Below are 576,716 nucleotides of genomic sequence, written 5' to 3'. Positions count from 1 at the left end.
GGAGGTGTAGAATAAATGTTCTTTTTCATTGCTTATCCAGTTTTCAAGATAATATGTCGATCCATCATACTCAGAAGAGGACTAACTAATTTAATTTGTCTTCTTAACATCATTATGACTTCATGAATTTAAAAATATTCAGTGGTTGCTATAAGTTTCAATCAACCTTGCTGAAGCTTAAACTTTGTCATCTTATTCAAGGGGACCCTCTGAATTATAGCTCTGTCTTCCGTGGCTTATATCAATTATCTCATGTTACACATAAACAGTTTCAGCTAACGATGCTACAACCACTAATTATGATTATTAAAAACACTTAAGTTTTTATTGTTTCATTACACTGTCTTTACTTTCTCCTTTTATACACCCCCATACAAATATTATATATGTACTATTTTCTTTTTAACCCATGTTTAGTATGACATTCTACATGTAACTATATTACCAGTGGTCATGTTGCAGTCTTGCTAGTTATTTTGTTGTCTGCAGCTCATTTTTTATTAGACTTCTAAAGAAGAATTAATGGGAAAAAATTCTCTGAGATGTTGCATGCTTGTGCCCTTTATACTTAATGTTGTCAGTTTTCCTGCACATAAAATCATCTCAAATTTTTTGTTTTAATTTTTTTGTTGTTTAATTACAGTTGTTCCCACTTTCCTCCCATTGTTCTCCCCTGCCCCACCCACTGCCCCTTTAAATATTTCAGTCTATACTTTTTTCCTGGCATAAACTATTTTTTTTAGAAAATGTGATGAGACTCTATTGTCCCGCTGCATACCTTTTAAATCATGTGTTGTTCAGCGAAGTGACTAAAGGATTTTTTTTCTCCTTCATTGAACTCCAATAATTTTACCAGAATATGTCTTGGTCTTGTTCATTTGGGAATGATATTCTTAGATATGTGTAGTATTCTTTAACACGTAGCTTAAATATTAGTCACTATTACTATTATTTAAAGAAAGTTTTCTTAACACAGTAGAATTTTATTATTTGTTCTAATCCCTGGTTTTGTTTTTTCAAATTTTTAAATTTTTTAATTTAATTATTGTTTAAGTACAGTTTTCTGTCCCCCACTCCCATCCCAGCCCACCCCCCACCCGTGCTCCCCACCTCCCTCCCATTTCTAACCCCCTTAGTTGTTCTCCATTTGTCCTTTATACTAGTTTCTGTGAATCCTTCCCCCTTTCCCCTGAAATTCTCTCCCCTCTCCCCTCTGGTCCCCGTCAACTTATTCTGTATTTCAGTGTCTTTGGTCACATTTTGCTTGTTTGTTTGCTTTGTTGGTTAAGTTCCTGTTAAAGGTGAGATCATATGGTAGGGATTTCTGTTATCCATGTGTTGCATGTTGATTGTTATCTTCATTATTTGTGATTGACTCTTAAATCTCTTTCTTAAATTTCTTCCTATATTTTACTTTTATTTAAAAAAATTTACTTTGTTTCACCTCTTAAGTCATTTAGAAAATCTCTTCTTATTTGTTTTATTTTAATAAATTTTACTCATCTCACCATATTTACCTTTCTCACAGAACTTATCTTAGACATTCATTTTTCCTTTATTAATGTATTTTCCTTTTAATTTATCATCTTCCATATCTCCAATGACTAGAACACTAAACAAGTATTTATTGAGGGAATGAACAAATAAAAGTTTGAATTGATGACCTTTTCATTAATACATGTAAATATCATCATATCATTTGGATAAGTTCCTGATTACAATTGTAAATATCCTAAAGTTAATCCTTAATTTATAATGATAAACCAACATTACCTTAGAATGGGAATGCTTTGTTTTTATTTTTAATTTTATTATAAACATATACGTGTACTTGCCTGTACATAAGAATGCTTTCAAAATGTAGTAAGAGGAGAATCTGAAAAGGTTTTGATCTGAAAAAGACTCTTTCCTTTCACTGTGTTTCCTACTCTGATTTTTCTTTTCTGGGTCCCTCATCTCAGTCACCGAGGCCTGTAGGAACGTCTATGGGCGGTTAAGGGGAGTGTGGCTAATGCCCTGGTGTCAGTTTGAATCTCAGCTGAAGGCTTTACTGCAGGTTGCTTTCCTTGTGGGATTCCTGGGAGAGACTTCTAAGGCTTCTGGTGGTGCATAAAGGGACGAGGCACACACATGCATGCCTATGTGTGCATCATTTAATGTAAGAATATTATAATTATAATATGCCTGTGCAAATAGGATTCTGGCAAAATAATGTTTAATGTTCAGAACATTTGGTAAAGCCAGATGCCAGCTCTGATAACCCACTCTACCGATTTCTGTGAACATGACGTTAAATGAGCTACATATCAATTTACATCTCCATTTCTGTATTTATTTTGTAATACTATTGTAACAAATTACCACAAATTCAGTGCCCTAAAACAGCACGGATTTTCTTTTATAATTCTGAGGCCAGAAGTCCTGCCATCAGGGTGTCAGCAGAGCTGCATTCCTTCTCTGTTCATCTGCCGTTTCCAACTCTCCCTTCTGGAGGGAACCTGCATGCCTGGTTTTCTCTGTTTCCACTGCAGACTGTGCAGCGGTTTCCACTGTCTCTCTGACGTCTTCCATCCTCAGATCTGCTTCTCTGACTCTGACTCTCCTGCTTCCCTCCTTAAGGATTCCTGTGATTGCCTACGCCTGGCTCACCTTGACGATCCAAAGTAATTTCCCTGTATCAAGATCCCTAATATCTACAAAGTCCCATTTGCATTTAGGTAACATAGAGGGGTGGGCAAAAGTACTATATGTAAAACACTTAGAATCTGACTCATAATAATGCGTTAATGTAGTAATTTGTGACCTGTTGGGGTCTGTGGGTGTTGTGTATGAGTGTAACACATTACACATAGGATTGAGGAATGTGTGTAGATGTCGGTGTGAACTTGTTTGTCTAGAAGTGTGTCTGTGTTTATTTATGTGTCTGATGAAGTTGAATCTCTGTGCATGGATGTGTCCATCTGAAGCTGTGGGTAATTGTCAGGTGGGATTCTATGTAGGCGGGCTGATCGGCCCCCGCTTCTGCTTTTGTGTGCAGCAACCAGGAAATAAGGAGTCTTCGTTATGTGCCTCAGCAGGTGACAGGCAGCCTGTAGCTTCTGTACCATCTCACACCAAGAGTAACCACTTCATTTTCCATCCTTGCTAAGAACCAGGCTATTTCAGCAACCCATCCTGACTCACCAAGAGCAGAGACTCATTAAATAGTATTCTCTAGTAAAGAGAAGCATTTCTGAATACTGAAAGAAAAAACTTGTATAATCATTCATTTTCAGAAATGAGTTGTTTATTAATCTAAGAAGTATTTACTGTTTTTCTGTTTGTCATTTCTAAAATAATTTTATGTTTTTAGTAAGAACAATTTAATAGTTTCCTCTCAAAATTCTTTTAGAAAGGCAATTCATTTAGAATATTCTGGTCAATAATGTAAGAAAGTGTTTTGACTGTTGTATACAAACTAGTTACTTAAAAAATAAGCCTTTAACAAGTGCAGTACTGAGGTTAGATTTTATTTCCATTTTTTCTGCCCTTCTGAGTCTCAGACAAGGTTTGCTGTGAGGATAAAAATAGAAAGATCGATGGGAACATCCTCTGTGTAAGACAAGGATAGGAGCTTCCTTCCTTCCTTGTTCTCATGTTCTCTGGGAATTGTGTTGTAATGTACTTGGCATAACAGTAAAAAAGCTAAGTGAATAAAAAATCAATGCTTATGTTATAGATACTTTAAAATTGCATGTTGAAAATTTCCTCAAATTGTTCTGGAATCCAGTATTTTTGCCTGCTGACTGCTTTGTCATGACAGCTGCAATCACATTGTCACATGACCATGTGATCCCATGATCACTCATACCACAACTACTCAGTGAGAGTAGACTTCCCTGACTCAAAATCCGGGGTGTGATGGTTCTATAGCTGAATGGCCAACTCAAGAAGAAAAGCAGTTGTTATCATGATGGAATGGTCTCAGGTCTCTCTGCATATTGAGGGTAGCAGAATTGCCCTTAGGCTCTGCAGTCAGACTTAATGTTCTATTATTTTTCCTTAAGTTGTTATGGCTAATTGCATTGAACTTCTAAAAATATCACCAGTGTGCCAAAAAGAAAAAGGAATGGTCAGTCTCGCTCACAGTGAGGAAGAATACCAATTTTAGAGGTCAACACAGTGTCTCCAGAGAGGGAAATAAAAAGTTAGATATTTGTAGGACTTTGGGGTCTGGGTCATTAATGAATATATTATTCTCAAATCATTTAGTTGTCAGAATTACAAACACCTAATCTTGGTGGTTTAAACATACAGGTATGGTATAATTTAATTGGTAAATACTTATATTTTTCATATATTTGTCAATGGGACATTTTAATTCTAATTTTTAAATTTAATTTTTCATCAAAAGTGCTTGTTTAATTAAATTTTTACAATTATTATCATAAAAATATATATACCAATTCTTAATATTAAATTTATAAAAGTGTGTTTGTGTCTAGATGCCTCTGAAATGTGATTAAAACTAAGAATTCTCTTCCTAGAAAAATGCATATACATGCAAAATATTACAAAAATAATTTCAAGAGGGTCAAGGTATTTCTGAAATTCATTCATGAACATTTTTGTAATGATTTTATTTAAGGCAAAAACACTAGAGAAAGATTCATTAAAAAATTGAGATTAAGGGAGTATGTCAACTCCATTATCACATATTTTTTCAAAAGCTCCCAATAGTAAGAAATTTACCAAGCAGAAAACCATAATAATTAGAGGGAGACAAAATTACTATTTTTTCAGACATTGTGATTATGCACTCAATCCCAAGAGAATCTTGAATTCTGAAAAAGATTAATATTAATAAATTCATTTAAGCATCTAGATACAAATAATATATGCAAAAATTAATAGCTTTCTCATATCCCAGTAATAACTAGGTCAAATATATAATAGCAAAGAAATAGTATTCCATTCAAAATATTAATGAAAAATGTGAATGCCCAGGAATGTATAATAAGAAATATGCAAGAATTATATAAAGAAAGCTACAAGCTAAAAAGTTGACTGAGAGATGGAAAAGGAGATTTTAATAAATGTAATGGAATGGTATACTCTTGTAAAATAAAACAAAATAGTACAAAGATAACAATTCTTCAAAATTGAATCAAAGCTTAATAAAATTTGAACTAAAATTTTGATGACTTCTTGTTGTAACTCAAAGACATATTTCTTAAATTAATATAAAATTAAAATAAGCTGAAAAAGCTATGAGCTAATTAGAAACATTATGTTAAAGATTGCAGATATCCTGTCTAACCTAATACCATATTTTGTACAGCTATAACAATTGAAACAGAATGAACAAAGTGGGTACTGGCAAAAGAACACAGAGAGATCAACGGAATTGAATACATCGCCCTGAAATAAAACTTACTACAACATGATCAATTATGTTCTTTGAGATTATAAGGAAAGTCTTTTATTATTCTTTAAAAGGGGGTTGATTTGGAGAAAAGATTTAAATATAAGTGATTTTGGAAAAGTCTGGGTAAACATAATTTAAATAATACATGTTAATACATATAGAACTATAGACTTATGTGATATAAATTTCTAAAAAGGAATACAGTTAGCAATTTTTAGCAAATGGAGATATTACTTGTAAGGAATCTTCCAAGATGTCCATTTAAACATTTAAAATAATGAATTTCTGTACAACCATGCAAACCACGAAAAGTGGAAGGGTAAAGTTAGAATAAATATAAAAACAACAGAAAGTTAGTGTCCATAACAAAAAATCTAACTTTAATCATAAGAAGAAATGCATTATTATGTACTTTAATCAAAACAATAATCCCAAATTCATAAATTTTTAAAATTTAAGTTAATCACCTTTTAAGCTTAATTTAAAATACCTAGTGAATAAAACAAAACAAAATAAAAATTTACCTAGAGAGGTAGAACTTTTTAATAGGAAGAGAGTTGGTGGTCAAATAGTATCAAATGCTAACCCAAAATTGGTATTGGATATCCGAGGAAGTTTTGAAATTTTAACATTGTTGGTGTCCTTTAAGAAAACAATGCCAGTTTAAATGTTAGAAAGAATGATAGTTGGTAAATCTTTTGCTCTTGGGACGTTTGGGGGACAAGATAGCAAGTTAGCATGTAATGCTGGCTTTTTTTGCCTAGAATTTTGAAAGAAGTAGTAAGATTCCAAAGACAATTGATCCTAAAGGCATGTTCACTAACAGACATTATGGGTGTCACTTGGGGAGACAACAGCAACTGTGGGAAATGGTACCCTAAAACTAGAAGTGGCTGAGGAAAACTACTTGTTCAGTCTTTGTTTTTTGACATAGCCCTGTGTATGATTAAACTGTTTAAGGCTGTGTCGACTCCAACAAATGTGAAATTTCTGTGTAAGAATGTCTTAGACAAAGTTTAAAGATAAGTGTTAGACTGGGTAACTATATATTTTTAAATGTCTCAAGCTAATGAGGCATTAATATGCATATTGCACATGCTACTTCTTTGTTTTTTCTTAATTAATCATTCTCCATTATTATTCTATTACATTGTACTAATTTTCCCCCTTTGCCCTCTGCTCTCCTCTGTCCCCCGACCCCCCACAGTTCTGACACCATTGTCCATTGGTCATTAATACGCATTCTTTGTTTAGTTCTTCCCTTCTATTTTATTTATTTATCTTTAGAGGGGAAGGAAAAGGAGAGAGGAAGAGAAACATCAATGTATGGTTGCTTCTTATGCATCCCCTGCTGGGGACTGGCCCCTCATGGGAAGCGGCCTGCAACCCAGGCATGTGCCCTGAACTGGGAATTGAACTATGATCCTCTGGTTTGCAGGCCTGTGCTCAATCCACTGAGCTACACCAGCCAGGGCTAGGCCTTCCCCTTCTTTCCACCATTATCACCTTCTTCCCTCCCTTCTGCTCACTTTCAGTCTGCTCCATGTGTCCATGCCTGTGGTTCTATTTTGTTCGTTAGGTTATTTCGTTCATTAGATTCCTCTTATAAGTGAGATCATCTGCTACTTGTCTTTCACTGATTGACTTATTTCCTTTAGCACAATATTCTAAATAACAGGGGAGAGTATAACATCCAATATAAAAATAGGCAAAGAAAATGAAAAAGTAATTCATAAAAAAATACTTCTGAAAGACTGATACACATATAAGTGCTCCATCTCACTGGTAACCAGAAAAAAAAAAAGTAAATTCAGACAAGAAAATGCCATTTATCACTGTTGTCATTGGTAACCTAGATATTAGTATACGTGGCAACTGTATGAGAAACAAGAACCCTCAAGCAGTGCTAGAATATGTGCAGATGTAGCCATTACAAGAAAAGAAATGAAAGGAAGGGAGGAAGGAAACCATGATATAGAGTTGCTCTAACTGTAATCATTCTTGCTCTTGCTATTATTATAATTTCAGTCAATATTGGTTGTAGAGGGGGATAACATTTTGAATTTTTCTTTAAGTTTCTACATTTATCCAGGACTTTTTTGTTGTCAACACAATTACCTTTGTTATCAACATTAATGTCATCATTATCATCACCATCATCATCATTTCTACATATTGACTTAAAGTAAAGCACAATTCCCATGCAGATATCATATTTTCATTAAAACTTCTTATACAATTTTATTTGATATTTAGAGGTAGCTTCTATAACAAATAAGTTCAGGATTTTTATTTTTCTTTTTATAATAGCATCCATTTTATATGTAATATGCCGAGTTTATTTCAACATGGCCTATATTTGTCTAATGGAGTTTAGTTTTCTTACACTGGTAATTTTACAGTGATAACCTAGTAGGGAACAAAGACCTACAAACAGACAGTTTGCTTCATTCAGTATTTATATCTCAGTTTTGTTTAGGTTAAACATGAAGATGTTTAGGGAAAGTTGGTGAATTGTCATCATGACCATATTGATATGACAAAGGCTGAGTAGAAATGCATTGATATATTTAGGATACTTAAGTTTGATCTCAGGCACTGAAGAAATGCCATGTTTTTTCAAATGAGTGAATAAACAAGTGGATCTCAAAGTAAGTGACTAGAAGATTATTTTGCGGCACCAATGTTTGACAAACAATTGTTTGTTTTGGTAGCTCACTCTAGAGAACTGAAAATATTCTGGTTACCACAAAGTTTATATAGTGATTTCAGTGAATTGAACATATAGCCCTGGAAAATTTCTAATTTACATTAATTATCAATTTCTTTAATGTTATGGTTTATAATCTTGCTGTTGATTAGTAAAAACCTAAGCTTATCCTTGATTCTTGTAAACTTGTTCTCAATTTAACTAAACAAAGAACTAAAGTAGCAATTCAGAAATGTAATTGCTCTTATGCTAAAAGAACATCTTTTAGAACTGATATAGGCCAGGCCATTTCCATGTTGTGACAATATAGAACTATCCTCTCTAATCACGACATATTCAGGTGGCACTCGAGCCTCCTATATCAGGAGTAAATGGCTTATGGATTAAAGGCTGTGTTTATGGTTTTATGTCATGAACAAATCTACCTTCAAAGTTTATAGATGTAAAATCCCCTGGGGTTTATGCATTTAAAATATTAAAAATATATGTATTAAATGAATGAATGGATTTACATTTTTTACCTAGTCATATGGCTTCCTGTCTCAATGTTCTTGGGTATGTGTATCTGTGTGTAAATACTCTCACACTAAAATTATTTCTATTACAATCTTCACTGGATAAATGACAGAATTTGGGCTCAAAGAGTTTAAGAACTTTGTCTAATGTATTAGAGAAAACAAAATCAGTCTTAAATCACAGTCCTCTTAATTTCTAATTCACTGAGTTCTCTCTATTTTTGGACTCCATCATTGTACCTGTAAATTAAGGGGTACATTGACTTTAACATAGGTAATGATTAAGCTCAAAAAGTAATTTTTTCTTGAGTACCACTTGGTGCCAACGAATGTGGTCAGCATTGGTAGGACAATGAGTGAGGCATTACCTCTTTTCTAACAACTATACTTTTCCCCTGCAAAACAGAAGCATATCACAGTGTGATACAATAATAATATTATTATTAACCGTAAGGATAAAAATAAAGAGAATCATAACTAACATTTTTCAGTGCTTTGTGATAGTAATTCCTACATACTTTGCTTGTAAACTAGATAAACTAAATGACTCAGTATATCCTCACAATATCTTATTAAACAGGTATTCACTCTCATTTTCTTCTGTTTGTGTATAAGAAACTGTCTCTGTGTGGTTAAAAAATATTGCCTAAGTAAATGGCAAAGGGATTATTCAGGTGAACACTATTTTTCCTGGACCTTCCCTTGAAACTACTGTATTATACTCCATATCAATTAAAATACTTAGTTTTATAAAATTTACATTGAGGAGCATTTAACAATTAAGGAGAAATGACCTCAGGGATACTTCATAGAAAAAAACAAAGGTAAAATGGTCTTTAAAGCATGTGTTTAATAGGTATATTCAAGGCAGATGAGAGTACTCTACTTGTACAGAAACCACACAGTGAAGAAAAGCATCAACCTGTGAAAATACATGGCCTCCTGGTGTTTAAGTTCCATGACAAGAAAGGCTATGTCTGGTTCATGCGTTAATAGATCTCCCATGCCTAGAATGGGTTCTGGGTTATTGGTAAAAGGCAGTAGGCTCAATAAACACATGCCACCAAATTTTATATTTTGAGCCAAAACCAAAATTTTTCATATGGCACTTTAAAGTTTGCACTGCAAGGATAATCTGCTAAATGATTTGAATATTATATTCTGTCTTAATTGAGTACAATTTGAAAAGAATATTTTTTCTCAAAGCTTTCTCTTCCTACCCATATATAGCAAAATAAATTTAATGAAAATACCAACCATATACAAACTCTTTACCATCTAAAATTCTCACTATACTATGCAGTTTTGCAGGTTCTTCAGAGTGAATGTTCTTATATAATTATTGAAATTTTTGAGGTTCTATCTTACATACTCTCCCTACTTTTTATTTTAGTTTTTATTGTTGTTCAAGTACAGTTGTCTCCATTTTTCCTGTTATGAGTCTCCTCCATCCCACCTACTCCCACCTTCCATCCTCAGTCCTACCCCTCGTTGGCTTTGTCCATGGGTCCTTTATACATGTTCCTTAATGACCCTTGACCTTCTTTGCCCTGTTATCCCCCTCCCCCCTCCCTCTGGTTATTGTCAGTTTGTTCTTTATTTCAATGTTTCTGGTTAGATTTTGCTTGTTTGTTTTGTTGATTAGGTTCCACTTATAGGTGAGATCATATGGTATTTGTCTTTCACTGCCTGGATTATTTCACTTAGCATATTGCTTTCCAGATCCATTCATGCTGTCACAAAGGGTAGGAGCTCCTTCCATCTTTCTGCTGTGTAGTATTCCATTGTGTAAATGTACCATAGTTTTTTGATCCATGCATTAACTGATGGGCACCTAGGTTGCTTCCAGCACTTAGCTGTTGTAAATTGTGCTGCAATGAACATTTGGGGTGCATAGGTTCTTTTGCATTGGTGTTTTAGGATTCTTAGGGTATAATCCCAGCAGTGGAATTTCTGTGTCAAAGGCAGTTCCATTTTGAGTTTTCTGAGGAAATTCCATACTGTTTTTCACAGTGGCTGCACCAGTCGCATTCCCACCAACAGTGTATTAGGGTTCCCTCTTCTCTACAACCTCACCAGCACTTTTTGTTTGTTGATTTGCTTATGGTGGCCATTCAATGTGAAGTGGTATCTCATTGTAGTTTTAATTTTCATCTGTCTGATGGCTAGTGATGCTGAGCATCCCTTCATATGTCTCTGGGCCCTCTGTATGTCCTCCTTGGAGAAGTGTCTGTTCAAGTCCTTTGCCCATTTTTTTCAAGTGTTCAAGTTTTTTAGACATAATTGGTCTATATTATTGTGTTTTCATTATTCAAAGTCAAGTCTTTTCCTATCAATAATGATATTTTCCCTACTCTACCCCATTCCCTTCTTTGGTCATCATACATTTGTCTTTGCCTATGAAGTTTTTTCTGTCCATTGTTTTCATTTTTTTATGGTTGTTCAAGTATAGTTGTCTCCACTTTCCTCCCACAACTCTCTCCAACCCCAGTCATCCCCACTTCCCACTTCTGATCTCACCCCCCCTCCTTGGTTTTGTCCATGTGTCCTTTATAGATGTTCCTGAAAACCCTTCCCTTTTTTCCTCCCATTCTCTTCTCCTACCTCCCCTCTGATTACTGACAGTTTGTTTTTAATTTCAATGATCTTTGCCCATTTTAAATTGGGTTGTTTGTCTTCCTGGAGTGGAGTCATGTGAGTTCTTCATATACTTCAGAGATAGAACCCTTGTCCAAGGTATCATTGGCAAATATATTTTCCCATATCATTGATTCCCTTTTCATTTTGCTGATATTTTCTTTAGCCGTGCAGAAGCTTTTTATTTTGATGTAATCACATTTGTTTATTTCTTCCTTTATGTCCTTTTTTCTAGGGGTCCCTTGCAATAGATGAAAATACTGCCGCATGGAATATCTGAAAAGTCCTGCCTATGTTCTCCTCTAGGACTTTTATGGTGTTGCAACTTATATTTAAGTCCTTTATCCACCTTGAGTTTATTTTAGTGTATAGTGTAAGTTGTTGGTTGAGACAAGAAAAACAAAGTGCCTAGGAATAAATCTCACCAGGGAGATAAAAGACCTATACTCAGAAAACTACTCAACACTGAAGAAAGAAATTATAGAAGACACAAATAATGGGAGCATATACTGTATTCATGGATTGGAAGAATTAGCATCATCAAAATTTTTATATTACCCAAAGCAAATTTTATAGATTCAACACATTCCCTATTAAAACACCAATGGCATATTTAACAGATATAGAGAAAACATTTCAAAAATTTATATGGAACAATAAATAACCCTGCATAGCCACAGCAATTTTGAGAAAGAAGAACAAAGTAGGAGGGATCACAGTACCTGATAACAAATTATATAACAAGGCCACTGTATCAAAACAGTCTAGTACTGGCACAAAAACAGACACATAGATCAATAGAACAGAATAGAGAGCCCAGAAATAAATCCATGGTCTCTATGGCCAATTAACATTTGACAAAGTAGGCAGGAGCATAAGATGGAGTAAAAATATCCTCTTCAACATATCCCCCCTATTTTTTAATATGTGAGAAAAAAACTTATTTGGAAAGCTAATGAAGTTATGGAAGTCATATCTCAAACAAAGACAAATCTGAAATATAAGCAATCTGGGTTATCAAACATTTTGTAACATTAAGGAAAGTTAATAAATTCTTGATAAGAACATAGCTGGGTATAGCAACTGAAATATCCTCAATATAGAAATGGGTCCTAGATAAATGACACAAAATGATAATCAATTTTGAGTGATATACCTATGGTAATTTAAAAATACATTTTTATTAAACTATAATCACTGCTTAAAAAAAATCATTGTCAGGACAATACAGCCAAGGTAATTGAGCAGGAAACTGGTTATCAAGAATTGGCCAGGTCAAATTTGCTAGTGCTGTAATATCACAGGGAAAATGTTTCTATTGGAAAATCAACATTAACAATTGGCTTTAATACATGTAATTTCCAATAAAGAGGTATTAATTTCTTAGAGTTCTGAATTTTTGTAGCATTGAGAATACGTAACATGTTAGTGACTTTTGGGAGGTCCATTTTCAAACTCTCCTTGCCACAGAGTTGTTGCATAAGGAAGCTGCCATTTTATTATTCTCTCAGAAGGACTTTCAGCTTTAGAAAAATTGTTCTTTAAAATATGCTCAGCTGCTGATTTCTGTAGAAAAATGCTAATGCTTCAATGGTTTCATAATGATTCATGAAAATAAACCTAGGAATAGACGAAACATAAGATAATTTTTATATTCAAAGTTATTAGTAGCTGTATAGGGAATTCCGAAAAGCCCATTAAAAGATTATTCTAACAAGGCAAATTAATGGTCTCTTCAAGTTTAGAAAATAAATTTGATTAGTTACACAAAAAACTCATTACCAAAAAATATTTTTCATATCTGAATAATCAATAATAGGCTGTGTACAACTAATTTAAATCCTTTTTTCATGTGACATATTTGACCTGCCTTTGTTATAAAATAAATGCAACTGCTAAATATGTTTATATAATAACCAATTATTGTTTGATGGTCCATCAACCTGATCTATGAATTTGTTGTAAGGAACACAGCAAAAACTACTAAACTCATGGTATGCCATGAGGTAGCCAATACTCTTCTGGGGAAAATATTTTGAAATAATTTTTTCTATTTTTATTATATTTTTTCCATTACCATTTAGTTCCCTTATGCCCCCTCCCCCAGCAATCACTACACTGTTGGTCATGTCCATGAGTCCTTTTTCCTTTTTGCTCAATCCCTCCACCTCTTAATCTCCCCTGCCAGTAGCTGTCATCTGTTCTCTATCTATGGGTCTGTCTCTGTTTTGCTTGTTCAGTTTGTTCATTAGATTCCACATATGAGTGAAATCATATGGTATTTGTCTTTCTCTGACTGGCTTATTTCACTTAGAATAATGTTCTCCAAGTTCATTCATATAGTTGCAAAAGGTAAAATTTTTTATGTTTTACAGCTAAGTAGAATTGGATTATGTAAATGTCCCATAATTGTTTTATCTAATCATCTATTGACGGACATTTGAACTGCTTTCATATCTTGGAGATTATAAATAATGCTGCAATGAATATAGGGGTGCTTATGTTCTTTTGAATTATTGTTTTGGGTTCCTTTGGATTTACTCCCAGAAGTGGAGTTGCTGGGTCAAAAAAAAGATCCATTTTTAACCAGAGACATTGAAATTCAAATTAATTTTTGAGATATTTCCATACTGCTTTCCACAGTGGCTACACCAGTTCCCATTCTCACCAACAGTGCAAAAGGGAGTTGCACTACATCCTTGCACTTGTTGTTTGTTAATTTATTGATGATAGCCATTTTGACATGTGTGAGATAACATTTCATTGTGTTTTTTATTTGCATTTCTCTGATGATTAGTGACTTTGAGCATCTTTTCATATGTCTATTGGCTATCTGTATGTAGTATTTGGAGAAGTGCCTATTAATGTATCTTTGTCTATTTTTTAATTGGGTTGTTTGTTTTTATGGTGTTGAGTCTTGTAAGTACTTTATAAATTTTGGAATTTAACCCCTTATCAGATGTACCAGTGAATGTGTTCTTCCAGTTCTATGGGTTGTCTATATATTTATTTTGTTGATGATTTCCTTTGCTGTGTGAAAACTTTTAATTTTATTTTATTATTTTTATTTTTTAAAATTTTTTAAAAATATGTTTTTATTTATCTTTAGAGGGGAAGGGAAGGAGAGAGGAAGAGAAACATCAATGTATGGTTGCTTCTCATGCATCCCCTGCTGGGAACTGGCCCCTGCTGGGAACTGGCCCCTGCTGGGAACTGGCCTGCAACCCAGGCATGTGCCCTGACTGGGAATCAAACCACGGTTGTCTGGTTCGCAGGCCCGCACTCAATCCACTGAGCTACACCAGCCAGGGCTGTGGAAAAACTTTTTGGTTTGATGAAATCCCATTTGTTTATTTTTTTCTCTTGTTTCCATTACCTGAGGAACTATATTCAATAAAAAAATTGAATATAACAAGCAATGTCTGAGATGTTGATGCATAAGTTTTCTTCTAAGATTTTTATGGTTTGGGGGCTAATATTTAGGTCTTTGATCCATTTTGAATTTATTCTTGTGTGTGCTCTAAGAAGGTGGTCTAGTTTCATTTTTCTGCCCATATCCGTCAAATTTTCCCAACACCATTTATTGAATAAACTATTTTTAGACCATTGTATATGCTTTTTTCCTCTATTGAATATTAATTGACTATAAAAGTGTGCATTTATTTCTGGGCTCTCAGTTCTGTTCCATTGATCTATATGTCTGTTTCTATGCTAGTATCATACTCTTTGACTACTATGGCCATGAAGTATACTTTGATATTAGGAAGAGTGATTACTCCAACTTTGTTATTCTTTCTTGGGGTCATCGTTGCTATGGGGGGCCTATTTTGGTTCCATATACATTTTTGAAATATTTGTTCTAGTTCTGTGAAATATGTCATTGGAAACTTGATAGCAATTGTGTTGAATCTACATATTGCTTTGGGTAGAATGGACATTTTAATGATGTTATTTCTTCTCATCCATGACCATCATATATGCTTTCACCTATTTGCATCTTTTCAATTTATTTTTTCAGTGTCTTATAATTTTCTGAGTGTAGGTTTTTACATCCTTGGTTACATTTATTCTTAAGTATTTTATTCTTTTTTAGAAATTGTGAATGGGATTGTTTTCTTAATTTCCCTTTCTGTTAATTCATTATTAGCATATAAAAATGCAACCGATTTCTAAATATTAATTTTGTATCCTGCTACTTTGATAAATTTGTTTATCAGTTCTAGTAGGTTTTTTTTGGTGGGATCATCAGTGTTTCTATGTACAGTATCAGGTCACCTGCAAATACAGACAGTTTTACTTCTTCCTTTCCAATTTGGATGCTTTTTATTTCTTCATCTTGTCTGATTGCTGTGGCTAGGACTTCTAGTACTATGTGGAATAAGAGAGGTGAAAGTAGACATCCCTGTCTTGTTCCTGATCTTAAGGGGAATGCTTGTAGTTTTTGCCCATTGAGTATGATGTTGGCAGTGTTTTTGTCATATAAATCTTTTATTATGTTTAGGTATGTTCCCTCTATTTGCTCTTAGCTGAAAGTTTTTTTTTTAAGTATTTTATTTGTTTATTTAGAGAGAGGGGAAGGAAGAAAGAAAGGAAGGGAGAGAAACATCAATGTGTGGTTGCTCCTCACATGGCCTGCAGTGGGGACCTGGCCTGTAACCCAGGCATGTGCCCTGACTGGGAATCGAATGGTGACCCTTTGCTTCACAGCCCAAGCTCAATCCACTGAGCTACATCAGCCAGGTCCTTAGCTGAAAGTTTTTATCATAAATAATTCTAGTTTTTATCAAAAGCCTTTTTCTGCATCTATTGATATAATTATGTGGTTTTTATCCTTCATTTTATTTATGTGGTAAATCTCACATATTGATTTGTGAATGTTGTATCATTCTTGTGCTCCCAGAATAAATCCCAATTGATCATTGTGTATGACCTTTTTGATGCATTGCTGTATTTGGCTTGCTAATATTTTGTTGAGGATTTTAGCATCTATGTTCATCAGTGATATTGCCCTATAATTTTCTTTCTTTGTAGTGTCTTTATCTGGTTTTGGAATTAGGATAGTTTGGGCCTCATAAAATGAATTCGGGAGCATTTCTTCCAAGTATTTTGAAAAGGAGAGGTATTAATTCTTCAAAGAATATTTGGTAAAATTCACCCATGAAGCCGTCATGTCCATGTTTTGTTTGTTGGTAGTTTTTTGATTACTGCTTCACTTTCACTAGGTGTAATCTGTTCAGATTTTCTGATTCTCCCGATTTATTTCTAGAAGATTGTGTATTTCTAGGAGTTTATCCATTTTGTCCAGTTTGTCCAGTTTGATGGCATATAATTCTTCGTAATATCTTCTTTCAATCCTCTGTATTTCTTTGGTGTCTATTATTATTTCTCCTCTTTCCTTTCTGATTTTATATATTTGTGTCCTTTCTCTCTTTTTCTTGATGAGCCTAGTTAAAGGTTTGTCAATCTTGTTGATCTTTTCAAAGAGCTAGGTCTGGATTTCATTTTTTTGTATTGTTTTTTTAAACTCTATTTCCTTTATTTCTGTTCTGATCTTAATTATTATTTTCTTTCTACTCACTTTGGGCTTTGTTTGTTGTTCCTTTTCAAGTTTCTTTATATGTGAAGTTAGATTTTTTTAACCTTTTTTTTTTTTTAAGATAGGCCTGTAATGCTATGAATTTCCCTCTTAGGGAAATTGCTTTCCCAGTGTCCCACAGATTTTGGACTGTGTATTAATTTTCATTTCTTTCAAGGTATCTTTTTATTTCTCCCTTGATTTCATTGTTGACCTTCAATTGTTTGATGGCATGTTATTTAGCTTCCATGTCTTTGCATGTTTTTCAGTGTTCTTCCTGTGATTGAATTCTAGTTTCATAGCATTGTGGTCAGAGAAAATGGTTGATAGGATTTTAGTCTTGTGAAATTTATTGAGTCTTCTTTTGTTTCTGAGCATGTGGTCTATTCTAGAAAATGTTCCATGTGCACTTGAAAAGTGTGTATATTCTGCTGCTTTGATATGAAATACTTTGAATGTATCAATTAAATCCATTTGATTTAGTGTGTCATTTAAGGTTGCTCCCTCCTTGTTGATTTTCTGTCTGTTAGTTCTATCCATTGAAGTCAGTGGGGTGTTAAAATCCCCAACAATGGTTGTATTTCTGTTGATCTCTCCTTTTATGTCCATCAAAATTTGCTTTACATATTTATGTGCATGTATGTTGGGTGTGTACATGTTTACTAGTGTTATATCCTCTTGTTTGATTATTCCCTTTAACATTATGTAGTGTCCTTCTTTATCTGTTACTATAGCCTTGGTTTTAAAGTCTATTTTGCTGGATATAAGTACTGCTACCCCAGCATTTTCTTTTCCATTTGCATGAAATATCTTGTTCCAACCCTTTGCTTTTAATCTGTGTGTATCTTTTGATCTGAGTTGAGTTTCTTTGAGACATGATATTTATGAGTCTTATTTTCTTATCCATTCAGCTATCCTATGTCTTTTGGTTGAGCATTTAAGCCATTTACATTTAGGGTGATTATTGATGGATATGTATTTAGTGTCATTTTATTGTTAGACTGTTATCCTCTGTTTTTTTTTTTAATCCTTTCTCTTTTTCTGCTTCTTTTAAAGCAAGCTCTTTTACATTTGTTGCTATACTATTTTGGTGTTAACAAATTGCTTTAGCTTTTTCTTGTCTGGGAAGCTCCTTATTTTTTCTCCAATCTCATATGATAGCTTTGCTGGGTAATGTAACCTTGGTTGTAGGTCTTTCCTTTTCATCATTTTGAATGTTTCATGTCACTCCGTTCTGGCCTGAACTGTTTCTGATGAGTAATCAGATGACAGTCTATTTGGTACTTCCTTGTAGGTAACTACCTGCTTTTCTCTTCTGGCTTTTAGGATTCTCTGCTTGTCTTTAAGCCTTGTTATTTAATCATGATGTGTCTCATTGTAGGCCTCTTTGGGTCCAGCTTGTTTGGGACTCCATGAGCTTCCTTGACTTGTGTGACCCTTTTCTGTACCAGATTAGGGAAGTTTTCATGCATTATTTCTTCAAATTGGCTCTCAATCATTTGCTTAACCTCTTCTCCTTCTGGTATATATATATTCCGCCTCCCATGAGGCAGAATGTGTTATGCTTCATATTGTCCATGATGTTTTTTTAAGCTCTCCTCATTTTTTAAAATTCTTTTTCATTTTTGTTGCTCTGCTTGATTTTTTTCTCTTATCTTCCCAAACACTGATTTGATCCTCTGCTTCATCTAACCTACTATTTATTGCCTTTAGTCTATTATTCATTTCAGGTATTACACTCTTTATTTCTGAGTTTTTTAAATGGGTTCTAGGTCTTTTTCATGTAGTTGAGTATCCTTATAGTCATTACTCTAAACTCTCTATGTGATAAATTGCTTGCCTCCATTTCATCTAATTCTTCTGGAAAATTCTCTTTTTCTTTCATTTGTGATCTGTTTCTTTGTCTTCCCATTTTGGCTGTTTGTTTGTATTTTCCACCTTAAAACAAGCTAGTCAGCTGCTAACAACTGATCAGGTGTTAATCTAATCAATCTGTAATTAGCAGCAAGGCTTAAGCTTCACAGGGTGGGGTGGAGTAATTCTTATAGCTGTGGCTGTTGATTTCCCTCAGGNCTTTATATGTGAAGTTAGATTTTTTAACTTTTTTTTTTTAAATATAGGCCTGTAATGCTATGAATTTCCCTCTTAGGATTGCTTTCCCAGTGTCCCACAGATTTTGGACTGTGTATTAATTTTCATTTCTTTCAAGGCATCTTTTTACTTCTCCCTTGATCTCATTGTTGACCTTCATTTGTTTGATGGCATGTTATTTAGCTTCCATGTCTTTGCATGTTTTTCAGTGTTCTTCCTGTGATTAAATTCTAGTTTCATAGCATTGTGGTCAGAGAAAATGGTTGATAGGATTTTAGTCTTGTGAAATTTATTGAGTCTTCTTTTGTTTCTGAGCATGTGGTCTATCCTAGAAAATGTTCCATGTGCACTTGAAAAGTGTGTATATTCTGCTGCTTTGGGATGAAATACTTTGAATATATCAATTAAGTCCATTTGATTTAGTGTGTCATTTAAGGTTGCTCCCTCCTTGTTGATTTTCTGTCTGTTAGTTCTATCCATTGAAGTCAGTGGAGTGTTAAAATCCCCAACAATGGTTGTATTTCTGTTGATCTCTCCTTTTATGTCCATCAAAATTTGCTTTACATATTTACGTGCACCTATGTTGGGTGTGTACATGTTTACTAGTGTTATATCCTCTTGTTTGATTATTCCCTTTATTATGTAGTGTCCTTCTTTATCTGTTACTATAGCCTTGGTTTTAAAGTCTATTTTGCTGGATATAAGCACCGCTACCCCAGCATTTTCTTTTCTATTTGCATGAAATATATTGTTCCAACCCTTTGCTTTTAATCTGTATGTATCTTTTGATCTGAGATGAGTTTCTTTGAGACATGATATTTATGAGTCTTATTTTCTTATCCATTCAGCTATCCTGTGTCTTTTGATTGAGCATTTAAGCCATTTACATTTAGGGTGATTATTGATGGATATGTATTTAGTGTCATTTTATTGTTAGACTATTATCCTCTGTTTTTTTTTTTTAATCCTTTCTCTTTTTCTGCTTCTTTTTAAAGCAAGCTCTTTTACATTTGTTGCTATTTTGGTGTTAACAAATTGCTTTAGCTTTTTCTTGTCTGGGAAGCTCCTTATTTTTTTCTTCAATCTCATATGATAGCTTTGCTGGGTAATGTAACCTTGGTTGTAGGTCTTTCCTTTTCATCATTTTGAATGTTTCATGTCACTCCCTTCTGGCCTGAACTGTTTCTGATGAGTAATCAGATGACAGTCTATTTGGTACTTCCTTGTAGGTAACTACCTGCTTTTCTCTTCTGGCTTTTAGGATTCTCTGCTTGTCTTTAAGCCTTGTTATTTAATCATGATGTGTCTCATTGTAGGCCTCTTTGGGTCCAGCTTGTTTGGGACTCCATGAGCTTCCTGGACTTGTGTGACCCTTTTCTGTACCAGATTAGGGAAGTTTTCATGCATTATTTCTTCAAATTGGCTCTCAATCATTTGCTTAACCTCTTCTCCTTCTGGTATATATATATTCCGCCTCCCATGAGGCAGAATGTGTTATGCTTCATATTGTCCATGATGTTTTTTTAAGCTCTCCTCATTTTTTAAAATTCTTTTTCATTTTTGTTGCTCTGCTTGATTTTTTTCTCTTATCTTCCCAAACACTGATTTGATCCTCTGCTTCATCTAACCTACTATTTATTGCCTTTAGTCTATTATTCATTTCAGGTATTGCACTCTTTATTTCTGAGTTTTTTAAATGGGTTCTAGGTCTTTTTCATGTAGTTGAGTATCCTTATAGTCATTACTCTAAACTCTCTATGTGATAAATTGCTTGCCTCCATTTCATCTAATTCTTCTGGAAAATTCTCTTTTTCTTTCATTTGTGATCTGTTTCTTTGTCTTCCCATTTTGGCTGTTTGTTTGTATTTTCCACCTTAAAACAAGCTAGTCAGCTGCTAACAACTGATCAGGTGTTAATCTAATCAATCTGTAATTAGCAGCAAGGCTTAAGCTTCACAGGGTGGGGTGGAGTAATTCTTATAGCTGTGGCTGTTGATTTCCCTCAGGTTGATGCCATTCAAAGAGGAGTGCTCTGCCTGAGAGATGGCTCCTGCATGTGGGAAATGACTTAGCACAAGGATCCTGGTAGCTGTTTTCAGTTCTCCCCTCAGAGCCACCAACCCCAGTCTCTCTTCAAGTATCTCTAGTCCACTCTGTCCTCCCTTTGCCAGCATCCAGGGTAAGTGACTGCAAACAAAATTTTGTGCTTTGGCCCTTTGATAGGCCCTCTGCATCTCCAGCCATCTTTTCCTGGCAGCCAGAGACCTTGCTGCTCCTCATAGCTGGATGTTATCTGGGTTTCTTTCCTGCTCTGGTGCTATGTAGGCTGGGAGCCCAGATTGGGATTTAGGCCACACATTTCTTAGGGGGAAACCCCTGGATGCTGAAATATCACTTCAGCTGCCTCCAGTGGGAGACCAGCCAGCCCTCTCACATCTCCTCTGTACCCCCTACCAGTCATGCTGTGGTGAAGTGGTTTCTTGTGTCTGTTCCTGGTCATGGGGCTTCTCTCCCAGCTCATGTTCAATTGGTTATTAAAGATGATTTCTCTAAAATTTAGTTGCAATTCTAGATTGATCCTGAGCGGAGGTTAGTATAGCTTTCAGTTATTCCTCTGCCATCTTGTCAGTAACTCAAAATAGTTTTTTAACTAGGTATGTTTCATTATCTTGCATAATAATATACAGATTAAATACAACATTTCAGAAGTGCTGTTTTTCCCCTAATAGAACCTTTACTCATCTTTTTCTATTTAAAAGTAATCCATATTAATTTCAAAAAATCACTTTAAAATGTATTTAATGTGAAGAATTTATAGGGGACATATGTATTTAAGAAGATCAATTTTCTTTTTTTATTAGAAAATTGTATATATTGCTATAAATGTTGATTATTTATAGTAAGAATATAAAAGACAACTTTAAAATTTTCTATTTAATCATGGCTAGAAGGTGGACATTTTTTCTCCCTTCTGAATCCCCATTTTCATTCAGTGAAAACTATAAAAGAAGTAACCCCATCAAGCCAAATAGAAAGCATACGATGTGATCAGAGCTTGAGATGAGAACTCAATAAATTTCTGGAAAACAGAGTGTAAACTAAAGTGGATGAAATGAATAAAGTAAGCTGCTATCCAGGATACACACAGCTTATGCAAAAAATGGTTAGGTCAGAAGAAGTCTATAAAAGGAGGACTGGTTCTGTATTTAACTATGAAACAACTAGGCAATTCACTCATCCTACATACATTCCTTAATATGAAAGCATAGCAAGCATTGTTTTAGTCCTTAGTCAAAAACTATAGGAATTTTCCCTAAAGAAATTTAGTACACTGTTGGGTCCTAGTGTCTGAGTTAACACCTCTATCTGAATTACACGCTCTTTCCTCGGTTGTTACCTACACAGTAATGTAGTAGGAATCACATCAACTGGGCCCTTTATTCTTGCTATGAATACTCAGTTGAAACCAGCAGCATAAGAGAAATAATTTTAAACTAAAAAACCAGTTAATTTCATAATGAGAGGAGAAAAATAATTTGAGATAATACACAGTATCCATAAAAACACATACAATTTAAAAGAAAAAGGAATTAGATGGCTTCTTTTTGAAGTTACTTTTTCAGAGCAAAGGGGAAAAATATAAAAGAAACAGCCCATAGACACAGGCAACAGTGTGGTCATGGCCAGTGGGAAGGGGGGTGGGGCAGCAAAGCGGGGGAAGTGGGGACATTTGTAATAGTGTCAACAATAAAAATAAAGTAAAAAAAAAAGAAAAAGAAAATTACTTGGGATTCTGGAAAAAGTGAAACAGCAGTTGGTGAAATATAATCTTAGGGTGACAGCTGTGCTGCTGCAGGCCCCTAATGAGAAGAGGTCTCAGCAGAGCAGGAGTTTGAGAGGCTAGGAACAAGGGCCTGGGAAATGGACTGGAGACATAGATGAAATTCGGGTTAAGGTCGCTATAGTGTGGATGTGGAAAATTTTTATATTCTTTTGTAAATAGATAAGAATGGCTATTAAAAGTACAAGAAACAAAATACATTTATATGAACATTATTATCTACATAAAAACATTCAATATGATTTGAATTTAAATGAATGATAGAAAGTAAGGCAAAAAATACTTTGTTTAGATATCAGAAACATTTTCTTAAACGGCAAAAACACTGTGATGATAGATTTAAAGAGCAAGAAAGTAATTCTAATGTACCAGTTAGCTTTGCTGTTAAAAATTAACACAATAATTGATATATAGGTTAATAAAGTATATACTTATAACAAAATTACATGATATATCTTATATATATTATATTCTAATAATATTGTATTTATATAATATTTAATAACATATCACGACATGATTTATATAATATATTACACATGTATATAATATTTTTTAGAATTTGGAGATGAACTATAGAGAAAGCCAGAAGACAGGCAACAGATATAGTGAGGATAAATGTAGGAGGAGTTTGTAGGAAAAGGTGTTTGCTCTATGATTTCATCTTAAATAGAGAAACATTTACAAAAAATGTCTATAATAGGTGGTGTAAGGAAGAGATGTTTAAGCACATTATTATATACCCATGATATTTAAGAGAAGCATACAAATAAATAATGCATTGCACAATCAACCACCATTAGTGCACACTAATATTTCATTGTCTGTATGTACACAGTTTACTTAACCATTCACCTACTGAAGTACATACTGGTTACTTCTAAATTTTTGGCAAATATAAAAAGAAAGCAGCTATAATCATCTATGTGCAGGTTTCTGTGTAGACATTAGTTTTCAGCTCTTGGGAAAATAATAAAGAGTGCAATTACTGAATTGTATGCTAAGCCTATGTTTAGTTCTATAAGAAATTGCCAAACCCTCTTCCAAAGTGACTGTAACATGTTATATACCAATCAGCAATGAATGGGTGTTCCTGTTGCTCTACATTCTTGCCAGCATTTGGTGGTGTCTGTATTTTGGATTTTAACTATTTCAATGATACAGTAGTGATATTTTATTGTTGTTTTAATTAGCATTTCCCTGATGCCATATGAACTTGAGCATCTTTTTGATAGTTATTTGAGATCTGTATATATTTTTGGTGAGGTATCTTCAGATCTTTTGCCCATTTGAACAGGTGGTTTAAAGAGTTCTTTGTGTATTTTAGATAAGAGTCCTTTGTCAGATATATATTTTATAAATATTGTCTCTTGGTCTGTGGCTTGTTTTTTCTTTCTATTGATTGTCTTGGTTGTGTCTTTAGTGTTGTATTTAAAAAGTCACAGCCAAACCCAAGGTTGTATAGATTTTCTTTTATGTTATCTTCTAAGAGTTTTAAAATTTTACATTTATACTTAGTCTATAATCTATCTGGGGTTCATTTTTGTGAGGGACGTAATGACTATGTCCACATTCTCTTCTTGTGTGTAAATGACCAGATACTCCATCACTATTTTATGAAAAGATGATTTTTGTCCCATTGTATTTCCTTTGCTCATTTGTAAAAGGGAAGGAATCTATAACTGTGTTGGTCAGTTGAATGACATTTTAAAATCTGGTATAACGCCCTAGCTGGTGTAGGTCAGTGGATTGAGCACGAGCCTATGAGCCACACAATCGTGGTTCGATTCCCAGTCAGGGCACATGCCTGGGTTGCAGGCCAGTTCCCAGCAGGGGACTCATGAGAGGCAGCCATACATTGATATTTCTCTCCTTTCCTTCCCTTCCTCTCAAAAGATAAATAAATAAAATGTTTTTAAAAAATCTGGTATAACATGTATAATGATAATTTTTACTATATCCTTTGGATATATTTCTAACTTAATATCTGAGAAAGACTTAAAAAGAAAGAGAAACAGAAAAAATAAATAAAAGTTTTTAAAAATTTAAGTCTAATTTATTCTTACCCATAAAAATTGCTCACATATTAAATTATTGACCAAAATGTACAAAATACACATCATTTTCTGTTATAAGGAATTATTCCTTGGAGTAAATGCTGGTTAGAATTATGGTTTCAGGATTATTTTAATGAATAAATTACTAATGTAAATGTATACATAAAGTCCCTTTTTACTTCTGATACTTCTAGTTGACGCTAATATAAAACAGTAATTTCCTTATCATAAATATCAAATTCCTTTAACTGTCTTGGAGTTAAGGAGATGTAAAAGGAGATTTAACTAACACACAGTTTTGTAAGTAAACTTTTCCAGTTACTTTGCTTTGTTTTTCTTCCCTTGAATTTAACTAGTATAATCTGTCATGGAGTCCAGCATACCTTGCATTATGTCCTACACGTGATAAAGGAAATCAGTATGTAAGAACTTCATTATGAATGAGATTGTTGGGTGATTCTATATCATGAGGGTTCAGTAAGTATTCTATATATATTGGAGATTCAGAAAGTATAATATTACAGAAGCACAGTTTATATGCATGACCTAGGTTTATATGCATAATATGCATCCTAGAACTCAAGTGAGAAAAATGGTAATGAATTATGTCAAATATATATCTATTTTTTTAAAAAAATGAATCAAAGGGGATGCCAAAAATCTAAGTGGAACAGCACTTCTATCCCCCAGTGAGATCTGTTATATTTGATTGAATGATAATTTATTTTTTAAAGAAAATTTATTTGATTTTAGAGAGGGAATGAGAAAGAAAGACATCGATTTGATTCTTGTATGTGCAATGACTAGGGATCAAACCCACAACCTTGGCACAGGAAAACAATGCTCCAACTAATTGAGTTACCCAGTGAGATACCCAGCCAGGGCCAATTGCATGATGATTTTATTCTCTCTACTTAAATAGCACTATTTAGTTGTTATTTGTGCTTTTCATGCCCTTTATTTTATTAATATTTCATTTGTCCAATAAGACGTTTTATAAACAATAGATGATTTCCTTTTTCCCGTTTGTACTGAAGTTGTATAACAAACAGTTCCCGAAGGAGTGCTTCAAGTATTACTTACAAATCTGATTGTGCTATGATAAAAATTAGATTCGAATGAGTGATTTGTCTTTCTCACATTTGACAAAGTCACCACAGTTGCTTTTTCTATATTATGTGAAATTACCTTCTCAAAGAGCTTATGTCATCTGCATACCCGTAGTGCTCAACACAGTGTCTGCCTTGAACTTAGAGCAAGAAGGGATCCAAGTGAGCATGCAAGAGATGTCTTGGTGGCCAACCTCACCTCTTCCCACAACTTCACAATAACTTGAAGTAGCTCTAGAAACTATAACAGAACATGAAATATGAGAGACATCAGATAATATATACAAAATAAGAAATATATCATAGTGTTCTATTTTTGATGTGTAACAATTTCAGTTCTATTAAATAGAAAATAAAAGTGATAAATTATGAGAGTCAATGGAAACATATATCACTTTTTATTAGATTATTTAATACCCTGACATATCTTCCAAAACCTTCATCCCATCTCATTGGTGATAGCAAGCATTTCCCCAGGCATCCCCAAGAGGGGAAAATAAAATATTTGCCCAATCTGAAACACAGATTCTCTGGCAATGGGAGAAAATTTATAAGATGGCAGAAGCTTCAAAAAAGCATTGATTATTAACTATCTCATTAGTATTAATAAGTACACTATGGGTATTTGAGAAAGCATGATTTACCCAGCAATTTACTAACCTGTGCTTCTCTGTTCTCCATGTTCTTCTGATGGCTAGGTGTGCATGGCATCAGTTTTCTTGTACTGTCTGTTAAATCTCAGGCTCACTTCACCATATGTAAAGTAGATCTATTATTCATTTAATAAGTAGAGGTCAAACACCTATTTATATCAGGCATGGTGCTACAATAGTGAATCTGTCATGACAGACCACATGAGATAGAACTAGTCATGTTTTAGATATCTTCTGTAATTCAATAAGATCAAAGCACTGCATATGATATTATGGGACATTTTCCTTGTTTAGAACATTTAGAATAGTTTGACTATGGCCTGTTTTTCTACTAATATTCTACAATGAAAAAAAAACCCCACCAAATTGAGAAGAGTGATACTTTGTATATGGTGATAAGGCAATATTTATATGTCTAAAATCCCTGTCAGGATTACAAATACTATTGAGAAAGTTAAATTTCTTAGTATGTTATTAAGGAGAATTTCAGATATTTATGTGTAATAAATAAACTCTACAATGAGTATTATTTTTATGAATTTTTTAAAATTTATATCTAGCATTAAAAAAGGAATAAACATATTTTACCTAAAGTGTTCTTCATTGTGTGTGTATGTTTGTGTATATGTGGAGAGAGGGAGAGATAAAGGAGTGGATGTTTAGAAACTTAAATTTTATTATCATATATTTCCTTCATGGTTATTTATTTGATGAGGGTTTTAACATTATTGTTATTATACTAAAATCTTTGAAAATTGCAGCACATAAACAATATATAAAAAGTTTAACAATTACTGTCTGTTTTCAAATATATGTTCCTCAGCAATGAAAATTTTCACACATTTATTACAACCTCAGGATGATTTCACAGTGTAGACTTTGAAACAATTAGGCAAGTTTTATACCAGCATTTTGTAATAGAATTTAGCATTAACCATTACATGTCCACAAAGTTAAATGGATTATTTATGTAAAAAGCTAGGAAATCATCTGTCTCCAAAAAAATTCATTCCATTTTGCATATTTCTTCACTAGCTGAGAGTTGGAAATGTGACTATTAAGGTTGTTTTGACACCTAAGATGCTCTGATGGTGTGTCTCCTCCCCACTTACACAAACATCTCATTTAGTTTAGGTGTAGGTTTGTGAAGTAAAGGCGACCTTTTAGATTTGTGCTGTGAACTTCCAACAAGAGGAATTATTCTTTATATTAAGTGACAACGTGTACCATGTTTATAGTTGATAATAGTTCAGGTACATTTTGCTGCTCATCTTAAGATTTATTTGGCAAACTTTCTAAGGATTTCTAGGGCTCCATTCAAGTATGATCATCTTTCTGCAGCCTTTCCTGCCACCCTCCCATTTTTAACCAAGTAATCAGCTTTTTGGGGTGGGGGTTTGTATTCTCACTGCATCTTTAACAAATCTCTTTTCTTGTGATAAACATAAGCTACCCAGGGATAATATCTTACTCACCTTTCTGTCTCTAATGTTTAGCATAAAATCTGGTACCTACTATGTGCACATAGATTCTTTTAAAAATGAATAATATGTAAATAACTAATTCACAAGTTGCTCCTATAAATTTGCTTTTTTAATGAATTCTTTAAATCTGTAAATTAAAATTAGAAAATGTGTTTCTCTTTTTTCTAAGAATTACTCTCCATCATAAAATAGCTTGATGAAATATTGATTGCATACTCTGTGATTTATATTAAATATCAACAAGGAAAGGTTGCCTGTTACTAACCTTTTTAATTATTTTATTCTGTTGTTAAATATTAGTCAGCTTTAAAAACTGCTATCTAATAATGTAAACAAAATCTCCTTCAAATTTAAAATAACTAAAGAAAGAAATCAAAGAAGACACAAATAAATGGAAACATATACCATGCTCATGGATTGGAAGAATTAACATCATCAAAATGTCCATACTACCCAAAGCAATTTACAGATTCAATGCAATACCTATTAAAGTACCAATGGCATATTTCACAGACATAGAACAAACACTTCAAAAATTCATATGGAACCATAAAAGACCCCGAATAACAGCTGCAATTTTGAGATAGAAGAACAAAGTAGGAGGGATCACAATACCTGTTATCAAACTGTATTACAAGGCCACTGTTATCAAAACAGCCTGGTACTGGCATAAAAACAGGCACATAGACCAATGGAATAGAACAGAGAGCACAGAAATAAACCCAACTTTCTACAGCCAATTAATATTTGACAAAGGGGGCAGTAACATAAAATGGAGTAAAGATAGCCTTTTCAACAAATGGTGTTTGGAGAACTGGACAGCCACATGCAAAAAAATGAAACTCAAGCACCAACTTACATCATATATCAAAATAAATTCAAGGTGGATAAAAGACTTAAATATAAGCTGTAAAACCATTAAAGCCCTAGAGGAGAACATTGGCAGGAAAATCTCAGATATTCCACGCAGCAAGATTTTTACTGATATGTCCCCTAGAGCAAGGGACATAAAGGAAAGAATAAATAAATGGGATCTCATCAAAATTAAAAGCTTCTGCATGGCTAAGGAAAACAGTATCAAGATTAAAAGAGAAGCAACTGTTTGGGAAAACATATTTGCCAATGATACCTCAGACAAAGGCTTAATCTCCAAAATATACAAAGAACTCACTCGACTCCACTCAAAGAAAACAAGAAACCCAATTAAAAAATGGGCAAAGGACTTGAACAGACACTTCGCCAAGGAGGACATATAGAGGATCCAGAGACACATGAAAAGATGCTCGATATCACTAGCTATCAGAGAGATGCAAATTAAAACCACAATGAGATACCACTTTACACCAGTCAGAATGGCTATCATAAACAAAGAAACAAACAACAAGTGCTGGAGAGGTTGTGGGGAAAAGGGGACCCTACTTCACTGTTGGTGGGATTGCAGACTGGTACAACCACTATGGAAAACAGTATGGAACTTTCTAAGAAAACTAAAAATGGACGTGCCTTTTGACCCAGCAATTCCACTATTAGGAGTATACCCTAAGAACCCTGAAACACCAATCCAAAAGAACCTATGCACTCCGATGTTCATAGCAGCACAATTTACAATAGCCAAGAGTTGGAAGCAACCTAGATGCCCATCAGTAAATGACTGGATCAAAAAGCTCTGGTACATTTACACAATGGAATTCTATGCTGCAGAAAGGAAGAAGGAACTCCTACCCTTTGCAACATCATGGATGGAACTGGAAAACATATGCTGAGTGAAATAAGCCAGGCGGTGAAAGACAAATACCATATGATCTCACCTTTAACAGGAATCTAAACAACAAAACAAACAAGCAAGCAAAATATGACCAATGACACTCAAGTACGGAAAAGACCGACAGGGTCCAGAGTGGAGAGGGGAGAGGGAAGAGAATCATAGGGGAAAAAGGGAAGGACTCACATGAACAAGTATAAAGGACACATGGACAATAACTAAGGTGGGGGGCGGAAATGGGAGGGAGGTGGGGAGCACCGGGCAGGGCTGGGAATATAAGACAGAAAACTGTACTTGAACAAGAATTAAATTTAAAAAAATAAATAAATGAAATATTTTGAAAAAATGAAAATAAAAAATTCCTCTGAATAAGAGGTCTGATCTTAAAGTAATAAAATAAAATAAAATAAATAAAATAACTGAGTAGAAGATGAGCAAATTACATCACAGAATGGGAGTTAAATGACAATATTGCCAGGGCTATGGGCTTCGTATGTGTTTCCAGTTACTATTACACTTACTCCATTTCTTCCCCACTTGGTAGTTCACTTCTGAAAGACTGGATATGAAGCTTACTTAAGCCTGCTGCTCTTCTATGAGCAGAATTATTTCATAAATAACACGCAAGGTATTCTTTAAAATCCAATGTAAGATGTTTTGATGCCCACTATCAATATAATGTGCCATATAAATAATTTAGTATGTTACATGTTTTTGTGGTTATTTTATATATCATGTATTTGTGTATTTTAAAATGGTCATTTTTTTGCTAAATATGGAAACTCTCTATTAGATCTGATTATATTCTATCATAATTAATCCAATCTTACTATTTCCCTATTGAAACCTTCTAGTTCCTTGCAGTTTTTAGTATGTAAAACATCAATCCAGCCCTTTAATTTCCCAGGTGGCTCCTACTCCTCCCTCAATCCTAGATCCATCGTTCACTTCCTTTGTGCTCCTGACAGCAAGACTCATGTCACATTGCTGCCTTTTGTGTGTATAACAGCAAGTCCCACTTGCTTTTTATATCCTCTAAAAGATCTGGAGAGACGTTCTTACAGGAAAACAGTTCAGCCAGCATGCTGACCTGGTGAGGAGAAAGCACAGAACGTCTGTTGCGAGACTGAGATGCCTGTGTTGCATTTTTTATGACTGTGTCCCCAGCATAAAGAATCTTTTTTGTGAATGGCAAGAATGCCCTAGGTTTAAGTTGCAATCACCTCATATGGAGAAAATGTTATGTAGTGAGTAAATGTTTAAATATGTGTGTTATGTATTGTATGAGTAAATGTTTAAATATGTATATTATGTATTGTATGAGTAAATATTTAAATATATGCATGTAGTTTTTAAGAGTTTTTTTTAAATTTGGTATGTAGCATATTTTAAATGATCATGAGAAAAATTTCATCTTGCTGTAATAATTTTCAACTTGGTAAATCCAGTGTAAAGAAAAAAAATCTTATAATGAGAAAAACAATTACAAATAAACAAACTAGATTTTACAATAATTCACTGTGGGACTTCAGGACATTAATGTGAGTTTGCATTTTCAAAAGCCTGCATGTAATTGGACCATTATTCATCAAATAAAAATCAGTGATTGCAAGAGAATTATCACAAATGATCTGATTAAATTAACAACACTTTCATAAGGTGATTCTAATTTATCATTGAAAGTATATTAACATATTAAAGACATATTTTGTGCTTTTTAAAAATATTCATGATATTGTCTAATGATATGTTTTGGTTACCAGTATATCTGATCATCAAACTATACTTGTTAAATGAAGAACATTTTGTGGTATTAAAATAGAGCAATATAAAAATAATATGTTGAAATCATCATGTCTATCAGGGGTTACCTAAATACAATAAATGATAAAAAACTTTCTCAAGTGACTTCCATATTTTGCTTGAAACCTGATCTAAAAAGATTATTCAAAAACAGCAAATGTCTCCACTAACTCTCAACTTATTATTTCTCGGGAAAATCTTGTTTGTTTTAAATCTTGTAAATAAAAGAGCCTGAAATTGTCCTATGCAATGCCTATGAGATGTCAACACAGAAAGCCTTGTGAATCCTCAACACTTGGAATGTCAAAAAGCTATGTGATTCTACCTTCCCCCTCAAACAACTTTTCTTCGTGTCTTTAAGCCTTTCAGAGTAACTTCAACTTTCTAGTCATTGTCCTTCCATTTGATAAGCAGAACATAAAAATAGATGGCATAAAAGTTTGTGCCTAATTCAGAAAATCTGTCAGGACTGAAAAAACAGGAAGTCACAGCAGGTCAGTAAGTTATATAAGTGTAAACTGGAGCAAAAGAGAGTAAATCATTTGAATTTCAATTACTTCTCTATCTTTTAGGCATGTTTTTAGCGAGTAAAATGCAGGGTCTATAAATATATATTTTTTTTTCTATGTATTAAAATAAAAATTCCTTTAAGTTTTTACATTTCAGCCCTTCAGTTTGAGAATCCTTTAGTAAGAAATTGTGTGTATAATAACAGTGAGGTATTTAATATGAGTACTTTAGTTTGTTAGAGTTTAGTGGAATAAAAAATAAGTGAAAAATACTGGTTATAAAAAGTTGTTTAAAAAATTATCTGGTTTCAGCTTTAAGGTGTAAAATAGCAGCAAAAGAGAGGCTTCTGAAGTCTTTCTGCTTGAAATTTATAAGATATTCTGAGAAAAATAATATCAGCTTTATAGGTGTATTTGTCTTCTGATAACAAAAGTAGTGGATACTTATAATGAAAATATAAAAATAGTACCTAAAGAACTTTTAATATTTCCACAATTCATTTATCTCTGTTCATTAACACTTTGATATATGAAGTCTGTCCAGAAGGTATCCAGCCATATACTATGAGTAAAAAAGACATTTATTGAAAAAAATATAAGAAACATTGTACATAGGACAATGACACCCCAGTCCACTTCAAAGTAGGTATGTTGGGACCTCACACAGTTGTCCCAATTACCATCAGCTACTCCATCATATTTTCCTGAATCTCATTGGCAGTCTGAAATCTCTTCTCTTTCAAAGGTGATTTTAGTTTTGAGAAAAGCCAGAAGTCTGGGGTCCCAAAGCTAGGCTATAGCAGGACTGAGTCACCTGGCTGATTTGATGTTTTGCCAAAAAAACTCTGCATGAGTTGTGATGCAAGAGCTTGTGTGTTGTTAGGATACAGCTACCAATTACCAGTGGACCACAGCCGCAATCTTATGAATCATCTGAATAATTTCTGTGGAAATGTTCAAGCTTAACACAACATTTGATGCAGATTTGTTGCTCTACTTGCTCAGTCATTTTGAATGTGACAACCGCAAAGTACACAAGCTCATTCAGCAGCACCTACCACCCTCACTGACTAGTACAGTGAAGTCATCATTGTTCACACACAGACGTTCCACTCCACTCTCCTTGGCTGCCAGGTTATGTTGATTATATAAGCAACATTAACAATATTGACAATAGCTGGACATTTTTTTGTTATATTAACAAAAGCTGGAATTTTTCTGAACAGACCTTGTCTATGTGTGTGTGTGTGTGTGTATTCTCCTTGGTAAAAATATATATATTTTCCTTTGTACCATTGTTGTCATACACTTTATTGCTACAGAGGTTATAAACTCCATACTATTTTGTTAATATTTTAAATTTTTATTTTTAACAAAATTGCCCCCATACGCCCCACTTTGCCTGCCCCTTAATGCCCAACCCCCTTCCCTCTGGCCATCAGCACACCGTTGTCCACGTCTATGACTTATGTATCTACTATGTTCTTTGACTAATTCCTTCACCTTCTTTCATCTAGTCCCCTCTGCTCCTCTCTCTTCTGATAGCTGTCAGTCTGTTCCATGTATCCATGCCTCTATGCCTGTTTCTATTTTGTTCATCAATAAATTTTGTTCATTAGATTGTGCATATGATTGGGATCATATGGTATTTTTTTTCTGCCTGGCTTATTTCACTTAGCATGATAATCTCCAGGTCCATCCATGCTGTTGCCAAAAGGAAGACTTTTATCTTTTTTACAGCTGTGTGTATTCCATTACATAAAGATACCACAGCTTTTTTACCTGCTTATCTACCAATGGGCACTTGGGCTGTTTTCAGATCTTGGCTATTGTAAATAGGGGCATATGATTTTTTTTTCAAATTGATGTTTTGGGAGTCTTAGGATATATTTCCAGATGTGAGATTGTTGGATCAAAAGGCAGTTCCAGTTTTCATTTTTTTTTAGAAAAATCCATGTTTTCCACAGTGGCTGCAACAGTTTACATTCCCACCAGCAGTGCACTAAGGCTCCCTTTTCTCCATAACCTCACCAGCACTTGTTTATTGATTTATTGATGGTAGCCATTCTGGCTGGTGTGAGGTGATATCTCACTTTGTTTTTTATTTGCATATTTCCGATTAGTGAAGTTGAGCATTTGTAAGAGATACCATGATCACTCACATATGTTTTTAAAAATATTTTATGTGTTATTGTATTGCTTTGGATAATCAGGGTTTCCTTTTTTATTTCTTCTCTTACTGTAAGTTTTCAAGTTGTATTATCTTTTGTTCTCTTTTAAAGATATATATATATATATATATATATATATACACATATATATAACATATATTAAATGCACAGATTATAATCCATGTCAAACTATAAAGAAAAAATAAAACAAGCTTTTATATGCCTAAATTTCAGTTTAAGAAACAGTATTTTGCTGTGAGACATTCCAGATTAAGCTGTACCATAGGCATTTTAGAATGTGGATATAGAGCAACAGAATTTATGTACACTAACAGCCCTATGACAGCCTTATAAAAGCTATCAAATAAAATATCATAAACAAATATTACATTACTGAGGAATACAAAAAGTATGAAGAGGAGCATCAATTGATTACTCTAAAAACTATCTAAAATTTATTTTGAAACTTATTATATCATATTCATAATGACTTGTCCCTAAATAATTTATATTTTAATATTGTATCTGTTCCCTCAGTGACTGCCATTTAAAATATGACATTTCCCTTAGCCCTGGCTGGTGTAGCCCTCAGTGGATTGAGTGCAGGCCTGCGAACCAGATGATCGTGGTTCGATTCCCAGTCAGGGCTCATGACTGGATTACAGGCCAGTTCCCAGCAGGGGACGCATGAGAGGCAACTGTACATTGATATTTCTCTCCCTCTCTCCTTCCCTTCCTTCTAAAGATAAATAAATAAAATCTTTTAAAAAATAAAAAATAAAATAAAATATGATGTTTTCCTAAAATGCTTTCATTTTTCAGGGATAAATTTAAATTCCTTGGTATGTCTTTTTATTAGTGTATAATAGCACACTTCAAAAAATACATTGAAAAATATCTGACATGTCATGTTACAGCAATTTTTTATCTTTTTAAGATTTTGTATCGTGATTCCTGCAGCTTTAGAATTCTATATGCAGTTTAGTATCATTTTGCCAAATCACCTCTTGATTGCTTTTAATTCAAAAATTATTTGTGTAAGAACTTTGTAATAATATTCTCCTGATCTTTGACCCAATATCTATTAATAAGACTATATTTAATTTCTAACTCCCCAGTGTATATTGTTTATAAATTTGCAATTAATTTGAGATATTTCGCATCCTGCTGGTTGAAGAATGTGTCCTGCATATTAATATGTTCAAATTCCTGAATCTCTCATCACCAATCTTTTACTATGTAGCATTCATTTCACTTTCTAAATAGCTTTCAAACATCCATCTGCTTTTCCTTAGGTTCACCACCACTACTCAAGTCTTATTAGTTTTTACAATTTTTACTGAAATAGCCTCCTAACTCGTCCCTTTTGATCCTCATTCAGTCTCTTCCCTTTCTTTTTTCTCACCCCAACTGAAGTGACTTAAAAGATCTTTTAAATGTTTAACCTATTCCGATCTTTGTTAACATGGGCTTCTTCAGCAAAGCCCTTTCTGGTATTCATGGGTTGTTTAAATTTACTTGTTTCATTCTTTTATAAAACAATACAATTATCCTAATAGCACTTCCCTTAGTTGTAATAATATATATATATTTTTTATTATCACATATTTCTTTCAACAAGACTATAAACCCCGTTTGCAGAAGTCGTATCTTTTATTTTTGGCCAAGCACATTATTCTTTTAATTAATTGCTGTACATGTAATTGCTTAAAATATTTGATCAATGAATTAATACAACATCCCCTTTGGAACTAATTTCATTTTCACTATGGCCTAGTGGTTGGGTTTCAAATTGTGACCTAGAAGCACAATACTTCTACAGAAATGCCTGCCTTAGACATTATCATGGTAAACTCAGGCACAAATATGCTAACTAGTATTCCTCAGATTTTTCATATAAAATGATCTTGAGAGGGACTTCCACCAAGATGGAGGCATAGGTGGAAACACTGTGCCTTCTCCCACAACCAAGTTTGAATACAACAAAGGTTTGGAGAAACAACGACACAGCCAAAGGACAGAAAATTGAATTATACAGAAGTCCGACTACATCTAACCGTTCAACGGGGACAGTAAGAGGGGTGGAGCCAGCAGCGAGCAGGGTCGGGCAGGACAGGGCCCCTGACCCAGGCGCGCAGGCAGACGGGAACCAGTTGGGGTGCAGGGCAGACCGCGGGCGCACATTCGCGCACAGTGAGACAGACCACGCAGGCCCCAGGGGGCGAGGGCTGAGGGCGGTGGCACACTCGCGTGCAGTGGGACTAAACGCGTGGGCCTGGTGACGGCAGCAACTGCGGCACCGTTGAGGGCCGTGGTGGCAGGCTGCGGACAGGACGCCATAGTCCCTCTTTGACCCTGCCCCCACATACAACATCACAACCCGGTGACTTAGTTGCCCTGTTCTAGTGAACACTTTAAGGCTCTGATCCTGCTATGGAACAGGTACGAACAACCCCAAAGATGGCGCAAGAAGAACTCAAAGTCCCAGAGCCAATAACTCTAAGTGACCGAGAAATTGCCAGCCTCTCAGAAGCACAATTCAAGACACTATTTATCAGGATGCTAACAGAACTGGTAGATTATAGTCACAAATTAGAGGAACAAAGTCACAAATTAGAGGAACATATGAAGGCTAAACTAATTGAAATGAAGGGAGATGCACAGGAAACCAATAGTGATGGAAAGGAAACTGGGACTCAAATCAATGGAATGGACCAGAAGGAAGAACAAAACATCCCACCAGAAAGGAATGAAGAAATGAGAATTCAAAAAAATGAGGAGAGGCTTAGGAACCTCCAGGACATCTTTAAACGTTCCAACATCCGGATTATAGGGGTACCAGAAGGGGGAAAGAAACAGCCACGAGTGGAAAACTTATTTGAACAAATAATAAAGGAGAACTTCCCCAGTCTGGCAAAGGAAATAGACTTCCAGGAAATCCAGGAAGCTCAGAGAGTCCCAAAGAAGTTGGACCCAAGAAGGAACACACCAAGGCACATCATAATTACATTAGCCAAGACTAAAATGAAGGAGAGAATCCTAGAAGCAGCAAGGGATAAGGGGACAGTCACCTACAAAGGAGTACCCATCAGACTGTCAGCGGATTTCTCAAAAGAGACCTTACAGGCAAGAAGGGGCTGGAAAGAAGTATTCCAAGTCATGAAATCCAAAGACCTACAGCCAAGATTGCTTTATCCAGCAAAACTTTCATTTAGAATGGAAGGACAGATAAAGTGCTTCTCAGATAAGATCAAGTTCAAGGAGTTCATCAGCACCAAGCCCTTATTATATGAAATGCTAAAGGGACTTATATAAGAAAAAGAAGATGAAAAATATTAACAGTGAAAGGACAGCAAACACACAGTTATTAACAACCACACCTAAAACAAAAGCAAACCAAGAGGACAGCTAGATCAGGAGTGGAACCATAGAAATGAAGAACACATGGAGGGTTAGAAACAGGGGGGTGGGAGGGGGAGAAGGGGGGAGAAGGCACAGAAAATAGCATAGATGGTAGGTAGAAAATAGGGGGAGGGCGAGAATAGTGGGGGGAATATAGAATCCAAAGAACTTGAGACACGTGGTTATAAACTAAGGGGGGGAGAATGGTGGGGGAGGGAGGGTGCGGGTGGAGGGGATTGAAGGGGGGGAATAGAACAACTGTAATGGTATAATCAATAAAATATATTTTAAAAAAATGATCTTGAAAAAATTATTTTAGTACTAAAATTACATATTTTAAATTCTTGGGGAACAGTCATTTTAAAATGTGTGTTCAATCATTAATAAAAAAGGACATAATACGAATAGTACTAATTGATAAGAACCAAAGGGAAATGTGTACTTTTTTGTTATTTTTAAAAAGATTTTGTGTTTTGTCTTTTGTCTCAAAAAATGCACTTTAAATACCTGTTATATGGCTGAGAGAGGAGAATGCAATCAGTGATTTAGGTATATTTGGTGTGTGCACAGTGTTGGTTATAATTACACCCCATGAAGATAATAGTAAGAAACGGTGTTCTATGGAGTTTGTTGGAGGCTTTAGTATTGTTTGATGCTCTACCCGCTTCTTGAAGCGACGCTTTTCCATGGTAAGCAAGCATCATAGCATTTGTAGTAAAAATGCCCCTCTGTGGCATCCACTGACAGATCCTCAAGAGAATCTTTTGTTTCTTTTATTTTTGTCATCTTTTATATCCATTCTGAATAAAAAAGGTTTACCTATGTATAATGGCCGCCGATATACAGTGAAAGTTCAATATGTTATCTACCTACTCCCCTTTATTTTCACTCTTTTCCTCAGTAACTGTGGGTGGAAAACCCATTCAAAAATGAATTTGAAGCACCGTGTCTCATCCATTAGATTATTTGAAAATATCTTGAATCTTGAATAAAGCAACACACTTGAACATTTATACTTTGGAGCCAAAGATGTTTTCACTGAATTCTCATTCGTTTTTAACTTTTTCAGTATATTGATATACTTTAGCTACCTCTTGAAAATTCCATCATCAATAATGGTGATGTTTATAAAAAGTGTTTACACATAAAATCGGTGATTGTTTACATGCCTTGACTTCTTTGAATAATTGAATGGTAATAATTGTTTATTAATTTTGTAATTCATGTAATTTTTGGTAATTAATTCAGTCAGTTTACTACCAAATATAATTCATTGAAGTTTTTTTCCCTTGGTAGGACTTAGAAATGATAATCAGTCACAGAGAGTGATTTACTTTATTAGTTTGCGAACATTTATACAGTAGATCTTATAGAGAAGATTTATCAATGTTATTCATTCCTAGGGAGTGGATTTTAAACTCATCAAGTGCTTATATTGGCAAAATATCCTCAAAAGCCACTTGTCCCTTAAAATATAGACAGATAATCGTGTGCATGAGTAGGGACAATAATCCAAAAGAAGTATGCCATTCAAATGTGAAAGAACACATATTCAAAGAAAAGAGAAAATATCTTTTTGGAAATAGAGACTTGATTCTTAAAATTCAAAGACATATCTCAGGAAAAAAATGTAAGAGCTAGATTTATACTAGTGATAAAAAATCACCCCCAATCTTTAATACTGTAATCTAACAAAGGTTTGCTGGTAATTTATGCTACATATTCTTTTCTTTGTGTTGAAATATATAAGATTCATACCATTGCTGGGCCAAATGAGCAAACAAGCAATTTCACGTGATTCAAACTATAGGATGACAGTGGCCACTGATTCAAAATCCAATAGCTTCAATTACAGTATGGCAGCCACTTGTTGACATGGTACTAAGGAATATGCATGAAAATCCACTCTTTTGGCCTAAAAGTTTTATTTGTCACACCATTGCCTAGACCGATTCATATCTATTCCTTTTTGGCAAATGAGCTGGGAAATACAGTCATCTGTGTTCCCAAATGATAAGGAGAACCATATATTGGCAAATATTAGTAATGTCAAGACTGAGGCAATCAAGTATAATACAGAAGAAAAATTTAAATAGTCCTCATAATTTACAGCAACACAAGCCAGAAGACAGTTGAATAGTAACAGATAGTTCTAGAAGAAGTAAAATAAAATCTAATACTTTCTACACAGGTGACTTGACTTGTGATTATAGAGGCAGTGTGTTCGAACCAACTGTAACTTAGGGGATATAGAACATCAATAGGATATTCATAAAAAACAATGCAAAAACAGGCCAACAAAACCTACCAACATAATAAAAATAAGTAAACAATTTAGAAAGAGGTATATCATGATTTAGAAGATAAATCTATTCACATATAAGCAAAGTTTAAACATCTGTAATCAGTTTATATATTAAAGGGAACGCCATCTTTTTAAAAATTAATCTTGTAAAAGTAATAATCAGAATGAGTTATTAATAGGAAGAAGATTAATTAGAAATAAAGTTAAATATAGTGATCACATCATATTTTATCTTAAAATCGGTGGATATTGCTTGATGGAATTATTGAGGTTTTTTAAAAAGTAACTAAAACCTTTACAGTTTTTAAACCATAGAGGATTTTGAAAGTAGTATCTCCTCTGACAAAGAATTATAGCTTATTTTAGCAACTTTTTAAATTTCAATTGACTTACATTTCAGTTAGATTAAGTTAAAATCAATGTATTTTATTTTAAAGATAACTTACACAACAGTTTCTGATTTAAACAACCCATCGTTAAATTCATACATTAAACAAATATTTATTATATACCCACTTAGTGACACTTTGTTGTTGCAGATAAAACTGCAAGTGAAAAAAAACCACATTCTCTGCCTTTTTACAGTCTGTGTTCTATTGGAAGTACAATCTATAAAATTACCCAAGTAATTTTATAGATTTTATCAAATTTATCAAATTTATATGATATAAATTTCAGTAAATGTCAGTGTCATGAAGAGAAATAAAGTGGGAGAAGGAATAGGATGTACAGCTGCCTGCTTTAGGACAGTCAGGTAATTCTTCCCTGTAGTTATATTTTAGCAAAGATCTAACAAAGATATAAAAGTCATACATTAAATAAACCTCAAGGATGTATAAAAGAGCACATGTCAAGCCCCTGAGGAGAAATAACCTAAGGTTATTCTAGCAATAGCAAGAAATTCAGCATGACTAGACCTGAGTGTATCAGAGAACTATTTGAAGATGCTCTTAGAAAGACAATGCTAAGGAGTTGCATTTTGTTGTAGATGTGGCAGGAGGTTGTTCTAGGGTTTTGAGTGAGGAGACAAGAGGGTCTGACTTTTGTGTTTAATGGGTAATTCTCACCACAGTGGGGAAATATGGAAGAGAGAAGGAGATGAAGCTGGGAGGCCAGAGGCCTATTGAAATGGTCCAGGAGAAGCGTCACTGGGAACTTGAAATTCCTGGTAGCAAAAGTGGTCAAAATAAGAAAAATATTATTTATTTTATGAAAATGTACAGGCAGCTGTACATTTGGGGGTCCATAGAAAATAAATGCCGTTTAAAGTAACAGAACTGATAAAATCTTTATTTGGGGAAAGGTGCAGGGGAACTCTTCATTCCATCCATCCATCCACCCCTCTATCTATTCATCTATCCATCATGTATCTGTTTATCTACTTACTTGTCTGTTATACACACACATATACATCTGGAAAAATATTCTACCATTGATTAGATTTTGAATAGCTTTTTCTCGGCATACCATTTTTGCCTTACTTAATGAAAAAGATGTGTGTCACTTTTACAAAGCAGTGACCTCCGTTATTGAAGAAAAGAGAGTGAAAAAAAGGGACACATAATGATTGTTAAAAGCTGATGAATTAGTGTGTCCTGGAAAATGAAGTAATTTCATCTAAACACTTTTAGTGACAAAAATGAAGGCTTGGTACTCACTAAAGGAGAATGCCAAGTGCCAACATATGTCACTACCCAGACATCTGTGCTTACTGTTTGCCATTCAGCATCTATAGAAAGAACAGGAAAAATAGGTAATAGCAACAACTAACATGTGATAGGAATTAGAGGAATAAATTATCACAGTTTGAGGAATATAATTTTATTTATAATAAATTTTAATCATACAGGAGTAATGCCAGGAAATAGATTAAGAACTTTTTCAAAAATTGTGGATAAAACTTTTGTTTCTAAAATAACATGTTGCTAATTAAAACCCCAAGTACACTATGCTGCATATTTAGAGGGGAAATGTGAACATGCAACTTTGTCAGATTTTGACAGATTTAGGTTGTGAAATTTGGAATTTCATGATTACATGAAATGAATTCACAACAGCGTGAGTTAATTAGACCAGGGTGTTAGTTGCAGCTCTTTAAACACCTAAACTAGGGAATAGATCAAATGGCATATTTAAAATATGTGTAACACCACCAGCTTGAAATGTGTCACAGGGGGTCTATAAAATGTTAAAATTAAAAAATGTACACGATAACATTTTGAAAAGAATATAGTAGTCTTACAGCAGTGACAGTTGTGTAAATAAAGTTCTATTTCCTCTCCTGTTTTCATTAATTAAAAAATAAAAGCCCTGTATAACTTTCACCCTCGACTATTATCTTTATCCCATTCTCTCTGTCTAAGTACTTCCTTTGTCATCAAACCAAGTTACTCTAAATATCATAATTTAAAAGATAGGTTTTTAGGTTTCAAGTTTTATTTCATTCTCTTTTTCTTACTCTCTTATCACTATTTCATGTAAAGCCATTAGTGAAGCTGCGACTAATTAGTTGTCATTGTAAAGAATTCAGGGCTCCATATGAAATATATTAGCTATTTAAACTCAAGGGGGTGTCTAAGATAGTTAAATATTCCAGTTAAGTGTCCTAGATAAAGTTGCTACAGTGGAATACTACAGAAGTAACATTTCATTGTGAGGGAGAAAATATCATTTAATTAGAAGAGCTAAATTAACCAAAGTGTGCCAACAGAGAAAGAAACTAATTTCTCCAACTGGGATAAAAATCACTGTTATGCAAGCATATTTTTAGTTTCATTTATTTGGTATAGATTCCAGGCCATTCTGACATAAATCATGATGTCTCCCAGAGGAGAATACACTCTCGGCCTCACAGAAAGTTGAATGAGCTGTAATGTACTCAGCATTTAACTACACAGAGGTTTAATAAGAATGATGATTTTTTAAATTTACACTGTAACTTTCCCTTAATGTGATAACACAAGTTCAAATCTATTTTTATTTTTGAATCTTTGCAAAATATTATTAGATACTTGGAAAAAGATTGTCATCTCTCTTAAAAATAGTAACAGCTAATACCCTTGAGAGCAGTATGCAAGACACTATACTGGGTACTTTCAATATATTACTTATTTAATTCTCAAAATCGTCCTACAAGAAAATAACTATTGTTTTACTATTTAAAAATATAGTTACAGAGACATAAATATAAATGGCAGATCAGGTAACAAAGACTCATGACCATGGAAATGCACTTAATCATTAGGTGAGGCTGCCTTGTAAGTGGGAACACTGAAGCCCAAGAGCTGCGGGTAGAACCCATACTTCTAGTTACTAGTCAAACAAAATTTTACCCCTGCTTCAAAACCATATTTTTCTCATTTTTATGTAATGGATTCTTCAGCAATTACATAGCTTTCTACCATGTGTCCTTTCATTTCAGAGGGTACATGATACATTTGTTCAGGCATAAAGACCACATGGCCGATTGCTGCATGCTAGCATAAACTACTTACCATCCTCAGTCACAACTAGAGGCAGAGTCCATTTTATTGCACTTACTTTACTGCACTTTTCTACATAGTTTTTTACAAATGGAAGGTTTGTAGCAACCTGCATTGGGCAAGCCTGTTTTCCAGTAAAGCTTGCTCACTTTGTGTTTCCGTGTCACATTTTAAGAATTCTGACAATATTTCAAGATTTTAAGTTATTATTATAGAGTCAAACCTCAGTTCTTGAACATCTCCCATCTCGAACAATTCCATTCCATTCCAGTTGTTCATAGCTGTTAAATAAACCTTTGGTTCTTGTCCTGATAATGCTTTCATGCTGATACCTGTATGGTTGGTCATACATACATCTCTCAGGTGATAAACAAAGAAGATTTGATTTTAGAACCAATTGCTTCTTGAACAGCCTTCTGGAATGAATTAAGTTTGAGAACCCAGGTCCCACTGAATTAGTTATAAGGATCTGTTATCAATGGTCTTTGATGTTACTATCATAATTGTTTGGTGTACCATGAACCATACTCATAGAGGATGGCAAACGAGATATTTTGTGTGTCTTCTGACTGCTCTGCTTAGTGACTCTTCCCTTCTCTCCCTCTCCTCTGGCCTCCTTGTTCCCTGACAAACAATAGTGTTGAAATTAGGCCTAATAACAACCCTACAGTTGCTTCAAAGTATTCAAGTGCATCTCACTATAAATCAATAGCTAGAAACGATTAAGTTTAGTGAGGAAGTTATGTTGAAAGGCAAGGTAGGCTGAAAGCTAGGCCTCTTACACCAAATAGTTCGCCATGTTCTGAATGCCATGGAAAAGTTCTTGAAGAAAAGTTAAAATGCTACTTCAGTGAACCCATGAATGATAACAAAGTGAAACGCCATCGATGCTGATGTGGAGAAAGTTTTAGTGCTCTGGATAGAAGATCAAACCAGTTAGAATGTTCCCTTACGCCAAAGCCTAATTCAGAGCAAGGCCCTAAATCTCTTTAATTCTATGATAGCTGAGAGAGTGAGGCAGGTTCAGACGCAAAGTTTGAAGCTAGCAGAGGTTGGTTCATGAAGTTAAAAAAAAAAAGCCATCTCTGTAACATAAAAGTGTAAGGTGAAGCACCAAGTGCTGATGTAGATGCTGTAGCAAATTATCCAGAAGATCTAATTAAGATTTTAATGAAGACAGATTCACCAAATAACAGCCTTTACAAAACAGCCTTGTATTGGAAGCAGATACCATCTAGGATTTTCATAGCTAGAGAGAAAAAGTCAATTCCTGGCTTCAAAGCCCCAAAGGACAGGCTAACTCTCTTGTATGAGGCTAGTGTAACTGGTGACTTTAAGTTGAAGCCAAAGCTCGTATACCATTCTGAAAATCCTAGTGCCTCTCAAAATTATGCTAAATGATCTGCCCGTGCTCTATAAATTGAACAAATCCTTAAGAATAATATATATTTTATGACATCGTTTACTGAAGTTTTAAGCCCATAGTTAAGATACATTGCTCAGACAATAGATTCCTTTCAAAATATTATTACTCATTGGCAATACTGCTGGTCACATGAGCTCTGATGGAAAGGTACAATACAATTAATGTTGTTTTCATGCCTGTTAACATCCATTCTTCAGCCCATGGTTCAAGGAATAATATTGACTTTAGAGTCTTACTATTTAAGAAATACACTTTGTAAGGCTATAGCTGCCATAGATTATGATTCCTCTGATGGATCTGGGAGAAGTAAATTGAAAATTTTCTGGAAAGAATTAGCCATTTTAAATGCCTTTAAGAACATTCGATTCATGGGGAGGGGTCAAAATATCAACAACATGAGGAGTCTGGAAGAAGTTGATTCCAACCCTCATAGATGGCTTTGAGGGTTTTCAAGCCTTCAGTGGAGGAGGTATCTGAAGAGATGGTAGACATAGCCAGAGAACTAGAATTTGAAGTGGAACTGGAAGATGTGACTGAATTGCTATAATCTCATTATAAAAATTTGGTGGATAAGAAGTTGCTTCTTCTGAATGAGCAAAGAGAGTGTTTTTTAAATTTAATTTTATTTTGTTCAAATACAGCTTTCTGTCTTTTACTCCCATTAAGATGGAATCTACTCCTGCTGAACATGCTGTGAAGATTGTCGAAATGACAACAAAGGATTTAAAATATTGCTTAAACTTAGTTGCCAAAGAAGTGGCAGGGTTTGAGAAGATTGACTCCAACTTTGATAGAAGGTCTACTGTGGCTGAAATGCTATCAAATGAGAAACCAAAAATTCATGACATTTTCTTAATTGAGATATTTGCTTTATTGTGATAGTCTGGAACTGAACCCACAATATCTTTGATGTATGCCTGCAACACCTAAATAGTTATCAAACACTACTGAGTATTTCTTAACACCTAATAACCTCTAAGAAGTTACTTAGTGTATTTACCCACACACTTTTTTACTTGTTCATATCAAACAACAACAACAAAAATATTAGCCATTCTGCAAATTTGAGACCCAAACCTTTTTTGTCCATGCAAAGAATATTTGGCCCTGAAATAGGTGTAAACACAATTGTTGATGTAATACCAGTAAAAGAAAGGAACATGAACAGCAGATGCGTCTTACCTGAACTATGGCCATAGCATTAATATAAAAATATTAAATTGTGAGGATTATATGCTCATTGCCTCACCGTCCTTCCTATCTGAAAAGATCTAATTGTTAGAGTGTTTTGAATTTAAAATTTACGATTTTCTTATACATCAAATAAGCTAAGATTCTACTGTCCTATTCTAATAAAGCTATGAGATTCAAGTATAATTTTTAATTTGTACTCAATTTTCTTATAGCATGCACCGAGTCCTTCTGAGTTGGTTATGCAAAAAGGAGACTTTAATTATTTGTAAAGTTATAAAGGTAAACATCTGCCTATTCTTTGAAATAGATAATGCATCCAGAATTAAGAAGCATGGCAAGGTATTTAATTGCATACAATTTAGATGTGTTGTGTCATTGACTGGCCTGAGGTATATGTTTATGATATCAGTGAGGAATTAGTTGTTACAGAAGAGAGAAATTTGCATCTGAAAACATGATATAGTATAGTAAAAAGAGGTGAGGATGAGTGAGAGAATTCTTTATATTTCTCTTATGTTCTTTGACAAGTTTTAATTTCTCTCTTATCTGTAAATCTGGAATAATATTTATTGTGATAATTGAGACAAGGCTGATAAACACTTATTTTACAATCTAGCATAGAAATTACTTAAAATGTAATTGCCTTTAATAGTATAGTTTCCAAATGTCAAATGTCCAAATGAACTTACACAGATATTATATAACTAAGTAAACCATAACATAAATTTTATATAGATTATTATAACTAGAAATCAGAATATAGTGAGTGCTTACCCACTTTAAGTTTACCAGAGAAATTATAAGATTTTTGTAATGTTGTTAACATATAAAATAATAAATACTATACTGACCATAGTTGAATAACATAATCAACATCTCAAATGTTGAACAAATCTTAGTAGTTTTCCATGTTTCTTTAATTACATTTTCGGAAGTGGAAAATGGGATTCCTAGTGTACCTTTTCTTCAGTCCCACACCAAGAAGGCCTTCATGTTTCCATAACATTTAGACAGGCTTTTTCCTGACTCTAGGCCCTAACTTGCCTTTCTAAAAAAACATTTACTTTGGAAAACTAGTAACTGTATTTTCCCCTGCTTTTTTGAAATATTTGTATATTTAAAAGTCACAAGCAAGTTTTAAAAACTGAGAATGTCTTTCTCAAAAACCTGGAAACCATCCCTTTGAAATGTATCAACAAGGACCCAAAGAGTTAGCACCCCTATTTTCTAGTGGAGGAGTAGATACTGACGTTGATAGCTCCCTTGCTCGAACTTGGAAAACTACCTCCTATTACGATGATAAAGCCAATTAGAAAATCCAGATGGCTTAACATTCTACAGTACTTTCCCACTAGCTCACTGCATCTCTTTAAAAACCTGACCACTGCTTCAGTCGAATTAAGTTCAGACTTAGTTCTGGTCTTTCTCCCCTGTTACAATAGTGTGAAATTTTTCTTGCTGGTTTAACATTGTCTGTGCTATTTTTGCTTTGATATGCATTATTTTCCATCCCCAATTCCATTGAGAAAATCAGACAGTATTTGCAAAAAATCCAAAACTAAAAAAAAACAAAACAAAAAACTAAACAAAGACAAAAGTACACTGAATAAATTGATAGTTTTCTCAAAGACACAAGTATAATACTCTTTCTTTTAAAGGAGGGTTGCAATTTTTCAGGTATTATTTCTAACATATTTCTCACAGTGTAAGATTTTTTCAATATATACTCATAATTTCATCTTTGCCTAGTGTGGGGGTAACTTTGCCCACAAAGTTCCCCTGTCTGCCATGGATGAAAGTGAAACTACCAAGACAAAATCTGCTTGGGGAGAAGAGGTGGTCAGTCTCTCAGAGGAAAAAGACCAAGAGCTCCTTCCTCAATGGCTTTAACTGGGTTGTAATACACAGGAATACAGGTAAAGTTGATCAATCAATGTTAGGCGTCAAGGATCAAACAGTAGATAACATTTCAAAGAAATCTGAGGGCTTAGTCTGAGTCAGTGTCTGTCAGGTAAGGGGGCTGCAAAACTTTGGGAGACATACTCATTTCCTGCTCAGACCTTTATCATATGATGAACGCACTCTTAGCAAAGCGGGCTTCACAGAACTTTTAGGAATTCTTTCTTATGCTCGATCACCCTGGATCCTGCTCTAGCTGGCAAGGGGCTGCACCGCCTTCCCCATCATAGGTTTTAGGCTTAAGTGGATTACAGCCAGGAAGCACTTCTCCCAGATGGAAATATGGACTTGGGCTATGTCAGAATAGCTGGGGGGAAGGCGAGGGTCCACCACTCCCTGTTTGTTGCAGCCCCCTGAATCCTTCCTTGAGGGCCTCCTAAGTGATTGTATCTGGCTTAGGTTGCCCCCTCCTCTGAGGGTTGCTACCATCCCTGACTAACCGGCCAAGTGTTGGGGGCAAGGGATGAAGCAGAAGCAGTGTTGCTGCCAGAGACAAGCTTTGTCTTCTTAGTGGCCTGCAGCCCGGAGGTCGCTCACTCAGCCTTAGTCATGGGCGGCAGTTATATCTCCTGAAACCAGGCCGAGCAGTTCCCAACAGCCTAGTATATAGTACAACTAAGTACACATTTAAAACTTTGGCATATATATGTTATAATCTCCATGCTTTCTTTCTCTGTTGTTGTCAGTTTTAAGGTGAAACAAGGAAGGACATAAAACTTCCATATAACAGGCCTTGAGATTTAAGTTTGAAAATATTGGATGTAAACAAAAATAGATCATGTTTTGACAAGTTCCGTTGAAACAAACTTACCACCTACGGTGTCTTCCCCTATAATTAAGCTTTTAAAAAAAGACTACACGCTAATGCCAGATCATCCATTTATTCAGCATCGTTAAATGACTCACTAGGACTCCTTCATTTACAATGAAAAGAGCTGAGAAAGCTAATTACCAAACTAAGCTAGACACAGCAGGAACCACTAATCATTAGTCACACCTTTACCACACCTGGTACAGGAAACACATTTAGAAAAGACAACTCTTGCTTCCTATTATTATTTAACATGAAGTTATGTGAGATTCTTGACACAAACTGTTGGTGAACAAATGTCCTCTCTAATTAAAGACAAGCTAATTTCAATAGCATTTTTATGGAGAGGAAATAAAGAAGCTAAAAAGAGGTGATAAGTGAAAGTGTTCATGAATTAAACAGGAAAAGTCAGTGCTTCTCTCAGTCTCTATCTGGACTATCTTTTGCATAAGTGAAATAATATTAGTATGAATAATTTTTAATGAATAAAAATTGCTTATTTTCTCTGTCATTGTGGCATAACAACTACATTTACATTCATTATTGGACATTTACCAATACCACTATTTTTTAATCCTGCAAAGTGCTTTCAGGATTAATTCTAAAATAAAATACAATTGATTTTCTTTATAATTTAACTGTAAAAATTTTTAACTGTAAAGCCTAAATTTTAAATAATATAAAAATAACAGAAAAGAAAGAAAAGCTCACCAGTTTTACAAATAGACACAGATCTTTATCAGGCAGCTAAATAAGACATAGGACCAAGCAAACAAAAATATCTCTTAACACTGTTTTCTTTTTTACACAGTCTATATCTCTTTATGTTGGCTACAAAGCCCTTGTAGAATACATGATCAAATTCTGACTGCATATACTGTCTATAATATCACTGCTAATATCATTTTATTAGTTCTATGAAAGAGAGCAGCCAAAAGAGTTTGGCAAACATATTCTTTCTGAACCAGTATTGACTGTAATGACAATCTTTGTTTTAGTAAGTGCTCACGTTTCACTAATTTAAAGGTTCAGTTTAGAATAATGTCTATGCAATGCAGAAACATATTTAATGGTGCTCTTAACTCTGAAAATCAATGATTAGAGTCTTAAGAGATCTACTCATAATATAATGTACTACAAAATTCCCTTACTTGTGCATTATTTAGAAGCAGGACTATTCTGAGTCGTCCACAAATTACTCCTGTTCTCCAGAATGTACTTTGATCTTCCAACATTGGCATGTGCGAAGTGTGAGTCCAGCCTCTGGACATGAGCATTAGTAGTGGAAGGGCAGAGGTGGGCACACAAACCAAGCTGTGATGATCAGATAGATGTCCATTCTCTCCCAAGAATACAAAATATGGGCTGAAAGACAACCAATGAGTTTATATGTGGATGACTGAAATTTAAGTACACAATCTCTGGCCCAGTGGACTGTCCAATTTCTATGACTTAGTTTGGAAATAGATAAAGCTTCTCTTCAAAGAGAAGAAAAGGTGATGTAGATGTGCTAGGTAGCAGCTAGGAATGAGGGGCCAGAGAGGAAATAAAGGCAGGACCCTCACCATTACAATCTAACAAAGATCTTAATGCAGGAGGCTAGAAACAAAGGGAGACATGTCCCACCTGTTGACCCAGCAGTCCGGAGGCTGGTCCGATGAGATTGCAGCACATTCTGAACAATGCAAGCAAAACTGTGATAGTACAGAGGAGGGGAGAGTCCTTGAAATTGGGCTTCTGAAACACTGTTACTGATTGCCAAGTGTCCTGAACAATCCAAAGCCTAGAAGGCAGGAGGAGAGTTCTTGAAATTCTATGTACCATTTCTACAAAGAACCCCCACAATTACCTGTGTTTGGGTAGCCACATCCCTCTGGGGGAAGCTGGCACGACCTTTACCCACCAATCAATCTGTAACTCTCCCACCCCCATCACACCAACTATATAAATCCTCAGAACAAAGGATCTGATGTCTCTTGCCACCCTTGCTTTTGTCACCCACACTCTTGCCTTTCACCCCTACTTTGCTAGGTCCGTTCTCTTTAATGAGAACTTGGCACTAATAAACTTTGCACACTGGTAAGGCTTGCTGATCTGTAATTGTTTACTGCGCTGTTAAGAACTGAGTTTCTCCTGTAAGAGACATACAGAGGAAAGCTAAAGCAAGACGGGTGCTGCAGGTTAGGTGCCCATCTCCAATTGCTGATGTTTACTTGCAGTCATATTTAATAGATGCCACTCCCGTAGCTTGTAAGTGAAATTTTCGATTTTGTCCTGACAGTAGCTCAAGTGGTTTCTCTGTATGAGATGACCACAAAACTGTGCAGAGTCCTGGTTAATATGTCTGTTGCCCAAATTTCTTAACCAGGGCAATATTAAATTATTAAAATAATTTAAACAAATATTATTACGAATGATTACTTTTAATCATTGTTGTAAAAAGTATTATTTTAAATAAGCCAACATAAGTTTGGTTGGCCTTCACTTCAATTTCCAACTATGTAAATATATTTCAAAGGTTACTGAGCACTTTGCTTTCAGTAGAGAGTGGTCTCCACTGAAAGAAGAGAAGTGTATTCACAAGCAAATGGCTAGAAATAGCTTATCTGGGATCACTGTCCATACCAGCCATTAGTTGTACCAGTCAGTTGTGCCATTGTCCTTTTTGGAAACTAGAAAGCAGGAAGCGGCTCATTACTACACAGCAGTATCAATGGGAAATGTAAAAATTATGTTGTTTATATGAAATATGGGATGAGCAGTTTCAACTGCTATTTTATTTATCTGGATATTGGGTAATTATTGTTATTATTTTTGTGATAAAATATTTTTGCCTGCAATGATCTGAAAAAATAAAACTTCACAGTTAATGAAAAACTAAGTGCTGAATTTCTCTCTTCTAATACCTAAATTTTTCATTTAGATCAAGGGACTGTTGTTTCAAATTAATTTTACACATTTTGAATTTCAAATTTGCTTATGCACTTATAAAAATGTAAAGCAATAGTTATTAAAGTTTTGTACTATTGGCAAAGTTTTGCAGATATTTAAACAAAAGTATCAGTATTGTATTAGTCTGTGCTCTCCAAAAAACAGAACCAATAGGAGATGCATACACAGATTTTTCTATCAGGGACTGATTAGGGAGGATGAGAAGTCCAAGATATCTGTGATCAGCAAGCCAGAGTGCCAGGAGATTCTACTGTATAAGTTCCTGTTGGAGTCTGAGTCTGAAGGCAGGAGGAGCCCAAGGTTCCAGCCTGAAGAATTCTTTCTTACTCATACATTTATTCCACTTAAGGACTTTAAAGGATTAGATGAAGCCACGCAAACTGGGTAGGGCAATGTGCTTTGGCAGATTATTTCCTGATTGTTAGATTATACTAAACCTTAATTTTCTTCTTTATAAATTGACATGTGCTTTAAGACATAACTAGAAAATTTTATATTTTTATCACTGAAAAAATAATTTGTGCCCTGGCTAGTGTAGCTCAGTGGATTGAGCACGGGCTTGAGAACCATATGATTGTGGTTCGATTTCCAGTCAGGGCACATGCCTGGGTTGCAGGCCGGTTCCCAGTGGAGGACACATGAGAGGCAACCACACATTGATATTTCTCTCCTTCCCTTCCCCTCTGTCTGAAAATAAATAAAATATTTAAAAAATAATTTGGCATAAAGTAGAATTATTTATGAATAGAATTTAAACTCATGAAGTATTACTTTTATTTCACATTCTTGATAGTTTGAACTTTGCTTAGTTTTTGATTTTGGTTGGGATAATGCAAGGATACAATGTTAAATAAATTTCATAGTATTATATTTGCTAGCCTGATTTGATTATATAAAATGTTCAGAAAACTGAACAAGATGATGAATTCTGATATAATATCTCACCAAAAATTCATCTAACATGTTTTACTAAAAAAATACCTCAACATTGATCAGTTTAACTGATGACAGTGGATCTGATAACCACAGTATCTACTAGGAGGGTAATGGGCTGGTGACCTATACAACATGGATACACTGGACAAAGGGAAGATTCGTGTCCCAGTTCAGTGCAGAACAGTGTGAGGCCTTATCATACTGCCCAAAATGGTGGGCAATTTAAAACTTAACAGTTTTTTATTTCTGGAGTTTTCATTGAATATTTTTGGGCTGCTATTGACTGATGGTAAATGAAACCAAGGAAAGCAAAGCAATGGATAAGGAAAACCCACTGTATTCTATTTTTCATGCAGCCTAGTACCAATGTAATGTGATAGCATGCTTACCAAGGAGCAGACATTTAGGGAGGGGCCATTTGAAACATGTTATAAATGATGAGATATCCTTAAAGTTATAAAATTATTGAAAATAATTGTTTATGCTGGCCATTAGAGAAATAGACTTCCAAAATATATTTGAGCAATCATAATGTCAGTGTTTTTGAAAATAGAGGCTTCTACACATGCCTAACCCAGGGTCCTTTCAATATTCAATAAGAGTTTGATTCTGGTGCTTTTTTATTGCTTCCAAAACTGAAAAATGTACTAATATGGTGTGTGATAAGGTAGTTCATACAGAGTTTCTCCAGCCCTGAAATTGTAACAAAAAATACTTTTTCAAATATTGCAAAAGTCTGTGTAGTATTATTCAAAAATGTTGAGTCTATTATCACATAGTCTTCTGCTAAACTGCATTAGATATGGACACAGGTTGTAGATTTTTTTGTTTATATATAAGAATAAAACTGAAAATACAACATTTATATTCAAATCAAGATTGATCATTGGTACCATGGAAATTAGCTTACCCTCTGGTGGAGAAGACAAAATTAAAACACTCAAAATTGTGTATAAAATACTCAACATATCATTAATTACTTAACAGCTTTTTATAAACTGTATATGCCATAGGGGTTGACAAAGAAGGTAGGGTATCAATGAGCTATCTTTCCCCAGTGTGAATATAAAGATAGAACTAGGGGAGAAGTGAAAAATAGGGAGTAACTATATTTGCCTGAGGCGGCTAGAAAACAATTATGGATGAACTTGAAATTTATTTAAATTGACATAACATAAATAGGGAACAAATATATTTAAACGGTTATAATGTAAATAGGGAGCAATTGTTGTGGCTGACCAAAACAGTAAGACAATAAAATTACTATAATTTGCAGCAAGATGAAGCATTTTTTAAACATTTACATTTAGATCAAATATTTAAGTAATTAACAACAGCTTACTGTGGGACAATTCCGGAAACTGTGTTGGAATAAAGAAGCTGATTAAGAGGCTTTCATTTTTCTGTGCATGCATTTGTTTTTAATTTAATATGAGTGAATGACTGCTGTGCTACCAGTGTTGGAAGCAGCAATAAAGAAGACACATAGCCTCTGTTGCCAGAGAATTTAAGTAGAGTGAGAAATGCAGAAAAGAAAAAGATTTGCAATTCTGTAAATGGGGTGCTATATCAGATCTACCCACAGGTTGTCACTGAAGAATAGAAGTAGGATATAACTTAGACTAGAGAGTGAGAGATCACAGGGAAAATATTGAAGGCTGAAATATATATAGATTGAGTCCTAATGGGTAAATAGAAATTAACCCAGTAGAATGGTGTGTGTGTGTGTGTGTGTGTGTGTGAGGGGAGAGGGCAGATCGATTCTATAATGTTACCTTAAAACCACACAAAATTATCTTATAGTTTTGAAGGTCAGAAATACAATAAAGGTTTCATCAGGTTAAATCAAAGAATCTTCAAGGCTGTATTCTTTTCTTAGTGCTCTGGTGAAGAATGAATTTCCTTTTCATCTGAGTTATTAGCATAAATCAGTCCTTTGCAGATAAAGGACCTAAAGCCCATTTTCTTGCTATCTGTCAGGGAGAGCTGGTCTCAGCTTTTAGAAGCTGGCATATTGCTTGTTTTATGGCCTTCTACTTTATCTTCAAAGCTAGATTAGTTTCTTATTGATGCTGTAATACATGATCATAAACTTGGTGGCTTAAAACAATACCAATTTATTCTCCACAGTCAAAAGTTTGGGTAGGGTTACATTTCTTTCAAAGACTTAAGGGAGAACCCTTGCCATTGTGAGCTTCTAAAGGCTGCTGGTATTACTTCCAGCTCCTTCTTCTGTCTTCAAAGTAGGTCATTTCAAAGTCTCATCCACTTGTCACATATGTGCCACTCTGATCATTTTGCCTCCATCTCATAAGACTTTGGGTTCACCTGAATAACCCAGGAGAATATCCCCATCTCTAAATCTTTTGTAACATTTGAGTAACATGTTTGCAATTTCCAAAGATCAGAAAGTAGTCAAATTTGGGGTGGGGGCATTGCTTAGCTTATTACCTCCGGCGGTGATGGATCAAGTGTTTCTTACATGGCAATTTCCTCCTCTACTCTTATTTTAAAGATTTGTATTAGTTTGGGCTCACCTAGAAATGGAAAATAATCTCCCTACCTTCAAGTGTTTACCCTTAACTATGATGAGGTGAAGGGCAGGCTACTCCAAAATATGCCACTTTGATGAATTAATTATTTTGAATTAAAGTTACTTGACAAATAGCCAGTGCAAGTAGGGCATTCTTACCCTCTTTTCTGTTCTCCTGAAAGCAGGAAGTAAATGTCCCATGTGAAAGTTTTCCTCCCTATACCAGGAAGTAAAGAGACATCTTTGCCCTGGCTGGTGAGGCTCAGTGGATTGACTGCTGTCCTGTGGACCAACTGGTTGATGGTTTGATTCCCAGCCAGGGCACATTCCTGGATTGAGGGCCAGGTCTCCAGCTGGGGGTGTGCAAGAGGCAACTGATTGATGTATCTCTCAGGCATCCATATTTCTCTCCTGCTACTCCCTCTCTAAAAATAAATAAATAAAGTATCTTTTTCAAAGAAGAGACATCCTCATCTCCAGACCTAGGGAATTCAGAGCCCAGAAGACTATGTAAACAAACTCAGCTTTGTCCCTTCACTAATCAGTACTCAACCTAACTTCCTTTGTCTTGTCAGTTATTCACAAATTTATTGTTTCTTTGTATAAAGGATATAAAAGCTTTCTGTTTTGGTCATTTCTTTGAGTCTCCTATCTCTAAAAACTCCCGTAAGTACACAGTTAAAATTTGTTTTTCTTTTATTAACTTATATTACATTATTTTAATTCTTAGACCACCTACAAGAACCTAGAAAGTTAGAGGAAATGTTTTTTGCCCCCCAACAACTTCATTCATGTCGCATTTGGCATTTTAGGAATTAAAACATAAATAAGTTTGGTACATATTATCCTGCCTACCACAGATAGGTATTAGGTTTTACATAGGGAAAAAAAGCATAGTGAATGGAAAAAAAAAAAAAGGCATATACTACAAAAATGTACAAGTAGTCCTAGAATTTTGAAATATATAGTACGAGGCAAAGAGAATAGGTAAGAAATCATACAAAGAGTTTGTAATGCTAAAGAATTTGCTTTTTTATTTTCTTTAGGAAAAGGAAGGCACTGAGCTATGCAATAAGAGGAATAACTCTGTTAAATCAATAATTCTAAATAGATTATTTTGGCAGCACAATTGCAGGACACAATTATAGTACAGGCACCAGATATAAAGTCCATTAAGGCAAGAATTTTTGTCTATTTTTTTAATCTGCTATATCCCAGCATCTAGACTAATGACAAGCATGTAGTTGATGGCACAAGTATTTGCTGAATGAAAGTGTGAGTGGCTGAATGAGTAACTCGCCAGTGAGACACTAACTTGTTGACATAGGGATATAGACGTAAAATGGTGAGTGTTACAACTGAATCATGGAAGTGAAGAAGTTACAAAAAGATTAAGGAATGGAATTTACCAGTCTGAGGTATTAGTTTTAGATGGGGAATAAGAAAGAAAAATGATTTTAGATGGTTACTTATATTCTTGTTTAGAAGCATTATGATACATTCACAGAGATGACAATTATGGAGGAAAAGCAAGTTTTAAGGAAATAGAACTGTGGTTTGGACATGAGTGTATCCAAGAGAAGGGTTATCAGCCAAATAAATATCAAGGTGCAGAGGTTAGAAGAGAGACACTGCTGACGCAAAAAAAAGTTTACTGGCTTTTCTTGGAAAAAGTAAGTCTGTACAAAAGATAGTCTCACTCAGACAGTAGCAATTTTCAAACATATGATCTTGTGAGATGTACTTAACGTGTTGTGTTTAGTGGCTTGTTAATGTGAATTTTTCCTAATACTTACAAAATTAGAAAAAAAACAACTGAAGTACTAGATAGTATAACAAGCATAAGATATAAGTGCAAAGAATTTATCAGCTCCAAAGTTTCTTTTTAGGGACACAGATTTATGAAGTATGTAATGTTAACTGTTTCTAGAAAGAATAAAACAAAAAATGGAGAGTATTTTATGGAAGATAAATATACCCTATAATCCTATTTGATTTTGAAAGAATGTTTCTTTCACTTAGCACTAGTAACTAAAGAGTTATCTATTATCAATTGGATTTTGAGCTAAAAGGATAGTGTGTGTTTTAAAAAAGATTTATTGCCTTCTTAAAATCAGAGTTCAAGATGAAAAAGGAAGAATTTCTTATAAACATGAATGATAATAAGACAAAATTTCTTATAGCCAACATCTCTATGTCAATACAATCTATTCTGCATCGTAAGTGCACAAAAACCTCTAGTATCTATATTGAACTAATAATACTGAGGGTATTTGGTTTTTTCAGTTGTTTAGTTTCAGGTACTTACATTTTATTTACTTATTTTTAGTTTAACAACTTCTTATAAAAATTTAGAATATAAACAAATATAAAATAAATTAATCTCAATTTAATTTTATACATCTCCAACAAACATCAATATTTGTTCCTCTTGTTACATCTGCCACACTTTTTTCTGATGAAGCTTTAAAATGCACTGTGATGTTTGTTTCTTTTATAAATACTTTATTATGAATCTATAATAAATCAAGACTTTTAAAACCATCTTCATAATACAAAACAAATAAACAATAACCTCTTAATATTTTCTAATAGTCTGTGTTCAGTTGTTCCCGGTTATCACAAAAGTTTACTTTTATTCTTGATTTGTGAAAATCACTATCCAGTTTACTGATGTGATTGATTTTTTTAACAATCTCTTTTCAAACTGAGTTTCCCTTTTTAGGCTGATTTTGGGTTCGCAGAAAAATAGAGAGGTGAAGATAAAGATCCCCCAAATCCCCCCTTCCCCCTCAAGTGTATAACGTGTCCTTTGTCAACATCACTAGTCAGAGTGAAGCATTGGACACAATTGATGAGCCTCCATTTACATATCATAGTCACCCAAAGTCCACAGAGTATATTTCAATTCAGTCTTCGTGGTGTACATTCTATGAGTTTGGGTGAATGTATAATGACATGTACCCATAATACAGTCATACTTTCATACTCATTGGCTTCAGAACTCATCAAACCCTGTATTCCTTGCATGTTTAAGAGAAAAAAATGTTTCAGGACTTGGCATTTGCTCCGGATTTGTCATGCTTGCTGAAACTTGTACGAGTTAGATGCTGCCCTGCAAAAGAAAATGCTTCATTATTCAGTGCTTGTTGATTTTGGCACTTTGTCATGAGTTCCAGAATGAATTAACCATGAGTACTGAGGTACCACTGTAATAATTTTATATATATTATATAAATATATATACACATAATATATATATTATATATTATAACATGATATATAACATGATATATGATGTTTTCATCTGAGAACATGCTTATTAATTTTAGAAGAAGAAACATTGATGTGAAAGAGAAACGACAATTGGTTGGCCCAACCTGGAATCAAATCTACAACCTAGGTATTTTTCCTGACCAGGGATGCAAACCCGCAACCTTCTGGTGCATGGTACCATGCTCCAACCAACTGAGTCACCTTGCCAAGGTTACATGTAGTATTTTCACTGACCTGAAAGTCTTCTGCACTTTGCCTGTTCAGGTCATGCCACACCTCTTTCCCCAGACCATGGCACTCACAGATCTTTTCACTGTGTTCATAGTTTTGGCTTTTCTAGAGTGTCATATACTTTGAATTATAGTATGTAGCCTTCTCAGATTCATGTCTCTCACTTAGTATTATAATATAAGATTTCTTTATATCTTTTCATGGCTTGATATCTTATTTCTTTTTAATTCTGAAAAACATTCTCTTGTCCTGCTGTACCACCGTTTGGGTTAATCTACAGATCACATTGAGAAGAAACGACATCTTTACAGTACTGAGTCTTCTTATCCCTGAACATAGAATATTTCTTCATTTATCTTGATCTTTGATTTTGTTCAAAATAATTCTGAATTTTTCTTACATAAATCTGTAACATGTTCATTAGATTTATACCTAAATTTAATTTTAGGGGTGATAATGTAAATGGCATTGTGTTTTTAATTTAAACTCTATTTGTTCATTGATAGCATAGAGGAAAATGATTAACTTCTGTATAATAACCTTGAATGTTACAATCTTGCTATAATTGATTATTAGTTCCAGCAATTTTTTGATTTTTAGTATACCACAGTTTTCCTAATCCAGACATATGTTCTGTATTCTCCATCTAACTGATCATGGTTTGCAGATTTTTAACACGTTGGTTAACATGTTATATCCCATATAGTTTCATCAGCTGGTATTTAGATCTAGAGGAATTATTAAATTAGTATTTTTTCCTTCATTGCTTTCTATCTCTTTCCCCTTTCCAACCCTCCTTCCCATCTCCATTTCTTCTACCTTTTTTCCTTCCTTTCTGGTAAATACACTATACAGGTGATTGTGAGCACTCATTTTCACACCCCATTTGAGGCACATAAACTCTGACTATTCTAATTTAATTTGTGATGATTGATTGAAGTGTTATCACTTCAATAACACTTCAGTGGATGATGAAGTGATCCATTCATCATCAAGTCTTCAGTAAATACTTACCTATTGGTTTTAGCAACCCTTAATGGATTGCAATTTGTTTGCTTTTCTTTTTTATTTAAAATTTTTGTTGTTGGCCCTGGCTGGTGTAGCTGAGTGAGCGCGGGCCTGTGAACCAAAGAATCGTGGTTCAATTCCCAGTCAGGGCACATATCTGGGTTGCGGGCTGGTTCCCAACAGGGGACACACGAGAGGTAACCATACATTGATATTTCTCTCCCTCTCTCCTTCCCTTCACCTCTAAAGATAAATAAATAAAATCTTTAAAAAAATTTTTTTGTTGTTGTTCAATTACAGTTGCCCTCACTTTCCCCTCATTATTCTCACCTGCCCTACCCACTCCCCACCCCCCACATTCAATCCTCTCCTAACCATTGTCTTTGTTCTCCGGTCCTTCATACATATTACTTGATTGACCCTCCTCCTTCTTTTCCCTGTGACCCTCCTCAGCCCTCCCTTCTGGTCACTGTCCATTTGTTCTTATTTTCATGTTTCTGGTTCTATTTTGCTGGCCACTTTGTTTTGTTGGTTGGGTTCCACTTATAGGTGAGATCATGTGGTATTTGTCTTTCACCACCTGGCCTATTTCACTCAGCATAATGCTCTCCAGTTTCATCCATGCTATCATGAAGGGTAGAAGTTACTTGCCTTTCTAATTCTGACATGACTTTTATACTTATATTTTTATTTACATGTATATTCTTCTAGAATAAAACAAATAACTTTCCCTTATAAACTACTTGGTTTCTTTAAAATACTGTACTTGAACAACAGTAAAAAAAGTTAAAAAAATAAAAATAAGGTCCATACGTGACAAAAATATAAATGCTCTATTATTTTACTTTACTTTTATATATTAAGAATACTGTGTTGGTAGTCAAATTAATTCTAACATTCACTAATGAATTTTTTAAATATATTTTATTGAACCATTACTATAAATTCACAATTTTTAAATCAATTAACATGCTATATCTACCATAGTCATTATCATTTAAAAAGCTTTAATGAGTTATAATTATGTTACAAAAAACAGATCACACTTAATGTGTGCAATATGATGAGTCTGGACATATTTAATATGCAAATACCCATGATACTATCACCACAGTAAAGTATGGACATATTCAAAACCTCCCAGAGTATTTTTATTTTGTTTTTTTTGTTGTTGTTGTAGCTGTGTTTATGGTAGGATGACAACCTGAGATTTACCCTCTTAACACATTCTGAAGTGCAGAATACCTTATTGACAACATTTCAGTTGCAGCAGATGAATAAGTTCTAGACATCATTAATGCTTTTGAGACTCAAACCGTCTGATTTTTCTTCCCATTGGGAGCCTTTTCAGATAGCTTCCATGTTCCTGAAGACACGGCATCATTAGTGCTTCTGCTTTTAAGCCAGACAAAATGTCCCTGCCTCACATTGTACATGTTTTGCTCAAAACAAAACAAAGCACAATAAAAAAAATCCGCTCATTCTCCAAATTATTATTTAGTCAGAATTATTATTTCGGAACTACAATTAGATACTAGAATTGCTCACTGCTGCTAGGCTATTATTGATGTTTTTTCTCTTTGTTGAGATAGGAACTATGCATTTCTAGGAAAAAAAGTCATATGCTCATGCTGTATTTTCAGTTCACTGTTTAAAATTATAAATTTTAAATATTATTTTAGTGCAATGTTTATATCCCTTTACATTATGCCAAAATCTGCATGTATACACAAAAATATATGATAGATATATAGATATTGCATAGCAATATTTCTGACAACACAATATATAAAACAATATAGTTTAGCCCTGGCTGGTGTAGCTCAGTGGATTGAGCTCGGGCCTGCGAACCACACGATCGCGGTTTGATTCCCAGTCAGGGCACATGCCTGGGTTGCAGGTCAGTTCCCGGTTCCCGGCAGGGGACGAATGAGAGGCAACCATGCATTGATAATTCTCTCCTTCTCTCCTTCCCTTCCCCTCTAAAGATAAATAAATGAAATCTTTAAAAAAATAAAATAAAATACTATAGTTTAAAATTTTATTATTATTGTCATTATTTGAAAAATATGTGTATATATATTTACCACTATGTATATTTCAGTTATATAAAATGCCATTTCAGTTATTTTATAGTTTTTGTATTACTTTACCGCTAACTTGAGATAAAATTTAACTTAAATATTTTTTTTAAATTGTACTGATGCCTTTTTTTAAATGTTAAAGTTGGACTTTAACTATGTAAAAATATATATGGTTGCAAAGTGTAATAATACATTATATGTAATCTACTCTAGCCTTTATCTCTATTCCATAGACCTCATTCTCTCCCTTTGACAAAGATGGCCATTAATATTTAATTTTTATTTTTTTTAAATATAATAAGGGAGAGAATCATAGGGGAAAAGGGGATGGACTCACATGAACAAGTATAAAGGACACATGAACAATAACTAAGGTGGGGGGCTGGAATGGGAGGGAGGTGGGGAGCAATAGGGGGGCCAGGGCTGGGAATATAAGACAGAAAACTGTACTTAAACAAGAATTAAATAAAAATAAAAATAAAAATAAAAATAAAAAAATATATAAAATTATATGTACATATATATGCCATTCACTTTCCTATACATTTTCTACTGTCAAAATGACATACCATATTTTTTGGATTATAAGACACACGTTTCCCCCCCAAATTTGGGAGGAATAATGGTTATTAATGCTGCTGTTGAGTTCTGTTTACATTTACATTAGTGAAATATTATATTATTCATGTTATTAAATATTTTACCACGTTTTTGTTTCAATTTTTTTCTTATTTTCATCCTCTAAAACCTAGGTGTGTCTCATGGTCTGAAAAATACAATAATTAATAAAATTCAGTGATGAGCTTGATATCCTTTATTCAAGAGAAAACAAGCCATGGACTTGGGGAGTGCAGGGCCTCACAAGCAGTGGAGCATGCTTCCCTAGAAATTTTCAGCCATGGCAAGTTTCATAGAACATTAGAAGAGGCAACCTGGAAACAGGTCATGATTAGTTAGGAGGTCAGGAATTTTCTTATAAGGCTAAGAGTTTCTATGTTTAGGGTAAAGTAAGCTAGCTAAAGCTGAGTTGGAGAATTATGATCAGTTTACGCTAGCATCCCTTGACAGGTATTTTCTGTATCTGTGGACTGACTTAGGTTTAGATTTATGACGGGGCAAAACCATTGGTGTAGTCTTTATTTTGTGGGTCCTGATATACGAATTAACTTTCTCATTATGAAGGAGAGCAGAATTTACCACCTCAAAATGTATCACTTTGATATGAGTATTATTTTGAGTTGAAGCCAAACAAAACCCAGTAAATTTTGGAAAAGCTCTTTTTCCTCTCAACTGCCTAAGTTTTCATTGGAACTGTGCTATTACCAAATATACCTTTTTACCTAAGGAACTTATCTATATTAGGACAACCTTGGGTTTCCAAACATTTACTGTCTTGTGAATGGCCTTACTCCCCTTTTTTATCCCCTAGCTCCTTATCTTTTTCCTTAACTTGGGATATTAGATAAACCTTAGTAAACTGGTTCTTTTTTGGGTCTCATATTTTTATGAGTTTCTATATGTACAAAGTTAAATTTGTTTTTCTCCTGTTAATCTACATTATGCCAATTTGATTGTTAAACTTGCTAAAATAACCTATAAGGGTAGAAGGAAAAATTTTCTGCCCCTTCAACCAAAAATACTGTATTTTCTCTCCTGCCATTGTTTTCTTACATATATATTATATACACATAATATATTTTATATATATAAAGAATAATATATAGAGATGATTTTTTGAAAAAATGTTTTATTGTTCAATTACCATTATCCCCATTTCCTCCCCATTACTCTCCCCTTCCCTGCCCCCCTCCCACATTCAATCCTCCTCCTCCCATTGTCTTTGTCCATACACATTCCTTGACTTGATCCTTCGCCTTCTTTCCCCATTATTCACCTCTCCCCTCTTCTCTGGTCACTGTCAATTTGTTCTTTATTTCCATGTCTCTGGTTCTATTTTGCTGGCCTGTTTGTTTTGTTGATTAGGTTCCACTTAAAGGTGAGATCATATGGGATTTGTCTTTCACTGCCTGGATTATTTCACTTAGCATAATGCTCTCCAGTTCCATCCATGCTCTCTTGAAAGGTAGGAGTTCCTTCTTTCTTTCTGCTGCCTAGTATTCTACTGTGTAAATGTAACACAGTTTTTTTATCCACTCATTTACTGATGGGCACTTAGGCTATTTCCAGACCTTGGCAATTGTAAATAACACTGCTATGAACAATGGGGTGCATGGGTTCTTTTGAACTGGTGTTTCAGGATTCTCGTGGTATGATCCCAGCAGTGGAGTCACTGGGTAAAAGTCAGTTGCATTTTTTTTCCTTTTTGAGGAAATTCTATATTGTTTTCCACACTGGCTGCACTAGTCTTCATTCCCACTAACAGTGTACTTTTTCCCCACAACTTCACCAGCAGTTGTTTGTTGACTTGGTTATAATTGCCATTCTGACCTATGTGAAGTGGTATCTCATTGTGGTTTTAATTTGCATCTCTCTGATGGCTAGTGCTGTTGACCATTCTTTCATGTGTCTCTTGGCCCTCTGTGTGTCCTCCTTGGGGACGTATCTCTTCAAGTCCTTTGCCCCTTTTTAATTGGATTATTTGTCTTCCTGGAGTGGAGTCATGTGAGTTCTTTATATATTTTGCAAATTAAACCTTTGTCTGAGGTATCATTGACAAATATGCTTTTTCCATACAGTTGGTTCCCTTCTCATTTTGCTGATGTTTTCTTTAGCCATACAGAAGATTTTGATTTGATGCAGTCCCATTTGTTCATTCTTTTCTTTGTATTCCTCGCTTTAAGGGACATATCAGTGAAACTATTGCTGCATGGGATATCTGAGATTTTCCTGTCTATGTTTTCCTCTAGGACTTTGATGGTATCATGACTTATATTTAAGTCTATTATCCATCTTGAGTTTATTTTTGAGTATGGCCTGTGGTCTAGTTTCATTTTTTTTTTTTTTTTGCATGTAGCTGTCCAGCTCTCCCAACACCATTTGTTGAAGAGGCTATTTTTACTCCATTTTATGTTCCCACTCCTTTGTTGAATAAGATGATGTTTTTTTATAGCTGCAAAATACCTCGTTATATAGATGCACCATAGTTTTTCAACTGATGCTTTATTAAAAGACATTTGAGTTGCATTCTGCCTTTACCTCTTATTAATATGCTCCAATGAATTACTTTGTGCCAAATTCATTTTGTGTTTTCGCCAATCTATCTTTGGGATAGATACTAGTTTGTTATTGACAAGGTGACAATTCTGAGATGCCCTGAGTTAAATTACAGCAGGCCAGAGGGTGGAAGGAAGAGTCAAAAAGGTATTAACCAGCTTACAACTACAGTGCAAAACCAGCAAAAGACTACTCATACTCCTTAGCATATGTTGGAATTGTTAAATTACCTTTCACAGGAATATGTTATGGAACCACTTCCATGCCAGGGGCTGGCCTGGTCCAGGCATGGGAATTTTGTGAATCAGATGACCTCCAGGTCCTTGACTCACCCTGGAAAGATTTTATAGACAAACTGGAGTGAGAATAAAGCAAGTTTTATTCCTCGAGAGAAAGGGAAAGAGTCCAGGGTAGGAATGTCACTGTGAAAGAAGTGAAAAGTAAGCATCAAAGAGAACGTGGGCCAACTGGAGAGTGAGTTGAGTACATGGCCAACTAGCTCCTGGGACTTTATATGTTTCCAAGGGTGGGGCATTGTCTCCAAGCCTTGCAGTTCCAAATTATGAGTTGGCCTTCTGGTTGGAAGAGGGCTTTGTTGTTGTGACTTCCATGACCACCTCAGGGATTTCCTGCCATTAACTGTTTCCCTTTTATAATGCCCAGAGGTGGGGCCTCTGGTGAGCAGGTGTGGATTTGGACTCTTACTTCCTTACTGCAGTGTTGAGATCTTTCCTTAGCTTCTTTCTATCTTGCCTCGGTTATTTCCAAAATTATCTAAGAAGAGAGAATAGCCAGGTGCTACTGAACTCCAGGAGCCTCTCTCATTTACACATGAGCTTTAGGGAGTCTGCTGTGGACTCTGCTGCAGTCTCTATCCCAGCTTCTCCCATACCATTTGTCTATAGCTAATATAAATTCTTTCAGACAGCTTACATCTTTTCCCCCAGCACCATAGTTGATGTTGCAGACTGCTTTGCCTGGTTCTAGGAATTGTAACTCTTTATCCCTTTGTGGCTAAGGGTGAGCGACTACCTTTGGAATGTGAGCTGTAGGAGACAAAGCTTGTCTCTGGTAGCAAAGGCTGCCTCAGTCTCCTCTCCCTGCCTGCAAAGCTTGGTCAGAAGTGAATGATGGGTAAGACCCCTCCCGGTGGGCGGGCAACCTAAGCTAGACTCAATCACTTGGGAGGCCATCATGGAAGGATCGGCGGGGTCTGCAACAAAGAGCAATGGACTCTTGCCCCCCGGCTTTGACATAACCCAAGTCCCCATGTTCTCTGGGAGAAGCCCTTCCTGGCTCTAATCCCCTTAAGCCTGAATGCCTGCTGGGGAGGGGTGCAGCTCCTTGCCTTGATAGAGCTGATCCCAGGGGAAAAAATCTGACATCACAAAGAATTTCTGAAAAACCTGTGAAATCTACTCTGCTAAGAGTGCTTTCATTCATATGTTAAGGGTTTGAGCAGGAAACCCTAAAGCTGACAGACTTTAGGGTCTTTAGGGTTCCTGACAGACTCTGACTCATACTAAGCCCCCAGGTTTCTTTGAAATGTTATCTACTATTTGGTCCTTGCCTCCCTATATTCCTGTGTATTACAACCCAATAAAAGGCCCTGGAGGAGGGAGCTCAACCTCTTTTTCCCCTGAGAAACTGGCCACTGCTCAAGGCCTTTTCCCTTTGGGAAAATGGCCACTTCTCCTCCCCAAGCAGATCACATCATGTCTCTGTCATGATTACTCTCATCCATGGCAGCTGAGAGAACTTGCGAGGAAAGTCACCCCCACAAGTTGACATGTAGAAAGATGTGCAAAACTCTGGGATGATGAGCAGTCTTTCCCACTAGCTAACCACGTTTCTGGTGGTTTAGACTCCATGCTCCAAGACCAGACTTTTTTTTTTTTTTGCTAGTACTGCCATAAAAAGTCCTTTCTTTTAAAAAGACTTTCAACCCCAATAAATTCAATAAAAATGTGTTTTAAAGTATAATAAAAAACTTTCAGCTGTGGAACTTAAAATTTGTTGTTTAATATTACCTATCTTTTCATTTGGCTTATTTTTTTGTCATGTGAAAGGTTTGGGGTATTTTTTTAATGTGGTAAAATTTTAAATTTTTTTCCCTGAATTAAAGTCATAGTAAATAAATTCTTCCTCATGTGGACAAAAAATGCCCACATGTTAAACCTGACCAGTTTAGGGGAAGCCTAAAGTAACCACATAGGGTGGACTGAAATTAAAACTTTCTAACTAAAAGCTAATCATGGTGGGCAGTCATATGCTAGACTAGAATCTTCCTGACAAGTCAATCTTTACCTCAATTGAGCTAGTCTATTGTATTTTTGCAACTATGATAACACACCTTTTGAATATCAAATTTCCTTTTTTCAGACACTTCAAAGCACAAGCACCTACCAGAGTGGAGATTATGAATCCCCTCATTCTTACTGTTATTATATTAATTGTTAACTGTCAACTACCCTGTACCCACCTGTATAAAAGAAGAATGTATCTATTGTTTTACTTTTTATCCACTCCCAGAGGTTTCTCTGCTTTGCTTTCTCCTGCCTCCCTAATCTATCATCACTGGATTTCATGTAACCCCCCTTTCACGTCCTCTTTTGATTGTAATGTGTAAAATACAGTGCAAAACTGCCAGTTTCAGGAGCATTTTCTCAGTTCCTTGAGGTTTTGCTTTCTGGCGATTTATCAGTGTGGCTCAAATAAACACAAAAAAATTCTTACGGGTTTGGATATTTCTCTTGTTGACACTGACTATGAAGAAACTATCCAGATTTTATTTCAGTACTTACAGTTTTTCTATTTAGATTTTTAAATTTACTTAGAATGTATAGTTTTACAGTGTAAAAACATTCACTTTTTACAATTTTCCAATTAACTATCCAGTTGTTTCTACATCACTTATTATAACTCCTTTTTCCTGCATTTATCTCAGATGCCACCTGGGGCTATCTAAACAATGGTGTGTGTGCTGTGTTGCTGTGAAGGAGGTAGGCAGCTTAGGTAGATAATTTGCTTTGGCTTATCCCCCACCACTACAAACTGAGGAACATGATGACGCTGGCTGGTAGAGAGAGAGATTGCTGCCTTTCTGCTCTTGCCTTATTGGACTTGTTGGGACCGTGGCTTTCTGTGATGCTCCTCTCTCTGCCAGAGGAGGTCAGGTGATGAAACACAGAAGGGCAAGAAAATTAATGGAAAACTGCACAGGATGAGCAAGTTATTGTCTTTCTTCTCTCCCAGATGGACTGTTCCCAAATGCAGTATTTCATTTGGTTTCTCTAAATAAATGCCATGAGTCGGAGGCAATTTCGGCAAGGAATATCCTCAAATAGGTTCTGACTCACTTTTCTTTTTCTTTTATTTATTTCCTTTAGGTGTAAATTATCTAAAATTTTCTTATCTATCAGCTGTTGCTTCAGGTTTTATTTACTTGGAAACCTGGGCTGAAAATTGTCTGTCTACTCTTATAGCAATCAGAAGTTCATTTATAAAAGCTCTGTATTATTAATTAATAATGAGCAACATAGCCTAATGTTCCCCTCAGTTTGACTAAAGTTTAGACAGGCTTTTTCCTGACTGTAGGTTTCTGATCTCCTTTATCTTATGTTACAGTAGGTAGGTAGGTAGTTGTTAAGAAAGAAGGGAATAAATTTAAATAAATTTAAATTTTAATAAATTTAAACATTAAGCCTGATTGACTAGAGAGGGGCAGTTTCACAGATCCCTCAGAGGACAGCCACATCTATCACCAGAGGGACCCTTGTCTTCAAGCAGTCAAGAAGAACCTGCCTTCCAGTTTCGCCAGGGCAACCTGCTGCTCATGCCTGTTAGCTGAGAGTTGGGGCAAGGGAGAGGGGAATAAAACAATAGGGGAAATTCAGGCACATGCACCGCAGAAGCCAGATGACTAACCAGAGCTTTGAGGCATGCAAAGTAGGAGCTAAAATGGTGACAATAAAGGGAAGGAGTCTAGCCTTGGAAAACACCGGTAAAAAGACTACATAGAATAAGGGCATACAATTCCAGAAGATCCAGGTAAGGGGTTGGATAGGGGCAGGACCCAGTGCAAGCCTCAAAGAATTAGGAAGAAGTTTGGTTAGTTTGAAAGAAAGCTTAACTCTTCCTAAGTCCAAGGGGATAGAATTAAACCCTAACAAAGGCCCAAGGTTTAGCTTGTTTGTTCGTGGGCCTGGTAGCAGCTCAGGCTGAATTGTGGCACTGTTTGGACCAGAGAGCAGCTGGGAGCAGAAACTATGCTGGAGTCCAGGGTGATGGTGTTACAGTTTTGGACACTGACTCTCCTGGAAGTTCAGGACCCACTTGTGCTCACCAGGCCCAGGACTTCTGCAGTGAGATGGAGCTGAGCCATATGGTTGTGGATGAGAAATTAGGCACTTGGGAGCTGCCCTTTTGCTCTTGATTGTTCACATTCTCCCATGCAAGTCCCCAGAATGCTTTTCTTACAACTTCATGGAAAAATTCTATTTTTATTGGTAATATTTAGGGCCTTTACTTTAGAAAATTTGTAATTTTAAATTCTGTGCCTGCCCCTTTGAGTTATAAATTTTTCATAAAGCTTCTTGCCAGGTTTACAACTGAGGAATGTCTTTCTCAATGACCCAGGAACAATCCTTTTGAAATGTAGTCATCAAGAAAGATGGAGTCCCTCTCTTCCAGTTTCAGCTGGAGAATAGAACCTTACCCCAAGCTGCAAGAGTACTTTTTTTCTCATGAAGATACAAGAAAGTTTAATTTTCTCTGGGAAAGTCAGTTAGCAAACATGGATGGCCATGATTCTCCTATCCTAACTCTTAGAAACTCCTCAGCCCCTTGTTTCAATGGACTTTAGTTGACTGGGCTTTGGCCTCTTTCCTCTATTGTGATATCCTTGAATAAATCCTTCTTTGCCCACTTAATGGTGCCCCATGTAATTTTTCCTTTGACAATATCCAAGAGGGACAAAACCTTCAATATAGCTTAAGGTGTCTTAGGTGTTTTGTGTATATATTTTTGAATACTGTTATAATTAGCTTATCTCATTCTAGAAAAAGTGTTCTGTTAAGACCACTGTAAAGTTGTAAGTCAATTTAGGGAGATTTGTTGATTATATTCAGTCTTTCCAAAAACATTGTCCTTTCAGACATTTTTTGTTAATTTTTTTGCATAACATTTTTGTGTGAGTGATATATTTATAAATGAAGATGTGAATTTTGTTATGCTACTTTATTATGTTGCAGTTTTACCAAAGTAGTAGTTTTTCAATGATTATTTTAGCTTTTAGAAATATAACAATGTTTTTAATCTTATTTTGCATGCATGTATATATTTATTCTTTTTGAAGTAAAAACTGCTTTTGATTTGTCTGTCCCACTGAAATTTGTTCATATGAACCAGAGGGTAAAAATATATATGATTTTGCTAAGGGACAAAATTAACCTCAAACAATTGAAAGGAGGCCAAAATTTCACCAAAAAATATCTTAGATAAAGTATTAGTGTTTTAACCAATGTGATACTGCATAGTCAATAAAGCAATATTTTACTATCAATAAATTGTTGCAATGTGCATCTCAATCTATTTGATTTAAAATCCCATTTTGCTTCTACCACAGTAAATTATATTGCTTTCATAGATGTCTGACTTAGATACAAGAAGGTATATATTATGAATGACTCTGGCATTTTGGCCACAGGAAGTTTTTTTTTAGTAATTAATTTATTTATGTTTAGAGCAAGGGGAAGGGAGGGAGACAGAGAGGGAGAGAAACATCAGTGTGTGGTTTCATCTCACATGGTCCTCACTGGGGAACTGGCCTGCAAACTGGGCACATGCCCTGACTGGGAATCAAACCGGTGACCCTTTGATTCACAACCTGTGCTCAATCCACTGAGCTATACAGTGGATTGTGGCCCAGCCAGGGCCACAAGAAGTTTTTTAATTCAAAGGACACCAGAATCTGGAAAATCCAAATTTCAGGCATATTGTCTAGCAAGCAGCTGTGACTAAAATGGACAGAGAAGAGGTACATTTCACCTCATATGTACATAGGCCTCCACTTTTTAGTCTAATTGTAATAATAAGGTTTAGAAATCATTAATCTGTGTAATGTAATAATGATCCATAGACTTCTGAGTCCTCCTAAGATGTGTCTCTGTGTTAAGGGAATTAGTTCTAGCTACAGGATATTGATACCCTGCCGGTTCGTGACAAACTTTTACCTCTACCTTAAAGAATTTAAATTAGGGGCCTTACTCATTGTAAGAATTATAACCATGGATAACTTTTTATGACTATCTCTGAGGCAGGCACCTTCTAATTATTGCTCATCTGCTTTTCTTATCATCCTGCAATGGCCTCGCTCCCCTCTGCAGATCCAAAGTGCCTTATCTCGTCTTGAGCTTGGAATGTCACGTGCACTTCATTTTCTCTTTCTGTCCTCAAACCCTCTCATGTGTGTGGGATATATCTGACTCCCTTGTGTATATAGCGTTCCCATACATATATATGTAGTTAAATTTAGTTGTTTTCTCTTGTTAATCTGTCTCATGTACATTTAGTTACTAGGCCAGCATTAAAACCTCAAATGATAAAAAGATTTTCTTCCTCTGTAGTAGCTTAAACAACACATATTTATTTCTAACAGTCCTGGAGGCTGAATGTCCAAGACAGGTTGCCAGCATAGTTCAGTTTTTGTTGAGTACCTATTTTTTGATTTATGGAGGGCTGATGTCTTGATGTTTCCTTACATGGCAGAAAGAGAGCTAGCTAGCTCTGTGGCCCCTTCTTGTAAGGGCACTGACCCTACTCATGAGAACTCCACTCTCATGACCTAATTACCTCCCAGAGGCCCATCTCCAAATACTGTAACATTAGGAGTAGGCTTTCAACATATAAATTGGGTGGAGGGGGACACAGATATTTAGTCCATTTCAATACTTGAATAGTTCAGTAATAAGTCTAACTGTAGCCACAGCTTAATTCAGCATCTTAAAAAGGTCACTAAGGCTTATTCCATTTTCTATTATTTCATCTCTATCTCTTGTGTTCACTTCCTATGAGTCAGCTTCAGTCTTGAGGAAGCAAGATGTCTACGGCAAACCTTGACTTAATTCAACTTCAGTTGGGCATATCTCTGACTCTGTTCTAGCATTCAAAGGAAATGTCCCATGGGTTCTCAATGTTTCTGCTGAAGCCATTTGTCCATCCCAGAATGATTCACTATAATCAGTGCAACACGATAATCTAATTGACTTTGCTGTAAAAGACAAACTCAATCAGCTAAAGCTCAAGGTTTACCAAAATGAAGCACAGGTGCTGATAGTGGGTGTGGAGGTTTGCATCTATACTTTCAGTTAGAGTCATTAGAAGAGAATGAGTCGGTTTTAAAGAGAGAACAGAAACTATCTGTAATGGCTGTTTTGGTTCTCTAATTCTCAAAACTTTCTCACAGTGATAGACATTTCTTCAGTCACAGTAATTACACAATATACTCAAGTGCTGATAGACTAACTTACCTACCCAAATGCCTTTGTGGCCAGTGGCATTGTCTGGCAAAATGCTTTAGTACAAGCACCTTTAATGGACATATAGTTATCTACTATAACTAGATTATCTGCATGATGAATTAAATTCTTCACACTTGTCTTATGTCCCAAGACCAATCATGCCACAAGGCCTACTGTTACTAGCATGCTAATATAATGTTACCCAATTTGAATATGTGGGACAACTTCCAATTGTTTGCAGGGGAATCAAAGATGATTAATTCAGTCCCTGCTCAGAGAAACTGAAAGGAGTTGGGGAGAATTGCCTTTATCCTTTGCAGATGACAGTTAAAGAGAGAAATGTATTTGAAAAATTGGGGGTCAAACGCAGATGATTATATACCATATTAGAAAGTCAAGAGGATGAAATATATTATAGTGTTAGTGAGGTGTATGGTGCTTGAAAGAAAAATTAAATTATGCCCTGCTATAGTAGATAATTTTCTCAGAAACATGAGGATTTATGGTGGGTATCTGCAGTGGGAAAAAAGTCTCAAGAACCATAGAAAATCTAAAAGACATGTTCTAATACAAACTCTTCAGGGACGCATGGTGTGATAGCAACATTGTCAAAATAATAATTAATATAATCATGTATTGAAATTAAAAATATATTGTAAGTCAACTATGACAGTAACTTGGCAAAATAGCATGGGAGACATAACTAAAGCAGTTGAAACTGGCTATACTAATAACTTTTCCTGGAGTGAATTTCAACTCAGCTTCACATTGGCAAATTTTTCTTTTCTTTTATAAAGTTTTTCAAAAGGTTTGAGTTTGACATAGTCCTTCCTTCCCTCCTCCCTTCCTTCCAAACATTTTGAGTCCTGGAGCTTTTTGGTGAGGGATAGGGAAGAGCAGGGGAGTTTGGCTGTAATCCTCACTATCATAATTAAAATAATGGCTAATAGATACTGATTTACATACTGGAGGCCAGATTGTTCCAAGTACTTCTTATACTTTATCTCATTAAGTTTCAGAACACCTCTAAAATTTAGGCTGTTGCCTTTTCCATAGTTTAGATGAATAAACCTAGAACCAAGTTAATATATTAGTCTGATTCTAGGTAACAGCCAATATTCAGAAACATTCACTTTGGTTTTTCCATTTGTATATAAAACTAGTGGGATGTAAGTGAAAACTATATATAAATATAAATATCAATGTGTATATATAAAACTAATGTATAAAACTACATATATAAAACTATATGTGTGTGTATGTGTATGACTGCTTTATTGTAGTACTTTCTGTGGTAGGATTCAAACCAGATGTATTGAAAGATTGGTGTAATAACCAAGGTCTTACACATCATCATTCTTATTTGAAAACTGTCTTTGAAACTGCAACTCTGTGGCAAAATTCACCTTAGCAACCTTCGGTTTTCATTGTGCCAAAGTAATTAAGTGCATTAACTTAATCCATTGTCTATATAATTTAGGATAAATTAGGATATCTATTGAGCTGGGGATGGCTGGGGTCAGGGGAGTTGGGGGGAACGGTGACAACAGTATCCGAACAAGAATAAAAAAGAGAGAGAGGAAAAGAAGGTAATGTCCCCTTCTCCAGCTCCCACCACCAGGGCCAAGTTTTACTTTGTGAGGCATTCGTTCTCAAAGTTGACAACTGAACTATCATGTTTATAACATTGATTTTATTTTAGTTTGAAAAAATTCTGTCACGTTTTATTATTCATTAATTATTCATTATTGATACCTGTAACTATATCCTGAAGTAATTGTGAAATATAATCCCCATTTTTTTATTTTTTAAAGGAAACAAATCTCTAATCACTGGAAAAAGAAAAAAATATGCAAAGAGACTCACATATTAACTACAGTTGCTTTAATAGAGCTTCTTTGAGACATGAAATTCATATTATGTGCCATTTTTATTACTTTTGAAATACAGGTATTATATATTGATTTAAATTCTGATTAGGCTTCTTTATAATATATAAACATTTGCTCACTAGCTGCCAAATTTAATTCATGCCTACCTGGCATTCAAATTGAAAAGTAAAGTGACAGAGATGAATAGAAATTAGTAGTTTAAAACTAGTGTTTCATGCTAACTTTGAATGAGTCATTACATGTTGTTTCCGCAATCACAAAAATGAGAATGTTGAGTTCCATGAATTTGCAGTGAAAATGACTACTATGTAACCATCAGTGAACTATTTTCTTAGAGTTAATGCCTGTTCCTCTTTCAATTGACTTCAAACTAGGTTTTCTGAAAGATTTGAATGGTAAACAAGGTGGTTAACATTTCCTAAAATCTCTATGAGCTTTTATATATTCCAGCTTCAAAATCTAACATGGTTATTTTCAACATGGTTTATGATATTTATTTAGTATCTCACAACATGCATGATATTTATGACACTAAGTCCCTGCTTCTCACATATATATTTTGCTTTAGGCTCTCTAGAACTTCTGCTAATCATACCTGAAAAGTCTTTTGGGGGAATTGTGATAATTGATCTTTACTTTCAAAACTGTGCTCGCAGAATCTTACATTGATTATAGTATGGAAAAGAAAGAATTAAATATGTTTAAGCAAACAATTTCTACACAATAATATCTAAAAGATGAAGTAAGAGAGTAAGCACTAAAATTAAAGTTACCCCCATTGTTTTAGTCAATTCAGTGAGCTTCTTATAGAATATGACACATGCTACTTTCTTCATTAACTCTCTGTGTGGAGTATCTGAAAAGCAAGCAAGGAAATAAAATAATTATTTGAGCAAAATAAAGATCAATGAGTGCTAGTGGTTCTTCTATATATTCAATCAATAAACAATTGCTGAGCATTTATTTATTATCAAACATTATTCTAGAAATTTAGGTCAACCTGTAAATTAAGAGAAAATTACCAGCCCTCAGGAAGTTTACTTTTTAATTTAACAACAACAAAATTAAATATAGTTTATTTGATATTATCTTATAAAATCTATTTTAAAAATAATGCTTTCCCTGGCTGGTGTAGTTCAGTGAATTGAGTGTGGACCTGCGAACCAGAGGATTGTGGTTCGATTCCCAGTCAGGGCATATGCCTGAGTTGCAGGCCAGTTCCCAGGAGGGGACTCACAAGAGGCAACCATACATTGATATTTCTCTCCCTCTCTCTCTCCTTCCCTTTCCTCTAAGATAAATAAATAAAATCTTTAAAAAAGAATGCTTTAATTAAGAATTATTAGGATGTATCATATATGCATATTTGCCTCAAATAGGTTTATTCTTACATTTTGTAATATTGACAGTTTTATTCAGGTAGGTACTTCAGAGAAACAGTAGTTAAATCAGCTGTAAGAAGTAATTATTTTATCTGTAACTATTTCATTGTGTTCCAATTATAAAATAGTTTAAATTTTTATATCATATAATATTACAGATTATTTTACCTCCAGAATATCTTTTACTTGGTCAATAATTTTTTCACTTATTGAATAATGAAGTTTATTAGATAAAAACACATCTTATGTCATTACATATTAATATATTAGCAGAGAAAATAGCATTTACACAAATACTTGTTCTGCCAAGCAAAGTTGAAGAGATATACCAGAAGAGACACTTCCACAAGCTAAATTTTTATGGTAATTCAAACAGCAGAAAAGGTTCTTCAGGCTAGAATATTTGACGATGCTTTAAAAAAATGAGTAGAATTTAGATGTGGGGGAAGAACAGAGGCATAGATTGACTGAAGAAATGCAGGTATTTGAAGATTAAGAACATTCAGAGTCCAGTTTGAGTGGGGCCTTTGATGGGTGAGGGCAGTAAAATATAATAGTGAAGCTATTAGATCAGGAGGCCGAGAGCCAGATCATTCTGTGCTAAGGATCTCAGGGTACATTTGAAAGCCAATGTAAAAGCATAGGTAGACACATGCAGTTGGTCTGCACTTCATACATTATAGGGAAGAATAGTAGGTTTATTTTCTAGGATGGATTTATAGTTTTTACATCTTACAAGTTTACAATCCAAACTGGCTAAGGAGTAACTAAGTCCCCTATGTGGTCACAGATGACTGTGGTATAATTGTAAGAGTTGCAAGGCAATGAGAAGGTCTGTCTTACATTTATTTATTTTTAATGCCAGTATCCCTGAGAGTTTTCCCTTAAAAAATAAAAATGAAAAGAGGAAAAAAAAAAAGAGAAGAACCCTGACCTTAGGAAAAAACTGCATATGATATTCTCCTTCTTCAATTATTACCGAGAGGTATGTTTTTTTTAATTTAATTCTTGTTCAAGTACAGTTTTCTGTCTTATATTCCCAGCTCTACCCCCTCCAGTGCTCCCCACCTCCCTCCCATCTCCGCCCCCCACCTTAGTTATTGTCCATGTGTCCTTTATACTTGTTCATGTGAGTCCTTCCCCTTTTCCCCTGTGATTCTCTCCCCTCTCCCCCTGGTTCCTGTCAGCCTGTTCCATATTTCAGTGTCTTTGGTCATATTTTGCTTGCTTGTTTGTTTTGTTGTTTAGATTTCTGTTAAAGGTGAGATCATATGGTATTTGTCTTTCACTGCCTGGCTTATTTCACTCAGCATAATGCTCTCCAGTTCCATCCATGATGTTGCAACAGATAGGAGCTACTTCTTCCTTTCTGCAGCATAGAATTCCATTGTGTAAATGTACCATAGCTTTTTGATCCAGTCATTTACCGATGGGCATCTAGGTTGCTTCCAACTCTTGGCTATTGTAAATTGTGCTGCTATGAACATCGGGGTGCATAGGTTCTTTTGGATTGATGCTTCAGGGTTCTTAGGATATATTCCTAATAGTGGAATTGCTGGGTCAAAAGGCACGTTCATTTTTAGTTTTCTTAGAAAGTTTCATACTGTTTTCCATAGTGGTTGTACCAGTCTGCAATCCCACCAACAGTGAACTAGGGTCTCCTTTTCCCCACAACCTCTCCAGCACTTGTTGTTTGTTTCTTTGTTTATGATAGCCATTCTGACTGATGTAAAGTGGTATCTCATTGTGGTTTTAATTTGCATCTCTCTGATAGCTAGTGATATTGAGCATCCTTTCATGTGTCTCTGGATCCTCTGTATGTCCTCCTTGGCGAAGTGTCTGTTCAAGTCCTTTACCCATTTTTAATTGGGTTGCTCATCTTCTTTGAGTGGAGTCGAGTGAGTTCTTTGTATATTTTGGAGATTAAACCTTTGTCTGAGGTATCATTGGCAAATATGTTTTCCCAAGCTGTTGCTTCTCTTTTAATCTTGATACTGTTTTCCTTAGTCATGCAGAAGCTTTTAATTTTGATGAGATCCCATTTGTTTAATCTTTCCTTTATGTCCCTTGCTCTGGGGGACGTATCAGTAAAAATCTTGCTTCGTGAAATATCTGAAATTTTCCTGCCAATGCTCTCCTCTAGGGCTTTAATGGTTTTACGGCTTATATTTAAGTCTTTTGTCCACCTTGAATTTCACCCAGAGCTATGTTAAAGTCCCAGTGCCCCAGTTTCTTTAGCTATAAAAGAAGTAGTGAAAAGTCTCTGCTGAGGTAGGTCAGGGGTCTGAAGTCTAGGTAAGAAATCATTAAAAATGCACTCATGAAACAGAGAAACCAAATCATCATCTGATTGTCACAAATTAATCTTTTTTTCACCCAAGGATATTTGTATTGATTTTAAAGAGAGAGGAAGGGCAAAAGAATGAAACATCAATGTGAGGAAGAACATCGATATGCTCCTATACACCCCCCCTCAGCCAGGGGTTGGACCCAGAACCTAGATATGTGCCCTGACTGGGGCCTGTAACTTTCTGATGTACAGGAGGAACCTCCAACCAACTGAACCACCCACCCAGGGCTTAAGCAAGTAACCTTAACTCATTCTAATACACAAATTAATAAAAGACTCATATAAGAATATGAATAAAGTAATTACTTATGCAAACCACATAAAATGATACATGTGTTTAAACATGAGATTTATATTTTTGTTTGCTTTTTCCTTTGTGCTGTATTTATATTCAGGTCATTCTCCACTTTATTTACAGAGTTAAGTATTGAACACTAGTAAATCTACAGTTACTTGTACTCCCAACTCATGAAATCTTTAGTGACTACTACTACCTATTTTTTAAATCTTCTTGTAATATTTCCTAAGCCTCTTGTAAGAAAAGGACCAGGCTCATCTTTTATTGTGTATTTTGATGCGACACACTAACTCTGCAGAAATGAAGTAGCAGTTACTCCCTCTAAAACTCTCTTAGTCTCTCCTTTAGTTCACACACACACACACAGTGACATCCTGTTTTCTGTGTTTGTTTTGTTTTCCTTACCTATTGGTCTCAAGTCTTTTCTAGATTCTTAGCCTGTGTAAAGCCACCATTAAATGTGTGGAATTGAATGACATCTGGGACTCAGAATAAAACAGTCATACAAATCAGTTCATCACATTTACGATGCTGTAAGGTAGTACTTGAATGATCACTCTGATACAGGCCTTATATTTACAATCAAGTAAGGCCAGAGCAGTCAATTCCTGCATCCCTGTTAGAAATTAACCACAGAAAATGTTGGAGTAGGGGCATGAGGGCCTGTGGGGCTCTTTGACAAAGCACTTAACTCAGTTTTTCATTTCTATTGGAGACAAGCAGATAGAATTGAAGGAATGACTATAGATTAAAAAATGAAGGCATTTTCTGATATTTGACTTTAATGTTTGCTTCTTACTATTATAATGTCTTTTTTTTTTTACTTTTACACAACACTTCTAGGAACTGGCTTTAATAATTAGTAATTTTTCTAAAGAGAAGAGGACCAAACCACAGCCAAAATTTCACAGCCCTGACAAATATTCTACTTCTGAAATTTTATTATGAGCTTTAATTTCACACATCCCCTACAGACACTGGAATGCAAGATTTTCATGCAAAATTCTGTTCATATTGCCCATGGAGTTAATAACTTTCGGCTGCAAACACCTTGAGGAGTCTGGAAACCTGCCAGAGAGGAGTACAAACATCACCTCCTGCGGCTTCCTTGAAATCGCTACAAAGGTCACTTGACTGGAGTGGGTCTTCACCTGATCAGTCATCAGCTCAGCCCTTCATCCTGTTAATATTAATGTGATCTCTGGAGATGTTACACTAATGAATACAACATAAATACTGAATGAGATACAGAATATTGATTAAAAGGTTTCTTGCAAAAAAGGAATTATAATTCTACACAGGGTTTAGTTTGAAACGCTAAATCTGAACAAAGAGAAAAGGAGACAGGATTATTAAAGGCATCATCATTACATGCTTTGATTTTCACAGGGTATTGATTGTCGTGTAATTTGAGGGGCCCTGTAGAATAGGTGGGACTTTTCAAAAAGTACATAACGAAAGGCTTTCTTTCTTCTGTGAATAAGTGAATGAATAATATAATTGTTATTTAAAGACTATGTCAAAAACAGATTTATTATAATCATAAATGAAGGCTGAATACTAAAAGATGCAATTGGAATATTAGCAGTCCCACAGCAGGTAAAAGATATTCGGGTGCATGCTCATGTTATTTACTTTATACTTTCTGCCTAAAGAAAAATCAGAAAGGGCTCCTCCTCTCTTAGTTAGGATGGCAGTGAGAAAAGAGGCACCAAGGGGAAGCTACACTGTAGACTCAGACAGACAACACCACCACTAGCTCTTATAGCTTTTTATGCTTATATCTCAGATATGGCTCCCTGTCCCGCTTTTTTACTGTACTTCTATCCATTTAGACATAAAAAATGCAAAAAAGAAAAAATCTCATAATTCCACATCCAAAACACAACCATTATTAACCTATTGGTATGTTATTATTAAGAGTATTTTAGAGACATATGTGTTTAATGTTAATGGTAAATATATATAAATATGTAATTTTAAATAATCCAAAATTCAATATACTTACCCTTAATATTTTGTAAATATCATTATTAATACCTAAAAATAGTCCAGTAAATTTGGTATAAACCTATTCAGTAATTATATATTTAACTGCTTTTAGTTCTCAGGATATTAATAGAGAACACTAGAGGCAAAAACACCTTTATTAAAAACACGGTGTGAGCATTTTGGGGAGAAACTGTGTTTACTAACATACCAATTTGAAATTTCTGATTTTTAAAAGTATGTGGCACCATTTGATAAGCTAAAGAATATCTGTTACAAATAAATCGAAAAGTTTCAAATATTATATATCAAATCATGGAAAAGGGTACTGTGGCCAATATTTTAAATCATAAAAATTCTGGTCTTTCCTGATATCTAATCATTTAGACTTTTAATTTTTGGATGAAATAACCATGCAATTTATACTCATGTGAAATAAGCTATTTTCAAAAAATTAGATTTCCTTAGAATACCTAGATCATAGGCTTATTAGATTAGGAAATATAAAAATATTTAAGACTTTTGAGTTCTATTACCAAAGTGTTTTCTATAATGGTTGTGTCAATTGTATTGTATCAATAATTCTCAAGTATTTGTTTCACTATAGTTTTGCTAGTATTAACATTTTAAAATAATCATTGTCAAGTAAATTATATTTTATTTAATTATTAATTATAACTTTTCCATGTTTATAGAATTTTGAATATCTTGATTTGTGGATTTTCTGTGGATCTCTCTGGTAAGTGAAAAAGTGATATTTACCATAGAGTAGAATTATTTAACTTCAAAGCAAATAAAAATTGGCGCCCTGGCTGGTGTACTTCAGTGGATTGAGCACGGGCCTGCGAACCAGAGGATCGCGGTTCGATTCCCAGTCAGGGCATATGCCTGGGTTGCAGGCCGGTTCCTTGCAGGCTAACTACCAGCAGGGAACGCACAAAAGGCAACCATACATTGATGTTTCTCTCCCTCTCTCCTTCCCCTCTAAAGATAAATAAATAAATAAATAAATAAAAATTGGCACCAGTAAGTAAACTAAAGGCTATTTGTTACAAATAAAATAAAAAGTCTCAAATATATTTGAAGAATGGGAAAGGGTGAGGTGAACTGTAATTTAATTCATAAAATTTTTGCAGTATTTGACAATTTGATCATTTAATTTAGCAAAATTGTAAATCCACGATCAAGTCAGACATCCAGAAACCACTGAGTTATTTTTTCCTCCTTCAAGAAGCTCAAAATAGGTTCTATGGAAAAACACAGACACAGACAAATTACTCCATGCTGCTATTAGTTCACAGCAAAAATAATAGCAGATATAGGGGGTGTATATAATTTTGAAGTGGAAATTGTCGCTATAAAGAAATATAGAAAATAATTTTAAATGACCCTTTTAGATGAACTATTGTAAGAAAATCACCATAATCACTATTTATTATACAAATCCATTGCAATTTTTAATTAATTAAAATGTATTAAGTATATATTTCTCACCTCTTAGGGCTTTAGAAAAAATTGGAGAAAAATGAGATTTCCTTACACCAATATCTTGAGAAAATAAGCTACCTCAGAACAAATGGTGAATAAATCTTATAAGTAATAAACTGACTACTTAAATAAGCAAATGAATCTACAGAAGAATTCTAACAAAAATTCTATGAAATATATTTAATAATATATGTTAAATAAAATTTTCCTTGTGGCTTTTGTATATTTAAAGACTCATGGAGAAGATACACATTGTGACATGGAGTCTGTCAATTTAAAAAGAATTGCAAAAATTCTGCTGAGATTGTGCCAAAATTACACAAAGAAGTCTATAAATTGCTCAAGGAAGCACTTTATTCGTATCGCTGTTATGGTGCCCAGGGTTCTATATTATAATAACCTGTCAATGTGTCAGTCTCTTTGACTATACTGTGAACTCTTGAGGGCAGGATCTAAGTCTTAACCTTATGCCCCTGTACTTACCTAGTGATAGGCAGGCACTCAAGCAGATCTGTGGATGGCAGGCAGGTAGACAGCAAAGATTAACTGTAGAGCATGAGTAGAGTAGATTCGATGTATGCAAAAATGCAGTTCTCTTACATTTTCTGCTATAATGTATTCACTTTTGCAAGCCCCTACTTGGCTTTAGTGCTTCATCATCTCTATTGCTCTTCCGTGGTTTCATAATATCAATAGCAGCAACATTTTTTCCTTAGCACACATCCCACCTAGGGTTAGCTGGATTATTTACTGCTGGGCCTTTCTGCATGCCTTACCTTCCAACTTCAATGGCTAAAATTCCCTAAGCCATTTACCCATATGTTTGATCACACCATTTCTCTTAAGTCTTCAACAGCTTCCCATTCAGAGTAAGAGCCAGAAACCTACTATGTCCTGCACTAATCTTTTATATTCTCTTTCCCTATCTTTTTTCTCACCTGCCTCTTCTGTCACTACCCATCTTACTTTGCTGTAGGTCTGTTTCCTCATTATTCACAGAATTTGATCCAACATCAGGACAATCACTCTTGCTCTTCTTTCCAGAAATCCTCTTCCCCAGATAACAATATGGCTCTTTGCTCCCTTGTAGTTAGGGCTCTGCTCAAAAATAAGCTAATTAAGGGTCACCTGATTACAAGGCAGCAAACCACTGTCTGACTAGCTCACTAGATCCACTACACCCTGCTTTATTTTTCTTTACAGTCCTTAGTATTTCTCATCTTCTTACTCTGTTTTTTCTTTTTGTTTATTGTTGGTCCCTCCTCTGGAATATAAACTTAATAAAAGCAAGGATTTTATTTTGTTACCTGTTGTGTCAGCACCATCTAAAATAGTACTTATGATACAGTAGGCAGAAAAAAGTTGAATGAATAAGTGAGAGGTTTATCTCCTATATTGAGAATCTTTCATGAATTTCAATATAGCTTTGCTTGTATGCCTTCTCTTACCCTAGTACACATGTTTTTCTAAAAATACTCTTTCTCACTCAAGCTTCTATAATAAAAATACCACAAACTGGGTGGCATAATTAACAAATATTTATGTCTTATGGTCTGGAGTCTCAGAAGTCCAAGATCAAGGTGCCAGCAGATTCAATGTTTGGTGTGGACCTACTTCATGGCTCATAGGCAGCCATCTTCTCACATGTGTCCTCACAGGACAGAGGACAAGAGAGCTCTCTGGTGTCTCTCTCAGAAGGACACTAATTTCATTCATGAGGGCTCAGGATCCAATCACATTCCAAAGGTTCCACCTCCAAATATCATCACGTTAGTGGCTAGGATTTCAACCTTAAATTGAAAGTGGAGGAACTCCTACCCTTTGCAAAAGCATGGATGGAACTGGAAAGCATTATGCTGAGTGAAATAAGCCAGGCAGTGAAAGACAAATACCATATGATCTCACCTTTAACAGGAACCTAAACAACAAAACAAACAAGCAAGAAAAATATAACCAAAGACACTGAAATAGAGAACAGGCTGACAGTGACCAGAGGGGAGGGAATTTCAGGGGAAAAGGGGAGGGGTTTACAGGAACTAATATAAAGCGTGCATGGACAAAAACTAAGGGGGGTAGAAATAGGAAGGAGGTGAGAAGCAATGGAGGGGGTGGGCTAGGATGGAAGTAAAGGACAGAAAACTGTAGTTGAACAACAATTAAATAAATAAATTTAAAAAAGAAAGTGGAGTGCACTAACTTAAATTTTAATTAAATTAAATTAAGTTGGAGTGCATTAACCTTCAGTCTATAACATATATACTACCATTTCAACAGTGGAAAACTCATTTCTACTTCATCAACATTGACATGGATCAGGAAGATGTATCACCTGTGAAAAAAACACCATCAACAGCTTCACAACTATCACGGCCAGTAATAGCTAACACTTGCATGATGTCATATGGGCATTATTCTAACTGGTCTAACGGGTCTACACATATTAGTTCATTTTTTAATCATAAAACTTTATTAATTAAGTACTCTTATTAACTCTAAGTTACAGATGAAGAAACAGATACATAATATAGGGTGCATTTTTTATGGTCACAAAATAGTAAAGTGGTGGAGAAGGGTTTTGCACTCAGGAGTGCAGGGTCTGTGCCTCTTGCATCCTGTTACACTGCCTCAGAGCCCAGTTCTTAAAATTCAGTCCATTGAGATTCTATGATCTTTGTTCTCAGCAATGAGATGAGTTCTTCAGTAGGAAAGCATACACTGGCAGCTGAGGGGGAAATGATAGGAACTCTAGCCGGTAGCAAGAAAACATAGTTTATTGGTCTTATGTAATGGAAGGAGGCATGAGTCAAAAGTTGTTACACGAATCATCTTTAATTGAAGTCAAGGCCTCTGATTGAACATTGGTCTTATTTGGACTTTAGGTATACCAAACCAAATTTAGGTTCACAACAAAATTGAGTGGAAGGTACAAAGATTTCTCACTTGCCTCTTATCTCCATTTGAATCAATTTTGAAATTTTCTAAAATTAAAATTGTTTTCATCTCATTTTATTTGGAACTCATGAAAATTTGAGTTATCCCTACCTAAACCAATTAAAAATAAACAAATTAGTGTTTTTGGTCACTTCAAGAATACAGCAATGAATTATTATTATATATGTATTTTTTCAGATTAAATGTGAACTGGAATTTAAGATATTCTCATTTAGTATTTGGATAAGTAAAAAGTGTCAAATGTTCTTTTATCTAATATGTAGAAATGATCAGAAGGTAAGTAACCTATAACAGGCTTTTTCTATTAATAGAGGAAAAAATTGGCTTGGTACATCATCAGTTACAGAGATGTGTCTGTCAAAACAATAGCACCTGTAGCATTCCCTGTGGTGATATGCCCCAAATAACAACTATGGCTTCACAGTTTTGGGAACTATACATCGTCTTCACAGTGTTCCCTTAATACTGTAGCCAGGGCCTACCAATGTCACAAGTACATAACAAAATAAAACAGTTTTTTTTAGTTCAAGAAATGTTAGGTTTTTTTTTTTATCTTTCAAAATAAAATAGCACAGCCAATGAAAGATGACTTTATACTACATATTATTTATGAAAAATGTATAATAGAATATAAAAATTATACACAAGCTATACACAAATTCATAATAGTCTTCAAAAGAAAATGATTCAAGAAAATGTGAAAGTAAAGAGGAATTTATGTTATCCTATAATATATGACTTTCTAAATAAAATACATATTTAAAACATATTAGACAAAACCTAAATATTTATTTATTAATACACAACATATATAGTTACCACATTTCCTTTGCATTGCTCTTTATTTTCTTATACAAGTTTTAAAAAGTACTTGCAAAAAATAAGAGTATCACATACTCAATTGAAAAAGGCAAATTGAAACCACAATGAGATACCCCATCATACTCACGTCATCACAATGGCTGTTACCAAAAAACCATGTGTTGGTGAAGATGTGGAGGAAAGTGAACCTCTGTGTACTGTTAGTGGGACTGCAAATTGGTGCAAACATTGTGGAAAAAAGAATGAAGATCTTAAAAAAACTAAAATTACATCTACCATACAACCCTAGGTATTTATCAAAGAAAACAAAAACACTAATTCAAAAAGATATATGCACCCTTATGTTTATTGCAACATTTTTTTGAATATCCAAGATATGGAAGGAGTTTAGGTGTTCACTGCTAGGTATATATATATATATATATATATATATATATATATATATATATAATTTATATATATATATATACCTAGGTATATATATACACCTAGGTATATATATATACCTAGCAGTGAATATATATATTCTATATCTATGGAATATTACACAGCAATAAAAAGAAGAATGTCTTGTCATTTACCACACATGGATGGCTTGTGAAGGTATTATGATAGGTGAAGTATGTCAGACAGGCAAAAACAAATGCAGCATAGTTTTACTTATGTGGAATCTAATAAAATGAACAGACAAAACAAAACAAAACAACTTGTAAAAAGAGTGACCAAAGAAATAGTTGCCACAGGGGAGAGGGACAGGGGTGGGTGAAAAAAATAAAGGGGAGTGCATTCAATAATATCATAATATGGTGACAAATAGTAACTAGACTTATTTTAGATTAATTGTGATGATCATTTCCTAAGGTATATGTATGTTGAATCACTATATTGTACACTTGAAACTAATACAATATTGTATGCCACCTATACATAAGTGAAAAAAAGAAAAATAAAGAAAAGGGCAAATACTTACAAAAAAAGAAAGAGGAAAAATTTACCAAATATTTTATTTTTAATGTTAAGTAATTAATATTTTATGTAGTCATTTGTGTAAATAGACAAATAAGTCAGCTATACAGATGGATAAATTATACTTGGTTTAATTGTACCAACAGAGATCAGCTGATACATAGATTTATAAAATTTGGTCATATTTAATATGGAATTTTAAAATTGTTTTTAATTCATCAAAGTTTTTAATTTCTTAAATAAGAGAAATATAAAAGAAAACTGAATTTAAGATGTGTGTTTCTAGCAGCACAATTTACAATGGCCAAGAGCTGGAAGCAATCTAGGTGCCCATCAGTAAACGAATGGGTCAAAAAACTATGGCACATTTACACAATAGAATTCTATGCAGTAGAAAGAAAGAAGGAGCTCCTACACTTTGTGACAGTATTAGATGGAACTGGAAAGCATTATGTTAAGCAAAATAATTCAGGCAGTGAAAGACAAATACCACATGATCTCACCTTTAACAGGAACCTAAACAACAAAACAATCAAACAAGCAAAATGTAACCGAAGACACTGAAATAGAGAACAGGCCGATAGTGACCAGAGGGGAGAGGGGAGGGAATTTCAGAGGAAAAAGGGAAGGGTTTACAGGAGTAAGTATAAAAGACACATGAACAAAAACTGGGGGGGAGGAGGGAGTGGAAATGGGAGGGAGTCAAGGAGGGCTGGGTGGGTGGGCTGGGATGGGAGTAAAACACAGAAAACTACTTGAATAACAATTAAAAATTTAAAAAAGATGTGTGTTTCTTTACAACAGTGACATTAGTTTCTATAATACTCTTAAATTTCATAAAGAGAACAATAAAATATATTAATAAGGGCACCATTATGCTTAATGATTCAATTCTAGGCAGTATCAAATGTAATAAAACATGAAAAAAAGGAACACTCATGGTCTTTTGCATTCATCCTTTGATCTTCTGGTTATTAAATGTAAAATTTTGGCACCATATACGTCTTTCCTCAGATATTTTTAGCCATTACAATGCACCAATGTCCATAAGCATTATGTAATATTGTGAAAATTTTCAGATCATCCTGATTTATCTCCTCTATTAGAATTTTTCTTGCATTTTTATTATTTTTGAAGAAAAAAAACCTCTTTCCATAGTCATTATATTCAACAAATTAAATAAGGTATGCCTTAATGTTGCTTTGAAAAAATCTGTATTTCTTGAAATATATTTCTGTTTGGATTTCAGATAAAGCCCTTCCTTTATTTAGTGAAAATGATGCTGATGATTTTACTGATATTCTTTCTAATCAAAATGTTGTATTCTCTACATAAGAGATACCAATTTTGTTTATGTTATTATGCATGGTATGAATTTCTCATAGTTGACTCTTGACCAACACTGGTTTTTCACAAGAATTTTTTTCAGTAAAGACTTGTGGGTCCTTGGTATCTGCCAATTTTCTATCTGCAGGTTTTGATCACAGATTCAACCAACCTGGGATTTAAAATGAATTTTCACCTTCCTAACTGCAGTTTTTCAACTTCAGATTCCCAACCACAGATAGAAAATACTATTTTTATCAGAGGTTTGTTGAATCTGCAGATCTGAAGGGCCCACTGCAGAGTAAAAATCTTTAGGCAGATTTTGGGCTGAGTGAGATGGCAGAGGTCAGTGCCCCTAAGCTCAGCGTTGTTCGAGGGTCAACAGTAGTTGAAATAATCGACAAATGGGCAAATCCTATTTGTTACATCACAAATGTCTTGATATAACAGGGTATCCCTCAAATCCAACCCAGGAAAATAAAAACAAATGACTTCTGGTCATCCTTGAAAACTGAAACTGAGGGAAGGGCATTGGCCAGGTCAGTATCTCCCCAGCAAGTTCCAGGAGTATGTTGTTCCAGTGAAGATATGCCTTCGCAGAGATAAGCTGCAGATGAGTGATGACCTGATTAATTTGGGATGGTCCACATCCTTCTAAAGATTCAACTGACTTCTGTGCCTATCCAACTGGTAAGTTAAATAGGGGTGTTTATGTATCATCCACTTGCTATTTTCCCAAATTGATAACTCTTTGCAGTTCCTGGAGGGCAGAGTAGTGCTTCTGCTTTACAAACTTGACAGGGAGGTGAGTTCCAGGGGCTTCGAATTAGCCCTTCTTACCATAATGGTCCTCATGAGTGAAAGAGCCAATGTAATTGCTGAGAGCATCTTTTTCAATTATACTTTGCTGAACTGGGAATATACTCATGGTGGCTTGCAGACCAGCTGGGTCCACTTGGTCTGTAGTTCAAATGAGCTGGATTTGACTATGGTCATCATATGTCTTCTGTTTACTGATGAGCCAAGATAGCATTTGGGTTCCCAGGAATTAGCATAATTTCAAAGCTACTGTGTAGCAATCACTGAAAGTTCTGCACTTTCCCTTTCCTCAGCGCTTATTCTCTGTTTTTTCGTTTTTAAATTTTTATTTTATTTGTATTTTAGTTTTTTTCATTACCATTTAGTCCTCTTATACCCCTTTCTCCTTCACAATCAACACACTGTTGTCCATGCTCATGAGTCCTTTTACCTTTTGCTTGATCCTTCAACACCCTAACCTCACTCTTCTTAGCTATCATCCTTCTCTCCATCTATGAGTCTATCTCTGTTTTGTTGGTTAGTTCAGTTTCTTCATTAGATTCCACATATGAGTGAAATCATATGGCATTTGTCTTTCTCTTACTGGCTTATTTATTTAGCATAATGTTCTCCATGTCCACCCATACCGTAGCAAAGGATAAAATTTTTCTTCTTTTGGTACAGTCAAGTAGTATTTCATTGTGTAGATGTCCCATAGTGTTGTAGACCACTCTGCCTGGTTCTAGGAATTGTATCTCTACCCCTTGTGGCCAAAGGTGACGGACGACCTTTGGAATGTGAGCCGCAGGAGACAAAGCTTATCTCTGGTAGCAAATGCTGCCTCAGTTTTCTCTCCCTGCCCTCAAAGCTTGGTTGGAGGAAGTCAATGATGGGTAAGACCCCTCACAGTGGGGGGCAACCTAAGCCAGACTCAATCACTTGGGAGGCCTTCATGAAAGGACTGGGGGGGGGGGGGCTGCAACAAAGAACAATGGACCCTTGCCCCCTGGCTTTGACATAGCCCAAGTCCCCATGTTCTCTGGGAGAAGCCCTTCCTGGCTCTAATCCCCTTAAGCCTGAATACCTGATGGGGAGAGGTGCAGCTCCTTGCCTTGATAGAGCATGTCCTGGGGTAAAATCTGACATCACAAGACTTCCTGATAAACCTGTGAAATCTGCTCTGCTAAGAGTGCTTTCATTCATATGTTAAGGGTCCGAGCAGGAAACCCTAAAACTCTGTTCCTGATAGACTCTGACTCATACTAAGCCCTCAGGTTTCTTTGAAATGTTATCTACTGTTTAATCCTTGCCACCCTGTATTCCTGTGTATTACAACCCAATAAAAGCCCCTGGAGGAGGGAGCTCAACGCCTTTTCCCCCTGAGAAACTGGCCACTGTTCACAGCCTTTTTCTTCTGGGAAAGTGGCCACTTCTTCTCCCCAAGCAGATCATGTCTCAGTCATGATTACTCTCATCTGTGGTGGCTGGGGGGACTTGTGAGGAAAGTCGCCCCCACACCATAGTTGTTTTATCCATTCATCTACTGAATAAGCACTCTAAGTTCATTGCAGCATTATTTACAATCATCAAGATATAGAAGCAGCCCAAGTGTCCCTCAGTGCTGAGTCATTCTAGAAAATGATTACAGATTGCTTTGGAGACATCTTTGGGGGAAGATTTAGGATGTGTGCTTGTCGAAATAGCAGAATCTTTCCTCATGATGATTCAGCCCCCATCTCCTTCAATCAAGGGGTGCTGGGCATATGAATTAACTTATCATGGCAAATAGGTGAAAGGGTAGGACTATTCAATTGCACACCTCTGGTCAAGGTTTTGGCCTCCAGAGCTAGGATTTGCCTATTATACAGAAGAGACAATACTCTAGTGGGCTGCCCAGGTATTTTCTTCCTACTGATACCGTGCTAATTAGCTAATATCAAAACAATCTTTGCGAATCCATTTGTGTTCTGATTACCATTGTGTCCCTGCTGCTTGTTAACAGTAGGTACGCTCACCTTGTTTTTGACAATAAGTGTTGTACTTGGCTTCCGCTACTCTGTACCCTCATGACATTCATTGCAATCAAGGAGTCCATCTCAATGGCAGTATCCACCAGTCTTACCTCATCAAATGTGGGGAACAACCATTGGTACTGTTAACACTGGTTGAATGGCATTAAAGAATTTACAATATATATTTAAATAGAACACTGTATGTGAAACTGCCCTTCAGTTTTCATGCTGTCACTTACTTTTGGATTCCTAACATGGTTTACATCCCAGGTAACCAAGTTATATCCTACAGCAAGTTTATGAACAACTGTGTCATGGGTAGCGTTTTTCCTGAGCTATCAAGCATTTGGAATTATTTTTGTTGCTTTTATCCATGTCAAAAGAACATAATTTGATCACTCTTAATACATAATACAATTTCTTCAGAATTCTCTACCAATTTAAGATATAGAGGAACAGTGGCGGCATCTGCAACAGTGTAAACAGTAAAAAAAGAAAAAAGGATATAGAGGAACAGTTTGACATTAATTCTTGGTTCTGTATAGTTGATTGCTTTAAGTTTTATGCTCGATTTGTTTTAAAGTAATCAAGTTATATTTTAATGTCACTTTATCATAGTTACTTTTGATACTTTTGTTGCTTTTGTCAGTATTTTCTTATCTGATTTCTTAGACCTTGTTTTTAGGTCAGGTATACTTAGGTTTTCTTAGTCTTTTATTTATTTATTTTTTAAAATAAGGATTCTTTTAATTTTGGTTCTTTATGGGGATGGCTATTTCTCATTAATTGACTCTTCTATATCCACAAGTTTATTGCTTTATATTATGAAACTTTTACACATATTGTAGTATTCCTCTTAATTCTTGAAGAATTTCTCAATTTTATCTTTTCTAATGCTGATTTCTTAAGTTCTGAGTCAGTGCTTCACTATTTCTAAAATGAATTTAATTAGAAAATTGGACATTTACTTTAATATCAAGTTTTTTTGTATTTAGGTCCACTCTCTTTTCATTTATTCTGTGCTTTATTGTCTTTATTTATTTTATTTTATATTTTATTTTACTTTATTGTATTTTATTATTCTATTTTATTTTTGTTGTTGCTGTGTTGTTGACTTCCCATCTACTTTCTGATCATCTGGAGCAAATATCCATATTGAGAACAACAGCAGTGTGGAGAGCAGAGATCTGCAAACTTTTCCTATTAAGAGCCAGACAGCAGATATTTAGACTCTGCACACTACACGGTGTCTGCCAACTACTCAACTCTTGCTGTGCAAAAGCAGCTATAGGCAGTATGGAAACAAATAGACATAGCTGCATTCTAATAAAATTTTATTTACAAATGAAGATAATATTAGGAAACAATTTTCTATAATTCTGATTTCTACATATCTTTTAGAAAAGAACATGGCAAGGATATTTGCCTAACATCTGTGTAAGATACAGAGTCCAAGGATGTCATTAAAGTGGAGTTCTCTCCTCTTGTGGAGGAGATTTGATGCCATACCCAGGTAACAAACAGAGTGAAACTTTTTCTCTTCCTCCTGGAGACACTTAACTACATTCTAGAGTAAAATGATAAAGTTTGCCTCTGAGACAAAGGTTGGGAAGGTTTGCTAGCCGCTTCCTTATAAATTTCAGAGAATCCTAAGCTTAGTGTCCTTTGGCTGTGACGCTAATTTCCCTGTGCAGCGTCCACCCCATGAGCACTGCACCATCCCCCACGGAACTGGGTGGAGGTGGGGTAGGCAGAGAGAACCAATGTAATAAATGTTTTAAATAATAAAATGTTTCAATCAGTCTGGACTTACTAGTACCTTACCAGTTGTATTTATGGATGTTTGACAAGACAACCTCAGGATTTGCTTGGACTTGACTTTACAATTGTGGGTAATACCTGGCTCAGGGACCATGGCTTGCTGCTTTCTGTAGATGATTATGGTTCTTAACAATATGACAAGGGATGTGTACTCACCTGTCTTTAGTTCTAAGTGTCTAATTCTGGAGATGTTTTCCCCAAATGGTAAACAAATGAGAATACTAGGAATAATAGCCTATATGAGAACAGCCATTTTATTTAATACTTGACACTGATTCAGTCGTAATGATTGAGGAGAGAGCAAATCAGCATGTCACTAAGATCTTTATCCTCCAAAAACTCAAACTAACCCTTTTGTATAGTTGACAATGGTGAGAGAATTGGGCAAAGTTCTTAATTGTGCCTTAAGAGTATCTCACAATGGAGAGATGATATTTGCTACTTATTTTAATTGGATTAGATGTTTATGTCATCAAACCAAGAACAGGTAATATGGATGAGTTGAAATCTTTTCTTTTATGCTTATTTGGCTTTGCTTTATTTGTTTCTTTCTTTCTATTTAGCTCTCTACACCTAGAACTCATAGAAATGTCTTTCCATTTGTAGCAATTTTTTTGTAAAGTCTTCTAATGTTCTAATGCTAAGCTTATTTTGATTTTCCTTCATAATTATATTAATGTGGAAATGGTTTCAAACTCATGTCAATAAAACTCAATTAAAATTAAAATTATATCTTGTTATAATGTTTGTGTAAAAGTACATTAAAATTTGAAGTGAATTTTAAATATATACAGAAAATTTGCCCCAGCTGGTGTGGCTCAGTGCATTGAGCACCAGACTGCACAGCAAATGATTGTTGGTTCGATTTCTAGTCGGGGTACATGCCTAGGTTGTGGGCCAGGTCCCCAGTACGGGGCACAGGAGAGGCAGCCACACATTAATGTTTCTCTCCCACTTTCTCCCTCTCTTCCTCTGTCTCTAAAAATAAATAAATAAAATCTTTTAAAAATGTGTACCAAAAAGCCTATTTGGGGACAATTTAAAAACTTGAGTTTAACTCTGCTCCTGGATTGCAAATTGAAGCTAAAATTCTAAATTTCAAATAAAAACTAAAACCAGAATTTAAAATGCATAGAAATTCACTTGAAAGACAATATATAATTAAAACCATTCATGAAATATAATTACTCTTCTAGATATGAAATATCACTTCAGTGGGTTCTTAAGTAGTAACAAAAGGTACCTGAACCTCCAACATGAATTTCCAAACATTTACAGCATGTTCAAAGTTCCTTGCTGGAAAAAGCTAATGAATTTTGATGGATTCAACTAACAGAATAAGAAATGCTAATCATAAAAATTTTTCCCCTTTTTCAGGAGAACTAATACATGACTTAACCAAATCCAATAATGTAGATATAGCCTTCAAAAATGCAATCCATATATCTACAAATATTTTTCCATGGAAAGGAAAGGAACATTACTTCAAAGGTCAGATTCAGTAGTGACATTTGGAAGGCTGCAGTTTCAATGAAGAGTTCATCCGTCATACTTCATGACACCCTCTTCACTTGAATAGAAGTCTAGAAGAGCAATTAGATTACATTTTTCTTTCTTTGTCAGATGGTAAGCCAACTATACACGTTGATATGTTCCAGCCCACACATACATCCAATAAGATGGACTAAAACATGTATACTATGTACTGTGTGTTTGACTATGGTTAATTAGGGTGTATGTTATATGTGCTTGTTTATTCCTATACTCAGGATAAATGCTGGATGTAATTCTTAATACTGCAAATTTCTTGTAAGGCAACATACTTTCTACATACACATCTGGATACGTATGTGTCCACGTACACATATAAAGAGTTCTTTACAATTACATGCATCTGAAGAAACCCAGAAGTTTCTATGTATGTCTAAATATATATGTACACACATACAACTATATGAATTTAAATAAATGCACATGTATGCATACATATATGTGGCATTAAATGGATATATATATATATATATAATTTCAGAGAATTTTTGTGCATTCTATATAATTTACAGTAAATTAATCTGTTCTTAGAAAGTGATTTGGCCAAATCATACCAGTTGCTATTTGGAACAGTTTGAATGTGAAAAAAATTGTTTCCAGTGCATCAAACTTTACAGTTACGTGTTATCTGCATCAGAAATTCCTGATATATTTATTTAAGGAGCCAGGTGGTTCTGGGTTTTTTCGATTATGTTCACATTTTACTCTGAGTGAATACATCCTACTTAGTTTATTCTCTCATAACAACTTTAGGAACATATTCCTGGCCAGGTAAACCTCCAGCAATTTTGCGCTTTCCAATAATCTTTATTCACTGGTATTAGTATCAGAAAGAGGCCTATATCTCCTGAAAAAGTCTAGCTTGTCATTAGTTTGTAAATGAAGTGAGAACACAAATAAGGATTTTTCTGTATATATCAACTGTGGGATACTCAAGAATTTAATTTATAAAACTTACCCAGCAATGTTCAAAAACTTATGAATTCTGCCCTGGCTGGTGTAGCTCAGTGGATTGAACATGGGCCTGTGAACCAAAGGATCACCGTTTGATTCCCAGTCAGGGCACATGCCTGGGTTGCAGGCCAGTTATTGGCAGGGGATGCATGAGAGGCAACCATACATTGATATTTCTCTCCCTCTCTCCTTCCCTTCCCCTCTAAACATAAGTAAATAAAATCTAAACTTTTAAAAAAAACAACTTATGAATTCTGAGTTCTAATGCCACTTTGGTTTTATCTTATTTTTCCTATGTTTATCTTCATTTTGCCACAATTTATTACCTTCTTTTGGAAATCTGGCTTATTCTTACTGGAATGAGATGTGTAGATTAACTACATAACTACATAAGTTACGCATAGAGGAATTATGCATAATTATACATAGAACATAATTTCTTTATGGGACAATTTTGATCAAACTATTAATATTTTTATTTATTTTATGGTGAGTGCTAAAAATTGGTAACTTTTATGTTCATACACTTACTTTTGTAATCTCATTAGTGTTGGCCATTTTCATTCTTTTATTTCTTATTTTAAATGTGATTTATTGGCAAACAGATTATTCTCCAACTTATTTTTATTATAGACTTTGAAATCAATACACAGCTATTATAGCTATCTTTATATTGCTGCCATTACCTAAGTAATAAAAACTTATGCTTTCATTACCATCACTACATGACATCTCATATTCTCATCATGAATAAGGAGTCATTACTCTTCTGAGGCAGCCATATTTTTTATTGAAACCCCTGAAAATGGTTAGCTTGTAGCTCTCTTTTTTCAGAAAAATATTTTTCTCAGCATTCTTTTAAGTAATTTAACAGCTCCAACAAATAGTTAAAAACAAACAAACAAATAAATACTTAACTGTAAATAGCCATAGCAATCTCAAAAAGGAAACTATTGGGATTATACCCTAAGAAGCCTAAAACACCAATTCAAAAGAACCTATGCTCCCCAGTGTTTATAGCAGCACAATTTACAATAGCTAAGTGCTGGAAGCAACCTAGGTGCTCATCAGTAAATGAATGGATCAAAAAAACAGTAGTACATTTATACAGTGGAATTCTATGTAACAGAAAGAAAGAAGGAGCTCCTACCCTTCACAGCAGCATGGATGGAACTGGAGAGCATTATGCTGAATGAAATAAGCCAGGCGATTGAAGAAAAATATCATATGATCTCACCTGTAACAGGAACCTAATCAACAAAACACAAAGCAAGCAACTATAACCAGAGACACTGAAATGAAGAACAAATGGACAGTAACCAGAAGGGAGGAAGGAGAGCAATAACAGGGGAAGGAAGAGGAAGGTTAAGTCAAGGAATATGAATAAAGGACCCATGGACAATGGCAATTGGGGAGTTGAATTAGAATTGAAAGACGGCTGGTTGATAGGACAGAGGAGAGTAATGAAAGGGGTTAGGGATAACTGTAAATGAACAGCAACAACAACATTTTTTTAAACACAAAGAAAATGAGTTTTCTCTATAAATGTATAATCCATGATTAACATGACCAGGAATCCATGTTTCTAGAACAGTCCCAATTTATACCTGTTGTTTAGACATGTTGTTCAGACCTGTTGTTCAGTCTGGTTAGAGCTTTGTCTTGGGTTTATATATTTAATAATAGTTCCATTAAATTAAGCCATGATGAATTTCAATTCCATTTGTGCTTCTAGCTTCTACTATGTTCTTGTTTAATAGCCTTTGAAATGCATGTGTAGTGAATAGATTTCTGATGCTAAATGTAGAGAAATCTGAAAGATATCCAGCAATTACCTGGTGCTTTCAAGAAGCAGCACTAGTATTGTTTCAAGGACAGTAAGAAGAGTTTGCTGGTACAATGAAATGTGCTGGGATTCTGGGACCTCAGTGGCTAGGGACAGCTACCTTTTTCTCTCAAGGGAGATGAATATATGATGCTGCTGCCCCTGACGACTATGCACAGTCTCAAGTAGCCAGTTGGTGTGACATGTTCTGTGACCTGGAGAATGCACTGCCAGGTCCTCTGGGCTGTTAAGTGGTGAGATCAATAGGAAAGTGGGGAAATTAGGTTAGGTTCCATTTAGAGAAATTGGCATGGAAAATAGGTACTGAGCTGTGTGGCGTTGAGCTCCAGAGAGCAGTATTTAAGGGAGATTTTTTTAATATTGTAATGCTTCTTTTCATTTAACAATAAAGCTGTCTGTATCACTGTGTTAAATATTGAAAGTACTTCTTTAATTAAAAATTAGAGACTGAATTGAGTTTCTCAGTTTGGATAAACATATAACTTGAACAAAATGTTTGTTAACATTTATCATCTACCATGGGGACAATATTGATTTCACTAACTCATGAATAGCAAAAGACATAAATCTGCTGAAGAAACCTCTGTATCTATTTCACCGATAAGAGGCTTGTTAAAGAAGCTTGAGACAGAAGACTCCTTTGAACACTTGTAGCTGCAAAAGATAAGTGTATATTTCATTCCAAGAAGCTTGACCCTTTTATACTTTAAAAACTTAAATTATTCTTTCTCGTTTGATTCCAAGATTATTTTTTATACACCCACAAAAGGTGACCTGGTAGCTCTTAAAGTGTTGACCTCATCAAAATATGTGTATCAGTGTCATCGGAATCTTTAAAAATTATTTACTTCTTTTTTATTGTTGTTCAGTTACAGTCATCCCCATTTCCACCCCCCCCCATTGCTCTCCCGTGCCCTACTCACTCCCCACCTTCCACATTCAATCCTCCCTATCTATTGTCTTTGTCTTTGGGTTCTCTATACATGTGCCTTGACCACCCTTCTTAAAAATTAAACTTAAAATATCAAGATACTCTTTCATATAATTTCCTCCATCAAACTTTAAACATGTTACATTATTGCCAATACTGCAGTAAATTCAGATAAAAAGTCTAACATTAAAAATAAAACTATTTGTCTATGTGGTAATAATGCAAATATAAATTTTAATGGAGCATTATGTTGTTTTAAAAACAATGTTCTTAGGAAATTAGCCCTGGCTGGTGTAGCTCAGTGGATTGAGCGCGGGCCTGTGACTCAGATGATCGCGGTTCGATTCTCAGTCAGGGCACATGACTGGGTTGCAGGCCAGCTCCCAGCAGGGGATGCACGAAAGGCAACCATACATTGATGTTTCTCTCTGTCTCTCCTTCCCTTCCCCTCTAAAGATAAATAAATAAAATCTTTTAAAAAAATTGTTGAAGGAATTTTAAAATTTAAAAAAAAACCAAAAAACAATGTTCTTAGGAAATTAAAAAATGTAGCACACAGAAATGTACTTGGATTCAGTTGAAGTTCACATATAATTTAAAGTTGATTATAATCAAGTTACCAAATTTTACTAATCCAAGTAGATATTTAAGTTGTCAAAATGTATACATGTTTTTATAAGCATATAGAGTAACTGATGACAAAATAATCGTGACACAACTGAAGTTGAACAGGAAAAAATGCTTCAGTATGACAGCAAACTTTTTCTTTCACTGCTGCCTATTATTGTTGTATTTCAAAAATATTTGAGCCTTTGAAAAACTCTTGTAAATCAGACTAAATGACTTATAATCCCATTGAACTTTTTTGCAAATGGTTTTGTTAAATTCCTGTTTGCATTTTGTTCTCAATTTTTGGAAATATTTAAATAAATTTTTTCAATGAATGGAGAGCCAAATGCTTTAGCTTTTCAAGCTTTTTACAAATTGCACTTTTAAAAAGTGCTCGCAGCAAAGAAGGTAGTGACATTTATCTCTATAAAAGCAAGAAATGAATGCAATTAGAGAGCAAATGATGCACATGTTATAATTTTAAACTTCTATACTTGCTTTTGGAATATTTCAACCTAAGAAAGAAATTTTAGATGGAGCTCCAGTTTTTAACTATATAAATTTATATTCTGTAGCAGAATGAAAATAAATTTCAAAGGTATACAATTTTCCAGTATCTAAACTCAGTTAAATACTCAAAACTTATAAACATAGAAAACATTTTACAAGTTTTAATTCTTGTATAAATATATAGCAAAGTGCCCTGGCAAGGAAGCTCAGTTGGTTGGAGCACCATACCAATAGGCCCAGGTTGTGGGTTGGTCCCTGGTCAGGGCACACACAAAAATCAACTAATGAATGCATAAATAAGTGGAATAACACATCAATCTCTCTCTCTCTCTTTCTTTCTCTCTCCCCTCCCCCCTACTCTCTCCCTACCACTTCTCTCTGTAAAAATCAATAAAGAAAATTAAACATATACCAAAGTTGGTACTTGGAATTGAGGGGGAAAATGTGCCTACGGAAACATTTCATCTATAACATTAGGTATGTGTAGATTTTAATAACAAGACATAAAATTTAAAATATCATCAATTTAGCAGAACTTGCTCAGAACTTACCAGGTACCTCTGCATTGATTTTTTTTCTCAACAGAAAATATCATGGTTCACAGAGAAAAGTCAATTGAGATTGTCAAAAAGTCAAATTGTAAACAGTTTTAGAATAAAAGTTTGAAGAAGATTACATGCAGTTATATGGAAAGATTAAAACAAATCTATATTGAAAATATATTATTTTTTAAGAGATTTTATTTATTTATCTTTAGAGGGGAAGGGATGGAGAGAGGGAGAGAAATATGAATGTATGGTTGCCTCTTGTGTGTTCCTTGCTGGGAACTGGCCTGCAACCCAGGCATGTGCCCTGACTGGGAATCGAACCCCAATCGTGTGGTTGAAAAATATATTCTTCAAAATAAAATAAAATAAAACCAGTGGCACTGAATTTTAGAGAGATATGGCTAGAAAACAGTATTATATGTGAATATTATTTTTAAATATTTTTTAAAAAATATTTTTTAAATTACAGTTGATGTACAATGTTATATTAGTTTCAGGTATACAAATCAGTGATTAGATATTATATAGCTTAGGAACAAATCTAGTAGCCATCTGACATCATACATAGTTGTTGCAATACTATTAACTATAATCCTTATGCTGTACTTGACATCCCCATGCCTGTTTTGTAGCTACTAACGTGCTTCTTAATCCCTTCACTTTTGTCACCCAGAACCCCAATGCCCCTGCTCTCTGGTAACCATCAGTGTTTTTCTCTGAGTCTATGAGTTTGTTTCTGTTTTGTTTATTCATTTATTTTGTTTTTTAGATTCTTCATGTAAGTGAAAGCATATGGTATTTGTCTTTCTCTTTCTGACGTATTTCACTCAGCACAATCCCCTCTAGGTCCATCTATGTCATTACAAACAACAAGATTTCATACATTTTATGGCCAAACAATATTCCATCTTATATATGTACCACCTCTTTATCTGTTTGTCTATTGGTACACACAGTTTGCTTTCATATCTTGGCTACTGTAAATAATGCTTCACTGAACACATGAACGTATACATACTTTTCTGAATATGTGTTTGAGTTTTTTCAAATGAATACACAGAAGTGGAATTTCAGAATCCTTCTTTGTCTCTTGTTTTAGCCTTAGTTTTAAAGTCTTTTTTTTTTGTCTGGTAGAAGTATAATACTCTAGCTTTTTAAAAACTTTTTCATTTTCATAATTTTTTCACCCCTTTACTTTTAGTCTGTGTGTGTGTCATTTGATTTGAAATGAGTCTTTTGTAGACAACATACATAACGATCTTGTTTTGTTATACATTCAGCCACTATACACAATATCCTTTGATTGGAACATTTAATCCTTTTGCCTTTAAAGTAATTGTTGATAGATTTCTATTTATTTCCAATTTATCATTCTTATTTTTTAATTTTTGTACTTCTTCTTAAAATAAACCCTTTAACATTTCTTGTAATATTGATTTGGTGGTGACGGACACTTTTATCTCTTTTTTATCTGGGAAGCTCTTTATTTGTCCTTCAATTCTAAATGCTTTTCTGGCTAATCTTGGCTGTAGGACCTTTCTATTTATCGCTTACTTCATGCCACCCCTTCTGGCCTGTACAGTTTCTGTCGAGAAATCAGCTAACAGTCTTACAGGGCTCCCTTGTAGGTAACTGTTTTTGTCCTGCTGCTTTTAAGATTCTCTTTTTGTCTTTAACATTTGCGATTTTATTTATTTTTATTTCTAAAATATTTTACTTATTTTTTTATTATTATTTTTATTACTTTATTATTAAAGGAGGGAGAAAGAGGGGGAAAGAAACATGAATGTGAGGTTGCTTCTCATGTGCCCCCCACTGAGGATATGGACCACACACAACCCAGGCATGTGCCCTAACTGAGAATAGAACTGGCAACCCTCTGGTTTGCAGGTCAGCCCTCAATTCACTGAGCCACACCAGCCAGGGCAACATTTGCAGTTTTAATTGTGTCTTGGTGTAAGTCTTTTGTTTGTAAATTTCTGTGCTTCCTGTACTTTTTTTTTTCTTTACCAGGTTAGGAAAGTTTTTAGTCCCTATTTTTTCAAATAGGTTTTTCAATTTCTTGCTTTTCTCTTCTTTTTCCAGCACCCCTCTAATGTGAAAGTCTGTGCACTTGCAGTTGTCCCAGAGGCTCCTTGCCCTATCCTCATTCTGGGGGATTCTTTTTTATTTTTGCTGTTCTATTTGGGTGTTTTTGCTACTTTATTTTTCACATTGTTGATTTGATCCTCTGCTTCCTTTGAGTGTATACTTCATTTCAGTTATTGTATTCTTAATTTCTAATTTTCTCTTTCTATGTTTTGTATCTCCATTTTATGTTTCTTATCTTGTTGTTGAAATTCTCACTGAATTGATATATCCTTCTGCTAAGTTCACTGAGCATTCTTATAACCAGTGTTTTTTTTTAATCCTGTCTCAAGGACATGTTTTTATTGATTTTAGAGAGAGTAGAAGGGAGAGAGTAACAGAGAGAGAAACTGATGTGAAAGAGAAATATATATGCACCCCAACTGGTGATTGAACCCACAACCTAGGTATGTACCTTGATGGGAAATCAGGCTCACAACTTTTTTGGTTTACAGGACAATGCTCCAGCCAATTGAACCACCTGGCAGGGCATAACCAGTGTTTGAACTCTGCAACTGGTAGAGTGTTTGTCTCCATTTTGTTTAGTTCTTTCTCTGTAGTCTTGTCCTGTTCTTTCATTTGGAGACATGTTTCTCTGTCTCTTCATTTTGGCTGCCTCCCTGTGTTTGCATCTATGAATTAAGTAGAGCTGTTCCATCTCCCAGGTTTGGTAGAGTGACATTATGTAGTAGGTGTCCTTTGGGGCCTGGTCATGCAACCTCCTGTCACCCAAGCTGGACACCTCAGGACAGTGTGAGCTGTGTGCACCCTCCTGTGGTTGAGACTTGATTGCTGTTGGCATGTCAGAGGGAGGGATTGACCCACAGGCCAGTCAGCTGTGAAAACTGGCCTTGAATACAATAGAGGAGATGCAGGAGCCCATCCCACAAAGCAGGGCTTGCTTCAGCAGGTCTCTGGTGCCACTGAGTCTACCCCTTGAGTGTGCTTCTTGTAGCTGGTGCTCTGGCATGGTCTGAAGCTTTCCACTGGGTATGCTTGCTCTGAGGCCTCCCAGGAGGTGTAGGTCAAGGTCAACCTCTGTATGTGCCCTGCCCAGGGTTACCTGTCATGAGCTACAAAAGAGATCTACAGATGGCTGCTACTTGTGCTGGGCCAACCTGTGGACGAAGGCTGGCTGCCACTAGTGCCTGGCTTTGGGCTGCTTAACAAGGCATACCGAGCATATCTAGGCCAGATGCTTGTTTGGAGTTTGTGGACCTTTCTCAAAAGTGATTTTGAGAAAGTCCACAGCATGAGTCACAAAAAGGCCATTTGTATGGAAAAGTGACTAGAATCAGCTTGGGTGGGCCAGCGACTTAGATTGGGTAGTCTCTTAAGAAGTTGCAGTGTGGGGGAGAGGGTAAAGGTGTTAGCTAGATTGTGAGGGACTCAGATATGGGATCTGCACATGCCTGCAGGGTGAAGACCCAGTAAAGGGACAATGGTCTCTGCCAGCACTTTTGTCTGGGAGAAAGCTGCCCTTCCAGCCCTTTCTCTGAAACCAGATCATTCCATTCCTTCTTGTATGCCCCTGCTTTCTTTTAAATGTGCCCCTGAACTTGAGCTCAGAGTAAGGAACTTCAATTAAGTCTGTAGGCAGGCCCTATCAGAGACACATGGGATTTTTGTAGCTCTCCATCTCATTCTGCCACAATCCATGGTGGCTTTTACAGTCTGAAGTTAGAGGGACTTGTATTCCCAGCACTGGAACCCTGGGCTGGGGCACTTAGTGTGGGGCTGGGACCTCTGGCTCCTCATTGAGGATCTCCACAGCTGAGATACCCCTCTAGATTTTTAGCAGGCACTCATGAAACCAGCCCATTTCATGTCTCCACCCCTCTTACAAGTCTTCACGTGGCTGGCTTCTATTGTATATCCTTAGTTGTAGTACTGGTGTCCAGCTAGACCTCAGGAGTTTCTCAGTTTTGGTTGCTCTACAGTTTAGTTGTAGTTTTGAAGCAGTCATGGAAGTTTCTGAGAACCGTGTTTACCTACCATGCTATCTTGACCAGAAGCCTTTGAATGATATTTTTAATAGTCAGATATTGAATAGTAAATGCAAAGATTGTGCTCTAAAGTACAAAGATAACAGAATTTTTAAATTAGGTATTTATAGGCCTACCAATAAAATCAAAGAAATTTTTCAGCTAATAAATATTTTAAAGTATATAATTTTAATGATTTTAACACCTTTACTCTAAAAAATGCTCAGTTTAGTTGGTAAATTACATGACTATTCTATTTCTTGCATAGTATATTAAAAATCAACTACACTGATATGCTAACTAAATTCTCTCATGTTACAAATGACAATAAGAACTTATAGCAAAAATGATTATGTAAAAATTTAATATCTCTGAAACTGTTAAAAGAGCCAATACAACACATTTTTCTCCATTCATTAAAGTGTGGTGTTTTTCAATTTTTTTTTAAGATTATACAACCTGGGTCAAAGATAGTTTGTTTTCAATGTAGGTAAATTAAAATTATTCTCATTCCATAGATGGGAGTGTAAAAGAAGAATAATTTATAAAAATTTTTAGTAAAGCCAAGTTGAATATTAAGTCCCCATCTCATCAGGCCAGCAGAAAACTAAACTCAGTCATTATTGAAGTTCCCTCTCTGTTTATATTTGTCAGCACTATCAAAGCATTTTGTTTCACTTATGAAAACATCCTATTGTTCTACCTATTCCATGTGGGTTATTGTTGAAATGATCATGATCCAAATCCATAGGACTTTTTGAAGTTTAAATGGTTCTGTGGTTTTCAAGGTACCCGGGGAATGAGAATACTTTCCCATCTCTTGCCTCTACCTAGATTCTAGAACAGTTTAAAGGAATGCCGTATAGCCCAGATCTTGAACAATCTATGTACCTCAAATATCTCTTGAGACTTGAATTAAATTCTCTTCCTTTCTCTGTTTCTCACTGTATATTTTCAAAAGTTCCCACATTACCCTCCTTCCCTTCTAAATTGCCAAGCATAATTTCTTCATAATGACAGGGAGAGGGGTTGTCTTCAAGTCTCTGGTAGCTTCACAATTTGCTTGGAAAGAGGAGCACATACAGAAATGGGCAAAAGTGGATTAAATCACCAACCATCATTACCTAAAGTAGCAATCATGAGTAAGCATATGAAATAACAACAAGGAGAAAAAGATAAATCATCCAAATAAAAATACAACAAATGCATACATAAATAATAAAATGAGAAGAAACTGTTTCATATACTCACAACTGTAAACATACATTTTTCCTCCCTTCCATGGTCTGGCAACCTTATTAACCCTATTAGCAGGAGTAGAGGAGAAACAATGATGTCAATACACTTTCCTACCACAACTGTGTATGGCTTCCTCTACCATTTCACTCAGGGCTGACACAGTTCTCTTTATCTATTGTTCACTGAGTAAAGTGTATATTTCCTTCTGATTAGGATTATGTAGCAGAATTTAGGTATGAATCAAAGTTTAGAAGGGAAATCAAAGGTACTAAATCACATGTGCTATGTCCAAATTTTCACCTCCTGTATCTATTATCTGTGTGAGCTTTGATAAGACACTTAAATGATTCTTAGGTCTTCATTTGTACAACAGTAATAACAATTCCAGAAATGTTTTTGTTGTGTGTGAAAAACCTCTTGGCATTCAGTATTGTCTGTCTGTTCTACTTTTTCCCTATCTACCTCAAAATTGGGACAATTGGTAATGATGGGTACAGTATAATACATTTGAACAAAATACATTTGTAATTTATTATCATTGTTGCTTTATTATTATTTTGCTACAAATATCTCTGGTGTTAAACTTCTCAGTTGAAAACAATAGCAACAGCCCTGGCTGGTGTGGCTCAGTGGATTGATCACTGGCCTGAGGACCAAAGGGTCGCTGGTTTCATTCCAGGTCGGGGCACATGTCTGTGTTGCAGGCCAGGTCCCCAGTGGCGGGGCATGTGAGAGGCAACCACACATTGATGTGTCTCTCCCTTTCTTTCTCCCTCCCTTCCTCTCTCTAAAAATACATAAATAAAATCTTTAAAACAACAATACCAACAAAATGATGAAATCTGGACCTTGCTTATCACAGAGATAAAACTAAAGTTCTCACTAACCTAATTCCCACGTGTTGCTTAAGCCAAATTTAAAAGATGTGAACCTTATCTTTTAAGTTATAAAAAATGCATTTCAATTTTATAGCAAGTAAGTTTCTTCAAACTTAGTTCAAAATTTCTCTGAAATAAAATGGGAACCTATCTGTACTTTCTTACTCTTCTCCATAAACCATTAGAGCTGTGTTTGGCTATCTTGTTAAATTTATATGTTTCTTACAATTCCCTACACATTTATTTTAAGACTACAAGGTCATGGATACCTATTCACAATGGACTTCCTCAGGTCTATATTTTCAACCTGAGGAAGAGAAGAAAACCTTCCCACTGTTTTTTTAATTGGGCTCTCTCCAGATTTCCCAATAACTCGTATTTCTTTGCATCCTTTTCTACAACGAAAATTAGTCCTGCCTCGTTCCATTTTATTTTTCCCAGGCATGCTCACTCCTCCTACATTTAATAGGCTCATTTAGAGCTCACAGTGCAACTGTGTAGCCATTCTTTCTAAATTGTCGGCACTCATTTAACTCATTGGTGATATTTCAACAACATTATTACCCAGAAAAGCTAAGGTAGTGGGAAAAACAGACTGATGTTGTTTGCGTTGTCACTAGAGAGCAGGGAGAAGAACTGATGGTCGATAGTAACACTCGGTGGGGTAACTGAGCTGAGCTGTTTGTGGTGGATCCTCTGGAATTAATTAGTTTCCTGAGCATAGATCGGTGGTATTTACCCTGGGTCTCAAGTGCTCATGGTGGCATTGCTATCCTGGTATTAAGTCTAGCATTGCTAGTGATTGGACCTCTGATTATAGTCCTCCTTATAAAACACACACAAGCCTGTCACAAAGATTTAATTTGACATAATTTAGAGGGTGGCTTTTGTTTTTATGAAAAATATCTCTGTAGTGTCTGGGATTGCTGGAGACAATCCCACCTAAATTCTGACCTAGCTGGACCCTGGAGGTCTTTTTTTGAAACACAATTTTATTTTATTTTATTTTATTTATTTATTTTTTTAATATTTTATTTATTTATCTTTAGAGGGGAAGGGAAGGAGAGAGGAGGAAACATCAATGTATGGTTGCTTCTCGTGCATCCCCTGCAAGGAACTGGCCCCTGCTGGAAACTGGCCTGCAACCCAGGCATGTGCCCTGACTGGGAATCGAACCGCGGTCGTCTGGTTCTCAGGCCCGTGCTCTATCCACTGAGCTACACCAGCCAGGGCTTGAAACACAATTTTAAAGATAGTTTTCTCACTAGCAAATGAACATTATTAAGGTCCAGTAAGATGCTGCCATATGTTAGTAAAACTTTACTGTTTTGCATCATTTTGCTTTTTAGCTTTTATTCATTCAATCAAAAGGGTGAAATTACCTATATTGCAATAGGTAAATATTTAATGTATTTGTTACTATAGCCATTCTGTATATGCATATGCACACATAAGTATCTATATAGAAATAGGTTATATGGATACTATAGATATTTACATATATCTATATAATATATCATCTATAGTACCTGTGCATATATATGCATCTATATATAAATAGATATAGATCAATATATGTATATATAGATACCCATGCACACATATATAATCTTGATAGCCATATTGATTGTGAAGATATGGAAATACTTTATGTATTTTTGTCAAACTCTTAAATGTTCTGAGTGCCCTCCAGTGTATTCACTGCCCTAAAAACCTTTCAAATTTCTCTTGAGTCCCTGGACCTGAACACATAGGTCTTATATGATGCTGCTCCAAAGATGTCTACTGTTGTTTTAGCTCTTTCTCACCATTGTCCGATGCCTGTGAGTCAACCAAGTTACAATGGCTTATAAACACCTGTTTTTATTTATATTCATGTCAGAGTAGCCACAGACAAAAGCAAAGAAGGTGCCTTCCATGGTGGTGATGGCAGCATCTCAGATAGCAATTATTCACCCACTTTTGCAGGCCCCACAGGGTATGGCTATGTGCCAATAGGTAGCTGTTCTTCACAGTTATCCTCCTATTACCGTTAATGCAAACTGCATCCTAGACAAGACCTGCCTCAGAGCCAGGGAGGCTGGGAATGGAGCCATAGGCGGTAATGACAGACAAATCAAGCGTTGGCGGGCTACAAGGGCTTTTACAAGGAGAGCTTGTAAGCAACAGGAAAGGAATGTGAGTAGCAGACAAAGAACCTGAAATGATGGGAGCTGAGAAACACCCAAGCGTGGATACCTCTTTATATTATGAGTTATATTTTATTACAATTTAATAGGACAGTTTATTAAAACCAACTGAATTCCCATACATATTAGGCACTACAACATAATTATTGAAAATGAAAGGTAATGCATCTACAGTATTCAATCTATGTTGTACAAAATTGTAAACATATATTTAACCATATTAATATCACAATTACCACCATGCTGTTCATTGTACTAATGTCCAAAGATGTTATTTAAAATTTAAGTGGGAAGTATTGTTTCAACCCTGCCGAAGTTGTGGTAAAAAAATTACAGCACAGGTCGCATATATCCAACAGATGCACATTCATTGCTAGTGTGTGCTGAAATGCAAACAAAAGATTTAAAAACACTGCAAATTTGCATTTATTGCATTTTCATAATAAATTACATGATTTTTTACTTATTTTAAATTACAATCTAGAAATTATTAAACAAAACATGTGAAAACATAAAGAATAAACCTTTTTCTTTTCAAATGATGGAAACATGGACGTTGCTAAAAAAATACAACCCAAAAATGTGTTTAACCATCCCTATCCACCCTGTTGGGGAGAGAGTAATTCCCACCTAGCATTATGGTAGTGATTAACCATAGCACACTTGATATTGGACAGATGGAATTGGTAGAAACTTATTAGTAACAAGTACTGATTGTACAACAGATGAGGACACAACAAAACATCCAGGACCAGACAGGGTTATAAACAGGAATGGAGTGAATGACCAGAGCTTTGAGAGGAAAGCTTTATAGTAGCAAGAGGGGAAGATGCTCCCTAGTTCACACACAAGGATATGACTGACTAGTGTGCATTATTCCCCCACTGGTGGGAAACTGGAACTACTACTCAGGAGTAAGTGGGAATTGTGCTATTTTGCTAGGGGGTCTTATTATGAAGGCAGAGTGGAGAACCTATCATAAGGCCATCAAGGTGCTTTGGGTTGCACCAGACGTTGAGAAAGTAGATAATACTAGGACTTAATTCTAGGCTTTATGTTAGAAATATTACAGCTGATTCATGTTTTAGCAGACCAGTGTATTTTTGTGATGTAATATGATTATGTCGAAGATAGATATGTTTAACTTACAAAATCACTGACAATATGTGAGGGCTAGAAGAGTTGAATGCAGCTGCTGTTCTGCTGAAGCTGGTAAAGTGATGTCAGCAAGACCACGGAATGGGAGGTTGCAGCCCTCACTTTCTCACAGAAAGAGTAATTTAACAAATGAAAACGTATTGATGAGAGCTCAGAATCCAAGTGATAGGTTGGAGCACAGTAAAGAGAAAAGATGCATTGGAAAGAGTTAAGAAGAACCATTTTACTTTAACTGCATTACCCCCTCCCAAGCTAGTGCAGCTCCTTGGCCTGTAAGTTCTTCTCCAGCAGAAAAGGACAATGAAGTGACTGTTCAATTTCCTCAGTCTTTTAAGGCACTAATAAGAGGTTTGCTTTTATTATGCCCCTCCCAGAATTCTGGGGAAATTGGCATAGCTAGATTGCTTGGTAATATTAAAAACAAAAAGCAAAAATGGCTGAGGACTTTCAGCAAGCAGCTCAGAGATTTCAACAGTTGGCCCATGGCCCCTGTTAGAGGGTCTTCCAATGGACCTCTAGTTAGCCAGCCCACTCGGAATCCCTGCCTGAGCTTACTGGTGAAGAGCTTTCCTTGATGAAGCCCAACGACAAAGACTGGAAAAGATGGCTGCTTCTTCAAATACATAGACACCAATGCTAGGCTATAAGGATCATGAAGAATTGAGGAAATACAGTGCTACCACAGAAAAAATTTAAGCTGCAGTTATTTATCCTAAAGAAATAGAGGTCTACAATAGTGAATATATGACATCAATCTAAGTATTAAAAAGTCTATCTATCTATCTATCTATCTATCTATGTATCATCTATCCATTATCTATTGGGGTGGACACTGGCCTGCAGTGTCCATGACATTGTGGCTGAGAGGAGACAAACTCACATGGACTACCGAGTCCTGTGGAGGAAAAGGGATGGCCTGGCCACTCTCTCAAGAGGAGAGCATTCTGACCCTTGCCTTGACAGGCTTTTATTGGCTTTCTAATAGCATACATCAAAGAAGGTTTTCATTCACTATACTTAGGTTTGCTTTAAGTAATTACTTTTTACAGATAGTAATAGAAGGGATGTTACTGATTACTTCTTACAGATTAACGAGGGAAAAATGTTGCAAATGCAAGGGAACAATAAGAATAACAGGTCTGGCCAGTCCTTGAGAGAATTAGCACAGACTTCAGGAAGTTACTTTAAAGATTTTTTAAAAATTTATCTTTAGAGGGAAAGGGAAAGGAACAAGGAGAGAAATATCGATGTATGGTTGCCTCTCGTGGGTCCCCTTTTGGGAACTGGCCTACAACCCAGGCATGTACCCTGACTGGGAATCAAACCATGATCCTTTGGTTTGCAGGCCTGCACTCAATCTGCTGAGCTATACCAGCCAGGGCAGGAAGCTACTTTAAAGATTTACAGTAAGCATTTTCTGCCTGAACTCAGGGTGAGGTAATTTTAGCAAGAGCAAGTTACAAAGCAGCCTAGGTATAAAACAGGCCTGATTGCCCATTGGAGAACCTTTCCACAGGCATGGTCCTGCATGCTGACTCGCTCCCTACTGGTTTTCCACATGGATACTGAGCTACATTTCCATGCCTTGCGAAGTGGTTCTCTACAATCTATCATTTATCTTATTCATATATATATATATATATATGTGTGTGTGTGTGTGTGTGTGTGTGTGTATGTATGCATATATATATGTGTGTGTGTATATATAAAATTCATACTTAAAAAGGAAAAAATGTCATTTATGTCAACTGAAGGCCTTTTGTTAAGTGAAATAGGTTGGCACATAAAGACAGATATTGTATAATCTCACTTATATGTATAATCTAAAATAGTTGAACTCATAGAAGCAGAGAAAATGGTAAGGGTGGCAAGAGTAGAAAAAAAGGAGACATGTTGATCAAAGTGCACAAAATTGTAATGATGAGGAATTGATAAGTCTAGGAATGTAACGTATGGCATGACTGCTATAGTTAATAATACTGTATTGAATACTAGGACTATACTAAAGAGTAGACCTCAGGTATTTCATCACAAAAAGAATGAGAACTGTGAAAAAAGAGTTGTTAATTACCTGATTGTAGTAATAATTTTACTATGCACACTTGATCCTTGAACAACATGGGGTTTAAGTGTGCTAATCTGTGCAGTGAAAAATCTGAATGCAATTTTTAACTCCCCCTAGACTTAACCTGCGTCATTTCTTGGTAGTCATGGTGGATTGGTTTCAGGAACTCTGTGGATACCAACATTTATGCATGTAAATGGCATGGAACAGTGAATATAGCTGATATTCTGCATCTATAGATTCCTAGCTGCGAATGTGAAACATCCAGGGATATGGGTATATTAATTGAAAAAAGTCTCCAAAAACTAAAAATGGAGGTGCCTTTTCACCCAGCAATTCCACTGCTGAGATTATACCCTAAGAATCCTGAAACATCAATTCAAAAGAACCTATGCACCCCCATGTTCATAGCAGCACAATTTACAATAGCCAAGAGTTGGAAGCAACCTAGGTGCCCGTCAGTAAATGAATGGATAAAAAAGTTATGGTACATTTACACAATGGAATTCTTTGTAGCAGAAAGAAAGAAGGAGCTCCTACCCTTTGCAACAGCATGGATGGAACTGGAAAAGCGTTATGCTGAGTGATATAAGCCAGGTAGTGAGGAACAAATACCATGTGATTTCACCTTTAAGTGGAACCTAATCAACAAAACAAACAAGCAAGCCAAATATAACCAGAGACATTGAAATAAAGAACAAACTGACAGTAACCAGAAGGGAGGTGGAAGGGGATAATGGGAAGGAAAGGGTGAAAGGTTTACAGACATATAAAAGACATATGGCCAAAACCAAGCGGGGAAGGAATCAGGGCAAGGAGGTGGGGATAGCTCGGGTCAGGGGAGTGGTCAATGACTCCCATTGATGACTGTCAATTTAATGAAGAAGTCTTTTATAAAGTTTAATGTAGTTTCATATATTAAAGCGTGACTCAAACAGGCTAATATTTGGGTATTGATAGCTATGTCTAAAAATATCAACCAAACAATTGCTAAAAATTAACAGTAATTTGCAAAATATAAAATTTATCTTATGGATAACTTATATTATATATCTATCTATCATATGGAATGCTGTATATGTTGAGATTAGAAGGACTTTAAGGCAACAACAAATCTAGAGAGCAGAATCCACAGAGTTGTCCTTATCTGACAACAAATGCAAATTCAGGGGATTCCCCAAACCACCTGCGATTTTGATATTTCACTAAAATGATTCACAAAACTCATTGGAAGTTGTAATAGTCACTGCTAACATTTATTACAGGCAAAAGGACACTGATTCAGGTCAGCCAAAGTAAGAGATTTATAAATTGGAATCTGGCAGTGTTCAAACATGCACCTTCTGCTGTCCTCCCCACCCCCCTGGAGTCAGCACACATTACTGTTCAGGCATTGATTTGTGGCAACACGTGGATTATTGACAACCAGAGGAGCTCAGTCAAGATTCAATGCCCAGAGTTTTTGTTAAGGTTCCATTATTTAGGTGTCATTGTTGGTTATCCTAATGCATGATTGCAGTCTCCAGGTTCATTCATACTTCATGAACCAAAGTCTCCACCCAAAGTAAAATTAAGGGTTTCCAGTATCACCCAAAGGACTCATGTAAACCAAGACATGCCTACCGTACATGATGTTTTAAGGGCCCAGAGTCTAGAAGGTGAATGCAAAGGCTGGAACTCTCAGGATAATGTCAAACTCTTCATTAAACAAATTATACATAATTTTTAATATTTGAATATTACGTCACTAGTATTAATATGTTGAATACCACTTTTATTTATATCCATGTAACTGAAAAGATTATGGCTTTTAATTTCATCTTTTGTGTATTCTCCTAAGTTTCTATCATGTGATATATAATTAAAAGTAAAAAGCATATAAAAATACTACTGTCAGAATATTTCATTTTTCCTACTAAAACAAAATGCATCAGAAATAATCTGAACCCTCTACCTTTTTACAATAATTATTCATTAGTAGATTTATTTTATATGACAGGTATGCTATATATTGACAAAATATAACTATGTTTTATTTAAAAATTATTATTAAGTTGATAGTATTAGAAATTAAATTTCTTTTTATTATAAACTGCTGAGGTTTAATAATAACATTACTCTTTTTATTGGTTCTTTGTTTTGTTTTGTTTTAGCTATTGACTAAAATTGTTTTCAGGGGTAGGAAAGATATCTTCTGTTTATTTTCATGATTCAGAATTCTGGAATGCTATTTTATTAAACTCCTAAATCATAAAGTATCTCCACATTTTATCTGAAGTACTTTTTATTTTTATAAAATGAATCTTCTTAGATTTGCTGATCTTCTTTAAAGTAACACCCCTGACATGACATGAATTTTAGAGGTTGAGTTTGAAATATTTCCCCATAAAATCTTGTTTTCCTCATTTGCAGGTCTGACAAGAAAATATCTGATGGCTTTCTGTGACTCTCGCCATTAATTAAATGGGTTAAGCTTAAAAAATCTACTGCTGGGCACCTGTTCATTTTTTCCCAGGTTAATTTTTTTTTCTAAAATCAGTTCATTTTACCACCAGCTAAAAGATTGTTCCCTATACAAATTATCATAATAAATACAAAAAATTCCCCTCAGATGTAGCTAAGAAAGTGAGATTGTTATACTCTCTTCCATTAAAGTTTCCCAACTTTATTAATATACGAGTGACTTACGCAAGTCAATATAGATTCCTATTTCTTCCGAATCAGAATATTTCTATGACCCCCTGGTGTGGCAAGTCTGGTTTATACTTCTACCACAGAAGCAGCGGCATCTAAGTCTAGGAGCTGGGTTTTTTCCTCATAGTGCTTCATTGGGTAAAAATTATTTGTAGTAACAAAAGTTAGGCAATGACCTAAATTTCCATCAGTAGAGGATTTGTTAAATAAATTATTGTGCAGCTAATAACAATGAAATAATTTATAGCCAACCAACAAATAAGAAGTTACTCTGTGTAAAATATGGAATAAATCTTCAAGATACATTGTTAAGAAAAGCAATGTATAGTGTGTAAAGAATTATTGCTATTACTGAAATGTCCTTGCATAGTTCTTTATGTCCTTGTATTTAAGTGCTATTTTCTTCTAGTTTTTATTAATGAAGCCTTATTAAACAATTGAGATTTGATGGATTCTAATGAAGGCAGGGATGCCATTACTGTCCGTATTAATGTTTTGTACCTGATTTGAACTAAATGGCAATGTACATTTCCTCATTAATGATTTCAATCTAGTAAGAAATGATTGTTCTGAGGTCAGTCAATAAAGTAGTCGCCGATTCATTAAAATGATGCTCGTCCTTAGGACAGATGCGTTTGGTGGAGGCAGAAGAGAAGAGAATGAATGTGAGTGGCCTGCTGCCCAGCAGCGGGGCTCTGTTAAGTTGTTCATGCTTCATAATATTAAAAAAACAAATTTAAAGGTAACTGAGGAAATTTTATTAGATTTATCTTGGGACCCCTGATCAAACTGAAGTTACTCCATACTGAGTTGATGAGCTTTTAAAAAAATGTAATTTATCCACCTTAAGCGGATCATTTTAGTTTAGCTTGCAGATTCAGTTCTTCACCAAGTTGTTAATTTATCCCTCAGCAAAAAATGGCAGTTGACTATTTGATTGAGATTTCGGACGGCCTGCCCCGAAGAAGTCCATTCACCTGGTGCAAAACCCATTTTACCATTGGCTGCATGTTCACTAGAACTTCTGACACGCACAGGTAACCACTAATTGTTTGCTTTTTGACTGGTTCCCTTCAGGCCCTGAGAATACCAGGTCTCCACCTATGAGCCTCCTATGTACCCCTGACAGTTCCACCACTGGCAAAGAATGCATGAAAATGTAAGCATGACTATCTACATTTAAAATGATCTAGAAAACTATATTAGGTCCTTCTGCAAAAGCAGAGGCAGACATCCAAATCATAAAGAATGAAATCAATTATGGAAAAATCAAGTGTGCTTTCTCTGCTGCTGTGCGACATCAACAATTCCAGAGCAGATGGTCCAGCACCTGGCAACCAGCAGAACACCAAGATGCCAGGAAAAGTGTAACCTTTCCAACTTGACTCATTTTAATGACTGTCCAGAGTTCTTTTAAAGAGATATCTCCGAAGTGAGAATAACACCTGCACTACATGACATAAAATAGTTAACTGACTTTAAACTTTTGTAATGAACACTAAATCAAGAAGCATGGGGGAAAGTTCATGATCAGAACAAAATCAAGACTACTTTGCTTTTTACAGCAGCTTATTGAATGATTTTGCTGTTCTAAACTGAATCTGAAAGCTTGGAAATAACTTATCTCTTGATGGGAGGTGGAAGTACTGCTTTCCAACACAGGGGTCGGGGGCGCTGCTCTAATTGTTGCAAATACGTCCTGGAGTTTAAATGTGTGATAAAATCAGTATCCGTCATCCTCAGGCATCCATAGAACAAAGGGACTGGGGTGTGGGTAGGTTCTAACAGCACGTAACCTTAAGTGCATTACGGAGCTAGGAAATGTCAGGTCCTTGGCATTTCTGGCAGTAGATTTACTTAACGCTTATTATTGGTTTAGGCAAAGTTTAAAATAAATCCTTTGTCCTGAGCCCATAATCATTAATGATTAGGGAGGGATTGGTCCCAGTGTGTACTGAGAAGCACATAGCACAACCAACTGGAATTAAACAATTGTCTAGTTGCCAGCAACAAAATGAATGATTTGTCTACAAATGAGTTAGCAGCATTGACTTATTTACCAATCAAAAGCTTGGCATGTTCCCTAAATCACTTTTAAAAACCCTTTTGTGAATATAGATTTTAAAACAAAACTAAAAATATTTGGAAATTATGTTAAAATACCTTAGGATAGATTTCAGTTTCCTATTTTGTACAGCACTGGTGAGAGAGAAAATTGGATGGAAATTTGACTGTATGTATCAAAAGGCTTTAAATTCTGCATCAACTTCAGCAAAAAAATTCTGCTTTGAAAAATAAATACTAAGAACATAAATAGAAAAAGATGCATTAAAGCACACCAATCAGGGTAGTGTTTACAACAGAAAAAATGGGAAATGATACAGATGCGCGCACCAGTGAATTGCTTAAAGAAATTATGTTATCATCCTATATCAATGGTGATACTAATAATCACAATGGCCATTATTGTCCACTGCATGTACCAGCCATGGTTCTAAGCATGTTACGCGAATTAACTCTTTTAATTCTCATAGCTTTACATTAAACCCATCATCTTATCCTCAGAAGTATTCTTCTTTTACAAATGAGAAAACTTGGAGTTGCAGAGGTTAATTAACGTGCCTAATGACATACCAATAACAGGAGGTGACAGTAGGTTGTGAGCCCAGGCTAGTGCTTGAGCCATTCCCCTGTTAGCCCTTAGCCATTGTAATGGTTTTAATGTTAACCATTAAAAATACTGAGGCATCTCTAAATTATTGGCATGAAACAATTGTTGGAAAAATTTTCAGTCTAAAACAAAAGCAGTTTTGAGAATTTTTGTGAGTAGTTTTATATACAGCACAGATCATTATTTTTGATTTCTCTAATTATTATATAAAAGTTTAATTTCAAATAAGCATGCTTGTTCTGAACCCAATAGTGGTTGCTATATGATAACCTATTATCAATAAGTTTATATACCTATACTCCATCTATATACACACATTCATAAGCAAAAGAATGTGACATAATGTCATAGATATTTTGAGTGATGGTTATATGTAGAGTGAAGATTCCATGTTTTTTATATTGATTTGCAGTCTTGTTTTACTAGAAGATAAAACAATGTGCATTGCCCAGCTGAAAATGATCACTTTCCATTTTCCATATTCTCAGTAGCTATTTGGATAATGTACATTCGCCATAGAAACAGGTGCACTGAGATACTGGAAAATTACAGTGCACATTTGAAGTTCACTACTTAGACTCTTTCCAGATGAAACTTATCTTACTTAGTCCCTCACAATCCTGAGAATTTGATGAGCAGAATGTTGATTTATAAGTACACAGTGAATGGATCAATTTGTCAGAGATAGGTTCTATCTAAATAACAGAGCTTACAAGGTCATAGGAAAAAATCAGAAATCTGATTAATTACCCAATTTAACTAAGAAAAAAATTACAGATAAATAGTATGTATGTGTAAATTTATATGTGTATATATATTCATTATTTATATTTATTCATAAACGATACATAAAATCACCTTTCCATATATTTGCCTATCATTTACATATATCTTCTTTTGCTACAAAATGGCTACATGTGACATTAAGTTATAATTAGTTGACTTCTTAGTGAATTTTAGAGTAAAAAGTTCAGTTGTTTGTGTAGCAAGGGGTGCTGGGTTAGACTATGAAGAAATTAGAGTTAGCATGCACTTTTGAACACATGCTTTTCAAAATTTTGCTCTTCCTATAGTGATAAAATATGAGTAAAACAAGCAAGAAAGAAGAAATATTATAACACTCCCTATAGATGTCATGGTAATTTTATAAACTATCTTCAATGATTTTCTCATGAAAAATAAATCAGAGAGAGATCAAGGGCAAAAACAAGGATCACCATGCCCAGAAGTCTGACTGTACTTGCTCTGTCTCTCTTAAGGAAGAGCACAGGAAAGTGGCAGTTACAGAGAATAAATAGCACAGCAAGGGGCTCATTGCTATATTGAGGCTGAATAAAGGAAGCTCAGAAGCATTTGAAACCATTTGCCTGCCCCCCATGATAGCAACCTCTATTGTATTCAAACAATGTCTTCATTTCATGTTCCAAGATTAGAGCATCATGGATCTCATTTCATTAAATCCAGGCCGTGAGCACCTCTGTGGGGCTGTGTCTGTCAGCTGTTGGGTGCTGGCCCACAGTAGAAGTCAATATTAAAGCACCGGTTTCTCACAGACTACTATTCTGTTTTTCTATTGTTACACGGCCAACTGCACCAAAACTTGTTTGCTATAAAACAATAGCTATTTTATTATGCTCATAAATCCTGAGGGTCAGGAATTTGGACACATCCCAGCAGGGATGACTTGTGTCCCCGATTGTATTTTCCAAAAATAACTTGCCTGTATCTCCCATTAGGCACATTCTCCTCTTCCGAAAGTTGGCCTTGCTATGTTCCCATCAACATGTGGCGCTTAATTCTCCTCACATGCATCTGGGCTGGCCTTAGGGACTCAAAGGGCATCCTGTGATGCTGTGTACCTTTTGAAGCTAGATCAATAAAGGCCATATCACTTCTGTCTGGTTTTCACAGCGCATTTGTTGTCTGAACATCGACTCTTGGAAGACTCCCTCTCAGGACGTGTTTGTTATACTGTGAGAGGCCCAAACCATGTGCCGAGGACAAATTTCACATCTCTGTTTGATAGTCACAGTTCAACCCCTACTTTATCTTCTGTCTTAGAGTCTGGTTAAAGACAAATTTAGTTATTGGGGGAAAACTGGGCACTGCACCATTTGTTGTTATGGAGGAGGTTATATAATATAATCCAGACAAGGGGGAAATGCTCACTTTATGAAATGAAGTCAAGATTACTGGTTACTAACTACTTTTTTCAGCAGCAGGGGCAACATTATGTTAGTAGGTGGATTTTTTCACCTAGATCAATAAGGGAGAGGGTAGAAAAGAAAATGAATTCTCAGAAAATGAGGTCTGTTTTTAAGTTGTAGTTACTATAAGATAAACCCAACCATACACCAAAGAGGAGACGAGTGGGGACTGAGGGAGGTAGCCCTTTGCCCACTGTAGTTGGCTTTCCCACTTTCCCTGGTCTTGTCTCTCACTCTTGCGGTGGGCAAAGCTCATCGTCCTGCTTCCGGGAGAGCCAGTTCACTGGTGGAGGCACCAGCCTTCATAGCATCAAAGCTGAAAGTAGATGTAGATCCAAGAGGCTAACACACTTGTAAGAAATTCCAAGGGCCTGAAGGAAACTGATGTGTGATGAAATTTCAACAGGAGGAGTCAGCCGGACCTAGGAAAAGTGGAGGTGGGGGGTGGGGGCAGAAAATGGAACAGAGGGGAGGCCATAATAGAAACGGGGCATGGGAAGTGAGCAGGGACTGAGTTTGGAAAGAAAACAATCTTTCCTAGGAAAGTGGATAATTCAGGGCAAAGGGCCACTTCCTTCAGTCCCCACTAGTCCTCACTTCCAACTTTCTACAGCATCGGGAATATCAATTTCACAAACAAACAATAAGTACAACTGCTCTATATCCTTCAGGTTATTTTTCCTTTTTTAAAATATGTTTTATTGATTATGCCATTATAGTTGTCCTATTCCCCCCCTTCATTTCCCTCCACCCTGCACACCCCGCCCCCACCATCCCCCCCTTTAGTTTATGTCCACATCTCAAGTTTTTTAGATTCTATATTTCTCATACTATTCTTGCCTTCCCCCTATCTATTTTCTACCTACCATCTATGCTACTTATTCTCTGTACCTTCTCCCCCCTTTTCCTCCTCCCACTCCCCTGTTGCTAACCCTCCATGGGATCTCCATTTCTGTGGCTCTGCTCCTGATCTAGCTGTCCTCTTAGTTTGCTTTTGCTTTAGGTGTGGTTGTTTGCTGTGAGTTTGCTGTCATTTTACTGTTTATACTTTTTATCTTTTTCTTAGGTAAGTCCCTTTAACATTTCATATAATAAGGGCTTGGTGATGAGGAACTCCTTGAACTTGACCTTATCTGAGAAGCACTTAACCTTCCCTTCCATTCTAAATGAAAGTTTTGCTGGATAGAGCAATCTTGGATGTAGGTCTTTGGATTTCAGGACTTGGAATACTTCTTTCCAGCCCCTTCTTGCCTGTAAGGTCTCTTTTGAGAAATCAGCTGACAGTCTGATGGGTACTCCTTTGTAGGTGACTGTCCCCTTATCCCTTGCTGCTTCTAGGATTCTCTCCTTCATTTTAGTCTTGGCTAATGTAATTATGATGTGCCTTGGTGTGTTCCTTCTTGGGTCCAACTTCTTTGGGACTCTCTGAGCTTCCTGGATTTCCTGGAAGTCTATTTCCTTTGCCAGACTGGGGAAGTTCTCCTTTATTATTTGTTCAAATAAGTTTTCCACTCGTGGCTGTTTCTTTCCCCCTTCTGGTACCCCTATAATCCGGATGTTGGAACGTTTAAAGATGTCCTGGAGGTTCCTAAGCCTCTCCTCATTTTTTTGAATTCTCATTTCTTCATTCCTTTCTGGTGGGATGTTTTGTTCTTCCTTCTGGTCCATTCCATTGATTTGAGTCCCAGTTTCCTTTCCATCACTATTGGTTTCCTGTGCATCTCCCTTCATTTCAATTAGTTTAGCCTTCATTTGTTCCTCTAATTTGTGACTAAAATCAACCAGTTCTGTGAGCATCCTGATCATCAGTATTTTGAACTGTGCATCTGATAGTTTGGCTATTTCTTGGTCACTTAGAGTTATTAGCTCTGGGGCTTGGAGTTCTTCTTGAGCCATAATGTTTTGGTCTGTTTGCACCTGTTATGTATGAGTGGCAGATCCCTAGGTGTTCACCAGGGCAGGGCAACTCAGTTGCTGGGTTGTGACGCTGTATGTGGGGGCAGGGTCAAAGGGGGGTGACGGTGGTCTCCTCTGCTGCTTCCTGCTGTTGGGGCCTGCACGGTCTGTCTCACTGCTCGTTCCTTCACCTGGTTTATCTGTGCATGAATGTGTGACCGCGGTCGGCCAGCCACCTTGTGCCCTCACTGGGTCTGCCTGTCACAACCCCACACCTGGGATGTGCCAACTGCCACCCATGCACCTGGGTCGGTCTGGCCAAGTTTTCCTGACCAACCCCACTCTGCCAGCTGCTGGCTCAGTCCCTCTTACTGGTCTGGCTAAATGGTTTGTTGTTGTCAGACTTCCATACAGTTCAATTTTCTGTGTTTTGGTTGTGTTTTTGTTACTAAAACTTTGTTGTCTTTAAACTTGGTTGTGCGAGGAGGCACAGTGTTTCCACCTATGCCTCCATCTTGGCTAGAAGTCTCCTTCAGGGTTTTTTTTTTTTCAATAAGAGAAAGCAAACTTCTACAGAAGATAAGGAACAGACTCCTCCCCGACAGACATGGAGACTTCACTAGCATTTCATCACTGACTGGTATAGACTGTCTATCCCCAGATGGCAATCCACCTGTAGCAGCAGCTAGGTGGGTTACAGTTGTGATTGCCCTAGCACCAGCATATGGCTGCAGCCAACTATGTTACCTATGTTAAAAGTTTTCTGTGGCATCTTGACAACACCAAAGGCTAAGAATGTCATTATAGCTTTTTATCACCTTTGCAGGCAAAAAAAGATATAGGCATTGAAAACTGGGTAGAGGTACACTGATAAAATGTTTCTAATTGAACCTTTTTTATATCCTATTACTAATTGAATGATGGGAGCTATTCTGTGTAAGTTGACTCTTCATCTCTGATTTTATCTACATGTTGATTTAATGGGTTGATCTGATATGCATTTTTATGTTCAAATTCCATATTGTTTTTTTCAGAGTGAGGATAGTGATTTCAAATTCACATTTCCAAATCAGCTGTTTGTGTGTGCAGTGAGGAAAAAAAACCATGTGATTGTGTGGCGGTAAGGACATGGAAAGGGGAAACAGATCACGCAGGTAGTGGAGGCAGGTCAGACGATAGACAGGATCGGGTGTTCTATCTAAAACCTCATAGGAAAAAACAAATAGCCAGGCAAGGAGTTGGTTAGAAGCCTGAGAGCAAGACAAAAACTCAAAGACAGAAAGAAATAGTATAAAAATCTAATCGGATATAAAGAGACAAGTGGAACAGATATACTTGTAGCAATTCCAAGGTACCAGGAACAAAACATAATAACATTGCTTATGTGGCCCCTGGAGAACAGACCTGAGTGGGCCTCCGTGGGTACCTGAGGTCACCTGGAATAGCAAGTGAGTGCAGCTGCCAAGTATCAGAAGTAGCCACTTTTCAGTTCTTTCATTGCTATTTCCGTCTACTCTCTAACAAAAACAAAAAAAACCCAAAAAAACAAGGCTCACGATGGGTATTTAAACACAAATTGTGATAAGTAAGACTTGGTCTCTAATGCACACTTAAACCACAAATGAATATAACCAGTAATGTATGTAACTCAGTGAATGGCAAATAGCTTCTGAATCTCAGACCTTGAATTTCTCCAAGGTCTTGGGCAAGTGGGACAGCACTAATTTGCAAGTGCCCTGTAATATATCAAAATATATACCATTATGTTTTAGAAAAAGTATTTGGGTTTTATTCAGTCATAAATAAGTGTATGGGATTTTACTAAGAATTATCAAAAATGTTTTTTATTTACTTTCTATGCTCTGATAATTTCTGAAAGATTATATATCTTACTGCATTTTCATGGTCTGTTTAATAGCATGAATGAGGGAAAGTTGAGCTGAACTTTAAAACTATAAGAAATAGTGATGTCTTTCATGATCCCAGTATCTTCTCTGGCCTAATAAAGCCATTATTAATCATAGTAAACATTATTTTCTGTAGAATATACATATTCATTATTCTTACTATTTTTATAAATAATCCTCATCTTTGCTCTTTCTCATTTTGCACATTCTTTCCTTTTATCTAAATTTTAATTACACTTTGAAATCCAATATTTAATTCTCATGAGTTCTCTGTCTTGAAGTGATTAGTACATTATGTTTTCTTTTTCTTTTTTTTTAAAAGATTTTATTTATTTATTTTTAGAGGGGAAAGGAGGGAGAGAGAGAGAAATATCAGTGTATGGTTGCCTCTGGTGTGTCCCCTGCCGGGAACTGGCCTGCAACCCAGGCATGTGCCCTGGCGGGGAATCGAACCGCGATCGTGTGGTTCACAGGCCCGTGCTCAATCCACTGAGCTACACCAGCCAGGGCTTATGTTTTCTGTAGTGACTGAAAGTGTAAACTCTTCTGTCTGGATTAGACTTTATGTTATATAAATTACCAGCTACAAGGCTTCAGGCAAATGATTGTTTCTGATTCATAATTGCTTAGTCTGTAAAATTAGAATAATAATCACAAAAACTCTCAGGGTTACTTATAAATAAAAAATTAATAATCCATGTAAAACTCTTAGCATAATGCATTGCAAATTTCACTCATTCTTTAAATGCATTTTTGATAATGAATAATTGATTTTTGCAAAAGTGGAAAAGGTTGTGGTAGAAGAGAGATGGATGTACAAAGTTGGGAGTCGTTAAAACTTGGGAGGGAAGAGCAAAATGTTTGGATAAAAAGATAATGGTAACATTAACACAGATAGAAGAGAGTGAAGGGAAATATTTGCATCCTAAATATCTATCCCCTGGGGCAGCATGAAACCCTTTGATAGGTTAATCAAAAATATGACAAGATCAGATTTAATTTGAGATGGCTGCATATTAGCTCTTCACTCTATAGCAAATGACTTAATGTGGAATAATAATATTAGAATCTAAGTAGAAGATGATGAAAAGTATGAGGGGGAACTCCCCCTACAAAACCCGGAATTATCTTTTGTTGGGTAGGTCCCTTATATCACAGGCTTCCTCCACTAAGCGAGTGTTCTAGGAACCCATCTGGGGCAGTGTACCAGTTGCTGTTGTTGTGAGAGGCTGCGTGCAGCTTCAGTGTATAATTTTTTGAAGACTGTTTCAACATGTTTACCCATTTCACAGTGGGCGATCTATAAATGCACCTGTTCACACTGCACTGAGTATTCAGCAGTTTTAACCAAAAATGGCAGGACCCCTGAGCTCCATTTTTATTTTTGTTTCCCTGCATGAAAAACGTTCCTCAAGAGGAAACATTTTGCCCATGTGGAAGAAGTGAAACAGAAATGGCAGAAGCAATAAAAAGCATCAAAATCAAGTTCAAAACTGTTTCGAGTAGTGGAAAAGTCTTGATAGGCGGAGAGTTCTCTGAAATGACTGAAGTTTGAACATTTAAGAATAAATACACAATTTATATAAGTAAATTCCATTTTTGGAGGGTTCCCTCTTGTATAACAAAGCAATGGCAATGGGGATAGGCAAATGAAGAGTTAAGAATAGTAATAGAACTCAAGACTTACAAGATAAGGGTGGTGAGGGAACATGCCCAGTTGAGGATCATTTTGAAGCATCCAGGTTAGGCGACTGGTTAGGTAGGGGTGGCAGCAGAAAGAATGGTGACATGAAATAATAATGATCATTGGAGTCAGAGAAACTACAATTTAGAAAATTATGTTTCCTTGGGCAAGTTTCTTGACATTTCAGAAAGCCCACAGGTGCATTATAGAGTAGGTGGCGGCAATGAGAAAAGCTGGGGGAGAAACAACACACTGCCACAAGTGTGTTATTCGATGAAAACTTTAATTTACCTTTCCATCTGAGAGAAGGAATGCATGGTATCACTTATAAAATTAAGAAGGAGAAGTAACATTTTTGGGGGAAAAATGCCAGCAGTTTGGTTCCAGGTATTTTAAATGTAAATAACACATTTAATTTTAAAATTTAAAATCTATACAGACAGGATGCTTATATTTGAAAATTTATGAAAACACTAAGAAAGGGATTGACTCTGAACTTATATTCTAAACTTATTTGGGACTCATAGAAGCTGGGAGTGGATAGAATCATGTGTTTGCATTCATTCAAAAACAGTTCGAAAAACATTGTAATATCAAGGATCTTAGAACTAAATAATTCAACTAATGTATAAATTACCCAAACAAGACGTTGTGAAATTTATCTTAAAGAGCTTCCAAGTCCCACAGATCTTCCTACAGAAAGAAAGAAGTGGTGGGTAGGCAAACAATTGGAAATGCAGAAAAAGAAGTGGGACTGAGAAGCTCTCAACTAATTATTATCCAGGGAAGATACATTTGGTCCATATATTTGGCTTGTGTCTGGTAGTTGTATCTCTACTGCTCAGGCAAGTGTAGCCAACTATCCTTAGCTGGTGTATTAAACATTAAAGTGAAAAGTAATCCTTTCATTCTGAATGTTGGCTCACTAAGCAGCCTGCCATCTACTTATCTACGCAGTGGTTAGATGACTCGAGCACCCCCCTTGTGAAATTATAATTCTCAGTGTAAATTAACATATTCATTTTCTAGCCTTTGTACTTTTGTCCCTGTGAGAGAAGTTAATGTCTGCCCTTCAGCAAAGATTACTCTCTGGAGTCACAACAAATGAGATTTCTCAGCCTGAAAACTGCATGGCTTGAGGTTGAACTATGGTGAATTCACCTGGGAATTGCTGCCCTGTGGGGTTTTCTTTGGGAGTCAGTCAGTCTTATCTAAGTGTCGCCAGAACTTGATCCATATCATTTCCAATTAATCTCATGTGGGATTCTTATGGTATGTTTAAGATGGTTAAAAGCTCCATGTTAAAATCATATGCATATGACTGTGTAGCTTAGTTAAAACATCTGGTGTTCATACCTTCGTTATATCTATGGTAGCACTGTTTAGTTCATACTGGAAACCATTATTTATTGTTCTTGATATCACAGGAGAATTAACAAATATTTGACAAACCAAGTGTGGACACAAACCAGTTGATCAAATACAACCTTAGTAAAGTTGTGCAGTGTATGAGCAATCATACACGTGAATTCAGAAAGACACACTGTGAAAACATCATCTAGCACTTAAGCATAGAATAATCATGCTGTACTACTAATAGTTTTACCATTGCTTACCCTTTTATATCCTTGGGTAAAGTTTGGAAATTCAACAGAAAAATGGAAGTGTCAAAGCCATTAATAATTTAATGACTACATTTTAAATTCAATATATTCAAAAATAATGTTTCTTCTAAAAAACTGGTTGAGAAGCACTGAAAGATTTAGAGTGAGGAAATCTCCATTTAATCTCCCTGTATAAAGGAGAAGAACTTGAAAATGCTGCTATTTAATAATCATAAGGGAGTAGAAGTGAATAGAGAGTTTTAAGAAGAAGGGTCTGTTCCAAAGAGGCCAAATAAGATAGGAATTTAAATACAATTGCTGGTAGATGTGTATTTATTGCCATTTTGTTATTTATATTTTAATCTTTTTTTCCTTCTTCTTAAAAAAGAACCTTTAGCATTTCATGTAAGGCTGGTTTTGTAGTGATGGACTCTCAGCTTTCTCTTTTCTAGGAAGCTCTTTATATGTCCTTTGATTTTAAATATTTTTATTTATTTTTAGAGAGAGGGGAAGGGAAGGAGAAAGAGTGGAAGAGAAACATCAATGTGTGGTTGCCTCTCATGTGTCCTCTACTGGGAACCTGGACTGCAATCCAGGCATATGCCCTGACTGGGAATCAAACCAGCAACCCTTTGCTTCACAGACCCATGCTCAATCCACTGAGCTACACCAGCCAGGGCTGTCCTTCGATTTTAAACGATACCTTTGACAAATACATATCCATCAACAATTGAATCTAAAAACCAAAATAAATGAAGAAGCAGAACAGAAAAAGACTCATAGATACAGTGAATACATTGACAGTTGCCAGATAAAAGGGGGTTTGGTGGAATGGGTGAGAAAGGTGAAGAGATTAAGAAGTACAAATTGGTTGTCACAGAACAGTCACAGGGCTAAAGGTATAGCATAGGAAACAGACTCAGTAACATTCTAGTAGCTGTGTTTGGGGTCAGATGGGTCTGAGATTTACCAGGATGACCACTTAGTAAGTTATGTAATGTCTAATCACTAGGTGTACACCTGAAACTAATGTAATATTATACCTCAACTATAACTGAAAAAATAATTTTTTAAAAAAGCTGCACATGTGGAAGGTTGCATGTCATTGCTGGTATTAAAAGTGATGATGTTGCTGTAAACATATTTCAGAAATTGGGCATTATTAACAAACATTGAAAGAAAGCATAGTCCTTCCCCTCAAGTATTTCAAGCCACCTAGAAAAATCCTCTTCTCTTTATAATGGTTAATGAAAGCTGGTGGGTGGTTAGCTGTATCTAAGAAAAGATCATCACTTTAGAAGTAGGAGAAACTTGTGCATTTATTTATAGACAGTACAAATAAAATTGGATGAAACAACTTGGAGAAAAATAGTAGAATATATTTGAAAGCCCTTACCTTATGTAGGCAAAAATTGTGTCTACTGATACAGGGTGAGGATTAAAATAAAACATTTGGCCAAGTTTCTTATCTTTTGCTAAGAGTCAATAAGTATGGACTGGCAAAGTTCTCTACTCTCACAGTATATTCAGAGCTAGCAAAATGTTTCAGTGTTCACTAACAAACAATATTTTATTGTATGAATATACTAAAAGCGAGGTGAAGATTGTTATAAAATGTAAGAAAACTATTAGCAGTCTGGAAAGAATGAAAATACTATTTTTAAAACAAAAAAATGGATCTTAAATCAGTGTCTGACTCACAATGACGAGAAATGTTTCCATATAGGAAAGCCCATTTGACGGCACTCATGTCCTAGAACTTAGTAATTATTTTAAGCTCATTACATTTTGTTTCTCTCACCACATCTCCATAATTCTATTATTATTTGATTGCCTGTTTTGAACCTACCTTAATAAGTAGCATCTGATAATAACTCAAGTGGGTTAGAGTTTTTATATCTCTATGTGGTTCTGTATATGTAGATTTTCACAGACATATTCAGCTTTTCTTTATAGTCAACACACAAGTAGTTTGTGTTTATTTTTAGAATGGGATAGCTTACACAGAGAGTGACTATTAAAGACTTGGAGGACACAGTGGCCTACACTGGTGGCTACACATACATTTCATAGTTTTACTTACTCAGTTCTCATGTAGATTTAGGATAAGACCACCAACATCACCTTTAATCAACCAGGAAATATTTAGATGATAATGATTTAGATAGTGTATTAGTCATAGTCTCCAGGAACAGAACCAATGAATTATATAAATATAAAACACATTTTATTACAAGGAATTGGCTCATGGGATTGATTATGAGGGCTGGCAAGTCCCAAGTTTGTAGGCTAAGTTGGCAAGTTGAATACCCAGGAGAGCCAATGGTATAGTTCCATTACAAATGTTGGAGGGTTCAAAACCCAGAAAGAACAAATATTTCCATTCAAGACCTAAGACAGGAATGTATATACACACAGACATGTGTGTGTGTGTCCATGTTCAAGCAGTCAAGCAGGAGGGATTTCACCTTGCTCAAGAGAGGGTCATCCTTTTTGTTGCAGTGGTGCCTTCAACTGATTGGAAGAAGCCCAACGTATTAGAGAGGCCGATCTGCTTGACTCAGTCTACCAATTCTAGTGTGAATCTCAGTTTTGAACGTTCTCACAGTCACACCCAGAAGAACATTTGACCAAATGTCTGGGGACCCAATGACCCAGTCAAGTTGACACATAATAGACTCTTCATTATTTCTGAAGTAGCATTTATCACTTTAGAAATGAATAATACTGTGAATGATTTTTATCTCTAATTGATATCAGATTCACAAATCATGAGCTGCTTCTGACTTCTTTTTAATTTTTTAACTTTTAATGGTTCAAGTACAGTTTTCTGCCTTTAACTCCACCCCAGCCTACCCACCCAGCTGTCCCCTGCTCCCTCCCATTTTTACCCCCCCAGTTTTTGTCCATGTGTCTTTTATACTTGTTCCTGTAAGCCTTTCCCCTTCTGACTTTTGATAATTAAATAATGCCTTGCTTAAAACTCATCATATCATCATAACTTCAAATTATTGTCATGAGAATAAAAGCAGTATTTTTTAAAAAAAATCACCATTACTTGTAAAGTATTTCCATGTAGCAAAACAGATAGATTTGTTTTATATTATTTATTACAGAAGGAAGAATCTACACATAAAACTTATTAGGGAGTTGATTTTAACTCAGTGTAAGGAACTACCATTTAAAAACTAGATGTGAGTAAAAATAACACGCTCTTATCAATAATCGAAGAACCCAGGTCATAGAGCTTAAATGTCCGCTGAGGACCACACACAGTGTCCTTTCCTGTAGTAGATTCCAGGGCCAGGTAGGATGTTGTCTTAGAGCACATCACCTCCTAGTCCTCCAACAACTATAGAAATGAATTTTTGACAAATTTCTAGTATCTAGTTTCAAATTTGGGGAAAAAAGCCCATATCATAGAGAGGAAGATCAAATCAAATTTAAGTAAATTATTGAAGATGACAAGACTGGGATGTGCAATGCAAGTACAACAGCAACAAAGCAATGCCCAGTTCCACGAGTGTCCTCATGGACCATGGTCTCTCCGAAGCATTTTGTGTCCTCGTCCTCAGCTAAGCTTTGCAGCATTTCTTTCAAGTTTGGATTATTAACCACATTTAAAAATGGAAAAATCAAGGCTTACAGAAATTATGTAAATTGTCTAAAGGCACAGATTGATAAAGACAAAACTTAACAGTGATGCAGTATTATATGAATTTAGAGGACACCTTACTCATTCTAGGAGAAAATTACTTTATGATCAGTGAATTTTAGAGTTATAACATCAGGCTTTATTTTGTAAAGATCCTTACAGAATATCCATCAATACCCTTTAAAGTTTCATTAATTTGTCTGAAATTTTTTCAACAATATTGTTTTATATATGTATTTGTACTTCTCTGAGGAGAGATTATATACATTTAGTGGATTTGTCCCAAAGGCCTATGACCTATACAAAATTAAAGACTACTGAATTTTGTTATAGCATGTTCATTTAACAGGAAATAATGAAGATGTAAAGTGGTTAAATGATTTAATAATATTTAAAAACAGAACTGGAGCTAGGAGAAATAGCTGATACTAAGATTAGATTAGGAAAAAATACAAAATGAGCCTGTAGTATTTTGTACTACCATATAGTAAGAAGGAAAAAGTAATTTTTTTTAAAATATATGTCTTGTCAAGGGACATAGGAACCAATATGAAAGAATTTCCAATGGCCCAAAGTAGAACAATCTAGAATAAATAACACAGTGTTAATTTATAGTCCAAAGTATAAAATAAATACTTGTGAGTCCATACTGATATAAATAAATAATTCAATCAATTAATCATGAGGGAGAACAAACAAATCTTCCATAGAAAAGAATTTTAAATAATACTAGAGAAATGTCTTCCTCCTAAGGTAGAATATGATTCATTTCTTATTGAATGTAGGTTAGACTTAATTACTCACTTAGAAAGAACAGCGTATAAAAAGAGAAAACAGCAAATTTAGAATCAAGAAAATTGGCAACACTATCTTAACCAAGTAATCAAGGTTAATATCACAGTATTATATTATCATGACATCATGTATACTATAAAACAGTGTGACGACAAGGGCATATCATTTCTGTGGTAATGTTCCCCCAAGTCTATAACTGAGTATGATAAAACGACATTACACAAAGAAAAATTGAAAAACATTCTACAAAATACCTAGTCAGTACACTTCCAACTTACAAGCTTGTAAAAATAAGAAGTCTGGGAAACTGTAATAGGTCCAAGGAGACTAGGATCTACACGCAATGTGGTATCCTATATCTGACCACGGAAGAGGAAAACACACATTAGTAGAAAAAAGTACAGAAATTTGTATAAAGCCATTTGAAAAATTAACAATAATGTACCACGAAATCTTTTAATTTTGACAATTATGCTGTAATTATGTAAGAGAATCATATGTGAGGATATTGAATGAAGGCTATATGAGAACTCTCTTCACTACCTTTGTCACTTTTCTCTTAATCTGACAATTTTCCAAAGAGAAAACAAGAAATAAATAGGCAGAAGTTGAACCTATATCTATTCTCTTCTACTCCCGTATTCTACGTACCAAACCAAACTAAAAAGAATAATTATATTTAAAGTGCATGCAGATTTTCAGCTTGTCTCTGATTTCATAAAGCAATCTAAGAAGCAGTTTCTTATTGGCAGACATAGTCAGGGGTATAATAAAACATACAACCTAAATCCCTTGACATTTTAAAGGAATATTTAAAGTTTTTCACAAACACTACTGAATAATAATAAAAGAATACCCATAGACAATCTCTTTGATAAATTCTATTTCAGTGCCTCTTTTTTCCCTTTTATATCACAAAGCTTATTTATGTCATGAAAAAATACATCAATTATATTACCTAAATAATAATGCCATGTTAAAAATAAATGAAGTTTAATTCTTAAGAATTTCATTTAGTAGACATTGGAATGGGCATATCCAGAGAGTATGATCTGGTGGAAATTAAAGTCACAAGGAGGATTATTTGGCTTTCTGTTAGAGCCCAAAGACAGTCATGGCTACTCTGATTAAGTGGGCAATAATACATTTTTGAGGCACAGAGACTTGGTAATATGAGATATGGTTCCATTAAACAATGAAAGATAAATAAATTGAACAGTATACATTATAGGGAAACTGCTGAGATAGTATAAAAGAATCCAAAACACGATTAATACTAGGTATTCATTAATTCAAACTCTATGAACATTACTTGACACTATGAAAATTTGCAGTTATCCATCGTATTAGTTTTAGTTATTTACAGCTTTTCAGATAACAGCTGAAACGATTTCAGACACAGCGTTCAAGGGCTTACTCCCTGCAGCAGTAAAGCAGCATTTCTACCCAACATTTTTTATGGAATGAAAGGACAGGGAAAGCCTATTATCTTTATGGGTAAAAGTATTTTTTCTTTGTCCCTGAATTTAGGATAAGCATTAAGAAACTAAGCTATATAACCCTTTAAGGTTTATATATTAGCTTTTGCTATAAGATTTACAGCTGTTCTTTCAATCTGCATTCAGCCAGAGTCTCAGGCCACTTTTCAAATGGAGAAAGAAGTCATTAGATAAAGATATTATCTACATCTGTAATTAGAAATGTACAGACAGTATGCAATTTTTCAAAATAATTAAAGCAGGTATAATAATTGCCTTTGCATATTACTAAAAATAAAAATATTGAATAGTTTTCAGGAAAGAAAAAACATTACTTTTTATATTAGAGCTTTTATATTAGAGCATTTCCAACATGGGTGGATCTAGACTAGAGTGTATTATGCTAAGTGAAATAAGTGGAGCAGAGACTTAACTTTGATTTCCAATATTGGTTTGGAATACTTGACATTTGACGTTTTTATTGTTTTTTTTTCTATTTCATTCTTCCATTCTGTCCCTGCCATTCTATATAACTAGTTCAACCTTACCTTTTCCCTAACATTCTAAACTTTATAATTTGTATTTTACCATAAACATTTATGGCTCTTACTGTTGTTTGTATAGCTGGTTTAGATATCTAACAATTAATGGACATCCTAAATTATGAAAAGTTATCTTTGTGACCTATCTTCAGATCTCTCGGTAAAATAGTACATCAGTGACTTAGGACATATATTTGTTTCCGATTTCTCAGATAAACTTAATTCTCGTGTCTTTAATTATTTAACACATATTGCGAACTACCAAGAATGATCATCTTTAATGACCAAAAAAATTTCTAATGTAATATGGCTATAAGNAAACATTTATGGCTCTTACTGTTGTTTGTATAGCTGGTTTAGATATCTAACAATTAATGGACATCCTAAATTATGAAAAGTTATCTTTGTGACCTATCTTCGGATCTCTAGGTAAAATAGTACATCAGTGACTTAGGACATATATTTGTTTCCGATTTCTCAGATAAACTTAATTCCCGTGTCTTTAATTATTTAACACATATTGCGAACTACCAAGAATGATCATCTTTAATGACCAAAAAAATTTCTAATGTAATATGGCTATAAGTCTAAGAACATTCTGGAAAGTATTAATAGCATTTGAAACAAGCTATTTTCCATTTTTTGCACTCTTGAAATTGCAATTTTTTTACACTTATTTTTTTTAGTATAGTTGGTACTTGATCTTGTATATACGGGTTATATTGGTTTCAGATATACAATATAGTGACTCAACATTTTTGCACCTTACAATGCAATTATTCTACTAATGTCGTAGAAATCATCTGTCATTGTATAAACTTATCACAAATTATTAAGTATATTGCCCTTCCCCTTTTCCCCCATCCCCCTAGCTTCTCCCTTCTGATAACCATCCTTTTGGTCTCTCTTTCTATGAGCCTGTTTGTTTGTTTGTTTTGTTTTGTTTCTAGATTCCACATATGACCTAACTATTGTACTTCTGGGTACTTATCCAGAAGTACAGAAGAGATCACTGTAAAGAAAACAAGAACACTAAATTGAAAAAATATATGAACCTCTATGTTCATTGCAGCATTATTTACAATAGTCAAGACATGGAAGCAATTTAGTTGTCCACCAATAGAGAAATGTATGAAGTAGGGAGAGAGAGAAAGAGAGAGAGAGAATAGAATATTACACAGAAAAAAAAAATGAAATCTTGCCATTTCAATAATGGATGGGTCTAGAGTAGAGTGTATTGTGCTAAGTGAAATAGGTCAAGCAGAGAAAGTCAAATACCCTATGGAATTGCAATTCTGAATCAAAACTTTTTAGAAAAAAGTTATCCATAATATAAATTTTATTTTTTAGTCAACTATTTATGTAGTGCAACTTGTCTACAGTCCATGTTACTATGTATAAAATTATCCATAGTTCAAGTTACTATAATAGCTAACTGAATTAGGGCATGGGAATTAGCTTAATAATCACCAAAGGCAAAGCTTAAAATCTTGGTTTCTACTGTGTCATTTGAGACTATAAATATATATAAAGGACTAACAAGTCAATATTTTATGGGCCTATGTGTTCCATTTCTTGTTTATTTTTAAATAAATATTCAGGATTAAGAATTTTTGTTTTCCCCTTGAGATCTATTAAGTAGTTATTATTTCCAAGTGTTTTAAATGTCAACAATGACTTTAAAGATAATTGATGTTCTCAAGTAGGGTGCCATATAAAACCACTTATATTTGTTCTGTATGTAAAATAGATAAAATATTTCTGTCCATGTTTATTGATGACTTTTTCTGAGTGACTTCTACATGTAAAGCAGCATTTCTGTGCTCCATTTGTAAATATAATGAAGAAAGCACAAATCATATGCTTGCAAACTTCACAATATAATAAAGAGAATTCATGAAATAGGCAAAAATATAAGTACAAGTGGTGCAAACTAAGCAATATATTTTTCAAAATTACATTGAGACTTAAAGAAAGTGGAAATAACATGGTTATGTTGGGAAATAGATTTAGCGAAAATTAAATAATTTAGTATTGGATCTTGTGAGGTGAATATGGGTTTTAGAAATAATGGTTAGAATAAGAACATTTTAGGAAAACAGAAAAACAAGGCTAAAAAATGTGAAAGCAGCATTTAAATTGTGTCAGATGGGGAATTTAAGATAGGTAGGCCAGTTAAGAAGTTATTATAGTCATATCTGTTGGAAATAATCAAGTCTTGAAAAACATAAATGAAAATAGAAATGAGTAGGAAAATACATATATTACAAAAAGAAAATATTTCTAACTTCAAGGGAAAATATAGGAGAAAAATACATTTTGTTCAAATTTTGTTGGCAGAATAGAACTGCAAATCACATTATTTACAATATATACTATGACTTCTGAATTCATAAACTTAATCTAGACATTATTCTTGGTCTTGGAAATGATTAGCCATGTTTAACTGAATATTTCACAGAGACTTCAAAGTAAATATGATCAAGCATAACTCTATTACCCTCTTTCTCTACTCTATCCTATTTCTCTGTTTACAGTTTTTTGTTTTTTTCTGGGGGTAGGGGATGGCTAAAAGCTCTACTATCTATCCAGTTTTTAAAGTTAAAACTCTGGACATCACCTTTTATTAATGCACCTATTTCCACCATTGACATCCAGTTATCCTCCAATCTTTAGAGAGATTTAGAACAGCCTGGAAAATCTCTCCCAGCACTGTGCCCACTACTCCTTCTGTTCTATTACTGACTTAGTCTGGGTCTCATCACGCCACATCTGAACAATAGCAGCAGCCTTCTGACAGGTCTCCTTCCAGCTTCATATTTCTTCGGTAAATTTTCTCTGCTGCCTCCTAAAGATTTGAAAATACAAATTGTGTCAAGAATCTTGCTTATTAAAGACTATACTTTCAGGGATCATTTCTATGGTTCGTTACTAGACAGGTTTCTCTGAACGTGTAGAGCACCCGAAACCACGAGGAGGAGACACAGTGTTCTCTCCTGAGCGTGAAGCAGGCTTTTGGTGTTGCTTTTCCAACTGCCAATAGCCATTGCTGATCGTTCTTCTCTTCCTTTGAAAGATAAGAGGGAGAGCATGCAGTCTGAATGGTAAAAAAAAAAAAAAGAAGAAGAAGAATTGTGCTAATTAAAGATCCACTGATAGATCCTCATTGCCTTCAAGCTTGAAAAAGAAACTTTGAGCTTGTCACATAAAATTCTTCTTGACGTGATCTTGTTTCTCACTACTTGACTCTACACACACTGTACTTTTTCCATCCAAAACAAACCATGGGTCACCAAACGCCAAACAATTGCTAAAACTGAACCGGGAGACAGCAGATCAGCAGTGGCCAAGGACAGGGCTGGTAGGAGGAGATTGATAAGAAAAGTACAGGAGGAAAATTTTGAGGTGACACCTATGTTCATTCATAATTTGGTCAGTGGTTACATGACTATACATTTGGAAAACTCACCAAATTTTATACCTAATTTTGCTAATTTTTATTGTATTTATTTATATTCTTTGAAAACTGAAAATAAAATGTCAATGGAATATATAATTGGAACTTGAAAATGAGTATAAAAACTAATGTGTATTAAGATATGTTTTGCTATATGTAAATTCTCAGGCAGATCTGTATCAGAAGACATAAATGTCCCTACAAATATTCAAAATTATCTCTGGGTCAGTATCCCCTATGAAATCTACTGGAATAAATCATTTAGTACTTTGCAGTATAGATGGATTTGAGGAAAATAAGCCTCTTTTGAATGTCAGTGAGAAGGCAGACAGAGAAATAATAATGGTCTAAGCTACATTAAAATGTTTGGAGATGGAGAAAAGAGCTTATTCAGAACATAAAGCTTGTAACCATAACATCTTTGTTAGCAAGTGAACATCACAAAATCATTTCTTTGTAAAGCAGTGATAACATATTTTCTAAATGCATTTACCATTATAATATTGTCACTAAGTATACATTAAAAATGCAGGCAGATATATTAATGCAGTGCAGGCTCTATAATTGCTTCTGATCTCACTAATGATATGTTATTTAATTCATTATTTTGATAAAGTCCTACCAAATGTATATGTGTGTATGTATATACATATGCATATATGTTAACTAAATGCATATGTTATTATATAACAAAATTTTTATATAAACTATTATATAAATAATTTATTGCATAAATTATTGTGTTATATATGTATATCAATCACCAAAAATCGAGTCATGTGCTGCAACACAGAGAACTTGCATATTTTTATTAAAAGTATTTACTATTTAGATGGAAAAATGTCTATCTTTATTGCTAGCTTCATATATTTACCTCATATATATGCAGCAGAAAAGAGGCTCTTATCTCAATAAATTATTATTTACAAATCTGTGTTAGTAGAATACATTTACCAAAATATAGAAAAGTTTTGGAAAATTTAAATGACAATAGGAATTAAAACCAGATATTTACATTTTATGTTACTTAAAAATTGCTGTTGTTTACTAAAATGTAAAGTTTGTATAAAAGTGTAGCAAATGGTGTTTGGAAACTATTGCAAATAACATCATTAATTCCAATAAATGTCTAGTCTCTGAATTCACTCTAGAAATATAACAAATAGATTGGAGAAACTGTTGAAGTGTTCAAGAGAAACCCAGAGGTCCAAAATGGCATCACTTGTGCTAAAACCTAGATTTAATACCTGACATAATTGCTGTTTCTTCCTCTTCCAGAAATATAATCTATATCAACCACTCTGAATTTTTCTGGTCAACAGCAATGAGTCAATCCTTCACATCGGCCCTCTCCATCCCTCATAAGAAGAGGGGGTAATCTGCATGACACAAAACCTTGCCATTTCCCTTCCCCTCAAAAAAAGATACCCTGGTCTAAAACTAATCTTTTTTTTTTACTTTTGTTAGTACCTCTCTTTCTCACACTTCTTCCTATAGAAATCTTCCATTTTGTACAACCCTTCAGAGTACCCTTTTTTTTAAAAATTTACTTTTATTTATTTTTTTTATTTATCTTTAGAGGGGAAGGGAAGGAGAGAGGGAGAGAAATATCAATGTATAGTTGCCTCTCGTGAGTCCCCTGCTGGGAACTGGCCTGCAACCCAGGCATGTGCCCTGACTGGGAATCGAACCTTGATCGTGTGGTTCGCAGGCCCGCGCTCAATCCACTGAGCTACACCAGCCAGGGCCAGAGTACCCTTCTAGTTGCTAGAGGAGATGCTTCCAGACTCATGAATTGCTTAATAATGCCAACTGGCTCTTCAAATTTACTCAGCTGAATTTTGTTTTTAATAAGAGATTGTATTTGAGTTGACATTCCCAGTTGGCTGTTTGCAAAGATAGCTCCAACAATGCATGTGATTTTGCAAACACTTCAGCAATGTGTACGATGTTACTCTCATTCTTATCCCATTGGTGAGTGGAGTCTATTTCCCTAACCTTGAATGTGGGCTGGCTGTTAGCTTGCTTTAGAAAGTACAATGCACCTGGCTGGCGTAGCTCAGTGGATTGAGCACGATCCTGCAAACCAGAGGATTGTGGTTCGATTCCCAGTCAGGGCACATACCTGGGTTGCAGGTTGGTTCCCTGCAGGCCAACTCCCAGCAGGGGACGCATGAAAGGCCACCATACACTGATGTTTCTCTCCCTCTCTCCTCCCCCTCTAGAGATAAATAAATAAAAATCTAATTTTTTTTAAAAGAAAGTACAATGCAGAGAAAGTTGAGCTGTGGAACTTAGAGGCTATATATAATTAAAGAGGTCTTGCAGCTTCCATTGTGTCCCTCTTGGAATCATGAGCCCACCATGCTATAAACAAGCTCTGTCTAAACTCTCGGAGAATGAAAGACCATGTGGAGAAAAATCGAGGCCACAAGAGGGACTCTAGGAGAATTCATCAGGGAAACCCACCAGGACATCTGCAGAATTATGAAAATAATTTTTGTTGCTCTGAGCAGATTTGGGGTGACTTATTATATCAAAATAGATGATGAGAACACTCTAAATCAAAAGTAGGGTACTGCCATTACAGAAACCTAAAACATATGGCATTGACTTTGGCATTAGGCAGAGATCGAGGTGGTAGGGTGGCAAAAAGGTTGTCAGTGGAGGCAGGAAGGGCAACAAGAAAGTTGCTGTTGGAGGTAATAGAAAAGGAGACCCATGCCATGCAGAGGCAGAAAATGGTAAAAATATCATCAGTTAACTGTTAACTGAGATTACAAAATGCATATTAGGAACTTGTGTATTTGAGTGTTTAGTTTACAGTTAGAATTTTAAAAGAAATATGGAAGTTTTGAATCTGAGACAAAATTATGAGAAATAAGAAATAATTTTACCTCATGTGTTTTGGGGTATTGCACAGAGAAAGAAAATTTCCACAGCATTAACAACTGAAGACAATGAATTTGTCAAACAAAATAATTTAACTTAAGATTTTTAAAAAGTTGAGTGAGATGTTGCTGTGTTATTTGCATTAGCTGGAACCATATGAAGTTGCATAAAATCAACCATTTTCCCCCCCAAAAAAGGGCAATTTCATGTGGTACAACCTCAAAGTTTTCATTCCTTTCCTTACTTTCTTCAGCAAGCTAGTTCCCCTTAGTGTGCTACTGTTCTTTCCTTTCATTCACTTAACAAATATTTAGTCAGGACCTTTAATGAAAAGTACTGAGATAATAGAAAAATGCATTAGGTTCAACGTTCCCCTTAAGATATTTACAGTACAGTAAAACATAATAATTTTATGGAAGTGTCTGTTAAATCTGTAATATGTTTCATAATATACAAAGAATTTCTTAATATTTCAGTGTAATATTTATGTTGTCACTCTGAGGTAGATGGAGAAAACAAAGCACAATGCTTCACAGAACTTTTGATGTTACATATATTTTTTCTAATATAACTTAGAAAAGCATAATTTACTGGGTTCTCTTTCCCCATCTGAAATGTACATTCCCTCCACGTGAAAATTGGAATATTTGCTTTTTAAGTTTTATAAGGATTAAGGAAAATACTGTATTTAAAAACTTAATTTTAAACCTAGCTAATGTTAAGTCCTCAAATGTCAGACAGATCAAAATGTCAGCCCATTATTATTGTCAGTATTAATATATTAATATTGTTTCACTGTTATCACCATTTCACTGACAAGGAAAGCAGAACCTAGTGAATTTAATTGAAAGTCGGTCATATGGCGGTAAATCCAGGTTTCAGAACCAAATCTTTTCTCTATCAGCCCAGTCTTTCCATCTGTCATGAGAATCATCCTGGCCTTTTGACAATTTTAGTTAAATATTGCCTTCAGGCACTATTTCTACAAGATAGTCTTTAAATTTGCCTTATGTGTCAGGTTCTCTAATATTTGCCTCTTTAATTTTAAAGTACATTTAACTTGAGAAAAACTTGAATAGTTCGCCTCTTATGGACTTTTCAATGAAAATTACATTTTTGATAGGAAAATTATTAATTCAGGTTTACAGGTTCTTTTGGATGCTTTTTGAGAAGGAGAGATGAATAGTGAGTTTAGACATAGCAGTTTTTTCCGTATTCACGTCATGCGAGACTCGCGGTGGGACAGTGTCTGCCTCTGTCGGGCACAAGGTGTTCCTGAAGTCGGATCTGACAGTGCGGCATGGCGTTGATACGACTGTGTGCCTGAATTTAGCGAAGTCGAGAACATAATTTGGTCTCATCACAGATTACAGCTCTGATTCGATTGAATACCCTAGAAAATATTTTAAAATAAGTGCTTCATATAACTTCCCCTGAGATAAATCTGGTATTTTAGCCCATTGAAACTAAAGGCACCACAGCATTCATGGCCTTTTTCCCCCCTAGTTTTATTATAAAACCCTAAAATCCAACTAGAAGTATATGGTAATAATATGTTGAAATTCTATATATCGTATTGTTTTGGTGTGATTCTGTTACCAAAGGATAAAAACAGGGAAAGGGAGAACTGTTTCTTTTATAGTATTTTCCTCACAGCTGTTTGCTCTCTTTGCAATTTCACCTCTATCCAATTCATTCCAATAGTTTAATCTTCCTATATATTCAAGCTGATTACTTTTAAACTTTCCTCTACCTTAAAATTGAGGAGATTCCCTAGCATTACTACATTGACCAGCCCTGTATTTCAAACCATTTTAGTGGTTTCCCCATCTCAACTGATTTAAATGTAATCTTCTGTTACTGACTTTCAAAACCTCCCATGTGTATTCTGCTCTTACCTAATCAGTTTTATTTTTAACTCCTCCAAAATGTACCATGTGCTTGGCTATCACCCGTGTCTATGACATAAATGGTTTGCCATTTCACTGTAGGCCTGTATGGTGATGCCTTCACTCACCTTACCTTGCCCTCGGATCCCTTTACCAGTAGGTCCATTCTGAACAGTGCCTTCAAGATCCAGGTTAAGTATGCATTTGATACTTGAAAAAAATTCTTGGTAGTTGATTGATTGAATCAGCAATTAATGATCTGTATGAAAATGAAATCCTAATAAGGATATTTAATTAAGGTGGTGCCAGGTGTTTCACATTTAACTTTGGGCTTCTTAATTTGAAATGACTTAATTTGTGGATGACTAATGTTTCCATTCCTAAAATATTACAAATGATATTTAATTGGCTTAAGCCTAAGACTATCCAATTAAGTATGTTATTGGAAACATTTATTTGCCCACTTATATGTGGGCATCCTCAGGATCCCAGCAAGCTTGGGTGGAAACAATGCAAAAAATTAGTCTTATTATCTCACATCATCATTGTTATTGTGTTATTACATATATTTACTTCTTTATCACTTTCCTTCAGACATTTATTCCTCAGTCTTTTTGTTCCTTTAAAAACATTGCACTTGCCTTACTCTCTTTCATGTAACTTTTTTTCTGATTTCAGTTATGAACACTTTTATATTAGACATATTTACCTTTGACTTTATCTCTTCAATCACCCTATCATCTATTCAAATCAGAGAACATGATATTTGGAATTATATCAAAGAAATAATTATATACTTTATTTTTGATTTTTATTTAAAATAAAAACTTATTTTAATTTTATTCTTATTTTATTAAATATCTTTCTCTACATTTGTTATTTCTTTCTGAATACAAATATATTCAATTTTCTTACAACCACAAAATACCCAATTTTAATATTAAATTCCACGTAATATTATCACATATTTCTCAAAAACCTTGTAAGTGCAAAGTCTATGTTGTAAGTACTTCCTAGTCATTTGTTAGTTTTAGCATGAATTTTGACCTCATCAGCTTACTAAAAATATTCTTGCTAAATTTCTACTATAGCCTGGGCTGGTGTAGCTCAGTGGATGGAGAGCAGGCCTGCAAACCACATGATCGAGTTTCAATTCCCAGTCAGGGCACATGCCTAGATTGCAGGCCAGTTCCCAGCAGGGGACTCACGAGAGGCAACCATACATTGATATTTCTCCCTTTCTCTCCTTCCCTTCATCTCTAAAGATAAATAAATAAAATCTTTAAGAAAAAAATAATAAATTTCTACTATAGATATTCAATGAGCATTTTTTGGATTTCTGTGTTCTTTATTTAGTGGAAGAAAATTGAATTCTTCTTTTGCTATGCATCATATAAGAGTTAACATCCTGAAAGATTCTATATTTTAANCACATGATCGAGGTTCAATTCCCAGTCAGGGCACATGCCTGGATTGCAGGCCAGTTCCCAGCAGAGGACTCACGAGAGGCAACCATACATTGATATTTCTCCCTTTCTCTCCTTCCCTTCATCTCTAAAGATAGATAAATAAAATCTTTAAGAAAAAAATAATAAATTTCTACTATAGATATTCAATGAGCATTTTTTGGATTTCTGTGTTCTTTATTTAGTGGAAGAAAATTGAATTCTTCTTTTGCTATGCATCATATAAGAGTTAACATCCTGAAAGATTCTATATTTTAAATTCTTATCATCCTATATTCTTCCTGGGAATTGATTGATGTCTAAGGAACAACCACATTCTGTATTTATAATAGCCAAATAAATTTCATCTCACTTGCAATTGATTTGTTAGATTTTATTTCACTTACCTTAAAAACCAATATATGATCCAAATCTTTAATAGCTGTTCAGTCTGTCAAGTTCTAAGTATCTAGTATCTACTTTAGCAGTTTATATGCTTGGCTACATCTTGTTTGAAACTTTTTAATAGTCTTTTCATCATATTCTTTGCTTGTCTAGTTCCATCTCCCTTCTATCTGCCCTTCTTTGCCATGAGTGAAATGCTTCTCATCCCCAAACATGCTCTCTCTCCAAAGTTCTTCAGTTTCTCCCCTTCGCCTTTAGGTGAAAATCTAAATTATTATGTCTGCATTGAAAGCCCTTCAAATTCTCATCCTGGTGTCTCACCAGCTTGATCTCTCTGGTTTGGCTTCCCAACTTAACCTTTTATACTTGGCCAATCCCAACTGTACTTCGCTGTTTTACGCTTCTGTGCTTTTGCTGCAATGCTATTCTCCTTGGTGCAGCTGGGCCCGACACTCTATAACCATTCCTTCCCCTACATTCTCCTATTCTTTGTTTTTAGCCCTTAGTACCAAAAAAAATAATGTTGTAAGATTATATTGTATTTTATGTTCATATGCTTTTATTTACTATAAGATATATTCTTTGAGTCCATATCTGTTTTAATTCATAATTATGGAATAATGCTATTAATGATATTGCATACAGTAACAGTTTTAATCAACAAATACTGAAAGTATAATTCCTATGAAAAAGAATGATCTCTATATTCTTTAATTCTAATAATGAATCCCCACAAAATGTTCAAAATATTTGAGAAATAAGCATGTGAGAAATAAGCCTGAGTTCAGAAACGAGGAACCTGGGTTAGTCGAGTCTTGTCCTACTAATTTACCATCCAGTTTCTAAAAAATTAGTTATTCTCTCTCAACCTTGGTTTCCTCCGCTGAAAAATGATGGATTTGTACTAAATGTTTAAGAATTATTAGTATTTTTATTTAAAATGAGAGCATATCTATGTGTAATTGTAACTTTAACCCAAAATGTTCATTTATAAAGAACCTTAAAACCGATTCTTCAATAGTTCTCAATTTTTATATTTTTGTAATAATTTTTATTCAGGAAAAATCATGCATTTTTAAATAAGAAAGAATGACATAATTGGCTGTACATCTGATTCTACACACAAAGATTTTTTTTTATAAAAATGAAGGCATGAGATGACAGACACTGGATATCACATGTTCAGTTTTAGAATGAAGAGAACATTCAGGACTGACTTTATTTTCTATGGCTGTGCAAAGGTCAAAATATTCAGAATTATCTTTGATATTTGTAACATGATATCATCCTTTTTCATATGCCATGCAACTGCGTATCCATGAAGTTGTTACACGATCCATCCACGTCAGCCCGATAAAAGGACGCAGATCCTATCCATCATCTGGGTTCCATGTGGTTGCCTTTTTGAACCTTGTGTGTTCTTCACATTTCAACAAATGTGAGTCATGAAGCCAATGACAAAATACAAATGATGAAAGAATAACAAGGGGCTTACAGGCTAAGTGTATTAGATTTACGTAATAATTATTTTATCACTCATATTTTTGTTATATTTTTCTAGCTGTCACCAGGATACATTTTGTCATATGCATATACTCAATCTAATATCAGACTGAAATGCATGAATGTTTTAAATATAACTGTAACACCTGCTGCAATTATATAAATATATTTCACTCAAAATACTTAAAACTGTATTCATCAGGTGTAATAGTCTTCTACCTGGCTTTGCTCTCTGTCACTGAACATTATTAGTGTGTCTACTTTAATGAATAATCAAGGTAATATTTTTCTCAATTAAAAATAGCAAATAACATAAAGTAGTATAAATAGAAAAAATTGCCAAAGAATAAATGAGACAGAAATTTTAACTATCGAGAATAGAAATTTATTAAGGATTCTTCTCTAAGTGTAGACCAAACTAAACCCCGATGTTAGAAGAAATAAGCCTGAGCTGAGAAACAGGGAGCTTGGGTCAGTCGTGTCTTTTACTACTAACTTACTGTGCAACTTCTAGAAAATCACACTTTCTGAACATTGGCTTCCTCCTCTAAGAAGTGATAGTTCAAGACTGTAGTCAATAGTCAGAAAAATGGGAATAGAAAATAAATATATAGGGTGGGCCAAAAGTTGGCTTACAGTGTGAGTACACAAAACAGTTTATTCTTGTAGTATTATTTATTAATTATTGTGTTATTTTCCATATAAACAACTGTAAACCTACTTTTGCCTCACCCTATATAAGAAAACACTAATCTGACATGTATTTATATTGTTTATATAACAATTTTACCTTTCAGCAGTTAAGAGAAATATGTCAGTGAGGTAGGGACAGGGAAAAATAGCCGTGATCTCCTCATACTCGAATAGGAGCCTTTCATAGTTAGTCTTTCCAGACAATTTTAGGGTGCATTCATGGCAGAAATAATATATAAGAAAATTTTAACGATGGAGAAGGTGATAATAATGTCCCAGATACATGGAACACACTATGGAGTGCCCAATAAAGAATAAGAATTTATAGAATCACTGTTGACCGAATGAGTGAACATATAAATGTTATGATTATGATGTTATTCCATAAAGTTTTAAAATAATTTCTCTCATGAAACTCATATTCTTTTTTTAATATTTTATTTATTTATCTTTGGAGGGGAAAGGAAGGAGAGAGAAAGGAAACATCAATGTATGGTTGCTTCTCGTGCATCCCCTGCAGGGAACTGGCTCCTGCTGGAAACTGGCCTGCAACCCAGGCATGTGCCCTGACTGGGGATTGAACTGCGATTGTCTGGTTCACAGGCCCGCGCTCAATCCACTGCGCTACACCAGCCAGGGCCTGAAACTCATATTCTTAAAACTAGGTATAGTTATGAAGGAAGTTAAACAATTTTTCTAGGAAGAGGTCTGAAGCACACAAGGATCACAGCAAAAATCGGAATTGAAGTGGGATCCAGAGGGCGAAGAGAAAGTCTGTTCTTATGTTTATACTCAGGTTTCCATAGGGAAAGATCATAACCCGTGTATGTCCCATGCCTAGCATGTCTGCTGTTTGCTACTGATATAAACATTATTGCTTTAGAGTAAAACAGTGGTTAAATACCCTCAATATTGCATCGAGTCTAAGGATTTATTGTAAAATGGGGTGTTTTCTCTTGATCTTTCACCAAAGGTTTTACTAAGGCCTTCCCCAAATATATCACCAATAGATAAACAGAACAAAGCAATTATGTAGATCCCACCCATGACTTTGGGGGAAATGTAAAAAATTAACAAGCGAAATGACAGTGCAAGTTATCCAGAATGAACTTCTTTATTGTTAAGGAAATCCAAGGTGGTTAACAGTAAAATCATACTGATTTTTATGGGAAAACAGATAACAAACACCTTTAATAGCAGCAGTGTGCCAAAGAGCACTTCCAATTCTGATCAAGGCCCTCACCCATCCCATCCTTAACACTTTTTAAAAAACCATTTTATTTAGTTATATTTTAGAGAAGGCAAGGGAGAAGAAAGAGAGGGAGAGAAACATCAATGTATGGTTGCCTCTTGCACACCCGCTACTGGAGACCTAGCCCCAGACCCAAGCATGTGTCCTAGACTGGGAATCAAACCCCCTGACCTTTTGATTCCCAGGCTGGACTCAGCCACTGAGCCACACCAGCCACGGACATCCTTAATCCTTTTTTACTTTAATGTCCTTGTTTGTAATAGTAGAGAATTAAGTAAGAAACCAAGCATCTTTTCTTCTCTGAATTGTATATAAGATTTTTATAAATCTCTAAATTTGCACTTCTTTTGTCAGTTAAAAAATGAAACACTAGCATCCTCAGAAAAAGTAAAGACATTTAAAAATAATCACATGTGGATTTAACCTGATCTTCTTAATCACTCCATTCCTCACCCAATTTTAACCAGTCTTCTTTCTTTTTTCTAAGGGATATGTATTCCTCTTGCAGTGAAGTTTTCTTAAAGGCAGGTGCAAATTAATCCACTACTTAAGCAAATTTTGGAATTTCTCATTGTGGATTTCAAATCACTGTTAATTTGCTTGGGGAGTCATCTGCATTTCATTTTGCATTAGCAATATAGAAGGTGCATACTCTATATTCTGAACTTGAATAAAATCTCCCAGAGCCAAATTGAATCTTCAAATTATATGTTGTCTTTCTTATCTTCCCTTTAGAGATAAACCATGGCTAGGAGAAGTGATTTGCCTAAAGTCACAGAGTTTATTAGTAATCATTTCTAGATTAGGACTCAGGTCTTAATCTTATCTCACTATTTAATGTGCTTGTAATTACCCAATGTGTCTACTCAATTTTGGTTTGCCAGCTGTAAGCATACAGTAAGAATACATATGCATAAAATTCGTGGCAAAAATAAAACCAATAAATTTTGAACATCTGTTCTCAAGCTAGTGTGGAAAAGAAATTGCTACTTAGAAGTGTTGTGTTGCTACTTAATGTATGTTTCACTTTGCCACTTAGTGAAAATATTCTTACCCTTTTACTGCTAGTTCCTGGATTTAGTATTACTAATTCCCCAGGTATAAACTGGCTTTTGCTATTCAACTGAAATAATAGAATATAGAATTTGGTTCAGAGTGTATCAAATGTTCTGGGTGGCCAATCTACATTCTTTAAAAAATATACATTTTATTTATTTATTTTTGGAGATGGAGGAAGAAGGAGAAAAGAGAAGGAGAGAAATATCAATGTGTGGTTGCCTTTTGCATGCCCCCAAATGGGGACTTGGCCTACAATCCAGGCATGTGCCCTGACTGGGAATCAAACCAGCGACCCTTTGGTTTTCAGGCTGGCACTCAATCCACTGAGCCACACCAGCCAGGGCGAATCTAGATTCTTATCATTCAATTGATGTATCTATTCCTAGTCTGCTGCAACTTCATATCCCCCAGATGCTTGAGCATAGAAGATGGAAACTGTCCCAATGGGAGATGCCTGAGAAGCCATGCCCTCTTCCCACTTACTGACCTTTAGCTAATCATGTAAGTACTTACTCACCTTGTCTCTGGGTAAGACATTTTTTTGCATCTCCAGATTCTCATTTGGGATCATACTTTGGCCAGTATTTTTTGCACCATACTTTATTTACCTTTTTTTTTCAAAATTAGCGTGCTTTATGCATTCTCTTTTTCAAGAGAACTGTCCAATAAATTATCTACTCAGAAATTCCCACCTCAGACTCTAGTTTTGAGTAACCTGGGTTTCAGATGGGGACCTGTGACATCAATCCAGTGCTGGAGGACCATAAAGGCTTCCATGCATTCAAAAGGACTAGAAACAACAAAACCTAAATTGATTAGACTGAATCAATTCATCCACTTTGTCCTGGAATAAGAAGGTATATGTCTATGTTTAGATATGCATTTTATATGCTTTATTTTCAATTTGCTCCTTTAAATGGCAACTGGTATTCAATATAAAAATATTAAAAACCCCAAAGGCAAGACATTTTAAAATAGCATTTAAAAAATACCCAATGAGACTGAGAGATAACAAGGCATTGGAGTTATCAGACAGGAACTGTGCGATAACAATCACCAATACCTTAAGTGGTTTACAGAAATAGTTGGGCAGTTGTGCATGAAAGGATGAGGCATATTTGAGAACAATGGGCATTATTAATTAGGGTCACATAAAATTCTAGGAAAAACACTATTAGAGATAAAGAATAAATCATCAGCATGCACAGCAGATGAAAATTGAACTTGAAGATAATTAAATAGAAATTGCCTACACATAAACACAAAGAGAAAAAGAGTAAAAAAAAAATGGAAGACTAGAACATCCAAGAGTTATGGAACACTATCAAACAGTATGGCATTTGTGGAATTTGAGTTCTAGAATGACAAAAATAAAGAAAAAGGAAGGAAGGAAGGAAGGAAGGAAGGAAGGAAGGAAGGAAGGAAGGAAGGAAGGAAGGAAGGAAGAAAAGCAGGAGGGCACTCTCTGAGCTTCCTGGATTTCCTGGAAGTCTATTTCCTTTGCCAGACTGGGGAAGTTCTCTTTTATTATTTGTTCAAATACATTTTCCACTCGTGGCTGTTTCCTTCCCTCTTCTGGTACCCCTATAATCCGGATGTTGGAACGTTTAAAGATGTCCTGGAGGTTCCTAAGCCTCTCCTCATTTTTTTGAATTCTCATTTCTTCATTCCTTTCTGGTTGGATGTTTCGTTCTTCCTTCTGGTCCATTCCATTGATTTGAGTCCCAGTTTCCTTTCCATCACTATTTGTTTCCTGGATATCTCCCTTCATTTCAATTAGTTTAGCCTTCATATGTTTCTCTAATTTGTGACTGTACTCTACCAATTCTGTGAGCATCCTAAAGTGCCAAAGAAGTTGGACCCAAGGAGGAACACACCAAGGCACATCATAATTACATTAGCCAAGACTAAAATGAAGGAGAGAATCCTAGAAGCAGCAAGGGATAAGGGGACAGTCACCTACAAAGGAGTACCCATCAGACTGTCAGCAGATTTCTCAAAAGAGACCTTACAGGCAAGAAGGGGCTGGAAAGAAGTATTCCAAGTCATGAAATCCAAAGACCTACACCCAAGATTGCTTTATCCAGCAAAGCTTTCATTTAGAATGGAAGGGCAGATAAAGTGCTTCTCAGATAAGGTCAAGTTCAAGGAGTTCATCATCACCAAGCCCTTATTATATGAAATGCTAAAGGGACTTATATAAGAAAGAGATGATGAAAAATATGAACAGTGAAAGGACAGCAAACGCACAGTTATTAACAACCACACCTAAAACAAAAGCAAACCAAAAGGACAGCTAGATCAGGAGTGGAACCATAGAAATGAAGAACACATGGAGGGTTAGAAACAGGGGAGTGGGAGGAGGAGAAGGGGGGAGAAGGCACAGAAAATAGCATAGATGGTAGGTAGAAAATAGATGGGGGGGTGAGAATAGTGAGGGAAATATAGAACCTAAAGAACTTGAGACACGTGGTTATAAACTAAGGGGGGGAGAAGGGTGGGGGAGGGAGTGTGCAGGGTGGAGGGGAAAGAAGGGGGGGAATAGAACAACTGTAATGGTATAATCAATAAAATATATATTAAAAAAAAAGAAAAAAAGAAAAGCAGGAGGGGAAAGGACACAGAAGATCTAAGAAGAACTCTGGGTAAAATTAAAAAACAGCAATGACAAAAAATCCCAGCAAACTCTTTTTACTGAGTGTTGGTTTTGAAATGTACTATTTTTAGCATTTTTTCCTGTCTTTCTAGAAACCGAACTCTGCATTGTGTCTGTGGTAGTCCTAAGTGGGATAAATTTTTCCACCCCTCCCCAAAGGGTAGCAGATCTCCTAAGTCTAAGAGGTTTTTCACCTGTTGCCTATAGACAAATGGGTTCCCTTCTACCTCCTTCCTAGTAGCAATAGCTGTTTGCTTGGCCCCTGAGAACCATAGTGTGTCTTGTCCTTCCAGCAGTTAAAGGCTCTCTTTCATATGAAAAAAGTGTTTCCAGATGTAGGTAGTATTTTTTTTTTCTGGTCTCTAGGAATAATCAACAACCTCTCACATTCTGTGCCACCAAACTATTCTTCCCAGTCTATTTTCCTTGCAGTCTCTCCCGTGAACACCTGGTGGGAGCTGGTGATAAAGAATTTGCAAATGACAGGACTGCCCTGTGTCTGAGGTTCGGGGTTTCTTCCTGAACTGATGTGCTGGTTCAATATTAGCCTTTAATAATTTATTGACATTATAGTAGAATTCTTACCTGCTTATATGGCCAGATCTTTTTCATGGTCTGCCAAATGTAAAACAGTTTTTTGGTTTCATTTGCTGTTGGAGAAACTTGTCACTGTTGAGAATTCAGTTAGCCTAATCGACTTGAATCTTTGGCTCTCTGATGGAATGAAAAAAATTCATGGCTTTTGGATATTTTCCCAGTGTTACTTGTAGAATACATGTGATATTTTCTTACTGCTTTCTACATCTTAAATGAAAGTAAAATTGACAACACGCATTTTAATAATAAAATAGGTTTATTTCTTAGGACATTGCAAGCTCAAATACTTGATCTTCTTTCACGGCACTGTGGGAAGGGAGTTTCTCTTATATGTCACTACTCAGGTTTCCTCTTCTCCATGTGGCTTATAGAATAACGATTGAGGAACATATATATTAGGTCTATCTTGCATTTATTGATACTTTTCTTCCACTGGACTGTAAGACATTAAAATTGCATGACTGTGTGTTTAAATGTGTGGGTGTGTATTGGAAAAGGACAAATACATGTTGAAGAAATATGGAGCTTCGTCTTACGGTGAGAACAGTAAATTGGACTGTTGTCATTTTAACACTAGGCAGCAGTATGTAAAACTGGAAGGAGAACTATGAAGATATTCTGAAGATTTGAAATTTTTAAATTCTTACCCTGCAATATGGGACATTCACTCAATTTTTATGTCACAACATCTATTTATATATATTTTCAAGATTTATATGATAATCCCATAGACTAATATTTTAGTCTTAATTATTATCTTCTTCCTTGTGCTTAGAGAGCTGCTAATCAAGTAGGAAGGGATATAAAACTGCCAGACCTGGTTGGAAATCACTAAGACATTTATTTTAAATAAGAAATGAAAATACTGCTTTTGAAAATAATATTATGTGTAGGTGTGAATGACTTTATAAATTAATAAAGATTTCAAAGCTATTTATTGGAATAAAATGCACTATGTAGAAAAACTCATTATTGACCTGATTTGCAGTTAGGTTCAAATAAGAAAAGTAAAGTAAAATAAAAAGTTATTTATAATATGCAGCTAAAAGTGTGTAACCTGAAAAATAATTCAACTTTCTGCTCAGCTTGTATTCCATTCTGCGTAACAGGATTTTAATACATACTTTCTACAAAGTACCTAAATGGCAGAAAAATAAAGCTATCAGTTAATGTATTAACTGTTATTAATACATTAGAGTTATTACCTATTGTATTGTTCTTAATACAATAGAGTTATTATAAAAAACATCAAAGAAAAAAATGTCAGATAATTAAGACAGTTTAAACTGACATGCTACAACTCTATTGAATTGATTAATACTTTATTATATTCTTTAATGAAGTGAGATGTTTTATGTTGTGGGAGGCAGGAAAAACATTCTCTTCCCCAAGAAATAAAACTCAAATTTGAAAAGTATAAGAAACACTGAAAGGCTAGGTTTCTGCCAATTTTATAGTGACTATCAATCAGTAAGAATTTGAGGAACTTTAGGAAAAAGGGTGGTCAAACCCATCTGGCATTGAGGAAGCCAAGAATCACCTCGGCTTCCAGCCACAGGTGTCTGCCCTGAGCACCTCAATGCCCAATGCTTTGATGAGAGGGTAACTTAACACTCTTTCTCAGAATGTGGAAAAACAAACCCTTCACGAGTCCAGAATTTTCCCTCTAAATTCCCTAGAGTTCTCAGTCCACAAGACAATAGTAAAACTGTCAACGGTATGACTTCTTTGGAAACAAATTATCCTACTAGAAGGCATTTTATAGGGAGAGTTGGATCTTTTCATTCTCTCAGATTTGTGTAGATTCTGAAGTGGTGTTTTAGAGCCTAAGCACGCTACAGAATATTCTGTATCCATACAATTCAAAGGGACAGGATAAGGGCAAGGGGAAAACAGTGGCTTCTGAATATAAATTGCGTGAGAGACTAATCTGACTTTAGCTTTGTTTAGACCCTCATCATGTCTATACTTTAGTAACACCACACATGAACTTGTATGTCCAGGTCAACTTGAGAGAAGGCTAAATCTGTATAGTATTCCCTCCTATGCTAATACCCTGACCATGAGGGTATTAACTTTTTTTCCTCAGTGTTACTGAACTTTAGACAGATTTATTTCTGACCATGGGGTCCTAATCGTCCTTCTCTTAAAGAATTTACTTTCAAAAGTTTGCAATTGTTACTATTACTCTTGTTTTTTCAGAAGTAAATCTTTTCCAGTCTCTTGCCAGTTTTAAACTCGGGGACAACTTTCTCAATGACCTAGGAGCCATCCTTCAGAAATATCATCAAGAAAGATAGGGTTCCTATCTTCCAGACTCTGTGGGATAGTAGGAGACTGATTTCTCTAAAAACTAATTAGGAAGCACAGAAGGCCTAATCACATTGAATAACCTCCCTCCTGTCCTTTAGTAGTTTTTGTAACTTATCCCAGCCCTTAGGAACTCTCCCGTGTTTTGTTTCAGCAAACTTGAATTTGATCTCTTTCCCTTACTGTGATAATCTTGACCCCTACTGCTATAGTCTTGAAAGAAGTCTTCACCTGTTTAACTTGCACAGTACTTTTCTTTCACAACTCCAAAGTGGAGAAAAGCACTCTGCATGTTAAATTCCACTTCCCAATGAAAAATATAACCTCCCAAATAAAAAGTGATATGTATTACAGTTTTAATATAGCGATTACATTTAGTGATATGATTCCAAAGTTAAGACATTCCTAACTATATTATCACAATTTCTGTACACATGCACACATATGTAGTTGTTATTAACATTAGCAAATATATAATATACATTTTAATTTACTTTAGGAATTCCATTATATATACATATACATATGTGTGTATATATATGTGTGTATATACACATACATACATACCTACATGGGGATAAGGACAATTTTCAAGTTTTCCAAGTACTTTCTTACTTCATAAGACAATAATATAACTATCCAAGCAAATGACTATTTAAAAAAAACATTCGCACAATAAGGATGCACACATGTGTATATGTATACATATGTGTATATATGTGTGTGTATATATTGATTTGAAATTAATCTTATTTTATGGTCTCTGTTGAAATTATAAGATAAATAAATAAGTTATAGACTTTGAGCTCTTCATGTGTTTTTGTGAAGCACAGGGAGAAATTGTAAGGGAGTCGGGAAGAAAATAACCAAAAACAACAATAAAAGGAATGGGGGCAGATAGAAACATGTTTTGCAAAGAAGTCGTGAGGAGTAAAGTCCTGAAGCAAGTGGCTCTGTTATACATAGCTTTGGTTTGGAGGCTGGAACTTAATATTTTAATAAAGGGTTAATGTAGGCGCCTTGAAGCTATCACTTCCAGAGATACTCTGGTGTAAGGTCTTGTGAGAAGGATCAAGTTTACTTTGAATTATTTTATTATTTATTTACTATTTTACTTAGAGCACCTGTCCCAGAGCCACCAATGAGTGGAGATGGTGACAGGAAACAATATTTAAGATGATGCATCTGAGATATTTTATACATGGTTGGTTGGGAAGAGCAACTATAAGAAGGGCTTATTAGCTTTCTTCCTTAGAGCTTGTCTGTAATTGTGGGTAATAATTAAAGAACTGACTCCACAAAATAATGCTTTTGGCTTAGGGTTAATGAACACCATTTTTAAAATCTGAATTAAAAAACTGCCTTAATTTTTTTACTCAAATTCATTAGAAAATTAAGGTAATGTGAATAAAATATGCATTTTACTATAATTTCTTTTTAATGTTGAAAAGAAATTTCTGGCAGTTTTTGAGTCTTTCTTTTTTTAACTTTTTTATTTTTAAGCACTTTTAATGTAATTCTTGTTCAAGTATAGTTTTCTGTCTTTTACTCCCATCCCAGGTCACTCCCCCTAAGTGCTCCCCACCTCCCTCCCATTTCTAACCCCCCTTAGTTTTTGTCCATGCGTCCTTTGTGCTAGTTCTTGTGAATCCTTCCCCTTTACTCCTGAAATTCTCTCCCCTCTCTGCTCTGGTCCCTGTCAGCCTGTTCTCTATTTCAGTGTCTTTGGTTATATTTTGCTTGCTCATTTGTTTTGTTGTTTAGGTTCCTGTTAAAGATGAGATCATATGGTATTTTTCTTCAACCGCCTGGCTTATTTCACTCAGCATAATGCTTTCCAGTTCCATTCATGCTGTTGTAAAGGGTAGGAGCTCCTTCTTTCTTTCTGCTGCATAGAATTCCATTGTGTAAATGTACCATAGTTTTTGGACCCATTCATTGACCGATGGGCACCTGGGTTGCTTCCAACTCTTGGCTATTGTAAATTGTGCTGCTATGAACATTTGGGTGCATAGATTCTTTTGGATTGGTGTTTCAGGGTTCTTAGGATATAGATATACTCCTAACAGTGGAATTGCTGGGTCAAAAGGCATGTTCATTTTTAGTTTTCTGAGAAAAATTCCATACTGTTTTCCATAATGGTTGTACCAGTCTGCAATCCCACCATTAGTGAATTAGGATCCCCTTTTCCCCACAACCTCTCCAACATTTGTTGTTTGTTGCTTTGTTTATGATAGCCATTCTGACTGATGTAAAGTGGTATCTCATTGTGGTTTTAATTTGCATCTCTCTGAGAGCTAGTGATATTGAGCATCTTTTCATGTGTCTCTGGATCATCTGTATGTCCTCCTTGGCGAAGTGTCTGTTCAAGTCCTTTGCCCATTTTTTAATTGGGTTGCTTGTCTTCTTACTATAATTTCTATATAATACATTGAAATTATGCAAATAATTAAATAATTGCACAATTCTTTATATAATTCCAACAGTATGTGGTTCAATTTTTTAGTGTTCAATTTTCCTCCATTGCTTGCCCCTGACCTGTCCATACCCCAGCTCCCACAGTCAATCCCCACCCTATTGTTCATGTCCATGGATCATTTATACCTGTTCCTTGACTAGACCCTTTCCATTCTTTCTCCCCTATTCCCCTCCTCCCTCTGCCTTCCCCTCTGGAACCACTGTTTTTTTGATCCACTCACTTACTGATGGACACTTAGGCTATTTTCAGCACTCGCCTATTGTAAATAATGCTGCTATGAACATTGGGGTGCATAGGTTCTTTTGAATTGGTGTTNCATTGAAATTATACAAAGAATTAAATAATTGCATAATTCTTTATATAATTCCAACAGTATGTGGTTCAATTTTTTAGTGTTCAATTTTCCTCCATTGCTTGCCCCCGACCTGTCCATACCCCAGCTCCCACAGTCAATCCCCACCCTATTGTTCATGTCCATGGATCATTTATACCTGTTCCTTGACTAGACCCTTTCCATTCTTTCTCCCCTATTCCCCTTCCCCTCTGGAACCACTGATTTTTTGATCCACTCACTTACTGATGGACACTTAGGCTATTTTCAGCACTCGCCTATTGTAAATAATGCTGCTATGAACATTGGGGTGCATAGGTTCTTTTGAATTGGTGTTTCAGGATTCTTAGTGTATAATCCCAATAGTGGAATCACTAGGTCAAAAGCCAGTTTCATCTTTAGTTTTCTGAGGCAATTCCATACTGTTTTCCACAGTGGCTGCACCAGTCTGCATTCCCACCAACAGTGTACTAGGGGTCCCTTTTCTTCACAACCTTGCCAGCACTTGTTGTTTGTTGATTTGGTTATGATGGCCATTCTGACCAGTGTGAAGTGGTATCTCATTGTGGTTTTAATTTGCATCTCTCTGTTGGCTGGTGATGTTGAGCACCCTTTCATATGTCTACAGGCCCTCTGTGTGTGTTCCTTAAAGAAGTGTGTGTTCTGGTCCTTTGTACATTTTTAACTGGGCTGTTTGTTTGCTTGGCCTTGAGTTGTATGAGTTTTTTATATATTTTCGAGATCAAACCTTTGTCCAATGTATTGTTGGCAAATACATTTTCCCATGCAGTTGGTTCCCTTTTTATTTTGGTGATGTTTTCTTTAGCTGTGCAGAAACGTTTTAATTTGATGTAGTCCCATTTTTTTAGTCTTTCCTTTATTTCCCTTGCCCTAGAGCAGGAGTGTCAAACTCATTTTCACTGAAGGCCACGTCAGCCTTGCAGTTGCCTTCAAAGGGCTGAATGTAATTTTAGGACTATATAAATGTAACTACTCCTTAACTAGGGGCAAGGAGCTGGGTACTGTCACCAGCTAAAAACAAGGTGGAGGGCCAGATTCAGCCCAAGGGCCTTGTGTTTGACACCTGTGCCCTAGTGAATATGTCAGTGAAAATACTGCTGTGTGGAATGTCTGAAATTTTATTGCTTATGTTTTCCTTTGTGTTTTATGGTGTCATGGCTTATGTTTAAATCTTTTATCCATTATTCTGATGTATGGTATAAGTTGGTGGTCTAGTTTCAATTTTTTGGATGTGTCATTCCAGTTCTCCCAATACCAATTGTTGAGGCCAATTGTTGAGGAAGCTATTCTTACTCCATTTTATGTTCCTTTCCCCTTTGTCAAATATTAATTGACCAGATAGACATGGGTTTATTTTTTGAATTTATATTCTTTTTTAAAAAAATTATTCATTTATCTTTAGAGGGGAAAGGAAGGAGAGAGGGAGAGAAATATCAATGTATGGTTGCCTGTCATGTGTCTCCCGCTGGGAACTGGCCTGCAACCCAGGCATATGCCCTGACTGGGAATTGAACTACGATCCCTTAATTCACAGGCCCATGCTCAATCCACTGAGCTACACCAGCCAGGGCTCTGGGCTTTATATTCTGTTCCATTGATCTATGTTTCTGTTCTTACGCCAGCACCAGACTGTTTTGATTACAGTGATCTTGGAATACAGTTTGATATCAGGTATGGTGATCCCTCCTACTTTGTTCTTCTTTCTCTACATTGCGAAGGCTGTTCAGGGCATTTATGTTTCCATGCAAATTTTTGAAATGTTTGTTCTAAATCTGTGAAATATTGCATTGGTATGTTAATAGGGATTGCATTGAATCCCTACAGGCAGCATGGGCCTTTTAATGGTTCTTTTTTTAAAAAATGAAACACAGCAGTCAGACCAGGCTTCCTTGAAGGAATGAATCATGTAGAGATCACATTTGATGCAACAAATGATTTGTTGTCTGGTGCCTATTGCATGTTTTGGGGAAGAACAGACTAATTTTCAACCACAGGGGAGCTGGGTATACTATGTATTACTCACTGACAAATATATAAACTCTGTTTTCAGTTTCTCTTTGAAGAATTGCACTTAGGAATTCCTAATTATACAGTAAATCAGCTAAGAGATATCAAATGACAACTTAAAGGCTTTTTTCAGATACTGACTGCCATTTTTAAGTGATATTTATTATAGAAGAACAGAAATTCATAGCACTTGACACTTTTTAAAACTGAAAAAAGTCTCCAAAGACTTTAACATCTGAGAAATTTTACCGAGTATGAGAAGTAGCAACATTAGAGAACAGTGACTATGCTGGGAGAAATGGGCTATCTTAAGGATGTGAAAACAAATGTGTTCTAAGAAATTAGGGACAGCAAATTTTTCTCATGAAAATATGTACATGATAAATGGAACAGCCAGAGAATAGATTGCAAAGAACTCATGATAATGGATAGAGAGAATAGGAAAGGGAAAATTTTAATTTTGTAAGTTTCTGATTACAGAGTTCAATGTATTGGTCTGTCTTTTAGTACTGATTATTTAACTTATCAACATAATATAGTATCCTCTCTTTGTTTTTTTTGTGTGAAGAGACTAATAGTGTTAATTCAGTATTTCTAGAACTTTTTTATCTCTACATTCTAAATATTATGAGTGTGTTAAATAACAAAAGGATAATGTGTGATCTAGTTAAAAGGCATAATAAAATATGTTAAAGTCTCTAAAATACACTTATTGGTGTTAGGTATCCTTTTCCCTAAGTGAGGATGCATGAGAACATTATCACATTAAGAGTGAGGTCATCCTGTGTTACACTGTTATGAGAATTCTGGTCTCACTCATACCATTTGGTCACTCCATTTCTTTGAATTTCATCCTTTCAATTTATAAAAAATATGAACACTAATGCCCACACATGAGTATAAATTAATATGATATGTATTCCTACAGCAGAACAGAGGACTGATCTTTCAAAGCTGTGGCTGCCCATTTTACCCTCCACGAGAGACTCTTCATAGCTTTATCTAAGTTTATCTCCAACAAAAAGCAATGCTACAGATCCATGTACTTCGATTCCAAAGCAAGAAATTCATGTTGTTTTAACTGTGCTCTTAACAGAATGTAGTAACTTGACTTATTTTCTTAAAGGAAGAGAGGATTTGTTAATGTGCATTTTCATTGAACTTTCTTAAAATCAAACATGTGAATATTGCTTCTTCACCCCTCATGTTTCATCCCAACTTTCTGGTGTTCTGTTTGCCTATGTTGATATTTTTAGCATTGAGTTGTGGAGCAAAACGTTGACCTTATAGTACTCTCAGTTCTGTCATGATCTTGGCATCGTTAGATAGAAACAATTGAGCTTTATTTTTTATTCTTCCAGGAAAAAAAGGTGTATACATGAATTACAGCAGCCAACACTAGTTAGCTGCATTTGTTTCCCAAATCTGTATTCTCTAGCTATGTTTTGGCTAAGTGTGGATAATACTGTCCAAAAATGGTAGGTGGAGGTCTGTTTCTAGAAAACCTTTGTTTTGGGGCAGGTGCTAGTCCACCTTCACATTCATTCTTCCTGCTGGAGGTGGTTGTGCTGACTGGCACAGTGTATTATCAGCTCTGACAACTCAGAGCCCTGGAATCAATCCAACAGCTGACTTGCTCTACATTTCTTGTTATGTGAGAAAAAAATAATCCATTTGCTTAAGCTTGTGTAAATGGCATTCCATTACAGCAGCTAAAAACTTTCCTCTTGGATATATTTTTATGTCATTTTTCCTTTCTGGACTTGAATCTTCTTGCAAACAAAAATAAATGTGTTGGTTAACATTTATTTAAGATTGACCCACATAGCGCATAAAACATTATCTCTGGGGTGTATCTGTGAGGGTGTTTCTTGATGAGATGAACATTTGAGTCATTGGAGTCAAAAGCAGATTGTCCTCCTGAATGTGGGTGGTAGCATTCAGTGTATGCAAACACTACATTAAAAAAAATAAAGACAACAGAATGAGGAATTGACCCCTTTTACTTTTTGTCTCCTGCTTGAGCTGAGACATTGGTTTTCTCTTGCCCTTCAACTGGGATTTCCACCATCGATGTCCCTGGTTCCCAGGCTTTCAGATGTGGGCTGAGATTACACTATTGCCTCTCCTCAACCCCAGCTTTCGAGTGGCAGATCCTGAGACCTCTCGGCTTTCGTAATGGCATGAACCCATTTCCCATTATATATCAATATCGATATCGATATGGATATAAATATATCATTTTTTCTGGAGAACCCTGAAATGGTAGTGATCAGATAACAGAATGAATATAGGCATTCTCATTGCAGATATCTACGTTTTGTCTCTCTCTTGTGTTTGCCACAGTCAGGTTTTGAGGACTAACGAAGAATGGAGAAAATGAAGCTAATCTAAAAATAAATTTCTCTTTCAATCTCACCAATTGCATCTCTCTCCAATCCATAGTAAATTGTTGCTTTTGAATCAGGTCTGCTAAAATTGGAATGAGGATAGTTGTTTTAATAATTCTGACATGTTTTCCTTGGGGCTACATCTCATAGATTCATCTTCATGTGTGAGCTAGCAGAGAGAAATATCTTACAAATGAAGAAAATGCTTTTGCCACCAATATTTAGGAAATTTATGTGATACATATATAAAAATGGACTATTAAATTTATCTTTTATTTTTACGTCATTATTTTCAAATAATATATCCTTTCTTGGTACTCACTCAAATAGGGTTTTAAAAAATAAGTGTTAAAATTATCTTGCTTGTACAGATTATAGGAAATGTAGCACAGAATTTTCAGTGTGATAACCCTGCTATACTAATTACATATCTTGTGTGCAACTCTGCTATCTTTATTAGCAAAGGACTGTGATTATTAATTTACTAATTTACAGAAGTGAAAAATTAGACCCAAATGAAGAAAGAGGAGATTATATTGAATTTGTGGCACTGAGATCATTGAAATAAAGAACAGCAACAACAACAAAAAAAACCTTCTTAATTGAATTCTCTTGGCTAACTGCCAGAAAAAGCTGTGAAATGTGAGAAGAAAAAAGGAAGGAAGTATGAAGGAGAAATGTCTCTATGAAAAGCAGATGTGTAAGACAAATGTGAAACGTCAGGGCCCTGTTCCAAACAGATTAAATGTGGACCTAAATGACTGACACCCTGCCCTGCAATATATGACACATTAAAGATAAAGGCAAAATCACTTGAGATACTGAAAACAACATTGTAACTTGATTATTTGTTAATCTGGACCCAGTGTGTTTGGACTAAACTTTTCTGAAGCATGAATCTTAAATGAATTCTACCCACATCTCTCACATCCAGTCTTCTAACCAAGTTCGCATGTACCTAACCAAGTTTTGCATGCTTCCTGAGGGAAGCATGTGCCATAAATGCCCTCTCCTGAGGCAGGTGTTAGGCCTAAAACACCCTTATAACAGACTCATTTTTAAAAAGATTTTATTTATTATGTATGTATTTATTTATTTATTTCAGAGAGAGGGTAAGAGAGGGAGAAAGACAGGAAGGGAAACATCAATGCGTGGTTGCCTCACATGTGCCCCCTACTGGAGAACCTTGCCTGCAACCCAGGCATGTGCCCTGACTGGGAATTAAACCAGCGACCCTTTGGTTTACAGGCTGGCACTCAATCCACTGAACCATACTACCAGAACCAGACTCATTTTTTAAAACTATTCTTCTGGCCCTGGCTGATGTAGCTCAGTGGATTGAACGCGGGCCTGCGAATCAAAGGATCACAGTTCAACTCCCAGTTAGGGCACATGACTGGGTTGCAGGCCAGGTCCTCAATAGGGGGTGCTGGAGAGGCAACCACACATTGATGTTTCTCTCCTTCTCTCCGTCCCTTCCCCTCTAAAGGTAAATAAATAAAATCTTTTTTAAACTATGCTTCTGAACTATATTTCTCTTTTGAGCTAGATTTCATCATAGAATAGTTTGAAACATCACTCTATCTCACCTGATGTATCTCCTTGGAACTAAAGTAGGCATCTAAATTTTTCTGCGGTTACTATGAAATGGTTTGATTCAAAACCTCTGCCCTAAGGAACTCCTTACACTGGGCCATCCTTTTGATGAGAGTCAAATGTGAGAATTACAGGGAGATTCAGCAGACAGTGAGTAGGGTGATGTAGGATAACAACAAAATGAGATGGTAGGAAGCAGAACCCGAGATAAAATAGAAGCTGTGGTAGAGGGGGGGTAGAGAGCTGGAAGTAGAACAGAAAGTGACTGAGTCACCATAATGGTGATTCTTGAGATGGAGGTTTTATATAGAACAGCACTTCAATTTTATGTGGTGTAATTGCACACTCCTTGATAGTTTGTCATCTTTCCTTTCCTGTGCACCTTTACAGTGTTTCCCCAAATGTATTAGCCTAGCCTGAACATTTTTCTGCAACCTGAAAAATTCCTAGTAATGTAGTACACCGGCACAAATCATTATGAAATTTTACCAGTTGACGAAGTATACTGAGGTCAAACTCCAGCCAAAATTTGAGCTTCACCAAAATAGAAAACAGAGTTGACCGTTTGGGGTTTTTTTTGGTTTGTTTGTTGTTTGTTAGAAAGTAATACTTGTTTGTTTATCTTTTACTAAATTCTCTGTTTAAAAGTCTGAGCAACACTACAATATATTTACTCTTTTTAAGACAGAAAATGTAATCAAGCCTTGATTAGTAACACTGGTTTCTCTCTCTTGGTTGACATACTACCGTTGCATGAGAATTCAAATACCTAGTTTAATTACAGAAAACAGTGTACAATTTTCAGATCTGTCATTCTCCACCCTCCTCTAAACTCCAGTCACACCTGTCACCTCTCTCCACTCCACTCTTACCTCCACGCTGCTCTGTAAGTCTTCCTCTCTGATTTAATCTCCCACAAGAGGCTTCGTTGCAAACCCGTTGAACTGTACCATCTGGAACACTAGTGCACCACCAAAACCAAAGCAAGGCAACACAAAATTAGGCAACATTCACATATTCTCTACTTGCCCTAAGAGAAATCTTTCTCTCCCTAAGTGTACCTTATAAACATACTGAGTGATTGGAAAGGGCTCATTGGTCTTCTTGTATATTCTGAAAGATCAGGAATGATGTGGGAAGGGAGGGGGAATGGCAACTTCAATTGTTTTCTGATTATTCTTTCTCCTTCAAAAGTATTTTTGTCACACTCATGTGAAGACACTTTTGGGGGGTAGGGTGACCAACTGTGTTGCTGTTTGCCTGGAACTGTTCTTGTTTTAACACTGTGAATCCTGTACCCTAGGAAATCCTCTGTCACAGGCAAACCTGGACAATGAATCACCCTAGATGTCTGAGTAACATCGCCCAACATCCTTCTTGTAAACCTATGTCCTGGTGTCATGCGACTAACACAGTCAAATATGGCTCCTATTTCTACTGCTTAACTGCATGCCTGAAAGTCTTCCTAGATGACAAAATGCTCTCCTTCTAGGTGTGAGACAAATTCAGTTCTGTTTTCCTCCTGTCTGTTTGGAAATTCGTCAAGCCTTTCAAGATGTCTCTGACCCCATTTATATTTAAATGTTGGTTTCTCCCATAACCCTTGTTCTTTATTCCCTTCAGTCTATATGTTCTCCCTGGATGGACTCAATAACATTGGATTTAATTATCCATTATATACAAATGATGTTTAAATATATCTCATGTTTGATTTCTCCCATTTACCTATTACCTGTTGGACTAGTCACTAGAAGTTCACACTCACATCAGTATGTCCCAAACTGAAGCCTAATCTTTCTCCTGCTCTTCTATTGCTTATTTTGGTGGAAAATGCAAGCATACACTCAAAGGCTTAAGAAATACAAACTGTCAATCATTGCATTTATTTTGCTTACAGCTACCGTGCTCACATTCCCACTCAAAACATAGTGTCCTGTTTGAAATATTGCACCTCATTGATACATTTCTCATCTTTATTTATACAGCTTATCAATGAAACTAAGACATCTATAAGTGCAAAAGAGGATGCTAATCAGAAAAACCATTGAAACATGAGAGTGTCAACCAAGATCCTTTATGGTCTTTGTGTTAGTTGAGGTTTAAAATGAAACAGAGCCAACAGGAGTGTGTGTGCACACATGGACCCATGTGCAGGCATGTTTGTGGGTGTAACAGATAGATGATAGATAGGTAGGTAGGTATATAGGTAGATAGATGATAGATAGACTGGTAGATATTTATTGTAAAGAATTAGCTCACATAACTTGGGTTGGCAAACCCAAAACTCTCAGTGTGGGTTTGAGGAAAGAGTTGGTGCTGTAGTCTCCAAAAAGACAGTCTGGAGGAAGAATGCATTCCTCCATGAGCAACCCAGTTTTCTTTCTTAAGACTACTAACTGATTAATAGTCCAGATCTACAGATTTTAATATTAATCACATCTTTTAAAAAATACATTCACAGCCACATCTAAACTAGTGTTTGACTACATCTGAGTACCACAGTTTGACCAATTTGGCACATAAAATTAACTATCACATTTTTGTCTAAAACACTTTTATGTTCAATATCTTTCTTCTTTGTCTATTAGCAGTTCCAAAATGAGTCACTTTATTACATATATTCTTCTAGTCATCCAACACCACTCTCCCTTGCCTTGGATAGCTTCTCTATTATTCCCTAAAGGGTAGTTGTTCCTCTTCAAGATCCTGTGGACTAGTATGCAAATATCTGTCATATAAATATAATATTTGTTAATCATATACTTACATTTCTTAGGGAACACTGAATTTCTGAGGACAGGAGTGAGAGATCTTACTCAATTTCACACCTTTTAGCCTTATGACAGCAACTATCAAATGAGTGGATGTTGACAAAAACTGTGCTCAAATTTACTGGTGAAATGAAAATTTAAATGCAAACCGTGTCCTACAAAATACAAAACAATTGAGTAGATGTAAATAGAAATCAATGATTTTATGTATTATAAAATAGGAGCTTGAACTTTCCAGTGTGTCGTAGAGTTCAACATGCATGACAGAGTATTAGAAGAAAATCAGGATGTCTCCATACCACATAGAAAGATTAGTTTTTTAGTTTATTCTGTTTCATTCCTCTGGTGACAAAATTTGTTTTATTTTAGCACTTATTTGGAGGAAGGGGAGAAATCCAAACTTTTCTAAGATTCAGTTTCTCTATTTGCTAATGAGAATAGTAATTTGAGTGTGGTAAAACTATAGCACAGAAAAAGTGAAAAAGAAATGTAAACATTGACCTATTAATAAATAGCAAACTTTCTCTTTTTTTACACATTGAGACAGTGTAAATTATATTCACTGCCTGACATCAGGGAAAGACATTAATGAGATTAGAAGTGGTTTTGTGGGATAGAAAATGACTTTCAGGCCTGAGTTCATTTCTGTCTCAGGGTGGAATTGTTTTTCAACCTTCCTAAAAAGGTGGCAATCAGTACTCCATTACCAGTGAAGGGTCCATTCGTGTTATTAACAGCTATCATTCAATCCCTGATGTGAACTCTGAAGTAGAGCTATAGTAAGTAGAGGTTAGCTTATTTACATTGTACTATTACATTTGTCTTATTTTTTTTAAAAAGCTTTTCCAGCTGTGAATTTTCAGTGAAAGAATTGAACTTGGTAAGCTTAAAATCAAATTCTCTATCTTCTATATGATTTCATTTTTATTCCTTTAACTGGGAAAAGTTAATATTCCTTTTATATTCTGATATTTTCAAATTGTTTATCTAAGTAAAAATAGCTGGGAATGTCTATTTCATCATTTCAGTTTTAATTGAGATTCCATGGCTAAGTATGTCTTGTAGAAAAGTAAAGAATACTCATATATCATGATGTTAATTAAGATGTTAGAAGCATTTAAAAAATAAAGGTGTACTGAACATGTATTATTTCTCTTAGTGACATGCCATTCACTTACAGGAAAGCTTTGGCTTTCTATTTTTTCACTTTATTTATTAAAACTTCTTTACCAGGGGGGAGAAAACAAATTATATACAGATTATTGGTTATTTTTAGAATAACATTTATGGAAGCATTACATATGGAAATCAGTGGAAGAAAATGATTACAGTTTGAAATATAGTAGAGACATTTAAATTGCAGGCAGCACATTGTATTTCACTAAAAGCATTCAAAATTGATGGTATGAGTACAGAGAAATATCAATTAACTGATAACTGACTTGCCTTGAATTTTAATTACCCATAGTATCCTCAAATTTGATTTTTAGAAGATAATGGTAAGTGAAAGGAAAGTCCACAATGACATAAACTTGAAGAAAACATTTGATCATGTCATTTTCCATTTGGACATCTTCGGTTAGTCTCCTTGACTTTCCATTTCTTCTTCCCAGTACACTTGCACTTTTCTAACTTCCATGTGCAACTGGAGTTGTCTTTGTAAATTGAAAATATCTGCTACCCTGATCTAGTTTAAAGGTTTGAAGACTGCTCTATCTTCTTACACTCAAGACAAAATTTCTCAAATTCATCTACAGCCCCTCATGGCCAACACCCCACCTTCATCCCCATCATTATATTATAGCACACGTCACCTGGCCTTCTTCTCTAACTGGCCTTTTATCTTCCCTGCACTATGTTTATGCTCACTCTTGTCAAAGAAATGTTTTCTCGGGAAATCTCTTTTTTCTCTTCTAGTCTAGACGATACAGATACATTGTATACCGATAGGAGCAAGTCTAATTCATGAGTAAATTTCACCTTAATCTATATATTCTAGGGTAATCTTTTTTTGACATCCCTCACTCAACTAAACATTGTGTTATCGGCTCTCTGAGTGCACCTCTTCATGATAATTATCACAGTTATCATTGAACAAACTTTTTTTGAAGATTGACCAACATGTTTGTGAACAACCAATAAATCAAAGGTTCTAATAAAAAAAACACACAGAATCTTCCTTGAGACGCATGAAAATAGAAAAACAACTTAACTAAATATGAGACACAACAAATCACTTATAAGAACAAAATTTATAGATATACAGGTCTACCTCAAAAGGAGAAGATATGAAAAACACATTCCAATTTATTCTTTCTTTATTTAAGTGGCACGCAGTTGGCATTTTTTCCTTCCTTCCTTCCTTCCTCCTTCCTTCCTTCCTTCCTTCCTTCCTTCCTTCCTTCCTTCGTTTCTTTTTCTTTCTTTCTTTCTTTCTTTCTTTCTTTCTTTCTTTCTTTCTTTCTTTCTTTCTTTCTTTCTTTCTTTCTTCCTTTCTTTCTTTCTTTCTTCTTTCAATTATTTTATTGTTGTTCAAGTACAGTTGTCTGTATATATCCCCCACCATTCTCCCCAAACCCCAGCCATCCCCACCTCCCTCCCCTGCTTAAACCCCCTCCTTGTTTTTGTCCCTGTGTCCTTTATAGTTGTTCTTGAAAACCCTTCTTTCTTTTCCCCCATTACCCTCCCCCCACCGCCCCTCTGGTTACTATCAGATTGTTCTTAATTTCAATGTCTCTGGTTATATTTTGCTTGCATGTTTGTTTTGTTGACTAGGTTCCACTTAAAGGTGAGATCATATGGTATTTATCCTTCACCACCTGGCTTATTTCACTTAGCATAATTCTCTCCAGTTCTGTAGCTATGCTGTCCCAAAAGGTAGGAGCTCCTTCTTTCTTTCTGCTGCATAGAATTCCATTGTGTAAATGTACCATTGTTTTTTGATCCATTCATTTACTGATGGGCACTTAAGTTGCTTCCAGCACTTGCTATTGTAAATTGGGCTGCTAAGAACATTGGGATGCATAGTTTTTTTTNCAGATTGTTCTTAATTTCAATGTCTCTGGTTATATTTTGCTTGCATGTTTGTTTTGTTGACTAGGTTCCACTTAAAGGTGAGATCATATGGTATTTATCCTTCATCACCTGGCTTATTTCACTTAGCATAATTCTCTCCAGTTCTGTAGCTATGCTGTCCCAAAAAGGTAGGAGCTCCTTCTTTCTTTCTGCTGCATAGAATTCCATTGTGTAAATGTACCATTGTTTTTTGATCCATTCGTTTACTGATGGGCACTTAAGTTGCTTCCAGCACTTGCTATTGTAAATTGGGCTGCTAAGAACATTGGGATGCATAGGTTTTTTTGGATTGGTGTTTCAGGATTCTTAGGATATAATTCCAGCAATGGTATGGCAAAGTCAAAAGGCAGTTCCATTTTTAGTTTTCTGAGGAAATTCCATAGTGTTTTCCATAGTGGCTGCACCAGTCTGCATTCCCACCAACAGTGCACTAGGGTTCCCTTTTCTCCACATCCTCTCCAACACTTGTTTGTTGATTTCTTTATCATGGCCATTCTGACTGGTGTGAAGAGGTATCTCGTGGTTTTCCTTTGTATCTCTCTGATGGCTAGGGAAGCTGAGCATCTTTTCATAGGTCTCTGGGCCCTTTGTCCTCCTTGGAAAAGTGTCTGTTAATTTTTTTTACTGGGTTGTTTGTCTTCCTGGAGTGGATTAGTGTGAGTTCTTTATATATTTTGGAGCTCAAACTCTTGTCCAAGGTATCATTGGCAAATGTGTTTTCCTGTATAGCGGGTTCTCTTTTCATTTTACTGCTGTTTTATTTAGCCAAGCAGAAGTTTTTTTAATTGCATGAGATCCCATTTGTTTATTCTTTCCTTTATGTCTTTTGTTCTAGGGGACATACAGGGGAAAATATTGCAGAGTGGAATATCTGAGATTTCCCTGCCTATGTTCTTCTCTATGACTTGTATGGTGTCACGGATTATATTTAAGTCTTTTATCCACCTTTAATTTATTTTGGTGCATGGTGTAAGTAGGTGGCTGAGTTTCATTTTTGGCATATAGCTGTCCAGATCCCCTAACACCATTTGTTGAAGAGGCTGTTTTTACTTCATTTTATGCTCCTGTCTCCTTTGTCAAATATTAATTGACTATAGAGACTATGGGCTTATTTCTGGTCTCTCTATTCTATTCTATTTGTCTATGTCAGTTCTTATGCCAGTGCCAGGATGTTTTGATTACAATGGCCTTGTAATACAGTTTGATATCAGGTATTGTGATCCCTCCTAGTTTGTTCTCCTTTGTCAAAATTACTACAGTTATTTGGGATCATTTATGGTTCCATATAAAATTTTGAAATTTTTGTTGTATATCTGTGAAATATATCATTGGTATTTTAATAAGTTGTGTTGAATCTACAAATTGCTTGGGTAGTATGAACATTGTGATGTTGTTAATTCTTCCAATCCATGAACTTAGTCTGTGCTTCCATTTATTTGTTTCTTCCTTCATTTCTTTTTTCAATGTCATGTAGCTTTCTGAGTATAGGCATTTTGCCTCCTTGGTTAGGTTTATTCCTAGGTACTTTATTTTTCTTATTGCTATAGCAAACATTAGGAATATTAGGGATATATTTTACTGTTGGTATACAAAAATGTCTTCAATTTCTGAATATTGACTTTGTATACCACTGTTTTGCCAAATTCACTTATTAGGTTGAGTAGTTTTTTGGTGGAGTCTATAGTTATGTTTGACTCAGCGATTCTACCACTAGCATTATACACTAAGAACCCTGAAACACCAATGCAAAAGAACCTATGCACCACAATGTTCATAGCAGCATGATTCACAATAGCCAAGTGCTGGTAGCAACCTAAGTGCCCATCAGTGGATGAGAAGATCAAAAAACCATGGTTACATTTACACAATGGAATACTATGCAACAGAAAGAAAGAAGGAGCTCCTACCCTTTGAGACAGCATGGATAGTTTTGGAGAGCATTATGTTAAGTTAAATAAGCAAGGCAGTGAAAGACAAATACCATATGATCTCATCTATAAATGGAACTTAATCAACAAATCAAATAAGCGAGCAAAATAACACTAGAAGAGATTGAAATAGCCCTGGCTGGTATAGCTCAGTGGATTGAGCGCGGGCCTGCGAACCACACGATCGCGGTTCGATTCCCAGTCAGGGCACATGCCTGGGTTGCAGGCCAGTTTCCAGCAGGGGACTCATGAGAGGCAACCATACATTGATACTTCTCTCCTTCCCTTCCCCTCTAAAAGATAAATAAATAAAATCTTTAAAAAAAAGTTAAAAAAAAAAGAGATTGAAATAAGGAGCAAACTGACAGTAACCAGAAGGGAGTAGGGAGGGAGATAATAGGAAAAAAGGGGAAGGGTTATCAAGGAATGCATACAAAGGACCCATGTATAAAGCCAAAGAACGGTAGAATCGAGGGTGGGAGGTAGTGATGGATGGGGTGCGTAGTAGTGGTGGGGGGAATATGGAGACAACTGTATGTGAACAACAATACAAATAAATAAATAAACAAATACATAAATAAATAAAAATGACCTAAAAAAAGAAATGCGTTTGTGTAAGTCAGGTGAAATACTGTCTACATCAGGTAATGACCTTCATCATTGATGGCCATAAACAGTACAATTATTGAGGATGGAAGAACAACAAGGAATATCTATTCACACAGGAAAACCTAGATATGCAACCATGTAACAAGATAAATTCAGCCNAAAGGGGAAGGGTTATCAAAGAATGCATACAAATGACCCATGTATAAAGCCAAAGAACGGTAGAATCGAGGGTGGGAGGTAGTGATGGATGGGGTGCGTAGGAGTGGTGGGGGGAATATGGAGACAACTGTATGTGAACAACAATACAAATAAATAAATAAACAAATACATAAATAAATAAAAATGACCTAAAAAAAGAAATGCTTTTGTGTAAGTCAGGTGAAATACTGTCTATATCAGGTAATGACCTTCATCATCGATGGCCATAAACAGTACAATTATTGAGGATGGAAGAACAACAAGGAATATCTATTCACACAGGAAAACCTAGATATGCAACCATGTAACAAGATAAATTCAGCCACATGACTACTTGCATGCTTTATAAAAAATAGCTCTGTGGGCCCGCCACATAAATATTTTGAACATGGACACACACATGTTCACATATATGTACACATATATCTATATATACATTTACACATTCACTTACATACATACTTAGACATAAATGCAGAAATCAGTAGAAATACACATCCATTGAGAAACAGTGAAAAAGTCCTGATAAAATTGAGTCAATCTGAAGAAAATTTTGTGATATATGTCATGTATGTAATTCAATATAATTTATGATAAGAACATTAAAATAGATTCATTTCTTGTTCTTTAAACATTTTGTTCAATAGAATCACGGATTGAAGATGAAATATAATGTTCAACACATTTTTTCAACTTTCCTAAGCTTATATTCTTATGATTCATATAGTTTAAGTATGATTAGTAAGAACTATGTAATTAGATTTTTTAAAAAAATCATATATTTACTTGTAAGCCTAAGAATATCTAGTCTGAGAATTAGGTGAATATATGAAATATAAGAAGTTTAAAAGCTGTGAGAAAATTCTGTGATTATTTATTCATTCATTGTTCAGTTGAGTAATATTTCTGTATTTTGAGTCTTATAGATGATAGAAAACAGGTAAAATATTGTATTTTTTAAGGTATACCTACATATGATACAAAATGTTCTGTATTGTTAGCAGGATCATGGAAAATGAGAATTAAGTCTAGATAGTTCAGAGAGTGTCTGCACTTAACGGGATGATCAGGAAAGTTTCATGGAGTTAATTATCTGGCATAATTAATGAGTGCAAAAATGGGTCACCGACAGGTTTTTTTAAATGGCAGTGAATTCTTCCTTTAAATGTAACAGTTTTTTGGAGTATATGAAATAAAACTGATAACTGTAGTTGGAACATAAGTGGATTGTTGAGGCTCACCACTAAAGGCTATATGGCCCAAAGTGCTTCCATAGAAGTCAGATTGTTCTTGTTTGAATACTGCTATTTCATGTAAGAAAACATGTATTTCATATATGTCTTAACTGTGATCACATAGTCAGTTAATAGTTGACAGTGAGTTAACAGCAATACAAAGGGTAGAACTTGAATCTCCTGACTTCTGATTAAGCTGAAAGATGTGGAAAAACAGTTGGGGATTTTAGAGTCAGACGTTTGGCATGACAGTCAACTCTGCTCCTTCCTGGTTGTACGCTCTTAAACATCACATTTAACAGATCAGCACTCAAGTGCTCTGATCAGATCATGAAAAATAGTGTCCAGTACTGTTTGAAAGAATCCTGGAACATGGCCTGAGTCAAACAACTGATTTAAAAAGCTTCTAATCTGTACAACCTCTACTTCCACATATGAACACCAAAACCACTAAACTTTTCTCAAATGAATGAGGGCAGTTCATTCTGTGCTGTCATTCAAATATTGTGTTAAATCTTGTCATTCTATTTAAAAGGAAATTGATTAAAAATTAATGAGAGTTAAAACTAATGATAGTACAGTTGAGAACTGGCATGGAATTATTAGGCATGTTGAAAATAGTGATATCCTGACCTTACTCAAATGCTCACAGATGTAAAACTGACCATATGTTTAAACAAAAAAAACCCTCTGAAATCCTAAAAAGTAATATCTCAAAGGTGATATGAATAAAGAAAAAATAAAGAAATATGTAAATGTTTGTGGAAAAAGTCACCACATACACAAATAAAATCTCATTTATTCAAACACAAAGAGTGATACCCATGTAGACAAAACAAAGTTTTAAGATAACTTTATACAGATTTCTCTACATAAGAAAAAAAAATCACTTTTCTTATTTGTCTTGACATGTATTTTAAAAATAAGATTTTATTGAATCTCTCCTCAGAATATTCCTAAATATTATTTTCAGTTCTTGTACAATAATTATCAGAATGTCTACAAATATTAATATATATCATTTTGTTTTATAAAATATTGCCTCAAGCAAGCAGAAAGAACCAAAATTTGAAAAGATAGAATAATTTAGAAAACAAAGTATGCATTTGAATATTTTATCTAATGATGTACACATTGTAATCTTGAAGTCACCTATATACCCACACACAAATATACACATTTTCCCATACATTTACAGTTACATTTATACTTATAAGACATGTATTTTTTCTTCAGTTTTTATCATTTCAATATTTACATCCAATAACATTTAGATATGAAGTAAAAGATTGCCTCTTTTTCCTCCATAATGATCATGATTAATATGTAATAGTTTTGTTCCCGTACAACATGTTACCCTGAAAATGATCTCATGGAGCTAGAAAAGGAATATACCTTGGGCATCCTACTGTATTTGTTAAATTGGGGTCTACAGAGGATGACTTCATGAAGGCAGGTTGAGTGATTTTTATTCTGAGAAAGAATTTATTTCGAACATTTGTTGATCCATGCTCTTCTAGTCAGAGTCTCTCTCTACTGACTGAAGAGCCAGATGACAAAACGTTCTGGGATATAGAGTATTCATTCCACCTTCAGCAAAGCTGAACGAATTTTGTAAAGTATGATGACTGTAGTCAATCTTTTACCCACCATTTATAGGAAATACAATCATTTCGAGGGGAGAGTACAGTTAAGGAAGAGTATCTCTTCACCATTATGCCTTTCGCTTGATGAAATAAAGATGGAAACAACTCAAAGCAAAACAAAACAAATCTCTAGTTTTGCAGTCAGGAATGCCTGATGATAGGTTGATAGTGATTCTTTACTTTTCTTGGCCTCAGTTTGTTTAGCTTTCGTTACAAGTTACAAGAACGCGAAGAACTGCCCAACCCTACTTTAGGGAATTGACATTAGAATCAAGTAAGTTAACGTACGGGACATTTTGAAGAGTACCAAGTGCCATACAAATGTACTTAAGATCTCTAAGTGAAAGATGACAGTCCTCTTCTATTCAGCACACAATAGGCTACTCAAAGAGAAGTGCTTTCTGTTCTAAGAAGCACATAGACTGGAGCCTATTCTGAGGTTAAAAACCAGAGACAGGGAGAATTTGCTAACCAAGTCACAAGATAAAGGAGATACAATGTGCTGAGTGAAAGGGGGTAGAAACGTTTATGATAGTTGACTATAGAGATAGAGACAGAACTGAATGAGCGGTAAGTACAGGAAAGATATTTTTGCAAATGAAAATATTGTACTTGAATGGAGTTATTCAAAAGTTGAATCAACTGCTTTTACAAGTTGTATGTTTACTGGTATAATTGAAGATTAAGCAGAAGTTAAAATGCCGCATAATAGGAAAGCAGTAAAGGGAATTGAAACCTCAAGTAGGTAAGCAGGTTGTATGGCTGTTATGGTTCCTACCATTCTGATTTTGAAAAGTTGTTATGAAAGACCATTATTACCAATACATTGTTTATTAATTTGGTTATTTGTTGTTGTATAAACAAATTACCACCAAACTTAGCAGCCTAGTACAATAATTTCTTCTCACAATTCTGTGGATTTTCTGGATCTTTGGCTTATTGTGGTATCATTCAAGGTGCTGGTTAGGCTGAAAGGTGCAAAAGAGCTTCACTCACATAGGTTTCAGGGTGGTAAGAGGAGACTTAGTTTAATTTCATGGTGTCTTTCCACATGACTGCTTGGGCTTCCTTATACAGTATGGTGACTGAGTTTCAACAAGGCATGTTACAACAGGCCAAAGTGCAGTTCTCTTAAAACTGAGACACTAGTGTTACATAGTATTACTTCGGGAATATTCTGTGTGGCCAACCCAGATTCAATGCATCTGAAAATGCACAAGAGCTTAAATGCCTGGAGTGAGCATTATTGAGGACCATCTTTGACAGTGGCAACCTCAGTCATAGTATTAGTTGTAAGGGTAAAAACAATGTACTAACAAACAATTTTAAACAGAAATTTTAGAAGATGAAAAAGTAGCTCAGGACTTACTGAAACTAAGAGATTAAAAGGTAAGTTAAAAGATGAATATCAGGGTTTAAATATTGGGATTTGTAGATTTTAGTCAAATATAGGTTGGGAATGAAAGCAGTTTGGTCCAATTTAACAACTAATGAGCATTTAATAGGTGATGAATATGGAACTTGTTTCTGAGGTAGCAAGATGTGCCTTAAAAAATGTCTTCACTTGAAATACTTTCTGAGTAATTCGTTGACAGACTCAAAAGTAGATAGCAATAACAATATTAAAAGAAATATTTATAAAACACTATGCAGAATACTTCTGAAGTGGCCACAGAAATGAGATATGATCTCTTCTTCCAAAGATCAGTGTAAAAGAGGGATAAAGAAACTAATTTTTATTATATGCTTCCTTTGTGCCAAGTACTGTGTTAGGTAGCATTTCTCAATTAGACACTTTTTCTTTTTTTAAAGATTTTATTTATTTATTTTTAGAGAGAGGAAAGGAGGGGAAAGGGAAACTTCAAGCATTACCTTGAAGCAGATATTATAATGTCCATTATATAAACAGAAATACCTGAGGCTCAGAGAGATTAAATAACTCACCCAACGTTAAACTTATCAAAGGACTCTGATTCCAGAACCCATACTGTTTATTACCCGACACAACTAGACAGTAATAAAAGCAGACCCAAAGAAGTATTGACTTGAGGCACACTGAATTTGATATACCTCTGGAATGATTAGCACCCTCACATAAACCTGGCGGGGCTGATACCATATAAAGAGCCATAAGGGCACCTATACATCATCTGCAGAATTCCTCAGATCACCTCCCATGTGCTCCTGTAACAGTTCCTGTGGAAAGCTAAGCAGGCCTGCCCCTGTCTGGGCTGTTCACTAAATAAGAAGTTGGAAATGCTATTCTATGGCTCAAGATTGAGATATGGGCTAGAACTGCAGATTAGAAATCATAGTATTTATCTAGGGGTAGTTAAAAATGCATGTAGAAGAAGAAGTAGTGGCAACACCATAACAATAAGAAGAATGTGATTCTAATGTAGGCTAACACTGCAATGGCATTGCACATGCCATTCTACTGCTGGGGTATTATTCTGTATCCCTCTCACATTTTGTTTAAGTAAATTCTATACTTCATTTGTATCTTAGCTTAAATTGTGGGGGCAACTTTGCCTGCAAAGTCCCCCCCATCCACCAGGAATGAAAGTGAGACTACCAAGACATGATCTGCTTGGGCAGGAAAGGTGGCTGATCCCTCAAAGGAGAAAGGCCAAGAGCCCCTTCCATGAGGGGCTTTTATTGGGTTCATTTGCACAATACAGGTAAGGATCAAACAATAGGTAGTATTTAAAGAACGATGAGAGGTTATTCTCAGTCAGGGTCAGATAGCTAAAGAGCCATAAAACTTTGAGGAACAGACTTCTTGCTTTTAAATGAGAGCATTCTAAACAAAGCAGGTTTCACAGGATTTTTACATATTCTTTCTTAGGCCTGATCACGCAGGGAACCTGCCCTTTTCAGCACATGGCGGCACCACCTTCCCCGTCATAGGCTTTTAGGCTTAAGTGGATTAGAGCCAGGAAGCACTTCTTCCTGAGGATGTGGGGACTCAGGAATAGCTGGGGCCGGGGGGGCAGGGAGCGGGGGGGGGAGGGTCCATCGCCCCCTCTTTGTTGCAGCCCCTTGAGTCCTTCCCTGATGGCCTCCCAAGTGATCATGTCTGGCTTAGGTTGCCCCTCTCTCTGAGGGGTCTTACCCGTCTCTGACTAGCCAACTGGGCTTTGGGGGTAGGGAAGTAAGCTGAAGCAGCATTTGCTACCAGAGACAAGCTTTGTCTCCTGTGGCTATCATTCCGGAGGTTGCTTACTCATCCTTGGCCATGGGAGGTAGTTACAACTCCTGAAACCAGGCAGAGCAGTCCCCAACATAAATATCTAAAATTACTGGTAATTATAAAATAGTTCCATGCATGTGTGTCTGACTAAGAACAATTTAGTGAAAACATGGACATGAAAATATGGGTACATTTGTGGAGAAAGGCTTCTAGCTGTAAGGAACTATAGAATTTTCTTTAGCCTTGGTTAAGGACATCTTTTTCTCTTTTTTACATTTTATTTTTATTGAGTTTACGGGGGTGACATTGGTTATTAAAATTATACAGGTTTTAGGCATGTAATTCTATAACACATCATCTGTATGTTGTGTGTTCACCACCCCAAGTCAAATCTCCTTCCATAACCATTTATCTCCCCTTTACCCTCTTCTACCTCCCACAACCCCCTTTTTCCTCAGGTAATCCCCACACCATTCTCTGTGTCTTTGAGGGTTTTTCCCTCTATTTAATCTCTTTAACTTTTTCACCCAGCCCCTGAACCCTTTTCCCTCTGCCAACTATCAGTCTGTTCTCTGTAATACCAGATGATTTTACTTACATGTGGAATCTAATGAACAAAATAAACTAACAAATAAAATAGAAATGGACTCATAGTTAATAGGACATTTCTTTCTCACTTCATTCTTTAAAAGTTGATGTTGCTCAGCATTTTGTTCATACTGTACATTTAATTGACCAAGAGGACTCAATTGACATTTCATTCATTGAGAATATCAGAGTGTCCAATCTGTGGCCAGTATGGCTGTGAATGAGGGCCAACACAAAATCATAAATTTACTTAATACTTTGTGAGACTTTTTGGTGATTACATGTCACAAGGTATTTAATGTGTGGCCCAAGACAACTCTTCTTCTTCCAGTGTGGCCCAGAGATGCCTAAAGGTTGGACACCCCTGCTACACTCTAGGTATCCACCACATCCTGGGTACTCTATATAAGCTGGCCAGATAAAATGGCCTGCATAAAATGGCAGGAAAAGAAAGACTTTCCTGCCTTAATAGAGCTTTTGCACTAAAAAGGTGATACAGAAATAGATCAAATATTTGTACAAAGAAATTTTGGTTGGTTTTAGAAAGGATAATAATATGATGCTTTGAAAGAATATGAGAGAATATAAGAGAAGTATTTAGGCCGAAGAAATTAATGAACAATTAGATCTTTCGGGGAATTCTGGACACTGGTTGTGTACTGACAGTAATTCCAGAAGAGCCAAAACATCACAATGGCCCACCATGCAGAATAGGGACTTATGAGGTCCGGTGCTCAATGGAGTTTCAGATCAGGTTCATCTGACAGGGGATCTAGTAGATCCCTCAATCCATCCTGTGGTTATTTCTCTAGTTCCAGCTTGAATAACTGGAGTAAATATACTTAGAAGCTGACAGAATCTTTACAGTGATTCCCTGACATATGGAATGAGTTATTATGCTGGAAAAGGTCAAGTAAAAGCTAATAGAATTGCCTCAACATAGAAAAATAGTAAAGTAAAAGCAATGTCAAATTCTTAGAGGGACTGCAGAAACCAGTGCCCCCATTAAGGATTTGAAGGATATAGAGGTGGTGATTCCAGCCACATATCCGTTCAAACTCCCGCTTGACCTGTGTACCAGGCAGAAGGTACACCATCTGTGCAGAAGACAGATGAATCTTGGATGACAATGCATTATAGTAAGCTTAACCAGATGGTGACTCCAGTTGCAGTTGCTGTATCAGGTGTGGCTTCATTGCTTGAACAAGTAACACATCTCCTGGTATGCAGCTATTTATCTGGCAAAAGTTTCTTTCCCCTCAATACCTGTTAATAAAAAGCACATTAAACAGTTTGCTTCAAGCTGGCAAGGCCATCAATGCGTCTGTACTGCCCTAGTTGAGGAGTATATCACCTCTTTGGATCTATGTCATACTTGAGTTCCCAAGGATCTCAGTTGCCTGTTGTTCGATATTACACTGGCCCATTACATTGATGACATCATCTGATGGACCCAGGAGCAAGAAGTAGCAAATATTCTAGGCTTATTGGTAAGACATTTGCTGTCAAGGGTGAGAAATAAATTCAAATTCATAGGTCTCTACCCACTGAAATGTCTAGCAGGGGTGTCAAACTAGTTTTCACAGGGAGCTGTATCAGCCTCGCAGTTGCCTTCAAAGGGCCAAAATAGTTTTAGGACTGTTTAAATGTAACTACTCCTTAACTGTTAAGGAGTTAAAATTACATTTGGCCCTTTCGTGACAACAGTGAGGTTGATGTGGCCCCATTGAAAATGAGTTTGACGCCCCTGGTCTAGGGGGTACAGATGTGTGGAAATGTTGAGATATCTCTTTTAAAATGAAGGCTAAGTTATTGCATCTGGTCTGTTCTATTACCAGAAACAGAGAAATAACACCTAGTGAGCTTCTTTCAATTTTGGAGGCAACATATTTTTCATTTGGGTAGGTTATTCCTGTCCATTTATCAAGTATCCAAAATAGCTGCTAATTTTGAATGAGGTGCCAAATAGGAGAAGGCTCTGAAACAAGTCCAGGCTGCTGGACCAGCTGCTCTGCCACTTGGGCCATACGAACCTACAGATTCAATGGTGCTTGGAGCTTCATTGGCAGATGGGGATGCTGTTTGGGGTCTTTAGTGGGCTCACATAAGTGAATCATAGTGCAGGCCCTTAGGAATATGGACTAAGCCATGCCACCATTTTTGTAAAATAACTCTCCTTTTGAAAAACAGCTTTTGGCCCTCTACTGGGCCTTCTAATAAGAGCTTAACCATGGGCCACCAAGTTATCCTGTAAACTGATCAGTCAAGTAGGTTGTTTGAATCACAAAGAAGGGAGTTACTGTGTTGGCTGGACTGATCAATCCTGGCTACCAGGGGGAAATTGGACCATTGCTCTTCAGTACAGGCAAAGAATTCTGTATTTGGAATGTAAGAGACCTCTTAGGTCCTGCCTTTCCATGCCCTATGATGAAGTCAGTGAAAAAAGTTTACAACTTGATTTAGGAAGAACTACTAATGGTTCATACCCTTCAGGTATGGAGGTTTTTGTCACTCCATTAGGTAACGAACCATAACCAGTTTAGGGGTTTTCTGAAAAAAATGAATGGTTAATGAAAGAAGATAGTTATGAATACCAGCTATATGAATACTATATATATATGAATCTGAGAGAGATTCATATATACATATATATATATATATATACACACACACGTATATATACACACACACACTCTCTCTCTGTCATATATATCTTTGTTTTTCCCTCTCATAGCCCTTTATCATATACAATATAATTTACATTGACATTGTGTCATCATATTTAAATATTTTTAACTTTACATCATACTAAAGTTACCAGATATGAAGAAGAGTAGATATCAACCAAAGACTCTGCATCCTTTCCTGGGGAAAGGGTTAATATGTTTCAAGTTGAACATATGGTAATTGTATTATGTTAGGTGGAAGTATGGCCTTGTTATTATCTTTATTGAGAGATTAAATATAATTTTAGAAGATGCATTTGGATGCCATTTTGACAAGTAGTGGACTTGCGATTGTTAATTTTGTATGTCAACATGGAAGGTGTTTTGGATGTGACTAACATTTCAGTCAATAAGCTTTGAGTAAAGCAGATCACTCTTCATCTGTGGGTGAGCCTCATCAAATCAACTGAAGACCTGGCTAGGACAAAATTACTGATTTTCCTGAGTAAAATGGAATTCTCCAGAAGACTGCCTTCAGACTTCCACTGGACTACTAACAACTTGGGTTTTCAGAATGCTGGTCCTGGGGCTGGAATGGGCTCTCTTGGGTCTCAAGCTTGTCAACACATACTGCAGATTTTGAGGCTGCTATCTTCTGTAATTGTGTGAGGCAATTCCTTACAATATTTGTATGTGTCTTTCTGTAATGTACATCCTATTGATTGAACCCTGAATAATACAGAAATATAGGCTCTTATTTTTTAGTTTATTTACCAATAGGAAAGACAAAGAAGAGACTCTGAAGGAATTGCCAGCCTTGAACTGTAACTACATATTGGGTTATAATTTTTGCTAACTCTATGACAAACCTATTTGCAGTATCACTGCCTTACTCACCAAAGCTCAGTAATACTTTTTTTTTTTCATTCTGAAATGCAAGCAATCTGGCTCGCCCCTTCAAATTTGCAAGATGATTTTTGAAAACTGTCAATAAAAGTGGAAATTTAAATGATAAAAAAAAACTTCACTGAAACTTTATTTTGATGAATTGTTCCAGAAAATGTAAGGAGCAAGAATTTGATTGCTCATTTCTAGAGAAGAGGTTTCTACCTATTGAGGTGGTTCTTGCCAAATGTTGGCATAATTAAGACAGAGAAAGCCCATTTCTCTGCAGGCCTGGAGCTTCTGAATAAAGACAAGCAGCGTGCAGCATCACACAACTTCATCATTATGTTGGCAAGACTTCTGTATTAGCAGTAGTTGGGAGGACACCTGGCTAACTGGGGTTTACAGGGTGTATGATTTCCACCACATTACAGCTGGAATGTTAAAGAGCATAATGGAATTTCTGGAGAAAGATACTCTGCAGTTGCCAAGAATCTTAGTGTTTCACGAGGATGCCAGAACTAATAACCTTCTCCTTCATGTTGAGTGTCCAGCAAAGCAAATGAAGCATTTGAGGTGGTGGAAATGGACTGTTTTTCAAACTAGTGAAAGCAGTTATGGGATCAGGCCATCCTACAAATGTTTCAGAGAGATTTCCACAAATTTCCAAGCAGATAAACAAACAAAAAATTCAGTGTACCTACAGCACGACCACAGTCTATAAACATCCCAGGCCAAAAAAAAAATCCTTTCTCTCTATTCCTATTCTCAAATTAAATTCAGACTAGTTTCAGTCTGAGCCTTGAAACTAGCTTTGTTTTTCTATCTCTGCAAAGCATAATCATACTTTTGTTTCAACATTCTCTCATTCAGGGGCTATCATCAGCTTGGCTTCTGGATTATTTGCTCATTTACAAAGGATTTCATATGTACCATGCAGATTATCTGGGTCCAGTTCCTTTTTTTAAAGCAAGTTTAAACTCTTGTTATTAACTAAAAAGAAAAAATCAGAAATGAATTATATGGTTGTGATTATCTAGAACAAGTTTTATCCTATTTATGTTAAATCTTAGGAGTTGTATGCATCTGACAAAGATTTCTGACACAAAACCAGGGAAGAGTTGCAATTTCTCAAGTCTTCCTCTATTTTTCTCTCTGTAACTTTTTGTATGCTCTTCTACAAACTGATGCCAAAAGACTTTTTTTAAATGATCACATTTTATGGTTTGGGTTGGTTGATTGTTACTATATGTAGCCCAACAAACTTACAAAGCAATGGTACTTGAATTTTTTGATAAAGGATTATTGAAAAATAATATTTTTCAATAAAGGATAGCTTTTATCTACATTTTATACATCTTGATGATGGCCTGCAGTGTCCACGTCATAATGAATGAAATGAGACATTCACATGGACTACGAGTCCTGTGGAGGGAAAGGGACCCTATGGCTTTTCTCTCAAGGGGAGCAAAAGCCCTAACCCTTGCTGGGACTGGCCTTTATTGGGTTCCTCATTACATGATGATCCTCATTTACTATGCACAGGTTGCTTTAGGGAGTTACTTTTGACGCCAAACAAAGGAGAAGATGCCGGTAATCACATCACAGAAGAGGGATATTTGCAAATGAAAAGGCAAGAGTGGTTGAACCAGTTACACTGGTCCTTGGAATGTTTAGTATGGTTTTTAGGAAGTTACTTTACAGTAAATGTTTGCCACAAATGCAGGTGAGGGAGTTTTTAGCAAAAAGCAAAACTGAAAGCAGCCTAGGTACATAGCAGGCCTGATCCCCCACCAGAGAACCTATTCCTGGGCGTGGGTCCTGTTCATCTCTGAGTGGGAGCTGGGCCCACGCCACCCAGAATGGTCTCCTACACATCTATTTTGATTCCGTATAATATTTCCTCTTCCATCATACCCAGAGTTCACTTATTGTCTCAATTCAACTTAGCTTTTTGATTAAAACTAGAAGATAAAAAATTACTCTTCCACTTATTATTAGAAAAATCTTTTCAGGGGGAGCCCAGTACCTCATAAAATATATGATACTGTGTACTTATTAAAATAGCACTTGTTTATATATATATAATACATTAAATACAGTTGTATGTACTACACATGTCCATGATTTTTTTTTAAATTACACAAAATCAATAGTCTTTTATTATGACAAAGTTTATTTTTAAATATCATTGCTGGCTTGTTAGTTACTTCTGAACTGACCTTTTGACATTTCATCTTTCTCCTTTAACATTCTTTCTTGTTCATCAATCAACGTTTTCTTTTTGTTGAATGTTAGTGAACAAAAGTAATGATGCAGCTTCAAATAATGAATCATGAAAAAGCTTTTGCCATTTATATCATCACTACGATAGTGCAGTGCCTGCAGACAGTGTTATTTCCGGCCTGCATTTCTGGACACTGAGGTCAATAAAATTGCTGCAAGTCATAAAGCTGGGATACGAGACATACTTGTGTGCAATGAATCTTCTGATGGAAAATGAATTACTGTTTCACCACGACAAAGTCAAGGTGCCCAGCATCTGTTGGTAGAAATATGATTGTGCTATATTTTGAACTTGCTCCTTATATATACTTCTCATGATTTCCAGTATTTAGAAACTAAGATTTAGTCTATTTACTTCCTTCACTCTTGCTAACTAAACTTTTTCCAGATTTTTCTATTTGCTTTGGTATGTATGCATAACAGTTTTCTGATTCAACTTCATGAAAGGTTTTCTTAGGCTCCACGGAGGAAGAAATGCCAGTCAGTCAGGAAGTTAGGCAGTATAGAGCTTTATTGGGGTTTGCATGCCCAGGTGAGGTTCTCTGGTCTGAAAAATGGGACCGAAAAAGCCACACCCAAGCAGGGAATGTGGCGGGGTTTTATTTTTGTTGGCTCTCTTTGTGGGAGCTGGGGATTGGTCCCCTTTGAACAAAGTGGCAATGTATCATTGGTGGTTCTCCTCGGGCTCAGGTTGCTATGCATTTATCTGTTTTGGCAAAGCCTGCTGTTTTGGCTCCCTGATTTGACGTCAACCATCTTTTCTGGGTTGTAGTTCATCCACCATTTCGTTCTACCCCTGCCCTTCCTGACACGTCACCCCTTTGAAAACTCTCAGAAGCAATCACAGACCACCACATATTTTAATCATTTTTTAAATCCTGTACAGCTAGGTATTATAACAACCAGTAGTTATGGCTAACAAAGACACTCTCTTTGACCAAATTAGTCAGGCCCCTCTGAATTTCTTGTTCAACTACATCCTGACTTTTCAGCTTCCACGTTTGTCTCTGCATTATCTGATTTTACCAAAACCCCTGCTAAGTGTGTTGGCCAGCATCCTCCATCACTGATGTCTGATCACCCTGGGTGTCTGATCAGGTTCTTCATCCTTCACCACACCCAAGGTACTGTGTAATCACCCACCCTGGCCTGCTGAGAGCAAAACTCCTATTAGCCAAAATCCCCCATTCCCACCACTGACGTTTCCTCTAGCCCAATCTTCCTCAAGAATCCATCTCACTTCTCAGGCTAAATAGTCTTACTATGAATGCTTCCATGACGCAATCTGACTTTCCAAGAAAGTTAAATTATCATATTTATTTACATAATTATTTTACTGTCTACTTCATAAAATTGCATTATTTATGAGAGCTGCATCTGGGTCTCCTGTGCTCATTATTATATTCTGAGTACCTTGCCTCCTGGTATATTATGGGCCCTCACTCAATAAATAAGTTGAAAGAAAAATTGAATACATAAATAAATTGCTATTCTGGTCCAGGTTAACACATATTGTTTCTGGATTTTTGTTTTGTTTTGGTTGTTTGTTTTTTAATATCAACAATTGCCTAGGAATTATTCTTTTTTTTTTTGAATTAGTGAAGTTGGGCCATTTCTGTCTTTTCTCAGATTACATCTCAATAAAAGGTATTTCTCAAAATAGAATCAAATGATCTTCTGTGGGGAAAATATTGCTTGTACAGGTTAACAAAGAAATGAATGTGGTAGTGTAGCTGATAGAAATACTTTTTTTGTCAGTGTAGGAATTATTACTTAAAATGGTTAACAGCAAGTCTGGGCAAGCCTCACATACCTTCTGCTATGGTGGAATGATGCAGCTTCCAGATCACTTGAACTTTCCAGGTCCTCTTAAAGGTCAGGATGCAATTCCTTCTCAGCTAAGGCTTAGATCGGCTTTACCTAAAACTTTATCTCTGATTTTGAATTTTGCTAGAATGGGTCTTTTTATTTTCTTTCATTATCCTTTCCCTGGTCATTAGTTTAGTGCCTCCATTCAATTCCCTCAGTTATCTCACTGTGTTTTTAATTTAATTCCCAAGTAACTGTAATGTAATTCTACCTGCTTAATATACATAGGCTTGTACTTATTCCCACCCCCAACACTCAGTTTGTAATTTATTTTGAGTATAATAAGAATGTAATTCCACCTCAGTTATTTCCTTCTATTTATCTAGTCACTTAACTTCTGGTGACAGAAAGATTCTTTTTTGGTTTGGTCACTCACTTTAATAAAATTTTAAATTTCAAATTAATTTCTGAATAAATATTTCCATTCACAGCAAGCATAACAAATTCTAAATGAAAGAAATAGGTGGAAATATCAAGTTGCAAGTAATATATTATATAAACAAAACTATGAATATAGTCAAAGTCACAGTTCTTACCTTGTATTTTATTTTCTCTTTAGTTTCCAAAACACCATTGTTAAATCAATTTTTATACCAAAATTAGTATAGTGAATTGATAGATTCCTGTATGGGCAAAAGTAGGTTTATAGTTGTAATACAAATATATGATACAATAATTAATAAATAATGCAAGAGTTAACTCTATATTCACATACTCAAAAATGTAAGCCTACTTTATTTTTTTAAAGACTTCATTTCTTTATTTTTAGAGAGAGGGAAAGGGAAGGAGAAAGAGAGAGAGAAAAAGAAACATTAATGTGTAGTTGCCTCTCGCATACCCCCTACTGGGGAACTGGCCCACAACCCAGGCATATGCCCTGACTGGGAGTTGAACCTGGGGCCCTTGGATTCTCAAGCTCTCACTCAATCCATTGAGCTACACCAGCAAGGCTATACGCCTACTTTGATCTATCCCTCTATATGTATGTAAATATAATTAATACACATTTTTCTTTCATAGTTTAAACCAAAAGTACCATTAAAACTTGGCAAACTGAAATACAGAGTGTAAGAAAGCTAACTACCAAGAGATATGAGTTGAAAAATTTGCTCAGACTTAGCTTTATTTTTGCTCTCCATTGTTAGAATTAGTACAATTCCATATTTTTTAAATCTATTTTAACTAAAATCAAACTCTGCAAAGATATTTTAGGAGCTTTTTTTAGAAATAAATATTCCTTTCTCTGACAATATTCTTCCTATTATTTGTAGAGAAGACCTTTAACATTTTCCATAAATCTCAAAGACTGACTTTAGTTCATATAATTCAGACAGATACCATTAGAAATAATCGGTATACAGTTTTATAATTCATTTATAAAATAGTATTTTCATTCATTTATTTACTTTTAGATTCTACAGATTAACATAGCTCATAAACATTTCTACTTCCTATTGATTTGTTTATTTTCAATCAATCAACTACAGTGAGTGTGTGATAATATTGGAGTATACACCTGCTCTATAAAGAAGTACTTCATGATTTCTAAGCCATCAAAGGGAAATATCATCATTATCATTATTAAAAATGTGCTTGTTTTCTACTGTTAATATTTTATAAGCTTTGGTATAAGCATTTCAGAAATTTTAGTTGAATAAATCTGTACAAAAGGAAGTGTTAATATTACCCCAAGTTACAGAAGATAAAACAGAGGCGTAGCAAAGTTAATTTAATTACTCAGTGTAACACAGGTAGTAGATGGTGAAACAAAGATTCAGACCTAAGCATTTGGAATCTAGAGCTCATGGTCTTAACTGCTACCCCACATTGACTTAGGACAAGTCCTGAGTGGAAATCCAGGGCAGTTAAAATGTATTTTCTCTGCCAAGAATATCAGTGTGATCTCAGACACATTAAGCGACCGCTTTCAGCCAAGTTTTATTTTCTATAAAATGTGATGTTGAACTGCAGTATGATTTATGACTTTTACACCTTTTTTTTTACTTCCATATGATTCTATTTATTTTAACTGGATTAAAAGCTTTTTATGAGTAGGTCATGCTATATAAACCTTGCTCCCTTTATCTTACAAGCAAGTCATTGAAGGCTTAATAAATATTTCTTTTCTCAAAACCAGGAGGATGACATATATAAGAAGTATACAAGAACCTGAATGATTTTTACTTATCCAATGATGAAATTATATGATCAGGTAGAATAAGGAAATAGATCTGACTTCCCCTTAACCCTCTCCTTTCCACCATCTTATCAACTATGATGGTGAAGAAACCCTTACTTTGCAATACAGACGTACACACTCACATTAAAAAGCCTTGTGCAGAGAGACATCAACATAGAAAACTAGATAAAACAAACAAAAATATAGCAATTTATAAAAGTTATGTGTAGTGAAGAGAATGATGTCAATAAAAGCATGTATTTTTTTGATGGCTCCACCTTAGGAGTCTTTTCAGTGAAAGGCCCACGGCGAGATGAGAGCGCCTTTTCTAGAACTGAAGCTGGAACATACGGCTCATGTATGAATTAGTAAATAAAGTCAATCTCACCTCTGTACACCCTGGAAAAGGTGCTCCTTTGGTGAAATGGCTCTAGAACATAGCACATGCAGAGTGACAGAAGGTGGTTGGCATTTTGTTCTCTCATGTCCCCTAGGCTGAGCAGTTTTGTACAGGGCAAGTACTGTGCAACCATATTTGAGAGTCCTAATCAAGATTAAAGAGCAGGCTATTACCTTGTCTCTGACAGTGAGTGTTGTCTTTTTTTAGGGTTTTTAAAGTATAATATAAAAAGTGAATGGAGGAGAAGAAAATAGATACCCGTCTGTGACTTCTTCAGTCGATAGAGACCAATTTCTGTGACACACAAGTGGAATGGCAAAGGTCAGTTAGTGCTTATCAATCAATTTTCTGAAAGAAGCCAAAATCAAACAGGGCCAGGAATTGAACCATTTTTTTCCCTCATTTGAGAACTGTACAGTGTTAAAGTGGAAAAAATTTAAGAAATGGTCCTATTTCTTTGTTAAATAGATGAAGGAAATTGAACCTAAATATGTTTGGGGACTTGCTAAGATCAACATTGCCACAAAGACCTTGTTAATGATTGACTCAAGTATCAGTGTAGTATAAAGAACATGTGGAAGGTATCTCTATAGAGAGGTAAGTTTATTTAGCATCTTCAATCTTTCCCTTTGTGTGGCAACAGAGTTTTCCTTTTTTTCTGCATATAAGAGATAACACAAATGGGACTGATGGTTTCATTTATTGATAGATCCACTCAATGCACAATTTGGTCAGTTTTCACTGTGAAGGGCTACCAGAAAATCAGTGCGACATATGAAATATATGAGAGACAGGATGTTCTACATTACCATGCTATATGAGAAGAAAGAGAAATAAGAATAGGGGCAAGATTAATAAAGCTATGTATTAACCCACTGCACTGTACTCAATAGATAATTTTAGTGTGTTGACATAAGGCTTTGTAAAATCAACATGGCCAGAGTTCAGGTGGTGATGCGTGTATCCTAAAGTGATGTCCATTAGAAATAAGATGAATGGGCTGGTAAGCACTTATTAAACGCGCATTGAGTGAATCTATCAATAAATGAAACCATCAGTCCCATTTGTGTTATCTCTTATATGCAGAAAAAAAGGAAAACTCTGTTGCCACACAAAGGGAAAGATTGAAGATGCTAAATAAACTTACGTCTCTATAGAGATACCTTCCACATGTTCTCTATACTACACTGATACTCGAGTCAATCATTAACAAGGTCTTTGTGGCAATGTTGATCTTAGCAAAGGCCCTAAACATATTTAGGTTCAATTTCCTTCATCTATTTAACAAAGAAATAGGACCATTTCTTAAATTTTTTCCACTTTAACACTGTACAGTTCTCAAATGAGGGAAAAAAATGGTTCAATTCCTGGCCCTGTTTGATTTTGGCTTCTTTCAGAAAATTGATTGATAAGCACTAACTGACCTTTGCCATTCCACTTGTGTGTCACAGAAATTGGTCTCTATCGACTGAAGAAGTCACAGACGGGTATCTATTTTCTTCTCCTCCATTCACTTTTTATATTATACTTTAAAAACCCTAAAAAAAGACAACACTCACTGTCAGAGACAAGGTAATAGCCTGCTCTTTAATCTTGATTAGGACTCTCAAATATGGTTGCACAGTACTTGCCCTGCACAAAACTGCTCAGCCTAGGGGACATGAGAGAACAAAATGCCAACCACCTTCTGTCACTCTGCATGTGCTATGTTCTAGAGCCATTTCACCAAAGGAGCACCTTTTCCAGTGTGTACAGAGGTGAGATTGATTTTATTTACTAATTCATACATGAGCCGTATGTTCCATGTAAGCACACATAGACAAAAGCTAAGGCAGAGGGAGGAATGGGAGGAAGGTGGGGAGCACTAGGGGTGCGTGGGCAGGGATGGAAGTAGAAGACAGAAAACTGTACTTGAACAATAATTAAATAAATTTAAAAAATAAATGCCAATTTATTTTTTTTAAAAAAAGAACTTAAAAAGACACTGACCACAATTTGCTATCCTCAGACACAGTATTGTTACAATTACCTTTCTGTACTATGCTTTAGGTTAGTTACTAACTTAAAACATAGTTGAAGAGAGACTATAAATGGAAAAAGGAATCCATGACTTTCCTCTTGGTTCAAGTGATCAGGCGGCTGCTTTTTTTCCTCAGAACTCTTTTCATTTCCTATCCTACTTTTCAGTTTCTAAAAATAAAGTTATTATTTTTGAGCTGTATTTGGGAAAACGAATCTTTAGCATATGGTCTCATCACAGATTATGACAGTATAATTTCTTAGAATCAACCAAGGCTCTGTAATTATTCCTTCCAAAAGTTTGATTATTTTTCGGGAACTAGAATGGAAAAAAGGAATGAGATTTGTATTGGCATAAGCAAATGTGCTGTACTGATCAGAAGCTTTAACTAAATCCTTCGTCCAATGTTACTATCTGTTTGAGTAACATATTGTCCTGCTGCTTTTTTTTCCAAACAGGGTCAAGAAGCTTAGCTGATTAATTTGTAGACTGATACTCCTACAAACAGAAAGGCAGCTGTTTCCTCTTGCCTCAGGCATCTTCACGCACAGGTCTGTACTACCTGAGCATATCTAGTAATTGATTGTCAAGGAACTACTTGCACGGTACAGTATGCCATTTTTGGAAGTTCAGTCATTTCAAATAAATTTGTTCAGTACACAGATCTGCTACACCATATTGTTGACAAAAATTAATTGAAATCAAGTTTAAAGAAATACTAGACACACTCATGATGAAATCAATTAGGATTTATTGTAGAAACAAGATAGTTCAGAGCCAGAGGGATCAGCAAGGTTGTTAAAGAAGTGTGAAGTATCCTTTGTTTCCCCAGAAGCCACAGTAGTGGATGATAACATTGGAATGAGTAAGGAGCATAATATAAATTCTAAGCATGACAATCTCTGGCGGGTTCCAGACTCTGTCCTTCTATACATACCCCAACACCACCTTATCTGGGCCTGATGTAGCTTATCAATCTTAGATATAGTACACCGAAGACGTGTAGCATATATGTAATATATTATACACATACATTTAATATATATGTATGTGTATATACATACGTATATGTGAGTATATACAGAGTTGGGCAAAAGTAGTTTTACAGTTATAACACAAATAAATGATATAATAATTAACAAATAAAAATACAAGAATAAATGATGTTTTGTGAACTCATAACTGTAGACCTACTTTTGCCCTTCCCTGCATAACTTGGGATTGAAAGCTATGGAATATAAACATAGTCAAATTCCTGAATTCCTGAGATACAGGCCAGTTTCCTAGATGTCTTTATTTAACTTACCAAACATTTTTTATTCTGTATTTGCTAAGATTTTGACAGGAAATCCTGACTCTGCTCCATGTAACTTGGTAAGGGTTATAATATGCCTTTGTTATTATCAGCAATAAACTAAACATTATTGGCTTCTAGAAAAAGTGTGGTTGTGTCCACTGTTTGCCACGCTATGTCTCCCTTAAGCTCCAACCAGATCTTCCCCATCATCCCTCATGCTAAATGGTTTGCTCATCTTCACGCACACCTGAGATATTCCCAGAGCTGCTAGCTTTGTCCAGACTTCCTCTGGACTAAAAGCAGTTGCTTGTCATCTTCATGAGCAGCACCACATTTTTCTCCAGAAGTGTCTTTTTTCCACCAAGTAGATGTGATCTTTACTGTCCTTTGAAATGCTACAGACATTTTATTTCTCATTTGAGCTTTATTAATCTCTGTCTTGTTACATAGTATATTATGTTTTATCCTCTTCATGACTCCGTATGTCCATTATTGATTTCATCCTACCCAGGATTTAACATCATGTCTGAGGTGCTTCTTATGTTTTATATATAATTTTTGCTTTATATATAGATAGTTGTTACATATATATATATATATATATTCCAGATATATAGAATACAACACATTTGTATGCATTTTATTCATTTGTGGTTAAATATGTATTTGAATGTTTGATAAATTTGGGAATAACTCCTCACATAATTTCATTATTTTTGCCACGATGAAATAAAACTTGATGAACACCAAAAGACAGATACTCAAAGGCTCTTTATCAGATGAAGTGTCCACACACTTAGTGTCTAATGCACATAGGTTGCTTATGCCATTCTCATTTTCATGCCTTAAGATGGTAATCAGTATTTAGATGACGTCTTGGGCCTTCAAACTGGCCCTTTTTTCTCATAATTGCATGTGGTTCATGAAAGAGAAACAAGCGTGTTCTTTAAATCTATGTAGGCTCCACCAGGAAGCTCTTGCATCCAAGAGAGCCCCCCTGTCCTCCCTTTATTAGTCTTCCTTACATTAAAAAAATATGAATTTGTAGAGAAATTCATCTATATTTTCCTTCTTCCTAAAAACAATGGGACAATATATGTGTATGAGACACACATATAAAAACAGAAAACAAATAGTTTTCACAGACAAGAAAGACTGATTAAAGGGATTATCGGACACTACCCACCTTCTCCCAGTACACAAAGAGGGCACAATGGTTACATTCGATACTAGGTACTGGTATTTCAGTTTTATGAGGACCTGTGGTCAAAGGGCACTGCTGGCATTTCTCAAAGTCCATTTGTGGAGTTTCTGAGTGAGCCCCAGCAACAACTTATAACCCACAAAACTCTAATATGCACCAGTTTAACTGGGATTTAATAGCTCTTATCTACATCTTCCTAAGGATTTTTTTCTTAGGATATTATGGTGACACTTGATCTACAATCATCTGAGATCCCTAGGTAACATACATCTTCTAGAACTCACCACAGGCATTGATTCAGCATCTTTGGAATCAAGACCTGGAATTCCAAGTTTTTAACATGCTACTTTCTGATCATTTGAGCACCAGTACTTTAATGCCAATTTAATTAAAACCACAGTTTGATGCTTAAATGATCATATCATCTCAAGTTCAATCATCATTCTTGAATGATTTCCTACATTTTAGTGTCCCAATCATTTTACGAACCTTTATGGTGTAAGTATTTTTTTCTACATCTATCTTTTTGTTTAATAAGTCTTTACATTTTTAAGCTGTTTTGGGTTTACTACAAAATGGAAAGGAAGGCACAGGCTTCCCATATAACCCCTGCTCTGACACATGCATAGACTCCCCGATTATCAGTATTACTCAGCAGAATGGTTCATTTTTCTTACCAAGAAAAACCTGAATTGGCATATCGTAATTACCCACAGTTTACCTTTACAGTTCACTGGTGTCCTCCCTTCTCTGAGTCAGTACAATGCGTTATGACATGTATCCATTATGAGGGTATCATACTGAGTATTTTCACTGCCCTAAAAATTCAATGTGTTCCATCGGTTCATCTCTCCCCACCACTACCTTTAGCAACCATTGACCTTTTTATTCTCCCTGTAGTTTTGACTTTTCTAGAATGCCATATAGTTGGAAAGATGTAGGGAACGACCTTCTCAGACTGAACTCAATTCCTAGAAGTCGTTTCATGGCTTGATAGCTCATTTCACTTTAGTGCTGAATGATATTCTGTTGTCTGAATGTACCTACAGTTTACTCATCCATTCACCTACTTTGGGACCTCTTGGTTGCTTCCAAGGTTTGGCAAGTATGAATAAAGGTGCTGTAAACATCCATGTGCAGGTTTTTATGTAGATGGAGTCTTTAGTTCCTTTGGGTAAATATCAGAATGTGATTGCTGGATCATATGGTAAGAGTTATACTTAATTTTGTAAGAAACTAGCAAACTGCCTTCCACTGTAGCTGTACCATTTGGGATTCACGCCAGTAGTATTTGAGAGTTCCTGTTATTCCACATCCTTGCAAGCATTTGGTGCTGTCAGTGTTTCAGGTTTTTCAGGTTTTCATCGTTCTTGTAGGTGAGTAGTGTTAGCTATTGGTTGTTTTAATTTGAATTTCCCTTGTGACATATAATGAGGAGCATCTGTTCATACGCTTATTTTTCATCTGTATATTTTCTTTGGTAAGGTGTCTGTTAAGGTCTTTGGGTCACATTTTAATCAGTTATTTGTTTTATTATTGTTGAGTTTTAAGGGTTCATTGCATACTTTATATGAGCCCTTCATCAGTTTCTCCTATATTATTTTCTAACATTTTATAATTTTGCATTTTATATTAGCTTTGTAATCCATTTTGAGTTAAATTTTAAGAATATGTGATTTGTGTCTAGAGTCACTATTTTGCACTTAGGTATCCAATTATTCTAGTATATTTGTTGAATAGATTATCTTTGCTTCAATGTAGTGCTTTGGCTCATTTTTTCAAAGATCATTTGACTACATTTATGGAGGTCTATTTCTGGGCTGTCTATTCTGTTTCATTGATCCATTGATTTATTCTTTTGCAAATATTACACTATCTGGGTTACTGTAGCTTTGTTGTAAGTCTGCAGTTTTGTTCTTCTTCAAAATTGTGTTGGCTATTCTGAATCTTTTGCTTCTCCATATAAAGAATTATCTGTGTGTGTATACACACACACACATACACACACACATATATGATCTTGCTGGAATTTTGATTGAGATTGCATAGAATCTATAGATAAAGTTGGAAAGAACAGAAATCTTGACAATATTGAGTCTTTCTTCCTATACATGAATATAGAATTTATTACCATTATTCAGTTTTTTATTTTTATTTTTTAATATTTTGTTTTATTTTATTTTTAGAGAGAGGGGAAGGGAAGGAGAAAGAGAGAGAGAGAGAAGCATCAATGTGTGGTTGCCTCTCACATGTGCCCCCACTGGGGACCTGGCCCACAACCCAGGCATGTGCCCTGACTGGGAATCGAACCGCGACCATTTGGTTCACAGCCCGCGCTCAATCCACTGAGCTACACCAGCCAGGGCCAGTTTTTAAAATTTTATTTATAAGGGTTATGCAGTTTTCCTCTTGTAGAGCTTGTATATATTTTGTTAAATTTATACTCAAATACTTCATTGGGTATGGGGGGGCCTCTGCCTGCAGGGGTGATGGCCCCTTGCCTGAGTCCTCAAGTCCTCAAGTCCTCAAAGGAGAAGGGCCAGGAACCTTTTCCTCAATGGGCTTTTATGAGGTTCAATTTGCACAGGAATACAGGTAAAAGCTCATTAATCATTGTTAGACAGTAAGGATCAAACAATAGATAACATACAAAGAATTCTAAGGGCTTCTTCTGAGTCAGGGTCTGTTAGCTAAAGGGCTACAAAACTTTGGGAAACAAACTCATTTCCCGCTCGGACCTTCATCATTTAATTGAGAGCATTCTTAACAATGCAGGTTTCACAGGATTTTATATACTTTTTTCTTTTTAATGTATTTTATTGATTATGCCATTATAGTTCTCCCATTCCCCCCCTTCATTCCCCTCCACCCTGAAAACCCCTCCCACCATTCCCCACCTTTGGTGTCCCTCCATTCTGCACACCCCCTCCCCCACCATCTCTCCCCTTTAGCGTCACAAGTTCTTTAGATTCTATATTTCCTATACTATTCTTGCCCTCCCCCCTTCTATTTTCTACCTACCATCTATGCTACTTATTCTCTTTATATACTTAGGCCTGAACACCTGGGGAACCCGCCCTTTCTAGCACAGGGCTGCACTGCCTTCTGTCATTGTTTCAGGCTTAAGCCAGGAAGGGAAAGTAAGGCAGCCAAGAGATTAGGAGACTTGAGGTCTCAGGCTATGTCAAAGCCAAGGGGCAAGGGTCCATCACCCCTCTTTGCTATGGCCACCCAAGTCCTTCCCTGGGGCCTCCCTGTGATCATGTCTATCTTAGGTCATTCCCCCCTTGGGGAATCTTGGGGGATCAAGCATTGGGGGCCAGTTATAAATGACATAAAAGGAGCAAAAGTGGTACTCCTTCCACGGAGATAAGCTTTGTCTCCTTAGTGGCGTATGGTCTGAAGGTCACTTACTCAGCAGTAGTCATGCGGGGCGGGGGGGAGGTTACAGCTTCTGAAACCAGGCAGGACAGTTCCCAACAATTGGGGGTAATAATGTAAATGATATTAGTGTTGTTAATTTCAAACTTCACTTGTTTTTTGTTGCTATATAGGAAATCAATTGATTTTTTTAAAATATAACCTTGTGTCCTGCATTACTACGATTTCTTACTAATTCCAGGAGTTTTTCTTTAGATACTTTCTAATTTTTTAAATGCTTTTTTAGATTTCCTTTTCAGTTTACATACAAAATTGCATTAGTTTCAGGTGTACACTCCAGTGATTAGATGTTACATAACTTACCAAGCGATCATCCTGGTAAATCTCATACCCATCCGACACCATACACAGTTATTAGAATATTATTGACTATATTCCTTATGCTGCACTTTATATCCCCATGACTATTCTGTACCAACCAATTTGTACTTCTTAATTTCTTCACTGTTTCCACCCATTTTCTCAACCCCCCTTCCATATGACAACCAGTAAAATGTTCTCTGTGTCTGTGAGTCTGTTCCTGTTCTGTTCATTTATTTTGTTTTTTATATTCAATTGTTGATAGATGTACATTTATTGTCATTTTTAGTTTTCATATTTTGTATGTTTTCTTCTTCTTCTTTCTTCTCCTCTTCTTTCTTCTTGTTTCCAGAAGACTCCTTAACATTTTATGTAATACTTATTTGCTGGTGATGAACTTATTTAACTTTCTCTTCTCTGAAAAACTCTTTATCTATCCTTCAATTCTAAATGATACCTTTGTTGGTTAGAGTAATCTTGGTTGTAATTACTTGCTTTTCATCACTTTGACTATTTCTTGCCAATCTCTTCTAGCCTGCAAAGTTTCTGTTGAGAAGTCTGCTGACACAATTAAGGGAGTTCTGTTGTAGGTAAGTAACTGCATTTTTCTCATATTTAAGATTCTTTGTATTTTACCTTTTTCATTTTTTTAATTGTATTTTTTCCATGACCATTTATCCACCTTATACAGCCTCCCACAATCACCATACAGTTGTCTATGTTGACTTCTTTTTCCTTTTTGCTTGATCCTTCCACCCCTTAAATGCCCCTCCCATAGCTGTCATTATATTCATCTATGAGTCTGGTTCTATTTTGCTTGTTAGTTCAATTCATTAGATTCCACGTATGAGTGAAATCTTACAATATTTGTCTTTCTTTGGTTGGCTTATTTCACTTAGCATAATGTTTTAAATATGATGTGTTTTGATGTGGGCCTCTCTAGGTTTATAGTGTTTAGGACCATTTGTGATTCCAGGACTTGCATGTCTATTTTTTTACCAATTTAGAGAAGTTTTTCATTACTATATTTTCAATTATGTTTTTCAATTTCTTGTTCTCTCCCTTCTCCCTCTGGTCCCTGATGATACAAATGTTGGTACACTTGAAGTTGTCTCAGAGGTTCCTTACATTATCTTCATTTTTTTAAATTCTTTTAATCAAAATAGCAAAAAGAAAAAAGAAGGATATTTTTTTTCTTTTTGCTATTCTGATTGGGTGTTTTTTGCATCCTTATATTCCAAATCACTGATTTGATTTTCAGCTTCATCTAGTCTACTTTTGATTCCTTGTAAATTATTTTTCACTTCAGTTAGTGTATCCTCATTTCCGACTTTTTGTCCATGGGTCCATGTCCTTCCTTATACTTTTGAGGTTCTAAGTTCACTGTGCATCCTTATAGCCACTGTTTTGAACTTTGCATCTAGTAGATTGCTTGTCTCCATTTTGTTAAGTTCTTTTTCTGGAGTTTGTTCTGTTCTTTTATTTGGTATATGTTTCTTTGCCTCCTTATTTTGGAAGTCTCCCTATGTTTGTTTCTATATATTAGGTAGAGATGCTACATCTCCTGGGCTTGGTAGTAAGGCCTAATATAGTAGGTGTCCTACAGGGGCCATTGGCACAGCCTCCCTGTTCACCCAAGGTAAGCACTCTAGATGCACTATGTTCCCCTCAGTGTGGGCTGTGTACGCCCTCCTATTATAGTTGAGCCTTAGTTGCTGCTGTCATGCTAATGGGGTGGATTTACCCCAGGATGATAGGCTGCAGTGATAAGCTGCAACCTCCATGGAGGGTCAGCCGTGTGTGCAGGGGCCAGCCCCATGGAGCAGGACTTACACTGGGAGGCTCCGGCTCTCTCTGAGTCTGCCCCTTGAGTGTGTCTCTTGTGGAGGTGGTTGAATGGTGCTTAGCCATGGCCTGAAGCAGTCCATTAGTTGTACTGGCTTGAGGTCCTCCCAGGAGGTGCAGACCAATGTCAGTTGCCACCTGTGTTCTGCCTGTTACCACCCAACATGAGCTACAAATTGCCCCGTAGATGGCTTCTAATAGTGCTGGGTTTCAAAGTGTCCAGGAGGGGCCAAGCTATGAACTGAGGCTGGCTGCCACTAGTGACAGGCCTGAGGCCACTCAGCAAGAGGTATGGGCATGATGAGGCCAGATGCTACTTATTTGAGAGATTTTAGGAAGTCTGACGTGTGGGCCAGGAGACAACATTTGTGTAGGAAAGCCACTAGAAATGGCTTGAGTGAGCCTGAAAGTGGTGTGGGACAGGGACTCATGGAATCGCTAGGGCAGGATGAACAGTGATAGCCAGGTTGATGGAGACTTAGATATAGTGTCCACCTGCCAGCTCTGTGGTGGGGGTGGCACTTAGAAAAGAAATAATGGCCTCTCCTTGCACTTCTGTCTGGGAGAAAGCTTCCCCTCCAGATTTTGTTGCAATGCTAGACAATTCAGTTCCTCTCCACGTGTCCCTTGTTCCTTTCAAGCTGCTGTCCCAGTGCTGGAACTCAGAGGGAGCAAGTCCGAATGAGTGCTTATGTGGGCCCTTTAAGAAGAATGCCTGGGCTCCATCTGAGTCAGCCCCAATCCCAGCTTGTTTTTATAGCCGGGAGTTAGAAGGACTTTTCTTCCTGACATTGGATCTCTGAGCTGAAGTGCCTGGTGTGGGGCTGGGTCCCCTTGCTGATCAGGTTTGAAGTCTGCAACCAGGACATCTCTTCTGATTTTTATCTGCCATATGTGAGTCTGAGGCCAGCGTGTTCCAAGTCTTTGCCCCTCCCACCAGCTTTGAGGTTGCTTTTTCTTTATGTCCTTGGTTGTAAGACTTCTGTTCAGCTAGATTTCAGGCATTCTGGATGACAGTTTTTCTGTGGTGTCGTTGTAATTTTGATCTGGCTGTGGGAGGATGCAAGTACTGCATTTACCTCCACCCACATCTTGACTGGAAGCTCCAGATTTTCTATACAGCAGATAATGTCATCCGTCAACATAAACAGTTTTATGCATTCCTTTCCAATCCGTATGCTTCTTTTTTCTAACCTTGCTTCATTAGCAAAGACTTGCATTTGATGTTAAAAGCATTTGGTGAGAGGGGACTTGTACCTCATCTTAGAGGGAAAGTTCAGTTTCTTACTCTCAACTATGATGTTTCTCACTCTTAACTATGAAAGTTCAGTTTCTCACTCTTAACTTTCAAAGTAAGCTCACAAAAAGTTTTTAAATTACGGAAACTGTTCTAGTAATTATGTTTAATGAATACCTACTATGAGCATTAAAAATCTTCACGTTTTCTTTTTAAAACCTTTTAAAACTAACTACAGTGTTCAATAAATCACTTTTCTTTCACATAATTTCTGGTCTTATGAGCCACGTAGGCACACCAAACTGTTATTTACTGACAGACAGTTTTTTGTAGATAGTCTTTATCAAGTTGGAGAAGTATCCCTCTATTTCTAGTTTCTTGAGTTTTTATTATAAATGAGTGTTAAAATACCTTTTTGGTATCTATTGATATGATTATAAAATTTTTTTCTTTTTCACAATGTTAATGTCATGGACTACATTAATTTCTTTTCAAATGTTAAACCAACTGTACATACTCAGTATAAATCTCTCTTAGTTGTGGTATGTAATTATTTTTATCTTGTTGTGGGTTTAATTTGTCAATATTTTGTTGAGGATTTTTGTATCACCATTCATGAGATATTTGTCTATAGTTTTCTTGTTATATTGTTGTCCGGCCTTGTTTTAGGTGTATGGTGGCCTCAAAGAATCCGTTAGGAAATATTCATTCTGCTTCCACCCTCTGAAGGAGTTTGTAGAGAATTAGTTTAATTTCTTTCTTAAATGTTTGGCAGGGTTCACCAGTGAACCCATCTTGCCCAATACTTTCTGTTTTGGAAGGCTATTAATGATTAATTCAGTTTCTTTCATTGATATAGGCCTATTCAGACTATTCCTTCTCATGTGAATTTTGGCAGATGTGTCTTTCAAGAAATTAGTCCATTTCATCTAGGTTCTCAAATTTGTGGGCATAGAACTTGTCACAGTAGTCCTTTGCTATACTTTCATTTTTATTGACCTATGGTGATGTTCTTTCTTTCATTTCTGATATTAGTAATCTGTGTCCTCTCTTCTTATTAGCCTCGTTTGAGGCATATCAATTTTATTAATCTTCTCAAAGAATCAACTTTTGATATATTTAATTTTTGTATTAATTTCCTGTTTTCAATTTCACTAATTTCTGTTCTAATGTTTTTGAAGATTCAATTTCCACATCTCTAAAGCAGGTGATAAATGAAAAGCACTTCCCAGTGCCTGGCATGTACTAAACAACAATAAATGTTAGTGATTTTTGTTATTGTCAGGTTGATTAAGAACAGAGTGCTTTGGGGTATTTTAAAATGGTTCCTTTTCCCTCCCCCCGCCCCCCCTACAGGGAGTAGGAAGGACTATGTTTATTGTGAAATCTGGTCAAGATCCTGGAGGTTAATCTCACAATATTGTTTCTCATCTGCCCATGACTCTGTCCCCCTGGAGTTCTTGGCACTCAAAGTGTCAGCATTGAGACTCCAGCAACTTCTCAATTATAGTTTAGATTTTCCTATCCCTACATTGGCCCACAGGGCTTCCAGCTCAGAGGTCTCCACACTGGTCAACCATAACTCCTTATATTTCTTGTCTTTCATGCCAATCCTGGGACCAGTGGTTTGACCTGTATCTTCTGCTCTTATGGCTACAAGTAGAGTTGATTTTCAGTCTGTTCAGTTTTTACTTACAACTTCCAAGATACAGAATCAGAAACAGAAATCATTGCACCTATTTTAAATTAATTTTGAGTGCATTTCTAAAAATAATTTATTTTTTCAAAGTATTTGCACTAACACAAAATACGGCCAAAAAATGAGATAATGAAGTCCACCAAAAGGACGATGTGGAGTGGTGGATTCAGGGCAGTGTCTATACTGGACCAAGGATGGGTCCTACTTTGTTGATAAGCACATGGCCAAACACTGGACAGTGTGCCACTATAACACAGACTTCTATGTGCAAGGGGCAGGTAAGTGAACAGTTTCAACACACACTTGAGAAATAGAAACGCTTGTTTCTATTTCCCAAAAGAGGAAATAAGCACACAAGGGACTGGAAGACCTCCATGAGACCACAATGCCTGGGTTTCTAAGAGGATTGGTGCCACCCTCATTAGGGGGCCCTGTGGCTGATCAGATGGGATTAGCCTAAGAGGCCCAGTGTGGGGTAGAAGGGAACTGCCTCCTTTCCTCAACGGTGGACGAATTGTAGGGGTTGACCTCGGAAAATTCTGACTTCAATTCACTGATGATGACACTTATTCGTAAGAGTCGCAAGGAGTTTTTTTTTTATCTGAAAGACAATGTATTTTGGGGAATAGCTATTTTACCTCAGTTTTTGGTTTTTGAATTCCAGAACAAGAACCAAAGAAACATGTAGAAGAGTGTGTTTATTTATTGTGTATTGAATGTATAGGGGTGATGTGCCATAATAAATCAATAAAGGTTTCAAGTATACAATTTCATTAGGAAAAACAAAGTATTTGTACTAAATTATGTTAAAGACAATATAATTTAATCAAGTTTATGACTTTTTTATAGATTTAAACAACTTCCTATTTTGCCACTGTTATTTTTGTTCTTAGTGATAAAGATTTCTTTATCTGGCTATTAATTTAATTAATACATTTGACAATTTAAGTTGATTAAAATCATGCCATTATCAGATGTTATAGGGATAAAATATTAATAATAGAAAAAAATGATCATTTAGTGTACCAGTCATAGATGATATTTATATTTTTCTTATGATTTTGCTTTTTTTTCTGCAGCAGAGGATGCTGTTAACCTCTTTCATTTTTCTTGCTGGCTGTGACTGTCACTGAGAGCATCACAGCTGTATACCACTGACATCGTTAGGCCAAAGGCCAGGGTAACAGTATGGCCTTCAGTGTGAAACTGTCATCTCTATAATGACAAACTGACTAAAAGGTCCCTAGAGTCTTCAAAGTAGATTTCACAAAAATGTGAAAAGAAAAAGACAACTACAGTACTACAAACCAGTTCTATCATTCACAAAATACCAAACATGTATAAATAATTATTTAAAATCATAATGATGATTTAGTTAGTAATAATGAGAAGTAGGAAGGTTCCCTCCTCAATGAACTGGTTACAAAATGACAAAAGGGAATTTAATCAACTCAATGATAATTAAAATATAATGTGTAGTTACTGGTCGAGAGGCAAAATAGCCATTTAAAAATTATGTGAGATCCTAGATGGTATAGACAGAGCAAGCTGTTAATTGGCTCTGAATTCTCACCCCAGTTCACAGTCACTGGCCTAGGTTAAAACAGTTTGCATTGTGATTACTTGTAACACCTTGCATTTATGTAGTACATTACAGTTTACAAAGCATTTTGATTTTTTGATAACATTTATTCTCAGTTTACATGTTAAAAAGGAGAAAGATATCGGTTACACTTTGACTTAAAATTTACAGCTAGTGACAGAGGTGACCCCAGAACTCAGGGTTTTTGAAACAGAACCCAATGTCTGTCCCACCCACCAGGCCCAGCTCCTCACTAAGCTCACTGCTTACAAGGACAGCTACTTACCAAGGGTCTGGTGGGTGCTCGCAGAGTGATTTGGGCAGGTTGCCGATCAATGGGCCCGGTTTTCGAGGAATTCTGAAGTCATGCAAATAATATTTGATGGTGAAAATTTTGGCAGTCTTATGTCTGAGCAGGGAAACTTGTGTGAATTAGAGTATCTTGAATTATTTCTTATATCAGTAAATTCTTTATATCTGATAACTAGGAATGTGCCAAAAGAGCATTTTCCTATTTTTAACAGATTCTAGGCAGACAAAAATTTAAATTGGGATTTAGAGACATATATCTTATATGTATAATTATTTATCTAGTCTAGAGTGAGCACATGAAAGCAGCTAAACATTAAGTATTAAATAATTAGACAAAAAGAACTTCTCAAATATCTCTTCCACATTTTTGTTTAAGGAGTTAATAAAATAATAAATGTCATTATAGCAATTTCTTATTCATGAAGGAAAAAAATGAGTAGAACAATTTGTATATACCTTTTCCTGACTTTCAAACTAAGCTCACAAAAAGTTTTTAAATTACTGAAACTGTTCTAGTAATTATGTTTAATGAATATCTACTATTAGCATTAAAACCTTCATGTTTTCTTTTTAAAACCTTTTAAAACTAACTACAGTGTTCAATAAATCACTTTTCTTTCACATAATTTCTGGTCTTATGAGTCGCGTAGGCCCACCAAACTGCTATTTACTGACAGACAGTTTTGGGACGACACAAAAGAAATTCAAATTAAGTATAGTAATGAGAGAGTTCTAAAGTTAGAGTAGGCATGATACACTGACTGCAAATGCCCATTTTTTTTTCCCATGTGCTATAATAAAAATTAAGATAAGGTAAGTGAGAAAACTAAAAGGGAAAAATTGCAGTCATAATATGAATTTTAATAGACAGAAGCATAACTTACAAACAGAAATCATTTTAGAAAAGAAATAGGTTTAAGGTTGGNATTAAAACCTTCATGTTTTCTTTTTAAAACCTTTTAAAACTAACTACAGTGTTCAATAAATCACTTTTCTTTCACATAATTTCTGGTCTTATGAGTCGCGTAGGCCCACCAAACTGCTATTTACTGACAGACAGTTTGGGGACGACACAAAAGAAATTCAAATTAAGTATAGTAATGAGAGAGTTTTAAAGTTAGAGTAGGCATGATACACTGACTGCAAATGCCCATAATTTTTTCCCATGTGCTATAATAAAAATTAAGATAAGGTAAGTGAGAAAACTAAAAGGGAAAAATTGCAGTCATAGTATGAATTTTAATAGACAGAAGCATAACTTACAAACAGAAATCATTTTAGAAAAGAAATAGGTTTAAGGTTGGCATTTTGTATGTGGTACTTTTTCAACTATTTAATGTATATTGCATTAAGAGATTCAAAAAAAATAATCGTGTAATTCATCAGTATATAAAAGGAAAATCAAAGTGGTTTTGTCTGATAGTTTCAGTACCTTTACAACTCATATCACATGATGTGTTTACAAATGTCACAAAGATTAGAGGCAGCTGAAATGGAAGATAAATATCATTATTACACTTTAGATGGGATAACTCAACAACATATTAGAAATGCCAGTTTCTCTTTGTATTTAAAGGACTAACTTCAAGTAGGATGTTATGTCAACAATTCTTAGATATAGAGGCATGAGAGGTAAGGATCAAAGTCATCATGACATCTAAGATCTAATTCAAAGAAGTGGATGGGAATGTTTTTAAAATCCTTATCAGTTATCCATTGGCCTTTCCAACTTTGTATGACCCACTTTTCAGTGAAGTGATTGTTTGGTTATTTATTTATTTATGGTAATATAAAAGCTTTTGCTGAAAGACAGCTTCTTAATCAATAAGTGGATACCTAGAAATTTATGCATATGATTATATGATGGTATACTCTGAATGTTCAAGAGAAATAACTAAAATTTTTAAAACATGGGAGAAAATTCAGTAGTGGTAAAAGACGCAAACTATCTCATTACAAAAAAGAGAATAGTATTTTATAAGGTAACAGATGAAATTAACAAAAAGTGATATGAATAATTACCACAGAAACAAAACTACATAAAAATAAACTAGAAAAAGTAGTCTGAAGTTCTTCCATATGAAGTATTACAAAACTTGACTGGAAACATAAGACGAACCTAGATATAATGTAATTATGTAGTCATATATTTCTGGAAGGAGAAGGCTCACTACTGCTTAAATGTTATTTACCTGCTGAAGTCCCTGTGGTGTGTTTGTAGAAGTAGAATGTCTCACTTGTAAGTCCGAAAAGTCTCTTCCCCACTGGAGGTTAAAACCATAGAAGCTCATTTAAGGGAAAAGAGAACAAGTCCCTAAGCCAAAACCAAGATTCACTGCTGCAAGATAGTCTAGTCATCCTGGAAATTATTCCCATTTAATATTTCTTGACAAAGAATGCTTCCTAGTCATATAGTTCTGGTCATTAGGAAGAAGATGGATGTTTAGGTATGGTAAAAATCTTCAAGGGGGAAATGTTTAAAGCTCTGATCTTGTCGTTGGTGGTTAAATATAATTAAAACTCCTCAGGCTGATCAAGATAGTTCTAACAGAGGTCTGTTGACAATAATGTCACCAAGGGTCCCTCACTGTGAGAAGATGGCTCTGATCTGGTGATCCAGACACAGCAGTGGGGTCCTGAGCGTTTGCGGGAAGTTGGTTAGCTCCAGGAATGTCGTACTGAAGGTAAAAGCTCCTATAGGTCAAGTACCTGACGTGGTTTTATGCTTCTGGGAAAATGTATGAGCATTTATCTATGAATTGAAATAGCTAAAACCTTGGGAAACTGCTCAGAAGACACAGTTTGTAACATTTAAAGCCAGTTTGGCACCAAAAAAACAAATCATACTGCTATCTGCAGAACTCCGTTAAACTCTAAGATACCACAAGTTCTCTATTAAGATTTCTTTCTACAAAATTAATTAATACATTTATTTAAGAACACTTTTCAGTATTATTTATGTTACTCAATAGCTGCTCCAGAAGTTTCCATAGAATTGTACTACAGAGTTATTCTCCATGATAGTTGAATTACTCTTTGACAATTGCTTGGTCTTTCTTTTGTGGGACCTTGTACATTTCCTGAATGATCAACCTTCCCTTTTTATACATTAGCCCTTGGAAAAGTTATTCCTAAATTTACAGTCACAAAGGCAGTGTTTAGAAGACTGTCGTATGTATTCTTACTTTTATTTTTTATTTTTCTACATTTAAAATATACTGTTGTTGAAATTTGATGTTCCTTGAAGTGGACTTAAATCCTTCTGCATTTCTAATTTTAAACATTAGAGATCAGACCCCGGCACTGATCACCACTTCCTCCTAATAGTTCACGAAAATGATGGTAAAATATAAAGTGGTAACCTTTTTCTTGTGGGTTTATCCTGCTCTCACTATCATTTTAATGTTATTTTGTAAGAACAGAGAAATAAACTCAAACATTCCATTTGCCTTGTTTATATAGAAGAGAGAACAAACCTTTTAAAATAATAAGCTATCACTTTTTGATTGAACTTTAACCATGATAAAAGAATTACTATGTAAGATTGGAAATAGCAACAAATGGTAATTTTAACAACCGTCTCCTAAGTACCATGTACTCTGCTTTGCATAGTAACATAGCCTCTAATTCCTATAGCAATGCTGTATATAGATAGTAAAATTGTTTTACTTATTCATATTTAATTGTAACTAGATAAGTCATTTATGGAAAAAACATTTTCAATGTGAAAATTTGCATGAAGACACACATATATATAGGACAAAGCTGAAAAGTCACTTCAGTTTCTTTAACTCCATCCTCCTTGCTGGAGATGCTGCTACTGTACAGAGTCACATTAAAGAAACAACCTGTTACTGACTGCAGTGGTCCACATGTACATGCTGGTAATTCAGTTTGGTGCTGTCCAGATAATCTCCACTGAATTGCCCCTCACCCCCAGAAAGGGATACTTCAAATTCACATGGACAAAGCCAGAAGGCGCAGGTTTGAGGGTGGGAGGCAGGGATGAGTGGGACAGGGGAGTGTGGTGGCCTGAAAATGCAGACAACTGTAGCTGGACAACAATAAAAAATATTCACATCCGTTGACTGAAACCAAAGTTCCCCTAGTGAGTCAAGAATGCTCACATAGGATGCATTAGCAATTTTTTCTTAGGTGGAATTTCTATTATTACTTGAAGTTCCATTGTTCTTTTGCAGACTTAACTTTGCTGATACTACTTTTCCCTCTGGTTATACAGAAGACTGACAGAAAGTATGCATACCATTTCCTATGGACTAGACAAAGAGTCACATTGCAAGATAAAAAAGAGGGGGAGAAAAAGAGAGACAGAGAGAGGGAGGAGAGGAGAGAGGCAGAGAGAGAGAGAGAGAGAGAGAACAGAAATTGCCCCCATGACATGCTTACACACGACTGAGTGTTGTGCATTTGGATAGATGATTGCACATGAAAATTGGTGCCTGCCTGTCCTTGAGGCAGTTGGAGAACATAATTACCCATTCAACAGTCAGGGTTGTCTTTTTCACAACTTAGACATTAGTAAATGCATATTTTCCACTTCACAAACTTATTTAGAGGTCCCGTTTTAGCACCTGTATTTCAAAACAGCCCCAGTAATGTAAACCATCATATGTAATGACTTTTATCTTAATGCTTAAAATTACAAGGAATTGTTTAAGTAATATTGTTAATAAAACTTTATTCCCCGAACTCTAAGAAACTTCACCTCTTCTCTATAATCAACTGCATTAAAATTTGTAAAATACGTGTTTATGGATGAGAACACAGCCGATACTTAGACTCTAGAAACTCAAGGAAGATGGAGCAGATTCCACCACAAGGCTCTAGTTTCACTCAGAGCCTTGGCAGAAACGAGATGTGTCCTGCCAGTACCCAGAGGAAAGGGATGCAAACAGCTTTGTTATCCTCACTCCATTTGAAATTTGGTGTAAAACATGATTTAGCAGCAGTAAGAAAATAAATAAATATGCTAGGTGTTATCGGTTGAATTATTTCCCTTCTAAAGTCCTATATTGAAGTCCTATTCCCTGGTACCTCAGGGTGTGGCTTTGTTTGGAGATAGGGTCTTGATAGAGATAAAGTAAAAATGAGGTCATATGGGCAGGGCCTAGTGAAATATGAGCAGTGTCTTAATAAGAAGAGAGAGATTAGGACACAAATAGATATAATGGAAGGCTACCTGAAGACACAGGGACAAGATAGCTACGTATAAGCCACTGTTGAGAGACCAGCAAAAGACACCAAGCCTGCTGACACCTTGATGTTGGACTTCTAGTCTTCAGAACTGTGAGAAAATAAATCTGTGTTGCTTAAGCTGCCCAGTTTGTGGTGTTTTGTTATTGTTTCCCTAACAAACTAAGACACTAAGCATTAAAAAAAACAACCAGTTAATAGAGAAAAGGCATACAAATATTGCAAAGGACACTGGTCAATAACTGTGTATGTTTGTAGTCACATGAATTAATATATAGGAAATAAAATGGTGATGAAGTTCAGATAGAGACTATGTAATTAATGGGAATTTCTTCATTTAATAGGCCTAAATTTCCAATCCGTGAAGATTTTCCAGGTACCAATTATGACTGGTATCAATCCAGGTATCAACTTTGTCAAGTTACTTATGACATACACAACATAATAAAAGATTTATTGGATAAGTTTATCTTATTGGTGTAATTATAGGATTAGAAGAGACTTTGATTTAACTGAGAGCTTTTTCCTTTGACTAAAACCGAATGGAATATACTTCTCAATCCACTCTTGTGAAAGAGGTTGTCTCCATAACTGGTCATGGATGTGATTCTCACAATAGTCAGCCTCACATTTGCCTCGATTTTATAACACTGATTTCTGTCAAACCATGATAATGTAGCTACTAACAACCTCACATTGGCAATATTTGGGGGTAGATGTCCTCTTCTATCTTGTTAAATATTCCGGTTAATTCTTTGCTTTTGAAAACTAAAGTGGAGACAAAATAAAGTGAAAAGCATTTGACTTTAAAAATACTAATTCTTTGTAGAATCAATATGCCAATTGCAGAATGATCAGCGGATTTTGTGACACATGGTTTTAGTTGGGTGACTTTGGGAAATACACCTAATCTATAATCAATCTTTTTTAAAAATGCAAAATGGAGATGCTATTTATCTTAAAATATATGTGTGAAAATTCCACTAGATAATGTTTGTAAAGTGTTTACTGTGGTGATACTCATATTGCTTGTTAGGAGTGATAGCTTGCACATTGGAATTGAGAATGTGATAGGTGACAAGAGTCCATTTAGTGCATGGTGGGCATTTGATTTATTTAAGTTTATACCATTTCTCAGGAAAAAACTCTAGAAACAGTAAGTCTGAAGTTGTGGTGAGAGAAGGAGAGAGAGAAACCCGAGGAAGATTGGTGCAGGTGGCGAGATAGAGAAGTTTCTTGGATCTTCACACTCAAACCATCATTTTTATGTAAGAGGAGCTACTTCCCCTTTCTATATATACAGTCTGAATTTAATTTTTTTCAGTTTTTTTCTCTGCATTAGTGCCTTGAATCTAGACTATGTGACTAAACCATCTCTGGCTGATTATTTCTTTAATTCTCGCTCGAGATATGTTTGCCAAATATTAAAAATCAGTGAAAGATAAATTTATTATATCCTTTACAGTTAGTTAGAGTCACTTATTATTTCTATACTAACTTAAATATCTGTAAATGTATGTGCATATACAAGCCACAAATATTAAATACTTTCCCTGTGTAGTTGCGATTGCTTGTATTGTTTACGTGTCTCCTCCCATATCTATTGTTCTGGGGAATAGTTTTCTGTTATTATCTAATTCTAAAGGTTTTATTTTCTTTATTTTTATGTGTTTGCAAATAAGCCATGATCTCTCTGGTCATGACCTGAAGATGTCTTAAGATAAGAACTAAGAGAAATACAAAAAACATGTAGATTCCAGTGTCAGAAGATACGACAGACTGAGATTTACTAGATATAAGTACATGTCTCAGCTCACCCAGGAGATACTCTGATCTTTGACTAGTCTTATCACTGAAATTAACGAGTTCTGGGTAACTGTTTTCACAAATGTAATGAAGAATGAGGAGGGGCTGGGAGGGAATCCATATGGGATCTAATGGAACCACAAGTGACAGGCAGATTTCACTGATTTCCAAAGTCACAATTCAATAAAGCATATTTTCCCAGTCTAAACTCAATCAGCGGAGCAGCCAGTGCAGCCTGGAAACATTTCTCATCTGGATACTGCTGCTTTCTCTGCCTGAGCACATCCTTACTCTGGTAGGTTGCTAATCAGTTAACTCTGTGACTGTGGCTCAAAATCATGTGTGAAAATGGTGGGTATTCATCACATCTGAAACAGACTGAAAAATAGCTCCTACACAGTCTATACACTGGAAAATAAAATTTGCTACTAAGAAAAGAGAAGAGGCAATTTCTGGCTTTTCAGAGGTAAAACTAATTGAGAGTTCCCAAGTTCCTTAAGAGGTGGCCTGCGGTTACTGAATGCTAGTGTGGTTGTGACTCTGCAGCTCTAATAGGAAGCAAAATATTGGAAACGTATGATATACCACAAAAAAGTGCCTTGGGAAAGCACTTACCTGCATTTAGCATAATTGTTATTATTGTTATATGATGCACTTAAATGCAATTGAGGACAAAACAAGTGTGTGATGGACACTTCATTGTGAATTGAGACAATTACGGTTTTTATTTTAAAATACATTTATATATATTCATTTTTAATTATTTTTATTGTTTATCTATTACAGTTGTCCCACATTTCCCCCCTTGGCCCTCCTTTGCTCATCTCCACCCACCCCCACTAGCTTCCACAGTCATTTCCCACACTGTAGTTAGTGCCTGCATTTATATTTTGAAAGGATAAAAGTTACTTGAGGATTACTAAAATAGTCTTCCTACATTTTTCTGTTACACTGAAAAGTAGAACTGTTTGTTTTGCTTAAGTAAATTTGAAGTCTGTTCAGGGTTTTAAAGAAAAACAATCCTGTCAAAACTCTGTTTCTATTTCTGAAAAACCCTAACCGGAAAATTTATCACATTAAATCATCTTTGAATATGTTCTTGTAAATGGGACATCATGTATATAAAAAACTACGGCTACCCTCAAGGATAGAAAGAGTGTTGCTTTGCTGAGCGACAACGGTATTTATTTGAGTCTGTCTGTTTTCTGGGCGGCCCACACATTGGAGTGCTGTGTGCTGAATGAATTTGTGATGTTGCGGAGGTCGTGGCTGCAATGGCCTCACCTCCTTCCTGGAGCTGCATGGGCTTCCTTTGTTTTTACTAAAATGTAGGATGTGAAATGGTGTTGTGGAACACAATGTTCCTGGACCTAACATTTGTCCAAGAGTTGGGTAGACAATGACATGAATTGCAGGTCATGGGCCAATATCATTAAACTAGAACTGTTTATTATGACATGTATTATAAAAAATAAGTGATTAATTAGTCTTGCTTTAATCCTTTTTAATACTTGGCTCTTTCTGATAAAGCTAGCCATTTAATAATCTTCTTTAATTTGAGATTTCATAAAAATATCAAATAGCATATCCAGGACTTAACTGGAAAATTAAATAATAAATATAATACACTTCATAGTCAAACCAGCATACACTTCAGACCTGGACATTCTGGTATGTGCATAACCAACTCCAGCTGTGTGCACAATTAAAAGTGAAGAGAAAATTGATATCTGATGTATAATACCTTGTATATTTTACAAATAAAATTTCATAAAATGTATATGCCATGTTTTATTAAATACACTTCTTAATTAATTCCTTGATTTGTTTTAAATATATCATAAATATGGTGAATTCAAAAGAACAGATTCTAAAATATAAAGCTACCAAATTCTACATGCAATAGGTAGAAGTAGGTTTTAACTAAGTAACAAAAACTGGTGAGAAACAAATTGTTAGGAGCAAGATGTTTCTTTGGATATCAAGGAAAATAAAGAGAAAAGAAATCTCATAAAGGTGTATTAAAAAATAAGATGAGCCCTGGCTGATGTGGCTCAGTGCACTGAGCACAAGACATAAAACCAAAGGGTTGCTGGTTTGATTCCCAGTCAGGGCACATGCCTGGGTTGAGGGCCAGGTCCCCAGCAGGGGGGGTGCTAGAGGCAGCCACACATTGATGCTTCTTTCCGTCTCTTTCTCCCTCCCTTCCCCTCTGTCTAAAACTAACTAAATAAAATCTTTTAAAAAATAAGATGAGTAAAAGAAGGAACAATGGAAGTAGTGAATATGACAGTAGGCCAGTCTACAACCATGACCTACATGAGACCACAGGCTGACCAGTCCCCACATGTACTACCATCTTTACAGCACAGACTTCAGTTCATCTGAGCAAACCAACCATGTCTTTGCATTTGTTCTTCATTTACACTAAATAAGGCATAAAAGAGGACATTCTGTAAAACCACCATCCTACATATATATTTTTAATGAGTAGACAAGTATTATCTGTAAGTTTTCAGTTGTATGACATAACATTCAGGTAGATTATGAATTATATCTTTATAATATCCAAAATGAAGTAGGACATGAGAATCAGTTTAAGAGATAGTTATTGGCTAATGTTCTTATCCCAAAGTCAAAGAAGATATTTGAGTAAAAACTGTATGAAGAATGCAATAAAATTTTTTTATATGTAGCAATGGAAGGCATATTAAAGGTTCTCTACTTAGAAAAACCTCATGCCCTTCTGAAATGAGACCACTCTCTACACACAGCCTTACCAGCAAGTCAGAGTGCTTTATCATTTTTCTCTTCTAACTGGAATTACCAACACAGTACTCTTCTTATATCACACCTCGGCACATCTTTGTATTCCCACCCTGACCAGAGACTGGAAGGAATCACTGTATCTTTTCTTCTCATTTAACCATTTTCTAATACAAGATTGAGTATTGAGCATTCCCTCTTAAGTAATCTTCTTGTTTCACAAATGAAGTCCAGAACAGTTATTTCACATTTATCTAGTAGGGCCAAGGATTAAAACCTACTTCAGTTAATAATTTCATTTCTATGTCAAGTTGCCTCAAGCAAGCAAGTAGTCAGACGGTACATTTTGCACAGAACTCATTAATAGTCATTTTATGTATTGTCTGAAGACTATCACACAACAATAAGGATTTCTTCCCAACAGCAGTTCAGGGTTTTATAACATGAGAAAATTTACTCTGTAATTAAAGTAATAAAAAGCATGCATTTATGACTTTAACAGACCATTAAAATATGCATAATTACCACTCTTTGGAAAAATGCTGATTCATAGAGATACTTTTCTGGGAGCCATGTATTTTTATAAAACATTTTCAAAAATCTGTACTTGCTCTGCTAATCTTTACTGCACACTTCACTGCAAAAGAAGGCATTCTTTCTACTGTCAGATCTCTTCAAAAATTCCTGATTTTCATCATTTTGTGGCCTTGGCTCTGATTTGAAATAATTTTGTCTCTTTGTTTCTCCTATAAGAACAGAAACTCTGTAAGGGCAAAGACATTTTTTTCCAAGTTGTAACTATTATATATGAATGAACCAAGGAATAAATGCATGGTCACATGTAAAGCAAGAGCAACATAGCTACCTAATTTTCCTAATCAATTTGTCATAAGACCTTCTCAGATTTTAGATGGCCTCATAGGCAGAGTAGAGGAATGAATAGTCTGCTTACTCTTCCCTGAACAGGAAATCTCAGAAAACTAGACACAGCTTTGGTGCCTTATTATATGAATTTGGAAAAATTATTTAATTTTCCCTGATCTTTGGAATAGAAAATATGGCCACACTTTCTGAATTAGTAACAGTATTACATAGATATTTTGTTCTCTCACATTCAATTCTATTATTCTCTCTGTCCTTCTCGTGGGATTCTCACCATAGCCAATTTTGACTTGGTTGTCACCATTTTGCATCTAGTCCGTATGGTTGCCTAGGAAACACATTGTTATTTCAAATCATCTCAGTGAAAAATTGAATTGGAAATTTATTAGTTATGTAGCCTTCTAACTTGCTCCACTCTCAAATTATAAATAATTCTGAAACCTCATAGACATTACTCTGAAGTTAGTTCTTTCTAATAGAATAAGCAAAAGATGTTTTGGGGTTTTTGTTTGTTTGGTTTTTGCACACAGATGTACAACTTGAAATTTTGGAAGGTTTTGTTTTGATGAGTTTGTACTTTAAAACAAAACCAAACCAAATGAGCAATACTTCTTTTTTTAAAGATTTTATTTATTTATCTTTAGAGAGGAAGGGAAGGAGAGAGGGAGAGAGATATCAATGTATGGTTGCCTCTCATGTGTCCCTGTTGGGAACTGGCCTGCAACCCAGGCATGTGGCCTGACTGGGAATCGAACCGCAATCATCTGATTCTTGGACGGTGCTCAATCCACTGAGCTACACCAGCCAGGGCCCAAATGAGCAATATTTCTAAGGAGAAAAAAGTATGCTCCCAATTGGGTTGACATTCACTTTGATATTACATAATTTGATGTTCCAGGTTAATTGTTATTAGTAATAAAAGTTAATTTATTGGCAATTAAAATGCCTCAGTTGCCACTCACTGCTCCTTTCTTTCTTTTTTATTAGTCTTTATTATATTTTCCTTAACCATTTAGATCCCTTATACCACCCCCTCCCAGTAATCACCACATTGCTGTCCAGGTCCATGAGAGCTTTTTCCTTTTCGATCAATCCCTTCACCCTCTAACACCCCTACTAACTACCATCCTGCTCTCCATGTATGAGTCTGTCCCAATTTCCTGTTAGTTCAGTTTGTTCATTAGATTACACACCTGAGTGAAGTCATATGGAATTTTTCTTTTTCTGACTGGCTTATCTCACTTAGCATAATGCTCTCCTATCCATCCATACTGTCGCAAAGGGAAAATTTCTTTCACTTTTATGGCTGAGTAGTAGTCCATTGTGTAAATGCCCTATAGTTGTTTTATCCACTCATTTATTGATGGATACTAGGGCTGTGTTCATATCTTGGTGACTGTGAATAATGCTGCAATGAACATAGGGCTGCTTATGTTCTTTCGAATTGGTGTTTTGGGTTCCTTTAAACATATTCCCAGAAATGGAATAGCTGGGTCATAAGGCAGATCTATTTTTAATTTTCTGAGGTATCTCCATACTGCTTTCCACAGTGGCTACACCAATCTGCATTCCTACCAACAGTGCAAAAGGGTTTCTCTTTCTCTACATCCTCACCAGCACTTGTTGTTTGTTAACTTGTTGATTATAGCTATTTCAACAGGTGTGAGATGATATCTCATTGTGGTTTTTATTTGCATTTCTCTGATGATTAGTGATGTTGAGTATCTTTTCATATGTCTATTGGCCATCTCTATATCCTCTTTGAATAAGTGTCTAACCAAGTCATTTGTCCATTTTTTAATTTGGTTGCTTGTTTTTTGGTGTTGAATTTTGTAAGTACTTTATAAACTTTGAATATTAACCCCTTATTAGGTGTATAGGCGAATGTGTTTTCCCTTCCTGTGGGTTGTCTTTTTATTTTTGGATGATTTCCTTTGCTGTGAAAGTTTTTAGTTTGATGTAGTCCCATTAGTTTATCTTTTCTTTTGTGTTCTAATATATACAAAGAAAATTGAGATGTATCTGATAATAAATTGATATGAGCAATGTAGGAGATTTTACTGCCTACCTTGTCTTCTAGGATTTTATGGTTTCAGGACTAATAGTTAAGTCTTTTATCCATTTTGAATTTGTTTTTGTTTGTGACTTAAGAAAGTGGTCTAGTTTCATTTATCTGCGTGTATCTGTCCAATATTCCCAACACCATTAATTAAATAAACTAGCTTTAGCCCATTGTATACGCTTGATTCCTCTGTTAAATATTAATTTACTATGAAAGTGTGGATTTATTTCTGGGCTCTTTATTCTGTTCCATTGACCTATATGTCTGTTTTTCTGCCAGTACCATGCTGTTTTGATTATGATGGCCTTGTAGTATAGTTTGCTTTAGGTAGCATGATTCCTCCCACTTTGTTCTTCTTTCTTGGGATCACTATTGCTATGCAGGATCTTTGGTAGTTCCATATAAAGTTTTGAAATATTTGTTCTAGTTCTGTGAAATACGACATTGGAATCTTGATGAGAATTGAGTTGAATCTATACATGGCTTTGGGTTATATGGAAATTCTAATGATGTTAATTGTTGGCTCTGTGGATTGAGTGCTGGCCTGAGAACCAAAGGGGTATGGTTCTTGATTCCCAGCCAAGGCACATGTGTAGGTTGCCGGCCAGGCCTGTAGTAAGAGGCACATGAGGGGTAACCACCCACTGATGTTTCTTTCCTTCTCTTTCTCCCTTCCTCCCCCTCTCTCTAAAAATAAATAAATAAAATCTAAAAAAAAAGCATGGTATGTGCTTCAACTTTCTGGAATATTTTCTATTTCTGTCTTCAGTGTCTTATAATTTTCCAATACAGTTGTTTTACATCCTTGGTTAGGTTTATGTTTAGGTATGTTCCCTCTATTTCTATTTTCCTCAGAGTTTTTATCATAAATGGGTACTAGATTTTATCAAATGTCTTTTCTGCATCTATTGATATGATCATGTGGTTTTTATCCTCCATTTGTTTATGTGTTGAGTCCTGTTTATTGATTTGTGAATGTTGTACCAACTTTGAATTCCTGGAATATATCTCACTTGATCATGGTGTATGATCTTCTTGGTGTATTGCTGTATTTGGTTTTAATGTCTATGTTCATCAGAGACAATGGCCTATAATTTTCTTCCTTTGCAGCATATTTATCTGGTTTTGGAATTAGAATAATATTGGTCTCACAAAATGAGTTTGGGAACCTTCTCTCCTCTTGAATTTTATGAAATAGTTTGAGAAGGATAAGTGTTAGTTCTTCTGGGAATGTTTGGTAAAATTCATCTGTGAAACCATCTGGTCCAGGGCTTTTTTGTTGTTGGGAGTTTTTGATTACTGCTTCAATTTCACTCAGAGTTATTTGTCTATTCAGATTCTCTAATTCTTCCTGATTAAGTTTTAGAACATAGTATGTTTCTAGAAATTTATCCATTTCATCCAGGTTGTTCTGTTTGTTGGCATATAGTTGCAATTGTTTGTATTCTTTGGTGTTCATTATTTCCCAAGTTACAAGTGGGGAAAAACAAACACTGTGTGATCTCACCTATAAGTGGAACCTAATTAACAAACAAACAAGCAAACAAAATATAGTTAGAGACATTGAAATTAACAACAAACTGACACTAACCAGAAGGAAGGGAGAGGGAAATAGTATGTATGTTGTTCTTTTTCAAGTTCCTTTAAGTGTGAAGTTAGACTTTTTATTTGAGCTTTTTCTTTCTTTTTTTTTTTGAGATAGACCTGTAATACTATGAATTTCATTCTTAGGATTGTTTTCCCAGTGTCCCACAGATTTTGGATTGTTGTGTCCTCATTTTGTTTGTTTCCAGGAATCTTCCTTGATCTTGTTGTTGACCCACTCGATGTTTAATAACATGTTATTTAATAACATGTTATTTAGCTCCCATGTATTTGCATGTATTTCAGTGTTTTGTGATTAGTTTCTGGTTTCATAGCATTGTGGTCAGAGGCCATGCTTGATATGATTTCAATCTTCTTAAATATATTCAGATTTGTTTTATGTCCTAACATGTGGTATATCTTAGAAAATGTTCCATGTGCATGAGAAAACTATGTATGTTTTGCTGCTTTTGGGTGAAATGTTTTGAAGATATGAATGAAATACATTTGATCTAGTATGTTATTCAAGACCACTATCACCTGATTTATTTCCTGTTTGGAAGATCTATCTATTGAAGTTAATGGAATGTTAAAATCCCTCACTATGACTGTATTTCTGTCAGTCTCTCCCTTTATACCCATCAAAATATGCTTCACATGTTTAGGCGCTCTTATGTTGGGTATGTAAATGTTTACTAGGGTTATATCCTCTTGTTGGATTGTTTCCTTTATCATTCAGCTGTGTCCTTTTTTATCTCTTACTAGAGCCTTGGTTTTAAAGTCTATTCTTTTGGACATAAGTACTACACCCCAGCTTTTTCTTCTTTCCATTTACATAAATATCTTTTTCTTTTTTATTGTTTTAGCAATTTATATTTTTCCTTTTTTATTGATGTTTGAATATAGTTGTCTCCATTTTTCCCACCACCACTTTCCCCCTCCCTACCCACAACCATCTCCCACCCTCAATCCCACCTGCCTTGTCTACATTCATGGGTCCCTCATTCATGTTCATTCCCCTCTTTCCCACATTATGAATATATTTTTCCATCCCTTTTCTTTTATTTTATGTGTATCTTTCAATCGGAGATGAATTGCTTGGAGGATGCATATACATGGATATTGTTTTCCATTGAGCTACCCAATCAATATCTTTTGGTTGGAGCATTTAAGCCATTTACATTTTGAAATGGTTATGGATAGATATGTATTTAGTGCCATTTTATTTATTTATTCATTCATTTATTTATTATTTCTTCTTTTTTTCTTTCTTTTTTGTCTTCTTAACGCAGGCCCTCTAACATTTGTTGCAGTACTGATTTGATGTTAGCAAGCTCCTTTAGTGTTCTTGTCTTGGAAGCTCCTTCTTTCTCCTTTGATTTTTAAATGATAACCTTGCTGGGTGAAGTAGCCTTGGTTGTAGGTATTTACTTTTCATCACCTTCTGGCCTGAAATGTTTTTGTTGAAAAATCACCTGACCGTCTAATTTGGTCCTCCTTTGTATGTAACTACCTGCTTTTCTCTTACAGCTTTTAGGATTCTCTCCTTGTCTTTAAGCTTTGTCGTTTTAATTTTGATGTGTCTAGGTGTAGGCCTCTTTGGCTCCAACTTGTTTGGTACTCTCTGTGCTTTCTGGATTTGGGTCTTTTTCCTTCACCAGATTAAGGAAGCCTTTGGTCATTATTTCTTCAGATTGTCAGTCCCTTGCTCTCTCTCTTCTCCTTCTGGTATTCCCATGAAGTGGAGGTTTTTATGCTTCATGTTGTCCAAAATGTTTCTTAAGCTTTCCTCAATTTTTTAAATTATTTTTTCTTTTTGCTACTCTTTTTTCCCATCTTATCTTCCAAATGACTGATTTGGGCATCTGTTTTATCTAACCTAATGTTTATTCCTTCTAGTGTATTAATTATATCAGATACTGCATTCTTTATTTCTTACTGGTCCTTTTTTATGGTTTCTATCTTTATTCATGCTGTTGAGTATTCTATAATCATTACTCTAAACTCTTTATGTGATAAATTGCTTGCCTCCATTTTATCTAGTTCTTCTGGTTAATTCTCTTATTCTTTCATTTGGGGTTTGTTTCCTTTCATTTGGGGTTTGTCTTCCTATTTGGGCTATTGCTTTGTTTTCTTCTGCCTTAATTGCTAAACTATTCAGTTGTTAAACTAATCAAGCCATAGTGTGCAGTCCAGCTTAAGCACCACATTGTGGGGCAGACTAATTTCTGTTGGCCAGGGGAATGGCCACTGCTTTCCCTCACATAGAGGAGCACCCTGCCTGAGAAAGTTCGCTTCTACAGTATAGGCAAGATTCAGCCCAGGGATCCTGGTGGCTGTTCCCTCAGGTCTCTCCTTAGAGCCACCAAACCCAGACTCTCCTCAAGTGTCTGTAGTTCACTCTGTCCTCCCTTGGCTGTGGCCCAGGATAATTGGCTATAAACAAAATTTTGTGTCAGCCTTTTAAAAAGCTCTCTGTGTCTCCATTGGTCTTTCCCTGACAGACAGGAGCCCTATGGCTTTTCACAGCTAGATGTTATCTGGGTTCTTTTCTGACTCTGAGGTTGTAGGCTGGGGAGCCCAGCTTGGTGTTTACACCCCACACTTCTCAGGAGAAGGCTCTGGCCACTGAAATATCCCTTTGGAACTTTAGCTGCCACCCATGGGAGCCCAGTCAGCCATTTCTTGCCTCCTCCCCACTCCCTATCAGTCTCATTATGGTGAAGCAATTTATTCTGTCTGTCTGTGGCTTAAGGTTTCTCTTTAGGTAATGTTCAGTTGATTATTCAGGACTATTTCTGCACAATTTAGTTGTAATTCCAGATTGGTCCTAGGAGTAGGCTAGTATAGCTTCCACTCATCTCCACCATCTTGGATTTCTCCACATTTTCTTAATCTTTAAAGAAAGATTAAGGAAAGACATTAAAGAAAGACATCAATAAACCTGTAGAACTGAGAAAAGGGGAGATAAAAAGTTCTCCAAAATAAACATTAATTTCCATGAGCTTTTCTTCATAGTGAAATGCATCTCTCCTTTTTCAAAGTTGTTCATATAATTTTTTTAATTTTACTTTTTATTTAATCCTGTTCAAGTACAGTTTTCTGTCTTATATTCCCAGCCCTGCCCCCTACAGTGTTCCCCACCTCCCTTTCATCTCCACCCCCCACCTTAGTTATTGTCCATGTGCCCTTTATACTTGTTCATGTGAGTCCATCCCCTTTTCCCCTATGATTCTCTCCCCTCTGGACCCTGTCAGCCTATTCCATATTTGAGTGTCATTGGTCATATTTTACTTGCTTGTTTGTTTTGTTGTTTAGATTCCTGTTAACGGTGATATCATATAGTATTTGTCTTTCACCACCTGGCTTATTTCGCTCAGCATAATGCTTTCCAGTTCCATCCATGATGTTGCAAAGGGTAGTAGTTCCTTCTTCCTTTCTGCAGCATAGAATTCCATTGTGTAAATGTACCATAGCTTTTTGATCCAGTCATTTACCTATGGGCATCTAGGTTGCTTCCAACTCTTGGCTATTGTAAATTGTGCTGCTATGAACATTGGGGTGCATAGGTTCTTTTGGATTGGTGTTTCAGGGTTCTTAGGATATGCTCCTAACAGTGGAATTGCTGGGTCAAAAGGCATGTTCACTTTTAGTTTTCTTAGAAAAATTCCATACTGTTTTCCATAGTGGTTGTACCAGTCTGCAATCCCACCAACAGTGAACTAGGGTCCCCTTTTCCCCACAACCTCTCCAGCACTTGTTGTTTGTTTCTTTGTTTATGATAGCCATTCTGACTGATGTAAAGTGGTATCTCATTGTGGTTTTAATTTGCATCTCTCTGATAGCTAGTGATATTGAGCATCTTTTCATGTGTCTCTGGATCCTCTGTATGTCCTCCTTGGAGAAATGTCTGTTCAAGTCCTTTGCCCATTTTTTAATTGGGTTGCTCGTCTTCTTTGAGTGGAGTCGAGTGAGTTCTTTGTATATTTTGGAGATTAAACCTTTGTCTGAGGTATCATTGGCAAATATGTTTTCCCAAACAGTTGCTTCTCTTTTTATCTTGATACTGTTTTCCTTAGCCATGCAGAAGCTTTTAATTTTGATGAGATCCCATTTGTTTATTCTTTCCTTTATGTCCCTTGCTCTAGGGGACGTATCAGTAAAAATATTGCTGCGTGGAATATCTGAGATTTTCTTGCCAAGGCTCTCCTCTAGGGTTTTAATGGTTTCACGGCTTATATTTAAGTCTTTTATCCACCTTGAATTAATTTTGGTGTATGGTGTAAATTGGTGCTCGAGTTTCATTTTTTGGTATGTAGCTGTCCAGTTCTCCCAACACCATTTGTTGAAGAGGCTATCTTTATTCCATTTTATGTTATTGCCCCCTTTGTTGAATATTAATTGACTGTAGAGAGTTGGGTTTATTTCTGGACTCTCTGTTCTATTCCATTGGTCTATGTGCCTGTTTTTATGCCAGTACCAGGCTGTTTTGATTAAAGTGGCCTTGTAATCCAGTTTGATATTTTGATCCCTCCTACTTTGTTCTTCTTTCTCAGCATTGCAGCTGTTATTCGGTTTTTTTATGGTTCCATATAAATTTTTGAAGTGTTTGTTCTATGTCTGTGAAATATGCCATTGGTACTTTAATAGGTATTGCACTGAATCTGTAAATTGCTTTGGGTAGTATGGACATTTTGATGATGGTAATTCTTCCAATCCATGAACATGATATGTTTCCATTTATTTGTGTCTTCCTTGATTTCTTTGTTCAGTTTTGTGTAGTTTTCTGCATACAGGTCTTAATAACCTCCTTGGTTAGGTTTATTCCCAGATATTTTATTTTTGTTTTTGCTATATCAAATGGGATTTTTTTTCTTGATTTCTGCTTCTGCTAATTCATTGTTGGTATACAAAAATGCCTTTGATTTCTGGATATTGACTTTGTATCCCGCTGTTTTGCCAAATGTATTTATTAGTTTGAGCAGTTTTTTGGTAGAGGCTATAGGATTTTCCATGTACACTATCATGTCATCTGCAAACAATGACAGTTTTGTTTCCTCCTTTCTGATTTGGATGCCTTTTATTTCCTTTTCTTGTCTGATTGCTGTGGCTAGAACTTCTAGAACTATATTGAGTAGAAGTGGTGAAAGTGAGCAACCTTGTCTTGCTCCTGATCTTAGTGGAAAAGATTTTAGTTTTTGCCCATTGAGTATGATGTTTTCTGTAGGTCTTTCATATATGGCCTTTATTATATTGAGGAATGCTCCCTCTATTCCCACTTTGCTGAATTCCTTTATCATAAATGGGTGTTGTACTTTATCAAAAGCTTTTTCCGCATCTATTGATATGACCATGTGTTTTTTGTCTTTGCTTTTGTTTATGTGGTGTATTACATTTACTGATTTGTGGATATTGAACCATCCTTGCATCCCTGGGCTGAATCCCACTTGGTCGTGGTGTATGATCTTTTTGATGTATTGTTGGATGCGATTTACCAATATTTTGTTGAGGATTTTAGCATCTATGTTCATCAGCGATATTGGCTTAAAGTTTTCTTTCTTTGTTGTGTCTCTATCTGGTTTCCCAAACTTTTTTTATGAAGCCAGCATCCTCCTAATTCCAAAGCCAGACAGAGACACAACAAAGAAAGAAAACTACAGGTGAAATGCATCTCTTAATAGATTACAGTCTTTGAGGGACATATTTTTTTGACATTTTCTAAACATCAACATTAGTGCTATGAGTAAAAAAAAAATCATTTCCAATATAAAGATAATTATAAATAATTTAAAAAGGGTTTCATAGACAATAAGACAATAAACCCTTTAAATTCCAATATTTCTGACAATAATTGTGTGCTGTCAAAAATTAAATATGAGACAGTAGTGTTTCTCAAGAATATAAATCCTATTTTGTTTTAACTTGATTCTTCATTTGGTCCATTGTAGGTCCTTCAAAGATTAGTACTAAATTTTTTTTAAATGTTAAATTTAAAAATACATTATTAGTAATTAGACTAGATATTTTAGGTTGGTATATTTAGACTCATTTAATAGTAATCTTTGAAAAACTTTCTGGAATATGTAAGATTACTTAAATTATCACCCATCTATATTAGTAGGTAATTTTTTAAACAAAAGGCAAAATATGTATATATACACACACACACACAAACACAAAGGCTATATATATATATATATAGAGAGAGAGAGAGATAAGAGCATATATATATATATATATATATATATATATATATAATCTTTTCGCAAGCTGGAATGAACAGGGAAGGCAGTATGAAGAGAAGGCAAATGAGATTTCAGAAAACTATTTTGGTAACTATTTTTCTGGTTTTAAAAAAAAGGTTAATGAAATTCAGTAAGAAATTCTATTTTTCAATATTTTTAGACTTCAAACACCCACACAAAGTACCCACAGACAGCTTAAATCTGATAGGATTAAAGTATCCTCTCGTATTTGAACCTAAAATTAAAGCATTCTGCTTTATTTGTAGAAAAAGTAATAAAATCAATACTGTGAATAATTTTATTTAAATGGCTATTTTAGTGTTTTAGCTTGACCAAGGATGATAATAAATCAATATATATGAGGTCATTAAAGGATTTTATATTGCGTCTACAGTAACAATGCTCATTTCAATACAGTATGATTGTTTTTAAATATGCAGAGCTTTGCCAATGTCAACACTGTATTTTCAGTTAGTCCTAATTAAACACTGAAATAGATTCTTTGTGTTTTCTTCTGTCCATAACAATTAGAATAATTCTGGTTTATATTTTACAAGATGATTTATCACATTTTTAAATGAATACAGCTCCTCAAATGCTAGAATAACAGGAAAGGAGTGAAAAAGTGATATATTTATGATTCTTCACAAATTGTTAAAGCACTTTAAAAATTATGACAGTTTGCCTTCACTTTCACATTTTTCTGATAGATATTTAAAGACTTTTCTGAAATAATTTATAGTCACAATATTTAGGAAAAATCTATTAAGTTATAAAATGTTGACTCCACAGGTGGTTAAATGCTAATTTATATATAAGTCCAGGTTTTAAAAAGATAAAATAAATATCATTTAAAACTATTATTAAAATGTTAAATTCATTTATTTTTATTTTTTGACAACTTTATTAAGAAATAATTGACATATACAACATGCAACTTTAATTGGTACATGTTGATTTGATAAACTAAGTGTTCACTAACACCTCATCATGTGACATAATTTACCATGTTTTTTTTTTGGTAAGAAAATTTTAGACATATTAACAATTTGGGGGTATATAGTACACTGTCACCTATAATTGCAATTCTGTACATTTGATTCCCAACACTGATTTATCTTCTGTCTAGAAGTCTGAGCTCTTGACCAACATCTTCCCATTTTCCCTTACCCATAGTCCCGGGTAACTGCCATTCCTTCTGTTGGAGTTTGGCTTTTTCATATTCCGCATATAAGTGATATCAAATAGGATATGTCTTTGTCTTTCTGACTTATTTCACTTAGCATCATGTTCTCAAGGACCTTGCATGTTGTCACAAATGGCAAGATTTTTTTTTATGGCTGAATAATATCCTATTGTGCACATACACCAAATCTTTATTCACATATCTACTGATGGACACTTAGGTTGTTTCCATATCTTGGTTAATGCTGCAATACACATGAGAGTGCAGATATTTCTCTGATATTCTATTTTCATCTCCTTTGGGGGTATACCCGGAAATGGGGTTGCTTACACTTTCAATTTTTTGAGTAAGCTCCATACTGTTTTGCATAGTGGCTGCACCAATAAACATTCCTGTGAACAGTGTACAAGTGTGAGGTGGTATCTCACTGAGGTTGTGATTTGCGTTTCCCTGCTGATTAGTGATGTTATGCATATTTCTATGTACCTGTTAGACATTTGAATGCCATTTTTGTAAAAGTGTCTATTCAGTTACTCTACTTATTTTTAATTAAACTGCTTGTTTGTTTTGTTATTGAGCTCTTTATGTATTTTGGATATTAACTCCTTATCAAATATATCATTTGCAAATAATTCCTTGTATCCCACATGTTGCCTTTTAATTTTGTTGATTGTTTGTTTGCTGCACAGAAGTGTTTTTGTTTTTTGTTTTTTGTTTTTTGTTTTTTTTAGTTTGAGATAGCACTGCTTATTTATTTGGGGTTTTCTTGCTTGTGGTTTTGTTGTCATATTTAAAAAATCATTGCCAAGATCTGTGTCCAGGAGTTTTTTCTTATGTAGTTTTTATGTAAAAACAGTAGTTTTACTGTTTTGAGTCATATCTTTTAAGTTTCTAATCAATTTTGGATTAAATTTTGTAAATGGTCTAAGAGAAGATCTCAATGTATTTTTGTTTTATATGTGGTTATCCAGTTTTACAAACACCATTTATGAAAGAGAGACTGCCCTTTCTATATTGAGTATGGACTTATGAACATATTCAATATGTTCATATTTCATATTTAAATATGACAAGGGTGCTGTATTTCCATACTGGCTCCTTTGTCCAATATTAACTGACTGTGTACCTACACAGAGAGCCCAGAATGCAGTCAACAGGAGCTATGTTCATTTAATTCTCTCTGGGAGTCTTGTAAGCCACTCCCCTTGTCTGCTTCCTCTGCTCAGTCATGGAGCTTCTACTTCCATGCTCCGGATGCTGTGAGGAAGAAAGTAGTTGCATCATTTGCATCATTTGCATCCTGCAAAGCTGGGAAAGCCCAGCATTCATTCACTGGCTCTCTCTTCCCACAGTGGGAGGAATCTCCAGACTGTCCTTTAGCCCTCTGCTGTGCCATCTTGGGACAGGGATGACGCTGGTAAAGTCAAGGTTTTCTGTTTAGGAACTCCAATACATCAAAACTCTTTTGTTATTTTGTTTTTCTTCTCTAATGGCGTGCTGGGATTTCTCTTCTGGAAACTTGAACTTCTACAAAGGCTTTCTTGTTCATTGGTGACCACTCACATGAGTGTTCTGCAGGCCCTCCCAGATCATAGCCTAGAGGGGCTGGAGCTGGTTTTAAGTTTCTTGTAGTTCCCATAGCTGGTACTGCAGCCTGTCTACCTATTACCCAATCCTCATATGGATGACTTCTCCGGGGTTCCTTGGCATATAGTACTGGATCCCACAGCTCCCACAAGGGCACTTCTGCTTGTGAATGGAAGCCAAATTTTTGTTGTTGAAATGGGAGACAAAAATGAGGGATGTCTTTGGACACATGATGCTGATTCTGCTCCAAGTGAACATTTTGTTTTGTCCTAATATTTTTATACTAATTAATCTCTTTTTTTCAGTTAGGGTCACATCATGTAGTCAGCAAATACACAAGCTTGGGTTTAATGCACATCACCAAAATTTGTACAATTAAATGTAAAAACTATAAAGTTTGACCCTCGAGAAAATATTTTCTAAAACTTGATTTGTTGAACAGCTCTCATGTCAAAAGCAAAACCTTATTATGTGGTTACACATAAAATTACAAGTATTGAGAAAGATGGTTGTAGACTTCTATACCCTTCCTTTAGAAGTTTCTTTGAACTATTCATGTTGGTATCTTATTAGAAATAAAGAACATGTATCACATAGGCACTATGACCACAAATAGATATTTTGTAGTACCATCATCATCTTATCAATATATTATTATACTTACAATTTTAACTCATTAAACGTATGCTTAAACATGGTACTAGTGCTAAGTGTTCTCTCCTATAGTATAATGCTATCAACAAAGCTAGGAAGTTATTCTGAATAACCTGGTTACACAAATTGAAGAAACGAAGACATAGAAAAGTGAGACCAATTGTTCAAGTTGCATAGCTAATATATTAGCAACAGGTAAAATCAGAGAAATTCCAAAAGGAGATGATAAGGCTCCAAAGCTTCAATTCTTAAACATTCAATAATTTATGGTTTCAAAATTAGATCACTACCACTTGCTAGCCACAGAGTAGTAAAATTGGGAGCAAAAGTAATGGGTGAGAGTCAGTTTATAACTAGGAAATAAAAACATGTTTGGCTTTTCTTGAGCTTTGACTTAAAAATATTAAACTCAAATGTAAGAATCCTCATTTTCTTCCCACAAATGATAGGAAAACATGAGATATAACATTCACTTAACTGATAATTAGTACATTAAAATTAAAAGGGCCTTTTTTCTTTACTTTTGAATTGGCTAGCTGATGAAACTATGTGATGGAATAGAAACTTACTTGTTTTGTACAGAAACTTAATAATACCTTCAAACTAATAAGATACCACCTCACACCTGTCAGAATGGCTGTTCTTAAAAAGACAAAGGATAACAAGTGTTGGTGAGGATGCAAAGAAAAGGAACCCTTCCCGTGTTGTTGGTGGGAATATAAAATGATGCATCCACTGTGGAAAACAGTATGGAGGTTCCTTAAAAAATTAAATATAGAACTAACATGCAAGATACATCCACGTCTATGTTCATTTCGGCATTATGTGCAATGACCAACACATGGAATGTGTGTATGTATAATATTCCAGTTATCAATTAAGTGAGTCGGGGGATGTAATATACAGCATAGGGAATATAGTCAGTAATATTGTAATAACTTTGGTGACAGATGGTAGCTAGAGTTATCATTGAGACCATTTTTTAAAGTATAAAAGTACCATATCACCATGATGTGCACTCGAAACTAATGGAATACTGTATATCATTATTCAGTACATCCTTGGATATTATACTATATATCCAGGGAGATCCTGGATTTCAGTTCTATTCTTACTGTACTCTAGCTACATAACCATACATGCATCTTTTAATATATAATATCCTGATTCGTTCTCCATTAAGTAAGTTGAAGCAGAATTCTGTCACTGTGCTGATTCCTAAAGAAGAGAGGCACAAAAGGAAAGAAAGCATTCCTGATGTGATTTCTGGGCTCAGCCTCGGAAATGGTCAGTTGCTGTATAAAACACTCATCAGATTACAGTGGAAAGTATGGGAGTGTTTCATTCGTATGTCCAGTGACAATCTAGTCTGGAAACAGTCTGTGTGCTACCTATTTAAGAAGCTGACTAGGTCAGCCCATTGCAACTTTAGTAAAAAAGTAAAATACATATTCTCTAAATCTCCTTTTTAATTGCTTTTATCCCCACATGCTGTGGCTGAATAAACTACTTATTTTTCTTGTCTCCAAAATATTACTTTAAAATATTCTACTATTATTTTTCTCTAAAACCAAAGCAACATAAAAGTCTATTTTGCAGGTCCAATTGGGGCCTTAGTTCAAGTGTTTGGAAAAAAAAGAAATGGTTTTATGTGGCTAGAGTTCTTTATATGAATACAGCTGTGTTTTTTTCTTTTTTAATACAGAATACATACTTCTCAAGAAAGGAAAAGTTTTGTCTTGATTGTACATGTATCCAGTGTAATGATTTTATGTTTAGGAGACTAATGATTAAAACTGGTGTGTAAGAGCACTGTTTGTTCCCTTATATTTTAGTTATAATTTCAAATAAACTAGATATTGATATTAAGAAGTAATGATAAGTCAGAAATTTATATTTTCAGAAATATTTATCATTCCATTGAGAGGGGCTTAAGATGTTAAAAGATATCAGCCCTGGCTGTTGTAGCTCAGTGGACTGAGNCAACAAAGCTAGGAAGTTATTCTGAATAACCTGGTTACACAAATTGAAGAAACGAAGACATAGAAAAGTGAGACCAATTGTTCAAGTTGCATAGCTAATATATTAGCAACAGGTAAAATCAGAGAAATTCCAAAAGGAGATGATAAGGCTCCAAAGCTTCAATTCTTAAACATTCAATAATTTATGGTTTCAAAATTAGATCACTACCACTTGCTAGCCACAGAGTAGTAAAATTGGGAGCAAAAGTAATGGGTGAGAGTCAGGAAACAGTCTGTGTGCTACCTATTTAAGAAGCTGACTAGGTCAGCCCATTGCAACTTTAGTAAAAAAGTAAAATATGTATTCTCTAAATCTCCTTTTTAATTGCTTTTATCCCCACATGCTGTAACTGAATAAACTACTTATTTTTCTTGTCTCCAAAATATTACTTTCAAATATTCTACTATTATTTTTCTCTAAAACCAAAGCAACATAAAAGTCTATTTTGCAGGTCCAATTGGGGCCTTAGTTCAAATGTTTGGAAAAAAAGAAATGGTTTTATGTGGCTAGAGTTCTTTATATGAATACAGCTGTGTTTTTTTCTTTTTTAATACAGAATACATACTTCTCAAGAAAGGAAAAGTTTTGTCTTGATTGTACATGTATCCAGTGTAATGATTTTATGTTTAGGAGACTAATGATTAAAACTGGTGTGTAAGAGCACTGTTTGTTCCCTTATAATTTAGTTATAATTTCAAATAAACTAGATATTGATATTAAGAAGTAATGATAAGTCAGAAATTTATATTTTCAGAAATGTTTATCATTCCATTGAGAGGGGCTTAAGATGTTAAAAGATATCAGCCCTGGCTGTTGTAGCTCAGTGGACTGAACACAGGCCTGTGAACCAGAGGATTGCGGTTCGATTCCTAGTCAGGGCACATGCCTGGGTTGCAGGCCAGTTCCCAGCAGGGGACACATGAGAGGTAACCATATATTGATATTTCTCTCCCTCTCTCCTTCCCTTCCCCTCTAAAGATAAATAAATAAAATCTTTAAAAAAGATATTAAAAGATATCTATCTCCCTTGTCTATGTGATTGGCTTTTTTAAAAAAAAAGATCAAGGAATATGCTGGTATCAGTACAGATTCATCCTAATAAACTGCAGCATTTTATCTGTAGTTTATTGTACTTGCAACATTCTTAGGCAGCAGTGAGGTGATAAAAAAAGCACTGGAGTCAAACGGGGTGCTTAATAGCGTGTGTTCAGGAGTTAAAACAGCACTTGAATTCTTGCTCTGTGCTTTTACAAAGATATTTAACCTCTCATCTACAAGTGGGAGGCAATATAAAAATTCTCATACATAATAAGGAGATAATAAGATAGAAGTTCCTCAAAGGGTTTTGTAAGAATAAAACAAACTGAGATAATGCCTAAACATGGTCAATAATTGCCTCACATCCAGCTAACAGTCAATACATGGTACCTATGAATGGAAGATGTAGGAAGAAAAAAATGAGGAAAAATTAAGACTAGGATAAAGAACTAGCTTAAAAACTCACTAGCAATGTCATCTCGAGCAAGTACTTAAAATATCTATACCTTAATTTTCACACCTATAAAATAAGAATGAAGATGACTATATCTAACCATATCAGTTTTCTGTGACTGTATATCCAATTGGCAGAAAGTTGGTAGCATAATTAAAAAGCTAGTGCTATTTACTGGTACATACTTATTATTTCATAGCTTCCTTAGGTCAGATTTCCAGACTTGACTACAACAGAGCTCTCACCTCAGGGGTTCAGCAGGCTGCAATAATGGTGTCAGTTGGGCTTTCTCGCCTGGGCAAAGATCTGCTTCCAAGCTTATACAGGTTGTTGGGAGAAATTATTTTCTTGTGATTGTATGACTGAGGGCCATGGTTTCTTATTGGCTGTGGGGTGGAGGCTACCCTCAGCTTCCAGACACAGCACACAGACTCTTGCCATCTGAGCTTCTCCATAGAGCCACTCACAACATGACTCCAAGGAGGCAGCAGAATACCACGCCCCAGTGCAGAGATGGAGTGTTATATAACACAATGTAATCACATGTGTGACCTCCCATCATTGTTGCCTCACCATGGAACCTAATCAAGGGAGTGACATCCCATCACCTTTACCATAGTCTATTGACTATTAGCAAGTCTTAAATTCCTTCTGGTCTAAAGGGTAAGAGATATTACAAGTGTTCACCTTGTTAGTTGCTACCTTAAATGTTTTTTTTTGCCACATTATCTCATAAGTTTTAAAAAATTTGAAAGACATATCTATGCATGTAATTTCCAATAGTCTTTCTAAATAAAGTGTTATATAAATCTAAGAAGGCATTAGCTCTTGATAAGCTATTCTAAGCAGGTTTATTTTAATAATACTGAACCAAAAGCCTAAAAAAACTTCAATCATCAAAAAACTCTCCTGATATATATATGAATAAATGAAGAGATGATAGATACATAAATAAATATATTTTCTATGAATAACATGGCAAAATATATGCATTCATTTTTTTAAAAGATCCCCAAATATACTAGATGATTAACATTCCAAGAGGCTGCAAAAAGAGGAAGCTGAACTACTCAGTTTTGCACTTCTAATATCTCACATAACTTAGTTAATTGAACTGTTGTATATTGTTATAAATCATTTTGAGTGCATTTAAAATGTTAAAAAGCTTGATTTTGGAAGCTTTCAAGTGAACTTATTAATACAGACAGAATAATATTAAAGATAAAACATTGAACATAGATGGGTGGATTATATTAACTCTCGAACAACTGTGATTTTTGCATTAGCTACTCTAGAAATTATTTGATTGTGATGATAGAAAATGAAAAAAAGGATTCCCACATTTGTCTGGGTTTGACACCATTTCTTCAATAATCTATTTCTAAATCTCATTAAAAGATAGGCTAATGTGTCATTTTTCATTCATCTAATGTACAAAGTTTATGAAAGATTTCCAAAAGCTTTGTAAAGTTTGATTTTGGGTCATATAAATATCAATCTTTGTTGGCACAGACGTCTTCATATAAATGCTGGACATTTTCCACTAAGCTTTTAGGATTTCAATACCAACTAGAATCTAACACAAAAATATTTTGTGATCCTGAATTCATCAGATCAACTATAGTGATCTCCATTATTAAAGAAAGTACAAATAAAGAATGATCTCTCTGGGAGACAAATGTGGATGGGTCTCTTCTTTATAAAGGGTATCACTCATATGAGTCAAATTAATTTGCGTAGTATAAAACTGTCTAATTTCTCTTAAATTTAGTTATAATTGTATTACCTTTTTTCACATACGAGGAACAGAAGCAGAAATTTTAAGTGTCTTTAAGAAAAAGATCCTATTGTGATATTTAATAAAGTTTATCATAACCTACTCTCAAACATACTAAAGTTGTCAATAGACTAAATATTTTTGAATATCATTAATGTATAACTGACCAGGAAAAGAATAAATTTCTGCACTAATTAACTAGAATTAAGATGAGATTCAGGAAACTCAAGAATAAATGAGGAAATTTATTTTACTTTTTCTTAATCTCCAAAATTTATTATTATATTTAAAGATTTTATTTATTTATATATCTTTAGAGAGGAAGGGAAGGAGAGAAGAGAAATATCAATGTATGGTTGCCTCTTGTGAGTCCCCTGCTGGGAACTGGCCTGCAACCCAGGCATGTGCCCTGACTGGGAATCGAACCGCGACCGTGTGGTTTGCAGGCTCGCGCTCAATCAACTGAGCTACACCAGCCAGGGCCAATATTTGTTATTTTTAATAATGTCTAGAAAATGCACTTTACTGTGTGTGTGAATTCATGTGCATATGCACATGCTTGAACTGATCAATTTGTTTTCACCATTTAGTTTGATAATATCAGTGGCATGGTGAACATTTAATACAATATACAGATGGTGTATTAGAATTGTACACCTTAAACCCCTATATAATTTATTAACCAATGTAACCCAAATACATTAATAAAAATTAAAAATATACAAATAAATATAACAGGGAGAAAATAACTGGCTAAACAGTTATATATATATAAAACTGTTATATATATATATAACTGTTATATATATTATATATATATATAATGCAGAGTTAGAAGGTATGTCATGATTCCTATTGTGGCTCTCTTAACCATTTTTGGATAGCACTATATTAAGTTAACTAGTCAAAATAATAAAACAAATGTATTTTCTTTAATTTCTTTCTTTAGTGTCTTATAATTTTCTGAAAATGGATGTTTACATACTTGATGAGGTTTATTCGTAAGTATTTTATTCTTTTTTGAAGCAATTTTAAATGGGGTTATTTTCTTAATTTCCCTTTCTGTTAGATCATTATTGATATATAAAAATGCAACTGATTTCTGGATATAAGTTTTTTCACTTGCTATTTTGTTGAGTTCATTTATCTTTTCTAGGAGTTTCTTGGTGGAATCTTTGGGATTCTGTATGTACAGTATCATGTCATCTGTGGATAATGACAGTTTTACTCCTCCTTTCCAATTTGGATGCCTTTTATTTCTTCTTGTCTGACTGCTGTTCCTAGGACTTCCAGTACTATGGTGAATAAGAGAGATGAAAGCGGGCATCCTTGTGCTTTTCCCAAACTTAAGCAGAAGGCTTGTAGTTTTTGTCCATTGAGTATGATGCTGGCAATGGGTTTGTCATGTATGGCCATTATTATGTTTAGGTATATTCCCTCTATTCCAACTTTGCTGAGAGTTTTTTTTTTATCAAATAGGTGCTGGATTTTATTAAATATCTTTTCTGCATCTATTGATAGGGTCATGGTCATGTCATTTTTATCTTTCATTTTGTTTATGTGGTGAATCACATTTATTGATTTGTGAATGTTTTGCCAACCTCACATTCCCAGAATAAATCCTGCTGATCATGGTATATGATCTTTGTGAGGAGTTGGCATATCTAGTTTTCTACTATTTTGTTGAGTATTTTAGCATCTATGTTCATCAGAGACATTAGCCTATAATTTTATTTATTTGTATCTTTGTATTGTCTTTGCCTGTTTTGGATTTAGGACAACGTTGGCCATATAATATGAGTTTGGTAACCTTCTCTCTTGAATTTTACAGAATAGATTGAGAAGCAAATGTGTTAGTTCTCCTTGGAATGTTTGCTAAAATCCCCCTGTGCAACCATCTGGTCCAGGCCTTTTGTTTGTTGGGAGGTTTTGATTACTATTTCTGTTTCATTAGGTATAATCCATCTATTCAGATTTTCTGACTTCTCTTGATTTAGTTTTGGAAAATTGTATGTTTCTAGAAATTTGTCAGTTTTGTCCAGGTTGTCTAGTTTGATGGCATACAGTTGTTCCTAATATTTTGTTATAATCCTTTGTGTTTCTTTAGTCAGTTGTTATTTTTCCTCTTTCACATTTGATTTTATTTATTAGGGTTCTTTCCATATTTTTCTTGATGAGTCTGGTTAATGGTTTGTCAATCTTGCTTATTATTTCAAAGAAACAGCTCTTGGATTTATTGGTATTTTGCATTTTCTTAGACTCTATATTATTTATTTCTGCTCTGATCTTCGTTATTTTCTTCCTTCTACCCTCTGTAGGCTTTGCGTGCTGTTTCTTTTCAAGTTCCCTTAAGTGTGAAGTTAGATTTTTTTATTTAAGCTTTTTCTTGTTTTTTTTTCCCCTTGAGATAAACCTGTAGTGCTATGATTTTCATTCTTAGGATTGTTTTCCCAGTGTCCCGCAGATTTTGGATTGCTGTGTCCTAATTTTCATTTGTTTCAAGAATTTTTTTATTTCTTTCTTAATCTCATTGTTGATCCATTCATTGTTTAATAACAGGTTATTTAGCTTCCATGTCTTTGTGCGTTTTGCAGCGTTATTTTTTGTGATTGATCTCTAGTTTCATAGCTGTGTGATCAGAGAAGACGTTTGATATGATTTCGATCTTCTTAAATATATTGAGACATGTTTTGTGTCCTAACATGTGGTCATCTTAGAAAATGTTCTGTGTGTACTTAAAAAGCATACATATTCTGCTGCTTTGGGGTGAAACGCTCTGAGGATATCAATTAAATCTATTTGACGTAGTGTGTCATTTAAGAAAACGGTCTCCTCATTAATTTCCTGTCTGGAAGATCTATCCATTGTAGCCAACAGAGTGTTAAAACCCCTGAGTATGACTGTAGTTCTGTCAATACCTCCCTTTATGTTCATCAATATTTGCTTCACAAATTTAGGGTCCCCTATGTCAGCTGTATAAATGTTTACTAGGATTATTTCCTCTTGTTGGATTATTCCTTTGTCATTATGTAGTGCCCTTCTTTGTCTCTTGCTATGGCCTTGGTTTTAAAGTCTATTTTTTGGATACATGTATTGTTACCCAGATTTTTTCTTTCAATTTTAATAAAATAAAATATCTTTTTCTACCTCTTAAATTTAGTCTTGTGTATTTCTTAATCTGTATCTCTTGGTGGAAGCATAACTGTGTTCATGGATTGGAAGAATTAACATCATTAAGATGTCCACATGACACAAAACAATCTGTAGATTCAATAAAATTCCTATCAAGATTTCAATGACATATTTAACATAACTGAAAAAAATGTTTCAAAAATGTATATGGAACCACCAAAGGCCCTGCATAGCAATAGCAATTCTGAGTAAGAAGAACAAAGTTGGAGGAATCATGCTACCTAATAGCAAACTATACTATAAAGCCATAATAATAAAAACATCATGGTACTGTCAGAAAAACAGACACATAGATCAATGGAACAGAATAGAGAGCCCAGAAATAAATCCACACTGTTATAGTCAATTAATATTTAACAGAGGCAGCAAGCATATACAATGGGCTAAAGATCGTTTATTCAATAAATGGCGTTATGAATATTGGACAGACACATGCAGATAAATGAAACTGGACCACTTTCTTATACCACACACAAAAGTAAATTCAAAATGAATCAGAGCCTTAAATGTTAAACCTGAAATATAAAATTCCTAGAAGAAAACATAGGCAGCAAAATTTGACATTGCTTGTAAAAATTTTTCATCGCATATATCTCTTCAGGCAAGGGAAACAAAAATAAAACAAACAAATGAAACTACACCAAACTAAAAATGTTCTGCACAGCAAAGGAAATCATCAAGATATAAAAAGGCAACCCAAAGGATGAAAGAACACATTTGCTGATGCATCTAATAAGGGGTTAATACCCAAAATTTATAAAGTATTTACAAAACTCAACACCAAAAAAATGGGCAAGTGACCTGGTTAGACACTTCTCCAAAGAAAACTTACAGATGACCAGTAGACATATGGAAAGATGTTCAACATTGCTAATCATCAGAGAAATGCAAATTAACACCACAATGAAATATCATCTCACAGCTGTCAGACTGCCTGTCATCAATAAGTCAACAAACAACACGTGCTGGTGAGGATGTGGAGAAAGGCACACCCTTTTGCACTGTTGGTGAGAATGCAGACTGGTCCAGCCAGCCACTGTGGAAAACCACGTGAAGATACCTCAGAACATTAATAATGGGTAAACCTTCTGACCCAGCTATCCCGCTTCTGGGAATATATCTGAAGGGACCCAAAACACTAATTTGAAAGAACATTAGCACCCCTATGTTCATGGCAGCACTTATTAAACACCAAGATATAGAAGCGGCTCGAGTGTCCATCAGTAGATACGTGAATAAAACAACTATGAGACATTTACACAATGGCATACTATTCAGCCATAAAAATGAAGGAAATTGTACTCTTTGTGACAGTATGGATGGACCTAAAGAACATTATACTAAGTGAAATAAGCCAGAGAAAGACAAATAATATCATTTATATGTAGAATCAAACGAACAAAGTGAACTAACTAGGAAAATGGGGACAGACTCATAGATGGAGAGCAGGATGACAGCTAGTGGTGGGGGACGTAAGGGCATGGAACGACTGAGCAATATGGAAAAAGGATTCATGGACATGGACAAGAGTGTGGTGATTGCTGGGAGAGGAAGATGGGTTTAAGGGTACACAGTGATAATGTAAAAATATACAGTGATGAAATGAAAAGTAAAATATAATAAAAAACACTAAAAATAAAAAATAATAAATGAAATTTAAAAATCAAGCAAGCAAAAAAAATTTATGACATGAATGATTTGAATGATATAATCTCTTAAGATGGATGAATTTGTGGCATTTTAGACCAAATACATATACTAGCGTAGTTGGCTAATTATTATATTTATTTTATAAATATAGTATTATTCAAACCTTATTTTTAAAGTTTTTATTTATTTATTTATTTTTAGAGAGAGGGGAAGGGATGGAGAAAGAGAGGGAGACAAACATCAATCTTGCCTCTCATGTTCCTCCCACTGCACGCCTGGTCAACAACCCAGGCATGTGCACTGACTGGGAATTGAACAGATGACCCTTTGGATCGGCACCCAATCCACTGGGCCACATAAGCCAGGTATACCCTCAAATATTTTATTGTTTAGCCACAAAGAAGAAATTATGTTCAACATAGAGTGGTTTTTAGCTATAGGAATAAGAAAAACTCTTGTTCATTATGCTACTTTCTTTCTTAAACATTGATTTTAAGATTTTTATTAAATGTATTGGGGTGACATTGGTTAATAGAACCATAGAGGTTTCAAGTGGACAGTTCTATGATACATGCTCTATATATTGCACTGTGTCCTCTGCTGAAAGTCAGTTCACCTTCTTTCACCATATATTTGGACCCCTCTGCCCCTTTCATCCCTGTCTCTTTCCTTTGGTAACTGTACTGTTGTCTGTGTCTATGAGTTTCAATTTTATATCCCACATGTGAGTGAAAACATATTTTTGTGACTGCTATTTCAAATAATTTTTTCAAAGTGGAATGTTCAAAACATTTTAGTGTCATTCCAGAAGAAAACATATCAAAACATCTATTTCTATTATTATTTTACCGGAGAAAAATATCGTTTATATGTGTGATGAAATTAACTGAATTCCTGCATCAGATAATCACATGTCATAGCACATGAGACATAAGGGGACAGGGGGAGTTCCATAAGTGTGGGCAATGGTGTCTTTGCCTCCAGCATACTGCCGTCTACTTTGGCCAGTTAAGTAAACTCACATGCTGTATTAAGTGATTTCATCTTAATTACACTCACCATAGTAAATTGGATAATTTGAAATTATTCTCTATAAAGAAATAGGAACTGGAAATAGCATGAGTGAAGCAAACTTAGTAAGTAAACAAGAATGTGGCCACCAGATACTCGACTTCTACTCTTGTTGAGCATTTTATTGGGCATTATGTTGTTACAACAACATTACATCATAGATGACATCTTTTGACATATGAATTTACATTCTCATTATTAATGAACCTTTCCCAAAGTGGATATTGAATATTGTATTTGTTGATTCTTTGAGGATTATAATTTTAGCTTTATGGAGATAACAATTGAATATTAAACTAGAGTAAGAATCTAGTCTTAAAACTTTGCTCTCACTAAACCCATGAAATCTATGATTAAAATAAATTTTGAAAATGTACAGTTCAACAACAGTATTTATGCTAAATTGCTTAATTTACCTCTTGGAATTTTTACCCTTATATATGTCTTACAAAGGTCAGAATGCATTATAATGGTACACAAGTCATTTATAAAAATATAAGCCATAAACTTAGAAATTGCCCTGGACAGTCTGTTTCCTCACTCCCATGTGAAGTTTTCTTACATGCTGTATCTAGAAATCCAGTCATTGGTATCTCTCTATCTGTGTTCTATTTCAAGACACCATCACCCTTACCTGGTGAAGTACGAGTGTTTCTTATGGAGCCTATATCAATGTATATATGAACCTCTCCATTTTAAATTTACCACTGCAGCTGGAGGAATACTTTGAAATTATAATTACATGAGTGCCCACCACTGTCTGCCCACTTTTCAAAGCTAACTTCCATTAGGCACTAAAAGGCTCAGTTCTCACCTGTATCTAAAAACTCCTTTCTCACCTGTATCTAAAAACTCCTTTACCGTACCTTCAGGGCACACATTCCCCCTTGACTGAACTTACTGAAATTACTTGTACCTTGTCACTCCCTACCTCAGTGTCTATTATACCTCTGTTTGCATCGGTTATAGGTGTTCCTTGCTGTTAATTTACTTCTAGTCTTCTCATATCAGCTTGAGACTCACCTACATGGAAATTCTTTGGCCTCCATAAGTTGGCCATTTTTAATATCATGGTCACATGTGGTTTTTCTTCATGGAACTGACCACAGTCATGATTTTACACTCATATATTCATTTGATCAGTGCTTGTCTTGCCCTATATCTTCATAGAAATGCTCTGTGCCTATTTCTGGTTATTTTCTTAAGATAAATTTTCAGAAGCAAAATTCTTGAGTCAAGAGTGTACAGGTATTGTTAAAGTTCTAAATAGATGTGTTCAAATCATTTTTCAGAAAGAAATATTAATTTGCATTTTAGCAGCAGCGTATGAATTATCTTCTTTTTTTTTTAAAGATTTTATTTATTTATTTATTTATCTTTAGAGAGGAAAGGAAGGAGAGAAGGAGAGAAACATCAATGTATGGTTGCTTCTCGTGGGTCCCCTGCTGGGAACTGGCCTGCAACCCAGGCATGTGCCCTGACTGGGAATCGAACCGCTATTGTGAAGTTCGCAGGCCCACGCTCAATCCACTGAGCTACACCAGCCAGGGCTGAATTATCTTCTTCACTGCCATAGAAATACTATATTCTAACATGAATGCCAAGGGAACATTGTTCTGGGGAACTAACATGGCTGCCATCAGAGATGCCAAAATGCCGTCTCCATGGGAGGGAGGGATTTATAATATTAGTTAGTAATGCTTTCACAAATATGCTTTCTTCAGGAAAAAATTAATTCATGTTCATCTTGTACATTGATGAGTAACTAATGCAGTTAATACGACAAGGGTTGAGAATTGCTAGACTGGGTTGTAGTTTTGTTTTAAATAAATGCCCTTATCTAAAGAAACCGTTTAAAAAGACTACACTTGAACTGATTTTACTAGCGTTTAAATTATACAGCATCTTTCATACTGGTTAGTTCTGGTAAACACAAATATATGATTCAAAACCGTAATCTAAACTTCCTATATACATTCATTTTAATAAAACTATTATGCTATTTTATTGTTCTTCCTATTTTGTATACACCTAAGCTCATAGGAAAGTAAATAGCCAACAACCTCCATTACAGCTGAAGAAAACACGATAAATTCTCTCTAATTCCATAACTGCAAAGGAGTGTCCTCAAAAAGATTTTGTGTGGCTTTTACCCTGAAAGGTATAAAAATTAGAAAGATACTAATTTATAAAATTATATGTGTCAACTGAGTACTGAGCACAGAAGAAACGTTTAAATTTCTATCCCAGACTGTTTTTATTCAGTTGGTTTAGATTTACATTTCAAATGATATTTATATTCAGGAGGGAAGAGGCTTATAAACTGTCACTCTTATTTCTGAATAGGCTGTTGATTTTAGTTAAATTAATTTCTAGCAAAGTCATTCTAAAGCCATGGAATGTGCTGATTTACATCTATTTGGTGGCCCAGACCTCTGTTGGTCTCATGCTGATTATAATAAAAATCTATAAATGTGAAGACATAAGGCACCCAGATGGTGTTTGGCATAATGGAATGTGTCAAACTATTTCTAGGGATCTAGGGATGATGACAGGTTTTGTGCAATTTGCACCATTTTAATGGAATGATAAAATCTATATGTTTACTTGGGTATGAAAAAGCAGAGGGGGAAAAGTGTTCCAAATGTAATAAACAATAAAAGAAACAATTTTTATGAAACAATGTGTAAAATTTGTTACTGTGTTGGATTTATAGTACACTAATTTGTAAAATAAATGCAGTGTAGAGATTGAAATGTGCTTGAAGTATTAAAGCTTACCTTGCATTACCTTTTATGATTACTGATAACTTTAGGTGCTTATAGGGGATGGAAAATGCCTTTTCTATGAAAGCACTGTGGTTGTGCAGTTTCATTACATTTTGGGAACTTCATCCACTTATTTGGCATTTTTATTGGTTATGCAGTACTAACTCTTTTAATGAAGAAGCCCCCTTCTTGAAACATACCTATTTCTCAGAAATTTTCTGAATAGAGAAAGAATAAAACTAGATTTTCAGAGGCACAGTCTTTATTTATCTTTAGAGGGGAAGGGAAGGAGAGAAGGAGAGACATATCAATGTATGGTTGCCTCTTGTGAGTCCCCTGCCGGGAATTGGCCTGCAACCCAGGCATGTGCCCTGACTGGGAATCGAACCTCGATCGTGTGGTTCGCAGGCCTGCACTCAATCCACTGAGCTACACCAGTCAGGGCTATAGTTTTAAAAATCGTAATGGAAATGTCAATAAACATGTTAGAATTAACCTCTTTCTGGGATTTTTTAATTTATCTACAAAGAAAAATCATAATGTTGGATTATGTTAGAGATATTTAGGAAATAATAGAAATGAGACTGATAAGAAAACAATTCTGGTGAAAAACCAGGCAATGGAACTGCCAAATAGAAATGTGAATTCCAGTTCCCGCCACCAGAGACCTGGTGATGAAGTGACAGAAACTCTTGCACAGTCAATAATCTCCTGAGACTTTATTTTATGCGGCTCCTACTACAGCACAAATACTTGCCTGCTTCCTCTGAAGATCTGGTCATTGGGTATAAAAGACAGAGTTTAGATTTCCTGACCAGCTGCACTTTCCCTGAGTTACCTTCTAGACCCACACTGTCCCATATGACAGCTGCTAGCCAAGAGGAAGTCATTGGACTCTTACAATGCAACCTGCTCAAGTTGAGATGTGTTATATGTATGAGATAAAATTAGATTTCAAAAGCTTAGTACAAAATGAAAATGCAACAATATAAAGGAAAACATCTAATTAAAAGCTGGGCAGAGTACCTGAAAAGATAAGCCTCCTAAGAAGTCATACAGCCAGCCAGCAGATATATGAAAAGGTGCTCATCCTCACTTATAGCTATAAAAGAAATGCACAATGAAATAAGACCTCACACCCCTGGGAGTAGCTGCTATCGGTAAGACAAGAAAAATCATTTGCTAAGAGAGGATGTAGAGAAAAGTGAAGCTAGTTCATGACCGGTGGGAAGATACATTGGTGATGCTTCCTTGGAAAACAGTATGGAAGGTCCTCAAAAAGTTAAGAAGAAAGCTGCCTATTAGGTATCTACCTGGAAAAATGGAAAATCATATTCATAAAAATATATATATTCCTGTGTTCATTTCAGCATTATTTATCATACCCATGGATTAGGCAATTATTAAAATAAAATGTCTCAAAGATTATTTGCCCATTATTTATTGGGATTAGGAAAATAATTTCCAACAGTCTCTGAGCTCTGAAATAAAGAGCAGTCTGGTGATATGCCTCACAGAGTTTGAGAATAGCTGGATTAGAGCCCCCAAAAAGTGCTGCCTGCAGGAGGAGAACCTGAAAACTTTGGACAGGGAATGTGCTCTGGGGAGGTTTGCACAGAAGAGGGCACTGCAGCTCCCTAGCACAGCAGAAATGGCTTCAGGACTCTTCTCTAACAGGGCCAGTGGAAACTGGGCCAAAGGATAATGCTACAGTCCTGAGGTGTATTTAGCAGGAACATTTCTTGCTACACCTACTGCCGTTGTGTTAAAGGACCAACATCAGAATTTTGATGACAAGTTGGCAGTGATTTGCAGAAAAAACATCTCCATAATTTGCAAACCTCCTCCTCCACCCAGCTTCTAACCTTGCTTGCAGTGAGGATCAGTGCAACAGGGAAAGTAGCTCAAATCCACAAATCCTGACTTGGACCGAATGCTTCTTCTTTAGCCTTAGGAAGGCACTTACTTTCTGTACTGCTTTTCTCATTTGAAAAATGAGAAACATAATACTTTCTTCCTTCCCAGACTAATGGTGAAGACTAATGCATTTTAGAAAACTTTTAAAGGAAAAAAAGTATTCATGTACAAAATATATTCTTTTTCCTTTTCTTTCAAAATAACTCAAAAACTTTTCATCTGGTGACACCATGAAAAAAAAGATTTTAGACAAACTTCTGAAGTAATATATGGTCTGTCTATAAAGTATATAGCCATATAATATGAAAAAGACACATTTATTGAAGAAGATACAAGGTACAAGAAACAATGTGCGTAGGACAATGATGCCTCAGTCCCCTTCAAAGTAGGCACCTTCCCAATCAAATATCACAGTTAACATGGTCTTCATCTTGTTGTGAATTTGCTGTGCCTCCTTCAGGTGAGGAGAACCAAGTGCTTTCCACTGGAATGACTGGGCCTTCATTTCTGGACCATAGCTGTGGAGCCACGATTCACGCACAGTTGTGATCTTCTTGAGGAAATCTGGTTCATTGGTAGTGGTTTGAATCAAGTCATTAGCAACTGCAGCACGATGTTCCTTCTGATCTAGTAGAAAAGGCCATTGAATGTATTTTGCCATAATATGTTTCATGACAATGTTCTGTGTCAAAATCTCGGACCCAGTAGTTTTTGGAGCCCCTAGATCAATTTCTAGGTCTCACTCTGTCGGTTGCTGATCTTTGTTGGTTGTAGCCCATGTGTTCAACATTCTCAGGTGTTCTCTTTGTTGCAGGCCTTCCAGAATGTGGATCAATTTCAACAGATTCTCAACCATCTTTGAAGCATTTTTGCCACACCTTTATTTGTGCTGCACTCATGGCATCATCCCCCAAAGCCTCCTAAATAACCCAAATGATTTCCATGGAGTAATGTTCAAGCTTAACACAATATTTGATGCATATTCATTGCTCTACTCTCTCAGTCATTTTGTAGGCGATAGCCACACATTACACACTGTCACTCAACAGCATCTACCACCCCCACTGACTAGTACAGTGAAGTTGTCATTGTTCATGCATGTGCACACTCTCCTTGGCTGCTAGGCTACAGTGATGTCGTACAACCCGTTCTCATTATATTGACAATAACTGGACTTTTTCTGGACAGACATCATATATGCTCAAGTAGTTGATTTATTTCCCAGTGGTCTACACCAGCAAGGTTAGTAGACATTTGCTAGTTTTTGCTATCAGGCACCAGTTTCCTTTCATTTACTTAAATGCACTGGGGGTTTCTTTGGGGAACTCTTTCCCACTTTTGCACTCTTGGTGGTGCTATATATAATACAATGTGTCTTGAATTCTTTTTCTCAAAGTGTGTAAAGCTAAGCCAATCTGTTACTTTCTACAGGTGTTTTGAATCTTACGAAAATATATTTAAAATAATTAAAATAAAACTATCTAAAGCACACATTGCAATTACTTCTAAATTTATTTTTCTGCTGATTCTGTGATTAACCACCTATCATTTCAATCAGAAACTGGCTAAGGTAGCTAGAGGCATTTAACCAATTTGTATTATTTGAAAACTAAATATCCATATATTTTTAAATGTTCTGGCTATGGCTCACATCTTTAGAAATAAAACTTATGAGCATTTTACACAAGTCAAGTTAATGATCCGTAGTTCACCCCACCCACCAAAAAATCCAGACTTGATTAAACAGAAATTTATTGAATTTTCCCAGTAAGGTTGTAATCCTTTACCAATTCTTACCTTTGAGTCAGTTCTACAAACTCAGACCTGAGGATGGACACTCCTATAACAGCACAGTGGGCACTGCAAATATTCTAATCTTCCTCTAAGATACCTTTTATCATGCTCGAATACAATGTGTCCTGAGCAATGAGAACATCAAAGTCTTCTAAGAATCACTGGATTTATACTTTTTTAAAGCATCTCCATACTACTTTCCACAGTGGCTGCACCAGTCTGTATTCCCACCAACAGTGCAAAAGGGTTCCACTTCTCCACATCCTCACCAGCACTTGTTGTTTGTTGATTTATTGATGATAGCCATTTGCACTGATGTGAGGTGATATCTCTTTGTGGTTTTAATTTGCATTTCTCTGATGATTAGTGATGTTAAGGATCTTTTCACATGTTTATTGGCCATCTATATGTCCTCTTTGGAGAAGTGTGTATTCAGGTCTTTTGCCTATTTTTTAATGGGATTGATTGTTTTGGGGTGTTGACTTTTATGCCTTATGACCTTGTGATTCCACTTCTTGGAATTTATCCAAAGAAACCCATAACACTAATTCAAAATAATATAAGCACCCCTGTGTTCATTGAAGTGTTATTTACAATAGCTAAGATTTAGAAACAGCCCAAGTGACCATCAGTAAATGAGTGGATGGAAAAACTATGGTACATTTACACAATGGAGAACATTATGCTAAATGAAATAAATCAGTCAGAGTAAGACATTAAACGTACGATTTCACTCATACCTGGAATTTAATGAACAAACTGAACTAACAGATAAAACAGACAAACTCATAGATAGAAAGCAGCCTGATGGCTTTTAGGGGTTGGTTTTTTGAGGGGGTGAGAGACTGAGCAAGAAAGATAAAGGACTCATGGACACGGAGAACAGTGTGGTAATTACTGGGGGAAGGTGTCATTGAAGGTAAAGGAGTTTATAAGGGTATAAAAGATAATGAGAAAAATACAATAAAAATAAACGTAAGAATTTAGAGAAGGAGTTATTGGACTTAGATCTGAACTAATACTAACCTCAGGTGAGTGGCACTGCAGTCTCATTGTGAACAGAGTAGCTATGGAAGTCGAGTAATTTTAATCCTCATTGAATTCTGGAAGATTCAAAAGTACTTGAATGTCACTTTAGGGTTATTTGGCCCAGTTACAGATTATAGAGTTAACATAGATAACTATTCAATGAGGGAGTTTCTGTCAGTGAATTCCTGACTTGTGGCATTGCCATTGAACCATTTATTGTTTGCTATTTATTGAACCATTGCTATAAAAGTTTTCAGGCGATTTGTTGAAACCTGAGAGGGCATCAGAATCACCTGGAGGGCTTCTCTGGCACAGATTGCTGAACTCCCCACTTGTGTCTCTTATTTAGTACATCTAGGCTGGGGCTCCATGATGCGCTTTTTAAATAAGTTCCCTGCTTGATGTAGATACTGCTGGTTCTGGGGACCACACTTTGGAAACCATTGTTCCAGGTCATGATCTTGGCAATTTAAATTCAGTTGTAATTTTGAGATATTTTTAAAATCTATATTGAGTTTATATTCTAGTTGGAGAGACAAGGTGAAAACCATAAATATACAATGCAATTTCAGATAGTATTGAGTATTGTGAGTAAAAAGAGCAGGGTTCAGAATAAACAATAGGAAATGCAGTTTTGCAAGGCAGGGTGATCAAGGAAGGCCTCTTTGAGGAGTAACATTAAGCTGAGCCCAAATGAAACAGAGGAGTAAATCTTATGAGATTGGTGCTTTGCCAGAGAGGAGCAGAGAAAATGCTCCAAAACAGGGAGGGCGTTGTTAAAAAAAGGCTCAGTTGCTACAGTAAGATAATAATATTCCATCTAGAGACTCGAAAAACGAATAATGCATGATTACAACTACCTGCCATTTAAATCTACTGGTTGGCTTGTACAAAGCACCAGGATATCTGATAGAATGACATTTGATTTTTAGAAGCTTAATAAAATGGTGACTCCAGTTCTAGCTGCTATTATAGGTAGGCTCATTATTTTGCAGTAAACCCAATTATCAATTGATTATAGGTATAGAGTCGATGGTCCATCTAAAAATTATTTTCCATTCTAATTTGAATTTTAAACAAATGATGAATAAGAGGTGCAGTCAAAGGCAAGACTATAATGCAATGAATGGCAAAGAAAGAAAATTATTTTAAAAATCTACAAATATTTTAACGTGACAAAATTTAGCACTACAGAGATAATCTATTTCATTTATTTCTCTTTCCTTTATACACATATTTAATTAATTTCTCAATTTCTTTTTTTCCTTTTGGCTGCATCTAAGAAGTGTTCAAACACTCGTCACAAGTTTGTAGAAGAAAGGAAAGCAAAAAATGAACTGGATCAAATGTAGCTTCTAGATACAGAGTTCACTATAGTAACAATGAGATTTGTTTCATTCTGAAAAGCAGGTGTTTTCCAGATTGAAATACAGACTTGTTATTCTATATGGGAGGACTGCAGAAACAAGAGTAGGAGGAAAGGGAATGTAAGACAGCATAAAGGAAAGGACCCATGGATGTTGGCTGTTTTTGATGCTTGTCATCCATAGCACATTCCTAAAAAATTTTGATTTTCTTTTGGGTAATTATCTTTCTTGTGTGCTTGGAAATAAAGTCACCTTACTCTCCCACGATGGAAACCAATACTATTCCTAGAGTATCCTTCTGCCAAATATACTTTTCACTTGGATATAGTCAAGATGCTGACTCATAACCATTCTTGTAAGCTTGGACACCTCTCAAACAGAATGACAGGATAATGGAATAAAAATTGGATACTATTGTATCTTTCCGTGAATATTTTTGAAAAGATATTCTTACTGTAGATACACTCTGAAGTTTTCTGATTCTTTACTATCCCCAAGAATAATGATTCATTCATCTGTCTCTTAAAAGCCTGCGACTGTCCCTTCATCTCCTACCTCTTCAACATTTTTTTCAAGGTTTGTTTGTAATATAAAATGAAATAACTATAATTTGCATTTGAATATAATTTCAAATATTTCTTGAACATTTATACGTATTCTTTTACAAATTGCTTCATTATAACTTTGCCTATTTTCTAGTATTCTGTTTTACCTTTTCTTTTTGGTTCAGACTAGTTCTTGGCACTAAAATTTGTCTTTTTCATATATGGTAAGAATATTAACCTCATCTGCTGATTTAAAAATGTTTATGGTATAGTCTTTCAGAAATTATAAGTTTACATTGCCAAATATATGTGTATGTATAATTTTTATATTTATTATTTTTCTATATTTTAAGCTACCCTAATTTTGTTTTTATACTTAGTACTTTATACAAAGTGTGTACGTAATTTGAGACAGATATTAAACTTTTATTTAAATAGATGGTGCATTTTCTCAGCACCAGTTTTTGAAAAGGTCACTCTTTCTCAGCTGACATGGAATTCCACAGTCTTATGATCTCTCCTATTTGTTTGCACAATAGCACATTATCATAACCTTATTTACTTACTTTATTTCTTATTGTTTTATTATCCAAGTGCAATTTGAACTTAATGAAGGCAATGAAATCATTTGACATCTTTAAAACTTTATTTCTAGAATCTAGAAATCCTTGGCACATAGTAAGTGACAAAGTGTTTTGTAAAATAAATGAATAAATTTACAACCCAGCAATTCTACTTCTGGGTATTTATTCAAGGAAAATGAGAACACTAATTTGAAAAGACATATGCACCTTTATGTTCACGGTGGCATTATTTATAATATCCAAGATATGAAAGCAACTTACATGTCCATTGATAGGTGAATGGATAAAGAAAATATGCTATCTATTCATCTATCTATCTATCTATCTATCTATCTGTACAATGCAATATTACAGAGCGATTAAAAAGAATAAGATCTTGCCATTTGTAACAATATGAATGGATCTAGAAGGCATGATGTTAGTGAAATAAATCAGACAGAAAAAGACAAATACCATATGGTTTCACTTATATACGAAATATAAAAAAAAAGAAAGAAAAAATGAAACAAAAACAGACTCATAGAAACAGAGATGAAGTGGATGGTTACCTGCAGGGAAGCAGGGGTGGATGGAAAGGGAAAGGGGGAGATAGTCAAAAATATGGTTGTATGCTTGCACAATGACAGATGATTAGATGCAGTTGGGTGATTACATTGTAAGGCATAATAATGTAAAATCACTATACTGTATACCTAAAACTGATATAACCAATATAGGATTTTCTTATTTTTTGTGTTTTCTCATGCCTTTATTTCTAGTACTCCTCCATCGATTCATTATGAAGAGTGTCCTTGTACAGTACTGAGGACACTGCTTGGTGTAGGCCTAGTGTAGCTAATGTGGAATAAATGAGTAACTATACACAATTTAATGACTCCATTCTGTAGATCGATTCACTTGAAATTAGTTGTGCTCTAGTGCTTTTTTTAAATGAACATCTAACATTCCTCTGTGACATTATCAATGAAGAATAGCTAAAATAGGAAGAGCTATATACCGTTTTCAGTACCACCTGGGGACTAACCTGGGGGAAAGGTAGGTCCCTTTAGTGTACCTTATTATTGTTAATGGGCCCACCTACACTCGTTCTTCAAGTACATCATTAATTACAGTAACTTCTATCCTCTCATTAGCTGAGGACAAACCTGACATGAGTATTTGAGAAAGGGTGCAACATAATAAAGAACAGGTATGTTCAAACACAATACATGATTTCTGTTCTGAAGGGTGTCACTTGTCAAGTTAAAGAATTGTTATTTTGATTACATTTTATTCTGTGTGATATTTTAGTCACATTTTTAATTAATGCAGCTAAGTGTTTTTTTTTTGGCATGGTATTCAGATTTCAATGCTAAATCACTTTTTTCAGGGACTTTAATTATTAAATTTTGTTTATTAATCAAATGGAAAACACAAATAATGAAAAAAATATTCAAATCAATTAGGGATATAAAACTTGAGCCTGGCCATGTGGTTTCAGATGAAAAAAAATAGCTTATGTTGTATTTTCTAAGACAAAATTCATATTTTATATTTTCATACTTATAATGTGATTTTGTCAAAGAATATTCCCTTTACATTATTTTTGTGAGAAGTAGAGGCCAAAATCAATTTGTTGAGAGATGGTTTTAAGTTAAAAACAGGCGCTGGGTTCCTAGTTTTGTGGAATAAGCACTCTCACATAATATGGTGGGGATTATTGTTTGCTTTCAGCAATTTAATTAAAAGCTCAAACAAGTAAAGCCCCCAGGGGATTTCTACCAGAGGCTAGTTTATTGCTAAATGCTATTCTGAGTAGCACAGCACAGAAAGTAGAATGTCTGTTGTAACAAAATTAAATTTAGCAGTTCTTAGAATGTATACATTTCTATGTTGCGCAGTCTCTCAAACATTCATAAAGTGTTGTTCTTAACTTGTGATTCAATGTTGTGAATCTACTAACAACTTGAACTTTAACTGTCTTACAAGGGCCATTGCACCATTCTGTCAAGCTAGGAGGGTGGGGACATGGTAAGGTCAATAAATTCCATGAGCATGGGCCCATGGCCACACTTGTTTTGGTGTGAAGTGAGTTCCCTGATCGAAAGTAATGATTTGTGAATATCATGTCAGTGTACTAGCATTCTATACGTCTACAAAGAGTGGATTTGGCCAAAGCACTGCATTCAGGCAAGGTGAATCTAAATATAAAGTAGATATCTATTTCAGGCAGAATAAAGTGCTGCCTCTTTTATGAGGAAATGGTCCGATGTAACCAATCTACTTGCCACCAGAGAGCTGACTGTAGAATAATGCCATATGAAGAAGTCAGTGTTGACAGATTAGCACTCAGCAACAAGCATAACCAGGTCAGCTGGTAGCTGAGACTTGGTAGCTGGGAGTCCATGTTGCTGAGCTCAGGAATAACCTCCACCCTTGTGACTTTGTTTATGAGCCCATCAGGTGATGACTGGGGTAGCTGGGCAAAGGTGGCTGGTATCCACAGAATGTGCCATCCTATCCACTTAGGATTACTAAAATCCACCTCAGCTAAAGCCACCTTTGGATGAACATTTGTAAAGGAGCCATATATGTTCACATTGTTTGCCCATTCAGATAGGTTTCTATCTAATTTTGGCAGATTTATTGACAGGGATGGAAAAGCATATACCAGATCAATAACAGCATACCAGATACCCGGGGATATGTTAATTTTCCTCAAGCAATGAAACCACATCTGGTACAGCAGCTGCAATTGGTAAAGTTTACTATAATCTACTGATGTTTTCCAAGACCCATCTCACTTCCTCTCAGGTCAAATAGGTGAGTTGCATGGGGACGCAGCGGGAATCACCAACCCTGAAAATTTCGTCTTTGATGTAGACACTGATGTCAGTACCCCTCCAGAACTGTATGTAGTATTGCTGTTGATTTACTTTTTCCTGTGTTGAGGCAGTTCTAGTGTCTTCCGCTTGGCCTTTCCAACCATAAGCACCCTCACTTCACAGGTTAGTGAACCAATGTGGGGATTCTGTCAGCCCCTGAGTGTACATGTTTGAATTACACATTCCAGACCTGGGGAAGTTACCATTGCGGATGGAATTCGGGGACCCACTTGGCCATGTGATACATGGACTGGAGCTAAAAATTTATTGATCACCTGTTCTACACTAGTCTCTTCTGTGGGGTGAACCATTATGAAGATTTTGGCCATTTGAAATTAGTATCAGTTCATATTATAAGTAATTGAGACATAATTATGAAAGCTGAAAAATCCCCAAATCTGCCGTCTGAAGACTTAAGAAACAGGAGAGCTAATGCTGTAAGTTTCATTTTGAGTCTGAAAGCATAAGAATACTAATGTCAAGACCAGAATACCAATTTCAATGCTAGAAGGCCATCAGGCAGAAGGATAATGAAATCTCTTGTCGTCTACCTTTTTCTTCTTTTTTTTTCTATTCAGGCCTTCAATGGATATGGTGATGCTTACCCACATTGGGAAGGGCAATCTGCTTTACACAACATACGATAAATTCAAATGCTGATCTCATCTAGAAATACCATTCACAGACACACCCAAAAATACTCTTTAATTAAATACCAGGACATCTCAAGCTTGATTGAAATGATGCATTTAATTAGTAATTATGGTGCCCAAGCTATGATTTTCTGTTACAGGTTCTAATGCCAACCAAAATACTACTGACTAGAGAAAGAGAGTATCAGAACTGCCTCAATGTGAATATGCTACTGGTTTGCCAATTACAGATTGCTGTCTATTATAAAACCTTTTGAGCATGTTTGCTATCTAAAAAATAATTGATAATGCTTCCATAACTGTTTTTAGAGGGTTAAATGGAACAAATGTGTAATGTATTCAACACCGCACCTGTCATGGTGCTCAGCACGTCTAAAGGACAGATAAGTACAAATTCAGAATAATGTAGATATTTTTATACCCTCTCACCGATTATCCCAGATAATTTCCCTGACTTATTGAAATGCTTTGTGAACAAAATCTTAAATTTTGAACAATATTTCATTATATGGATTAAACCGGATTGTTTTAATTACTCCCCTGTTGTTGAACATTTAATTTAATTCATTTTTTTACTATGCACATAATGCACTATCAAAAATTTTTGCCTGGTTTTTAATTTTTTCCCTAGAAGAAATTTATTCAACTATAATTACTAGCTAAAAAAATAGACATTTTAGAGACCCTTGGCCCACATTTTTGTATTGTTTCATGAAAAGATTGAATAACCTTGTATTCTAACAAAAAGCCTCACACGCACTGACCAGTGTTGAATGTTACTACATTTTGTTTTTGCTAATTTTATAATACATATTTTATTTATTACTAATGAAATTGAATATATCACATTTTCTATTTTCTTTTGGTGGCATTTTCTATATTTTTTAAAAATCCTCAACCAAGGACATTTTCTCATTGATTTTATTTATTTATTTATTTATTTTGAAGATTTTATTTATTTATCCTTAGAGAGGAAGGGAAGGAGAGAAGGAAAGAAATACCAATGTATGGTTGCCTCTTTGGGTCCCCTGCTGAGAACTGGCCTGCAACCCAGGTATGTGCCCTGACTGGGAATTGAACCACGATACTTTGGTTTGCAGGCCCGCTCTCAATCCACTGAGCTATATCAGCTAAGGCTCATTGATTTTAGAGAGGAAGGGAAAGTAGAAGGGAGAGAGAGAAATATGAATTCAAGAAAGAAACATCGACTGGTTTCCCCTCTACCCATCTGAACTGGGCATGGAACCTGCAACCTAGGTATGTGCCATGACCAGGCATCGAACCCACATCCTTTCAGTTATGGTTATGGGATGATGCTCCTACCAAGTGAGCCACACTGGTCAGGGGTCATTTTCTAGATTTTTATTGTTGTGTGCAAGCAATGACTAAGTTAGAGGTTTTTCATACTTGGTTTGGAGAGATGAATAATGAGAAACCCATTCTTACTATATTAGCAATTAATTCAGAGACATGGACCCTGATGATAAGATCTGGCAAAATAAAGTAAGATTTAAATGTAAATATTTTCTTGAGCATTTGAGAATGCTGAGGCTCCCACTCCTTAGAACTATTTCTACTTGCGAGAAGCCTACTTTGTTAACAAAGTAAGAAGGAAACACAATTTAATCTAATATTAGGAAGAAAACTGAGTGACTGTATAAGAACAAAGAAGATACTATCTTCACAGGAATTTCTTATGATAAATATTTATAATTCTGTAATACCACAGATTTGAAGCACTTTTATGTTTACTGTCTTGCTTAATATTTATAATAATTATAGAAGACAGAGAAAGAGATAAATGACTATATAAAACAGGGCAGGCCCATCCAGCTTCTAGAATTATTAATTCCATGTCTTGTGTTGTCAGACAATCATGTTTCTGGGAGATAACGGCACACTGAGTAAGAAAAGTAAAAGGCTGGGTGAGTAAATATGATGGTGTTTATCTCTAAATCCATTTCTGTACTTTTTTCCTAAGAGAAAAAATGGAAGAAAGAGAACATGTTCCTTTGCATTTCATAACAATATTGGTAGCCAGAATTAATGAACAGAAATCTGTGCATTGGAGAGAGGGAAATACCTTGGTCCCATTCAGAGCATCATCACTTGGGGCCAGTCAATGGCTGTCACCTCCTTGCTTGGCTAGTGCTAACATCAGTAGCAGTGGGGCAACTCCAATCTGATGAGGACTAAGGTTGTGTAAGTGATGGAGGCTTAGCAGCAGAGAACTGCTGAAGCGAAGCTCTTTGTTGTGGTTGGCACCTCTGTGGAGCCCTGACAGCCAGCAGCCAGAGTCCTGCCTTGGCTGACTCCAACAGAATGCAGAAACCGTAACTTTCTTCATGGGTAGGGAGGGATGAGGTACTCCTGGAGGGCTTTTGAAATTATCTTGGACACAGGAACTTTGTAAGGGGCCAAAGTTCCATCTAGACATGGAAGCAGCAGCCATTATAATTTCATTATTGTAATCCCTTCATAATGGATCTGTCCAGCCCCAAATAATCCCTTTCATTTTTTTTTTCTGGCACACAAAATGGTTGATTTTAATTGGCCATGTTTTTGCTAAGTGGTTCCACATCTTGGGCCTTGTTGACTGAAACAAAGTGAACATCTGGCACAAAGGATGCAAGTTACTGCAATGTAGGTAATGTAAGCCAGGTAACTGCAGGGTGTCAACCTTTCACTCACTGTGTGAATTTTGGCTGCCTTGACTCCTAGGATGCTGACAGAGATTTAGGCCCTAGTTCTGGCCCCTTTGTTTGCCAGCCTCATTCCTCTGCTCTGGAAATCTAGTCTTTTGGAGATTTCATCATTTTGGGTTACAATCAATCTGATTGATTCATGGGCGTTCAGAAAAAAAATTAGTCCCAACTAATTATATATTAATGTTTATGTTACAACAACCTGATGAAAGCTGAAGCATTTATATCATGTATATCACATTACTGAAATTTGTTTGTGTTCATACCATTGTATGGAATGCTACATTGAGTTTGTAAATCTGGCATGTGCATGATCTTTTATTGCTATATAATTATGCAACTTTTAGAACACAAAATTTTTTATTGAATTCTCTTCTTGTGAAAGAAGAATAACATTTCTTAGACTTAAGTGAATGTGTTGAAATTTGAAGACAGTTCTCATTTCTGAAAACCTGGGTAGTAGGGAACTATTTTACCTGGAATATTATAAAGGTAGTGAACCTGTAGTTGGAAGAAGAACTGTATGAAATTAAAATCTACAGACCCCATAACATACTAAACAAGCTTCCATACATCAGATATCTAGCTTTGAATTTTATTTCACAAAAAAAGACATATCATTAGTAGAATTGTAACATAGGATAATTTGAGGAAAATATAAAAACCTTTATGGAAAATATGCGGCATTTAATGTCAGCATTCTCAATACATAGAAAACACATGAAGAAAAAAAACAATGTCTCTTTAAGATGGAAACAAACATATATAAGCTAAAAGGCTTGAATGAACTTTGAGCTGCAGCAGAAGCTTCCTGCAGTTACTGACTTCACAGAGACAGAAGGATAATAGGCTCCTTGCAGAGGAACACAGCAACCTGAAGGTAGATTCATTGAGCCCAGCGTGGTTGCTGTGCATTAATTTTCAGACAATGGAGCATAAGTAAAATAGGTACAGGTTGAGAGCTGCAATCTAGTCTTAAGTTTAGAGAAAGTCAGTGGGACATGGAAAAGAGTAGACAGTGCTCACTGCCAGAGAGTTATGTTTTAAAAAAAAATCTGTGCCGGTGTTATTAGAATCAGATATGTTGCAGTAGCGAGCTTATTAACTGTGTTTTAGGAAAATATTAAATTACATAGTGAATTTCTACAAGGATACTGACTATAAATATGAACACTTCTTCGGAGAGGGTTACATTTTCACTAATGGAAATTTTATAGGATATTTGTTCCTTTATTCAGTGAACATCCGTGCAATTAAATATTTGCTGTGTGTCAGGCCCTGAGCATAGAAAGATGAACAAAACTCTGTTTTATTGTCCAAGTCTACTTAGTAAAATAGAACATTTATGATTACAGAGTAACATGGCAAGTGATGGGATGAATATGAACACACCCAAGAGTGTTCACACAGTGTTTGGGTACAGAGATGGCGTCATTGGTCTCAGACCTGGGAAAGGTTCTCTAAGAAAGATTTTCTCATGGAATGATGCTTTGCCTCAGTGTTTTTGCCTCAGGTAATTTTTTAAGTTGTACAGCTAAATTCTGAAGGAGACATAGATTTCTAACTTAGTTATTGTATTTTTACTTTACTACAATCTTCTTGAATTCTGTGGTAGACTCAAAATTATTTCTGAGAGAAGCAGATATTGAGAAAAGATTTATAATTTTTTTGGAAGTCTTAAAGATTAATAAGAATGATTCTAACAATTATGCCAATTATTCTATATCCTGATTTCCCCAAGTTTTAGCATAAGTTTCCACCACTACACATAGGTATATGAGTGTATATATGTGTTTGTGTAAAATTATATATGTGGATATAATTACACACACACACATAACACACACACACATAACACACACACCCACACACACACACATATATATACATACATGGAATACTAACTGTGGATCTACATTTTTTCCAGGAGAGGTATAGGGTAGACTTGCTACAAATCAGTGTTGAAGGGTGACTGGTTTTGATACCCCTTCCTCTTGGAAGTAGATTAAACATAAGACATACTTCCAAAGAATTAAGTTTAGAAATAGGAATATAGTACATTTACTGGTAAGAAACTTGGTAAACATTTACCCTAACCAGTGATGTCGTATGGATACTATGTATGCCCTGATATAATGTGATAAAAAGGGTACTTTATCTCTTTAATATCTTTTCTTAAAAAAAACCCAATGTAATCATGGGATAAATATTAGACAAATATAGATTAGAGGACATTCTACTGGGTATCTGGATAGCGGTCCCCAAGAGTGTTAAGCTCCTGAAAAAAACAGAAATATCTGAGAAAATGTCACAGACCAGGGGAGACTGGGGACACACAATTACGTTAATAAATGCACTGTGGTATCCTGGATTGGACCCTGTAAGAGAAAAAGGGTATTAATTAAAAGGCCAGTGAAATCTAAATAAAGTCTGGAGTTTAATATATAGCCAATACCAAGATTAATTTATTAGTTTTAACAAAACTTAGCTTGTACTGAAATCACATAAAACATAAATAATGAGAAAAACTGAATGAGGTATATGTATATGTGAACTTTGTAATATCTTTGCAAGTGTTCTGTAAATCTAAACGTTCTCTGAAAAATTGGAAAAATTTTAGAGTTACCTAATATAATTGAAAATGCTTAATTTCTACTGTATCATTTTTTTTTAGTTTAGCCTCAAACCAAACCAAGAAATGAACCCAAATGTATTGTAGTTTGATGAGAATATTTTGTACAGACTTTATACCTGTAAGTAAAAAAGACCCTTAAGTGACAGAAATTATTCATATCTACAACCAAACAGTTATAACTTATCTCAGATTAAATGTGCCTTCAAAATTTAAGTATTTTTCCACTTATTTTTTCTGTAATTATATACAATTAGCAGTGTGATAGAGGTAAAGGGTGACAATCTACAAAATTTATTTAAATATACTACAGAAATCTTTCAAACACCCTTCAAATGCTGTCAACCAAAAAATTAAAGATAAAACATATAATTAATTACCCCACATTTATAATTCTATATATACTACCTTGTCTTAGAAAAGAACATAGTGATTAATGGTTAACTTGTGTGTGTGTGTGCATGTAGTTTGTGGTTAATTTACATATATACACACACCCCAACTAGGTTATAGCAAAATTAACACGCATTGGAAAGCTTGGATGATACAGCTTCACGCAGTTGTTATAACATATAACAATTTTAAAGAAAGTTTTATGTGTTTGAATAAAGCATACAGGCTGCATTAAATAATAGAATAAAAGTAGTGACTCAGTACAAGGAGGCACCTCTTTCTCTCTCTCACTTTTCCAGCCTCTGTTTTCTCACTACTGATTCTAACTTGGTTAATTTTCCTAAAGAAAGTCAAACTATGTGGCTGATTGTCATAACCATGATGTACTCTACTTGAACCTTACTGCTTTTTATGAGCTCTACAATACAGGACTAATGAGTAACAAAGAAGTTTTTCAGCAACTTTTTAAATAACCTTCCACATTCAAACAACGTGTATTGGCAAACTGGATTACACTGCATCCGAGCCCCTTACTTTGGAGAGGTCATTTTGGAGAAAGGCCTTGGCAGTTGTTTCTCAGACAGAGAGGAGCGGAACGCAGGAGGAGGGTGGACACTGGTCAGGGAAGGAGATTCAGGATCTGTCAGAGGGTGAGTTGGGGGCAGTGAGATCACTCATAAAACAAGCTTTTTTGTTTTATTTTGTTTGTTTGTTTTTTAAGTCTTCAATTGCTTCCTGCTTTCAATTGCCTCCTGTATGTGCCCCAAGCAGGGATCAAACCCACAACCGAGACATGTGCTCAGACCAAAACTGAACTGCAACTTTTTGGTGTACAAGATGTCCAAATGAGCCACCTGGCCAGGGCAGAAAGCAATCTAGTAGCAATTTTTTTTCTTTCAGTTTGGCCCTTCCCATAAACTCCCTCTCTTCTGTGCATGTACATGGCCATTTATTTTTCTGTTTCTTATGTTCTTTAAAACTTTTCAACCTGAGTGGTATTGCTTATGTATATGTATATATACATATATGTATGTGTATGTGTATAAATATATATTTGCTTATATATATTATATATATCATTTTCTCTTTGAAACTTCACCTTTTTGAGATTGGTGATCATAGCTTATATATCCACATCTCTTAAGGTGTCTGTGATGTTGCTTTGCACAAGGTAGATATTAAACATGGGTTTGAGAGAATGACTTTGATATAGTAAGTGTTTACCTACGTACAGTTCTTTACTTTCTGATCATCAGTAAAATACCTATTTTTACATCTGTAATCAAAGTGTTTTCTGTATCAGAAATCATCAACTTTTCCTAACAAAGATACTTTGCTCAGATTGTTGCCTCCAAGTTGGGGTAAATGACTTTTAAGATCTCAAATATTGCTACATTGTAGTAAATGCAATTTTAGCAAAATTAAAATTTAACCAAAACAAAGGTTTCCTCCCTTGAAAGAACACTAAAAATGTGTGAGATTCTTTAACTGATGGGATTAAACTACAATATTTCTGACTGGCAACTATTCTTTAGGCTTTCTACATGTCACTAGCATCTGAACTAAGCAGTACGTAATCTGTCAAAACTGTTTTTTGGGGTACTTATTACACAGAGACAGAAATACAGTACTGCCTCCACAGTGTCTCTTTTCCTCCTTTCCTCCTTTTTTGACCCATTCTTTGCTTCTTAGCTTTTGTCCTTTCATATGACTCAAACTTGTCATTGGTGTGTATGGGGGACACATCACTATATAGAAGTACATTGATTATGGATCTTCAGTTCCAGTTTAGAATGTGAGAATCTGCTTGGCAGTATATGTGTGTCTGATCCACAGAGAGGAATGATCAGTGAGGCTCATTTATCTGGTCCAGTCCCTCCTGAACAGTGCTGAGACAATTCTTTCAACACCCTTGTCTTCCTCGTGGCTGGTACCCAGTACACTTCTGAATATGGCTACCCATTAGGCATCGTTTGTCCATCTGTCATCACTTTGTTCCAAGGTAGTATTATTCTGGTTACAGCTGTGGAAATTTTCTGGTCAGTGACTCTGGGTAAATAACTCTTCTAATTTATCCTAGTGGAAAAAATTAGCAAATAAGCCATACTTTACCTGTTTTTTTCCCCCAAACTGATATGAGGCTGCTAATAGAAACATTTATGTAAATGATACATATTAGCAGCTGACCTTGAAGAATGATAGCATTTCCCACACACAAACAAGTCTCCACTTGGCACTTTACTGGTGATAATGACCGAGAACAGGTGTTAATTCTCAATTTGTAAGTTCATTATGGATTTGTTAAAGTTTAGAAGTTGAACATTTCTCTCATGCGAGTCCAAATTTTGCTATTTTAATCTATATGGTGGGTTTGTGTTCTTTTACTTTCATAGAACATATGCTTTGCAATGGTAATATGGTCCATAGCATATTCAATATTGTATACACATTCTTTCTCTTGAAACATTTACCCACAAATGTGACATATTCTTAGCTTCCCTCCTAATTTTCAAAGTTCATTTAGATGACACACTTTGATTTTTTAATAAAAGTTTGTACTTATTTCTTGTGTTGCATTCTCAAGAGCACATATTTCCAACAGCATGGATAAATATATTGCTATTTATCTGAATCTTTTGTTTTCTATAAGGAAAGAAGTAATCTGAGAACAAACTGACTTAGTCATAAAACTTCACCAGAAGTTTTAATCACCAGGAAAAATGCATATAAATCAAGCAGTCATAAGGACATTTGCTTTGAAATGACCATTAGTGGGCACTCATCATACAATAATAAACATTTTTTTCAAGAGCTTGTTTTTCAGGATAAGTCATGGAAAACATGATAAAGTTACCTGGTATATATACAAAATTGTGAGAAACTGGAAATTTTACTGGAGTCCATGAGAGAAATACAGGGGTTGCCAAAAGTAGGTAAATAATAACAAATAACACAATCATTAATAAATAATAATGCAAGAATAAACTCTGTGTTTCATATACTCACAACTGTAAACCTACTTTTGCCCACCCATGTATTTGACCCTGGATGCACTGAAGTATAAGGGTGTGTGTTAGAAATACAAAATACTGAAAATATAATCACCATGGAATGGAAATAGAAGTGGTGGGAAATATGACAAAGCCAGAAATATTAACATAAAGTCTACAATGCCTGTAAATAGACAAAAATAAAATAATTTATTTGATGCAAAAGTAAACAATTATAGTTATTTTAGTATTTCAGCATTTGAAACCTCTTATGTGTTGCTATTTTAAATTTATTGTGAATATTTTAAATAAGATGAGTTTATCATTCAATTAAAGGTACATGAGAAATAATTTCAGAAATGCCAGACAAATGAAACAAGAAACAACAAGAAGGAACAAAAATTTATTACGTGACTACTGTGTGGTATTCTTTTAGAAATTTTCACATGAATTTTTCTAGTTAATTATCAAAAATAGCCTGACAGGTTTAAATATTGTCATTTTGCAGACAAAACAATTGAGAATTTGAAAAAAAATGATTAATGTCCCTGAAGAAACACAAGCAAATAGTAGTGGAGTTTGGATTCAGATTTGTCTCTTACTCAACCAGTTCACATTCTTCTCAGAGGAAGCATAGGGATATCCAAATGTGCACAAAGCCACGTGCTTGCTACCGGGAAGGATCTGAACCTGCATTAAAGAACAACATTCGGCTATTTCAGTTGGAGCAGCCTGGAGGCAGAGATATTAGATATTCCTCAGTTATTAATTATAGTGTGAGGAAGAGCTGTTACATGAGAGGAGATTTAGCCAGTAAGAGCTGTCTATGGCAAAGAAACCGGGGACGGCACAGTGAAGAGTGTGTAGAGACTCCATCAGGTGCTTTTTCCTGGTCCATTTGTCTCCCAGAGAAGGGCACTCACTGAAATAGTAAAGCAGGGAGACCAGGCAAGCGCCAGTGTCTGAGAACAAGGAGGAGATGCAAAGCTCAGTTTTCATATCCTTTCACAAATTAAAATTTGAAAAAAATATTTCGTAAATGTTTACTTTCTCCCTTGTTTTATTAATAATTGAAGATATTGAGTACAGAAGAAATACCTTGAATTCCAAGATCCTAAAAGAGCCAAAATAGCCTGGAGACTTTTTCTAACATAGAAGCTAATGGTGCTTATAAAAAAAAATAGGCCAGGACCTCGAACTTATTACAGCATGAGATTTATGAGGTTAATGGAGAAAAAGAAGGCTCAATGATAAGCAGTGAATATTTAAAAATCATTATAAGACAATTAAAGCCTTCCAAAAGTGGCTTTCAAATGTCCCACTTCAGGGACTGGAATGAAGGTACTATCATTAATAGAGCTAATGTCACAAATTCATCTTCCACCTGCTGTGCAGTTACAATCTAGTTTAACAGAAGGTGTTTTTTCCATCCAACTGCCTATCTAATGTTTGGAGAATGTGTTTTAATATCATGAAAATTGTGAGACCTCAGCTTTAAGAAACTTAGAATTTTTGAGTAATATTAACAATTTCCATCTCTTAGAAACAAGCATTTCCATACCTGGTATATATATTACAGTATATATGTGTATATGTATATACCATAGTGTATATATATGCACACACATACCTATATGTATATATAGGTATATATGTACACACACACATATATATGTACATACACACACACACATATATATAGAGAGAGAGGGACACTCATGTACATTTGCTTATATGGTTATATAATGGAATACTTATAGCAGATAAAATAAATAAGCTAGCCCATTTTATCAAGAGTTTAAGGGAATGTTAGTGAAAACAATTAAGTGCTGACATATTTTGATAAGGGCCTTAAAAAATTTAAGTGTTCAAAACCATATTCTATGTTATATATAGGTATATGAATACAGGGGCAAAAAGCTATTTTTATTAAAAACTATATAGTTATTCTTACACATTTAAACTTCAGTCACCCTCAAAGTACTCTCCCTTTGATGCAGTATACCTATTGAAACACTTTTTTTTTCAAACACTCAAAATAGTTTTTGAACTCACCGATTCTGATGTCTTTTAGTGCTTCTGCCACTTTCTTAACCTTTGGTTTTTCTGTTAAACTTGTTCCAATTTTCCCCTTTGCCCCCCACTGACAACTCACCCCCATTCCCACAGTCAGTCCTCATACCATTGGCCACGTCCACAAGTCATTCATACTTGTTTTTTGACTACTTCCTTCCCTTTTTTCCCCATTACTCACCTCCTCTATTTCTCTGGCCACTGTCAGTCTGTTCCATATTTCCATGTCTTTGGTTTTGTTTTGTTCATTAATTTATTTTGTTCATTAGATCACTCTTATAAGTGAGATCATATGGTATTTGTCTTTCACTGACTGGCTTATTTCACTCCTGCCATTTTTTGTTTTACCTCTTTCACATCAGCAAAACATTTCTTTTTAAAGACTTTTTTCACCAGGGAAACAAAAGGAAGTCACTGGGGGTAAGATCGATCTGGTGAGTAGGGGGCAGGGATCATGATGTTTCAGTTTTTGGTCAAAAACTTCTGAGCACTGAGCGAGGTGTTGGCAGGTGCTTTGTCATGGCGGAGGAACCAGTCACCTCTTTGCCATGGCTTGGGATGTTTGTTCCACAAATTGTAATGCAACCTTCTCAAAACTCCCAGATAAAAACTTTAGCTGAGTGTTTTACCTGGAGGAACACTTTTGAAATGCACAATCCCTCCCACAACAATTTTTTGGGGTGGTGTGATGTGGCGGTTTTCCATGGGCTAGATTGTTGTTTTGTTTCAGGGTCCTAACCATAGTACTGATATTCATCTCTAGTTATGACCCTGGAACAAAAATCAGGAGCAGCCTCTGACTGCTCTTTTACAGCATGGTGATTTTCTCTTTGTTCTTGTGTGAGTAAGCAAGGCCTGAACTTCGCTGTAATTAATCTTATGCCTAAAACTTCACATAAAATTCACTGACAGGAACTCATATGGTAATTTCTTACCATATTTTCTTCAGTTTGGCTGGTCAAAGGACACCTGGAACAAGGTTGATTGTCAGTTGACATTTCACCTTGTTTAAAATGAGAAAACCATTTGTAAACTTGAGATTTACTCAGAGCACCTTCTTTGTAAGGTATCTGTAGCACAACAACCATTTCTGCCACATTTTCCCCCAACAGGAAACAAAATTTTATAGCCACACATTGTTCATGTAAGTCAGCCATCATGAAAAAGGCATTGAAAAAAAGAGCATTGAAAAAAATTCACTGAAGCCAATTGCAGCCTCTCACACCACCAGCTGGTGCACTGATACAGATGGGTCCCTAGAATGCTCACCTAGAGGGAGGGAGCCTATATTATAAGGGACCTGCCCTCCAGATGATAATTCTGATTTTTAGTAAAATTTAAAAATGTATAATTTATATTTATAGATATATTTAATAAAATATATAAAAATTACATATGGACAAAGGAATGAACTTAACTCTGGATGAGCAGATAATAGGACTGAGGAAGAATATAAGGCAGGTCTCAAGTGTATCTGTAAATGTTGTATGTGTGACAAGGGAGGACACTGATTGTACACAGTTTAGTGCGCAGGGTGTTTATTAAGAAGTGTCCTTAGAATCAACATCTGTTGAAGGAAGAAGAAAATATGTGAGGACAGAGAGAGAAGTTCAACTGAAAGGCAAACTCTACGCCAGCCTCAGCTGATCCTGCGGGAACCCTAGGGTTGTCTCACATTAGGCCAACTTTCTGGGCCTTTTAGCTCCTACATGAATCAGTCATTGAATACTGGGCCTCCGCAAGGGCCTGTCCCGCAGAGCACAAAGGAACTGAAGGGAGGCTGCGTGTAGGGCGCTGGCAGCTAAAGACTCTCCACTGACTATGCTCAGAGCGGCAGCTGGGGCAATAAATTCTTATTTTGAAGGCAATCTGGACACAAAGATATAAATAATAAAATAGGAAATAAATATTCACAAAAAATATGGCTAACAAGGACTAATTTTCTAGTACATAAAGATTTCTTACAGGTAATGTGGTAAAACAACCCAAATCATCTAATAGAAAATAGCAGAGGACATAAAATAAACAGGTATTGCATACACATGTGTGTAACATGCACAAAATAGGCAAATGACTTTTAAATGACTGCAAAGATCCAGGGCAAAAAATACATACAGATTAAAATCATAGTTACCTAAAATATTTTAATAATAAAAATACATTCTGTTAGCAAAGTTACGTGAACTACCACAGTGATATATTGATATATATTATTTAAAATGTATTAAGAATACTTTTACACTATATATCAAAAATATGTTTTAAAGGTTATGATTCTGAGCCCTGATCAGTTAGCTCATTTGACTAGAGCGCCACCCCAACATGCCAAGGTTGTGAGTTCCATCCTCGGCAGAGCACATCCAAGAAATAAGGAGGACAGTATAAGGGGGATAAAATACAATGAAAAAGAAATTAAAAATGAAAAGAATATGATATCAGTAATAATCACATTAAACAACAACAAGCCTGAAAAAAAGAAAAAACAACCAATGAATGCATGAATGGGGGGAACAACAAAATGATGCTTCTTTTCCCTCTCTCACACTTTTTTTCTGTTTCCCCTTCCTCTCTCTTTTCTGAAATTAAAAAATAAATTTAAGAAATAAAAAGAGGCTTTTACTTTTGACCAGGAAATTTCCCCTTCAAAAATATATCCAGTGAATACACTCACATGTATGCACAGAGGCTAGTCATTTAATTAAATTGTGAAGTATAAAACCCTGAAAATGAATGAACAAAATCTCTAACAATATGGGATCTATTAAATTACTCTAGAGCCAAACAACAGAAAGATATGTAGTCACTTAATCATGAAAAAATTAAAAGCAAATGTTCTTAGTGAATGAAGAACAGTAAAGAACACTGTAAAACCATTTATGTTATCTTTTAATATAAATGCTCATTAAACACACACACTATCCCTGTTTTATCTGTAGATTCTAACTAGACAAATACATCATGTATAGGTAACTCTATTCGTTATTGGAGGAAAAATTAAAGAACTGAAGGTCAGGGAGAAAAGACTTACTTATCATAGTTGTAATGTTCAATTATTTTCCTTATAAATGCTCTTTTCCTTTAAAAAAATCTCTTAGGTTTTCCAATGATCAACAAATAAATAAAAACAAGCAAAAACTATGTTAAAGAAATATACAAAATCCAAATACTTTCTTATGATGGTGAGATTTTTTTCTGTTGTTGTTCTTGCAATGAATTTGTTATATTACTGTATAAGAATTTATGAAAATACATGGCTATATTCAAACATAAGCAATTATTTAGTTTGAGGTATTAGAGAGAGAACATCACAATTTTGTGTGTTTTTAATTCCTTTAAATTTTATTCCAAAGCATATTTTCTATATCACCTTAAGTACTTAGAATTTTTCTTAATGCATATTAACAGAAACTTTATAAAATACAGATGTTAATAAAAAGAGAAATGTAAAATCTCCAGAGTTACTACCAATGATGAATGGCTAACACATTTTTGTTGATAAACATTTTGATGTACATATGTATGAATTATACTCATTTTAAGTTTTTTGTACACAAACCACTGTGAATATTTCCATTTTTCACATTTGTGTTTCTATTTTAATATAATACTCTTTGTTTTTACCTTAGAAAAATAAAATATTTTGCAGTTTGCACTAAATTGTTCATATTTAAGATTGCTAATCATTTTTCATGCTCCAAAAGAAGTTACCTCTGCCCTTTAATGGCGACTTTCTGAAAAGAGAAACATCAGATAACAGGACTTTATCATAATTACTTGAGAACCAGTCTGGTAAATTCCACTAAATACTAGCAATTGCAAAAAGTCACAGAATGAAAATGTTAGAAAGTAAAAAACTCTTATAAGGAATCCATAATGAAAATTACAGGGTAACAAAACTTTGCAATCTTTGAAAATATACCAACAAAAGCAGTTCAGAACATTTTGAACTCACATTCAGTGTAATGATTTCATCTCTGAAAATGAGCAATACATACAAAAGAGTGTGGGGACTTGGTTTGCATTACAGGGATGTGCTGATCTTCTGCCATGAAAAGCATTTGGGCATGTATTCTAGACATTAAATTATGGTAATTGAAATGGGAAAATGTCTGTAGCCTTTCTCAATGTGTTTGGGTTAGTTGCTCATGAACATCTGCTTCCCCTTTATAACCCGGATTGGAGAATAGCATCAATTTGCAGGCATTTACAGCTTCTGCTCACAAAACATCAGACAGCTCTCGGCTGGAACATCACACCCCCCAGTGCGCTCGGGGAAGAGTCTCCAAGTGCTTACAGTGCACTTGCTGGAAGGAAAGGGACCTGCGTGCAGCCATTTTGCGTGGATTTTTCTCTCTTCCTTTCTCCTTCTCTCCCTGTCCTTGAGTAGAGGCAAGAGTGTGTAACTTTGCCATTTTAAATTACAAATGTTGAGTCATTAAAAGTAAAGTGTTCACAATATACTGATATGGCTCAAAGGTATCTTAACCTGCTCATTCTAACCTATTCATATTGTACTATTCCTTACAGAAAGCCATGGTGTTTTTTCACATTCTTTTTATATATGTAATATATAATATTATTTTTGTACCTAGATCTTTCCATTCAAATATATTAATATATGTGTGACAAATATGAACATAGTATATCATTTCAAGGGACAGATACTATTAAAATAGTTAGGTCACTAGTCTCTTATAAGAAACATTGTTTTTATACGGAAAATATTGCAATTTTACAAATAACTTTTTAACCCATTTACAAATTACATTTATATGATAATTTTTTAAAATGCTGAGTAACTGCATATGTATATTTAAAATCTGTTAAAATGGCAAATTTTATTTTAAGTATAGGCTTAATTAAAACTTCCAGTTATAGGTTGTAAGGGAAACTTCTTTGAACATTTTAAATATAAATTTGAATTGTACATTTTATTAGATTTTCTAATAGAGTACATTTTGTTAGATTTTCTATTAGACACATAAAATTTCACTTTTTAAAATTATATTTCTTTGAATAAACTAGATTGGACATCTTATTATGTTATCACTAGAAGTGGGGTTCTACAGGAAAAGAATTCCCTGAGACCTGCACAGGTGGATGGGGCTCGGTGGTATGGTTTACTGATGATGTACCATTAAGGGGTTGTCCTCCTGACTTCCCAATGGCCTATCTCATCTGTCTCCCTGTGGATAGAATCCAACCTTGTCTTCAGTTGCATCAGGATGAAGGCCGCTGCCCCGAGTTTATGCTCTGTATTTAAAGTCCAGTCCGGTCCAGCATCTGGCTGGTTTAGCATGTGTTTCCGGTTGTAGTCCATTGCTGTGCTTTGGTATTCAGGCTCCCTCCCAGAGGCCATGGAGAGGACAAGTGACAGCATCACAGGTCCCATGAAAAAGAGAGAGCTTCTTTGTTCCCCTGAGGTGATATCCGGGAGCTTGGGTTTGGGATGGACCAGGAGCTTTCTCAAAATGACCAGTCAACTGCCCTAACTTCCATTCGATTTATATAGGTTCACACCCCCTAGTTAGACTGACAGGCCTCTTTGGTCCCGCAATTCCCTTATACTGATCAACAATCCAGGGCTGAGCGGGGTGGGGGGAGTGTTAATTCCTCAGCAGAGCAATGCTCTTGTCCCATGAGGGGTGAAGCTATAGCTTCCTTGATAACAAGCAGGCTCCTTCTTCCACCTTATTAAGCCCAGTGTCTAAGTCCCTTCTGCTCCCTTTTTCAATATCTAGATAAACACCAATGGTAACAATTATATGGTTATTAGCCATTTGCATTTTTATTGCCTCCTATTTCATGTTTTTAAAATCTATACATCTAATTAATATTGATATAAATAATTGGAGATAACTTTGACTACCACACTACTGAATTTTGTTTCTCAGTTGGCATTTGTCTTTAAATTTCTTTAATGTGTAATGTCAGACATATTTAATAGTGTATATTCTAATTTGTTTATATTTGTAAAATTTCAGTGGGTTATCAAACTACATGGTCTCCCATGACATATATTCACTGTGGTTAGTTTATTAATTCCTAAAATGTAGATAGTAATAGTACTTACCATAAATTTTAGAGAATGTTGATGATAAAATTTCATTTATTTACCTTTCTAGGAGACTTGTTGCTAACATATTTTTTTAATAATGCATGTTTGCCTCACACATTTAAAATATCTCTTCTACTATGTGACAAGTTTGTATATTACCTATTCTTATTTGCCTATCCTATTCTGTTTCATTGACCTTTTCTTTTGTAATGTTTTGGTACAGTACCTTGATATTGCATTTTCTTATCTGCCAAGGCAACTTTCTTGGGTTGTAAATTGTTTTACTTTTAAAGTAGAGAAATAAGTTGTCCTTACCTCTAATTTAAATGCATACAAATCTCTATCGGTATATGTAAAGGTCTTCTTTAACTTTGTTTTATTTTACTTCTTTTTATTCTTCACCGCCATTCTCTTGGGTATTTACTGTATACCTTATAGTTCCCTTCCAAACATTTATTCAGACTATATTTTGTGTGTTTGCATATACAAGCTCTTAGTTTACATAAATTGTATTTTGCTACAAATTGCATTCAGTTTTGACATTCTACTCAACATTACGCATTTGAGATGCACCCATGTTGCTTTATGTAAGTCTAAATTATTATTGCTGACCTCTGCCTAGGACCAATCTCTTTCATAAACACATAAGCCAAAGATCAAACATCATAACTTCTATTCTGTATACCACTTGTGTGGGTGGTGTAATGGGCAAAGAAAAAAAATAATTATAATTACATATATTTATTTTTATCTTAGTACCTAAGTGACTCCTTAGGTAAACTCTTAGAATTTGTAAATAGATTTAGCAAGTTCACTGGAAAATGGTCATTGCATAAAATTATTAACTTTTGAATCAACTCTAATTTTATATATCAGTAACAACGACAAAGAAAATTAAATTTAATGAACCATTTTCAGTTTTATCAAAAATACCAAAGATTTAGGACTAAATCTAGTGGATTGTGTATAAACTATAAAAGCACTGTTAAAAAATTAAAAGATCCCACTTAATGTCAGGATACATCTAGTGGATCATGTGTAAACTGAAAAAAAAAACCCTAAACTATTAAAAATTTAAAGATTTCACATAAGTGAAATTAAAAAGAAAATTTGATATTTTAAATATGTCCATTTTCTCTACACTTATCTTTAGATGTAGTGCAAGCCAACCAAAAATGACAACAGTTCTTTACAATGATTAATTATTCATTCTAAAACATATTAAAACACAAAGGAGAAAAATTAGCAATGGGTATGGCTTTCCCATCCATTTTCGTGCCAACAGGACACTCTCCTGCCTCTGTTCCTACCCTGGGGGCCAAGGCCTCCCTTGCTGCCCTGCACTGGGGGCTGGGACCCGAAATGTGAGGCAGGTTTATCCCAGCCTCTTCATGGTCTCTTCGTCTAACTCTTCCAAGATTCCCTTGCTCCTAAAGGGATGTCTGCTGGAAGGGATCAAAGTTTGGCCACCCTGAAGTGGCCTTTATGGGAACTGATTTTAAGCTGTTTATTAAGAAATAAGACTTGGAGGGAGCCTTTGACCCACCACTCCACTCTTGTTGCCCAAGAGATTCAGAAAAACTTGCTTCAGGAAGGAAATCTTAGGAGATGTCATTTAGCCTAATAAGAATTAAATACAGTAAGCAAGGAAGCTTTAGAGACAGTTAGCTGTTAGCTTAGTCCCCTGTGTCACATTGTTTCTGAGTCTTTCTTAAAAAACTTCCCTGTCATACATGTTCCCTCTCCCTCAACTACCTTTAATAGCCCATTATCGCTTCTTAAATCTAATACTCCACCCCCTCTTTTCTGCTTTTTCAAAAAATGTGTTAGTTACCTCATTGTCTTTGGAATATCATGCCTATGTGAATTCCCCATGCACATGTATTAAAACTTGATTTTCTCCTCTTAATCTGTCTCTGTTAATTTGATTATTAGCCTAACCTAGAAGAATTTAGAAGATTGGAGGAAAAGTATTAGTTTTTTTTAATTCCCACACTGCCTTCTCACTGCTTTCTCTGGAAATATTTTGCACTGTGGTTGCTTCTTCAATCAGATCTTATAGCACAACATCTTTAAGAAAGTACTTGTAGTTTTTCTTTTATTTTTATATATTCACCTGATTATAGATTCATTAATTTAAACATGACTTTTCTACCCTTCCTTAGATTTAGGATGGAAAGAGTCAATTGTACTGTGTAGTTAGAATTTTGATGTAATTTTATGAAGTAAGATTCTTTTCTTAGAATCCTTTGTAATGAAAATTGTATGTTGAGCCCTGGCTGGTGTGGTTTAATGGATTGAGTGACAGCTTGTGAACCAAAGGGTCACTGGTTTGATTCCAAGTCAGAGCACATGCCTGGGTTGCCGGCCAGGTTGGGCCCCCAGTAAGGGGTGCTTGAGAGGCAACCACACATTGATTTTTTTCTCTCTCTCTTCCCTTTCCCCTTTCTCTAAAAATAAATAAATAAAATATTAAAAAATAAAATTGTATGTTGAATACACTATATTTGAAGATCTTAACACAACAGTGTCCTAAAACAACAAAGTAGCTGAGTGTTCAAATTAGTAAAATCATATAGCCTCTTTTTTTTTAAACTTTATTTATTTTTTAATATTTTATTTATTTATCTTCAGAGGGGAAGGGAAGGAGAGAAGGAGAGAAACATCAATGTATGGTTGCCTCTCATGAGTCCCCTGCTGGGAGTTGGCCTGCAGGGAACCGGCCTGCAACCCAGGAATGTGCCCTGACTGGGAATCGAACCTCGATCCTGTGGTTCNCCATTGTATATATATATATATATATATATATATATATATATATAGCCTCTTTTTGATCCAATAAACTTAAGGTTATAAACAACGAGTTGTTCTGGATGTTTGCCCTAATACAAATCAACTATTCCAGGAAATGCATTCAACTTCGTTTATCATCACTAATTAATTTCTTAATGAGTCCCTCCAAAATTACCTACTAACTGGCAGACTCTCCAGTTAATTTGTTATCAGACCTCCTGAGCGGGTCTATCTAGGGCCAGTTGTATTGAGTGGGTTCTTGACTTTCTGTAGGGAAAATGTCACAAGTCCAGGTGACTGGGAGGATACGCTTGTTAAAGCTGGGCACAGTGAAACGAGGGAGGGCTCAGCGCAGAAGGAGCAACAGGAGAGCCTGGGCTGGGCTGCCTTAGATCACGGGGAAGTCAGAGAAAAGGGGATTTTGGGGACAGGTCCAGGGGATCAGCCTGGGACAAACTGCCAGCAGCCCATTGCCTTAGGGTTTAGAAGACAAATGCCTGTGAAGGAAGAGGTTAGGGGCGGGGAGAAGAAAGGAAAGGGAATGGCAGAGGGAGAGCACTCCTGTACTGGGTCCTTTGTCTTGAGGGTTTTGTTTCTATCTTGCCTGCAGGAATTTTAGGGAAGGTCTCAGGGGAGGGTTTCAGCAGACTAATCAGCAGTTCTCCAGGTGTCCCCTGTCAGAGCCAGGGTCTCCTCTGATTGGTAAGTGATAGGGCAGGGTTATGTTTGTTTTTGTTTGTTTGGTTGGTTGGTTGGTTTTTTTGACATTGCAGTTGGGTCTGTGTTGCCTGGTTTTGCTGCTTTTCTGGCCCTGAAGCTAAAATACAAATGAGGCCTAGATGTTACCTCCAAGAAAGAAAGGCCAGGGTAGAAGAGGTTACCCTGGGGGCAAGGTTCTTGTTTTCCCAGTTTTGCCTTTGCCAGGCCTTCTTCCCTGGTGACCATCTGCACCTGGCTGCAAATTGCTTGGCCATTGTGTTCAGTGACCTGTCTCAGTTTCTCTATTGACTTGCCAAGGAATTTTCCTAGCTTCTTACTATCCTGTCTCAATTTGATATAGAAATGTGATTTACATGATGAATTCACATAGTTACTCAGTTTCTAAGATGAGGAGTCTGGGCTCAGTTGAAAATATTTTTTTCTGAGTCCTGTAAATCAACACTCTGCTTGGAAGAGAATGACTCACAGTTCCCTTTATTAGCTTCCTGGGGGCACCAAAATATGCAGTTTTTGCTTTACCAGTTTATTAACTACTTTCTTTTGCATATATCATCTTATGTATTACTTATTAATCCAATAAGTTCCTTTCTTTAAAATATTTTGATTCATAAGAGAAGTGACATTATAAACTACTCATTAACAATGGATGTTTATGTAGAAAGAGCTACAGATGTTCTTAGAGACCTAGATTTAGCTTAAATTAAAGAATGTTACCAATGTACCACCTTTATTAAAGGTATCTCTGAGTCACATGTGAAAAGAAAATAAGGCAAAGAAAAGCATAACAGAAATATGAAAGGTGTTCTGAGCAGAACTGTAAACTCTGAAAGTAAAAAAAAAAACAACAAAAAAAACCCCCACAGAAACTGAATGTTTTCAATTTGTAAATGCGTGAAAGAACTGATGAAAATGTATCATTTTTCTAAATGGCTAAGTATAATTTATTTTAATTTATGTGATAAAATCTATGGTTCCTATATAAGCAACGGTTTCTTTTAATATGTGATTGGCAGCATTTTCCCTTATGTTAAAGTAAAATAAACAAGCATTTTATCTTAATTATACATTTGGGGGAAAAAAGGAAAGACACTCTAAAAATCTGTCGGTAAATGTGTTCTTCATTTTAGTTATTCTATTCTTCATTTCTGACTGGTCCTTTCTGTGTTTTCTATGTTCTTTTTTATTTTTCCTATCCCTTTGTTGAAGTCCTCAGTGAGGTCATCAATTCTTCCCCCAAGTTCATTTGATATCCTATGAACCAGTGTTTTGAACTCTGCACCTGGTAGATCGCTTGCCTCCATTTTCTTTGGCCTTCTTCCTGGAGTATTGTCCTGTTGTTTCATTTGGGACATGTTTCTTGTCTCCTCGTATTGGCTGCTTCCCTGTGTTTATGTGTTAGATATATCTGTTAGGCCTTCCAGTCTAGCAGAGTGGCTTTATGTGGTGGCTGTCCTGTGGAGCCCCCTTGTTCACCTGAGCCCGTGCTCCAGGATACTCCTCGTATGGGTCCCATGTGCTCTCCTGTTGTATTTGAGCCTTAATTGCTGCCAGCAAGTCAATGGGTGGGGTTGACTCTCAGTCTGACTGGCTGTGAGGACTGGCTGGGATTACAGTGGACAAGCTGTTATGCAGGGGCTGACCCCAAAATGCTGGATAAGCTTTAGTGGAGAGCTCTGGTGCCTGCTGAATCCCTCACCCTTCATGGGTGTCATCTGTGGTACTAATTGGATGGTGCTTTGATGTAGTCTGAAGCTGCCATCAGGTGAGTTGGTTCTGGTGCCACTAGAGATGGGCTCTGGGTGTAGGCCAAGGCCAACCGCTGCCTCTGTTTGGCCTGGGGGCACCTGGTAGGAGCTACAAAGTGGTCTGCATTTGGTGTCTGTCTTTCCTGCACTTCGAGGTGCCTGGGCATGATTATTCTGTGAACTAAGTCCAGCTGCCACTAGTGATGGGCTTGGGGCTGCTTAGCAAGAGGTACAGAGCATGCCCAGGCCAGCTGCTGTTTGTCTGGGATCTGTGGACCTTTGGGAAATTTTAGGGAAGTCCGCATCTCAGGTCATTCACTTGTGTGGATTTGGGTGAGGCAGTCTCCGAGATTATTCGGGGCTGGGAGAACAGTGTTGGCCAGGTTCATGGAGACTCAGATTTGTTGCCCACCTGTGCCTGCAAGCTGTGCTGGGGAAGGAGGAGGAGGAGGTTTGACAAAGGAACAATGGCACTCGCCAGCACTAGAGTCCTGGAGAGAGCTGCCCCTCCAGTCCTTGTCCCAAAGCCAGACAATTCAGTTCTCCGCAGGTCTGTTAGTATGTCAGTATGTCTGTATGTTGATATGTCAGTATGTAGCTGATGCTTTTTAAGCTTCTCTCCCTACACTAGAGGGTAGGGAGACCATGACCAAGTAAGTCAGTGCTGAGGGCCTTTAAGAGGATGCCTAAGCCTACAGCAGTGCAACCCACACAACCCCCGGCTAATTTTCACAACCAGACACTGTGGGGAATGCTCTTCTGGAACTGGTACTCTAGCCTGCGAAGCCTGGTACAAGGCTGGGATGCCTCCTCTGCAATACCACCCTTATTCTTCATTGCAACTTCATCACACAGAAGCATTTTATACACATTTTGTATCTAGCTGGGCATAAATCCTTTAACTTCTCAAGGCCTTCATTGTTTTTAACTCAAGTTCTTCTCTAACCCTGTATTCCTGATGAATATGTACTTATCTTTGTCACTTAGCTCAGGGAACATTCTCATAAAAATGACCTCATCATTTTTTCAGGTGGATAAACTATTTTCCCGTCAGTTACTTAACTGTGGATGTACTGTGGATGTAAGCCCTCCCATAGAGAAAAAGATGATTGACCAGCTTTGTTGACCTTTACTTTTCCAGTGTGGCCCCTTCATACATCAATAGGATTGGGGAGGATGTGTTAGGAGTTAGTTAGGGATAACCTCACACAGTGTTCTTCCTCAGTCAATGCAGGTGTGTAAAACAAGTTGAACATCATGCTGGGTGTCCTCGTGTATAATAAACCTGTAACAATAAATATCTTATATATTATATTCTATAAAAATATTTATTTGAGAAGCACTTTATCTGTCCTTCCATTCTAAATGAAAGTTTTGCTGGATAAAGCAATCTTGGCTGTAGGTCTTTGGATTTCATGACTTGGAATACTTCTTTCCAGCCCCTTCTTGCCTGTAAGATCTCTTTTGAGAAATCCGCTGACAGTCTGATGGGTACTCCTTTGTAGGTGACTGTCCCCTTATCCCTTGCTGCTTCTAGGATTCTCTCCTCCATTTTAGTCTTGGCTAATGTCTTGGCTATGATGTGCCTTGGTGTGTTCCTTCTTGGGCCAAGAACAAGGAGTTCATCATCACCAAGCCCTTATTATATGAAATGCTAAAGGGACTTATATAAGAAAGAGATGATGAAAAATATCAACAGTGAAAGGACAACAAACACACAGGTATTAACAACCACACCTAAAACAAAAGCAAACCAAGAGGACAGATAGATCAGGAGTGGAACCATAGAAATGAAGAACACATGGAGGGTTAGAAACAGGGGGGTGGGAGGAGGAGAAGGGGGGAGAAGGCACAGAAGATAGCATAGATGGTAGGTAGAAAATAGATAGGGGGAAGGCGAGAATAGCGGGGGAAATATAGAATCTAAAGAAGTTGAGACACGTGGTTATAAACTAAGGGGGGAGAAGGGTGGGGGAGGGAGTGTGCGGGTGGAGGGGAATGAAGGGGGGAATAGAACAACTGTAATGGTATAATCAATAAACTATATTTAAAAAAATATTTATTTATTATAAATCTTCCCTGTGGTGAGAATTTCAGTTCCTATGGACAGCATTTCTGACTCTGAATAGTTTCATTAAAAATACAGTGCCCAGTCCATTTTTTTAAGCTTCTTATGTCATGAGTGACATAAAACAAACACTCTTTACCAACACATTTCAATGTGTGTCTGGTGTTGTTTGGTTCATTTCCTTTCTCAGTACATTCTCTAGACTGGTGGCTATCACATTTCACTCCAAACGCTCAGCATAGCTCTACTGAATTTGATTATGTGCGAACGTGCAAAAGCAACCAAAGATACTTTATGCCTCTTTTCTTCAACCACTCAAAGCCTGAGAGCGAATCATCTCAGAGGGTCTACAGAAAGCTCTGGAGGTTAGTGTCACATGCCAATACCCATGGTTAAGGTGAGTGTGATTCCTTTCAGAGGGGAGGTGTCCACTATGATGAAAGTGGAGAAGGTAAGAGAGAGGCCTTAATCAAATGAAATCCTTTAGAATTATTGCCCTAACTAATTTTGGGAATTAACTGTTTTTCTCACATGGTGAGACGTACTATTTCAGCAGAGAAAAGTACTGCCTGGGGAGGCAGCAGTCTCCCGTTACAGCACAGGGGTGGGAGCCAGAGAGTCTCCGCTCCACTCCTGGCTCTTACTTACCTGTTATACAACCTGGGCAGTTGTCTCTTGCTCTCCTAGAAAAGGAGTAAAATGATACTACCTATCTCAGAGGATTGGAGTGAGTAATTCAGTGAGTTTAATGCCAGGCTTAGAGTGGTGAAGGCAATGGAATTCCCTGTAAGGAAAAATAAAAAGACTGTGACCTAGAAATCCCTTAATCTGTTATTTGGAAAAAAATAAAATCTTACAAACAGTCCACCATCCCTATCCATACCCAATTTCATTCTTTCTAATTAGACACTGTTCTGACATTAATGTTCAGAAATGTAAGAAAGTATAGCCATTGCTGAAGACTGTTACATGGATCCCAGAAAATAGGTGAATCATTTTTAAACGATTTTCTTCAGCAGGTTCCTTTGAGCAAATGCACTGTGGAGAGAGACACGAGAACTACCTCACTGGTGTCCCCTTGTTTGCGCTCATCTCTCTTGGTCCCTTATCTCTTAGCATCCCCCACAGGGTCCTTCTGTTGCTTAGTCCCTGGTGCTTCTGCAGGCATTTCGTTACACGTGGTTTCTCCTTAAACATGACTGCACTTGGGGGAGGATTGAGAGCTTCACGGCCCCTAAATGGATGTAATGAACATGGAAAAGATGCTGTCCCTCTACTGAGAGGATAACCCACAGGGGAAAAACACGCCTAATGTTGAGATTTAGTACTATATAATTATTCCAATTGTTGTGCCAAAATGAGTTTCTGTTTCTGTCTTTCCAAAGCCCTTCAGTATTATTTGATCTTTCTATGGCCCAGAGTGTCAGAGGGCAAGTATAAAACTTGCCCAAGATGGAGAAGCCAGTCATCCTTTCCCGTCACTTTTTATTACTTTATTTTTTGTTTTATTTTTTCTTAGTTCTGCTTTGTTTTTGCCTTTATTATTTAAAAAAAGAGAGGAGAAGGAAGTTGCTATTGCCTCCAGGCAGGAACTTTGTTATGCTGGACACAAGAGCATGTCTGATGAGCAGGACTGCCCTCAGCTGCTTGTCCTTAGCGTGGAGATTTCAATAAAGTAGCTATGAAATAAATAATCATTTGACGGTGAATGGAATTGATATTGATGAGACACTGTGATAGTGGAAAGAAAGTCAACACAATGTTGCTGAAACAGCAATATGAACAACTGAGGCCTCCCTTCTGATCCGCTGGGAGTTACAGCGGCATCGATGCGTCCACGGCACTGACTGTGACCGTGGCCTGACCACGCCGTCCTTAACGTTCATTCCCCTCAGCTTGACTAAACTTCAGCAGTATTCTTCCTGACTCCAGACCCCGACCTCCTTTCCTTAGAGTATTTACTTAGAGCAGAGAATTTCCCAGATACTGTTAACTGGTGGGGAAAAAGACATCCAGGTAAAAAGGTTTATTCAGCAAAAATTCATGTCAGATGAAAAGAACCAGATCTCCTGACAGTGCACATGCACCTACATTTGCAAAAGCATGAGGTATTTGAGGCTGACGGCTCCAAAGGGTCTCTCCTCTTGCCTGTGACTGCTGCAAACGACGGGATAATTTGGAAGTCTTCATGGAAAACATATCGTGTGGTCTTTTGTTCACTGTTGACCTGCCTTTAACTGAAGAGGGCATCTCTACTTTGAACTGTGTTTATTACACCTCCCCTTTAGAGCACAGCAAAGTCTGGCAGGACCTTCCCGATGTGCCTCCCTCACCTCCTCTTTGGCGTCTCCGCCCAGGCGTCGTTGTCTCCCATTCTGAGACTGCATTGCAGACTTTTTATTTTTCTTCTTCTGTCATTCACCTCACAACCCCACTTCTCAGTCTTCAGTTGTTTTTCTAATAAAATCTGTCTCTGAAGGATTTTCTTTTGTGAATGTAATTTCTGTGATAACCACAGAATTAACCAACTAGGAAAGAAAAGGAGAGCAAGGAGAAACTGAAAGGAGAAGAAGGGAAGGAGGGAAGGTAGGTGTGAGACTGAAGTTATAAATGCACTGAAGCTTCAGATTGTGGCGGAAGGGAGGAGGGCAAGCAGGGGAAGGACACACACACAAAACAATACAGGTGAGCACGGACACTGGCACAGACAAGGAAGGCGACAGAGGCATGGTTCAATGACAAGCATCTTCGACTGGTCTCCTGAGGTCTACACATATTTAAACAGCATATTCAAATGACACCTTTGTGTTCAGTGGAAATGTAAGGCTTCTGTTCAGTTTTGCACTAACCAAGCATTTCTCTTCAGTTTTCACAATACAACTAAAGGGATTAGAAATTCAATTGTCAATATGATCATGTTCAAAACCGGTGACTTAAATAGTTTATTTTTTGTAATATTCAGTCAAGTAAGAAAAATTCTTAGTCTTACAGAGATTTAATTTCCTAATGCCTTCCTGACTTCTCTCCAAGATGGCATATGATTATGTGCAGGATAAGAAAAGTCTTTTTGCTTTTAAAGTGGGTGTGTCATTTTGTTCTTTTATTTCAATGTCTCTGGTTATATTTGGCTTGCTTGTTTGTATTATTGATTAGGTCCCACGTATAGGTGAGATCATATGGTGTTTGTCTTTCACCTCCTGGCTTAATTTCACTCAGCATAATATTTTCTAGTTCCATCAATGTTGTTGCAAAGGGTAGGAGCTCCTTCTTTCTTTCTGCTGCGTACTATTCCATTGTGTAAATGTACCATAGTTTTTTTATCCATTCATTTACTGATGGGCACCTAGGTTGCTTCCAACTCTTGGCTATTGTAAATTGTGCTGCTATGAAAAAAGTAATATATAACCAGAAACATTGAAATAAAGAATAAACTGACAGTAACTAGAGGGGAGGCGGAAAGGGATAATGGGGGAAAATAGGGGAAGGGCCATCAATATTTATATAAGTAACATGTATAAAGGACCTATGAAGAAAACCAAAGGGGTTAGTTGGAGGGTAGGAATTGGGGAAGGGAAAGGCAGGGCAGGGTTGGTTGGAAGGAAATGGAGACAACTGTACTTGAATGACAATAAAAAATAAAATATATATACAATAAAAAATAAAGTAGATGTGAAGACTTTGAGTGTTTGTGGTTGGCAATGTTGGTTGCCAAAGCTGGACTGATTTCCACCTGGTGGAGTGATTTCCAAATGCTGTCTCTTGCCTGATAGCATTTGTAGTTAAGGCATATGGCTTTTATAACCTTAAATCTGAAACCTAGTGAGTAGCTCAGAGCTCATAATTGCATCCTGACTGATTAGTGCCCACTAATGGTCTTGCTCATTGAATAATTCACAGTTTTCATTTGTATGCATGCTATCACCTATTGAGGCATCAAATGGGTATGAAAGCAAATACTGCCAAATTTGGTAGTCTTCATTCAGGACTTAACTGGGTACCACAGAAACTGTAAGGTTATTGAAAGGGTATTTCTACAGTATATATTATTATGTAGTATATATGATACATAATTATATATAATATATTACATACTATGTATAATAATCTACATAATATTATACTATTAGGTAAGTAATATAGGCTTCAGGACACATCATTATTTCTAAGTCCTGAAACAAATTAAACTTCCATGTGCCCCTAAAAGAGACAGTGTTACAAAGACCTAACTAGAGGCTACAGGCATAGGTAGTGTTTGGAGCCAGATCACATGGTTTCTCCATTTTTTAGCTGCCTGTCTTTAGGTAAGTGACTTGTCTCTGGTCTTCATTTTCCTCACCTGTAAAATGAGTCTAATTCTAGTGCCTCTCTGGTAAGAGTGTAATGAGTACTGAGTAAATTAAGGTATTACAGCCCCTGCATAGGGCCTGTCATGTTATAAGGGATCATCGTTAGCTGCCAACATCATCGTCATCGTCAGCACTGTCATTATCATTACCATTACTGTTAAATCTCAGCTGTCTGTTGAAGGACCAAGAACTCGGGGTACTTCCCTGGTAGGCCTTTCTGTGTATGCAGAGGCATCACACATGAGCAGGATAGAGCACTGCCTGGGGCCCAAATACTACACTGAGCTTTGAAGGCAAGTTAGGTATCTGTCCATAAAAGTTGACGTAAAAACCAGACCCTCTTGTGCTTGTTCAAGTAAAGCAACTATAGTCTATTAACGCCCACTTGTAAAGAGATAGAACTCAGAGAGTACTAGAGACAGAGTCAGAAGTCATAAATCTGGCCCTGGCTGGTGTAGCTCAGTGGATTGAGCACGGGCCTGCAAACCACACAATCACGGTTCGATTCCCAGTCAGGGCACATGCCTGGGTTGCAGGCCAGTTCCTGGTTCCCAGCAAGGGACGCATGTGAGGCAACCATACATTGATATTTCTCTCTCTCTCTCTCTCTCTCTCTCCTTCCCTTCCCCTCTAAGATAAATAAATAAAATCTTTAAAAAAAAAGAAGTCATAAATCTGGAACTGATTTTTGTTTCCTGTTCATCGAGGAATTTCTGAAACTTTCATGAACCTAAATTTCTATCTTAGTAAAGTGACTGCCTTGCCTGCCACACAGCATTGATGGGATCAAGTGAGATAACATATAATTACATATCGTAAAAAATAAAGTCCTACAAAGATTGTCAGTATCCATTTAAAAATCATTCATGAAGCACTTATTCTATGGAACATTGAGAGGAATGTCTATGATTTAAATCGTTAAACTTGATTATTTGCTTCTGGTGAGAGTGGGAAATAAAATAAAGTCTTCAAAAGAGACCCTGTATTTTTAATGGCCATGGACACATTTTTATTAACCAACAAAAAATGTTGTGGGAATTTATCTGCTAGCCTGATGAAGCACAGAAAACCAGTTTTAAATCAGGTTTTCATCATTAGTCGTAAGTCTAGAATGCATAGAAACACACACAAACAAAAGAGTTTCTTCAGAGCTTGCTCTGTCATAAGGGAGAAAAAAGAATTTGTTCTGGTTTGTTTGTGCTTTCCTGGAACCCTGCGTATAATAAATGTTTAAATAGTGTATCAAAGGACTCCAAGAGCCTGTTACAACAGCCATCCTGGTAAACTAAATTTTGGTTGTTTCTCTCTTGATGTGTGTGATGCATTTGGAATCCTAGTTTTATAAAGAATGGATTTTCTCTTCTGTTGTATGTGTAAGTCTCTGCCGTAAAATAAAGAGTAATATATTCAATGGGTATTACACAGTCACGCTCCTGTTATAGGTGCCAGGCTCTAAGACTCTGCCTTTAGAGATTGTGCTATCATTATACGGCATTTGAAACAGATAGCTCCGTAGTTTTACAGGTAGTTCTCAGGACTACGTGCTGCCCATGTGTGGTTCTGCCACCTGCGGTGCCCAGATCAGAACGTGTATGTCTAAGTGCTGCAGTGAGATTATGAGCTTTGGTAACAGAAACAGGTGCTGCGCACAGTTTTCCACTTATCAGAAAATAAGCACATGTAATGAAGACTTTTGATTTTCTAAATATAAAAATATTTCATAATGTAACATTACATAGTATCAGATAATACAAAGAAGTAGATTTAAAATTTATTTTACAGAGTTTATTTTGAAAAACACACAAAACACAGCAGTTCCCTGCTCCCCCTTCCAGTACTGGATTCCCACTCCATAGAGCTAGTTAGTACTCAGCTAACTTTGTTCTAAATAAATTTCTCTACTTGTATATATTCTTATATATACAAGTTTATGTTTGATGGACTTTCATTCAAATATAGATATTATCTACTAACCTTACATTATATTTAGAGAGAGAAATATCAATATGTGGTTGCCTCTCATGTGGCCCCCACTGGGAACCTGGCCTGGAACCCAGGCATGTCTCCTGACTGGGATTCGAACCAGCGACCTTTTGATTTACAGGCTGGTACTCAACAACTGAGCCACACCAGCCAGGGCCAGATCTTCATTTTTAAGTAACATCTTTTTTTTTTCAAGGATATATGATGAGGGACTTAAAAATGACAACATAAAAACCTGTATTTATTCTTACATGTTTAAACTTCAGTCACCTTCAAAGTACTCTCCATTTGATGTAATATGCCTATCAAGATGTTTTTCCCACTGCTCAAAACAGTTTTTGAACTCATCAGTTATGATGCCTTTTAGTGGTTCTGTGGTTTTTGGTTTCACTTCTTCCCTGAGCAGCTAAACATTTCCTTTTGAGGATGTTTTTCACCCAGGGAAGCAACAGAACATGTTGCTTAGGGCCAGAGTGTGTGAATAGGGAGGGTGGGATGTGGGGGTCATGTCTTTTTTGGTCAAAAACTATTGGGTAGATACATTCATAAATTACACATCATGAAATGGGCAAAGGTATTAACAGTCTTCAAAAAAATTTGCTGAAGCTGAATGCAGCCTCTCACAACAACACCAGCTGGTACAGTGATACAGATGGGTTCCTAGAACACTCACCTAGTGGAGGAAACCTGTACAACACAGGGCCTGCCCTTCAGAAGATAATTCCAGGTTGTTTTTTTTTTTGGACCTCCTCATATCCTGTATCACTGGATATTCCTTACAACTTTTTTCATTAGTGAATGTTTTTTCTTATTCTGAATTGGCTCTGTTTAATTTCCAAAAGCTCTATCATGTTTGTTTTGTTGTCTATATTTCATGACACTCCTTTCCTCAAGTCTCCAGCAATAGCTCGCTGTCTGATATATTAGGAACAAATCACTGCAAAGCTGATTGCTACCTCCCAACACAGGGACAGGATTTCTCAGTAGCAAGTAGTACCTTAATTTGAAAAATCATACAACATAGGTGTCTGATTTTTAGCATTAATAGATTCTTTTCCCCTTGCTGTGGTAAGTTCTTCTGAGAGAGGTCTCTAACCTCAGGCTTGAGGGAGAGAATATTGCCACCACCCTGAGGGCATAGTCAGGAGATAGCTGGGAGTCTTGTGGGTTGGAACAGACCTTCAGTCACACCCCCTGTTCCAGTCCCTGGTAGTGTCCAGTGCCTCTGAATTCGGTTTCCTGACTCCAGTATCTCCAGAGAGTAAGCTGCTGGTCTTCTGCTGGAGTGAAGACAGGTTATTTCTCTGCTGTGTGGATTGCAGGGAAAGAATCGGTTAGGCCAAGTGTTTTCAGTTTCATTGACACTTCCATGGCTATTTGGTACACATTATGGTTGAAACTGTGCGGCATTCTGCTGGTGAGTTCTCTTATGACTGGGATTCAGTGTCAGATTTTTTATTTTGCTAAGTCAGATAATACTTTTCCATATGCTTTTCAGCTAAATAATGCTATTGTTGTTTTCTTCTTACTTGGAATATATTCCCTTTAAAAACCACCTCCTCATCAACTTAAAGGAGTTTGGAAGGCAACAGAGCTAGGTAAACAATAGTTTAATGTATCATAGTTAGACAAAAGTTCACAATTTTTAAGATGAGATCCAAGCATGATCATTCAGGAGTACTAAGAATGATATTTTCAAAGATTTTACACATTTCATGGCCAAACTTTTGATTATTATCTTCCATTTAAAAAATCTATTACTGTTTCTTATTTATTTATTTTAAAGATTTTATTTATTTATAATTTAGAGGGTAAGGGAAGGGGAGAGAGAGAAAAACAGCAATGTGTGGTTGCCTCTCTCACACCCCCCACTGGGGACCTGGCCTGCAACCCAGGCATGTACCCTGACTGGGAATCAAACTGTGACCCTTTGGTTTGCAGGCCCGTACTCAATCCACTGAGCTACACCAGCCAGGGCTTAAAAAATCTATTACTATTTCTTAATTTGGTCTCCAAGTCTCAAGATTTTGGAGAAAAGTTTAACCACATCACCAAAGGCAATAAGTCCTTACTTTTACTGTCCTCATTTAAAAAGCAGTCTGCCCTTTCTATTCACATGGACAGATTCTTTGATACAATTGAAAGCATGATACTAATTATCAAGTTATTGTCCGTGGACTCAGAGTGCCCTTTGACTACATTGCAGTTTATTTAAGGGGTTTCCATTGCCCATGCCCTGTCTTCCCCCTTCCAGTAATCCACTGCTGAACCAGAAAATGAAGACTGTAAATACTTCATTCACTTTAAAAAAAACAGTGGTTCATCCAACAGATAGATTCATAAAACTTGGCAGAGAGAACATTTCTACTCCTAGATCAGACGAAAGGCACTACAGCGCAAGGAAGAAGCGGAAGGGAGAGAAAGAGAGAGTGGAGGTGACTTTAGAGAGGAGAGCTTGAGGCCAGTCAGCAGAGAGCGGCCGGAGTCCTCATGACTTCTGCGGGGTGGGAGCTGCCACGGGTGCAGCCAGACCTGCAGTGCCACCGATCTGTGAAGCGTGAGCGGCCCCACTGGAGTGACGGGGGACAGTCCTCAGATCCTGAAACTGATACTGGGACACGGGCCAAGGCAATGCAAGTGGATCATTCTAGCCAAGACTCTATTAAGAATTAAATTATTCTTTTTCTTTTTCTAATAATAAGGAGAAAATATCTTGGCTACTCTCTCACAGTAACAGGTTTCCAAAGTGCATTTGGGATTTCTATCCTAGAATCAGCTGGTGCAATTGTGAAACTGTTACAGAACAAAAGTGGGGTTCAGCTGCCCACCCTCACCAAGAGGCAAATTCTGGAGGCAGAGGTTGGTGAAAAAGGAAAGAGGTCTTTGTTCAAACGCTCAATGATCTTGGAGGATAGGGGATTTCCTGTCTCCAGGCTCATCAGGCTCATCTCTTCTGCAAAATTCAGGGGAAACCCAGCCGTGCCCAGCAAGGCCTAAACCAAAGGCAGTGCCCAGAACTCCCGCTCCATCCTTCTCTGTCCTTTGGAGACCAATGCCAAAAGGCTGCCTGGCTCTGAACTCCCTCCTAGAGGCTGTGTGTGTTTCCAGTGCTGCCATTGGCCACATGGGTCTAGGCCCAGAAGGTCCCTGCAAATGCCCCAGCCAGTAGGTCACGAGATGGGCAAAGAGGCCATCCCTTCCTTCCCCTGGGTTTATGACAGTTTTCCCATGTGGGTCTGACCAAGTGCTTTTCTCCACCCAAACTTCCATGTGCTGGGGAGGATCTGGCCCCCCAACCAGCCCCTTCTTTTCTCCAGGCTAGACTGACAGGTCTTTCTGGTACAGCACCTCCCCTGCTGCTATTTTGGCCTCTGTGGCACCTATGCCTGCCTTCTGCTGGCTGCACCCACAATCAGGGACCTGACGGGGGTAGAAGGGCTTTTCCCTTATCCAACTGTATTTGTTAGCCTTGTGTATGCTCAGTGCAATGTTTCCTTCTGCCCCTGCCTTGCCTGGAGTAGGGGTAGGGGGGGTCTGTTGTCAGGAGTAGGACACAGGGGACATAGCATTCACGAGGCCTAGCTTGGTTCCCTGGGCAAGATGGACTCACCTGCTGTCTAAGGTGGGTCATGGTCTCCTTCTGCTGTCCAGGGGAAAACCCTGGTCTGGCCAGGCTGCTGGTGTAAAACTATCTGCCCCTCAGCCACACCACCAAACAAGTAGAGGTGAGGCCAAGGCATCTGTGTTTAAAAAACACTCTAGACTGCTGTTATGCACACTAAAGTTTTGAAGCCTCTGATATCATTTCTGTCTTAATGATTTCCAGGACGAAGAGTATGACTTAGTTTAGTTCATGAAGAAATTTAAATGTTTCTGTTTATTGTTTGCTATATTTTGTCTTACATTTCATTAAGGACCAAGTATTATCTTGTCAGAACTTTAACCACCTGCATGTGACCTTTATTTTATAATTATTTCTAACCATAAACTACCATCTACTCATCCATTCACTCATCTATCTCATTAATTTGTTCATTCATAAATTTAATAGATACGTATTGACCAAAATTGTGTATGAAGCATTTGATAGTGATGACTACAGAAAAGAAGATGATAAGGAAGCGGAATATAGAAGAAAGAATCAGGATTGAAGGAGTATGAATGTACCTTGGTGTGAATTCTGTATATACTAGTTACTAACTATGTGATTTGGGGCAAGTTAATTCATCTTTATAAGTTTATATTCTCAACTTTAATAGAAAAACAATGACTTTTACTTTGCAGGGTAACTGAACAGTAAGTCATATAGTTACTATAAACAGTACCATGCAATTAATTTAGCACATAATGCTAAATCTTATTAGTTGCTGTATTATTATTATAATCACTATGAATCATTTTCTTATACACATTGCATAATCTCTCTGCAAACCACACCATGGCTGAGGATTTGATCCTGACATGTCTTGAAGGCTTTGGCCTGAAGGGGATTTGTTGCAGATGTGAGGTGTAGAGCTTGCAAATAACTTTAAGGAGAGACACACTATGGTATTTTTACCTTGGTAACAAAGCGAACATTCAGGGATAAGTTTGCCAACCCTGAACAGTGTGAAATAAAAAGGGCAAGATAATGTGTAAAGCTGAGAGCACCAGAAAATGAGGGGATATTTGGGTAAAGAGCTTCTGAAAGGTAAAGGCTAAAGAAATTAGAGTCTAAATTTTAGTATTGCCTGTAATTTTTATGTGGTGCCATCAATGCAGGCAGAGGAGGGGGGAGCAGTGATGTCACTTGCATCCCAGGGAAGGAAAAATCCCATGTAGATGACCAACTAACTCACCCCATGAAGATGTCATACTAGGAAAGCCCACAAGGGAAGTGGTTAAATCTAAAGACTGCGGATAAAATTCCTGTTGCAGAAAGTGCAGGCCGGCTCCTAGTGTCTGCAAGGCTCGAACAAGAATGCACATTGAAGGTGCACACTGTTCTTCTAAATATTTAAAAGGTATAAATCATGCTAACAAAATTCTATACTAAATATGTTTCAAACTCCTGCTATTGAACACATGGACTTTTATAACAATATTGAAAACCAAGTGGGAATGTAAATTCTTTTAACTCCAGTGAGTTTTCCGTGGGAATGTGGTGGTGTAAAGAGAACAGGATTTAAGCCCCCAGGTTCAGAAGCCCCTTTTCTTTTCCTACCCCAGGCTCCATGGACCACAGACCTATGGGCAATCCACTCAGCTGCACTATTAAACCTTCATCCATCACCACCCCACAAAGCCCCTTTTTGGCCATGCCCCACCATGCCATGACTTATACACATCATTGGGCAAAGAACTCTGGGTGAGGACCTCTGGATTTCTGAGTACCTTGGTGTAGGGTAAGTGGGGGCAGTCTGGCTTCCTCGGCCAGCTGTCTGGGTAACTAAGGGAAGGGGTGCTTCCAAGGGACCTTATAGCCCGTGTTCTCATAGCCTTGAGACTGGGCCTGATACACTTTTCCTGTAATGTGAAGTGGGTTCACGTCCACAGAATCATGCTGTTTGTAATGTTCTGGCAGTTTTCCCAGCTTTGTTTCCCTCTAGTACTCAAATAGGTAGGGACTCCCAGCTGCCCAGGGGGATGATGATGAGAGACACGCAAGGGGACAGGTACCATGATGGGTTCCACGCTAGGGAGCAAGGGCCACGACGTGTGCCATGCAGGGAGACATGCAGCTTGCAGCCTGCATGGCTTGTCCCCCCATGAATAAAGGCATGCCAACCATCCCCATGGCCCCACACATTTTCTTCCATCTCCTGGAGGCAAGAGTGGATCTGCCCAGGCTGGAAGTGTTGCAACACAATTGGACATTCTCTAAAAATGTGGAGGATATGAGTTCTGGTTATAGACTGACCACCTCCAGAGTAAGATTCTCTAAAACATGGGGCTTGCAACACAGGACCCTCTCTCTTGGGCCTCAAATCAATTACAAGCCACTGTTTCACACAATGCCTGAATGTAGATGAGATACATATGGGTCAGATGAATGGGCAAGAGTTCATCTGAAGGAGAAGATAGAAGCTTTTCCTGAGGACATGGAACAGCATGAGCAAAGGCACAGAGATAAAAAAAGACAATGGTTTGTGCGGAGTTCACTTTACAGACCTCACAGGGGAAAGCTGCCTACTCACAGCAGACTTGGTGCACGCACGGCCAGTGCACTGTAGTGTCTGCAGAGTTGCAATCAAGGATTCAGGCCTTAGGCGTATCTAGATCCCCAGCCTAGCACTCCACTTAGAGGTAATCCTCTGTGAGACCTCCTGGTGGTGGACTCTGCTTTAGACCCTGTTAAAACTCCCCTGCAACATCTTCTTGTAAGGAAAACAGGGGGAGCTTGAAAACACCTTACTGACTTAGTTCTCAGTACTTCTTGACTTTTAACCCTTCCCCATCAAGCCCTTCCAGTCCTAGTGTCCATAAAATGGCAATCGCCTTCTGTCTGGGACTTCCTGGCTCCCTGGGCCATGTTCTCAGTGCGGAGACTCTGCTGTGCGCCCCCTGCCATCACCACCACCCCCGTTTGCATTGATACCTCCCTCTCTCCTCTGACCCTCACCAGTGCTGTGCCCTGGGGGAAATACTACCACAGGAATTCCTGTGTCCGATAGGGCTAGCAAATGCTTTCTTTATTTCCACCCAACCCTCGCCTTTCTTTGGTAAGTGAGAAAACAGTTTTATATTACAGAATTCTTAAGAGGAATTCTGTTCTATATGTTGAAAAATGTTATGTTTAAGGAGAGTCAGAGCCTAAAGAAATTTCGGGGAGTACTAAATCAAAACCAGCAAGGGCTGCTTGTGATTCACATCTGCTTCGTGCAAAAAGACTTCAGAGAAAACTCACACAAATGCCTTTTGATAGATGTGCAAAAGCAAACTCAGTAACCAAAGGCTAGTTTCATTTGTGTTAATGTAAAAGTAAGCATTATAGGGGCCGTATAAATTAAATTATCACTATCTTTGTGAAAAGAAAGAAAAAGGGGGAAGTTATTCTAATGTTGAAAAGATTAAAAATTTCATTTTAAGATAATCTTGTATTGTCCATGGATAAGTCTGCTCCTGTCTCTTTTTCTAGGTATCAATTATAATGAAGACTAAAGATCTAATTTAAACATATAACTTTGCCAGAATAACTTTATGCTTATTAAAATTTCTGATTGTAAGTGTCAAATTTTCTTATTCTTATTCCTCTGGCTTCCCATCTGCTCTGGTTCCTTCACTTTAAAATCATGATCAGCTTTTCGGACTCACAACCCTGCTGTTCTGCCTCTGCCTCAGGACCAGCAGTACACACCACAGCATGAAGCAGTGTGGCCCAGGCTCCCATCAAGTCCAGACCAGAAGGGGAGGTGCCCACATTCTACCCAGACACAGGGCTGTCCAGACTTTCAGTGTCTTTGGGCCACGTAGGAAAAAAAAAGAGTTGTCTTGGGCCACACATTAAATACATTGTGACAAGTCATCACAAAACAACCTCATCATGTTTTAAGTAAGTTTATGATTTGGGGTTGGGCCACATCCATAGCCATCCTGGGCCACAGGTTGGGCCACATGTGGACTCTGCCGATTCTAGAAAATGAAGTCATAGCAGTCTTCACCTCTGGCCATCCTGGGTTCAACTAAGCAGTCTCAGAGATTTAAACACAGGTCATGCACACAAGATCTCAGAGCCTGGGCGTAGGTTCTACAGACATAACTGTTTTCAAGGCAAATCCTAGAGGGAAATTTAGGGAAAGAGTCAGGTTGCAAAAAAATGGGACCAAGAACATGGGATGGCGAGAAGAAACGTTTGTGGAGAGGAGCAAAGGAGGCTTGGGGGTCTGCCGGAATTGCCCAGACAATTGCAGCTACTACCTAGAGTTGACGTAGGAGTGCTGAAATGTGACAACGCTTGCTTCTCTTTAGAGTGGTGCCCCAAACCCAAATGTCTGCAGAGGAAAGATGCATCAATGAATGTGTGAGAGCATTATGAGCACATTGGGTAATTGGTGAAAACTGGCAAATGAAGAGAACTCACCCCCTTTAGTGAGAGCACCTGTTACTTGGGTGCCGGCAATCACCACCACGGAGAAACAAGGGCCAATGTTGCCATGTACAGAGTAAAGAGGAGCTGCATATCTACAACTAAGGTGGTATCTTCCATTAAAATGCCGCCACAGATTAAGAAAGGAAACAGGATACTCCATGCAGAATAACAGAACAAAGCCTGCACTTGTCTGCAGAACGCCCGTTTGAGAGATCGGTTTAAGACAAGCTGAGTTGGGAAGTCAGTGTCTCACCCTGACCATATTGGAAAGTCTCTGTGGGAATTGGCCTAATAAAGTCTCAGTAACGTTGAACGTTATTAAAGTCTGGTGTTAGAGTCGAATGGCTTTCCCCCACTTCACTAGTTTTTATAGGGACAGAATTTGCTTAAGTGCACTCCTGGCCTCTCTCTGTATCATTACTCACTTTGCCCCAAGGGGTTGCAAAGTGAGTCCGCGTTAGTGAGTGTGAGAGCAAGAATTCGCTTTGCTTGCCCCTGCTCTTTCTTTCCCCCCGCCTGGGGACAAGCTGTTCATAGGGCAGTTAGTTACCACTGTTTGCCCTGGTGCTTTCCCATCACTGAGGAAATTGCTGCCTCAGACCTGCAAAGCTTGGTCTGAGCAATTGAGTAATTTGCTTAATTTGGGGATACTGCTTGAGCAAGTCTTCTTGTCCAATGTACGCAGAATAATTTCTGTAAATGAGTATTCTGCAAATCATATATTCGTTCCTGGATGCTGTCCCATTGTCTTTCTCAAATGAAGTTGTGTGGAACAGAGAGATGCTGTTTATCAGTGGCCTTTGAGAGACCTCAACAAATGTGCATCGATTTTGTTTTACCATCAAATAATGTTGTACTTGTATATCTATTAACATTTTTTAACTTTTTCGTTGTTGTTCAAGTATAGTTGTCTCCATTTTCCACCCACTAACCCCCCATCCCAGGCATCCCCACTTCCCACCCTTGATCCTACCCCCTTTGGTTTTGTCCATGGGTCCTTTATAGATGTTCTTCAAAACTCTTTCTTCTCTTCCCCCATTATCCCCTCCCACCTCCCCTCTGGTTACATTTTATAGAAAACTATATAGAATTTAATGACCTGGTTCAATATTTTTGTACATACTGAAATCTGGAAGCCAGGACACTGACTTACATAAGGCTACCTGTAACTTACTGTCAAGTCCAAAGTAACAAGTGGTACAGATTCCCAGTTTCCTGTTTGACAGGTGAAGAGCTTAGAGTCATCACCCCCATCTTTACAAGAGAAAAGCTGAACAATTTGTAAAATGGCAACTCTTCTTAGATCCATCAGAAAATTGAGGTCACAGAGTAAGCTGCCACACTAAAAAAATGGAGAAAAAGATGAATGTGGATGACCCTAGCTTACCATTAGCAGAAACTCATCACTGAGGAGAGTGAGTACAAGTAGAAACACTTAAACGGACACTGATGAATGGCTGGAGTGTCAGTGTGGAGAAGCTTCAGTTAAATGTCCCAGGGGTCCCAGGTTTAAAGGGACCCCACACATTCATGGGTTTTACCTCCAGGAAACTAAACAGGACCTCAGGGTAAAGGCTGGAGAAGAATCTTGTTATGTGTTATCCATAGGAAGGGGAAAAAGACACCTGAAACTAATGCAAAATAATATTGAACGTGAACTGTAATTTAAAAAAATTAAAAAGAAAAGGAACCATTTAAAAGTGTGCCTAAAGCATTCTGTTCTTAACAAAAGCCTGCCTTTAAAGAAAACTCTTGTCAGATTCTAATTGTCTTGGAATTTTTCAGACCAAAGTCCAGTAAGTAAAGAAGGAATAGCCTTCTTGACAAAGAGTACTGGGCCAACTGAACACCCATGGGAAAAAATATTGAATCTAGACACTTTTCACACAAAGTAACTCAAAATGCATCATATATCTAAATGTAAAACGCAAAACTATAAAACTTCTGAAGGATAGCGTTGGAGAAAATTTTGAGTCTGGTGAAGAATTTTTAGATATGACACCAAAACTGTGAAATGGAATATTGATGCGTTTGTTTCCATTAAAATGAGAAACTTCTGCTCCTCAAAAGACACAGTTAGGAAAATGAAGAGACAATCCATGGAAAGAAAATATTTGCAAAACATATATATCTGTTAAAGGGCTTATATCCAAAATACACAAAGGATACTTAAAACTTAATAATAACGAAACAAATAATGCAATTTTTAAAATTGGCAATAGAGCTAAACAGACACCTCACCAAGGAAAATATACAGATATAACAATAGATACGCATATGAAAAGATGCTCAATGCCATTCGGCAGTAGGGAATTGCAAAGTCCCTAATTTACACTATTTGATTTATTAGCCTAGAATTCCTCTCATATCATACCCATGGAGCAGTCAGGATTATGGGATTTGTTTTCCTTTTTGGCGGGTAAAGAAGCATAGGAACATACCTCTTTTAAGTAATTGGGCTACTCCCTTTCTTCATGACTCAGTTATTGTAGAGTGTTCCGAAAGGTGGCTTTGGAGAGCAGCATGTGTGTTCTCCAGAGGCTAGAAATCTAAATTGTAGTTAAGTAATAACTAATGGAGATATCCTAGTCTGCATATATAGCATGAGTGAATAAGCTAATTAGTGTCAGCCCTGAGAACCAGTCAACAGATATAATACAACATTCTCTATACCATTTAATGGCCCAATGAAGTAAATAATAAAATAAGGAAATACAAAACCTTTGCAAATGAGAGAAAACATTCAAAAATATTTACCAACACTTATCTTAACATAGCTTGATCTTACACTTTTCTGTAAATATTAAATTTGATAAACAATATCTGAATTTCAAATTCTTAGAATAATTCAGGTATTTCTACGTTTTAATATTTTATTAACAGTGAATAATATATTCTCATAGATATCTTTTTGAAAAAGTCTGTTTTTCAAAGAGATGTAGATTTTCAATTTAGGCAAATTACTGGATTTTTTAGTATTTTCCTTTTCTCTTACTATTTTTTTTCTTTTTCATGAATTCAATCATGAACAAAAATAATATAAATATTTTATTTGTAGGTACTAGAAAATTACAATATAAAATTCTACTTAGAGAATTTCCTATTAATAATATCACCTTTAAATTAATTTGTAAGTAAAGCACCTCAGACAATCAGAATTATCAGCATCTTGTGTTTATATTTGGAAAACATTTTTTTTAGAATCTTATATACATGTGTATGTACACAAGCCCATGTGTGTGCTATATAAGGTATGTCAGGAAATATAATGCATAGTCAGTGTTAGTATGAACATATGAAATTACTTACTAAAGTTTCAATGATATGACCAATATTACAAGAAGACAAATGTATACTTTTGGTGTGTGTGTGTTTTTTTAATTGTTTATTTTTATAGAGAGAGGAAGGGAAAGAGAAAGAGAGGAAGAAAAACATCAGTGTGTGGTTGCTTCTCATGAGATCCCTGCCAGAGATCCAGCCCAGAGACCCAGCTGGCAAACCAGGCATGTGCCCTGACTGGGAATTGAAACTGCAACCCTTTGGTTTGCAGGCCAGCACTCAATCCACTGAGCTACACTAGCCAGGGCATAGTTTTGGTATGTTTCAATGTCAAAGAAACAAACAAAAATATTGACATCTACATGTCAATATACATAGTGTTGATAATGTTGATTTGATAATGTTGATAATGTACCTTGAAATTATTTACAATTTTAGTCTGATAATTTCTGTTCTAGGAATTATCTAAGGGAAATATACAGACAGTCAAAAAGATACATCTAGTAGGAAATGTACTAGGGTATTATTTGTTAGAGTGATAGAAAACAAACCCAAATCCTAACACAAACCTATATATATTTGGTGACATGTCATAAATGAATAAAAATATTGAAAGAAAGTTAATTTTGATGTGAGAAACTGTTTTTGTCATGATATTATAGAGAGGGAAACAGCATGACACTTTATGCACAGCATGATCATGATTTTATTTATCTATTTTTTAAAGATATATATATATATATATATATATTTAAGATTTTATTCATTTATCTTTAGAGGGGAAAGGAAGGAGAGAGGGAGAGAAATATCAATGTATGGTTGCTTCTTGTGCATTCCCCGCTGGGAACTGGCCTGCAACCCAGGCGTGTGCCCTGACTGGGAATTGCACCACGATCCCTTAATTCACAGGCCCGTGCTCAATCCACTGAGCTATACCACCCAGGGCTGATCATGATTTTGCCTTAAAACACACACTCAAATGGTGGCAGGGAATATTATATATTAAAATGTAAATAGTGGATAATCTTCTACTGCGAAATTGCAGATACATTGCATTTCAATTTTGTACCCAGTATCTTAAATAAAATAGAATGTACAAATTAATTTTTAAATTAATATGTAGTTTATACAGAACATAATTCATTGAAATCAGGAAAATAAATGAGAAATTTAAAAGTCCTTGGATTTCAGAAGTAAACAGTTAAAACCATAGCACTTACTAAATTGCATTTAGCCATGATAGTGTCTGATGGACAAACATGAAAATCAAGAAGGGATATTTCATGGGTAGCTTCAAAGCCAGACACTGGAGAATGCATTTCATAACTCATCAACATCCTGTATTGTTAACTAGGATCTTCTTAAGGACCTATGTCTGGTATTTGCAAAAATAAAAAAAGAGGAGAAATTGAGTGAAATGATTTGAAAGGTATGTAACTATGCATTTTTGCCACTTAAATGATTAGGAGCTGTTGTGTGTTTCCTAAAGAACAACACTTAACCTAAACTTACCCAGAGCATCTGATTCGATTCAGCTCATTATAGTTGAGCATCTGATGGTGAGCTCTGTGAGGAGAGGAAATCAAATGGCTCCTAACTTTGAGAAGTTTTCACTTTAATAAGAGATTAGTTTTTTTTAATTTTGTCTTTGGCTATAATAACAAAAAACATACTGCTTATCAACCACTGACAAATTGAAAAAATATATGATTGTTATACATATGTTTAGGGGTATACTTTGTGTTGGTAACTGAAGTTTATTTTGAAAGAACAAATTATGGGATTATTGTTCAATTAGCAAAGGTGATATTTAAAATTGGCAGAAACTTACTAGACTATAATAGGAAGTGTTATGAATGCAGCTGAAAAATAATATGCCGTCAAGAGCACAACGAGAGAGTGAAACTGAATGTGTAAGCAATAAAACAGGTTGAGCAAGATTTTCATCTGGATAGTATAGATAGTAAATCAGGATGCTTTTTCCTCAATGCTTTTCTAAATATTAATAAAACAACAATAAAAACAATGTCTAACTTAGTGATATGTTAAGCATATTCTCAGATAGTTTTCTTGAACTAATGCAAAAAAACAGTTTTTAAATTTTTATGTAAAAACTAATTATTTGTCTTTACAATTTTTCTTTGATATTCTAAAAAGAGAATGTAGTTTATTAATTAAAAAACCTGTGCCTGGCTGCAAATAAGACAAATTACCTATAAAATATCTTTTGCTACCTTGTAACTAAAAAATCAGAATGCTTCGTAAGATTTCGACCTTGAATCTATCTCAGCAATCCTATTAAAAACCCAATTATACTTGTCTGTCCCTTTCTGCTTCTTTGGGTGTTTTTAATCTACTTCACCAGAGGCGGTCTGTCAGCGCTCCTCTCTATTTCACCTTTCTCAAAAACCTTTTCTCTAGCTAAACCTCACAAATCTTTGGGATTTCAAAACTTAAAACTTAAAAGTAATTAATTCATTAATTGAGCATATTGGGGATATAAGTACGTTTGCCTCCTCTAAACATAATGGAGGTGTTAATATACTTTGCCTGTCTGAAAATGGTATAAAGATCTAAATATTTGCTTTGAATATTTAAATACTATCAAATAATTGAGTTAATTGCTTACTTTAAGTTGAAAACTGTATGTTTGAAAAACGTTAAGTGGTTACTTCCAAAGAAGGATTTCAGCCTCAGAGAGTTAGATGATTCACAGTAAATAATTAGAAGCTAACCGATAATTCATGTCTCCTCTTCACGTTAACGTGCACGTATGTATGTCTCCATCTTGTTCCAAAAAATAAAATAGGCAAAACTGTCATGTGAGAGGCCCTTTCACGCTAACAAAATACGGTTGAGATGTTAAAATCGGGAGAAACTGGTAGAATTATAGAGACTACAGTTTGGAAGTGACCTCAGAGGGCATCTAATTTAACGGGCTGCCTTGTGGATTGATGCCTTCTGAAAGGCTCGCAAGCAGTGTCAGTGCGGTTTCTGCTTGAATACCTCAGGGAAGGGAAACTCACTCTTAGGATAATTAGGCTTTTCCATTTCTGGAGAGCATAGTTATAAAGCTCTTTATATTCTTGAGATCTGTTTCATAACTCAAAAGCCAGAAGCCTCATATTTTTAAAAAGTTAACTTTCTCATTCATAGCTTTAAAATTGGACTAAGAATGGGCATCAGAGTCTCACTGAGAGGGAATAATATTCAGTCCCAAAGATTGATGACGGCACTTGACGTTACTCACTTTTGAGACAGTTATTTATTACTTTTTCAGCAAGTAATATAGTAAACTAGTGACCTGAAAATGTCTATACATTTTAGAAAATTGAGACACATCATTTTAGTTGGGGAATGGCTGGCCATAGTAGTGTGCATATGTGTGTTTACATAAATGTTTGTACCTGCTGGGTATGTCTCTATAAGTGTTTCAAATGTCTTGCGTATGGGTCATGAAGGAGTAAAAACAGATTGATGGTTAGTTCTGACATCTTCCTTGAAAGTCAGTTAAACTTAGTTCCAAGTAACTTTTAGCAAGAAAATAAAATTACTGTTATATCCATGTCTTTGAACCATCTGTGTTTTTACTTGAATATATAGGCATGGAATAAGTAGAAATTTATAATCACCTTTGGGTGAATTGTGTTCAATGTTGAATACGTATATTACGTGGAATCTGTAGAAATTTTCTTATTTCATGTATATATGTGTTTATTGGGATGAGCATGGTACTTTCTTTGGAGGGAGGAAATATCCATTTGTTGGAGGAGTCATGTAACTTGTTCACACATAGTATTTATGGATCAAATGAAAGATTCTAGTTTTTGTATATAAGAATTGAAAGATTCTACTTGTAAAATGAAAAAAGTAACTTATTAGATTTTTAAAGCACATACTATTACCTCTGAATACCATATTTGGTGTATTTAAAACATTAATAACTATATTATAAGTACCATTTATAAAAACTTGGAATTCTATTTTATTGGATACCTAGAAAATAAAACTAAAGGATTCATTAAAAGCATACTGGTAATTTTACTAATTTAAATTTCTATACATAAATCAATAGGATCAAAGACAGGGGGCTAATAAAATATTATTATTTGAATATGGATTTGATTGCCTACTTGATTCTATCTTATGTGCTAAAATCACCAGACATCTTGAACACAAGCGTCCACTATATAATCATGAGTATGCCAGGCGAAGTTAATTTTTTCCACAAAAAATTATAGTAATTGTTGACTTTTACCTTTTCCATCATCTGAATTTATGCCTTTGATTGCAAGACAATTTTAAAAATATTAGATTTTTAAAAAGATTTTATTTATTTATTTATTTATTTTCAGAAAGAAGGAAAAGAAGGGAGACAGAGAGGGAGGCAGAGAGGGACATCAATGTGAAAGAGATACATTGATCAGCTGCCTCTCACATGCCCCCAACTGGGCACCCAGCCCACAACTCGGGGATGTGCCCTGACTGGGAACTGAACCTGTGACTTTTTGGTTCACAGACGGAAACTCAATCCACTGAGCTGCATTGCACCACCAGGAAAAAGAGATATTTTTTAATTTTATTTTTCAAGTACAGTTTATATTCAATATTATTTTGTATTAATTCCAGATGTTCAGCATAGTAGTGAGATGACCATATAATTTGCAAAGTGCTCTCCTCACTATTTCCAGTACTCATACATATGGTGCCATTATGTATGGCATCATACATAATTATCACAATATTGTTGACTATATTCCCTATGCTATATCTCACATCTGCACGACTATTCTGTAACCACCAATTTATACTGCTTAATACCTTTACCTTTTTCACCCAGCCTCCCAAACGCTCTCCCCTCTGGCAACCATGAGTTTGTTCTTTGTATCTATGAGTTTGTTTCTGTTTTCTTATTTTATTTTGTTCTTTAGATTCCATGTATAAGAGAAATAATATATTAGTTGTCTTGCTCTAACTGACATTTCACTTAGCATAATATTCTCTAGGTGCATCCACACTCTCTGAAATGGTAACATTTTATACATATATATATATATATATATATATATATATATTACATATAATATATCATAGCATAATTTATATATACATATTATAACACAATATATAACATATAATATGCTATACACATGATACACACACACACACACACACACACACACACCATTTTATCCACTCCTTCATTGATGGGCACTTGGGTTGGTTCCATATCTTGGCTATTGTAAATAATACTAAAGAGACATTTTAAAAATCAAATCTTTAAGTAAACACAAGTTTTAGAGTGACTTTGTGTGTGTGTTTTGTTCTAGGGTTTTTAACTTTCTGGTACAAAGAAACCCCAAATACCTTTTTAAACTGTTTTTTCCCATTATAATTATAATTATATAATTCCCCTGTACCTTCTTCCACATCCACCTACCTCCCTCCACCAGTCACCGACCTCATTGTTGTCCATGTCCCTGTGTTCTTTTTATTGTCTCTTCAGATCCCCTGTAATCACGGCATACTCTCTGACACATTTTGATTCATTTAAAGAACAACAACAACCGAACTTCCTGAGTAGTGCTGCCTAATTTCCTATGGCTAGCTAGAACTTTAGCCACAATCATTTGCATAAATGAATATCCAGGTCTTGAAATAAAAGTGTGAGGCTTTCAGTCAAGATGGCAGAGCAGGTAAACACTGCCCTCACCCCTTCCCATGACTGCATCAAAATTACAACTAACCTGCAGGAAAACCCTCACTGAGGACGGCCTACAGTCCAGCTGAGCGGCAGCCTTATAAATATACAGAAGAATCCACACTGAGACTGGGAGGAGGGACAGGGATGTGAAACAGCGGTCCCAGTTTTGGTGCTTCCACCCTTTATTTTACATCACTGTAGAGCCCTCATCCTCAAACACAAGTACAGAACTCGGGGAGCTGTAGGAGAGCTGGCCGGGAGGAGATTCTCTTCCATGTTACTACGTGTGCTTCATCCCATTCTTCCAATTCTCACACGATCCTCTTAGCACTGGAATTTCATCCAAGTCTCCAATTCAAACTCAGCCTTTTGCTTAGGATTAATGGGTTCCTCCTGGAACAGACTTGTTTTCCTTTCTCTTTTTAAAAATATTATTAGTTATTTATTTTTAGAGAGAGGGGAAGAGAAGGAGAAAGAGTGGTAGAGAAACATCAATGTATGGTTGCTTCTCACGTGTCCCCTACTGGGGACCTGGCCTACAACCCAGGCATATGCCCTGACTGGGAATTGAACCAGCAACCCTTTGCTTCCCAAGCCTGTGCTCAATCCACTGAGCTACACCAGCCAGGGAGGGCGTGTTTTCCTTTCTTAAACAAGGAATTTAGTCTGGATCACATCTCAGTCATTGGAGCTATTCTGATACAACTGAGTCTGGATAGAAAAGGGCTGAAGGCCTCAATTCTCAAACTCCCAGGCAAAGGTTGTGTGCATCTTCACCAGCAATGATACAACCTGGTAGATTGGGGTGTGCTGTGGACTTTGTGGAGCGTAAAACATGTGTTTTATTAAAAATGCAAATTTAACCAATGAAAAGAGGGACACAAAATTCTTTCTCCATTAACTCTTTGTTGACAGGTTACCAAATTTTAAAAACTTGAATGATACTTAAACTTAATTAATATTGCCCACTTTGTAATCATCCATCTCATAAAACAGGTTTTACCAGTGTATTTGCCAACTGTATAAAAATAAGGATATTTATAAAGAATTTGTTTAATATACAAAGTTGTTACAGAAATCATAGTTTTAAGATATATAGTAAATTTGACAATAATCCAATAAATTGGAGAGATAAATAATAAAAATGAGCATAAAATAATAACAAAAATAAAAATGTAGTACTTGAGACTTTAGGAATGATTAATAATCCTAGATAATTGATAACAATTTTACTTCTACATTTATTTAGAATTTACTAGGATCCAGATGGTCCCCTAAATGTGTTTATATTATTTATTTTTTAAGATTTTATTGACTTTTACACAGGGGAAGGGAGGGAGAGAGTTAGAGAAACATCAGTGTGTGATTGCCTCTCACCTGACGCCCACTGGGGAAATAGTCCACAACCCAGGCATATGCCCAAACTAGGAATCGAACTGGTGACCCTTTGGTTCACAGCCCACGCTCAATCCACTGAGCTACACCAGCCAGGTGTTTATATTATTCTAAAACTTTGCAACTATCTTTGTAAAGATAAAGAGTATTATATGTATTGCATAGATAAAGAAGAGGAGAAAGCCACAGAGATATTAAGCAGCATGGTCAAGGTCACACAGCTAGTGAGGGGCAGAGCAACAGTATGAACCCAGTTTATCTAATTCCAGTTCTCCAAATTTTTAAAAAAGTTGTATTTATGTTTAAATTGCAATGGTTCTTTAGTGATATGTTTATATTGTGTTAATTTTAAATAAATAGACTATCTTTTTATATCTGATTAAATTATTGTTAACAAAATAAAATTATTATAATAGTATGTGGCTTTTAAATAATGTTTAGTTTACAAGATTTTTATACACACACTGTTATATATATTTATGTATATAATATATAAAAACTTAATAGAAAAGTCATCATTCTTGCATTTAAACATATAAGAAAATAATATTTTTATAAAACAAGTAATCGGTGACAGAGGTAACTCTGCAATCACAGAGCTAAATGAAGACGAATTTTTTTTCTTTTTTTGCTTAACTGTCCCACATATAAATTTTAGATTTGCTGATTTTTTAATTTGGGGGGTCACCATGTTAAAGTCACTCATCATTTTTACACACCAAAGACAGACATGTGATCCACCACTTTGTAAGTCAGTACTTAAGAGTGGTTATGTCTAGACCAACAGCCACGAAGAATTTGTTTTTCATTGTTCTTGTTCTTCTTATTTGTTTTATTGGCCAGAGTGCCCCTTACAGAGACAAACTATTTACAACAACTGATTTCGATGAATCTATTATGAGATCTAACAGCGATTCTGAAATGTTCGTATCCTCATTCCAAAATACGTTGTTTTCTTAGACTCATGATACTATTCTGATTTCATAGAACATCCTTCATCTGTTACTACAGTTTGGATCATAGGGGATGTTTCCATATATCCTTCCTTTCAATTTTTTGAAATCTCATATCTGATATTGAATCAAATCTTAGCTAGTCATTTAAATGCACATTAGTTTGAATTACTGAAGATTACATTAGTACACATCTGTTTTTATCATTACAATTTCTACTGATATTTTTTTAAGGATATGGACACAGGACAGTGGCGTAGAGCCAGATTATTTGAATTAGAAAATCTTCTTCCCTCTAGTACTTCATCCATGTCTCTTAGTCTTTGAGGACAGGTAAGCTCTTTGTGCCTCATGTTTACATTGCCAGGAGGCATTTTTATGCGAATGTGTAATTTGAGCTGTAAGCTGTATCTCTGAAGACTTACTTTAATTATTACTCACCCTATCATAAGGCAGAGCTTTTTATAATATGATAACTGCTTAACTTTAGGTTCTAATGCATTGTTTTTCTTTCCTTCATAATAAACCTTTCTCAGTTACTTTAAAGAATATTTTAATTGTGAGGATATTTGCATACGAGTATAACAAGAGATAGTTGTAAGGAATGTTTTAAAGATATTATTAATTTATATAGTTTTAGAGAGAGAGGAAAGGAAGGGAGAAAGAGAGGGAGAGGCACATCTATGTGAGAAAGATATAGATGGAGCCCACAACCTAGGCTTGTGCCCTGACTGGTTCAATTTTGGGGACATCGCCGAACCAACTGAGCCACACCAGTCAGAGCAAATTTTGATGCACATATGAAAAATGGATGGCCTTTATATTCCACTGGTAAAAGTTTTAATTATTAATATCATACAATTTGAAGTCAATAGTGTAGGTATTTATTCTATGCATATAATTAAATTTTGAGCAAAAGGGTACAGGCAAAGGATAACTAGAACATTATTTTAATATAAAAAATAAAATGCCACCCTGGCTGATGTAGCTCAGTAGATTGAGAACCAGCCAGTGAACCGAAGGGTTGCTGGTTCCATTCCCAGTCAGGGCACTTGCCTGGGTCTCAGGCCAGGTCCCCAGTAGGGGTCCTGCAAGGGGTAACCACACATTGATGTTTCTCTCCATCTCTTCTTTTCTCTCCCTAAAAATGAACAAATAAAATTTTAAAAAATAAAATGGCCTATTCTGTGAAATTACTTGAAGTTGTTATGTTCTTCAATAATTACATTATTGAAGAACACTTAAGACCTAACAGATGGCATGCACTGTTGATTCTGGACAACATGGGCTTGAACCGTAGGGTCCACTTTCTTGTGGATTTATTTAAATACAGTGGCCCTTCTGGGTTCTTATATGCAGATTCAACAAACTGCTGATTAAACACAGTTATTTTGCATTCCCAGTCACGGTTTCTCATTAGTGGATTCCCAACTGCAGATGGAAAACACTGATTTCAATCTGCAGTTGTTTGATTCGGAGCATCCATAGGGCCTATTATAGAGTCAAAAGTTATACACAGGTCAACAATACAAAGATTAATATGCTTGGAAAAGGGGGAGAGACAAGAAAAAACACATATTTAAGGCCTAATATGAGCCAGACAATATGCTAAGTGGTTCTGTGGATTGTTTTCTGACAATAGGTAACCAACGGGATTGTTTTCTGACCATTATTATATCACAATTATTCTTGATGCTGTAATATAGAGGATAGGTATGGAGCCATAAAAATCAATTAGAGGCTGTCATTTATTTCAGGAGAGAGGTGAAAACAGCTTGAATGAGCATGGCAACAATGGAGACAGAGGCAGGTTGTTGATGTGGTATACATTTGATTAAAAAAAGTTAAAGAGACTTGGTGATAGATTTATTATAGCATGAATTAGGAAAAGAAATAAATTTTGGCTGACTCAATATTTTGGCCATTGTACGTATAATATTATTAATTATTGAATGATTTGGGAAACAAAAGAAGTGAATGATTTGGTCAGGGGAGAATGATAAGACAGAAGGAGAAGATTAACAGTTCTATTGCACATGTTAAGTTTGAGATCACTTTGTGGTCATTCATGTAAAGATGAAAGGAAGCCTCAATAATAAAAGGCCTGGGATAATTTAGGAGAGGACTTTGGGCTAGAGAGACCACAGAAGAAGGCACACATCAAAAGAATGAAGTAATAGAAAGAGGAGAGTGTTTCAAGAGAAAGTGCTTAACAGTATATCATTTGATGTTGAGTGAATGGGAACAACACTCAGACTAGGAGCCCCAGCTATTTCCATGCAAGTCAATCATTTCTTTAGAGTGCTTTCAATTTCAGTCTGGGGTAAGTGATGTAGAATCAAGGTAACACTTTCAAAAGCAGTGCACGGGAATGGCCTCTAGTTCTATGCTTTTCCCAATTCAGTCTATATGTTTTCAGCACTTTTATTCTGTATTTTACAAATGTTGGATTTTGATGATAAGGTAAAATGTTGAATGTGTTGATACTAGTTTTAACTTATTGGTAGGAAGCAATTTTGGCAATTTTGTCTTGTCATTGGAGAAATGAATAGGTAAATGAATTAAGCAATAGAAAAATGAGTGAATTTTGAGTGACTAATATGTGTCAGGTACTGGGCTAAGATGGTTTCATTGGATGATTATTTAATGTTACACATATTTCTATGAGGTACATTTTCATACTCTCTTTTTATGAAAATGAGGAATATATTTTTGTGTGTGGAGGAATATAATACAGAAAGTTAAAGGCTTGCATCCCTGTAAGTAGAAAGGTACAGAAGCCAGATTTAAGCTAAAATTTCTTAACTTGAACTTCTTTTTATTTCCAGTACACAATAAATATCTCAGCAGTAGCAAGCAAAGCCACAAACTCATAAAAGTTCTTCTATTTCTTCAATAATTAATTTGAAAAAATTTACAATATAATACTCAATTTTATTGAAGCTATTGTTAAATGAAGCATGCAAAACACAGCTTTACCTTTTAAGAAACCCACACTATTTTTCAATCGAATTAGGAAAAATATGCGCAGAAAATGACTTCAAAATCTCCATGAGGCTTACTAGCACAGTGGAGTTACAGTCTGTTTTAGAACAAAACTGTCTGTAATCATTGTATGACTTTTTTATTAGTAGCATTTCTATAGTTAATCAGTTAACTAAGTGATATTTAATGGAAAATAATTTTGTGGAAAAATATGATGGAAATACTTCAGAGGGTAGGTACTCATGAGTTGGTTTTTAAAGAATCCAAGAAGAAAATGGAGATGAAAGGAGAATGTCAGTGATGCATGCCAGTAATGAAGTGGAATGTTTCATAGTAACATTTACCTTCATCGGAGTTTATGAAACAAGTAAAAAGTAGAGCAGTGAAAAATAAAGTTTGGTGTCACCACTTCCATACTCCACAGTAGCTCCCAAAACAAATGAGTTTGTTTAGAACCCTGTGATTGAAGAAAGAATAGGTGTTAAATTAGCATGCAGAATTTTAAGATATTTTACTGATAATAAATACCAGCACCATAGGATTAATAATACATTGTGGAATATCACAAGCCAAGATAAAGGAATAGACCAAGGGTGTCCAATCTTTTGGCGTCCCTGGGCTATGTTGGAAGAAGAAACGTTGTCTTGGGCCACCCATTAAATACACTGTGGCATGTAATCACAAAAAAATCTTATAATGTTCTCAGTAAATTTATAATTTTGTGTTGGCTGCATTCATAGCCATCCTGAACTGCATGTGGCCCAAGGGGTGCAGGTTGGACACCCCTGAATAGACACATACTAACTAGGTTGTATTTATGTTTTATAATGCATTCTCTAAACTCTTACAAATTCATTTCCCTTCTATCATCATAAGAACCCATACACTACAAAAAATAAATAGGACCACTATTCAGAGAGACAAAAATAAAAGATGCTTATCCTCAATGTCCATATTAAACATATATTTCTTTGGAAATATTTTATATATTAGGAAATGTGGCCTACTTGTATATACTTTGTAATGTTGGGAAATGCTTTATATACTGGAAAGTGTGGCCAAATTGTATGAAACAACTCAGAGATTCAACTGCTCTAGACACCTTGGAGTCATGGACACAACCTAGGAGTATGTATGCCCTCCCAAAGTCAAGAGTATACATAACGCATTTAGCAGATTGGACTCTGACGTCCTAAGTTGCTGCATATGACCAAAATGATGATGCCCTGAATCCTTCACCATTCTTACAGAAGCACCTTCTCCTATAGATTTTTATCAAATTTAATAAAGGAATGCATAAATAACCAACATTTTCTTGTACTGTTGTCACCTGCAAAGGGCTTCTTGCTCCCCTCCACCCCAAGACAGAAATCAAGAGAGAAGGTGAAACAGATTTAGAAGAAGAGTTTTACTGGAAACAAGGAGGAAGGAAAGGAGAATGGGCGGGAGCTTGAGGCTTCGAGACACTAATGCAGAGTATGGTTCTCCGAACTGCTGAGTTCCTCACACAGGCACAGGGTAGATTTCCGTGCTTTCTAGGCACCCTCTGTGGGCTGGTATGGACCATTCAGGCACAAAATGGAGCTCTTTGGGGAGTGCCTGAAGAGAAAATTTAAACTTATCTAGAAGAGGTTTAAAAACAACTGAAGAGCATTCGCATCCATTTAAGAGAGGCTCAGCTCACCTCACTTTGTTAATACCTGAAGCTGAGCACATGTCCACGTTTCTTAGCCTTCCCAGCTCAGCTTTAGCTTCTTGGCTCCTGTTTAACATCTTGAAATCTTTCTTACTGTTTACTTCTCTAAATGTCCATGTACTAAAAGTCTCCAACATAAGACCAAAGCCTCATTTTTCCTCCTCAATTACCCCATTCCGGCTCTGCATACACGTTTTTAAATCACTCATATTTATCTAAAGCCTTCAAATACATCCCTGCTTCCAGTCCTCCATCTCTAAACACCAATCTGATGATAGGCACTGTATATCCCTTTTCTACTTGATCTTCAACATATCTAAAGCATAATTAATCAATTAATCTTTCTTCTGTTTTTTAAAAATATTTGTTCATAGAAGCACTGTGATGGAGATTGGCTTTACTTTTTTTAGAATCACAGACAAAGGCCATTTCCCAATCTCCTTACAATCTACATAGTATCATATGACTAGTTCTTTATAATAGAGCAAATGTGAGGGTCCAGTGCAATTAACAGCTGGTATTTTGAGTTCAAGTGCTTCATATTCCCCTCCCTTCGCTTCTTCTACCAAAACTCAGCTGGATAATAATATCAGGGCAGGATGTAAGTCATATTGGAAGGTGGAGAATCCACAGCATAGAATAAGCTGAACCCTTGAATCAGTGCTTGGTTAACTATTCAAAGAGAGTAGCAAGAGGACGAGGAATATCAACCTGCATCCATTTTCCATACATGAGAAAAAAGTTGCTACACCCTGAGATGCAGGGATTCATTTGTTACTATAGCATCACCTAAGCTAGGTAGATTTTAATTTTGAGAAAAAAAATCATTAGATATGGAACTATAAGATCAAAAACCACTGAGAGAACAGTGGCTATAAAAGGTTGGATTGCAAAGTACTAAGTCATGTGTGTTTTGTGAAGGGTAGGTTAAGGAAATAGAGGTGACTGAAGCAGAAAAATATTATGTTAAAATGTGGATGTGAAGAAAAGAGGAGAGATAATTTGGAAACTTGGTAAAGAGCAAGGAAATTCAAAGGGAATGGCAGCAGCCTAGGTATCCTGGCTGCAAGTCTGTCACTGAGGGCCATACTGAACTATAAAACGAAGTGTTCTATGGCTCTTTGATAAACACGTGGAAATAAATGAAATCAATGAAAGGAAATTTATTTGTTTGGAGAATTGTGATCTAAATGGTGAAACAATTAAGAAATTAGAAGAGTGAATAGAGTTCAAAAGACAATGAAAAAAATGAGAAATGATACTGAATTAAAAAAGAAGTTATTAGTTGTTTTCAGAATAAGGGTGTAGGCTAGAAGCATCAGCAGAGAACAAAGAGCATGCTGGTCTCCTCTCTCTCAGCCTGTGAAAAGAAAAAAAAATAGAAGAAACAGTAAATTGTTTCAGAGTTGGTCCGGAGGATAAATAATGTTATCAGGATATGGCAGGTTTTGACATATGAAAAATGATTTTATGCAAAAAATAAAATATCCTGGAGATACAGGTTTACAATGGACTTTCAAACAGCACCGTGAAGTTGCCAACTGACAGGCTGAGTTGAATGGAATGAGAACACGGGAGAACGTGACGTGTGATTTGTGAAAACGATAACTTGCTGTGACCTTGAATTTGCTCTTTCTTCTTTTCTGGTTCCATCCCCTTCTGTCATCCTGTCCCATCTGAATTACTGTAGGGGAGAAAGATCACACTGATGTTGGCCTTGTTGTTTAAAGCAGAATACAGCCTTATCTTTGAAAACATGGGTTGATCTTTTTTTCTTAGAATCCTTTGAAGAACTTATCACTTTACTGATTGTCACCTAGCAATGCAGCAATTTGAATTTCTTACAGAATTACTCAAACTAAAGGTCCAGCATGAAAAGAGAACTTAACATATGTTGGAAGATTTATTTTGAAAAGTGAGACATCTCCCATTTTTTGGAAAAGTCTTTATCTTATCCTTCATTGGTTGATGATGTAGCTGAATATAGGATGTAGCTGAACTTGATTCTAAGTGACACTTTTCCCCCCATGTTTTAACATCTTTGAAATTGTAATGTGTTCCAAAATTACGGAAATGTTCCAGTTTAATGGTATTTTTTTCTGGTGTGTCTAGCAATCCATGTTATCTTAGATTTATGAAATATGCTTTAAAACCTTGTTCCAACAAAACAAGGGTTTAAGCAACGTAAGTGTTACAATCTGTATATCCAGCAAGGAAAAAAAATTAACCTTCCTCCCATGGAAGTTTTTGCTAATGCTTAGAAGCATAGCGGTGACAGCGCCATAAAAGAAAGTTTGTGCTGGGAATGTGGGAAGAAAACCAAGTCCCCATGTCTGTTGCAGTCGCCACCCCCTTATGCTTTCCAGGATAACTTTCCCAGGAAAAAAAAGACGTAAAATGCATCTTTTAAAAGATTAAGTGGATTTACTCACAAGTAGTCTGAAGAAAATGAAGCCCAGTATTCTGTCCCCAGATGTAGGGCACAACTGGAAAAAGTAAGCCTCACACTGGAGAGCTAAGTCTCAATATACAAACCTGACATTATTCTATAAAGCCAAAATCATTGTTTTTCTGAGAAAAGTCATGCAGGCATACTTATTATTCTAAATTACTGCTGTTTGATAAAGATAACAACATGGGTAGATTTAAGCTTGCTTTTCTAGAATTTCTAAAGGGGAGATAGGGAGCCAGTAGCCATACAAAGGTGGAATGATCAAAGTTATCATCAGTAAGGACAAGTTGTTATTAGGGTTTACTCAATGGGATGTGATGAAAATGGCACCTACACTGTAGGCTTCCTGCTTGAAACACATAACCCCAATCCAATCATGATAAATGCACTGAACCCCCTTCAACTGCAGGACATTCTACAAAATACCTGACTGAGAGCCCTCAAAAATCTCAAAGTCATCAAAAATAAGGGTGAGCCACGAAATTTTCACAGCCAGGACTAGCCTGATGTGATGACTACTAAATACAACGTAGTATCCTAAAGAGTACAGGTTCCTGGAGAAGAAAAAGGGCATTAAGTAAAAACTAAGGAAATTTGAATCATAAATAGACATGTTTGTTCATGCTAATATCAGTATTGGTTTGTTAACTGCAACAGACATACCATTCTAATGAAAGCTGTTCATAAGGAAACTGAGGTTCAGGGCATATGGACTCTCTGTGCCATCTTCTCAATTTTTCTGTAAATCTAAAAATGTTCTTAAAATACAGTGATTTAAAAAAGTTTATATATTGGATATGTAGAGTTTAAAGAATAAGAATGAAAGTAAACTTGTGTACCCACAGCCTAACTTAACATAGAAAATATGACTACTAACAGAGATCTTCAAAATGCTCTTCTCCCAGAGTTTTCCTTTCCTCACCGCATTTTTTATTTGTTTTTATGACTCGTAACTTTATCTAAAAAGCATAGTGCAGATTTGCCCCTTCTAAATTGTTTGAATTATTTTTTTGTTTTATTTTTGTTCAATGTAGTATTGTGAAGATATTCATGTTGGTGCAACTAACTGTAGCTTATTTCTTTTCATTCTACAAAATGTTAATTTTAAGTTTGTTTCTCTCTGCTTTGTACATCTTGTCATTTTTGAAAATTACTTTTTTTTCCCAGAAAAAAATATTTATATTTTCTAGTGAAAGTTTTACTCTTTTATTCTTCACATACATTTGTTTGAGGTTCCTTGAATTAATGTTGTTTTTGATGTGAGATAGAGATAACATTTTATTATAAGTTTCTGTATAATTAAATATCTCAGCTATGTATTTGGTAGTAACTCTTTTACTAGGGATTGACATTGCTGCCCTGATGATACATAAAATCTTCACGTAAGCGTGGGTTTAGTTCTTAGCTTTCAATTTAATTCAATTGGTCAATGTCTTTTATTTCTATATCACTAAAATACTGTGTTGATTTTTTTCTGTGCTCTGTTAGGTGATGATGACTCAGATACGGTTGCAAGAAGGAAGACAGAAAAAGCACAGGAAATTAAAAAAAATTATCATACTTACAAGTCCTAGACAGAGTCTCTGCACAAGAGGGGGTCACGTGGGATGGAGTGCCAAGAGAATGGGCTCAATTGAGCAGGTGAGGCTCTGAACGACAGTACCCAGGCACAAGTTTCATTATTGCAGGCCAGTGTAGAGTACACAACGAAATGCATGAGGGAAGTTCACTGGTGCATTTGAATGTCATTGGGGAGACTTATCACATTGATGATTGCCTAGTGGGGTGTTCACTTTCTTGTATGTGAGAATGTTGAGGGGGCAGGAAAATATGAGGTTTTAAAATTAAAATTAAGGTATCATTATCAAAAGTATGCTATTAGGTGCAGCAATATAACCCAATGGTTGTTCCTCTTCAGGGGTGTCACATTGTACTTTGATGTTCATGCTTGACTCTAATTTTTTCTAACTAAGCTCTCATGTTTCTAAAAGTTCATCATATGACTATTTTGATTGATTGTATTAATCATTTAGTTTAATTTGGAAAGACTTTATATCTTTTTTAACTTTGAATTTTCCTATATATAAACACAGCATGTCTGTTCATTTATTTATGTTATCCTTAAGATCTTCAATAAAAGGTGTAACTTTTGTACATACATTTATTACACATGTTTATTTGAATTTTAATACCACTGCTTCTGAAAATGTTTCTTTTTACAATGACTTTTTCTATATGGCATTTGCTTATAAAATTAAACACAGAATTAGAATATGATAATACCCAGCAATTCCACTTCTGGACATGTAATCAACTTAATTGAAAGAAGAGACTCAAACATGTATTCGTACACCACTATTCATGCAGCAGTATTAACTAGAGTCAAAGGTGGAAACAACCCAAATGTACATTGATGGACAAACAAACAAAATATGGTATATACGTAAATGGAATATTATTCCACCTTAGGAAGAATGAACTACTAACACACGCTGTAACATGGATGAATCTTAAAGACATCATGCTAAGTGAAATAAGCCAGTCACAAAAGAACAAGTGTTGTATGATTGAACTCCTATGGGGCACCTAGAACAGTCAAATTCAGATACATGAAGTACAATAGTGAGTGTCTGGAGCTTCGACAGAGGAGGATGCTGGGAGACATTATTAAATTGATTAGAATTGTGGTTTGAGAAAATAAAAGTATGTGACTGTGACAATGGTGGTTGTTGCATTACATTATGAATATACTTAATGCTGTAAATTTTATGTATGTATGCTGAATAATAATACACTTTCAGAAAATAAAATAAGTGGAAGTGCAAAGTTATGCTTCTGTTCCCTCCAACGCAGCAATGGTTCAGATAGTGGCTGCAGCATGTTGGGCACTGTGGCAAAGCTCTCAGAATGCCTGTCATGAACCTGAGGCATCTAGGCTCATGTCCATCCATTTCTAATGGCAATTGTTGCATTCCTAGTTTCTAATGTTTTACATATTCCTCTTTTCAATTCTATGGCCAATGATTTAGTCCCTTGCAATTCAATAATATAGATAGTCTCCTTTTATTTGTTAAAAAACTTAAAACATCATACTGTATATCCTTCACCTGATAATCCCACTATTAGTTAAATATTTAAGGGTCTTGTTCTGTAGTTTGCTGTTTCTGCTTGGCTTTGCTCATGACAGATTGTGTCTTGTGCGTTTTTGTTTTTTTTTTATTTTATGTCTTTAAGAAAACAAGTTGGAGTTTGTGTTGCATTGCATTTCCCAGACATTTACCTTTGCTCCCACCAAGTGCCTGGGGGTACTATCTTTCTGGGACTAACATTGACTCAATGATTTATCTTGTGTTTGTAGGATCAGAATTACTATAAATTCTAGCCCCAAATCCATGTAAGGACCAAATAGTCCTTCTTAAATCTTTCCAGAATTTTTGATTTTGTGGGTGCATGCATGTATATGTATTTTATCTCCTACGAAGAGCCGAGGCTGAGAAAAACAAGCATTTTCACTATCTCCTAAAACAAATAGGACTTATCCTACATCTTGTATTAAGTGTTATCTTTTAGGACCTTGGGTACCAGCCTCTTTGTTCTAATCTTTCACTGTGCTGAATTAAGCTTTGTACTTATCCCTCACATGTGTCCATTAAAAAACAAGTCCATGTTCACTAGAGATGGGTAGATGCCAGCTTCAGTGTTTGATTAACTTTCTAAATTTGTGCTTTCTTGTTATTTTTTTTTCCTGTAAGGATTTTTTTTTTACTTTTTTCTCAGCTCAACCATATATATATATATATATATATATATGTGTGTGTGTGTGTGTGTGTGTGTGTGTATGTATATGTATATGTATATGTATATGTGTATATATATATATTAGTCTTTTTCTTCTTTACCAATATTACAGGTGCTCTCTTCCAGGAGGTTCTCTTTTTCAGGTGGTTTGTCCACCATATTGTTAGGAAGACTATGCCCTTTAATGATTTGATTTATTTCCTTATTTTTGAGAGTTGAACTATTATTTTTGTTTATTTGCTTATTCACATGTCATTGTACAGCACTAGACAAGCAACTACAAGTAGAGAAGTCATAAATAATTATGCAATTAATATGAATAAATTAACCATTTCTTATTTAATTAGTCTAATATACAAGAAGAATAATTTAAATAATCTGTTGGAAACAATTTAGGCATCAGGTTGCATAATGGGAGAGTTAAGGAAATAGTCTATTGTTTGACAAAGTGGTTATGTTTGTATTCTGATCACCTCCTATCCCACCCATTGGTCAATGAGGGGTGCCTCACCCTAAGTAGTATGCGATATCTGAAAGCATGATATCCAGATACATGACCCCTGACGGTAGAGAGGTGAGGCTGCCACTGCTTTATTAGCCAGACATACTCACAGCTCAAAGTAGTGAGATAGCACACACCATGCAGGATCACACGCGGTTACGCTTATGAGCAGATGACCCAGCAAAGGCTGTGGAATGCAGAGTTGCTAGTGACAAAAGAGCAGGGTAATTCAATGGATACTCAGGGAACTAAAATCCACTAGGTTGAGGACTAGGTAGAGTACAGGTGGCCTGGCTTATAAGAGTACAAGCGGGCCTGGCTGGTGTAGCTCTGTGGATTGAGCGTGGACTGCAAACCAAAGGGTCACTGGTTTGATTCCTAGTCAGGGCACATGCCTGGATTGCAGGCTGGGTCCCCAGTGGGGGCCATGTGAGAGGCAACCACACACTGATATTTCTCTATCTCTCTTCCTCTCTCCCTTCCCCTCTCTAAAAATAGATAAATAAAATCTTAAAAAAAAAAAAGAGTACAAGTGGGGCAAGGAGTCTTCCCCACCAGGTAGGGTACAGGTCAGGAAAGAACAGGGAAACTCACAGATTGGTCTTTGGGACCCTGTGAGGCTCAAATTAATGGATAGACCTATAATAGTTTGATCAGGCTTGTTCAGACCCTAGTAGTACATTTGCTATCACTCCTCCATCCATCCAGCAAGGATGGTACACCTTCCTAGTCAGTTATAATCATATACAGCCAGGCATGAAATATGATCTTAGAATTCTTCTCAAGACAGCACTCTGAGTAGCACTGTCAAATTATTTAGTTTTCTGAGTCTCAATGAAACCTACAAATCTTTTCTAATCAAGATGATTCATATGACAAGCAGTCATTATTGCGTTAGTTTCAGCTTACGAATGGATTGACCATCTATTCTAAGAACAATATCTAAGATAAGTGGACATCTGTCTACTTGACTTTGCACATAATTTTTTCATCTTCTGCATTTTGATTTCATGTATATACTTAATACATATATTATGTCTGTATCAATTTTGTATTGAATTGCTTTCCCTTTTAAGATTTTTAGTATAAAAATCATAGACATTTTTGGTCTTCACTACACTGTACATCTAAGTCTTATGAGGATTAAGCCAACAGTGTCAACATACACAAAATTTTTATTTATATGAGGTCTGCCTGGAAAAAGTCCAGCCATTGTTAAGATGACGAGAATGGCTTGCATGACATTGATGTAACCTGGCAGCCAAGGAGAGTGGGCTGGGATGCACGTGAGTGAATAATGACAACTTCACTGCACTAGTCAGTGGGGGTGGTAGATGCTGTAGAGTGAGCGTGTGTACTGTGTGGCCATCACACTGAAAATGACTGAGCAAGTAGAGTAAGAAATCTGCATCAAATTTTACATTAAGCTTGAACATTCCTCCATGGAAACTGTACAGATGATTCAGAAGGCTGCAGCTACGGGCAACTGGTGACTGGCAACTTTATCACAACATGCACCTGCTCATGCATCCCGTCTTGTGCAGATTTTTCGGTGAAACATCAAATCACCCAAGTGACTCTCTCTGCTACAGCTCAGATTTGGCACCTTTTGACATCTGGCTCTTCCCAAAACTAAAATCACCTTTGAAAGGGAAAAGATTTCAGACCGTCAATGAGATTCAGGAAAATACTATGGGGTAGCTGATGGCGGTTGGGAGAACTGTGTGACATCCCAAGGTGCCTACATTGAAGTGGACTGAGGCATCATTGTCCTGTATACAATATTTCTTGTATCTTGTATCTTCTTCAATAAATGTTTCTATTTTTCATATGACATGGTTGGATAACTTCTAGGCAGAACTCTTATAGCAAATCATCTTTAAATGATGCCATATGTAACTATGACCACTACAAAAGAAATAATAGTAAATGCTTAATGAACTTCAGATGTGGAGTGTTGAAGTTATGCTAAAGCCAGTTGGAAACCTTCGAAGCCAATATAATCCTAAAGAGTAACTAAGTATAATTATTATAGCATAAAATAACTGCATGTGTCTGTTTAAATTTTTGAAAATATTAATGATGTTGAAGCCTTATTTATAGTTTTTAATAAAATTCTTCTTGAGATTCTTATTCTACTTGCCCAAAATTGTACTAATTCTCAAATTGCCATACATATATATGTGTATCATTCATAAAACAAGCATTTATTTGTGTGTGTGTTTGTGTATGAGAGAGAGAGACAGAAAGACAGACAGAGAGAGAAAGAGAGAGAGATGTTTCTAAAATTGCAGAAAACTAGAAAAGCATTTCCAAAGCCCGTGAGGATTGAGAAATATTTGCACTTTCACTAATATTAATTGTTTTGTCTGAGTATATGTTAATTTATAAATAAACAAATGACTAAAGGGTGAATTTGGATCTTCTGGTATATGAATTCATTGCTACAGCCAATTGTATGTTATTTTAATAATCATTTTCATTTTCTGGATGTACAAATTTTTAGTAATTCACAAGTATTTGACCCTCTCACTCAAACACTGAGACCTTTATGGATATGGGTACATAAGTCCTGACTCAAAATATAAGAGATTAAAATAAATCAAACTTAAAAAACCATGCTGGAGGAAAGTAAAAGTATTAATGGAAATTAAAAGTGACCAGTATGGCAATAAAGGGGCAAAGTTAGGCTCTTTCTATATATGCCTGGAAAATAACAAAAATATTATTGGTAAACTGCGGAGAGACAGTAAAAAAATTATAGAATGATAATATTGTTATCTATTTTGGAAATGTGTTTATAGTACCATGCAAACTAAACAATTTTAGGACAAATGTACTTTGAAGATGAACAGTCAAGTAAGTAATGGGATGCCAGATGTTCCAGTAATAAAACATGAACACATTTGGGTTAACCACACTTTTTTAATATCCTTGGACATTCATTGTTGTGACAGTCTAAGAGATCCACATACTTATAAGGATGTTAAATAAGTTTTAAAATGTGAGTGCATAAAAATTATCAATCGTTTTTTATTTAGCAAAGGATAAATATTTATGTATTTTAATTATAGCTGATTTTTCATAATTGGAAAAAAGTTGTAGGAAGATATACTAGGAATATTTTCCTCTAAAAGAATTAAACCAACAGACAATTTCAATTTCAACACAACTATTCCAAGGTTGTTAAATTCATATTTAAACTTAAAAATATTATTTGAACCACTTGGAAATCATACACTTTGTATTATCATAATGTAATGAGTGACTTTTCTTAGAAAAATGTAGTAAGGAGAAAACTTTTCATACTGATGGTTATAAATTTTCTTGTTTGTGCTGTATTTCTTACTTCATGTGACTCAATCAACATCCAACAGCCAGACACAGCAGAATGCATGGCTGTGTTTTCACAAATTCCAAGGGAAAGCTATATAATTATGTATTTATTATTTTTAAAACACACATAATAGAGAAAGCATCTTCTTAGAAGTCCTCATTAAAGAACTGCACCAAGGAATAAATATATCTCATCTCTAGTTCAGCTAAAGATTTGGCATGCTTATCTATGTTAAGAATAAAAAAGACCCATATTGGGTATGCTATTATTAACATAAAAAGTTTAAAATTTTACTAGACTCTCTTAGCATGATATTCTTATCCTTTTTGCATGAAATAAAATCATAATAACATTCTTTAAGTCACTATTAGCCTGATGTTCCTTTTGTCCATAAGTGTTAAAGTCAATAATCACAAATATTTCTACTGAGGGATTTTTATGAATACAACAAACCTCAAAAAGGAACTAGAATTGCAGAGCCTTAGAATTGGAGGTGACGTTAGAGGACATAGTCTGACCCATGAATGACTTCGGTGATTTTGACACACTCCAGAGACAATGGCCTGGGGATGACTTTTCTGAGTCAGGAACTTGCTCTTGTTCAGTGTTCCTGTTCTCTCATTCAGTCCTAACTCCCACTCACCACTGCCGCTTTGCCCTCTGGGTGCACTGTGTGTCCTCAGGATGCTCGCCGCACACTCCGCTACTCGCGCCTCCTTGGCTCACGTTCTCTTCCTAAGCCCTCTTCCTTCTATCACTTTCATTGAGTAAGTTCATTTTATTCCCCTTTTTCTAGAATTTTGTTCTAAAGTAATTTATGAAGAGACATTAATTATTACTGGTTTATTATTTCCACAACTCCTAATTACATATTGCACATTTATGTTTTTATAAGTACTTTTAAATTATAAATCCCAGAAAGTGCCTTTCCCAAGATTATGAAGGATGAGGCTCGACATTTGAGGAATGTCAGTTTGAGTAAAAAAGTAAATAAAAATAACAAAATCTATGCACTGAGAATATGAAACAAAGGTTTCAAATAAGCATTTCCTGAGACAATGAAGACCTTCTTCATTGAGATGAGAAAACCCCTAACTAAAAAGGTGCAGTAAATATGGGACTCGTGAGCAATGGTTCTATAATAGGCATGTAATTAAATATCTTAAGTTTTGCATATTCATGGTGGCTTTTTTAAAAAAAAATAAGATTTTATTTATTTATTTTTAGAGAGAGGGAAAGGGAGGGAAAGAGAGGGAGAGGAAGAGAAACATCAATGTGTGGTTGCCTCTCATATGGACCCTGACAGGGACCTGGAATCAAACAGGAGAACTTCGACTTTGCAGAGCAATGCCCAACCAACTGAGCCACACTGGTGAGGACACATGGTGGCTTTGGCTCCAGATGTCTTATAGATACAACTGAGGCAGTGATAGGGAAATAATTCTGAAAAAAAAATGGGGTTTGGAGAGGTTTAGAATTATTAACATAAAAAACCAATTATTTGGCTATGGTCACGATGGAGGCATAGGTAGACATGTTTCATCTCCTCGCACTACAATAAGAAGGATCACAACTAACTTCAAAACAAAAAAAAAACAATCAGAAGTGTCAGAAAATCTGATTGTATGGAAATCTGACAACTAAGGAGTTAAAGAAAAAATACTTACCCAGACAGGAAGGAGGGGCAGAGAGCTGGGGCTGAGAGGATGTTGTGTGGTGGTGGGGAGGCAGCTGCAGTGAGGCAACGGTGGCATTGGCTGATGAAATGGGCAGATCCGTGTTTACACATGGCAGATAAAAACAGTGAGGGATACCTGGGGAGTGAGCAATCCCAGCCCCAGACCAGACCCTGGAGCCCAGGGTTCTAGCTCAGGAAAATAAAGCCTTATAACTTCTGGATGTAAAAACAAGTGGATGCTGGGGTGACTGAAGAAACTGCTAGCCTCTCTGGAGAGTCTAAATAAAGGGCAGCCATAGTCGTAGAAGGTACACAAACCCACTCGCTCCAGGAACAACCAGCAGGGCAGCAGCTAGAGGGGTTCCAATCACATATGGAAAGTGGATGAAGTGACCAGAAACAGGGCAAGAGTTTTGTTTCTTCTCTGACCCCTCCCCGCCACACAGCACCACAAAGTGGTGAAGGAGGTTGTCCCTCACAACGTAGCAGGTGCACCAAGACAGGGAGTCAGTGTAGCTCTACCTAGTACACAGAAACAAACATAGGGAGGCTGCCAAATTGAAGAGACAAGAAAATATAACCTAAGTGAAAGAACAGATCAAAACTCCAGAAAAAGAACTAAGTGACACAGAAATAGGCAACCTATCAGAGGCAGAGTTAAAGACACTTGTGATAAGAATTTTCAGAGAACTTACTGAATACAGCAAAGTTACTGAATAAGGAAAAAAATGAAGGTGACACTAAGTGAAATAATGAAAAATCCACAAGGAACCAACGATGAAGGAAAAGAACTGGGGTTCAAATCAACATTTGGAACATAAAAAAAGAAACGGTGAACCAGTATAGAATGAAGAAATAAGAATGTAAAAAGATAAGGAAAGAATAAGAAGTCTCTGGGACATCTACACAAGTACCAACATCTGAATCATAGGAATGCCAGAAGGAAAAGAAGAAGAGCAAGGAACTGAAAACTTATTTGAATAATTAATGAAAGAAAACTTCATTAATTTGGTGAAGGAAATAATCATAGAAGTTCAGGAAGCACAGAGAGTCCCAAGCAAGTTGAACCCAAAGAGGATCACACCAAGACACATCATAATTAAAATGCCAAAAGTTATATAGAGAGAATCTAAAAAGCAGCAAGGGAAAAGCAGATAATTATCTATAATAGCTCCCATAAGACTTTCAGCTGATTTCTCGAAAGAAACTTTGCAAGCAAGAAGGGGCTGATGAGAAGTATTCAGAGTCATGAAAAGCAAAGACCTATAACCAAAATTACTCTATCCAGCAAAGCTATCATTTAAAATTGAAAGGCAGATAAAGTGCTTCCCAGACACCATAAAGTGAAGGGAGTTAATCATCACCAAGCTCTTACATATGAAATGTTAAAGGGACTTTTTAAAGAAAAAAAATCAAAACTATGAACAGTAAAATAACAGCAAAGTCACGGATATCAACAACTACATCTAAAAAAGCAAAAGCAAAAAGGAAAAGAAATTAAGCAAACAACTAGAACAGGAACAGAATCACAGACTTGAAGATCACATGGAGGGTTATCAATGGAGATAGGGAAGGGGGAATATGGGAGAAAAGGTAGAGGGATGAAGAAGCACAAATTGGTAGGTACAAAATAGACAGGGGGCTGTTAAGAATAGTATAGGAAATGGAGAAGCCAAAGAATCTATGTGCATAACCCACGGACATGAACTAAGGGGAGGGATTTCTGGAGGGAAGAGGGTATTTGGCAGAGAGGACAAAAGGGAAAAATTGAGTTAACTGTAATAGCATAATCAATAAAATATACTTTTAAAAAATAACTTCTCATCCAGGGACTAAAGTGGGCACCAGAGAATGTGACCCTGGGATGCTTCAGGGATTGCGATTCAGTACAGAGGCCCAAAAGAACTCCTGTTGGAGTTTATTCACAGCAGGGGCTTTTAACCTGGGCTTATAGATTCTTAGGGATTCACAGACTCACAGGATTTTAAGGGTCCCTGAATGCTTTCTTTTGTGTTAAAAGGGTTTGTGTCTGTGCATCTTTTTCTGGGGAGAGAGTCATCAGGTTGATAAAGGGCCTATACTGGGAGAAAGGTTTTTAAAACTGAGTTTAGATGTTTCTCCTCAGGTGCCAGGCTAATTTTCTGGCTGTGTAATAGATTGTATTAAATGGTCTGGTGCTCTTTATGAATTCTTAGCAAATGATAAAAAACACAATTATTTGTGGAAATTAATAATTATACTGGTTTAATAATATTTTATATAATATAAACTTATAATTTAAAAATAATTTATTACTCCTTTATTATTATTAGCTATACATCATAGCCTACCAGTTTTTTTCTTCAAATATCTCACACCTATCGCTGCCTCAAGACTTTTGTTTGCACTCGCTATTGTCTCTATCTTTAGTGCTTCTCACTGGGTCTTTGCATGGGTAATTAATTTTCTCAGGATGTCTCTCCCTACGATCATTCTATGTAACTATCTTTGGTGCAGGTAATGTATGAGAAATGATATCAAACAACAACTGTGATGCAGCAGAGAAAGTGAGAGATGAAAGTGGGAGGAAGCCAAGGAAAAGTACTCTTGCATATATTATCATTATTGGAAACAGATTTAAACCTGCTCTGATCCTCCCCCTCCAAAGAAATATCTAGAATGTTCCTTAGAATTGTCCCATCAAAGGAAAGAAAGGAGGCTGTGACACTGATCCATTGATCTGTCTCCTCTCTTAAGGATGTTGATTTCTGTCTTTTTCTTACACTTGTGGCATTCCGGCACAAAGGCTCAAGAAGTTCAATGGCTTCTAAAGAAACTCTCAGGAGGGCAAATAGAGAGATAAGGTGGATTTGATGGGATACTAATTGCACACAAGAGCTCATTCTGCCGGAGCTGCAATGCAGGGGACTGGGATAGGCAAAAAAAGCACCCGAGACATGAACACAGTCAAACCATTCAATCAATCAATTGCTTTTCACTTATCATCTTTACTGCCCTTACCGCTTACAGAAATTATTTGTTTATCTTTACCAATCTAGCTTCTCTAAATCAAAGGCAAACCTGATGAAAACCAGGCTATTGTCTACCTTGCTGAAAGTCCACAACCTAAAATAGTGTTCAACACATAACAGGTACACAATATGCATTAGTTGAAATATTTAATGAATAAATATTCATTAAAAAATGAAACACTCCAGGCCAAATTCTTAAAAAAAATGACATCATACATATTACTTAAATTGTAATCCAAATACTTTAAGCTGACAACCAAGCCTGCACAACAAAATGTTTTTTTGCGATCTGGTGAAGGCCTTCTACACCTTAACTTTTCAAACTAGTCACTACTACTTAGTAATTGCCTTCTTCTGACAATTTGCTGATGCTACCCCTTCTCCATAGTATTACTTCACACTGCTATCTTCTCTTTAAAAACTTACCAGTTCTTATAGGTCTATCTCAAGGGCACATTCTGTGTAAAGGCCATCTCATTAGCTAATATTACTCTAACACTCTCTTGGGTTTTCGTAATATCTTTACCTCCTTAACTGTACTTTTTTGCACATCTTGTTTACAAACACCACATGGTCTATGTATACCACATAGACTCTTAAAGGCAGGCATGTGGTCACCACTTAAATTCTTTCTAAAGAAGATGAGTTAAAAGTAATTGTATTCACCTTTGTATCTCACTTCTGTATGCCTAACCTAATGAAAGGCCTCAGTAAATGTTAATTGATTGAAATGAATTCAGTCTATATATTTGAAAGAAATTCAAAAAGAGTAATAGAACACGTAGACCCAAAAGTTACAAATGATAACCAACTTCTGGGAGATTTTCAGAATAAATTATCCATCAATCTCTGTATCTATTTAGCAATTCTCATTTTCATTTCCCCTTTTCCTCTTTTCCTCGTGTTTACTTCTCAAACCACATCAAATGCCACAGTCTTAAGATGGAGTTGAATGTTTTGTATTTGAATAATTTTATGGGCACCTTAAAGAGTGGAATGGTATCTCTCCCACTGAAAATGATATCTTTCAAATAGGCAAATGGCTAATGGTGTATCTAAATGACCGTTGTTATTTGTGGCCTTTTTCTTTTCCAGAAGTAAAACTGTCTAACTCAGTTTTACCTCATACAATTTTCAATTTGTAGTTAATTTATCAGTGAGGGATTTAGTTGTAAGGAAATTAAATGTTGAATGTTCAGTTTGGGGGCAATCTAATAGAGCTGGTCTACTGTGGTTGCTTCTTAATAAAGACAGAGTTTCCTCCAACTATCTCTGTTAAGTACCATCAGACAGAAAGAACTTCTCTTGATATTTTAAAGCTTATATATTTTTCTTGTGTCTGGGAAGTGTTTGAAACATTTTAACACTGATGAAAATTTGAAGCTATATAGCCATTTGAGGAATAGTACTGATTTGTCTTATTCCACAGGTACAGTTTCATCCCCTTTCAAATAATCTTAACATTCTTAAGTTTATTAAGTTCTCTTCTTTAATAAAGTTTGATTTTTTAAGCATTAAAAGAGAAGCTGTCATCAGAAATTCTTGATAGCTGAAGATAACAATGACTGCCTAGGTCCCTGCCTCTATTTTCTCCCCCAGATAGGGAACAACAAGGAGAAAATAACACTACAGAAAAAGCTCAGCATAATATCAAGAGAAAAAATGCCCAGACACCAAATTACTTGATAATAAGAATAGAAAAAATAGCAAATCATTGTGTATGATCTCTAATGCCAGTCTCTGGGGGCAAGTAAGGGGAGACTGAGAAAAATGCAGGGAATTGAGGAGATGGGAATAAATATCAGGGCCTATGTTAGTCAGATCTAAAACCACCATCAGAAAGACTAATTGACCATAAGTATAAAAACACTAAAGAAAGTATCAGAGGAGACAAAAGAATCGATAACAAGAAATATAATTAATGCTATGTGCCACTTGATGACTCTTGGTAGTTCTGGAGGAGAAAAAAATGGAAAGGGAAATTAGAAACTCCGTTTGACAATTGACAAGAAACTGCCTCATCTTAAGGGAAAAGTAAAGAACACATAAAAAATTGATCATGAAAGAGAACTAAACTTTCAATAGATACAACTTCTGCATCTACTATTAAAACTAAAAATAAGAAGAGGAAGGAGCTAGTCAAAGAACGTGCGTGAATGACCCACGGACATGGGCAACAGTGTGGAAATTGACTATGGGAGTGGGGGATGGGATGGGCAGGAGGAGGGCAAAGGGGGAAAAAGTGGGACAACTCTAATAGAAAAACAATTAAAAATTATAAAAAACTAAAAAAATACCAAAATAAAATACATTTATTTTGCTGTATTTACAGAGGAAAGAGTCATGCTATAGGCAATTTTAAAACTCTCATTTTGTAAGACACGAATTTTCAGGAAATAGTTAATGGTTTGATCAGAACACAAACTCCAACATGTATGAAGTGAAGAAAATTCCTCCTAAAAGAAAAACAGCCATGAACAGAAGAAACTGGTAAGAAACCTTTCAAAGAGAAATAAATATACTAAAAGACATATGTAAATATGAAAAACAACTTGAAATCAGAAGTTAAAATACTATGAAAAAAACGGTCAAAAGAGAGGAAAAAAATGAAATTAGTGCTGATCAACACCAGAAAGAATAAGAAGAATGTTGTAGAATTATGTCGTAAACAAAGAATAAATTGCAAGGTGCCTAAAAGAGAAAACACTGAAGTGAAAATTTAATAAGAAACATCAAAGGAAGTTATAAAAGAGCAAGTCCATGAAAATGCAGTAAAGAAGCAAAAAGGGTCCGAAAGTAAGTAACGAAAATGAAAAATAAAGAAAAGATAACATTTGTTTTACTAGAGACTCTGAAGTAAAAAAATCAAAAGAAACAAGTAGGAATATTTAAAAAGACTTTCAAATCCTTACCCAAGGACATTTTTTTATTGCCGTGAGAGAGAGAAAGAAGAAGGAAGAGAGAAGGGAGAAAGAGAAACATCGATTAGCTGCCTTCTGACATGTGCCCCAGAGACGGAAGCCACAGCCTGGGTTTGTGCCCTGACTGGGATGGAGACAACTACCTTTCAGTCTATGGCACAGCACTCCAACCAGATGAGACATGTTGGCCAGGGCAAGAAAAGAGGAATATTTAAAACTTGAATTCGATAAACTTTCCAAAATTAGCAAAATATTTTTTTTAAATTAATATATCTGTAGGTCCACCAGATTCTTGGAAAATAAACCAAAGGCAAACTACTCAAATACATCACAATGAAATTACTGGATTCAAAAAATATAATTTATAATATTTCCAGGCAAAAAAGTACAGACCTTTAAGGAATAAAACTAACTTAAAATGGCAAAGATTAATCAAAAATAACATGCACAAGAAGAAAGCAACTGGACAGTATTTATTTTATTTTTAACACAATGAAATAAGATCTGAACCAAGCATTTTATTTTTATTTTTTTAATATTTTATTTATTTATCTTTTTAGAGGGGAAGGGAAGGAGAAAGGAAAGAAACATCAATGTATGGTTGCTTCTCGTGCATCCCCTGCAGGGAACTGGCCCCTGCCGGGAACTGGCCTGCAACCCAAGCCTGTGCCCTGACTGGGAATCGAACCGTGATCGTCTGGTTCGCAGGCCTGCGCTCAATCCACTGAGCTACACCAGCCAGGGTTGAACCAAGCATTTTATATACAACCAAATTGTCCATTAAATTTCAAGGCTATTGAGGGGAAAATCAGGTTTCAATATATGTAAAAAATTCTGCGTACCCTTAGTTACCTCCACCAAAGGATCCACCAAAGGATCAGCTCAACCACTCAAAAAATCTAGAAATGAGAAATGGGATACACATACACACACATACATATATGTATATATTATATATTATAATAGATATGTTATATATTATGATATATTATATATTTGGTTGTCCATACATATATATGTGCATATATGTGTGTATATATGTGTGTGTATATATATATGTGAGCTTGTGTTACTCATACAGCTTTCACACACCAACTCAGAAGTGTCCTTCATCTGAAAGAATGTTTATGTAGTTATTGAATTGAAGTTTATAAGGACAAAATGTTGATACTTTAAAGTCCGCTGTGGATTGAAGGTTAAGTACATAGCTGTAATTTGTGTATCAAGCTTCTCACTTTCTACTTGTTCTCTAGACAGAGTCAAGAATTTTAACTATGGGAATTAAAAAATGACAAATGTGCTTATTTGAGTGTAAAATATATTGATCATTTAACTTAAGAAAAACAGAAAATAAGAGACCGAGGTAGGGAGAAGCAGAGAAAACAGTTCAGTAACTTTGCCTTAAAATGATTCTGAATAGTATGACTTGAAGGACGTAGCTCTCTGACATGTATGAGGAGGGGTTTAGCGCAGTAACCTCATTGTGGGGACGTATAGAGTCTTAGACAAATTCAATTTTATCCCCTTTCTAACATTTATTAAGTGCATAAAATTAGCATTTATCAAATTTACTTAAATTTCTTGTTCTCATATTTGCCATTAATAACATTGTGTATAATATATATATAACAAAGTGTATAATACACACACACACACACACACACGGCTAAAACAGAGGGACAGACTTGGAATTTATTTTTCTGTACAATTTTTGAGAATTTTTCTTTATTAGTGTCTGGTTGCCTCTCGTGTGTCCCCTGCTGGGAACTGGCCTGCAACCCAGGCATGTGTCCTGACTGGGAATCGAACCATGGTTGTTTGGTTCCCAGGTCTGTGCTCAATCCACCGAGCTACACTAGCCAGGGAGAGAATTTTAACAACAAAATAAATAATGACAGTAATGTCATATAACCCAGAAAATAAACTAAATATTATCCACACTAATATACACAATAAATAAATACATAAATGTGTAGTTGTAAGAGTATATAAATAATATGTAGGAACAATTATTCCCTATAGTACACTTCAACTCATAAAGGTAGAAAAATTGATGGAAATAGAAAACCACCATTAGGCAATAACTCCAGTAATAGTTTTCCAGGCAAAAATCATGGATACAACCTATGATTAGTGAGTAAAGATTGGATGAGAACAATGCATTTGCATAGTCTTTAAAGTATTTCCCCATAAAACTTTATTAAATAGAAAGGAGAACAGTAACTTGACAGTGGAGAATCCTGGCAGATGCCACCTAAGCCAAGAGTCCAAGCTAGCATCCCTCGTCACAGGACCCCACATCAGGACGTATCTCTTGAAAGAGTGCACTGAAAAAACACCTACACTTTCCTTGGAACCTTTATAAAAATGCATCACATCAAACTAATCTAATTTAGTAACATAATGAATTACACTTGGTACCCTCAAAATGTTAATCAAAATCAACAGTTTTATGCTGGAGCAAGTAATTTGGAGGTGTTTACCTAATTTGGTTATCTGCCACTAATTGAGAAAATAAAATGTGTCAAGAAATGTTATTTCTATAATCACATAGAAATATTTACCTCAATATATTATAAGTAGAGAAAAATGCTGATTACTGAAACTACCAGATGATATGATAGCTACATGTAATTTTCATCCTTAGGCCGAACTGTAGTTAAGCAATGTATTAATATGTACTTAACATCCAGGTGATATTTTTAGCTATAATTCTTAGAGAACTCCCTGCTCCAAACTTAAGCAGGAGCAAAAGTAGCTTCTATGGAATTTCCAGGAAGCTTTATTTTCTCACGCTTTGCCAAGTTCAAATGACCCTTTCTTGTTTACTTGTTTTTTTGTTCTTATCTCACATTGTTTGGTATTAGAATGACCACTTATTATCATGGTCCGTATTTGCAGTCTTATGCCTAGTGTAAAAGTTTAACTTATTTTTGGAGTATGAGAATTAACCTGAGAAAGTCAGGAAAGACTGGAAGAAACAGTCCATACACATGGATAGGGAAGAAAACAAATTAGGACTTTTAAGAATAAAGTATTTCTAGTCACTAATAATTTAACTTTTATACCATTCAGGTCTTGTTTCACAAATAGCATAAACTCAAAGCCCTTCCTTTGTAGGTTTAAATGGCACATTTCACTCTATTTTCATTCTAACACAAGCAGAAAATTACAGAGATTTTAGGCAATATGGAAAGCAAAGCCTAGAAGTATGTTTCCTTCCCTTCAAACCATGGTTAATTGTAATTTCATACCAATAGTGAGAAGAAACACTTTTTAAAAGTACAACAGGTTAAATTAACTTTTGGGATGTCAGTGGGAAGACCTGAACAATGTGTTCTTCCAGAAAAATAATCAAAATACTGGCAAGAACACTAAATTAATTTTAGAACTCTGGAAATTAACCAATGAAATAAAACAAATGGAAAAATTCTAAGAAAAACTACTGAACTTCTTTGGAAGATGGCATTGTTTGTGGCATTTCATTTGGGTCTATTCCATGCCCCTTCAAGCTCCCCTCCTACCCCATTTCCATGGTGCAGCAGGTTTGAAAATCTAGTGTTCTCATAGCTAGTGCAGCGTACTAATCTCTTTTGGACCTCAATTATAAGACCCGCCTAATAACAGTGAATATTCCCATCAAACTCCATTTCCAAAGTATTTGACATGACTCAGAGCTGATCTCAGTAGGAGTGGGAAAAGGCCTGTCTCTGAGGCATTGCTGAAACTATAGTAATCACCTCACAACATCACAGTCACTAAAGCTGAGATTTCAATAGTGGTATACAAGAACCTGGCACCAATCAGAGACATTAGTCAAAAGAAATTAGTAATGAACAAGATGGGACACAGGGGACTTTAAGTAGCTTTGACATATTCCTGGAGATCTAGAAGCCTGCATATATGTTGAAGGGTGTATACATTTCTAGGTAGAACTGAAATAGGAAAAGGCCTCAGTCATTGTCCTCTCCTGAACTTGATGCCATACTTACGAGGAAGTGAAAACTAAACCATTGTTTATAAACTGCTTGAGGTAAAATTATACCTTCACATAGCAATTTCCTGAGCAAAAGATGGAAGGTAAGGCTTTTAAGAAAAATTTCTGACCAGTGAATGGCTGGCCGCTAAATTATAGTAATTTAGGTGAACCCTTGAACACTTAAATTTGCATTTGCAGCCTTTAAAGCACAGATCAGTCATCCACTTTATACCTTTGGTTTCTTTGTATATAATTTTTATGTACATGAGTGTAGGAAATTAACACACAGCTTTGATCTAGTGTGCACTTCAAACCATTGTGGAAGGTGAAATTTATTTAAAAGGAACATTTCAATCTTAAATTGTACCACTCTATAAACCAGACTGAACTAAACTGTGTCTCAGCAGGATTAGCAAATTCCAAGTTTATGGACTTATATATATTTTTTCTGGTAAAAAAAATGCTATTCAATGAGTTAGCAAAATTTAAGGGTTGAACAATGAGATAATGTAAGGACAATGTGAGACAATCCACATTCTTTTGTTCTCCTCTGCCACATAGTCTGTGATCAGTGTACCTATCTGTGCTGGTCAGAGACATTTGTTCCAAAGGCAGTGCTATTGACTGAGGTAAACGTGTGCCAACTGGTACAGATATGCTCATATTACATCCAGATAGTGTGTGAGATAATGCATAGCTATTATTCAGGAACCATTTGGACAAAGAAATAACTTCTTTAAAGGAAATAAAGGCATAAAGTTCACCTCTAAATTGTAAAATAAAAATTGAAAGCTGATCCTCACATTTGAAAATATCAGAAATTATATAGGCACCTAAAAGGGACATAAAATGCCACAAACCTCCAGGAATACTGAACAAGCATTTGGAAAACTGGAGCAGCAGCTTGCAAGATATCATTTTAATGGGTTTATAAAAACTCATGTCTCTAAAGGACTCTTTTCCTTTGCTCAAGAATATGTCATGGTGATGTATGCTTCAGACAGTATTTATGAACGGTGGAGTCATTCACAGTTTTCTTAATGAATTACTATGGTTTGTGTGTCCAACAACCTGCGTGCATTCAGGATGGTTCTCTGCCATGTGATGTCAGGCTGATTTAATATATGGGAGCTTGTGTTATCATACAGCTTTCACACGCCAACTCTGAAGTATCCTTCATCTGAAAGAATGTTTATGTAGTTATTCAATTAAAGTTTATAAGGAAAAAATGTTGGTGCTTTTAAGTCAGCTATGGATTGAAGGTTAAGTGCATAGCTGTAATTTGTGTATTAAGCTTCCCACTTTCTACTTGTTCTCTAGACAGAGTCAAGAATTTTAATGATGGGAATTAAAAAATGACAAATGTGCTTATTTGAGTGTAAAATACATTGATAATTTAACTTAAGAAAAACAGAAAATAAGAGACCGAGGTAGGGAGAAGCAGAGAAAACAGTTCAGTAACTTTGCCTTAAAATGATTCTGAACAGTATGACTTGAAGGACTTAGCTCTCTGACATGTATGAGGAGGGGTTTAGCGCAGTAACCTCATTGTGAGGACCTATAGACTAAGACAAATTCAATATTCATCCCCTTTCTAACATTTATTAAGTGCATAAAATTAGCATTTATCAAATTTACTTAAATTTCTTGTTCTCATATTTGCCATTAGTAACATTGGGGTGGTGATGTCCTACCTGAGACCATAGTTGGATGGGTTAGTAGAGAAATTGGTTGGCCAATTTAAGTAAGTAAAAATAAAAGACACATTTTCCATTTTTACCAATAATTTTACTGAACAACTTTTTCACTGTTTTGTTCCATTATTTTCTGCCATCTTTCAGGCGACTTCATAATTCCATCTTCCCAAAACTTTTTATCTTTTTGAACAAAGAACTCTTCCAGGTATCCTTTGCAGTCTTCCAGGGAATTTAATTATTTTTTCCATGAAGACAATTGTGTAAAGACCGAAATAAATGGAAATCCAAAGTCGGTGTCTGGTAAACAGGGTGAAGGAATCAGAACTTCCCAGCCAGACTTCTAACAGTTGTTGCTGGTTATGTAAGAAACATGATGGAAGATTGTGTTTTCTGTTGACTAATTCTAGAAGTTTTTTTGTCAGGTGCTGCTTTCAGTTGGTCTAAATGGGAACAGTACTCATTGGAATTACCGTTTGGTTTTCCAGTAGGAGCTCATAATAGAGGACTCCCCTCCAGTCTCACCATATAAACAACAGCATCTTCTTTGGATGAAGACTGGTCTTTGGTGTGCTAGGTGTTGGTGAATTTCACTTGCCCCATGATCTCTTATAATAAAAGAGATCTCTTATAATAATGTTTCACATTATAATAAAATATCCACTTTGCATTTCCCATCACAATTTGTTTTTTAAAAATGGAACATTTTTGTTACATTTAAGCAGAGAATAGAGAATTGCATGCAGAAATATGGTCAAGAATTTTTTTTCTTATCTTAGGTGGAACCCAAACATCAAACTGATTATCAAAACCAAGCTAGTACAAATGATTTTTTCCTTTTGTTTTTAACTCTTTTTATTATTCTTGTTTCTTCTATTACAGTTGTCCCAATTTTCTCCCTTTGACTTCCTCTACCCATCCCACCACCCACTCTCACAGTCGGTCCTGACACTGTTGTCCATTTCCATGGATCATTCATACATGTTCTTTGACTAATCATTTCCTCTTTCCACCGTTCCCTCCCTCCCCTCTGGCAGTGCTTGATTTGAATATTTTGAGTAAGTCAGTTTTTCCTGCATAGTATGATGTTGATTGTCCTCAAATTAATGTGTTGATTTGATCATTAACAACTTCAACTGGTCTACCCAACCATGGAACATCTTCCAGTGTGAAATTTCTAGCATGAAACTTGGCAAACCACCTTTGACAGGTTCCATCAGTCACAGTACCTTCTCCATATACTGTACAAATCTTTTTTTGCATTTTATTTGTGTTTTTACCTTTATTAAAATAATAAAGCATAATATGTCAAAAATGTTGCGTATTTTCTTCCATCTTGGATATTAAAATGGCTACACAAAAATTCACCAATTTTGATAATTTTTAAGTTGATATGAGAGCTGTCAAAATACAATCTAACAAAATAGTTTCCAATTCAGTTAAAGATGACTAAGCACTATGAGAACCATCTTACAGGAAAAAAAATGAAACTTTTGGCCATCCCAATACATAAAGTCATTGTAACAGTACCTGATACAGGTAAGTTTTCCATAAATGGTTATTTTGCTATGATTATTATCAATGTAGTTCTGTCAACTGAAGTGTTAAGATAAATAATGTTTGCCTAGTGCCCTCCCGTCTCCCTTTGAATATCTTTTCCTATTGAAACCTTGCCCCTCAATCCTTTCCTCTTAATTACTTCGTATCAACTTCAAGGACATTGATCTCACTACCACTGCAGCCGACAAACTATTTCCTCTGTCCAAAACATGTGTTATGGCCCTGGCTTGTGTGGCTCAGTGGATTGAGCATGGGCCTGCAAACCAAAGGGTCACTGGTTTGATCCCCAGTCAGGGCACATGCCTGGATTGCAGTCCAGGTTCCCAGTAAGGGGAGTATGAGAGGCAACCATACATTGATGTTTTCCACCCTTCTTCCCTTCCCCTTTCTATAAATAAATAAATAAATAAACAAATAACATATATTATTAAAACAGTCCCATTTACATAGTATCAAAAAAGAATACACTACTTACAAATAAATTTACTTAAGAATATGAAATACATGTACACTGAAAACTATTAAACTTTGAGTAAGAAGACACAAGTAGAATATATCTTGTGTACATAGATATATTGGAAGAATTAATAATGTTCAGGTGTCCCTAACACCCAATTTAATCTACAGATTCAATGTAATCACTACCAAAATTACAATGCCATTTTTCCAAATAAATTTAAATAAAATTTAGTTGCACAAATGAGATCCACTATACAACACTGAACCTATAGATAACAATCTTACACACTTCAAGATATGTTAAAAGGGTAATTCTCATGTCAAGTGCTTTTATAAAAAGAATAAGTAAATAAACAGGATTTTAAAAGCTTTGAAAATATTTGGAAAACCTCTAATGTCAATGAAGAATTGCACAAGGACATGGTTGAACAGAGATTTGGAGACTTAAGTCTAGGCACACCACTAAAATACTATGTGGGGCCCTAACTAACTACTACTCTTTAGCAGTCATTTATCTGACTCCCATTACTTCATCTATAAATAAGATAGAAATGGTGGATTACCTAACCTCTACTTTGGTATAAAGTAGAGAGTTTATAACTGCTGTTTTTGTAAATATATGTACAAAATAATCACAATAATCCATATAGGAGATATGTTTCTTTTATAATAAATGTTGACATTTTAAATATTGTTATGACATACTTTTTTTTTCTGGAAGGGCTGTTGTAGATCAGGATCTCTATGGCACTATTATAAAGCCAAGGGAGTCACATTTTCTAAGATATAGCTCCTGTGAAATACTGGGAGAAAAACAATCTAATTTTTCAATCAGCACAGAAAATACTGAGTATTTAGCAATACCAGAGTCCTTTATCTGATTCCAGGAAAATCCTAGCATAAACAATATATTAATAAGTGGCAATTACTACTGATACTGTTAAAAATGACTTCTCTAGTTTATGTAAATTTTAGTGATATATGCCATTGCAATGTGTTATCTATAAAAATTATCATGAACCAGTAACTCTTTTTTTGTGGTATGTTCCAGAAACACATAATTTCATGTTTTCAGTGTCATACTAAATAGCAAAGTCTATTTCTCACCCGTATAATGTACGGGATTGTATGGATTGTTTGCTGATTGGATTTGTAATTTGAGTAGACTTGATACTGTACATTGGGCAGCCCCTTGATCTTGTAACATTAGAAAAGTACAAAGAACATTACAGAAACACAGTTACTCTTAATGCTTCTACTTGGGATGTTGCATATGTGATGTGTGCTCATGGATAAGTTAAGTCACGTGGCTAAGCCCAGCATCAGTTGGGTAGAAGAGGCATACTACTGCCTTAGTAGACACTACAAAAGACATAGCAGTGGGAGGATATGATCCTTTCAAATGAAGGGGCATTGATATTCAACCTGTAATAACAATCTACCATGGTTATCTTTTCTTTCAACTCAATATTCTTAAGGAAGCGCAATTTCAGTTGTATTCCATGATGGTTTTAGAGGGATAGATTTTTGTTTGGTCACTTAAAAGGCTTGTGTTTATAATATGTAATTAGGGACTGTGCTAAGGCTGGTGATTTGTTATTAATTCAGATGTCTGATGAAAAATTACAGTTCTATATTTAAACTATTTACATTTCAAGATATTCCAACATACAGTTACTATAGTTAAAGAAACTTATTTATCAAAACTATGAGGGTACCTTGAATTTTGTACACTTTAGTTTCTTCAAATAAAAGTAGTGTTTTTTTTTAAGTGAGTAGTGGGGATTGGAATTGTTGATGAACTAAAGGCGTCCATTTGTCAAAGCACAATACGACATGAACAGGAGCTTGCAGCAAATAAAGGGTTTTTTAGTAGAGGAAGTGGCCGATTCTCAGAGCCACAAATGAGATAATGCTCAAAGACCTGGCTCCCCTGATGTCTTCTAGGGTATGGGTTACATAGAGGGAAAAATCATTAATTATGGTAACTAAGGGTATTAGGGTCAAATCCCATGAGGTCAGGGTTTTGATCTCTGCTGAATGGTCAGTCAGCACTGGGGTAGTGGGGTCATTGGTCATTGCATCTGGTTCTGATATTAGCCATGGCATCTCTTCATGTGGTTTCATCGCTCTCCTGGGACTGGAGCTGAAATAAAACTGAGGCCTAGATGTTATCTGTAGTTCGATTCAAATATTGTCTCTCGTCAATAGACCTGAAGCTTTGTTTCTGAGATTACTTGATGTTGATCAGGGCCTTGCTTTCCTCAGGGCCTAATGATTAAGGAGTGGTTGTGAAAGGGCAGAGGAGTCAGGGTGCTGGATAAGGCAGTTTGAATTAAAAAGAAAAGTGAAAAGGTCATATGAAAGAAAAACATTTTCTGCATGGTTACAGAACCAAAGTCAGATTAGAATCAATCTTTGCCTCATTTGACTTAAAAATAAAATGTAAGAGAAACTGTGTTCTAAAAATGCACAATTTTAATAAGAAACAAATACATCAAATTTTCATGAAATTATTTTAAAAATAATCAGAGTTAGTGGATTTGGTTGACGTCTGGTTTCCTGTACCCTAAGGCAAGCTCACAGAAAGTACAGAGAATTGTAAATAGAAGCCTTAACATGTAAATTTCTGAGCAGAGTATGGAAAGGTAAATGAATGGAATCCATTAAAGTCAATGAAAGTCATGGAGTTAATCCTCTTTCCATTTGCCTAAAAAAAAAGCCCTAAGCAAGTTTTATAAATGGCAAGAGGACCAACAGTTTAGTAAAAACCTACTGCGCTTGATGTTAATGTACTAATACATTATATTAACTTTTCTCTGAATGAATTAATCTTCTCAACAGTTTCCAAACCACGATGTCTGGCATGATGAAAATCTAGTTTTGATTGTTCACTTTCTCTTTTACTTATAATTCTTTTTTATTAATTGTCACCTGCGGATATGTGTATTGATTTTTAGCGAAAGAGGAAAGGAGAAAGAGGAACATCAATGTGAAAGGGAAACATCTATTGATTGCCTCCTGTATGCACCTCACCGGGGGATCAAACCCACAACTGAGGTATGTACCCTGACGAGGAATCAGACCTTCAGCCTTTCAGTGTAGAGGATGATGCTTCAACCAACGGACCCAATTGGTCTGGACGTTTTTGCTAACTCTTAAAAATTATACCCTATATCAAATATTTTTCAAAACAATCCTTTAAAACTTATGACAATTTTATTATTTGATAGGTTGTATTTCATGATTTAAAAAATAAGCTGGTTGACTGTGAAGAAAATGTATAATTGAGTATGTTGTGAATCTTAAGAAAATGTTGATTAAATTGGATCATTTAATAGCTCTAGAAGAAGGATCAGCAAACTGGCCTGCAGTCTTTTTTTAAAATAATGTTTCATTTGTTTATATATTATCCATAGCTGCTACTTTCATGCTACAATAGCAGAGCTGAAAGAAAGAAAAGAAAAAGAGAAGAAAGCAAAGGCTCCTTTCTGTAGGACAAAGATACCTGGCCAGGTTGCTAGAGCTGAGTAGTACAGTAATTATGTACTTATGATCCATTCTTTCTCTTTCCACATAGTCCTACCATGCCATAAAATTGAATCGTCATCCTTTTTAGTAGGAAGAAACCTCATTCTTCCATCTATTGTTCATTGGCTTATTGTAATTAAAGGTACATGGTCTCAGTCAACCATCCCCCTTCCATGATTCTCTGTTAAAATCACAAATCATGCCCTGGCCAGGGTCACTCAGCTGGAGCATGGTCCCATTAAACTGGAAGGTTGTGGGTTTGATCTCCAGTCAGGGTACATGCCTGGGTTGCAGGTCTGGGCTGTATACAAGAAAGATGATCAATGTTTCTCTTTCATGTTCATGTTTCCCACTCTCTCTCTCTCTCTTTCCCCACCCCCTCCCTCTCTCTGAAATCAATAAGCATGTCTTCTGGTGAGGATTTTAAAAAATCACAAATCTCTTGGTTTCTTTGACTTTTGTAGGGACAAAGAGTCTGAAATAAAACAGAATCTTCTGCATGACTGGTTTGATGAGTATCTTCTATGAAGCAAACCAAATCTTTGCATATGCAAGTTCAAAGGTTAATAAAAGGGATTGATAGTATGAAACTTCATTTTGGCCTTCAGTCAAATTCAACTTCTTCAATTCAACTCTGTTAGTAATATTTAAAATAACTGATGTTTGATATCAATGGAATGTTATTCAAATAACTCAGTTGAGTGAAACTTTGGAGAGCAGACAGGAATAAATAATTCTGTGACCCCTGTACCAGCACTCCTGGTGCTGACCAAGAGTCTCCCCTGTGTCCCATGCTTGGTAAGGAAGGATTTTACTACCAAAGGACTGGTGTTACCACCAATATTTGGTAAGTGTATAAGTGAATGAAACATTTTACATAGAGAAAAGAGACTTCTCTCCCTATAGGCACACACCATCTAGTCCAGCAAATAGAAACTGTGGGTGTGAATAGCACTGAGAAGGTAGTTATAGTTTTCTAGTCCATCACTTATATCTGGGCCAAGAACTATTTTCCTTGCTCAGAAAAGGAAAGATTCCATTATAAATATGTGTCTTAAGTCCTTTTTGGTTTTCTCTTTATGACTTGTTTTTCTAAATGTAAACGATGTTTCTTCTCCTCTTACTCTCACTTCCATGAGTTATACAAACTGGGTCAGGACCCCGACTAGGTTCTTTTAGGCTCATGAGCATACACAGATTGACGAGTGAAAAAGTCAGAATTCTTTTTGTGGGTATATTAGAAATCCACACTCCAGCCCTGCATTGTCCCCTATACCAGAAATGTTGTGGATTGACCTCAGTTAGGGCACAGACCTAGGTTGTAGGTTCGGTTTCTGGTCGGGGCATGTATGGGAGGCAACTGATCGATTTTTCTCTCTCTCTCCCTTCTTCTCTCTCTAAAATCAATAAACACATCCTTGGGTAATTTTTTGGTGTTGTTTATTTTTTAAGAAACCTAAAAAGCTGACTAATGAATTATACATTTTATGTGTAAAATACAGGAAGATGGGGCCAGTATCATGCATGAGTGACCTAAGCAGGTATACAGGGTCCCATAACAAAAAGGCCCCAGCGCTTGGTTTAGTGTTCTGCTATTTTCATCTTGAGTTTTTAAGTTGTTTAGAACAAGGAATTCTGCATTTTTATATTGTACAGGACTTGACAAATTATGTCAGTAGTTACCCTGGAGAGAGGTATTAAAATTCACGTTCTTTCATCAAGTTCAACCAGAGATAAATGTCACTTTGATTTCTATGTTTTTCCCATGTCTATTACTCAGTTGGAAAGACTAGACATTTCCCTCTAATGGGAAGAGTTACTGAGGAATCTCAAGCAATTTTCTCAAATAGATCATCAAATGTCTGTCCATGAACAGTTTTCCACGGACTAAACTTGCATAAACACATCTTTACAAGAAAACCGTAGCTCTACTTATAAAATGTCTTTCAAGGACTATATATTTTGTAATGCATGACTTCACCATTTCCTAAAGAGTTATCCTTGTCCCAGTGTTGGAAACTGGCACACTGCCATATACACATTTCTACCCATGGGATAGGAGAAGAGGGTGCCTTAATGGAAAAAGCTTCATTTTCAAAGAGGTAAACTGCAAGTTGCATGCATGACAATTTCCCAAGAGATTATTTCCCCTATTTAATCAATGAGGCCATAACTAAGTACAAGGAGGGACAGCAACCATGCTTCACGTGGCAGCTCAAACTTGGGGTAGGGGAGGAAGGAGGGTAAGGAAGGAGAAGAGTAAGAAGGGAGGATGGGAGAAACCTTAATGAGGTTCCAATTAGTGCTGCAATATCTAAAGTGTTATTAAAGTGTTTATTGTCACCAGCACCTGTTTCTAATAGGGCCCAAAATACATAAAGTCTTTAATATATAAAACATCATAGTAAATTCTTAGCTAAACTAAAGTCATCATCATGCCTTTTCATCAAACTTGTTCAACTGTGATGAATTTACAATACAACTTAATCAGACCATCCTTTTCTCTTGTTTCTGGTTTGAACATCTTATTTGCAGGTAATGCATGCCCAGTTTGGTACTAAGTTAAAAAATTGTAACACTTTGGCCACAAAGAGTAAGAAAGATTCTAAACTCCCTAGAAATGATCAGAGCAATTCTACAGATTTTTATACAGGTATAACAGACCAGGAATATCTATTATAATACAGGATTTTGAGAAGTGTATTTTTACTCTGCTATACATAATGTTGAGAAGATATCATCCATAGTATAGAATACAATATAAATTAACACACACTCTTGGCCTGGCGATTAATATTTATATTGGATAGTTGCAATAAGCCATTTCAAACTACATTCAAATTCTAAGAACGTCAGGATTGTTGGATATAGAAATAAATTAGTAATTTAAAGATGTAAATATTTTTATTAAGACATAAAATAGTAACGCAAATAAGAATAAGACAAATGATCACAAAAATAATAGAAACTAATGAGCTATAAATCAAATTCAGTGATTGACCTCAGTGCTATAAATAGCTATATACAGTGTGTAACAAAAATCACAACTTAGAAGTATAAGACAACATTTTCTTAAAAATTACAAATTAAGAATAAATTGTCTTTAAAGAGCAACCCCATACAAGACAAGGTGAGAGTTGTGACTTGACAGTAAACCCACTACAGGGAGAATCCACCAACAAAGAACTTACCAACAGGTAAAGCCCAAGTAAAACAAGAGAACCCACACAAACAGAAGAAAGAGCAACCCTAGAGCATTCAGACAAGGAGATCAAAGGGACCGTACCATTGAGTCCCACCGAACCCCTATTACAGGATTTCACACCACAAAGACAGCTGGCAAAACAGAACATCTGAAATCACAAAAACCAACTAAAAGACTCACCTAAAATGAACAAGGAAAGAACCCGCAATTGAAAATAATGGAAGATTCTCTAGTAAAAGAGCTAGATGAAATGAAGTCAAGCAAGCTATCAGACACAGAATTCAAAAGAATGGTTGTAAGGATGCTCAAGGAACTGAGTGGGGACTACAACAGCATGAAAAAGGAAATAGAAACTATAAACAAGGAGCAGAAAAAATGAAGAATACAATATCTAAAATTAAAAATGCACGTGAAGGAATTACAAGTAGGCTGGAAAAAGCAGAGGACCAAATTAGTGAATTGGAAGACCAGGTAGAACGAAACATGCAAGTAGAGGAGCAGCATGAAAAAAGACTAAAAAAATATGAAGATAGCTAAGGAAACTGCAGGACAACATGAAATGCAAAACCATCTGAGCCATAGGGATACAAGAAGGAAAAGGACCAAGGGATAGAAAACCTGTTTGAAAAATAATGACAGAAAACTTCCCTAACCTGGAGAGGGGAAATGCCACACAAGTTCAGTGAGCACAGAGGGTCTCAATCAAGACAAACCTAAAGAGGCCTACTCCAAGACACATCATAATTAAAATGCCAAATTATAAAGACAAAGAGAGAATCTTAAAGGCAAGGGAGAAACAGACAGTTACATACAAGGGAGCTACAAAAAGGCTAGCAGCTGATTTCTCAAGAGAAACACTACAATCCAGAAGGGAGTGGCAAGAAACATTCCAAGTAATGAAAAGCAAAGGCCTGCAATCAAGACTTCTCTACCCCGCAAGGCTCTCAGTTAAAACAGAAGGCGACACAAAGAGTTTCCCTGACAAAAGGAGCTAAAAGAATACACTTCCACCAAACCAGCATTGCAAGATATGCTAAAGAGACTGCTTTAAGAAGATGAAAAAAAAAAGAATGAAAGAGTGAGGAACACAGGTACAGAGGGAGAAAATGATTATCAATAATAACATCAAATATGAATGAATGAAGTGCTCCATTAAAAAAATATAGGGTAGCTGAATGGGTAACAAAACATGACCCGCACATATGCTGCCTACAAGAGACTCACTCAAAACAAAAGACCTACACAAACTGAAAGTGAAGAGCTGGAAAAAAAATTCCAAGCAAATAAACAGGAAAAAAAAAGCTGCAGTAGCAATACATACATCAGACAAAACAGACTTCAAAATAAAGGCCGTACAAAAAGACACAGAATGGCACTTCATAATTCTCAAGGGAAGAATCAATCAAGAAAGCCTAAACACTGTAAATATATATATATATGTACCCAACACAGGAGCTCCCAAATATATAAGCAAAATCTTGGAGGACTTCAAGAAAGAGATAGAGAGCAACATACTTATAGTAGGGGATTTTAACACTACTCTGTCAACAATAGGTAGATCTTCCAAACAAGATATCAGCAAGGACATTGTGGCACTAAACAATGCCTTAGCGCAAATGGACTTAACTGATATATATATAGAACCTTTCATCCCAAAGAAGCAAAACACACATTCCTTTCAAATGCACATGGGAAATTTTCAAAGAGAGGCCACATGATAAGACAAAAAACAAGTCACAACAAATTCAAGAAAATTGAAATCATATCAAGCATTATCTCAGACCACAAGGGTCTGAGAAGCTAAAAAACTTAAAACTAAAAACCAACCTCAAGGAAAAATTCAGAAACATTCAGATTCATGGAGATTGAAAGCCCGCTATTAAACAATGAGTGGGTTAAGAATTGGATCAAGGAAGAAATAAAAAAAGTTTCTGGAAACAAATGGAAATGAATGTGCAACAGTCCAAAACCTATGGGACACAGTGAAGGCAATCTTGAGAGGAAAGGTCATAGTAATACAGGCCTATGTAAAAATATAGAACCATTTCAAATAAACAACCTACTCCTACATCTACAAGAACTGGAGGAACAGCAATAAACAAAGCCCAGAACAAGTAGAATAAAGAAAACAACCAAGATCAGAGCAGAATTAAATGACATAGAGACTAAAAACACAATTCTAAGGATCAATAAATCCAGGAGCTAGTTTGAAAAGATAAAAATTGACAAGCTTTTAAACAGACTCATCAGGAAAAAAAGAGAGAGGATCCAAATAAATAAAATCAGAAATGAAAGAGGAGAGATTATAACTGATACCTCAGGAATACAAGGATTGTAAGAAATTACTGTGAATGACTATATGCCAAGAACTTTGAAAACCTGGGTGAAATAGATGATATCATGCATATTGTCAAGTGGAATTCATCCCAGGAATGCAAAGATGGGGCAATATTTGCAAATCAATAACCATAATACATCACATAAATAAAGGAAAGATAAAAACCCTGTGATCATATCAATAGAAACAGAGAAAACATTTGATAATGTACAGCACTCATTTATGATACAAACACTAAGCAAAGTGGGAGTAGATGGAGCATGTCTCAACATAATAAAGACCATATACTAGAAACCTACAACCAACACTAGACTCAACAGGCAAAAATTAAAAACTATTCCACTAAGTTCAGGAATAAGACAAGGGTATCTGTTTTCACCACTTCTATTCAACATAGTACTGGAAGTCCTAGACACAGCAATCAGACAAGATAAAGAAATAAAAGGCATCCAAATTGGAAAGGAGGAAGTAAAACTGTTGTTGTTTGGAGATGACATGATAGTGTACATAGAAGACTCTATACTCCACCAAAAAACTATGTGACCTTATAAGTGACTTTGGCAAAACAGAGTGTTACAAAGTCAATATTCAGAAATTGAAGGGATTTTTGTATATCAACAATGAAATATCAAAAAGAGAAATCAAGAAAAAAATCCCAATTGATATAGCAACAAGAAAAATATAGCACCTAGGAATATAGCACCCGAACCTAACCAAGGAGGTAAAATACCTTTATTAAGAAAACTACACAACACTGAAGAAAAAAATTAAGGAATATACAAACAAATGGAAGCACATACCATGTTCATGGACAGGAAGAATTGACTGTATTACCCAAAATGTTACATCTTCAAAATGTCTGTATCACTCAAAGCAATTTAGAGATTCAACACAGTCCTTGTTAAATAACAATGAAATATTTCACACAGATAGAACAAACATTTCAAAAATTTACATAGAACCATAAATGACCCTAAATAGCCTCAGCAATTTTGAGAAAGAAGAACAAAGTAGCAAGGATCACAATCCTTGATATCAAACTATGTTATTAGACCACAATATCAAAACAGTCTTGTACTAACATAAGAACAGACAATTAGATCAATGGAACAGAATAGAGAGCCTAGAAACAAACCCATGTCTCTGTGGTGAATTAATATTTGACAAAGGGAGTAGGAGCATAGAAGGAAGTAAAAATAGCTTCCTCAACAAATAGTGCCAGATCCGGAATAGTGCATGTAAAAAATAAAAAACAAAAGTGAAACTAGACTGCCAACTTATACTATGTACCAGAATGAACTCAAAATGGATAAATACTTAAACATAAGCCATGATACCATAAAAGTCCTAGAGGAGAACATAAAAAGGAAAAATCCAGATATTTTATGCAGGAATATTTTCACTGATATATCCCCTAGAATAAGGCACATAAAGGAACAAATTAACAAATAGGACTATATCAAATTAATAAGCTTCCACGTGGCTAAAGAAAACAAACATCAGCAAAATAAAAAGGAAAGCAACTGTACACAAACATATATTTGCAAATGATGTGTCAGATAAGGTTTTGATATTCAAAATGCATAAAGAACTCACATGACTCCACACCAGAAAGGCAAACAATCCAATTAAAAAATGGATAAAGGACCTGAACAAACACTTCTCCAAGAAAAGTACACAGAGGACCCAGAGACATATGAAAGAATGCTCAGCTTCACTAGCCATCAGAGAGATTCAAATTAAAACCACAATGAGATACCTCTTCACACCTGTCAGAATGGCCATCATACACAAATGAACAAACAACAGTATTGGAGAGGCTGTGGAGAAAAGGGAACCCTAGTGTATTGTTGGTGTGAGTGCAGTCTGGTGTATTCCACTCTGTGGAAAACAGTATGGAATTTCCTCAAAACACTAAAAATAGAACTGCCTTTTGACCTAGCAATTTCACTACTGGATATACCCTAAGAATCCTGAAATACCAATTCAGAAGAACCTATCTACCCCAATGTTCATAGTTGCACAATTTACAATTGCCAAGTATTGGAAATAGCCTAAATGTCCATCATTAAATGAGTGGATCAAAAAATGGTGGTACATTTACACAATGAAATACTACTCGGCAGAAAGGAAGAAGGAACTCCCACCTTTTGCGACAGCATGGATGGAACTGGAAAGTATTATGTTAAGAGAAATAAGCCAAGAGGTGAAAGACCAATACCAATGATCTCACCTATAAGTGAAACCCAATCAACAAATCAAACAAGTGAGCAAAATATAACCAGAGACATGGAAATAGAGAACAAACTAACAGTGAGCAGAGAGGAAGGAGATAATGGGGCAAAGAAGGGGGAGTGTAATCAAGGAACATGTATAAAAGACCCATGGACAACAACAGCATGTGGGGAGGAGACTGAATGTGAGAGATGGGGATGGGGGGGAGAGTAATGGAGGAATAATAGGCACCGCTGTAATTGCACAGTAATAAAAAATAAAAAATAAATAAAAAAAAAAGTTTCCCTAGGCTCAGATGTTAGCTGACCTTGATTTTAAATTCATCCAGCCTCTTTCTAACCTTGAAAACTTATTTGTACATATGTCTATATTAATATATTCATTTAAAGCAAGTAATGTGTATCTCTCTATTGTGATATATGTTGCTTTTTATTTTATTGTTATTTTATTTTTCTGTATTGTTTCAATATTGTATGAGCATATATTACTTTTATCGAAAAGTACGTAAAATTCAAATAGAATGCAGGAAGAATTTAAGTGATTTTTTTCCTGAATTATAGGAATTCAAGAATTATCATATTCTTTTAACTTTGCTGTTTTTGTGCAAATTAAAATTAAAATTAAAATTATTAAAATTATTAATGATATTGTTACTAAAGATAAAATAGTTAATGCATATAGGCCCTAGGCACTCTATATAGTGTATAGCTATCTCATTAAATGCTCATAACAACCCTCGGCAATTGAAAATTTGTATTCCCTTTTAGCAGTTTAAAAACTGGGGTTGAGAGAGATAAGTATCTCCTCCAGGCTTGTGTTGCAGATAAAATTAGAACATAGATATGCCTTATTTTGCCTATGAGATCTGCACTTTGCACTTTCCATTGAGTAAAGGGATGAATCAATTCAGTCAAACTGCAAATCCGGTTGTCTTCTCTGTACATAGCCTTAGGATTGTGAAAGCAATTTTGTTTTGTAATCCATTTCCAGTAAACAGAATTACCTTGCTTTTTCATTTATTCTTTAAAAATGTAGAATAAAGATAGTTAAAAAGGATTTAAATATTAGCAGTAACTGAGGTAAGTTAAAAGATCACAGGAAGCATCTAACGGTGTTTTCACTTACAATGCCTAGTAAAACCAGATGTTCAACACTGTCTTACATCCCCTGGCATGTGCGAATAATTAGGGTTGAGTAGGAAGAAATGATATCAGTTCAAACCCTATTGTCCACGACGGTTCCTACAACTTGTGAATCAACTTTTCTGCAAAACGTTTCTTCTTTTTTTATCCCCAGTATTCTTCTTCCTCTTCTATGTTACGAGTGACTTTTTTTCCCTCTGAATGTGTTTGGTTTGTGAGGGAATCACTGTTAGACCTTCTAAATAGAATCAAGTTCGCACCATTTGGGTTTCAGTGAAATTAAACCTAAATAGGTTTCCTGTCTGTGATTCATGGCCTGTTGAGAAGGACAGAAGGTGGAAATAATCATTAATTTCTTACTCAATGTGCTCAGGTCCAGGTTTTCTTGATGCTATAAAGGAACCAGAGAAAGATACAATTGTGTCTGCATTTCCTTTATGCGTTCTAACAGTTCACACCCACCTTTCACCAATAAGAGTTTATAATCTTTCATAAAATTTTCATTTTATTCAATCCTATTCAAAAGTACAATAGCATTTTTGAATCTCCATTTGAGATGTCACACATAATTTTTAAAAATTATCTATAAATTATCCTTTTTAATTCTAGGCCTTTTAGGAGAACTTTTACAATTTTTCTTTTCATCAGAAAGTCATAAAAGGAAAACAAAGAGAAACTAGTGAATAATAGACAGGGTAAAAAAGGACAGGATAGAAAAATGAACTTAGAAGGAAAAGGAAGAAAGGAGGGAGATGACAGAGAACTAACTGTCACTCACCATTGAATACTTGAGCAGATATGTACTAAATCATTTCATGTACATTTTTTTTATTTTTAAAGGCATTTGTGCCTTGAAATGTGTTAGCACAAATATTTTCTATTCAATCTTAAGTTATATAATTGGAAGAAAGTTCTTGATTTCTCAGTATATGTTTCCATTATGTTTCACTTAAAGTGTATGATTAAGTTATGCATATGATACATTAAATTACTTCAGTAGGCTATTTTATACATTTTTATTTATAAAGTATAATTGGCTTATTATTTGACATAATTTTATACTATTTTGTTTTTAAAGGAGTTGCTATTAGATTTTTTAGTCATTAATGATTTAGCTTTAAATTATCAGAATTACTCATGCATTATATTTATTTTATTATTTTTTCATATTTTCCTCTATGTTGCTTGTAAAAACAAAATTTTTTAAAAATTTCTTCTGATTATTAAACCTTTTGAAGATATTATTTTTTAATTTAAATGAAAATTATTATCATTATGTAGATCAGTGTTTTCCAAGCTTTCATATGTCCGTAATCTATGTAGGTATTATGTTAAATGCAGGTATTGATTTACTGGTTGGTGATAGGGCTTATGTTTCTGCCTATCTAACAAGCTTCAGTGTGAGGGTGACTCTGATTTTCCACCGACTGAATGCATTTTGTGAAACAAGGATTCTAAACCATAACATACAGTTTTTAAATTATCATGTAAGAGTGATCTCTTGTGTTTTCTTGCATTATATTCTTCTGTTAGTCAATTGCACTTTAGGAGATAATTTCATAATTTTAAATTAATATTGGGTTTCATTTTTGTGATTATATGGTTATCAATTTCTCTTTTCAGATCTTTGTGTTGTCATTAGATGGACTATTCTAATTTTGTGTAGCAAGTAAGATCTTGTTAAAGCCAGGTTATCAGGTTTTGCAAATAGAAATAACAGCCCTGGCTGGCGTAGCTCAGTGGATTGAGCACGGGCCTGCGAACCAGATGATCGTCGTTCGATTCCCAGTCAGGGCACATGTCTGGGTTGCAGGCCAGTTCCTGGCAGGGGCCAGTTCCCAGCAGGGGATGCAGGAGAAGCAACCATACATTGATGTTTCTCTTCCTTTCTCCTTTCCTTCCCCTCTAAAGATAAATAAATAAAATATTTTAAAAAAATATTAAAAAAAGAGAAATAACAGAATACACAGTAACATATGAATTTCAGATAAACAGCATACTTTTTTGTTGTAAATTGTATCTCAAACATACATGTAAAGTGAAACCTTTTACCTTTTATCTAAAATTAAAACTTAACTAGTTTTCAGTATTTTATCTAGCAAAAAAGGTTTGATATAGATATAATGTGGTGGATTATGGACAACAAAACATCCAACTGTCCATTTGTTTTGAAAAATATTAATCTAATTTAAATCTGCAAATTCTAATTTTAAAATAGTGTTTTTCTTTATAGCTTTGTTAATTTCTTCTTCACTTTATGCACCAAAAGTAGGGGACTGGTTTGTTTTGGCCTGGCAAATGTGACTCAGCTCTGTATGGAAAACCTACAGAAATGAAGTGGTGGGCAGGAGCCAGACCTTCAAACTGAGTTTTCCCATGGGAATCAAGCCTAGAAAATGCTCACAGAATGTTATGGCTTGCTCTTGCTAAAACTCCATCACCCTGGTCTAAAACAACGAACGTGTATTGTCTATCTTGAAGGTAATTTCCGAAGCCTGTGTGAGCTCTCCCAAGGACAGAGCTAATCAGCTCATTGCCACCCGCCTCTGCATGTTATTTTTATTTCTTGATTGTACCTAGAATGTAGACAATAGTATTCTATGTAATAGATAATAAATATTTCTCTGCTGTAAGACCTCAGGAAAATAATAAAAGCCTGTCTAGGCAAGGGTTGGGATGCTCCCCTCTTGAGGGAGTGGCTGAGGCACCCATAGGCACTCTCCCCTTGAGAGAGTAGTCCTATGGTTGGTTCCCTTTTTCCACCCAGGATTGTTGTCGCCTGTGCATTGATTCTTGTCGTCAGCCACAACGGGTGGACTCTGCTGGCCAGGGTCTGCTACAACCAAAGATAATAAAGAATCATAATATTTTTCAACTACACACCTGTCAAAATGTAATTATAAATGTATTATTTCAGAATTTTCACTTTTTAATGTTTTTATTATTCTTTTATTTTTGCCACAATATACTCATGCTTTTAATTTTTAATACTTAGTTCTATTTCATATAATATTACATTTATGGTTCTCATTTTCTTATATTTGAATATGATATTGGTCTAATGATCTATGATAAAATGTTCCATAACTTTTAAGTTGTGCTGTTCCACATACAGCATACCATCATTTTAAGGTATATAGACCTTTTGACTTCTAATGTTGGAACTGGTAAAATTAATACCAAGAGTAGCATTGGCTACATTTGTAAACAGCAGGTCACTGGCTTTGTCATCTTCTTCTACCTTTACTTAATATTAATACTTTGATATAATTTTATTGTATCAGGGTTTTAGATAAGTATCATATTTTATAGCATTTATCTGTTAAATAAAGTGGTACAGTTATACATACTTGAAACTTGTAATAAGCTATTCCGCTTTATGTGTGACAAGTTTCATATAATCAAAACTAATAACTTTGGATATTACTTTATTCAGTATAGACAAGAATTTGTACCCTCTTTGGCTTTAACTAGTTCTTTCTTTACCTACAGTTTCCCATCCCTATCAATTTGATGCCAAATTCTGGACCTTTCTCCTCTGAGCTCTTCATGCTATTTAAATTCTGTAATTCATTCAATTACATTAAATTCATTCAATAATTAGAAACAAAGACCTCTGCTTTTAATATTGTTACAATATTAGAAACGATCACATCTCAAAACTAAACACTTATGTATATCTTCACTTGCTTAATGCAAACCTATGCCTTGTATATACTCAAATACTTTACAAACTCCAAATGGCTTTTAAATTTCTGTTTTCCAAAGTAAATCTCCTCGGTTTGCAATTTTTCTTCTCTGACAACTTTTAAAGTGTTGTAGCATTGTATTTCATCCTGTTACATTGAGAACTTGACCCTTGATTTTGTCTGTTGTATTTTGTCTGCTTTTATCTACTTAAAGTTACAAAATTATAGTTTAACGTATTATGAAGTATATTACAAAGTATAATATATTACAAAGTATAATAGAAACTGAAGATTATTTTAATTGGAATTCAATGAGAGTTTAAATCTAAATTAGAAATTCATCCTATGAAGTGATAATTTATTCTCTAATGCATTTTATATAAATTCCAGTTTTTTTTGTTCTATCTTCTGCAATCTTTTCTATTATTCCCATACTGAATTTCTTCATTTATTTTCTTATTAACAATATGTAGTGTGATAGCCTTTTTATGTCTACATTGTATTGATTGAATTTTCTCCATTGTCAATTTCACAGTTCATTGCTTCTAGCAATTAGCCTATTCATATCATATTCTATTCATATATCATTTATTGGCTTAAAACATGAATCAGTGTATTCAAAAATAGACAACTCCTTTTCTCTAATGCTCATTGTGAACAGAATTAGTTCTAGATATTGTTTTGTTCTATTTTTAAAAGATGCATTTACGAGATGCGTTTATCTCCAAAGACCTTTAAAAAAAATCTGGCCTTGGAGCATTTACATTGGTTTTATATTTAAAAGTTTTCACCCAAATGTCTTTACTTTTAACTATTTTTCTGTACTGTAAGAGCTGAAGAATTCCATTATTTGAACGAGAAAGAGGATTTGAGGAAGATATTCATTATTTACTGCATGTTAAACAAATACTAAAAAACAATTTTTAGATCAACTCCACCAAGCAGTTCACACATTCCATCCTTCCAAGACAGTGTGGAGTTACAGGGACCAAATCAAGGAAGAACTGAAGATCTAGAACATGAGCCTGGCCACTTTTATTTCAATTTCAATCCAGAGGCTTTTTTTATTCAGGAGACTTCTAACATTTATGAGCGGGGTTGCTAAGAGACCAAGATGTTAGGCAGATGCTTTACCAGAGACCAGAATAGAAGTTTAGGGCAGTTCAAAAGGCCCGGAGGCTATTCACCATCTCAGACTCCTGACTGGAATACCACAGAGAGCTTCTCTGGAAGGATAGGAACAGACCAACACAAAGACTGTGGCCCAGCTCTAGACTTCAAATTGGATTTTCATAGTCCTAAATTAATAAAATTCTCTGATAGCTGATGGCCAGAAGCAAAAGTATACATTCTCTGGGGAAAATGGCATCACCCAAATACTCAAATTGCCTTTAACTTTTTTTTTTGCTCAATAGTTGAGAGCCAATATAAAAGAAAACTAATCATAAAAGAAGACAGTGATGATAGGAGAAAGAAAGGGAGAAGACTAGAAACAGATCTTTTTAAAAAAAATATTGTATTTATTTATCTCTAGAGGGGAAGGGAAGGAGAGAGGGAGAGAAATATCAATGTATGGTTGCCTCCGCCGAGGACACACAATATATTGTGTGTCCCCTGCCAGGAACTGGCTCGCAACCCAGGCATGTGCCCTGACTGGGAATCGAACCTTGATCCTCTGGTTCGCAGGCCTGCGCCCAATCCACTGAGCTACACCAGCCAGGGCAAAACAGATCTTTCAGAGATTCAAATGATGACAGGATCAGACTAGCTGTAAAATCAATCCGAATATTGTGTGGAAAAGCTTAAAAGACAGGATGGAGAATTTCAACATACAACTTGGAACTGTAAGAGGAGAAGCGAGTTGAAAATCCGAAATAAAGACAATATCTGATATTGGGAACTCCACCAAACAGTCCAATGGCATATTTGACAAAGCTAAAATGAGAACTAGACTGCTATAAGTCAGTGTGATGTAGGTAGGGCTAGAGAGTCAAAAGGGAGGGAAACAGAAAAGAGCAAAAGAAAAATAGTCAATTCAGTGAAAAGGTAAAAAATAGATGAAATTGGAATGCTAGAGAGGTGAGGCTGAATGGAACTAAAGGCATATTTGAAGAGGTCGTGGATAATAATTTTCAAAATGATGGAACCCACCAGTTCATTCAAGAAGGGTGCACACACACACAGCCAATCAAGATAAGTCTAAAGAATATTGCCTGTAGTTTTTTTTGTAAAGACATCACAAAAACAGCTTAAAACCAAAACTCCAGACATAGTAGCTCAAACACTCATTAAGTCCATACCTCAATAAATAGTTTGCCTCAGAATATTTTTGAAAAATTGTGTTGTTTTGTACCAGGGATACAGATAAGGGGTAAAGAAATTTACTTTTCCCCGAATTATTTGCAAATAGTATAATTATTTCTTTCATTTCTTTACAATTTCATTTTCTTGAACATTTAATTCTCAATATATTGAAAGTAAAAGGCTTTATTCACTTTAGTTAAGGAGAAACACGTACTTTAGAAATACCTGCATCAGAAATCTTCTACAATAATTTGTTTTTTATCGTATGTATCTTTCAATGGATTTTATTCTGATCTTCTAAAATAATTTTTTGTTAATATCCATACAGTATATACATATTTTAATCTTGGAAAAATAATTCGTATAGTCTCCCTTCCTTTAGCTATATTCACCTATTTTACAAAGGCTGCCATAATTACTGCATATGATAGAGTAGCATAGTATTTCTCATTTTGGTTAGAAATTTCAGCTGTCACATAAACTGATACAAACTTTTAATACAAACTTTTCAAATAATGTATTTTTCTATTTTGTTAGTTTCTTTGTTTCAAAAACACTAGTGAACTCAGAATTCAAAATTCGAAATTATTGAGAACACTAAAAATATGTTTTTGCTCACCAGAGTCCCCTGGAAATTCAATCACCTTGCCAAGCACAAAAAATGCTGTTTTTTTAAAAAAATATCATTTTGTGTGTGTGTGTAATACAAATAGAAACATATTTATTGATAATATTACTACTCTTAACAAAAATAATATTCTATAGCACATACACTTCTGTTTTGGAGACATATTTTTCAAGCCTTTCACTGACTTCCTCTTTGTGGGGAGGGATCGCCATTATTATTTGTTTGTTTGCTTATTTATTTATTTTATTGTTTTTAAAGTACAGTTGTCACCATTTTTACCCCATCCTGGCCCCCCACATCACCCATCTCCACCTTCCACCCTTAAAACTATCCTCTTTAGCTTTGTCCACAGGTCCTTCATACATGTTCTTTGATGGCCTTTCCCGTTTTCCCTCATTATCCCTCTCCCCGTTACCCTTCATTACTGTAAGTTTGTTCTTCAGTTCCATGTCTCTGGTTGTGTTTTGCTTGCTTTGTTTGTTCTGTTGATTAAGTTCCACTTATAGGTGAGATCATGTGGTGTTTTTCCCTCACCACCTGGCTTATTTCACTTACCATATGCTCTCCAGTTACATCCATGATGTGCAAAGGGTAGGAGCTCCTTCTTTCTCTTTGCTGCATAGTATTCCATCGTGTGCATGTACCGTCATTTTTTGATCCATTCATTTACTGATGGTCACAGAGGTTGCTTTCAGCACTTGGCTACTGTAAATTGTGCTGCTATGAGACATTGGTGTGCATAAGTTCCTTTGAATTAATATTTCAGGATTCTTTGGGTATAATCCTAGCAGTGGAATCACTGGGTCAAAAGGCAGTTCCATTTTCAGTTTTCTGAGGAAATTCCATAGTGTTTTTCACAGTGGCTGCACCAGTCTGCATTCCCACCAACAGTGCACTAGAATTCCCTTTTCTCCACAACCTTGCCAGCATTTGCTGTTGATTTGTTTATAACAGCCATTCTGACAAATGTGAAGTGGTATCTCAATGTGGTTTTAATTTGCATCTCTCTGATCGCTAGTGAAGCTGAGCACCCTTTCATATGTCTCTGGGCCCTCTATATGTTCTCCTTGGAGAAGTGTCTGTTCAAGTCTTTTGCCAATTTTTTAATTGGGTTGTTTGTCTTCCTAGTGTGGAGTGAAGTGGTATGAGTTATTTACATATTTTGGAGATCAAACACTTGTCCGAGGTATCATTGGAAAATATATTTTCCCATATACATTTTTCCATACAGTTGGTTCCCTTTTCATTTTATCACTGCTATTCTTTAGTCAATAGTCAGAAATCCAAGGCATTTTATACACCAACAATGAAATATCAGAAATAGAAATCAGGAAAAAATCTTATTTGCTATTGCAACAAGAAAAATAAAGTACCTAGGAATAAACCTTACCAAGAAGGTTAAAGACCTATACTCAGAAAACTACACAACACTGAAGAAAGATTAAGGAAGACACAAATAACTGGAAGTGTGTACTGTGCTCATGTATTTGAAGAATTAATATCACTGGCATCTAACCAATCTACCGTGGTGAATAAAACTCATTAAAAATAGTCAAATGAGAAGTATACATCATTTCAAGGATTCCTAATGGATAGTCTTACATTACAGACACAATTTATAAAATGTTCTATTCTCTGTTTATATTTCAAAATGATTTTTTTGTTCCATCATTTACTTCTTTGAACAATTGCTTTTTGTATACTCGATTACATCAGAAATTAAGGCAGGGTGTATACATAGATCAGAGACAAGGATGGTAGGAATTTACGACTCTGCAGCTATGTAAAATCAAATTTAAGTATTAAAGCCAAGATCTGTGTAAAAAATAAACACCTTGTGTGAATTTTTGCACTTTTTTTGTTTTACTTACTAACATCAATTTTAAAACATGTTATTCCTTCATGTACACAATCTTTATTTTCTGGACATGTAAGGTCTCCTAAATGAAAAATGAGGGTGGAATTAGTGACCTAATTATTAAAAACTTAGCTTGATCAACTATTGAGATTTTTGAAATAACATGGTGGTACATAGGATTATTTAAAAATATTTTTAGTCTGGTAAGTTTTTAATTAAGATTCCCAAGAGTAACTATACTGGTCATTATATGACCAAATATACAATGGTCCAGTAGTAAAAGGATGAAACAGGCTTAAGGTTGGAAGCATCATATATTGCAAAATATATGCTAGCATTGAAGCAACTACTTAGCTTCACTAGAGTTTTGCCATACAGGAAAAAGGAAGGACAATGTTTCCCGACACCCTAGATTTTCTAAATAAAACAGCAATTTGGATTATTTGAAATCTTCTGATTTTTATATATGTCCCAAAGGACAGCTGATGTTTTATGATGATTGTTTTAGGGTGTCTAAGCTCTATATTACACTACTTGGTGAAATTTCATAGCACTCTGGTAAGCTAGGCAAAGAAAGCAACTGAGGATCAGGACCCAAGTCCTAATAAAGGAGGAGTTCAGCAGCAATTCTTGATGCCTAAATTCTGATACAATTCTACCATTTCATACATTAGTTTATTGTCATTAAGTAAAGAGTCCTTCTGATTTTCTCTACTTTGTCTGAAATATTCAGCACAAATTTTTGTTGTTGTTTATTTCCCTTTGCAACAGGTGTTTTTTCCTTCATGCTCAATAGTTATTTTAATTAAGCTGTCAGAATACATTTCACACTCCTCCAAATCTGGCATGTTACAGCAGAGTGTACAAAACCTTTTATAAGAAAATTTGGAGAGCTTTTTTAAAAAAAATATTCTATTTGTTTTTAGAGAAGAGGAGACAGGAAGGAGAAAGAGTGGGAGGGAAACATTAGTGTGTGGTTGCCTTTCATGTGTCTCCTACTGGGGACCTGGCCTGCAACCCAGGCATGTGCCCTGACTGAGAATCAGACTGGTGACCCTTTGATTCATAGGCCCGTGCTCAATCCACTGAGCTACACCAGCCAGGGCTGGAGAACTTTTAATAGATATAGAAATATTTTTACCTAAAAATCTTCTGATTGTTAAATAGATAGTAGTAAATTAATTCCTAAACAGGTTATTGTTACCAGAAAAAAAAGAAAAGATTTGGTTATAATTATACATATATTAAAAATTCAGTTTCAACAATGACTGAAAGTAAAGGACATTAAGTTTTGCTTTGTAAGCTCTTTCAGAAATGATTGCTCTGGCCTCTTAAAACAGCTCCTAGTCATCACTTTAAAGGCATTTAATGGCTGTACTAGATCCAATTCATAAGTTACATGTGCACTGATACTTGCAAGCTGTATTAAGGCCTGAGTCAGCACTGGCTATGGCTGAGTAAGATCAGTTTATTTGGTGGCTTCCACCCAACTGAAAAAGCATTGCAGTGTTCACCGTGCCTGTGATAAACCACTGTCTTACAACCTGATAGAATAGGTTCTCCAACTTACAATATGTTTGAGTTCTTGGTTATAGTTTTAGATGAACTCCTAAGAGATTTAAGGTGGGAATTAAATATGGTGTTTAACAATTAAAAATTGTAAAACTTTGAATTTGAATGACAATCGGTAGATGATATAATCTAATCCCTTAGTTTAAAGCTAGGTCAATCAGAAGGGTACAAAATGGCAGGGGAGTAGGTAAAGTAACATTCACCTCCTCCCAGGACTAAATTGGAAGTATAATTAAATTATATAACAATCAACCTAAATAACTAACCAAAGTCTTGGTGAACAGTCTGAGAACCAAGAATTTACAGAAGAAGCCACTTTGAGACCAGTAGAAAGGGCTTAGATGCAAAGGGCTGGTTCTTGCTCCCCCAGGTGAATGAGATTCTGGAGGGATATCTCAGCTGCAAAGTTTCACCTTGAGGAGTGTGGGATCTCAACCCCATGCCTGGCTCCCCAGCCAAGAGCACCAGAGCCAGGAAGAGGTGTCTGTTTAACATCTGGCCGTGAAGATTAGCAGGGATCCTGTCTGCCGGGGAACAAAGTGAGTCTATTAGAGACACAGGTACCCTCTTTTAATCCTCACCTGAGGATATGTCTATTGATTTTAGAGAGAATAAGAGAGAAAGAGAGAGAGGGAGAGACAGAGAGAAAGAGAGAAGCATTGATGTGAGAAGGATTGGCTGCCTCCCATATACAACCAAAGCAGGAATCAAACCTGCAGCTCAGGTACATTCCCTGACTTGGAATCAAACTCCTAACTTTTCTGTGTACGGGATGACACTCTGACCAAGTGAGCCACACAGGCACTCCCTTACAGGGCCAGTCCACAAAATCTTGTTGGCANTAGAGAGAATGAGAGAGAAAGAGAGAGAGGGAGATACAGAGAGAAAGAGAGAAGCATTGATGTGAGAAGGATTGGCTGCCTCCCATATACAACCAAAGCAGGAATCAAACCTGCAGCTCAGGTACATTCCCTGACTTGGAATCAAACTCCTAACTTTTCTGTGTACGGGATGACACTCTGACCAAGTGAGCCACACAGGCACTCCCTTACAGGGCCAGTCCACAAAATCTTGTTGGCAGGCACTCACCGTAGACTCTGGTGGAGGGAGGGTGGAACAGAATAGATTTGCATTGGGAGAGATTGGGGTTTCATGCTCAGGAGAGCTGAACTGCCACCGAAATTCCTACACTGAGTCTCTCTTACATTGTAGATACCATCTCTCTTGGGAGAACACTCTTTTCCTTAAATCATCAGCCTGGGGAAATGCAATAGCCCCAACCTCTACACTCCCTATTACCTCATGCTGAGGACTTCACACCGTACCAAAGGGTCAGCTGCCTGGGCAAGGGTGTAGATGTTTTGGCAGACTCACGGGGTGCCAGTGACTCAGTTGTATGGCTCTGGGATGAGGGCCACTACTCCCTCAAGCCTAATCAGCTTTCCCCCTCATGAGAGTTCCAATAGTTCAAATTTCCTGACTTCCAGAAGACCCACCCTCCTGAGCTTGGGCTCCCAGAAGATCTGAGTTGTGTGGGTTTAGGATGGGACCATTTATCCCTCGCGTGACTGAATGGTACAGAGTCCTCCCTTCACACAGCCAAACCTCGGTCTGTTTGGGCCTAATAAACTGTTGGCCCCACTCTGATGATTTCCTGAGACCCCACCTCACCACAAAGTTCTGTGAGGCACCTGTCAGGTGGCAGGTAGACTTGTTATACCCTGGGATTTTATTGAGTGACCTCAGACCCAAAACTGGCATTGAAATTGAACCTGTAACAATCTGGTGAACACTACTTGCCCCTACCTGGTGATTCACTGAGAACATTCCTCACACAACTGAAGTACTGCCAGAGACTCTTTCAGTGAATGAGCCTACAGGCATCTATCAGGCAAAGGTAGATCTCAGGGTGACTCGGGCCTTTTGCTGACCTGCCTCTGGACTTGTTGCTGGTGGAAGCGGACCATAGTGCACACCTTGATCCTTACCATGCATACCCAGGTCCAACAGACAGTCGCAAACCTTGGGTAGCATTGTACCTCCATATAGGTTGCCCAAGGCCAGTTACGGGCAATGTCTGACATTGACTTGTACCATACTCCTTCTCAAGAGGCTCTAGAACCAACACACCAAGGGTCAGCTTCAGATCACATCATACCAGGATCCAATTAGCTTCACAAATGGCATATCCAATGGGAGATGTGAGCAGGCACCAGACCCTGGTGATATGAATTCCGCTTAGTGTGGTCAGCATATACACAGCAGCTCATGCAATGTGTTCTAGGTGGATCTTCACAGTTAGCCAGCCTGAGGGCTGAACTTGCACATAAACGGGCCAATAACAATCAAGACTCAACTAAAACAGGAGGGTTCACATAACCCACAGAGGGGACATCCCTGGAATACCCAGCTCAGGTGATCATGATACTCTGCTACTGGATACAACAAGATACCTACCCCATAAAGTCACCCTACTGAGACTGGGAGTCATAACAGATCTGCCTAATACACAGTAACAAACACAAGAAAGCAGATAAAGTGTGGAGACAAAGAAATGTACCCCATAGGAAAGAACAGGATGAATCTTCAGAAAAACAGCTAAATAAAATGGAAGCAAGCAATTTACCTGATATAGAGTTCAACAAAAATTTTATAAGGATGCTCAAGGAATTTAGTGAGAACTATAAGAAACTCAGTGAAAACCATTACACATAAACAATGACATAGATATTATAAAAAATAACCAGTGAAATTGAAGAATACAATATCTTAAATGAAGAATGCAATAGTTGAAATGAAGAAATACAATATCTCAAATGAAGAAATTAAGATTGGAGGGGTCCTCAGCCTCCAGACCCCAGATGGGTACTAGTCTGGGCCTGTTAGTAACCGGGCTGCACAGCAGGAGGAAAGCTTGAATGCAATGTACTTGTATCATCCTTAAACTATCCTCCTCAATTTTTCCAGTTTGTGGAAAAATTGTCTTCAATGGAACAGGTCTTTGGGTCCAAATAGGTTGAGGACTGGTGCACTAGGAGGAATAAACAGTAGACTGGAATAGGCAGAAGACTGAATCATTGATTTGGAAGACAAAATAGCAGAAAACACCCAATCAGAGCAGCAAAAAGAACAAACAAAATTAAAAATAAGGGTAGTTACTAAATGGCTATTTAAAAATAAGTGGTAGATAATGAGATAATGGCATTATAATGGCTGTCATCAATAAATCAACAAACAAGAGTTAGGAAGGATGTGGAGAAAGAGGAATCTTTGTGTACTGCTGGTGAGAATGTAGACGGATGGAGCCTCTGTAGAAATCAGTATGGAGTCACCTCAAAAATTAAAAATGGAACTGTCTTTTGACCCAGTAATCCCACTTCTGGGGATATATCAAAGGAAACCCAAAACACTAATTGGAAAGGTTACATGCATCCTTATATTCATAGCAACTTAATCCACAATAGCCAAGATTTGATAGCAGCCCAAGGGATCAGCAGTAGGTGAGTGGAAAAAACCGTGTCACATACTACTTGGCCATAAAAAAGAAATAAATCTTACCTTTTGTGACAGCATGGATGGACCTGGAGAACATTATGCTAAATGAAATAAGCCAGTCAGAGAAAGCCTAGTACCATATGATTTCACTTATATGTGGAATCTAGTGAACAAAATAAACAAATAAGGAAAATAGAAACAGACTCATAGATACAGAAAACACACTGACAACTGTCATAGGGGAGGGGCTTGGGGTGAAAAAGTTGAAGGGATTAAGCAAACAAACAAACAAACCTCACCTGTGCAGACTACAGTATGGTGATTACCACAAGGAAAGGAGGGTGGAGGGAGGTAGAAGAAGGTGAAGGGGAATAAATGGTGACAAAAAGAGACTTGACTTTGTATAGTAGACACACAATACAATACACATATGATGTATTATGGAATTATACAAGCCCCCCCAGATAAACTGGACTAATCTTCTGGAGGGCAGACCCCTTGTAGTACAGGCTTCCCCTACTAGGCTAGTGTTCTAGGGACCCATCTGTGTCGGCATACCAGCTGGCATTGTGAGGGGTGGTGTTCAGCCTGAGTGAATTTTCCTCAGGAAACTCTTTCAATGCCCTTGCGCATTTCAATTTATGAGCTCAACTACCCACACCTCACTGAGTGTTCAGCAGTTTTCAACCAAAATTGAAATGATCCCCATGTGCCCCTCCCTATTCACCAAATCTCTCCCAGAGCACCTTTTCGTGTGTTTCCCTGGATGAGAAAAATCCTCGAAGGGAAATGTTTGCCAATGTGGAAGAGGTGAAACAAAAAACAGCAGAACACTAAAAGGTATCATAAAAAATGAGTTCAACACTGTTTTGAACAGTGGGAAAAAACATCTCAATTGATATATTCCATCAAATGGAGAGTACTTTGAAGGTGACTAAAGTTCTTAAACATATAAGAATAAATACACAATTTTTTACATAAAAAATCCAGTTTATGTTGAGTCCTCCCTTGTATAGCTGAAACCTATATAATTGTGTTAACCAATGTCACCCCAGTAAATTTAATAAATTAAAAATATATAAAAATATGGAGCAAATAGTTCTACAGTAGGGTAACCTCTCCAGGATGTGTTACCTGTTAGCAGCCATCCTGGGATGAGAACAATGGGCTCCTGAATGCAAGGCAGGTTTGCGGTCCAGTACTACTGTTGCTAAGTGTGAAGAGTTAGTATTTAGTCATTGTAACATCAAAAGAAAGACCAGGAGAGGTGGGAAGTAGTTGCACCTGGAAATAACACTGATGTTCTTTGTTAGTCTAATATCCCTGTAAAGTGTTTTAGTAAGGATACACACATACACACACACACACACTTTTTTTTAAGAACAAGAAGAAGAGCATGGGTGGACAGGGCAGGGGAGAGCAATGGAGAAAAAGGTGGGACAATTGTAACTGAACAACGACAACAACAACAATAATAATAAAAGAGCATCAGAAACAACCGACAGTTTTTACAAAAGAGATAAAAAGCAACACAGTTTGGAGACAAGTCCAATAACCTTTCATAGGCAAGGGTTGCCTCCTAAAAATCCATATTTTAATTATCTTCTGACCCTCTTCTGTATTCAAACTACTTTTTAAGGTGATATGAGTGTAGTTTCCATAATGTGAAACTTAGCATTAATAGGGAAAATCACACACTTGCAAAATATTTTTTTCATTAAAGTTGCTTAAGTTTAAGCTCAAGATATTATAGTTCTGATAATAAGATCATGGAAATCATATTTGATTTGTGCTCAAATAAAAATAAACTTTTAGGTAGGTGAAAATGAAGGTATTATCCTCAATACAATTCTCAATGAATTTCTCATGCAGAAGAAATGATAAAATAAATGTACAAAGATAGTGTGGTTGAAGTGCATCAGGAACATAGCAAAGAACGAATTTGGGTCAAAGGTAGAGTATTTCAACAGTAACAGTTAAGGACAATCTTGGTAAATAAAATTCATGATATACCATGGCAATGATAAACTATGGCAGAGGAATGAGGAACCACAGCAGATGATTAAACAAGGAAATGATAATAATCGAAACAGTGTTATAGAAAGATTATACTAATAATAGGTGTAGGATGGATCACTCAGGGATGGTGACAAAAAAGACTTTGAAGACCTGCATTTGGATGAAACAGTGGAAACATGTAATACAGCAGCCTGTGACTTTCTTCAGATGAAATCTGCATACATTTATAATTAACTGGATTCAATCTTCTATTTTTTCTCTAGTTTCTTAAAGTGAAAGTCTAAATTATTCATTCAAGACATTTCTTCTTTTGTAATACATGCTTTTGAAACTAAAATTTCCTCTAACCAATGAATTATCTAAATTCTACATATTTTGATATGTTGCATTTTCATTTTCATTCATGTCAAAGTGAAATTTATTTTGAGAATTCCTTTGACCCATGACTTATTCAGAAATATTTTGTTTAAATTTCAAATAATTAGAAAATTTTCATCTATTTTTCTGTTGTTGATTTTTAACTTAAATTGTTTACTATTACATAGAACATACACTGCATGATTTCTATTCTCTTAATTTCTAAGAAAAAAGGATAAAGGACCCAGGGACATGGACAACAGAGTGGTGATCACAGAGGAGAGGACATATAAGGGGCCTAAGTGGTAATGGAAAAAATACAATAAAATTTTTAAACAAAATTTATTAAGGTTTTTGTCTCAGAATAAAATATTGGGGTTGTTGTTAAGTGTGATCTTGAGAGGAATGTGTGTTTACCTGTTACTGTTCTGTGTTCTATACATATTGGGAAGCAACGAACAAGAATGAATTCAAAGAAAATCACTTTTAAACATATCATGATAAAAGTGGCAAAATCATAAATAAAACATTTTGAAAGCAAATAGAGAAAAATTACTGTATATACAACACATGGAAACAGTGATTCAAAGGATTGTGCCTTGCAGACTAGTACAACCACTATTGAGAGCAGTATGGAATTTTCTAAGAAAATTAAAAATGAATCTGCCTTTTGACCCAGCAATTTCATTGGTAGAATTATATCCTAAGAACCCTGAAACACCCATCCAAAAGAACCTATGCACCCCAATGTTCATAGCAGCACAATTTACAATAGCCAAGAATTGGAAGCAACCTAGGTGCCCATCAGTAAATGACTAGATCCAAGAACTGTGGTACATTTACACAATGGAATTCTATGCTGCAGAAAGAAAGAAGGAGCTCCTATCCTTTGCAACAACATAGATGGAACTGGAAAGCATTATGCTGAGTGAAATAAGCTAGGTGATGAAAGACAAATACCATATGATCTCACCCTTAACAGGAACCTAAACAATAAAACAAACAAGCAAGCAAAATATAACCAAGACACTCAAATAGAGAACAGGCTGACAGGGACCAGAGGGGAGCAGGAAGGGAATTTCAGGGGAAAAGGGGAAGGGTTTATGGGAGCAAGTATAAAGGACACATGGACAAAAACTAAGGGGGGTGGAAATAGGAGGGAGGTGGGGAGCACTGAGGGGGTGGGCTGGGATGGGAATAAAAGACAGAAAACTGTACTTGAACAACAACTAAATAAATAAATTAAAAAAACACCAAATGATGAGAATAACATCTTAAAAGAAAAAAATAAAAACAGAATTCTATATCTAATGAAAATATTTTAATATGCAAATGCAGAATAAAGACATTTTCATATGAAGGAAAACTCAAAAGTTTAAGGAGGTTGGCTTTATAGAAATTGGTAACAGATCCTTTTGGCAGAGAAAATAATGCTAAGGGGCAGTTTGAATCTTCAAGGATAACAGAAAGCCACAAGTAAGAGTATATAACTAAAATTTTCTTATTCAAGTTTTAAAAAGTTATTATATGTTACTGTTTTGGCTATGATCAAGTGTAGTATCTGTTCTTATCAGTTTAAAAATTATATGTCTTTAAAGTACATAATATTGGCTGGTAATTTTTAAATATGTGTACAGTGAATATACATGCTAAGTAAAGCATAATGGTTGGTGGGACAAAAGAACATACCTCCAGCTTTCCACATTTATGTGACATGATACAATATGAACTCTAGACAATTTGTGAAAATTTAAGTATGAATGTTTCAACTTCTAGAGCTACTTCTTTAAAAAAATATAAAAGAAGCCAAATGAAAAATAGGTTAAATAAAAAGCAGTAATTAGAAAAATAAATAAGTTTAAAGGAGCTAGGTAAAGGGAAACAGCGGAACAGCAATGACCATGATAATAAAACAAACGGGGTAGACACAACACAAACAAGAAAATGGAATGCTCCGCTCTCACCACAGAAGTTGTTATATATCAAATGTTAATGACTCGAAAGTCCACTTAAAAGGCAGAGATTGGCAGAGTGCATTAAAACAACAAAAATAACAAGACCTTACTCTACAGTCCCTACAAGAGACAATTTTAAATGTAAGAACACAGATAAGATAGGTTGTAAGTGGTGTAAGGAAAATGATAAACCAAGCAAACAGTATTATGGGGGAACTAATGTGTGGTTTTGAAAAATGGTCCAGTGGCATGATCAAAGTTAATAAAAATACTTTGTAATAAAATTCGGGCAATTCATCAGGAAGATAGACCCATTGCAAGTGTGTGTGTCCTTGACAGAATTCAAGACATAATAATAAGAAAAATGGTAGAACAAAGTAAAAGTAAGTAAAAAGGAATAATGAAGGCCAGTAATAAATGAATAGAAAACAGACATAGAATAGAGAAAACTGGCACAGAAAGAACTGATTCTTTATAAAGATCAACCAAATTGCCAAAGTCTTAGCTAAATCAGTGAAGAAAATGGGGAAGTAATACAAATAACCCAACATTGGCAATAAAAGGATATTTCACTACAGACTTGACAGACATTAGAATGATAGCTGGATAATCTTATTAACAATACTATGTCAATAAATTTGAAAGCTTTAACGGAATATATACTATTTTCAAAAATTACAACTTATCAAAATTGACATAAAAAGAAACAGATTCTGAAAATTATATTATCTATAACATGAATTTGAAACACAAATTTGTACAAATGGGAGGATCCTTCTGTCTCAATAGGCTTACTAATAAATTTATCAAATATTAAATAAAAAATAATACCAATATTTCACTTAAGTTGCCTAACTTGTTTTTGAAAGCAGCATGTGAAAGCAGCATTGTCATGTGAAAACTTTACAAACATATTCCAAAAATAAAAAGCACCGACTAATAGTACTCAGAAACACGGGTGCATTCTTAATAGAATGATAGCAAAACTAGTTTCCACATATATGAAAAGAATAACATATGCTAACCAAGCAAGGTTTATTCAAAGAATGTAAGGTTTATTTAACATTTGAAAATCAAAAATGAAATTTGTAATATTAACAAAAAATGAATTACATGTAATCATTTTCACAAATTTGGAAAAAGTTTCAAGAAATTCAGTACCTATTTAAACAAACAAACACATAAACAAAACACTCAGGTCAACTAGGAAGAGTGGGGAACTGTTTCAAGCTGCTATCTGGAACAAGACAAGAATACCCATGTTCACGACTGTATTCACACTATCCTAGAGTTCACAGTAATTTGTAAATAGCCAACAAAGAGAAATAAAAACATAAAGAGCAGAAAGAAAATAATGTCTCTATTTGCAGGTGATACAATTAGTTATCTAAAAAACTCCAGGAACTCGATGAAACAACTACAAAGACTGATAAGTGAATTTAACAATATCAGGGAAGGTACAAGGACATTGTACAAAAATCAGCGATATACTAGTTATATACTACATTAATGGTAGTAAATTTGAAAAATGAAGAAAACAATCCAATGTATGGCAATTCCTAGAAACATAAAATGCTTAGAAATAAATTTAAGAAAATACAGAGAATTATTTTAAGAATCTAAATAAGTGGAGAGCTATACCATGCTCATAGACTGAAATTCTCAAAGTTTTGTAAGATGGCAATTCTCTTCTAATTGATCTATAATTTCAAATGTCAACCAATATTACAGTAGGCTTTTTAGTGGAAATTCCAAACTTTTTCTAAATGTATAAGAAAATGTGTAGAACTAGATAATACCCAAAATAGTTTTTACAATAAAGAAAAAGTGGACTTCAATCTGATGTCCAGACTTGCAATAAAGATAAAGGGATTTAAACACTTCTCTGTTGGTGAAAGGAGAGGTGCATAGATCAATATTGCAGCGTTGATTATCCACAGATAGGTGGCAAGGCAATTCAATGAGCAGAGACAGTCTCTTAACAAATGGTGCTGAGTTAACTCAGTTTACTTGTGGAGAGAATTTGAGTACTTCCTCAAATGCTGTATACAGGATCTGGCACAAATTATGCCCTTTTTTTATTACAAACTCTTTTATTACAAAATCATAAGCATGTAATATTGCAACATAACAATATCACACTCAAGCACACTATTTGACATTTTAGGTAAAATGTTCAAATTAAAAGTATAAATTATTACACCCATATTATTATCCTACCAACTACATTTAAGCAGATATTACTTACTTCTGCTGGACAATGTATATATGTAACATATCTTTAGGTAGATCACAATTCATAATGCACTAGAACTAAAAATAAAGCTTAACATTATAAAACAAGTTGATTATTTCTGCAACAGATGGATGATATTGTTTTGCTATATCAATTATATACTATTACGCAAACTTATGAACTCTATTAGCACAGATATCATCTGTTAATAGTTTTATATTTTCAGTTACAAATACACATCAGCTACACATAACAATTATGTCTTTTCTCTTTCAAGCTCACACGGTACTTCCCTTCTCATGCTAGTTAGTATCTTACTGTTGACAAAGCCTTCCAGCATGGCGCCATGTAAGAGAAGAACTTTGATTATAGACACTTTCGTTTTATTCTTAAATTTATCGGAATGTCTCTCAAGTTTTAGCATTGGCTATAATCTTCATGATAGATTTTGTTGGAAACTCTGTATCATGTTAGGAAAGTTCCTTATATTCGTTTATTTTCTAATACGTTTGCTATATACATTTACTGAACACTAAGGAATGTTTTTGCATCTACTGAGATGACAATCAGTTGTTTAATCTTTTAGTGTAATGAATTGTACTGATGGTCTTTCTATATCAAATCTTACTTGTTTTTAACATAAATCCACTCATTACCTAAGAATTTTTCGGAATATTTTTGCATAAATGTTTCTGTATTGGATTATTTTCTTTTTCTAGTCCTTTGTTTATCAGTTTTTGGTACTCAAATTATACACAAGTTACATATTCTTCTGATTTGAGTTGATTCCTTCTCCCCACACTCTGACTTATTTATTTTTACTAAAGCTACTGAAGGATTTAAAGCAAGGGAGTGGTATTATCAGACTTGCATTTTATAAAGGTTGTAAAGACATCAGACTGGAGAATGCATTTGAAGGTGATAACAGATTCAGGGAAAGCATTTGAGAAAGAGAAGATTTTGTTTTGTGTTTTGTTTTGCTTTGTTTCTCATAGGATGAATTTAAACAATAAGGCAGCAGAAACAGAGATAAGGATTTAAGGGTGTTGGTGAGATAAGGTGAAATCCAGGTAATGGAGGAGCTGTAGAAATATGGTGCAAAGGCTAATGAAATTTAAAATTTCTGATGTGGCTAACTCTACAATAAAGGCACTGTTTAGAGAGGGAAGGCGTAGGATAAAATACTGAGCACAAAAATGGCGGTGATAACATTGGTATGCCTATGACAATTGGTAGTTATTTAGAATTTACAGGTGTAGGGCTCTGAAGAAAATTTAATTTTAGATATTCTGACTTAAGAGAGGCTAATAATGCATACAGCCATAGGAATAGATTAAAATGTCCAACTTTCAGTTAGCAATTTGGTAGAAAACAAGAGTTGCATGAATTGAATGTAAATTACAGGAGAGTTATGAAAAGTATAATTTAGCCCTGGATTTTACTTATGGTTGCATCACTTCTTACCAAACCTGTCTCAGAGTCAACTTACCAATGGTTCCAAATCTGAGACCACAGCTTAAGGAGTTTAAAGGGTCACCCAAATTCCTTGCAGCTGGGTGATAACAGCTGAAAACTGGGTTGCAGTCTGCCCTCCATACTGTCATTCTTGGCTTTCAGACTGCAAAAGCAGTATCTTAATAGACTAGCACAAATGTGATAGACTTTTCTTTTGGAGCCCAGAGGTGTAATTAAGGGCAAAAGTAGTTTTGGAGGATATAAAGGTAAATATAAATGCACATTCTCATTTAGGATTCTCTGCACCTTTATAGACTGATAGCTACCCTCCTAGGAGCGTAATGTTGTCAGGGAAGGAAGTTGAAGCTGAGCACAGCTCTAGTACACACCTTTATTAAATGGCTTTACACCTTGTTATATAAAGAGAACCTAGTTCCAATCTTTGCAGGGAATGTATCCAAGTACTCCTTGTTCTTGTGCAAATGAACATTAATGCTTTATTCTTTAGATTTCACCTGCAGGAGTATCATGTAAGCCCTTTTTATTCCCCAAAGTGGCTGCTATGGAAACGAGTCCTAATACATGACAGAGGAGGGAAGCTAGCTGTGTTGCCCTTAAACAAAGAGGGGAAATTTCCACAAGAGTTCCAATTGTACCTGGAGCAAATAAAGAAGGGACTGGGAATTACACTGCGCACTGTATCTGTGGAGGAGATCGCTAATTCAGCTTTGCCAGCTACCCTTTCTCAAGGCCCATAATTAAAAGTAAACTTGAAGGCACTAGCAGCGAGTGGGATTTGCTCCCAGCCTGAGGGGCGTGTAAATTGGCTGCTTTTGCAAACTGCTTTCACTCTTTGAGGTTAAAAGGGGAAAAATTAATACCTCTGTGTAGTAGAATAAATGCTTCCCTAGTGGCTTGAAAGAAGAGATTTGCCTCCTTAAATCTCTGAGATTACAGATAATGGGAGTCTTGGCTTTGGAAGAAGTTAGGTTTGCTGTGAAAAGTTACAACTATACTATTAGATTACATGACTTTGGTTTTGTCTGCCACATGCTCTTTACTGTATCTGCATGATTTGGAGCTTACCAAACACATGGATCAGGCTTACATTTAAAAGTCTATGCTGATACACACCGTAGACAGCAGAAGTTTTCCATATGCTCTAAAAATGGAGGTTTTCTCACAATTTCAGGTCTCAGAATCTCTTTCCCTGGGATATCATAATTTGGTTTAAAAATCTAGTCCTATTAATATTTATAAACCGTTCCTCCAAGAATTCCATCCCTTTCTGATATAATGTATCTCTGGCCTCTCTAAAAGTCTAAACCTAAAGGAAAGTTTAAAAGAGTTTATTTACATCAAGGGCTCAGGGCCAGGTCCAGAAGCAAAAATCTCAAAGGATTGAGAATGTTCCAGGGAAGTTTTGTAGTTTTTTTGTACATTCAGAATCCGAGGAGGCTAAATGAAATTCACCGGTGGCACATTAAGGAGGTGGGAGAAAGCCAAGCAGGGGAATCTCTAGGATTGGATAAAAAATAAAATGAAGAGATGCATGTGCCTTGGTCGGTAACTGTTGTGGACTGCTCTGCCTGGCTTCAGGAATTGTAACTACTCCCTGTAGCTAAGGATGAGCAAGTGACCTCTGGAATGTGAGCCACAAGAGACAAAGCTTGTCTCTGGTAGCAAACACTGCCTCAGTTTTTTCTCCCTGCCCCCAAAGCATGGTCGGAAGTTCATGACAGGTAAGACCCCTTATAGCAGGGGGGGCAACCTAAGCCAGACTCAATCACTTGGAAGGCCATCATGAAAGAACTTGGGGGGCAGCAACGAAGAGCAAGCAATGGACCCGTGCTCCCAGGCTATGTGACATAGCCCAAGTCGCCACGTCCTCTGGGAGAAGCACTTCCTGACTCTAATCCACTTAAGCCTGGGAACCTGATGGGGAAGAGTGCAGCTCCTTGTCTTGCTAGAGCTGATCCAGGGGGCGAAATCTGGCATCACAAAGAATTCATAAAAATCCTGTGAAATCTGCTCTGCTAAGAGTGCTTTCATTCATATGTTAAGGGTTCGAGCAGGAAACCCTAAGTTTCTGCAAACTGCCTTCCTGAGAGACTCTGGCTCAGGCTAAGCCCTCAGATTTCTTTGAAATGTTATCTATTGTTTGATCCTTGCCGCCCTGTATTCCTGTGTATTACAATCCAATAAAAGCCCTTGAAGGAAGGGGCTCAAGCCCTTTTTCCTCGGAGAAACTGGCCACCTCTCCTCCCCAAGCAGATCATGTCTTGGTAGTGTTTACTTTCATCTGCGGTGGACGGGGGAACTTGCGGGAAAAGTCGCCCCACAGGTAACATTTAACATTCACAACAAATAAAAGGTGATGTGCAGGCAACAAGGTAGCAAGGAGGAGTTTCAGTGACGTGGTACTCTGGTGTCAGTAGGTCTGTTTCCGAGATTTCTAGAAAAGAAAAAAAAGAACTGTAATATTTTAAAGGTACATTGTTCTAGATGCATAATAAGGACAATACACAGGGCATGCTTAAGGTAAAGATTAATATTTTTATTAAAGAAACTACAGATCCGGGATGGGACTTCTCTGTCCCGTTAGAAATTTAAGATCAGACCAGCCTGTCATTGTCAAGTGCAGCCACAGGCCACATGAGCTATCAGGTCTGCAATGTGCCCCCTCTTTTGTTTACACCTCAGGCAAGGTCTTACACCTGCTCGTAAGCAGCGGCTCTGAACTCCCATAAAGGTGCCTCCCTACTGTGGCCTACTATCAAGATACTGCTGCAATGTACTAGTTCTCACTGCAAGTGTCTTTTGGCTGACTTTGGTGACTAGAATCTAGGTGCTTTGCATTTGATTTTGCCTTTGTTGAAGGACACTAGTGTCCTCCTGGGTCCCAAAAAACAATGTATGTCCTGTGACAAGATCTCTTCGTGATCATGGAAAAGGGAGAACAATGTTCCTTCCTTGAGTTATTTATACACAAATACATAATAAAATCAATAAGTACCTATACAGACTTATCTATCCAGGATTATTCTGAGTTCTCACATGCATAATCTTATTTAACCATTACCATAGCCCTGTGATGCAGAGTTTTGTCTGTGGACTTGGGTTCAGGGACAAGGGACATGTTCCTGATTCTTAGGGCTCTCCTTTCTGTTTTCTTTCCTAGGTATATTTGGGTATGATGAGTTCTCTTCACTCTGACTGGGATGAAAATTTAATATATTTTACAACTGTATCTTGCATTGCTCAACTGTTAGTATCTCTGAGTACCTCTCACAGCCTCACCTTGAGCATGCATCGCTCAACTCTCAGCAAAGGATTCTTGGAGGAACCTCAGAATTCTGGGATTCCAACACATAATTCTGGAATTCAAGTTCCGCACAGAACCCTCATCCATACTTGTCCCCACACTGCACCCCCTTCAGCAATCCCAATCTCTGATCTTTGCCACCTAAGCTCGGCAGGATTTCAGCAATCCTTTAGGTAACTTTCTTTAGGCCTAGACCCTCACTAATCACAGGGTTTGTCGTGTGACTTTCCCTTTACTTAGAACGTAGTCTAGGTTGGCCTAGTGTTCAGTTGCTCAAAGCAGTTACTGCAAATACATCTGTTCAGAAGGTCAATGATGCCTCAGTCCCCTTAAAAGTAGGCATGTTGGGGCCTCACAGAGTTCTCTCAATCGCCATCAGTTACCCTACAATATTTTCATGAATCTCATGGATGATCTGAAATCTCTTCCCTTTCAAAGGTGATGTTAGTTTGGGGAGAAGCCAGAAGTCACAGGGTGCCAAATCTGGGCTGTAGGGGGGCTGAGTCACCTGGGTAATTTGATGTTTCACCAAAAAACTCAGCATGAGACATGATGTATGAGCAGGCATGTTGTCATGGTGAAGTTGCCAATCACCAGTGGCCCATACCTGCAGCCTTCTGAATCATTCGAATAGTTTCTGTGGAGTAATATTCAAGCTTAACACAAAATTTTATGCAGATTCATTGCTCAACTCACTCAGTTATTTTGAATGGTGCCTATCATCCCCACTAAATAGTACGTTGTTGGTGAAGTCATCATTGTCGATGCATGTGCATTCCAATCCACTCTCCTTGACTGCCAGGTCACGTTGATGTTGCACAAACCATTCTTGTTACAATAATAGTGGCTGGACTTTTTCTGGAAAGACCTTGTATTTTATCTATTTTATAATTATATAGTTGTTAGTGCAGTATCGGTTAGACTTTCTTGGCTGGAACTATAGCTTCTTAATTTCACAGTAAGAAATAATTTTATTGTTGCCCTGGCTGGTGTGGCTTAGTGGATTGAGTGCCAACCTGTGAACCAAAGTGTCGCTGGTTTGATTTCCAGTCAGAGCACATACCTGGATTGTAGGTCAGGTCCCTGGTGGAGAGCATGTGAGAGGCAACCTCACATTTATGTTTCTCTCTTCTTTCTCTCTCCCTTTCTCCCTCCTTTCTCCTCTGTCTCTAAAGAATAAATGAATAAATAAATAAATAATAAATAAATAAATACATGAAATAATTTTATTTTTCCCCATGAAATTATTGGAAGAATGAAAGGTACCAACTCAGTATACTTCTACAACTGTTTTTTTAAAAAATTTATTATATTAAACATCTGCACTGGATGCAAGTGTTAGTTGGATGTTTTTAAAAGCATTTTCATTTACACTGTGTTTAATCACCCAAAACACAAGGGCTAAATGTATGCATACTTTGATATCCAAATCTTTTCATAGAACTCCAACACATTAAAAACTCAATCTTTGAGGAATAATTAGTCAAATATATAAGTAAATTATTCTAAAATTTTTAATATAAAATTACTGTTAATATTTTAAATTATGAAGCCATTCTTTGGAGGTAATATTTACTTTCTTCTGAACTGTAGGGTTTTTCTAAGAGTTTACACTGAGAAATAGAGAAATTATGGCTTAGTGTCAGAAAAACATTTGGTTTTATTTTAATGGCAAATAATTTTATGGTAAAAAAAATAGAGGCTAAGGGGACTATGGAATCTAGAACAATTTAAAATCAGAGGCTTTAATTCATTTTCCTATGTTAATATGGTATTTTGCATAACACCAATAACATATTTTTATTCATGTGCTATCCACTCATAACCTCTAAATGTGAGGTCCACTTCTAAAGATTCGTGGTCTTTTTAAACTTAGACTTAGATTTCCTTAAAACTTTTAATTTGCTCAAGGACATAGGATAATAAAGATTGGGCTGGAATTAGAAATACCTATGTGGAGGTATTGAAAATATATATACACATCAAAACTGTTCTGTACAATTATAGATATTAAACTTATATAAGAAGCACTGGTTGTATAGTCCAGTTTAACAAGGGGAATATCATTTTTATTTATTTATTTATTTTTTAAAAAGATTTTATTTATTTATTTTATTTTTAGAGGGGAAGGAGAGAGGGAGAGAAACATCAATGTATGGTTGCCTTTTGTGCATCCCCTGCTGGTAGTTAGCCTGCAAGGAACCGGTTTGCAACCCAGGCATGTGCCCTGACTGGGAATCGAACCGCAATCAACTGGTTCGCAGGCCTGCACTCAATCCACTGAGCTACGCCAGCCAGGGCTGGAATATCATTTTTAAAGTACTTAAAAATCTTGGGAAAATTTATGCATCAAAAATTACTTTTTGAACTGCCATATGATTCAATGGCATTTATAATGTCTTATTAAGTGCCTTTGGAAGAAAGAAAAAGAACATTAAAATTAGAGTTGGAAAAATAAATTTGAACCTTTGTTGTTTCATGATTTTTGTGACCTTAAGCAAATTTTAACATGTTTTTGGTGTATCTTCATAGTTAATGTAAGAATTAAATCAAATAATAATATTGAGGACAGCTAATAGATTTGTTCAACATTTTTTTATCAGATGAATATATAATACACAGCAAAAGTAAGACTTGCTTGAGTGTGGTTGATAGGTAATAATATGAGTATAATAATTTATAGATTTAATTTGAAAATTTCACCTAAAATATCATCTAGCATGATATTGTTATGTTACAGAATTATATGCTTATAATTTTGTAATAAAATAGGAGCATTATTTATGCCAAACCCTGTATCTGAAAAGCAACTCAAAAGGTAAAGTGTTTTATTACTTATGCTGAATGCTTCTCAAAGTTAAATCCTGATATGTTTCAGAGTAAATGCTTCATATTTCTGAACAGAATAGAGCAGATAGTATTAAAATCAGCCAGTGATTTATTTTTTCTTCAGCTTTTGAAAAATATAATCATCTAATCTAAATTTAAGCACTTTCCTGGTCACATCTCCATTTTCCTTTGTATATTTATAATCTTAAAAACTCATTCTGCTACTGTACAGTTAGTTTGTGGTATTCCAGGAGTCATTGTCAAAGAATCATTCAGTGATGGTATCTACGAATGTTAGTACCTTAGACCCAGCCAATTTCAATAGCTATAAAGTAGTGGTATGAGGAAACTCATTCAAATGATACTATCACATAAATAGTGAGAAAATCCCTGAAATGTGATACCCTGATTATATAAAGCTTAAACAGAAATATTAAAACCCTAAAGTATACTCTAAAAATATTCTTAGCCATGGTTGAAAATGAAAGGAGAAATACAGTTCACAGAAAGATAAACTAAAAAATGAAACAAAATGAGAAGTGTGGCAGAAAAAAAACTAAAATATTATTTTTTTGAGATTCATGTAATCATTTTACTGACAAAGGGCCTGGGGGTAGAGCTTTAATTAACATTTTCACAAAGTGTCAGCATTTCTTTATTATACTCCCCCCCCCCAATTTTCTCCTTAACACACAGCAAGTTTAATTACATAAACTAGTGGAGGGAACATTCTATTTCATTCATCCTATTGATTATCTTAACCTTCAATTAAGTTCTAAGAAGTTACTCCTCTGCCCAAGCCTTTCCAGCATCTTTCCATGTCCCTGAGAGGAGAAGGCAAAATTCACACAGTGGCTTCCAGATCTCCACACACACATTTTCCCTTTGGACAGGAGAGAATGTTTTGACATAAAGGTTAACATTCTACATCTTCATTGGGTACTGATTGTTTGTATTGCTGCAGGGATTACAATTCAGCACAAAAGTTTTCAAACATTCTATACTTTAAATGGATGAGTTTTACTCTATAATGTATGTCTCAATGAAGCTGAGCAGGCAATAGAGGAAAAGGAGAAAAGGGGGGAGCAATTTGTTTGAAGGAGCCCATCAAACAAATACAATTTAGTTGGCCCTCATAATGAAAGTCAAAGCCCTCTTTGTTATTCAGAGATTTTTCAAGAACAAGAGAGGAGGTATATATCAACTTAGAACTAACATTGTAGATAGTTTGGAAATTATAAGAAATTATAAAGAATAAAATTTTGATGGCAATACATAATGCACTGTATGCATGATATATCATAGAACTGTAATAAACCTATTACATTTGAAACCTATATACTTTTATTAAAATATTACCCTAATAAATTTAATTATCAATTAAAAATCAATAAATTTATGTCACAGAAGACAATTTAAATCTGGTGTGTATTATTTTGATTTTTTAGTGCTTTCATTTTCCATGGTTGCATAAGATTAAATATGTCCTATGCTATGCTTCTTTATTCTTAATTTTAGGATTTTTCTATCAATGGACAGTTCTAAAAGACTCTTAAAATCCAACATTTGCTGTCAGCTCCACAAATTACAGTACAGATCACAATCTGTAACCACTTAATAATCATGAGTAGGTCCTCTCCAATTGTAACCACATACTTATATCAGATATTACCGGGAAACATTACAGGCATCTCTCAAACAACAGTAACAAAAACACCCGACTAGAGTCTAATAAAAAATACTTTTTTGCTATAATCTGTTTGGAGAATCAGTCCCATCCTTGAATTTTTTCTCAGGAAGTTGTCCCTAAAGTCTGAGTTGTTACCTAAGAGTAAGAGGATAGCCTGCTTCCAGGAGGTGATATAGTGAAGACAGAATTTAGGAAAAACACACACTCATTCTTCCTTCTATGCAATATTGCCAGAACAATGCACCTGTAATGTTTTTCAGCTATGATATGTCCCATTGAATTCGTCTACGAACTGGAATAAATTTCTCACAACCCAGCTCCTAATGTAATAGTTTAATACTTTTAAAGGATTCTTAAGTGTTGGACTCAAAACCATAAAAATCATAGGAGAAAACATATGCAGGAAAATCTCAGACATTTCTCATAGCAATATTTTATCAGATATATCTCCCCAGGCAAAAAAACAAAATAAAGAATAAACAAATGAGAATATATCAAATTAAAAAAAATTTGCACAGCCAAGGAAACCATCAACAAAATTTAAAAAAGAACAACCCACAGAATGGGAGAACATATTCCCTGATACATCTGATAAGGGGTCAATACCCAAAATTTATAAAGAACTTATACAACTCAATACAACAAAAAACAAACAACACAATTTAAAAATGGGCAAAGAATCTAAATAGACATTTCTCTGCAGGAGGACATTCAGCTGCCCATAGACATATAAAAAGATGCTCAATGTCACTAAATCATCAGAGAAGTGCAAATTAAAACCACAATGAGATGCCATCTCACACCTGTCAGAATTGCTATCATCAATAAATCAGCAAAAACAAGTGCTGGCGAGGATGTGGAGAAAAGGGAACCGTTCTGCACTGTTGGTAGGAATGCAGATCGGTCCAGCCTCTGCTGCAGTATGGAAAACAGTATGGAGATACCTCAAAAAATTAAAAATGAATCTTCCTTCTGACCCAGGGATTCCACTTCTGGAAATGTATTTGAAAAAACCCAAAACACTAATTGAAAGGATGTAAGCGGCCCTATGTTCATTGCAGCATTATTTACAATCACCAAGATAAAGTAAGCAGCCCAAGTGTCCATTAGTGAATGATTGGATAAACCAACTATGGGGCATTTACACAATTAAATACTACTAAGCTATAAAAGAGAAGAAAACTCTACCCTTTTGTGACAATATGAATGGACCTGGGGAATATTATGCTAAGTGAAATTAGTCAGGCAGAGAGACAAATGCCTTATGATTTCACTCATGTGGATTCATGTTAGTTTAAACTGAACTAACAAGAAAAATAGGGATGGGTTCTTAGACAGAGAGCTGGATGACAGCTAGTGTCAGGGAGGTGAGGGGGTGGAAATGACAAATGTGCGGTGATTACTGGATGTAGGGCGATATAAGAGGACTAAATGGTAATGCAAAAAAGTACAATAAAGATTAAATTGAAAAAATAATTCTTTCAAAACTTCTAAAAACAGAATTTTTGATGAAGATGGTAGCATAGATAAACGTAGCTTGCCTCCTTGGACAACCATGTCAAGATTACAATGAAAACAACAATCACTCAGAACCGTCAGAAATTGAGTTGAATGGAAGTCTGACGACTACAGAATTAAGAAACCACAACCACCCAGAATGGTAAGACTGGTGGCAAGTTGGAACAGGCTGGTTCCACATTCACTTGTGGTGCATAAAAACTCAAAGGGGTATTTCAGAAGTGAGGAATCCCACACCAGGCATCCCAAACCAGGGTTCCAGTGCCAAGGAGATAAGTACCCAAAACTTCTGGCTGCTAAAACCAGCAGGAACTGAGTCAGTAGAAGAAACTGCTGGAGTCCTGAGCAGCTCCTCTTAAATAAATCCATGCGTGGACTTATTCCGACTCACTCCACCTGGGCTCCAGCACTGGTATAGCAGCTTGAAAGGTACCATTGCTATACTGGGAGAAACAGAAGTGTCTGGCATCAAGGTGTGGACAGCTTTCTCCCAGACTGAAAGGTGATCAGGGGCCATTTTCCTGATTCTGAACGCTTTCCCCACAGACCTGTCAACAGCAATCAAGACTCAACTACAATAGTGGGCTATACTCAGCCCACATGAAGGGCATACCTCAAGTACCCAGCTTGGGTGATGGGGGGTTGTGCCACTAGACCCTACAGGACACCTACTACAGATTAGGCAATGCTACTAACTGGGGTGTCATGGCAGCTCTATGTAACACATAGCAATAAACACAGGGAAGATGCCACAGTGAGAAGACAAGAAAAACATGTCCCAAATGAAAGAACAGATCAAATTTTCAGAAAAAGAATTAAACAAAAAGGATATAAGCAATCTATCAGATGTAGAGTTGAAAACACCGGTTATAACTTTGCTCAAGGAACTCAATGAGGACCTCAACAGGATTAAAAAGATCCAGTCAGAAATGAAGAATACACTAGTTGAAATAAAGGACAATTTTCAGGGAAATAGCAGTAGAATGGGTGAAACCAAGAATCAAATCAATGATTTGGAACATAAGAAGGAAAAAAACAGCCAATCAGAACAGATTGAAAGAAGAAAAACAACTCCCCCCCCAAAATGAGGATTATGGAAGCAGCCTCTGGGACAACATAAATTATTCCAACATTTGCATCACAGGGTTACCAGAAGAAGAAAAGGAGCAAGAAATTGGAAACCTATTTTAAAAAATAATGGAAGTAAACTTCCCTAATTTGGTAAAGGAAATAAACATGCAAGTCCAGGAAGCGCAGAGAATTCTAAACAAGATGGATGCAAAGAAACCCACTCCAAGACATCATAATTAAAATGCCATAGGTTAAAGATAAAGAGAAAATTTAAAAGTAGCAAGAGAAAAGTAGATAATTACCTATGCTAATTTCCATGTGACTGGTAGCTGATTTCTCAGAATAAACTATGCAGGCTAGAAGGGATTGGCAAAAAGCATTCAAAGCGATGAAAAGTAAGAGCCTACAACTTGGATTAATCTATTTAGCAAAGCTATCATTTAGAATCAAAAGGCAGATGAAGTGCTTCTCAGACTAGTTAAAGCTGAAGAAGATCATCATCACCAAACCATTATTATTTAAAATGTTGAGGGGACTTATCTAAGAAAAAGAACAAGATCAAAGCTGTGAATATTAAAATGGAAATAAATACATAATTATCAAAAGTTGAATCTTTGAAACAAACTAAGCAAACAAACAGAACAGAAAGAATATCACAAACATGGAAAACATTGGATGGTGGCCAGTGGGAAGGGGTATCTGCGGGGAATGGGGAAAAAAGTGAAGGGATTAAGAAGTACAAATTGGTAGTTACAGAATAGGTAGAGAGATGTTACAGCAAATACAGGAAAATGGAGTTGCCAAAGAAGTTATACGCATGACCCATGGACATGAACAAAGGAGCAGGGATTGCCAGAGGGAGTGGGGGATGCCAGGTAGAGAGGGTCAAACAGGGAAAATTGGGACAACTGTAATAGCCTAATCAATAAAAAATAAATTTTATTGATTAGGCTAATCAATAAAATAAAAATAGAAAAATTCTCAAAACAGTCTTTATATTCTCAACATAATTTTCTTAAGGGTAATTCCTATAGATATTATATAAAAACATAATTAATGCTTTATTTTTCAAAAATGACTTCATTTGATAGTATATTCTGGTCATTTTGTTAACTGGAAAAATCCATCTTACTCAGGATGTAAATTGGAGAACCAGTATGAGTTACTACTAAGCTGAGTTACATAAAAGATCTTACCTAATTATCACTGATTGCCCCTTTAGGTTTCTAGTTATTAAATATATCTAAATATTCATTGACTATTTGGAAAATCACTTTTAAGTTTCCTCTGAGTAAAAAAGAGTAAGGAAAGAAAAAAAGTTTTTCAAAAAATAAAGAAAAGTTAAAGAAAAAAGAGAGTCTTGAAATTCTTATAAAAGTGGATTCAAGATTTCATCTATATTTTTAAAATACTTTTGCTATACAAGTATGATGGAAAGAAAAGGGACACTTTTCTAAGATAATAGCACCTCAGTTAATGTATATCAGTGGACTGTAACATGGGGAGGCCTGTCTTTAATCGTTATTGCCAATGACATTGATGCCTGTAGTGTGTCTACCTCTACATCAGAACCCATTTTAGGAGGAGGTAGGAATGCAGTAGAAAAATAAGTGTTTGCCATCCATAGCTTTACATGCTTCCTCAGGAGGTTTCTATAAAATGTCACTGCACTGGTAGCAAGTAATAGAGCAGGAACGAGAATCCGGATTTTCCAATCCTTAATCTCTTTCTCTCTATATTTTATTTAATTTTTTTAGACCAGTGACTTCTTATTTATTTACTGAATAGGAAACAGACGACAGAGTCAAACCCACATGAGCACAAGAGGGCACTTCCAGAGGGTAGAGATACAGAGAGGCCGTTAATTCCAGCAATAAAGTGGTCAATCTGCCCCAGCTCCCTTTCTCCATCCCGTTTATTGAATAAGCAGTTCTCTGTCCACTTATTACAGGTTTATTCCATGATATCAAAGAAATAATATATTTCTTTAAAAACCTTGTATGACTAGCCAAAATGAGTCATAAACATCTCAGCAAATTGTTTCTTTGTGCTATATGATATACCCATACTGCAGAGAATAACACTTCTATCAATACTTAGAGCCCATATTTAATTAATATTGTTGAGTCAAACTTCAGTTTATATTATACCATTAAAGACCCTGGGGTATATGAAAAGAGAACCAAGTGAACATTTAGGGAATTAAGTAATGTTGTTGCTTCTATTTTGTTTTATGAACATTGGTAAATATCTTAATATTTCTGTATTTCAACTCATTTATATTAAAATGAGAAGCTGTACCACAGCCATGGTTATTAAAGTGTACCATGCATATGAATCATGCTAGGAAACTTGTTAAAATGCATAGTCTGAGGATCTTTTTTTCTTGTAAACTCTGATTCTTTAGAATTTGCATGGAGCCTAGCTATCTGCCAATTAAATGATCACTTGAAGTGACAGTATCCCAGAGTGTCTGTGGCAACAGTTAGAAAAACTGACTTAGATGTTCCCTGAATTTCTTTCCTAATTCTAAAATGTTATGAGGCAGAATTCACAACGAAAAAAAATCATTGAGAAAGAATTACTAATCTGCATGTAATTAAAACTTCATTCTAATTTCATTAGTAAAATCTTTTTGATGAATAAGATGTATATTTTAAGAGCAATTTAGATTCATAGCAAAACGGAAGTGAAAGTACAGAGATGGCCTCTGTTTCCATGACACACAAACTCCCTTTTATCAACAACCTGACGCACTGTTGTGGGACATTTGTTACATGATAAACCTGCAATGACACATCATTATCATTTCAAAGTCTGTAGTTTGCTTTATTGGAAATGTGCACTTATCTTTAAATTGCCTGTTTATCATTTTCTCTTTGGATTCACTTTTCTTATTGATTTGAAGGAACTCTTTATTCTTTACGCATATTAACCCTTTAATTTATTTATATATTATCTCAGTTTATTTATTAGCTTTTAAATAAAAAAACTAGATTTTTTGTTTATGTTGTTATTTGTTCTATCATTTTAAATTTGTATGCAGTCCTATCTATTGTTTTTGCACTCTTTAATGTCTGGGTTTTGTGAGTTGCTTAGAAATCTTTTTCAATCTCGTGATTGTTAATAAGACCTTTGTGGGGTTTTTTTGTATTCTTCTATATTTTCTTTTGTTTAGGTCTTTAATCCATCTGAAATGTATTTTTGTATATGGTTTAAAGTAGAAATTCTATGTCTTCCCAAATGAATAAGAAACCAGCCCTGGCCATGTAGCTCAGTTGGTTAGAGTATTATCTTGATATACCAAGGTTCTGGGTTCAATCCCCAGTCAAAGCATATGCAAGAATCTACCAATGAATGCATAAACAAGTGGAACATCAAGTCGATATGTCTGTCTGTCTTTCTCTCCCCCTTACTCTCTCTCTCTGCAAAATTAGTCAACAAATAACATAATAATTTAAAAAATCAAAGAAAATAAATGTTCATAGTTTAACTTTCACTCTTGGTGTTTTCTTGGTTTTTGACAAGTGTATAGTTACATGTAGCTGCTATTTTATTTTATTTTGTTTATTTACTTTATTTTAATTTGTTTTGCAGAGGATTTTATTTTTAAATATATTTTATTGATTATGCAATTACAGTTGTCCCATTCTCCCCCTTTTATTCTGCTCTGCTCTGCACATCCCATCCAGCCTGCATTCTCCCCCCCGCAACTTAGTTCATGTTCATGGGTCATACATACAAATTCTTTGGCTTCTACATTTCCTAAACTCTTCTTAACATCTTCTTGTCTATTTTGCACCTATCATTTATGCTTCTTATTCCCTGTACATTTTCCCCCATTCTCCCCCACCCCATGCCTGATGATAACCCTCTGTGTGGTCTCTATTTTTGTGATTCTGTTCCTCTTCTAGTGGTTTGCTCAGTTTGTTTTTGTTTTTGTTTTACATTTAGTTGTTGATAGTTGTGAGTTTGTTGTCATTTTATTGTTCATATTTTTTATCTTCTTATTTTTCTTAGATAAGTCCATTTAACATTTCATATAATAAGGGCTTGGTGATGATAAATTCCTTTAACTTGACCTTATCTGGGAAGCACTTTATTTGCCCTTCCATTCTAAATGATAGGTTTGCTGAATAGAGTGATCTTGCATGTAGGTCCCTGCCTTTCATGACTTGGAATACTTCTTTCCAGCCCCTTCTTACCTGTAAGGTTTCTTTTGAGAAATCAGCTGAGAGTCTGATGGGAACTCCTTTGTAGGTAACTGTTTTCTTTTCTCTCACTGCTTTTAAGAGTCTCTACTTATCTTTAATTTTGGGTAATTTAATTATGATGTGCCTGGGTGCGTGCTTCCTTAGGTCCAACTTTTTTGGGACTCTCTGGGCTTCCTGGATTTCCTGGAAGTCTATATATATATATATATTTTTTTTTTTTTTGCCAGATTGGGGAAGTTCTCCTTTATTATGTTTTCAAATAAGTTTTTAATTTCTTACTGTTCCTCTTCTGCTGGCACCCCTATGATTCAGATGTTGAATTGTTTAAAGTTGTCCTAGAGGTTCCTGAACCCCTCCTCACTTTTTTTTTAAATTCTTATTTCTTCACTCTGTCCTGGTTGAATGTTTATTTCTTTTTTCTGGTCCAAACCTTTGATTTGAGTCTTGGTTATCTTCCCGTCACTGTTGATTCCTTGTACATTCTCCTATATTTCACTTTTTTATAGCCTTCACTTTTTCTTCTATTTTGTGACCCTATTCAACGAATTCTGTGAGCAAACTCATGACTAGTATTTTGAACTGTGTGTTTGTTCAGTTGGCTATTTTTTTGTCGCTTAGTTGTATTTTTTTCTGGAGCTTCGACCTGTTCTTTAATTGGGCCACATTTTTTCTGTCTTAACGTAGCAGTTATGTAGTAAGGGGTGGAGTGTCAGGTGTTCACCAGGGTAGGGCAGCACACGTGGCTGCGTTGTGGCGCTGTATACAGAAGAGAGGTCCAGGAGGAAAACATGCTGCTTGTTCAGCTCTCAGCGACTTTCAGTCATTTTCACCTCTATCCACCAGCAAACTGGGCCCTTCTGGTACTGATTCCCAGGGAGGTGGGTTTGTGTACGTTCTAGGACCTTGTGGTTTTCTCCAACAAACTCTCCTGTGGGGTTGAGAGTTTCCCCCACCCTTTCACCCCCCCACAGGTTTTTTCAGTCAGAGGTGTGGATAAAGAGGAACAACTGGGGAGCGAGACAGACTGCATAATCCAGGGTTCCAGTGAGGGGAAATGAAGCCTCTAAACCATTGACTGTATCGCTATTTTAAAGAATAGTTTCATTGCTCTAAAAAAGACCCTCTCTTCTCTGAATCAGTAATCTAGATATAATTAAAGCTTCATTGCAATTCCATTAGTAAACTTCTAACAATGAATCACACTTTAAGTATATCTTGTTTGTCTTATATATTCACATTATTGAACTCTTTAACATTTTAGTCCTTGTGTTTGAAAAGTAATGCAAAACCTTGCTAATTCTACTTAACTGACATTATCTTTTATCATATAATATAGTGCTATGTAGAGCTTAAAATCAATGGTGAAGTCAGTTCACAAGACAATGCATCAACTGCTATCATTTTTCACATAATAAAACTATTTTTAATCCTCAAAATTTCCTCAGATGTTCTATAAAACAATGTTCTCAGTTTTCTAAGGAATTACATTCAGTGTGTTCTGACTGATAATTGATAAATTGCAATTTGCCAATTTTGAAGATCACAGAGGTGTAATACCTGGCACATAGCTCACAACTCATTTTATTGTGCTCTGGCCATCAGCTGGACAAACTCACAACTTATTTTAAAATCAATAATTTTAAGTTATCTTCAATTCTTCTTTAGCTAATCTTAGTTTTTAAAAAAACTCCAGGAAGTAGGAGTATCTGTAAGTAAAATAAGTCTGTAGTATTCTGTCATCACTTTCTCTCTTTCAATTTCACATTTTGATATTTTCCCCCTTTTACTTCTCATTGCCATAAGGTTTACATTAAACTTAAGCTAAGGATGCTAAAGATACTTAAGATACTAACAATTTACTTAGGATGCTTAGAAAATATAGTACTTTTTATAGGTCTGTAATCATAGTAAGATTGTTGCTTATATTATAGATATATGGCCTAAGTATGCTCACATGACTAATGAGAATTTGGGGCCCTGAAATCTTTTGTAGTGAAGTACACTGTTTAGAACAGCTGGCTCTAGAATTCAACTGCATGTGTTTATTTCTTGGTTGCACATCCTGATTTTATTTAAACTGGCAAAATTATCTTCATCCTCCTTGATTAGTTCCCTCAGCAGTATAAAGAATGTGATCTTTTTTTAAAAAAAAAGATTTTATTTATTTATCTTTAGAGGAGAAGGGAAGGAAAGAGGGAGAGAAACATCAATGGATGGTTGCCTCTCGTGGGTCCCCTGCTGGGAACTGGCCTGCAACACTGGCATGTGCCCTGACTGGGAATCGAACCACAATTGTGTGGTCCGCAGGCCCGCGCTCAATGCACTGAGCTATGCCAGCCAGGGCAAGAATGTGATCTTAATAGTATATCCATCATAAGATTCTCTAGATATGAAATTAATTAAATTAATTAAATATACATAGAAATCTGCCTGTTACATCATTTTATAAATTGTAGCTTTTATTAATTTATTCAGAAGTTAAGGAAAAGCATAGTTTGTTTCTCTACATGCTTTAATGATTCACTATGTAATTTCAGCTCAATTTATTTGTTAGTTAAATATAGTGTTTTGGGTATCTTCTGAAATGCAGGTTACAATTAAGTTGCTAATTATAAAAGGTTACTAAAAGTGTTTGTACCATGTGAAGTATTCCATTACCAGTTCTATTCTGGCTTTTCAATGTCAGCTGCAATCCCTCTAAAGAAGTTAAAGTCGGCCTTTATTTTAAAAGTGCTTTAAACATTTTACCGAAATAATTTAATGTATTGGTATTAGTGGAATTCTCATGAGACAGAAGAATAAATGGGCTGTTAAGAATATTGAAGGAATTAGGGAACTGTGAATTTAAAGTGCCCTCTTCAACTTTTCTCAGACATTATAAATGTAACCATTAATATGCAGTTTCCAACTAAAGTTCAACACACTTGAAAGATCTTTCTTTTTCCTTTATGATTTAGAAATGGGGATGACGATGTGTTGGAAGAATAAACCTGGTTTATTTTTACTTTTTATGTGCAAGCACTCCCAAATCATAGCCCAGACAATTTTTCCTATAGTTCTAAATTAATGATTAATATAAGACCAAGGGAAATTGGCATACAGAACCGATGTAGAAGTATTAGTGCACGTTACAGTTAATTTTGCTTTGAGAGACTATAATGTATTAGAATTTTACCTTTATTGTAATAATCATTACTTATTAAATACCTGTTGTATGTGAAATGACAAAATGTTACATTTTAATTTTATGTAAATATATCAATAACCAGTGCTGAGTTGTGTTGTAGAGTTCAGCATCAGCCCCATCTAAATTCTCTTCAGCTTCAAAAAATACCAAAAATATGTTCCATTGAATTGGCCTACACATGTGGTTGTGACCTAGAGTCTGAAATGCGAAATGTGGAGATGTAAAAAAGCAAAGAGAGCCCATTGTTGTTCAGAGACAGTTGCCCCAGAGAAGATGCAAAGTTCAGTGCAGCTTTCAGATGAGAATTTAAGAAGAACGTACATCATAGCTACGGGCTGATACCATGAGAGAAGCTTTCCTAGAGATGTCGAAATTCACGCTGGACTTGAGCTGAGCTCCTCCTAATCATCTATTCATGCGCTGTTGATTGACACTGGTGACGGTGGCTTTCTGGACATTCATGTCCTCAGACTTCCTAACAATTAGCGTAAACATTTAAATACTTTCTACTAGTAATACATAAGGTGGCTTCTGTTTTCTTGACTGAAACTTGATCAACACACCTGGTAAAGATCCTCAGATCATTATTCCCTTTTGACAAACCAGGACTATCAAACTCAATGGGGTTGGATAACAACTCCAAAAATCACACAACCAACATATGGCTACAATGAAATGTGTTCCTAATTTATTCAAAGATGATTTTGCTCAGTGAAGACTACTTCAGCTATTTCATTCTGGTATCGATTCTAATAATGGTGTGTCTCCTACTAAATTTATATATATATTCTATCTATCATTGAACACACACACACAAAAGCTCTATCTTGTATTGATTCTAATAATGGTGTGTCTCCTACTACATTTTCCATCTATCATTGAACACCCCCCCAAAAGCCTCTATATAGCAGCCACATATACTAAGATCAATTTCACTCAGTATAAATTGATTCTGTATCTAATATATGGGCAGTTTTATAAAATAGCTTCACTATACAAACTTAATATATGCTTATTTTTCTCACCCAAGTTTTCTTAGGCTTAACCAAGCTTAAATGCCTGGTGTGCCGGGAGCCTTCTGGGGTGGTACATACAGCAGCCAGTGCAGGGGACCCTGGGATTAGACACATGACAGTCTAGAACTTTGCATAAAAAATAAAGGCCAGCAACTGAATTCCTCGAGAAGGGCAAATTAGAATGAATGAGTCTGTTTGAACACATTGGGAGTCAAAGAACACACTTTTACCAAAGAGAGCATATGAAAGTGCAGAATAAGGTGTCCATTTTCAGCTTGTTCATAAAGATAGTCTCCTATGTTCTCTTCTAAAATTTGTATTGTTTGGCATCCCCATTTAGTCTATAATTATTTGAAATTAATTTTTTCATAGTATAAATTAGAGAAACAATTATTTTCATGTGAGTGTATAAATGTTCCTGAATAATTACTTTAAAAAGACTACAGATTGATTACTTATTTATTAGTCTGTAGTCCTACTTTTGACATAAATTTATTTCTTTGGATATTCTCTATCTCATTAGATTTTTATGGTTTTTTTTTATTTTTTTAAAGATTACATATTTAAGCCCTGGCTGGTGTAGCTCAGTGGATTGAGTGCGGGCCTGTGAACCAGACGATCGCGGTTTGATTACTAGTCAGGGCACATGCCTGGGTTGCAGGCCAGTTCCCCACAGGGGCCAGTTCCCAGCAGGGGATGCATGAGAGGCAACCATACATTAATGTTTCTCTTCCTCTCTCCTTCCCTTCCCCTCTAAAAATAAATAAATAAAATATTTTTTAAAAAAAGATTACATATTTATTTATCTTTAGAGAGAGGGGAAGGGAGAGAGAAGGACGGGGAGAGAAGCATCAATGTGTGGTTGGTTGCCTCTAGTGCTGAACCCACTCAGCCCTCAACCCAGGCATGCGGCCTTCCTGGGAATTGAACCAGTGACCCCTTGGTTCCCAGGCTGGCTCTCAATCCACCGAGCCACAGCAGTCAGGGCTATAGTTTTATTTTTCAAACTCATGTACATCTGTTGTTAAATTGATTTCTAGGTACTTGATATTTTGTATGTACTTGTAAATTATATCTTTTTCTTCATAGGTCATTTCTGAATATTGCATGCAGAATCAGAGACTTTCTAAACTTTCTAATTAATTCTGAATATAATCTTTAGATTCTATTGAGTTTTCAAACACACACATTTCTGTCATCTATGAATATTTAGAGGCTTTGTCTCTATGGTAAATCCTTATGTGTACTTTTGCTTTTTACTGCTTTACAGCACTTTTTAATATTGAATAGAAATGGTAATTTTGAGCACCCTTTCTTCCTGATTGCATATGGAAAGATTGCAATATTTCTCTTTCAGCATGATATTTCTATAGTTTTGTTGTTTCTTTATTTGTTTTCTGAGAAATATTCTTTACCCAATAGGAAAGTTTACTCCATAGTAGTAAGAATTTTAGGAAATATTTTAAAAATCAATTTATATAATCATATGATTTTTCTTCAGTCTAGTAATATGGTACAACTTGTTGATTGCCTTTTTGGGGATGAATCTTAGTAATGTTGTAGGCTCTATATCTATAACTGTATCTGTATCTATATATATCATATATATATATATATGAATTATGTTGGCTAAAATTTTATTTAGGGTGTATTATCTAGTATTTCTTAATTTAACTCATTTGTAATTGTCCATTACAATTGTCGGTTTTAGTATCAAGGTCATGATTGCCATATAAAATACATTAAGAGATGTATCCTTATCCTAGTCTCTGAAAGAATTTATTTAATATTTTAATTATGTTATCTTTAAATACTTGGTAGGTTTCCTTAGTGAAGACCTCTTGTCATGGAGTTTTCACTGTGGTAACATGTGTAATTACTAATTTGATATTGGTAGTGGGTATAAGATCGTATAAGTCTGTGGTTTGTTTTTTATGTACATTTTTAGAATAAATATGCACACAATATCTTATTATCTTCTTGTCTATTGGCTTCAAAAGTGAAGCCATGAAGTATTTTTATGTCTTGTATCAGTAGTAAATGTCTTTATCTTTCTGTCTTATTTATCTTGCCAGAGTTTTATCAGTATTATTGATCTTTGCAAAAAGGTAATATTTATTGTTTTAATTTTTCTTTCATATGTTTATTTTCTATATTTATTAATTTCTGCCCTTCCTTTTATTATTAATATTTTTAATTGTTTTGTGCTAACTTTATTGTACTTTACCTAATACTTTAGGGTGGATATTTAGCCCTTCTTTGCCCTTGACTAATTTTTATTTTTCTTTAGTGACTAGAATACACTGTTACATAACTTTTAAATTTTACCACTGCAGTTGTCAATTGGTCTGCTCTTTGTATACTTTGTTTAACTTTTGCTTTACATAATTTGAAGGCACATATTTGGACACACACATAATACATACACACATTTAGATTTGTTGTATTTTCTTGGTAAATTAAACATGTTATTTTTGTGAAATGGCCATCATTATGTAATGCATTTTAATTTTTCTTTATAAAGAAAAATATATCAAAATTGATCTCCATAGACAAAACAGGAACATACCATCATCATCTCTCCCCTTAGTTAAATTTCCTCCTTTATTTTATGTCCAATGTTATTGACAATGACAGCTTGCAATATCCAATTAAATTTGTGTTATTATTGGTTCTTTTTATTGTGGCNACTTTTAAATTTTACCACTGCAGTTGTCAATTGGTCTGCTCTTTGTATACTTTGTTTTTTTAACTTTTGCTTTACATAATTTGAAGGCACATATTTGGACACATACATAATACATACACACATTTAGATTTGTTGTATTTTCTTGGTAAATTAAACATGTCATTTTTGTGAAATGGCCATCATTATGTAATGCATTTTAATTTTTCTTTATAAAGAAAAATATATCAAAATTGATCTCCATAGACAAAACAGGAACATACCATCATCATCTCTCCCCTTAGTTAAATTTCCTCCTTTATTTTATGTCCAATGTTATTGACAATGACAGCTTGCAATATCCAATTAAATTTGTGTTATTATTGGTTCTTTTTATTGTGGCAATACATAGTAAGCTTTCTAGGTTCTCTAAAAAACCTATCTCAGAATAGCAAGCAGGCATAGCATAAAAGCTGCAGAATCTCATGATTTTTTTCTCTCTTGTGATTACAGTTTATATTAGCTAGTGAGGGCTGAAAAGTTAGTACAATAAGTAGTTTGTTCTATAGAGACAAACAGCCTAAATTCTATTTTGTGCTGGGCTTTTCTTGTGATTATTAAAAATAATAAAAATAATTTTAAAAAGTCAGTGTTCACAGATAAATAAGATAGTCCAGTTACCTGGAATAGAGTCTATCCTATCTCAACCGAAACAAACAACATTGTCTGAGGTTCCTAAGAAGTTTTTTTCGATCTTGTGAAATGTGTATATATAATAATGGTAGATTTGATTCAATTATTTATTTTTAATTCTTTACCCTGATGTAAAAAGCTATTTTTAGAATGCAATTAGAATTTGTATTTTAAACATCGTAGCTGGGGAAAGTTCCCCTGAATGGAAAACTCATGTGTATCATTTTTTTGAAAAAGTAAGTTAAAAAATAAAACATGAGGTTTCATGAGACACCAGGCTGTCTCTCTGGCTTTCTCCACAACTAATTATTCTGTGCCTCAGAACAACTTTACGTTTGGGCCTAACTCTATTGACATTTTTTGTAAAGTTATAAAAGGAGAAGAGTAGGAGTAATACTGAATCCCTATGACTTGTCATTTAGCAATCATGACTGTGTTTGGCTCACTGATGATGAGTAATTTAAATGCATATGAATTAGAAAGTAGAGCTGACATGAATCTAAAGATTTGTTAGAGAATCTGCAGAGGATTTGAAAAAATCTTTTTTGAATTTAAGAATTCATGGAGAATGGGAAAAGTAAAATTCCCCCAAAATGGAAAATATCCTATGTAGGTTGAATTAACCATGTCACTGATTTAAACTAACCTGAAATGTGACATAGCAAATCTGGGTGATATACACCTATACAGGGTAAGGCAAAAGTAGGTTTCTATTGTGAGTACATGAAACACAGTGTTTATTCTTGTATTATTTATTAATTACATCCACAACAGCATCAAATGTTTATTTGATTTACTTTATGTGTGTGAATATGTGTGTATACGCATTCACAGCTTTACCAGTATTTCTAACTTTTTTCTCTGAATTTTGCTATTTTTTTTCTTTCATCTAATTAAGAAGTTGTTCCATCTTTTTCTATACTAAAAATTGCAACATATGAAATAAAATTGCTAGGATAAATCTTGTAAACATTCTTAAGTGTGTTAATCAGTATGATTTTTAGAGGGTTGTAATAAATTTCACTCTTACCAGGAATATCAAAAAGTGATAATTTCATTATCCTTTTCACATAATGGAATTGAATTATTATTTATAATCTTATTGTTGTATATCAATTGCATTTTATATACAAATAAATCAAATGTTTATTGATAATTTTTTATCAGTATCTATGTTAGACACTTGAGAAATAATTAATGGAGAGATAAGATATAGACATTGTGTTTATGAAATTCATAATAGAATGAAGAAGATAGAAATGACTCAAACAAACCCACGAGTAAATGTAAAATTATACCTGTGGTCAGTGCTATGAAGGGGACTTCAAGGTAATATGAGGTCATAATATGCATGTCAAATCTCCTCATGTAAAATTGCCCTAAAGATATGCTCACTGAACCTAGAACTAAAGGAAGAGTAATGACTACTAGACAGAAGATCAAAGTGTTCTGGGAAGAAAAAATGTGCATAAAGACTCTGTGGTAGGAAAAAGCATTTTTCTTTGGCAGCAAGACCAGTGCATTTGAAGCGAGAGCAAGGTTTGACAATTTGGGTGCAGATTAAATTGGAGCGATATGTAGGTCAATTTTAAAAAAGATACTTCATTTTTAGTTTTTATTTTATGTTTTTATTTTTAAATTGCAGCTGACATGTACTATATTATATTAGTTTCAGGTGTACAACCTCATGATTAGACACTTATATAACTTACAAAATGATCACCCTAATAAGTCTAGTATCTATCTGACACCATGTAAAATTATTACGATCTAATTGACTATGCTCCCTATGCTGTGCTTTACATCCCCCTGACTATACTGTAACTACCAACTTGTACTTCTACGTCTCGTCACCTTTTTCCACCAATCCCCCTAAGCACTCTCTCATCTGGCAACCATCAAGATGTTCTCTATATCTGAGTCTGTTTCTGTTACACTGTTTGCTTATTTTTCTATTAGACTCTCTGTGTAAGTGAAATCATCTGGCATTTGTCTTTGACTTATTTCACTCTTTACAATACCCTGTAGGTTCATGCATGTTGTTGCAGATGGCAAGATTTTATGCTTTTTTATGGTTGAATCATATTCTGTTGTTTATGTGCACCACTTTTTCTTTATCTATTCATCTATTGATGGAAACTTAGATTGCTTCCATATCTTGACTAATGTAAATATTGATGCAGTGAACATAGGAATATATGTGTCTTTTTGACTAGTGTTTTGAGTTTCTTCAAATAAATATCAGCAGTTAGTTGCTGTATCATTTTTTGTGTGTTTTGCTATAGCCTTTGTTTTAAAGTCTGCTATGTCCAGCTTTTTAAAAAAATATTTATTGTTGTTCAAGTACAGTTGTCTTAATTTCCCCTCCCCCACCATTCCCGATATCCCAACCATCCCCACCTACCACCCTTGATCCTACCTCCCTTTGGGTCCTTTATACATGTTCCTGACAACCCTTTATACATGTTCCCTCACATTATCACCTCTCACTTCCCCTCTGGTTACTGTCAGTTTGTTCTGAATTTCAATGTCTCTGGTTAAATTTTGCTTGTTTGTTTTGTTGTTTAAGTTCTTGTTAAAGGTGAGATCATACAATATTTGTCTTTTACCATCTGACTTATTTCACTTAGCATAATGCTCTCCAGATCCATCCATGCTGTCTCAAAGGGTAGGAGCTCCTTTCTTCTTTCTGCTGCATTGTGTAACTGTCCCATACTTTTATGATCTACTCATTTACTGATGAGCACCTAGGTTGCTTCCAGCACTTGGCTATTATAAATTGTGCTGCTGTGAACATTAGGGTGCATAGGTTCTTTTGAATTTGTGTTTCAGGATTCTTAGGATGTAATCCCAGCAGTGAAATTGCTGGGTCAAAAGACAGTTCCATTTTCAGTTTTCTGAGGGAGTTCCATAGTGTTTTCCACAGTGGCTGCACCATTCTGCATTCCCACTAACAGTGTACTAGGGTTCCATTTTCTCCAAAACCTCACCAGCACTTGTTGTTTGTCGATTTGGTTATGATGACCATTCTGGCTGGTGTGAAGATAAATGGGGCTTCATCAAAATAAAAAGCTTCTGCATGGCTAAAGAAAACAACAAAATGGGAAGGGAACCAACCATATTGGAAAATATATTCACAAATGATACCTCAGACAAGGATTTGATCTCCAAAATATATAAAGAACAAACACAACTCCACTCCAGGAAGACAAAGAATCCAATTAAAAAATGAGCAGAGGACCTGAACAGACATTTCTCCAAGGAGGGCTACCCTAGCACTTTTTTTTGGTTTATTTCCATGTTCACGAAATATCTTTTTTCTATCCCTTTACTTTCAGTCTGTATGTCTTACAACCTGAAGTTTGTCTCTTGTAGACAGAGTATGTAAGAGTCTCATTTTGTTATTCATTCTGTCACCATATGTGTTTGATTGTAGCATTTAATCTACTTACATTTAAAGTAATTGTTGTCAAATTTGTGGGGTTTTGCCACTTTAGTATTCATATCTTTTTAATTTTTTTCCTCCTTCCATTTAAAGAAGACCCTTGATCATATCTTATAATACTGGTTTGGTGGTGATGAACTCTTTTAAGTTTTTCTTCTCTGGGAAGCTGTGTATCTGTCCTTCAGTTCTCACTGATAGCTTTATTGAATAGAGTAATCATGATTAGGTCCTTGCTTTTCATCACTTTGAATATTTTGTGCCAATCCTTTCTGGCCTAAAAGGTTCTGTTGATAAATCAGCTGATAATTTTATGGAGCTCCCTTGTAGGTAACCAGATGCTTTACTCTTGCTGCTTTTAAAATCTATCTTTAACTTTAACCTTTTGAATTTTAATTATGATGATTCTTGATGTGGGTCTCTTTGGGTTTACCTTATTTGGGACTCTTTTTGGAGATACACAAATGATGGTAATTTGTATAATAATTGAAAGAATGGATATGAATACAGTTATTTTAGTAGGATGTGAAAGTAAATAGGGAATAGGTTCATGATCCTTAAGGACAAAAAAATCATTAAAGATAACACATTATATAGTTTGTTACCACTGGTGGATATTTTCCTGAAATCATGTTTTAGGGTCTTTGGTCATTTTTCTATTTAAGACTTGTAGATTTTCTAAACATTTTTTATGTGTACTTAAATACTTAACAATTGTATTTATATCAAATATTTGTTTTTAACTTGATATTTACCTTTATTATACTTTAAAGTACATATTTTCTATGCACAAATATTAAACTTTTATCAAGTCACATCTATGTCTTTGTATTTTGTTTTAGTAAGTTTTATTTATCAACAAATAATTATTTTAGTTTATTTGTCTTGTAGTCTTTTACTAATGTTTAGAAAATTTATCTTACTAATGCTTAGCTAAACTTCTCTTTCACATTAAATTATTCCATTCACTTGGTTTATGAAATGTACTATGTGAAATATGAATCCTAATTAATTGATATTAGTTGATTTTTAATGTGCACCCAATTCCTTCAGCTCAATATGTTGAGTACTTTACCTCCTAGCCACAGAATTCTATTTCTACATTTTTTTCATGGAAAGCTTTTACACATACTGAGTATCAAAATCTGTTTGTTCCTAAATGATCTGTATAATTGATTCTGTTGTTCTGCTTGTCCATTTACCATATTATTTTGAAGAATGAACATTTTTAAAACTGGGTGCATATACATGTATACATACAATTTTTTAATGCCATTTTTAGTAAAGACTACATTAATAATTCAAGTAAATACACAAATAGAAATTTTAAATTAACTGATTATTTTATTGTATTTATTGTTTTTTAATACCTTATTCATTATTTATAAGAAGCAAAATATTAAAGGCAATATTTGAAAGATTAGCTAAAGATGGTAATACATACACCAGAAAGTGTTATGACTTGATGAATCTTTAAAATTATTATTTTTTTAAAATATAATTTTTATTTAATTATTGTTCAAGTACAGGTTTCTGTCTTATATAAATAACTTAAATACACTAAAAATCAGGCAAAAGTAGCTTTCATTTATCCACAATGTTTGGAGAATGTTTACATTAATTAATAGATATGATACCTGCTGCCATGCATCAGATATCATAAGATCAGAATCTTACATTTGCCTATAAAAGTGAGTTTTTAAATTCACTAATAACATCAGTTTAAACTTACATTTAAGAACAGTTTTGAAAGAACTACCTTATATTTAGTATCTTTTAAAAATTTATTTTTCTTTTCAGGAAGAAAATTAATATTTATTAATGAATTATTTAGTTGTTTCATTTTTTCAGATGATTTGCTTCTTTTAACTTATTTGTAGCAGTTTGATAACCAACATAAAAGAATAAAATCAAATTAAGTGAAAGAATCTGTTTTCGTGCATATCTTTTAATTTTTCATTAATTTATCAAAGAATTTGATTATTTCTCTTTTTGGGTAATAAATACAGTTTCTCCTTCTTTTCATTATATACTTTAACATTATATATTTTATTCATACCTTATGAATATTCAAAATTTTGCCTGGTTTACTATATCAGTTTTAAGCAAACAACAATTAGTATGAAGGAAATTAAGTTTACAAAACAAGTAAAACTGAACTGCTTATTATATAGCATTCAACCTCAGTCAAATTATATTCTTTGTGTTAGAGTCCAATTATTTTTTAAACTAAGTAATACATTGTAGAGTAGAGCTTTAATTTTTTGTTTATTATTTTATGGTATTTCTAGCTGTTCTGCCTTCAAACATTCAAGAAAAGAGAGATTTCCAGTGTAAAATATTCAGTTTAAGGTCTGTAATCTTATAAATTACTCTCCTACTTAAATGTAAAGGAAATATTAACTGAATGATAGCCAAGAAAGTCTTTCCTAAAGCTAGTAACATGGCTGTCATTAACTGTAGAAGCTAATGAATGACAGCTGCTCTATGAGGCTTCTTTGTGAGTTGAATCAAAATCGGAGAGTAAATAATTGCTTAAAACAGCACTCATCTAGAGGGAATTAGTCCAGAATTTAACATAAAATCAGCCTCATCTCTTTATAAAGTTGCCTTGATTTTAACAATATTCAAACATAGATAGAAGACATTTTTACCACCCCTCCAATCACTTGTAGAGTGCCTGGAATAATATAAGCATTCATACTCTAACCTGAATCTCTTCTCTCTTCTCTCTAACCTGAATAGAACTGCATTCTATTCAGTGAGTCCCATATGGTTACATTTCTTTAAAACTCTGGTGAAAGATGATTCTAATGCAAGGGTGCGATTAACACAGAAACCTGAATAACACATGACGGCTAAACATACATTTCTTACTACCATGTTATAAGTTAAATTGAAAATTACATGTATTTTATAGAAAAACATAAATAAAGTGAGTGTGCAGAATTTTGTATGTCAGAAAGAGCACTGGTCTGAGAGTCAGAGGACTGGGGGTTAAGGCTGTGTTTGATTACAAGGGGCTTGTCATGTGCAACTCGGTTTTGGGCCTGTTGATGAGAGAGAAACCACCCCGAAAAGAAAGTTACAGCACAAAGGAAGCCAAGACCAAATGATTACAGAAAATTAGTGTTGATACAGTAAACCTCTGTGTAAAACCCGATCTGCTTCTGGACCAATGATTCCTTTCAATGTTTTTAAGCCACTTGAATTTGTTTTCTTATCAACCTTAATTATAACAACTCAATTATTTCTGATACACTAATCCTCATGGCCTTTGCCAGCTTTGATGTTTTATATCTTATGATATTTAAAATAGTAAGTAATGGTACCAATGATTCCATGGAAAGATTTTGGTCCTGACAACCTGAAATTCCATCCAATGCATTAAAGTAGGCAACATGACATATCTCAGAGTACTAGACCAAATAGATATGTTTCCAGTAGATGTATGACCTTCATATCTCTAGGTAATGTGTGAGATAAAGAATAAAAAGTACTTAAATATTCATTAAATGTAATAAGGTAAGTGGTTTCCAAAATTGCCAGGCTTAGTGTGGCTTTCACACATAATATTGCACATCTCCAAAATTGTTCATATTTGAAGAATGTATAGACACATTCCCCCTGATGGGTCCTGCTCACCAGTACTAAGAAGCAAACCATCATCCTTGCATTTCATCTGTAGTTCACTTCATTCTCCCTGAGCTAATACACCTGTGAATTTGTTTAAAATTGCCCTAATTTTTGAATAGGATGCAAATCCAATCCCCAGTGTGCTTCAGGGTAGTCCTAAACCAATAATGACGTGACCCAGGGGCAGCAAAGGCAGCCTCTTTGCCTAATGGTCTAAGTCTCTGAGACAATTGATACTCCTGAGTGCCTGCTGGGTCAGGTGGAAGCTAGTCTTAAGTATTTTCCTTCCCCTATCCTGTTACCTCACCTCCAGAGAGCACTCCCTTCTCCAGAGAGCACTCCCTCAATTAATGTGTGAATACAAATTTGCATCTCCACTCAGCTTCTAAGTAACACTTGCTTCCTGCCTTTTTTTTTCAGGATGCAAGACTATTTTCCTCAGGAACATGCCAAATTCTCTAATCTCCTGAAAACTGCAAACACTATTTGCACTTGATAGTTTGTTTTCATAGGCCTAGAGTTCAGATCTTGGTGATTCCCTGCTCATTCCCATGCATTCCCATCTGTTTCTCCAAAATCCTCTGCTTCTGAGTTCTACGTTTTTAGTTGATATTTGCTTTAAATCATGAGGTTGGGAAGTAGAGTAAGAGAGCCTTAGTCCAGAAGAACATATTTCAAGTGTTCCTGTGTTCTCTTAGGAAATCTCTGTAGCTATAATATTGAAATGATTGTAGAGGTAGAGATAAAGCAATAGGTATGTCAGCATAGAGATTGCTAAGTGTCTACTTATGTTCCATCGTTAGGTCACACACCAGGAAGAATATTTCCCTTTTACTTGGCTTTACGTGGACTGTATACTAGAATCACATACTAAATGTCTGGTCTTAGTGGACACCTTTTTTATTTTTTTAAATTACAGTATCTTCTTAATAGCTTGACTTAGAAGTCACTGAGGGCAATTACCCTCTGTGGGATTCTTCTTTTTTTTTTTCTCACTGTGTTCCTTTTTGCACATGACACAAGGATACAGATCCATCTCACGGCATCATGCTGTGCAGCTATTGTTGCGCTTTCTTCTATTCTTGCTTTATGTAAATCCAGGATGCAGAATATTTATAGGAAGTATGTTTGGATTCATATAAATGCCCGTAGACTTTTCTAAACTGATATAATTTCTGTGGGAACGTTGATAGGAAAATAAGCCAATACTGTAGTGAAACGTTATAAAGAAGGTAAGGCATTGGAGGCAGGACTAGAATGGGTGACCCTGAAGCCCCGTTCAGTTCTGAGATTCTGTTATTCCCTAAATATAAAGAAGAAAATAGTGAAGAGTTCAAGTGAGGAAGCATGGTTATTTTTATTTTAAGTGAAATAAAAGCTGAACATTTTTATCTTTTATGTTCTTGACATTTAAGTTTGGCCCAAATTCCTACGTCTTTTTATATTTCTTATTGGGTTAAAAAATTTTTTTAGCTTCCCTCAATTTCAAGAGGAACCCAGAATGTTTCTGATTACATTTCCCTTAAGAAAGAAGTGTTTTAAAGAGATAGTTGGTGTTTTGAAAGGTCTAATACAGTTTCTTATTAATCCTGTTGAGTGTTTTTTGAGATAGGAATTAACATTTCATAAGTTCTTCTACTAAAATTATTGTTCTTGATTATGTAACACTACTCTATGAGAAATACTAAATTCCTTATGGTTAGATCCTTTTTTTTTTATTTTGTTAAGCCACAGTCAATTTAACAATTATTTTCCTCTTAAAATTAATGAAACTAATATACAAGCAAGTTGAGTGGCTTTGTGAAAAAACACAATAAAATAATAATGAATAAAAATGCAATTCATTACTTCTAGTTACTTCAAATTACTCTCTAGGATTAAAATATAAAAAGAAAACACATCATGTAGGTTTTAAATTAAGGCAAAATACTCACAGAGTATATTTTTATATTAATAAAATGAGAATTTTTCATTCTTTTGCATTGTGAAATTTCTGAAGTTCCATTTTCACCTCTCACTCAAATTTGCACAGTACTTTGTTTAATAAATAAATTTATACAGTAATTAGAAGAAAAGCCTTCAAGCTATATCAAACTAACTGACGTTTTGTATGAAATCTTACAAGTATAACATTACTAACAACCAATATATTATAGTCATAATTTAAAAAATTTTAAACTAGTTATAATTTAGAAAATTGTTTCACTTATTCAATAAAATATTTGTGATAAGGAGATAAGAGGTTTCATCTCTCCTTTCATAAATTAGAAATCAAAAAGTCAGAATAATGCCCCAACTGGTGTGGCTCAGTTGGTTGAGTGTTGTCCTGAAAAGTGTAAGGTCACAGGTTGGATTCTGGTCGGGCACCTGCCTGGGTTTTAAGTTTGGTCCCTGGATAGGGGATGTGTGAGAGGCAACCTCTCAATGTTCCTCTCTCATATTACTGTTTATCTTCTTTCTTCCCTCCCGTCCTCTCTCTATAAACATAAAGAAATAAAATATTTTAAAAATAGAATAGTTAAGAGACTGGCATAAAATCACATGAAATCATACTCAATTTCATGTTTTCTCATTCATCCATGCATTCATTCACTAAAAAATTATATTTATTGAGCATATATATATATCATGTGTCAGGCAATGGACTGTCTGAGGTTACAAAAACACTCTATCTCCTATTCTATTGAAACATACCAAACTGTTCAGATGGTATTTTCATGTACCAGTCCAGTTCTCCCAACACCGTTTATTGAAGAAACTAATTTTACTCCATTCTATGCTCCTGCCTCCTTTGCGGAATATTAATTGACCAGAGAGACGTGGTTTATTTCCTTGCTCTTTATTCTGTTCCATTTTTGCTCCTATTCTGTAGCCAACAGCTCTGCTCTCTGATAACTCCCACTAGTTAGGTGCTTTTGTTTGTATGTTTGTTTGTTTTCATTAAATGGAACACCTCACACTTGAATGCTGGGTTGTGTCTTAAGGCATCTAGCCATATAAATGTGAGTTTTTCCTAGTGCAGAACTTTTTCTTAAGTGGTCAATCCCCTCACTAGATTCTGCCTGCTTTTGTTCACTATTCAAACATACATTTTATAGTTTGTCCAGATTTTATCATTGTTATCTATGAATGAATGGGTTAATTCACCACAGGGTACTCCACCATTTGACAAACATTCAAATTACTATTGTATTTATTAAGTTCAGTATCGTGAAAACACATAACACTAATAATCACTAATATGTATAATAAAAATTATATTGCAAAGGCTTTAAATTTAAGTATCTGGATTTTCTTTGAGAAGCCGTAAATATTTTGGATACAGAGAAGAGCAAGTGAAAAATATTTACTTTCTCCCTGAAATAATTTAGTTGATCAAGAGCACAAAATCGAGCCCTGGCAGGATGGCTCACTTGGTTGAGTGTCATCCTGCAAAGCAAAACGTTGCCAATTCCAATTCCCCATCAGGGCACATGCCTGGGTTGCCGGTTCAGTATCCTGTTGAGGCATGTCGGAAAAGGCAACAATGATGTTCCTCTCTCCTGTTGATGTTTCTCTACCTTTTTTTCTCCCTGCTTTTTTCTGTCTTTCTTAAAAAAAGCATGCAAATTAAGTAAACTGCTCATATCACTCAGGAAAGTGTGCTTCATATAGGACAGTGAATATATATGGAGCTTGTATGTATATGAATATGTGTATGTATATGTATACAGTGCTCTTCAGACTATTTACATATTAAATATTTATTTCTAGTCATTCCCTGTCATTCAAAAGTTTGATTTTGGTAAATGAATCTCTTATGAACATTTTAGAGAACTATTAATAAAATAATGTAAACCAAAATTAAGAAAATCCAATTTTGTGATGGTAAAGTGGATACTACATTAAGTTCACTATTAAATACTGTTACTCCTGGCATGTGAGAGGACCATGAGGATTATCACATTTATACCAATTTTTTGAACTACTTACACAGGTGTTTTAGTCTTATGGTTTCTCACAAGCCAAAGTTCCCCAGAGATTTGGCTTATTTTGAAAAATAACCTACATTTGAAAAATATCTGCAATGTTGAATTAAAAATATCAAATAAACTGACTAGTCACTACCATATTAAAAATAATTAACTATTTTCTAGAGGTATATCATCTCCTATGATTAACTACCAAGTACATTAAATACACATAACTTAAATTGCTTGAGTCAGAGCATACAAGTGCACTTTCACTGTACAGTCACTTGCATTATTTCAGAGTAGTATATTGTTGAGATACTCCTCATGTTTTTCAGGTAATAGGAATATGGGAATAAATACACATAGATGTGAGAAATACCAATTATGGCCGACTTTGTGTTGATTATAGAAGACCACACAAAAATTGAAGCTAATCTTTTATTCAGAATTCAGTTTTATTAAAATATGTCTAGGGTCTTGTATTTCACAGTTTAAAAATATCTATGTAGAATACAAATATTTATTTCACTCTTATTCTTAAGCACAGTAATAGACTTTCCAGCCAATGCTGTAAGGAAAACATGGAAGGAAGGAAGGAAGGAAGGAAGGAAGGAAGGAAGGAAGGAAGGACGGACTTGGACACTGGCCGCCAGTGTCTGCAGTGTTATGGATGAGGCGAGACATTCACAGGAATTACCAAGTCCTGCGGAGGAAAAGGGACAACACGGCTATTCTCTCAAGGGGAGAGCACCTGAGAGAGCCTCAGCCACCCTCTCAAGAGGAGAGCACACCTACCCTTACCTTGACAAGCTTTTATTGGCTTTCTAATAGCATCCATCAAAGAAGGTTTCCATTCATTATACTTAGGTTTCCTTTAGGTGATTACTTTTTACAGATAGAAACAGAAAGGATGTTACTGATTACTTCTTACAGATTAACAAGGAAAAAATATTGTAAATGCAAGGGAACAATAAGACTGATTGGTCTGTTACACTTCAGTCCTTGGGAAAATTAGCACAGACTTCAGGAAGTTACTTTAAGGATGTGCAGTAAGCTTTTGCTGCCTGAACTCAGGGTGAGGGAGTCTTAGCAAGAACAAGTCACAAAGCAGTCTAGGTATAATGCAGGCCTGGTTTCTTATGGGAGAACTTCTTTGCAGGCATGGTCCTGCGTGCCAACTCGCTCCCCATGGGTTTTCCACGTGGGTGCTGAGTTACACTTCCACGCCTTGTGACGTGGTTTCCTACAAAGGAAGGAAGGAGGGAATACTCCATCCTTCTAAAAGGAATAGATATTTGAAAAACTTTTTTCCTATTTCAGGCAATAAGATTTCATCTTCAGAGAAAAAAAAGCACAAATGATGATAAATCCCACAAATTATCAAAATCAGGACTTTTTCCTCTGGCTCAGGCCTACATTTTGGTTATTTAGGTTATTCTAAAATAAACTGTGAGACAGAAATTGTATGATGCCATGAAACCTAGGGACCAGATGAAGTGTTATTCCATTGTCCCCTTAATGTTTTCATCAAATGACTGCACAGTATTCAGGCATTATTACTCCATTGCTGGCAGCAATTTTGATGTGATTAGCCACTATTCATGCAAGTAGAAATCATTTTTTCAGATATCTCAGTAGATCTGTATTCTGAATCTTTAGATCAAGGGTGATAAGATCCTGTTTTTAAAATAAGCATGCAAAAAGTCACATAATGCATCTTGTAATTTGTATAAAACCTTTTAAAAAGGGTTTAGAGGAAAAATTAATATGAAGCCACTCCACACTGACAAAGACACACAAGTCACTGTTATAAATATTGGACTGTTCATATTTTTATAGTAAGAAAATACAGACAACTTCTGTGTTATTCATGTTTTACAATCACATTTCAGGTGTGAGTTTTCTGATATGAATCCAACTTTCCAAATTGTATTTAATGATTCATGTGTGTATGAGAACACAACTGAGAAATTACAGGGCCATCAGGGAAACATACATTACAATCACTTACAAACAGTGTACAACACTGTTTGTACAGCAACTAAGTGTTGTCTAAGTGTACAACAACTTACAAATTTTTAGACCTGCGTCTTTCATGGCAATTAAACATATACTATGAGCATTGAGTCCATCACTTGAGACAGTGTCTAGCATTTAATAAACACTATGTAAATTATTTTAGTACTATTTTTGGATGTGTTCATTGAGAGGATGTTACCACTATTGACCAATGAGCTGGGTCTGGTCAATGGGAGCCTCTTCTGCTCTCCGTCACTGAATATACATTCTGGCCACTTTTCCTGCAGAGCATGCAGCCTTGAAAGAGCAATGTGTTACTGAGACCCTCTGGATGGTAGAAGCTACTGAACTCAGTTAGGGTCTCTATATAAACTTTTTAGATTCTGTTGGGTAGGTGTAGAAGTCTACTCTCTTGCAGTTACCAAAAACATGACTCCTATGTATGTTTCTTTGCTTATTAAATTTGGAGTGATCTACCTCTGTTTGGTCTTTTCTTGTCCTGTGTGTACCTGAACCAGTTTCAGATTTCACCTGAGCAACACCTGGGTTTTTGAATCAATGACTATCTTTATTTGGAACATCATCATCATTATCATCGATTATATTAATATTCTTAATGAGAATCAAGTAAAATGGACTGCCTATGTGAATTAACTATTCAAATCAAAATGTAACCCATGGTTTTAAATTTTTTATTGAATTTATTGGGGTGATATTAGTTAATAAAGTTATTTAGGTTTCAGGTGTAATATTCTGTAATACATCATCTTTACATGGTATTGTGTGTTCACCACCTCAAGTCATCCCCTTCCATTACCATTTATCCTTCTTTTATCCCCTTCATTCTACCTCCTCCCGCCCTCTTTTCCCTCTGGTAAACACTATGTTATTGTCTGCGTCTATGAGTTTTTTCTTTAATTCCTTCACCTTTTGCACCCAGCACCCCAGCCTTCATTCCATCTGGCAGCTCTCAGTCTGTTCTCTGTATCTATGAGTCTGTTTCCATTTTCTTTTTTAGGGTATTTTGTAATCTATGCTTTTTCCCCCCTGAAATGCTTTATAGCAAAAATCTTTAAGAGTACAAATCTCATTATTACCTAGTAATTGTGGTTAACAGGAATGTTCATTTGATTTAGGCGAAGCTAGAAGTGACATGACGTTTGCAGTGCATTGAACCAGTGGATGGTTGAAGTAAAATCCCAAGATGATTTTCTACAAAAGAGTGCTTTTGTTCAATATCATGGAAGTTTCTACAAATAATAATATGTAACATAAAACCACCTTCTACTGTGAGACTTCTGCAGTTATTTTTTGTTTGTTTATCATAAGGAAAATCGTGTTATTTACAATTATTTGGAACACTATGATTTTATTCTGAATTTATGACTATATGATCACAATTTTATTCAGATTCATTTAAAAATATTTTGTAATCAGGTATTCAACCATATTCTTTGTTTCTTAGAGAGTTCTTTGTAAGACTGTCAGGATGGCTTCCAGTTCATTCAGCTCAAAAGAATTTGAGTCATTAGAAGTACAAATTCCTCATTTCAACTCCAACTGTATTTATGGCAGCTGCACATTTCATTCCCACTGATCAAAGTCCAAAGACACTGTAATAGCTTACTTATTCAATTTGCTTTCTGACTCAATGTTCTGGTGAGATTCTTTTTGAAAGGTCAGTAACTTGTCTTTAATTCATTTCATTAAATGTCAGAAAAGAAAGGAACTTTATATTTTTTAGTAAGGACAATGTACATAATCACAAAGTGGATAGTGTTAAAATCCACTCTACTTAAAATGAATTGCAGCCTTTTTCATCTTTTATCAGAACTTTAATTGACATCATAATAAGAGTATTGTACCAAGATAAAGCAACTAACTGTGTAATAAAGAAGACAAGAGCTACCAAGAATCCCCATTGTAGATGAACTTTTTGTGTCATCTGAATGGAAAAATGATTAAAATAGCTGGTTAAATTATATTTTTTTATATTTGAAATCAATTTTAAAAGGACTTTTTTTTTTGTCACTGCAGCATACCAAGAAGTCACTGAGAATGTGGACTCATTAGCAAACTACACCTAAATTTTAGTAAAAGATTATTAGGGTATTCGTGTGCCAATTTATTCTTTTTTCTTTGGAATCTCATTTCTATTTTTCTCTGAAAACTAGTGATCTGCTCCAGCTAGTACTGGTTACTCAGTTTTTAATGGTTAAGGTTCACATCTTGGCTCAGCCGCTTATTAAATACACCATTAGTATGAAGTTACTTATAGGTAAAAAGGGATAATGAAATGCACTCTGGTACCTGTTTCATAAACTTGTAGTGAGTACTAAATAAATAATTTATGTAAAATGCTTTGCACAGGGCTGGTTATGCAGTCAGTGATCATTAAGGTAAAAGTCATTAGCATTGTTATCTCATAAGTGTGCTCTTTTTAATAGCTTTCCTCTATGTTCATGAAGAAATAGAATGATTTTCTTGAATTTTTCTACACTCATGCAAATGTTCCCAGTTCCTCTGGTGAACACCTCCCTGATCAGCCCTATGAGTTTGTATTTTCAATATTACATACTTTTTATTTTTAAAGTCTTTGCTCTTTATTAGGATAATTTGTCTTCCCATAAATATTTAATGCTCCCTTTACTACAATTTAAAAATTTTACTCCTTCTTTTGAGTCTCAGTTCTTATTCAGAATCTGAGTAAAGCTATGACATTTCCTGAAAAAATGTCATATATATGTATATATGATATATATATGAGGCATATGCATATAAGATATATCTCATACATGTGTATATTTATACATACTTGTACATACACATGATATTTTACACACAATTTCATGGGAGTTGATAACCTACATCACATTTATTATCCACCTAGAATTCCTCTAGTTGTCCACAAGATCAACTTTAAATATCTCTAGATTCTAGAAATCTCATATTGGCACACACCTGATTCTATATTAGTAGATTCTAGTTTCCATTTGCCCAAGATTACAGAATAACTAGATATTGTATTAAATATTTGGAAATGCAATGTGAAGCCAAATTGAGATAAAAAACGTAGAACAGACATTAGCTTCAAAGAAGGGGAGCTGAAGTCCTGTAAGGGGTTTAAGTATGTATATCAGGGAATTAAAACATAACAAGTGCAGATAATATTGTGGAATAGTTTAAGATGAGATAATAAAAAGATATATCAGTACCTTGTTTGAGAAAGAAATATAAAGAAAGAAGGGCCCACTATGGATTTTACCAGAGGAGATAAACAGGGTTTGGGGATGCTCGTGTTTATGAGGGATGGGAAACTTCAGGCAGCAAGAGGTGAACATATGTAGTCGACCCTCTGTCTCTGTATATTGAGCCAAGTCAGCAGATTCCGACTTTGCATTCCACATTTGGTGAGCGAATATAAAAGATGAACTATGAGCGGAGACTTTCCAAGATGATTTCCAACTCCTTGGCACATCAAAACAGGTCTATTGTTGGGAACGTTTGCCAAAAGAGATTAATAAAGTTAATTTCATCTTTCATTGTTTCTTTTTGTCTGCCACTGCACCCAGCAAACACAATAAATGATAAGTTACTATTTGTCGAGTAGTTTTACTAACCGGACATGTATCTGTGTAAACACCTGCACAACACCACTATACACTAGCAAACGTCGTTCAGCCTATTTCAGCTTTCAGAGGACTTTTCTCATCAAAGAGAGGCACAAGCTTTTTGGAAATCAGTATGGGAAAGACAGAGAGGAGCCAGGGGGAGTGATGGAGTGTCTCTATGTCCAATGCACTCATGTAGAAAATTAACTGTTCACCATCTAGGTCATTAGAATGACTTGGGAAGACTCAGGTAGGCTTAGTGATTAGGCTGCTCTAGTAGGAATTCAGAAACCTCAATTTTGTTACTAGCCTTCTGGCTTTTGACCTTTTAAAAAAGTAATTTTAGATCTCATTTTCTCTGGCTGTTAAATAGAATCATGCTTGCCTATAAGGCGATTTTAAGATACTCAGATAAGTGATGTTACACATCTTTAAATTTGATACTCTACTGATTAACTAGAAGATGCATATTTCTTTATTTGGAAAGTGTCTTATATATTTCATTAGCCTTTACCATAAAATGTCTGAATTAGGCTACTAGTAAAATTCCCAGAAGTACAACTAAAAGGCTCAGAAATCAGAATGTCAAAAATTTTATGCAATAATTCATCCCAAAAGTAACAGTGAATAAACTATATTAATAAATGACAGCATTGAGCCATAAAATATAATGTCTACTATATCTAACAACAATAAACACAAAACAATGATTATGTGCAGGCACTAAGAGTTTTACATATAAATTCAGATAGCCCTATAACAATCTTGTGAGGTATATACTATTGCTGTCTTCATTGTGTACTTGAATGATCTGAGACATGAAAGATCTGTCACATTTGAGATCAATAAGTGGCAGAACAAAGATTTGAACTTGGAAAGATGGATTTAGAATTTGAACTTGTACCCTTTCAGTATACTGCATATCTAGCTGGATAGCTTTGCATAACCACTGTTAGGTCATACATCCAAAAAAGGTATCTGTACTTAAATATTACCTACAAACTTTTTGCAACTATTTAAATTTTGGTTAAAATCTTTTGTTTTTTCAATGCCTGAAATAACATACATTTAATCTTTCCATGTGTAAGGGGCTAAGTGTGACATTGGTTGGATGAACAGAAGAATAAGACAGTATTGATTTCTTACTATTTTCTATATTCTGACCAGACCCAGAAGACCCCCGATATCAGTATGAAAGGGACAAAATCGTGCAGTCTGATACTTATTATTAAAATGGCCAGTTGAGCCATTGCCCTGACTTACTGACTGACATAGCACTACAGACTAAAACCTGAATACTAGGAAACACCAATTAATAGTTCCAAAAAAATTTTGGTTAGTTTTTAAGAATGTTTCAGTTAATTTCCTGAGCTCCACTTACTTTGCACTCATATGTTATCTCAAGGAAACTGACCAGGAGTAACACATTGCATTTCACAAATATTCAACACTAAGCAAAATATTTGATTACTGATCTGTTAATGGGTGACTCACAACACAGCTGACCCTAAACAATTGTGAAAACTCAGTGTAGAGGGTCAAGGCCTTTGGACAGAGAATGCATGTTCAGATTTGTAGTTCTTACCCTATAGCTTATTGCAGCCACAGGCCACTTCTCCTAGCCAAATGTTGGTCTCATACTCTGCTAAAACTTGCTGATAGATTTAAAGAAATGCTTATTTATGTTAACACATCTCAATAAGCTTTTGCAAATTTATTTCTTACATGAGTTCAGGAATATTCTTTATTAAACTGCTTGTGGATTTTTGAAAAATATTCTAACCATATGGTTAGCTCATGTGCTTTATAAACCATATTTCCTTTTTAAAAAATTATTTATTTTAATTGTTGTTCAAGTAGAGTTTTCTGTCTTTTACTCCCATCCCAGCCCACCCCACCAGTGCTCCCCACCTTCCTTCTATTTCCACCCCCCTTAGTTTTTGTCCATGTGTCCTTTATACTTGTTCCTATAAACCTTTTTTCCTCTTTTCCCCTGAAATTCCCTCCCCTCTCCCCTCTGGACACTGTCAACCTGTTTTCTATTTCAGTGTCTTTGGCTATATTCTGCTTGCTTGTTTGTTTTGTTGTTTAAGTTCCTGTTAAAGGTGAGATCATATGGTATCTGTCTTTCACCACCTGGCTTATTAAACTCAGCATAATGATTTCCAGTTCTACCTATGCTGTTGCAGCCGGTAGGAGCTCTGCTGCATAGAATTCCATTGTGTAAATGTACCATAGTTTTTGGATCCATTCATTTACTGATGGGCACCTAGGTTGCTTCCAGCACTTGGCTATTGTAAATTGTGCTGCTATGAAGATGGGGGTGCATAAGTTCTTTTGGATTGGTATTTCAGGGTTCTCATCAAAATAAAAAGCTTCTGCACAGCTAAAGAAAACAGTATTAAAATAAAAAAAGAACCAACTGTATGAAAAAACATATTTGCCAATGATACCTCAGACAAGGGTTTAATCTCCAAAATATACAAAGAACTTACACGACTCCACTCAAAGAAGACAAGCAACCCAATTAAAAAGGGGGCAAAGGACTTGAACAGACACTTCTCCAAGGAGGACTATACAGAGGGTCCAGAGTCACATGAAAAGATGCTCAATATTGCTAGCTATCAGAGAGATGCAAATTAAAACCACAATGAGATACTACTTTACACCGGTCAGAATGGCTATCATAAACAAAGCAACAAACAACAAATTTTGGAGAGGTTGTGGGGAAAAGGGGACCCTAGTTCACTGTTGGTGGGATTGCAGACTGGTACAACCACTACAACAAACAGTATGGAATTTTCTCAGAAAACTAAACCATATTTTCTAAATCACATTAGTAAATGAAAGACCCTGTTTTGTGCAAAACAATGCATTATTTTGTATCTAGCTACTTTTATATATAATAAAACAGATTTTGAGAAAATAAGTTCACCATTAAAAAACACACACACTGCATACATCATATTCCAAACTATGCAAAACTGTATAGTTTGCTTTTCCATTTTGAAATCTTATACCTGGAGAAAAAGATTTGTTTATTTTTTGTTTTTTTTTCTAATTTTCTTCTGAAAACTGTATATAGCTCTTTATTCAAAATTGTGTTCAACTTGCTAGTAATGAGGTATGACTAATATAATTAATTAAAATTATTTTCATATTTGTCTGCCAATGGCTATAATTTGTGCTTAGGATATTACCTATATAGTTCAGATGTATTTATCTGCAACTTCTAGAGAAAACGAGAGCTTGAGCTTCACAATTTCTAAACAACTGAAATTGCAATGTAACAAAGACCTTGGTCTTTATAGGGTAATAAGCCACATGGTAGATGGCTAGTTAGTCTCTTACTTTAATTATAGACTAATCCATACAACACAGTGCAATGGAAAGGAGTACTTTGATTCAAAATGGTAATTTATTTATGATGTGAGAATACACATTTTAAGAGTTGAGCTTAGTGATATAAAAGTAAAAATTAGCAGAAGACACTTCCTATTTGTTTTCCTTTAATCATTTTATATTTAGAAAAACTCAATGTATACATAATAAATACTCAGTGCCTGTAAGTACACTCATCAAGTAAGACTCTTAGGACTAACAGACATAGAAATTTAACTCAAATGAGTAGGAAAAGCCATTAGGGTACATATCATGAAAGAAAGGCTTAATTTTTTAAAGAACAGGTGGAATAAAACCTATGTTACAGTAAAAAAAAAAAAGCTATAGACTCTAAATTCCCTAGGTTGGCTTGCATAGTTGTAGTAAATGTTTATTTCCACTGTGTGAATAAAGATATGTCGAAGTTTTTATGCTGCACCTGGGGAAAGTGGCATACCTTTTCACTTCATGCCAGTGCAAAAGAGAGATGTGCCTTCTGTGGGTTTCCTCTGGCAGAATGAGCACTATAAAAATACTAATAAAGATGTTCAAGCCAATTCTTTATGTTCCTCGGCTATTCCCATCGTTGCAACTTAAGTGTTGGTTTTCCATATTGAATAGCACTCACTCTTCAAAGATAGGGCAGCATCATTCTCAACATGCTCTTTGAAGGGGGGTATTGAGCAACATCCCATCAACTACCCTTAGTTATGAAGAAAAAACTACCAATTCATACAATACTCAAGATTTTTCTTTTGAAGGGAGTCAATGGATAGCACTACTCACAGCCCAGATGCTTCTTTGCTAGGTCCCAAGGGCAGCTGTGTCGCTGTGCTGCAAATAGAGTGGCACTGCACCCAGACTGGGCATGCTCAATACAGCTGTCTTAAACGTCTTCTACTAGCAGTTCAGAAAGCATGTGCTCAAGTCCAGTTTTGCCACATCAGTCTATATAATGTGGGCTCATTTTTCTCATCTACAAAAAAGAATAATGCTACTGAAATATTTTGTTATAAGGATGTGATGATCAAATGTGGTAATATGAGAAGGTGGTCTTGTATATTCTGAAGGTCTGTAGAAATATAACTATTCAAGATATAAATTCAGATATGTCAGCATCCGCTTTAAACTCTACATTTAATTATATTTTATAAAATGCTTTGTATTTATATTAATTAGTTTCTCATGATTTTACTCATGTATATCTTAAAAGGTTTAAATTATTTTGCATTTTTTACTGTTATTTGTGTACAGTTGTCTCCATTTTCCTGCCACTGCTTTTAGCCCCCACCTCCCAATCCTCAGTCCTTCCCCTCTTTGGCTTTGTACATGGGTCCTTTATGACCCTTTCCCTTCTTTCTCTCATTATCTCCCTCCCCTCTCCCCTTTGGTTACTTTCAGTTTGTTCTTAATTCCAATATCTGGGGTTATATTTTGCTCAATTGTTTGTTTTGTTGATTAGGTTTCACTTATAGGTAGTATTTGTCTTTTACCTCCTGGCTTATTTCCCTTAGCAAAATACTCTCCAGATCCATTTAAGCAGTCACAAAGGGTAGGAGCTCCTTCTTTCTTTCTGCTGCTTAGTATTCCATTGTGCAAATGTACCATAGTTCTTTGATCCATTCATCTACTGATGTGTACTTAGATTGCTTCCAGCACTTGGCTATTGTAAATTGTGCTGCTATGAACATTGGGGTACATGGATTCTTTTGAATTGGTGTTCTGGGATTCTTAGGGTATAATCCCATCAGTGGAATTGTTGGGTCAAAAGGCAGTTCCATTATTAGTTTCATGAGAAAATTCCATACTGTTTTCCACAGTCTGCACCAGTCTGCATTCCCACCAACAGTGTACCAGGGTTCCCTTTTCTTCACTGCCTTGCCAGCACTTGTTGTTTGTTGATTTGGTTATGGTGGCCATTCTTACCCGTGTGAAGTGTTAGCTCATTGTGGTTTTAATTTGCATCTCTCTGATGGCTAGTGATACTGAGCATCATTTCATATGCCTCTGGGCCCTCTCTAAAAGGTTTAATTTTTTAATATTTAAATATCACTCAATTCTCCAAACTTTTTACTGAGGCACAAAACAGAAAATTATATAGACTTAGTTTGGCCACTAGTATTATATGTGCAAAACAATGGCATTTATCAAGAGAATTTGAGATTGTAAAGGGATTAAGTACTAACTGAATTATTTCAAAACTATAAATTTGTTCTAAACTAGTATATTAACTGTCTCACAGAACAAAACAAGCATGAATAGAGAGGGAGAATTTCTGGAGACATTATGTCAGAGAATTTTTTACTACATAAAAACTGTTAGCACAATAAAGGCAGGTCAATGGTTATTCTAAGCCAGAAAATGGGGCATTCTAATAAATAGGCATAATCATCTACTTTATTTCTATGTTTCAGGTAAATGTAACATCGGTCATTCAGTGTCTTTTCTCAAAATTATACAAGAAAGTAGTGGGCATCTCTTATTCTATTCAGGAATGTATTAAATTTAGAGCTACCTGTCTTGAGAACAGGTCTTGAATTGACCTATTCAATTAGCCGGGGCTTAACTTTGCATTTAATGGAGGACCGAAGAAATGCATTCAGGCAGAAAGCCAATTTAGGTTTTACAGTTACTTTGTTCTTGGGACTAGTAGACTTATATCCATGGGCTCAGTTCTATTTTTTTCATTGCTTTAAAAACCAAAGCATAAAGAAAAATGAATGAAAAGATACGTTGTTTTATTCTTATTCCCAGGACATTACACACTCACATAACAATTAGATTTTTAAAAAATGATTATATGGCAAACTATTTTTCTTCTCACCCTTATGCTACCTCTGATGGCTTAAGACTCCTCATTACAGTGATGGCTTTGGACTCTCCCCCCCCCCAAAAAAAAAGTAAAGCCTGAGTCAAGTCCTTTCTACCTCATCAGCATTGGTCTATCCTGTATCTCCTGTTCTATTCATGAAAAATTAAAAAATATATATTAATTTTTAAAATTAAATTCAAACAATATACTTTCCTAAAGATCACCAATATGATTTCAGATAATGTGGGAGACAAATCAACTAGATATTCTTGTGCGGGAGTATGTGTCTTTCAAATCTTAATACATATGTTGTCATGTATGTAAAATGTCATTATCATATCTCCTCCTCCTCTATATATTCCTCTATTTGCCCTTCCAGGTACATTTTTATTTTGATTGTGCCTCTATAAGTTATTCTTTATGTTATTGCTTAAAGCAATCCCTTTGATATCTCTGCCTTCTGGTTGCATTTATTCAATGGAGGGCACCTTCAGAAGTTTGGGTAAAGAAACAAGAGCAAGATTGGGATATTTGTTATCCATTTCTTATCTTCTGGGCTATGGACCAACTCATAGTGAACAGTCAGGACAGCACTTCTGAATTCTCATTACTTTGCCTACAGGAAGCAACAACTCTTTACCTTCACTAGTTCTGAGATATTTCACTATTCCTCACTGGTTTCCAGTAATATTTTACACACCTTTCCATATCTCTTCATTGAAGTGTGTACCTGCTCTCCTGACACTAACATAATAGGGTGTTAAGAAACAAAAATTTAGGGACTACCTCTTGGAATAATGAGAAGTAAGTTTTTATCTACCTTGATAGGGTTTTCATAGATCTTCACCTGAATATTTTATTAATCTTTGCTTTTCAATTAAAATTTTAAGAAATTAAAAATGGCAGGTACAGAGACTTCCAGCCAAGATGGAGGCAGAGGTAGACACCCTGTGCCTCCTCACACCACCAAGACAAGGACAACAACAATTTAAAAACAAAAAACAACCAAAACTGACAAAAATAAAACTGTATGGAAGTCCGACAACCAAGGAGTTAAACAAGACACATTTATTCATCCAGACCCATAGGAGGGGCAGAATTGGGCAGCCAGGCAGACACAACACAAGGAAAGGTGGTGAGACCTCAGATTCTGGAGTGGGGTGGGCACGGCTGCAGCTGGCCTGCAAGGCAGCGGCTGGTGGACCAGGCAGTCCCAAATTGGTACACAGATAAACCAAGTGAAACTGGGGAGCAAGACAAATCGCACTACTCAGGGTCCCAGCTTGGGAAATAAAGCCTCAAACTTCTGACTGAAAACACGTGTGGGTGTTGAGGTGCCAGGAGGAACTCCCAGCTTCACAGGAGAGTTCGTTGGAGAGACCCACATGGTCCCAGAACATACACAAGCCCACCCACATGGGAATCAGCACCAGAAAGGCCCAGTTTGCTTGTGGGAAGCAGGGAAAATGACTGAAAGTCAGCAGAGAGCAGAGCAAGAGCCACTGGTCTCTCTTGGACCCCTTTTCCACATACAGCAACACAACACAGCAACTGGATTGCCCCACCCTGGTGAACACCTAAGGTATCGCCCTTGGCTACATAACAGGATCGCCAAGACAAAAAAAAATGGCCAAAACAAAAGAACAGATCAAGGTTCCAGAAAAAAATATATCTAAGTGATGAAGAGATAGCCAACCTATCAGATGCACAGTTCAAAATAATGGTGATCAGGATGCTTACAGAATTGGTTGAATTTAATTGCAAATTAGATGAAAAATGAAGGCTATCCTAAGTGAAATAAAGGAAAACATACAGGGAACCAATAGTGATGGGAAAAAAAAACTGGGACTCTAATCAATGGTGCGGACCAGAAGGAAGAAAGAAACATCCAATCAGAAAAAAATGAAGAAACAAGAATTCAAAAAAATGAAGAAATAAGAATTCAAAGAAATGAGGAGAGGCTTAGGAACCTCCAGGACATCTTTAAACATTCCAACATCCGAATTATAGGGGTACCAGAAGGGGAAGAGGAAGACCAACAAGTGGAAAAGGTATTTGAACAAATAATGAAGGAGAACTTCCCCAGTCTGGCAAAGGAAATAGACTTCCAGGAAATCCAGGAAGTTCAGAGAGTCCCAAAGAAATTGGACCCAAGGAAGAACACACCAAGGCACATCATAATTACATTAGCCAAGATTGAGATGAAGGAGAGAATCCTAGAAGCAGCAAGAGAAAAGGAGACAGTTACCTACAAAGGAGTTCCCCTCAGACTGTCAGCTGATTTCTCAAAAGAGACCTTACAGGCAAGAAGGGGCTGAAAAGAACTATTCCAAGTCATGAAATCCAAAGACCTACATCCAATATTGCTCTATCCAGCAAAACTTTCATTCACAATGAAAGGGCAGATAAAGTGCTTCTCAGATAAAAATCAAGCTAAAGGAGTTCATCATCACCAAGCCCTTATTATATGAAATATTAAAGGTATTTATCTAAGAAAGAGAAGAAAAGTATGAACAGTAAAATGACAGCAAACTCATAATTATGAACAACCACACCTAAAACAAAAACAAACACAAACTAAGGAAACAACTAGAACAGGAACAGAACCACAGAAATGGAGATCACATGGAGAGTAATTAACAGGGGAGTGGGGTGGGGAGAGGGGGGAAAAGGTACAGAGAATAAGTAGAATAGATAGTAGGTGGAAAATAGACAGGGGGAGGGTAAGAATAGTATGAGGAATGTTAAAGCCAAAGAACTTATGACAGGTGGACATGAACCAAAGTAGGGGAATGTGGATGGGAGAGGGTATGCAGAGTGGAGGGGAGTGAAGGGAGAAAATGGGTCAACTGTAATAACATAATCAATAAAATATTTTAAAAAGAAACATATGAGAACATTTTTTAAAAGACTGAAGCTCAACAGTGACATAAAAATGTGTTCTTAAATATTTAAATTTACAGATTTAGATGTAGACTTGTCAAGAATATGTATCTTAGCTCTCATTGGCGTAGCTCAGTGGATTGAGTGTGGGCTATAAACCAAAGGGTCGCCAGTTGGATTCCTGGTCAGGGAACATGCCTCGTTTGTGGGCTGGATCTCCAGTGGGGGATACGTGAGAGGAAACTACACAGCGACGTTTCTCTCCCTCTATTTCTCCCTCCCTTTCCCTTTCTAAAAATAAATAAATAAAATATTTTTAAAAAATGCCATGTACAAAACAAATGTCCAATTTGTTGGACATTATGTTAAATTATGAAATAAAAACTGTACGTTCCATCTGTTGGACATTATGTTAAATTATGAAATAAAAACTGTACGTTCCATCTAACTACCTGCACTCTCACTAGCCTCCCAACACTCTGGTACTTCTTCTGTCTATAAAAAGCTATTGTTTACTGTGGCCTTTGTTTCTATGTATGTATTCATTTTTCATTTTGCTGATAAAAACATTTATTACAAACTTTGTGGTTTTAAAAAATTTATTTATTATCTCAAAGTCAACCTTGATTAGAAATATGGAACTGAGTTTTTGTTCAAGGTCTCAAATAATGTAATCCAGGTGTCAGCCAGGCTGTGTTCTCATTTAGAGTCTCAACTAGGGCAGGATCTGACTCTCACTTTTCTCTGGCTGTGGGCAGAATTCAGGTCCTTGCAGGTGAGGACTTCATGGAAGCTTGCTTCTTTAAAGCCAGTAACAGAGAGAAGAGATAGCCTCTGTGGCTTTGAGTCTCTGACCTCCAGAACTCTTTAAAAGGGGTCACTGATATTGTAAGGCCCACCATATTTAATCTGTTTTTAATTATACTAAAGTCACAGTTTGTCTTTCTTAAAAGATGATTCTTTTTCTTAAGATTTTATTTATTTATTTTTAGAGAAGGGAGGGGAGGGAGAAAGAGGGGGAGAGAAACATCAATATGTGGTTGCCTCACACACACCCTTTACTGGGGACCTGGCCTACAACCTGGGCATGTGCCTGACTGGGAATCAAACCGACAGACCTTTGGTTCGCAGGCCTGCACTCAATCTACTGAGCCACACCAGCCAGGGCACAGTTTAGCATTTTAAAAAATGTTTGAGTTGTATAAGAGTTATTATTTATTACTTAAGTAGTTCATGTTAATTTTAGGTAAAATGTTCTTAATGTAACAAACATTTTTTAAATTGTCTTAATAAATTTTATTGAAGATAAACATGGCTAACATATACTTCTAAAATCTGCCAGGTATTTTTCTATGCATGCCTAAAGTCTATTGAATTTTTAAAATATAAATGGTATCATAAAACACATATCTGAAGTTATATATAGTTTCATATCAATACAGATCTATATCCTCAGTCTTACTGGCCATAAAGAATCATATTACATGGATGTGCCAAAATTTTTATATCTAGTTTTCCTATGTGTGGAAATACTGAGTTTTCAAATATTTCTACCCTATTCTGATATGTGTCTCTGTGTGTATTTCCTTGAGCTAAACTCCTAAAAGTCATTCACACTTTTTAAAGCCTTGTATCTTGTCCCTTTTCCATTTAGAAAGGTTGTACCAGTTTGAGCTCATAAGCTGTGTGCAAGAATTTCATTATTCATAGTTTTCTAATTTGTGCCAATCTCAGGATAAAAATCCCACCCCATTTCTTTTTGCATCCCTATGACTACCATTGTATTTGAGCATTTTCCTATGTGAGATATTTCATTGTTTTCTTTATTCAATCTCTATTCCCCACAATTTGATCTTTGTATAAAAAAATAAATGTTTTCTATTGACATACAGGGAAAGCATATTAACATTAACAGTCTAATAATACTGTCATATTTTTCACTATTTCTTGTTTGAATATGTTATTTAACTTGCACAACAATTTCTGTTCCATTGTCACTGTTTGTTATTCCTATGAATGATTCTGTTGACAGTTAATTTGCATGTGAAGAGATTTCATTTTTTTGCCACTTATTTTGTAGTTAAATTTTTTCTCTGTCAAGATCATGTACTTACATATATTTTCACAGCATTATGTTTTTATTTTTTTATTTTATTTATTTATTTTATTTTATTTTTTTAAAAAAACTTTTTTTAAAGATTTTATTTATTTATTTATCTTTAGAGGGGAAGGAGAGAGGGAGAGAAACATCAATGTATGGTTGCCTTTTGTGCGTCCCCTGCTGGGAGTTGGCCTGCAGGGAACTGGACTACAACCCAGGCATGTGCCCTGACTGGGAATCGAACCACGATCCTCTGGTTCGCAGGCCTGCGCTCAATCCACTGAGCCACACCAGCCAGGGCACAGCATTATGTTTTTAAATCTATTCCTTAGAAATATAACACAAGATGCTAAATTTTTCAATTTTGCTCACATTATTCTATACTACAAATGTATGAACATACATATACATATATATGTGTGAATACATTCATTTTTCATGAGTGTAAATATGTTCCACTTTATTCAAAATGTCACAGCCCTTATTGCTTACTTAACTTTGTGTGTGTCATATATGACTTTTTCTTCATTTTATATAGATATAATTTATGCATTAATATAAATACACAGTCTTTGTATTGTGATCTAAATATTGATGTGCAACTGGCTTTCTGTTTTTATATAAGAGTACTCATTAGGCCTTTTTTTAATGTCAGTGTATACAGAACTTATTAGGTTTAATGACCATATACTTTTTATAAAGCATGTATCATAACTTACTTATCCATTCACCTATTGATTAGTATTTAAATACTTTCTAATTCTTTGCTACTGTATATTTACATGTGCTAATGGTTTCATTTTGGTAGATTCAATTCCTGGAAGGATTTTTTGGGGAAATATCTACAAATATATATTGCAAATTACTAATAGTTGCTATTAAGAGTAGTTTTGTCAGAAATTCTCTCACACATCATGAATGCTTTGTGTTTTACCATTTCCAAATGTATTTTTATGTAACAAATTAACATAAATTTTTTAAAGTATGGAGGGCCTCCAAATAAAGATAGTGAATGAATATATATATTTAATAAACTGCTGACTCAAACTCATGTTTAAGCAGCAAGTGTTTTCTCTTAAATTTATGAACACAATGAAAAAGAGAACAGGGGAGAAAACAAGAGCAAAAAAAGAATCACAGAAAAATGGAAAGCATATGGGAACAATAACTAATTCAACAGCTCTGATAAAGCCAAATCACATATCAATATCAGCAATGGGAAAAACGAAGGACTGCAAAACGTGAAAGATCCCTCTAGCTAAGAACTGGGTGGCACTCCCTTCTAGGAGGGTCACGGAGGCACGTTTGTGCACCCTTGGGGGAGGGTGCAGCGCTGGTGTGAGAAGTTCAACTTTCACTGCCCCCGGCCTGAGTTTAACCTTCCCCTGCTCTTCGTCAGGTAATCAATTACTAGTTTTAAAGAAAATACTATCTGAAGTGATGGACATTATAAATATTTAGAATGGTGATACTGTACTAAAACCAGATGGTTCTTTAACTTTTGCAATAAAAACGCTTTCAAAATTTTATTTTACATTCAATTTGTGTAAGAAAGATTAAAGGTAAAAATAAAATAATTAAATATGCTATAAACTGGATACGTGAACATGGTTCAATTCATATTTTATGGCATATTTATACAGAAATAAGGTCTCCAAAAAGTTAATTTTACTCAAACGTATTAAATTTGAAGTCATAATTTACCAATCATTGTAGATGAACTGCATTAAAAGAAAATATTTGTTTTCCATGTAGTATGTAACATAATATGTATTAACTTAGATATAATTCTAATATAACATGGATAGGTTAATTTTTATTAATCTCTTATTTTGAAATAATGTTAGGCTTAAAGAAAAGTTGCAAAAGGAAGACACAGATCAACCCTTTACCCAGGTTTCCCTAATGTTAACTTAAATAACCTTAGTACAATTACTGAAACTAGGAAATTAACATTGCTACAATGTCTAGTAGTGGTCGGGTAGTTAACTAAAATAAGAAACTTCTGTGAATTTCACTGGTTTCCACCTCTCTCCATTCCGGAATTCCATTCTTAAAAATTATGTGTATCTCCACAGTGTCTTCAAATCTGTGACAGTTCCTCATTCTTTATCTGCATTTTACTATTTTACCATTTTTTAAAGTCTAATGGTCTGTAATTTCTGTAGTCTGTCTCAATTTTTATTTGGTTGAAATGTTCTCATAGTAAGAAGGAACACACATTTTGGCCAGTTTACTCCCAAAACAACATCGCGCCTTTCTCTTGAATCAGGAATTGTGTATCTGTGGTTTTTGACTAGTGATGTTAGTTAACCTCGATTGCTTGTTTAAGGCAGTGTCTGCCAAGTTTTTTCACCACAAATATAATATTTTTTCTTTTATAACGAGTACATTTCTTAAGGAGACATTTTTATAACATGTAGAAGTCCCATTTCCTCTCAAACTTTCACCCACTGATTTTAGCATCTATCAGTAAATCTTGTCTACAACAATTATTTCTGTGGTGTTTGCCTAATGGTGCATTTCTTGTTTTCTTTTTCTCTATATTCATTCATTGAAGTGATTATTTAAGGAAGATTCTTGCCTTCTCATTTATTTATTCAATTAGTTATATCAGTGTAGACCCACGGACATTTATTTTATTCTATGGGTTAAAATAAATTACTATCAGCATTTATTTTTTTATTCAAGATTTTCTAATTCTACCTATTAGGAGCCCTTTCCAGTTGACTTTTGTGTTTTTTCAACTTACCACTCCCCTTTGGGGGGCATTTCCTTGCTTTCTGGACCACAGGAGGGTCTAGGCTCCTATTGCATTTTCCCTGCCTTACCCTTGGATTCAGACACTTCTCCAAAGCAACTGTGTTAGACAGGGTTCTCTAGAGAAACCGAGCCAATAGGATATGTCGGTTTGTGTGCACATGCGTGGAACTGGCTTGTGTAGTTGTGGGACGGACAGAACCAAAATCTGCAGGGCAGGCCCGTGTCTGGGAATCCAAAGGCAGGCAGTTTGCAGAATTGTCTTTCTCTGGAGCCCTTGTCTTTTTCTCTTAAGGCCTTCAGTTTATTGAATGAGGGCCACCCACTTTATGGAGAGTAATATGCTTTACTTAAAGTCTCCTGATTTAAATGTTAATCTCGTACTTAAAAAAATAAAAAAAACTTCACAAGGCCGTTTAGACTGATGTTCGGCAAAGAATCTGAGAACTTTTAACACATAAAATTAACTCGAAGAATCTCAATTTCTTTTATTGAAGAATACTTCAAAATTGAGATCTGGGTGCTAAGTGTACTTACGGCTTCTGGGAAATCATCATCTCTCAGTTGTTGGAGCTTAAAACCATACACTTGTGTTAATAAAGTACGTGCACGGATACAATGCAAATTCCTATCTATCTGCCTATCTATCTGTCCATCTAATCTATCTTCTGTCAACTATCATCCCTCTGAATGAATTCCTCCTACTTCTTATTCCAATACAATATTATATGGTTCACTCTAACTTTCTCTTTTTCTTATTTGTAACTTTTTTCTCCAACATTGAGAAACCTGATTCTCATAATTACAATACATATACTTACTTGTTCAGTCCTATTATATAAAATACACAAAGTCATTACAGAATTATCCTTATGAAAAACAGATTTACTAATTATATTATAGTAAATACGTTTGGTTTCTTATGTCTTCAGCTCTGTAATATATGTATAGTCAAAATATTATTTTCCAAGCCTGGCTGGTGTGGCTGAGTTGGTTGGGGCATCATCCCACACACCAAGAGGCTGGGGGTTTGATTCTGGGTCAGGGCACATACCTAGGCTACAGGTTTAGTCTCAGGATGGGGTGTGTACAGGAGACAACCAGTAGATGTTTCTCTCTCTCTCTCTCTCTCTCTCCTCCACTCCTTCTCCTCTTTTCTCTCAAAAATCAATATAAACATTTTAAAAATATATTATTTTCCAGTGTTACTTAGGTCACTTTAACCAACCTAAGATGGTAAGATGGTTTCTTACCATCTTACTACAGTGTGGTTATGTTGTTCATTGGTAATAGTTATCTTCCTTTGTCCCAATTTTATTAACATTTTGTGGTATAGCTACTTTTAATTCAACAATAAAATGATAATGTAATGAATAATTCCCATTTAAAACTTTCAAAAATGTGCATTAATAACTAGGTATCACATATGAGTTTTGTTTCAAATTTTAGATGAGCGCTGTCCCTCCTGGGGAGGGAGGACACGTAATGGAGAGAAGTACTGCCTGGACCACAGGTTTTGTTATCTCCGCCGCCTGAAGGCGCCCATTCTCAGGACACTCAGCCCATGGTCAATAAAACATTTCTTTGATAAATTAAGGTAAAGTATAGCCCCCCTCCCATGGTAACTTTTAATAAATCTCTAAGACAACCATCTGGTTTGTTAAATTGGCTTTGCATTGGTTTTCTCACAGAACATTGAAACTGTATGATATTTCAATGATATGATGAAAAAGTTGGCCCTCTTAAAGTTCACTGTGATTCAACAATAATCCTTGATCATATTTATTAAAGAATTTTGGCTTCATACAAATTAAAACAACTTTTCTATACAAATCACATTAAATTGATGCATATTAACATTTGAAAAACTTTAATACCTGTAATACAAGATAAATTTAATGTGTGATTTTAATTATATGCCATTTTACAAAAAGCAAAATTATAAGGTCAGAAATGCCACTGTTTACCAGGGCTAGGATTGACTTTAAGTGAGCACAGGGGATTTTTGCTAGAATAAAAATATTGTACATCTTAACATAATTGAACATTACATGAATATATACATGATCAAATCATATCAAGCAGCACACTTTAGAAAGGTAACTCTTAATGAAAGTATTTATATTTTAATTAAAAACATACTTAGTACACCAAGTACAAAGGATAACGTAAGGTGTCTGAGAAGTATGGTTTATTGGTAACATTTATAAAGGAGATAATGGAATTGTAACTGACTGGATGGTCTATCGTTCCTGGCCAAAGTGACTACTTTGATCTTAGGCAGTGTTAAAATAGCGATACTATTTGTTCACATAAAGTTGCTTCTAATTTGTGGGTACTGATCAGACGATAACTACTATCATTTCAGTGTAATTATGAGTGCTACATTTGCGAAGGGCATTAGATAACAATCAACAAATGTAACCTAAATGATTGTACATCCTTATTACTGAAAACATGGTCTGAGGACTGGCAGCATTAGCATCAGCTGGGAGCTTGTTAAAAATTTAGAAGCTCAGGCCCTGCTTTTCAGGATTTAAAGATTCTTTGGCTGCAGGATGCAACATCAAGACACAGGGGTAGATGGTAGGCTGGGGGTGATGGAGCAGTTTACCTAAGGCGAGCTGTGTGCGGTTAGTTAGGTTCCCTGTGGATTGCCTTAGTTGAATAATTTTCACAGGCTCCAGGGCATATAGGTTGTCCCTCTTTGTGTGAATCCTGGCGCAGAAGTTTAGGACAGATGCCTGATGGCCCGGAGTATGAAAGCCCATTAATAGAATCCTTTGTGATGTAGACTTAACGAGAGCTCAGGAAGGGGAACCTACTAGCTTCAGGTTGAGGACTCAGAACTAAAGCAACACAGCATTTCAAAAAGCAAAAGTTGACCCTCTTTCCCAACTTCAAGTTGAGAAAAATAATATAAGTGGAGCTGCTTAAAATGAATTTAGAGCTGCCATCCCAGAGGAGCTGTCTTGTGTGTCTTATTTACCACAATCCCCGATGTGTGGGTCTTTGGAATTTTTTTGTGATCCTGAAGAAGAGCCTGAATTACCACTGACAAAAGATACATAGCATGAACAAGAACATTTTTGTCTGAAGATTTTTTTTGTTTCTTTTCTTTCTCACAAATTTCTGAAGTTGAGAGGGTATGTGCTACTGGCTGTAGTGTGAGCACGGCTGACCTGACTGATACAATGAGGTACTTTCTGAAATAAAGAAATATACAAAAATGCAATGCACTTTCTTCTGAGAATGGCAACAAGACTTTGAAATCAAATAGAGATGGATTTAAATCCCAGTTCCATTTGCTACCAGCCAATTACAGGTATATTATTTGGTACCTCATGGTATTTGATAAATATTACTTGTCCTCCATTGATGCAGAATAATTTCCAAATAGTCCTGTAGTGCCCCACAGAGATCATGGTATACCTGGGAAAAAATGCTAAGGTAAGGGTACAGGTATGTCAGTGCTACCCTACTTGGATGTTTTTACGTACTTTAGTATAATTTAAATTTAGCTGACTACAAATCTCCAAGGGAGCAGAGAATGTAAAAACTTAGAGAATTCTCTGTAAATGAAAATTGTTCTAAACATTTCAGTTAACTATAGTTAACTATTGATAAAGTGGCAAGATGTCCTAGTTTTCCCCGAACAAGTCTGATTACTTAATTAATAATTGTTCCCTTTTTAACTCTCAAAAGTTGCATAGTTTAGACGGTAACTTATATGGTTTTCTTAATAGAGAGTTGAGTGTAGTAACATTGTGAATCAATGATAAAATAAATAGTTCACATTCTTTGAAAAGTTCACATTATACTATAGATCTTTTTATTCATTTTAAGAGATTCTTTTTAATCTGATGAGTAAAATAGGCTAAATATACTTTAAAACACACCTCAACTTTGAGGTTCTATTATATCATAAATACTAGAAATAACCTAGAGTAATCAAACCTCTTTAGAGGATGAAGAAACCTATCATTGCTAAAAAGAACAAATTTTGACAACACCAGATAAATAGAAGCCATGAGAAACAGAAAACGTTTAATTAAACATCATTTTCATATTTGAACGCATTATGTGGTTCTAACACATGAAATGTATCCTGTAAGACTGAAAAATTCCATTCCATGGAGTTCAAAGATCTTTAGAGTTACAGGAAAAAAATCAATTATGTAATTTAAGAACAACAAAAATAATATCATCTCCAAGAGCCAGAGCTTTTGGGCACCAGTTAGTTAGGCCCTAAATCTAAGGAACGTGTTCCAAATCAGCACTTCCATCTTTCTGTAACGCAGGGACTGACCATTACATACAGGGTTTATATGTGTCATCAGTGTCCAGGGTTCAGTTGCATCCTGGCCAAATGTTCCAGTTGTAAACTACTCAGAAAATGGAAGTAGCAGCTCTAAGAGCTTGCTTTAGAAAGCCAACCCTTTAATTTGTGTAGGTATAGATAATTGTGGTGTTAGTGGTAAACATATTAAAACTTAACAAGGTTTTGCATCAATAACAGAAAATATGACTGACTTCATATTAATACTTTATATAAGAAAACATAGCCTTGGCTGGTGTAGCTCAGTGGCTTGAGCATGGGCCTGCAAACCACACGATCGCGGTTCGATTCCCAGTCAGGGCACATGCCTGGGTTGCAGGCCAGTTCCCGGTTCCCGGCAGGGGACACACAAAGGCAACCATACATTGATTTTTTTTTTCTCTCTCTCTCTCCTTCCCTTCCCCTCTAAGAAAAATAAATAAAATCTTTTAAAAAAATAAATAAATGTCAAGTGCTTTATATTTATAAAAAAGAAAATATAAACATATGAAAGTTTTTATTTTAGGTTGAAATCTTTCTAAATTTAAAAGCAATATTTTCATGTTAAACATAACTCAGAATCACCCTGTTAAAGGTTTTATGTGTTACGATTTTAAGAATCACCTAAGTTTCTATAGAAGTCTGCCAACCAAATAATAGGGGAACTTGAAAATCAAGTGTTTCAAAGTATCTGATGAGGTGGAGAGACTCTATGCAGAACCTAGGATAGTTTAAGTACCTCACATTGCTATTAAATTGTGTTGTAGAGTCCTGGCTGGTGTAGCTCAGTGGATTGAGCGTGGGCCTGCGAACCACACGATAGCGGTTCGATTCCCAGTCGGGGCACATGCCTGGGTTGCAGGCCAGTTCCCAGCAAGGGACTCACGAGAGGCAACCATACATTGATGTTTCTCTCCTTCTCTCCTTCCCTTCCCCTCTAAAGATAAATAAATAAATACTATTAAAAAAATTGTGTTGTAGAGCCCTGGCTGGTGTAGCTCAGTGGATTGAGCCTGTGAACCACATGATCATGGTTCGATTCCCAGTCAGGGCACATGCCTGTGTTGCAGGCCAGTTCCCAGTGGGGGACTCACGAGAGGCAACTATGCATTGATATTTCTCTCCTTCCCTTCTCCTCTAAAGATAAATAAATAAATAATTAAAAAATAAATAAATTGTGTTGTACAATATATACCAAATTTAGAAAATTTATTTTTATAAGCAGCTCTAGCAGCTCTTTTTGGGGGGCGGGGTGAAGACAATGATTACAAGTAGTTCAAAAGATATCAGCATGCATTTTTTTAAGTAGGCGCACATTAATGTTTCCTGATAACTTCCAACCTTACTTTTCAGGTGTGAACATGATAGCTTGTGGCCACATAATGAAATTCTGCCTAATCACAAATTCAACAGAATACCAGCCTCTTGTGAGTAATCGTGATTTGGGAGTAGATCTAATTTTCTCCATGTAGAACATTATTTCTGTATTTTATTTATAGAAATAGACTGTTTTCAAGGGTTTTCAAATCATGAGTGCAACCCAGTATAAAAAGTCTAAAGCTCAGAATTTAATCATGATGAACAGTGTAATCATGATATTGATTATTTTGTGAACAAAAACCCTGGTGAGCTCTGTGGTCCTGGAGAGAATATTTTCATGGCTGAATGATGCTACTTAGTAAATGAAAATCATGGAGACATAACATGAGAAGGAAGTATGTGAAATACAGCATTCTGCTGTTTTGATAAGATATTGGACTGCAGTTCAGTTCCCAGTCAGGGCACATGCCTGGTTACAGGCTAGTTCCCAGCAGGGGATGCATGAGAGGCAACCGTACATTGATATTTCTCTCCCTCTCTCCTTCCCTTTCCCTCTAAAGATAAATAAATATTTTTTTAAAAAAATAAGATATTGGGTTGTGCAAATTATTTGTTCAAAAACTGTGATTGTTAAAGCTCGACAATGCCTACATAATGGCCCGGCAGGGTAATATAACTTGTAGGTGTGTGTGTGCGTTTCATCCCCTTGAGTTTATTGATATTTAATTCCATATTTTAAATTACTCTACATCAGCATTGCATAAGATTTTTTAGAAAAAAACTGATTTGGGGTGAAGAAAATAATGACACCTTTTTGTTGAGAGGACAGAGGCTGAAAGTACTAGCTCTTCGTGGGGTCATATCAGCACCCCCAGACCCCTTGGGGAGACCACTGACCTCCACACCTGCCACAGAGCTGCAGGGATGAGTCGTTCAGCTGTTCCAGTGCTCTTGGGTGGCGACTTCCCTGATTCTAGAAAACACACCAGAGCAATCAAAACAAAGTCATATTTTTTCCTTGTAAGAGTGAAAGAAGTAAGGTTGAAAAATGATGAAATGAATCTGAATGTAAATATAAGGGGAGGTCTAGCTGGATAAGATGCCACTTAGGGAGAAAAGTCAAATAATTAAAGAATCGATTGCCTCACTCTAAGTAGATAAATGGCTGCGTTGACCTGATTTAAGTGAAATGTACCACTGGTTCTCTGACCTTTTCATCTAGGGGTTTCTCCCTTTTCTCTGTTATCCTCTTTATTCCTATTCTACGAATTCAGGGATGTAAGCTTCCTAAATAGCAAAATGTATGTTTTTGTTGTCTCATTAAATCTAAGCCCATGTCTTTCTTAAATGCATGTCTCTTTAAATCTAAGTCCACTTCCCTCTTTTCTAATATAGCTAGTTAATCTCAGTGTGATAGACACGGGTATGTGCCACCCAGAACCCCAATCCCCCCAAGGAAAGGGCTGCTCTGCTGCAAAGTTGCGTTCAGTAGAGAGTCTCCAACCATCAGCTCTCTTATGATTGGCTCCAGTTGCAGAGAGCCCTCACCAGAGGTTGTCACTTTCCCTGGGTGACAATGGAATGGAAAGAGCTCTCACTCTTTCCTTGGGTGATGATGGAATGGAAAGAGCTCTCACTCTTTCCATTCTGGAAGAGTGAGAAGGCTGGGGTATAAATGCAGTCGCTTCAGCTCAAAATAAGGTAACTCGGATAGATAACGCTTGCTCCAGACCTCTGCTACAGGTTGACCGAGTCTTTGGAGGACCCGTACCGGAGTAAATTTCTCCCCCTGCCCCATCCTGCTTCCTCACTTTTTCTTTCACAGCTCTCAATCCTTAGTAAGTACCTTGCATCCGAATCTTCATCCTTGTGTATGTTACTGGGGCACTTCAATTTATGATGGCAAGTAATTCCCATTAAATTGTTGTTAGCATATAATAGCTTAACATACTATACTTCTGCGTGTATGGTAGTTAAAGAAGAGATGCTTGAAAATGCAAAGCCTTGACCCAAAGAACAGTCATTCTAAAACCCTAGGAGTCTCATAACTTGGTAGGTTAAACATTTTTACCAATGTTTGGAGGGCAGGTGAGTCTCCCGAGGATCATTTTGGTGGACGATGTCAGGAGGCTACTCATTCTTTATCAGCCATTTTACCAATATAGATAGAGAGAGAAAACATCAGATTAATTACCTTGGAAAAGATAAATGCTTTAATTTTTGATAGTATATATAATTATTTTAAAACCAATCATGTATCAAATAAGGTTTTAAATGATGCACATTCATTGTCACTGCTGTGGTTATGGCGCAATCGCTGTATCACTTTGTGGACACTGAAACTGAGGCTCAAAACACCTAAGTGAATGAATAAATAAATACATATTAATAGTGAAGCAAAGCAAAGGCATAAGCCAAAATCTGTCTGAACTCCGAAGCTTATGATTCTGGCTTTCCAGAGGGGAAAAGAGGATGAAATTTGGAAAGGAGAGGTCATGCTGATGCCGTCACTGGTACACCCAGCACTGGAGAGCAGAGACACGTAGAAAGAAAGAGAAAGAAAGCTTAGAGGCCTGAGAGAATTTCATGACATTCTTTTACTTTGAAGTTGCCCTAACCAGTGTCAAATGCTCTATAAAATTATATTTTTTTTTGCATGGAGTTTGACATAATATAAACAAAATAAGTTTAACTTGAATTCTCTGCTTATAAACTAAAACTTCTGTGGTAGTAAAGATGAATATATTCCCATCAAGACCTTTGATAATAAGTAACTAAAAATAAGAACATAAGCTCAGCATTATAACATATTTATTGGGTCTCTAGAAAACACTGCGTGAAACGCAGAGACGTGTTGCTTTGATGGCCTTTATTATTTACATGCAACACATATCAGGGTGGTTACCTTGGCAACTGAGACTAACCAACCACAGAAACATTTCAGTACGACAGCAGCTCTGTCGGTGCTGGGGATAAACAGCCCCAGTCTGACACAGGACGAAAATTGACACGCTGAACCCGAACGGGGCAGGAACACACATAAGATAGGCACAAACGAATGCTGCCGTAGGATGTATTCTGCAATTCTGTTTGCAAAAAAAAAACAAAAAAAAAAAAAAAACCCTTGTGGCTCAGAAAACTACACTAGTTGCATGTGCACTGAGTGCCCATAAGTTTGAAGCTGTAGTTGGCCCGCCATAACCTTTAACATAATATTTGACGGCTGCACTTGATTGAGTAAGTGCACATGTATGATATTTTGAATGGGGCTTTCAGGGCCTTAGGAAACTCTTAGAAAAGTGCTCCATGAACGTCTTTGAAATAAATAAAATAGGTAGCACTAAAAGAGGGAAGCTTAATTTATTGATCTCATCTATTTAGTAGGTTGAAGAACTAAGCAGGTGAGAAGACAAAGGCATTTCCAATGTCCATGATATGTGAGGCTGAGTTCAATTCAATGGGAAAGTTAATTGGAATGTCATTTTTTATAGGCCAGACCCATAATACCTTAAATACTGGCTTTGGCATGCAGGATAAAATAATTTAGTACGTAGATAATACACTGAAGAGTGAAGCCAGAATCCTGCACTGTTGTTTCAGTACATACAGGCAGCAGGATTGCAAATACCACATTTTAATTAGCGTATTTGCTCAAAACAGTTCTTTTGTTTAGGCTGAATAAATATGTATATTTCTTGCATTGAACCACTGGGCCCTATTAGAGATAGTGACACTTCGAGTGTGGACTCCTCTGGCCTGACTTCCAAGGTTGGGTTAGGTTCCCTTTTTCTGTCTGCTTAGGGAATCATATAATATTACTCATCACATCATTTTGCAATTTTGTATGCAAAATTGTCTCTTCTTTTACCAGGAATCTTTTTGAGAATAATAACCCTATATATACTATATAAATACAGTATATCCTCAGGTTTTCGCTCATGGCTGGCTCGGAGTAAGTGTAAAGTAAATATCTTTTAACCGAATCAGTAAAATAGTAGACAACACACATGAATTGTAATTATTTTCCACGTGGAACTCCTGGGACTCCCATCCTTCCCTCCGATGCAGCTGCCTCGCACAGCTACTTGGTAACTTGGGCTTTCTCCAACTACAAGGCAACAAACTGGGAATGAGAGGGCAGTTACCATTTACTTTCCCTTTTCGATTAGATCCACACTCACTCTGAATCACCCATTATCCAATGTTCTAAAGCAATCTGCCTGCTGGACCTCCCTCGGCCCAGACTCCTCAGATATAAGCCTCATCCATGAGCTGTTAGATTTTCAACTGGTCGCATGAACAGGTGACTCCCGAATAGGTCGTGACCGCCTGCCTCCTGAGGAGCAGCGGATGGGGCCTCACTCAGACTCTCCAACCTCAGCCCCTGACCTGTATCCGCCTCCAGATCTGCTTCGCATAGATTATTAACAGGATGACCGAAGATTTTGCTTTTTCAATTTTGTGCATTGTCTTTATGCTAAGACATGCCCAGAACTTTAGACGTTGCCATCATGAAAAGCCAACAGTATATAAGTGAGGGCATGCAATATTTATCTTTCTGTGACTTATTCCGCTTTTCACATTGTCCTCCAGATTTATCCATATTATTACAAATGAATAATGCTATAGTTAACATGAAAGTATAGGTATCTCTTTTATATAGTAATTTTATTTCTTTGGATAAATACCCTTCTATAGTCTCACTGTTTGTGTCTCCTCAATTTTTTTAAATCTTAAAGAATATTTGTATTACATTTATTGGGGTGATATTTGTTATAAAATTATGTATGTCTCAGGTGATGCATCATCTGTATATGGCATAAACTTTATATGTTGAAATCCTGATCCCCAGAGTTGATAGTTTTATTTAGTGAGGCCTTTGGGAGGTAATTAGATCGTGAGAACAGAGCTCTCAGGAATGGAGTTCATGCCTTAAAAAAAGAGGCTTCACAGAGACCCTTGGGCCCTTGCATTTTATGTGAGGATAACGAGAAGCATGCAACCTGCTGGAGGCCCTCTGTGCTGGCACCCTGGTCTTTGACATCCAGCTCCTGAAATTGTGAGAAATAAATGTTTGTTGTTTCTAAGCCATCCAGTATGTGAGATTTTATCACAGCAGCCCGGACAGACCAAGACACACCCAGAGGTGGGATTGCTGTGTTGTATAGCAGTTTTATTTTTCATTTTTGAGGAACTTCCAGGCTGTTTTCCACATGTGTTGACCAATTTACATTCCCACCACGGTGCTGGGTTTCGTTTTCTCTATACATCACCAGTATTTTTATCTTTTGTCTTTTTGATAACAGCCATCCTTACAAGTGTGAGGTGATCTTTCATTGTGGGTTTGATTTGCATTCTCTGATGATTAGGGATGTTAAACATCGTTTCATACACTTCATGTCTTCTTTGAGAAATGTCCTTTTAGTTCTTTAGCCCACTCACAGAAGAATGGAATAGTGCTTGCCAGGGGTTGAGGGTGGGGACAACAGGAATGTGTTGGTCTAATGGTACGCAGGTCTGCGGACCTTCCACAGCCCATGTTTTAGTTGTGCATCTTAACTTTTAAACTATGATGAGAAAGTAATATTCTAATCAGTTGTTTAAAATATGCAGATCTGCAGTGAGCAAACTTTCTTCTGAAAGCGACAGTTACTACATATTTTATGCTTTGTGTGTTACAGTTGTAGCATGACAACAGATATAAAAAATACACAAAACGATGCACCCCTGTGTTCACTGCAGTGTTATTCATGTTGGACAACACATGAAAACAACTGCAATGTCCTTTGATACACGACTGGATAACGAAGTTGTGGTGTGTATTTACGATGGAACAGTACTCAGCCCTAAGAAAAGATAAAATATTGTCATGTGTGACAATATAGATCGACTTTGAGAATATCATGCTAAGCAAAATAAGTCAGACAAAAAAGGTTAAAAATCATGATTTCGCTCATATGCTGAATAGAAAACCGAAAGCATAAGATGAACAAACAAGAAAAACAAACAAACAAACAGAAACTCACAGACATAGGACAACAGTATGGTGGTTACCAGAGGGAAAGGTGTGGGGTAAAAATAAGGAGTAAAAAGGGTCAAATATGAAGTGAGAAGACTTGATTTGACTGTGAGTGGTGGGCCCACAATGCAATATGAAGATCATGTCTCGTAGAAATGTACACCTGAAACTTATAGAACTTATTAACCGATGTCACCCCAATAAAATTAATACAGTGAAAAAAATGAATGAAACAGATGTGTGTATCTGTATCCTAAATATATATTTATTTACAAAATTGATGACTGAATGGATTGTAGTTTGCCATCTGATAGTGTTATTGGAGTTCTACAATTTTGATAGATAAAAATCACTCTGAAATTTTCATGTGCAAATTACCAAATAAGCTTTTGTGAACAGTAGTCATTCATGAGGCTTTCACTGCAGGAAAGGCAGTTCCTCATTTCTCCAGCTTCCTAATTCACACAGGTTTTTTCTAAATAAAATATTACTTTTAGGCAATATTATTAGGTAATTTTGTAGTTAAAATGAACTTGAGAAATACTGTGTTAAAAAGTAAAATAGGCATAATTCTGGAGCAGAACATACAGTAACTTGCAAGATAACAAAGTGCATCATGAATCTTCAAAAGGAAAGTTTTCTGAACTTATTTGGTGTGTGAGCTTCTGTACTTTTTTTTTAACAAAAGACTTTTTAGTTAATAGTTATATATGGAACATAGTTCGCAAGAAAATTAACTTCAGTTTCATTTGTAAAGTAGTAGGTAATGCTTTGATTAGTTATTTAAGACATTATTTTAGGGTTTTTGCTGTTGTTGTTTTTAAATATAATTGACAAGTATCTATGTTAGTTCCTTAAAAAGAACTGTGAGTTACCTCAATATAGGTCATATACTTCATTGTCTTTAAGAAATGCTTGTAGTTAAGATAATATTTTAAAAGGTAAGAAAAAAAATGTCCTCATACTAGTCCTAAAAAATTCACAAATATAACCGCCCTAAGCTGTCAAAGATCTCTCAAGGAACACTTCTACATTATAATGCTATGGGGCATTTAAGTAATAGTATTTTTGGACATCTTTTCCACTGAAGCCTGTGAGTGAAACCAATTTAATTAATGTTAAAAATAATGTGAATGAATGAAAATATGCCCCCAAATACTTCAATACATTTTTCTCATGTTAACTCAGTTCTCAAACTGTAATTGCTTTAATACAAACTTTCAAAGTCTCACCTTATAAAACCTTTCTCTTAAATGTATACTGCTTTTGGAAAACAACTTTGAAGAATATATATAATGTCATCTTATGCAAAAGACACTGAATGGCATGTAAAACACTGCACTTCAACATTGAGAATTCAGACAGAACACAGACACAGTTTCTCCCACACAAACCTTCCATCCGAAGAGCATTATGTGGAATAGACGTGGTCACTGCTGTCTGTGGGCGAAACACCCACAACAGCCTGCCTGCAGACCTAACCAGGAATAAGGGGGAACCAGACAGTATCTTCTACAACTTCTATAACTTCTCATGTGACTTTTCTACATATTTTTAAAGGTTGTACTTTTATCTTATTTGCTCAGCTTATTTTGAGTGCATTTTAAATGTAAAATAACCAAAAACTCCTAAATCATTGAAAAACATGGTGGAGAAAACTGAACAAAAATAAAACTGGACTTTGTTGTGAGCGATTCTTTCATGTCTCGTATCTGCCAGCCATCACCCACTGTCTGTGTGTCTCTTCTTTTCGGTGATCGCAATACAGTGTTGTTATATTATATATTATACACAATGTATGTCTATGTTTAAATTCTTTATGAATATAAAATTGTTTTCTCTGTTCCACTGGTATGTTTCCTCCTGTTAAAATTGTTTGCATTTTTTGGTAGGATGGTTGTACCATATTTTCCCATAAAATTAGTAAAAATATTTTTCTATTATTTTTATTTATTGGTGGAACAAATGATTCAAATCATTTATTTGAGAACTAGATGTGATGTGTTTAATTTATATTAATGTCTGTCAAATAGTCTCAGTTAAATTTAAGTTTTTAAAATGCAGAAACCAAGTTTCATTGTTCTTACATCTTCCAAAGAACACAGTGTTATGCTGGGTATATGGTAGATTGATGGAATGATTAAATTTACTCAGGGTACAGCTTGCAAGGCATTCCTGTGACTCATATCCCTTGAGTATTTTTATTAAGAAAAATAATCTCTCTAAAAGTCTCCTTCATATTGAAGCATTGTTGGAAATCATGTTAACAGAAATAACATTCAGACAGCACAAAATGTGTGTCCAGGGGACTTGAGTTTAAGTTTTTACCCTCATGGTTACTAGTAAAATTACAATTAACAATTTAGTTTACTTCCCCAAACCTCACTTTCCTAATTTTTTAAGTAACTAAAATAGAGTTATTTTCTGCAATATCACTGTAAAGATTAAGTGATGTAATCAAAGTGCACAGGTAGAGGAAAATTTTAGCATGTTTCCCTGTTCGAAATGGACAGACAGTTCAAGCACAAGTTAATCAATGAACACAAGAAAAAATAGCAAGTGAACAAGCAGGAAATAAAGTATCTGAGAGCATTGAAGAGATAAAATTACCTTTAACCAGGGGTGTCCAAGAACACATGGATGTCATGAGACGTGAGTGTTGCTTTGTGGGCTGTTTTAGGTAGAAGTCAATGCAACATACCAGTTAGGAGACTGTGTGAATACATGGAAAGGGCAGGCATGCGATGGGGAGAGAGAAAGCCACATAGGGAAGAGAAATTAGATGTGTTAAGAACTTGTTTTGAAGAATGTCCTGATGGCAAATTTACATACATCTAAGGCAACATGAGTGATACAATCATTATTTTAGATTTTATTTGATAAAGTAACAAATGGGTAGTACATGCTTCTAGGCAGCAGAATCTCTAGGACATGATGATTAACTGGATATACATGAATGGAAGGTAAAGTTGGAGTAAAATTTTCTTCAAGGTTGCCTGGGATATATATGATGCTAATAACAGAGGTGGAGAGAATAAAAATAGAGGCAAATTTAAACTCCAGAACTGAAAAAAAACACCTTGTTTTCTTGTAGAAAAGATCACAGTAAGTGGTATAAGGTACAGAAAATCTTTAGCATTAAGAGATTAAAAAATCTTACCTACCATCTTAATGATCCCATAGGCAGTTTTTCAATCCTTAACCCAGGATTTGTATAAAGTGTATGCATTAACTAAAGACCTAGGTTAAAAATGGATTGATCTCTCTTTAGAGAGAAAACCAAACAAAGAAAACTGTAAAGAATCTAAATGCTAAACTAAAACAACAATATATGCAGATATTTTATTGAAATATTTTAAGACAATATTTGCACAACTTACTATTAAGCAAACTAAAAAATAAATAAGCTATAAAACTTGGAAACTAAAGATATAAACCATAAAACTATAAAAATCTATAAAACTAAAGAAGACTTATGAAGTTCATCATAGCATCAAAATTATGTGTTTCCCAAAATTGGGAAGGGGGGTTGTATATACATAAGCAAAATAAAAACATAGAAAAAAGAAAAGCTAAGAGCTACTAAATGTACAACTCAATAGCAAATACAACCAAACAACCAAACAAAAACCAATAACCCAAGTTAGAAAAGGACAAGAGACTTAAATTTCTCGATAGAAGGCCAACAGGTACGTGAAAGGTGCTAAATCACTAATCATCAGGAAAAGGCAAATCAAAACAATGAGATATCATTTCACAACTGTTAGGTTATCATAAAAAAAAGGCAAGAGTCAGCTAAGATTTGGAGAAATTAGAACTCTTGTATGCTGTTGAGAAAAGTGCAAAATGGTTTAGCCAATCTGGAAAATAATATGGAGGTTCCTCAAAAATTAAAAATATAACTATTGTATTACCCAGGAATCTCACTTCTGGATATATGTCCAAAAGAATTGAAATCAGGATTTTGAAAATATATTAATTTTCTCATGTTTATCACAGAGCTATTCACAATAGACAAGATATAGAAACAAGCTAAATGTCCATCAATGAATGACTAGATAAAGAAAATATATTTACATATAATAAAATATTATTCATCTGAAAAAGGAAAGAAATCCTCCATTTCTACAATGTGAATGAACTTTGAATACATTATGCTAAGTGAAGTAAGCCAGTCACAGAAGAATAAACAAGTACTGTATGTTTCTTCTCATATAAGGTATCTAAATTGGCAAATTCATAGAATCAAAGAGTAACTAACATGTTGATCATGAGAGCCTGGGGAACCAAGAGGGGGCTGTGGGGAGTTGTTGATCAAAGGTCATGAAGTTTCAGTGATATGAGATGAATATGTTGTAGAGATCTACTGTGTAACATTTTCCTTATAGCCAACAACTCTATATTGTATACTTAAAGATGTGCTGAGGGCAGGGGTCATGTCAAGTGTTCTAAACAAAATAAAAATTTTCAAGAAGAGTTACCAAACAAATATCTTTGTTCCAACATAAATAGTATGTAGGATGTACATCCTTTTAATGTAGTTAGATTTTTGAGCTATTTAAATATATTTAATATATAAAACAATAGATAAAACTAGGTACAAATATACAGCAATACAAATACTGATAGATGAAATATATATAGTTGATAAATGGTGGAGAACATTTTTGTAGCTCCATGTTCAACCTAACTTTTTTAAGTCAAGTCCTCCTAGAAAAATAAAGAACTCTTATTACATACTAAAATTTTACATTCTAAAATAATTGTTTATTTAGAATTCCATAAATATAATTTTTCTTCAAATCAAGCATTCCTCTCTGCATTTTCCCATCTTGAGAGATTCTGATATAACTCTAGCAGACGGACCCTGCAGGGATACACTTCACTGACTTAAATCATGGAATAATAAATAAATTAAGGAAAGTCTTGAGATATAGGGTTAATGTGCAAAATTCAATGATATTTCTATATACTAGCAATAAAAATGAAAATGTAATGATTTAAAATAATTACGAAAATACTAGGTCAACTTTAATAGAGGATATATAATATTCATACGGTAAGAAACATAAAATACTTTTGACAAATTTTAAACAAGATCCAAGTAAAACAGAAACACATATGTTCATTGATTAGAAGATCTGATGTATTTGAGAAGTATATCTTGTTTAAACTGATCTGAAGATGCCATATGAGTACAGTGTCATCATAACCCTAGCCACTTCCTGTGGTGGGTGTGGCATTTGTGGTCTGTGTGCGTACACTTGCACACGTGTGGAAATTCACACTTGCACATGTGTGGAAATTCACATGCCAACTAAAAGTCTACTTGAAAATGCACACACATTAACTAGACCAAACCGATTTTGAGAAAGAATTAAGATGAAGAACTTAAACTACCTGATTTCAACACATAGAATAATTAAAATATGTGATTAAAAGAAAAGAACACAAAGTCAAGAGAGAGGCCCACAAATACATAGTCATTTGATCTTCAAAATACACACAACTATAATTAAATGTTTGAAGGTCAGTATTTTCAATAAATGATTCTGAACAGCTGGGTATATATCTATTGAAGGAATCTAATCTTGATCCCTGCCTAACACTATACTGAATAACAAAACAAAACAAAACCAGTTTGGGATAAACTGTAGACTTAAAAGGTAAAGACTAAAAGAGTAACACTTCTATAAGAAAACATGGAGGAAAAGCTTAACCTTGGGACTGGCAAAGATTTCTTAAATAACACACACACAACAGGCAAACATGCACACCATAAAAAGAAAAATTAATAAATTGGATTATAATAAAATGTAGTTTTAATCCTCATGAAAGAACTCTAATAATTCAATAATAAAATCAAATTCTGGCCAAGATGGAGGCATAGGTAGACATACTGTACCTCCTTGCACAATCAAAGAAGGACAACAACACTTAAAAAATAAAAAAACAATCAGAACTGACAGAAAATCGAACTGTATGGAAGTCCAGCAACCAAAGAGTTAAAGAAGACACATTCATCCAGACCAGTAGAGGGGGCAGAGACGGGCAGCTAGGGCAGAGAGAACTCGTGGCAAGGCCGTGGCTGGAGGACTGGGGCAAGTAAGGCCACAGCAGGAGGACCCAGTGAGGCAGTGGATTGCGGAGAGGGGTGTGCAAGGCTGCAGCTGGCTGGCAAGGCAGTGGCAGATTGGGTGGTCCCACGTTCACGCACAGATAAACTAGGAGAAACAAAGGGGAAGCAGGACTGACCTTAAAACCCAAGGCCCCACTGCTGGGAAATAAAGCCTCAAACCTCACTGATTAAAAACACCTGTGGGGGTTGAGGCAGCAGTGGAGGAACTCCCAGCCTTACAGGAAAGTTCGTTGGAGAGATCCACAGTCCTAGAATGTACACAAACCCACCCACTGAGAATCAACACCAGAAGGGCCCAGTTTGCTTGTGGGAAGCAGGGGAAGTGACTGAAATCTGGCACTGAGCAGAGCAAGCAGCTTTGTTTCCTCTTGGACCCCTCCCCTGAGGGGGTCACAAAGCAGAGAAATACATTGCCCCGCCCTGGAGAATACCTAAGGCTCCACCCCTCACTATGTAACAGGTGCGTCAAGACACAAAAATGGCTTAAATGGAAGAAGAGATCAAAGCTCCAGAAAAAATACAACTAAGTGATGAAGAGATAGCTAACCTATCAGATGTACAGTTCAAAACACTGGTAATCAGGATACTCACAAAATTGGTTGAATTTGGCCACAAATTAGATGAAAAAATAAAGGCTATGCTAAGTGAAATAAAGGAAAATATACAGGGAACCAATAGTAATGGGAAGGAAACTCAGACTCATATCAACAGTGTGGACCAGAAGGAAGAAAGAAACATCCAATCAGAAAAGAATGAAGAAACAAGAATTCAAAAAAATGAGGAGAGGCTTAGGAACCTCCAGGACATCTTTAATGTTCTAACATGTGAATTATAGGGGTACCAGAAGGAGAAGAGGAAGAGCAACAAGTGGAAAAGTTATTTGAACAAATAATAAAGGAGAACTTCCCCAATCTGGCAAAGGAAATACGCTTCCAGGAAGTCCAGGAAGCTCAGAGAGTTTCAAAGAAGTTGAACCCAAGGAGGAACATGCCAAGGCACATCATAATTAATTACCCAAGATTAAAATGAAGGAGAGAATCCTAGAAGCAGCAAGAAATAAAGGGACAATCACCTACAAATGAGTTCCCATCAGACTGTAAGCCGATTTCTCAAAAGAGACCTTACAGGCAAGAAGGGGCTGGAATGAAGTATTCCAAGTCATGAAAGGCAAGGACGTACATCCAAGATTGCTCTATGCAGCAAAGCTTTCATTTAGAATGAAAGGTCAGATAAAGTACTTCTCAGATAAGGTCAAGTTCATCATCACCAAACCTTTATTGTATGAATGTTAAAGGGACTTATCCGGGAAGAAGAAGATAAATAATGTGTACAGTAAAATGACAGCAAACTCACAATTATTAACAACCACACCTAAAACAAAAACAAAAGCAAACTAAGCAAACAACTAGAACAGGAACAGAACCACAGAAATGGAGATCACAGGGAGGGTTAGCAATAGGGGAGTGGGAGGATGAGAGAGGAGGAAAAGGTACAGAGAATGAGTAGCATAGATAGTAGGTAGAAAACAGACAGGGGGAGGGTAAGAATAGTATGGGAAATGTAGAAGCCAAGAACTTATATGTATGACCCATGGACATGAACTAAAGAGAGAAAATGTGGGTGGGAGGGGATGTGCAAGGCGGAGGGGAGTGAAGGGGGGAAATGGGAAAACTATAATAGCATAATCAATAAAATATATTAAAAATAAAAATAAAAAAGATAAAAAACCACACTCATCTAAACACTGGAAAAAGTCAACAAGCTCTTGAATAAAAAAATTTGGAAGTACAATTTATAAAAGATTTATGAAAATCTAATATGCTCATTAAAGAAGCTGAAATAATTAGTAATTAAAAAGTTGCAAATTAAATACTTTAAGGTACCACTAAACACCCACTGGATTGATTAAAGTTAAGTCTGAAAATATCGAGTATTGGTGAGCATGTAGAAGAAATAAGACTCTCATACGTTGCTGCTCAGAATGTAAAATTGTACAAGCATATTGAAAATGGAGTTTGGCAGATAGTGAAAAGTGAAAATACATTTATTATCTAAACCACTGATTCCACTTCCAGGTATTTTCCCAAGAGAAATTAAACATTTTTCACACAAACATTTTTATGTGAGTTTCACTGAACCTTTATTTATAATAGCCTTTAGCTGAGAATGGAAATTTCCATCATCAACAATGTATTGAAAGAACACCAGATACTCACATCATTAATAAATATCATAAATATTATTCTAGATGAAATGCAGTTAGATGGTTGCCTGATGCAGAGAATGGCTGAGAGACGGAATTCGAAGAGGGAGAGTGGCGCTTTGTGCAATGAGAGAATCGTCACACGTGTCAAATGGAGTGTTGGTTATACAAACATTTACACGTGTCAAAACTGATCAAATTATATACTTTATTTTTTATTTAATTATTGTTCAAGTATAGTTTTTCTGTTTTATATTCCCAGCCCTGCCGATCTCCCCGAGTGCTCCCCACCTCCCTCCCATTTCCACCCCCCACCTTAGTTATTGTCCATGTGTCCTTTATACTTGTTCCTGTGAATCCTTCCCCTTTCCCCCTGTGATTCTCTCCACTCTCTCCTCTGGTCCCTGTCAAATTATATACTTTAAAAGTGCGCATTTTGTTAGGTGTAAATTACATTTAACAAGTGCTAGAGAAAAGATCAATTAAATTCTACATAACTTTGGAATACGAAAAATTTTGTAACTGTGACTTAAAATCAAGCTATGAAAAGGAAAGAATTGGTAATTTTGACTTCATGAAATTGAAAATAAACAAAGGGGAAAAGCATCATAAACAAAGTAGAAAAAAATTCTACATACCTTTCTGTCTATCTTATCTATTTCTCTCTTTCATTTACTTACATATCGACATAAATGTTTTGTAGATGTTATCAGTGTCCAGAGATACATATGTAAGTGAAATGACCCTAGATCACATGAAAGATGCTGAAATTTACTTAAAAAGAATTTCAAATTGAGCTATGCCTAGATGTCCCTTCTCGTTTATTCTATTGGAGAGTCTCAGGATTTGAAAATATACTCACGTCACTATGGGGACTAGACACTTGAACACACTTCTGTGAGGAGTGCAAAATCACACACCTCTGGAAGTGACTTTGGGGATACCTAGCAAAATTACCCACACATTTTGCAGTACGATTTATACATTATATAGTGATCTGACGTACAGAAAACGTGTCCGGTAGATACAGCCACAAGAATGTGGAGAGGCTTCAGAGGTTCTTCATTGCAGTTTTTCTTTACTAGCAACAGAATGATAACTTCATTGTTCACAAATAAAAGCTGTAAATACAGTGCTACTCAAATGTTACGGGATAATCTCCAGGATATACTTTAAGACGAGAGGGAAAGAAGTAGAAATATTCTGTATCATGTTTGCTTGTATTTCAAATTTATAAAGAATCAAGGAAAACATTGTTAAAAGGTTACTTCCATGAAGAAGGAGAAAATAAGGTGTAGAAGCCAGAGAGAGGCTATAGTTCTGTACATATACCTTCATTTGTGAATTTGACTTTATAAGCTGTAACTAAATATATACAGAATATTTATAAGATTGTAAAGTTAAATATAGATGTAGAAATTAAAACATATGTATCAAACTTTTGATTTTCTTAAATTAAAAGCAAAATAAAAAACGAATCATCCTGTGTATCACTATGCTAGGTTAGATCCAAGAAAGAATATTTCAAATAATTTTAAAACACATTTAATTCTACCTTTCCTAGTAAGAAATATTGTAAGATTAAATAACTGGAAAAGGTTTTTTTTTCAAATACCTACTTAGCTACTTTGTGTTGTGTACATTCCCAAAAAATATTTGAAATGTCACATGTGTACATGCATGTATACACAACCACATGGCTGTGGCGATTTTGCTGGCATTTTATTTTGTCTTTGCTTTTTAATATCCTCTTCTATCAATACAATTAAACTGTTTAATTATTTTTAAATTATAAATTATTTTAGTAATCTTATATTTGCCATAATGTTAATATGTTCGATGCACCATTTTTATCAAAGAGAATAGGCCCATACAAAATTAAACCCATTAAATATAAAGCCCAGTACTTCTAAATTAAATTTGGAAGTATATGTATGCATTTGTTACATTTTTCTCTAAAACAAATAAACACATAGTAGCAAAGAGCACCCATAAACCAGACTGTAGTATTTGAATACTAACTCCTAATAAAAGATAGAAAGGTATATAGAAAAATGGCTGCTTCCAAGAATGGGGGGAATGACTAAATGAAAATAAGAAACAAATCTTATTTGTCACTTTCCTGAAAATTAGTAATTATATGAAAATAATCTAATTTTTTTACCCTGTTGATATGAATTCTTACCTCAGGGTATTAAAATAGTTAGATATGTTTCTTTTTTTAAAGAAATGTATTTTTTAAAATTAGTTTCCTTTCAAAGTTGTTTTGTATTAGCTTTAGGGGTACAACGTAGTGGATAGATAATCATATACTTTACAAAATGTCCCCCACCCCCGATATTTCTGGTACCCAACTGGCACCATACATAGTTATCGTAATATTATTGACTATGTTCCCTATGCTGTGCTTTACATCCACATGACTATTTTGTAACTGCCAATTTGTACTTCTCCATCCCTTCACCTTTTTCATCCAGTTCCCCCAGCCTCCTCTCTCCTCTGGCAATCACCAGTCTCTTCTCCATATCTATGACTCTGTTTCCGTTTTGTTGTTTATGTTGCTCTTTAGATTCCATATGTAAGTGAAATCGTAAGGTATTTGTTTGACTTTCTCTGATCGACATTTCACTTAGCATAATACTTGCTAGGTCCATCCATGCTGTTGTAAATGGTAAGACGTTGTTCTTTTTATGGCTGAGTAATATTCCATTGCATGGACGTACCGCACTTTCCCCCACTCATTTGTTGATGGAGACTTCAGTTGCTTCCATAGTTTGGCTGTCGTACTTAACCCTGCAAAGAACATAGGGGTGTATATACTCTCTTGAATTAGTGTTTTGAGTTTCTGTGGATATATACCCGGAAGTGGAATTGCTGGGCCATAAAACAGTTCCATTTTTAAATTTTCGAGAAGCCTCCATACTGTTTTCTGTAGTAGCTGGACCAATCTGCATTTCCACCAAAAGTTCGCGAGAATTCCCTTTTATTCACATCCTCACCAAAACTCCTCATTTTTAATAGAAATGTTTCTTCTTAAAGAGTAATTTTTGTTATGAATCAAGAAATAATTGTATTAATACATCACAATATTGCAAGTCCTAGAAAAAGAATGAAATGACAAACAACATTACTTTAAAAACAAATGGCAGTGAAAATGAGATTAAGAGAGACTTAAACATATAGTAATCAAAGAAAATGCTATTTCTTGTTTAGATCCTGATTTAAACAAACCATTTTGTAGAAAACTTGAGCTTTTGAGATTATTTGAAGTTAGTAAGTAATTATTTTTTGTTTTTTTAAAGGTATGACAATGGTATTATCCTTATTATTTAAGGTGTGACATTTTATAGATAATACTCAATCATTCACAGTTGAAATAAAGTTGAAACCTGGGGCCTATTTGAACATAATGTCATGCCAGACAAGAGAATAAATGGGAAAAGAGTGGTATGGGTGAGGCATGATTGGCCGTGAGATAATGATTACTGAAACTAGATGTGTGTATTGGAATGGGAAAGTCCACTGTATTCTCTATTGTTTTCATTTGAAATCCCCTATTTTATTTTTGAAAGCTTTCTCTCTCTTATACGAGAGGATAGGCATACTCTCCTTAATTCTCAGCTCTACATGCAGATAGAAATGTAGCTCAAATCTGCTAGTTTTCTGTGCTACCATGTAAATACATCTATCCTGAGTGATTAGGTAGAATCTTATTTTCATAGTATTTATATTCTGGTGCTGTGATTTAACAAAGATCGTAGTGCAATAGAGGGACAAGTGCTTTGCATTTAGACAGGTCAGGGTTTGAGTCATGGCTATAATATTTACTTGCTATGTTATTAATTTTGCATAATTTACTTAACCCCCGATACATATTTTTGTGTAACAAAGACATGATAAATGAAAGAATATGCAAGATTTCCTAGGCTATCTTCATCTCTGGTTTCAGAAAAATCTGAGAATATATGTGCTGGTGATTAAAGAAGATGGGATTTGTACTTCTGAGAATAATGACAGTACATTAAGATGTCTACACCTCCCGCATTCACCGGGAAAATGTTTAAGTAATACCATGATCACAGAAAGAGCTAAACACCTCTTTCTGGAAATATACTCTGACTTTAGAGCATAATAATTACTCTTCTGAGACCCTCCTGATTAAACAGGAACATTAATGGAAGTCACAGCTGATCTTAGAGATACAAACTGGTTTTTATTTTAGTATTCATTTATTTATTTTTTGTTTTGTCTTCACATTTTTTTATTGTTGTTCAAGTATAATTGTCTCCATTTCTCCCCCCATCCCATCACTCTCCCACCGCTATTCCCATTTCCCACCCTTGATCCTACTCTTCTTTGGTTTTGTCCACGTGTCCTTTATGGACAAAGGGTTCCTGAAAACCCTTCTCCCTTTGCCCCCCATTATTCCCTCCCACCTCTCCTCTGGTCACTGGCAGTTTGTTCTTAATTTCAATGTCTCTGGTTATATTTTGCTTGCTTGTTTATTTTGGTGATTAGTTTCCACTTATAGGTGAGATTATGTGGTATTTGTCTTTTACTGCCTGGCTTATTTCACTTAGCATAATGCTCTCCAGTTCATTTCCTGCAATTGCAAAGGGTAGGAGCTCCTTCCTTCCTTCTGCTGCATAGTATTCCATTGTGTAAATGTACCATAGTGTTTTTTTCTTAAAGATTTTATTTATTTATTTATCTTTAGAGGGGAAGGAGAGAGGGAGAAAAACATGAATGTATGGTTGCCTCTCGTGCGTCCCCTGCTGGGAGTTGGCCTGCAGGGAACCGGCCTGCAACCCAGGCATGTGCCCTGACTGGGAATCGAACCACGATCCTCTGGTTCGCAGGCCCACGCTCAATCCACTGAGCTACACCAGCCAGGGCCATAGTGTTTTGATCCACTCATTTATTGATGGGCACCTAGGTTGCTTCCAGCACTTGCTATTGTAAATTGTGCTGCTGTGAACAGTGGTGTGCATAGGTTCTCTTGGATTGGTGTTTCGGGGTTCTTAGGATTAATTCTAGCAGTGAAATTGCTGGGTCAGAAAAGCAGAGAACAGGTGGACAGTGACCAGAGGGGAGAAGGGAGGGCATTTCAGGGGAAAAGGGGAAGGATTTACAGGAACTAGTATAAAGGACACATGGACAACAACTAAGGGGGGTGGAAATGGGAGGGAGGTGGGGAGCGCTGGGGGGGTGGGCTGGGATGGGAGTAAAAGACAGAAAACTGTACTTGAACAACAATTAAATTTAAAAAAAAATTGTTTCCTTAAAATAAGTAAGTAGGTAAGTAAGTAAGTAAATAAATAAATAAAAGCAGTTCCATTTTCAGTTTTCTAAGGAGATTACATAGTGTTTTCCACTATGGCTGCACCAGTCTGCATTCCCACCAACAGTGCACTAGGGTTCCCTTTTCTCCACATCCTCTCCAACACTTGTTTGCTGATTTGTTTATGACCATTCTGACCGGTGTGAAGTGGTATCTCATTGTGGTTTTAATCTGCATCTCTCTGATGGCTGGTGATGCTAAGCATCTATTCATATGTCTCTGGGCCCTCTGTGTACTCTTCTTGGAGAAGAGTCTGTTCAAGCCTTTTGTCCATTTTTTTAATTGGGTCATTTGTCTTCGTGGAGTGGATTCGTGTGATTCTTTATATATTTTGGAGATCAAACTCTTTATGTTCTCCCATATGGTTGATTTTCTTTTCATTTAATGCTATTTTCCTTAGCCATGCAGAAGCTTTTTATTTTAATGAGATCCCCTTTTTTATTCTTTGCTTTATGCCCCTTGCTCTAGGGGACATATAAATATTGTTACATATATTGTATGCATACATGTTTGTATGTGGCTAATGTTAAGCCATAATGCTCAAGCTAGTCATGAACTTGAACTTATGTACCATTTATATTTGAGGAAAGAGTTTGTGTCTCTCAGATGAGTCACAACCTCCACAGGTTAAGTAAGCACAGAGGAAACCCTTTCACCTCAACACAGGATAGCTGGCAGTTCGATACTTTGAAGACATCAGTACAATGATGCAGTGTGAAGGTAGAAAGGGATTGTTAAATTGATCACATGGTTTTGTCGTTTTAACATATTTTATCCAAACTGAGAAGCTTTCTTTTCCGTCTCAAAATAGATAAGGACAATACTTCACTGCAGGCACTAGTCAATGCAGTTAGAAAAAAGAAAATAATGTAATGGATAATCATTCAAAAGGAGATAAAATATTAATATTCAATGATGTTTGTGTGCCAAATACTCTGAAAATAATTGCATGTAAAATATCAGTAAAAAAACTGAAATTATTTTGTGAAGTGGCTAGGAATCAAATTGACATACTGAATATAAGAGCTTTCATGATTAGAAACAATAATTAGATGGTGCGATGGACACACACACACACACACACAAAAAAAAACGTTTAAAGTACCATTTAAGCAAAGTGAAAAATTATATGAAGAAAACTGCAAAATAGTAATGAGGAACAGAAATCAGTCATAGAAACAGGATGGCATGGAGCTTCATGCATGGTGCTACTTAAGGGTTTCCAGAGAAACAGAAGTGATAGAGTGCATACATATGCAGATGAAGATTTATTATAAAGAATTGGACGCTGGTGTGTCCAAAACATGCAGTGTGAGCCAGCCTGGAGATCCAGTCCAGTAAATGGTGCACATACAGTCCAAAGACAGTCTTCTGAAGAATTCCCAACCTGGGAGTCTCTTTGTTCCAAACAGGACTTCAACTATTGGACTAGGTCCATCCACACTCGGGAGGGCAACATTCTTTACCCAGAGTTCACTGATTTAAATGCTAATATCATCAATAAAACACCCTTCAAATTGACAGATAGAATTAATTTATCATCATGAATATTTTCTATTTTCATTAGTCAGTTGTTTTCTTCTTTCCCCTCAGGTTTTTGAGATGTAATTGACATGTAGCGCTGGGTAAGTTTAAGGTGTGCAATGTAGTGATTTAATACACTTACATATTATACAGTGACCACAACTGTAGCATTAGTAACACTTCCATGACCTCACATAGTAACAATTTTTTTAATGGTGAGAACATTCAAAATCTACTCTCTTAGTAGCTTTCAAGTGTTACACATACATTATTGTTAACTACACTCCCCATGCTGTCAGTCAGGTCTCCAGAATTTATCTCCGTGTAACTGCAGGTGTGCATCTCTGACCAGCACCACCCTGCTCCCTCACTCCCCAGTCCCTGACAGTCATCCTTCTGCTAGTGATTCTTTCAAGAGATGGAAACAAGCATGTCTGATCTGACAGTATCTTTTGAAAAATAAGATGAAAATGGAAATTATTGAAAGAGTCTCCTAGGAAATTTTTTCACAGCCATATCCTTTCACTTATTCCTACCTGAAATGCAGATGAGATGTTCATAGTGAAGCAGCTACTATGTAACCATGAGGTAACAAGATGGAGGATTGTAAACCACATTCCCAAGATGACAGAGTGGACATTTTGACACTATCGTGTCCCTGGTCACATTCTCAAACCAGCATATTAGCCCCAGATCTAATGCTTTGCAGTTCTCTTTATATGAGAAAAACCAAAACTAACTTAGATAAGCTCATTATTAGATTTTCTGTTACACTCAGATAGGTTTTTCTTAATGAATATAGAAAGAATGTGTTGTCTGATTTTATTTATTTTACCTGATAAGCACAATAAATTTTCATGTTGTCCCCTCCCTCTACCTTCTCATCCAGGTTGTCCCTTAGAATACATTCGTTCACTTCAAGTCGTGCATGAAGCTCCTCTGGTAAATCAGGAAAAGACTTCCCTCAGTCTGTCCTCCTGCCTGCTCAAGGCAAATCTACACTTATTTCAGTAGTCTCTCTTTGAGAAAAGATTTATAAAATCATATACACTTTTTATAGTTTTTAGCAAAGATATTTCTCTACCTTTTTTAGAGTGTGAAATGAAGTCTGTCTTTATTCCTAGCTGTAATAACAAAGCATAGCTATTTTTAAATGGAGATAAATTTGCTTTAATGTGATTTTTTTCTACAATAAACACATGTGCAAAAAAAGTAATTGGGGGGATTCCATAAAGATTTTCCCCTTAGCTTATGCAATAGATGGCAGAGAAACTAAAATGTTGCATATTTCCAAGAAAAGAAATCAAAATAAAAAATAGTTATGAGTAAACAAATTGTCTTTATTTATTAATTGTCCACGTTCAAATCCACCTAGAAGTATATTGTCCACTTTATTCTTTATTTCTTATTTTTATCCAGAGAATAATTAATGTATTGATATGCCATAAAGACCGCTGTCCTATTTTTGGGGGGAGTAATGAAAGCTGAAAACAAGGTATAAAAATGATTTGTTTACCTTGGTCTGAAGTAAAATTGCTTTAATTTTTCCAGCTGCATTGCTGCAGTAACTTAAAGGTCTGAGCATGGCTCCCAGCATCATTAAAACAAAACTGGAATTAAGACACAGCCCTCTCAGCCCAAATCATAAAGCAGTCAAGGAAGTGCTGATGGTGGTTGGGCTTTTGAGAGCTGGTTGGGTTTTATGAACTAATGGTGTATGTATCATTGACAATTATGCTGATGATGGATTGAAGATATAAACTTTCAACAACAAAAGAAGGGCTTGCCTAAAAGATTTGCTCTTTGAAATATCTTCTTTTATTTCATGCCAAAACACAAATCTAGGTGACAAAAAATGCCCACTAAAGTAGATACTGTCGCATCAGTAATGAAAAAGGTGAAATGTGTCAGCCAGAAAGAACACTTGGGTTCTACAAAAATAGTTAGAAGATGCCATTTTCTGGTGGTGCTATGTTACCGTGAAGTTCTTAGCACTACGAAGAGATCTCTGTTCCTGCAGAAGCCTGTTCTGAATACTGTAAACAGTTTGGTGTTGTCTTGTACCTCTCTTTTAAGAGGGGTGTGTGTGAAGAAATAAGGAGTTACTGAGGGCTAGCCAGTCTAGCATGGTGCTTGGCAACATCAACAGAGTGGACAGTAAAATCAAAGGAATCCATGGAGCCCAAAGTCACAGGAGAAGCTGTGATCAGTCAAATGAACATGCACTTTACCCACAACCCACAATTCCAATTATAGGTAGAAACTGGGGACACTCTGGCATAAGTACATAGGAGACATGTATGAGTGTCCACAGCAGCATCTTTTGTAATGTCAAAAAATGGAAACAACCAAAATGTCATCAATATTAGATTGAATGCATTATTTATGATATATTTATTCACTGAATCATATGTATAAAAAATATAAATCAACAATCCATGTGCAGTATGATGAATTTTTAAAATACTAAGAAAAGGAAGTAAGTTAGGTTTGAAATATTATATGTTCACAAGTACATACAGTTCAAAGGCAGACATTTTCAAATAATGTCACTCAAGAAGGTGAAGAACGTGGATTTAAGAAGAGCAGTTGCTTCCAGGGAGTATCCACAAGGGTGTGATAAAGAGGGGTAAAAAAAGTTTTTTCTTTTTTTAAAATTTATTAATTATTTTTCAAGTACAGTTTTCTGTCTATTACTCCCATGCCATCCCACCCCCGGTGCTCCCCCGCTCCCTCCCATTTCCACCCTTCCCAGTTGTTGTCCATGTGTCTTTTATATATGTTCCTCTAAATCCCTCCCCTATTTCCCCTGAAATTCCCTCCCCTCTTCCCTCTGGTCACTGTCAGCCTGTTCTCTATTTCAGTGTCTTTGGTTATATTTTGCTTGTTTGTTTTGTTGTTTAGCTGCCTGTTAAAGGTGAGATCATATGGTATTTGTCCTTCAACACCTGGCTTATTTCACTCAGCATAATGCTTTCCAGTTCGATCCATGTTGTTGCAAAAGGTAGGAGCTCCTTCTTTTTTTCTGCAGCGTAGAATTCCATTGTGTATATGTACCATAGTTTTCCAAAGTACAAAAAACATTTAATTTCTTAACTTGGTCAGTATAGAGAGGAATGCTAGGTACAGATTTTAAACTATGTACAAAATCTAAAATACTTATTGGCTCTCATCTCTTGAGCATTGTCTCATAGGACTTTCACAAAGTATCCTGTATTTGTATTATCTCATTTTATATAGAGTCAGTCTTACGCCCTGGCTGGTATAGCTCAGTGGATTGAGCATGGGCCTGCGAACCAGAGGATCGCGGTTTGATTCCCAGTCAGGGCACATGCCTGGGTTGCAGGCTGGTTCCCTGCAGGCCAACTCCCAGCAGGGGACGCACAAAAGGCAACCATACATTGATGTTTCTCTCCCTCTCCTTCCCCTCTAAAGATAAATAAATAAATAAATAAATAAATAAACTTAAAAAAAAAAGATTAGAGTCAGTCTTACACATACTAACTTAGCCAATGGTGCACAGAGTGATTTTGTTATTCTAGAAACACAGAGAGCCAATTCCAGAACTGAGACCCAAACCTTGGTGCTTTGACCACAGCAAAATGTTCTTAACAAATGACTATAGATTCCCGGCTTGCATTTCCTTATGTAAGCACGATTTTAATGTGATTAGAATCATGTTATATTCCATGTTTTATATGCAACATTTCATTCAGGGACACAGCCTGTGTCATTATTATCTTTTGAAAATATACATGTTAGTTTATCTTGTCATGTTATACTTTATTTGAACAATTCAAATGCTTATTTCAATGTCTTTAAAAACTAATGTTTGGTATCTCATTGTGGTTTTGATTTGCATCCCATGGTGATTAATAATATTGAGACTCTTTTTATGTACCTGCTGGCCACCTGTATGTCTTCTTTGGAAAAATGTCTATTCAGATCTTCTGGCCATTTTTAATTGAATTTTTTTGCTATCGAGTTGTATAAGTTCATTATGTGTTTTGATTGTTAATCTCTTATGAGACATAGATATTGCAAATATTTTCTTTCATTCGGTAGATTGCATTTTATTTTGTTTATGGTTTCCTTTGCTGTGTACAAGCTTTTTAGTATGATATTGTCTCTTTTATTTTTGCTTTGTTGGTTTTCTTTCAGTGTCAGGTTAAAGAAAAGTCATCAATATCTATGTAGCCCTGGCTGGTGTGGCTCAGTGGATTGAATGCCAGCCTGTGAACCAAAGGTCTCCAGTTTGATTCCCAGTCAGGGCACACACCTGGGTTGCAGGCCAGGTCCTCAGTAGGAAAGGCAACCACACACTGATGTTTCTCTCCCTCTCATTCTCCTTTCGTTCCCTTCTCTCTAACAATAAAAAGTAAAATCTTTAAAAAAACATAAACCAAAAACATTTTTCTAAAACAATTTATATCGATGAGCTTACTACTTACATTTTCCTCTAGGAGTTTTATGATTTCAGGTCTTACATTCAAGACTTTAATCCATTTTGAGTTAATATTTGTGAATGGTGTATATTTGTGAATAGTGGCTGAGTTTCATTCTTTTGCATGAGTCTGTCCAGTTTCTTCTCAGCACCATTTTTAAGAGTCTCTCCTTTCCCTGGTGCTGATAGTCTTAAGAGAGTTTTTCCACAGCTCCAGATATGTGCAGGAGGGCCAAGAAAACCCTCTCCTGTCCTCTTAGGGCCACCAAAGTAACTGAAAAGTATAGTATTTAAAGTGGCCATGTAGTAAGGGTAAAAAAAAAAGTTACAATAGTGACCTTGGACCTCATGAATTGTGAGAACTGATGAGGATTTGGATGACCAGCTGGTGTCAGCATAGATAACGATGATTAACAAAATACCCTCTGTGTAAGCCACTTCCACCAGAAAATTAGCTTTAATCCCCAGGAGAGAGGATGTCATGAGAGTGGATTCTTGGGTACACACAAAAAAAGATTGATTAGCTGAGATTAAGTTACTTTTTCTTTTTCGAAAGCCTTCAGTAGGTAAATTTTGTTATTTGCATCTTTATGTGGTGGCTTCCATTGCATGGAATTATCCATTCTGAATGAGGGTAAAGGACAAAAGAGAAGCAAAATTATTGAGAATAAAAATAAATGCAACAATATATGTAAATAGTCTTATTTTAAAATGAAACTACTGAAGGAAGTAAAATCAAAGATGAAAACTTCTGTTTTCAAATTTCTGGTATATTGCATTAAATAAAGCTATCATTTTTAGAATATGGATGTCCAGAATGTTAACTTAATCCTAGTCCTAATTGCCATCTTTTGAAGTATCTATCTCTCTATGCATCTTTCATTTATCTAGTCTCTATCAAGTATCTTCAATTTATGGATATATAAATGAATAACAAAAATACGTATTCAAAACAAACATGAACCACAACTCAGCTGAAGAAGTAGACCATTAAAAATATCTTTCAAAATTCAAATGCCCTTTTGAACCCTTCTGTCTTCCTCCAATATTAGATAAAATTTTTTCACCTATCATTCTTCTGCTTTTCCAAATTGCTGTACTGCAAGGAGATGTTTTTAAATATGATACTATTATACTTTGCATGTTTGAATTTTTATGTTAATAATAATATACCAAATTTATTGTCACCATTTACCTTTCATTCAATTTTTTGACATATATCTACGTATCCATTTATTTCGTACCAATATATTTGTTTTTTCAGTGTTATAAGTATTCTGTTGAGTTGATATTCCACAAGTTTCATCCATTCCAACATGATACCGTATTTGATACCACAGGGCTGTTTGTCTTAATGCAAAATTAATTTTTATCATTTTGTTCAAGGGCAAGGATATTCTTCAGCAAAGATAATTGTACTTGACTATCAAAGATTGTCACATAACCCACCCACCTCTTCTCTCTGATTCCATGCTCTGAAAGCAGCCCTGTGTGTTTTCTTCTTCTGTAAACGTGACTGTGGGGAGGTATCAGTTCTGCTGCCACAAGTGTTCCAAACTTTTAGGCAATATTGTTTTTTTCCTTGTAACCAACAAATAGAACTTGTAGTTTGTTTGTCAGTCTATTGTGAATCTTATGATTTGGGGCCCATACAAGCTTTCTCCAGAGAAGTCAAATCCATTTTCTGGAATGGCAAACCTGAGGATCAAAACTCTGAGCCTGAAGCAATTGTGTTTCCCTAGGAGACCTTTCATCTTTTCATCCTGCTACTGTGCCACGTGATTAGTCAGGGAATTCCTTCCCCCCAAACTACAGGAACAGTGATGCTAGCCCTATGCATGGTAAGTAATTGTTCATTCTCAGGAAAACTGTATAATCAATGAAATAGTATATTTGACCCATTCATTTGTTTTTACTTTAATTGTCTCTGCTTGTTAATAATTGAGAAGAGTTAATAAGGTTTAAGTTGAGTTATGAAGGAAAAGAAGTAGAAAATAACCATATGCTACTTTAAAAATTAAAATGTATTGTGCTAATTTTTCAAATAAAGAATGGCAGAAATCTGCTAAACCTTAACAAATAATTAATGTCATTCAAAGGCAATTAGTGGGAGCCAAGATAATTTCTAGTGAATAATTGACAATTAAATAGAAGCAGATAAAGTAAAAAATATGGACAATATCTGAAATAAGATTTTATTAAAAAGAAGCATATTTTGACTTCTGAAATCTAATTTTTGTCAGAATTTTTTATCTTTGCGTAAACCAGCAATTTTATTTCCTTGTGGATTTAATGAAAATTATGACATAAATTTTATTCTAGTTCTTGATGAATCTACTTTTAAAATGCTTTGCTTTACCCTACTTGTCTTAAGTTTGTCTATGGATTATTATTGGATGCTGTCACAGTAGTCTTGCTTATTCTGATATTCACACACTATCCAAGTCTTTCTATATATTAACACTATGAATCAGGTAAACCATGTCACTGACAGAGGTCAAAGTGCATGAACAACAGAAATCTCTAACGGGGTTTCTCAGGTCACATTAATATTATGTTGTGTCTGTCTCATCCTCCATTTGTCTGTAGGTAAATATTAAAAGTGTAAATTGAAGGTGATTTCTCTCCTCACAGAATTATTGTTTTAACAGTTCTGAAATCATATTTATAGAAATTTACATTTTCTTTCTCTTTTTGGAAAATTTTCTGCATTTGTTATTTTTCTTTGTAAAAAAAATTTTGCATAAAATGCATGATTACAATATAGAATTCCCAGATTAAATTTTTGGTAGTTATTGGAAGTCATTTTATAGCCATTAAATACTAGTTATATAATCTTGTAAAGTCAGTATTGTTTAATTGTTACTGGTGACCAATCATGCCATTTTATATTTTGTTATATTCATTATTACCTGTTCACTTAGAACATAAGGTTAATGAATAGTATGCAGGTGACATTTAAATTAGGAAGACTCATTTTATTTACCATGATATGTAAGCCTGTAGTCAACAAAGCTATTAACTGAAATGAAATAGGCATGGTGACTCTAAACCCAAGTGTTTAAACCTGTAATCCTTCTCCAGTACTGGCATTGTCAGATTCATCATTGGTATTAATGCATATATCAGAATCATACTGTCTACATTCTTATAGGTATATAAGCATATAAATAGATATAGATGGATATGCTCATTATTCATTGATCTCATATTCATAAATTCCTCTCCTCATTAGTGATGCCAAAATCAATACTTGCAATACTTCCCAGTCATTCACAGATGTGTGCGAGAGTGGCGAAACATGTGTCACCCTTGGACATGTTTGCACCTGAGATCAGTCAAGATGATGCTCTGTCTTTGTTTTACAGCTCTTATATTTTAATATGCTTTTTTGCATTCTGCTTCGTGGTACACTTTTCACATTTTGGTGCTTTTTGTAGATTGGTGATTTCACTTTAAAAACGGCCCACATGTGTAATGCTGAAGTGCTCTCCAGGGTTCTGAGCAGGAGAAGCTGGGATGTGCCTTATGGAGAAAATTCGTGTGTCGGGTAGGGTTGGTCCAGGCGGGAAGTATAGGCCCGTAGGCCGGGAGTTTGACGTTAATTAGATATACGATAAGAAGTGTCTTTAAACAAAAGCACACATTTAAAAGGTGCTTAAAGATCAATTTTTAAAAATATTGTGCCCAGAAGGCTCTAATCTTGTGTATGTCTTAAGGCAATGGCTCAGTCTCACCAATTCAGAGTTTGCACAGACTATAGCCTGTAACTGCCATTAATAATGAGAGTGAAAATAGATGGTAGATAGATAGACCTTTACATGCACATACAAATAATTGAAAGTACAGGTGCTTTAATATTGTATATCTTCTAACTTTTCCATGATGAGCTTTAATATATTTATCACAAACACACAACATTTTGCTTCAGTAATAAAAATACCATATGATCTCACCCAGGAGTAGAACTTAATCAACAAAACAAACTAGCAGGCAAAATATAATCGGAGACATTGAAATAAAGAACAAACTGACAGTAACCCAAGGGGAACAGGGAAGGAGATAATGGGGGAAAGAAGGGAAACAGTCATAAAAGAACATGTATAAAGGACCATGGACAAAGCCAAAGTTGGGTAGGGTGGATGGGGTGGGGTAAAGTGGGGGTGGGAAAATGGAGACATCTGTAGTTGAACAAAAATAAAAAAGAATAAAAATAAAATTAAAGCAAAGATATTTTTGGATTGCATATGTTGTGCAAGCATGTTAACATGTTAATGTGTTTGAATATGTTTCTAACTTTCATGTACAAAAATATTTTGATATTCTGTTTTTTCTTCAGGTTGTATAAATCTTCCTTCTTTTACAAAAACTATTTTGCAAGTTTATGTTCCTGAATTTCTTTTCCAGCACAGGTAAGTGATAACAGACCTTCTGTTTTAGCAAAAGTCTGTGGTTTTCTAAGTATGTTCCCTGAACCAACAGCATCAGGATCACCTGGGAAATTGTTGGAAAATTCTCAGGACTCACCTGAGGTTTAGTAATTCAGTTTTTGGATGTGGGCCTCAGCAATCTGTGTTTTACCAAGACTCCAGGTGATTCTGACACACACCGAAGTTTCAGAAGCCCTGGTGCAGGCATTTGAAGTGGCCACGCAGAGATTTGGCAGCATTCTATTGCTACAGCTCAAAGAAGAGGATCCTAATTTGAATGAAATGGTAGGTTTTTATCAACCTCATATGTGACTTCACTACTTAATTACAGTGAATATATATATATATATATATATATATATATATATATATGCTGACACTGTCAGAAAATGTTAATATTATCTCAAATATATGCCTCTAAAATCAATTTCTCTCTGTCATGGCAGCTAGAATTTCCAGGTGATAATCCTTTCTGCATAGTCATAGACACTGTTAGTCACTCATACATAATGACATGGCACACATACAATAACATGTGTCATGTATACACATGCAAACACACACCTATGTACAAACATGAAGTCCTCATTCAGGCTGTTTGATGGCAGGAATTGTCCATGAGTACAATAATTCCAAAAATATTTATCTGTGCTTATGTTACAATAAAATATAAAATATTTTTCAAACTACTTATCTCAAGAAAAAATATAAACACAATATAGCATTCTTTCTTTTCTGAGGATCTTTATATATGATAAATTGTTCACTTATATTCTGCAAACATTATTAATATGGCATTTAGAACAAGTAAATTAAAAATACCAAATACACCCCCCAATTTAGATGTTCAAAGATAGTAACTACACAATATATCCAGGTATACAAAACAAATAGACATCTGAAAGATTTAAATAAGAGTATAATTTTAATATCTTGGGTTTTTCCTAAAAGAACACTGATTTCAGGATGAAACACAACAAAAATCTGCTTAACTGCATCTACTTTAGGTATCACCCACAACTGCCAGGATTATATTTTTAAAATTATTTTATTCATTGTTTACAATCTCCATCATGCCAATAGCAAGTTATATGATGAAGCCAAGCCTTCACAACTTCTTGGACTAAAATCAATAAGCTTAGGGACCTCTTGCGACTTTATCCAGGTTTTGAAAATGTCTCATGCAAGATGATCAGCTTCAAGTCTAGACATCTCTAAATACCTTCTAGAAATGTGTTCATGCAGACTAAAATGAAGAACAAAGACCTAGGGTAAATGAGTGATACGGGAGTCTAAGGTTGAAGCCAGCACAATTTTAACCTTGTCTGTACTTTGTAAGATAATTTGCCTTTCTCTCATGTAGCTGTGTCATAGTCAGGAAAATAATGACTAGCTTGCAGGTGATAAATATGTTTCAAGTCACTTAACAAAGCCAAAAATTAAGACTTGGAGGAAACAGAACCACAAGCTGTGTTTATGGCAAAAGAAGTGGTTTTGACCAAGTTTTAAAATTTTCAATTTGTAAAAAATAATTGAAAATGCCCTGTTCACAAATATAATGAGAATTCCACTGTATTGTTTAAACTTCTTAGCCATTCGATTTGTGAGAGGACCACTTAAAGCCAGGTTAAGGAATGATCTTTTGTGATTTTGCCAGATTTGGTTCTCTATCATCAGCACTTATCCAGAGCTCAAAATCTGCCTAAAACATTTCTGGGCCTTTATCCCAACCAATCATAACAGATACATCTTTGTAATTCAGGGCACCTCCTCCCAGGAACTGTTCTGCCAACTAAACCTACTCTGAAGCTTGTTATGTATATGAAGGATGGACTCATGAGCAGAAACTAAATTATTCTTTTTGGATGATGAGCATAAACACATGTTAATTAATTTGAAGGAAACTCCCTGTTAGAGCAGAACTCAACAAATGATACTAGCAAAATTGCCTACTTGCTTAGGTGAGGTGCATTAACTATTTCAGGCCACCATGAGACCTCTAAGTTATCCACTGTTCTGGAAAACTCCAATGGTCAGAGAATACAGCTGTGCTACTAGAATGGGCCTGAAATAAATTATAATGGGCCTGAAGCTGGGAGTCTATTTGAAGGTACTCGCCTTTTAATAGAACATGAAGTGATACTACTTTGTAAAGTATTACTGACATAATCAGAATTTTCACATATTTCAGGGCAATGTGAGATCTGATAAGAACTGAGGAGGGGGATATGGTATAGTAATATTTTCAAAAAATTAAAGTATTTTGTTGTAATTCTTTTCTAAAGCTCTTGATTCATTAAATAATACCTTAATGAGATGTCAAATTAACGATATTATTAGAAATAGAAGATAAGAAGACTTCCTTTATTTACTAGTTTTTAAAAATATACTAGTTTTTTGCCCTGGCTGGTGTAGCTCAGTGGATTGAGCGCGGGCCTGCGAACCAGATGATCACAGCTCGATTCCCAGTCAGGGCACATGCCTGGGTTGCAGGCCAGTTCCCAACAGGGGATGCATAAGAAGCAACCATACACTGATGTTTCTTTCCCCTCTCCTTCCCTTCCCCTCTAAAAAGATAAATAAATAAAATATTTTAAAAAATTAAAAAATATACTAGTTTTTTAATGCTATAAAATGCTCTTCATATTTGCATATGTCTTTTTTCTTCTCTGAGAACACAGGTTTTTCTGGCCCATTGTCTGTAGGGTTGTTTGGTAGTAAAGTACATAAAATTTACTGTGACTTACATTTTACACATATACAGTGTTGTGCAACAACTCTTGAGTTTCGAAACATTTTTATCAATCCAGAAGGAAATCCTGGACTGCTTCTGCAGTCAGTCTCCATTCCTCTCTCCCATGAGCTCCTAGTAACCACCATTCTGCTTTCTAGCTCTGTGGATTAGTCTATTCTGGATCTTTCCTGTAGATGAAATCATGTAATATGTGGCCTTTGTGTTCAATTTCTTTCACTGAATGTTTTAAAGTTCATTCTTGTAGTAATATGTACGAGAATGTCATTTCTTTGTATTGCCAAATAATATGACATTATATTTATCATTTCATTAATTGATAAATACTTGGGTTGTCTTTCAATATTGGCAATAGTACTGTTGTGAACACTTTTACATAAGTTTTTGTTTGAGGCACCTGTTCACAATTCTTTCGGGAATATATCCAGAAATACAATCACATGATTACATAGTAATTCTATGTTTAACTTTTAATGAATTGTCAGACTACTTCCCACAATGGTTGTACCATTTTACATTTCCATTAGCGCTATACAAGTGTCCCAATTTCTCCATAATATTGGTCTACACTTTTATTATAGCTATTTTAATGGGTGCAATTTATTACCCCATTGTGGTTTCATTTGAATTTTTCTAATGACAAATCATATTTAGCATCTTTTCATTTGCTTCTTTTTGACTTGTAAATCTACTTTAGAGAAATGTTTATTAATATCCTTTGTCTATTTTTTATTAAATTTATTGGGGTGACATTGGTTAATAAGATTGTATAGATTTTATATGTACATTTCTATAATACATGATCTGTATATTGTATTTGGTGCCCACCATCCAAGAACTTTGTGTTTTTTTTTAATGAGCTGCCTCTACTCTTGTTGTTGAGTATTAATACTTATTTTTATATTTTAAATACTAATGCCTATCAGATACATGATTTACAAATACATTCTCCCATTCTGCAGGTTCTTTTCACTTTTAAAAAATATTTTATTTATTTATTTTTAGAGAGGGAAAAGGAGGGAGAAAATGGGAGAGAAGCATCAATAGGTGGTTGCTTCTTGAGCATCCCCAACTCGGGACCTGGCCTGCAACCAAGGCACATTGGGAATCAAAATGACAACCCTTTGGTTTACAGTCCGGTGCTCAGTCCACCAAGCCGCACGAGACAGGGCTTTTTTCACTTTATTAATAGTGTACTTTGATGCACAAAAATGTTAATTTAATGACAGCCTAATACATTTCCTTTTTGCTTCACGTTGATATTTTTATGACATATACAATTAACCTCTGCCAGTTCTAAAGTTTTGAATATTTACCCTTATGTGTTTTTTAAAATGCTTATTATTTTAGTTATTATATTTAGGCCTTTGATTCATTTTTAATTACTTTTATATATGATTTGAGGTAAGGATCCAAGTTCATTTTCTCGCATATGAAGAGCCATTTGTCCCAGCACCATGTGTTGAAAACACAGTTCTTTCCCTACTTAATAGACTTGGCAGCCTTGCCAGGAATACTGGATCATAAACATATGGGCTTGATTTCTGAATACTTAGTTCTCTTTTATTGATCTATATGTATATCCTTATACAAATATAAAGTCTTTATAATTATTATTGCTTTATAAGAACTTTTGGGATTGGAAAGTGAGTTCCCTCATATTGTCTTCCTTTTTCAAGAGTGTTTGTGCTATTTGGAGTCCCTTGCAATTCCATGTGAATTTTACAATAGACTTCACTTTCTGCAAAAAAAAGTATAAAAGATGTTGACATTTTCATGGAGAGTACATTGAAAGCACAGACAGCTTTGAATGGTAGCACCATTTTATCAATATCATGTCTTCTGATTCATAAACACAGATTTCTATTTACTTTTATTTCTTTCAATTTTTGTAGTTATTTTACATATCTTAAACCATAGATAAATTTATTCTAAGTCTTTTTTGTTGGATGCTATTATAAATGAAATTGTTTTATATAATTAAATTTTGAATGTTAATCTTGTACTCAGCAACTTTGTTGAACTCTTGTAATAGGTCTAATAAATTTTTTGTTGGTTCTTTAATATTTTCCATAGATAAGGACATGTCTTCTGCAGACAGGAAGATTTTATTTCTTCCTTTCTAACTTGGTTGCTGTTTATTTCTTTTTCTTTCCTAATTTCTTTTCTCTAGAACTTCCAGTAGAACATTGAAAAATATTGGTGAAAGTGGGATGTTTGTCTTGTTCCCAAACTTAGGGGCACAACTTTCATTCATTCTTTCACCATTTAGTATTATATTATCTGTGAGTTACTAATAAATGCTCTTTATTGGGCTGAGGAGATACTTGTACATTCCTACTTTACTTTGTTTTTATCATGAAAGAATATCGGAATTTTTCAAATGATCTTTTATGTCAAGAAAACTGTGTGTTTTCCCGTCATTCTGTTAGTATGGTATATTATATTAATCAATATTCACTCTTTCTATGGGTGAATATAGAAATATATTATATAGAATTCTATATATAATATAAATTTTCATATAGAATATTATATATAATATAGAATATATTAGAATTATATGTATAGAATTCTATATATGATATAGAATATTCATATATAATATAGAATATTATATATAATATAGAATATATTAGAATTTTATATACAGAATTCTATATATAATAGAATTCTATATATAATTATCATTATATTATGATTCTCTCTATATATAGAATATATATTCTATGGAATATATAATACAATATATATGATACAATTCTATATATAAAATTATTATTATATTATAATTCTATATATAGACTGTGTATTCTATAGAATATAGAGTATTCTATATAGGATATATTATATTAATCGATATCCACCCTTTCTATGGATGGGTCTATGTTGAACCACCCTTTCACTATTGAGATAAATCATATTTTGTCATGATGAATACTCCTTTTACTATTTTGTAGATTTGGTTTCCTACCATTGTGTCAAGATTTTTGCATCGATCTTCATATGTAGTCTGTATTGTTTGTGGTGTCTTTGTGTGGCTTGGTGTCAGGATAATGAGGATCTGATAGAATGATATAAAAAGTTTCCTCCTTTTCTAGTCATTGGGAGAATTTGAGAAGCATTTCACTATGTCATGTTAAAATTTCTGGTAGAATTCGCCAGCGAAGTAATCTGGTCCTGGTCTTTTTGTTTAGATGTTCTAGGTTAATAAATTAACCCAGTTCTAAATCTGTTAGTATATAGTATTTATTTTTAGTTAGTAGTTAGTTTTAGTTATTTGTACATCTTTAGGAGTGTATCTATTTTATCTAATTTCTCTAATTTGTTAGCATTCAATTGCTTATGGTGGTATCTTAAAATTATTTTATTATTTTATTTTTATTTATCTGTTAGCCTAGTAGTAATCTCCATCTTCATTTTATATTTCATTATTTTCTAATTTACCTTTATTTTTATAGTCAGTCTCAGTAAGTGTTTGTCCATTGTATTGTTCTTCAAAGAACCAACTTTTGCTTCATTGGTTCTATTGCATTTCTACTCTCTATTTCATTTATGTCCATTCTAGTCTTTATTATAGCTCTCTGCTAGCTTGGGGTTTAGCTTGTTCCTTTTTTTAGTTATTTAAAATATAAACCAGGTTAATGATTTGAGGGAGGGATTTAGAGGAACAAATATAAAGGATACATGGACAACAACTAAGAAGGGTGGAAATGGGAGGGAGAGGGGAGCACGGGGGATGGGTTGAGATGGGAGTAATAGACAGAAAACTGTACTTGAAAAATAATTAAATAAATTTGAAAAAATATATAAAACCAGGTTATTGATTTGAAATCTTTCTTCTTTTTTAATATAGGCATTTATAGCTAAATATCCATGTGTACACTCCTCAGAGGTGTTAAAGAGTGAAATGGGGAAAGTGTTCTGTAGTCTTATGATTAAGTCTCAGTCTTTGAGGAGGCCTCTTTCAAAGGACTGTGACCTTTACAAGATTTTTTAAAATCATATATTTTCCCCCTCCTTTCCCCATCTTAAAGATAGAAATGTTAGTGCTGGGTAATTTTGACACCTGTCATCTCTGAGTCCACCTCCATACGGTGTTCTTTCTACGGATTCTCACAGATGTGCTTATGGCTCTCACTAACCTACTTGTGCTTTACTCTTTGCTTGTTTCAATGAGTGTGCCCTGTATCTCAGCTTATGCATGCCTGGCAAGCAAAGTAGACAAGGAGTAGACAAGTATCCTATCAAAATGACTACTATTTTTTCATTTTCATGTTTATTAATTTTATTAATTTATTTATTTATATTTTTATTGTTATTCAAGTACAGTTTTCTCTTTTACTCCCATCCAGCACACCACCCATTTTTAAAAGTTACATAAAAGGATTTGTGAATGATGGTATCTTTACAATGAAAAGTGATTCTGTCCATTTCATTTATCCCAAATCAGTGTCAGATCAATTAAGACTACATCATGGAAACCTGTATAAACAGAGTCTGAATGTGTTTTGTGGAAATGTTATTAAAATACCTACATGTAAAAAACATTAAATTACACTTCTATTTTTTACATGTACCAGATCAGTTCTCCCAACACCATTTATTGAAGAGATTATTTTTACTCCACTGTATGCTTGTGCCCCCTTTGTCAAATATTAATTGACCATAGAAACATGTGTTTATTTCTGGGCTCCCCATTGTGTTCCATTGATCTATGTGCCTGTTCTTATGCCAGTACCAGGCTCTTTTGATTACAGTGGCTTTGTAGTATAGTCTTATATCAGGTATTGTGATCCCTCTTACTTTATTCTTCTCTCTCAAGATCACTGTGGCTATTTGGGGTCTTTTTGGTTCCATATAAATTTTTGGAGTGTTTCTTCTAGATCAGTAAAATTTAGGATTGGTATTTTAATAGGGATTATGTTGAATCTATAGATTGCTCTAGGTAGTACAGGAATTTTAATTATTTTAATTCTTCCAATCCATGAACAGGCTTTATGCTTCCTTTTATTTATGTCTTCCTCAATTTATTTCTTCAGTGTTCTACAGTTTTCTGAGTATAGGTCTTTTACCTCCTTGGTTAAATTTATTCCTAGGTACTTTTTTTCCTTTGTAGCTATAGTAAATTGGATTTTTTTCCTAGTTTCTCTTTCTTATATTTCATTGCCAGTGTACAAAAATGCCCTTGACTTCCAAATATTTACTTAGTATCCCTCAACTTTGCCAAATTCACTTATTAGGTTGAATAGATTTTTGGTGGAGCCTATAGGGTTTTCTATGTATACTATCATGTGTGGGGATTGACTTTGGTATAGGCTCCACCAAAAACTTATTCAACCTAATAAGCGAATTTGGCGAACTTGTGGGATACAGAGTTGCAGGAGGGTGGACTGAGTGGAGGAGGGAATAAAATGAGGTAAATGTAATAGAATAACAACAAAAAAGAAAGAAAATAATTAAAAAGTATGAAACTACATTTCCCATTTGAGTTGGCATGTTGCTAATTTGTTACATGTGCCCATTAAAGCAATATCACACACATACTTTTCAAAGTCACAAAAAATATTAGTGGGAAAACTTGTTTAGAAAACATGATGATTTATGATGTCTTAATTTGTACAATCCTCATTTAAACTTTAAGTTCATATAATCTTTGGATTCAGGCTCAAATAACAATAAAATTATGCATTCTAGGAAATGAAGAAAAGCTTCAGAACTATTCTCATAAGGATGCTAGGTTGACATAAACAGGTAAGATAGGTTACAATTGACACTAATTGGTGCTCCTGATTGCTATAGCTCATCTTCTTTATAACAGTGTGGGCAGGACAGCTTGGTACTTTTTAAAGTATTAAAATCATTTCTTGTATAAAATAAACCCACTGACATTTGTAACTGAATAGCAAAGATTTTAGTAGCAATAACAGATGACAGTCTTAAAAATATATTATTATTTTATTTTATTTTATTTATTTTTTAATATAATTTTTATTTAATTCTTGTTCAAGTACAGGTTTCTGTCTTATATATTATTATTTTAGAAAATATTTAAAGATAATATAAAAATACTATAGATTACCTATTACCTAAAATAAGTTGTTATTTTAAAAGGGGGAAAATAGAAGGTGAAGGGATTGAGCAAAAAGGGAAAAGGACTCATGGACATGGACAACAGAGTGGTGATTTTGAGGGGAGGGAGGTAAAAGGGGAGGTTAAGAATAGTATAGGAAGCCCTGGCTGGTGCAGTTCAGTGGATTGAGCATGGGTCTTCAAACCAAAGCATCACTGGTTCAATTTCCAGTCTGGGCACATTCCTGGGTTGTGGGTTAGGTCCCCAGTAGTGGGGCATAAGAAGCAGTCACACATTGATGTTTCATTCCCTCTCTTTCTCCTTCCTTTTCCTCCTCTCTAAAAATAAATAAATAAAACATTTTTTAAAAAGAATAGTATAGGAAATGTAGAAGCCAAAGAATTTATATGTATAACCCATGGACATGAACTAAAGAGAGAAAATGTGTGGGAGGGGGTGTGCAGGGTGGAGGGGAATAAAGGGGGAAAATGGGACAATTGTAATAGCATAATCAATAAAATATATTTTAAAAATTAAAAAAATATAACAAAAAATTTAAAAAGTTTATTGGGATACAAAAAGTGACTTTTCATTATGTTTATTAAGGAACAGATATAAATGCTAAAAATTATTCTATCTGAAGTATAAGTATTCAGTCACAATTACTCTTCATGATTTGGGTAGTCCTTCAAGTGTTCTCTTGTAGTGATATTTAAGCAATTGAAATATTAGATATTGTTTTAGTCCTGAGTTTTTGACCCATGATCTTCAGCTGGTATTTTCCCATTAGTTCTAATAACATTACCTAATTGCAATAAACATTTTTAGTGGCTACATACAATTGTATTGAGTGGATTCATTACCATATACCTAGCCTCTCCCCTATGTTTAGAAATGTTAGGCTATTTCTAAATTCAGCTGTTATTTAAAACAAATTAGATTTTACATTTTTGTGCATATCAGTATTTCCAATTAATAGTTATTTCTAAAATAAACAGCTTAAAAATATCTGAGATAGGCAAAGAAAAAATTTTTTTTTAATATTTTATTTATTTATCTTTAGAGAGGAAGGGAAGGAGAGAAGGAGAGAAATATCAATGTATGGTTGCCTCTCGTGAGTCCCCTGCTGGGAACTGGCCTGCAACCCAGGCATGTGCCCAGACTGGGAATCGAACCACCATCATGTGGTTCACAGGCCCGCGCTCAATCCACTGAGCTACACCAGCCAGGGCCAAAGAAAAAATTTTAAGTGTATTGGTGCATGGGTAGATGTTGCCAAACTGCATTATGAAAGGATAAACCCAATTAAGATCTTAACAGTGTAAATAGTTTTTTATAATTTTGTTTTAAACTGTATTTTTCTTATTAATATAAAGGCAGGTAATTTTTATACAATTGCATGGTACCTCTGTGCCCAAAGAATTATCAGTACATTGCCTTTACCCCCTTTTTAATTAAAACCAGAAGGTTGGCATTTTATTGCTGTGTACATGTTTCTTATTTAATAAAATATAAGTGTATGTCACGTGGCAATATATCTATTCTCCATTTTTGATCTGTGGATTTTGGTTACTATTTTACATAAGCTATTGTATTGCTTTTAAATTAAATCTATTGGGATGACATCGGTTAATGAAATTATATAGGCCTTAAATGTACAATTCTGTAACATATGCAAATTTTAAATGTTCATAAAGTTAAAATCTATCCATCTTCTGCTTTATAATGTCTTTTATTATTTGAATAAAGTTAATCTATCCCCAAAATCACATTTTAATTTATTAAAATATTTAGCCAAGGAACACAAGCAGAGGACTCATGGGCATGGACAATGAGGTGGGGATTGACTGTGGGAACAGGGTTGTACCAAGAGAGAGCAATGGGGAAAAAGGTGGGGAAGCTGTAACCAAACAACAGTAAAAAGATAAAGTAATGTTATTTCTCAAAAAAGAATATTTTGGTATATATTGTGTGATAGCACTCTGTGTCATTTTTCCAAGCTTGCCAATTAACCGAACGTGAGTATGAATTTCCTACCTCCTTGATTTGTACTTTTTGTTTCATCATATAACAAGTTGATATGTAGTAACTCCTATTTCCTTGTTGTTAGTTCTGTGTTATTAGTCTCTCCCTGTAATTTTGTTTGTTTCATAGTATTAAAGTTCGGTCTGTGATGGTTAGTGCCCTCTCATTGCCCACCTGTATATTAGATTTGTTTTTGCTAGTCTCACTTGCTTATTTTTCCTGATAAGCTTCAAAATCATTTGATAAAGATTCCAAAATAAATTGTACTGTTTTATGTTTAGTAGAATTAAATTGAATTCATTAATGAATAGAGTTAAAGTCGGCCTCAGAGTGGCTCCAACTCAAATTAAGAAAGCTAAACTGGACTCATCACTGAGTTCACAAGCATTAGTAGGCAAAACCGTCTCAGTGAACATTTCTTTACCATGGTGTTCCAAAATTTATAAATATTACTGCTAATTCATGTAATTAAACATTTCTTATTTATTCAATGTCACCATTCAGTGTCTGAGAATTTTCAATATGTAGGAATCTGGAAATTTCACTAGTCATCCCATAATTTCTCTGGTGGTGATACAGAAAATTAAGAGCAATTAGGCACTAATATGTAGAATTAAATGCATATTGAGAACCTTAGAAAAAAAATCCATGAGTAAAATGCAAGATTCACAGTCCTGGGCTTACTCTTCTTGTTCTCAAAAAAAAAAAAAAGTAACATATTTTCCATGTAACAATCATGGTAGAGGGAGAATGGACTGAGGATTTGCAAGAAGTAGAAAGATTCTTTCTTCTTAAGCATTGTTAAGAATATCAATTTCCAAACTAGCTGGAAGAAGTTCTTCCCCTAGTTGCATGAGTATACTATATTTCAACCCCTTCTCTACGATGTAATGTATGAATTCTACACAATATTCAGATCCCTCAAAAATAGATTAGTATTAGAAACATCGCGTTCATAATATTTATTTGTATTTTTCCTTTGAGAGATATTATTTGCATATTCTTCTTTCTGATGGGAAAAATAAAAAAAGGAAAAATACAAAAAGAAGAAATGATTAAAAGCCAGGATCAATGTAGAATTTGTAGATATTAAGCCAAAATCCTACAGAATTAAAGTTGAATTGCAAATCTTGCTTCAATAAAATAGACACACTTTCAGCTATGTGACTCACTTCATCAAAAAGGCCCATACATGCTCATATATCACAGGAAAAGGATCATTTCCTAGGCTTTGTGAAGGAAGAAATTTCAGGTATGGATCTCACAGTGGAGCAAAAATTGATGTGAAAAGCATTGGCAACTATTTTCTTTCAAAAAAAGGAACATGAGGTTGTATTAGATTGTTATTTGACACACATTTTTTATAGCAGCTTGGTATCAATCGATGTAGTAGTGCCAAAGTATAGGTCTATTGTCACCTGGATGGGGGGCATTCTTCAGCTTTCTGGCATTTGGCTTGGTGCAAGAAAACAACTAGATAAATGCGGTAGGTCAATGGTGAATTGCAAGCTGCCTTACAAGTACATCAATTATTTCAACCAGACCTTTAGCAAAATTTAAACATTAGATTTTCCAAAATCATAATCTTTGGCCTGCTCCTATGTTGTTCATCAGAAGGAACTTATATACTTGACAAATTATCTTCATGAATAAGATGGTCTGTGTCCTCTTCTGAAAATAAAGAAGCCAATTCTAGCTGCTGTGTGAATGTCCTCAAGAAAAGAGTTGGGAATAATTTTTTATTGAGTGAGCTGTTTTCCCTACTTGTTCCAATTGTAGTTAATCTTGCATATTGAAACTCCACTGTAACTACATTTTATGATTATTTATCAAAACATTGATAACACCTTATGTTTTAAATATTTTCACTGGACAAAGATTGCATCATAACATTAAATTACCAGTGGGCACTTGATTTACTTTTTACGTACTTAATTTTTAAAAAATTGTATTCATGTATATTTTAGAGAGAGAACAGGGGAAGGAAAAAGAGAGGGGGAGAAACATCTATGTGAGAAAGAAATATGTATTGCCTGCCTCTTGTATGAGCCTGTCCAGGGACTCAGCACAAAACCCAGGCCTGTGCCCTGACTGGAAACCAAACTGGTGACCTTTTTCTTTTCAAGACAACACCCAACCAACAGAACCATGCAAGCTAGGGTCACTTAATTTTTGTAAATGTTACCTGAACTGGTCCTGACCTACCCACAAATCTCATCTAGTCACTCTTCAGCATTTTTTCATTACATAGGGTTTTGCTTAACTTCCTGGGACAGAGGTTCATGAACCTTTTGTTCTAATGTATCTGACTCTACATTTTCTATCTCATCACTGGTTTTTATATTCTTCACAGCACTCACTTTAGTATTTATCATCCCCAGTAAAATGCAGAATCCATAAAGCAAGAACTTCTGGAGTCTAAAACATACTCTAACATATAGTAGTGAGTCAGAGAGTAATTCTAAGATCAATGACTTAGAGAAAGATGAATGAAACCTAGAATAAAACTGTTAATGTAAATAATAAGCTAACTTCTTAATTACAATATTTAATGGTAGCAAGTCGATGTATTTTATCAAACAAAATGCTTACTTATCTTCTCTAATCATTGTAAAATATGAACATTGAATTTTATAAAAATATTAATGAGATTAGTGGATTATTTATTTTATCTGATCTTTCAAAAATAGTATTTTAGGGCTTCTAGCCAAAATGATGCCTCACTTCCTCGCATGACCACATCAAAATTACAACTAAAATCTAGAACAACCAAAACTCAGAACAATCAGAAATCAAGTGGACTGGAAGTCTGACAACCACAGAATTGAAGAAACCCCATTCATATACCTTGATAGAAGGGGTGGAGTTGCAGGACAGGCTGATCCCATATCCATATGTGGTGGATTAAAGTTATGGAGGGTTATCCTGAGAGTGAGGAGTCCTAGTCCACACCAGGTCCCCCTGCCCAGGGTTCCTATGCTAAGAAGACAAGTACCCATAACTTCTGACTGCAAAAACCAGTGAGGATTGAATAAGTGAAAAAAAAAACTTCTAGGGACCCAAGGAGTTCCCTTTAAAGAACCCACACATGGACTTACTTAGACTCACTTCTTCTGAACTCCAGAACCAGGGAAGCAGCTTGAAAGGCACCAGTGGAATAAGGGGGGAAATGGCATCAAGACTGAGGGACAGCTTTCTCCCAGACAGAAAGGCAGGCAGAAGCCATTGTCTTTTTTCTGAACCCATCTACCACAGAACTGCAGAGCTGGCAGGTGGGTGCCATAACTGAGACTCCATCACGTGGATAACACTGTTATCCCCACCCTGGAGATCCCCTGACACTCCATTTCATGCAAATTATGGTCCCACCCAACTTTTAACTGTGATGTTTCCAAAAGAACAGCTGGTCTTGGCTCATGCTTCACAACTTCCTAAATCCTATCAAACAAACAATAGCCAGCTTTAGCAATCCCTATTCCCCTGTACCTCTTGCTATGTGGCCCCAGGCCAGGCACTAGCAGCAACCAGCCTTGATATATAATTTGGCTTCAATGGGAATCTCTAAGCCCAGCATAAATAGCAGCCATCTCAATCTGCTTTGTAGGTATGCAAGGTAGTCGTAGGCAGAATACAGGTGAGGTCTGACCTTGGCCAGCACTACGTGAGAAACCCGAAAGCCTGCATATCCAGTGGACAGACCACATTGGAGCACATCACCCTTCCCCTGATCCTCTACAGACAGTGGAGGTTGGTGATCAGTGGTCATAGCCAGTCTTTGCAGCTGACTGGCTTGGGTATATTCCTCCATTGACCTGCCAACAACAATCAAGACTCAACTACCAGAGGAAGGCATACTCAGCCAACATGAAAGGTGCACCTTGAGTACCCTGCTTGGATAATAGGGGAGGCTGTGCCACTGGATCATACAAGACACATACTACATTAGGCTATGCTACCAAAAGAGGGGGTCATAGCAAACACAGGGAGGCTGCAAAAATGAGGAGGCAAAAGAATATGGCCCAAATGAAAGAACAGATCAAAACTCCCAAAAAAGGACTAAACAAAATGGAGATAAGCAATCTATCCATTGCAGAGTTCAACGTTGGTTATAGAGTTGGTCAGGAACATTAGAGAGGACCTCAATAGTATACAAAAGATCCAGTCAGAAACAAAGGATATCCTAATTAAAATAAAGAACAATTTATGGGGAAACAACAGTAGAATTGAAGAAGCTGAGAATCAAGTTAATGACTTGGAACACGAGGAAGTGAAAAACAAGCAATCAAAACAACAAGAAGAAAAAAAATCAAGAAACAAGGACAGTGTAAGGATCCTCCAGGACAACTTCTAACATTCACATCATAGGGGTGCCAGTGGGAGAAGGGAAAGAGAAATAAATTGGAAATCTACTTGAAAAATAATGAAAGAAAACTCCCCATTTGGTACAGGAAATAGACATGTAAATCCGGGAAGCACAGAGAATACCAAACAAGATGGATGCAAAGAGGCCCACTCCAAGATAAATCATAATTAAAATACCAAAGGTTAAAGATAAATAAAGAATATTAAAGGAAGCAAGAGAAAAAAGTTAGTTACCTACAGGGGAGTTTGCATAAGACTACCAGATGATTTTCCAAAAGAAACTTTGCAGGCTAGAAAGAACTGGCAAGAAATATTCAAAGTCATGAAAAGCAGGGACCTAGAGCAAAGATTGCTCTACCCAGCAAAGATATCCTTTAGAACCAAAGGGTAGACAAAGAGCTTCTCAGACGAAATAAAAACAAAAGGAGTTCATCACCAAACCATTATTATTATTTTTAAGGCTTTTATTTATTTATCTTTAGAGGGGAAGGGAAGGAGAGAGGAGAGAAATATCAATGTATGGTTGCCTTTCATGGGTCCCCTGCTGGGAACTGGCCTGCAACCCAGGCATGTGCCCTGACTGGGTATTGAACCGTGATTGTCCGGTTCACAGGCCCATGCTCAATCCACTGAGCTACACAATCTAGGGCATACCAAACCATTATTATATGAAATGTCAAGGGAACTTATTTGAGGAAAAGAAGAAAATAAAAAGTATGAACAACAAATGGCAATAAATATACATCCATCATCAATTGAACATAATAAACAACCTAAGGAAACAAGAAAATCAGAGACAGAATCATGGATACGGAGAGCATTTTGATGGTTGCCAGATGGGAGGAGGGTATAAGGGAATGCATGAAGAGATAAGGGGATTAGGAAGTACAATTAGGTAGTTACATAATAGGCGTGGGGATGTAAAGAACAGTATAGGAAATGGTGAAACCAAAGAACTTATACACATGATCCATGGACATAAACAATGACGTGGGTTGCCTGAAGAAGTTGGGGGTGCTGGGGAAAAGTGGGAAAAACAGACAACTGTAATGGCATAATCAATAAAATGTAATTTTTAAAAATCATATTTTTATGAACATGTATTCCAGTGCTATTTACATATCTGGGTAAAAACTACTTATCTTTATATATACTCCTGATTTCTATTTTATCGAGATAGATATTTTTATTTTACTTTATAGATATTTTATCAAGATAAAAGATTTCTATTTTATCTATTTTTCTTATTTTATCAAAGATTTTCACATCTACTTTTCACAATTTTAACTTAGTTTATAGTAAACTAAAACAGATTCATCTTTAGTAGTATGCCTTTCAAAAATATCAAAATATTCTTTCTTGACCTCTTTTACTTTACATATATTGGTTAAAGTGACCTATAAAATGGTCTATACAAAGGATAACTTATGTACTTAAGCAGTCGAAATTTCATTCCTTAATTTGATTGATATCATAGCAAATATTATATGATATATGAGAAAATTTTTCCTACATATATATTTTTATTGGACATTTGGATTCATAAAGAACAACTTTAATTCAAGTGGAAATTAATTTTTAAATATATTTTATTGATTATGCTATTACAGTTGTCCCATTCCCCCCTTCACTCTCCTCCACCATGCACACCCTTCCCACACACATTCCCCCCCTTTAGTTCTTGTCCATGTGTCATACTTATAAGTTCTTGACTTCTACATTTCCCATACTATTCTTACCCTCCTCCTGTCTACTTTCTACCTACCATCTGTGGTACTTATTTTCTGTACCTTTTACCCCTCTCTGCTCCTCCCACTCCCCTGTTGATAACCCTCCATGTTTTCTCCATTTCTGTGGTTCTGTTCTTGTTCTAGTTGTTTGCTTAGTTTGTTTTTGTTNCTCCACCATGCACACCCCTCCCACACACATTCCCCCCCTTTAGTTCTTGTCCATGTGTCATACTTATAAGTTCTTGGCTTCTACATTTCCCATACTATTCTTACCCTCCTCCTGTCTACTTTCTACCTACCATCTGTGGTACTTATTTTCTGTACCTTTTACCCCTCTCTGCTCCTCCCACTCCCCTGTTGATAACCCTCCATGTTTTCTCCATTTCTGTGGTTCTGTTCTTGTTCTAGTTGTTTGCTTAGTTTGTTTTTGTTTCGTTTTAGGTGTGGTTGTTAATCATTGTGAGTCTGCTGTCATTTTACCATACATGTATTTTACCTTCTTTTTCTTAGATAAGTCCCTTTAATAATTCATATAATAAGGGTTTGGAGGTGATGAACTCCTTTAACTAGACCTTATCTAAGAAGTACTTTATCTGCCCTTCCACTCTAAAAGAAAGCTTTGCTGGACAGAGCAATCTTGGACGGAGGTCCTTGCCTTTCATGACTTAGAATACTTCTTTTCAGCTCCATCTTGCCTGTAAGATCTCTTTTGAGAAATCAGCTGACAGTCTGATGGGCACTCCTCTGTAAGTAACTCTCTCCTTTCCTATTGCTGCTTTTAAGCTGCTTCCCTTATCTTTAACCTGGGTAACTTAATGTTGATGTACCTTGGTGTGTTCCTCCTTGGGTTCAACTTCTTTGGGACTCTCTGAGCTTCCTGGACTCCCTGGAAGTCTATTTTCTTGGCTAGAATGGGGAAGTTCTCCTTTATTATTTGTTCAAATAACTTTTGCATGTGTTGCTCTTCCTCTTCTTCTGGTACCCCTATAATTCAGATGTTGGAATGTTTAAAGATGTCCTGGAGGTTCCTAAGCCTCTTCTCTCTCTTTTTCTTTTTTTGAATTCTTGTTTCTTCATTCCGTTCTGACTGGATGTTTCTTTCTTCCTTCTGGTCTACTCCATTGATTTGAGTCCTGGTTTCCTTCCCATCACTATTGGTTTCCTGTACATTTTCCTTTATTTCACTTAGCGTAGCCTTCATTTTTTTCATCTAACTTGTGACCAAATTCAACCAATTCTGTGAGCATCCTGATTACCAGTGTTTTGAACTGTGCATCAGATAGGTTTGCTATCTCTTCATCACTTAGTTGTATTTTTTCTGGACCTTTGATCTGTTCTTTCATTTGGGGCATTTTTTGTCTTGTTGCACCTGTCATGTAGTGAGGGGTGGAGCCTTAGGTGTTCACCAGGGTGGGGTAACTCATGTTGCTGGGCCGTGATGCTGTATGTGAGGAAGGGTTCTGAGAGGGAACTGTAGGCTTGCTCCATTGTCTGCTGGTTTTCAGTCACTTCCCCCACCTTCCCCAAGGCAAACTGGGCCCTTCTGGTGCTGATTCCTGGGTGGGTGGATTTGCGTATGTTCTAGGACCCCGGGGGTCTCTCCAATAAACTCTCCTGTGAAGCTGGGAGTTTCTACAGGCACCTCAACCCCCACAAGTGTTTTCAATAGGTGTTTTGAGACTGTATTTCCCCACGCTGGGACCTTGGGTTGCGTGGTCTGTCTCGCTCCTCAGTTTCACCTGGTTTATCTGCGCACTAATGTGGGACAGGACACTCTAGCCCCTCTATAATCCACTGCCTCCCTGGGTCTGCCAGCCACCCTGCCGTGAGCCCTCTCTGACCCAACAGCCTGACTCCACCCCTCCTATCAGTCTGGATGAATCTGTCTACTTTAACTCCTTGGTTGTTGGACTTACGTATAGTTCAATTTTCTGTCAGTACTGGTTGTTTTTTGTTTTCAAATTGTTGTTGTTCTTATTTCGGTTGTGCAAGGAGGCATGGGATGTCTACCTATGTCTCCATCTTGGCCAGAAGTCCCTAAAATGGAAATTAATTTTTAAGCAAAGATACAAATATTTTATGTTTATGATGTTGTAGAGTTTGTGTGTATGTGTCTATTATATTACTTACATATCATGTGTCAGAATAAAATTTGGGATATCTGTAATTAAAAGAACATTAGCATAATAGAGATTGAGTAATGACTAGCATAATTATAAAATCTCTGTAAGATTATAAGTAGATTCATTAGCATCAAGCAGTTACACTTGCTTTTGTACCAAATTCAGTGTTATTACTTCATGCATTTGTAATAGCACTAACAGGCCATAGAAACAAATGACATTTGAGTTTTCAACCAGAGGTAACCAGTCCCTCTGCCTGAGTTTTTGCACCAGAGGATGACATGGCCCTCAGTTTTAGTATAATTAATTTATTTTGTTATATTCCACATTTATTTTATTTTTCTACCATGCTTATCTCTTCTTCTTTTAATGCTAATAAATTACACCAAATATTATGACAAAAATATCTAGTATATTCAACTGGGATAATGAAAGATTCCTTGCCTTTTTCTGCTGATGGTAATGTTCAGTGAAAAAAAGTTTTTTTATTATCACTATGATTCAATGAAGAATCACTGATTTCTAAAATTCTAAATCATAACATAACATATACACATACATGTTTTTATTTTTTTGCCTTGTGCTTGCTGGTGTGCTATATAGGAAAATTTTTTAGAAAAACAAACTTTTTTTGAGCATTGCAATTTGGGATTTTTTTTATTACACACTAACTTGATGTATCAGTTAAAGTACAGTTGAGGATGTTTTAAATGGTAATTATTTTTCTTACCATCTATTGAAACACAGGAATTTAAAATAATGCAGGAAGTACCGGAAAATTTGCCGCCTGCGGGACACTGCAGGATTGGCAAAGTGAGTTAACCTCTTTGATTCTATTTTACCTTTCACTTGTCTTGTGAGAGGACATTCACTGCTATTCATAAAGAGCTTTGAAATTGAAAACTAATGTATAACCAGAGAAGTGCTTAATTTAGAATTCAAATGATTCAAACACAACCCAGACTAAAACATCTTCCCCAAACACCTGCGCTGTCTTTTGAAATGAATGTGTTTTCCTGTGGTCTATGAGTTCATTTGAATTACTTTTTCAAACATATGTTTGATATACCTATTTTTTGAGTTCTGTTCTATTGAAGAAATTCATTCAAATCTTATTTAACTATGGCTTGAAAGAACTAAACTTTGTGTCATAATTTGTCTCCACATTTGAAGAATATCTAAGCAAAAGTATAGACCAATTGAAACAACTGACAAATCAAAGAAAGAAGAAAAAAATCATGTATTGGTTAGCTCTGAATTGCCTCCTGTGTGAGGGAATCCAATAAATAACAGTTAAGTTGTATATAAGTTATACATCTTTGAGCTTTAAAATAGCTCACTAAATATGAGTAGAAATATAATGTAACATTTACTAATTAAAATTTTCAAAAGTCATTATTTCACTATCTTCATGAAGTACATTATCTCCTTGACATTTTTAAGTTTCCAGTTTTAAACTTTAAAAAGTAAATTCAAGGTCGTGGTATGCTTCTGGTATTCTAAGCCTATTCTATCTTGCCCACTGTGAGACTTGTAAGCAAATGGGAAAAGATTTCTTGTGCATGTTGGAAAAGAATACATATTTATTAATGTTTGTTTGGATTCATACAGCTTCTATATTTAACAGAAGAGTTCATGCCAATATTTTTACCTATCGTATTACCAAAGCTCCTGGTTTGTTCCATAATACTTAGTAAAAATATAACTTTTTTTCTTTTTAAAAAACATTTATACTTGAATCATTACGTCAACATTTCCTAGAACAAGATTTCTGCAGTTTTGCCACCATTAATGGGTTCTTCATCTATGTCTGAGTTTCCCAGAAGGGCTTCTGATTCTTGCCTACTGGCCTTGATGATATTGCCCCTGCAATACAGAATTCCTGCAACATCGAAACCTTTCTGCTCAGAGCTGTGCTTTGTGATTGACTGCTGCTGTACTTCACACTAGGTCAGTCTAGTTAACAGATCGCTAATTTGCTGATCTTTTCAAAGGTATAATTTTTGGTTTTGTTGATTTTCTCCAATGTTTTTCCACTGTACCCAGTTTTCACTGACATGTTTATTATTTCCTTCCCTCTGCTTTCTTTACATTTACTTTATTTTCTCCAATATGTTAAGTTAGAAGGTTAATTGATTGGTTTGGGATCTTCTTTTTCATATAAACATTTATACTTAAAATTTACCCTCTAAGCACTGCTGTAAGTGCACAGAACAGCTTTATTATATTTGTCTTCATTTTTATTCAGCTCAGTGTATTTTCTACTGTGTTTTGTGGTTTCTTTCTTGACTTGTTTGTTTTTTGGAAATATATTGTTTGCTTTCAATGCATTTGTAAATTTTCCAAAATTCTTTCTGTGAATGACCTCTATTTTTATTCCATGGTGTTCCAAGAACACATTTTATATGATTCTAATCTTTTTAAATCTAATTATTCTTTATTTTTGTAGCTAGTATATAGTCTATCCTGGAGAAGGTTCTGTGTGGTCTTGAGAAGAATTTATATTATAGTGTTGCTGTGCTATTGTATAAAGATGTGCTAGGTCTATGGTACCATTTAAATATTCTGTTTCCCTTCTATGTAGCTGTTTTATTCATTATTGAAAGTGGGATATTAAAATCCTGAGCTACAATTATTGAATTGTATTGGTCTCTCCTAGACTCTGTCAATTTTTGTTTCATGTATTTTTGGGCACTCTTGGTATGTGCTTGATTATTGTTTAATATATAATTGTTATTTTTATAACATGTATAAGTATAAATTATTATATGATGTTTTTACTTGTTATGTATTTATGGTTTGATAGCCTATTATTATAATATGCCTTTTTTATCTCTGGTAACATTTTTTATATTAAATTTTGTTTTACCTTATATTAACATAACCGCTGCACATCACGGCTGCGTTTGCAGGGTATGTCACTATCCATCCTTCCACTCTTAACCTTCTTGTGTTTTTCAATAACAAGCATGTCCTGGTAAACACAATATATTTGGACCTCTTGTTTGTGTATGCTCTTAACCCAATCTCTCTCTTTTTATTCATAGAATTTTTCAATCTATTCACACTTAATACTATTATTGATATAGTTGAATTTGCATCTGATGACACTTCAAACAATTTTATATCTTACTGCTTTTTGTTTCTTTGTTCTTTTATGTTATTTTGGGACTCTTTTGTATTAATAGAATATTTCATAGCATAATTTTTAATTTCTTAATGTTTTCTTAAGTATAATTTTTAGTAATTTCTTAGTGATTGCTCTAAAACTAGCAATATGCATTATGGTTTACTGGAGGCTACTTCGCATTTATACCACCTTTATTCCAGTGACACATAGAAACACTATTCCCATAGGACTCTATTACCTCTCCACATTTTTGTGGTATTATGGAATAGATAACATTTATTTACATTACAACCCAACAACATATAGTTATAATTATTACTTTACATAATTTTATACCTTTTGAAGAAATTAAGGAAAGAAAGGGTAGTGAGTTTACCTTTACAGAATTTGTTAGATTTATTTTTGAATTTACAATTTCCGATTCTACTCATTTCTTTCTATTTTAGTTTTGAGGTCTAGTCTCTGGGTAGCAAATTCGGATTGTAATCTCCCCTTGGTGGCTTTCTCATGTTTCATCCTCTGGTGGAGAATAGCGATGTGTGCCTTTGTTATTGCATGTGAAAAAATGTTAAGAATATATTAGGTCTGCCCAGAAAATATCCAGCCATGTAAAATGAAAAATAAAGATATTTATTGAAGAGGGTACAAGACACAATAAATATTGTACATAGGACAGTGACACCTCAGTCCCCTCCAAATTAGGCACCTTGGGACCTCATAGTTCTCCCAATCACCATCAGCTGCCCTGTGGTATTTTCCTGAATCTCATCAATGGTTTGAAATTTTTTCCCTTTCAAAAGTGATGTTAGTTTGGGGAAAAACCAGATGTTTCAAGGCACCAAATCTGGGCTCTAGGGGTTCTGAGTCACCTGGGTGATTTGATGTTTCACCTAAAACCTCTGCAGCAAACATGATGCATGAACAGGTTCATTGTCATGATGCAGCTGCCAACCACCAGTTGCCACCAGCTGTGGGCTCCTGAATAATCCAAATAGTTTCCATGGAAGAATGTTCAGTCTTAACCTAAAATGTGATGCAGGTTTGTTGCTGTACTCAGTCACTTTATTGCCCCCCTGACTATTAGTATATTGAAGTTGTCATTCTTTATGCATGCACATTTCAGTCCACTCTACTTGTCTGCCAGGCTATATCAATGTCACACAAACCATTCTCATTACATTAACAATGGCTGGGATTTTTCTGCACAGACCTCATACATAATTTGGAATATAAATACACAATTTATTACACATTTACTTGCCCCTTGACCAGAGACAACATGTATTTTATCCAAGTTCATACAACAATGAATTTACGTTACTCTTAAATAATTTAACTGAGGAAATTTTATGTACAAAATATTTTAACACTTCATATTGTATATAGAGCCTGGGTGTACTCATCAGAATTTATTTTACACATTTTTATTGTTTTAGAGGGGACTTGTATTTACAGTCTGTAACCTTCATTCTCACTTGGAATTCTGATAATGCCACTATTCCTCTCAAATGAATGGGACACAGGAAATGTAACTGGCAAAAAAGAGTGTGATATCAATACTCCCAGACTCAAACCTGAAATAGATTATGTAATACAGACATGTTTCATTAAGATGAGATGTTGCTTAAATATATTAGAAACTGCAGAAAATCAAAGAAACATAAAATTGTCAAATAGCAGATGATTGGGCCATTAGATACCAGTTAGATTCATATACTTTGCTAACTGTTCTGCACACATTTCTTCTGCAAAATAGAAACAGTAGGATGCTGATTACCTCTCTTATCCTTGCTGGCCTTGTATCAAACTTTCAAAAGAAAACTGTCTCTTTAAGTCTAATTTATAATGCATTATGTAATTTACTGCTACAGTGAACATGCAGAAAGTATTGGTTTAATTTGGAATTTGGAGACTGCTGAGCATGGACCAATTAATGCGGCAAAGCAGAAATCTTTTACTATTGTTGAAACTCCACATATCACATTCACTACTTGAGCCAGCTTTTTTAAATATGTCATTTTAAATGTATTTCACTTCCTTTGTAAGTTGAAATCTATTAATCACAGTTAAAATTCCCATTAATGAAACAAACTCTTATAATGGTTCACATAAATTTTGACTTGTGCTGCAGGTATCCCATATTAGTAAGTTATTTCCTTTTATTACAGAAATTGAGCTTTTTAATTGCATTTATCAATAATTTTTGTCTTTCTCCATTCTTAGTTAATATATAATGACAAGGATGCTATGTGTTTATGTGTGTACATGAAAATACACTCATTAACTCCTTCATATAATTTATAAATAAACTTTCTATAATAGGTTATTAGTCCTATTTTTGAGCTGACATACTCTTTAATATATGTTGCCAAATACCCAAGGGATGTATCTTAGGATTTACCTTATATCTGCCAGATTAATTTGTGAAGCCACAAAATTTAAGTCACCAGTAACTGGCAAAGAAATAAAACACATTATTTGCGAATCTAGTAATAACCTAAACCCTAGGCATTAATATGTAGCCAAACAACCCTGGAAACTCAAGATTCCAAATAATTAGCAGCAAATAAATATTGACAATAGAGGAATTTGTTTCCCAGTTATTCTCCAGGAAGATGGGGCCCACCACTATTTTCAGAAGTTGTACATTACCCGATATTAGGAACTTCGAGTCACATCATAATTTGTGGAAATCAACCACCAACGGTTTAACTCTATTTGCGACTCTTTGCCATCAGGAGAACCACTGGACCAGCTTCAGGCAGGGTTAACTTCACTTTTTTGAGGGCACACCCAGTGTACGTAAAATACAGGTAGTCAGCCTCCTTCCCTGTCCTGCTTCTGTCTTTTCTTCTGCTGCTTCACAGCTCCAGCTCCATAGTCATTCCTTCCCAGTCACCAGGTACCACACCTGAGTTAGGCTTTTATTTCATTATTCTATACCCAGAATAGGTATATGTACAAACTTCCACTATACATTTTTAATACATCAGTGTATCATGGGAATAAAAAGATAGTAATAATATGTTGCTCTAGAGTATGGGATCCTCACTTATACTCATCAGATTATGTCTATAGGATAAGAACTGACAGTTAGAGAGTTGACATGCAAAAAAAAAATCGCCAGAAGTGGTTTTTGTCTTAGTGTCCCCAGACTGAGTCAGCTGCAGGCAAGGCTGGGACTGCACAGAAGATCATGCAGTTTGTTTGATGGGAGTAAAACCCTTCATACTGTGATACTGTGTGTTGACTCTTCTTCTTGATATGGTAATAACAAAACAAATGCCAATAGTTATGATTCAGGATGTAAAAATATTCCTTCTGAAACTGCTGAAGGCAAATGAAACCACCCAGAATAGTGTCAAGCGGGATCAACAGGAAGAGACTATTAAAAAGCATGAAAATACTAGGGAAGCATCACTATTCAAGTTCCTGTGGCATGCTAATTCTTGCAATGTGAACAAGGGTCAGAGGTCATGTGTATCACCACTGCTAGTGAAAAGCCATTAGTCTAGATTGGGAAAAACTATTTAAATTTATAAGTATTAGGAAAAAATACAGCCAAAAGTATTGGCATATTTGAATATACAACACTTTAAAATGATATATTGCAAAATAAATATATCAAACTTAAAGGTAAATAATGTGGTGCTTAAAATTTTTCAATAACTATGACAAAGGATTAATGTTCTTAATGCATAGAAAATTCTTATAAATTAATAACCTTTTAAGATCTCAATATATATATATGTGTAAAGAAACAAGATACTTAGTTAATACAAATAAAAACATATATGCATTCCCCAATGTTATTTTGATAAGATAATTGCATTTAAAAACATTATATCTCATTCAAAAAATGTCAATTTTTAAATGATAATATGCAGTGTTCAAAAGGTGCATTAATAAAAGGGCACTTTTATTCACTTCTATAGAACTCCACGATATAAGTTTTTTGAAAAGCAGGGTGGCTTTAGGTATCAAAGTGATAATATTCATAAACTTGGACTCAATAATATGAATTATAAAGCTACAATTTAAATTAAATCATAATATTAAAATACTCTTTATCTCTGTATTCTCTATTAATAAAAATCCTAAATGTTTCACAATAAATTAAACTATAATTAGATGAAACATTTTGATCATTTAAAATATTTATGAGGTGGCTTAAGCTCCAACGAAGCAGTTGTATCATTTCAATAACAAAATAAAATACAAACAAACTAAAAACTAATGACCTTTTTTTGGACCCATTAGAGAACTGAGATTGCATGACACATAACCTCCCTGACATCTAAAAAGACAGGTGAATCCACCTGACTGGTGTAGCTCAGTGGATTGAGCATGGGCCTGTGAACTAAAAGGTCGCTGGTTCAATTCCCAGTCAGGGCACATGCCTGGATTGTGGGCCAGGTCCCCAGTGGAGAGGTGTGTGAGAGGCAACCACACATTGATGTTTCTCTCCTTCTCTTTCTCCTTCCCTTCCCCTCTCTCTGAAAATAAATAAATAAAATCTTTAAAATAAGTAAATAAATAAAAAGAGAGGTGAATCCCGGAAGTTCACAGCTGAGATTGCTTGCTTGCCTGAAGCAACAATCATTGCAGTCATAAAATGGTGATTTTGATGAACTAATTGTTTTAGACCCAGTGTAGACTAGCATAACAGGAAGAACCCCCTGGGGGCCACAGTCTTGATGAGGTAGGGGCAGCGGAATATTCATGACCTCTATACCTTAGAACCGCACAGGTTCTCATGGTGGAAGATCTGAGAAAGAACGCATTTTCACTCAGTTAAGGAAAAGGAAAATAAATCGTTATGAAATACTATTAGAACATTCTCCATAACAAAGGTCTACTCTCTGTGGTAGACTTTTCCAGAGCCTTGTCCCACAGCCACGAGGAAGGGCATTTCTCTCCCTGCAGCCCCATACATCCTTCACATCTTACCTACGTGTGGGAGTGGGGTGAGAAATGACACGAGAACACATTCTTGTAAAGGTCACAGACATAAACACGGTAAAAGACAGATTTCACTAAAAGGTTACAGCATTCTCCCAAACCCACACCCTACATTACATAAAGTTCCAATAAAATAGTATACCACAGCTGAAGAAGCTGAAAGAGACCATGTCAGAGGAAGAGTATTCAAAGAAGACCAAAACAAGACAGGAAACAAAAGCAAAGGCACTAGAGGACATTAAAGTCCCTAGGAAATAGAGCTACCACAAACATTCAACATGGCACACCTGCTGGCCATGTTAGAAAAAAGTACAAACCAGAGACAAAGCCAGCATCAGAACCAGACCCAGGTATGGCACATGCATTATCACACATGAATTTTAAAATACTATAATTAGCGTGTTAAAGGCTGCAACAGAAAAGTAGACAATGGGCAATAACAGGATATGTAATGTTATTAGAAAAATGAAAGTTCTGAGAGAATCAAAAGGAAACACTAGAAATAAAAACACATTAATAGGAGTTTCCAGTCAAGGTGGAAATGAAGGTAAACACAGTATGTGGAACCTCTCACAACCACATCAAAATCACAATTAAACTGCAATTCAACCACCATTCAGATTGCTTGAAATCTAGCTGAACAGATGTCCTATTGTTACCACTGACATTTAGCTACATATTGACTAGAAGAGCAAAAGAGATTAGACATTGAGCTTAATAAACTGGGAAGCTGGAGCCTGTTTGCTTCACCAGGAAGCTACAGCTTTTCACACTCCAGGGGATCATAGCATTGCTCCACCAGGGTATTAACACTCCCTCCTCCCTTCCCCTCTCCAGTACCAGTTTGTCGGGGGCGTGGTGGAGAACAGAAGAAGCCACTGGACCACAGAGGCCTGACAGTCTAATGGGGCGATGGACCCTATCAAAAGCTTGCAAAAACTTAGGAGGTTGACTGGTCATTTTGAGAAAGCATCTCGTCTGTCCCTAAACCAAGCTTCTGGTTATAACCCCAGGGGAACAAAGAAGCATTTGCTCTCTTACTTGTGATGCATGCTTGTAAGGTACATACACCTGTTCTTTCCATGGCCTCCAGGAAACAACCTGAATACTGCAGCTCAGCAATGGACTACAGTTGGAAACACATGCTATACTAAAGAGATGATGAAATGGACTGTACTTTGATACAGAGTGTAAACTCTGGGCAGTGGCCTTCATTCTGCCTTTACTGAAGACAAAATTGGACACTTTCCATGGCGAAACAGAGGGAGATGGGACATTGGGAATTCAGGAAGGAAACATCTTTAAATACACATTATCCATAAACTGTACTACAGAGGCCCATCCTTCCCTGCAGGTCTCAGAAAATTATTTTCCTCGTAATACTGCAAGAACCCTACTTCCAGTGATAACATTGTAACTAAGTATATAAAGAAGGAGCCACATCAAGAGTGTCTTGCTCAGCTCAACAAAAAATTTATGATCTGCTACATGCCAGAAGATGCATAAGATACTAGAGATGTAGAGAAAAATTAGACAGCATCACTGTCAGTGAGAGGCTTCTGTTCTGTGGGACATGGAGAGAGAGACAATTGCAACATCAGGAGCTTTTTACACAGTAGCATTGGCACAAGCAGAAGCTCAGTCGTCACTGTATTCTAATTCTTTGAAATGCTGTGGTATGACAGAAAAGTTAAGAAAATGAAAAATTCACTTGAGACTAGATCTGCATGCTATTTCTTGGGACTAAAACCAAATAATGCAACACAAAATTTGGAAGAGGATTTAATGGTTAACTGTATTCCTGAGAATACCCCTGACCTCACCTGTATGTCTAATTATACATCTACCCAGATTTTTGAAGGCTATGTAGAAAAAGTTATCTATATTTCTTAGGGAAAAGTAGTAATAAAAATGAAATGTTATTTGATAAGCTTACTGAAGAAAGAATGATTGAAGATAGAATCAGTAAGCTTGAAGTAGGTCAATGGGTAACTCAGACAAAGGTTTGATATCCAAAATATGTAAAGAACTCACATGACTCCACTCCAGGAGGATAAACAATCTAATTAAAAAATAGACAAAGGATCCCAACAGACAATTCTCCAAGGAGGACATACAGAGGGCCCAGAGACATATGAAAGAATGCTCATCATCTCTGGCCATTAAATAAATGCAAATTGAAACCATAATGAGATACCACTTTACACTGGTCAGAATGGCCATCATATACAGATCAACAAACAAGTGATGGCAAGATTGTAGAGAAAGGGGAACCCTAGTGCACTGTTGGTGGGAATGCAGACTGGTGCGACCACTGTGGAAAACAGTGTGGAATTTCCTCAGAAAACTAAAAATGAACTTGCCTTTTGACCCAGCAATTCCACTGCTGGAATTATCCCCTAAGAATCCTGAAATGCCAATTCAAAAGAACCTATGCACCTTAATGTTCATAGAAGCACAACTTACAATAGCCAAGTGCTGGGAGCAACCTAAGTGCCCATCAGTAAGTGAGTGGATCAAAAACTATGGTACATTTACACAATGGAATTCTATGCAGCAGAGAGAAAGAAGGAACTCCTACCCTTTGTGGCAGAATGGATGGAACTGGAGAGCATTATGCCGAGTGAAATAAGCCAGGCAGTAAGAGACAAATACCATATGATTTCACCTTTAACTGGAAACTGATCAACAAAAGAAAAAAGCAAATAAAATATAACCAGAGACATTGAAATTAAAACAATCTAACAATAACCAGAGGGAAAGGGGAGGAGGCAATGGGGGAAAGGGTTTTTAGGAACTACTGCAAAGGACACATGGACAAAACCAAGGAGGAGGATGGAAGCAAGGGAGAGAGGTAGGTTTGGCTGCAGTGGGGGGTAGTGGTGTGGGAAAATGCAGACAACTGTAATTGAACAACAATAAAATAATTTCAAAAAAACTGTGGTACATTTACACAATGGAATACTACAGAGCAAGAACAAAAAGGAGCTTCTGCCCTTTGCAACGGCATGGATGGAACTGAAGAGGATTTTGCTAAGTGAAATAAGCCAGGTGGTAAAATATAAATACTATATGATCTCATCTATAAGTGGAACCTAATCAACAGAACAAACGAACAAGCAAAATATAACCAAAGACATTGAAATAAAAAGCAAACTGACGGTAACCAGAGAGGGAAGGGTGATAATAGGGAAAGAAGGGGTTGGGTCATCAAGGAACAAGTATAAAGGACCCATGGACAAAGCTAAAGGAGGAAGGATTGAGGGTGGGATGGGTGGGGCAAAGGAAATTGGTGGCAAGAAAAATGGAAACAACTGTATTTGAACAACAAAAAATTCATGCAAACAAGTAACAAATTACATCTACCCTTAGTAATTACATGTGATTGACAAACATTTGTGTAATACAGAATCATGGCAAATTTTTCAAGGCTCAAATGTTATTTACTATTATTTTTGGTTAATTTGCTTAGATAAATCAGAACTCTACTGATTTAGTGATAGTTTTTTTTTCTTTTTGTATTAGTCAACTTCAATAAATATACTCAGGAACTCTCCTCATCCCAAAAAGAAACTTCTAAGACCTGATACAAAGAGAAAAGGTATGAAACAGAACAAAACAAAAGGAGGAAATATACAAGGAGAAATATATGTACCCAATGTGTGTTAAAGATATACTATCAATCCTTAATAACCTTACAGAAGAGAAAGCACTAGGCCCAGATGATTTCACTGCTGGGTTCTACCAAACATTTAAGGAAAGTTAAAAAAAAAAGAGATCCACTTTCCACAATCTTTTTCAGAAAAAAAATAAGCAAAGAAAACACTTCCTAACTTGTTCTATGAGACCAACATTACTCTAGCATTATTAAATACCATTAAAATAATTACAAGAAAGGATAACCAAATATCTCTGTTAATATAGATATAAAAATATTCAACAACATATGAGCAAACAGAACTCAATCAATAGAAAGAATTCCACAACATAATGAACCATATCAATAGTTTTAAGAGGAAAAATCAAATGATCATGTACTCTACCCCCTCAAGGAAAGGTAACATATCCCTACAACTTAAATGGTTGCTGCATACCCTGACTTCCTTCCAAAGAGTACAGTTTGGAAAGGGAGACAGGGGGAAATAATGTTAAATGGAACGCTTGATAAACACTACCTCAGTCAAATGATTAAGGTTAACATCAATAATGTTAAACAGCAAACCACAAGCTGAAAATGTCACACTTTTCAAAGCCCATGATACCACACCTAGATTAAACACTTGACCTAATTACTGTTTCTAACCCCTTCAGAAATGTGTTCTAAACTATGGTCTGGAATTTTCTCCTCAAGCACCAATAAGGTCACAAGGACCTTCTCCATCTCCCTTAGAAGGAAGAGGCAATCTGCATGATAAAAACCTTGCCACTCCCTTCTCCCCAGAAAGATACCCTGTTCTAAAAATAATCCTTGCCCCACTTTTCTTAATAAAGCCAGTTAGGTCTTCAAATTTACTTGAATACAATTTGTTCTTTAAAAATAATTGTGTCATCTTCACAGTGTGTACCATTGATATGAAATGATAAAATATACTCTTCTGTGTTCTTCTTCCCAAATATCACATTAAGTAACTCAGTCTAAAAATGAGAGAAACATCAGACAGGTTTCAATTTATGGACATTCTACAAGTGCCTGACAAGTATTCCTTTCACTATCAAGATTTCAAAAACAAGGGAGTCTAAGACACTGTCATAACCAATACAATCCTGAGGAGACGTGATGATTAAATATAATGTGCGATCTTAGATGGGATACTGACACAGAAAAGCATATCAGATGAAATCTAGGTAAATATGAATAGATAGTTAATAATTCTGTAGATAGTTATTAATTAACTATCTGTATGAATAACTAGTTGTTATTTATACTATCTGTATGAATAATTAATTATTCATACAGATAGTATAAATAACTAATAATAATTCTGTGTGAATAGATAGTTAATAATTAATTTGATTAATTTTAACATACTAATCAAACGTAAGGTGTTAATAATAGGAAAAACTGGCTGCAAGTTATTTGGTAACTTTGTACTATTTTGCAATAATTCTGCAAATCTAAAATGGTGTTAATATATAAGAATTATTTTAAAATATTAGCAGCACAGTTTACAATAGCCAAGCCCTGGAAGCAACCTAAGCACCTACCAGTAAATGAGTGGATCAAAAAACTATGGTGCATGTACGTAATGGAATACTAAGCAACAGAAAGAAAGAAGCAGCTCTTACCCTTGTTACAGTATGGATGGAACTGAAGAGAATTATGCTGTGAAATAAGGCATGCGGTGAAAGACAAATATCATATGATCTCACCTATAAGTGCAACCTAATCAACAAAACAAAAAAGCAAGCAAAAAATAAACAGAAACTTTGAATTGAAGAACAGACTAACAGTAACCACAATGGAGGATGGAGAGGAATAATGAGGGAAAAGAGGGGAAGGTCTATCAAGGAACATATATAAAGGACACATGGATGAAGCCAAAGGAAGTAGGTACAAGTGTAGGAGACGGGAATGGCAGGGGACTGAATTGGAGTGAAAATGAGACAACTGTACTCAAACAAGAGTTTTTTTAGAAATAATAAATAAATAAATAAATTGAAATATTTATGCACTTTTAATGACAACGGGACATGTTTAGGAGATGAAATAAAAAAACAGACAAAATTGAATATATAGTAAAATCTCAACTAAGTTAAACAATGCTCAAGCAAAATAATTTGAAGGAAATCTATTAACAGGGTTGTTTGTTTTAAAGAGGCTGTTGCATAAAAGGTGATGCTTATTATCTTTTTACACTTTGTCTATTTTCAAATAATAAAATAAACTGTATTAAAATATATAAATACAGCTTGACAACTAAGCTTTGAATGTTTGAAATTTGGAATATCACACCCCAACATATTTTCTCTGTTTCTGTAATAGGGTCAATATTAAGAAGGAAAGGAGAAGGAATGAGGGAAGGAAGGAAGGAAAGGAGGGAGGGAGGGAGAGAGGGAGGGAGGGAGGAATGGGGAAAAGAAAGAAAAGTAGTCTTTGGGCTACTCATGCCAAGTGTTACTATGGCAATTTTCTAAATGAATAATTAAAGTGCATTTTAAACTTTATAAACATGGGATAGTTTGGAAACATTCCCACAGTTTCTGTGGAGTTAATTATTATGTCTCTAACAATCAAAGACTCAAACTCCACAGTCAGAAGTTTCTGTACTATGCTTTAAAATAGGAATGTGCTGGATTCTTTATTGTAAGGAAAAAAGCTACTTTGGTCATTAAAGTTTCACTGGAAATGGGTTTTCAAAGACTAACAGCAGTCATTTTCTGAAAATGCAGTCCTTAGGTTACATTAGATTCACAATGTTTGTTGTGAAGAGACACAAAATTAAGTCTGAGCAGTAGTATATGTTTAAAGGTCATGATAAAGCAAAGATTTGTTTGATTAAATCATCTCAAGCTTTTCATCTTCACCTTTGGAAGGCAGTATTGGGGTGTATTATCTCTGAACTGACCAATTAAAAGTAAGAAATAAGTATTCCAAAAGTCCAATTTGAAGACTCATATGGTGATAAATAGGCTGGTCACTAGTTCATGTAACTCTTACAAACTTAAAATATACCAAAGATCTGGAAAATAGTAAATATGACATTATATAGAAAAGAGCCCATTGGAATTGTCTTTAATTTCTCAGTAAAGGTCCCAGTCTGGCCAACGTGTGACTTTTCTATGATAGATTTTGTGAAACAATTCGGATTTTGAGTTGTCCTTTCTGACTATGTGCCAGAACATTCGCATATGATCACAGACAATACTAATGTACTTATTAAATGAATGAAGAATTAAGTGAATGAAGAATAACATGGATCGTATTTTCTTTGAGGTAAAATTAAAGTAAAAATAGTGTTGGGTATTTTGTGAGAAAACTGCTCAAAAAAGTTTGAATGTTGATACTTGAACATATGTAGAGGCAAAAAAAGAAAACAAATCTTTTTTTACAAAGACTGAGCAATATTTCAACATGGAAAAATTGCAGTGATGTTGAGAAGCTCTGGCTCAGCTATGAACCTCCTACAGGGTAGATGACAGTGGCGTTCAACTCCTCCATGGAATCGACCTTCTCCGTATGCATATGCCCCATGGCCTGGACCCTCTGACTTTTCTTTCCTACATTATTCATTTTTTTTCTCTTACATTATTTATCTCTTCTTTTTTCTCTGTTCTTTTAATGACTTTCAAGCTTGAATTTTAAGTTTGAAAACATAGAAATTCACAGTGAGTTAAATGTTTAATCAAATGCTTTGGCACTAAGAACACATTATTTATTTTTCAACCTTTCTGAAATGAAAGTAATGTATGGGTATTTTTTATTGTAATAGAAAGTCAATGGAGCTTTTACTAGTTAAGGCCATTTTAGAATCCAGAAATACGATGTCTCTTTTCGTTTAATATAAAAACTCTTGGAATTTTCTTAAACATGGGGAAATTTCTGGTTCTATTAGTAGGATTGACATTTTTATTTTTTTTAAAGATTTTATTTATTTATCTCTAGAGAGGAAGGGAAGGAGAGGAGAGAAACATCAATGTATGGTTGCTTCTTGTGAGTCCCCTGCTGGGAACTGGCCTGCAACCCAGGCATGTGGTCTGACTGGGAATCGAACCGTGATCGTGTGGTTCACAGGCCTGCGCTCAATCCACTGAGCTACACCAGCCAGGCCAGGATTGACATTTTTAAATAATGAAATTTGATTTGAATGATATATAATTTGCATACAGTAAAATGTATTCATTTTAAGCATACAAGTTTCAACAAATTTATACTCCCAAGTACATATTACTTCAGTCAAGACCAAATATTTCCCTCTAACCAAAAAGCTTGCTGTGGGCCTTTCCCAGACAATCATTTCCTCTCAATAATTGCCGCAGGCAACCCTGACCATCACTTTGTCACTGTACATTGAGTTTATAGTTCCTGGAGTTTCATGTGAATGGACTTACACAGTAGGCACTTTTTAGAGTCTTACTTTTCTCAGAGTGTTGGTAATATTTACGGTCTTCTTGTGTTCCTTGGTGGTTTTTTCCATGTTATTCCGTGAAGTAATCTATTCCTTGAATATACAGGATGGAAAAGGTAGAAATACAGTTGTTCATATAGAAAATAATTAAATAATTAAGAAATACTCTAGGTTTTGTGTACTCACCCCTCACAGGTAAGTGCATGCACTCCTTAGAGTTAGACCTGTGATTGCCCCACCCTGTAAGACGACTTACTTATTCATGTAACTGTCGGTGGATCTTGAGTGGTTACAGTTTAGAACTATAACAATAAACCTGCTAGAACAACCATGTAAAGTCTTTGGTGTTCAATTTCATTTCTCCCGGAAACATATGAAGGAATGAAACGCTGAGTCACATGGTAAGTGTAGGTTTAAATGAATGAGACTTCAAACAGTTTTCTGAAGTGTCTATCACTTTGTATTTGCACCACCAGTGTGTAAGGATCGCTTAGACACTGGCCAAATGTGGAATTGACAGCTCTCCTAATCTTAGCCAGTTTAGTGGGTGCATGGTATTATCTGCCTGCAATTTAGTTTGAATTTTCATACTGACCAATGACATTAAATATCTTTTCATAGGCTTATCTATAGATCTTTTTTGGAAATATCTGGTTTAAAGTTTGTCCATTTCTTAATTGGGTTTTCAATCTTATTATTGGGTTGTTAGTGTTTATGTGTTTTCCATGCAAGATCTTTGTCAAGTATACCTACATGTTTATTAACAGAACTATATATACATATTCATATATCATAGATATTTCCTTCCAGTATGTGGTGTGCTTTTTACTTTTTTCACTGGTGTCTTTGAAAAAGCAGAAAATTTAATTTTGATGAAGTCTAACTTATCAATTTTTAATATTATTTTTGTATTTTGTACTAAATGTTAAAATCTGATAATCTGATGGACTCCAGCTTTGTTATTTTCTTTGTGTTATTTTTGGTAATTCTCATGTTTACATAAATTTAGAATTGGCTTGTCAATTTCTACCAAAAAAGTAAATTGAGATTTAAGTAGCACTATTTTATTTTATTTTTTTAATCTTTTTTATATATTTTATTTATTTATCTTTAGAGGGGAAGGGAAGGAGAGAGGGAGAGAAATATCAATGTATGGTTGCCTCTGCCAAGGACACACAATATATCATGTGTCCCCTGCCGGGAACTGGCCTGCAACCCAGGCATGTGCCCCGACTAGGAATCGAACCGTGATCCTCTGGTTCGCAGGCCCGTGCTCAATCCACTGAGCTACACCAGCCAGGGCTAAGTAGTACTATTTTAAATCCATGAATTTAATTGGGAAATAATTGATATCTTTATAAACATTGTGTAAATCAATTCATTTTATCTTCTTTAATTTATCTAAAATTTCTTAGATTTTTACTGAATAAGCTTAAAATATTTTGAAATGATTTATCCCTAAGTATTTTAAGATTTATTTATTTTTTAATTTTAAATTAAATTTGTTAAGGTAACTGGTTAATAAAATTATATAGTTCTCAAATGTACAATTCCACAATACATCATTCTCTATATTGTATTGTGTATGTTTCCCTGAAGTTCAATCTCCTTCCATAACCATATACAAGAGGCACACTGTGTGCTGCAAAAATTTGGAAACATGTGATACCTAACTACTTAGAGGTAGTGACCTCTTTTCCCTTAAAGTGAATCAAATTATACCAATTTTTTTTGTCTGTGTGCCACAGAATTTTAGTCATTAGCTTACATGTGCCATGAGATGAAAAAGATTGAAAACCACTGCCCTAAGAGATATCCACATATCTTACCCAGTCTCAGGGATTCCGCAGTTCTGACTGAAGTGGGAGGATGATGTGGTCTAGAAAGTCTGTTTCCATGTGAACCTGTCCAATAGACCACACGAAGTGATAAATCATGTACGTGACCACACAACAAAGTAGGCCCTTTCGTTTTGTCCATTTATTAATAAAACAGATAGATAAGTAAGCATCTAATGAAGCAATCATTGAACTAGAGTGGATGGTGGGGAAAAGTATAAGGAAGGAATGGTAATTATAGTGTGATATATATCTCAGTTGTAAATAATACTATAAATTATCATGTATTTCATAATAATGAAAATAACACTGATTTATTTATAATTTTGATACAAATAAATTGGAAAAATAACTAATGCATGGCTTTAATGTGGAAGAAGTCGATAAGAGTGCTAAACTTTCATTTTATTTATTAGAAAATCAATATCCAGAGGAAATATGTTCCACAAACCAGAGTGGATGCCTGAAAGAGTACATAGTGCAGAAACCTATATATACTATGTTTTTTTCTAATACCCACTTTATCTATGATAAAGTTTAATTTATAGATTAGGCACAATAGGGGATTAACAATAACTAATAATAAAATAGAATAATTACTGTATAACACTATACTGTAATAAAGTTATGTGAACGCGGCCTCTCTCTGTCTTAAAATATCTTACTGTACTGTACTCAACTTTTTGTTTACTTTCTTTGCACCTTGTAGGGGTATCTGAATTGTCAGCATTACTATTGCACTTTGTTTAGCCTGAAAAGACGCCAGTGTGCAGGCTGCCTGTCACTACCAAATCCAATAAGCAATGACAGTGATTGACTCTTTTATAGGCACTTTATTCAGATGGTTGGCGATCCAAGAAGATAGCGGGTTCATACCCTAACAAACCATCTTCCTTTCTCTTTCCTGGCCAGATCTTTTATAAGGGAAGCAGGGGAGGACAAACAAGGTGTGGTGAGGGCTTTGAGATTCAGAAGCTGCAACATTTCTGTCCTGGACAGTTAGCTGTTTCCAAGGAGGGGGTGGTGGCTGTCTGCTCCCCTGGAACACAAAAGGCCCAGATGCCTCCAATTTGTCCCCAGGCGGTAATCTCTAGCCAGTGCCCCAGGAGACCGGCTGTTGCCCAGGAACCAGAATGGGCCTTATCTGTAGTTTCTGAAAGAAAAGCTTTAACATGCACATTTCTTGCTAGACTTAAAACTTTTTAACTTAAGCTAAAATTTTCCATGTCTTGAGTCCCCTATCATTTGTAGCCATTGCAAAGTAAAATAAGGGGTAGCTTGAACACAAGCATTGTGATATCTCGACAGCCGATCTGGTAACCTATGTGACTACTGACTAATGGGCAGGGAGCTTATGTACAGCATGGACGGGTTGAAAAAGGGATGATTCACATCCTGGGTGGGACAGAGTGGGATAATGTGAGATTTTATCATGCTACTCAGAATAGCAATTTGAAACTTATAAGCTGCTTATTTTTGGAAATGTGGAAAGTAAAACCACATATAATAGGGGACTACTGTACACTGCATTACAATTATATAACTTATAAATCTGGTGGCAAATACCTCATAAAATAGTTATAAATGTGTTTCTCCCTGTGAGTGAGACTATGGTGTTGAGAGTTGGTAGGTAGGAACTGCTGACTTCTATTATGTCTTACAGTGCAATGAGTCTAAACAATAAAAACATACTTTCTGATTCAGGAAGAAAGAAAGGATAAATATAATTGTTTAAAAGTTGTCTAGTAGCTTATCATAAACATAGAATAACAAATGAACACTGTGTATGACTAAAAAAATAATTAAAGTACATTGCATCAAAGATAAAATCTCTACTTCCCTATCGTAAATGAGGCAATGGGAAGAAAGATCAAGAATGAAGACCAGCGTGCATCTGTGCATGTGAGTGCAACCCCCTAGCACCTACTGTTGACAGCACACGGGTAGCTAAAGATACCTGCACACAGCTAACTGCGCTAAGCATTCCTACTGCCATATGCGTGCAGACCATATTCACATCACAGTTAATTGATGTGTTAGCATTCTAAAAATAAGTACCAGATTTTACAAAATGTATCTACCTTATGTGTTTCCCACTGCTAGCCTTCAAGGCCTAAAAGTGCCGTTTATCCCTTTAAACAGTTCCCACTATGACCCATATTCTCTTTGGATTGGCAATTAACAGCTTAATTAGCTTAAATAGCATTTACTCAGAACTTTTCAGCCTTGTATACAAAACTCAGAGTACAAAGTTTCTTAGGATTTATTCTCAGTAAAGTAATACTGCTTTAAGGTGCTTCTTAAGCAGAGTAGTCTTATGACAAATAATTTTGGAAAACAACACATAGTGCACTCTCATCTTGAATACTGATCTAGGTGGACTGAATTTTATCCTCAGTGTAACTCAGCCTGAGACAGGTTTCTTCCTAACTACAGGCCTCTCACCTCCCTTTTCTTAGAGCATTTACTTTAGAAAATTTGCAGTTGTCAGTTCTTTCTGTGCCCCTTGGAGATAAAAATCATCTCTCCATCTCTTGCTAGTTTCACTACCCAGAAATATCTTTCTCATGGTCTGGGAGCCATTCCTATGAAATGTAATCATAAGAAAGAGAGGTCTCCATCTCTCAGTCTCTGCGGAGGGTAAAAGCCTAACATAGATAAGTACCAGGAGAAAACAGAGAAAGGCCTAATCACATTCACAAGCTTCCTCATGAAAGTCTTCCAGTACTTTTCTACTAACTCACCGTAGCGCTTCAAAACTCTTACCTTACACTTAAATTCAGTCTCTCTGCTCCTTCCAATCCTCTTGAACAAAGTCTTCCTTTCCTGTTTAACTCCGTCTGGTACAATGTTTCTTTGGCAATATCTACAAAGTGCATTTTTAATTAAATGTTTTGAGAAATACTGAAGAGAAAGCTACTTGATATTTTTAAATCCGTGATCCATTCCCCACTCACATTTTACCTTATGTCTTTAGACTGAGTATTATTACCGCTGAGGCTGGAAGAAGCAGGACTGTTGGAGTGGGCGACGCTAATGCTTGAGCACTAAGACACGCTGACGACCACTGCTGTGAAGATATAAAGTTCGCTTTTTATAATGACATTTAAAATGTTTACATTTGCATAAATGTCATAAGCCTGAGAAATTCCTCTAGGTATGCATGGTCAATTTTCAAAGAGATGTTTGTTTCTATGCTCTGTTATTTGCGTTAATTAATGTTATTTTGTTTTGTTTTTTGCATTGTCCCATGGTGTATGTGCTGGAATTCACAGGCTTCCAGTCAGTTTTGTTAGAACATTTTCTTTTGTCCCCCTTCACCACATTAGAGATGAGAACCACACCCAACATAATTATCACTGAATAAGATTTAAAATCTTTTATCCCACTGAAAAGGATTATTAGCTGCAAAAGGCTACTTATCCTAATTTTTCCAGAAAAATAAATGAGAGGAAATAGATGTGAGGTGCCTATGTTTTTTTCTGGAACCTTCTCCTAGGAAATATTTAGTGAGTGAGCGAACCATTTGTCAGAGGCCGTTTAGGGTAAATTTTGCTGTGAGACAGGGACTTGTCCACATGAGAGCCTTTAGAAATGCAGCTGGACCGGGGCTTTATTTGGAGAAACATGTTTGAAAGTTAGAAGCTGAAGACCCTATTTACAAGCATTAATCCAGCTCATTTTTAAGTAAATATATCTTCTCTCTGCTTTTCTATTTTCCCCGTGTCTTTAAGATGCTCTGTGCACCAATTTAAAAATTACCAGGGAACCCCACTTAGGGTAATGAGTAGGTGGAACCAAATAGGTCAGTACCACCGATTCATTGATTGGCAGGGACTGCTGGCAAACACTTCTCTGTCTTCTCTAATTCTCTATCTTACTTTCTATTAGTCACACAACTGTATGGAGGGAAAACCTCAGTTTCTATTTGCACTTGTTTACTGTAAATTACTCTTCTGAAAATATTCCCATGGATCTGCATGTGCAACTGTGCACATAATTGCATTTTGGCAAGAGTGCAAAAATACATTCCTTTTGCAAATGAAGCTTAAGAGGTGCTTTTACAAAAGATGACACTTCACCTTGACTTGGTTGAAATTTCTTTTGCACTCATAAAACTGACAAATTGACAGTCTTGTCATTTGAGCTTTGCCAGCCACATGATAGGTACAAAATAAATGCTTCTAGGGTTTTTTTTTTTTTTCCCTGACACTGAACCTTTTTTCAGACCCGCCACCTATAAGGATAAAGAGGAATCTCTTGTAAACTTCTCCAACTCTGCAGTGGGCATGCCCATGTACCGCTCAAATCCAAAGACTAAGTAACCTGCAAATATATTCCAAAAGGCACTGTTGCTGTTGTCCCAGGCAGATGAACTGGAGGTTTCTTCTGGAATAATGGCAGAAGGTCGGATGAAGGAATGCTGCCTGCCTTAACTCATCAATAACTTATCAAAACGTGGCAACCAGGCAATCAGCTCACTCCTGAGCAGATGACATATCTGAAGTTCCCAGTCATTATTACTAAAATGGAAATTTTCTGACTTTTATATATAGTTGATAAATATATAGCCACTACAAGAATACAGAAACATTATCTTTTAAAACAATATAATAAATATGCCACACAAGTTATTTACCTAGCCACATTTTTCAGCTACAACGTGCTGACCTAGTCACAACTAGTGTCGATATAAGCTTATTCTAAATGTGTCTCTTTCTATCCCCTGTGCCTTTATTTGTTCCTAGTTTTTAGAAGCCCTCCTCACTGCGTGAAAGTCAGTCACAACTATCCAGAGAAAACTGTTCAGTGACTCTTCCTGTATTCTTAGATTCCATTTGTGTTTAATTGAATGGATGTATTGTATTCTTATCTAACTCTTCATTAAGTAATGCTCAGGTCTTTCAAGAGGTGGTTCCCTGACTTAAGCTTCTTCACATTCTCCACCGTGCTTTGCACAGAGTAGGTGTCCATACGCCTTAGGAGAGTATTTTTTAATAGGTTTACTGGCAGTGAGATATAACAGTTAACTATTAGGAAAGATTCTTATATGGGATTAAAATTCATGACTAAATTATCACTATTAATTTAAAACAAAGGGATATACATGTTGATATTTTTTTTAAAAAAACAAGGCAGTTGGAGAAAAACATAAAGGACGACTGGTTTAGCACATAAAATACTGCATCACTGGGGAGTTTAAAGGGTTCTGGAAAAGAAAACAGTAGTTATCAAATGAGAGAATTAGTTTTAGAATCAAAATAGGTAATATTTTTTTAAAGATTTTATTTATTTATCTTTAGAGAGGAAGGGAAGGAGAGAAGGAGAGAAATATCAATGTATGGTTGCCTCTCATGAGTCCCCTGCTGGGAACTGGCCTGCAACGCAGGCATGTGCCCTGACTGGGAGTCGAACTGCGATCANAAAAGAAAACAGTAGTTATCAAATGAGAGAATTAGTTTTAGAATCAAAATAGGTAATATATTTTTAAAGATTTTATTTATTTATCTTTATAGAGGAAGGGAAGGAGAGAAGGAGAGAAATATCAATGTATGGTTGCCTCTCATGAGTCCCCTGCTAGGAACTGGCCTGCAACGCAGGCATGTGCCCTGACTGGGAATCGAACTGCGATCATGTGGTTCGCTGGCCCGTGCTCAATCCACTGAGCTACATCAGCCAGGGCAAAATAGGTAGCATTTTAATGCACATTTATTTTCCTCCTAGGAAGTATGTGTGAATACTGGGAAGAAGAACCCTGAAGGCAGGAGGAATAGGCTTGTGCATTCTGACAAATGTGCTCACCCAGATGACTTAGAAAGACATATCTTTTTCTCCGCAGGTTGAAAAACAATAACATAAAGGTAGAAAAGCATAAAAGGAATAAATATAAAACTCATTAACCGCCCAAGACAATGAATATGATAATGGCAGCACCATTTTCAGGGAAAAAAAACCTTCACAGATAGTTGGCTAAAATATACAAATATGGGTATGAGCTTGGGTGGGGGAAATTTGGTTGAATGTGTTTAATCAATTTTATACTAAACTAATCATGTAAATAGTAATAATAAAAAAATCACAGAGTATATGAGTTTTTACCCATTATTCCATTTGGGGGCTGAAAAATGCTGTATGTGATATATTTTTAAATGTTATATGTTTGTCTCAGCTATGTTAGAATTTTTTGTTTTCTAGAACAAATATATCTAGCTATTTGAGATGTATATTTTTAAATCAGTAACTGCAAAAGAAATGCATGCACCAAAATGATCACTGATACATCTGAGTAAAAACGATTCATATGAATCGTACCATTTAAATAACAATTCACATAGGTAAGAGAAATCCCCAAGAAGCATACGGTATGTGTTTCCATATCGGGGCCCCTGAAGAAGCCTGATTACACCCAGGTCAAGAAGAAAGTGTAATTGGAATGGCTACAATAAATGAAGCCTGTCTGGGCCAAAATGAGAGCCAGATGTCCCAACTCCTCTGAGCCTGAGCACATTAGCAACTGTTCCAAGAGTTTCGCTTAAGGTTGAAATATGTTGTCTGTATGACAAAGGCAGATGTAGAGGAGACATAAAAATCTTAGATAGCAATTAGTTCAGATGGAATATTTAATTTTTATATTCTACAGAAGTTTTTCCCACCTGGTTTACAGTCTTTTCAAGTGTTGATGAATACCTTGAACTGATACATAAGACAATGTATGTTTTTTCTACTTCTTAAAATAGGCACCACAGAAATCCATTCTTCCTGAACTTCAGATATGACATAAAAAAAACTACCAAAAATCGAGTTTTCCATGGACTCCCACCTACCCCAGAAGCCAGATCTCTCCTTTCTCAGGCTTGGAGCTTCCGTTTTGCCCTGGAGGCCTACCTACCTCAGTGGCTGTGGCCACCATATTACAATGATACTAGTTTCCTTTCACATCAGACTTAACAGCTCTTTAAGGGAAGTACTTGTACATAATAAGTGCTCAACAAATATTGCCTCGTCAGAACTTTTATTCTACTTCTACATTTGTCCAATATTGTGCATGCAAATAATCACTTCATCTAGCTCCTTCCACTCACCTTCCAAGATGCAGCTCTCCCCAAGCAGACCTCTTTGCCATTCTGGGCTAAGAAGTTCTCACTGGAATGACGTGTGACTCTCTCACAGTCATCTCTCAGGTCATTTTCTTTCAACCAGTAGATCTCACGTAAAATAAAACATGCTTTTAAATTTATTTATTTAGTAGTGTGATCAAGCAATACGTAGGAACAATAGTTTAGTTACACACAGTGGGTGTGGGTGCGGTAGTTTAATTGCACCCTGGCCATCTGCTTTCCCTGTTTTAGGTCACCATCTTCAGAGAAGAGCGAGCCAAGTGCCAGCTACTGAGAACCAGCCCTTTAGACAGGTAAGGCACTAGTTTCTGCATTTCATGTCTGTTGTGAGCCATGCGCATATTTTAGAATTGACATGTTCCTCTTTATATTTGAAATATGGAAAGGTTACATGAGAATGCTCTGGCGGCAATATTTTAAAAGTTGCAAATATCTCAGCGTACTCATTTGCAATATTCAAAATCATCGTCATCACCACCACCAACAAACTGACACTTTTCCCTTTGGTATTGTGCCCCAAACGTATACCCTTTTTTCTGCAATAATCAGAAAAGGAAGAGATAAAGAGGGCTGTGATCTGTACATTCTGTTTCCTTAAGCTTTTGAGAGATAACGGTGGAAACAGTTTTATAATGCATTAAATGCCGTTTAACAAAGAAAGTGCAAATGCTGTAAGAAAAACAATCTGAACAGCAAGACTTATTACAAATGTCAGAAACAATTCCACATATAAGAAATACCATTTGTGCTTTCAGAAAATGTGGGATTTAGGCATTTGAAGACAGTTCCATTATTTCTGGTCTCTTTCTCATCTTTACCAGAAATTAAGTGGGATTTACTAAATCACTGTTTTGAAAAGTAGTCAACATATAAATAAACACAAGAAATGAATAGTATGTTAAATATTTAGTTATGGGTTTTATGAGACTCCAACCCATCTTTCCCAATGAGACTTCCTCCCATAAATAACCATTATGTAACTACTTTCAAATGGATCATTTACATTCTGAGCATTTTCAAAATATTTTCTGCTCAATGCTTATGTTTTTCCATTTCAATAATTTTTCAATTAATGGAACATGAATATAAAACAAAAACAAAACAAAGCTATTATCTGAATTATTCTGTATTACACTAAATATTATATAAGGTGGTCGACTACCTTTTTCTGAGTGACAGAATACTGGGGAAACAATGAAAGTAAATATTTATTTTCAATTTATAAATCTTTTTTCTACCAGCATGGTGATTAATCGACATCTTCATGGTCACTAATATTATTATTTTTTCCATTAAACTGTGTTATTAAACTAAAACCATTCTATTGTTCTCTAGCTCATGGATTTTTATTGTTTGACAAGTTGTCATAAGGCACAATTTAAATTTTATTAAACTCTAGCAAAAGCAGATCATATTTATGGCAGTAGGAATACAGCATAAATGCAGCAAATGCTCATTTATGCTCATTTTAGTGCAGTGTAAATACAGGATTTGGCATAGCAGAGTCATAATTTCTGACCTCATAATCCAATTAGGGTAGAGTAAGGCTTGTGTGCATAATTTAATAACTGGGTAGTATGTAATAAATGTTCAGTAAAAATGTATGTTTGTACTGCAGAAGTTTGGAGTGGTGGCCACACTCCTAATGAAAAGATCTAGAAAGGCTTCTCAGGGGACTGTCGTTCGATCTTTCCTTGAACTATAGATAAGACTTTTTTATAAGCAGTTATGAACGTAGAAGGGGACGGAAGGCCATTCCTGACACAGTGAACCAAGATATATAAGCAGAGTAATAAATTAAGGGTAATGACATTTTAAAAATAGATTTGTGTGTTCCATCACTTCTCAGTTATGTGTTTAAGGTTTGTTACTTAACATTTAAGAGCTCCTCTAGTTTCTTCCTAGTGTTTTGATAGCAAACTGGTTATTTTATGTTAAGCAATTAGCACAGTGACTGGCACATAACCAGAACTCAATAAACACTTGTATTTGTCAAGGTCATTATTTTGTTAAATTCAAAAATATTAAAATGTATGCCCTGGATGATGTGACTCAGTGAACTCAGTGTCAGTCTGCAAACCAAAGGATTGCTGGTTCAATTCCCAGTCAGGGCACGTGCCTGGGTTGCGGGCCAGGTGCTTAGTAGTGGACGTGCAAGAGGCAACCACGCATTGATGTTTCTCTCCCTCTCTTTCTCCTTCACTTCCCCTCTCTAAAAATAGAGAAATAAAATCTTAAAAATAAATAAATATTAAAAAAAGGCAAAAGCTGTTATCAAAGTCAATGTTACATGAATTTTCATGTTCATCAAAGCAAATCATCACCTAAGCATACTGAAGGAACAAAATTTCTGCCACTCAAAAGCTACTTTTTGGAATATTGATTTTAAACTGTTTATTAAGAAATAAAAGACTCAAAGAGAACCCTTGACCCTGTCCCCTGCCCAAGAGATTTAGACAAAGAAACCTGCTTCAGGAAGGAGATCTTAGGATGATGCCTTAGCTTAATTTGAATAACAGGGCTTCAGACAGGCATCTGTTAGCGAGATATCCCACGTCCTCTTCTGTTAATTTCACAATTAGCCCACTCAGAAAAACTGAGAAAGTGGGAGAAAAAATATTTGTATTTTAGCCCCAATCTACTAGTATTATGCACATTGTGTGTATATGTATGTGTATGTATATATATGTACATGCATACATACACAAATTATACATATAATTGAATGTGTATTTGTATACACATGCATACAGAAATTATACATATGATTTATATATGTATATATATAATTTTTAAACAAAATTGATTGGCCAGTGGTGTTAGCATGAATCGCTAGTTAGTTAAAGAAGGGAGCAAATGCAATCAGACTTTAAGCTTCATAAACTTGGGAGCTCAATCAAACAGTAAGCCCGACTAACTTGGAATAATCAGGGGGTGGGCTAAAGCAGTGGGGAGATTGCTCTGCGAGGTGCACACACCATAGAAACCAAGATGGCACAAGGGAAGGTGAGAGCATGGGCATTAGAAACCAGATGATGAAGCAAAACTTTGAGGCAGGTGCAGTAGGAGCCAAAATGGTAGCATAAAAGGGCAGAGTCTAGCCTGGGACTATCTGGGAAAAGAATCATGGTAGATCAGGGCACAAAACCCTGGGAGAGCCAGGAAAGGAGATTGGACAGGGGGAGGGCCCAGCACGAGCCCAGGAAAACCCAGGAAGTAGATCAGATAGTTTGAAAGAAAGCCTGCTCGTTTCTGAAAACTAAGAAAATATATGGCGGATTACTATCTCAGAGGAGTTACTACTAGAGCCTGCCTGTCCTCTACGGCCCTGACAGAGTATTATTTCTATTTGCCCTAATAACTCTTGCCGTTGCATTTAAACTTCTCTCACATGTGTGTCCTCTGAAATGCCTCTCTGGAGGCCCCGCGGGAACTCATGTTCCCTGGCAACAGTGGCAGGTGGCATATTGACTCTATCAAATCCTTCCTTTCTCAGTGTAGAATTGCTAACATCTCCATATAATCTTAATTTTCATGCCAAGTTGCTGGTGGTGTAAGTAAGTCAGTGGGCGAGATAAGGAAATGAATAAAACGAATTAATTCCATCATTAGGAAAGTGGTCATAACCATGTTTTTACTAGAACATGTGTTCTTTTTTAAAATCAATACTTAACTGGCAATTATGTATTTAAACATTTTTATATCGCATCAGCAGAATTCCAGAGTCTGAAATTCAAATGGGATTAAAAACGCCTAAAAATATTACGTGGAATAATCGAAGTTGTCTAAGCTATAGTGGTTATTTTTGCTACTGGATTGAAGTGGCCCATCTGCCTGTGCATCAAAGCCCATTAAGACACAAACGGGAGTTTGGGGCGTAGAAAGTAAGGAATTTTTAAGAAGCTGGGGCCATGCTGTGGGGCACAGTTCTGGCGCTCAAAGACACAGTTATCCCTGTGAGGACTTCTAGGAGGTGGGTTTTATAGAGGAAAAATTAGTAATCATGGTGGAGACTGAGGGAGTGAGGGTCACGGTCACAGCCACAGTCTCTATTCATTGGTCAGTCCTAGGTAGGGTAGGGGCAGTTGATTTTTGCATCTGCTCCTGACATCAGTCATTCTGTCTGGTGTCAAAAGGACCTGTCGGTGTCAGTGGGGTCATTCTGGAGCGGAAACAGGACTGAGGCCTAGCTGCTCTCTCCAGTTTGACCAAAATGCTGCCTCTCTGGTCAACAGTCCGGAGGCTTGGTTTCGAAGACTGCTGGGTACTGACTAGGATGCACTGCCCTGAGGGCTCAATGAGCAACTGAGGGAGAGGAAGGTGGGCGAGTCGGGGAACTTGGGGAGACCAGTTTGAGTCAAAGGAGAAGAAAATCAAAAAGGCCAATTTAAGAAAATAAGATGTCTGTGAGGTTACATTTCCATACTAGCAAACTGAGGTATAGGCTATAAATCTTCTTATGCACATCAGCCATTCCTGACTGGAAGGAAAATAATACATTTGATACGTTTTTTTTAACTGCTAAGTTGTTTCCACTAAGGTCTCTGTCTAGAGAAGAGACAGTATTTATCACATCGTTATCACCTTCAGCCAAGTGGGATTTGTTATAACTCTGCTGCTAGTTTGTAAATTGTCTCATGAACTAGTGTTCTCTTTGTTCTTTGTCTCTGCAAATGAAAACTCTCCTTGCATTAAATTCTCTGGAAGCTGACATTAAACGAAAACTGAAAAAAAAAATCAATCTACCTCTTAGAGGTTTATTTATACATTCTCTGAAGTTGCAGCATTTATGATTTACCATCATTGGGCAATTGGGGCAGCACTACATTCACTGTGCTTTTGCTTTGTATAGTTAATTACCATTTCCTGAGCGGAATTTCCTTTCCCCAATTCCAGAAAAGGCTGAGCAGCAATGACAAGGACAGCAACAATAACAGCATCACTGGAGGACAAAGGCCATCTGTTATTCTTCTAACCTTTCCCACATCATAGAGAATAATGCTTCCTGTGTCCCTTCAGACATGCATGTCAGTTAAATGGCATCAGAGAGCCATTCTTGTGCTTAGCAAAGCTCATACCCACCCCTCAGTTTCATCTCTTTTTATTTCAAAGCAGCTTGCCAAAATTTATGAGATGTGATTAAATTTCTATAACAATCATGTAATTCATATTCGATAATTATCACAAGTATACACTATAATTTTATTCCCAAAGAGAAGGTGTGTTTAGGGATATTACAGACAATCTCACGAGAACATATAACTTGTTTTTCTTAACTACCTCCAAAGCTCTAGACTGAATTGTTTTCATGTAACTGCCAGGCTCTCTAATGAGTGTTTTAAGCTATTGATTTTTTTCTTTCATAGTATATGGGTAATGATATAATAAACTATAATAGCTCCAATTATATAAATACATGTTTAGGAACTTTTTAGAATGCATATTTTTGACATAATTCACTCCAGCATCTCCCTCAAAGGTGTAGAATCTACTGTTTCACAGTCTAGGTGAGACAATATCTTAACATAAATTTTTAACTATTTTAGCATTCATATTAGTCACAAAATGTGTCGAACTTCTTTTTTGTTGGAATAATAACTTACTATATATATGTATATATATATATATGTATATATGTGTGTATGTATATATATATATATAAACACTTCCTACTTGCCTGTTTCTAATTTGTTGTTCCTCTTTTACAGTCCTTAAATGCAGTGTCCAAACACCAGGACAGAAATGCCAGCAAACAGATCTGGGTTCCTGCTCATCATTCTACAGTTAAAGACCAGGCACATTTTACATGCTATCACTTAGCAATCTGATTTGTATGTAGTTTAATCAAAAGCATATGGCTTTTAATTTAAGCTAAATTAAAGTACAATTATTTTTATATATTTGTAGAGTATCTGGCAGTAATGTTGTTAAAGATAATTGTGTAATTTATATTACTTATGTAAAATACAAGCCATGATCTAAATTAAAAAGCACACATGAAACAAAGGTTGTGTCTGGAGCCCTGGCTGGATGACTCGGTTGGAGTGTCATCCCCTACACCAAAGGTTTGCGGGTTCAATCCCCAGTCAGGGTGTGTACGGGAGGCAACTGATCAACTGATCCATCCTCAGGTAAGGATTAAAAAAATAAATAACAATTGTCTTTGGATGATGTTCCAAAAACTGTACCAACATAGCAATCACATCCCAGATCAACTTATGATGCTGTTATTGAATAACTTACGCTGTTGTCAACTTAGATGTTGCCCTCTAGTGAATAAATAGATTTTTCACTTTAGTTACATTCAAAAGAGGTCTGAGATATGAATCCATTTTCCATATGGATCTCATTTTTAAACACTCCTAGTTTTTAGGTTAATTTTCAGAGTCACATAGTTTAAAATATAGACTATTTACCCTGGCTGGTGTGGCTCAGTGGATTGAGTGTCACCTGTGTGAACCAAAGGGTCAGGGTTCGATGCCCAGTCAGGGCACATGCCTGGGTTGTGGGCCAGGTCCCCAGTAGGGGGCGTGTGAGAAGCAAGCACACATTGATGTTTCTCTCCCTCTCTTTCTCCCTCCCTTCCCCTCTCTCTAAAAATAAATAAATAAATAATTTAAGAAATTGTAAACTACTTTCAGTTGTGTTGATATTTCATGTGTGAGCATACCAGTGCAATGCTCTCCTTCCTGGCACAGCAAGGGTTTACACTTACATTCTCAAGGTTTTTAAATTGTTTCCTTAATTCCTCCATTACATTCCATGCCCACACTCCCCACCACCGCTATCATGCCTCCCCACCTGGAAACCAAAATATGTTTATAATAGTCAATATAGGCCATACAGTTTAGGCATAGTTCTACTTGGTCTGAAAGAGAAAATTGGTCTCAAAGATATTCAAAGTAAGATTTTAATTTATTCAACCACATACTTCAGGGTTCCTCATGACTATAGTTCCAAAATAAGGCTTTGAAAATCAGCAAACTTGGATTTTAGTCTCAGTTCTGCCAAAGAGAAGTTAAATTTCCTACACATAACCATCCTTAAACATAGTGTTTGCAGCTGTAAAATGAAGATAATAATACCTATTAAATTATGATGTGAGAATTCACTGAAATCCCATATGTGAAACATCTAGCTCTATTTCTTCATGTCTGGGAAGAAAGCCGTCGGTTTCCTTTATATTTCACCTAAATGTTGATATTTAAAAATATCACTTCAAACAACGCTACTAAATTTCTTTCCATAAATATTGTGTTTGTTTACTTGCTCATTATAATATGTCAAACCTTATTACTTACACCAGCTCTCTTTTTCTCCCAAGAAAAGCTAAGACACTTTTCATTCCTTTGAAAACAAAAAAGTGATAATTGGATTTTGCCCCAAAATAAGATTGTCTTGTTAAAAATCTCTCATTTAGAGGTTAATTTGTGTTTACGGAATTTAGCGCCATAGTTTCAGAAATCAACCTGCTAATCTGTCACTCTACCACTGTTCTTTTGTTTCATGGCTTAACATCAGAGCGTGAGAACAATGCTCATACGCACATACGGCCCTGGAACCATGTTTGGCCTGTGAGAAAAACCCAGACAACTGGAAGGGACATAACTACGGTCACATGTGGCAGATTTGACCTGGGTGATGACGCCACAGTTAATACCTTTTATGCAGCAGCTACTTTGGCTTCACTGAGAATGTTTTCTGTGTTATGAATACACACTCGTAAGCCCATGTACACACACACACACTACCTCTCTCCCTCCACAAACAAATCATGTACCGTCATGATCAAACGTATTCAAAAGAAAAAAAAACGACAACAAAACAAACAAAGAAAATGTAGGAAACCCTGCCATGCCTGTCTTCTGAAGGCTTCACTGGCATTCCCTGGTATCAGGTGGGGCCCAAAGCTAGAGATGAGTCCGATAACCACAGGCATTCCGAGATCTGAGCAGGGTTTTGTGGGTGAGCGATTGGAAAGGGGGCGTGGCTGAAAGCCACCCTCATTGTCCACGCTTGTTGTCAGAGGTGGGGACAAGGGACTTCCTTACACTTCCAGATTGACAATGTGTAAACCTTTCTATCAAAGGAAAACTTTAGTAAATATATTTGTTTTGTGTTTTTGTAAAAAACAACAACTTAAGACTGTTATAGTGACTTGTTCATAGTAAGTTTTTTTTAATGTATGATAATGCTTCCATTTAAGGAATATTTGCATGAATTAAAGACAGTGAAAAACAAAGAAAAGTTCTGTATTCCTCTCCAAATCATTAAATTTGGGGAAAACTAGCGCTTAAACTGGGTCACTTAACTATCAGAACTTTCTACTTTCTACACACCATTTCACTTAACCTTCATTTTTCATAAAATTCACTAACTGTACCCAAGTCTATTTTTTATTCTCAGATGGGATGGTGACATTGGATGGTACTGACATTAGAACTGGATAATATACCTCAAAAGTATCATATTTATTTATGGCTTAGACCAGGAGCCGATACACTTCTTTTTGGTGAGAGGCCAGATAATAAATATTTTAGACTTATGGGTGATTTATGAGTGCACCCACCCACACCGAACTGAGTGTTCAGCAGTTTTTAATAAAAAACGGCATGACCCCCATGCCCCACCCTCTCTATTTACCTGATCATGCCCTAAGTGCCTTTTTTGTTGTTGTTTCCCCAGATGAAAAAAAGTCCTCAAAGGGAAACATCTGCCAATAGAAGCACTAAAAGGCTTCATCAAAAGTGACAAGTTTACCCCTGACTGATGTAGTTCAGTGGGTTGGGTGGTTGGGTATTCTCCCACAGAACGAAATGTCACTGGTTCAATTCCTGGTCACGGCACATGTCCTGTTTCTCTTGCTCAATGATGTTTTTTTTCCCTTTCTTTCCCTTTCTCTAAAAATAAATCTTTTAAAAAATGATGAGTTCAAAAAACTGTTTTGAGCAGTAGAGAAAATGTCTTAGTAGGTGTACTGCATCAAATGGAGTGTACTTTGAAGGTGACTAAAGTTTAAACATGTAAGAATAAATACACACATTTGTAAACAAAATCTGGGTTTTGGGGTCCCTGCCTTGTACGATTATGAATGAAACAAGCTCACTAATGTGGGTGGGGGAAATAAGGTTCTAATCTATTAACTTTGGAAATGAGTACATTTTATAAAACCTAAGACTAAAAGCACTGTACTCTGGTTGATTCAGTGGATTTTTGTGGCTGCAGTTGTTAACAGTACTGAAACAACTATACATCCACACTGGGACTGAACAACTAATTAAATGTATGGGAGTTGGGATTCTTATCGCTGAGGTGGTAGTTTCCAAATAAGAAAAGAGAGGGGCCAGAAATGATGCCTGTAGTGTAGGTTAGAGACATCAGGTGACTTGTGTTAGCTTAATATACATATTAATTTTTTATGTCACTACATGCATCTATATTAAGGTAACATTAATTCACCCCTACATATTACCTGTCTGCCCTACATCTGGGTAAGGTGTTTCTTCTCTGGAATGTTCTGGGAAGTTTAACCACGTGCAGGATGCTTCAGCCACCCTCTAACTGCCATAAAACCCCCTGCTTGTATCCATTTCTTGTTAATCAAGTCATTTTTAGGTCTGCTTGGGAGCATTTTTCTATATCTTATTCTGCTATAATGTTTTTTTTTAATGACTGAAATGACACCTTTTCAGGGGAATCTAAGCATGATTTTTGAAATTCTAGCCATTGTGGTGACTTAAACTTCAAGAGTATGTGAATTATTTTGGCATTATACTCTAATGCTTTGAGATGACCTGCACTCCACTGTCAGGGCTGGCTTACATTCTTTCAATGAATGGAGTTTTTAAGAAAATATATTAACCCCAAATTTCATCTCTCAGAAGATAATCATCTTCATTGATGACATTGACTCCTCCGGTGCTTCGGTGTATATTTTTACTAGCTGAGAAGTCAACTCCAAGATTTATTCCTATATGATAATTTGTATCAGTGATTACTACAACCCTAGAGGGAACAAACACATTGTGTAGAAATAGTAACTTGGAAAGGGACTTCTAATTCTACCTTGTACTTTCTTTGTAAGAAATGTCTTGAGTAATTAATTCATGCCATCTGCCTAAAGGCACGCATATCTCGGTCCAAGAGCAGGGAGCTCTGAATGAATTAGTCCAATTCTATTATGTTAAGCCATGGAAATGTTGCCTTTTACTGTTGAAAGATTTATAATTTATTAAAGCCTCATGATGATACAATTCAGCCCCTCGAAATGGATCTCAGCTTGATTAGATGGGGAAAACATGCCTTTCTTGCCGTTAAATAAAGAAACACGTTCATTAAAATGCCTCAACAGCTAGTCTATGAGTGTTTGTGGATAGAAAGAGATAAACTATGGAATATTCCAGATAGTGAAAGTAATGTCACAAAACAATGTTATGTCGTCAACTGTACATGGAGAAAATATTGTGAAAGTACCTGAAAAGATAGTATGCACAAAGGAATGAGACTTTAAGAACTATAATACAACCACATAAGAACAGTCTTTCTGAATCATCAGCTAGAATTCCAGATGAGTGTTGTTCTCCTGTGGCTCAGATACCTCTGCTTGCCTATTAGTCCAATTCTCTAAGACTAAGAAGAAGATGGGAACCAAAAAACAGTTGAATGTTGAGAAAAGAAGGAAATCTTTGCAATCTCTATGAGTATTAAGAGAATTTGGGGACTCTGACCCTTGTTATGTGGACTTTTGCTGGGTTCAGGGCTAGTTTACTACTTCTAGAACCACCATGGGATGAAGTTCAAACCTCGAAGCTTCAGAAGACTCCACCGTAAGACACAATTACCTGGCTGCTCTGGAAGTGCATAGAACTGGTAAAATGACCCCAGAACTGAAGCAGTTCCTTATCCGAGGTGACTCACCTCAGAGACAATTTGAGGATCTAGAAATGTCTTTGAGAGGCGAGTCCCGTTTTGTCACTCGTTAGCACGGCAGTGACTCTCTGGTCTGATTGGCCACTGACAGCTTACATTGCCGAGAAGGGATAGAAAGGGAGGAAAGCCGAAAGCTAAACCATGAGAACAGGCACAAATCTTAGTTTAAAAAGTCAAACTCTGATTGTTTTATATGACCACCTGTTTACTATCTCTGCTACCTCCACTTAATAGTTCCATTTCATGATATTCATTTTCTCCCCACCTACTTACAGGCAAAACATTCATTTGTTGAAAACCCCGAGGGTGTGGTCTCCTTTCTGGGTCCATAAGCTACACAAAATTCTTTTAGAAACAAGGATTCAGCAGAACAGAAATAGTCATAAACAGATGAAGACATAAAAGAATAGTATGAACTCCAGTCATTTCCTTGCCATGACTGTAAGCGAGTCACTTAATTTCTATTTTTCTTCTCTGTGATATAGACTACAGGTTTATAAAAATTTGATGCAAAAATACCTTCACATTTTTCTATATCTTATTCTGCTATAATGTTTTTTTTTTTAATGACTGAAATGACACCTTTTCAGGGGAATCTAAGCATGATTTTTGAAATTCTAACCATTGAATTCAAGCTTGAATTTTGCCTCAGCATGGAGACATGTTCACCTCACTTTCATTTGCAAAAGTTTATATACTCTTCTTTGTCGACATGGTGAAACTCAGTTAGGATGAAGCCAACCTGCAGGTTGCTCTTCATTGTTCCAGAATGAATGCACGCAGACCCTATCCCTAAAAGGCGCAAATACTTGCCAAAAGGAAATTGTCATAAGTTGTGTGCTCATTCTAAATTCATGTGATGGCTTTAAAATAATGAAATAAATGAAGCATTTAATTTAAATGATACTTCATCTGTTAATGATATTCGTGCCAATTTTCCATAGCTTTTCCTTGTGTTAATGTAATTTGATTTCTGAGCAATTAAGCAGTGCATTTAGTACTGGAAAAATAATTAATTAGCAACTTTGGACAATGTGCCAAAAAATAACTTTTCTTTTCTATGTAATTTATTTTTAAAGCATTACAGAGTTATAAGTATATAAAGTGTCAGGCATGGGATAGATCTTTGAGGTTATGTAGTCCAAACAATAATCTTACCCAAGTCTGCATTTTCCTTGGAAAGTAATTACCTAAAACTTGCTGTAACATGCACTATCTTCCAAGGAAAACTTGTCCACTGTCGAAGGGCCTGAACCTTAAAAAAAAATACTTACAATTATCTATGGCTTAAAATGTTGCAGAATGCTGAAAATGCAAAGCTGATTTAGACAAAGTTTCTGCTCTCCAATGAATTTGCAATCCAGTAGGAGATGAACAGGTAAAACAGATTACCGTGACTCATTGCAGTAAATGTTTGAAAGAGGTGTTAATCATACAAAATAGAAGTACGGTGGACAGAAGTTAATAAAATTTCCAGGTCAAATAAAGTGTTTTTCTAAAAGCTCCAGCCTGTCCTGAATGTTGATGAAAAACAAAAGTTTATAACAATCTAGTTGGATATTTGTAGCTAACAACAGGATACACAGGCTGAAATTGAAAGAACTGGAGGTGTAGATCTGGGAGTCATTAGAATACACATAGAACTCAGAATCATAAAGGGGACTGAAACTGCTTAATGAATGAGTGGAGATGAAGAGGCGTAGACCATGAATGGTGGACAGAGGAGGGCCTGTGAAGGAATAGTGTGGTGTCTTATCCAGAGCTATGTGAACCCAAGAAGTAGATACCTAGAGTGGTATCAGTCAGGGTCTCTGAGTGCTATTAGGGAATTGTCCAAAAACAGATCATGAATTCTATGGGACTAATTGAAAAGCCAATCCAGATGCAAATAAATTGCTTATCAAAAAATTAAATTGTTCAGTCCTGGCTGGTGTGGCTCAGTGGATTGAGTGCCGGCCTGGGAACCAAGGGATGGCCAGTTTGATTCCCAGTCAGGGCACATGCCTGGGTTGCAGGCCAGGTCCCCAGTGGGGGTGCATGGAGGCAAAAACACACTGGTGCTTCTCTCCCTCTCTTTGTCCCTGCCCCCTCTCTCTAAATATAAATCAGTAAATAAAATATTTTTTTTTAAAAACTAGATTATTTAATTCAAGGTAGGAATTTAAAACCTAAAAGCAAAATCAGAGGGAAATAATTACAAAGCAAACAGGACTGTCAATGGACAGTGTCTCGGCAGGGGCATGGGAAGGAGGAGTCTAGGAAAGTTCTTGAGTCCAAAAACACGTCACTAATTCTAATATATACCATGGTGTCTATAGTTACTAATACTGTATTTCAAGTATACAATAATACTGTATTGTATACTTAAAATTTTTGCTACAAGACTAAATTTTAAGTGTTCTAACTCCCCCCAGCAAAGTAGCTACATGAAGCAATGGATGAATTAATTGATTGTGGGGTAATCATTTCACAGTGTATGCGTGTATCAGATCATCACAATGTACACTTTAAAGAATCTGTTTTTATGTTATTTAGTAGCCATATTAGGAGTAGCCATACCTGGGCCTCTAAAAACATGACTGAAAAGGGGATTATATGCTAGTTATATATGGATAATAGCAAAGTTATAGATCTAGTGAGGACTGTGGGACAAAAAATATCTATTTTAAAGAAAGCACTTTTGACCTACTGCATGAAAACATTCTATTTGTATCTAAAAGGTTTCATTCTGATAAGTTTAAAACCTTTATGATAGCGGTCAAGTAATTGGCTAATTTATTTTTTCTATTAATTTGTGTTTTGAATCATACAAAGTAAATGCTATTAGTAAATGGATTCCAGAATTCCTCCTAGGGAGGGACTCTCTTTGTTTACAAAAATTCTTTAATGAGGGATTAAGATAGAAAATGACTCATCGAATCCCTGGGAGATGGCTGCCAGCCAGGCACCAGAGAAAAGGGTTGATAAAGAAATAAAGATAGGCATCTATTTTTTTCTTTTCCCCTGGGGGGAAGAGTAGTAGTGAAGAGATTTTAAAAAGGTAATAGATGAAAAAACCATGGGACATTTACACAATGGAATTCTACTCGGCTGTAAAAAAAGAAGAAAATTGTACCCTTTGCAACAGGATGGATGGACCTGGAGAACATTATGCTAAGTGAAATAAACCAGGCAGAGAAAGACAAATACTATATGATTTCACTCATATGTGTAGTCTAATGAACAAACTGAACTAACAAGGAAAATAGGGACAGACTCATAGATGGACAGCAGATGACAGCGGGTTGGGGGAGAAGGAGGTTGGGGGTGGAGGGGTTGAGCGAAGGTAAAAGAACTCATGGACTTGGACAACAGTGTGGTGATTGGTGAGGGGTAGAAGGGAGTAAGGGGACTAGATGGTAATGGCAACAACAACATAAAAATTAATTTACAAAAGTAATAGAAAAAGAAATGACAGAAAGTCTGTGAAAGACATGGAGACAGACAGCTGTGGAAAGATGAAGAGAGCCATCACTGGCTACGAGTGGCTACATAGTGCTTCAGAGAATTGCAATTATTAATAAACTGTTTCATTTTTTTCTTTTCTGTGCAATATATGTTGCAAGTCCCATGCAACCATTGTGTGACTGATTTATTTCAGAGGCCAATGAAGGTGAAAGGCTGAGTATTTCATCTTTTTAGATTTGGTACAAAAATGCAGAAATCCACATGGAAGAAGCTACTCAGAGGGAGAGAAATAAGGTACAATGGAAAAATGCACAATTTAAAGAATTAAGTGTCAGGCTATCACTGGGTGTGACATAGGACTGGGTATAGGTAAAATATTAAAGTTAACTTGATTTTACTGATAGTTTATAACCAAGACCAGTAAGTAAATCCTAACCATGGATGGATCACATTATAAAGAACAGTTAGTTTGCGTTATAAACTAACTAGTATCGTATTACCAGTTAGTTTGAATATAGAGCTCTATTTCTAGCAAGAGACCAAGGATTGCTGAGTTTTGACTGGTTGAGTTCACTTGAAATCTGATTGGCCCAGAACAAGTGACTCCTATTTACATGACTGCAGGCTGCCAAACCTATCTTGAAGTGAGGTATGGCTATGCCTCCGTTATATTTCATAAGGTGCAACTTACATTTTATATATATTTTATATTGGTTTGAAAAAATATTCAATGATATTAATTTCAGTGGATTCTGACATTAAATGTCTTCCAAAAAAGCCTCAAGTTCTGTGGCTGAAATTGTGTTTATGTCATATAGATTCCAAAAATTATATTGTGAGTATGGAATACACACATTCATTGTCAAATTATCATTCTCAGGTTAGGCTGAGGGTCTCCCAAACTTCCTAGCATTATATAATTCAAGCCCTAGTCTAGACTTATCTTCCATACAGCTCAATTGTGGTGGTTTCTTTTTTGTTTGTTTGTCTTTTGTTGTTTTGTTGGGGGCTATATTTTTTCATTTTTAGAAATACAATTTAACAATTATATTTATTTTTAGGTTGATTCGTTCAAAGTCCCAACACTTTTCAAATATGTTAAGCAAATGTAATGAACACATATCACATTATTATTAATGTTTCTATATCGAACAAGGCTTATACACAGTGTTAAGCTCTGTTCACGTAGCTTAACTATCAGGTGGGGCGCAGGGACCCACATTTTTCTTCCAGGGATTTCTTATTCAGGAAGAAGGTACTTATATCAGCTGGAATTGGACTGGGAAACAATATATCTGAATAGTTTGTTCCTCTGGAAAAACAGTGAAATTTTATAGAGTTTACTTAGAAAGATTTCTTTCAGGTCCTCATTTTGCTGTGTCCACCAAACCTAAACTGTTATATTAAGTTGCCCAGTTGTGATCAGATTCTCTCCTTTAAAGACCTACCTTAGATGACATAAGCCTGGATACAAAACCTCTAAGTGTAATTTTCTGAGCCTTTTAAGACACTACTAAGACTGCCCAGGTATTCTTCTTTTTCATAATAAAAGTGTATAAGGGAATAGAATTTGGTTAATGAATGGTTCTTTTGATATGAGAGTCATCAAAACTTAACAAGTTATTTATTTCTCTGTGTCTGTTATACTTTTTAGAAACAGGAATCTTAGTATGATTTGTGTAATGATTACATAAAATAATTTTTTAAAGATTTTATTTATTTATTTTTAGGGAGAGGGGAAGGGAAGGAGAAAGAGAGGGAGAGAAACATTAATATGTGGTGGCCTCTCGTGCACCCCTCACTGGGGACCTGACCCACAAGCCAGGCATGATTACATGAAATAATTTAAGTAATATGCTAATGGCAGCTCCCCAAATATAAGAAATACTCAACAAACATTATTATTATTTAATAATTCAAAAGCACAGAGCAGTCCCAATGTTCTTCTTTTTCAAATATTTTATTTATTTTTAGAGAGAGGGGAAGGGAAGGAGAAAGAGTGGGAAAGAAACATCAATGTGTGGTTGCCTCTCATGTGTCCCCTACTGGGGACCTGGCCCACAGCCTAGGCATGTGCCCCGACTGGGAATTGAACCAGTGACCCTTTGCTTCACAGACCCACACTCAATCCATTGAGCTACACCAGCCAGGGCCCAATGTTCTTAAAATACATGTAGGCACAATGATAGTTTTATGATGAAAATACTGTTAAACATAAATAATGTGAAGCTACTTCTTAACCTCTTACTTCAATATGATTATTTATACCAGGCCAAAAATTGATATTTTATTAGACATTAGGTACAATTTCCTTAAATAGGTGATAGATTTAAAAAGAAATAAAACACTAAGAAATATTATCTCTATCATCTCTTATGGGAGATGACCCAGGGGAAGTTGTATAGATATTTCTCAGAGAAAAATAAACCTATGGGAATATGAAAACATGAATCTAGTTGAAGCTCACTAACATCTAGAGCATTTTTAAAAAGAGACAGTGTAAATAATAATCAGGAGAACTATGCTTCTCTTTGCCTCTTAAAATCTGCCTATAAAATTAACTTGGCATTACGTTTCCATTAAATTGTAAAATTATGGCAACAAGTTTTTATTCTTCCATTAAAAGCATTTTTAGCCACAGGTTTAGAGGACAAACCTGGCATAACACGAAAGCTTATGTAAACATGTGAGAGTTGGTCTGAACTTGGTTGTCTTAAACCTGCATGCCACTTTTTGTTTTGTTCAAAATGTATTTTGACACTGTGTGAAATCAAAGGCTATTTTGCATATTTATTGTGAGGAAATGCATTGCAGGCAAGTTAAAAAAAAACGAAGCAATTTTACTTATTAACTACAACTACAAAATAGGAAATGTTTCATACGATTTTCACGCGGACCAATAGAATAATCGTCATTATTCTGTAATACACTAGTGAACTTATTACCAAATGTGCCGTGAAAATTTTTGTAGAGGCCTTTATTTATTTATTTATTTTTACTGTGAGTCACATGGGAAACTTATCAGTCCTGTAGAAGAAGTTATAGGACTTGTTTTCGTGCACCTTTAATATGATGGGGAAATACTTGGATTTTCTGGAGCTCTCACTGCTGCCATTCTATGACTCCCATCTTATTAGTTGCCCAGGGATTGAGTGGTGTCTTCATTGGTGTCACAGACATAGCCCTGAAGGCTGACTTTGGCATGATTTTGTTTATTGAAAACAGACAAATGTTAGGGAAGGTGGGGTAAAACTTTTCACTTGGTCTTCTTCTCCTTTCTCTTTCTCCTTCTTCTCCTCCTTCTCCCTTTCCTCTTTTTATTTTAAATTTCCACCAGGAAATTTACAAAGGATCATCCTTAGGGAACACATTTTGAAAAAGAAATCAAGACTGTTCTCATTTCATAACAGTTTTATAAATTTATATTAAAAAGTACATATTAAATAAACCCCAATTTTAACGTCTATTTTTGTGTAATCAGTTCATTTTACTCGTTAAGGCAGTGTTCAGCAAAGTCTGTGTCAGGAAGTCAATGTAACCAGCAAAAACAGCTGTTTGAGAGAATGTATCATAGTAAGCAAATGGATCCTACATAGTAACATAAACATAATTTTACCTGATTATTATAATCAACTCTCATCTATATCAGCTAAACTTTATAGAACCCTCCCCTCTATGACTTACTCCTGATTTAGAGCCATTAATTAAGAAAAATTCAAGTGAGATTTGGAAGTCATAAGAAGAGAAATTACTGTTTTTAGGTGACACTTCAAACAGACTCATGGGCAGAAATTGAACTTCGGAGCATAATCTCTTTCAAGGATGCAGACAATTACAGTTTGTGGCAGTGGTGTCCTGTCTTGTGGGCCAGAACTTCACACGGTCCCCAGCCTGATGCAGCTAAGATTAACCAGCTTCTTCCTGTCAGTAGATAAACACCATCTCCAGCATCTTCCCCTAAAATCCTCAGATTCGTGGTAGCCTCCAGGTGAGCGCCAATGATTTCTAGAAGCTGTTCATTTTTTTTTTTAATTTTTCACTAGTGCTTCCAAAGGAATCTGTAAATCAATATTATGATTCCTCTGCTGATAATCCTCCAATAGCTTTCCAGTTTTTCTATAATATAAGACTAAATCTTCATGTGACCTGTACTGTCTTTAATGACCAGCCTTAACCTCTTCCTACCACATTCTACTCTGCATACACTGGCCTTCTCTTGGTTTCTCTAGTACTCCATTTTCTTTTCCTAATTAAAAACATTATCAAATTGTTATTTTTTTTTTATCTAGAAAACCTCTCTTTTCCACTTTGCCTCATTCATTCTTATCTTCATTCATAATCTAGGTAATGCCTGATTTCTTCAGAGGAGCCTCCTAGGATCCCCCAGATAAAGTTAAGCTCCCAAAGTCATAGGCTGTTGTTGAATCTTGTAACTTACTTTCACAGCATATTATACAACTACACTTAAGTAAACAATTTCATAATTATGCAGAATATATATTCTCTTACCTGTCCTACTATTACAGTCCTGATCCAAATCAGAATCTCAATAAGTACTTGAATTCAAGGAATAAATAAGGACCCACATAGCAGCACTAATATTCAGTTTAATATTCAATGTTATCAGTAGTCAAATGATTCAAATTTACCCCTTAGCAAAATCACATTTTTTATATATCAAGACACATTCAAGCTGACAATGAATGGTTAACAAAACTTTTAAATTTCTAAGGTAGGCTCAGTGCTGATAAAAAATAAGGTTTTAACAAATCTTATGGGTTTGTCTATGGGGTGTGATCTTGGGGTATTCATTGAACAAATACATAGGATATCCCAAAGCCATTCTCTGAACTCCTGCCATTTTGTATTGTAGACTGCTTCAGAGTGAAAGGTGAAAGTCACTGGGGAAGATGTTCTTTCTTGGATATAATGATAAAACCTCGACAGCAGAACAGAACGCTGCTAGTATCATCTTTCTCTTCTATTTTGTTTCTCAGACTAGACTGCATATATAATGCCTATGGGTACAGGTGCTGTTTACAACTTTATAATAAAATAAAGATTTTATTATACATCTTCACATACAGAAGATGTCAGAACAAGAAAGTAGAGTCTATTTCTCTTACTTTATTAGCCACAGTATGAATCTCTGATTGCCTACTTCTGAACTTCTTTTTTTGCATGATTCAGATAAACCCAAACATTGCACAAGTCACTCTTGTAGGATGTCTATTACTTGCAGTTATGCACATTAACCAGGCCGAGTTTTGTGTAAGACCAGAAGATATGAGTAAAAAATACATTGGCACAGCTGACATGTTGAGATGAATAAGTATAAATATGCTCTGTTTTAATGGAAATAGGAATACAGTTGCTACAATACCATAAACAATATATAAATTAAGTAGGTATAATTGAATTAAGGAGGTGTAATTGAATTTGTAAAACATCTTCAGAAGAGTTAGCATGTGGCATAAATTCAACCTTAAGATCTTGTATATGGATGCAAGCAATTGTTACAGTGCACAAAGTTCTTAGCCCTGGCTGGTGTGACTCAGTGGATTGAACCTGGCCTGTGAACTAGTGTCCCAGGTTCCATTCCCAGTCAGGGCACATACCTGGGTTGCTGGCTAGGTCCCCAGTAGGGGGTGTGCAAGAGGCAACTACACATTGATGTTTCTCTCCTTCCCTTTCTTCTCTCTAAATAAATAAATAAATAAAATCTTAAAAAAAAAAACCCATAGAGTTAACTTTACCCATAAAGATAAGTGATTTTATTGCTATCAGCCATCAGATCATAAGAAAATTTATTAGAAAGTCATAAAAATAGTGTGCAAGTCCTCATGAGGGCATGAAACAAGCCCCCCAAATATCCAAGTTTAGTGGAACTGAAAAAATAACTCTTAAAAGCTTACATCAAGTATGCTTCCTTACATCAAATATAAACTTGTTGGTGAAAAAACTTATTTAGGTTCATAAGGTTTTCTTATAGATAGCTTATGTATGTTAATGTTGGGATAGAAAAGTTGGTGGTATTTCTGTAATAACCAGTTATTTTATGGCTAATTCTGCCCAAACTATGAATTCGTAAATCTCCCAACCTCATGTAAAACATCTAAAGGTTTGATACGCGTTAGTCAAGAAGATTTTAACAATGCATAAAAACTATTCCTTTTATTTTCTTAAAACAAGTTTAAGAAAATTAAACACAGTTTAAATACTATGACTGGGCTTATCGCACTCTCACAAGTTCAAGACTCCTGATGGCAAATGATTCTTAAAACCCAATTACATTGAAAAGAAGTAGCCAGCAAAGAATAGAAAGAGTACATGTACTTGTATGAAAATAAATATAAATTTACTAGTATTTTGAGCCACTATGTTGACATATCTTTGCTCTTTGGTATCAAACTTCTGTAATCCTTTTCTTTGGTTTCTTGAGATGAATTTGGATACAATAAATACTCCAAAGAGATACCTATTAATTTAATTTTTTATTTTTAACATTAATTTTTAATAAGTTAAGACTTTAAAAGGTTGCAAAAATTGTACAAGGAACCTGCATATTCCCGTCACTTGGCTTCCTCAAAGGTTAATGTCTTATACAACAAGGGAGCAGTGAGCTAGACAAGGACATAAAATTGATGTGATTTTATGAACTAAACGACAGAGCTTTTTGAAATTTCACTACTTCGTGAATGTTCTTTGCTGGTCCAGGATCTAATCCAGCATCCCACCTGGATTTAGTCCTCATGACCCTGCAGTCCCTCCCAAACTGTGGCCGTTCTGCGGCCTTTCTCCACCTTTCATGGTGCTGACACTTTGGAAGAACACTACCCACAAATCAACTTGCCTTCTTTTTCCTCCTGACTAAATTCAGGTAATGTTACTTAGCAACAATGCCACAGAGGGATGTTCTCAGTGGTGACTTAACACATGACAACAGGAGGCACATGGCATCAATATGCATCATTATTAGTAATGCTAACTTTAACAATTTGGGTAAGGTGATATGGGCCTGCTCTCTCCATTGTAAAGTTACTCTTTTCCCTTTTACTATTCATAAGTATGTTGTGGGAAGATACTTTAAGACTATGCAAATGTCCTGCTTATTATCATATTTTTGCTCACTAATTTTAAAATACAGCGATGATTCTTGTTTTAAACAGTGATTACTATATTGTTTGACAAAAGACACTTTTCTATTTCTGACATTCTATATTCATTAAATTAAAATTTTACTGAAGAGGTTTTTCCTCTCTCCTCTCAAAGTATTTATATCAGTTTCATGGACAGTTCTTTTATTTTATTCATATGAGAATGAAATCATAACTATTTTGCTGTTTACATTGCCTCAGATTGGTACTTGGGAGTCCCACCAAATTGCCTCCATCAATGTATGAGCATTTTTTTATTTCTGTTCTCACAAGATGTGCCCTTGTTACGCATTTTGCACAGATCAAGTATCTTGCTCTTCTCCATACCCAGCAGGGTCCTAATACAAATGCATGGGTTATTCTGTCTCAATTGGAGGGTCTGCACAACAAATTGCTGAGTTGAAACAACTGGTGATGTCGCCTTAATGTATGCCACTAGAAAACAAGTCATCTCTGACATGTCATCTTTCAAATTTTGTTCTCCTTCAGCTACTGAAAAAAAAATTTTAATATAAAGTGTACTTTCTGCCCTGGCTGGTGTGGTTCAGAGGTTGAGTGCCAGCCTGTGAATCAAAGGGTTGCCGGTTCTATTCCCGGTCTAGGGCACATTCTTGGGTTGCAGGCCAGGTCCCTAGTAGGGGACATGTGAGAGACAAACACTCTTTGATGTTTCTCTCCCTCTCTTTTCTCTCCCTTCCCTTGTATAAAAAGTAAATAAATGAAATCTTTAAAAAATATAAAGCATACTTTTCATCTTTTCCTAAAACAATTAACTATAATTCTGATGTTTTGCTTACTTTTTTCTCTATTTATTGTAAATAAGTCTAACTATATGTTTATAATTCCAAACTACTTATTTTGGTCCTTTCCCAGATTTCCCCACAGTTTTCACAGCATATGGAAGTCCTTTCGGCTCCAGCCTTTGCCATCTACTCTATTCTCCAGGTTCTGTCTTGCAGTGAGACATGAAACCAATGACCACTTTGAATATTTCAAAGTATACACCATCCAAGTAAATTCTGATCAGTGTCTTCCCCACAAATACTAATTTTTACTTCTTTTTCCATTTCCCTATGGCTTTATTTAGAATGTATTTTTAGTTTCCAGGCTGTCTCCTCATAACTTTATTACTCTATAACAGGTTTAATAGTTATAATAGTATCACACATTGATTTTCTACGTATTTTTCATTCAGATTTGTCAAAATGTTGAGCCATCTTGTAGCTAATTTAATGATTAAGGAGCTGTTTCTCTATTTCTTTTATAATTGATTTCTGATTAATAGCTGAAAGAGTACATCTCTCTACAGACTTTGGGGTCATGGCCCCTCCGAAGGGATTGATTAGTCAGAGATCCTCTCACTGTGTTTTGTTACTCTTTGGTATGTTTATTTGTTTGTATCTCTACAGACTCTCCTAACCAATAACACCTCAATTACCTCCTGTTCTTCTCATTCTATCTATAAAATAGATCTCCTTCCCCTTTCTATAGATAGGCAGATATACAGATAGATAGCAGATAACTTGGTCTCTAAGATCTCAGTCTTTCCGGAGGTAAAATTGCTTCTTTCTGTCAAGCCAACCAAGTATCTCCAATGTTTGTTTCTTTTCCATGTTTTTGTGTGGATGGCAAGATCATTTCTCGACTACAATTCATAACATTCATTCTTTACTGAACAAACTGGGCATCTAGAAGCTCTGGGTTTAAGTCTTTTTAATTTCTTCCTAGACTGTTTTTCTATAAAAGTACATCAAATCTTTCCTCCACATTAATCTAAGAAAATGACATCTTTCCATACAATTGGGATTCACATTTATTTTACCTGCTTACTCATGAGATTTACTATTTTAGCATAAATAACCTACAGTTTAGATCTACAAGTTAAACAACTATAAACTTAAGAAATAAACAGAGTAAAATTTAGATAGTGTGCATGTGATTGAGAACAATTGCATCCTGGTGAGGGCATAATAAAAAGAGAGAGTAAAAAACACCCAAACAAATCTCTCCGGCCAGTTATGCTTAATGAGCCTGTATAGTAATGTTCTGCTTGCTTTGAGGTAAGTCTTTCCTGGAAATTAACCAAAACATTTTCTGACAATGTTGCATCTGGAACATCCGTGGCCACTGTGTAAGCAAGAAGCTGAATGTTCAGTTTATTTCTGGCTTGGCCCAGGATGGCGAAAACCAGTCACAGCTGCTACACCTGAAGCCCAATTCTCTGCACAGGTCTTTGAGTAAGTCGGTGCCTATGCCCATTCATAGCATTTTTTGCCAATCCCTCAATTTTTTTCAGGATGAGTCTGCCTAATACTCATTTCTCCTTGCTTTGGATTATAACCAATAAGGAATAGACCTAATGAACTATACCTGGAATGATATAAATTTAGAGATCAAGGTGATAGTTTTACTAACTGGTCTGGTGAGAAACTAATAGCTTACTACTCTGAAAGAATAAGGCCATCTGATCCAAGCTAAATTGGAGAATGGAGCTTGGCTCAATAATCACAGTGGGGGTTTCTTACTTCCTCCCGATATTTAGAACTTGATGACCATCAGTGAAAATAACTGGGTCTGCAGAGATAGTATAGATGATAACGTTGAATATTATAGACCTACTTCATCAAATAATTGCTGGCAGGAGATGGAGCGCGAGCGAGGGCATGATGAGCCTGCACGGTCACCTTAATGCAGCAATCTGCAACTCCTAGAAACTGAAAGAAGGATGAGGAGATAGGTTTACAGCTGTAGCTTTCAATCTGTGGCACGTGGAGAATGACTGGTAAAGAATTTAATTCTGATATTCAAGTCAGAGTTCTGCCCAACTACTTCAGAACTTGGGGGGAATGGGAATAGAATCACTGATTTTAAAATTACCAGTGATTCCAATAAGCAGCTAAGACTGAGGACCTCTGATATAAAGCACATTTCCCAAACATGTTCTATGGAACACTAGTTCTGAAATACAATACTTGAAAAAAATTAGACTTTCAAATGATTTGGGGGAAATTTCTCCTCTATACTCTTTTTCTGATTCAAAATGTACCATAGAATATCAAAGATCTTGAGAAATCCCATAGTTTTTTTTTAAAGTACCCATTCCACAGTAATAGAGCATTTTCCCCAAATTATACCCTACGGAACGTGGGCTTAGTAAATCGAATCTCACTTTAGAATGCTGTGGTCTAGCCCTGGCCATTGTGGCTCAGGTGGTTGGAGTGTGTTCTTGTAAACTAAAAGGTTATGGGTTCGATTCCTGGTCAGTCAGGTATGTACCTCAGTTGTGGGTTCAGTCCTGGTGAGGGAACATATGAGAGGTAAATGAATGATGTTTGTCCCTCATATTGATATTCCTCCCCTTCCCTCCCTTTCTCTTTTTGCCTGTGTCTAGAATCAATAAGCATGTCCTTAGTTGAGGATTAAAAATATGTATATATGGTCCAGGGAGAATGGTTAAATATGAGATTATGCATGGACATTTGTAGGTGACATTAATCCCTTCTCCTAGTAGGAAGCAGGGGAAAAGATACATCATGTTCTAAACTACCGTGTGGTGAATAAGATTATGGACATGAAGTCTAAGGGAAAAGATCTCAAAGAGTAAACATTGTGAGTGTGATAAAAATTGGAATAAGGAAAGGGTGCCAGCGGGAGTCTTGCTCTGAACCTTGTTGTAAAGGCAGCATGACTTTTTATAAAGCAAGACTTCGTGGTGATAGTATATCCTCATAAATAAAGTGAGTTCATAAGTGGTTAAATAACTTGGCCAATGCAACACAATTAATTGTACATTAAATTAAGGATCAGAAACTAACCAGGATATAAACAAATTTGTCAGAAACTAACCAGGATATAAACAAATTTAAGTTTCACTTAAAATTTTCAGGACTAAAACAAGAATCATTTACTTAGGTACCTATCTATTCCAGATGCAAAAATGACAATAACACAAAATTGTAAGGTGTGATTATTATTCAACTGTTGTATAGTAAATGTGGGAATGGTGTTTGCTCTATTTTTCAACTTTGGACATTAGAGAATTTCAGGGGCCTAGAGTCAATGATTTGTGAAATAATACCGGACCCTGCTGTGCTTATTTCATGGGATGTGGAATGGCACAGGAACGCTCATAGGAGTTCCCCTAGCTTCACTGGTAGTGCTTTTGGTATTTATATCCTGCTCCAGCACGGAGGTCCAGGGAAGCAATTCAATGATTGTATTTCTTGAAGTTTCAACACTGAAAACAGAATTGAACTGAGCATACGCACTCGTGATTTATTCACTTGGCGTTTGCCAACAAGGTATTAAAGCTATTTCTTTCGCCACAAAATGTTATACCCCTCCCCCAAACAAACTTACCAAGCTGAGAAATACACAGAATAAGCTCAATAGTATAATTTTCGTCCAATAATTTTCCATTAACAGTAATTCTGAAAGCTTTTTGTCAAAGATATTTTTAAATAATGCAATCAGCCCTTTCTCAACTGTTCTATTGGAGACAGGGAGGCAGCAGGGACAGGGAAGTTAGAGTTTTCTGCTTTTTCAAATATTGGATTTTTATCAGGTATTGCAGGCCCATTTTTAAAGGCTTAAGAGAAAATAAAATACATTGTCATCATCTTAAACACTGTTTACTCTCTGGTTTGTTGGTAACTAACCCTCCGGTGTCAGTTGCTGCAGGTTTTCTCAAAGGCATCGGTCGTCAGCACTCTCAGGAGGCAGGGCGGGGATGATTGTACTGGAGAGAATGCTAGGGAAGCTTTGTTCTCAGCAGAAGTGAGGGAAACAGGGGTCCCATTTAACTTTTGTACTGTGAAATAGGAATTACAGTATGAATCACATCACTGGATGATTGTGTAAATATGAATCAAGCCATGTATTTACAAATAATTTACCGTCTATGATGTGCTATTCAAATATAAGACATTTTGAAAGCATTGCATGGAATTTTTTTATATTTTCTATTTTGCTCTGAATCTTAATCCTTGAAAAAGAAACATATGAGACAAATTTGACAAAGCTGTATCACAGAGTTAATGGGTCACTGTTCCAAAGTGTCTCGGAGCACCCAAGAGTAGTATAAGTGAAACATACTTTTGGAAACGCACCCAAAACGGAAAGGTGGAGAGTAGCAGGCTTCTCTGACCCAGGCTTGGGGCCGGGAGCTGCTCTGAGAATGTTTGCTGTCTTTTTGTTGTTCATCTCTGGGGCTCATGGCAGTTCAGCGTTACCAAATTTCATAAAAGGGATAAAAATATTTATCTACAAGTAATTATTTAAAAATTTATTTGGGAGCTTTTTATGTAAAAAACACAACTTGCTGAAATTCCAACATAAGAGCAATTAAACACAAGGTCCCTTCTATAATTTTACATAGGAACCGTCATGTTTATAGCAACTTTGCCAATTTTTACTATAGGCAATATTGGAACAATTTCTTTCTGGAAACTATCAATAAAACTCTATAGAACTCTGTATTTGAATGTACTCTTTACATGTGACAGGTATTTCACACTCTATTAGAAGAGTGTCATTTTTACTAAAGTATGTACATTCAGAAAATGTGGTTTCAGCCTCAACATTTCTACCACAAAACATTTCTTCTTAAGGGCAGATGAAAAAACTGAAAATTATTAAGTATGTTTAAGTTTTTCTAGGCATTGATTTAGAGAGTGCCTGCTAGAGCAATGGCAAAAGGAAACATAGGTGAGAAGTACATGGCATTTTGTGCCCACAGCCACTTGAAGGATAGGAAACCCTCCCTTTGGCCACACAAAACACAGCAGTGACTTCAAAAAGAGGCCAGGCAACTGTGGCATGGAACCACAGCCTTCTATTCTGCATGACCTGTAAACATTGGTGATAGAGGCAGGAGGAGGGTGCTTTACAGTCTCATGAAATTTGGAGGCTGCAAAGAGCAAGGACACCCTGGCTGGTGTAGCTCAGTGGATTGAGCGCGGGCCTGTGAACCAGACGATCATGGTTCGATTCCCAGTCAGGGCACATTCCTGGGTTGCAGGCCAGTTCCTAGCAGGGGACTCACGAGAGGCAACCATACATTGATATTTCTCTCCTTCTTTCCTTCCTTTCCCCTCTAAAGATAAATAAATAAAATCTTTTAAAAAAGAGCAAGGACAAAGCAAGAGGAGAAAAAGATGTTTCAGAGTTAACTATTTCCCAATCATGTTGGGCCAGGATTCTGCCTAGAGTCTGTTTTACGATGATCAGTTCTTATCTGATCGTCGTAAAAAGTTAGCACGGTTGTAAAGGCAATGGGAATGGCTGACAAGACTGTAGTGACTTGTTCATTTTTGTCCTGTCACATTAACTTTTTTCTTAAGCCATTGATCAATTTTTGTTTTAAAATAGTTTTGCATGTACAGAAAAGTTGGAAGAGTATTACAGAGGGTTCCAAATACCCGAACTTAGTTATCCCTACTGTTACATTGCTACAGTGCATTTCTCACACTAATAAACCAGGGTTCATACATTATTATTATCTGAAGTCCACACTTCATTGAGATTTCCTTAGTTTTCACCTAGTGTCTTTGTGTGCCATGTGGTTTGGGAAAGTAGTGCACAAAGCTAACACATAATTTGCTTTACATTATATCAAAGGCACACAATAGCAGTGTGACCCATTACTCATGATGTTAACTTTGTTTATGTGGTTGAAGTAGTATTTGTCAGATTTCTCTACTGTAAAGTTACTCATTATTTCCTTCTTTCCAAACTTTATTCATTCAAGAGAAGTTCCTATGAGCAATCAACACATCATGAGTGGGAGTAATACACCATCTCCTCAAACGGGAAGAATGTATGTAAATTCTTTGGATTTTTTATGAGAGTGTTCTGTTCTTATTTATTTAGTTGATCATTCATTTATAACAACATGGGCTCATAGAATTTTATTTATTTTTCTTTCTTTTTTATTGTTATTCAAGTATGTTACTCAAGCACAGTTGTTTTCATTTTCCACCCTCCCACTCTGCCTCACCTCAGCCATCTTTGATCCTACCTGCCTTTGGCTTTGTCCATTCTACTGAATGTTATTTCATACTTTAGGGTATAGTCTAACACTAGCTTATTGATTCGTTTGCTCAAGTTCTTCCAGCTTTAAACATTAGGAGCTCTTTCAGTTGGCTTCTGTGCTCTCTAACACATCTCCATCAGTTTCTGGTTTTGGCCACATTCTCACTTTTTGACGCTCATTTGATCACTCAGGCTCATTTTGTATATTACCCACCCCAACCCTCAAATCAGCCATTTCTCCATGGAGCTTTGATTCACCTTATTGGAACATGGTATTAGAAAGTGAGCTATGGGTGAAAGGTGTGTTTGTTGCCACAGGTGTGCCATTGCTTCCAAATTCTGAGCAGACAAAATTAAGAAAGTATATGACTGCATCTTAACCCATGTACAGACATATCTGTAATATTTCCATATATAATCATCTGGATATATATATATATATCCTACTATATGCTACATATATCGATATCCCACTATATATAGCCTTTCAGATTGGCTTCTTTCACTTCAAAATACATATTGAAGGCTCAACAATATTGTTGTGTTAATTAAGATTAAAAGTTCACTCCTTTTTATCACTAAATAATATTCTACTCTGTGCAGATTCCGCTGTTTTGTTTATTTATTAAAGTATTAAAGAACATCATGGGGCTGCCACTCTGGAGTCTTGTGGAGCAGAGTTTGCATAGCACTCTGAGCAGCCGCAGTGACTGCCTACAGGCTGGTGCTGACCAGGCACTGTGAGAGCACATGGAACCTGGAGAACCATTTTTACAGCTAGTACAATGCCAACCCGAGCCCAGCGGGGTATAAGAAGGCAAAACACAGGAAGCAGGTGTTGCGAGATGTTGGCTATTAGTTTGACATCAGCTTTAGCTCAGAGCAGAGGAGAGAATTCAGACTCTCTGGACAGTACTGAGTGCCATCAACCAAATGTGAGTGCCACTAGTAAGGACTTGGTGTCTCAATGAGCCACACTGTGCAGTTCTGACTGGCATTAAAAAAGCAGAAACTTCTTCCAAGCATGGCAAGGCCCTAGGAAAGATCTTGAGGCTTTCCTATGATGTCCCACCACCTCCACTGACACCCAATCATCCTTCTACAGCAATATTACTGAGGACCACAGGTACGCAGACATCACTGAGGATCAGCTAACTTCCTATGAGAATCCAAAGGATACTCCCACACCGGAACTCTGCCCTTTTGGAATGAGAAATAGTTCCCTAAAATAAGGAGAGGAAACAGGTACTGGCTGCAGCCCAGGACACAGCCTTGTGGGCATCATCAAGCACTGGAGGGTCTCTCTGAAGAGACTCTTTCAGAGCTGAACCTGAACCTGAACCTGCCGAGTGGTATTGCAATCCTCTATGAATTGCCAGAAACTTAAAGCCCAGCAGGCCCATGCAGTCCCTGGGGGATGAAGAGACCCGCATAAATCCATGGAGGGTGTGGCTTCCCAGGGCAAGGTCAAGAAGTAAAGGCAAGCAGGGAGCCTAATTTACCAAGGACACCCTCTGTCCATCTCATTCTTGTGTATCTCTCCTCTACACATGCCACACTCTGTGGACCTCTTAGGTTGTAGCTGCAGATAGAGGCTAGTGGCTCTCAATGTTCTTTTAAAAGAAAATTTAGCTATTTTCTTTTAGCTATTTTGTCTCTTGCACCCACTCCATCATGCACTCTCTTTAGAATGTCACCTCTGGGGCGTGGACTCTCAATCCAAGCCAAGAAAATACTTTTATCCGAGAAAGTGAAGACTCATTGAAGAGAGCTGAGATACAGTAACTCAAGTTTTTGCTAGCACTTTATTACTAAGTACTTGCTTGAGCAGGGACATAGGGAAGAGGGTTGCTAAAATGTGACCAATGAGGAGAGGCAAGAGAACCTACTTGTGTTCCGGGGAGCAAGCCCTATTTTACTCTGCAGTCAGGTAACTGACTGGGGGCTCTAGCCAGTGCAGTGGAAGATGAACGCGTGTCGATTCAAACAACCATCTTCTCTCTAGCCCCAGAAAAGCTGACTCCAGAAGCATGGGATCAATCTCAAATGTTTACATGTCATATTTAAGTTATATATGTATATAAGAAAACAAAAACCTTTCTGGAGTTTCTAGTGGTGGTTGAAGTACTCCCACCCATGGTCATCACAAAACAAGCTGTTTGTCCCACCAAGATGAAATAAACTCCTTAACTGTAAGGTGTAGGGTTCATCCTGCTGTGTGCTTTAGAATCCTCCCTTGCCTTATTGTTTTATAGCAGTGCAATGTTTCCCGGTCACATCCAAGTATATCAATGTGTCTGATTTCTGAACCATGTTCTGGCTGCTTGGCCCCGCTGTGTGGGCCCGGTACTCAATTTGAGCATAACTGCTAAATGGTTTTCCCAGATCAGTATAACAAAGGAGTGATAAGCAATGTAAAAACAATGATATGATTGTTGCTCCCATGGTTTGGCAAGCATGAACAAAGCTGATATGAGTATTTACCTGCAGGTTTTTTTGTGGACATAAGTTTTCTATCCAGATGAATAAATACCTAGGAGTAAAAATGCTTAATTATATAGAGAGACTGCTTATCTTTACAAGAAATTGCCAAAATGTCTTTCATTTCCACTAGTAATTAATAAGAACTCTGGTAGCTCTATGTATTGTCTAAGTTTTGGATTTTAAAATTCTAATAGATTGGCAGTTGAATTCATTGGTGTTTTAATGTATCTATCAATGGTAAGAACTTTTGCATATCTTTTCATTGGATCATTTACCCGTCTATATATCTTAGGGGTTCAGTGTCTACTCAGAGCTTCTGCTCACATATTTACTGAGGTTTTCTGTTTTCTTATAGTTTTATGTTAAGAGCTTTTTTTATGTTCTGGATACAAATATTCAAATATGTGTTTTACAGATACTACTTTCAGTTTGTAGCTTCTATATTCATTCTCTTAATGATTTCTTTTTAAGTAAAGTTTTTATATTAAAATCAGTTTAAAATTTAAGTTTAAACTTACCATTTTAAGGTTATGCTTAAGTATAAGCAACAATGGCCATTCCGCTGGTGTTATGCTTAAGTATAAGCGTAAGTTTATATTTATGTTCATGAATTATGCTTTAGGTTTGGTACCAGTAACTCATTTTGAATCCCGGTACATGCATATTTTCTCCTATGTTTTTTTCTAAGACTTTAATAGTTTTGCATTTACATTTGGGTCTCTGACCCCTTTTGAGTCAAGTTTTGTGTAAAGTATGAGGTCACTGTTGAGGTTCATTGTTTTGCATATAGGTAAGTCCAATTGTTGGCAAGATCCTTTTTCTATTGATTTACAGTTGCACCATTATCAATAATTAGTTGACTATACTTCTGAGTCTATTTGGGCCTCTATTTTCTCTTTCATTGTCTATTTTTTTGCCCAAAAATGCTGTCTTGATAACAATGTCTTTAAAATAAATGTTCCTTTTTTCTTCTCGTTTATTCTACTACAGTTGTCCCAATTTTTCCCCTTTGCCCTTCTCCATCCCACCCACCCCCGCTCCCGCAGTCAGTCCCCACACCTTTGTCCATGTTCATGGGTCATTCATACATGTTCTTTAACTACTCTCTTCACCCCTTCTCCCCTCATTCCCACCCTCTTCCCTTTCTCTAGCAGCTGACACTCTGTTCCATGTTTGCATGTGTCTGGTTCTATTTTGCTTGTTAGTTTATTTTATTCATTAGATTCCTCTTATAAGTGAGATTGTATGTTATTCATGTTTCACTGAATAGCTTATTTCACTTAGCATAATAGTCTCCAACTCCATCACGCTGTCACAAAGGTTAGGAATTCCTTCTTCTTTCTTTCTGCTGAGTAGTATTCCGTTATGTAAATGCACCACAGGTTTTTTTTTTTTTTGGTTCGCAGGCCCACGCTCAATCCACTGAGCTACGCCAGCCAGGGCTATACACAGTTTTTTAATCAGCTCATCTACTGATGGGCACTTAGGCTGTGTCCAAACTTGGTTATTGTAAATAGTGGTGCAGCAAACATCAGGGTGCATAAGTTCTTTTGAACTGATAACTCAGGATTCTTAGGGTATAATCCCAGCAATAGAATTGCTGGGTCAAAAGGCAGTTTCACTTTTAATTTTTTAAGGAAATTCCATACAGTTTCTCACAGTGACTGTACCAATCTGCATTCCTACAAACAGTACATTAGGGTTCCCTTTTCTACACAGCCTTGCCAGCACTTGTTTGTTGATTGACTAATAATGGCCATTCCACTGGTGTGAGGTAATATCTCATGGTGGGTTTAATTTGCATCTCTTTAATGGCTAGCGAGGCTAAGTATTTTTTCATGTCTACGGGAACTCTGTATGTCCTCCTTAGAGAAGTGTTTATTCAAGTCTTCTGTCCACTTCTTTTTTACTTTTTTAAATTTAATTGTTGTTCAAGTATCATTTTCTGTCTTTTACTCCATCCCAGCCCACCCCCCCCAGTGCTCCCCACCTCCCTCCCATTTCCACCCCCCTTAGATTTTGTCCATGTGTCCTTTATATCATTTCCTGTAAATCCTTCCCCTTTTCCCCTGAAATTCCCTCCCCTCTTCCCTCTGGTCACTATCGGCCTGTTCTCCATTTCAGTGTCCATTTTTTAATTGGATTGTTGGTCTTCTTCTTGTTGAGTCAGGTGAGTTCTTTATATATTTTGGAGATTAAACCCTTGTCTGATGTATCATTGGCACATATTTTCCCCCATATTTGTCCGTTCCATTTCCATTTTGATGGTGTTTTCTTTAGCTGTACAGAAGCTTTTTAATTTGCTGTAGTCCCATTTGTTTATTTTTCCCTTTACTTCCCTTTTTTTAGAAGATGTGTCATCAAAATACTACTGGGTGAAATATCTGAAATTTTACTGCCTATGTTTTCCTCTAGGACTCTTACAGTATTATGGCTTATATTTAAGTCATCAAGTTTTAAGAATGGGAGTATGAATTCCAAGTCTTTTACACATTGGAGCTGAAACCAGAAACTTCATTACATTCACTTTTGCACACATTCACTTTGATATTATTTAACACATGTTCACACCAAATTGTATTCTACATTATACTGCTATTTTCTATTTTTTGGTATTTTAATTTATAATGACCTTTCATATGATCTTAAATCATCCTTGTATCCAAGACGGTAAAGTAGAACTAATTAATAAATCCTTGTTTTTCTAAAACAAATGAAGGCATAGATAAAGCAGCTGATTTATCTGGGTTTATATATTCAGAAAGTTGTAGAAATAAGTCATCCCCGTAGAAGACTGAAATCCCATTTTGTCAGATGTGTGAGAAAAAGAATTTAGTATAAAATTTCTTAAACTCATTATGCCATGCCAAATACATTCTAATTTTAAAATAAACTGAAACAAAGGTTCTCAATTCTTACAAAGAAGTAGTGCCATTTATAGTTACAACCCACACGTAATCATTTGGCTATTAACTAAGTTTATTCTGTGGCTACAGCACCAAGTTAAACATAACTGAGTAGGTTAAATTTTTAGGGGGTTAATGGAGATAATCACCATTGGTTTACATTGGCAAAATTCATTTATTATTTGCCATGTTTAATGTTTCCTGATTCCGAATTTATTCTCTGCTGTGTATAGATTGCTGACTGAAATTTTGAGACTTAAATTCAGATCTCCGCAATATTTGTAGAGAAACTGGACTCATATCACACCAGTAATTTTGAGCCCCAAAGTGCCTAGATACTATAGCTTTTGTATAAAATCGGGGAATAAAGAACTTTGGGTATGGCCCTAGTTCATCACAGCATTGCTTTGGCCCAACTATAGGAGTTGTATCCAGTCAGCCCTTGACCCACAATAGTAAAAGCCCTTCTATCCTTTCAATTAATGGCAGCATTTGACCATTTCTTTTAGTATTTTTGTTCTAGTTCACTGTGTATGTGAGTGCACTTGGTGTAGTATAACTTCTAAGCTTATAAAGGGGCTACAAATGAAATAAACACCTTATATCAGAGTATAAAGCCCAAGGTATAAATAAGTTCCAAGTCTGGTATCCCACATTCTGGCACATAGTTTATACCTAATAAATATTTTTTTAAAATTATTTGGCATGGTAGACATCATCCAAAATCCCATTGTCTCTCAATTTTAGCAAGAAGTTGATAAATAGTTTCTAAAGACCAGGAAGCAGAATCAGTGTTTTCCCCATGTAAACTCTGACTCTCGTCTTCTAGATATTTACTCTTAGGTTGGAATATAAGAAATATAATTGGATAAAAAGAAAACTATAGATAAAACAAAACACTGAACCAGAGATGCAAAGACATTTTGAAGACTACAGTAGTGTAATATATAACAATGTTGTTTAAATCAATGATAGATGTAGGGTAATGTTTAGAAAAAGGAGGATTTTACCTAGGTATTCATTAATAGCATATTAAAAAAATTTAGTATATGATATAAGCCACTTTTTAAACTTTCTTGTCTGCCACCCTTTCTACTGCATTTCTCTGTCTAGCATCAAAGGCTCAGAGATTACTGTGGTCATAGAAGGAAGACAAAGGGAAAGATTGCATTCTTAGCATTACATTTTAAAAGTTCCAATTGCTCATTTTAGAGACTAAGATTGTGAAACCTATGGTTTACTTTGAGGAAATTTTGTTATCGTTGCTCCTGTGTTTGTGTTATATTGTTTTAGGTATCAAAATGCTAAACTCCATGGGAAGAGTGTTTATTAGTAAATGAAGAATTGATTGAGTAGACACAGAGAGATGCAGAACAACTCTCAGGAAAGCATTATGAAAGTACCAATTAAGACTAGGTTCACCTCCTCTGGCATTCCCCAACTCAGAGATGAAGGGGAGATAAACTAAAGGAAAAAGGGAATATACAAAGAGTATAATCAAAATTTCTTTGGGAAAGAGAAAGGGAGCAGGAGTCAAACAAAGACTTTCTTTCTTAATACAATTGGCTGACCGGCAGTGCAACCAGTCCCTTCTCTTGGGTCTTTTATCTGTACTAACCCCTGGACCAAACAGCCTGGGCTGCCATGCATTACCTGTGCAGACAGATGAAGCAATGAGGTATCAGCTGCTCTCCTAAAGAACAACCCATCACCAAATAACGGATATAATGTGTTAGGTACAATACCTCTAAGAAGTGCCATCTCCCTGCTGGCAAATCGTAAACAGGTGGCACTCATTATTCATTACCTTTGAGAAGTCACCAAAAACATCATAAGATTTCAATTGAGCTTCCGTTGAGAATAAATATCCATTTTATTATCTCCTTAAGCATTAGTGGATGAGAAAAGAGAGGAGAATTTAACTGTCAGCTATTTTCTTTTTTATAGTTTTTGACAGAAGTAGAACCCCAACTAACTGATGGACAAGGACACAAAGGGGCACTAAAGTTGTATTGGGAATGTTTGCAAACTATTATTCAGGCTCCGTCTGGGACAGATGTCTTAGCATTTTCAAAGGGGATTTACAGAATTACAAAGCAGGATGGCAGTGCAGCAGGCCAGGCAGAGACTGAACTGTGAGAGGTCAAAGTCATAGAAAGATCTGTGAGAAATCTAAGGTAACCCAAGTGTTATTCCTAATTATCCAATGTCCTGGCTAAAGATGTATCTTTATCATCGGGATCATTCTAGAAAGTCACAGATAATTTACATGATTTATGAGAAACCTAAATTATGTAACAGTCCAGCCTACTACATGAATATTAGATCACTTTTGTCTCACAAACCCAGTGATATGGGGCGAGGAGGTGGCAGTGGCATTGAGGGTAGATTGAAGAAAATCCAGAAATCATTTTTTATCACCACACCCCAGTAATGACTTTATGTCCTTATGGGGGGCACCCAAAAACCTAGGCATGCGGCCAGCCTCCTCACGCTGAAGAACTATGCTCAGTTCTGGGCCTTTAACACAGAAGATTGGCTGATTAAATTTGGAAAAAGCTGGAGCTCAGTTTAAAACATTTGGAGTTCACCTTGGAGGAAGGTCTTTAAAAAATTATAATCCTGAACCTTCACTATGTCCTGTTACTACTGAGGCTCGTTGCCTGTGTGGGCTCTGCCTTAACCTTTATTAGTTAGGATCATTACTCTGGTTAAGTTTAAAAATTTTTATTTACATACTGAAGATTAAAAACAGTAAATACTTCTATTGTGATTGTTATTATTAAATGACTCTATTTATACAAGACTACTTAGCACAATAAGTCAGGCAGAGTAAGATAAATAACCATATGATTTCACTTATATGTGGAATCTAATGGACACAATAAACTGACAAAATAGAAAGAGACTTGTAGATATGAGAACAGACTGACAGCTGTCAGAGGGGCGAGGGAAGGGTGCTGGGTGCAAAAGGTCAAGAGATTAAAGCAAAAATTCCAACAAACACAAAAACAACCTGAGAAACAAGAGTATAGTGATTACTAGAGGGAAAGAGGGGTGGAGGGAGGGGGTGGAGGGAGGGTAAATGAAAGGAAACTTGACTTGAAGTCGCGAACACACCATACAATAAATGGATGATGCATTATATAATTGCACCCTAAAACCTATATAGCTTTATTAACCATGTCACCCCAATAAGTGCAATAAAAAAAAACTGCTTAGCACCGTGACATGGACATAAAAGTGCTATTGTCATTGTTATGACTAATTATTGTAAAAATTCTATGCTTCTACACAACATGACTTATGAGCAGCCAGGAATACTATTTTTTATGTCAATCGGAGTCCTACCTAAACAAAGCCAATCCTTTCTGAATATTGTATCATCCTGGTGGATAAATTTAAAATAAATACGCTAATTCTATTTTTTGTAAAGGTTATGGTGCTGTGGTCTTTCCAATGCACTTAAAATTTTATAAGATCATATTGCAGTTGTAGTCCGTGACTTAGAAAACTTTCAAGGTTATCTAAGGCGCCTCTGTGTGTGTGTAGTAGCAGCCATAATAGTTGTAATTGTAGTAGTTGTATTTAATAGAGTTTTTCTATTTGTGATCAGAATAGGAATAAAACACCTCTTCCATTTAAGGGGTAAATTAGAAAACAATAGAAAAGAAAATGCCACCCAATTCAGTAGAGTGGGCTGAAGGGGGTTATGTTATTTATGGTCAGAGACAGAGTTTTGTGGGCTATTCCTTTTAATGCAGCCTCCTCCCACCCCCACCCACACCATGTCCTACGAAAATCAGTTTCTTTCCACTGAGAAAGCTCAGAAGCAAATCTGTGAAAGATGCCACCTATAAACCCCCATATGTAATGTGAAACCAAGCAAAACCTGCAGGGTGTCCTGACTTTTCCCCCTTTTTCTGTCTCAAAGGATTATGTGTGCTCTCTCTGCAAAGACAAAAATAATGATGAGAAGAGATGCAAACAGACAAGTTCTCAGGACAAAGAAGATCCCTGAAAAAAAAAAAGCCGTTAGCTCATGTGGAGCTCACAAAGAAAACATCATTTAGAAGACCCAAATGGTAGCTAGGAAAATTCATTCACTTTGTTTTGATGGCATTTTTATTTTTATTAACATTTTCAATTTTTCATAGATGCAAAATATGTGATTTTCCACTGCAGTGCGTTTAATACTGCACACTCATCCTGCATTCGTGAGACTTGATGCCTTTTGAATAACTCCTGTGTTTCCCCAGCCTGTGAGGATCACCAATGTCCTTGCTGATTCTGGGAGTTCAACCATTTGAGAGACCTCATATCAACGGGATCATGGAGTATCTGTCCTTCTGTAACTGACTTATTTTACTTAGTTACAATGTCCTCCAGATTCACCCTTGTTGTGGTATATAGCAGAATTGCCTTGTACTCTAAGGTCAAATAATACTCTATTTGTCTAGATACCATCTTAATCCATTGAACTAAATAGACATTTAGGTTGTTTTCGTAGCTTGGCTCTTGTACAGATATCTCTTTGAGATCCCGATTTTAAGTATTGTGTACCTATACCCTGAAATGAGATTGCCAGATCGTATGGGAGTTCTAGTCTCAATTTTTTGAGGAAACTCCATAATGTTTTCCATAACGGCTACATCATTTTATAATCTCACTGACAATGTATGAGAGTCCAATTTCTCCACATCTTTGCCATCCTCACAAGTGTGGGATGTACATCATGTAGTTTTGACTTGTATTTCTCTGATAATTTGTTACAATGAACATTTTTAATATACCTCTTGGCTATTTGCATGTCTCCTTTGGAGAAATGTCCATTCAAGTCCTTCGCTAATTTTAAATTTTTAATTAATAATTTTTACTATTTTTATTGAATAAATTTGATGTATAATATTGTATAAGTTGACAATATACAGCCTACCACTTTAATACACTTCTATATTATAGTATGATTGCTGATGTAGGGGTATTTACCACATTACATAATTGTAGCATAATATTATGGTCTATATTTATTACATTATATGTTAGATCTCTACCCTCTGTTTACTACTCACCATAAAGTTGTACTCTTATCACTGTAATACCACAGATTAAATCTAATTGTTTTTGTGGAGTCTCTAGAATTTTCTACTTATATAAGATCACTTCATCTGCAAACAGATAAATTTGATTTTTCCAAATTGGATTGGTTGATTGATTGATTGATTTGGCCCTATTGTTCTGGTTAAGTAAGACTTCCAATACTATGTGGAAGAGAGGTGGGGGAAAATAGACATCCTTGTCTTGTTTCTAATCGTACAGAAAAAGATTTCAGTGTTCTACACTAAGTGTGATATTAAACAGGGGCTTGTTATATATGGCTTATATTATGTTAAGATATATTTTTTCTAAATCTAGTATTTTGAAAGTTCTGTTGTAAGAATGTACATAATTTTGTCAAATTTTGTCAAATGCTTTGTCTTCAAATATTGAGATGATCATGGGATTCTTTTATAATTTTATTTTATTTTTCAACAACTTTATTTGTAGAGAGATGGGGAGAGAGGGAGAAAGAGGGAGAAAAAACATCAGTGTGTGATTGCCTCTCACGTAGCCCCCACTAGGGGACCTGGCCTGCAACCCAGGCTTGTGCCCTGACTGGGAATTGAACCTGGAACCCTTTGATTTGCAGCCCACGCTCAATCCACTGAGCTACACCAGCCAGGGTGGGATTCTTATTCTTTATTCTGTTAATTTGGTGTATTGCATTAATCGATTTGTATGTACCAAACCATCTTTGCATCTTAGAGATAACTTCAACTTGACTATAATTGTCTTCTTGATTTTATTTAATTGTCTGTATTCTCTTGTAACTCACAAATCTTAAAATGATTATTGTGAATTCTTTGTCAGGCATTCATAGATCTCCATTTTTAGTGTCATTTACTGGAAGTTTATTCTTTTCCCTTGGTCGTCACATTTCCCAGTTTTTTGTGTTTTTTGTTGATGACTATATGCTGAAGAAACAGTCACCTCTCTGAGTCTTTATAGACAGGCTTCAATAAGGAAAAACCTTTACCAATTAGCCCTGCTAGAGATACTGAAACTTTTTAATATATGTGCATGCTACTTTTCTCTCCTTTCCTCATGGGAGAGAAGTCTTAAGGTTGTGTGACTTTCCCAACCTCAGAGTTGTGTTGGCCACATAAACCACCATTCCCTTTTCCCTAGGGTAGTGCCCTGAAAGGTTGGGACATTGGATACACACTCAACTCTTCTCCCTCATTCCTGATGGACAAATCTGAGGCTTGAGTGCCTTCCTTCAGTATCACAGCACTATACTGCTGCTGAGAGCCACCCTCCCCTTTTCCTTAAGAGAGGGCACTGAAATTCTACTTCTCTCTCTCTGTCATGAAGGAGAATTCTAAAAATTATAAATACACATTCTCCCAGTTTTGCAGAGCCAAGTCAGCTGCTGAAATGTGCCTGCTCCTTTGCTTTGCTCTTAGCTGTTTTGAGTGTTAGAGTTTTGCCAATTCTCTCAGCATTCTGGGTGAGATAAGACAGTGACGGGTCTCTATGACAGTGCCATGAGATTGGATGCACACTTCAATCTCTTGTGCCACCAGGAGGAACTTGCACACTGGGGAGATTTCTTTTGGTGCTGAGCTAGGTTGGCTAAGGGGAAGAGTTGCCACAAGTAAAATGAAACTGTACTTCTTAACCATCATATTGTTGGCATTATCAGTTTTGTGCTCATTGGGGGTACTGCAACTTTTTTTAAATTAATTAATTTATTTATCTTTAGAGGGGAAGGAAAGGAAAGAGGGAGAGAAATATCAATGTATGGTTGCCTCTCGTGCACTCCCCACTGGGAACTGCCTTGCAAGCTAGGCACGTGCCCTGACTGGGAATGGAGCCGTGATCGTCTGCTTCGCAGGCCCGCACTCAATCCACTGAGCTACACCAGCCAGGGCAAGCAACTTTTTAATTGATTTTTAGAATGACTGAAAAGGGGAGAGAGAGCGAGAAACACCAATTTGTTGTTCCACTTATTTATGCATTCATTGGTTGATTTTTGTATGTGCCTTGACCAGGGAAACAACCCCCAACCTTGGCGTATTGGGATGGTGCTCTTAGCAACTGAGCTACCCAGCCAGGGCTAGGTACTGCAACTTCCCAACTCAGTTCTAAAGTTATAGTTAATGTATTTGGGTTCATATAGCATTATTAAATTAATGTTTCTGTGGGGTCATGAGGATAGGAACTTTTTATTCTGCCATATTACTGATGTCAATACCTCTAATTTAACTCAATTTCTGTTCTTGCAGTCAGAATAGCCAGAGAAATATCTGTCTTTAGTGAGATGTTTATCATAAAAATAAGAGAAAATAATGTTTTATTTATTTTAAATGTTATGCCCTCAAAGGTAGTTTGAATACACGTTCATTCTAATTTTCTTTGAATTTGTTGATAGACTGTATTATGAGCTTTTGATGAATTGTAATTGAAAGTTACCCTTCTCATCTTAAGGAGAAGCACTATTCTTTACCCTCAAGCTCAATTTTGAGGTAGAATAACCCCTTTGAAAATATAATCACCAAATATCTCTGGTGAATGTAAAAGCTCACTCATAGTTTTGTTCCCTAAGTCATTTCAATTGCATGATCACTTTTTTATATATTTATGAGGTGCATTTATACATTTTTGATACTCCCTCTGAATATACCAAAACTTCAAATCTGGAAAATCATATGCTGTTACACCCTCCAGGTCCATATAGGTTATTTTAAGTATCAGAGCAGGATAGCATAAGTGGATATACAGGATATACAGGATATAGCCAGATATACAATGGCCATAGTTGTACATTTACAGTAAAGGATGAACCTAAATACCTTTAAAAATACACAGGTAGATATTTATGTGTAGTAAACATTAATATGGAGGGAAACTCAGGAAGTCATATGATCTTACATTTTCTGGACTTTAAGATATGAGGGTTTAATCAATGGGTTTCTACGTAAGATGACTCATAGCTCTGACAGACACTGGTATGGACCAATGGATCCCTGGAGATGCTTCAGGCTGCCCCATTATGGAGAAACTGGATTTAATCTGGAAAATGGACTGTGCTGGAACCTGTAGACAAATCAATTTTATTTTTTTGCACTGAATTCAGCTAAATGTATTATTGAACAGGTACTCAATAATTCCATTTAAGATTCAAAAGAAGAAGAAGAGAGGTCAAAGAAAAGCTATGTTTTTAGAAAGTAGAATCTACTTTTTGTTGTTAATTTGAAGTTTTTATCAGCAAATTTCATGACCTCAATTCCAATATAAAAATCCACTTGAAACAGATTCAATAATTAGGAAATTAAAGCTCAAATACAACCAGATTAAATAATTTATTTGGTTCAGGTCTTAAACATCTTAATTATTTAACATGTTAAAAAATTTTGAAACAAAATGTCTTACAAGATACAAATTCAAGAACTTTTTGTCCAAATTATGTGTAAAAGGCTATATCTTCCACCCACTTGACCATGTACTCTGCCATCCCAAACCCACTCACTATCAACCCTTAATCCACACCCATTTCATTGTCTACTCTGTCAATTTTGTGAATCAACTAGGGTCAATTAATATTTGACAAAAGGAGTAGAAGCATAAAATGGAGTAAAAATAGCCCCTTCAGCAAATGGTGTTGGTAGAGCTGCACAGCTACATGCAAAAAAATGAAACTTGACCACTAACTTACACCATACATAAAAATAAACTTAAGGTGGATAAAAGACTTTAATATAAGTCATGATACCATAAAAGTCATAGAGAAGAACATAGGCAGGAAAATCTCAGATATTCCATGCAGCTATATTTTCACCAATATGTTCCCCAGTGCAAGGGACATAAAAAAAAGAATAAACAAATGGAGCCTCATCAAAATAAAAATCTTGTGCATGGCTAGAGAAAAACAGCAGTAACATGAAAAGCAAACCAACCATATGGGAAAATATATTTTCAAATGATACCTCAGACAAGGGTTTGATCTCCAAAATATATAAAGAACTCACACAACTCCACTCCAGGAAGACAAACAACCCAATTAGAAAGTGGGCAAAGGACTTGAAGAGGCACTTTTCCAGGCAGGACATACAGAGGGCCCAGAGACACAAAGAGATGCTCAGCATCACTAGCCATTAGAGGAATGCAAATCAGAATTACAATGAGATGCAAATTAAAATCACTTCACACTGGTAAGAATGATTATCATAAATAAATCAACAATAAGTGCTGAGGAGGTTGTGGAGAAAAAGGAACCCTGTGCACTGCTGGTGAGAATGCAGACTGGTGCAGCCACTGTGGAAAACAGTTCAGACTTTCCTCAGAAACTAAGAATCGAAGTGCCTTTGGACCTGACAATTACACTGCTGGGATTATACCCTAAGAATCCTAAAACATCAATTCAAAAAAACCTGTAAATCCCAATGTTCATAGCAGCACAATTTACAATAGTCAAGTGCTGGAAGCAACCTGAGTGCCCACCAGTAAATGAGTGTTACATTTACACAATGGACTACTATGCAACAGAAAGAAAGAAGGAGCTCTTACTTTTCATGACAGCATGGATGGAACTGGAGAGCATTATGCTGGGTGAAATAAGACAGGCAGTGAAAGACAAATACCATATGATCTCATCTATAAGTGCAACCTAATCAACAAAGCAAACAAGGAAGCAAGATATAACCAGAGACATTGAAATTAGAAACAAATGGACAGTAACCAGAGGGGAGGTGGGAGGGTATATTGAGGGAAAATAGGGGAAGGGCGGTCAAGGAACATGTGTAAAGGACACATGGACAAAGCCAAAGCTGGGAAGGATTGAGAGTGGGAAGCAGGGCAGGGCAGGGCAGGGGTTGTGGTGAGTGAAAATGGAGACAACTGTACTTGAACAACAACAAAAAAAGAAAAATAAACATCTTCATTAGGGGAAAAAAGTTTGTAAATCAGACTCTTTTTGAATTTGTAATTATCAGGATTGTGCTTTATCCCATAAAGAACAGTTGCTCTTAAGTACACTACCAAGAACTATACATATTTATTTATCTACAATGTAAGCAGTCTAGGAAAGTCTTCAAAGCATGTCCCTAACACGTTTTTGTATCCTAAGGTGATACCTTTTTGAAAGTTTGTGGAAGTCAAGTTGCACACTTGCACTTGGGAGGGAAAAACTCCTAAAATTTGAACTGAGAGACCAGTGATGTCACTTCTTGTCTGGCTGAGCTTCCTTATCTGCAACCTCTGTAGATTAACACAATTCTGTTAAAAACAGTGGGGTCAGGACAGTGTTCTTGGTTTTTGCCATCCCCGCATTTGCTGGTGCTGTGGTGCTCTCTGTGAAGTCACTTTCTTCACCTCCTCCCCATTACTTACAGTAGTGAAGATGCCCATAACTGGCCGTGATACGGTGGGTCAGTTCACCACTTAATATGGCAGCAGTTGCCAGGAGTGAAAGTGTTAGTCTAGTTGGAAAGACAGACATTTAAACACGTATTTTTAACCTCTGAGAAGCATTTGGTAACAGTGACCAGAGGGGACAGGGGAAGGAATTTCAGGGGAAAAGGGAAAGGGTTTACCGCAACAAGTATAAAGGACAAAAGGACAAAAACTAAGGGGGTGGAAATGGGAGGGAGGTGGGGAGCCCTGGGCGGGGGGAGGGCGGGATGGGAGTAAAAAACAGAAAACTGTACTTGAACAACAATTAAAATAAAAAAAGAAGAAAAAAAGAGAAGTATGTTTGAGATGCTATGGGTTAGAAAAAGAGCACTTTTGCAGGCTATTACTAGTCTTGGGGGTAACCAAGAGGGTCTTAATGTTCCCCTCTGCTTGAGTAAACTTTAGACAGCTTTTTTTTCTGATTGTAAGTCCCTGATTTATTTTTTCCTAGATTTACTTAAGAAAACATGCAATTGTAAATCCCTTCTCTGTCCCTACAAGGTACACATGTACTAATAGCCCTTTTACAACCCATGTAAGGCTCTGTCAAGGACCTGGGAGCCATCCCTTTGAAATGGGATCATCGAGGAAGGGAGAGCCCTATCTCCCATTCTCTGCAGGGGAGTTAGGAGCCTAACTTAGGTCCTCACCAACTAGCCAACACAGACGACCTAATCATATTGACCAGCCTCCCTGTGTAACAGTGTCCAGTACTTTTCCACTAGCTCACTCCAGCGTTTAAAATCTCTCCCGATTTTTGTTTCAGAGGAGTTGAGTTTAATCTGTCTCTATTATTGCAATAGTCTTGAATGTGTTCTCTCTTGCCTGTTTAACTTGTCCAGCAGAATTTTTCTTCGACAAGAGTCACCAACTCTAGGATGCCAGAACAAATTTTAAAAACTATTTAAAGCAAGATAAATAAGCATTATCATGGTTTAGGGACTTGCTGATTTCTAGGGGCTGGTTCATGGCCTCCTGCTTTTCTGGGAAGGGCTAATTACTCCTAGAACCATTGTGTCCTTCTCATCAGTGATCTCTAGTATGAATAGAAGCTCCACTATGATGAGAGAGCACAGTTCACCCCCACCTGGTTTTCTTCTAATGTGCTTTATAAACATATATTTATTCCTTTTCACAATCCAGCTGTGAAACTTTCTTTTACTAGGAGAGTTTTTGCCCTCTTTGGTCTTTCCCTTCTTTAAATTCCTTCTATTTTTTAACTTGAGCAATTCATTAAGGGATATCGTGTTTTATTATATAACATTTATTTTTTTAAATGCATTTCTTCAGCCCACAAATCCCAATTTATAATGCATCCCTTTACCCTGGTCTTTTTAGTAAAGAACATAGTGTACATAATTCCAAGGCTTGTTCATACAATCTTTTCTGGGGAACAAATTCTAGGACATGATTACTGAAAGCAGTCTTAAGACAATTTACTTCTTATATTTAGATTCTCTCTGCCTCAGGGAATCTCCATTTTGACTTCTCCTTTCAATACCACACCAGATCTAAGAGAATATGGTTCCTTTCTCTTTCTTCTCAAATGGGAAAAAAGCTGAACGCTCCTTTTCCACTCATCAAAATAAAAGACACTGTATATTATGTATGTTCCATGGGAAAACAAAAAGAAGTTTTTGTTTTCAGAACAAAGAAAAAGAAGTTTCTGTTGTTTTTAAAAAGAAGTATTTAATAACAACAAAAAGTTAAACAGGATATAGTCATTTAGTTTTTACTTTCCAAATTTGAATTTCATCAAAATTTGTGAAACATATAGAAGGGAATTGTTCTCATTGAAGGCAGGTAATCTGGAGATCGTCTTCCTTCTTGGTCTCATGTCTCCTGATATAGTGCTGAGAATCTTTCATTAAACTTTAAATCTTTGATAAACTCAAATCGAAAACTATTGATCTAGGAGGTTGAAGACGCAGTGATTATCAAATGTCAGGGTGTATCAACTTATTGGGAATCTCTGGAGGAAAAGTGTTAAAGTTAAAACTGACTAGATGAAAAATAAAGTAGATAGCTGCAAATAATCACTAATTAGTTAAATTAGACTCTTCAAATGGTTAGCAAGTTCATCTTCAATTCTGCTAAAGAGTGTTTATTTCTCGTGCTGAGTTCCAGGGATCCTACAGTACTATCTTTTCAACATCAAAAGAATTACTTTGGAAATATAATTAAGACATCTAACAAAAAACAAGCATCTTTTATTCTTTTTTTCTGCCTGTGTTTCTGTGCTTTAAAAAATCTTGCTGATGGTTGGCTTGCCATCTGTTCCATCAGGGCAAAAGTGGAAAAGTTTGTGATATTTTCAGTGGAAGCAGTTGATTATAGATAATATATTATTTTCAGAAAATACATCTGTTAATGTCTCATTAAAAAATTAACCAACAAAACAGTTAGTCTGAAAAGAAACCTAATGACTAGAGCTGGACTGTTCGCCTCAAAGTATTCGCAATTTATTTTCGTGTTAAAGCTACCTCAACTTTGAAACATTTGACTGGACAAAGGGAGGGATACATTTGGTGGAGTGTGGCACATTTCTTAACTTTCCATTCTGACATTGCTGACTGCACAGGCTAAGGCCTCACTGGCTATTACTATTACTCTACTAAATATGATTATAATGGTGGAACAGTGACACCTGGCAAACTGTCATGAGGTAATTCTGCAGTTGCTAAATGAGAACATGAAAGATGTTTTGAAATTTCTTCTAACACCTTTATGTTTATTTTGAGCCATCTGGAAAATGTGTATAGTGAATCCACAGTAGTCCACTTATTACATCTCCATTTTCTCAGCTATAAAATGGGAATAACCAAGAGCAACAACCATTCTTGGCACATAGTGCCTTCTTTCTAGTATCAAGGGAGCACTCAGTAAACCAGCCTGACTGGTCCTTCCAGTAAACTTGGAGGAAGGTGCCTTTTATCTACAGTTCAGGTGGATGATGCCAAGAATTCCACTCAGAGTCAGGTGTTGGGACCCTGGTCACCTGGTAAACTGTGTCAGGGTGAAACTTATTTAAATGCACGGTAATGAACCAGACACTGAGAAGACTCTAAACAGATATTAGTACTCAGCCCACCTCACCCATTTCTCCCCATAATTAGCTATCCTCTATTTTGGGGTGTTTAAGATAACATTAAGTATCGAGTCATTGTCATGGTAACACTGAGAAAAAATATTTTCTTATTACCAAACGATCTTAGACTGGTGCAATCATCTAATTTTTCATGTCCTTATACAATTCACAAGTAAAAACTTTTTTTTTTCCTTAGGTAAATTTTAAAACAATGGTCTATTACTAGAATTTTTCACATGGGGTGAAGGCATGCTTCCTCTTACTATGTTATCAGTGCTGACAGTTGACAATTTTCATGGTGGGTCTCAGCAAGATTTCAAAATGTATCCCTTGCCTTTAGTTAATTATAAAATAAGTACTTCCCTTCCTTTAAGTGCCCTCCTGGCCATCAGAGATTGTGTTAGAGGAAACCACATTCCCAATAGCCACTGGTCTCTCTTTCTCTCTCCTTCTCTTTCTCTGGGTAGTCTTCCACTTGTATAAAGAGCATTATTACTTTACCCTTCAAGTTGCTGCTCTCCAGAATGAATAAATTCAATACCTATTACCTTTCTTGTCCAGCATTCCTTGCATGCTTTTCTCATACTCTCTTTATATAAGGTGTCTAGAAATAACAATCTATGACAAAAAAAGCCAATTGTTATAAATGTACAACTAATATATCCAACCCATTTCTCAAAGCAATATGAAAAATAGTTTTAAAATGTTTTATTTCCTTTTGAGAATATTCAAACTCATAAAACATTGTATATGTTTTTGTTTATATATTATTATTTTCCCCTAGCCAGAAATAACATTTGTAATGTTGTTAATCTCTTGCAATAGACACTGTTCAAGGGCAAGAGTGTATAACTTCTGTCCCTGTTGACCTTTTGAGTGTAATCTAATGGTTTATCTACTGAAAAAATACAAATCAGAGACAGTTAGTCTTTATTAAAGTCGGTTAGCTCAACAAAAGTATAATAACAATTAAAAAGAAATCTAATAACAATGGAAGTGAAGAAAAGAAATTAAAACATATTACTCTGTGGATGTGCTATCACTCCCTAATGAAGACAAAGCAAACTCTTCCTGGCCAACCAAAGGTCAATGTTAGCTTGAATCTGCTGTAGTTATATATGCCCCTGGTGCCTATAAGACCTTGAGAGACTTGAAGGGATGACTCATGTTTTATTTTTTTTAATAGAATAAAGTCTAATGGCACTCTAAATCTTACTTCCAACCCTATGTAACCAAGACACGAAGTGAGGAAAGACTTAATGTTGTTTTTGCTCACTCTCTACCAACACAGACTGACTGCCCTTATCCTGCTGTAACTCTGTTACACCTGACATTTTAAATTACCTCCAAATGTCTTCAATAATGACTTAAAATTATATAGAAACACATACAAATATGTTTCTAAATATATGCTAAATATATGTTTAGCACATAGTGCTAGATATATGGCTAGCACTATGAAAAACTGCTAAAGGGCATAAACACACATTTCACAATAGCATCCTCTAAAAGAAAAGGAAGAGGTTGTGTGTGTGAGTTGGGGGAGGAGATTAGTGGTCATTTGATTAAAAGGAAACTTATAAATTTCAGTGCAAGTACTTCAGTATGATTTGAATGATCTTATGTCCATGCATCATTTTGTATAATTTTATAGTAATATAAAGTTATACATTTTAAAAACATTAATATTCTCTATTAGCTAAAAACATCTCCACGAGTTGGTTAAAATTTCTACCAGAAATTCACTATTCATTCATCCTAGATGTTTCTGTTTACCCTTTCTTTAGTAGATCTTTATGAAAATTGAAAACTAACAGAAAAAAAAATACATTTAGATGTCCCTACATTTCCCAAACTGTTCGACTTTAAGCGTCACATTCCTGGAAGTAACAGAAAAGAACATTATCATATATCACAGATCAAGTCAATCACCAAGAAATAGAATTATAAAAGCTCTGGTTTTGCTGCAGTTAACTCCTGAGACAAAGACCAGTGTGTGTGGAACGGAATGTCAGTGAGAGATACTGCCTGTGCCTAACTTCAGGAGCACCTAGATAAGCCTGTGTTTGGCATCTCTCTCTTAGGAAGAAAATGATTTTGGTCATGTCACATCAAACTCCAATAGTGTAGAAACCCCAAATATTGAAATAGGTTTTGATGCTGATTAGCCAAAATTAATTGCTCAAAATGCCCATACAGAGAGAAAGAAAAGAAGCAACTGATGTGAACAGAAAAAAGGTCAATTGGAAAAGTGAGTGACATTGAGAAATGCCAAAGGGAGAATATGGAAATAAAGGACAAACTGACAGTGACCAGAGGGGAATAACGGTGAAAAGAAGGCAAAGGGTCATCAAGGAACATGTATGAAGGACACGTGGACAAAGACAATGAGGGGGAAAGGATTGAATGTGGGAGGTGGGTAGGGTGGAGGAGAGTAATGGGGGCAAGATGGAGACAACTGCAATCGAACAACAATAAGAAAAAATTAGGTTTGCATGTTTTTGTGCTAGAGCTAGGAAGATACACACAGTTGAATGGCAAGGAAAATATGATCTGTGAAGCCAAAGAGAAGAGAATTTAAACTCTTGTCTTGGTAAGTACTAACTCTGTGGTCTTGGTCAAATTAGTTCAGGGACCTCAGTGAATTGGAAGTCACAATATTAATATAAAAAGTCAAGTAAGGTATATGTGTAAAGGCACTGTCATGCTATCTACCATATAGTAGGTGCTCAACAAAAATTATCTAGCTACCTACTCTCCACAAAGCCTAGGGTTAAAAGCAATAAAAACAGTGAACACAGAGATTTCCATGTTTTTCCATCATCTCACATCCTGACATTTTCAGGAGATAATAACTGATAAAGAAACAATAATAGCAGAAACAAAATTGAAATGTAAGTTGCGCTATTGATAAAGGATAGCACCTTTTCTGGAACCTGGCTGGGTCATATTGTATCTGGTTTCTCGCAACCAGGGTGCTGAAGACAGATAGCTCCTTGGACAACCGTAGTGGGCAAGTCCTTCAGGTAAACTCCCCGGACTTTCCTCTGCTTTACCACCACTCCTTTCCAAGCAGAACTGGATTTCCATGCATTCTCATCTTCATCCTTCTTCTGAATCCTTTCTGGAAGGAAAATTCAAAAGTAGCCACCCTAAGTTAAAGGACGATTCAAGTTAAACAGCATTAGGAGTCACAAAAAGCCTACAGATGGGCCCAAATTTAAATGCATTAATAAATATTAGCATCCTCCTTGAACATAACAATAGAAGCTAGTGAGTAGCTAAGACTGAGAGTGATTTGACCTCCTAAAGGCATTCCAACGGGAATTGTTTTAAAACTCAGGGAAAATAAAATATAAATGAAGGCAGATAGCTGCCAGGTTACAGGCCATAGCCTATATCTGGGGTTTCTTATCTTCTGTGCATCCTCTTGCCTCTGAGGAAAGAGAATAAAAGAGCCAAGGTGAAGGCCTCTGGTTAGAACTCAAGCCGATGGTTAGAAATAATAGATAAGCTTGACACTTATCTATTATTTATATTAAGGTTAGAAAAGATACTATTTGAAAACAGGGTTCTGAGGCTAAAAAAGAAGTCTAACTGGTGAAGTTCCTTTATGCAGGCTTTCAAAACTCCCATCAGATTTGTTGTGAGTAAATTGAAAATTTATTTAAGTGATGACTACATTTTACTATTTCCAAAGCACTTGCACGTATACTCTTTCTTACGGCTCTCCCACAAATGTGGTGAGGAAGGAATACCGCTTTAGTGCTTGTGATCAAGACTGTGGCTGCTTGTAATTTGTATTCAATGGAATACAATTGTAGAATCTATTTTGAAAATTATAGAGGGAGGATAACTTTTGCTTTATAGTTAGTAGATTTTGTCCAGTCCATAATGGACCCATGATTCCTAGAAAACAATAGATTTGGGGTTGGGAAAATGAAACGTGAAATGAAAGTGGCTGGGGGAGATGGGCCCTCACCGAGGCCTCAGCAGTCATCATCTTCCTGAGAGCAAACCGGTTAGAACCCTCTGGTCACTGTAATGTTATATCCTAGACTTAAGCGTGTTCTAAGAAGGGGAGGTATTTCCATGGCTTTTTTTGTTTTCCAGCCTTCCTATCAGACCTCCCAGCACATCCGAGCACTATGGGACCAAAACGGAAAGATCTAAGGGTATTTGAATTGTGTTTTCTCCTTATGTCTTAATATAATGGGAAAAAATACGTCTCTAGAACTGGTCATTTTCATTCTCAATTACACCAGTTATTTAAAAGTGTCATTTATATACGCACTATGCAGCTACATCAGTACAGCTGGAACTTAATAAAATATAATCACTTTACTCATTTGTTCAATTAACGTTTAGTGAACACTTAAAATGTATGCCTTCCCTGCAGGTGTTCTACAGCTGCACGGGAACTGGGACCATCCAACCAGTCCCAGCAAGTATGGACGACATAAGCCGTAAATCAGTGAGCCAGGCAGTTCAACTATGCCGCTGCCACCTGTGGTAATTAAGTATGCAACACTGTAGATAATATTCACAAAGTGTAAATAACACAGACTTGCCTTTAAGAAACTATTGGAAACATATGTGCTAGTTTATGTAGACTTTCTTTAAAATGTGTTAAAATAAGTGCATTGTAATACCGTTGCTATGACATCACGAGTCAAAATCATATGGAGTAAGTTGTTCTTCCTCTTAGCCTCACTTTTATCACCATCTGGTGTGGCTAAGATGAATTGCTTTGCGGTATTTTTGTGAGGAAAAGGATAAGGTATAAAAAAACCCTATATGACTATGCCTGGTGTGGAGTAAACTATTCCGTAATGGTCGGTGTAGGAACAATGCTGGGGATGAGGACGAGAAGGACTGTAACAAAGCTACCAGCTATTGCACTAATTGTATGCAAATGTGAAACAAAGACAGCAGTCAAGGAAGAAGATTGACACACCAACTATTCAGTAACAATGACACAATTCTGTCTACCAGTTGCCCATCCAAGGTCACCAATAACTCCATGTTAGAGATGCTTTAATTACACAGTAGTAGGCTATGTGCAAAAGCATATTGATCACGGTAACTTTAGTAACCCTGCTAAGGGCCATAAAACTGCTACTCTATGCAAGAATGGATCTAAACAAAGGAGAAGAGAATGAAACAGGTTTATGGTGAACAAACCCATATTTATTGTAACACGTGTTTTAGAATTTATACTTGTATTTGACAGTCATGTCTAGTACTAGTATTTGACTGTCAGAGACAAGCTCTTAATCATTGAGGTTATTTAGTAGTGCCTTTTCAAAGTGCTTACTATGCTTCATCTGTACTTAAAACCTGACTCTTCAACTCACCATCTGTCTTGGGCAATTTATTTAAACTCTGACCCTCAGTTTTCTCAACTGTAAAATGGAGATGATGACAACATCCACTCTAAAGAGTGAAGAGTCAATGAAGTTATATTCATAAAAGCCTTTACCATAGTGGTTTATATTTGGCATATGGACAATAAATGTTCCTAAATTAAGATAGGTTAATTAAATAATCTCTTTTCATTGATGCAAGTAATTAGAAAACAATGTGTTACAAAAGCAAAACAAAACAAAAGTATCTATGAGTATAAAGCAAAAGAAGACCTCCTTATTGAGATCATCGTGTTGGTGGATGAACCCTAAAAATAACAAAGGTTAGCTCATAGGGTGTATGATATGAAGAGCATTCTAAGTGCTTCTAAATACAGGCATGCTTCATTTGGTTGTGTTTTCCTTTATTGCCTTCACAGATACTGCATAGTTTGCAAACTGATGGGTTTTTTTGCAACCTGCATTCGGGCAAGTGCACCAGCATCGTTTGTGTCTCTGTGTAACATTTTGGTAAATCTCACAGTATTTAGAAGTTTTTCATCATTATTATATTTTTATGGTGATCTCGATGAGTGGTCTTTAATGTTACTATGGTCATTGTTTTGGAGAACCACAGACAGTGCCCCTAACAGACAGCAAACTCGATCTGTCAATGTTTTGCTTGTTCTGAGTGTTCCACCAACTGGCTGCCCCCCCCATCTCCCACCTCCCTCCCTCTCCTCTGGACTCCTGATTCCCTGAGGCACAAGAATAATGAAAATCGACTGATGAGTAATCCTACCGTGTCTTCTATGTGTTCAAGTGAAAGGAAAGCACATGTCTCTCCCTTTAAATCAGAAGTTAGAAATGATTATGCTTAATGAGAAAGGTGTGTTGAAAGCCAAGGTAGGCTGAAAGCTAAGTCTCTCGTGCCAAATGGTTAGCCAAGTTGTAAATGCAAAGGAAATTAAAAGTACTACTCTAATGAACACAGGAATGATTAGAAAGGCAAACAGCCTTATCGGCAATATGGAGAAAGTTTTAGTGGTCTGAATAGGAGATCAAACCAGCCACAACATTCCCTTAAGGCAATGCGAAACCCCGAGCAAGGTCCTCTCTTCAATTCTGTAAAGGATGAGAGAGGTGAGGAAGCTTCAGAAGGAAAGTTGGAAGCTAGTAGAGGTTGGTTCATGAAATTTAAATAAAGAAGACAGCTCCATAACGCAAAAGCACAAGGTGAAGCAGCAAAGGATTTGGAATATTTATACAAACTTGGTTGATAAACCAGCAGCAGGGTTTGAGAAGACCGACTCCAAATTTGAGAGGAGTTTTACTGAGGTTAAAATGCTATCTAACAGATTACATGCTACAGAGAAATTGTTCAAGAAAGGAAGAGTCAGTTGCTGCGGAAACTTCATTGTTGTCTTACTTTGGGAAATCGCCACAGCCACCCCAGCCTTCAGCAGCCGCCGCCCTGCTCAGTCAGCAGCCACTGACACTGAGGCAAGACCCTGTGCCAGCAAAAAGATTCTGGCACATTGAAGGCTCAGATGATGCCTTTTATTTTATTTTATTTTATTTTACAAATGCAGTACTTTTTAAATTAAGGTAAGTATCTTGCTTTTGAAAGCAAAACAATGTTACACACTTAGTAGACTACAGTATAGTGCCACAAAATTTTTATATACACTGGGAAACCCCAAAATTCCTGTGACTTGCCTTATTGTGGCAATCTAAAACCAAATCCTCAATACACAGGTATGCCTGTGTATTAACTTATTTAACTACCTTAAGAATCTTAAGAGTACGTAACCATTTTACAGATTAGGAAACATAGTCACAGAAACGTTAATCAAAATTTGGGTTGTTACTATTAGAGTCCTCTCTCTAACCACTGTGCAATCTTTCCCCAATACAGGCCAGTCTAGGTACTAACCAGATATTCATATTCCACAGAATGAATGACAGAAATAGAAGCCCAAATACTTTATCATTTGTAAATAATGATATTTACATAGTTTCTTAGCATAGTTTGTCCCTCCCAGGAGCAGAACGTGGTCAGGATGGCATGAGGGAGGAGAAGCCTGGAGCTGAATAAAGGGCTCCGAGCAGTAGTGGGACTTCCTCCCGGAGACACAGAGAGGGGGCCTGCCCCTTGCCCTGCTTGCCTTTGGGAAATCACAGAGCAAGATTTGTCTTGTTTTTTTTTTTTTTTTNGCCCCTTGCCCTGCTTGCCTTTGGGAAATCACAGCGCAAGATTTGTCTTTTTTTTTTTTTTTTCATTGTATTCCCCACCATGGGCAACTGATGCCTGGCCATTCCTCTGCCTTCCTCTCCCCAACCCACCAGCTTGTTTTCTCAGTAGAGTGCGTGCTGGCCTCCCCCATTCCTCCTCCCAGGAGCTTTGCACTCTGCTAACAACGCTCTTGCCATTCCACTTCACCAGGGAAACACCTACTCATTCTCCTGATTTCAGCTTAAGTCTCACTTCCTCAGATCAGCCAGTTTTGGATTTCTCTGATTAGGCTAAAGCCCCTAATTTTAGGCCCGTGGTACCTGTGTGCTTCACCTTTGTAGGAATTAATTGGCACTTTTGGTCACATTATTAAATTAACTCCTGTTTACTTTGTTAGTCTCCACGTTATTTAAAAGGACAGATCGCACTGTTGCATCCCTAGTACCTAGAAGAATGTCCAACCCACAGGTCTTCAATACCTGTTGACTTAATTTAATAAAAATAGGCTACCTTCTGCCCTTCTCTGACATGCTCATGCTCTCCTGCTCCAGTTATTTTTTTCTGCCTGTTCCCCTTATAAGGGGACGTTCAGAAGTCTATTTTGTGTATTTTAATCTGAAACTTATAATTTGTATGCATAATAGTAATTAATGGTTAAATCTTATATTGCATTTACTTTGTGCCTGCCATCATTCAAAATATGTGACCTATGTTTAACTCATAACAATTCTCATAACAATTCTGTGTGGTGGGTTACATTATAATTCATTGATTCTGAGAAGCATTGATTGTGAAACGCACCATTCTCTTGTTAGTTGAACTCTGGAATGTGATCTCTATTTTATGAATGAGAATTTTGAGATAGAGATTTAGCAACTTGCCCACACAGGCTGGTGCTAATAATGGTTGAGCCAGAAGGCACACTAGGCAGGGCGATGTCAGGGTTCATGGCCACTACAAAGGTGCCCTCTTGCCACCCAGTCAATGGGGGTCATACATATGGGCTTGTTCTACATTTCTCAAATCGTCCATCCCGGGAGAGCTCAGAGGGTATGTGGAAGGACAGGATGAACATCGTGCCACACACTTGACCATAACCATTTGACAGAAAAATGTAAAATTGCCTTTGTGGTAAAATAATCTATACTCTAAAGTAAACATGGATATGTTAAATTGTAGCATACAAAATACATCCAAAGTTGTAGAACCTAAGATGCAATTACTGTTCAGATCCTTTGTCTCCTATTTTCTGAATGCCTTCCTTTGTGGTCAGGGGTATGACAAAGGAAAATTTGTAGAAGCAATGAGAGCTGTAGGTGCCTCTTGTTTTTATAAAGGGTCAGGGAAATGCTGTGTTCATTCTTCTGGGTATTGGAGAATCGAGTGGCTGGAGGGGAGAAGGAACTCTATTCACTTTCTCTACCTTTTGTAAGCTAACTCTTCAAGTTGTCAGTAGGACCAAAGGTGATCAGAATAAGAAAACTGGTTAATGTTTAAACTAATAGACAAAGGCTTGTTATACCAGATCATATCACAGAGAAAACTGAAAATGTTCAGGTATTTGGTGAAAAGGCTTAGATGTGAACAGATGGTGACAAATAAAAATTATTCTAATACAGAGAGTAGAGACTAAATTCAGGTTTCATGGGCTTTAATCCCATATCTGCCACACACTAGCGTGGTGCCCATGGTCAAGTTCCCTAAAATGGCCTTCACTTCCTAATCTGTAAAGTGGAAGTCAGATAGTATATACATTGCAGACAGTGAAGAGTCAAAGCAATAATGCAATTATTATGTTTAGCACAATGCTAAGCATGCAGCAAATAAATAAATATCATTTATATTAAAATATTAGTCAACCATGGGTCAATCTATGATTTTTTTAAAACAGTTGGTTATTCTTAATGTGATCAAGTGTGCTGGACATGATACAACTGACTGCTTAGGGCTAACAATCATTACTGTTATTTGCCTGATGCTTGCTCATTTATTTTGACAATGTTTTTTTTTTAACCCTCAACCCTATAATTCTACACAAACATTTGTTTATATCATACAAGGTATTTACACCTGATTTTTGCTAGGGACTTCTCAAGCTCTGAATGCCCTGTTCATCCTGTACTTCGTTAACTAGTTATCTTACAGTTCTGCTTGAACTAGAGAACTTACTTGCTAGGAGACATCAGTACTGTCTCTATTTACAAGTTAAAGCCTTAGCATCTTCTCCATAGAGATCCTCTGGGATCTGACCCACCCTTGTTTTTCTGAGCTCCATCCCCCCATCACCATTCAGTGCACTTCCCTCCATCAGCTAACTCCTGCACGTGGCACTCATTCCCTCCTTGGGCCTTTGCTCTTGCCCTTCCCCTGAGTGGGTTACCTTTTGCCAATCTGCCAAACCACACCCTCCTATTGGAATGTGTACAAAGGTGCTCCTGAAACATGCGTTGTTTTCTTGCACCAGGGGTGCGATTGTCATGAGCTGCATTTTAATTTCCCTTTCTCTACTATTTACATTAATTAACTTCATAAGCTCAGTTCTTGATTCCAAAATATTCACACTTCTTTGTATCATCCATAACACCTTTGCAGATAACAGTCTCTCAAGAAATATTTTCGACTGTTGAATAAACAAATGAGTGAAAACACCTGTTGGTGTTTCCTCATCAGTGACTTTCATTCATTTAAGGCGCCTGTGATAGTCTGGAAAACATGGGAGAAAAAATAAGTTTTCAAGTTGTGTTCCTGACATTAGTTACTGTCTCTATAAATGTGAGTTACCATACTCTCAGAATTTCTGGTTAGGCCATTCAAAGGGGGCTCATGTCACAGAGAAGTGGGGTGCTATACACATTCCTTTGAAATAAACTCATTGATGAATTTGCTCATTATTTCCAAAAATATCAGTTGAGCTACTTCTATGCCAGTCACTGTTCTAAGTTTAGAGATACAAAAGTAAAAAAAAAATAATATGATCATTGCTGGAATGTTTTAGAGAATAATAGAAGAACAAAGAATGCAAACACTTATCTGGCACTGGGAACTATTTGGGCAGTCCACATTTAACCCTCAGAGCAGTCAGCCCCAGGGGGGTGGCCACATGATGAGCTAGCTCAGCAGGCAGGGAAATTAGTGAGCATTTACCAGTACATGGAGACGTTCCAGAACCCAGCTGCGGCACCCCAGCACTGCCATGGAGGCTCCCTCTGAAGTCCAGTGAAGAAAAACAACAAATCTCTGCGAGTTCTCTTCCTGCACTACCAAGGAGGAGGGCAGAGCCCACTTTTGTCCCTTGGGTTTTGGCCTCCGGGGCACTTCAATAATTGTCAGAAATTTGTCTCTTACACTCTCACAAAAGGTGATGGGTAGACTTGGTCTGCACACTGAACATTCTAGCACCACCAAGAGCTGGAGAAAGTGGTCAGAAGCCAGGGAAGGTTGCGGCAGTGAAGAGACTTCTTCCACCTCCCTGTGGAGCTCAGAGTAACAGATCCACACCTCCAGGCTCTCTCTAGGATCTTCCGGGACAAAGGGCAATTCCGGATAAACCTGGGTATGATCCACTCTACCGACACCCACCCCACTCCTTGCTCCTTGCCATCTTTCTTGGGTTTGACATGCTCTATTGCCTTCAAGAAAATTCACTTCTCTGGGCCCACACCTCAAGGAAACCACTCCTCCTCCTCCTCCTCAGAAGCCAGGCATTCAGACAGGACAGGAAGCAGAGTTACTTGTCAACCAAGGACAGCAGCTTTGCCCTCAAAGGTAGTGGACATGCGGTGGCTGAGTTACTTCTCCTGGATGGAATGTGCAATGGTGTTGCCCCGGACATATCAGGGCATCAGCTCAGGCTCCAGTCAGGAACAGACTCTCCTTGCCAAGAAAACTTTCCACCCTCAAAGACTAGCACTTTGAGCAGATTAAGGTGGAGAGAACACCAGAGCAAATGTGGGCTCCTGTGGCCTGGGAAAGACTGGCACAGGAAGACACCACCATGCTGGTGTTTTCATTAACAAAGATGTGGCTGGTGTCTGGCAGAACTGAATGAGGGGAAGCATGGTGTTTCATACGAGTTACATGATAAAGACTATACTTACAGGCAACATTTTGAGAAATAGACTGAGACTCAGCAATAACTGTTCTGAAGCAGCAAAAGCCTTGAAATGAGAAAACGATGTCTCAGAATTGACAATAGTGTGTAAGCCTTGGAAGAATACCCAGAGGCTATCCCCATGGAATTTACACTGAAAAGAGAATTATCACCAATGTAAGGGCGAGGAAGCCAAAGCTGGGTGTTCAGAACTTGACAATATTCAGACGCAGAAACATCGGTGGTGCCAATGCTATCCCATGCTCACTATGTCTGTATTCAGGCAACCTCAGATATGTCATCATTTTCAATAATTATTATGACTGATTTTCATTATTGGTTATGTTCCTAAAATTCTATGCTAAAGAATAGTTCTTCAAATACATAGCCATGACTATTAAAATCAGAAGCCTCATGCCCAAATTGGACCAAAAAGGTGTTCATTTAAACTAAGAATTTAATTCTATCAGATATGGTCCACCTTATTTATGCATGCAGTTGTTTTTAAAAGTACCCTCCCTGAACTGTAACATGGTATAGCTGAAGAAGCATGGGAATGGGAATGAAGATGAGACCTAGAAGTTCATGGTTAGACTACTCAGCAATTCATTAACCTTCGTTTTTGTGCCCCACCCAAGACAGAGGCCACCAAAGATAAACACCAAATACATCCTTTAATTTTTATTGCTTTAACATACACAGTTTATCAATTGAGCAAAATATCAATAAACTACAGAGTGACATGAGTTGAAATAAAATATCATTTTAAATAATGGAATTTCACAAGAAACCCAGTGGTACATATATGAAATAAATCAATTGTGACTATACCAAAAAATCTTATTAATTCAGTGAAACACAAAAGGCATGCAAAATCCCAAGGAGATACAGGGGCTTCTGTGTCAGTGTCATGAGGCTATTAAAGAGTTTGTCCTATTCCTGGATACATAATTCATTTATATTAATTGGATAAGAAAAATCGCAAAGATCTACAAATGTCTTTGTTAAAGGTTATCTAGAGCCAAACCGTGCAACTGCTTTGAATTGGCTATTCTGGCACTGGGCCCACTACTGTGTCACTCAGCCCACCTGCCCTCTGCACGGCGGGGTGCGGCCTGCGAAGCAAGAGGGTCTGAAACCTTCGGATGCCACTGCGCTTAAGCTCTCAGGAGATATTGTGGCAATAAACATGACTACTACCAACTGGTTACTTTGATTTCATCTCAGACATAGTTTAAATCTGCTCTCATTCTGAATTATACTGTGCATATAGCCTTCAGAAATGTCACTAAGTTTGTCAAAATTACTGCTTATAAAAGTACAAACATGATTATTTTATTTTTGTGAAGTCACTATGGAACTAAAAGCATAATCAGAATAGAAAGCAGGGGCATCTAGAAATCTTTCACTAGAATTTTTGATTCATACTTAATCACCTCACTTGCCCAAGACAATTTTGTTTTAAGTTCCAACTATTAGGTACTAAATTGGGCATCACATACGTCTACTTCTGTCTTCAGGAACTTGTTAGTCATGGACACAGAGGGAAAATCATTATGCTGTTATTTAGGCCCAATGAAATTTTCTTTGGAGGAACTATCTATCCCACACAAGGAAAACTTCCAGAACCAGATGGAAACACAGCTTAACCCTGCAAGGCAGTTGCTCAAATGCTCATATTTATATTCCCATGGAAATATTGTATACCAACCCAAAGAATACACAGTCGTAATGGCATAATTTGGCAAACCATGGCACACTCCCTACAGTATTTTTTAAATGAATTTTATGTTTAAAGCCTCAGAAAGGAGGAAAGTTCTGTTTAGCGGAGCGCATAAACTAACACCTCAGACTTGCCCCTTTGCTTTTTTACTCAATACTCTAGTTCCCATTAAATGTTGGAAGCTCAGGTCCAGGAAACCGGTCAGTCTACACTAGACTATCAGCAAGTGGCAGGGGAATAAGACAGACCCTCACAGAGAGGTTCCGATAATTCACAGAAACAGGAAACTGATCGAACTTGTCAGTGGTTCAGCTGGGATTGTGTAAGACTTGGCTGTTGGAGTAGGTGGCAAAAGTTTTCTGCAGGCTTTTGAACTATTGAATTTTCATTTATTAAGACAAGTCTTTAAAATTTTTAAAGAGATGCTACAGGCCTTCGGGATAAAGTAACGAACAAAAATAAATATGCTTAAACATGCAAAGAAATGAAAACTTTAGAACTAGAAAATATCTGGTTGGAAATGAAAACACAGGGACCATTCTGTTAATACCATTTAAGTGGCTTTTGTATATCTTACATTTAAGAGATTTTTAGAGAGATGTGAGAAATCTGAGTCTTTTTCAAAGAGAATTTCCTTCTTTAGAGCGTTCTTTTCTTACAATTGTGTAGGCAGCTCTATGACTCCCAGGTACCCCAAAGTGAAGACCCCAAACAAGTAAATGCATTCTCAGCTTGAGGATGAGCTGAGGGTCCACTGTCAGAGAGATCAGATAGTCACTCAACTCCCCAGGCCTGAGATGGTGCAGCCTGGCCAGCAATGTGGGCAAGAAGAATCTCGCCTTTGGTGGGCTCTAGCGAGAAGATCATATAAATTTAAAGGACTATATTTACCTGTAGTCAGGCACACACCACATACATCTGTGATCTCCATCAAGAAGGGAACATGTGTGCCACGGTTGGAGTCAGCTCAGAACACAAAGCAACTTGAAAGTATTTTGGTAGTCTGTGGTCATACGTTTAACCACACAAACACACGTTAGTAATATGAAAGGAAAGAAATGATGTTAACAAGTGTTTTTCACCAATCGATGACAAGGATGGGTTGAAACACGCATTTTCATTGTGTTTTTCTCCTCTCTGGACTAAAAGCAATTTGGCCAAGTTTTTATCTTCAGATCACGTAGATGTGTCTGATTCACTCATATGTCTGATACTCTGCATTCAGCTATCAGGGGTAAAAACAGGCAGCTAATTATTTATGTGCGTGTCTTTTATCTGCTTTGAATCATGTAGGTATGGGTTAATGGCATTTTTTAAGTTTTAATCTTTATTATTACCTAGGAAGCCAGTCATCGTCTGAAATTTGTCTCTTATTTTCAACTGGAAAAACAGTCTCGTTTTCTCAGAAAGCCTAGGTAGATGATGTGCTGCTTCTGGAGTACAACAAACTCATTTTGAGAACCAGTGAATTTTTGAGCAAGATTTTTATCCTGTTTAAGCCTCCTTGTACTCAACTATGGGATGGAGCTAATAGTGTTTACCCCATAGGGTTACTGAGCAATTTTAGCAAGGTGAGAGCATGTAACTCACAGCTGGCACATGTGGGCAAGGATCACTCTTGGTTTTGTTCCCTGTTGTACCCTAAGAACCTAGAGCCATGCCTGGACCATCCTAGGTTTTCAACAACTATTCACTCAATATATGAGTGTGTGATTATCCTGACTAGCTCTGACACTGGGAAGAATTTACCCTTTATCCGTGCAGAAAACTGGCTGAATTTCCATTTCTCATCTTGCAAACGATATCACTAAATCATTCTCAACAACAGTTACAGAGTCCGTCCTTCTGCCTCCAACATGACCCCAACCAAACCACCAAAGACAAGTGCAGTATCCTCAAACTCTTAAACTCTTCCTTATCCTTAAACTCTTCTTCACACAACCAAAACTCTTCCTTCCTCTGGCTAAAAAGTTATCTGCTTTGGCAATTACCTTTCTTATTAATCCCCACCCCCCACCTCTGTCACTTTCTTACCCATATTTCTTTAGAAGTGCTCTGTATTTATTACTTTCTCTCCAACTTGTCAAATTCATTTTGAAAGTCAATCCCTGTGTTGGTTCCCATAAAGCCATGGGGACCACTGGATGCCACAAGCCAGCCTGCAGCCGTGAGCATCTCATCCTGGGATCTGGGTGAAGAAGGCCAGCCCTGCAAACTGTCACTGCCTGTAGCAGGTTCCTGGTAAGGTTGGGCTCCATTTGGAAATGGTGTTCAGTTGGTATGAGTGATCTTCTTTTGGAGTGTTCAATGACAGTTCCTATCTATCCTGCTGGGTGGTGAAAAAATAGTCACATATAAAATGACTAATGCTGTAAACTATTATTTCTTTTGCTTGAGGAGAAAATATCCTTGTTCATGCAACTTGGTTAAAAATAACAAAAAATAATTTAAAAACTTAATTCTTCTTCTCCATCCCATTTAGATGTCTAGGATAATGTCACAACCTTAATAAGGACACCTTTTTTGGCATATAATTGATTTTAGTGACACCCACATTTTCTTTCCTAATAGAAACCAAGGGCCAAAATGAAAACTCAAAACTATTTTGTGTGTAGATGCTTCTGTTATTAAGCCTGGCTTGTTTATTTGGTAGTAACATGTAAAATACTAATACCGAGGGTATTATAATGATACGGGCAAAGAGTAATGACAAAAGAAATTCCATAAGTTTTTCATCTGAATAAGTGTGGATTCCTGGAATGTGACATATGAATAAAAATGATATATAAATAAAAGTTCCCAAGTTGCAGAAATTTTGAAGTTTGCTTAAAAAGAATTATTAAAATAATATGCAGGTTACAATCTTTTTCCTGGGTACCCCTAAATTTCTGATCAAGTCAGGCAGAAGTCATGATCAAGTCATGACTTTCCCAAAGGAAAAAATAGCTATCTGATTCCTAAATATGTAATAGGCAGGTTGGTTGACAGAAGACAAGCTGGCAAAAGAAAGCACAGACTCCATTCAACTTGATATTCTGATACCTGCTTTGTTGACCTGAAGAATTGCTTAAAATGATACCGAAACAAGCTGGCAATTCTGTAATGAGTTTGGCAAAGAATGACAAGTATCACAAGGAAAAGTCTTAGATTTCATTCCACTCAGTCTGCCACTAGTACACAGGAACCTGTATCCATGGGAACCACATTCTTTTGCATGGAAGTGTGCATCTGATGCCAAAAGGAGTAAGAATGCCTTCTGGAATAGATTAAAAAACAAACAAACAAGGAAGAATGGTGCCGAAAATTAAAATTCATAAGTTTAACTAGAACACTTCAGAATATATTTTTTAATTTGTTTGTGGCACTGACACCTAAGGGGATGAGAGATGATTCTGGTGCATGGCACAAGGAAAGGATGTTAACAGCAGGTACCTGACCGGGATGAGCAATCCTGACCGTATCACCCTGGTGGAAGGGTGTCAGCAGTCACTAGGAGGATGCCTAGGGCAGGAGTGGCTGAGATGAAAGAACTATCCTGAAGGTGAAGGTGTAGAAAGCCCCTGAAAATACTTTCTCTGGTCTCAGACATTCGTTTTTTCAGCCATGCATTACAGACATTGAGGAGCACTAATTATTTGGTTTGAGGCCCAAATTGGGCACTTAACTGTGTAGTCATTGTCTTGCTGTGAAATGACTTGAAAGGTGATTTCCTTTGAAACTGTGAAGTATGTGAAGATGGGTCTTTTTGTGCAGTTATGGTGGTCCTTACCCCTTAAACAGAGGGCTTTATGGGGGGCATATATTTATATTAATACTACTAAATTAAGCAATTTGCAAAAGCCAGAAGGCACATTTAAGGGTGTTGTATTTTCTTTTTTTAAAACAATGTATTTTTAAAGATTTTTAATTTATTTTTAGAGAGAAGGAAAGGAAGGGAGATTGAGAAGTAGAGAAACATGCATGTGCCCTGAATGGGAATTGAACTGGTGACCTACTGGTCCACAGGCCAACACTTAATCCACTGAACCACCCCAGCTAGGGCAAGGATGTTATATTTTCTAAAACATTCCACTCATATTACAAGACAAGTAGAAAGGGGATAAGCAACACATTATTGTAGGTCTTTATCATTTAATTTTTTTCCTGACCTATTCATCCAGTTATAATTCAGAGACTCTGTTAGAAACAGATATTTCAATATAATACTTTTTCCTTGTGATATATAAAAGGGAGAAATGTACATGTCTCATCTTCCTTGCAGATCAAACCTCCAAGATTTTATGATTAGAAGAATCTTTAGTGGGTCATGACTTCATGGACATTTTCTAACTTATCGTTCTGATTCTGGCATAAGGTTTGACGGTGATGCTCATGGCAAGCCAGGATGAGATTGTCCTTGTAGGTGGTCTACACCCTCTTCTCTCCCTCAAAGATTTTTGTTTCCTCCATAAATTGATTTCAATAAAAGAAAAAGGTGAGTTTTGATTAGAAGGGAAAAGCAAATATATCATCAGAGGGAACACCATCCTCTAAAATGTGATTTGAAAAGATGTGTAGACGGACCACCAAGGTATCCTCCTCATTAAAGCTCCACCATACCCCTATAGAAGCAGTGCTTCAGTATAAATCTATCTCATGTATTCATACTTATTAGATTCATTTAACTAGGCTTATCATGCAAAGATGTATTAGCATTTTTGCTGTTAATTTTTCTCGTGTATAAGTACTTACATCATTAGCAGATTTGAATTGGACTAAATCTTCCAAAGTTGCCAACTCCAAAAATTCACTCAGGTGGACAGATGCTTTTCTCAGCTCTGTGCATCCTGTTCTTATTACATCTTTGATTTCTATAGCAGATTTTACTCCTGGGATATTTTCCAAGTTCATTTTTTTAAATTAAATTTTATTTACTTTGAGCTAAGCTGGAAATCTACCTACTTTGAAGAGGAGGCCTTGTTCACATCTCATTTTCTGTCAAGAGTCATGTTTTTAATGATACAGAGGTTATTTGGTAATTGAATAATTTCAAGTTATGTCCATTCTTTCCACATCTAATGATTCATTCTAAATTTCAACCCACAGACAACTGATGCAGGATGAAATGGACATTTGATTTTTTAAATGGGACCCATGATTCTTGAGCCTATGGATTTAGGAACTAAGATGTACATCTAGATGTACAGTGGTGTCTTAAAAATGTATTTTCTCAAATAAATTATAAATTTTTACTTTTATCTGAAAAAAGGACACGTCATAAAAATTGCTCTTGTAGTGTCTACTCTTAGAGCAGAAAATCATGGCAATATTTCAATGAAAGAAACTCCCTGTTTTGCCTTCTTTATTTAGCTAGTTCTGGAGCATAGCATTCTCTGAATTTCTTAATTCCTTTTTGCACTGCTTTCTCTTTAAGAGAGTGTCCTGTGTCCAGAATAATTACTGACGGCCAGTGCATAGTTCAAAACAGGGAGGAGTTTATTGCTTTTATCTCCCAGGAAGTCCATGTGTGGAGCCCGGGCAGCCCAAAATTTCAGAAGAATAAAATAATTAATTAGGATGAAAAGGAGTTAAAATTTTCCCACAATTAATAATAACCTACTAAATAAGTACTTTTCCCATACCATTTTGCTCAAGATACCATGCATATCATGTTCCAACTCTTATATGTTTTTATGTTTTGCACATTCTTATACTCAGACTCGTCTCTTAATATCAATTGGTGCTGCATGTGTGAAGTTTACTTCGTCAAACAAAGATGATATGGTTGTTAACTCATTAATGACAGTGTTGCACAAAGTTCAATTATAGTTCTAATATTTTTAAAAAGTAGAATAGGGAATGTATGTTTAAAATTCTGTGAATGGAAACTATATGTGTGAGAAAAAGTGAAACTGAAATTTAAATCCTCCCAAGAATAAAAAAGAGAGCACAGGAGAGACAGAGAGACAAAGAGTGAGAAAAACAATGCACTAGACCCTGAGAATATTATAAAGTTCATTACCAACTCAGCTAGGGATGAGCACAGTGACTGGGGGTGTGCATAGTGAGCACAGTTTAAAAAAGAAAATAATCTCAATGACTTTTATTTAAAATCATGTTATTAAACTTCATTCCAGCTTCATTGCCATTAACTCTACTTCAAAATTCAATGGTACAATTTAAACAGTTCATATTTTACTCAATGCCAAATGTTTCTCAAACTGGTCTTTTCCTTTTAATTATAATTGCAAGCTGATCAAAATGAATTTTTAGAGTCATGCAGAGCTACTTACACTTCTGTAGGCATAATTCACTGAGGGATACATTTAGATGTCCCATTTCACCAAGCGGGTAATAACTCTTCCTCTATATCTGAATTATAATGAACCCACTAAAAACCAACTCTCAATGTACAAAACTACTAAACACAATGGGGCCCTAAAAACCACACTTTTGGCATCAAAAATCAATGGAAGTTTGTAATGTTAATAAATTACTTCATTAATAATTGAGGCTGATCTTAAAAATCTAGGACATAGCTTAACTGCTCCAGCATAGTTAGTTTCTGATGGATGTTAGCCTGATCAGTTAACAATGGGTATAGACAAGGAGAGATTTATTTCTCCCCATAGCAGGAACCACACATCTCTGTCAGTCAGGTCAGGTAAAGATTTAACAGGAAAATATATTACAAAGTCACTTATTTTCATTGAAAACCAAGTCAAATTCTTATGTCAGTTTTTTGATTTAAAAGTAAAAGGGTGCATACAATCAAGCTATTACTGATGAATAAGACATACTTGAATTCCCTATGTCCATTTGATAATAAATGTAAGGTGATGGAAAAGGCTGAATGGCACCTGAAGTTTTCAGTCATCCAACAAGCATATATTGATGACTTAGTAAGTTTACAGAGATGGCAATGACATGGATTTCCCATATATGCTTATGTTGGTTCAGCCTGCAATGCTTTACATTACTTATGGATTAAATTCTAAAAGCTAATGAACTGACAGTACTAATCAAGTATAAACTGAAAACAGTGTGTGTAGCCAGGACTTTGTAATAAAGGCACTAGAGAAGAATACTGGTCTCAGTAGACATGTCTTCCTCTAAATTCACTCATGACCTGCACTGGGTGGATTTGTTTCTTTGCTGAGCCTCGTCTGACAGCTGCATATGTTTCTTCTGGATTCTCTCTTTTAATCAACGGCTTTTTTGCAGGAGCCTTCATTCTCCACATCACGACGGGGTGTCGGGGCCCCGCAGGACTCTGAATTCGGATGATCTTGGTTGAGGCGATGTAAGACATTTTCACTGTTTGCACTACAGCATTCATTAAATTTTTGGCTGCTTGGATTAGGGAGGTGACACTGTCCAGCTGTAGGGAAAAAAATAAATATAATTCAAGAGTGAAACCAGGATTTAAAGAGGTTTAATATTATTGAAACTGAAATGTTTCACTGTTTTTGTACCAGAAACAAATGAATTAATTCCCATTTATATATATATATATATATATATATATATATGTGTGTGTGTGTGTGTGTGTGTGTGTGTGTGTGTGTAATTATCTACATCAATCTATACATCTGTCTTCGAGCATTTATCTGTTTATCTTGTGCATAAATAGATCCATATTTTACCTTTTAAGATGATATGTTAGATTAATTTATTTCTCTTGGTTTTCAGTGAAATGGATTCTATAAATTCTATATAATATTGTCAGGTCCATAGGCTCATTGCTCTCTTTGTAATGGATCTCCCTGTTTTCAGGAGTTGGTACCGAGCCCTTTCTCTAAGAGATGACTCTCCACAATACAAGCTGTATTGTGTATAAGTAAATTTATGAGAACAACAACCAAAAACTTCCTCTCAGGGAATTTATAGTTTAAGCTAAATAGCATAAACACATATGAATATATACATACATGTATACCACTTACTTTCATGAGTATCTCCCAAATAATCTTACCTAAAACATTCTCTTTATTAAGCACAGAACTTTTCAACGTATCATGCAATGTGTTAAAGTAGAAAATGCCAAGGCTTAGCAAAGTTGAGTTTAAATTTCAAACCTGCCATTTGGTAACTTGGGCAAAAATTTAGCTATTTTTCCATGGTTTTCTCAGATATTAAATTGGAAAAAATACTTATTAAATTTAAATAATATGGGTAAAGAACTAATAGAATGATTAATAAACAGCTGATTATTATTAAATGTCATTTTTCTTGTGAGAACTGACAAATTGCTTAATTATGAAGACACACTAATAATATTACTAAAAGAAATCTTTTCTCACATGATTCTGTTTTTAATTGTTATGTTGCCTGGGTTGTCCACAAAATAATCTCAGAAAAAATGGGGAACTATTCCTAGGATCTTGCAAAAATAACTTAAGCTAAGCCACCTTGATTCATTTTTATACAACTAATGCATCTTCTATTATTTGAGTTTGACAGATTGTCATCTACAACCTATTCACACAGCAAGCTATGCCTTCTCAGTTGCCTCCTAGTGATGTGCGCTGTCAGGGCCGAGACTCAACGCCAGCACTGCAGTCGCTAAAATCCATCAGGAGCTGCCCAGCCTGAGCACTCTACCTTTGCAGGTTGCAGACTCTCATCTCACATACAGACTACATGAGCGAAGAAAAGTAGTAAGCTCAGCTATGGGCCTAAGGCAGTGGTCTTGCTGGCTACTTTCCACACACACAAAAATAATTAGCTCCATTTTATGCCAAGCCTGAAATTCTTTGAAAAGACAACAACAAAAATATGTAATTTGAAAGGCAGTACTACCTGACAACTACACATCTTTAAGTCTTTTTATGTACTGAAGCCAGAAATGTAAAATCTGTGCATGTGACGGGAATGACAAATGATTTGCAAACATTAAATAGGCTTTCATGAAGCACTCGTGTATTTCAGAAGACACTTAGTGCTTCCAAATCTGTTCATGAATCAAAAGAAACTAGACCTTGAACAGAATAACACACTTTGTCATTAACATTACTTTAAGACAGATTGAAGGCTAAAATCTGTACTTTAAATAATTAGTGATTTTCATTCAAAAACCTCCTGGATCCCATTTTGATTCTGAAGTTGTTTCTAATCTCACCATAAGAAGAAGAAAGCATTTTCTAAATCATGAGTTAGCATGGATAATACTGAGGACACTTGATACGTTTTTCTCTCTCGAACATGACAGTATTTGGTTTACTCCCAGGACTGGCTGTCACCATAAAGTCTGCCACAGAAGAGGTTCCCAGGAGCCTGCTGGCATTCAGGGCTTCCCCAGTAGCTTTAGCTCTCCTACCTTAAAACTTACATTCTCTAGTCCTCCTCTTGACTTATTAATCTCATCATGTATAGATTACATGTACTTCCCTACCTGTTGATTTTTTTCATATCAGTGGTGTGTACAAACCAGTGCTCCAGAGAGGATGGTTCAGTGTAACCCATGCCTTGTGGGAAGTGGATTATCTTCTTTCCTCACCAAATCAGCAAAGCCCTGTTAGCAATGTTGTGATTTTATTTATTTATTTAATTATTTTCCAAGTACAGTTTTCTGTCTATTACTCCCATCCCATCCCACCCCCACCCCCGGGGCTCCCCCTCCTATTTCCACCCTTCTTGTTGTTGTCCATGTATCCTTTATATTTGTTCCTCTAAATCCCTCCCCTATTTCCCCTGAAATCCCCTCCCCTCTCCCCTCTGGTCACTGTCAGCCTGTTCTCTATTTCAGTGTCTTTGGTCATATTTTGCTTGCTTGTTTGTTTTGTTGTTTAGCTTCCTGTTAAAGGTGAGATCATAAGGTATTTGTCCTTTTATGCTGGTCTCTGACAAGTGCTTTTCTTTTAAAATCCTAAATGGCCATTGTAAAACTTCTCTGGGTGACAATAAATAAATAAATGAATGAATGAATAAACAAATAAAATTATGCAGGACAAATTATCTGTCCAGGAAAGCATGAAGACTAGTTTTGCAGAAGGTTAGGGCAATTTCTACAAGAATACTGTTATTTCACGAGGAAAGCATAGAAGACATTCTATGAGGATCTTTGGGTCTAAGAGCAACGTGTGCTCGATGTGGGGCTGTCTGCTATTGGCCAGATCACAGACGAGCCAAGCGATTGGTGGGGACTTTAGCTGGAGGCCCCAGGAATGATTCCTACTTACTCAAAGAAAATAACTGCATAATTTTATTTTGCATATCCTTTTATCCAGGTCTACTTCCATAAAAACTCACTCAAGAAAAGGATTTACTAGAATGTGTTCTGTGAAACCAAAGGTGAATTTGAGTAGGGTAATGCATCTCATTAGGGCCTCTGTGTTCAAGTTATTAAACAAAGTTTTCTGAATTTTGCAAACACACCTGTGTGAGAAAAGAATATTAACATGCTCTAAGGACCCATAGAGTAAAATAATCAGACTATAAAACTCAGGCCCCCAATTTTTTTACATTAAAAATTACATTCAATACCTGAAAATTCTTCTGGGCAAATGCAACTTGAAATGTTTACCACAGAAGGAGCCATTGTCCTTAATATTCATGACACTCCTGTCTGATCAATGTGAAATGTTCCTAATCAAGGTTTCAGATGAAAATAAAAATGGCTTCTAAGGCCTTCAAACCTCCTAAAGTTAATGTGTAAATATGCATTTTCGTACATTTAAGCTGTTTCCTATCCCCCCAAACTCCTATCATAAGGGGTGGGGGCAAGATTTTAAGTAACTTTTCAAACAGGATTTTGACCAAATTTAAAGGCCTGTATCTTAGGTAAATCCTTACACAGGAAGATAGCCACCCTTCCTATGTCAGTGACCTGTGCTTATTCTTACAACCTGGTGTGGTTTCAAAATAACTGAGCTTGTTGATCTATTAATAACACAGTAGGTTCCTCAACATTGTCTATAATTCACAGGTGGCAAACACAAGGCCCGTGGGCCGAATCTGGCCCTCCACCTTGTTTTACCCAGCGGCAGCACCGAGCTCTTGCTTAACTGTCCAGGAGTAGTTACATTTATACAGTCCTAAAATTATATTGGGCCCTTTGAAGGCAACCACGAGGCTGATGTGGCCTCCAGTGAAAATGAGTTTGACACCCCTGGATATTCAAACACATGGGAAGTTCTGCCTCTGTTTTTGTTTTTTTTTTGTTTGTTTTGAGAACCTAAATGAAAATAAAGTATTATGTTCAGTAAGTTAGCTCTTACTTTAACTGCAAGATGTATTTGCCAACAACCCAAATGATAACCGTCTAAAGAGAGTCATACAGCCCTGGCTGGCGTAGCTCAGTGGATTGAGCACAGGCCTGTGAACCAGAGGATCGCGGTTCGATTCCCAGTCAGGGCACATGCCTGGGTTGCAGGCCGGTTCCCTGCAGGCCAACTCCCAGCAGGGGACACACAAAAGGCAACCATACATTGATGTTTCTCTCCCTCTCCTTCCCCTCTAAAGATAAATAAATAAATAAAATCTTTAAAAAAAAAAAGAGAGAGTCATACAGAAAACATAGTTTGTTTTATTGCAATGTCTTTTCTATGATATGTATCCTGTGATTTTGGTAAAGCTACAGTAAAAATTTTCCCACTTCTAAAAATGTTTTCAGACAAAAGTCTCCACCCTTTTTAGAGATATTTTAACAATCCTTTGTTACAGGAAAAGGAGTTTAACAACTGCAAGAGGTATTTCCTTTTTCCCAATAAAATGCCAACTTTTCCTCCATGTGACTAGTGTACATAGACCATCTGGAGCTTTTTACAAAAAGCAATATGTAATTTCTGTGATTTAAGCCTTGACAACTATATCCAGTCAGAATGTCTGGGGGAAGACCCTTATCAAAATCCTATTTTAATTATTGATAGTTGAGAGAAACTTTGGAGAAAAAAGACATGTTAGTTTTTCCCATTTTATTTTCTAAGTTTCTCATCTATATAATGTCAGAAGAATAGAATTCCTTATACTATACTATCCTAAAATCCCATATTCTGGACACAAGTCCTTAATTTGATATAATCTGATGATAATCAGATTATACTTAAGGATAAGCATAAGTGAACCTCATGAGGATCAGGTTGAGTGAACCTCATTCCCAATGATGTGAATCTCATCTCCTTGCACCTGGGCCCTCACCTAGGGAAAACACAGTTTCCCAACCCCTGTGAGAAGTGCCATGCTGGCTACTGCTGCTGGGACTCCTGTGGAGAAAAGCCTGATGTTACCTGGAGAGATGTACTTCCTGTCCTATAGCCTTCTCAGTAAATGGATGCCAAGTGTATCTAATGCTATTCTTGTGAATTTCAATGCTCACCAGAACTGAAAGACTCCTGGGATCTTGAAGCTGCACAGATGCAATACTTGAAAGGCAAATGTGTGGCTCCAAGTATAAAGATTATACAAATTGCTAATAATCTATTGTGTGCTTCCTATACGTTGGTGCTATTCTAAGCAGTTAACATAAATTAACTCACAGTGACTCTGTGAGGTAAATACTACTATTATCTCCATTTCATTGATGAGGAAACAAAAGAACCAGTGGCTTGGTAGCTTGCTCAAGATGATACAGCTATTACCTGAAAGAGCTGGAATTTGAGCCAAGAAATCTGGTTCAAATACCTGCTGCTCTTATCCATTACACAACCCTGCCTTTCAATAATACATCACTGCCGATGTGTATTTATTTTCACGTGTGAAATAGTTGGAGCAATCACCCTAACATTAATATAATGTCTAAAATTTAAAAAATCGACTACCCAGTAACTGCTATGGGAAGGTTATTGAATTTTTGTAATGCACAACAGTACTAAGAAAAGTAAGGGTACCTTACTTGCCAAGGTATTTTGTATCGATGGTGGTTTGATAATGTTTGTACTCCATCATTTTCAATGCAGCAATTTTTTCAAAATAACATAGAAATAGTCATATTTTTATAGGCCTCAAACCACTGATAGACTTTTAGATTAAGGCTACTTTGTAGCAAAGCATTTAAAACATTTTAAATGCAAATCTCAATAAACACATCAATAAGACAAAGAAAAACTGTAAGAAAATCTTATTATAGCTTCTGCAACATGGAATTGCATAGCATTTATTTCACCTTTAAAATGTTTCCTGGTGTAAACACAAACTAAACTTTTTTTCTTATTCCCAAACCCCCAAAATTTATTTACCTTGGCTTTACAATAGAAATCGGGATTTGGTTTGCTGACCCTGAAGCTTCTGCAAGTTTAACCCTTACTTGGTTTTAAAGTCCTGAGTTGCCTCAGCTGGTGTGGCTCAGTGCATTGAGCCTGGGGAAGAAAGGGTTGCTGGTTGGATTTCAATCAGGACACATTCCTGGGTTGCGAGCCAGGTCCTCAGTTGAACATGTGTGTAAGAGGCAACCACACAGTGGTATTTTTCTCCCTCTCTCTCCCCCTCCCTTCCTCTCTCTCTAAAAATAAATAAATAAAATCTTTTAAAAAATAAAGTTCTCAGTTAAACTGTTTGGAAACATGTTAGCTAGCACGGGTAAAGTGAAATGGCATTCATTATGCATATGTGTTGATACATAGCAAGTGACAGCATAAAGAGCTATTTTTAAAAAATCTGAAGATTTGCATAGTCTCCAACATACAGGTCCCATTTCCATCTCTATATTGATCTAAGAGTGGTAGCTGTACACCACAGAAAATGTATAAATATATTTGTTAGCAAAAATATATAATCTAAATCAATGTTTCTATCATCCACCTTGAACCTCTAACAAGAACCGAATTTTATCTCAATACTTGATTAACACATTCTTTTGTTTCTAAACAAATTTTTGAAAGAAATGACCAATATTGAAAATATTTGGATTTTCAGCTCCTTAGTCTAAACCTACTAATGGACTCATAAGGCCATAATTACCATTATTTTACTTATAATTATGATTATTAATCTCAAACTCTCATTGCTACCTGAATTCTAACATTCCTTATCTTAGTTAAGAAAACATCAACCAGCCAGTCATCTAAGCAAAACTAAAAATCACTTTGGACTCATCATTCTCCCTCACCAATCACATTGAGTTAATCACCAGAGCCTTTCAGTCTAACCCAATTGACATCTTTCCTTCTTTACTATCACCACTCTGGAGCAGGTCATTACCTTCTCTAAGTTGGACAACTGCACCATGTTTCTGTGTTCTACCTGTGTACTTTTGCTCCTCTCTGGGTCCACTCCCTATAATAATGCAAAAATGATATCTTAAAATATCCACTTGTTTTACAATACACTGATGGATTTTCATTGAACTTTAAAATATATCTTCATTCTAAATATTTTTTTACATATTACAAAGCCTTAAATAAGATCTTGTCTCTTCCTGCTTAGCCAACTTTATTTCTTGCTTTTATATTATATGATCCAACCATAAAGTGAAACTAACTAAAATATTTTAGTTTGAAAATATACCACATATTATCTCCTTACTTCCAAGTCTTTTCACAAGTCATTTCCTCTGACGAGAAGTAACTGATCTCTTGTCTTTTTCGCTTGGGAACCTCCTCCTCTTCCTTTAGGTCTCATGTTGAGATCGCTTTCCCAGGAAAGCATCCCATGACCCCCAGACCAGGCCAGGTTGTCTTTTCTACGTTGTTACAGCACTCTATGTCTCATCTAACATCAGAGTCACCTTAAGGCAATATGAGTTATGTAGAAGAGATAATACTGTGTTTTCCATGCTGTATAACTGCTTGAGACATGCTACAGGACATATTTGGCAAATGAATGAATTACTTAAAATAATATTTACATAAGTTATACAACTCTAAGTAGAGAAACCATGTGCAAAACATTTTAAGGCAAATAATCTCAGTTATTCTTTTCTAATCTTCCCCTAAATGATATCACTGAGAAATCTATATTCAAGGTCCAAAAACAGAAAATTTTTAGCATCTAGGAATGAAACAAAATTTTACGATCAAATGACACTAATATTTATGTTTAAACTCTGAACACAAACCTGTTTGTTGAAAGACAGGTTTATCAAACATTTCAAAGTTCCCACATTTAGATTAATATCACTCTTAATGATTTTAATATAATATATCAATAAAAAATACATCCATTAGCCCAAGAATAAAACATCAGTTTTCTAGTAAAAAACCAATATGCGTCCCCCTTCCCATATTTTACACATGCAGCCTGGGCAGCAGTTAATTAGTGTCTCTGAGCTTTTATTTCCTCTTCGTGTTACTATAATTAAAATGTACTCTGGGTTGGTTGTTAAGATTAAGTGTGATGATACATAATACACTTGACTAGGGCTTTATACACACATGTACGTAATAAAGCTGGTTTTTTTAAAGCTATGGTTTTCATAAGCTTATAATGGGAACTGACAAATAATATGAGAGATTTTGATGGAACAAAACTGAGAACAAATTCTACTCCTGTTTTAAAAGCCAAGAACAACACGAGAACATTTCTTTACAACAGCCGAGAGAGACGTGCTACAACTCTTTGTCCTCCCAACAGACATGCACATACACACAGAGGTTACACACTTTTCAAAGTAGTGTGAGTCTAGCCCTGCTCATCGAAACACTTTTAGTGAGTATCAGGATCCAGTGAGAAAAACCAAAACTATCTCAGGTGCTTCAAAGATTAGATTCGATACAGAAAATTGATGCTTGTGAGGCAACCCTCAACTCACCATCAGCATGAACTGATACAATTCCTAGTACTGATGGAGATACAAAAAAATGAAACCATGCCCAGCAGCTAAAACACCAAAAGTGGATGACTGCTTGCTAATAGTCTGCCAGTGCTCTCCCATTGGTTAAACCTAACTGAAAACCGGTAGTCAAAAGATCTTGGATCAAGAAAGGTTTTGAGACCAAAGTAATTATATCTGGCAAAATGAGATTTCTGCATAAGCAAGCATGTTCCCCTCAGTTTCAAGATGTCATAGTTTTATCATGAAATTCCATTTAACTTACCTTTCCATATCTGTGATTAAAATATTGTATGTGTTTGAAAAAGAAAGCTCTCATGTGTTTTTCATTCAGTCCAAGATATGTCTACATAGAATCAGGTAGCTATTTTCGCTACCTCTATTTTTGGTAAAATAAAATAGAGTGATGGTGGCCTGGCTGGTGTAGCTCAGTGGACAGTCAATCCTTTGGCTGCAAACCAAAGGATTGCGGTTCGATTCCCAGTCAGGGCACATGCCCAGGTTGCAGGCCAGGTCCCCAAAGTGGGACATATGAGAGGCAACCACACATTGATGCTTCTCTCCCTCTCATTCTTCCCTTCTTCTCTCTCTAAAAAAGTAAAATCTTAAAAAAATAAAATAAAATAGAGAGATGGTTTCTTTAGCTCTCAGGGCTTTTATTTTTGAAATTATATTTTATTGATAATGCTATTACAGTTGTCCCATTTTTTCCCTCTTTTCCCCTCTCCACCCAGCACCAGCCACTACCTCAGGCAGTCCCCCCACCATTGTTCATGTCCATGGGTCATCCATATAAGTTCTTTGGCTACTCCATTTCCTATACTGTCCTTTACATCCCCATGACTATTCTGTAAGTACCTATTTTTACTTCTTAATCCTCTCACCTCTTCACCCATTACCCCACACCCCCTCCCATCTGGAAACCATCAAAACATGATTCTGTCTGTTCTTCTTGTTTACTTAGTTTGCTTTTTAAGATTACCTCTCAAGGCTTTTATACACTTAAGGTATTTAAGATGCTGTCAAACATGCCTATGCTTCTCTAGACAAATTCCAATATTTTATCAGGAAAATAAAAGCTACAAGAGTATGGGGTATACATACATACACACATACACACATATACACATACATATACATATATATAGTATGTACTAATTTTAAGTAAAATGTCAGCTTTCCTATTGTTTTGAAGTACATCTGAAATTCTGCTTCATGTTGCAAATTTCCTATGTAACCACATTTTTCAAGTCTTCGGAAATTTGACCATGCTTTATCATGACTCTATAAAATATAGTATTAGTCTCTATTTTTATTTTTTATTTTAATTTTATTAAACCATAAGAGAAAGTTGACTTAGACAGTCACAAATACAGAAGTGAGCCATCAAAGAACTGGGCTCAGAGAACAAGTCACTGAGGCAAAAGAAGGGCCTTGGAGCTCAGAAGAGAGAGAGAGAGAGAGAGAGAGAAGGAAAGCACACCTGGAAGAGGGGGGTGAGCAAAGGCAAAGACGTGCTCTGTAGAGAGAGCTGCACATTAGTCTGCTCTGTTAAATTAGAAACCGAATTTCACAACTATCTATAAAGTTAGAGCTATACTGAGAACATGACTAGCTTTAGACAATGGCGACAGCAAAACCTCCGATAAAGCTGCCAGCTTCCTGAACTTGGCGTGTTACTCGAACATCCTGTGCTTCCCAGTCTCAGTTAATTGGTAATCTGGGTGCTATCTTTGACCTACAGACATTACGATTATGTACTGTGTCCGTGGTTTAAATCTAGAATTAGAGGCAGTAGCATTAACTTATACCATTATTGTTTCACTCGCACACCGGAAGGAAAGGGCAGCAGGTAACAAGACAGAAGTGCGCTTCGGAAATTATTCTGGGAGAAGCCTGGAGCCACGAAATGCTGTTATCTCAGATGTGAGGCATGGATTATGTCAGGTGTAAAAATTGCACCTTGAGGAAAACAATTAAAGTGTCTTTAAAATGGCTGTCTTCTATTTATCTGGGACTCACAAACTTTATATGGGAGTAAATATCAGAAGGTTAGAAAGTGTCTGAAATGGGCAAATACTAAAAAGTTCTGTTCTTGTATTTAGTCTCTTTCCAAATCAGAAATCTCTCTCCTCCTGCCTGGAGTGTCTTATAAAACACAAAACAGTTTTCCAGAGTTGTTCCTATAGATAAGCCCAGCTGTCTCCCAGTTGAGAGGATGAGATTCAAACATATTCCAGCCAGCTGGTTGTTGCTCTCCCAGCTGTTTAGAAAATGGGAAACTTTATTGGCAGCAAGCTCCAAACCCAAGGCAGTAGGTGTCTGAACTAAATCCCTCGGCATTGGATTCAGCAGGACATGGAGGTGCGAAGCCACGTGTGGTTTGTCATCACTGTGATTTTAGTCTTTGTGTGAATTTAAAGAATAGAGCCCACGGGATGACTTTATAGGTGTGTGGGCGTGTTGGGAAGAGGAGAGAAAGAGCTGAGGCATTCAAACATGGACTCTAGAGACTACCTGAACCAGAAAAGAATATTCTTCTCTGAGCCTGTTTCCCCCCCTGTCAAATGGAAAACCATTTGCAGGATACCATGAGGACAGGGTAAGTATTTCGCACAATGCGTTGTATGGACACTGATTCACTGCCACTCCTACGATTATCAAGGTTTTTAATACAACACTCCTTTCCCAACGGTCATTGCAAAAGTGAAAGAGTGAGGAAAGATAAAGTTGTTACACTCGTCTCCATCTCGTAAATTTGTATCCAGGCCATATCCTTTAAAATAT

At 35.8% G+C, this 576,716-nt stretch overlaps 1 protein-coding gene, 1 non-coding gene and 1 pseudogene across 2 annotated transcripts in view; 2 read left to right on the top strand and 1 right to left on the bottom strand.

Moving 5' to 3' along the window:
• The first annotated feature begins 135,329 nt into the window (after positions 1–135,329).
• LOC118998526 (small nucleolar RNA U3) lies at positions 135,330–135,542 on the top strand. The gene has a single exon (XR_005068880.1). It is a non-coding gene; the product is annotated as a small nucleolar RNA U3 (small nucleolar RNA).
• Positions 135,543–526,147: 390,605 nt separating this feature from the next.
• On the top strand, positions 526,148–527,356 carry LOC118998471 (probable phosphoglycerate mutase 4; annotated as a pseudogene).
• A 35,883-nt stretch (positions 527,357–563,239) lies between these two features.
• The window catches only part of CTNNA3 (catenin alpha 3), a 1,522,505-nt gene continuing 1,509,028 nt past the window's right edge, over positions 563,240–576,716 (bottom strand). The window contains exon 18 of the mRNA XM_037062679.1: positions 563,240–565,604. Coding sequence (XP_036918574.1) covers positions 565,317–565,604 — 288 coding nt within the window. The 3' untranslated portion in view covers positions 563,240–565,316. The remainder of the gene's footprint in view (positions 565,605–576,716) is intronic.

Source organism: Sturnira hondurensis, unplaced genomic scaffold, assembly GCF_014824575.4.
Source record: "Sturnira hondurensis isolate 20B ecotype Veracruz unplaced genomic scaffold, ASM1482457v3 Scaffold0014302, whole genome shotgun sequence".
NCBI lineage: Eukaryota > Metazoa > Chordata > Mammalia > Chiroptera > Phyllostomidae > Sturnira > Sturnira hondurensis.
This window is presented reverse-complemented; position numbering and strand designations above follow the sequence as displayed.